The sequence below is a fragment of the Antennarius striatus genome, chromosome 7 (genome assembly GCF_040054535.1).
Source record: "Antennarius striatus isolate MH-2024 chromosome 7, ASM4005453v1, whole genome shotgun sequence".
NCBI lineage: Eukaryota > Metazoa > Chordata > Actinopteri > Lophiiformes > Antennariidae > Antennarius > Antennarius striatus.
In genome coordinates, this window is record NC_090782.1 from 18,652,501 (window position 1) to 19,060,000 (window position 407,500).

General features: G+C 39.7%; 20 protein-coding genes and 2 long non-coding RNA genes across 42 annotated transcripts in view; 14 read left to right on the forward strand and 8 right to left on the reverse strand.

Annotated features, from left to right (window-relative positions):
- The window catches only part of ncanb (neurocan b), a 130,386-nt gene extending 23,212 nt beyond the window's left edge, over positions 1–107,174 (forward strand). Inside the window, exons 2-15 of the mRNA XM_068320405.1 lie at positions 20,502–20,725; positions 20,856–21,024; positions 26,670–26,844; positions 29,575–29,702; positions 35,741–36,034; positions 36,997–37,848; positions 41,639–42,820; positions 61,642–61,758; positions 84,194–84,307; positions 95,172–95,330; positions 98,056–98,138; positions 98,574–98,718; positions 105,560–105,742; positions 107,038–107,174. Of these exons, the coding sequence (XP_068176506.1) occupies positions 20,502–20,725; positions 20,856–21,024; positions 26,670–26,844; positions 29,575–29,702; positions 35,741–36,034; positions 36,997–37,848; positions 41,639–42,820; positions 61,642–61,758; positions 84,194–84,307; positions 95,172–95,330; positions 98,056–98,138; positions 98,574–98,718; positions 105,560–105,742; positions 107,038–107,174 (3,962 nt within the window). The remainder of the gene's footprint in view (positions 1–20,501; positions 20,726–20,855; positions 21,025–26,669; positions 26,845–29,574; positions 29,703–35,740; positions 36,035–36,996; positions 37,849–41,638; positions 42,821–61,641; positions 61,759–84,193; positions 84,308–95,171; positions 95,331–98,055; positions 98,139–98,573; positions 98,719–105,559; positions 105,743–107,037) is intronic.
- A 19,040-nt stretch (positions 107,175–126,214) lies between these two features.
- hapln4 (hyaluronan and proteoglycan link protein 4) lies at positions 126,215–134,878 on the reverse strand. Its single transcript, XM_068319940.1, has 7 exons — positions 134,829–134,878; positions 133,411–133,519; positions 132,067–132,256; positions 131,494–131,666; positions 131,275–131,390; positions 129,198–129,384; positions 126,215–126,888 (listed from the first exon to the last, which is right to left on the reverse strand). The coding sequence occupies exons 1-7, from the start codon at positions 134,829–134,831 to the stop codon at positions 126,497–126,499; spliced, it is 1,170 nt and encodes a 389-aa protein (XP_068176041.1). The 5' UTR covers positions 134,832–134,878; the 3' UTR covers positions 126,215–126,496.
- A 5,581-nt stretch (positions 134,879–140,459) lies between these two features.
- On the reverse strand, positions 140,460–151,276 carry tm6sf2b (transmembrane 6 superfamily member 2b). The gene is made up of 10 exons (XM_068319992.1): positions 151,155–151,276; positions 149,253–149,356; positions 147,439–147,536; positions 147,153–147,256; positions 146,461–146,543; positions 145,925–146,049; positions 144,884–144,985; positions 143,731–143,823; positions 141,898–142,017; positions 140,460–141,373 (listed from the first exon to the last, which is right to left on the reverse strand). Exons 1-10 carry the CDS (start codon positions 151,232–151,234, stop codon positions 141,137–141,139), a joined length of 1,146 nt encoding a protein of 381 aa, XP_068176093.1. The 5' UTR covers positions 151,235–151,276; the 3' UTR covers positions 140,460–141,136.
- Positions 151,277–154,632: 3,356 nt separating this feature from the next.
- On the forward strand, positions 154,633–213,284 carry sbno2b (strawberry notch homolog 2b). 3 transcript variants are annotated; one of them, XM_068319979.1, is made up of 32 exons: positions 154,633–154,775; positions 167,411–167,637; positions 168,429–168,517; positions 174,590–174,713; positions 194,803–194,979; positions 196,220–196,306; positions 197,778–197,886; positions 198,035–198,195; positions 198,306–198,439; positions 198,624–198,714; positions 198,848–198,991; positions 199,088–199,205; positions 199,337–199,442; positions 199,632–199,785; positions 199,906–200,082; positions 200,217–200,314; positions 200,878–200,960; positions 201,221–201,403; positions 202,239–202,360; positions 202,484–202,615; positions 202,801–202,936; positions 203,700–203,812; positions 205,225–205,296; positions 205,398–205,506; positions 205,600–205,671; positions 205,786–205,929; positions 206,061–206,155; positions 208,401–208,493; positions 209,578–209,709; positions 210,305–210,381; positions 210,612–210,802; positions 211,154–213,284. In XM_068319979.1, the coding sequence occupies exons 2-32, from the start codon at positions 167,530–167,532 to the stop codon at positions 212,407–212,409; spliced, it is 4,887 nt and encodes a 1,628-aa protein (XP_068176080.1). In that variant the 5' UTR covers positions 154,633–154,775; positions 167,411–167,529; the 3' UTR covers positions 212,410–213,284. The 3 variants fall into 3 exon arrangements, with proteins under 3 accessions (XP_068176080.1, XP_068176081.1, XP_068176082.1); XM_068319980.1 differs by lacking the exon at positions 196,220–196,306; XM_068319981.1 differs by lacking the exons at positions 154,633–154,775; positions 167,411–167,637; positions 168,429–168,517; positions 174,590–174,713 and adding an exon at positions 182,642–183,105.
- A 3,737-nt stretch (positions 213,285–217,021) lies between these two features.
- tjp3 (tight junction protein 3) lies at positions 217,022–234,646 on the forward strand. Of its 5 annotated transcripts, none has more exons than XM_068319988.1 (30): positions 217,022–217,161; positions 223,578–223,634; positions 224,053–224,177; positions 224,256–224,358; positions 224,457–224,751; positions 224,838–224,941; positions 225,033–225,222; positions 225,375–225,450; positions 225,597–225,697; positions 225,821–225,911; positions 226,237–226,419; positions 226,509–226,612; positions 226,979–227,063; positions 227,735–227,811; positions 228,004–228,100; positions 228,865–228,956; positions 229,063–229,138; positions 229,605–229,678; positions 229,921–229,984; positions 230,058–230,214; positions 230,922–231,030; positions 231,115–231,334; positions 231,421–231,626; positions 231,707–231,802; positions 231,901–231,980; positions 232,089–232,299; positions 232,456–232,556; positions 232,732–233,307; positions 233,907–233,965; positions 234,052–234,646. In XM_068319988.1, the coding sequence occupies exons 2-30, from the start codon at positions 223,587–223,589 to the stop codon at positions 234,179–234,181; spliced, it is 3,930 nt and encodes a 1,309-aa protein (XP_068176089.1). In that variant the 5' UTR covers positions 217,022–217,161; positions 223,578–223,586; the 3' UTR covers positions 234,182–234,646. The 5 variants fall into 5 exon arrangements, with proteins under 5 accessions (XP_068176089.1, XP_068176088.1, XP_068176083.1 ...); XM_068319987.1 differs by having other exon boundaries at positions 217,032–217,201; XM_068319982.1 differs by lacking the exon at positions 217,022–217,161 and adding an exon at positions 219,628–220,005.
- LOC137599207 (uncharacterized) lies at positions 231,644–232,201 on the reverse strand. The gene is made up of 3 exons (XR_011036762.1): positions 232,063–232,201; positions 231,862–231,950; positions 231,644–231,781 (listed from the first exon to the last, which is right to left on the reverse strand). It is a non-coding gene; the product is annotated as an uncharacterized lncRNA (long non-coding RNA).
- Positions 234,647–235,747: 1,101 nt separating the features above from the next.
- On the forward strand, positions 235,748–247,829 carry arhgap45b (Rho GTPase activating protein 45b). 2 transcript variants are annotated; one of them, XM_068319990.1, is made up of 24 exons: positions 235,748–236,041; positions 236,935–237,184; positions 238,021–238,203; positions 239,982–240,122; positions 240,583–240,667; positions 241,660–241,732; positions 242,189–242,264; positions 242,607–242,738; positions 242,884–242,945; positions 243,069–243,179; positions 243,277–243,357; positions 243,449–243,616; positions 243,789–243,926; positions 244,012–244,205; positions 244,446–244,567; positions 244,780–244,866; positions 244,979–245,080; positions 245,197–245,360; positions 245,458–245,646; positions 245,733–245,870; positions 246,080–246,351; positions 246,442–246,682; positions 246,810–246,915; positions 246,993–247,829. In XM_068319990.1, exons 1-24 carry the CDS (start codon positions 235,763–235,765, stop codon positions 247,430–247,432), a joined length of 3,834 nt encoding a protein of 1,277 aa, XP_068176091.1. In that variant the 5' UTR covers positions 235,748–235,762; the 3' UTR covers positions 247,433–247,829. The 2 variants fall into 2 exon arrangements, with proteins under 2 accessions (XP_068176091.1, XP_068176092.1); XM_068319991.1 differs by lacking the exon at positions 235,748–236,041 and adding an exon at positions 236,075–236,500.
- A 269-nt stretch (positions 247,830–248,098) lies between these two features.
- polr2eb (RNA polymerase II, I and III subunit E, b) lies at positions 248,099–251,145 on the reverse strand. 3 transcript variants are annotated; one of them, XM_068319994.1, is made up of 8 exons: positions 250,969–251,143; positions 250,449–250,623; positions 249,683–249,798; positions 249,422–249,502; positions 249,258–249,316; positions 248,951–249,029; positions 248,534–248,606; positions 248,099–248,175 (listed from the first exon to the last, which is right to left on the reverse strand). In XM_068319994.1, exons 1-7 carry the CDS (start codon positions 251,023–251,025, stop codon positions 248,541–248,543), a joined length of 633 nt encoding a protein of 210 aa, XP_068176095.1. In that variant the 5' UTR covers positions 251,026–251,143; the 3' UTR covers positions 248,099–248,175; positions 248,534–248,540. The 3 variants fall into 3 exon arrangements, with proteins under 3 accessions (XP_068176095.1, XP_068176094.1, XP_068176096.1); XM_068319993.1 differs by having other exon boundaries at positions 248,099–248,606; XM_068319995.1 differs by lacking the exon at positions 249,422–249,502 and having other exon boundaries at positions 248,099–248,606; positions 250,969–251,145.
- A 22-nt stretch (positions 251,146–251,167) lies between these two features.
- gpx4a (glutathione peroxidase 4a) lies at positions 251,168–256,008 on the forward strand. 2 transcript variants are annotated; one of them, XM_068319997.1, is made up of 7 exons: positions 251,168–251,406; positions 253,971–254,065; positions 254,152–254,296; positions 254,602–254,753; positions 254,986–255,010; positions 255,286–255,345; positions 255,675–256,008. In XM_068319997.1, exons 1-7 carry the CDS (start codon positions 251,314–251,316, stop codon positions 255,705–255,707), a joined length of 603 nt encoding a protein of 200 aa, XP_068176098.1. In that variant the 5' UTR covers positions 251,168–251,313; the 3' UTR covers positions 255,708–256,008. The 2 variants fall into 2 exon arrangements, with proteins under 2 accessions (XP_068176098.1, XP_068176099.1); XM_068319998.1 differs by lacking the exon at positions 251,168–251,406 and adding an exon at positions 252,357–253,698.
- A 759-nt stretch (positions 256,009–256,767) lies between these two features.
- On the forward strand, positions 256,768–297,419 carry pip5k1ca (phosphatidylinositol-4-phosphate 5-kinase, type I, gamma a). 5 transcript variants are annotated; one of them, XM_068319814.1, is made up of 17 exons: positions 256,772–257,902; positions 274,899–274,930; positions 275,570–275,659; positions 275,846–275,976; positions 276,164–276,281; positions 279,526–279,678; positions 281,803–282,102; positions 282,820–283,028; positions 283,660–283,743; positions 283,899–283,947; positions 284,951–285,035; positions 285,410–285,571; positions 285,737–285,875; positions 286,082–286,114; positions 286,393–286,512; positions 289,088–289,346; positions 294,866–297,419. In XM_068319814.1, exons 1-17 carry the CDS (start codon positions 257,770–257,772, stop codon positions 294,866–294,868), a joined length of 2,100 nt encoding a protein of 699 aa, XP_068175915.1. In that variant the 5' UTR covers positions 256,772–257,769; the 3' UTR covers positions 294,869–297,419. The 5 variants fall into 5 exon arrangements, with proteins under 5 accessions (XP_068175914.1, XP_068175913.1, XP_068175915.1 ...); XM_068319815.1 differs by lacking the exon at positions 256,772–257,902 and adding exons at positions 263,594–263,756; positions 263,840–263,900 and having other exon boundaries at positions 285,410–285,875; XM_068319812.1 differs by having other exon boundaries at positions 256,770–257,902; positions 285,410–285,875.
- Positions 297,420–298,154: 735 nt separating this feature from the next.
- Positions 298,155–302,860, forward strand: LOC137598580 (ras-related protein Rab-11B-like). Its single transcript, XM_068318891.1, has 5 exons — positions 298,155–298,285; positions 299,424–299,619; positions 300,368–300,561; positions 300,696–300,776; positions 300,864–302,860. The coding sequence occupies exons 1-5, from the start codon at positions 298,246–298,248 to the stop codon at positions 301,007–301,009; spliced, it is 657 nt and encodes a 218-aa protein (XP_068174992.1). The 5' UTR covers positions 298,155–298,245; the 3' UTR covers positions 301,010–302,860.
- A 241-nt stretch (positions 302,861–303,101) lies between these two features.
- Positions 303,102–310,379, forward strand: marchf2 (membrane-associated ring finger (C3HC4) 2). Its single transcript, XM_068318890.1, has 5 exons — positions 303,102–303,639; positions 305,396–305,679; positions 306,598–306,793; positions 306,935–307,144; positions 307,329–310,379. Exons 2-5 carry the CDS (start codon positions 305,498–305,500, stop codon positions 307,452–307,454), a joined length of 714 nt encoding a protein of 237 aa, XP_068174991.1. The 5' UTR covers positions 303,102–303,639; positions 305,396–305,497; the 3' UTR covers positions 307,455–310,379.
- Positions 310,380–311,431: 1,052 nt separating this feature from the next.
- On the reverse strand, positions 311,432–315,158 carry LOC137599252 (ras-related protein Rab-11B-like). Its single transcript, XM_068320068.1, has 5 exons — positions 315,014–315,158; positions 312,815–313,010; positions 312,535–312,728; positions 312,346–312,426; positions 311,432–312,161 (listed from the first exon to the last, which is right to left on the reverse strand). The coding sequence occupies exons 1-5, from the start codon at positions 315,051–315,053 to the stop codon at positions 312,016–312,018; spliced, it is 657 nt and encodes a 218-aa protein (XP_068176169.1). The 5' UTR covers positions 315,054–315,158; the 3' UTR covers positions 311,432–312,015.
- Positions 315,159–316,886: 1,728 nt separating this feature from the next.
- Positions 316,887–323,357, forward strand: LOC137599436 (signal-transducing adaptor protein 1-like). Its single transcript, XM_068320370.1, has 13 exons — positions 316,887–317,090; positions 318,181–318,252; positions 318,356–318,475; positions 318,572–318,628; positions 318,804–318,931; positions 319,535–319,666; positions 319,890–319,959; positions 320,331–320,433; positions 320,591–320,677; positions 321,411–321,485; positions 321,591–321,641; positions 321,747–321,896; positions 321,998–323,357. The coding sequence occupies exons 1-13, from the start codon at positions 317,001–317,003 to the stop codon at positions 322,060–322,062; spliced, it is 1,200 nt and encodes a 399-aa protein (XP_068176471.1). The 5' UTR covers positions 316,887–317,000; the 3' UTR covers positions 322,063–323,357.
- Positions 323,358–323,524: 167 nt separating this feature from the next.
- Positions 323,525–331,403, reverse strand: fsd1 (fibronectin type III and SPRY domain containing 1). 2 transcript variants are annotated; one of them, XM_068320368.1, is made up of 13 exons: positions 331,227–331,403; positions 330,458–330,553; positions 329,411–329,542; positions 328,420–328,521; positions 328,209–328,231; positions 327,646–327,767; positions 326,318–326,527; positions 326,143–326,241; positions 325,877–326,024; positions 325,684–325,766; positions 325,085–325,336; positions 324,841–324,929; positions 323,525–324,757 (listed from the first exon to the last, which is right to left on the reverse strand). In XM_068320368.1, the coding sequence occupies exons 1-13, from the start codon at positions 331,239–331,241 to the stop codon at positions 324,647–324,649; spliced, it is 1,482 nt and encodes a 493-aa protein (XP_068176469.1). In that variant the 5' UTR covers positions 331,242–331,403; the 3' UTR covers positions 323,525–324,646. The 2 variants fall into 2 exon arrangements, with proteins under 2 accessions (XP_068176469.1, XP_068176470.1); XM_068320369.1 differs by lacking the exons at positions 329,411–329,542; positions 330,458–330,553; positions 331,227–331,403 and adding an exon at positions 328,600–328,651.
- Positions 331,404–333,926: 2,523 nt separating this feature from the next.
- On the forward strand, positions 333,927–339,947 carry LOC137599351 (uncharacterized). The gene is made up of 4 exons (XR_011036799.1): positions 333,927–334,015; positions 334,084–334,461; positions 336,117–336,251; positions 338,572–339,947. It is a non-coding gene; the product is annotated as an uncharacterized lncRNA (long non-coding RNA).
- Positions 339,948–340,190: 243 nt separating this feature from the next.
- si:ch211-129c21.1 (uncharacterized protein LOC563087 homolog) lies at positions 340,191–353,863 on the forward strand. The gene is made up of 14 exons (XM_068319573.1): positions 340,191–340,321; positions 345,942–346,443; positions 346,697–346,839; positions 347,469–347,531; positions 347,843–347,941; positions 348,910–349,009; positions 349,316–349,426; positions 349,600–349,751; positions 349,915–350,087; positions 350,390–350,546; positions 350,634–350,856; positions 351,239–351,354; positions 351,537–351,759; positions 351,839–353,863. Exons 2-14 carry the CDS (start codon positions 346,335–346,337, stop codon positions 352,573–352,575), a joined length of 2,406 nt encoding a protein of 801 aa, XP_068175674.1. The 5' UTR covers positions 340,191–340,321; positions 345,942–346,334; the 3' UTR covers positions 352,576–353,863.
- Positions 353,864–353,994: 131 nt separating this feature from the next.
- On the reverse strand, positions 353,995–359,538 carry scamp4 (secretory carrier membrane protein 4). 2 transcript variants are annotated; one of them, XM_068319574.1, is made up of 7 exons: positions 359,453–359,538; positions 359,081–359,107; positions 358,844–358,972; positions 358,538–358,694; positions 357,499–357,600; positions 355,603–355,720; positions 353,995–355,517 (listed from the first exon to the last, which is right to left on the reverse strand). In XM_068319574.1, the coding sequence occupies exons 2-7, from the start codon at positions 359,085–359,087 to the stop codon at positions 355,329–355,331; spliced, it is 702 nt and encodes a 233-aa protein (XP_068175675.1). In that variant the 5' UTR covers positions 359,088–359,107; positions 359,453–359,538; the 3' UTR covers positions 353,995–355,328. The 2 variants fall into 2 exon arrangements, with proteins under 2 accessions (XP_068175675.1, XP_068175676.1); XM_068319575.1 differs by having other exon boundaries at positions 359,081–359,102; positions 359,453–359,508.
- An 805-nt stretch (positions 359,539–360,343) lies between these two features.
- On the forward strand, positions 360,344–372,613 carry chaf1a (chromatin assembly factor 1, subunit A (p150)). Of its 2 annotated transcripts, XM_068318844.1 has the most exons (17): positions 360,344–360,454; positions 360,597–360,705; positions 361,978–362,025; positions 362,502–363,115; positions 363,447–363,509; positions 363,612–363,856; positions 364,278–364,359; positions 364,429–364,497; positions 364,733–364,950; positions 368,041–368,209; positions 368,444–368,524; positions 368,913–369,008; positions 369,255–369,504; positions 370,221–370,374; positions 370,740–371,061; positions 371,191–371,273; positions 371,689–372,604. In XM_068318844.1, coding segments are annotated over exons 2-17 (2,559 nt in total). In that variant the 5' UTR covers positions 360,344–360,454; positions 360,597–360,641; the 3' UTR covers positions 371,690–372,604. The 2 variants fall into 2 exon arrangements, with proteins under 2 accessions (XP_068174945.1, XP_068174944.1); XM_068318843.1 differs by lacking the exon at positions 371,191–371,273 and having other exon boundaries at positions 360,432–360,705; positions 371,689–372,613.
- A 43-nt stretch (positions 372,614–372,656) lies between these two features.
- On the reverse strand, positions 372,657–380,130 carry ubxn6 (UBX domain protein 6). Its single transcript, XM_068318849.1, has 11 exons — positions 379,974–380,130; positions 379,385–379,542; positions 378,393–378,457; positions 378,159–378,287; positions 377,680–377,777; positions 377,471–377,546; positions 377,291–377,375; positions 376,947–377,166; positions 376,235–376,365; positions 375,990–376,138; positions 372,657–375,158 (listed from the first exon to the last, which is right to left on the reverse strand). Exons 1-11 carry the CDS (start codon positions 380,054–380,056, stop codon positions 375,033–375,035), a joined length of 1,320 nt encoding a protein of 439 aa, XP_068174950.1. The 5' UTR covers positions 380,057–380,130; the 3' UTR covers positions 372,657–375,032.
- A 2,034-nt stretch (positions 380,131–382,164) lies between these two features.
- On the forward strand, positions 382,165–392,379 carry uap1 (UDP-N-acetylglucosamine pyrophosphorylase 1). 3 transcript variants are annotated; one of them, XM_068318845.1, is made up of 11 exons: positions 382,165–382,283; positions 382,933–383,236; positions 384,406–384,610; positions 385,167–385,342; positions 385,434–385,606; positions 388,211–388,404; positions 388,540–388,680; positions 390,071–390,259; positions 390,512–390,553; positions 391,522–391,588; positions 391,683–392,379. In XM_068318845.1, the coding sequence occupies exons 2-11, from the start codon at positions 382,957–382,959 to the stop codon at positions 391,773–391,775; spliced, it is 1,560 nt and encodes a 519-aa protein (XP_068174946.1). In that variant the 5' UTR covers positions 382,165–382,283; positions 382,933–382,956; the 3' UTR covers positions 391,776–392,379. The 3 variants fall into 3 exon arrangements, with proteins under 3 accessions (XP_068174946.1, XP_068174947.1, XP_068174949.1); XM_068318846.1 differs by lacking the exon at positions 390,512–390,553 and having other exon boundaries at positions 391,683–392,377; XM_068318848.1 differs by lacking the exon at positions 391,683–392,379 and having other exon boundaries at positions 391,123–391,541.
- A 1,872-nt stretch (positions 392,380–394,251) lies between these two features.
- ddr2a (discoidin domain receptor tyrosine kinase 2a) overlaps positions 394,252–407,500 on the forward strand; it is a 23,933-nt gene continuing 10,684 nt past the window's right edge. For both annotated transcript variants that reach the window (XM_068320188.1, XM_068320189.1), the window contains exons 1-2: positions 394,252–394,418; positions 404,466–404,579. In XM_068320188.1, the coding sequence (XP_068176289.1) occupies positions 404,483–404,579 (97 nt within the window). In that variant the 5' untranslated portion in view covers positions 394,252–394,418; positions 404,466–404,482. The remainder of the gene's footprint in view (positions 394,419–404,465; positions 404,580–407,500) is intronic.

Sequence of the window (407,500 nt, forward strand, 5' to 3'; positions counted from 1 at the left end):
CTCTGCTAAATACAACTAAACTATAATAGTAGCACTGTCAAACAATTACTTGTTGGCATTCATTCATTCATTTGGTGCCCTCTGTTACCTACCTGTCTTTTATTAATATAATTTGGTATCTTTATTTTTTTTCATGTCTATACTGCCAATACAACATATGTATGTGCTAAATGGTGACAAATAAGATGATAACACATATGACACCATATTGCAATCACATTTTAGTAAGAAATTAATGCTATTCCACCCTTCTGTGCCTGGAAAAGCTGCATTCCTACTATATATAGCTGCAGGTCAAGAGCCAAGCTTGAATCAACATAAATATCGTACGTATGGAACGACCCCACTGATCTATGGGTTGCACTGTGTTTATTTAGATGAGGCTATCTTTTGCAAGGCTGACGGGCTTCCTGGCCTCTGACCCTGCATGATTCAATGGTCATGCATCACTGACTTTGATCAACTGAGGAATCTTTAAGGCCTGCCTTCCTGCTTTTATCAATCCCATACATACCAGGGTCCTGCTGGTATAAAAACAGAGAGAGTAAAGCATAGTGAGTGAAAGTGGAAGTACCGAGACAGTCAGGATAGAATGAAGTGAAAGACCGTAGAGAAGCACTATAGAGAGAAAAAAAAAAAAGATTAAGAGCAAGAGAAAGGTGCATCGATGTAAAGCTCGGAAACCATTCCTATTAAAAATGACCAGCTCCCACAGCACTTGTAATAAACTGATAACAGCTTTACACCACAAATGTGTACAGTTGTATTACACTATGCTTGAGGTTTTATGTGTGATGATGGGTGGATGGGGTCATGGGTGTTCTATAAGGCCTGAGGTGATCACAGATGGGGCCATTAAGGACTGATGTCCTCATACATCTTTGTGAGTCTTATTGGTTCTGTATATGAAAAATATTGATAAGAAGCAACCATAACAAGACAGCACCCATCTATTCTGCCCCTCCCCCTGTACTTGTATCAGTCCAAAATAAACACGTATTTGCTTTAATCCAGTCTCCCGTTGCTGTCTCTGTGTAACTTTATTTCAATTTCTGTTTTTAAAGCATCATAATTAATTAATCCCACTTCATATTTTGTTTCATTTAGAAAACAAGTGCAACATTTTCAACTATTTAAAAATAAGATCATCAAAATCAGTGTCGATGCAATAAAAAATTAAAAATCACTGGAATTGCAGTGTAAGTTTTTATCATCTCGTCCCAGGTTTTATAGATTGTTAACAAGAATGTTTTTGAAAGAATTGATAAATAATTGATAGAATGGATATATTCGTACAGCAATCGCCAGACAACTTGTTATATTGAAGAGAAAAGTTCATGTCTGTGTTGTTAAGTACAACACTCAGACGCTCAGATTTTTTCCCTCAAATCCAAATCCACATAAATGTGCATGTCCACTGAGACAATCGTTAGTCATTGTGGACCCTGAAGGTATTTACCGCTCTACCTTCTTAAACTCTTGAGTACAAGCTGTCGAAACTACTTTCCCCTGTACCCTCATCTCAAACCACATTTACATTCCAGGCAAAGACAAGCAATCGGCCAAGGGGACCTTGATGTGCCCAGAACAAGTTTAACATTTGCTACCATATAAAGTGGCTTTGCAGCCCAGCAAATGAGAAGCGTCAGACATTTGAAAATTGCCTGGCCACCCTTCCTGAACGTAAAAAGCTTTCTGTCACCTCATTTCTCAGGAGAATCTCCCTGCCTTCCTTTCTTCTATCCCTCTACCGCTCCCCTTCTGTTCTCCTAGCTGTGTTTCTTTCATTCTCTGTCCCTTGCTCTTTCCCTATTTATTCACATGCACTGCATGATGACATCACCCTTTCTTTCTACAGCTAGCGAGTTGATATCTTTTACAGACAAGAATGGGTATAACTGCATTTCCAACCAAATCCCTAGCAGGGTGCCTGGGTGTCTTGGCTGCAGGCTGGTGGGAGGGTATGTTATATGAATAAGGAAGACCTGATTGGCTTTAAGCTGTAAGTAATAGGTTTCTGTATTATTTTGGGCAGCCTAGAAGCTTTTTCCACTGTGCACCATTACAATGCTCAGCAATGTCACCCTGCTCCAAAGTGTTCGGTAGAGACTGGCCAGCACTCTGAAGTATGCAGTCTGTCTCTCTTTTTCTGCACTGCTTTCTGGAGCCTGATAATTATTTCAAATTGAAGATTGAAAATAAAAAGCACCTGAATAAACACAGCTCACACACATCTGTAAAAGCACATAATGCATGGAGTGTGGGTTTGGTAATGCAGGCTGTGGAGTAAAATAACAATTTATTGTAATTGACAGCACTTTTCAGCTCCATGGCTTTTCAGCTCCACACCAGAACAAGCTAAGTCAAATCCTTGTGTTTATTCCCTCTTTTTCTTCTTTCTTTGATCCCTCCATCCCTTTTTTACCCAACTCCTGATTAACGGCACCTATTACTGTGAGCATGAGTAGCTCATCACCCATGCATAACAGAACTTACTAATAATTTGCATTTGTATAGCACCTTTCAAAATAACAATTACCGGGTGCGTTGCATAAGATGAAATCCATCAATTGCAATATAACGTTAGGAAAGCAATAATGCTGTGACAGTAAAAATCCTATCTAATTAAAGCACTTACAGCTTGTATAGAGCTGCAGACGGCATTCAAGTGTGTCTTGAGTTGAGCTGTATGCACAGATGTATGTACTAACGAGCACATATCATGTGCACACATGCATGTCAGAATTAGCACATGCCCATGTGATTCGCTCTTCATTTATACTGTAAGCACACAAGTTAATTTGCAGGCCCATTGGTATTGTAATACATCGGACATTTAATTTAAAAATATGGCAGACTTCATTGTAATGCAGACCTGTTGCAAGCTCTCACTCATGACCAATGTCTGCCTTAGCTTATCAAGCAGAAAAGAAAAAGCTGTGTTGTGTGTGTGTGTGTGTGTGTGTGTGTGTGTGTGTGTGTGTGTGTGTGTGTGTGTGTGTGTGTGTGTGTGTGTGTGTGTGTGAGAGAGAGAGAGAGAGAGAGAGAGAGAGAGAGAGAGAGAGAGAGAGAGAGAGAGAGAGAGAGAGAGAGAGAGAGAGAGAGAGAGAGAGTGAGATTGAACAAAACTGCCTATGGCTTGTATGTGTCTAAAACCATATGGTGGGCTCTGAATCTGATGGCATCTTCTTATTTTTTTGGGAGTCCTGCCATCTTCTCTTACTTTTCGATGCCAACTCCTCTCCCTTTCTAAGCATATACATGCAGCGGCAGGCCCAGCAAACCATTGGGGGAAATTTATGGCTGCTTAAGAGTTCTCCCACATCCACTCAGGCTTGGCATTTGAGTGGTGCTGAAATAAGTGTTGGCTTTTCTCTTTACCTCTTTCTCTCCTCCATTTTCTTTTCACACTCTCATCACCTTACTTCCTCACACTTTGACTGCCTCTTTCTCTCTGCACCGCACCATCTACTGTTATTTCCATCTTTCTTCCTGTCACCATCGTTGTCTTTAGCTTTCTCTTTATCTGTATTTTGGCTTGTAATTGAGCAGCTCAGTTAGTTACAGTGTCTCATCTGAATTTCACAGCATGTTCAATCCACAAACATTTTCAGTTTTTAAGACCCATGGTATCCTGCTGTCTCCCCGTATACAGGCCTTAGAAGCTGCATAACAGGGTATACTGAAACTCACAAGAAATGAAAGAAACCATTGAAGGAAGATGCATGCTTTACGGCAGGTACAAACACACAAAGCCCTCTTTTGTAGTAGATCAAAACCACTGAAGCCATTTATGTACAACACACTAGATCAGGTTTCTGCCTAAAACCTTGGTAGAACCCCCCCCCCCCCACGAAGGGTAGCCTCATTTTTCACTCAAAAGGACTTGTACACTAGCAATGATGAGGATAACCCCCCAGTGAAGTCAGTATGGCAGTATGTGTGTGTGTGTGTGTGTGTGTGTGCGCGCAGGAACAAGAGCAATATGCACTGATTGAGTTACGTTCATGCAGTCTGAATGAGTAATTAGCTCTCCTAATAATGTGACGTGGTGAGAGAGAGGAACACAATAGTTTAAGAGAAGAGCCAAACAGAAGAATAAATATAAAAAACCATCACGGACACAGGTGGTGGCGGTTGAAGAGTAGCAGCAAGACACCGCCTCAGGAAGATGGAATAAATTATTAGGATGTAATGACACATGTAATTGGAACAGATTGTTCTGAGACGACTGAGGTGGACTCATTAAACAGCTTGGACAGAAGACTAAATGTGACAGCTCAGCTCAGTTATATTGTTCAGCACATATCTGTCTGTAAGCATCTAGCTAACTTCTGTCTGTCACGTCTCCAGCCTCTATGACAGGCTGGCTAGGGACGAGTGCACTCGTCTGACAAGGGTTTCTCCAGCCGTTATAACGCACACAGCAGGAATGCTCACACTACCTTAATGACATCTTGTAGCTGCAGAAGGGAGAGATGGTCTATGTTAAAACAGTGCTCTAGGGGTGAGGTTAATTAAAATGAACTCTTGGTGATATACCACCTAACTTTTCTACACCTGTCAACCACTCCATTGTTGCAACTTAACAATCATAATACATCAGAGTTGTCCATAAAGTCTTAGTAGTTGGGATGTTAACAAGTCTTACATTTTAGGTGGAAGTAGACGTGGTGGGGAAAGTCAAAGAACCCAGAAGACACTCAGGCAACATTTCAGACTCCACACAGAAATGCCCTGACCAGGGCAGGAATCAAACTCAGAACCTAGTAGCTGTGAGAAGGTCATGGTGTTAAAATCAGGACGCCGTTCTGAATATATTAGCATGCTTTGGTTTTTGTTTGTTCTTTTCATATATGCGTTTTGCATCTGACCAAACTCCTGTGTATTGCGGCTATACAGCATGGTGTACATACTAATGTGTCTGGAGCTGAATTTAGACTATGTGGGTGTGTAATTTTAGGTCTGACTCAAGTTAGCTGATGTTTTGAAAGGACATTCACAGCATGTTGTCTGTTCCATGTCTGCTACAGCACGATAGCACACAGACACACACACACAGACACACACACACACACAGACACACACACACACACACACACACACACACACACACACACACACACACACACACACACACACACACACACACACACACACACACACACACACACACACACACACACACACACACACACATTCTGAAAACGTAGATTCTAAATAACTGTATGAGTCATACTGTAGAAATACTGCAATGATTTAACACAGGTACTGAAATAAGAAAGCCAGGGAGGTCACAGAAAAAACACAAAGATCAAGTGAGAGCCTTAGAAGAACTACTGTGCTCCTGAGATAGGAAAAATGCAGAATATGATGGGCAAATATGGTATAGTGTGAAAAAAATAATTCTGCTGGTGCAGATTGATTTGACAGCGTCTCCAGTCCCGGATATGTCTAAGTAAGATATTTAAGAGGGGAAAAAAAACAAAAGGATGAAAAAATGAGCAATCATTTTAGTGCTATAGAGATGAGTGTTTCAGTGTTTTCAGTTAGTTACCAGTGTCTTACTTCAATTGGTGCAGTTTCCAGCTGATTCACCTCACGCAGGTTTTAGAAGCTGGTGTATAGGTTCTTTTGTACTGTAAGACACAAACAAAAGAAATGATCTAAGGAAGATACTTTAAGACCAATAGGGATGCAGAAGCTACCTTGTTTGCGGTGAATGAGAACCACTATAACTGATGATGTATGACACAGTAGAACAAAGTGTGTAACAAGCCTCTGTATAATCACCCTGAGGGGTAGCATCATTTTTTCACACAGATGGACTTGTACACTTGTGACTGATGAAGCTGGCTGTCCCCGTTAAACCAGTATTATGTGTGCTGATCAAATGGTCACATTTAATCCCCTTCACAAACAAACAAACTAGAAGAATTTCAGATGCAGCATTGCAACTAAAGCTAAATATGAATATAGATTTGGGGGACACTTTTCCAAAAAGCACTGTATAACATCACAATTCAAGCCTTCCAATAACACGGTATGAAGGTCTTTTAAACATTTGAATGTGTTTCACACATCTTAGACGAAGCTACACATATTTCTGTTTGTTGAGGTATGTCCTCTGTCACCTTTGTTAAGGTTACGATTTCCAAAAAAAGATGTTATGTGGCAGTCGAGGGCCTTGAATACTCAAAAAAATATTTTTTTTGCGACATTCCTGTCTGTGCTTATAAGAAAAACAGGAAAACCCACTGCTAAATTAAAATATTTGTGGAATGCTTGAAAAATAACTGGTTTCAAGAGAACAGTTACTAAGTCACCCTGAAAGGGCCAATATATCACTTCCTATACTTCATATAATGTAGTACAAATACCATCCATTCTATGTCTATTTAAGGGATGTCCTCTAGAATAGTTGTGGCTTTGCTTTATGAAAAAGGTTCAGGTTATTCAGAGTAAAAGATTACAGCAGATACCTCCCTAAATGTTCATCAGCTTCAAGTGCAGTGTTTCACCAAAGGCAAGTTAAGTAAAATGTGAAATGGCTTATGCCAAAATTCATTCACCATGTATGTGAATAAATTATAACGTAAAGTAACCAGTGACAGTTCATTGTCATACCTTAAAAAGAACAAATTGTTAACTCAAGTTCTTTTTTACGTGTCACAAATATTCTGAATTTACACCGCACCTAGAGACCCTTAGATTAGCATCTATTCAGCCATGACACAGCAGAGGTATTTGGTATGAGGTCAGTGTTTTTGTCCTTGGCTGCACCTTTGAGACTGAGTCAGAGAGACCAGCACTGCTGTTACCGACACTGTCTATCTATGTACAGCATCTCTGCTACCAGCCTTCAAATCCCCTTCTCCCCCTCTCCTCTTCTCTCTTCGGTCCTGCTTGACCCCCTAAATCCCCAGAGATGCTATATTCATCATTTAAACTCAAGTCCCGCAGACAGGGCGGAACTTTATGGGATGCATATTTTAGTTTAGTATATAAATACACATAGAAAAAGATAGACAGGCTCCCAGTTCATCGCTGGTTTGCTGTCAGTCTAACACTGAGACAGTTACACAGATAAAACTGAAGGTTTGTGTCACACTGATGACACTTCTCACAAAAAATATTCAGCCCATGATGAACTGAAATTATCACTAATGTCAAATTATATCCCTCTGAGAAATCACTCCGGTGAAAGACTTCATAATAAAAGTGCTTCTGTGAACCTGTGTGGATGCACAAAGACTGCTCCTGTCAAATAGATTGCATCATGCTTCATGTGTTCTTCTGTATTATTTCTGCGTTATTGGATGCAAAAAGTGAACCCAGAGGTCCATCGTGTTGGATTTAGCTCCAGTGTTGTTTCTGTTTTCTGACTGCATGACTATTTTTCTCTACTGGTTATCTCTTGTTGTTCTAGAGTTAGTATTCTCAATTTATCGCTCAGCACATATCAAGACATTTAAAGCATTTTATCGTATGAATATCTCTGATATTGGTTGCTCAGTGTTAAGCACTATTTATTCCATGTTTGTGTGGATTTCAGTGTGAGGACAAACAACTCTCATGGTTTTGGAGAGCATGGTGAGAATGAGTATCGGCATCCATGAAACACTGTGGGAAATGTGCAGATCAACTACAGTTAGTGTTTTTCCCTAATCACTCCTATGAAGGGGTGAAGTTTTAAATGATCAATACACACATTATCTGAAGGCAAAATATATAGATAATACAACACTCTTTTATTATGCTTGAAAAAGATTGAACACATCAAGCTACATTTATTTGTGTAGCCATTTCAAAGTCTTTAAATACAGTTGTTTGTCTCAAAATGCTGCAGAAAACTACAATTATATTGTTTAATTAGTCCCAAACCCCCCGCACATAAAACCCAATCCCATCACCATAAAGGTGTCCTCTCTCTGAGGCATTTCTGCTTCAACTGCAGCATCTGCTGGTAATGAAGTTGACTTTTGAGATGTTGGAGGCACGAATGTTCTGATGATGACATTTCTCTTTGATTGGTCTCTTTAGTTTGATGCAGTCAAAGTCATGCGGACGCCTGAGATACTGGGTGGTATTCTTGTCATCTTTTCCCCATCCCATTTTTTCCCACCAAAATGAATATTTAGGAGAGGCACTGAACTCATGAGGAAGACTAAACATGTCTTACGTAGCTTGAAAGCCATAAAAATAAATTTTCCATTAGGTTCTAATCAGAAAACATACTAGCATATTCATCGTCCTGGATGTTTAGCTATGTGTAATTACACATAGATGCAAACTGACCTTTTGTCCTTCATACTTGTTTGATGGGGCAGTTGCTTCAGTCTTTGAAAGACACTCCAGTACAAATTTTAAATTTGTCAAAATTGTGTCTGGTGAAAGTACAGAATGCCTTCTTCCATTCTGGTTTCACAAATGTGAATGAGAAATATTGTCACTTTCTTGGTGTGTCAAGTGGGTTTTCAGAGTGTGACTGCAGCCCCATTACCTAAAAGCAGCTCAAGGCTGAGGTATTTTTTAGTTCCATTTTAACTCCTTGGAATAAGTTGAGTTTAGCATTTGGGGAAATGAAAGCTCGACTAGTATAAGGATTAACAATGCAAATAATCCTGTGCCACATACATGGGACATGTCTTCCAGCAACATGTTTTATTCTAAGTTATCTGGGCCCATAATCCCCTGAAATACTGTATCTTAACATATGCCTGTACAATTAAGTTAGTAGCATGTTCAACAGTCTGTTGAAGTTAATTACAACTGCAGTGACTTACAGTTAAGATTATTAGTAGCATTAAAGAAATTAATATTTTATGAAGTTACTTTGTTTCATAACAATTTAGCCAAATCTTCAAAGAATTAAACAAAATTAGTCATATTAAGTTATTAATTTACACTCAGTTCTATTATGAGACCTCCGCCCTTTTATGCATGGAAAGCTGGAGACAGGGAGAATTCACATTTCATGGAAAGGCCAAAACAAAGAGTGCAACTGCTGAGACCCTCATTTAGAACAGAACCAGCATCCATGACAACACGATATTGATCATATCAGACACAGCAGGAAAAGGAGGAGGTGGGTTGGGGGGTGGGTGGGTCGCAAAACAGAGAGGGTATGCAGGCTGGAGACCGCACATAAAGCACCCAGTAAGAAATTTGCCAATTGGATTAGTAGAATGGAGGGAGATGAGCTATCAGCTGATCGTGGGCTGGTCTAGAGATTAGCTGTTATTAGCTGAAGCCTGACGATGACAACCCAAATTGATTTCCGTGGACTTCATGACATAACATTCCATTTAGTTCCACACTAGGGTATTTAGCTTTGTCATCTTTGTCATCAACACTGTTTGTCTGCCTCTGACAATGGCAGTTATCAAACTATAATGACCAGTCAAAGAGCACACGTAGGATGGAGAATCTTTCTTGAATTATCTAGTTTTTAGAAGAAATATATGCTTAAGGTCAACCAAACAGTAGATTTATGTCAGACAAACATTATGAGGTATCAAACTAAAATGTAGAATCAATTGATGCCAGATGTAGAATCAATTGATGCCAGACTATCACAAAACCCTCACTGGAGAAAATGAGAAAATGTATGAAAGGAAAATGCAACTTGTGATTCAGACAAACATGTTTGTGTACTGCAGGTGGGCGTCATAATAACGATGTGAATTCAGCTTCCTTTGTGAGCTCACAGTTTCTCTCTCTTTCCTCTGCCTCTAGGAGCAGGATGCAGGGTGGACCCCCCGTGTGTGGAGTACAGCCCCTTCTGGCCTTCTTTCTGCTTCAAAGTGTGGGCTGTGGTGAGTCCTCATTAAACTCTAGACAGTCACCATTCCTTCACCCATACAGCGCTTACTGTACTTAACTGCAGATAATAATGTGCACAGTAAAAATGGAGCATATCAACAACTCCCAGTCTTCTTTTATTTGAGGCAGTTTCTGATATTTTATATTGTGTGAAGCAAATGTGCCACATTATTTGTGGTTATTAATACACACTCCATTTAATGTTTAATCCAAATAGTAAATTTGATTGCTGTTGTAATCCAAATAAGAACATTAATCTAATTGGATGAAAAGCCTCTATAGAGTTAAACTTTGTGAGTGTGGATCCACCTCCCATCACGACCAAACCTGACTGCAAAGGATGTGATAAATGATGTCCCCAGTGAAATTAAATCAGGATAAATATATCTGCTTAAAAACCAGGTTTTAGATCATGGAGAGAAGCAGGGGGGACTGGGGACTAAGAGGCAGAGTAATATGAAATAATCAAGCATGTCCTTCCAATAAAAAATGGAGGCAGAAACACCAGGAAGCATGCAATAACCCTCTCTTATGCTCTGCCAAGCACTGTTAAACCAAAATGGAACAAAAGATTAATATAATGTCTTCTAAAAATCCCAGAGGCTTGTATTTATGCAGAACAATAAGTCTCAGGTATCTGTTTGCAGATTCTGTACACTTATCAGAGGTCAAAACTACTCCAGCATTAGTAATAATATAAAGAGCAACTTTATGTGGGAAAAAAAAGTTTTTAATTCAGGCAAAAATCCAAACCACTATTTGTTCTGAGCTGTTCAAACTATTTTTCCTGTCCTTGCAGCTCAGAAGTAGTAGATGTCTTAATGCTCAATTTATTTATTTTCACAAAACTCTTGTCTTACCTGCGTTTTCTTACAATACCGTCCTTTTTCTGAATAAATAAATCGGACAATGTTTTCTTTCTGTAACTGCTAGAAGTAACCTTAACCCTGTTGTACAAATGACGTTCAATTTTAAATGCAGGGTTTTATTCACAAGGGAGAAACAGACATTGGTATTGGTTTGTTCACGTTATATAGGGACATAATTGCTTTCACCTTTGCAAGTAAAGAACTTCGTGCCTGCCATTAGAACATCTCTACCTGTGTGGCTAACGCCGCCGTACTTATCGTTAATCACACATCATTTTGTGCTGTTGTGGCATTAGACCCCCCCCCCAGCCATGCCCACATTCATTCAGCCAATTCCTTTGTAATGTTCTTTATGACAGTGTTCATGTCTTGAACAGACCTTGACAGCTTATTAATCAGTCTAGTTATTCCTCTCACTACTTCAGCTTAAAATTACCCCAACAGCACTTTAAAATAGAGATTAAAAAAGAACACGTAAAGAGCTAAAAAAAAAAAAAATCTGGGATCTCCAACACTCTTCTCCGCAGTTTGGAAGCGTGAGAACAACTTTACTATTTTGTTAAATCTCCCAAATATTTATTTCAGGTCGATGTTTGCAGAGCTCATTAAAATTTGCTTTGATTTGTCTGAAAAGCTGGAGTTTAGGATCGTAATCCTCTCATTATGTGTCAGCAAGTTGCCCAAACTGTGGAAAGAGATTTGCCATTTTGGATCTGTTTGCATATCCATTTCACTGACTTCTTGCAGAGCTCAATTTTTCTCAGAAAAGGACAGGAAAACTTGTAACAGGGTTTATGAAAAGAGTAATGAGGCTTCACTGTCATGCAACGACTTACACAGAAACAGAGTCATTTGTGTATCTGTACATCTACTGCGGTTCCAAATCTGTCTACTTGGCAGTTTTCTTTCTATTTTACAGAAGATGAGTACCCAGTATTCACTTTGCTTCTTTACCCTCTGTATACTCTCAGTGTACTCCTCTACTGGGTATCTGCCTGTGTTTCCATGTATGCAGGACAGACTGTACGCCCCCTCAGTGCTCTCAGTGGCCTTCCCAACCGTCTGCTCCTTTCTGCATTGCATTGTTTCTGCTTTCTGTTGAGGCAAAGAAAAAACCCTCGCTGGACCTGGCACTCAGACATTTCTGTGACTCAGGGCTCAGATTTGCCAGCAGAGACATGATGAAAATGGAGCCAACTCTTCTGTCTTTTTCTGTGTGAATATATTTGTGTTGAAACCCTCAGGTTACATCTGCCAGGTAGTTTTTGCAGCCAACTCACCGAAGTTTAACCCCCCCAACATGCACGCACGCACGCACGCACGCACGCACGCACGCACGCACGCACACACACACACACACACACACACACACACACACACACACACACACACACACACAGCTTCAGCTTCTCTGAGATGCTTGTGTGTGTAACAAACACACGTGCCCTTCAGAGGTCATGCAAACACACATTCCTGTTGGAGTTTATTCTTGGAGGGCATTAGCATCTTCTGCTATTTCTTTGTCTCTCCTTTCCTGCAATCTCTGTGTTATTTTCAACAGTGACTCTTGAAATAGACAGTGAGGGTTAAACTCTACATAGCATGAATTCATGCTTATGCAGCTAGCATTAGGGTTGATACGGGGTGGTCAGGGGGGTCGAGGGGTAAGCTGTTTACATGTAATGTGTTGATAATAGTGTAATGGCTATACTGTAAAAGCACTGTTGACCATGTACAGAAATAGCTTGAGATACGAGTTTCATTCTTTCCATGTCAAATTACTTGTAACTCAAACAAATTTTCCTCATTTAAAATAACTACCGGTAAAATAGTTTTAATCCATTCCAAAACTTCTAAATCATTTCAAAATATATATTTCTGATGTGCATACACTTCCTGTGCATAATTAATTATATAGTAAACATATAAACTTCCTGTCAACTCGTCCTATTAGGGGTTGCCACAGCATGTCATCCTTTTTCCATTTTTTAGATCAATGCTCATATCTGTTCAGCAGAGTTTTTTATGCTGGATGTCCTTCCTGCTGCAACCCTTGGTATTTATCCGGGCTTGTAGACATTGTCTTGTGCCCCTGTTGGGGTGTAGATGCTGGGGATTGACCCTGGGGCAGCATACATCACAGAGCTATATCCCTAGCTGCATAATTAATTATATATAAGAAACGTAAACATGAAATGTATGAAAAGAAATGCAAAAGTTACAAGCACATGCAAGACACTGTGACATTGTAATCGACAAGCACAAGGAGAGGAGAACTCTCCACAGGAAAAAAAAAACAAGCCTTTTCTTAACCAGACTCAATAAACACCACGGCTACGTCTTTCCCGTGCATGCAACAAGTGGGAAAAAATGAGATGCGGTTTCAGATGATGTATCCATCCGCTGCCTAGCAGTGGTGTCCTGAAGCACGACTCGTAACTTCTATGTCAAGCCACTCATATGTCAAGGTACTCCTGTATTTTTGTTTCTGAATGTCAAAATGTTACTTGCGTGCAAAATTTTTCATTATGCTTCTAGTGGTAGAGAATCAGCCAAGGCAGTTTATGTGTGGGTTTGGGTAGTTCCTGTAGCCAGCTTCTTTACTTACATTTTTTGTTATAGTGAAAATTGGAGATATTTCGAAAAACTTGTTTTATACAGCCTGACTTGACCTTTTGTGTTTAAAAATATTACATAAACTTCAAATAAAGTGTGTGATTTTGCAGATTAATAATCCAATTTATTTTACCTATATTTTTTGACTAATACAAAATTAGTGAGGTGAGTCATGGAATAGGCAAAACCAACCCCAGAACGACAAGAGGAAATAATGGGAATAGATTAGAGTGTGTGGAGGAATAAAGTACAAAAGCAAAGATTAGGGAGATGAAGTGATGAGTACTGCGTGAAGTCAGCAATATGTCCACACACACACACACACACACACACACACACACACACACACAGACACACACACACAAGCATGCACAAGGTTGTTAAAAAAAAAACTTCGGTCTTGGTTGAATGTCTGTGTAGTTCCCTATAGGAAAGGCACTCACACTGCAGTGAAACACAGACCAGTGATCAAACAGTAGGAAAGGATGGGAGAAGAAAGTCATTCAATTTACATTATGCAGTATTGCCCTTTGAAGAGGCCACCCCCTATGAACACAGTATGGGAATGTCTATGTGCGTGTATGTGTGTGTCAGCCTACCCTGATCAGAAACTTTTCCACCCCCTACGGTACCCATGTTGCCATCATTAGGAATTTCAGTTTGATCTGCGCAGCTTCATCTTTGTCTCCCCTCAAACAATGACATACTAATGTTGAAGCAGCCTGCAGTCTTTTCATGCTACTTCCATGTACACCTTTTTTCCCTTTTGTTTGTCTCTGTGTGTCATCCAGATCTCGTTAAAAGAATGCTCTTCTCCACATCCTGCTGCTGAACAAGAAAGACAATGAGCAGTTTTGTTGGACCAGCCTCATTCACAAACACAAAACCACACGTGGTGCCACTGTCCAGGATTTTTTTTGATGTTTTCTTCATACTGGAAGATAAAATACATTCAATTACCGTAGTTTCAATCTACTCTTATGTCTTCAGTTTTTTCATCTGGACTTTATAGTATTTTTAACAATAACTATTTCATCTTTGATACATAACTTTTCTGTTCAAGGATGAAAGGGGATTGAGCAACCTCTACGACAAAATTTACAAAATACAGAAGTAGAGGAGGATGCATGTGAATACGGTTTTTGTGCTTATTAGAAGAACTAAAATGGGAGTTTTTGAAGTATGGCTGTATTCCTTTAAGTACATAGCGGTCCCACTGGTTAGGAACATGATACTGCCTGTTGTTCACTATAAGTAAGCTTGTGTAATTAATATATTGAGCCATTCAAATTAAAACAGATTAAACAGATTCCGTTGAATCTCCTTGCGCTGCTGTTGCTATGGTACCGTGGTGCCGCTTTGACCTGAGCCTGCTGTAGTCCAGTCGCTTTTGTTGTCAACTGTCATTTTTTAACACAGTCATCAACCAACAGCAGCAAGCCTCCATCGGACAGCTCATCTACTATGATTTATGACCTCACGTTTTTCATGCACACATACACAAAGATGTAATCAGCTGACACAAAGGAAGAAGCACTGTAGTGGCAACTACAGAAGATGAACTAAATCAGTTGTGGCAGCTACTGACTGGCAGAGTGACACATTTGATGCAGTCAATTTATCGAGAAATAAGCCTTTATTGTCATCAAACAACAATACAGACATCTCAGTAAAAGTCACAGTGAGAGAAAGAAACAATAAAAAGGTGGAGAGAAAAAGGAATGATATTCACAATTATTCTTGTGTCACTGTGAAAATGTCTTTTCCCGCCCACCTTGTGTTTCTGTGTTCAGCTCTGTGCCTGGGTTTATCATTTCAGAGCAATGCAATGACGGCTGGGCAATCAGTGATGATCACATAAATGCCACTGCAAAACAGTGGGGAAAAAAGGAAAAGAAAATCAGTCGTACCTGCAAGCTGTTGGAAGTGGAGCTTCCAGGACTGTCCTCTCACACATTGCTCTTCTTGTCAGACGTAAAGACTCACAATGACGTCAAAAAAGATCAACTATTAACATTAAAGAAAGTCACACTAGGCTTATTGTCTTTTTCCACACCCTATTTCTTTTAACTGGTATTCAGCTTCTTTTTTCTTGTTGTTCTCCTGTTTATCACCCAGCAGCAGCCAGGAGAGCCTTGTTTTGGAGAAGGTGACAAAGAACAATATAAAATATAGATATAAAAACAAAAGACAATCTCTTAAGCTTTTGATAACATTTCCATCTAAATGCAGATTTGATATAACAATAGCAATGGGCACCCTCTCTAGTTTACATTCATTTCTACAGTGGGGGAGTGCACTGTTTTTTTATTATTACTATTTTCAACTCTTCTCCTCTATGTAATTTAGACTTTAGAAGAGGGCATCTGAAATTGATTTCATTTCATTGTAGCTGCAGAACTGTGGTGTCCTGCACCACCTAGTAAAAAAAACAGATAAATATTTATCAAAATAAAGTGGGAGAAAAGGTGAAACGATGAGATAGAAATGTGAGTTTGTGATCATAAAGCTTCTCAGGCTTCATTTGCTACTGGCAACATAAGTGGTATGATGCTACCCAAATGGGGCTTATCCAGGTGGAACCTGGCAAAAAACTGGCAAGTAGATTAAAGATTATTGATGCCTAACAGGCATGTGTGTGTGTGTGTGTGTGTGTGTGTGTGTGTGTGTGTGTGTGTGTGTGTGTGTGTGTGTGTGTGTGTGTGTGTGTGTGTGTGTGTGTGTGTGTGTGTGTGTGTGCATGTAGCCCTTTTAGCACACCTCCTACAAAATCACAAAAATGCATCTGTACTTTTTTTCCATCATATCCTCTTGACTTTTTCCACACCACATCAATCCAATTTCACTGTGACACGAGCCTCCAGCTTTTTCCACTACCAATTTTGTATGTATTTTCCCTCGCTTGCCTCCTTCCGCTGCACACAGTGTTTTGTGTTATGCCGTAGTCAATTGTGCGTGTTCATCTTTTCCATGGCATCAGTTTTTTCCCTTTGCTTATGTGAGAGAAAAGTACATTGCTTCTGCTATCAAGTAAAACAAACACAAAAGCAAATCAATTTCCCTCAACAATGTCTCCCATCCCAGAGCACGTTACTTTTTTTCCTCAAGGCCCCACAAACTGTTCTGAGAGATCCACTTCTGGTGCAGTGTTGGACTCACATTTTCACCCAGAGTGCTTTTGTTAATGAAAGGATATTGAATCTTACAGGATGAAAAAAATTGCATTTCCACTGCTAAAATTGATTTTGACAATATTAAAAAAACAATAATCGCACTGACTTGCAGATGATCTTAAAACAATAACTTATTCACAATCTTGCACCACTCCAGCATACTCATGAAGACATGACTTGACACTTTTAATTGAGCCGCAGCAGCAAATTTTACAAAACTGCAAATATAGCACTTTGCCTTTGTATGGCAGTATAAAATCCAGACACTTCCTTAATGGACCCCCAGGATTTCTAATACAGTGTTCAACAAAATTTAAAATGTGGTCACAAAATGTAATCCCCCTTCTGTTATGCATTTTTGCAAAACAATTCTCAAGCCATGTCACAGTCAAGTTGACCTTTTGTGTTTAAAATGTCATGCCTTCATCATTGTATTCCACCAGACATTTGTGTGGATTTTCATCATGATTTAGTGCATGGATTAGAATGTGATGAAAGATATGTTTGTGGGGTCACAGTGATCTTTAGCCTTTGCAGTAAATTGGACAGCCAACCAACATCCATTGGGCTTTCAGCACCAGCAGTGCTGATGTACATTAAAAGCAGCCAAAAGGACTGGTTTGATCAGATTAGTCATTGCTCAACACCCACATTGCTTTTCTTATTTTGTCAAATTCGCCTTCTGTCTCTTCATCCCCATCTGCCTTTAAAAGCCACCTACATATTGTTTCATGGGTTAACTCACTCAGATGAACTTTCTGCAAACTGAGGGGCCATTTCAGAGCAACAAACTCTTCTGATGCTGCTATACAGAGCAACAAAGATCAATTGGTGAAGGAGTAGATAAGTAGGGCTTGTCTAAGATGTCAGTTGAAGAAGTAGAAAAGTGGGTATTTATGTGTGCTTATATATATCTGCAGGGAGAGGAAAATGTGGTAGGAGTGCTGATGTTAAGCCATCATTGATGAGACACTCAGGCTCTTAGCTTGAGCAGCTAAAACAGCATCAATGGCTGCAGGAACAAGCAATGACAGCTATCTATAAGTCTGCTATTTGTGTGAGCTCCAAGGAACATTTACCATTCAGTATGGAGTGAAAAGTAGTCCGAAGATTTTTGCATGTGTAGGTGTGCTTATGGTGTTAAATGCAAAAATGAGATGTGATATTCCAAGACTAATACACACATCTCATACACCACATGCGCTGTTGTCAATCTTGGCAATTAAAAGTGAGATTCAAAGTTGAATTTGAATTATGAAGTGAAATTTTTTTGCTGGCATGATTGACAGAAAAATCTAGAACAGAAACTAAAACACAGTTTATCATGATATGTAGACTGAAGATAAAACAGTTAAAAGATACTCAGACAAAAAATTAATTAGGTGGATAACAACCAAAAATGATTTGCAGGGTTGGCAGGTAGTCAGTATGAAAAGAAGAGGACAAAGAGAACAGCAGTAGGATGTGGACAGAATGAGCGACCCACACTGCAGTTTGCCTGTGATTGTTGGAAAAACATTGTTCCACCTACCTGATATTTAAATACAGACAGGAGGTTGCAACCCCGTAGTATGTTTATGAGCACCTGAATAAACAGGGATGCTGCAGGATACACAAAAAAATGCTGCACAAACTAACATGGAAAAGAAATCAATGGATTCATTTTGTCCACTTTTCAACCACACTATTCCGCCCACGTAGGCATGACTTTTTGGTCTTTCATTCTTTTATATGTTTCTCTTTTTTCTGTCTATCTTCTCCTACTTCATAACATAGCCTCTGTCTTTTGTTTTTATCAGTAAGTCAAACAAGGAAGTTTCATGCCAGAATTACTGAAACTACACTGACGAGCGGCGAGTTGAAGTATGCTCACACGGGCCATACTAACATGTTGATGTTTATCAAGCAAGTTTTACTATGTTTAGTATCTTGATTTATCATTAACATATTTGTGCTTCATACAGATGTTGTATTGATATATAAATAAGGCTGTCATAATTATAGGCAAACTAATTAGATTTTGGTATTTGGTTATAAACTCAATTGTTTAGTTGAAGTGGATTCTTTACAGAATGAATTTGTGTAAATTCAATCAAATTTCATCCTGTATTGATATTTGGAAGAGCTGTCATGGTAAGTCATCAAATAATAGCTCAATTTCTCTCAGCATCATGGGATCTCCATGGTGACTCAGGAAGCTGAGAGGAGTCAGAGGAGTCAGAATGTTTCATCCTCTGTCTACAGAATGTCTACCCTAGATTTCATGAGTCTGTCAGGTAGTTTAGTTTGTTTAATTGTAGAAGAAGAGGTAGATGAACTAATATCCCATTATTGTTATCCCTAGAGCTGTGTTTCTGGTGTGGCTAAAAAGAGGGTCTGATTTAAAATATAGTTAAAGGAATTTTATGTCAACATACTGCCTGAGGTTTGGTCATTCTGTGTTAATATTATGATGTACAGTTTGAATACTATTTCTACAGAAATAGCTGCAATGGATTATTTTTGGAAAATAATGAAAACAAACCACGACACGTGATATTGTCAGTACTGCGTAGCAAGACTCAACAACAATGGCAGATTGTCTTTAAGCATTGTTTGATGCAATGCTCAACATTGTGAGCATTGCAAATTTCTCATTATTGGATATCTGTCTGTCTGTCTATATATCTGCCTATCTATCGTTGGTGTGGAGTGTTGTCCTCTCTTCAACTAAAAAGATACTTCAGCCACATGTACCTTGTTGTTCATCACAGCATTCATTATCCCTGTGCCCCTGTTCATCAGGAAAATGAGTGGAGCAGATGCAGGAGCATGCTTCAGACAGGAAAAACTGATATCTCTTCTATAATTTGCAACCTGACTCACTCAGATATTAGGATAAAATTCCACAACCGTCTGGCCTTCACACATTCCAAGCAGCTTATAAAGCAGCGATTTTGGGCGGCACACTGATTACTGTTTGAGTAAAATTTATTTTAAGGCGCGTACATGTTTGGTGTCGTTTATGTTCTTTGATTTTTTTACAGAATAAATTAAGTTAATCATTAAAAGATAATAAATAATAAGATGTGGCTTATTATTTTTCTATGACATTAACTACCCAAGCAAATTTGCACAGAAGCACAGTGATGCCTTTCCAGATCCTTTGAGCATACATGCAATGATGATGGGCTTTGGGGCAAATTAGATAACTGTCATGTTCTTGTGAACATTTTCAGCATTGAGAAGAAAGGAAATGGTGACTGATAAGGGAGCTAGAAGAGAGTGAGATAAGGGTTAAGGCTTTACAGGTAAACCTCTTTCACACACTGTGCTCACTCGAAAAATAAAAGCAGACAAATCTGAGTCCTGTGACCTGCAATAACCTGTATAACAGTTTTGTAGAAGTTTAATTTGTATTCCCCGCTGTAATGTAAATGAATAACCTTTGTCTTTGAAACCAAGGTGACACAATATTGATAATGTTAATATGTGTTATGACTGTACCACTGGAAAATTACTTTAACACAAATTGGGAGAAGAAAAGAACTTTAATAACGCAAGAAATATGCACTGGATTGTTGAAGAATTTTACCGTAAAGGTAATGTCATATTGTTTGTTTTTTCAATTTTCATCCACCTTTTCTCTCTGGAGCTGTTTTGATGAATATTTATATCTCTATGGTGATGATATTTTAAGCTGAAAGGAGATGGTTGATATTGATCCCATAATACATATCCAGGTTTGATGTATGGCTTATGAAAAAGCTTTTGATATCTTCCCTCCACAGTGTAGCCCAGCCTCCCACTGTTTAGGAAGCACAGTAATGGTCTGCTGGATCAATGGCCAATAATCATGGAGACACAATGAGCCTGTAGTCTTTCTTTGTGACTTCCGTAAAATCTGATGAAACAAAGGAAACAATGTTTTATCTTCTGTAATAAGAAATTACCTCTTTTTCAACTTAATTAGAAAATAATCTGCACCTTTGTTTCAAAGACAATATTGAAACTCTCTCTCCTCTCCTTTCCTCTGCAGGCCTAACCAGTGCTGACACTGCGGTGAATATGCGTAAGGTGACTCATCAAACAATCAGTGATGAACTCTCCAAAACCATTCTCCTCCCCTGCCTCTTCACCCTCCGCCCGAGTTCATCTCATGAACCCCCCAGGATTAAGTGGACCAAGGTTTGGGGTCAAAGGGGTTCTGATGGCATGCAGAGAGAACAGTCAGTCCTGGTAGCCAAAGACAATGTGGTTAAGGTACGAGAAAGCCTCTGAAGTAGCGTGTGAAATACGGAGTTTTACGGTTCTTGTAAAGCACAAATAGCTCAGTGTGTCTGAAGTCTGCTGCTCTCTATCCCATTTTCATCATCACATGCACTCCTTCCAGGTGAAGAAGGCCTTCCAGGGCCGGGTAGCACTTCCTGGTTACAATGCCAACCGCTTCAATGCCAGTCTTGCTCTGACAGGGCTACGTTCTAGCGACTCTGGTCTGTACCGCTGTGAAGTTGTGGTAGGCATCAGTGATGAGCAGGACACAGTTCCCTTGGAAGTAACAGGTGAATACATTTTGTTTTGATCAAGACATTTTAATTTTGAATTTTCATATTTGAATTGTTTTCTAGTCACAGTAAACAACAAAAATGTAATATATTATTATATTACAAATATAGTAGTGTATTACAAATACTGATTGTATATTATAATGATATATTCTGCAGGACGAAGTGAAGTTCATGACTTCCCAGCAATTTAGAAATTTTAATTAAAGAAGCTACACTCTGCTTTTAGGCATTTAACTGGGTTTTTATCTCGAATGATCCATAGTTTAAGTCTGCTAGCTGTGTTTAATCAGAAATGATGAATGGTTCATGGTCATACTTTTGAATCATTTGAGACAAGACAGACACTGCTCTCATGAACCTGGTTGTTTCTGTGACTCAATACCACCTCTCGGCAAATTTGATACTACCATCAAGTAATGGCTGATGATGCACACTAATTAGCAACATTTATGTCTTTCTAGGTGTTCCATGTATTCATTTACACGATCATCTCAGCCAACTTTCCATCCTTTGAGCTCAGTTCCCCATTGCTCTGAAGGTTTTCCTCCAAGAATAATAATGATCCTAATTTCCATGTCAGATGAGGTTGTTTACAGTACATGATCTATGTATGATCATGGGAAAAGATGAGGGAATTAGATGATATTAAACAGTATTGACATAGAGCTGTGCTGCTTGTGTTTAAATCCTAATGAAACTAATAAGGCAGGGAACCAACAGTGTACACAGTTGTTAAATAGCATTGCTTTGAGAGTTTTGTATGGCACCCTGTGGTGTAACTAAATTCCAATACCATACACTACACTATCTGGATCCGGAGCATCTGTACCTGGAGGTACCTCGCATTAGAAGAACTATAATTACTATTATCGTAATGACTGCAGGTAATCAAACAGTGCATTAACCAATGCACACTAATCTGTTCTACTGTTAACATAACCTCAAAATGCCCAGTGGTCTTATTCGTCAACCCAAAGAGAACACATTACCATCGATCACCCTCTGTCGCTGAGAGATACAGTCACCCTCCACTCAGATTTCCTGTGTACAGTTTTTATTCGGGTGTTCATACTGTATTTACATGGGGATATTTGTATGTGAGTGGTTGTATGGACCACCATAAGTTCAGAAAAACACAGGAACACCTCATCTTTCACTGTGACTCCTGTCATTATGGTCGGGATGCCCCACATCGTCTCCCTTTTGGTCAGTTGATCACAAAACAACAAAATTTACTTCAAACAGAAACCAATTATGAAGCTAGTGAGGAGTAGCCATCTCCAGGGCTTATTGTTAATTAGCAGTCACGCTACACTGACATCTTCACACTAATCCTATGGAGTATTTAAGGAATTAATTTGCAGGTATTGATACTACTCAGCTATATCAATATAGTAATTCACACTGCTCTTCTCATAGACCCATCTTTCCTTTTTTCCTCTGCTACCTTAGTCTGACTCACTGCTTGTTTTGTGTACATTTCTTTTCTTGGCACACACTCACCGGTCAGTTGGATGTCTCACCAGCTAGAACACTGTGCCATTGATTGTTTTTGTCAGCTGACATCTGTGGTGAGATATGGCTGCACAACATTAACTGCTGTGAGGACAAAAGATATTATTTCAGCGCTGGCCTTGTTAATTGTAGTTTTCTTGAACAACTTCTGCACAAGAGCTTTGGTTGCTATGATGTTCTGCGTTGGTGAAACATTACCTATTTATCTTTTCACGTCCTGAATAGAATCTAAAAATTTCAGGCACTTTAGACACAAAATCCCTTTTTAATATTTGGTTCTCTATATATAGCTAATATGATCCTGTAAATAATGTCTCATTAGACTACCGGTTAATACTAGTCACATTTAAAGTTCAACTTATTTTAAAAATAATATTCATAAATTAAGTATTCATTATTAATCAGCATCATCTCTGATATGAGGACACCTTATCTTAAGACTCCTAAAATAAGTGTGTTATATGAATAGAGCCACAGAGATAGGCTTTCTGCTGTATTCAAAGAACAGCTATTTCTATAATGTGTGCAGAAGCTGCCAATGGTGCAGTGTTTAAAAATCAAGAATAAAAAGTAATGTCCTGTGGGAATTAGTGCTAATGTTGGCAAGCTAGTTTATATTGAGAAAAAAAAGAGAGAAAAAACTTTATTTCAGTGCTTGTAGGCTACTGTATGTATGAGTTTCACATAGTCTCATCAACAACGTACCACGTCTCTTAGCAACACTGTCCTGCAGACATATCTCAGAGCCCGTGCTTAAAAATAACAAATCCATCAAAAACAGTTCAATCTTCTTCGGCTACCGTATCATTATTTACAAATTATTAGGGTATTAAATTATTTGTATTGCATTTTAAAAGACACAGGCACCTGGACAACGGGTAACCCAGAGGTTAGAGAAGTGGACTACTAGCCCGAAGCCTAGTCCAGTGATAAGCTCTCCTCACAGCCAATATTAACACAATAATAGCGTTTCATTCAAATCTAAACTGAAATGTAACAAGAAAAAAAGTTGAAAAACCAACATTGAAATGGACGTGGCAAAATGGCTTGTTAGATATAGGAGCTTTAAGACCTCAATGGCACTTCAATGTGAATATGGTCAACTGCAGGTAAACAGGGAAGGCATTGCCTCTTGGAGAAGCATCATCTGCCATAATGACTGAAAATCAATATGACTCCAGTGTCAATGTCCCAATCAGGCTCAAACCTTATTTATTGGAGGAGAGTTCAACCTGATGTAAATAATAGTGATAGCAGTACTTGTTATAAAAAGTTCAATGGTCTTGATTGACAAAATGTGGTTGTTTTATGTAAAATGTATATATGGTGGTCATCACAGGACATACAGTAATGACAGGGAAGGGAGATGACTCACTGCTTTCCATTGACACACACTGGATAAAAATAGTAAATCAGAATACTTCCGTCTGTGTCTGTAAATGTATTCAAATGAAGTCAACATCCAGGCGTACATTACTGAAGAGAATGACAAAAACATATGTACACATTCATTCATTCATTCATTCAAAGAAAACCTTTCTATACTGAGTTAAAACAGACTCTTATAGGGATTAAGCTGGTTCCTTACACCCAATAATGCTGAAAGTGCTGGAGTATGAAGTTCATGGCTTGACTTCAGGCTGAGAAAACTGCTCCTGATGTAAAGCAGGTAGATATGTTATGAATATTAAATAGATAAGGGAAATACAGCACATTAATAAATGCCTTCAGAAAATGTAAAATTGTTAATACAGCATTTATGAGTATAGCTGAATTAAATCTAAAGAAGAGGCCTTCGTGTTATCTATTTGCAGAACTCTGAGCTAAAAGCATTGTCATCTATAATAGACGTTCATTCTGTTTGTTAGCAATAACTCTGCTTGAGAAAACCATGAGAATAATTAAAGGGGTCTACTAACAGCCCCATGCATGTAATCACATTTGTTTTAGAGGTTTATTCTGAAACCGTATGGAATGTTTCAGTAGAAAACAGAAAAAACACTGAAATTATTACGTGACTAATACCAAGAGGAACCATCAGGCTTTCTTTTCAGATGAAGATAGATAATATGGGATGGGGAGCTAGAGAGATAGAGGGGGAGAGAGAGAGAAGAGAGAGGGGGGGGAGAAGGGGGGCAGACAAAGAAAATCAGAAAATCATCAAGACTGAGTGGCTGACCTCTCCTTTTCCTCATCCACCACTGCTGATGAAGAGACTGATCGCAGTGGTCATGTCTGGGTCCACTCTGTGTCCTCTGGACTCGGAACGGTGGTAGTGGACTGCAGAAACTTGGTTCTGAGGACAAATGGATGAAGTAGAATCATGCGCCTGTCAACTGCAGTTGATTGTGTGTATTATTTAAGACGATGACACTTAACGTGTATCTTGTTGCATCGGTCTGTTGTTATATCTTGTCTTCCATAAATCATCAGGTGTTGTTTTAAATGGAGCAGTGGGAGGTTTATGACTCTTTCATCACCTTCAGGGGGCATCACTAACAAATCTCTCATCTTCCCACACCTGAGAAATATCTATGTGGTCCTGCACCTGCTAACTGCACTAGAGGAACTCCTGCAGCTGCAGGAAAGCAGAGATCTAATCCGAACATTATGACATACTAATTGCTTCTAAAACAAGGCTCCAGAGACTGACTAATAATGTCCATGTAAGAGAAATAACTACAGCTAATTTGCTGAGGAATCATACAAATATGGTTTAACTGAACATCATAATGTCATAATCACTCAAATCACTGTAACATGGATGTGTCCATACGTGCCAGCTTGGCTCAAGTGACTTTTAAACACAGATCTGTAACCACTCTTATGCCATTTTGGCTCAGGGGGGAACCAGTTCCATAAATGGTGGCATTTCTGGAAGTTGGAGGAACAGCCGGTCAAAGCCAGCAGACAAATTGGATTAACGATGGATGAAGGATTGGCTGAATCAGTTGTTCAGATAAAATAAATATTATGCATTATTTGTTTGTAATGTTGTGTAGCGCACAAAACACCACACTGCCAAGGGAACCACCTGCTCAGTGGTTGTACAATGAGGTCTCCATACAGTCATAAAACATGCGGCTGTCTTTTAAATGGTTCCTTCCTCCTCCTCTCCCTGGAGTCAGTGTGGATGTGTAGCGAAGCAGATGATAAAAATAGAGGTACTGGACATCCAATTCTCATGTGGAATAGGAGTGGATTTCCCAAACTGAGAGTAACCTATTTCTCTGCTGTGTGTGTTTTAACCAGTTGGCTAGAATCACTGTTTGAACAAGACAGAGAAGAATTGAGTTGTTTGGGAATAAAGAAATACAAAAACTAGATTGTGGTTTGTGTCTTTGTGACACACAAGCACAAATTGTCCTGCTTGCTTCAGTTGCCCATAGCCATGCTCAAATTGCCACGCCGTCCTCCATCTCTCAGGAATCTCTGTCACTCTCCTAGACAAAGCCAGCAAAGATAAAGGAGCTGTGTTAGCAGCCAGACACCCACTGGCTTTTATCTGGCAGAATGATCATCAGGGGAGCTGCACTGCTTGACTGGCAGACAGAGGTGGGAGGTGAAGGAACGTGGACACTTCTGAAGTGATTCCTTTTGCATTTAAGTGGAAAATATGCTCCTTTCACAGCTAAGGGAATTGTGTTTCACTTTATTCCTAGTTGTGACTTCCAATTGTCATAAATTGTCATTTGTGTATTCCTTTTTTACCATTCGCCAGCTCGTCTATGTAGTCCCATCAGACAATATTCAACAGGGTGACATTGAGCATGTCATGTGAAAGGAGTAAAGTAAACATCACCATTGTTTGTCATGTACTGTATCCAAGGACAACCTCTCTTTATCCTAATGAAAAGCATAGTGAGAGTCTGATGCAAATGAGACTCAGGTAAGCAGGTTGCACAACCTGAATGCTGTTGTTTCCTCTTGCACAGATGGAACATCAACACACAATGAAGATGTCTAGAGTGCTTTCTGTTTATGTAGCCGTGAGCATGTACATGTTCATGCTTTAATTGCACAGTGTTGTGCTTCATAAACATCTCTTTGACCCATTGGTTGCAGGTCATAAATTCATATGATGCATTTCTGGAGTCATATGTTGTGTCACTTTCTGGCTTCAGGTGTGGTATTTCATTACCGAGCCCCCCATGACCGCTACACCCTGTCCTTCCTTGACGCCAAGAGGGTATGTGTGGATAACTCAGCAGTCATAGCAACGCCAGGCCAGCTGCAGGCCACCTTCGCTGATGGATATGACAACTGTGATGCTGGCTGGTTGTCTGACCAGACTGTACGGTATGTTTTCAACTGTGCATTATTACAAAGTTTATACAGGTTAAAGATATTGTTGGAATAACTGTTGGGCAGCATGATGGCACAGTGGATAGTGCTGCTGCATCACAGCCGGAAGGTCCTTGATTCAGCTGCACCTGAGGCTGACTTTGCATGTTCTTCCTGTATCTGCTTGAGTTCTTTCTGAGTTCTCAAGCTTCCTCCCAACACCAAAAACATCAAATTTAGTGAATTGGTCACTCCAAATTGCCTCTAGATGTAAATGTGAATGTGGATACAGTATGAGTGGGTGTCTGTCTTTCTTGGGGGCTCTGTGATAAACTGGTGACTTGTCCAGGGTGGACCCGACATCTCGCCTATAAAGACCTTAGATAGGCTCCAATGTTAAATGTAACACGTATGTGTGTAGATGGCTGAAGATGAGATGATTACAATCATCTCACCTTCAAGAAGATGAATGAATAAAGAACTGATTCCTGCTGTTATACAAAGCAGGAGCTTTGATAATAATAATAATAATAATAATAATAATAATAATAATAATAATAATAATAATAATCTATACTTTAATTATCCCTCTTGGGGAAATTCTTTTTACACTCACACTCACACATGTATATATATGTGTTAATTACACACATGGGTTAGAGGTTACAGGCCCCTGAACACAGCACACACTAGGGGCCTGTAGGCATGCAATTAGTAAGAGAGGACATACAGTGATACAACGGAGGTGGAGTGACTGGTCGCGCACGAGGGTCACGCCCCAATGAGCATCTTGTAGGGGGGACGGCGCCTTGCTCAGGGGCGCCTCGGCAGTGGACGCTGCCGCCCCAATATTTGGGGCGGCAGTGGCTAATGCTACTAATATTGATATTAGTAGCATTAGCACATTTCCTGTATTCTTAGTAAAGTGCCTCCGTAAGAAGGATATATCACCATAGTAGTACTAGTCTGATCTACATCCATCGTCCAATATTCTAGTAACTGCACTTTTGGTCCAGATTAGATTCCATCCCGTGGCACTTTGTTGTACCTTCCATCTGTCTGTATATTCTTTTTTGCTACCATTTGACTTTTAACATTTAACAAATGAAGTCAAATGAGCCAAAATAATTAGATGATTATAATGCTACGTGGTAATTTATTTGATATAATGATAGACCAAAAAGCAACCAAATCTCAAATCCAGTGGCCAAACACCACTCCATCAAAAGCCTCTGATTGTCACATACGTTTTCGCTGTATCCTGAGCAGAGTCTCCTGATCCTGACAGTTATCATCAGTCTTAGGTTTAAAGCAGACACATTTGCTGACAGGTCTTGTTTGTTGGACTAGGTTTCTATTTTAAAATGTCTACCTGACAACTATTCAAGCCTAGCACTTTTGATCATTTGACACATGATCAAACGGTGTAACAAAAATAAATGCACTTTGCCGCTAAAATCATTCCTAAAAACAGAATAAATGCTGAATAACAAGAAGCGTGGCAATCAGAAATTCATTTAAAGGCTTTTGTCTTTTTTTTTACACAAAATGGGTAAATAATTGGATCTAATTACTTGTTGGCACTTTGGAAAGGTGATTAATTTCATCTGCCCCCTCTGAGCTGTCTGCCAGCCTATTGGTAGTGCTTCAGCTTGTGACCTTCCATAAAGTTAACATTACCTGTAAGAGCTCATCTCTCCACAGCGCTCTCCACATCTGCATTTTAATTTCAAATCACTGTTACTGCAGCAGGAAAGCAGATTGAATTGTGTTTCTGACAACTCTTTACAGCCTTACTGTGGCGGGGCATCTCCCCTTATTTTGTACACTCCTTCCGTTCTGCACTCATGTTGTTTTCACAAGGGAGCTATCTAATTGGTCCAGATCCAATAGGCTCTGACTGCACATCAGCCAGGAGAAAAGGTTCCAATTAATACTGTGGAAAAATATAGATATCAGCCTTCACTTCATCAGCTACCAAGCAGAAATGAAGAGGCTGAGACGGGAGATGTGACAAGATGTACCTCTCTTGTCATTCTGTGATGAAAACAAGTAGCTATTTAAGAAATGGGCAGCAGGTTCATGGTGAGGTGCAGGCAAGTGTGTTTGCATTTGTGTTTGTATCTTGTTCCAAGTACTTCATAAGTCCTTCTATGCCCAGCGTAATCTTTTAATCAGCGTTCTTGCCTGTGACCCGGTGCTGCTGGAATCAATGTTCTTGTGGAATAATTGCTCAGTTGGAGCTTGAATATAGATCGCTGTTTTCTCAGCCCCACAGGCATGCCAAGGCACCGAAGGAATCTCTAATTTTTTTAACCTCCACTTGACTTCATGCATACAAGCTCCAAGCACCCCCTCCCCCCGCTCCTCTCTGTACTGGATTTCTAGTATTGCCAGAATATTAAACACATCTAACTGGTTTTATGTGTATTTGTAATACATAAAATCTCACATATTGAGCAAAATATTTAAAGCAAGTAGGATATTTTAACTGAATTATATTACACTTCACATTTCATTCAGTTTCAGGCGAATACTGCATGGCTCTTTTTTTATTTTTATTCTTTTGGTACTATTTGTGAGAAATATTTGTATACTTAAAGTTGTTGTATTTGGGGCAGGAAATGTATAGTTCAGTCTTCATTTAATTTTGTATGCTCCAGAACACTGACTCATCTCCAGGGAGCCAGGTTTGTCTGTGACTGCCGATATTAATCTTCTTTTCCCCTGCCTCTCTCTCTGCAGGTATCCCATCCAATCACCTCGGCCTGGCTGCTATGGCGATCGCGAGGACTCACCTGGAGTCCGTAACTATGGCAATAGGTCCCCTGATGAGCTGTTTGATGTCTACTGCTTTGCTAAGCAGCTTCAAGGTAGGTGTCAGGATTTTCAGCCATAAATTTTGGTTTAGTCATGCACAGGTCAACTAAGCTGTGGGTGTACGGCGCAAGAACGCTGTGACCAGGTTTAATAGTCTGTTCACACATTAAAAAGAAAAGAGGGTAGTAGGAGAGAGAGGGGAGAAGAGCTCATGAAAATGAGAGGGAGCCTCCTATGGACATAAGATAAGTGGGTCAGTAGTGTTATCCTTTAACTTCACTTTTCAATTTGCATTTACACAAGAGGCAAAATCCCACGTCGGGTGGATATGTCTTGAACTTATGATTATCTTTTATCTTGCTAACCACTCCACTTTGCAGCTATTGTCCAGTCAATTAGCAGCTAAAGCAGTGAACATCAGGATGTAATAGTCTGCATATAGAGAGCTTTGAGGATGATGAATTTGAACAAAAAGAAACAAAAGCTAAGGCAGACGCTTAAGGAATCAAACAATGATCTACTCTAAAAAGAGCTTCTAAACAAAATCATGGAGTTTGCATTAAAATAATCTGCTTAAAGTTATTTCAGGCATAAAAGTTTGGAGTTGTCCATTGCAAATGAGCAACTATCCATAGCTTATATCCATGGAAAAAAATAGCTTTAAAAATGTCCAAGAATTTTTATTGGTAAATCTGCCATCATTCAATATCCAACTGCAATATCCAGTACATTGAGGAAATGAACTAACATGAACTTATTGGTTTGACAAACCATAGCTGAGGTGTTGGTTACAGCCAGTCTAAAAGCTTCTTCTTCCCCTTTCGGCCTTTCCCTTCAGGGGTCGCCACAGCGAATCAGTTGCCCCCATCTAACCCTGTCTTCTGAATCCTCTTCTCTCACACCAGCTACCTTTATGTCCTCTTTCACTGCATCCATAAACCTCTTTGGTCTTCCTCTCGGCCTCCTGCCTGGCAGTTCAAAACTCAGCATCCTTCTACCAATGTAATCACTATCTCTCCTCTGGACATGTCCAAACCATCTCAGTCTGGCCTCTCTGACTTTATCTCCAAAACCTCTAACATGGGCTGTCCTTCTGATGTACTCATTCCTGATCCTATCCTTCCTGGTCACTCCCAGAGAGAACCTCAGTATCTTCATCTCTGCTACCTCCAGCTCTGCCTCCTGTCTTTTCTTCAGTGACACTGTCTGTAGACCAAACAACATCGCTGGTTTCACCAGTTTTGTACACTTTTCCTTTCATTGAAGCCAGTGTAAAAGCAAAATACATGTAAGTTCAACAGATCTGCCAAGGTAGCCCAGATTCCCCATGAATTGTCTTTTGTGAAACTCACTTCTTATTTCAATTTGCAGCCACACTTCACTGTATTTGTGGCACACATTTCCTTTCTAAACAAATCAGTAATGGAGCTTGCCTCCATCGGGTGCCAGAAAAATATTTATCTCCGTGTCTGAAATAGTCTGAATAATTATTGCTTTTAAGATTATTTTAATGATGGCTGCTGGCTTTTGCTATTCCTTAGATATTTAGATTATGATAGAACTCTGGAAGTAAACTCGAGTTTGTTGCCACATCTTGCCACCAGATTTCACCTGTAAACACCATCAGTCTCTACTGTGCTAAACTTTCTTTAAATGTTGGGATCACTAAATGTTGACAATATTTTACAGTCACATTAAAATCCACGTCCAATCCAAAGCAAAATTTATGATGGTTGAAGGCAAAAATGTTTATATATTTCAAAAAGACCACCACAGGGGTCGTCTCATCTGGGTCAAGTACTGTCAGGCAGCAGCACCACAACTTTAATGAGCATTCTAGTCTTGGGATTTATCTTAGCTATTGTCAGGCGATGTGAACAAACATAGTCAACAAGGTTACGGTTTGGATTTACAACATAAATCAGGAGAATTATCAACTTCATTCAATCAGAAGATAATTATCTTCAATCAAAGTAAAATTAGTAGCTTATTCATAGAGCGGTATTTAAATAGAAGCTTAATTAATACATTCATACCAGTTTTTCAACATACAAGAGATACACACCCTCTACACATCGGACTTCAAGCACAACTCGGATACATGCCACATACAGAAGTACTCCGATGACACTGCGATTGTGGCATGTATCCGGGAGGGTGATGAGGGGGGGTACAGGGCATTGGTGGCTGACTTTGTGGAGTGGTGCCAACAGAACCAGCTCCAGCTCAACGTCTCCAAGACGAAGGAGATGGTGCTGGATTTCCAGTGGCCACCCCCCTCTCTACAGCCAGAGATCATCGAGGGCAGTGAGGTGGAGGTGGTAGGTAACTATAAGTACCTGGGACTGCAGCTAGACAGCAGACTGGACTGGTCACTCAACTCGGACTGTATGTACAAGAAGGGGCAGAGCAGGATGTACTCCTGAGGAGGCTGGCCTCCTTCAACATCTGTCCTAAGCTCCTTCTCATGTTTTATCAGTCTGTAGTCTCCAGTGTGCTGTCATACGCCATTGTGTGTTGGGGGGGGGGGGGCAGGAAAAGAGATATGGACCGTCTGACCAGACTCATCCGTAGAGCTGGCTCAGTGGTCGGGCTGAGCCTGGACTCTGTGGAGATGCTGCTGGAGAGCAGGACCATGTCTAAAGTCAGGGCTATCATGAATAACACCAGCGACCCCCTGCACACCACCTTCTCCCAGCAGAGAAGCACCTTCAGATTGCTGTCACACAGCGCCTCCACAGAGAGGCTGAGGTCCTCATTCGTGCCCCGTGCCATCAGGGGGTACAATGACTCTCACAGGAGGAGCGGGGGGGAGGTGGCGAGGTCTGCATGCGGTTGAATGGAGGGGAGGAGATGTCAGCCTGTGCTGCAGTGTAGTGGGGCCAAGGTGTTGTGATGTTTTGATATTAGATAGTAACGCCTTATATTTTTGAGCATTGTGAGATAGATATTAGATATTAGATGTTGTGATATTGTAGTTATGATATTGGATAGACTTTGTAATATTAGATAGATATTAGATATTGTGATATTAGATAGTGACGCCTTACATTGTAAGAAGGTGTACCTTACCCACCATGTGGGCCTCCTGGTAATTTTCACCTGCACTTTTTATTTTTAATTATGTAATTTTATTTAATTTTATACTGTTTATATTTTAATTATAATTTATATGTCCTGTTAATGCTACATGTGTCTGTTAGTGTAGTGTACGTCTTGTGGTATGTCCTTTGGTGTCAGTGTTCCTTTTTCTCCTGGTGTTTATCCAGTATTTATTCATTTTGTAATGCCTGAGCAGTGGATATGTGCAATTTCCTCCGGGATTAATAAAGTATCTATCTATCAATCAATCAATCAAGTTTTATTTATATAGCGCTTAATCATGGCAGCAGACATTTCAAAGCACTTTAACAGACAGAGAAACCCAACTGAACCCTCAAGAGCAAGCATAAGCGACAGTGGCGGGGAAAAACTCCCTCCATGAGGAAGAAACTCCGGACAGGACCCAGACTCTTTTGGGCGGCCATCCGCCTCGACCGGTTGGGTGGAAAAGAAATCAAAGGAAGACAAGAACAGCATCAGAGAGAGAGAGACAGAGAAAGAGTGACAGATAGGCCAGATAGAGACAGTATCAATATGGTTAAGGTTGCTAAAGTCAAGGCACAATTACAGCTGCGTGGATGACTGTATGGCGGCACGGAGAAAGAAAGGAATCAGGACCCCAACCAATGGATAGTTGAGGGGTGGTACTGGTGGGCTTGGAGGAGAAGGTCCACAGCACATGGAGAGATGGGGGTGATACTGGTGGGCTCGGAGGTGCAGGTCCACAGAGGAAGGTCCACGGCGGATGGGCGGATGAGGGGTGGAACAGTAAGATGACACCAAGGAAGAGAGGCAGCAGGACCCCAGTCGATGGTTAGGTGAGGGGTGATACTGGTGGATGGGAGGTGCAGGTCCACATCAGATGGTCCACAGTGGATGGGTGGATGAGGGGTGGAACAGTATGGTGGCGCGGAGGAAAAAGGAAGCCGGAACACAACCGATAATTAGGTTAGGGGTGGTACTGGTGGGATGGAAAGAGCAGGTCCATAGAAGATGGGTGGATGAGGGGTGAACCTGAGAAAAACCTGTGAGGACATAGAGCACAGAGACTCCAGGGAAGAAGTTTAGTTAGTAGGGTGTGATTGGAGACTTGGAGAGTGAGATCGGACAAGAGGAGGAGTAACAGAGATGGTTGGAGAAAAGGGGGAGGAGAGAGGAACTCAGCGAGTCTGGATGTTGAGTCTCCAGTAGTGTAGGTCTATATGAAAATAAACGTAGTAACCTAAGTTGCCATTAATTGTAAAATTTATGAAAAAGAAAAGTTTTAAGTCTAGTCTTAAATAGTGAGAGGGTGTCTGCCCCCCGAACTGAGGTAGGGAGGTGGTTCCACAATAGAGGGGCTTGATAGCAAAAGGCTCTAGCCCCCGTCCTACTTTTATAAATTCTAGGAACCACCAGTTGGCCAGTATGTTGAGAGCGTAATGCTCTAGATGGATTATAAGGAACTAAAAGTTCCTTCAGATAGGTCGGTGCCTGGCCATGACGGGCTTTGTAAGTGAGGAGGAGTATTTTAAAATCTATCCTAGCTTTCACAGGAAGCCAGTGCAGAGAAGCCAGCACAGGAGAAATATTGTCTCTGGCACTGGTCCTGGTCAGAACACGAGCGGCAGCATTCTGAATTAGTTGAAGAGACTTCAGCAACTTTTTGGGACAGCCTGAAAAAAGTGCGTTACAGTAATCTAGTCTGGAAGTGATGAAAGCGTGGATTAATTTCTCTGCATCACTCCGTTTTAAAATATGCCTGATTTTAGCAATGTTTCGGAGATGGAAAAAGGCCGTTCTAGAAACCTGCTTAATGTGTGTGTTAAACGAGAGATCCTGATCAAAGATGAAACCTAGGTTCCTAGCAGTGGTTTTGGCCTCAAACGTGATGCCATCCAAGGTTATTGCATCACTTGGCACTACATCCCTAACAGTTTTTTGGCCGAGCACAACAACCTCAGTTTTATCAGAATTGAGATGCAAAAAGTTATTCATCATCCAATCTTCAATCCCTTTGATACACGCCTGTAATTTGCACAACTGGCTGACTTCGTCAGGTTTAATCGAGAGATATAATTGGGTATCATCTGCATAACAATGGAAGTTGATGGAGTGTTTCCTTATCAGAGGAAGCATGTACAAGATAAACAGTATTGGACCAAGAACCGAGCCTTGAGGAACTCCATAACTAACTGTAGTTGACTGAGAGGAGTTGTTATTAACGTGAACAAACTGGGAACGGTCAGTTAAATAGGACTTAAACCACATCAGTGCTGATCCCTTAATACCAATTGTTTGGTCCAGTCGTGCCAGAAGAATACTATCTATCTATCTATCTATCTATCTACAAATCTACCAGAGAAGTCATTGAAATCATTTTGATTTCTATGTTTCTATACATGGTTTGTTTTACTTCACTTAGATTTATCTAATATAGGTTAATCCTTTTATTATTTTCAGGATATAATTACATTTTTAGCATTTCTTATGCTACTCACTTCTTGTATAATCCCATTCTGGCTCCCTTGGATCATCATATTCAACATGTTCATCTGCTAATCTGTTTTTAATCATATATAATCATATTTGTGCAACTCAGACCCACCTCCCTTTGAGCGCTCTCTATTTTGCTTGCCAAAGACTTGTTTTTGCATCACGGTTATATTTCTTCAACTGAAACCCCACCTTTCTTCAGCTTTTCCTTTCTTCATCTGATACATTCACAATGTGCTTACTTTTAATTTGTCTTAGATTTCCCCTTTCATCTGTTTTGGACTTTATGTAGTCTATTCTTTTAATCATTGATGTAATTATTACACAGAAAATGAAATCCGTTATTTTTCATAGCAAAAAAAAATTTTCTTTACATCAATTTCTACTTCTTTTTGCCGAGACTAAGAACTCAAGGGAGGGCAATCTTAAATCTGTAGTTTCAAAATGTTGTCAGGCTAACAAACCTGCTTCAAAACACCCAAACCTGAACACTCTGTCTCTTGTCTTCTCCAAGGTGAAGTCTTCCACTCTGCAGTACCAGAAAAGTTGAGCCTGGTCACCGCCTCCACCCACTGCCACTCCCTTGGAGGCCAGCTAGCCACCGTCGGCCAACTCTACCTCGCCTGGCAGGCCGGCCTGGACCAGTGTGATCCTGGCTGGCTTGCCGATGGTAGTGTCCGCTATCCTATCAATGTCCCACGGAAGAACTGTGGTGGAGATGAGCCTGGGGTGCGGACAGTCTACAGCAACCCCAACCGCACCGGCTTCCCTGACACCACGGCCCTGTTTGATGCCTACTGCTACAGAGGTACTGACACCTTCATTGTGGTAATTGTCATGGAAACAAGAGGAAAAGTCTTAGGATCCTTGTAATTAATTACTGCCAAATGTTTGTGTCACACATGAAGTAGTTATAAAAAGATTGCGTGACATTTGTGTCCCCTGGGTTGATTAAGGGTTTGTATTTTGTTTGTACTAAAGCCTCTAAGGAAGAAAGAGGGAGAGAGACCGAGTTTGAGAGACACAGGGAGAGAGGGGAATGCATAAAATGAAACCAATGGAGGTTTGCAGTGTTTCTGTGTCTGACCTTGTCTTTTATCATGCGGCAACTGAAAACAGAATAGTTAATTTTATCATTTGGATTGGCTTCACACTACAGTCTGTTCACTGATATTTTATAAATCATCAAAGTTCTAAACTGTATTTCTGCTTTTCTGACACTCACTGTTCGGACATATTTGACAATCAAATTTTTACTGATAAAAAAAGACGTTTTCATCTTTCACAGCTTTAATTAAACTTTCATGAAACTTTCACTGAAGCGAAATATCTGCATAAACCAATAATTTTAAATTATTAAAAACTGCACAAGAGCAGAGCAGCAGCATTTGTCAAAACAATCAGCAGATCGATGGACCTCTTCATTGTTCCAGAACTTGTACACACATTTACATTAATGTTTAAAACAAATGATGCCGTTCAGATAGCTAAAATATGACCAAATGGTAATGTTAATGTTTTCGATAATAGCATACATTTACGTAGTTCATCTAAATAATACAACTAATACAACCTCATAAATATAGTATGAACATAAATAAGTTCATGTTTGGAGTGGCCACTTATTTGTCAGTGGATTTTAATCTTATTTGATTAGCAGCAGGTTGTACAAAATAAGAGTGTTGTGTTTTGCTGCTGCAGATTAAGCAGGTCAAGTAAAAAGATGTTGCTTTTTTTTTTTTTTTTTAATGTGAATGTTGTGTGTTGCAGCCCACCAGCCAGTGGGGATTCAGGCCACAGAGGTTCAGGCTTTGCACCAGAACCTCAACCAGGCAGCTCAGGCCATGTCTTCAGCTGTGGAAGACCAGAGTGGTGGGCCTTTTTCCAAGACTTCCACCTGGACTGACATGGATGGCATGGACGATGTTGGAATCCATGCTGTTGTTGGAATAAACTCCTCTTCTGATATCTCTGAAAACCATATGGCCATCCATTCAAGACCAGAGAAGGATTGGGATGGGAAACAAGAGGGATCTATAACTAGCCAATCTATTCAGAAAGAGTCGGATAGCTTAAAGAATAGTAACATCTCAGACTCGACTGGCCAAGGCAACTCAGAGAGTCATGTAGGCACTACTCATAAAAAAGAAAACGGTCATTTTGGGTTATCTGACACTTCAGCACAATTCTCCACAGGCTCATCCACTCCCCAGCCTCAGACTAGTAGTGGTGTGTTGGCGGAGTTTGTTAACACTCTGATGAAGCCATTTAGGTACTGGGCTGGAAGTGAGAAGGTGGAGGGGACACAACAGGGAGTGTCTGTGAATGAAGAAAAAGGAGAGAACCATGCACATGGAGGATCACCTAGTAGAAACCCAAGTTTACCAAAACCCAGCGGAAGCAAAGGCAGCATGGACAATGCTATCATAGAGCACATGGGCAGTGGTGTTTCCTTCAGAGCTACTACCAATGGATTACTGAGTCCAAAGGAAGGTCTGTCTGAGCAGGAAAAAGAGGTGATGCCACTGATTCCATTAGTGCCTGCAGGCCAAAACACAGGGCAAAGTGATGCCATGACACAGCAAGGAGAACAAGCCTCTGGGCCATCATTAACTGTTAAAGGTATGAATACGTTCTGTGTGTTTGTTGGTCTTCAAGGGTTACCTTTAACTTTTAAATCCTTTAACTGAGTGTGAAATTGAAGTAAGAATGAAAAAGAGTGAAAGCTGTTGTGTTTGAAATAGAGGTATGGTGAATTTTAATGTCACTGGAAAACAAAATCTGTTTTTGTAATGCTTTTTGTCACTGTTCAGCTCTCTCTTTCTTTTCCCTGTGGTATACTATAATATATTCATCCTCTGGGCGATTTGAAGTATTGCTGAAGATTTAATTAAACAGTAATTGCAAAAAAACAAAAGGGCATGCCACGTACAGAAATGCAAAATGCTGCAGTGAAGACTTTGTTGTTATCCTCATGCTTTTGACTGTGCGGTGTTTACAGAGCAGGCTGAAAGTGTACAAGCTTAGCTTGAATTTAAATTGACTTTGATGACATAAAAGGTTTGCATATATTTCGTCTGTTTACGACAAAACAGACCCGAGTCACAAATTGAAACTTATTTTTTGCAGCCAAAGAAACAATAAACAGAAAAAATGGTTGGTATTAGCTCGGTGGAATAAGTTAAACTGATGAAAAGAAGACAAAATAAAACACCAGACATGGGGAGGAGTTTAAGGCTGAACTCAGACACAAAGAGAGAAAGAAGTGCTCTGAGGAGTATCAGAAGGCTTGATAGAAGCAGGGCCGCATTGTGTGTGTGTGTGTGTGTGTGTGTGTGTGTGTGTGTGTGTGTGTGTGTGCGCGCGCGCGTGCGTGCGTGTGTGTGTGCGCACATGCTGTAAGCCCTGAGGCCCAGCAGTCAGACAGCTAACATTCACAGTGGAATAATGCTGTTCAGCACAACCAAGGAGACAAAAGGTCACCGTCTTTAGCTCAGGTCTTTTTAAAAAACACCCTGGCAACAAATCCAAATTCACCTCTGTAGGTTTTAAAAACAGGACTGCAGGCAGGTTAAAGATTAGAGCTCATGACTGGGGTATTGCTGAATCATTAACCACTAACTGAATTGTTAAATCAAACCACGTGCAGTAAAACGTACTTTCCAGCACAGAAGAATGGTCATAGGCGAGGAGGTGAGAAAGTGAACAAAAGCACACCACAGCTGGAAGAGGTATTCTCTGCATCAGTTTATGGGGAATGCAGAAAAAGACTTGAGTTTCATCCACATCCAATCAGAGGATTGATTCAATGAGCGAGACTGGCTTTTCTCACCCAGTAATTGCGAACATTATGAATATAAGTACTCACTGAACGTGCTACCTGACATCTGATGCCAGCTCCGAGGTATTAATGAATATCCAAGCTTCATTCGACATGCATTATTCACCACCATATCCAATTAACATTGAGGCTGGGCGTCACTGCCAATCACTCTCACCTATATCCATGTCTCTGCCAATTAGGGCCCGACTTTCTGAAGGCTGGCATTAATGATCACTACAGCAAGGATATGCAGCAGAAGAACAGGGATGAGTGCTGCGAGAGAGGGGGAACAAAGGGGAAGATGATGAAAGAGGGGTTGGAAATAGTTGTTTCTTTCTTTAATGTTGCTGTGATGGAAAGCTTCCCAGCTGGTGTCTCTTCTTAAACTAACCTCAGTGAGCTGAATTAGCACTGTTATTGTACACCCCAGGCTATTCCTTGGATGTCAATGCTTCTTAATAACTGATGTTGCCTCTGTGAATTGAGGTGGATACAAAGCTTGGGGCTGCAGGCAGTATAGTCGTAAGAAAAATTTGAATTCAAGTCTTAGTTTGATTTGAATTTTTGACAAAGGGTCTATGAATTTATAGTGATACCTTCAATTGCCTCTCGTCTGAGGAGAATATTTAGAATATTTTAAGGAATTAAATATTGTTTTCTGTGCTCCTAGTGGAGTTTTCTGCCTCCAGTAAAAGCATACAGAATTTGAATAAGCTCTAAATGACTGTCAAGGAGATGCGTGTTTGCTTTACCCCACAGACTCAATCTATGTGATTTAAGACAGCGAGGTCTGTGCGCTGACACTCAGTGCAGACGCTCCTGACATGATTCACATTGCCATGCTATAACTTCCCCTCAGTCTCTATTATTAGATGCTGTATTTCCAGATGGGCTGAGGTGACAGTAGTACCGACTCTTTCTCTTTTTGTGACTGTCATTGTCAGGCTCAACTCACACAATTTAATATCATGTCTGGCCAACCCCAAGAGATTCTTTCAGCCCGTTTACTCCGGTAAAGTGAAGTCAGCACAGCAGAACCACTTGCGATAGAAGTGCACAATTACCATCCAAACAGGGTTTATTGTAAACATTTGCAGCAACTCAGTGGGATTTGGCTTCTCCACTCAGAGATTTACAGTATCTGAACTAAACTTTAAACTCTAAACAGCACCTTTAAGTCATCCAAACCTTATATCTAATTGTCTCTTTAAATCTATTACAAGGCTCATTACATAGACGATCAAACCAAATTAATGTGTTTAATTATTCTTACTTTAAATGTATCAGCTATTTAGATTATTAATGGGACTATTACAGTGGTCTGCATGGCTCTTGGAAATCAACCTCAGGCTTTTAAACCCTGCCCAGGCAAAAGGCAACGGCGAACCTCCTGAATAATTTACAGACATTTTAATGTTTTATGCATGGGTATATTTGTGTATGTTCTCCCTCTTGCATAAATTTGTTGTGCTGGGTTATGTTACACACCTCCTGGTGTATTACTTTATTTCTCAGACATGACGGCTGAATTAGGGATAGTCAAACCCGTTGCTAGCAATAGTGATGGCAATGGCATTTTGACACGCACACCATGAGTGAGTCACATATGTCAAGAGAATAAATAATTGATGGTGTAGACTGTGTCTGGTTTTGAGCCCTAAAGCTGACTAAACATAGTGGAGCTTTTCATTTGAATAAACAGGTCGAGATGGAGCTTGTTGTGGAGAAAGTCATTTCATTATCGTGTTGGAAGTGAACCTGTCTTTTTCCACATGTCTTCTCTCAGCACAGTGCCCTGCAGGAAGAGTTGTGGGGTACAGGAATACAGAGAGAATAAAAAAAGTATAGATATGTGAAGTTGCTCAAAATATATATTTTGATACTTTTGGGCTGTTTCTGTCTCTGTGTGCATTCATGTTCAATGGTCTTTACAAGGGGCAAGGGAAAACCCCAGTTTTTGTCCATGAACTCCAGTGAATTTATATTTCTGATCAGGTCCACAGGTGGGCACAGAAGAATAACATCCTATTTAAAGGAAACTAGAAGTGCCACCTCAAGGGTCAACAGTTATTTTTGAGTAAATTAAATACAAATCTAAATTCAATTATCAACCTACACTAAAAAACTGCTATCCTGATCATAAGTGGCTGACCACATCCAGGGTTCAGACTATGTTAAAGTGAAGAATGAAAAATAAAAGTTTTAATGGGTTCTTAATTTTTACATGCCCATTTATGTGTCATGGATGGAAATGATGGAAAAATCAATGATAAGAAGAGGAGAATAAAACAAGAAATTGGATATATCTGTCTTTACACTAACCCTGTCCTGTGAGCACAGCAGAATGGATTGTGCAGTCCACACATGAAACAAGACACACTGACCTGTGCTCACACTATGCTTGTCCTACTCTACACATGATTCATCATAATTTTGAAATTGCACTGCAAGAGATATGCAGGGTTCATGTAAGCTAGACTTAATTTTACTTGCTAATTACACATCCATAAAATTAATTCACACCCACCCTCCCTTCCCACATAATGAGCTTGTATTAATTAGTCTTTTCTGTCTTTTTATCCCCTTTAGAATTCACTGTATCGGGTTCCAATGAGAGATCACCACCCAGTGAACATGTCAATGAAACCATACCTCCCCCAGGAGGAAGCCCAGCTCTTCCTCCCACTCCAAGCAGTCACTTTCAATGGGCCATTATGTCCAAACGTGGCTCCAAAAAGAGTCGCCCTGTAAATGTGGAGTCAGCCAGTAAACATCCCACCTGGGCACCAATGGAAGCCAAGGCAGCCCCCCTAAAGGTGATGACCCTGCCGTCATCCTTTCAGCAGGACAACCTGGAAAACTATTCGGGCCACGGAAGGGACCAGGAAGGCGAAGGTGCTAATACTCCATCAGACACTAGAACTGCAATAGGAGAAGAAAAGGACATAGACGGGAGTGGAGAAGGGACAATGTTTGCTGCTTTGTTTGGACAGAAAGCCAGACACATGGACAGAAGTGGTGAGAAACTTAAGTCTTCACTTAGCCAAAGCCAGAGTGGGCTTGTGACCGTAGCAGAACATACAACTCTGTCCCAGTGGCAGCTAGTGGAACAACCCACCAGCCCACCCCAGGGCTCTGCAGCAGAGGCCAAGGGAGAGATCCTCTACATCCAACGGCCTGCTGGCAACCTTTTTTCTACCAGCTCACAAAGAGGAGAGGGTGTCTCCAAGTCAGATTTCACTCCTGTTTTACAGAGGCACAGCAAAGACACAAACAGAGAAGAGGTGGTGAAGACCACACCTGAAGTCATGATGGAGGTGTTGACAGCCTCAGAGGTGACCACTTTGGGACTCAATACCAGACGTGGACAGATCACATATCCCACCACCACAGGAAAGTACTCAGACACAAGTGCTACTGGGGAGCCATCTATTTCCATTTCCTGGGTTCAGGAAGAGAGGGGAGAGCCGACAGGCAGACCTCACCTACAGGGCCACCTATTCACTACCCCAGCACCCAGCGACCGGACTGAAACGACAACGGGAGACATTCAGTTGACTACCTTCATGTCAGTCTCCAACATTGGTGCCACGGAAGTGGAGTCCAGGTCTGCAGTGTCAGAGTCCTTTGTGGTTGGAAGTCAGTGGACACCTTTCAAAGGCACGAGATCCAAGACAGCAGACAAAACCTCTGTGACGACAGATAACAAAGACACAAACAACCCGTTCAGTATTCTCGTACCCAAGTGGGCCTTTGGTCTCATCCCATCAGGTATGTCAACTCCCTGCTGTTCCTGATGAATGAACATCAATGTCATAATTCACTGCATAATTATAAGTGATTATCGCATCAGTAGAAATTAATTTGATTATGTATGAGTTACAGAAATATGAATATAATCATTCCTGAGGTAACAATACAGTAGAAGCTGTTTGTGCTGTCCTTTTGAAAACAACATCCAAGCAGATTTCTTTTGCCTTTCTGTGTTTGACTCTTTTTACACGGCATCTACGCTTACTGCTACTCCGGCATACATCATGCATCACACAGGGCTTGTTCTTCCTCTTTGCTTTCCTATCCACTTCTTTTCCTCTCACGTTGGTGTAGAGAGACAGCTCCAGACTGCGAGGCAGTGCGCTGAGGTGAGGCCAACTAGGTCTTGGTAAAGTAATTAGCGGGTCAGAGTGAAGGCAGTTTTGTGAACTGGAGAAAGACAGAGAACCTAACCCCCAGAAAATCAATGTGGACACAAACTACAAGAATAGACTTGTAATTGACTGCAGCCTCTCATGTTCTCCATGTTTACTCAACTTTTTGTCTTGTATTTGACTCAACCTGCCTTCTCTCTCACTCACCATTCTACAAACTTGTTATTCACCATCATAGTAGTATCCAGGCTGTCTCAACACTACCATTCATTTCTTTTGAAAGTTAATTGAGTTGCTACTGTGGCAAATATCAACTAAAAACAAAGCAGTCGGAGACTGCAACATCCCGCGACACCCCTGAATTCAAAATTTTACCCTGACCTACTTTCATAGATCAACGCACTAGCTTTGATCTACAGTCTTACTCACATTGCCCTTCTTCCTCATCTTTCTATCTTATTGGGGTCTTGAGTGTACAAAAGTTGACAATTGCCCTTAACCTACTTTTCTCAAGGTCAAGGTCATCATCTCATTTTCATCCCTTTTGCTGCCTGAGTAATGTGCTTTTTGTTTCATCTTTCTATCTGCAACGGTTGCAAAGATATTTGGTGGACTAACTAACGGATGAACGGACGAACAGACAAACACTGACAATTACAAACAGCACCACTTTGAAGTGGGATGTGAAAAAAGAGTAAATTAACATAATAAACAATATGGTCTCACCTTTCATCTGATACTCATCTAAATCTTTTGTATTCTGTAACCATCACCTCTATTTGGAGATGTTTAAAAATCACTGTAGTATTTTTAAGGCAGGCCAATGCCACAAATTTATGCTCAGCTCATTTAATTTGGGATTTTCTTGGTTTTGAATATACTGTACATTTCTGAACCACCACTTGTACCTGATCTGTGACGTGCATTTTTTAAAGTCTTCATTATTCAGTCCAGAGCTGGTTGGGATTCCATAAATGCATTTTGGTGAAGCCTTCTATGAGACTAATAATGAAGCTAATAGCCTCATCAAATTACATATACCTTTGGGAAGCACTTTGGAATATGTGTAACAGTTGGCAATTTGTCTTACACTGTTAAATTACTTCTGAATATTGTGTATTTTGGGATGGTTGAGCTAGCAGTTCTTGTAATGAGCTTGCTATTCAACATTTGACGTAAAGATCTTCACGGGCAAAGATTCACCACATAATTGTCTCCAATGGTTGGTCATTTATAAGAACTTTTTACTGCGGGGCGCCATTGCTTGAGTGGTATGTCTCTCCCAGGGGAACCATTATTTGCCCAATTTGCTTGGAACTTTACAGGAGGTTCTGAAGTGGTGACTTGCCTTCTTCCCTAACAGAAGAATATTCTGATAAAACATTGGTTTAAATTAAAAGCACTGCAACAAGCTAATGACAGTGGAGAGGCTCAACACAAAATCACCTTTTTTCTTGTATGCATTTATGTATGTATAAAATCAGTTTCATGATCATACCCGATTTAATTCTTGTAGCATCTAGTATGATCATGAAACTGATTTGATTTTTTTATATTTATTAAAAAATTAGCATGCTAATTAACAAATTAATTAACATTTTAGACACAGTATTTATTTTACTATCACACTCATACCTCAAGGACATTCTTCAGATTAAATGGTAATGTAGATACAAAAAATTCACAGAGCAGTAGAGGAGTACTGGAGTGCTCTTTTGTCTTTGTCAATTTGTCTAACATGGTGACATTTGAAGGGAATGAGTGGTCCTGCTCTTTGTAAGTGATTAGAAGGTTTAGACCACTCCCCCTGACTGACCTTTTGTAGCTGTTATAGTACAGAGAAAATTATAGCAATGGTTGTCTGCCCATTAAAGCAGGGACCTACAGAGACAGAGGATGTAAAGGGCATAAGTCTAGTGGGAGAGGAAAAGAGGGAGTGGAAGAGAGAGTTGATTGTATTGTCTATGATACAGTAGTTAGAATTACATAACCTATTTAATCAATGATCATAGACCGCAGTAACAGTCCCACGAGCCTCCAAAGAGCAATTTTCCTCTTTATCTTTCCCTTTATAAATGCTCAAGAAAGATACTTTACTTTCTTTATATTTCTTTGCATCAATCCTCACGCATTGTTTGTCATTGGAACAGTCTGCACTCATCTGTGTCCTATTTGGTCATATATCATAGTGATAAAGAAGCTGCAACAGTATACAATGCCACATTCAGCTTTCCGATTCCCCATCACTCTCGCTTCAGTTAAACCCACACAGACGGTTAGACGTACACATACGCAAGAAAGAAAATATATGAGAGGAAGCTTTTGTACAGCAGGAGATTAGTGTCCACGGCCATGAGTAAAAGTGAACTAGTGTTTGTGGAGCTGACATATCAAACCTACAAGCAGTTCTACTCAGATGTCAGACATACAGTATCTTTGGCAGCAGAAGTGTGACTCGGGCAGCTCTTTGTGTCTGGAATAGTTTCTAGAGCTCATGCAGTACAATTTCAGGCCTTTCCCACTAAAATGTAAGTATTTTGTTGCAAATCCTATGAGAATATCATCATGTGAACTTTGTAAAAGCATTGAAGGGATTACCCATGAAGGTAGAGTAGGGATTACTCAGTCATCCAGAGTCCATTCTCACTAGATTGATCAAGAATGTAATCTAATACACCATTGTGAAATAATTAATAAAGAAATAACGTATAATTATTTAACATAAAAATATTTAAAGTATATAAAGTATTATGTAACTCTTGAAAAAAGAAAGGAAAGTTGCCTTTCAGTTGGTTTGATTTAGCTGTGACCTAAAAAAGTATAATATTGTAAATTACTGCCACGCAGGAGGCCTAGAGGAAGAACAAAGAAGAGGTTTATGCATGTAGTGAAAGAGGACATGAAGGTAGTTGGTGTGAGAGAAGAGGATGCAGAAGACAGGGTTAGATGGAGGCAACTGATTCGCTGTGGAGACCCCTGAAGGGAAAAGCCTAAAGGAAAAGAAGTTGCACTATGTACTAGATAGATAGATAGATAGATAGATAGATAGATAGATAGATAGATAGATAGATAGATAGATAGATAGATAGATAGATAGATAGAGAGATAGATAGATAGATAGATAGATAGATAGATAGATACTTTATTAATCCCGGAGGAATCTTATGCTAATAATATTTCAAAATCACACACACAGATGCACACACACATGTTCACGTGCATGCACACATGTTTGCGCGCATGCACACACACACACACACAAACACACACACACACACACACACACAAACAGACACACATTTTTCCTAATCCCCCTATGCAAGAAAATAAACACATTTCATATATTTTATTTTATTTTCAATTACCCATACTATCATTTCACAATTGTATAATCTTAAAGACCTCATCAACTCGCAAGTCGCAAAATTGATTTGTAGTTGAAAGAATTCCAACAAGCATGGAAAATCGCAGAAGCTTTTCAGAGCACTGGCATATGGCTGTTTGGCGTGACAAAACAAATCGGATGGATACAGCAATGTCAGTTGTCTGTACAGCCTTTAAATTACCAATGCCAGTCTAACACCCTGGAAAAAGGTTGCAGGATGCCTCTGAATTATAACCCTTCTAACTAAAGCCTTGTCCAAGTCTCAAGATGGATCAGACCTCTGGCAGCATGAATTACACTGTAGGCAGTCCTCAAACAAATTAGTGTTACATTTGAAGGAGAAGAACCAGCATGTGTGTGTGTGTGTGTGTGTGTGTGTGTGTGTGTGTGTGTGTGTGTGTGTGTGTGTGTGTGTGTGTGTGTGTGTGCGTGCGTGTGCGTGTGAAGCAGGTAAATTGACACAGGGATAAGCTGGGTGGCAAATTAACAGTATGGGTGTATGGATGCGTACTCTCACTTTGATGGCTGGCTATTGGAGTCTTTGGATCTTTTGTCTCGAGCAGTAAGAGGGCACATTCTCAATGCACCATATAGAAGTATATTGATTTCCCCACCGCTCCCCCTCTGTGTTTCCCATATTTTCTCTATTCATTCCCTCTTCTCAATCTTTCCCTTACTATCTTTTTCTGTCTCTCTTGCTCACCGTCTCCCTGACTTTTATTACTCCTCCGGTCATTCTTACGACTCTCTACGGCATAATGTTTTGATAGCCTCTTGAACTCCAATGTGGTACGACAGAAGGCAGTCAATTGCTGTATCTGTCCCCTGCATGAATATCAGCCTCAGCAGAGCTCTCATCGCAGCTTTTTTAAAAAGAGTCACCTCCCTTATATTCATCCATTGCCTAACCTGCCATCCTTCTAAGTCCTATTCCTCTCCAGGGTTTTCTACTGTAATTCTTTTCATGGTATAGTTCTACCAATTTTCCATATGAAACACTCCTACTCAATATCCTTTGCTATCGGCTTTCTGCACATTAAATGAATGGGATTTGTTAAAGAACGCCCCGGGGGACTCTAGGCTCCATCATGATGTGGGACGAAACATCGCTGCTCACCACCCCGCGCTGACTGAGCATAGGCTCCCTATATCTGGTTAACTGGGAGAATAATGAAACAACTGAGGAGAGTATCTCAAGTTCTCTGGGGTGAGAAACCATAATGTGGCTTTTGTGTATATCGATGACTTTTGACAATGATGATTCACAGCCGTTTTGAATGTACTGAATATTAAATATATAAAATGAAACTCTCTGTAAGCACCAGTTCTTGGAAAACAGCATCCTTATCAGGATGTTAGAGAGACAGGATCCACAACATTTCTTAACTAAACATTAGCCTAAATAGCTACCCACACAGGTTCAGGTTATACCAACACCAGAACTCACAGGCTTGCTATCAGATCTGTTATTAAAGTGATCTGTTGGCCTATAGAGTATGTATCATGAGTGATTTATTTTGAGAAAAGATCCAGATATTAAAGAAGTATATTGAAGATGGAGAAAGCACAAAGACTATCAATAGGATGTAATATAAAAGTGTAAATGTGCACCAATAGGATGTGCATCTTATAACTCTGATATGTGAAATTTGTGTATAATGTTGTCTGGAGCTGCTTTTTTTTTACTGGCCTCAGCACAGTGCTTTACTGGTGAAAGGTCATTAAACATTTCACCAAAATTTCATGCAAAATGTGATGTGTTTTCATACGCTAAAGTAAAACACATAGCAAATATATAATTTAGTGGAAGTTAGTGGGAATTTAGTGGGAGTTTAGTGGGAGTTAATGTAATTTATAATTTTTTTAGTAATTAAAAAAAAAATTAGTGAGTGATATTGTGTATAGAAGTCAAAGCTTTGAGCAAAATATCAGTTATCAGGCTGTTTTCTTGCATTTGTGGGAGTGAGAAGTTGTGATTTATACATCTAAAAGTCAATGAAACAGCTATGTTTGTAAAACTAATGCACCATCAAAATTTGGTTTTAATATTCTGCAGTGAGCCTGAAAAAAAGCATCAAAAAACCTGTCCTAAATAGGCATTTTTATAGCATCATAAAAATGCTTTATATGTTGCTGCCACAACAAAACCTGCTGATTATTCAGCCTCTAGGAGCCGCATCACATGCTGCTGTATTTTATTTTCTAGATTGTATGACCCAGAGCTCCCATTATGGCAGATGAATGACTGAATCTCTTGACTGTTACTGGTTGCAGATCTGTAGCAGTACGAAAAAACAAGTTTTGTTGTTGTGTTTATGAATATTTTCTCATCTCATAGTTCTCTAAAGAACTATTGGTTCTTTAGAGAAGAACCAATAGTTCTGTTGGTTGGCAGAGCAGAGGGCTATGTGAACTTAAGCAACACAAAAACAGCTAAGCTTCAGTTTTCTGTTTCCCTGGGCGCAACATATGCTTTTTAATCATGTATTTGTTTTGTTAGTACAGTGCCTTATGCTCACACACTCATAAAGCATTGTTGTGAAAGAATTTGTGGCCTTTTTCAACATCCATGCTTTTCCATAACCAACCAATTCCAGATTTTAATTGGAGATTCATCAACACAGTTTTCATAAGAGGAAAATATAGTGAACATTAACTCCCTCTGGCTTCTGGAGATGCAGTCAAACAACCTGATTCAATGAGGAGTAAAACTGCAAAGTAAAACATTCAGATACAGAGCAGATGAAACCATCAAATGTTTGTCGATGCACTCAGGCATCATCACCTCCTCTCATTTTACTGTAGTCATTGTCATTTAGCATGTCTGTAAACCAGATAAGAGAAGACCTCTGCTGAGCCGCATGTCAACCCATTTAAAAAACAGACAGGTGCTCAATGAGAAAGGTTGTTTTTTCAGTTGTTCTCGGATGAATTCCTATCTGAGATTTTATTGACAGTTACAGCCACGGGGCCCCTGAGGGTGTGTTGAGTTTCATAAAGCAACAAACAACATCGCCTCTGTGTGCCACCAATTGGTTAAAGATAGGAGGGATGGATGGAGACATAGCGCATGGCAGGAATCTGTCAGATGGAATATAATCCTGTGCTTGGAGTCGTTTTGTGATTGGGCAGAGCAGTATGAGTCAGGTTATGTTAACTGTTACAATGGAGCATTCAGGTGCTATCAGATCAGACTTCAGGAATCTATTTCCTTTTATTAAAAGAATATTTCACCTCCCTATCTGTATCCAACAGGTCTGTCCTCTTAGAGGACGAAGAATGGAAACAAACTTGAAGCCCAAAGCCATGTTATTCATCAAAACAATTCCTCTCTGCTCCAACATATTACTTTTATTACCTCTAAACAAGTAGGTTCGGTATATAAAACTATATTATGAAGTGGAACTGGGCTGCAGACACAGTGGAAATGGAAGGTCTATTATGTCTGTTGCAGCAAGATTTGAATAGCAGCAGCTTGTGAATTTTCACTCTCCATTTGCAGTCATATGCACACATTACCGTCAGCAACTCAGCCAGCCCCACAGGCAGGCTTACGCCTTGAAAATGGAGCCACCTACCATCAAGGTTAACAGTGAAATGCACGATTTCAAATTGAGGTATTTTCTTGTTACAGAGTAGCAGCAGTGAGGATGAGTGCACCCAGCTGGGGATTATTTTGAGCTGCCAGATTGCCTGACAGACTTCACTCCTCACTCCGCAGGCACAGCAGAGCAGTAGCAGGAGTGTTTGTCTCCCAGCGTCAGTCAAAACGCATCACGCATCAGCCAGCCCACAGTGGGTGGAAGGGTTGAGGGGTCCCTTCATGTAGGGCTTGTCAAACACACCCACACATCTGTTTCAGTGGGAAAGGACTTTTAGATGTGTAATTAAAAAAAAAATCTCCCAGGACGTATTTCTTAATCACACGTTGAATCTGGAGGTGAAAATTTGCCTTTAAAAAGGCAAAGGGTATGTTTGCAAATTACAAATGGTGGCTCAGAGCAATTTTAAGAAGCAAGTTTCTTTTTAGAGTTTTTGCTAGCTGGGCCACTTTCAGGTCATGTAAAGTAGTTTGTGTTGAGTTTTAAACAAATCTCCAGGTGAACACTCCTGCCCACAGCACCTCCTAATGGTGCTGCCCTGCTGTCAGGTTAGGAATCACAGTCGAATACAAACATGCAGACAAGGGAGGGGAGATCCAAAAAATTGTCTGTGTTTGTGTATTTATGACCTTTCATTTTTGATTTATTGCTCCTTCGCAACAACGTATATCATGGGCTTCACAGTTACTACATGAGGTTAGGACAAGTCCCCGCTAATTCAGTCTGTTATAAACTTCCTTCCGGCGCGTCTTTCAGGCGTCTCCACAGCGTGTCATCTTTTTTTTTTAATTTTAGATCAACGCTCATATTTGTTTTGCAGTTGTTTTCTTGAAAATTCCAGACACTTGTGCCTCTGTGGGGCTGCCAGTGATTGAGCCCTAGGCGGCATGAATGCAAAGCAGGCACTCTACCACTGAGCTACATCCCCAGCTCACTCCCATTCAGTTTGTAACATGTTGAAAATACACTGTCTATTCAAATTGTGCTTTTTTCATAGCGCTACAGTCAGGCCATCATTGTGAAATCTGTTCTGCATATTTATTGAGAAAATGTCTGAATCCATTAAATTCCAAAACACATTTTTATTGTTATCTGTTACCAGACGGGTTCTTGCATTTCGTGCACATAGAAAAATGAGCACTCTAAAGAGGCGCAAGAGGAAGAGATGCACTGAGAAAAGATAAAGATGGAACAAATGAAGTAAGCACAGGAACAAAAAGGGATGAAGAGGAATATCTACAGCTGTAAGCTTTCATTTTTTAAGCATTGGACTCTAAGAACGCACTCAGTTTCCAGATTCATTCCATGAATGAATTCTGCGTGGTTGTTTTACATGACCGCGCCGCACTGGCATCGCGCCGGGAGTGTCCCCCGCCTCACGCCCTAAGACAGCTGGGATAGGCTCCAGCTCCCTGTGACCCGCTGCGGCGGATAAAGTGGGAGAAAATGAATGGATGGATGGATGGAATTAATGAACAGAAATTGCGAGTGCATGATGCTAACACGAATACTGTATGTCCGAGTTTAAATAAACCATGAGGATATTATTTTATCATGTTTTCAAAGTTTCCTGTACCCATGACATACTCACAACAAAGCAACAAATGAGGTACTGTGTGGAAAATCAGCATGTTCAGCATACTTTTTTTATTTTTTTCTGCAGTATATGAGCGTCAGGTTTGGGAGAGGTGGAAGATAAATTGGAGGTTTTGCTGATTAAGCATCCTCAGCCGCTGTCCTCCCTTTTGAAGCGGCTGTGCCAATCACAGTGGGACATGATGAAAAACAACTCGACAAAAGGAGAGAAGAGTACAATTTCAGCTCCTTGTAAAAGGGAAATTGTGCTGTTTTCCTTGAGTTGTTGACTCTGCAAATATAGACAACCACAACTGACATGACAAAGGTGGATGCAATGCCTTTGTATCTTATATTTTTATTAGCAGAGAGGTATGGGCAGCTTATTTTCCGTAGTAATGCTTTCTTTCATTTTAAAACACAATTATCACACTAACTTTTCTCTGCGGGTGCTACTTGATTCAACATTCTCCTTAATCAGATTTAACTAGAATAATTCCCGTCTGTTATTAACTCAGTACCGTGAATAAATTGTGTGAAATTTTGGCAGGATGGTCATATATTATTTAACGTTGTTGCTTCCCAGTGTGAGCGTTAAGGTTATTAACCATTGGAGCATGTCTATGAAGAGTTTGTATGTTCTCCTTGATTCTCCATTACCTAGTGTGAACTTGTGACAGGATAAGCAGTTACAGAAAATAAATGAATTTTCAAAATTATCAAAGAACTTTTTTTTTTTTTCCCCTCAGTGTGTGCCATGAGCTTTTTAATGAATGTAATATTTCTTTTTAGCCAGCTAACTCAAGGAGGAATTACATTTTATGCATAAATCAGCTCAGCATTACAAGTTGGACTCTAGACAGGAGTTTCTGTAACCTTTGATGCAAAGTTCTGTAATTGGATGTGGGCTGATGCTTGTGTTGTTGTTTTGCATCTGTGTAGCTCTGGTTGTGTGTGACTTTATCACAGGAAGGACAATTAATTCTCATGCAGTTCAAGGGGAACCTGCACAATCACTTCTATCCTGTTGGCATCAGACTGCTACGGGTACTTTAAGAGTAGTTGAGTTTGACTTTATTTAACCTGCAGTCTATCTTTAGATGGCCTATTAATGTAGATCTTAATCTGCCAAGTGTTGGAGAGGACCACATTGGTCAGGTTTATTACATACGGGTACACATTTGTGTCACCTGTTTATTGGGGTTTTTTTATTTTTTAAATTTTGAGACACCTGTCCACTTTTTTGTATACAGTGCGCCCTCGTGCAGTCGCGCATCAAAGCTAGCGACTTCACCTCATCGCGAATGTTGGGTAGGCAGTCACATGATACCATACGAGCAATCTATTGGCTGCCGGTGTACGGAAAGTGTGCTCAGACAGAAAAGTGCTTTAAACAGTCGATAAGAGTGTGGGAAAAGGTAATACAGATAAGAAGGTGGTTTAATATCAGTATGAGGAGGGTCGTAAATGTTTAACTTACCTCAAATAATAAGATAGTTTGTCGCAGAATTCATTAATTGCGTGTGGTTCCTGGAACGCATTAACCGCAAAGAACGAGGGCGCACTGTACTTGAAATAGCAAGTCTTCATCTGTGATGTATGCATATCCCTCATTGATCTATAAGGCATATTATCCAACATATCATCCAATCATTTGTGTTCACTGAAATAAAACTTGATTGTAGAAAAACATGTTCATTTGAATAACAATGCGCTTTGCAAAATCATTCATGCTACGTCACAGACAGCAGATGTTCCACCCACTTAGTTTTAAAAAAATTGTGCAAAGACACATTGAAGAGAGGACGGGAGGGAATTGAAGGTGGATACAATGTGTTTGTGATGATAAGCCAGGATGGATTATTTTCCCACCACTTTGACAGTCCAGATAATGTAATTTATTTAGGACGAATTGAGATGGCACAAGCGCTGCTCTTGTAGCGATGCACTCTCAATTTCATCATCAGTCTTGCCATGCAGGCCTGCAGAAAGGGATCATATTGAATTGCTGGCGTGTTACTCCTCCCTGGTTCTCTCCAGGCTGATTCAGTGTGACACTCAGTTCATGAGGTGCTCGCTAAGAGCACATCAGCTGCTTTTTGCTGTCTCATGCTTATGGCTCTGTAGCTAATTGCAAGTGTCATGCTTTTTGCGAGTGTGTGTGTGTGTGTGTGTGTGTGTGTGTGTGTGTGTGTGTGTGTGTGTGTGTGTGTGTGTGTGTGTGTGTGTGTGTGTGTGTGTGTGTGTGTGTGTGTATGTTAGACTATCGGGGGTTTGTTTTTTTTTGGCTTGTGAAAACAGGAGGAAACCATTTTATGCAGCCACACAGTGGCAATTAATGTATTTGAGTAATGGGTTACAAAAAAAATATTTGCTATTGTAGCCCTTTTCTTGATTTTTGTGGTTGATTTCACTCTTTTCATTCTCACACTGTCCATGCAGACACAGGGGGCCACATGTGGCTGGATAGACAGGAAGAGCTGCTCTGTTCCCTGCAGAGCTCATCAATTGTAGTTTGTCAGTAGCTGCACTGCTGAAGGTGGATGTAGTAATCACCCATTATACCTGTCCCCTAACAACCTTCCCCCAAACAATACTTTAAAGGATCTCAACATTTTGTCCAGTTAAGTTGCATGAAAGTCTTCTGTCAGGACAACTGTAAAATGTTGGTTAGTTACAAATCAATTGTGTAATGCATAATTAATAATTATATATATAGGTATACATGTTGTATTTTTATTGTGCGAACTTTTGAATTTATAACTGTCATGTTCACAAACAGATGTCTGAACTGACTTTATTGAGACAACCATGAATTAAATATCTTTTTTTACTTTGTGGGTTTTTTTGCAAGTTGCATTGTATTCAGTATTTATTCATTTCATTGTGTGACTTTTAATTGGTTCAAGGGACTGCAGTTATGTCACAACCTTTAGGCAGCATTATATAATACCAGATTGAGAATGTACTTGCTCTTGATTGGTGATCTTTTTCAGTGTCATAATAACTATCCTTCCCAACATTTCTGAGTGTCATTTTGTAATTTCTCACCAAGTAGTGATCATCTGAGCTCAAATTGTTAATTCAAGCAGTCAAATTGTGAACAGTAATTCCAGTCACTTATTGGGTAAACATGTTGAGAAAAATGTTGAGACAAAAATGCAAAAAAATGGATTTGCTGGTATGCTTTGGGTCATTGTCACGTTGCAGGGTCCAGTTCTGCTTTAGCTTTAATTTTGTTTTACAAATGGTTTCACATGTTTCTCAAGCACCCTATGATACACAGTATAATTCACAGTGGATTCTATAACAGTAAAGCCTGGTACTGCTGCAGCAAAGCGTCCTCAAATGATGACTTTGCCACCTCCATACGTCACAGTTGAAATAAGGTTCTCTTCTCAGAATGCTGTATTTGGTTTACGATCAACTCGTCTTCTTTTTATACTCATCTGTCCAAAGAACATCATTCCAGAAGCCATGGTCTTTGTCTATGTCGTCTCTGGCAAACCTCAGTCTGGCATTCATGTTTTTCTTAGAGAGCAAACATTTCCTCCCATGAAAGTCAAACTTGTGTCATCCCTTTCTGGAGTCCTGCACTTTCGCATCGACAGTAGCAGGATCCTGCTTCTTTTAGCATCTTGTGGCCTGCTCAAACAGCCAGACCTGGTCATAGTGGCAGTTGTTTTGAATGTCCTCCACTTGTAAACAATTTTCCAGATGGTGGAATGGCTGATGTCAAATTATTTTGGGATTTTTTAAAATCCCGTACCAGATTTATGGGCATCAGTCAGCTATTTTGGATCCTACTGTGGTGTTTACTTCTACTTCAACTGTCAGGCGAACACACCAAACTAAATGACTGAGGTTTAAATGGGGCGAGGGTCCTTCAAAATGCTAGCATAACAATGTTTTGATAATGTGAATTTTAACCATTTTAAGTAGGAAGATATGTGGCGGCGGTCAAACTTTTCCCTCCATCAAAATATGCATTTTTGTTTATATTTTTTCTTTGTTATTGTTTAGTTGTAATTAAATCACTTTCTTCTCCAGAATATTGGACATTGCTGCGCTGACATTTCTTACTAAAGGGCTGATTATGTAATTGGGTGTCCTAACTTTTTCACATGACTATCTTTTGGTGTGTATATCCAGCTTTTCATTGCTGCAATCACTCCTCACCTGCAGTGACTCTGCAGACTTCCCTGTATGGGAACACAACCTCGCATGGGTCGTACTCTGACCTGCATATCTCAAAATAGAATCCTTCCTTTGTAGACCCAAAGTCTACACAAGATTTTGAGATATCTTGTATGCAAACAAAGAGACACACGAGCACAAGTGACGGTATACCCTTGGTCTAGGAAAGAGGTGAATCATCAGAGTCTTAGTTTATTCTGGCTCCAGATGTGATGCTGGTCCTGCTGTCATTCAGTGCTGGCAGAGCGACTTACTCTGAATGTATTACATCTGCTTTTTCTTGCTCCATCATCACTTAACACATAAAACACATGTTCGCCGTAACAACCCTGAAAGTGACAATATGAATATTTCACACCAAACTCATTGAGCCATTACCAAGATGACTGCATTTAAGCTCAAACTATGCAGCTGAGCACAGCTGTCCATACGGCATCCATCCAACTGTTCTATATTGTACTACAGTATTAAATTTTAACGCGGCAACTCTTGCCAGGCCCAGGTGATAGCTTATCATGCTCATAGATGTGGAACAGTTGAACAGACCAAAGCACGGTCTCTGTCTCAGCAGGCTATTACAAGGTTGAGTGACTTCAAGCACAGCAATGTGGTGGGTGATAAGCAGGTGTACATACTGTCAATGTAGCTGTGTGTGCATGTGCATACTGTACGTATGCGCGTGTGTGTGTGTGTGTGTGTGTGTGTGTGTGTGTGTGTGTGTGTGTGTGTGTGTGTGTGTGTGTGTGTGTGTGTGTTACATGTTTATCCCTACAGGCATTTTTTTTTAAATAACAAGCTTTTCTTCAATCTTCCATAATATTTAATGTGCTAATCACTCAGCTTCACACTTCATAGGATACACAGAATTTTTTTTATCGCAATTCTTTCATGTCCATTCTAAATCTAGGGCGTATGTATGAGGCGGCATTAGAGACTAGTTTCCCAGATGCAGCACAGCATTAAGATAATTTCTCTCGTGAGAGGCTTAGGAAAACTTAAAATGACCCCATGGAGCAGTAAAATGCCACCAGTAGAAGCATATTTTCAGAACCTTTGCCCAAGACTCAGGAGGTGTGCAGCGTCTGCTCAGTGAGGAAGTGCAAAGCTCAGATCTGAAATTGTTTGGCTTCCCTTTCTTTTTTCTCTACTCTGTCTTTCTCACAGAAAAAAAAAGGAACCAAAGTCGGACTGGAAGAGGCGACCTATTTAAAGACTAGTGTGTAATTAATCATGCTAGCAGCAAGCATTAAGAGAGGAGGAAATGTCTGATATCTCCCTTTGTGACTTTCTGTCCCTCCCTGACTGACTTTTCATAATTTGAGTCCTCTCCTTCCCTTGTTGCTGTGAACCAGGGTGTATCTCCCCCTCTCTCCTTCCCTTTCCTTTCTCTGTCATGCCTTATTTAATCACACACCTTAATTTTTTCGTTTTGAGCTTGCAACTCATAATCAGCCTGTGTGCAAAGTGTCAATCCAAAGAAACTAAGGTTTTAAAATCAAAACAGTCACATCATGTTTTGAGATGTCTATTACATGCTTGATTCCAATGCATGTTAATCCACTCAGGCAGAACATTGTTCTGAGATGTTGCTGAAGTCACATCATCCATAACTGCTGCCCCATTCTCTGAACTGTGCATATGCTGTTACTACTAAAGCTGGAGGATACTGCTTGTGGGCAGATGGTGAAGAACGCAGTCTCATTTGTGTTTAATAAGTCGTTACTAATTGTCGTCAAATTGTATCAATGCTGTATTTTGCTCCAGTTCAGCTTTCAGTCAGCATTACCTCAGACAGCACACTGCTACTTATCAGAGCTGGTGGATGGTAGCTGATTGGAGGTATGCTCACGCTTAAATGAAGTGTTACTGAATGCGTAACTGGAAATATTTTAATTACTGGGAGATTTGCTTTTACTTCTTTTGAAATAACATAATTGTGTTTCCTGTTGTGTCTCTCAAAGCACCGTTGCCTCAAATTGAACCACGTTGTTACCACAAGGACTTGTTTAGTGCATGTTAAACATTATTTCAAGAACATAGATCAAGTAATCAGTGTTAACTTGAATACTTCCATTTTGGACAGATTTGCACCCTTAGTCATTATATTAAAAACAACAAACAGCAACAAATTCTTGATTGATAGAATTTGAGGTACTCTGAAAAAAAACAAAACAATCCTTCTTCCTGCATATAATTGTGTTTTAAATGAGAGAATTAGAGCACATTGAGGGAGAGCAGGACCAGGAGGTGATGAGCACAAACCATTAGCACACATGCACATCTGACCCTCTTTAAATTATAAATAGACAAATCAATCAGGGGCGGTCGGTGGTTTTTGTGGTTGGCTGTCACAGATTTCTATATGTATGTAAATCACCGCTGACGAAGAGACAGTTAAGCCAGTTTTGCTGTAACTTTTGAAACTTTTCTTTGTGGTTTACAATGACCAAAATACAGTAAACTGAGGTTTTTAAGGCTCTCAATGCATACATGTGCATCTGAATGATTAACCACAGTTGTCACACACTGGCTTTGCTCAACTTTTTCCAGAGATTCCATCCACTTAAATCCCAAGGAGCTTATGGATTCTTTTTAAGATATGTCACACTCACTTTTTTGCGACAGTAAAGAAAACCCCATGCAGCATTAATGCTGATAGAAACATGAGCCGACCAGTAGAACAGTCTTGAGGCATTTATCTTTAAGCTACCGAGGCATTTCTCGCTAACGTTTCTTGATGATGTGGTCCTCAGCTGTCATTACCCACAGCGTGCATCAGTGGCTTTTGTACTGCAGGAGATTTGTGTCCACAGATGTGAGTAAAAGTGAACTAGTGTTTGTGGTACTGAGATACCAAAATTGCATGCAGTCGCACTCAGATATCAGACTTATCTTTGTCAGCAGAAGTGTAACTCGGGGAGCTTGTGACTCAAATAGTTTCTAGATCAGACGCAGTACAATTTGAGGAATTTCCAACAAACATTTGAGCGTTTTTGTGCAACTTTTAGGAGATGTCTTACGTAATTTTTGTCCAAGCATTGTCGACATGACACATGAAGTTAGAAGCAAATATCTTTTTGTGTTCCAAACCTGAAATTCTGTAGAATCCTTTAGAGATGGGAAATTTCTCCCACTTACAAAACAAACCCTCTAAATTAATAGTATGTATAAATCCATCCATCCATCGCCTAGTAGACAACACGATCGCAGTTGTTTTGTCTACAAATGCTTATTGGCAATGCAGGTCACGGGTATTACAATAAAATCTCAAAAAAAATTTATTCACACAGAGCTGGAAGAGATGTCTGGGCAGAGGGAAGTAAGGGCATGCCTGAAACTGTTGCCTTCTTGACCCGGGCCCCAGAGAGGTGGTCGAAGATAGATGAATGGATTCTGTTCTTTGGAAGAATAGTTGCTTTGTAGTTGCCTTGATTTCGTTATTGCCTAAAAAAGTATGACATTCCGTTATGTTATGCTCCAAATATTTCAAAATCACACACACACACACACACACACACACACACACACACACACACACACACACACACACACACACACACACACACACACACACACACACACACACACACACACACACACACTATTTCAAACTCCAGAAAATGCCACCTTGATCTTTCACAAAGACACTGAATTTCACAGTGGATTAGAGAAACCAACTGCAGAGGATTCAAGGCCCTGTGAGCATTTTTTAAAGTGATACACAGGCTGACTTTAAAGACTTGTTTTGAGAATGTGTATCATTTTGAACATGTCAATCACAGTGAGTGTACTCCGTGTGTAACTTAAAACAACTATTCATATTAGATATTTTACCTTAGGAGTTGCAGAGGAAGCTGCGAGAGGTTCCTGCTGATAATTCCCTGCCAACATCAGACTCAAAAGGCAGACTACAACACATTCATACTGCAGATTAATGCACACTTCACCTTAATCTCAGATTGCATTGTTTTTCAGATTGCATTGTTTCCCTTCCATTGCATTTAAAATGTGATCTAGATCACACCCCAGTATAAATTGAGACACATGTTCAAACAATAATAATAATAAGATATACATAATATTCAACAACAAGTACAAAACAACAAGAAGCAATACGACAGACCTACGACTACTCGCGCACACACTCACACCTATTTGGAATAATCAATGCACCTGAAGTGCATGTTTTTGGAGGTGGGAGGAAGTTGTCGAACTGGAAAGAGCCCACGCAGACACGGGGAGCATGCACAAACTCCACACAGAAATGACTCAAACTCCGAACCCTCTAGCTGTGAGGCGACAGCATTAACTGTTGACTCATGGATGGATGGATGGACGGACAGACGGACAGAAGGACGGACAGATGCACAAACAGATTGATTTCCATTGCATCTCTTCTCCAACACTCACATTGACCCTGTGTGGGTTTTTGTGCATTAAACTGCTCAACACATTGGAGATTTTGCAGTCTCCATCAGTACATCATTAACCTTTAAGCGATGTAGGATTTCTAAGCACGTCGAGAATTTTTTTCCCCCTCCCTGCTGTTGATTTAAGAAATGAGCATGTCTCTAATGGTTTTTCTCATTCAGGGAATGACTTTTATGTATTTTAAAAGGCAGCCTTTCCATCATCTCTCCTGACCAGTGCATCGGCAGCAGCCTCTCTGCAAAAGTGAGAGTCTATCTCCTTGTTTCAGGAAATTAAACACACATTCACATTACAATAAGTCACCAGCTTGCGCTGAGTCTGTGTCAAACAAAAGCTGAGAGATGCACCCAGATACCCACATATCTATTAACACATGCACAACAGCACAAAAGCATTTAATAACTTTCAGATGAACTGTACTTTGTGTTCTGCACAGCAGCTCTCTGCTCATACATCATTAAGTGAATCTGTATTATTATGGACAAGATGCAGTGTATTAGATGTCCTGACAGATTGTGTCAGGGGCTACAACCCTATCAGGACTGGATAATAAAAAGACAGTTAATGTAGCTAGTTCCCCACAGTCCTTCTTTGCGCTCTGAATAAAAACGCCTGCACTACGATTTAACTGTCCTTGTCAAATTCTCCTCCTACTTCAACCCCATCCTAAAATATAAGACCAATAATTATGTCTTAATCTCTTCCATCTTCACAATTCATTCGGCAAAATATTTCCCCTGAAGAGGCATGGAGTTACAGCCCAGCAACATAAAATGTGTTTATTACCTCCTCTGCAACGCTGTAATGTGCCATAAAAATAGGTACCCACGCTGGGACGCATGACTGGGTGATGATCGGCTAATTTATGAGGAACTTGGCTCATCAGTCGGACCTGTGATGAGCTATATGAAAACAGCAGGAGGGGTTGACTCAGCACATTGTCCTTTGCCTGGCAAGCATCAGTCATGATAAACAGGTGCAACAACAGCCAATCCATCACCTTGTAGAAAGTCATAGCTATAGAGACAAGTCAGTGGAGTACTGTCTTCCCACTCTACTCTCTACGTCTGTCTCTGTCAGAGCACAGCTAGAGGATGGGCTCAGTTAGGATAATGAGAAGGGAATAACACTGGCTTCCTGTCCTTCGTAGTCTTTCAACATTCAAAGCACTCTTATTGTTCTTTCTCTGCAATATAAAACAAAAAAATCCCAATTAAACTCTGCTCTTCTCTCCCAATCTGTCCGTCTTCACAGTGGAAAATAACCCATGCCAGACCAACCCCTGTCTCCATGGAGGGCACTGCCTGCAGGAGGGTGATGGCTATAGCTGCTACTGTCCTCAGGGTTTCTCTGGTGAGAGCTGTGAGATCGGTGAGTCACTGTTAGGTCAGAGGTGAACAGGAAAACCTCTGTGAACAGCAGCTGCATGCAAGCAGCTCTGTGTGTGTGGCGGAAGGGAAAGTTGTTGGGATAGCATTGACCACATGCAATCGCTTTGTGATCAAATCAGGAAGAAAATGTCAGGGAGTTTTCCCATATGCCCCCCCCCACCCCCCCCGGTGGAAAGACTCTCAATCTAATCTCAGACCAATCTCAAAGTCAAGAGGAGCTTCCCTGTCAGATTCACTCGCCTTGGACCCAGTGGCATGAAGTTTAATAGGGAGAATCCACATGTGGCAAGTCAGTCAGTTGTGAGGAACTCTGAATGTGTTATTTGTTCGGCTGTATGTGTATGCTTTGCTATGTAAGTGTGTGTTTTCGTCTTCTGCTCCAGAATGCAGCTCTTCATTCAACTGAGATGCGTGATGGGAGAATGTGGCTGTCAGAAAATGGGCATGAGCTTTTGTGTGTGTGTATGTGCGTGTGTGTGTGTGTGTGTGTGTGTGTGTGTGTGTGTGTGTGTGTGTGTGTGTGTGTGTAGGTGCATTGACAGAGGAGGCATGAGCTTAGTGAGGGATGGAGGAGTTGATTAAAGCAGTAGCTTCACATGCTACTGCAGATGAGGGATGGCAAGAGAATGAAGGAAGAGAAGAAGAAAAATCAAAAATAAAGAAGAAGATGCCATTTTGGCAGAAGAGAGCAAATTTATTTTTTTTCATATATTTTATAAGACTTGAAGAAATTCAGCACAATAAACCCCAGAGGGTTCCAATGAGCTTTAATTCATCATACTCAGTATATGTGCTAGTTGGTTGTTCAGCCCGGCTCATTGATTCTGGGTCCCGGCCAAAAAACCTCAAGTTAAACGATAAACTAAATTATTTGATTATGTACAGAAGCTGCCCTCGTGTTTACATGAGTGGAATAACTTTAAGGCTTTAAGTAAACAGTTATTGAACAAAATCTCACGCAGATATGTTTTTTTTTCTGAACCTCTCGTAAATTATAAAGTACCACTGAGAATGTTATGAGTTGTGTTTGTACGATTTCTTCAGTGTGTGTGTGTGTGTGTTTGTGTCTTTCATATTCAAACATATGGAGAAAAACAGTGTGAGTTGAAGGATTAAAGCTCATTATTCATGAACAGAGGTCAAAGAGCAGTGGTCAGAGGTCATGAGAGGATCAAGTTATCAATAATCTTTAATGTTTATCCCAACAATACGTATTATGCAGCATGGGGGTGTGCCTGTGCATTAACATGATTGGGGATCAATCAACAACCTGGTGGTGGATCAATAAGTAGTGACAAACATTATTTAACTGCATGAATTACATACATTATGCAGGTTGTAATGATTTTCTTCCGTCGGTCTGGTTTGGGGATGTTATAAAACAAGACCAAGCTTTGTTGTTTTAGAACAATCATAATTAATGATAACATTCATTTCAACAGTTTGAGAGAAGTGTGTTCATAAAATATTTGTTATTTACTGATTACTTCTGCTCTTGTGTGCTTTCCTTCGGCTTTCTTCTCTCAAGGGTGTTTTAATTGCCATTCCCAGTTTTACTGAAGTGTTATGATGTTGATTACGCTGCCAAACAGCTGCATATCTGACGTTGTTTAAGATTAATTACAGCCAAAAGCAAAAAAAAAAAGGTTAATTGTCTATAACAAATACTTGACCACAGTTGTAGTAAATTAACACGAAGCTGTTCTGGAGGAATTAGCCTGTAAGCAAATTATACTTTAATTTCTGTGTTACATTTGCAATCTCATGTCCTGCGGACTGTCATTCATGGATGATCGTCTTATCGAAGGTTCTCTCTTTCAAGTTTACAAGCATGCACCACATTCCCATTATAACATGGCAGGCATATAAACCGGTATCCCCTGCAGTGCTTCTGCTCTCCATGTGGGATGAGTATTTCGCCAAAATGAGGCACCACAGCTGCAGCAGCTTACAAGTTGTCTCCTGGACTTGGCTTATAGCAGAAATTATTTGGGAAAAAAGCATTTTGGGGAGTTGCATTATTGATGGCCTGTGTTTCCACTGTGGGCATGTACTTAATATTTATAAGGTTAGGAGAAAGGGAGAAGAAGTTGTGGACATCTAAATATCCTCAAAATCCCTCTCTTTATTCATGTCCTGATTTATTGTACATTGATTTGGGTTTGGTTGTAAATGGACACACATGTGCAACACTCTTAAAAACCTGAGCTATAGTAATTGAGATATAGTATCCCATTGATCATCGGGACTGCTTGGTTAAATCTGGATCCTGCAGCAGAATAAATGATTAATGATGCACAAAACAGCCTGTCAGTTTGACAGCCATGTGTTGAGACACAATAATGAATAAAATTTTTCTTTCCCACAGCTGGAAGGATTATTTGCTGGCACTCACGAGAATAATATATAGCAAATAGTGAAAATTTAACAAAAAAACATTATGAGTGATTTTTTACTGGTTGGACACAGATAAATAAATCAGCTCATTCTCACCGTCCAACTTGCTGCTCCATAAAAAAAGGCATGCAAATCTGGAACATTGAAAGAATCAAGGGTCAATATTTCTGAGTTCTATTTAAGGTCAGTACAGAGTGCGATTGACAGACAGGGAAGTTTTCACACAAGCAGAAGTTCCATCTTCCTCAAGAACTGAAATCAGTGAATAAGAGAGTAATTAAATTAACGGAAGACCCTTGTAGCAAAATGTACAGTCAAAATCAATAGGTTGTTTTTACATCTTTGGTTTTTCTGCAAAATAATTCAAATCAAACAAGCCACTTATTTTGATATCTGTCAAAATAATTCTAACAATTTGGAGCCAGAATAGTGGATGTAGTTGACATTTTGGAAACTTTGCTTGTTGAAACGAAATGCGTATAGTTCACTTAAACCTCTTCTTAAGTCGTTCCAGAACGTAGATCGAAAAACAATGTAAGTCGAATTAACTAGTCTCCTCGTTAAAGATAACCATTCTCAGTTCTGTACTGTACTTTATTTATCAATGCATTTTCAATAATACTTGATTAATGCAAATTTATTTTAATTGCACAAACAATTGAAGTTCTGTTTTTAATATAGTACAGTAATAATATCAGCATTTGGTATTGCGCATTGTGGGACACAGGGGCAGCTACAGGGTAATAATATATTATCTTTTTATTCTTATTGTACAGTAACATGATATTATCTGCTTCTAATGGTTTACTAGTGATTTTATGATTCAAATATTTGTGGAGGATAGTAAAGTGGAGTAAAATAACATAAACTTGTTTATTTTCCCATTATTTTTGTTAAAATATGACATATGTTGTAATAACTGGAAGGGTGATATGAAGCAAGAACACAACAATAGTATGTTTTGAACCCATTTAAGGTCCGTTTACATTCTGGTTATGAAGCTTTCAGGCTTTTCAGAAAATTGTCATCATCCTACTCTGATGTTTTTCAGTTACCCACAGTCATAAACTGAGATAAATTTCCAGTTCTTATCAACATCAATGAGAAGTTTATCAAAAGCAAAAACAACATTTTGACTCCAGCAAACCTAATCTGCTGGTGAATACCTGCGTTGACTTCCTTAACTTTAAAGTTTACTTTTGTTTATATTTAAGTAATAGCTGATAACAGATTCTTCTTCATGTGACAGTCACAAGGAAACCAGTCCTTTGAGCTAGAAGACCCAATGAAGCCCTGATATTACTGTTTTCGCATGGAATATTCTTCATGACCACTCATTCCTTTTTTAAAAATTTTGTTTATCAGTACATTTTACTATATTTATATATTCAACAATCCACAAACACATTAGGCTAACCCTAATGGGTATTTGAGGTTAAGATACAGCCTTTTTATACATTCAAATTATGTGCATCTTAAAAATGTGCATCTTAAAAATGACATCTCATTTTGACAGCAATAGCTATTTCTGTTCCATTCTATTATTTATTCTGAAAGAAAGGTGTTAACCTGTCTTTGTCTATCACTGGTCAAAACACCTTGATTCGAACTGCAGCTGGAGTTTGTGAAATTGTTTCTGATTGCTGCTGTTTGTTCAGAGAGACCTGTGTCAGTCCATCAGGCAGGTTGTCAGTCAGCATAAGGAGAACAAGAAGTAGGACAGGAAATGATGGTCATAAAACAGTCAAATGCCTTTGAATCAAGTTGCAAATAGACGCAGGGACATGAATGCACTGTTTTCTTCATGACGTTTAGCTGCCTAAGTAAGCGTGAAGAGAATTTATTTGCCCTTGTCCTGGTTTGCACAATTAATGTTTTTAGTCCCTTCATACAGACCACTACTTCACAACTGTAAATACTCCCTGCACTCTTTAATTACAGTTAATGGCACATACTTGTAGACGTGAAAGCACCACTGCCACTTACTGTAGCGGATGTGCAATTACAGTTTATTCTGGTACATTAATGAAAAAGCAAACGGTAGTTTTGCCATGCATGTCACACACGCTCCCATTGGAGTGTGCTCCAAACTATTTGAGAATCACTGACATAGACCATCAGAATTAACAATTAAAAAATAGAATACATCACGCTAAAGCAAAAGACACACTTAATTGTACACATAGACACCCAGGAAAAAAGTATGCAGTCCAAAAGTGCAGTGTATTAGATTTGTCATTTTCCTCATTTTAGCACTGAGCACCAACAATGTCCTGCACTTTGAAGTATTCTTTTATCATAAAACTATTAATTAGTACACGGATTTCAAAAGCTGGACATGTTTTAAGATGAAGTCAGTAAATTATCCACTTAAATGTTAGATAATACCCAATTATTCCTGCAGTGTTTGTCATTCCACTTTGTCTTCTTTATAATCAATAGTCAGCATTTGAGCTTTGACTTACCTCCTCCAGCAAATCAGTGAGACCGGCCAGTCAGAGGGCATGTGGCTAGAGACTGACACACCACATGCTGGGAAGGCGCAACACCTACACTATCCTCCTATCATCTCACAAACTACAGTAACATTGAGTCACGCTCACAGGTGATTTCATGAACTCCTTGGTCAATTTCAACAAAATAAATTGAAAATCACCATCTTCTAGCTGTGCACAGAGCAATGTCCTCGAGATGGCTTTCTGCTTGACAGGAGGCACACCTGATGCTTTTCCTAAATTATTTTGCCCACACTCTGGCCTCATTTCCAGTCATGGTGATTAGATCTGGGGTTTTTCTCCATCTTTTTCCTCCTGTCCTGCATCATTCCTCTTTTGCTTTTTATCACATTACTTTTCCTTTCCTAACATTCACTTCTCCAACCTCATCCCTTCTGTTCCCATTCTTTCTCTTTTATTAATCCTCCATTTAATGTCTTTACATATTTCCTCATGCTTCCCTTTTGTCATGCTGTTTCCAAAATTTTGTTTTGTCTCCAATTTCATCCATCTTTCTGTTGTCTTCTTTTCCCTTTCATTCGCTTGCATGTAAGGTATATAGCATTATGCTGGAATTGTTCCGCAATGCAGAGATTAGGATGAAAACAAGACTAAAGTCCGGCAGCATTTCTCCCAAATAACACATTTCATTTCCTGCAATGCTTCCTGACTCCCTTGTAACCCCTAACCTCCCTCTACCTTCACTCTCTGGCTCCGTGAAGACTCCCACTCTGTATTTCCCTGCCAAAGAACAATGCAATTATTCATACAGAAATGTCTCTCTACTCATGCATAAAGTGATCACTTAAATATGCTCAACGGCATATCTGAACACACTCAAAAGAGTGTGCACAAAATAAAGCAATTTCGTTGACAGTTTTTGTAGTATAGAGTTGGTCTTCTCTGACACGTATCTGGCCTCATAGCTACACCAACGCATATCTGTTTGGGACAGTCTTATGTAAAACGAATACATTCCTAAGACTGCATTAAGAGCTAATGCATAAGTCATGTATCCAGCAGTGAAGAGAAACACTGCTGGTGGGCTTCTGTATTAACTAATTCATCCTCTGAGACCTGTACCTCTCACATAAGCTCATATGACTGACTCTAAAAGATTCATGAAGTTAAGGCTATTAATGTCACTGGCCCCTAGCCCACCTTCCTAGTCTGTTCACGAATCTGAACAAAAGAGGTCAAAGAGGAGGGGGGGGGGTAGAAATGGTGAGGACAGGCTGTGGGTGATGATAATTTGTGCTGAACTGTAAAAATACTAACAAGTGAGATATTTGTCAGCAGATGAGAATTTGTGGGGATTTTAAGTGAATTGAGGCACAAAGCAAACTTGGCATGCTTGAACGCTAAACATATTTTTCGTAATAACTCTGATTTATATCTAACTAAGTAACACATTTGTAGTGCTACGATGGAAGGAAGCTGCAGATAGATAGAGTCCCAGTGAGTTGGCAGTGTATGTAGGGGAATACAGATGGAGAGGGTCATTGAAGCCATGCTGCTCCCCTCAGGACATCCCATTCATTCCTTCATTAATGATAGGATGGATTTATGTGTTTGGCTCCAAATCTTCCAAGTATTACAGGCTGGTTCAGTAAGCTGTAGAGTTTTACTGCCATTTCTTGTTCCTCCGATCGAATGTCCAATACTGCCCAAAGGTTGAAGGACTGCAAAATGATCATTTGTGTAATTAATGAGTAATTTTATTGATCACATAAGGAACCACACAGACAAAAAAAACATTGACAATGCCCAGTAGTCTTAAAATATGTTTTGACTGACAAATAAAAATTTAAAAAACATTGCATCCATGAGTTTGTGTACTTTAGTTCAAATCTGAATAAAAATCTAGATGTACGAGATATAAATGTTTGGTTGTTGTAAAGTTGGTTAAGGCACGAGTTTGATTTTGGCTGAGGATTGATTAAGGGAGGCTATCATTGGTTCAAGGGATGGGCTCAACTAAGAGTTATAAAAATAACCGGATCAATGTTTCTTGTTCATTCTAATGTCCTACTGCTGAAACAGAGTATCTGAGTCCAAATCATTAGAACATGTTACCAACACAAATAGTTTAATGAATAGTTCCGTAATTTGGGAAACATATTAGATTGTTTCTCTAAAACATCTATCATGTTTTAAAAGGACTTTTTAAAACATGTTTTGTCTAATTTGTTTAATCCATTCAGTAAATTAAAGTATATAATGTATAAAATGGATGAAAGTGTAAAATATTACTTTTTTTATTGGGATGATTCTTGGCTTGATGAAGTTTGAGCCTGGAGCCTCTTCTAGAATTTAGGCTTTAAATTGTATGTTATCAGTCTTTACAGAGAGATAAACTAATCCGCTGTAATCTGTCTTTTCATGTTAACTTTACAGCAATGAAAGATGTTGATCTTTTCCTCTATTTCACAGGAAAAACATTATTAAGCATTGGTTCCAAAATGTTAAAGTATATTTCTACATGCAAGGCTCTGTTCCCACAAAAAGTGCCATTCAGCTTGTGGAACTCTGAAGGATTAAGATATTCTTAAAACTGAAATTATGCCCAAGGATGTTGCTCCAATTCTTCACGTTACTGAAACAACATACCTAAGAGGAAGCATGTGACAGATTTTTTTTCCTCATAGGCTTCCAGTAATAACCTCCGGTCAGCACCAGAAATGATGCATACTCCCCATACGACTGCTCAGACAATAAAAGTGAATGTGTGCCAGAAAACAGAAGATCAAATGATTCTGCATGGTAGACATTGATTTTTTTTTCTTCATAGAGACAGTTCTTTAAAGAGGAATGACCACATTAAAAACATTATTGCATGATCCACATACCATTTTTTGGTATAAAATTCTAGTTTTTCATTCTAGTTTTTCACTGTCATGCTGAAGCAGCATGACAGTGATATAACAACCTATGACTCCACACAGTGACTCAGATAAACCATGCGTGAGGCTGAATGTGACAGTAAATCTGTCCTTTGTGTGATTGATGTCGTGCAGTTTGTCACAGTTTGTTTGCAGATGAGCAGCTTTTAAAGCGCTATAATTGGCTGGCTCAGCCTGTATTGACATGCCTCATTAATTCATCCACATTGAATTCCTCAATCTGCATTGTGATTGGTTGTAGCACCAGAAGTGCCTCATTGAATTTAACAAACACACAATAAGCAACAGTCATGAACCCACAATAATTGTGCAGCAAATGTGGAATAGCAGTGATAGAGCTTGGAAAAAATGCAAATATAAGCACCTGCAGGAGTGCAGCAGTACGCTCATGAACTCACACTCCACTAGAAATTGCTGCAGTGCATTATTTCTCGGTTTTCAATCAGCATGGACACTCCTCTCCAAAATCCTTAGGACAATGAGAAACAAAGGACACACTGGCTGTGCAGACTGGAATGAGAATGAGTTGCAGGACTCTGCATCTAGTGTCTCTTTGGTATCAACAAACCTACAGATTAATGAGCTGCCGGCCATGCTGCCAGGAATCACCTTCCTCGCTTATCTCGTTTTCTCTCCCGTACACACACCACAACAAATTTGTGTTCCTGAGTTGCCTCATCCTTACTGTCTTAATTATTTTTGTAATAAATTCGTCAGCATGAGCATCTCCTATGGTGAATGAATATGCGTGTGTGCCTGATGTGTGCGGTTTATATCAGCAGGTGTCATTGCATGTGTGTGTGTGTGTACGTGGCCTTGTGTGTGGTGCTGGATGGATAGAGGCAATACTTCTGTCCACACAGCGTGACAGCTGTGGAGGAAGTGAAGTATACAAAGGCTGGCCACGCAGAAAGCGGGACAAACTGATTCCTCATGAAGACGTGGAAGTGTGTTTTACACAAGTCTCTAGAAACACGCAACAACACATATATAGACACACTAACACCTGCATACTAGGACACAAACTCATATCAACAAGTATAAATATGAACCACATTGTGCTGGATGTATAAGAATGCAGTCAAAAGAAAGTAAAGAATGACCTGCACTCATGCAGCAGTAGACACCAGTGGGTTCAGCTCAAAAGATCTGAACAAGCTGCAACATCTATTTCCAAAAAAAATTAGGATTCTCTATAAAACCACTAATTCACTAATCCTTAATAACAAGAACCATAATTTTAATGCTTTATTTTGCATTGTTCTATTTGAGTTGTTGATTGAATGCTAAATTAACTTGCATGGTTCTGCAATGCGTGAATCCTACACATAACGTTGGAACAACCAGTCTGCTACTGCTACTACAGTACTAAGCCATTGCCTACAGAAAGAGGGTAATTCTGCCAATTGTCAAATAAGAGACAATTGGCAGTATTAGATGCATGGGGAAAAGGGAAAATATGTGGTTATCATTTGCCAATGAAATTCAAGGGACTACGGGTGATGACAGTGACATAATACATGCAGAGAACTGAGTATTAAAGTATAAATTTACACCAGCACTAAGAGCAAAACGCCATGCCAACACTGCTAAGATGTGCGTAACATGGATATAAACATAGAAATATTGAAATAAATATATTGAAATATAATATATTCACAGTATCAAGGTTCGTGTAATGAACTAAACCAACAATTCAAAGGGTTTTTCATTTCCATGCCAGCAGACCAGAAATACAGAAGAAAAAATAAATAGCAGGAGAGGAGAACAAGACATAAGCGAAAAGGTGTGAATAAAGAAGAACAGACCGAGGGAAAGTGACAGAGGATAAAATCCTTGACCAGGCCCGATGATAACCGACACAATCAACACCAATTAGATGAGAAAATAGAACAATCCAAGGCCGTTTATGTGGCTCATGAGTCATTTCTTTTCAGACCTAGACTGAAAGATTCAACTTCAGAGCTCCCTTCTGTCACCACTTGTGATTAATTGATTCTGACAGCGCTAAGGAAAAAATAGATAATTTCATTCTACTATTTCCTCTTTAAGTATGTCAGAAATAGCGACAGGAGGCAGAGAATAGCCTGTCATTCAACCCTCTGGGGAGCTGCTCTACTTTAAGAGCAGAGACATTGTTGTTGTTGTTTTTAAGTGTGTACGCTCACACAGGTGTGGATCAACCAGGAAGGCAACGAGGAAGGAAATGACAGATGGGATGATGAAAAGATTGATGGAAAAGTACAAAGAAAGGCAGACGGAAGAAATGACAGAGGCTGGAAATGATAAAACGAAAATAGAATAAAGGGGTGAAAGTGAAAAAGAGTGATAACAGGGTATCCATTTGAAGAGTTACATATGTAGCTCCTTAAAGTCGAGGTGAAGTGTGTTAATGATCACACCATGGGTGTCTCAGACAGATAAAGTTGTCAAGGAACAGACTTATTCTCACACAGCCATGAGGGTATGCCACCTCTGCCGACAACATGAACCCGGAAGGGACACCTGTAAACCCTCCTGATTCAAAGGGAATTAGCCTGGTAAGACCTATAGGGCAAGGGAGGATAAACTTGCCATTTAGAGATCTCCAGAGGGAGAGAGATAAAATGGAAGGTGACAAGACTGGGAAATGACTAATGAAAAAATAGTATGGAAAACGTCGAGGGGAAGAAATTAATGCAAGGGAAGAGAAATGAGGGGAAGGAAATCTCGGAGAAAATGGGTGTAAAGGGGGGAAAAGGCACATCTACAAATGTGCATGATTCTCTGCCCTCTGTCTATCCTGTTATTTTAAAGCCATCCACTATTCCAGTCTCCTCTCGCCTTCTGTCAGAGATAGAGAGTGACGCTGTACAGTACTGGTGGCACTGTGGCAGCTTGCTTTCACTTCGACTGTTTCTGGCTTCCTTTTCCTGGCCTCTAGCCCCCTTCCCACACAATATATAAACAGACACTCAAGAAGGTGCCAGCGAATACACACACATTCACGCAAACACACGCATAGCATCAGCGAGCAGAGTCAGGCTGTCAGAACTGAGGGCTAGCAGAGCGATATGAGATGTTGTGACACCTTACCTCATTACATTTTCCCAGGCTGTTATGAATGTTGCAGCGGTGCTGTCAACCAAAGCAAAGACCTGTCTGAAACATACTGTGGGCACAGGCATCCACACTCGCTGATGCGTACACAGTCGCACATCCACATTTCAACACACGAATTAAGATGAATATAAGCTGCTTTTACATATCGTGTCCCGTTGTGATTTATGGAAATGTCTACAAGGTAGGTTTCAGGCTCACTTTTTGTGACCAACAAAGTCTGGTGCGGTGAGAGCACCACGCAGACAACAACTCATTGGATGTAATTGTATCTGGCAATAGTGGTGAGGTATCATTCCCTTGTTCGTCCCGATATCTTAGCAAACTGAAAGGATGAAGATATTTCTGTATTTTCACCAAAAGGCCCAGGATGAAGGGCTCTTCTCCAGACTTTCGATGCTCTGAAAGGTTGCCCTCTCTGGGGAGCAGCGCAGAGCCTTGGGCTGTACCAAAGCTGCTGTTTAGTCTGTCTGTTCCCTCCTCTACCAGCTGACCCTCATCCCTTTGTAATCCACCCACACCCAAATGTACTTGAGGGCCCAGGACTTTAAGTAGAAGTCCAACAAAAGCAAACAAAGACACATACAATTCATAAATTCCATTCAAACACACAAAGACTTGTAGATATGTGCAGTATATATTATTATAGCACTCTGAAACACTTCAAAATGTAATCATGATGTAATTGAGGATAATTGTTTTTTCTCATGCTTGACAGCAGCAGCTGACATAAAAAGAAAATGACTTCCCTGAAGTAGCTGTTGTGGAGTTGTTAATTATGTCACACCAGCTTCACCAGCAGACTTTACCAACTGAATTGTTTCATTCTTCAAAGACATCTCATTCTTAAAAGTTGAGACTAATGGTGTGTTTTGGATCTGAGAATCAACATTTGATATTATGATCCCACGAGGTCCATTAAGAGGCTGTTCTGGTTCGTGGGTTACAGTCAGAAGCTCCAGAGCTCCAGAACAGACTCCTACTGGATCTTGAGGTGAGATACTGTGTCAGCTGATGTATTTTCTGTGTGTATTATAATAACCTAAAACATGTGCATATTATTGTACAATCCGGTATTGTTGCCATTGTACACAAACACACAAAATCAAAAAGATGGATATAACAACAGTGGGGATTTCAGCAAGAGTAAAGCAATGAAATAAAGAAATGTGACAAAATTTTGTGAACGTGAAGTTTTGAAGTCTAAATAAAATGGTTATATGTCTGTCTCTATAAAACCAACAGAAGTTGTGTGAATGAATGTAAAGTGAGGCTTCATCCTGTCCACCTCTGGGTTCTCTACTCTCTGTCTCCACGTGTAGTCCTGAACCACGCCCTGCACCAGACACAGATCTAGAGCAGAGAATCCTGGTCATCACATTAGAGACTTTAGAGAGTCTCAGTTTTGCGCTGTTGTTAGCTGTTGCCTGAAGGCTGATGCCAAAAAACATCAGAAAACAGCAAAATACGAAAAAATGAAAAATGCGAAGAAAACAGAGGCAAAGGCCAAGGTCTCAGTGATGAAATATTTCACAAACCTCTATGGATTATCATGATGTATTATCAAGAGGAATTACTTGTGAGTTTACGTTGTTTTTTAGGATTTTTTAAGATTTATTTTATTTTTGCACGTGTTGAATTCAAGCAGTGGAAAAGTTTTTTGTGACATCTTCATGTAAACTGAATGTGTGCTCTGGAAAGAATCCACAATTGGATTTTTTTTTGCTATTATCTGAACAAAAAGCTAATAGCTTGGCACAGGGTTTCTATAGTCGTGACTGGCTTTACTTAATGTGAACAAATTGTTCCTTGTAATGCACAGAATTGTCACAGAAAATGACATGGTGACTCTTCTAAGGCCAAAAAACACCGAGTAGTCACAGTAGTGAGAGCCAAAAGAGAAAAATGGGAGGCACAGCACTTGTTTTCCATTAACAAGTACCCACCAATATTCACACACATATTAAAACTTGCATAAATCCATTTTATGCTTGCAGCTGTAGATATCCATCCTGCAAACACACACAATGTACTGTGTCAACACACAAACAGGAAAGCAAACATTCAAGGTCTGTGCTTCCATCCTGCAAGTTTACCCCACCACCCTTGCACAGACACATGCATCCACACCAACACATCATAATTAATTTTATGCATACATTCATTATTACAGCTATACACACAGCACACACCAGCATTAAAATTATTGACATAACACAACATGGTCCATTGAGAGGGCTTGTTGTTTGGATGAGCGGTGTCTCGATAGAAAGGTATCCGTCTTTGTAGAAGGGCATGGAAATGTCAGACCCCTTCAGCCTACTAAAGGAAGTCAATCAACTGGGGTCTCGAACAATGAAAGATGACAAACACAAAGAGCCTTTCAGCGAAATCCTTTATGTGACATTTACATTTCAAAAGAATCATTTTCCAGGATGTCATGTCAATTTATTTTTACATAATTTCAGCTTTGGTTGGGAGGCAATTAGGAGAATATAAAAAGGGTTACCATATCTGTCACTGCTGTTGGTTGATAAAGGGCCAGACTGGCACCCTGTGTGTTGGTAGTGTGGTTCTGCATGGGTGTGTGTCACAGGCAAGGTGATTGGTGAGTACATTAATATTGTCCTTCCTGCCCTTCATACAGGCTTTTCAATTGTGGAGTCTCTGGGTTTCATTTACCAGTTCAAAGGTTCTCTGTGTAATTGATCAGTCTTCTGTTTGATCTATACAGCTAGCATTTATTCTGCTCCAGCTATACTAGGATGTGCTGGCTGGTTTTCATATGCTCAGGGAGTGCAGACAAATTATGTACAATGGGGAATGAGATTTCTTTGCTCACCTTTACTTCTATATCCATATACAGTAATCCTTCGTTACTCGCGGTAAATGCTTTCCAGGAACCACCATCAAAAACGAAATTCCACAATAATGCGACAATTTATCATATTATTTACAGTAATTTAAATGTTTATGAACCCTCCCCATACTGATATTAAACCACCTTCTATCTGTATTACCTTTCCCCACACTCTTACAGAATGTTTGAAGCACTTTTGTGTCTCACAGAAGTGCGCTGCGTTCCGAGACTCACGGAACGTAGTGCACTTCCGTATGTCGTCAGCCAATAGAATGCGCATTCGGTATCACGTGACTGCCTACTGAAAATCCACGATAAGGTGAAGCCGCACATGCTGATGCCCGAATGTACAAGGGATTACTGTATGTGTACAAAAGGTATACGTATAGGAAATCAACGTAGCTGTGGTATATTTGCAAACTTGTGTAACACTATAAATGCACACATAATAGTGTCCTTAGTTCTTGTCAACAATTTGTTTTCTTCATATGTTGAGGCACAATATGCAGCTGTTGTCATCGTTGCCCTTCTTTTCCATTGTCTGACTTATTACGATTTTACCACATAATTATGCCCCAGACATTTTGCAATATCCTCTTAAATGTTAAATATATCTCTTTTTTTTAAAAAAGGCTTCAGACGTAACAAAGATTTTCACTCCTCCCAGCACTCTTGCAAACTGGTTTGACAAGAAAATGGCTGTAATCATGACCCTTTTTGATCGATGTTTATAGTAGTTTTGGCATTGAAACAGGGGCTGTTGGCATCTTAATTCCCTCTCCACTACACCCCAGCTCCATGCTGAATACCTCAACAATTGCTTGAAATCACATTTAGAATGAACTTCATGCAGGAGAGGAAATTGTAGCTATTTTTGTGTCAACACTAACAAATGCAGATTGTGAAAAATATCTAAAATGCTACTTGCTTTGACATTCTCTTTTAATCAGAGCTGTTGTTGAATATTAATTAGTGTTTAGAGAGTAGGACATCTCAAAAACAATTCCCTTTAAGATGACCAAACAAAATCACAGAATATGAGAACATTCCAGATTTCTCTCTGCTCCTAAACACCGATGTGGTCATCATCTACTAACCTCTGAACCTAACCTAACCTCTGAAATTCATTCATCAATGAGTTTACCCTAAATTGTATAACACTGGAAAATATTAAACAAATGATTGGAAATAATGCAATAAAAGAAAAATTTTAAAATTTAAATATGAAAGACAATCCCAGATAGATAATTCTCACAAAAACTTACCATATCAAAAAAATTTAATATCCTAACGATATGATGCCCCCGCGACCCGACTACGGATAAGCGGTGGAAGATGGATGGATGGATGGTGCTCTTATCAATAACCACCCGTGTTGAAATACCTGTTGATGTGGTAGATATGATATGCAGGAGTTTATTCTTTCTACAAATTAATCACTGTTCAAGCACAAGTGTTCACAGCATTTAAAAAAAAAAAATTTATATACTGTTATGATCCCCAAAGGGGAATTAAGAATGCACACTCTAGTATGTTAGTCAATCACACACATGCATATATATATATTACTGTTTACAGGCCCCTGTAATACACACAACAACACACAAGGGGCCTCTAAGTATGCAATGGGAGATAGAGCGGCGGGCAGCTCCTTCTTGGTGCACCCCAAATGAGCAGCTTGTGAGGGGGATGGCGCCTTGCTCAAGGATGCCTCGGTAGTGCTCCGGAGGTGAGCTGACACCTCCCACTGTCAGCTCACACTCCGAGTGTTTTTGGGCTGGAGCGGTAATGGAACCACCAATCTTGGAACATTAGACGACCCGCTCTACCGCCGGCTCTACCACTGAGCCACTGCCACCACTCAAGCGTATGTCCAAGCATATCTCCTAGAGTAGGACTTTATTCATCCCTTCAGGAGGTTCCATCAGGGAAATTAATTTCTCCGTCACATTACACACAGCACATTACGTACACAGAAAGAAACGACAACAACAAATAGAAAGAGTAATAAATAATAACCCACCAGAGAGAATAATTAATAATAAATAACCCACTAAATAAAGGAATATACAAATACAGAGACCTAAATGGGCTTAGGAATAAAGGGCATGAATAAATAAACCTGGATAGGCATGGACTGAATATTATATTAGTGTGTGTATTGTTTACATTGTTTGGTGCATTGTTTCCGTCATCCCTCCTCTCTCGTGTGAACTCCCTCTTTCTTCACCTCCCCCAGAGAGGAGTTGAGCAGTTTAATCACTCGGGGGATGAAGGAGTTCTTCAGTCTGTTGGTCCTGCATGTTGGGAGGCGCAGCCTCTGGCTGCTCAGGCTTCTCAGGCTCCTCTGGTTGTTGGTAATGGTGTGCAGAGTGTGGCTGACATTGCCCATGATGTCCAGCAGTTATCACCGTTGCCAGAGGGTCCAGCTTCATCCCGAGTACTGAACTGGCCCGCCTGATCAGCTTCTCCAGCCTGGAGAGATCCGCCTTGGTCATGCTCCCTCCCCAACACACCACAGCGTAAGACAAGACGCTGGCGACCACAGACTGATAGAACATCCAAAGGAGCTTCCTACAGATGTTGAATGCCCTCAGCCTCCTTAGAAAGTACATCCTGCTCTGTGCTTTTTTGTGCAGCTGCCTCGTGTTGCTGGTACAGTCCACTTTGTTGTCTAGCCACAGTCCAAGATATTTATAGGTCTGCACAATCTCCATCTCCTCTGTTCCTATCAGAACTGGTCTAGGTTGGGGTCTGCCCCTCTTGAAGTCAATGACCAGCTCTTTAGTTTTGAGGTGTTGAGCTGCAGACTGTTGCTGTGACACCAGGCATCTATACTCCTCCTCCTCATTGTACCTGATACATCCCATGATGGCTGTGTCATCTGCGAACTTCTGGATGTGACACAGTTCTGTGTTGTAGCAGAAGTCCGCCGTTTACATGGTGAAGAGGATTGGGGACAAGACAGTCCCCTGTGGAGCACCGATGCAGCTGACCACAGTATCAGACGTGGCGTCCTTTAGCCTGACAAACTGTGGTCTGTTGGTGAGGTAGTCATGGATCCAAGCAACCAAGCCGGGGTCCACTCGCATTTTCGTGAGTTTGATAAATATCTGATAAATGCTAGTTTTTTTCATGACTCGTTATGATGCCCTTAAAATCTGCTCTATCTGGACTGATTTCTTCAACAGCATCTCACAAGGTACAAACACTCCTTTGGAACTAAAACTTTATTGATCTCCCTTGGAGTGCTTGAAATATCTTGCCGATTCACAACAGCCAAGGAACAATTCCTCTCTTACCATCATTGAAGCAAAAAGTTGCTGCTCACAACATAGAAAAAAACGTCAGTTCCTTTGTAACTTGCACTTGGATGACATTGTGGGACTTTGTACATTTTGAGTAACAAAGTCTCACAATTTAATTTTATTCAGCAACCTCTCATGTCATAGCTTATACATTATAAATATGCCAAAATATATAATCCTGTCCTTTTTTGCAGCTATCAGTATTTTTTTTACAGATTCCTGACTGAGTGCTTTTTGAGAGATAAGGAAGGTTGAACCACAGGACAAGAGACTGAATTTATTGTTCCTTTCTCTTATTTTGTTTGTTCACTTTATTCTCATTTTGTGAATGTTGATCGTAATTCTGCAATCAGTCACATAACTTTTAAATGAAAATGCATTGATATAGCAACGTATTTCCGTTTTTCTACAGATCCAGAAAATAATTCCTTCCAAATATGTCTCCAAATGCTGAGCTCATCCTCTGTTGGCCCACAAAACAAAGGCGTTATTAATGAAAAAAGTCTGTCATTTTTTGGTAACTTTTGGATTATAATAAATTCTGCTGGTCAGTTGTTTGGTTGGTCAGTTTGTTGGTATATTAGCAGGATTTCACAACAACCACTCAATATACTGTATTCTGGTGAAACTTGATGTCTTGGGTTAAAATCTTCCCTTGGAATGAATTTTTAAACCTTTTGCTGACATTATTTGACATTGTCTTTTATTTCTAAGGAAGCCATGCATGGATCTAATAAAACTCGAGAGGTTGTTATCAGGGACTGTCAATAATATGGTGCGGCTTCACATAAATATCCACCAAATTTTTGTGGCAAAAAAGTCCAGTGACCCAACGATATGGTTTCAGGCATACGAGTCTGATTTTGGAAAAGGTTGAGATGACCACCCACTGAGGGCTTTTCACATTATTATATTGTATTATTATATTTTAATATTGGATATTATCTTGCAGACTTTTTTTCAATACTAGCTCCTCCTAAAAAATATAGGATGACATCACAAAGGGAGTCATCAGTAACTATGCAATACTTTTTACGACAGTCACTTGGCCAGTAAAATACATACCATCCATTAATGCATGTCAGTTCTTGGCTGAAATATCGATTCTGCCCTCCAAATCTTCATTACCTTCTGAGTGGACCCTCTCTTTCGGCAGGACTCCTCCCTCTCCAAACCCACAAGGATTCACAGCCATGAAATTGCTGATTGCAGTTTATATATAAAACAGAGAAAGAGCTGTTTATTTTTTATTGGGCCTGAGTATTCACAAACACTATGACTTGGGGTAGAATTGAAAATATAAATCTTACTGTGGTAATGCTGAAGGGGAAAAAAACACCCAGAGGTGACAAAGTCATAGAGATGAGGGAAGGATGGTGTTTTAGGGAGGCCAGACAGGTGATGGAGCTGATCTTCCGGACAAAGCTCTGGTTGAGTAAACAGGTAATAGGAATTTAGTCTGATCTATTGTACTGACAAATAATCCCAAAAGGGAAATGGAGAAAGGCTGACTCAGATCCTTCTCCCAAACGATTTCTGTTTGCTTTCTGTCTCTTTCTTTCTCTCTGTCTCTATTTCTTTCTCTGCCCCTTTTCCATTATTCATATCCTGTTTCGACACATGCCTACAGTAAGCCTCCAGATATTCTGTCAAAGAGCACCACCCTCAGTTTTGCTGTCTGCGCTCTCTCCATCCACCCCCATATTTCTCTAAATCTATCCCCCCATCCCCTGTCCTCAAAGTCATCCACTGACCTCACATGCACACAGAGACTGTAGACAAAGAAGAAGAGTTGGTTACATGTTTTTCCTGCAATTAAACATCCACATATAAACGATGTTTTTCTCTCAATGCTGAGCCAAATTTCATATTTAATTTCAAATCAGTATCTCCTCTGCCATTTTTTTTAACAGTATAAACTTTTAAATCCTTTTCTGCTTCTCCTGACAGACTCAAATTAATAATCCTGGCTCAAAAGAAAACCTGGTAGTGTTACTGGTGTGTTTGCTGCACCAACAAATTACCACGGTGGCTGGCACTTATTTATCCCCCAATCCATTTCTCTTCCAGCCGATAAGTGGAGCAAGCGCTCTATTCGACTCTCTAGAGACCCCCATAGTGCCCAGGCCTGATTTGTTGTACTGGGGATTGAGCCAAATAGTGTGACACACACACATACGAATACAGTCATGCAAAGGCACGCACACCACCTGCTTTGTCTGATTGAGCCAAATGGACAAAGTGGACATTGAATGGAAAAACCTACATTCCCTCAATGTCCACCCATCTGAGTGGCAACAAGGGAGACAGACACTGAATTAATTCATTGCAATGTCTTTGCCTTAGTCTCTTGTTTGCATCCTTTTTGGTGTAGACTTAAATCTAGATCCACATCTTGATTGGCCGAGCTGCATCGTGACTTCAGTTAGGTCTTTTGTTTTATTAGCTGCGAGGCGTAATACATAGTCCTTATACTGTGGTACCTGCATTACCACCTGGCATCCAAGTATTGGCCTGTTTTATTGACCCTTTTGTACTCACATCTTGTGTTCAAACCTGTCAGTGTATGCCTGTAGTGTCTACAGGTTGGTTTCTATGACGGTAAAAGTCTTACCTACCGGCTGTTGCCCCTTTAATACCCGATGTTTAAAACTGTACATTATTGACCCCAGTGGTTTGAAGATTACTTTTCTCCTTACCTCAGTGCTGCAGTGTTTAATGAAGCCAGATGCTTGCCCAGAAGCTGCTCCTCGAATTTGAACAGCTGTACTGGCAAACTGGCTCATCAGTGAAGAGATGGGGCTGAGTGTGTGAGTGTGTTTGTGTGTGTGGGTGTGTGGGGGGGGGGGTGGCTCAGTGTCTATCATATTTCAATTACATGTAGCTCCTCAGAGGTTCATTCATGGCTCTGTTTTGATGTAGTTGAGAATCATGGTTGTTTTTTATTCATAGTGTTCTGTTTTATCCAGCTGCTGCTACATTATAAATACTCTGAGTAAATACTTTGGAAAAACTAAAATCTGAAAGGTTATTTTCTTTAGTTTAGAATGAAAAGCATCACATAAAATACTCAATATGTCACTCAGTAATCTTCCATATACAAAACAGTGCTGGTCTGAGGACATAAAAGCTTAATGGTGGACCATAAAGTGATGCAGTAACAGATAGTTGTTGCAGAAAGTCAGAATATGGTAGTTTAACACAAACTGTCAAGTAGTTGTCAACTAAAAAGGGGAAAAACAGGTAAAATTAAATAGTTTCAAGAAATTCTAGGATATAGCAGGAAATATTGTTCAATGAGAATTCATCCAGGGGGTTCAAGACACTTATTTTAAATCCACAGCTAAATAGATTGGAGTAGATTGGAGTTTATTTAATCACTTTATTTTGGCCCTCAAAAGAGAAACTACAAACACAATTAAGTAACTATTAACTACATCCCGCTTCAAAGCGGTGATGTATTGATGTATTATCAGCATTTGTGTTTTCATCTGTTCATGTGTCCACCAAATATCTACGCAACCGTTGCAGGTAGATGAAACAAAAAGCAGATTACTCGGGTGGCAAAGAGGATGAAAATGAGATGACCTTGAGAAAACTAGGTCAAGGTCAAATTTCAACTTTTGTACAGTCAGGAACCAGATAAGATAGAAAGACGAGGGAGAAGGCCAGTGTGAATAAGACTAGTGCTTTGATCTAGCTATGCACTAGCTTTGATCTATGGTCAAAGCTAGTGCACAGCTTTGACCTACCCTGAAAGGTCAAAGCTATGCACTTATCAGGTACTACTTTCAGGGAACCCTGACCTACCCTTTGCGGGATGTTGCAGTCCGACTGCCTTGTTAGCACTCAGAATGTTCTTACACTCTTCATCCTGTTCTCTTGAAAATTAACTACCTTTCCTGGAAAGTATTAATCAATTCATTCCTCAAATTGATTTGACATTTTAAGAAATGTGACACTGAAATTGCTCCAGCGCAATTGGACACAGCTATAAAGCAAATGTCAGTAAAGCTCCCATCAAGATGGATATAAAAGAACTGTTATTTATGCTCTAAATGAATGCCTTGCTTTTGATTCATTTGAGCATCCGTTCATAATAAAATTGCTGGAATATTTGGCTTTTGTTCATAACTGATTAAATATAATTAACATATTATGACTTGAACATTCCAGTGTTGCTCTCTCAGGGAGAGGTTTGAGGCTAAACGAGGAATTCAGGAGAGTTGCTCTTACCAACCTTTATTGTATATCTTAGCTGTAGAACTATTAGTTAAATCTTTAAAAAAGGCTGAAATATGAGATTGTAATTGTTTTAGGGAATAACCTAACTCTATATCTGCTGGCAGATGACACCTGCTCCTAGAGACGTCAAAACGGTAATCACCACCGCCCTCCAATAGATTTATATATCCATATATATATCTTTGGTGTGATTCTAAAGATTGTAAAACTAGAGATAATAAAGTGAGTGAGATTAGGTCTTAGCAGACAAAAGAGATCAGTCCATCTTCAGTGGCAGTTTGATTACTAAAAAAACAAAGATGTGATGGGAGAGATGGATTAAAGGCCATGTAATCCAACCATGAAATTTGAAGTCATGAAACTTCCCATACTCCCATTATTTTACCTCCAACAATACTTTTCTTTCACTCTACTCTTGTCTGTGTTTTTGAGCATCTCTCTATCCACTCCTTTCTGGACTTTCTCCTGCTTCCCCCATAGTATTTCATCACCCCCTCTTCCTCCCATGACCTCTTGCCAAGCCCTTAGGGAAACCCTCAGTTGTAGGATATGTGATGCAGTTTTAATGATTTTGCCCCCAGGCCCAGATAAGGCAGGGAAAATAGTTACTGTATATTTAACAGAGCAAACTCTCACCCATGCAACATCTCAGTCTGCATGTCAGTGTCTCTGATGTGCATAAACATTCAGACTATGTACTATAGACTGTAGCAATAAATATGTCATAAATAATATATATCCCACATAGTATAGCAGACATGCAGTTTTTTGTTTTACAGCTGGTGAATCTGTGTGAGCAATATCATTGTTGGAGATTCGGTGTAACTCTGGCTCTCTTGTTGTAGCGGCTCAGGTTTGACACCTGAACTGTGACACATCACGCAAATACATAGTGTCATGCGCTCCATCGCATCCAGAACTGCTCAGTGATGAAGCTCAATCCATTCACTTTAATTATAACTTTCTTTAAAGTGCCCCTAACCTCTCCAAAAGTTTTGATCTCTCCAAGTTTTGCTCGGTAACTTGTAGCAGCAAGTTTAAGCTATAAATTTGGAAAGTGTGTCTGTATCTTATATGAATCCCCCTCTCATTTTCTCTCCCCCTACAGATATTGATGACTGCCAGTCTAATCCATGCCAGAATGGAGGAACCTGTATTGATGAGGTCAACTCATTCGTCTGTCTTTGTCTACCCAGCTATGGAGGAGCTACATGTGAGAAAGGTAAGAATGTCAGTAAACTTTACTTTTACCTATAGAAGTAGATTGATGGAAAAAATTATTGAGATTAATATGAGGATATGGTTATGTCAGATAAAGAAGGGATATAAGAAAGCCAAACAAGGTGATGTGATAGTGGAGGGAGAAAAACAGAGGGGAAGGGAGACGGTTGCAAGACGGGTGGAAAGGAGAATAATGTGAAATAGTGGAGCAGCTTGAGGAAACACAGGCTGAGAGAAAACAAGGTTCAGGAATATGGAGTTAATGAGGATGTGCAAATGGAGACAGTGTAAGAAAAAAGATGAGGCTGAATGTAGACAAAGAGATGGAGGAGGAGGGAGAGGGAAGCCATTTGGAATAATGTATCAGGTTTATACAGAACACCTGCATCCAGCTGGTTTTGTGACTCATTATGGGAATTCCCCTGTGAGGAGGCGGCCATGGAGGCTGTTCACAAACTGCACCTTGTATGAAAACATGGCTGACATGTCATTGCAGACTACAATGAGGAAAACCAGCAGCTGCTACACATTACAGTTAATAGAACAGAATTTGGGAGGGGTTGGAAATTTTGATGGGATAAAGCCCATGGGTCTCATTTGTAAATCTGCAGGAAATTTGTACAAAAAACCCATACCACAAAAACTTGGGACATGTGTAAAATGTCAATGAGAAGAGGATATAATGATATTCAATTTACTGTTAACCTGAATGCAATTAAATAAAGTTCAAAATTAAGATATTACTTTTAATCAAATAAAAACCAAAAAATCAGTGCATTAGAAGTTGTAAATTTAAATGAGTGCTACAGTGCAACATCAGATTTATTTGTCAGTGATGGATTTTATCAGCTGTGTTAATTCATCTTGCAAGGGTTTAAATATTGTTGCCCTTTCTTAACATTAAGTCCCACACTGCAGGTTCGAATCTTGGCAGGCCATTGAAGTGTAAGAACGAGACATTACCAGCCAGCGGTATTCCAATTTTTCCTCTCTTCCATGTAAACACATATATATATTCACACACATTAAGCATCTCCAGAGTGTTGGTCTCATCTGACATGGACTGGAGTCGCACAACTGATTCCTCTCCTGCTGTGTTGCTGCCTGAACGGCTGATTGGGAGCAGCAGGTCTGATGTTGTAAACCTAAAGTCTGTTTTCTGTCACTTTTATCTGTCATTGCTCTGCTTGACAAGAGACATAGAATTCAAACTGTGAAAAGTACCGTTCACAACAGGAACCGCTCACCATTACAGTTTGATACCAGTTTGATATGCAGAGGGAGGTCTGAGTGGAAACAGTGGAAATTAACCCTTTACTTTGCTCCTTCTAATTTCAGTTGGTCTTTCTCTCTTTAATGTGTAGTGTGTGTGTGTGTGTGTGTGTGTGTGTGTGTGTGTGTGTGTGTGTGTGTGTGTGTGTGTGTGTGTGTGTGTGTGTGTGTGTGTGTGTGTGTGTGTGTGTGTGTGTGTGCACGCGCAGTCGAGTGTATAAGTTCAGAGCAAAGCGCCACTCTTACTGTCAGTATTCCTTCGACTGCTGGCTCCAGCTGGCCTGTTACCATGGTGATCCCATCTGAGACTCAGTTGTAGTGAGTTGATGAGGCTGGAGGTCCTACAATGAAGGTACTGAGAGGATGGTGGAAATTATTCGGGTCTATTTAGCAATTGACTAAACTTTTGCCAGACTTACTACATTTAAATTGTGAGCTCTAAATTATATTTTGGATAGTAAATACAGTTCTGTAGTTTTCATCCATGGAAAACAATTGAATAATTCTCATGGGCTTCTCTTAGCAGTTTAAGATCAGTCATAAATGTATACTCCTTGTAAAGAAAATGTAGTTGTGTTTGAGGTAACAAAACCATCAGTCGCCTCACATCCCACCATTTTATTTCATTTTTGGCTCACTGCCTAATCAGCAGAGACAGACACCAAATCTCTCTGAGCCTCACTGAAGTGATTAGAAACGGAGGAAGCATTAGCCGACTTCCTCTCATCAGCTTCTTTCCCCCAGTCAGTATTTTTATCCATCGCTCACTCTTTCTAGGGAGGAAAAACAACATAATATGTAACTGCGGATTTGTTATTTTGCTTTTCCCCTACTGTAGACATCTCTGTTTCATGTTGCCTTCCTTCTTCCCTCTCCCTGCCTTCCTGCTGTCACTCCTTGCACATCTTGCATCTTCTCTTGCCTCTCATCTCTGGACCACCGCAGGAGGTTTTGTCACACTCTGTGAACATCTCTCTGCAAGTATGACTGGATGTTTGTGAGCCACTTTAACGTTTCTTAGAGCTGCGACAATATTTCAGATACCACAGCTACTGATGCACACATATGAGGTCGATCATTGACATTGTAGATTCCCTAGATGCTAACCTCGACATCACAACAGCAGGCTCAGACCTTCACTTTGAAACCTTCACTTTTAACCCTCCAATATCTCTTGAAGAGAGGATCTGCCAATCTGTCCTAATTTTACCAAAATTGCTCACTTCTCAAAGTTGAAAACTCAAATAAAAAGTCAAATATATTTTCTTTAAAAAAGTACTGAAGCTCAAACTTTTAGATTGCTCTAATTCATTTTTAGCATTTTTAACCTGAGTCAGCCTACCCTTATGTCACTCTTATATTCAGGAATACCTTAGAAATCCATCACTTGGACTCCAAATTGTAAAATTGCAGTGAGGTACAGTAACTCATCTTAATTAAACAGTAATCAAATACACAGGAATTTAAGATGTTTCCTTACCGAGCATATGATATACAAATGATAAGCAGAAATGTTATAAAGGATTGTTTGGCTATTTCATCACTGTTGTCGATTTACTGTTTCGTTATCTGTGAGGATAACAAAACAGTAAAGTCCATCCATCATTTCACCCATCTCTTTTTTCATTCCCTTATGTAAAGTAATCCACCCCCTCCAGGCTTTAAAGCAGCTCCTGGGAAATATTACTAGTAACTCCTGCCTGTGCAGCTCTTGATAATGCTAGTAAGTTCAGCCTGAAAGTATTTGAGGAGTTTGCAAAGTTCAAAATTGCACTGGGGCCATATACTGTATACCTCCACTATCCATTGAAGGCAATGGAAATCGAATGTAAGAGAATTTGTCCTAGGCAGGACCTCTTCACTTTCACACTAGCCCTACCCCTTAAATTCACATTCCCAAACATGTATGAAATACCCATGCATTCACTGAAACATTCCAGTAAGTTGACAGGGAAACAAAAACTAGAACCTCAAGCAAAGTAGAGCACAACTTCCTCTCCAAAGAGGACTCCGGGTGAATCTGGGGCAGGCAGATATGGAGACTTTTGAGTAGGTTAATGCCAAAAGAAACACCATTGCTGCAGATTGAAAGCAGGCAGCAGATGATATAGTGTGACTCTACATACTGAGACTAATGAGAGCAGAGAGCAGGCTGAGACGACGAACAGCGGTGCTTCAGAAAGCACCACATGAAGCCCCTCTGTTGCTTCACACTTACGCCACTTTCTCACTAAATCTGACACTTCTTCTCATTTCTCCTGTCCCTAAATATTCTCATGTTTACAGTTTTAAAGCAAATCATTTGAATTTAGGGTCATTAAGTGTAAATGAGTGCCTAAATGATCTCTTAAAAACATTATTGTCATTTTGAGTATATCCTTTGGTTTTAACAGACCTGTTGAAGCAGCTAATTCCAAGAGTTGGCATCTCATGTTTTTATTATAATCTCAAAATTTCTAAAACCCTAAGTCAGAGCAGTAGTTTACTGGACTGGTATTTTCTAAACTTAAAATAAAAGCTTGCAGTCTGTTTAAAAAGCCATTTTTTCAGACCTTTGTAGGTGACTCATATCCTCTGTTTAAGGTAAGTCTAAAAGCTACAACTGAACTTTCAAAAGTTGAGCAGCAATGTGGGCAACATCGAGGAAGATTGAGCAGAATAAAAACACAATAAATCTTGTTCTGGTGTTTTAATTTCAGTGTAGTATATTGTGGCGCTAAAAATTTACTAGTGTAATGCTAAATCAGCGACACATTCTCACCAGGATGTCATAATGTGCAGACAGTGCAGACGGCTGAGAAGTGGAATTACGCCGTCCCAACATGATTCTCTGAGATGACATCCTTTATATGGCACCTTTGCATGAGTTACGCTGACAGCTCCCTGGTGATCTAGGTTCATTCCAGGTTCACTATCATAGATGTCAGGTGGTTCACCCTCCTCATGCCATTGCCTCTGGGGCAAAAGTGTCTCTTCCTGACATCCTATTGGTCAATTATAGATATAACACTGAGCCCCTGGTCTGAACTTGTGATCAGATTTTCTGTTCAATATGAACCATTGGATCGTTGTTTTCAGTCTCAGGTTTTTGTGTCTGCGATTTTCTTTGAGTTGACAGCGAGGCTGAGGAAGACATCCGAGTTAGCTCACTTCGCTTCAGTCCTTTCCTGCTCAGCCTCTGCAGTCTAAACTGGCAACTCAGCAGAAAGTTTGACTCAAAATTAATTTTCTTGCATCCTCAGGGTCTTTGGAGGCAATTAATGCTAATGAAGATTCATGCGTTCAAATAATGTGTCTAGAGGGACACGTGCCAAGACAGAGAGAGGGGAGAGAGAGTGAGGAACCCACATATTCTTTATTTGCCTCACCCATGGTTGTCTCCTGGCCAGAGACGCGGGGAAAACACACATAAAATATCCCTGAAGGTTTACCGAATCCTGGCAGAGGCTATCCAAATGGAATCACAACAAGGCATGCCTCCCACTCCATATGCTATTGTGTTAGACATTTGCCAGTTCCCTCTCTTTTACCAGGAAGGCTGAAGAGATGAGAGGAAAGAAAGGAGAATGGAAGGAAGCATCAGAGCGATGCTTTGATGAAAAGAGCGAAGAGATGTAGATAGTGAGGAGACTGTTCCTCTCGATCAACGCTTCCAATGGAGTTAAATTGTTCTTTGAACTGTTCAAAAAAGCCTTTTGAGCTTGTTGTAATTTTCTCATGTAAACTATTTTGCAAGTCAGGTTTGTAGTTTTGTACTTACTTTTGTGTTCATTTACTGTCATCTCACTGTTATTATACCCCACTGTGTTTTCAATCAACTCTTTAGGAAGTCAGAAATGTGACCTGTTTTTTCAACAATGTGAAGCCCGTTCCAGTGTTAGTTCTTGTGCCTGTGGTTCTACTTTCCACTGGCTCAAACACAGAAATAATGCGTGCATCTTGCACAACAAATTATGAACATAGAAGAAACATAGAAAAAGAAATATCCGAACAACCTCCACCAGATTATGTTTAGAGGGATTATGCAAAACTAACTAATTTCCATGCAACTTTTCAGAGGGTGGGTCATGGGTCAGAATTTATTAACCCTAGAACACTATTACTAGAACACTATTACTAAAACACATCAGACATGGTGACTCGGTATGTCTGCATTGTCATTTTGTTCATCTTTTGTTTGTCTTATTTTTCCACTGTTGTTCAGATTCAAAATCACATTTAGCAACAATTAATTCCTGAGAACCCAAAAATTAAAAGCAATCACTAATTCTAAAGTAATCCACATAAAGAGTCATTTTAACGATTACCACTAGAATCATGGTTTATGATGGTGCCACGCCACATCCTGCTTGTATTTTCAGCCTGGTGACTGACTGCTTGACATCCTGTCCTTGGCTCTGCCCACAGACAGCCCGAGCCTCCCACACCTCCCACACCTCCCACCCTCCTGATAGACCACCACCAGACATCCTCTGAAAGCACAAAGGAAACTAATATCACTTCTATATGTTTTACAATAGCTGCTCACTAGCAGTCCATTACCTGCCCACGCATTTATGAAACAATTCCAGCTAAGATGCAAAAAAAATGGAAACACCTTGACATGTGTTGTGGGTGTTTTCACTTTACACTGATCATACATTGTCCATTTGAAAGAAAGTTGCTCAACAGGTTGTATTTAACCAATAAGGGCCTGGGCTACATCAGTACCAATCAGCAAATACATGGGCTCCATATGCTGACTGGACTTTCAGGCATTTTGCACTGTGTAGTTTTTACTCTGACATCCATTACTCTTTATTGTGACAATCACACTCTTGGGATATTCCATTTATCAACACTGCATTCATATCAATCATCAATAATTCCACAGCCCTTCACAAACTCTCTGCCCAATCTCACCTTTGTCACTGGCCATCAGCGTTCTCCCTCATCTCTTGTCTTCCTTAACTTACTTTCGCTCTCTCCACTGCTGTCATCTGGCCTCTCACAAATGGCACATTGAGCTGTCATCCTTCAGACAGCCATGCAGAGGGGAGGTAAAATGGCAGCACGCAGACATGCATGCAAACACACATCGCTTCATCATTCATGGGATCTGGAAAAGCCAAGCAGCAGAAATATCATTTAGTGATGTGTATAAACGACCCAATCAGTCAGTGTATGGCCTTTTATTTCCTAACTGCCGCTCACTAAAGTCTAAGGGAATATTAATCGTTCAAACATACCCCCTACCACTCTCTGCCTGACAGAGAGAAAATGGGAAAAAGGAGACGACTTGAATAATGTCTAAATATTTGAAGAGGCTGATGTGATGTCGGGCTTTGAGTCTCACTGTGAGCGAGTGGGAGAGGAAATCAGCAGAGACTATGTTGAAGATCTGAGGGGGAGAAAAACATGCCTGTTTACTTTTTATCTCTGCTTTTCATTCACTCTCTACATCTCCCTCCCTCTACATCCATTTCTGTGGATCTTTACCTCCCTTATTCTTTTCACAATTTCTTTGTCCTCCCACTCTGTACCTTACCATGTTTGATGCATTTAGTTTTCACTTCACTTAGTCTTCAGTGTTTTTTTCCTCCCTCCTTGGACACTAAACTGCTTCATATATTTTTAAAATCCCCAAACTTGAGTCTGCAGTTTGTAGTCCCAGTTTTAAAGGTCTTTAAGTCAAATGTGGCCAGCAGCACTACTCCTATATACACAGACTCTGGGAATACTGCCAGCCTGGACCCCTCAGCAGTTTGCGTGTGATTCAATTAAAGTGTGCATTTTTAATTTATAGGTGTGTGCATGTGTGTCCAACTCTGACACCTATCCTGACTCTCATGTCCCTGTTTGTGTAGATAACAACTCTTTGTCCACCTTATGAGCCAAACTGGACCTGCTCCAAATACTAATACAATCTAACAGCTACCATGTGTGCAAACAATTTGAGCAGGTAACATCCAGACGTGATGACAGAGTAAAAGAATAAGTCGGCAGGCCACGGGGGAGAACGCATCAGCAGTAGAGACTAATTTTGGTCATATATGAACAAAAATATCAGCAGTTATAATGTGCTAACAGTAACCAGCTGCTATCTGTTTAAAAAACACACTGCTGCGGCTAGATAGAGAAGGCAGAGTGTAAAATCCTGATTCTAATGTAAGTAGTCTCCTGTGAAACTTTTAAATAGCCAGCGTTACTCAAACTATTTCAGTATTATACAATCTATATTTTTCAGCGCTAGTTTTTAGAAAAGGTAGTCTTCCTGTAAATTATTACAACATGCATTGAAACAAAAATAGGGAAGTGACTGGTAAACATTCCTTTGTAGTTTGAACCGTAAGAAAAAAATATGCATAAGGAAGCAAGCAACTGGCAGGTCAGAAAAACTGTCATGGATATTTGATTCCAATGAAGTCAGTTGTTGTCCTAGAATATTCATATTTCTATAATCATTTATATTTATGTTATTAATTTAAAAATGTCATTTTGAGAAAGAGCTTGTTAAATTGAGATAATCAGATTGGTTTAGTTTTCAAAAGATTACATGTGTTCTGTCCTTAGGTGTGTATATTATGAAATGAAACACGCAGTATGCATTCTGGGGTCTCTTTAGCAAGGCAATGATAACACATAAACTTCATAATGCTGTGGGAAACGTTACTGCAGAAGAACATCAGATGTGATCCAGTCATAAATGTTTTACTTTTTAAACTTTTATTCATGTCCATCAGTAAAATATCCTTGAAACTTTCCACAGGAATTTGTGACAAGATACTGACTGAAGTGCAACATTACCTTGACTAAAGTATGTTTTCTCTGGGTTTCACTGTTGATAATGCACATACGTAGTACAACAGTTCTTTTCAATTCTGGACCTTCAAGCCAGTTATTCTCAGTAAGAGCTTCTCTTAGTGTTGGCTGAGCTCACATGCAAAAAGATTTTCAATTCAAGCAATGATACCACCAAATTATAGTTGGGATTTCTGACACACTGGCACACCTCGTATTCAGGAGCATGAATAGATCCACTTTGCAGCATCAAAGTGTTCTGCGGTAAAGAGTGCAGTCTGAATGTCTAAGTTTATTGTCAAGGAAACATGGCCGACCAATGATCCACTGAGCCACCCAGAGGAGGCTATAAATGTTAACATGGCTAACTGCTTTGTGTCATTGATGTGTTCAAACTCACCAGGTGTCACGACTCAAACACAACTGGTAGAGGAAACCTAAATACAGGGTCACAATGTTTGGCAAGATACAATTGCTGGAGAGTCAGGGTGAACACTAAACAATCTGGCAGAGGACAGGGATGAGCTGGATATAGGAAGGGTTGAGGCATATTAGGGAAGTGGCTGCAGGTGAGCGAGGAGAAGGCAGGTGAAGGAAATGAACTGATTGGAAGTGGATCGGGTCATGATAACAGCAAAAGTAAATGGAATACTTAATTGTCCGGAGACATGACACCAGGAGACATTTATACTTACAGGAAGTTTGCAGAGCTCAAGTTCGCATAACAATGAGGCTCCACTCCAAAGTCCATACTGAATGCTTGGAGGTTAAGTAGCACTAAACTTGTGTACTGAATGAACTAAACTAAACATGCATCTGTTTAAAGTAGCCTTTAAGCATTTTAGATTAAGTTTGTGCTTGTGGCCGATCTCAGTGCTAAACTTCAGAAGTACTTAGTGACCTCTGTTTAGTCAGACAATGACAGGTGTGTTTTTTTTAAACATTTTATCTTTATGTGACTGACATGGGTTTATGTTTGTGTGAAGTAATCATTTCAAATGGGATGTATGAATGTTGAATGAATGAAAAATACTTTAATAATCCCAAGGGGAAATTATTCACCTCTCCTAAATACACATGCAGTCATACCACATATGTTACATAAGAATACATAATAATATAGTTATCACAGTTAGACAACACAGCATTCACCACCTAACTGCACAAATAGAGTGCAGGACTTGCACAATTTGTCCCAGATCCCATTGGATTGCAAGCTCGATGCCCACACGGTGGACAGGCACGTCCATTATAACGAAAGATAGTACAAAACACGTCATCATCAACCACCCGACACCCTGGTACCACCCCAATACTAAATAATAAATAATATGTAAAAGTTTATTTCGATACAAACTATCAAACTAAGTGTAAATAAAATATATCACAATTCCAAAAGAAGAAAACAAGAAGCCAGTTGTCAGGATCTACCTCTAACCGTCATTCCTCATTTCCTTCTGTCTGCAACCAAGTTGCATGTTTAAATGTTGAACACGTTCATTCGTGTGACCGCTTTGATCTGACAGAGGTGTGTGCCTACTGTCTGAAACGTGACAGTGAAATTACCTTCTGAACATGCTATATTACGTGTCCTTGTGATTGTGTATCATCAGCAAAATTCCTCACCATCAATAAGTGTGTTTAACACTTTTGCACTTACCAGAGGTGTTGGTGCACAGCTTCTGAGCTAACTAATGCACTCTGCTATGATGACCCAGTCCATTTGAGAAATGGTGTCACGGCACTTTACAGCACTGCATCTCAACCACATAGGGACTGGAGGAGAGTTTAATAGTATGAAATGTACTCTCAAAGCAGTTTCAAGGTTTTCGGGCCCTGATTTCATATTTCAGTATAGAATGACTTTCATAATGGTCTTCTCTGTTCCTTTTCTTTTCATAGCCTTAACTACTTGTCTCTGCATACTATGCAAAGCCCCATACGGCCCAATTTGCACCACCCAATTTGCTGGTGTCGCTTCAGATTTGTTTGGGGAATAGCTGAGGCCTTTTTCCTGATCCCTGCATGGGTAGGGGGGCACAAGAGGGGTGAGGGTGAGAATGAGGGGAAACTAGGAGCGGCTTAGCTGACAAATTGAGCCAAAACTGCATCAGTAGAGCATAGATCTCCACATGTTCACATAGACACAGATCTATGCGCAAAAATACACATCATATTTAAAATGTAAGGCTTACAGTCACACAGCTAACCCCCAGTCAAATGAGGGGCGATATCTGAAAGAGATGAAAGGGGAAAAAGGGAGGAAGGAATGAGGGATATGAGGATGGAGAGTCGGTGTGCTGACAGGACTGTGACAGGCCTTAATTACCAAGCCGGAGCTATGTACTAGAAGCAGTTTCTTAGGACTGTTGGCATTTGAATAGATTAAAACGGCATTCATTGAACTAAGCTCTCTCACCATCGGCTTGCCTCTGCCATGGATTACAAGTCCTAATCAAAGAGCAGATGATGCAGAGATGGAAGGATGGAGTCTAATAAAGGGCACTTAAATCAAGAGGGGACCAAATAAAGGGGGGACAGAAAGGGATAGGTGTAGGGGGCAATATGTAGATCTTGTGGGCTGCAAGATAGGAAGAATTTGCTGTGGCAGGATAGAAAAACTACAAAGGAGTAATTATTATAACCCTTCTTTGTCCTCTTACTTCTTCCCTGTGCAATTTCCATCCTTTAGCTGTGAGTGTTTAGTGGTGAAAAGAACAGATTTCTCTTCCCAAATGGATTTTCCATTGACTAATCACCATCTCTTTCAATTACCTCCCTGTACTTTTCCCCAATCCTCCATGCTCCTTCAGACACTGAAGGCTGTGAGCACACTTGGAGGAAGTTCCACGGACACTGCTACCGATACTTCAGCAGGCGACACACCTGGGAGGATGCTGAGAAGGACTGCAGGGAGCATAACAGCCACCTGGCCAGCATCCACAGCCTGCCTGAGCAGAACTTCCTCAGAGGTGGGTGCATGTTGAACCACAGCAGGGGGGACAAAGGTTGATGATTGATGATCAATGAACTTGAACTACACTTGAAAATAGTAAGAAACCCCAGACAGTTAAGTCTAGCTTTACATAATACAGCAAATTATTATTCTTTATGAGAATATGACATGTTCCACAGTTCTGTTCCACATTATGGGTCAAACTGAGATTAATCTAGCAACTGCTCTGTTGTTCTCTCATCCCCAGCTTTTCCTCAGTAGCAACTAGTGGCTCATATAGTATTTAAAGGTAACATCCTCCATAGCAAATTGACAAAGGCATAACTCACAGAGCCAAAGGCAAAAATAATAACACCATAATTTATAGCGTCATTAGGTTGTCCAGGAAGATCCACATTCTGTGGGCAGCACTGTCACCTCATGGCAAGAAGATTTTAGATTCTCCAGCTTCCCTCCACCTCCAAAAACATGTAATTATGATGAATTGATCAGGTCTAATTTGTCGATACGTTTGAGTGTGTGCATGAGAGTTGTCTGTCTTTCATGCACCCCCATGATGCTCCGGCGATGTGTCCAGAGTGTACCCCGCCTCTCACCCATAATCACCTGGGATAGGCTCCAGCAACCCAACGAAGCAGAAAAAGTGGCTTTAGAAGAGAAGATTATGGTCATCTTGTCTACAAGACAATTAATGGATGGACCCACGTTCTTTGTCTTTGTCAAGGGTAGAGTAACCTTTCAAATAAGAACACCAGGACCAAAACACCAGAAGTTCTTTCTCCGATATTCTCTAATCAAAAGTCCCCACTCAATCTAAATATTTAATAATTATATGGCCTTTCGTCGAACTGGGTTTCACTCCCCTGTCCTACACAATGCTTCTACAGTGTTCATTCGCATCTGCTCTTGTGCTTTATTATTGCCATCATAGCAATGACAGTTCTTGCCTTATGTGTATCCCATAACTCTGTGATAAATGTCTAGTTCTGCTCCAAACAGCCTTTGAAGAGGTTTATTTTGCTCCCTGCTGAAAAAGAATTCTCAGCATCGGAGCCTGTTCAGCCTAATAAATGTGGATCCCCCATTTGTTGCAATGAAATTGTGCTATAAGCTCTGACATAAGTGTCTGTGACAAAGCATTTAATATACTATCACGGTCTTTCAAAGATATGATTTACTCCATAACAGGTGAAACAAAAACTCCAGTGGGTGTGAGAGGATAACTCCATTTGAGTCCAGTGCAGGAAATGTATCAGTATGCTAAAACCTATTAAAACCAGCATTTAAACATAAGTCACACTTACATTAATTTACATTATGGGTGATTTGTGAGCTAAATATGTGACATTTATAATTTTTCTGTTTTTACAAATACAGACTATATGTCCTTTTAAATTCAGTGGTTTCCACCTATATTTTATTTTACGCTTTGTCTATAAAATTATGAGCATATGTCAAGTTTGACATAAGTTATTCTCGGGTCAGGCAATATTGCCACTCAAATATCCAAACAGTCTTCTCAACATATTAAGTGCTCATGAAACAATATCCTCAATCTTAGCCTCTCGACTTTTGGTTGTGTTCCTTAATCTCATATGTAATAATAAGGCAAGACCATCAGCAGCATCCCTGTGTAAAACTGGATCCACCTTTTGTCATTGACAGATACTAGATCGGTGCCATCCATCTAGCACTAATCTTTATGCAATATGCACGAGGTTAGAAAAAAGTCTATTTAATGTCCTTGACAATGGTCACCTCTTCTACAATAAGGAGATCTAAGCCATTAGGAAGATTGATCGGTGTCATAATGATGTTAATCAGTTACAGCATGATTGAAATTGCACTACATAGTATACGTGCATGCACATTTGCACAAGGCTGCATATAAATTATTCCAAAAAGTTGATAGGGAAATTTTCTTTCACATCAATAAAAAAAATGGATTCTCCATTTTTTTTACCTGGTTCTATACAGCTCCTCAATGGAGTCAGTCTTCATGTGCAGGCGTGTAGTATTGATAAGGCATGGTTGAACTAATGAAAAATATATGTACCATCTGCTTTTTAGGGAGAATATTTGGGGTTTGATACACACTAGGTTGTAAAAGTCAAGATTGTCTAATTTGAGGAGCCATTGTATTACATTATTGTTAGTTTGATTTTCTTCATTTTATTTGTAAATAAAAGAGATTAAACTTCTATTTTCCTTTTTTTTTTTTTTTTTTTATATACCTATCTGATACCCGAAGAGAAATTAAGAGTACATTCTAGTTAATACTTCAAATTCATGCATACATGTTAGTTTGTACAGGCCCCTGTAGCACACGCACATACACAAGGGGGCCTGCATGCAGGGGAAGGTACAGTGGCGGGCAGCCCCTTTGTGGAGTGCCCATTTGAGCGACTTGTAAAGGGGGGTGGCACTGTGCTCAAGGGTGCTTCGGCAGTGCTCCGGAGATGAGCTGGCGCCTCCCACTGTCAGCTCACACTTCGGGTGGTTTTTTGCGCGTGAACGGGAATCGAACCGCCGATCTTAGAAACATTGGACGCGGCAGTGGCTCTACCACTGAGCCACTGCCGCCCCTTTGTTTTGATATTTTGTCCAGAGGAGCTAAACTGTATACAATCTAGACCACATTTTGACACCACATTTTGACTATAGTTGATATTTTAATTACAGTAAGTAGGCAATTTTGTCATGAAGGGCTTATTCTATTATAATGTATTTCCTGTTTATAGGTTTAAGCCATGACAATACCTGGATTGGTTTAAACGATCGAACAGTAGAGGATGACTTTCAGTGGACTGACAAGATGGACCTGGTGAGTCTGATTTGGTAGCCCGCTGTCTACCCAACAGGAACTATCCATGTGGAGGGACTCAGTATTTCTCCTGGAAATATGCTCAGAATAGTTTTTTGAAAAACATATTAATCATTAGCTTTTATTGTGATCCATATTAATATATTTTCTTTGTTCATAGAGTTTTTTTAAAAACTTTTTTCATTTAGACTTATCTTTGGATGGTGTTCAGCATATAGTCAGAAGCACACACTTCAAATTTATCGTTATTAAGAGAGGAATTCTCATTTTATACCTATGAAAGGAACACAGAGGAACAAAACATACAGCAAAAAAACAAAGTCAGTAATTTATTATTATTGGAGTTTAAAGAGGGAGTGTCCTAAATTTTTTTTATATATTTATGTATTTATTTATTTATTTGTTAAATGTGCCTGTTTTTGTATTTGTGCGCAGCAATATGAGAACTGGCGTCAAAACCAGCCAGACAACTTCTTTGCTGGAGGAGAGGACTGCGTGGTTATGATTGCTCATGAGAACGGCAAATGGAATGACGTGCCCTGCAACTACAATCTGCCCTACGTCTGCAAGAAAGGAACAGGTGAGAGACAAGAGAAGAGGAGAGGGTGGCACAAGAACTACTCAACTTTAACATCTCATTAAGGTGACTGGTGGAGGGGTATAGAAGCATTTCGTTGCAGATGAGAAGAAAGAAAAGCTGTTAGGAGGAAGCAGCTTTGAGTTTGAAGAGTGAGACATAGAGGAAACAGACAGGAGATGGTGAGAGTAAGAGGAAAGGCAAGGGAGAATAAACCTCACTGAGCTATTAGTTCTTTAGTCTGAAATGGTAAAGCGACAAAATTTTCTTCAATCTGTATTTTATGTAAAGTAGCTCTCAAGTGTTGCAGCCTATTCCTGCTAAATCACAGAGACTAACTGCATGTACCTTCGGGGGGATTCTGAACATTACGTTGTGCTTTACATACATTATAAATGTCTGTGTGCCGTGAAGAGATTAGAACTGAACCTCCTCATTCAGTCACGTACGTACGTACATTCACACTCATTACTGCTCACCAGCACTCCTTCTTCTGTCTGTCGTCTTTAAAAAGTTCTCCCGTTCTTCATGTCACAGCTGTTTTTCGTCTGCCAAATGTTGTGCTATAGTAAGGTGAAGTATGTCCTCAGGCAGAAAGTACTTTGTGCATAGTGTCCAGGAAACTTAAGCTGAGCATATTGAAGTGAGCATGGGAGCACTTGCTTTCTACACCACTAGCTCCTCTCCATGTCCCCTGTCGCAGCCACCCTTTCTTAAGGCTGAAGTTAGGCCACCACGCTCTCCTCTGAGAACCCATTAGAGCTCAGTTTTACCAAATATTTGCATACAGGTCAGACTCAGCCAGTGGCAAGAAGAGACACATATTAATATCTCGGTGGAGGCTGGCTTAAATGAATCTGGCCCTTATTTAAAATTACATTTTGGATGTGAGATTAAAGTAAAAGTCAAGCTTCTCAGCTCCTACTCAAAAACTTAAGAATAAAAGTAGATTATGTGAAATAAAAAAGAGTTAAGCACACTTTAAAACCTTTGTTCAAAATATTATTAGTTAGAGTGAATTCATGATGTGTTCTGAATGTGTGTATTTCCCAATATGTCAGATTTAGGCTGCTGATTAAATTGAATTAGGTTTGAGTGCGCTTACTGTCTCATATTTAGATGACATTTGTCAGGGGCTCAGTAAATTTAGAATTTAAATTTCCATTCTAATATTTATTTGGCATTTCATCCCATCAGTATCTGTCAGAGTGCTACCAAATTCTCCTTGTCAGTCTGTTCCTTATTATTAAATCAGATTAAATCATAAATATGTTATACTGATGTTTGTTTGATGAAGCATAAAAAATATTTTTTAATTTTTGTTGAATTATTCAACAAAATTTATTATTATTATGATTTTTTTTTTCTCGATTTAAATGTTGTTATTCGATGAGGTTTATGAGTCAGATAAGCTAAATCCTTTCTCTGTCAATCTAAAGTATTTTGGAGGCCTTTAAGACGTTATTACAGACAGTAGAGAGAAAGAAGGTAATGGTTGTTCTGTTACCAGGGTGCTCCTGTTGGAGGGGCTTAATTTATGATCACTTTTAAAAATAAATAAATAAAATCCCTTTTCAGCCAGCCTCATCGGCGATTATTCCAAGAGCCTGAACATTAAAGCTGTATAATCTTTAATGACTGTCGTAAGTCAATCATTTGTTTATTTCACTTTAAATTATTTGTTGTGTTTACTTGTAAAGCCTCAGGGAATCCAACACAAGCAACTCACTTCTGGAATGAAAGGAAGTTATTTCCCACATCAGCCAGGTGTTGCACCACCTCTGATGTTGCAAATCCACAGCATACAGCCCACCTCTAACCTTAATCAGTCAGTTACAATCATCTGCATCTTCTGCTCTTCCCCCTTCCCTCATGTTGGCCTCTTTTCACTCTCAGTCATGCCTTGTCTTATCAGTGAAGTTTGTCAGCTCCATACTGAGTATTTGCCACCTGATTTCCTAATGCTTGCAGCTCATGTTATCTGTTTAATAGTGCATTTGAATCAATCACAAAGTAGTAGCACCATCTGTTGTGCAGATGTTTTTTTTTTCCAAATAAGTGAAAACAGGTGATTCTGAACTCAAGGAAAGAGATTCATATTCAACAAACTAATTTGTTGTTTCACTATCAGCAGTGATGGAATATATGTTAAACATTTTTTTATATTTCCCAAGAGTCACAGACAGCATTCCCATATCAGTACAGAGAGCTAAATAACTGATAAGCCCCAAGTAGCTGTGTTTTTACCTCCGGGTTTGTCATATAATTAAAACACAAGTCAAGAGATCAAGTAATCTTGAATCTTTCGTTGCATCTATCCAACTGAAAAACCAGTGAGTCCATGATATGCAAATGACAACATTTTGTTTTGCGCAGCATCACTTTTGTCACTTTATATTGATGCAACTCTTGATCACAGGTACTTATCTTTCATTGGCAGTATCTAATTGCTGGATCAATATCACATGAGGAGGCTCAAAGTAAAAAACATTTGATGGAAACCAGTTGCCTGGAAGTTTTGTATTTAAATTTTAATCATACAACTACAGAATTATCTAGTCTTCTGCCTGTAAGCTCTTCCATGAGAGGATGAGGGCGAAATTACATTTAAGAGGACATGGAAGTATTTTCACATCATTAAATTATTTTTTATTGTTAGGTTATTCATGTTCAGGAAATCTGATATTGCAGTACATCCTCAACAATACAGGACTTTTGAATATGATAAACTTTTATAGGTGAGTTGTCCATGAGGAAGTGATGTAATCATTGCTAAATCCACACTTTGGAGAGCAGAACTTCTATTGCCTAAATTTATTTTTAAAAATAACTCTTATGCTTGTTTGCTGTGAGAATATGAATTAAAAATACAAGGTTTTGGTTTGGACGAGACTTGGCAGGTTCACCGGAAGGTGAAGAAGCCACATGGGAAGAATAGTATGAATGCTGAAAAAGTATACAGCCTTCATGTCCTTAATTGAAGCAGAGCTCATGGTCCTTTAAACCAACTCCACACAAGCAGCCACATTCCTCCTCGTGGGACCCCATCTTATCATAGACATCACTGCTGCATGTAGTTACAGACAGCAGTGAGGTGCATTTCAGGGAAAGAGCAGAAGTTCAAGACCCAGGAGACGTGAGGAGATGCTCTCTCGCTCTTCTACTCAGCATATGAAATTATTAAACATTTAACAGGACTCAACAGACATTCCAACCGTAAACAAGTTTAAATCAGCTTGTAAACAGTACTGACTCATCCTAGGGAGGCATGAGTTACACATTACTATAGAGTCGTTGGTATTTTGTCCCAGAAACCAAAGAGACTCCCAAATCTTTTTCTGTTATTTTAATAAAACGCTTGATTGAGCAGTTTTGCTGAATCTACTGTTGTGCCGCTGCAATCTTTTCCTTATTTCTCAATGATTAGCACCGCTCTAATGTGGTTGCACTCCTGCAGCGGGCGTCTGCACGGAGCTCAGGGTGAGTTTACATCCCTTTGATTAAAATTATTACATGAAAACAAATCACATGAGCATACGCAGTCACATTCATGTGATGTTGTCAAACTGTGATCTATCAGGACTCTAGTGTGGGAAGCTAATCACTCTCTTTGGCAACTCCTTTAATATATTCCTATGTGTTTGTGTTCATTAGATATTTTGTATTGACACAAATGCAGTTATGGAGAGTGGAGGTTTGAAGTTTCCTAAAATCGCCTCTGGAGAAACGACTTTTTCTTATTTGTTCAAATTAAAACCTGAGGCTGCAATAATGTTATCTGAGCTTTTCCTGCTATTCTTTGCCATTTAAATCATTAGCTATGAAAAACAGGGCCCGTTAGTTTGCTGTCTGATTTAGTCTGATTCAAATATCATCTGAAGAAATCTTTATTGTGTATTATCTATATTTTGGGGATTTGCAACTTCTTGTTGTACAAACCATTTATTTTCTCTTATTTGGTTTGGGCTGTCAGAAAACATTCACACAAACATAACACTGCGTTTCTTGTTTAATAAAAACAACCTAATTTGTCCACATCCACTGTTCACGCATGAGGCTCACTCCCTGTAGTGTTTCTCTGAGAATACACACACACTTCCATGTTTCTCTGATTCATTCTAACAGGATTGTCAGTAGGTATACAGATGCTTTGGGGCAATGAAAGAAATCTGAAAGGAATCAGCATCTAACTGTCTGCAGCTCTTCCCATGTAACTCACTTGCTTTGACTACCTCCTACCACACAACCCAATAACACTGAGTAGGGAATACCATGACAAACATGCTGCTTTCAAGTGCACACCTAACAGTCATGAAAGTAACTAACACTTATCTTCAACTGTCGGCTAAATCATCTGATTTGACTCATTAAGACTATGTTCTATTTATTATGGAGTAAAACGTAGATATCTAATGTGGATCTCTACTGCATTTTTTCTGCAGAAGATGACTGTTCTTGTCTGTCCTCGTCCTCATCTTCTGTCTTTTCCTTCATCTTTTCCATTTTCACCCTTCACCTTTCACCCAGACTTCTGTATTCTTCATGAACCCATGTATGGATATTTTTAAGTCCGTATACATATTATTGGCTGCTTAAAGACAGCAGTTATTGTCTTAATGCATCTCAATGTTTTTACCTTATGAAGCTAATATAGCAACATGTTAGCACATATTTTCCTATAAACCCACTCAGTACAGTGGATGGATGGATGGATGGATCTAAAGATGCTAAAATGATCCATAGTGCTATGTAGAACACAGTCTTTTTCATTACAGATAGTCATTTAATTCCCATTATCTAGATTATCACAATGCAGTTTTTGAGTCGAGTAGTGGGAGATACCACATTCTTTCTTTGTGCCAATTTCATCCTTTACACAAACTTTTTAATGTACATTTGAAACTGTGTTGGACTCATCAGCCTTGAGAATTGCAGAAGTGCCACCAGTAAATGAATGTTTATTATTGCAGCTTCAGAATACTTTTATGGGCTCTTTCTTGTGGTTCCTCCCTTAGCAGCAGCAGTTTGAGGCTTTATTTTAAGTAAGACCTTCTCACTTAAAGTGTCGCCCATAGAATCACAGTTCAATATGCTTTTTCCAAGTCTAGAGGCATTTCCTTTTATCCCTACTTCAGTTCTTCCTGACTTTTCTTGCTCCAACTGTGAGAAACCATTCAACAGTGAACATAGGTGAGGGCTAATTGAAAGCTTCCTTTTAGACCTCCATTTGTGTTCAGTCAGAGATCACCTCAAGTGAATAGGGAGGTGGTTATCGCCTCTTCCTTCCACAACACATAAAACTGTAACTGTGGTATTAAACCTTTCATCTGAGTTAATGACATTGCTTTCCCTTATTAAGAATTTAAGAGGTATTAAGACAAGGACAAGAGAATTAAGAGAGATTGTAAACATTTTGAAGGCTGATTAAGTCCTTTCATGGCTGCCTTTAGCTTTAAAGTGTGTAATTCACATTCAAGAGCAGGAACAATAGTTTCTGGTGTTAGAAAACTGTGATGAGGACGCATCTTTGAAGTTTCTCTCGCCTAGAACAAGTTTCCACAATCCTTAATCCCTCACAGTGATGCCTTGTCTTTGACAGGTTGTACTGTTGGGCCACGCTTGTTGCTGCAGAGTTCTTTTTAAATTGGTTTTAATTAATTTAAAGTACAGAATTAATTTAAAGTACTGAATTAGTTTGAAGTTAAGACATCATCAATTAAGTGTAATCAATTCTATCACAAACACCAATACAAGCATGTATATATGTTACAACTGAAAGCTAAATTTAAAAATAATGCACAGCATGATAGAACAAATAAGGTTCCTTCTCAATTTAAAAAAAAAACAAAATTTGAGAAGTATTTTTCAATTGAGATTTATGCATGAAAAGAAGAATGCAGCTCACATCAATGATTATGTTTTTAATATACATAACGTGACTCCTTCTGTTCCTTGTTGCCTCAGTATTGTTAAACATTTATAGTTGAGGTAGGTGACAATTCAGTGTTACAGTTAAAAACATTCATGCGATGCACCTTCTTTCACCTCTATTAAATAACAGCAGCTATGTTGTACACTTTCAGCATGTCATGTCAGGAAGTTTAACTTGAAATTGCATTTCAATCGTTTCCATGATGTGATGCACAACATGATCTGGGGCAGGGACGGGTGAAGCTTCAGTTGCAGGATGAACACATATTCGCCTTCTCCCTCCGCCACAGAGGTTGGTCCCTTGGTCAGGAGAGCAAAAACAAATCAATGCAGTTGTTTGGGTTCCTCCCTGAGGCGCGTCCATCCATCAATCCCTGAGCAAAATGCTAGCCATGCTTGTGTAAACATTTTTCCTGTTTCTGTGTTGGATAAAATCAACTGGACTTGTGAGAAAAGCTGAAAGACATTTTGCCTCTTATCTATCCTGAATGGCTGGTGGGGAGTTTGGTATGTAGCCCAGTGGTGGTCTAGGTCGAGGTTGTTAAGTCTCCAACCAGTTAACCCAGTTGTTAAACCCAGTTAAATATGTATAGGTTTCTCTGTGCAACTGAGGATTCTCACTATAACCTAACCTAACCTGTCTGGCTGAGAATCTAATTGAATCTAATTTTGGTGGTTCTTCAACTCTTTATATTAAATTACTATTATTATTGAATTACCTACCTTGCTAGTTGTTTACTCACAGACTTGGACAGATAATTGTTAATGTTTTAGACCAACACACTGATGTAGGGAATCCAGGTATAACTCTTCATCCCACCTGTTCTTCCTTCATAGAATCTGTGAAAATAACAGAAGTGAATGATCAGATTAATGTTCTGTCTTGTCCTGTGTTCTCTACTTGATTCGTCAGTGCTATGCGGAGCCCCGCCGGCTGTGGAAAATGCATTTCTGATTGGTCGGAAGCGTTCCCACTATGACATCCACTCTATAGTGCGCTACCAGTGTACAGATGGCTTCCTGCAGCGCCATGTGCCCACTGCAAAGTGTCGTGCCAACGGAAAATGGGACCGACCCAAAATCATCTGCATAAAATGTGAGTTTTGCACAACAGGACTCTTCATGGAGCCAGATGGCAGACGATAAGACCCAAAGCAGTGTTTTCATTTTTTAGTTTATTTTCACATCTACATTAACCTATTTTTAGCTTTCGTGTCCGTAAAATGAACCTCAACATTAGCCGCCCTTGGGAGCTCCTGTCATCATGCACACTCAAGCTAACAATCCCCACTCTCATTACTAATAATTGAAAGTAAAAACATTACTTTGGTTGCAGACTAAGTCAAAATCCCCAGGGTTTACTTAAAAAAGCTGGGATCTCCTTTGAAGATCCTTTCTTTTTTGGTGAGCAGTTAAATTCAAAGAATGTTTATTGAAAACATAAAATGTTCAACCAAAGCAAAATTTGACTTTTATACCCCATAAGATACGAAAGGTTTATAAGAACTAAATACTTTCATTTGCAGCAGATGTTCTCATATCTGAGAAGGAAATTACAAACTGTAGTCTTACAGTCAGTAATTTATGTCTGAAGCTACGTTTAAATTTAGAGCAACTTGTCTCCTGAAAAAATGAGTAAAAGTTTCTTGTTATGTAATTTTCACACACCTATCATATTGTATCATATCATATCGTACCTCTTTTGAGCCCCAGAATAAACTTAATTTATTTTATTCTTTTAAAAGACTCATTCCACCTATGACAGAACAGATGGAATAGATGTCATAACTTTTCAGCATAATTTCTGGTTTCTTCAGAGGAGTTATAAATGGTTGGTATATATAAATATTCAATGAACTGCTCCTTGATTTCATTGCTCACTGTGACAGTGATGATGAAAAGCTGCAAATGTATTCACTGTTGAAAGTGATAAGAATTACTTTTCCTATAACTCGTACCTTTGGGCGGATTTGTTTTCATGGCCTAGAGTTAGACTGTCATTATCATTCAAAGCGGACAACATGTCTTTGTCGGCAAAACTAGAAAGGGACGGAGCAGCCTAATTTGGCATTGCACCCCAGGAACAAGCTTACTGTACACTGTGGCTGCGAGTGGGCGGCTCTTGCTAAGGGCACCTAGTTGACTCTATCAGAGATAAAATAGATTCCATCACTGGGATGGAAACTGTCAAAACTTCTACAGAGAAAGGGGAGGTTGTGACCTTTTTACAGATCTTTTTTCCCTGAATCCCTCTGATGCTTGTCAGTGATTCATCACCAGCTTATATCAGTTGTAGTCATTATTCCATGTCTGGCTTGGCTCTTAAATAAATGATTTGGCCTCTTCTTTCATTTCGCTGTCACTGTCATTGCCCTCTGTTTCCTCCGTCAGCCCGGAGAGCCCACCGTTCACGGCGTCACCACCATAAGGGCAGGAGGGAGCGCAGGAAGCACAAGAAACATGGCCACAGAGAGGGAGGACACCACGGAGGAATGCAAGGCCAGGGCCACAACCACATCCACTTCTGAACCAAAAACACATCTCCTTTTTGTTTCTCTTCTGCTGCCGACTGCAGTCTACCCATCTTATGTTCTCCCTTCTTCTCACTCCACTCATACACACCTTACAGATGAAAACTCTCTGTCCGAGCCTCCTTCTGCACTCCCCTGCCCCACCTATACCTGCATCCCTGGCTGTCCAGGTCAGTGAGTGTCATAGTCAATTCTGAGGTCTGCCAAAGCACCGTTAGGCCTCACTAAGACTATAACAAAATGTATTTGTACTCTTTTTACTTTCCACCGTCTGCTTTCCCTTATTACCTTCACTTGTCTTTCACCTACCCACTAACTCTGACCAGTCACTACCCTCCAACCCAGCGATGACCTGAAACATGGGTCTCTGATGACATGCTTTTGAAAAAAGAAAAGTCCTACGGAATCCACACTGAACATCACTGAACTTCAAAAAGACATGGTTTTATTGAAAAAAAAATTAAAATCGGGATGACATCAAATGATGGAAATATCAAAATCAGTGAGTCAAGAAAATGTATTTTGTTGACTTGAACGTTTTGTTTGTTGAACGTTCTTTTTTTTTTCAAATATTTAATGTTTATTTATTGATTCTGCAGCCTTGGTTTGCTCTTTGTAAAAAATTGTGCTTGACTTAAAGTGACTTATTCTGGTTTACTTTGAACTAGAAGCAACTGTAACTGAGTTATTTGATTGTTAATATTATATGTTCTTGTCAGTGTAAGACGGTTATTTTACATCAGATAATAAGGTCCCAGAAGGAACTGGAAATCATACCGTATTTCATACCACATTTTATTTCATCACACATTCATGACTTTTCAATGGGGTCAAAAAATCTCAAACTGGTCTTGTTGTGCTGACATCCATCACTATCCTCAAGACTTAACCTGAACCTCTGATGTCAGTTTGTCTTAGCTCAGCAGTCTCAGTCAGAATGTGTGCTGTGACTCAGTGAAGGCAAAGTTCCCTCCACTCCTCTTTCTCCTTTATTTTTCAGTTTGACTTTTGATACAAATCTGTCAACTTAGCTTTTATACAGATACTGTATCCCATTACTCCCTTTGCTGCCATCACAGAGGCAGGACAGCACATACCCCAATGATGCTCTCATTGTATTTATACAGATCTGAAGAATAAAGGCTGACCAACCTCGCCTAACAGACAGTTTAAAGAGGGCCACAGTGTGACAGAACAGGTTCCCTCTTTATTCAGAAGCCCACTCATTTGTCTCTCGGTACGCTGCAAAAATATTGTCATGAATAAGCTGAGTACCTGGGGTTATGCAGAGAATTAAAACTGCTTGTTTTAGTTTGCGCTGATAAATAACCTTTGTCTTTTGTTTATGATTTCATGATATTCTTAAAACGACTATGAGGCGATCTCTCCAGTGACAGAAGAAAGTTTTTCACCTCATTATATTGGTGTTTGTGGCCTCTTTATACCTATACATTGTAAAGGTTTTAGGGGTATGTGTACAATAGTACTCATCCAGGTGAAATGAGTCAACAGTTGAGTACTGTGTTTAACTTGAGGAGCCTTTTGCTGTGCTGCCTTGGTTTTAAGAAGCGTTTTTAAAAAGCCGTAGGCCGGAAAATCGAGTCGTAGTTTTGTCGTTTTACAGACTGAGGAGGTAAGGTGGTCATCCACTCATGTGATGGTTGGTAGTTTGATCCCCATCACCCTCAGTCCTTAGGTGTAGGTATGAATGTTTATTGCTGGCACCCCTGCTTCAGTAGCTTGCTTTGTGTTGGAACACACTTTCAATGGTCCGTCAGAGATGAGGTGTTCTATATAAGTAGAGACCATCAACCACATTAGTAGCAGTATCACAGTAACATTTTTAGCATTAAATACAGTATACATGTTGTAGATTCATATATCGTTTACAAATAAATGTGTGGCCAGTATTGTGTTGCAAGAATACAGTAATTAGTTATTAATTTTTTTTATTACTATAAGAAAGAAATAAACAGTTCTGAGCAGAAGAAGCTCTTGCCAGTTAATTGGGATAAATCTACAGTGATAGGTTGGACAAAAAGATGAAATGGCTTGTAAGGCATGAAGTTTTGAAGGGTACAGGGCTCTGATTTCACCGCGCCCTACCACACCAGGATCTGTTGGAGAACAAAAGACTGATGTTCATGATCCTGAATCAAAGATATATGTGCAGAACGAGGATAACAGGATGTTGAGATCTCCCACGTCTCTCTGTGTGTGTGTGTGTGTGTGTGTGTGTGTGTGTGTGTGTGTGTGTGTGTGTGTGTGTGTGTGTGTGTGTGTGTGTGTGTGTGTGTGTGTGTGTGTGTGTGTGTGTGTGTGTGAGTGATTGAAGATGTTGACATTGGGTGAAGTCCCAGAGGCTGATGATAGAGAGGGTCAGCAGAGATTAAGGCTTCATTTCTGGGGCAGACAGTCTCACTACACTCACTCCTGTGCTCACTCCAGCATTACAGGGGGATAGAGATGGATAGAAGAAGCACTTTGCTCCCTTTTCCTTCGCTTTTACTGCAGGGTTAAATTGATGTTTTGAAAGCTAGCACTTGATGTTCAGAGTGTCTGGGATTATGTCTCAAATACTGGCTCCAGCGCGTTTATCCTTCATGTTTCTCCATCTTCTTCTGTTTTTCCGTCAACCACCTCTCTTTTTAGTTCCCCCCATTGATCATCCTCACTGGACATTATTTTACAATCTCTTGTAGGTTATTTGTGGATATAATTTGATCACCCTTATTTCAGTGTTTTCGGCAGTTTCTTAAGATTAAAGCAGGATCAGGTTACATGCAGTGAGAAAATCTATCCTGTACACATGAATTCACCGTCTTTGTTTGTCTCCTCTCACCTTGGCAATGGCAACGTGAGGAAAATAGTGAATCTATACTGCTTTATCAGTTTAATTAATCTTCTGAATGCCAAATTAGTAGGTTGCATTATCTACAGACCACGTACTGTAGCTGTGATGACAAGGGAAGGGTGAGGTTGACGGACAGACATTGGAAGGTTTAGGCTGACGGGCGGGAGGCCCAGAGAACTGTCACAGCCATCAAACCCTTGTCGTTTCTTAGATGTCAGGCTACAATGGGCCTCTTTTTTCTCTCTTTTTCTCTCCATGAAAAAGGATTTAGTACCAGCTGATGACGAAAATGGCAGACAGAAGCCACGCTCTCAGTAATTCAAACTGGAGTTCATGCCTGCAGACAAAATCATTACAGTTGTATAAGATCTGACAGGAGGAGAGAACTTTCTGAAATTAAGAGACCAAACCAAGGTCCAACTGTTCCTTTTGATTTAATTAAACCTCTAATCCAAATTCTAATTATTAACCTGACCTAGTAGGGTTAGCTAATATTGTTAAAGGAAATTATGAAGTGATGGATCCAAACTTGCATCCTTCCTCTAAAGTTCAGTGGTTTCATATTTGGTACCTTCACCGAATTTCGTGAAAATAAATCAAGTAGTTTAGTTGAGTTGATGAAGGTGATGGGAAAAAAAAGTAGATAAAAAAGAAATGTGCTGTCTTTATCCAAATTTAATATTTATTATGTAATATTATATTTATATTATAAAAGTTTGTTTCCTTCACAAATGCTGCAACTTTCAATCTATTTTTATTTGATCTATCTCATATCTTATGTATAATTGATAAAAACATCCTAGCTTGCAATGTTAAAACAAGCAGAAACAAATCTGGAACATTCCCCTTTAACCAGCCCAACCCTTCTATCAAGTTTCATCAAGACCTGTCTGGTAGCTAATGTGTAATAGATTGAAATGATGAAAAAAGTCCTTTCACTCAAGGTTAACGGCGTGACGAGACAGGTGGACAGAATCTAATTTATTAAAACAACTAGTAAGTTAATGGGTCAGTGTTTGTAGAGGTTATAATAAATCATGTCTTGAAATGGTGCTTAAATTGTTTTTTATTTTCCTTCATGATTATCAGCCAAGGATAAAAATACAGATTCATGATCATTTCCATCCAGATTGAGCTGGATTGAATGGATGATGATATTTGAGCAGACATATTTTAACAGGAAGTGATGGTGACGGTCACCCCCTGGGCTCTGTGTGTGTGTGTGTGTGTGTGTGTGTGTGTGTGTGTGTGTGTGTGTGTGTGTGTGTGTGTGTGTGTGTGTGTGTGTGTGTGTGTGTGTGTGTGTGTGTGTGTGTGTGTGTGTGTGTGTGTGTGTGTGTGTGTGTGTGTGTGTGTGTGTTGCCTCTCTTAGGTTCATTGTTTTCTTTTGGCACCACCTTTAGTACTGGCATGTTTTTGCTTTGTGCCAAGTTTCCTCAGTCTCAGCAACTCTGCAAGAATCCCATTAACAACACACATTCTTCAGCACATTTTTCCCTGTCAAATTTCAAAGGCATTGTCACTCACTCCCAGGGGTGTTTGTCTGTATTCCCCTCCTATTCCAATGACTCCAACTATGTTGGCATGAACCTTGCTTAACCAAAGTCTTCTATTTCCGAGTCTCATCAGTGTTAATGAAGCAAACAGAGGTTGCTGCCAGCTGCCTGTTGGCTCGGAAGCAACAACAAGAGCAGCGGGCAAACCGTTGGACATATTCGCAGCCAGCACTCCGATCCCAAAGGTGACAGAGTCGTTTCTCTCATTCAACGCTGAAGCCTCCTGAGACTGGCAGCTTGCGGCTATGGCTGTAAACTATAACAGCACAGCTCATTCTGACCCATTCACTCTTGATTTGGCTATATCTGGTAGAATTCAACCTCTCTACATAGCAAGCTAATTAGGCTAACAGCAGATAAATGAGTTGGTTTTTTGAAACTCAGACCCATCTAAGAGTGCATGCAAATCACACAACTCTTCAATCAATTTTTGCTCATACCAGATTGTGTCTGCTCACTTTCCTCATTTCATTTCATGCATCCAGTTCCAAGGTTAATATCATCCATGCTTACACTGATGCATTCTTGCACAATTAATGTGTGTGACAACCAACAAAAAAAGTCCTATTTTTTAGACTATTCATTTTATTCAATTACCATGCAGCAGGCGCTGGCTTACATCCAAAACGCTCAATGCATGTGCAAAAAGACACATGAATTCTAATTTGACTGTTTTCAGTAATGACATAAATTAGATACATTAGATATGTACCTGATGGGCCACCTATGGATAAAAAACATATCTGAAAATATTGGACTTCTGTGTTCATACAGAACTGAAAATGATTCTAAATTGTTTGTCTCAATAGGGCAATTTTATTTTACTGATGTTCAGATTAAAGAAAGACTAAATCTTCATGTCCTAGGAAAAGAGTTCCCCAGACATAGAGGTAAATACGCTGCACTGCTCTTACGCTATGAATTAATCGATAAAGGTGTATGGCCAGCGTCCAACCAATATGAACCTATGTTGCTGCTAAAAATAATATATGGATAGTCAGGATCTTTCAAATTTAACCTTAGACAGATTATACAGAAACGAATGTCCCTTGAATACTAATTAAGGTTATTGCTGTTGACAGTAATTTTGTTCTACGTGCTAAGGAATGCATCTCATGGACAAACAGGCATGATGATGATGATGAGGAGGATAATTTTTCAGTGACAACGCTTGTTGATGACCTTCTAGTTTTGTATTTGTGTAGAGTTTGATTTTGGGGGCCTGCCAGCACTCAGCGTGAGACAAAAAGTGAAAATCTTTGTTTTCTAGTTGCTATACCATGTCTGTAAGATCAAAGCATTTTGAGCACAGCCCTCATGAGCAATGGCAAGGTGATAAGAGCGGTCAAGACTGTTGTCCTCAGTCGCTCTCAGACAGACTATTGATTTCATGATTAGGCTGTCTGTCTTAGGTTCCTAATAAGTCTGTCGATTACATTGACAGCACAACAGTGTCCATTGAATGCTGGATGTTTTCCAAGTGACAATAAAATGGACTCAAGTGGTTGCTCACTGCAAGCGCTGATCTCTTTTATGTAAAATACTATACACTCAAATAATACAAAATAAACAATTTGCATCATTATTTTATTTCCTTATTTTTTCTCATCTCATCAGAGTTTTAAGTCTCAAAGTTTTTTCCTGCTGTGGATTGCTTTATCACTTTGCCTCTCAAAACTGTCTAATAAACAGGTGCAGCCTAGTGGTGTCTGTTTGGTATCGCATACACATCTGATACTAAACTCAGTGTTTATCATTGTCAGGAATATGGCTGTGTTCTGTTGGGATGGAAGAACACATTTTCCAATGAGAAACTGACAAATGGAAGAAACAAACTTAGATCAGAGCAATCGACAAACCTCTTCTGTGATGTAAATATACTGTGATGTTTTTCTTTTCCTTTTCTAATCCATTTAAATTGTGGATGTGTTTGTTGCTTAGCCTCTCTGGACCATATTCATACTGCCTCAGTGGATTTAAAATCCATTTACCCTCTTTCAGTTCCTCACTTCTACTCACACACTCAGCTGATTACTAGTGCATTAGGAAAACAGAGCTCTAGTCAACATACGCTCAATAAAAGAGCCAGAAATGAGTCATGGATTATCGTACAAAAAATATCATCGCTTTTATTTGTTCCCTGCATAACACATTAGCAATGCCTTCATGAAGTGAGCAAATCTGCAGCTGTGTGAATCTGGTCCACGGATATTTATCCACATTTACAGTGCTACATTCTTATGAATTTGAGTCCCGTCATTGTATTACATTCTTTTCAAGACAAATGATCATTAAAGGAAACCCTGTTTTGATCCAAACACTGGCTTTGTGGGAGTGTTGTTTTTGTTTGTTTAGTTCCTTTGGTTTTATAAAGCCTTTGATTAAAGTCTTCTTTGAATTTTACATATCACTTATTTTGTGAATGTGTGTAGGAAAAAAAACATTTGAAGAATTTGTATTAATTGCTGAATGCAAGGGACCTTTTTATACTCAAAATCGGAAAAAAAACTAAATTATAATACTGAAAATACATGTTTAATGATAAATAATAGCATTCATCAGCATTTAGCGGTGCAATGAGACGCTTTCCAAAATTTACTATATACAGTAACTACTTCCTTACTCAGAAAGAACTGATGAAATCCTCATGGCTGCAAAGTAAATATGAAGCTCTAGCTAATGTATTATTAATTTAGTTTAAAATAACAGAAGAAAATAGATAACCTCTCTCTTTCCAAAGACATTACAGTAAAGATGAGGAAGAAGGGGATTGAAGTTCATCAATCTGCGAAGGGTTAGAAAGCTATTTCTAAGACGCCGGGACGTCACATTGAGATGCTAAATCTACAAACAAAGAAGGTGGTGAACCTTTCTAGAAGTGACTGCTCTTCCAAAATTACATAAGAGCATGGCAAATACTTTTTGAGAATGTCATAAAACATAAAGGACACAGTAGATCACTGAAAACCACTGAGCCAAACACAGATCTCCAGTGCTTGCGGTTGAAGTTGTTGATGCTAAAAGTAACACAACTAGATACTAAATTCAGGGATGTTAATTTATTTTTTGACACTGGTATTTTAGGCATTGGTTAATCTTTTTGCATTAAGTTAAGTTATAAGTTAACATGAAGACGCTGTAATTTGTGTTTTTTCAAGTTACTATCTAAAATAGTAACTTACTATCCTAAGATATTAAGGATGCCTCTTGTTTAATCCTGGATTGTGACTCTAACAGTCGCTAATACCCACCCTGTTTCTTTGCATTACTTATAGAGTCTCATTGTGCTTCAAGCCTCCATACATTTGAGGGTTTTAATGTTATGACATCAGTGACATCTGTCTCCTGAGATTGCCTTACTATTCAAGTAGGGTATATTGTGAACAACCGGACAAACATGTTAAGGTTTGAATCTTATTTTTAAAAATGAGCTGTCTTCTCAACAACTTTCTTACCCTCCGAAGATAGTTGGCTGTGGCTGACCTCATGGCCTCCTATTAACGAAGGTTCCCATTAGCCTATCGTATAATATCAAAAGATTTTTGTCCATTTGGGATTTATTCCAGCAGTATGGATATTGCCACTGGTCAACCTTGAAAAGGATTCAAACCACCAACCAATTATTCCAAGAGCAGAAAATTCCTGACAGGGAGACAGACGGGCAGGCAGACAGACAGGCAGATAGATGTACGAAGAATAAAGCACAATGTTCTGGTCTATGAATCCTCATTAGTCCTCACTTGCACATGTCTATTTTCAGATTGTTTCAATCTGCAGTCAAGATTTGTAATTGTGACAATAATATTCAAAGTGAATTCTGAAACTTCTCTTTCCTCTCTTTGAATGTGTCCTTCCCTTCTATCATCATACTCTTCTGTTTGTTAGAGATACAGTTTTGCTCTAAGCTGCTGATTCTTTGGTTTTATCTCTGACCTTGCAGAGGAAATGCATTTTCAAATCTCTTTGGATTAAGTACAAAATATTTTCTACTGCCAGGATTTCAACAAAACAACCCAATTTTGATTTTTCTTTTTTGTTAAATATATTCCAGTGTGCTGCATGTAGTTAAAGCAACAGAGAAGGTTAACAAGGTCAAACCCCTCAGCAGCACAAGTGAGAAACAGGTAGAAGGAAGGAGAAAACAGTAAAGGAGATAAAGGAGATAGATCAAATATATGGAGAGGGGATTGGGGGGGGGGGGGGGGCAAAAGGGAAAAGAGGGAGATTCAGCATTTTGGCAGCAAGCAGTTTGTGAATACTCCTGCTGTTGTATTGTTTAAACTCAGAGACCTTCAATTCACCTGAACTTCCTCTTACTAGCTGAATATGAGAGTCTTTTCTTATCGGTAGTCTTCATTGACACAAAGCACCTCCTGTAAAAATAGGGAACAGAGATGGCATACCAGCCTCACCACTCGAACACGGGGTGAGGCTGGTACCTGACACCGGTGTGCTGATGGATGAGGTACTGCTGGCGGTGGGATCAGTCGTGGGTCATGAGAACCTGGTTAATGCTTCCCGTATGAACAAGGCCACAGTAGCATTTGTGAAGGAGGCAACGTTTGTCGACACACTCGTGAAGAGGGGTGTGATGATACAGGACACCTTCGTACAGATGTCTCCTCTGGTGGTGCCGTCCACCAGGATCACCATATCTGGTGTCCCACCGTTCATCCCCAATGAGCTGCTGGAGAAAGAGCATCGGAGGTTCGGTAAGTTTGCCAGCGGTTTTAGGATGGTCGGGCTGGGCTGTAAGGACCCGCTGAAGCATATGTTATCGCTGAGAAGACAGGCGTTCATGTTCCTGGAGTCTGCCTCACAGACTCACAGACTCTGGATGTATCATTCCGCGTCAAACATGGAGACGGTTATTACGCCAGCTGCGGGCTGATGAAGTGTTTTGAATGTAGAGATGTCGGTCATAAGAGACTCCTCTGTCCGCACAGAAGGAACAAGCTTAATGGGGTGGAGGCGCCCGACGCGGCTGGCGGGGTTCCCGCCATGGCGGGCGGGGCTGATGCTTCACCGGCCATTGTCGGCGGAGCTCCCGCCATGGCGGCCAGAGCTGTTGCCGGTGCGTCACCGGAAGCTACTGGCGGTGTTGTCACTGTTGGCTGTGGACCATTGACTGAGGACCTGGACAAACAGGGCTCCGCAAGTCATTGGTGGAGGACGTAAGTTTAGGGGACAAGTAGTGTCCTCTGACTGTGGAACTCATGTCTCTGAAGCAGTAGAGCCGTCTACCAGTGAGCAAGTGATGAAGGACATCACAGCAGATGAAGGTGTCCTCCTCACCAGTCAGGACATAAGTGAAAATGAGGAGTCTGATTCAGATACAGGTGATATTGGATATACAGTACAGTGATCTGTACTCCCTGAAGGACATAAATGAATTTCTAGATGACACTTTTGGTAAGTCAGTTAAAGATTATTTTCAGGACACTGATAAGTTCATCAAATCTGTGGTGACACTGCAGAAGCTGGTTCGTTTTGATGCTCTAAATGAGAAGAAACAGTACAGACTAAAGCATGTTACAGCGCTGAATAAAGCTGTAGCTGCCAATTGTAAGAAACACGCTAAAAAAGTGAAAGCTTTGTAGGTATGGCCATGCATCACATGAAGTTTTCTCTGTTCTTCTATGTACTGCTGTCCTTTCCTGTTCTCTCCTTTTTCTGCTCTTCTATGGCTGGGCTGAGAGTGGGCCCTTTAAACATTAACGGGGGAAGAGACAGACAGAAGAGAGCCTCATTAAAGAGGTTCTTCAGCAAAAGAAGTAAGACATCATGTTCCTCCAGGAAACCCACTCTGATCCCAAAAACGAAACTGACTGGGCCTTATGGGCAGATGGTCAGTGTATTCAAATGTGTATACAAATGCCACTTCACAAGGACAGGAGTTTGGAAATGGAAACAGGGTTTGCGATACTTTTTGGGCAATCTCAGGATAATTTGCCTTGATTTTAATCCAGTACACTGGACCGGTGGTGGGCGCTTAATTTAGGGGTAACCTGTCACGTGACCAGGACCGGTCAAGCGTGACAGACATCACTTTTCAAAATAAAACATCTTTCCGACTCCAAAATAAATAAAACGGAAGTAATGTAAATCATTTTTTAATTCTGTGCGGCCCGATTGGAGGTAATGAAGAGACTGATAGGTTCCCGTCTGAGGGTAGAACATGCCTACTACCAGACAGTCGGTAATCTTGTGACTCCAGAACCCTGGGGCCAATGAATGGGGCTCTGTGTTCTGTAGGGGGTGCAGGACAGCTACTAATATTGCTGTAACTTGTTTTGTTAACAAGGTTTATTGGTTGTTTTATTATTTAGTTTTCTGAGTTTCTTGAATATCTGAGTCTTTTTGTGTGGGAGTAAAGTATTCATAATTGTCTAATAAATTAATTTTAAAAGTCTCTCTCTCTCTTTCTCTCTCTCTGCTTCTCTCCTTACCTCTGTCTCTCATTCCACTCATATCCTTTGATATGTGACTTATTTCATTATTATTCCAAAATCACTGGAAGAAGCCACACTGCCGGATTCTGTTTTTCAACGACAATCAACCACACTGAATATAGTATCTCTTACATCCTCCTTCTCTTTTCCTGGCTGGCTGGATGATGATTTTTCTCATCTTGTTGAGTTCCAAGGACAGTGCTCATTAAAGCTTCTAAACGAGTTTCTCTTAAATTCACAGACAAAATGACTTTCACATTTCCTCTGTTGCCAAGCAGTGGTGAAAGATTTGTGGCCACTACTTGAATTGCTTTGTCCCCAAGGACTGGCACGCACTTGTCCACTCTAAGCAGAGTGTCCATGAAGCTTTCATAAGCATATCCAAACATATTTCTTTCAAAACTAATAACCAGTAAAAAAAACTTCAAAAAATACATTTGTGGTATATTCAGATTTGTCATGATTTCTTTAATATAACTTGGTATTCAGACAACCAGATAAATGAAAAGACAGCTCATCATAATCATGTTCTTTGGTCGATATTGGGCTCATCTGGCAGGCATGGCGAATCGATGGGGATCTCTGGTATTATCCTGCATTATCTCCTAATGACACTGCCAAAGTTCAAGAAGATTATGAAAAACAACAAGGGGTTTCGCCTCATCTCAGAGCTGACAGCCTCCTTCTCAACATCGAGCTGCTCTGACATCTTTCCTCACACATTAGCAGCCTGCAGGTAACAGTTTTGTATGCATTTGTGGTGACAGAAAAAAAACGAGCACACTACTTTCTGCTGTCATCACAAATGCGCAAAAAAGTGCTACTCCTAAACAGAAAAAAAGATTAATATACATATTACCCAGTTATCTTTCTCATCTTTAATACAGTCCAAGAGAGAATCAACTGCAGGCTGGTCCCAAGCCCGGATAAATGCAGACGGTCGTGGCAGGAAGGTATCCGACGTAAAACATCGCCAAACAAATATGAGCTTTCATCTGAAGAATTCCATATTGGATCAGATGCGGCCCAGGTTAACGTCAACCATGTGTGCTGTTAACCTACGAGGCATCAATGGAAATTCAGCTACTGTGGGTCAAAAGCAAAGGAGAGCAGATTCTGAGACAGAAAGAAAATAGGAAAGGAAAGCCTTGAGATCTGAAAATGACTTTGAATGTGAGGACGATGACAGGAAAAGCTAGGGAGTTGGTAGAAATGATGATCAGGAGCAAGACAGATTTACTGTGTGTGAAGGAGAGCAGGTGGAAAGGCATTAAGTCTAGAAGCTTAGGAGCAGGATTCAAATTAATTTACTATGGTGTTGATGGCAAGACAAATAGGGTGGGGGTCATTTTTAAAGAAGATTTAGGTAAGAGTGTCTTTGAGGTGAAAAGAGTGTCAAATCGAGTGATAAGGATGAAACTTGAAACTGAGTGTGTTATGTATAATATGATGAATGGTTATGCCCCACAGGTAGGATGGGAACTGGAAATGAAGGTGATGAAGAGGTGATGGGTAAGTTTGGCATCCAGGAAAGGAACTTGGAAGTGCAGATGCTGGTAGAATTTGAAAAAGAATGGACACGGCTACAGTGAACAGGGTGATGGTTTTGACACGTCCAGAAGAAAGATTGTGAGTATATTGGTAAAAGGGTATTGTGGATGGAGCTGTTTGGTCAGATGGCGAGAGGAAGCTCAACTAGAAGGTGGGTGAATGTAGTGCAGAAGATATAAGGGCAGTTGGTGTTTGAGGAGGATGCAGAAGACATGCAGACATGGAAAAGGATGACACGCTGTTTCCAAACAGGACAAGCTGAAAGGAAAAGAAGCAAAAGAAGAGAGAAAGAGAGGGACGGATGGAGGGACGGAGGGAATCACACATGATGAGCAAAGCCAAAAACAACATAAGCGTGAGCCAAGTCATTCATACATCATCGCTCTGGCATGCTGCTCTGCCAGTCCTGTAGAACCAGTGCCGTGTTATCTGGATATCTGGCTTTGTCAAGCTGATTTTAAGTCATCCCTCAATGGTGGTGTTAAGCCGCTCACCCTTTATCAGTGGCTTAAGGTCTTATATGTAATACGTAGTGGAACAAATGTTTTGCTTGTATTTAAAAACTAGCTAACTAACCTCGTCTGTCAGCCTGTCCATTACCATAGCAAACAAGAAGGGGCTCAGAGCTGACCCCTGATACAGTCCCACCTCCACCTTGAACTCCTTTGTCACACCTACAGCACACCACACCACTGTCTTACAGTCCTCATACATGTCCTGCACCGCTCTAACATACTTCTCTGCCTCTCCAGACTTCCTCATACAATACCACAGTTCCTCTCTGCGCACCCTGTCATAAGGTTTCTCCAGATCTATAAAAACACAATGCTGCTCCCTCTGGCCTTCTCTGTACTTCTCTATCAACATTCTCAAAGCAAGTATTGCATCTGTAGTACTCTATTTGGCATGAAACCATACTGCTGGTCACAAATGCTCACTTCTGCCCTTAGTTTAGCTTTAACTACTCTTTCCCATAACTTCATTGTATGGCTCATCAGCGTTATTCCTCTGTAGTTGTCACAACTCTGCACATCTCCCTTGTTCTTAAAAATGGGTACCAGCACACTTCTACTCCATTCCTCAGGCATCTTCTCACTATCTAAGATCCTATTGAACAACCCAGTCAGAAACTCTACTGCCACCTCTCCTAGACACTTCCATACCTCTACAGGTATATCATCAGGACCGACTGCCTTTCCACTCTTCATCCTATTCAACGCCCTCCTCACTTCATCCTGAGTAATCTTTGCTACTTCCTGGTCCACAACAGCCACCTCTTCTAGTCTTTGTTCGCTCTCATTTTCCTCATTCATCAACTCTTCATCTTCCCACCACACTACTGGCACCTGTCAGTACACTTCCATCCCTACCCTTAAGCACCCTAACCTGCTGCACGTCCTTCCCATCTCTGTCTCTGTCTTGCCAATCTGTATAGATCAGTCTCTCCCTCCTTACACTCCAACCTAGCATAAAAGTCATCATAAGCCCCTTGTTTGGCCTTTGCTACCTCTACCTTCACCTTACGCTGCATCTCCCTGTACTCCTGTCTACTCTCCTCAGTCCTCTCAGTGTCCCACTTCCTCTTAGCTAACCTCTTTCTCTGTATACATTCCTGTACCTCCTCATTCCACCACCAAGTCTCCTTATCTACTTTCCTTCCAGATGACACACCAAGTCTCCTTGATCACATTAGCTGTAGTTGTCCAGTCATCTGGAAGCACCTCATGACCACCCAGAGCCTGTCTTAACTCCTTCCTAAAAGTCATGCAACACTCTTCCTTTTACAGCTTCCACAACTTTGTTCTCTGCTCTGTATTTGCCCTTTTCATCTTCCTCACCACCAGAGTCATCCTACACACCACCATCCTATGCTGTTTGGCTACACTCTCGCCTACCACTACTTTGCGGTCACTGATCTCCTTCAGATCACACCATCTACACAAGATGTAGTCTACCTGTGTGCTCCTACCTACGAGCTCATAGGTCACCCTATGTTCTCGCCTCTTCTGGAAGAAAGTGTTCACTATAGCCATTTCCATTCTTTTTGCAAAGTCAACTACCATCTGTCCTTCTGCGTTCCTCTCCTGGATACCAAATATGCCCATCATCTCCTCATCACCCCTGTTTCCTGCACCAACATGTCCAATGAAGTCTGCACCAATGACAATCAGAGTATTTTTGCATTGCCAAGCAGTCTGAATTTGAGACGATTTCCGCTTTGCCCATTTTTCCCTTTAATCTCTCTGTCTTCCCTTTATTCTCACTAACATGTTTCTCCCAGCTATCTCTCTTCCCCACATTGTAGTCTCCCTTGTCTTTTTACATTCACATACACACACCTTCGGATTCTCATTGCCACACAAATGATTTAAACTGTTTCAGTACCCCCCCACCCCTGGCATTCCTTTTAAACTAAATCTGGGAATGTTGTAAAACACTGTGACTTACTCCTGATGTGTGAGTGTGACTGCTCCTTACCAGAGAGGAGAGGAGGAATTTCGCCTAAACTAAAGCACACTGTTCTTAAGAAACAATTATAGATCAAACAGGACAGACTCATATTAATTAACAGTAGTACATGCCATTAGATGGCTAACACTTTGAATTAACTCACTATTGTTTAATACGTTCTGCACTCGGAAGACAGCTTCTCATATCTTGGGTCAGTTACCCAACTCTGCAAACCTACTGCTTTCAATGCATAACATGTCTCAGCAAAAGTATGGTCCAACTACACTTCACACACTACAGACACTGAGGACATCACTTAGGAAGATGGTATAATTTCAGAAGCCATTTCCCATGGGTTAGTGCTGTATGTATACTGCTATATCTATTTTTAATTTTAATCATAACAATGGCTGGGTCTGAATTTAAATCCTGTGGGAATAATCACTAAGTGTTGTGTACAAATGATTCATATGCACAGAAGTTTCCAGAGAAGAATAAAGGACAGGATTTCAGTCACTATTGTAATGAAGACATTATTTATTAATGAATTAAATACATTCTGATGAAGAATATTATATAGTGTGATGATCATATATACAATATGTGGAAAAAATATTTATGTATAGATATTATAAGATTTCCCAATTTGACAGGCAAAAACCAAAGTGGACTTGAAGTTATAATGAAGCACACCCTGAACATGATTTATAATTTGTTTCATAAAACAAACGTAGCAGTTGCTGTGCACACTAACCATGTTTGATATGGTATAATGTCTATTAAACTAGACAGAGATACATCACTATTGAAAGAAAACCAAAAAAAGATGTTGCCATTGCATTTCCAGAGTTCAGTCAGTGATACAATTCAATCATAATTCTTCTCCAAAGATTTAAAGAAAATTTCACAAATGTATAAACAGATCTCTACACCCTTATTGTAGAAGTTTGTGTAATATGAACACAGCAGAAGCTGTTGCTACTTGAGTGTGCCAACTATAGTGCCTCCCAGAGGAGCTGAGGGTATACTCTTTCTGGCCAGAATAAAGGTGTCCCTGAGGATGATGCACATATTTTAGAAATTTAGAAATTAATTATAATAGTAAATTACAATTATCAGTGAAAACAAAAGTGATTTAGCAAACAGAATTTGAATGTAATTCTCAGGGGCTCTGGTAACTTTATACCTTTACGTATCTCAGTAAAGGTATATAGCATACAACAGTAAAATTGAGAAGAGCCATCATTAAACGCTTAGTGCCACCGGTCAATCTTCTGTTGGGAGCTCTCAAAATATTTTCTGTGAAGAAAATAGGTGAATGAAAGGAGAATGAGAGAGGTTGTAATTGATCTGTGCCGGGGTAAGAGGTCTAATTGTTCAATTCCATATGTCACTTTTCTGTGAAATAACACCTCCTTTCTGCACTCAACGCCTGACGTTTCTTGACCTTGACCTCACAAGCTGATAAGATTAGCAGATTAGTGAAGACCTGGCAATTCCATCTCTGTATTTATAGTGTAGAGGCACTCTGTTGTTATAGGTCATCTAATTTCACTTAATGCCCAGGAGAATAGGCAAGTTGAGGGACAAATGAAATAAAGACAGGCCTGTCATCTTCTCACCAATCAGTTCTAAAGGTTCAATCACTCATCTTCACACCATCCTTCCACTGCACCTTGCTGACCTTCCTTTCTCTGTCATTACAGGGAATGTTTCTCTTGTCATTGAATGAAAGGGATGTGAAGAAGTTTTAATCACAGCAGCTACTACTTTGTTATTTCTCAAGAGGATTTGCTATTGCCTGGCCTGTTGAGCTCTCCATCTGTGGAATGTATGGCTTCTTTAGTCTGACCTGTAACAACTGAAAGAGGTATTCTTCTTAAAAGAATCATTGTTCAAACATATGCATCAATAAACCATGCAAGGGTTACAAGTGCGGTCCGGAGCACATAAATGAATTGAAATGCTTCAGGCTTGGAATACACAATGCATTTTCCTCCATGAATTATAAATATCACAATACCAAAAGCAGGTTATTTAGTTGATGTGACTTCTGTACAACAGAGCAGCTAATTGTGTGGGCGAGCATTCAATGTATAATCAAAAACATCAACTAGGTTCATGGAGGTCATTTTAGAGCTTTACTTCTTATTGAAAAAGATAACAAATCTGACAATATGCGGAAATAATCAAGGACACCCCCCCCCCCCCCCAAGAACTCAAAGTCATCTTTAACAGCAGGTCCTCTCATTAGAAAACAACCAAACATTTGAACTTATTCCCACTCACAAATTATTTATAATAGTTACAGAAACACAAAGATATAGGCTTTGTGAGATTTGTTAGTTACATTTTAATTTAATTTAGATGGGGGGAAGGGTGTGTTTCTTCTGCATGCACAGTTTTATGAAAACTTGTGAACCTCTGGTATCATTTTTAGCTGCATCAGCAGTGTAGTTTTATCAATGAGATTTTTTTTGTTGATTTTTTTTAGACCAAGTCAATCCTGCCAATAGTATTTTACATTTTTTCACATTGGTAAGTTCTGGTGGTCAAAACAAACAGACTTAGTACAATAATTTATATTTTTTGCTATACAAATATATAATTATAAAGTACTGTTGAATTGAAAGAACCAATAAAGCTTAATTTGATTCCTTAATTGCTGACCTTACAGTATGCATCCTTAATTAACAAATAGTTTGATCTCCCTATGTTTTATAATATTCCCTGAAATTTCACATTTAAAAACATTTGGAAAATACATCAAAATTTCACTGAGAATAGTGAGAATTAATTTAAAATTTCAGCAAACCTTAAAGGATTTCTTTGATGATAACTGAAATATTAGGAAAACATTAGTCCTGGGAAAGACAGGTCTTTTTTGCCACATATAAATTCTGAACTCAGAATATTTTTTAAATGGTATTTTTTCATTTCTGTTTTTTTATGATTTCTGTTTGTATTACATTAAATTTTAAAAAAAATATAAATAGAATTATCATATTTCTATCAAAATGCCTTGTACATTTCCTATATTTTAAAATGGAAGTCAAAATACTGTTTTGTTTTCAATATGCTCCTGAAAAAATTAATTGCCAAACTAAACTAATAAACTAAACTAAGTTCATGTTTATTCAAGCTGTGTCTGTGCACTTTTTGTAAACTCTGGAGGATGACACACACCAGATGTAAATTGGTAAGGTATTATAATTGACTACTGGTACTATTGTGAATGTCTGATTTCATTCATTCATTCATTCATTCATTCATTCATTCATTTTCTACATTATACCAGCTTCTTCTGCTGTCGCAGGTTGCGGGCCTGCTGGAGCTTGTCCCAGCCAACTGGGGGCGTGAGGCAGGGTACACTGCGGGCCCGACACCAGAGCAATGCAGATGTCTGATTTAAATTGAATAAACACTCCTCATCACCATTCTGTTAAACTCATAGTGCTCTGTATGAAAACAAATAGGTGTACATTATCATATGTCTCCACTCAGTTTATTGTTTTTATTTTTGTAAACGATTCCATGCATCTCTTACATAAGGAAACAAACACATGCTCAAATCATTAGTTATCATTAATCAAGACTTTTGTTTCTGTATTCTATTCTGTAGTGGCAAACATTCTTTCAAAAAGGCCACCAAATGTAATGTTTGGACAAAGAAGGCCCAGGTAGCTTAAAAGTGCAGTAGGTGAGATAAATGGGATTTTCTGGAGTTTTTTATATCCAGTAGTATTTCCTTGCCAGCCTCAGCAAATACTCTCAGCCAGGCAGTGCATGCTTCTTTAAATGTAGGATAAAATTACATCATAGCAAAGCTGTATGTAATTACGGTGCAAAATTTAAGAGCTGGTGAAATATTTATTCAGCACTTGGCTTGTTCCACTCAGATGATGAGATTTCCAGGTCTAGGTTAATGAGAAAAATATTGTTGCCAGAGGGTTGCTAACCAAATATGACACTAGCAGACATGCAATTACACCTGGTACAATTAAAATTTGCAGGACATCTTGGATATTTTCCATGGTAACAAATTTTTTCACCCTAGCACTGGGATTCTGGCTCAAACTGGTGGTCAGATGCCACAGCAGGGGTCAAAATATAATTTAAAAAATGCCTAAAATATAATATGATGCACACAAGGTGCATAATATCACAGTTCTCTTTTAGGATGTGTGTTCACTGATAAAAAATTTCCCTAAACAGATGTGTAAACATGAGCAAGATGATTGTCTGAATGGGGATGAATGGAAAATGGCCCTAGTAAATCATAATCACAGTCACAATCTATGACTAATATCAGCCTCAGTTTTACTCAGCCTTACCTCTGTCTGGCAAATCCGCAAATTAATAGTCATTGTGTGAGAGTACATTACTTCAACTGTGATGAATGGAGACTGATTGGTGACAGCCGACAACATTAAAACTGTTCTCAGATTTTCCTTGTTAGAGCATCCTTGTGATGTTTGTAGGCATAGTGTTACTGTTCATCCTCCTTTTAAAGATATCTGTGGGATCTCTTATGGGTTCAGTACCCTCTACTGTTTCATCCTCATTCTTGCGGAAACAGTAGACCCCGTAGAGGCGGAATTTTCTATCCGGGAAACCCAGGTGTCGAACCCCTGGCTGGGCTCCTCCACAGCGATTACGGGGGTTGACTATGGGGTAACGGATGCTGCCATCCTCCAACCAGCCAGCTTCACAGCGGTCCAGAAGCTGGAACTTCCATGCAGCGTACAGCTGACCCACTTTGGCTATCACTGATCCACTCCGAATGCAAGCCTTCATCGCCTCGGCATAGTTCACCTTCTTGAAGCGTTTTAGGAAATACACTTTACCTGAAGGAGGACAGAGGGGAGAGAAGAGAAGAGAAGAGAAGAGAAGAGAAGAGAAGAGAAGAGAAGAGAAGAGAAGAGAAGAGAAGAGAAGAGAAGAGTTTTGTTTTTTTTGCAAAAACACTTGAATCACATTCAAACATTTTACATTTTTACATTAGATGAAAGCACTAAAGTGCTTCAGAAGAAGAAGATTTTTTGCAAAAAAAAACTTCAATCACATTCAGAACATTTAGAACATTTTACAATTTTTCATTGGATGAAACTTCAAAAACACTAAAAACACTAAATACCTATAAACAAAAGGAAATACAATATAAAACTTAGTGCATTATAATAGGAAGTTTGCAAAAGTGAGGTGGTCATCAACTAAAGTGCATAGGACATTTTTGTAACACCAGATGTTCCTAAAGTTATTCAGGTCTTTTGTCATTTTATAGAAACCAAATTCTAGAGAAGAGAAGAGAAGAGCAGAGAAGAGAAGAGAAGAGAAGAGAAGAGAAGAGCAGAGAAGAGAAGAGAAGAGAAGAGAAGAGAAGAGAAGAGAAGAGAAGAGAAGGAGGAGATTTTATGAAACAAAATATTTCAGAAGGTGAAGAGAGCAGTTTTATGTTCAAGAGGGCAAAAGAAAAGAAAGAGAGACACATGAATAAGAGAGTTAAGCCCCAGAGACAGGTCAAGCCCTGAGGGTGCATATTCTCGGTTTTCCTTGTATCTCAGCCTGATTGTGTCCAGAATATCAAATCATTGTAAGAGCCATCTGTGCAGCTGTTCTAACTCAAAAGGCAAAATTCTGTTGGCACCATAACTGAAATGCACCCTTAAAATGCTTAAATTTTTGCTTTCATCTCACCTCTAGAGAGACTTCTCACAGCGTACTACTTGAAAAAATTGCTATACTGATTGAATTGTTTGAACTGAACTGAATCATAAAGTAGCTTCTCCTCTGACATGTAGACATATAAGTACCCCCATAACCAAGAATAAAGAGGTTGTTGATTTCACCAAATAACAACTACCTTCATGAAAATCATGTCTGCAATCTTAACATTGCACTTGGCCCAACTATTGACTTCATGTTTGTTTGTGTGTGATTGTTGGCTATTAAAGAGGGAGGAAATTGTCTCATATTTCCCAGGGGGACCCTCAGTAAATACCTTCCAGCTGGACTGAGCAACAGTCGGTCACAACCACCACTGAAACCTCCTACCCACAACAGACTGTCCAAAATAATTAGCACACAGGGGAAAGCCATCAGGAATCGTGTAAGGTTCCTGTCATACAATTTTGTAATTGACTGCTTTTATTCAGTTTTTTTTTATTACAGTTAAAACTCAGCAAAGTACATATGATTGCCCTTATTCAGTGTTATCTTGTATGAAAAGTTTTAAAGCAGCACCTGCAATTTCAAAGTCACCTACTGGAGCAGACAGCTCCAGTAGCAGCTGCCCTTTTAGCCTTCTGCCCAAGAAAACTGATTTTATAAATTTTTCTCAACAAGAACTTTGTTTGATTTAGTCTGTTTTTCAAACTATTAGACCTCTAGTCGAACCCAGGAGTGTGACTTGTGTTTGCTCATTCATGAAGTACGTGGTTTAAGTGGTTGCAACTACATGACCACCCTGTGGTAGTGGGAGCACTCAGGGCAGTGACCCCCAAATTCCAGGAACACACACCTGCGAATACCCAACCCTGCACCTAAAACAGGATTCAGAACCCTTCAAACATGGAGCATATTGAGTGTGAGAGAGTGCACTGAGTGCTTATCTTGCAACGATGATATAAACATTTTATAAATAAAAATACTGTATAGTAAGTGATAAAAGCTTTTACCAGATCTTCTAAAATGAGTCTTGGTTTTATTCTGCTCAGACTACTTCAATGATACGAAAACTAATCCAGCCTCTGACTTTCTCAAGTTTCTTTGAGCTTGTGAACCTGGAGGCGGTTTGTGACGGACACACAAGCAGACTCTCTGTGGGAATGTGATGTAAATCATAGAGCTGGGAGATGAAAGGGGATGCTTGGCACCCAGAGGACACTATGGCTCTAGTGAGTCAAAATCAACACAGTCTTGGCCTTAGGCCGGCGAGATCACAGGCAAAGATCAGAGACTTGGACCTAAATTCTCCAGGGTACAACACTCATGATATATCCTCTTTCTGTGCAATCCTACAACAATACAGCTCCTCCGGTGCCTCATTTTATTCCAGTTGTTAGCAAAAGATGCTGACTACTTAGTTGAACATTTGTATGATCATTTCAATGAGATGTCTGTGTGTGTGCCTATCAACTTTTGCTTTTTGTCTCACCATTGAGCTTGGACGTGAAGCAGAAACTGTCATAGTGTTCATCCTCTTTCTGCCTGTAGCCATAGTTACGAATGCCAACAGGGGTGTCCTTGTGCCCACAATGGTCTCTGGGATGAGAGATGGGGTACTGCACTGAGCCATCCTCCAGCCAGCCAGCATTACACCAGTCTAGCCCTTCCAGCCAGGCCTGTGGAATGAGACCATATACTGTACTGTATATTAATAAGTCATACTGAAGCGTTAACGTAATCCTGAGAGGCAAAGTGGTTTGGTTGATATGGGAAATCCTTTTCCCTGTACTTCCGTGTTTAGGGCTACCGGGATACACGAATACTTTTGCAAACCACTGTATATACAGTACCTTGCGAAAGTATTGGCCCCCCAAGAAGTTTTTGACATTTTGCCACATGTCAGGCTTCAAACTTAAAGATAACAAACTGAAAATATTTTTTAAGAATCAACAACATGTGAGACACAATCATGAAGTGGAAACAAATGTATTCAACATTTTATTTTGTGTTTACAATTAAAAACTGAAAAGTAGGACGCGCAAAGGTATTGGCCCCCTGTTCTGTCAGCTCAGCTAAGTGCCTCCAAAAGTTCCCTAATGACTTCTGAATGATCCAATGTTGACCTGAATGACTAACAATGACAAACAGAGTGATTCTGTGTGTCATTTGGTCTCAGTTTAAATGCACCTGCTCTGTGATGGTCTCAGACATCTGTGAAAGGAAAATCGGTGAACAAACAGCACCATGAAAACCAAAACACACACCAGGCAGGTCCGGGATAAAGTTGTGGAAAAGTTCAAAGCAGGAATGGGATACAAGAAGATCTCACATTATTTAAATGTCTCCCGGGGCACTGTGAAAGCAACAACATCAAAATGTAGAGAGCATAAAACCACTGCAAACCTACCAAGATCTGGCTGTCCCTCTAAACTTTCAGCCCAAACAAGGAAGAAACTAAGCAGAGAAGCAACCAAGAGGCCTATGATCACGCTGGATGACCTACAGACATACACGGCTGAGGTGGGACAATCTGTCCATAAGACAGCTATTAGTCGTACTCTGCATAAATCTGGTCTTTATGGAAGAGCGGCAAGAAAAAAGCCATTTCTGAAAGAAAACCATAAAAAGGCCCGTCTGGAGTTTGCAAGAAGTCACATGGGAGACACAGATGACATGTGGAACAAGGTGCTCTGGTCAGATGAGACCATAGTTGAACTTTTTGGGCTGAATACAAAACATTACGTTTGGCGTAAAACTAACACTGCACGTCACCCTGAAAACACCATCCCTACTGTCACCATCATGATCTGGGTTTGATTTTCTTCATCGGGGACTGGGATGATCGTTAGAGTTGATGGGAAGATGGATGGAGCCAAATACAGGGCGATTCTGGCAGAAAATCTGTTGGAGTCTGTAAAAGACCTGATGATGGGGTGGTGGTTCACCTTCCAACAGGACAACGATCCTAAACATAAAGCCAAATCTACAATGGAATGGTTTAAAACTAACCATATAAAGGTGTTAGAATGGCCAAGCCAAAGTCCAGACCTCAATACAATAGAGCATCTGTGGAAAGATCTGGAAATTGCTGTGCAGAAACGATCTCCATCTAACCTTAAGGAATTTGACCTGTTTTGTAAGAAAGAATGGGCAAAGATTTCTGTCATAAGATGTGAAAAACTATACCGAGACATACCGAAAAGATTTGGGGCTGTGATCGCTGGAGGTTGTACAAAGTATTAACTCAAAGGGGGGCAGTACTTTTTCACTTCCTACTTTTCAGTTTTTTATTTGGAAACACAATATAAAATGTTGAATAAATTTGGTTCCACTTCACAATTGTGTCTCACATGTTGTCGATTCTTGAAAAATATTTTAAATTTGCTATCTTTAAGTTTGAAGCCTAAAGTGTGACAAAATGTCAAAAGGTTCTTGGGGGGCCAATACTTTCGCAAGGCACTGTATATCTACAAAGATCCATGGACTTTTACTTAACTCTACAACTCCTGTTGCTAAAATGTCTGAATGTGACAGACATTTTAGCAACACGAAACAGTTACACCAACCTTGTGTAGCTGAGAATGGGAGGCCAGAATGGCATCCTGTTGTTTGCATGCATCCTCTGCCTGGTGATAGTTGAGTTTGTAGCGCCCCGCCTGTGGGTAGTAGGGAAACACCACTCCTATAAAGTGTAGAAGTGAGTCTATTAAGTGGGGTTTATGTAGCAGCAAAAAGATCATTCAGATATAAAAAAGAATAACTCCTTTGTATTTTTCACTACTGACCTTCTAGATCTAGGTTGACAAATCCCATATCATCTTCCATGTCATTAGTGACTTCACACTCGTAGCGTCCATAGTCCTCCAATGTGACGTTCTGGATGACCACAGAGGCGTCACCTGGTCCCCCCTGCTCCAGAAACACTCGGCCTCTGTACGGTCCGAATACTCGCTGCTGTCTGAAGAAATTTGACGGAAAGCTCAAAGTATTTTTCTTCTCTACAAATTTTGTCATGAGCATTGTATTTTAGAAATGCTTTGACTTGAGAAATTCTTTCATCGACTACAAATTTTTCAGGATATTTCTGCAAGTTCATATTCTTGCAGTCTAAATTTTACATGCGCATACAGTGTATATATGTAAAGGCCCTGAAATACAAACACACATGCACATACGCACTGCAAGCATGCAGATATATAGTGAGAGGTAGAGACAAGACAAATAGATAGGAGGGGATCACCAACTATTTACAAGCAGACTTGACAGATAATAGTTGTAAGTGGGCTGTGGCCTTGCAAGCAAACCATAATCATATGTATTTACATAAAACTGCAGTGAAATACAATGAATGGTTTTACCTTCCAAGCGATACAAAAACATCCTCAAACTGCAGCATGTCAGTAACTTTGGTCCATTTGATCCTGATCCTGGCAGGATCGATGTTCTCTGGCTCATGGTGGAATCTGCAGGGCAGAGTGATGGAACCACCTCGATGTGTCACCACATTACCAGGAGCTGTCTGCACTATCACTGCTCCACTGTCATCCTCTGTGGGAGCAGACAGGAAAGGGAGGGACAAATTAAAGCATTGATTTCAGTGAATATGATTACCCAATCGTCTTGTTGATCTGATTCCCAATTTTAGTTCTTCCTTGAAAATAATAACACACAAGGGTGCACAAGGAGATCCGATCAGTCTACCACCGTTGTATACTCATAGTGTTTAGGTCCTGTTTTTTGTGGAATAAACACCTTTTGACTTGGAATGCTTGTCTTTGTTGTTTTTTATTGTCCCAAGAACATCTGGATTATTTAGATTATTTAACACAATTTATTGGAATACTGATGCAGCCTAGTGAAGTTATTGTGGATTATTTACACTTTATTAGTGGATTATTAATGCATAATTGCGGGATTAAAATTATTCTTATAAATTAGATATATCAGAAGAAGGACTTTTGGGAATCTTTTTTCATCAACAGCCTCAACATGATATGAAATGTCCAGTGATGTATGCCCACTCTTTGTCTGGACCTGTCATCATATTACCCACTCCAACTTTTAACCACAACTTTTTTTATAAAAATTCACCAAAACAGACCAAGACTAATAGTAACCAGAGGCCTCCTCTTCGAAATGGATAATATTATGACCTAGTTTGCATTTCTGGCAGATATTCATTTACAACTTGTGGCAGCCAAAGACAACACACATACAACAGTGCAGCGTAAACATTGAGCACATTTAAAGAGTGGCTGCAAAAGGTTTTCTGTTATGTTGTGACCAGATAAAGGTGGCAGCAATTATCCATGACAGCTAGCATTTAGTCCTGTCACTGCTTACTGCACTCTGTAAAGTTGTTCATCAGCAGCAGCCATGAAAGCATCAAGTGGTGCTCAATCAAAACTTTAAACACATTATATTCTCACTCTGCCAGCAGTGCTGCAAAGAACACAAAGTTTGTAAAATACTATTATGGCTTAGCTTTTCTCTTTAGAGATTTAAGCCCTGTCTAAGATTTATAGTGAGCTATTTTCCTGTTCACCATTGCATGATTTAACATTAAGTGAAATCATGAATAAATTACATTAAAGAAAATGTGTATCTGCGATGTTTTCCTCTGAATGCAGACGGCTGAAGGATGGAGAGCTCCGTTTTTGTTATGAGCAGTGGGAGACATAAAAGATAGAAAATATCCTCACCGAGCACATGCACCACCTTCCTCCTTCCCTTGCCTGTATCAGCAGGCAGTGACATCACTGAGAGCCCAGAAGTCAGCATGAAACACATGAAAGTGAGAGGCCACGGCTGCTATTAAAATGACAGGAAAGAATACAACAGAGAACTGTGTTTATCATAGGTGTGCGAGGAAAAGAAGGGAGCATTTAAGACCTAAACATTCTAAGGTAAAATATTAAGCAAGGACAACAAGGTTAACCTCAAGGTCAAATATGCAAATGGCAATGGCAATATAAGCATGGAAATTCACTGAGGGATTTCTCTATAAATAAGGATGAATGAATCAATCAGGGACTATAACCATTCACCAAACAATGCAACATCATATTGTCTCCTTTAGCTGAAATTCCCCCAGAGAACTCGTGCTGCATTTGTATGTGAGGTAGTTAAGCTGCTCAGGGAGTGAAATAAAAAAGTAACATATTGGTTAATTGATTACTTCAGACTTGTCTGTGTTTGGGTTGTGTCACACTTTCAAACAGAGGCCTGCTATACACACCGGATTTAGAGTAGCTGTGTAACTCACAGTGACAATATGAGAGGGAATAGTCCTCACAGAATAGTCGAAACTTAAAGCTGGTTTAGCACTTCTTTTTTTTATCTCCACCACCAGCTGCCAGTTGAAGAGAGAGGGAGTATTTTTAAAGTTGTGAGTGAAGCAGGCTTGGTTCACGAGGGGCCAGCTGTAAACAAAGATGTGTGCTCAGACAAAATCATCCCAGTTGCCAAAGAAAACTGCTGCTCATGTGTTTACTGCACATATTAGACACGACCAAAGAAGAAGAGCGAAGATAACACATTTTGTGAATAATCTCTCCTGGCAGTGACTGAAGAATAATAACCTTCCTTAAAAACAGTGTTTCTCCTTGAAGTTAATGCTGCTTATTCTGGTCCAGTACTTTTATCTTTACAAGCTCTCTTCAGATTATAGATGCGGATGCTGTGGTTGCTGATTTATGTGTGTTCTGTCTGCCTAAATCCACAACTGGTTGCAAAGGAGAGCCTGTGAGATACAATCTTTCATCTCAAACTCGGATACATAGACTTATGTTGGTATACTTTAATTCATGTTGGATGAATTAATATCTGAACAACAGCATACAGGGTGCTACGTCTGTTACACACCTAGAGGTCTGCATTGTTGGGTCACCTACACAAGGGAACATTTCCTTCACTGCACTGCAGCAGTACATCTGAACAGGCCCTAGTGAAGCAAGATGTTAGTAAGCCTCTACACCAGCCACTTTTCATGCACACTATATAAACAGACCTGTGCCATCAGTTCTCTCAAGGTTAGTCCAATGAACATCCTCACAGCCCTCATGCAGCATAGAGAACTGCAGGGCAGAGCCTCACTAATGGAGCACAGAATTGAACTTACCATGGCTATCACAACAGGATTAATGCCTGGATGAAGATGATGTGCTGCTGTGCGCCCTTTAACTCCTCAGCCCAGGTTGAATGCTGTTCTGCAGCAGCATTCGCCTCCCACCCTCTCTCCCTCCCTCCCTCCCTCTCTCTGTGCCTCCAGTCCCATGGCTGATCTCTCAGAATGCAGGGGATCTGCAGCTGTTTTTGGGTCTGATACAACACATTACATTATGCAGACTGGGTACCAAAAAAACTCAATCACAGCTATGATTTCACCATGATTTGGTGAAATCCAGCTTTGATGCTTAACTTTATGAATCCACGTTTCCAAACCTCTTGAGGATAGCAAAGAAGAGACTGACTATGTTTGGTTCTACCTATGTGTTTGAGCAGACATGGACAATGGAATGTGTCTGTCTGTGCCGTATTTATTGTAATAATTTTATTCATTCATTCATTTTCTACTACTCCATCTGCTGTGACGGTCGCGGGGAGCGGAGCCTATCCCAGCTGACTAATCAAATTTAATTTAATTAATGCATTTGGAAATCAATTTGTACAATAATCTTTGCATATTAATGCTTTCAGAACTGTAAATGGCCAAATACTTTACATGTTATTTTTTTTACTTTATGCAAACACTTAGCCCTATTCTATTCCAGGTGTGGCCCTCTGTCAAATATTAGAGCTCAATGTGACCCAGGGGCCAAAAAGTTTGCTGACCTCTAGTCAAGCAGTGTCCTTTAATTCAATCAAGCCTTCATACTCATTGTCTTATATGCATGTTTCTGGATGTTTAACAGTCAATCATTTAAATTTAATGGATTTCATTATTGGATGATAGTACACACTTGCAGATATGATTTACACTTTTATTACATCCCACAAAGCGGTGATGTAATAATTGTCAGTGTTTGTGTGTTTGTCCATCCACCAAATATCTTCACAACCATTGCAGATACAAAGATGAAACAAAAAGCCCATTACTCGGTCGGCAAAGGGGATGAAAATAAGATAACAACCTTGACCTTGAAAAACTAGGTCACGGTCGAATTTTCACTTTCTCTGAAACCTGATGAGATATACATTAATCCCAAAATGAAAATGTGTAGGTCAGGATAAAATTTACAATTCAGGGGTGTGGCGGGATGTTGCAGTCTTTGACTGCCTTGTTAATTTATTCATCTATTCTTTTATTTCTGGAGGCATAAGCCTGCTGATAAAGCGACAAAAGGATGAAAGTCAGGAATAATTAGGAATGTACCAGGTTGTTGTTGGTGTAAAACTGTCAAAATCAGTCACAGATGCTATGAGAGCCCTTCATGAGAAAAACAGTAAAATTAGCGAGAAGACACTGACATCATTGAGGCTGACAAGGGAGACAGAACACTTATCACAAGGCAGCTGTATTCTGCATTAAATGAAAAGATTAAACTGCACTGATACCTGGACTGCAGCATTCTGTGTTGCTAAGTGACCAGCAGTGCTTTACAGTGGTTTAAAGCTACTGCATCATGATGTGAAGAGTTAATCACAAAAAATGAATGTCAACTCTTCCAGGAGTATTTCAGGAATATTAAAAGCTTGAAAAAGAACAGGAAAATAAGTAGAAAACATGTTGTTCAGAATCAAGTGACGCTTTTTAAGAAGCCAATAATGTGAGCACTGGTAGCTTAACGCTGGATGCCACTTGATTTGGTTTAGTTAGTCATCTTTAATAATGCATTGTTTACTCAGACATGAACAAAAATAGCTTCTGCCCTGCATCCACAGGATTTAGCCAAGGCCTTAGCAGAATACTTGCTCCAGTTTATGGACCTGAAAACAGAGAAAGATTATCCTCCTACATACTTATTACAAGAGGAGAAATACATTACACTCTGGGCAACTTTATTCCAATATTGTTGTAGCACTGAATCTTTTCTTAGATAACATGTTATCCGGGAGGGAGGTCATTTTCTCAAATACAAGTCATAAAAATGAACAATGGGTTGGAGATCTCTATCTGCAGTGATTCAGTGGGCTGCATTTTGAAGATTTAAAAGGCCAGCTTGAAAAAAAAGCGTGGAGAAAGAAGTGCTAAAAGGAAAAGATCAACTATTCCGTTTTTGAAGTTTGTAGAAGCCTCTGGTGGAACGGTGGCGCAGTGGGTAGCGGTGTTGCTGCACAGCAAGGAGCTCCAGGTTCACAGCCCACTCTGTGCAGAGTTTGCATGTTCTCCCCGTGTCTGTGTGGGTTCTCTCCGGGTTCTGCGGCTTCCTTCCAACTCCAAGAACACGCTCTTCTGGTTAAATGGCCGGTCCCAAATTTACCGTAGTGTGTAAATGTGTGTGTGCGTGTTTGTCTGGCTATGCAATGCACTGGCGTCGTGCCCGGGGTTTCCCCCGCCTCATGCCCCAAGCCAGCTGGGATAGGCTCCAGCTCCCCGTGATCCGCAACAGCGGATAAATTGGCAACAGAAAATGGATGGCTGGATAGAAGCCTCTGTCAAAGGACATGGAACGTGGGAAGCAAATGTTTCAATTTAAGCAGTATGTTTGCTGTATTCAAATGTGTCACATACATAGCAGCCTTGTCTCATTTATATGAAACAAAATTTCCATCAGCAAATATGTATACAAGGAAAGTTTTCAATTGATTATATTTTGTATAATCACAGTGAGAACATGTTGACATGGAATATATCAATAAAAACTGGCATCAATTATTATTTGCTTTATGCAAGATTTAATGATAAAAGCAATGTTTCCCTAACCAAAGTACTTTTATTAACTAAACATAACATTAATGAGGACGTCAGCTATGGTGTGGGGCATCCGATAACATTAATGTAGGTTCTAAAATGTAATCAGACAGAGATTGCACTTGCAGCTGTAACTTACAGATTTCTTTGAGACTTGAATGAAACTGTAATATGACAATGCCAACGACCATGTAAGACCATGTTAATAAATTAAATATGTAACATGTAAATTAACACTAAAGGTCCAGGGTATTGGTAAAATTGTCCATTTTCCCCATTTTCCCCTACTAGCCCAGCCTTGCTTCTATGTTTGTTCAGCAAATGTTAAATACTTAACATATCAAATATTAAGGCCAATATAATCACCTCTCTCAATGAGAGTTGGAGGTCACACAACGGCCCAGGTTTGTTTGTCAATTCATTCATTGCAATATTAAGCAGATCTGAGTACAGACCACATTCTGGAACAGTCAATTTTTTAGATTTAGCCCTGTCTTTAACATTTTGCCAATATACAGACACATTATAGTAGTAGGTCAATCAAAATTAACAAAAAATAATTTTAAAAAAGTTTGGCATGGATAACGATCCATCTCTGTGTACAATTTTATTGATATCTGGGAGGTTGAACAATGTACTGGGTCGCAGTATGGTCAGAGAGAAGTGTAAAGTCATAGTACTGTTACCGATATGCAGTTGAGATCATGCAGATTCACATTATCCATTCCAATGGGTTTCATGTATCTGTGAACGGTACAAAAAAGGATCTGAATCACCTTATAAAATTTTCTGCATTTTAACACTGCTGACTTAAATGTCAACAGAAGCAGGAGACAAGGAGTTCTACTTCAGGATTTAGTAAGCAAAAACAAAAGTGAATTTAAAAAAAGCAGTGGGAAGTTTACTTCACAGATAGTTCAAAACAATTCCAGAAACAAAAGCAGAATCAAGTCCAGGAATCAGGTTGAAAAAGAAGAAAGAATGTGAGAATTGTGACAGGATGTTGTTGACATGACCAGGAAACTACTCTCAGGTAAAGTAAATTCTTAACCTTACAGCTCACAGAATACATATCACTCATGAAATAAAATGGATCCTGATGATGTCATGCTTTAACAGCTTACTTGAAATAATGTGAGGCTTTTTGCTCCTCTTCCATTACTGCAGCACACACATTATGTAGTATTTTTCAGAGCCACAGCTCCCTGGTGTTGAATGCCTAGCCATACAGACATCTGCAGCAGAGATCCCCTGTGACTCCCATCATGGGATTACAGAGCTGTTTGGAGTGGCCTCATTTGATTTAAAGCCTCTGTCACACACGGCCAGCATATGCAAGCAGGGCCAATGTCACACATCAGCACGAAAAAGATGCTGAGGGAGAGTGAAGTAAATGAGTTGGCCTCTCTCTGTGGTTTGCTGGCCTATTGCTTAGCAGAGTGCAAACGATAATTACCCAGCACATGAATGGACTGCTGTTATTGACAGAGAGAAGATGAGAGAAGGTTATAACATATTGTTGTCTTAAAATCTAATTTAACTATGTAAATAAACTCTTCTATCAAAATCAAGAAAGCACTTTGAATAGCTGAGGACCCAAAATTGTTTCAGTATTTTAGAAGTTTTTCATATATATTTGGTTTTTGTCAATAATAACATTTTAGTCTGATGATCAGGTTTTTATTTTATTAAGACAGACAGTGATGGTTTCAACATTTTGGATGCAGAAATGCGATTGCACCAACTTTGCTGGACCACCACACAGAAGAGGCACATAGCAGCAACATTTAGCAGAACAAGAAGATAAAGGTTGATCAGATGAGTAGACTGAATGTTGTTTTGTTATTTAACCAAGAACGAAAAGTTGTTGTTTTTATGAGGTGGGCTGGCAGCATAAAAATACCAAACATGTGCATTTCACATTCATTTCTCACTGTTATGGTTATAACACTGTACATCATATATCTTTAGTGAAAAGGGTAATTGTGACGGAACTATTCCAAAATGAAAAAAGTGTGGGGTTTTGTTTTTTCCAAATCAAGTACAGCCAACAGGCGGGAGATCAGGCAATCGGGGGAAGTTACCTTTGTGTGTACAAGGGGTGCACAAAGCCTTCCTCCACCCCGGTGCAGGTTTTGGGTAAATACCCCTCGGGTGGGATTTAAATTTTTTAAAACTCTATTACTGTATTCTAGCTAATTGAGATGTGAATTTGAAATAACATTTCCGGTGTTAGAATGCAGTATCTTAATAATGTGTCCACCGTCACACTAATGCGAAATTATTAAAGGGGCACTTCTGAATGTAATTACTAAGAGAAGCATTATTTTGAGTAGCAGACAAAAAATATTAAACAAAGTAATTATGCATTGAATTGTTTTGTCAATAGTTGAATATTTTAATTGTTTATGCAAATTTTTGTGAACAGTGTGTTATGACTTAAAATCAGTCAATTACATGGTACCAAAGAGACAGAAATGATGATAATAATTATTATTAGAATAATTATAGTGCTCCTCATGTGTTGAGAAGTACCCAAATTAACTAATTAATGCAGTGGAGCATCGCAGCGTGACTGAAAGATTTAAAACTTCATATTAGAAAAGGTGGATCTGGACCTGCAGCGTCTACAGCAATGAGCTTTTAAGCGGCAACACCAGAAACCAAGTAATTAGGTTATTCCTAACAGGCAAGTTTGGAATGAGTACTATATTAGCATGCTTAAAATACAGGACACAAAATTAATAAAGCAAGACCTTCGTTGGTTGATCTTGTACTTTTTGCTTGTGCAGATTCAACATCAAATTAATTTATCAAAAGGAAATAAAGAACAGTGACTGTTCTCTATTTCCTTTTGTCAGGTTATCTGACTGACTGCCTCTCCTAAAAGCTCTCAGTGGATCCCAAAAACAAAAGATTCTTTATAAATAACATTCATATTTTCATTCAATTTTATTGAGAGGTTGGCTTTGTTTCTAGTTTCATCTAGTTTCATCTCATTTCTACATATTTCCTCACAATTAATCTCGTGGTCAGTCCATTTTTGGGGGTTTAATAAAATAAAAATAACGCAATTAAATACTCAATGGCAAAAGCTGATTTTCTGTGGAGAACCACTAGGAAGACAAACTGTTGCAAGAAACAACTCTGTAGAATCATTAAATAAATTTTTTGATCATGTCATATTATATATGAACTAATCATTGATTCACATTTGTAGGCCATGATTGACGGTTAACAATGACATGCTGATGTTAGCATGTATTCTTTTCATTCTTTACTTCATTATGCACTAAAGTGGTGGACCAGCGGACAAACCTTGTGACTGACAACAGAACAATGACACTAGCATGACCAAAACTTCAGTGACCAACCAATTATTTTGCTTATGCGTCATATACTATAATTGATCAAAACATTGGAAGCAAACATTTAAACAAAAATAAATCCAGATAAGGGAAATAAAACGATCTTGTATTTTGGCATTTTGATGGAATATGCAATAAAACAGCTCTTCATGAATCATCAAACAAACAATTAACTTCAAATGTCAGAGATTTTTAAGAATTTCCAGGCTACTTGTCTTTGTACTTGGTATCTTTCTCTTCACTGTTTGGTAAACCTGTCTGCCCAGGAAAGGGAGCTATCTTCAGGAAGAAATAAGGGTCATTTTGAACGCGCAAGGCCAACAGCAGAGGAGTAGCTGCATAAAGCAAGTTAGCTGCCAGCACAGACCAGAAAACATCATCTGGGATATGAAACTGTGTTGCAGTCCGAGGGTGGAGGGAACCTCCAATGTGGGCCCACTGGCACTGTTGGAAAACAGAAAACAAGCAAGACATTAGATTATATTGTCGTAGTCCAACACAGATATTACCAGATTTTTTTTTCTAACTTCCATTCTAATAGCAGGTCATTTGAAAGTGCTACCTTTCCCCTTTAAAGGAATATCAAGGAGGGAGGAACTTATCTAGCTCTATCCTCATTACACTCATTAGTCTACTGTTAAAACAAACAGAGGATTATGCTGAAAGGAAAAGCATTGCAAGGGAGACACATATACAAACTTTCCTGGCTGTTCAAAAGAATGGGGAGGGAAGAATGTGCAGTTTCTTATGAATGATGAAAGAAGCCTTTAATCAAGTATTTCCTCATGGTTATAATCTTTCTTTCAAATTATTATGGAAGAAATACAGAAGAGAGCCAGCAACATGTTTACTAAAATACCCATTAAAGGGTACACATTTCAGGTTGATTGCTCACCACAAGGAGTTTGAATGTATGCATGTGTCAGACATTATTAAATGACATATTCAGTCTCACTTGTTGGTCTTACCTGAATCATGGCCCCAGCAAAGAACAGAGTCCAGTCTGACATCCATGTGCAGCCCGGCTTGAGGAGTCCATAGACAAATGCACCCAAGAGGGGAAGTCCATAAAAGAATAGGTGCAACATCTACAAATAAAGTGAGGACTTATGAGCATTCAATATGATGAACATATTAATTTACAACCTTCCTCCACATTTCCAGCAGTCCTGATAGGTGTTTGTGGTTCCATTGTTATACACAGAAGCTGAGTTTTTTGTCTATATCAGAGGTGAATGAGGATTATGGATCCAAAACACTGCACATAAAGGCTTGCCCCTCAATCACTGTCATTTTAAGTTGTTGTCGGCCCTCGACCAGTGATGTAGTAGCAGATTGATACAGCACTTCTCCATTGTCCTACAATGCAGTCCTCTTCCTCACACTGAATACTGAATAGCTTTGAATGCATAATAAACACTTCAAAATAATTTGTTGCATTTAAGTTGCACGACAAAAAATGGAAAAGTGAATGTACTATTTGACACGCCCAATGCAGCTACTGAGGTTATTTCATTTATTTTTGCTGTCATATTCCATGGTTTTTCTATCATATTCCATGGTTTCTATTTTATTTCATTATTCATCTCTCTGCTCTGGGGTTTTATCCTAAACTGAACCTGCTCTGTAAGTGTTTCTCACAAAAGTTCTCCAGTTATTACACAATAGTCAGTCACTTGAGAGTTTTTAGGAGTCAGGCGCTCCATAATCCATTTGATCAAATTCCCTCATTAAATCTCATGTTAAATGGAATGTTACTCTAAAATTGATCCATGCAGTAGAGTTAAAAGGTTTGGCATCAAATTACTGAAATGTGAAGAAGAAAAATGAACTTTCTGCAAAATGAAAATTCCCAAACAAAATCTCAGTATCTCTAAACTGGTAAGTGTAGTGTACATCACACCTTAAGCACAAAAGTGTCACACAGGGACCATAATAGAAGCTTATTTGACATGTATCTTATATTAGCAGCCTGAAACCCAGCTTGCCATTTTATAAAACCCTCACATTATACTACTGAACAAATTATTTTCATTTTCAGTCTGAAGTCAGGAATAATCCAGTCAGCCAAGGGTCTGAAAGACAATCATGTACGACCTTTAGTCGTCTGTTGGAATGTCTGTTTAGTGCTTCCACAGTAATTCCATGTACATATTTCACCAACATCAATGAATGACCCGGTCACTCACCGTGGAACCAAAGTAACACACACACACACACACACTTCTGAATGCCACTAACCAAGACATTCTTCCACAGGCTGCACACACACCCTCCTCCCACTCACTGAGGTGTTGATGGGGGGCTTTGGGTGAGGGATTATCTCATCAAGTTCTCAGTATAACGTTTGTCTGTCCAATCAATGGCTTGGAATTGTGTGTGTTACTACACCCCGACGAGGTCTTTGGATAACCTATTGACAGAGCTGTGTACACTGAGCAAAACATAAGACAAGCCAAAATTGTGTCATCAGCAGCATAAAAGGAGCAAACACCACCGGGCATAGAAATAATCTGTTATCCAACTGACACATCTTCGTCTCTCCTGAGAGACTCAAAGATGCACTGGTTTCACAAACCTCACTCTTTGTTGCTGTAATGATGAAAAAGTCTCCGGAATTAGCTGCGAGCTAAAAGAGCGGAGGTGATAAGGGCAAGCTTGCAGCACACCCAGAGTGATATCCATGAAAGCAGTCCATTATGTGGCTGGTCATTGAAAACAGTCTGCAGAGCATTCATGTGCCACAGCTGCTACCAACACACAGGCTAAGTGAGGAGGCGGAAAGAGGAAAAAGCACTCACCATAACTCTGGGGTAGCCCACGGGATCCTTCAGGTAGGGTTCATAGTGCCTCAGGTAGTCAGAACAGGCTTCTACAGGGGAGTCCAGAGCCACCTACAGAGGGTGGACAATATAACAGCTCATCGTATAATGAGGCTCCTTTAAATGTGCCACTGAAAATGAATGGATTTTATTATTCCCTTACACTGACTGGATACAACACAGTACAGCATGAGATCAATATCGCTCTCAAGTCTGTTTAGTGAATGTGAAGCTTCAGTCTGCAGCTAGTTACTTTAGCTTAGCACAAATAATGGAAACTGTAAGCGGTGGCAGTGGCTCAGTGGTTAAGCGGGCGGTAGAGCGGGTCGTCCTATGATTTCAAGATCGGCGGTTCGATTCCTGCTCCCACCCAAAAAAATACCTGGAGGTGAGCTGACAGTGGGAGGTGTCAGCTCACCTCTGGAGCACTGCCGAGGCACCCTTGAGCAAGGTGCGGTCCCCTTCACAAATTGCTCATTTAAGGCGCACCAAGAAGGAGCTGCCTGCCACTCTACCTCCCCTGCATGCCTACAGGCCCCCCTGTGTGTGTGTGTGTGTGTTTGTGATACAGGGGCCTGTACTCACTAATATATGTGTATGCATGCGTTTGAATCAGTAGCTAGAGTGTGCGTTCTTAATTTCCCTTCGAGAAATCAAGGGGATCAAAACAGTATATAAAATTTAAAAAAAAAAAAGACATTGAGCAGACAAAATCCACTGAACACCACCTAAGGAACACAAATGAAATGAAAAGGTCCTTCTTAATGTTTATTTGAGGTTGAGCTGCGCTAATCTAACCAGTAATTGTAATTTTATTTATAATACAAGCATGTACAGTATTCTCATCAACTGAGAATTCTGAACTTTTCCTTTTCCTTTTAATAATGCTGTCATATTTTTTGACATGTAAATTATGTTAAAACACACAAAATTCTATCCTCATCCTTTATGGAGCTAAACATAAATGCATAGCATTCTCATGGTTCTCATTTAGTTTAATTATAGCTTGTAATGGTTAAATAATACACTCTGCTTAAATTCTGAACATTCAGTCAATGAATAAATTACATGAGGACGAAATTAGTCATTGCTTAGAGATCCCATGAAGCCTTGCCCTTAATCTGACACTCACCAAGCCTCTGAGGATGGTGAAGGCCATGGCAACTAACAAGAGCAGCACCAAGATCAGATCCAAGGGACGCCAGATTAACTTCATGCTCTGGGCTTGCTGGGCCTGTGGGAATATGTCAGCACGATGTTATGTACTTTATAGAGCTGGTCAAGGCTGTGGTTTAATCATACTCATTTTCACTTCAATGAGATTCAATTTGACTCTGTGCAGTGGAATTAATTAATGCATGAATAAGGCTTCTCTGTAATGCATTTCATTCATTATGGATGTATTTTGTACATTTGTAAGAAATACTTGTGAAAAACAATAACTGTAATTATAACAAACTCTCAACTAGATATGTAAGAACTATATATTCATCTATTCCCTTAAAAACAAAACTGACTTTAATTTGTTCACATTTTTATCCAGCCTGTGAATGTAAATAATTTATTTACCCTTCTTTAATCTCTGGTTTGGTCTCCACCCACTCCCAGACAAAATATTAGACTCTTCAACTGTATCTGACTGCGTGACTGAGTTCACACAAAGCAATTCTTCTCAGTTGTTCTCTGGTAGCCCTCCAGAAAGAAGACAACATTTGCATCCCCACTCTCTGCCACACACACTCTTTGGTGTGTGTCTGCACATGCGCACCTTATCATACACCATAGCAGAGGAGTAAATACTCCTTGCACAAGTTCTATTAATTACAATTAATTGTACATTACATGTAGATGCGAAAGCACCACTGCCTTCTACTGTAGCGGATGTGCAATTACAGGTTATTCTGGTACATCAATGAAAAAGATTGGAGTAGTTTCTCTGTGCGTTTTCCCCAGGGTCAGCCCACCCCCCGCACCCGCCCCCCACCTCATCGTTGGACGGCGCGCCCCACCATTTGAGAATCACTGCTCAATCATAAAAGTTTTAGTACCACTTGCTGCAGAAAATGGCAGCAAACAAAAAATAGTATGTAGAGGTACATAAACTAAACGTTTAAATACATTCAGCAACCTTTTTCAAATTAATTTCTTAGAAAATATTACTGTGCTGTCATACATTGTATCCCCCGATGAGTGGTCTATCCTTGGGCCTGGTAAATAATGTGACAGCTCCCCATACAGGCATCAGCAGGAAGACAAAGTTGAGCCAGAAGGCTGGTTGGATCTCTGATCCATATTTACCTGCCAAATAGAAAAGACATACTTTTATCAGTTGGTAGTCACCTGCAGAAAGATCCATTTCAATGCAGATTGATCATCATGCTACTAAATAAACTACCACAGGGAGCCTAAAGTAAAGGCTTGCATTAGTGCGCCTACGTTAACACAACCATCAGAACAACATACTGTATTTCTGTATGTTTGAATCTTGAGACATTTATGTAGGTAATTTGAAATACTGAGAAAAGATTCTTCAGGTCTGCTTTCTGTTTTGTTCTGTGGGTTGTGAGGGCATGCGAGGCATGGAGATAATTTCTATTTTGTTGGCAGGCTGAACTGTGACACTGATGGCACATGACACTGCAGGTGTTCACTTTAATAAAGCTTTGCCATCACAGGATGAGCAGACAGGAAACAGAGGATGAGGCTCACCTGCCACTATCCCAGTGATAAACACTGACATGTTGGCGCACAAAGAGCCAGCCCAGAACAAGCCTAGGCTACGGTAGGCTTTCCTGGGAAAGACACAAAAAAAAAACCAGAGAGATTATATTATCATAAAAACAATAGAGGGTAAAACAAGCGTGATAAAACAAGTTTTGTTTAGTCTCATGGCTCTATAATGATATAATTGACGTATCCATCACACGAATAGTTGTGCAATATAAAGCCCAGCACGGTTCTTCCCAGCGCTAAAAACCTGATATAGTTTAGAAGACTATTTAATTTCCATGATAATGCCTGCCCCCAAGGCAGTACTCGCTCTGAACTCTTGAACTCACTGGCAGCGCATTATGACAAAAACGCCCTTTATAACGAATCTGTAAATATTTGTTTATTCTGCCTATTGTGTTGATTGAAACACCCGATTTCCCACCAGCTGCATTTTCCACTTCTTTTGAATCAAATATGTTAATAAGAAGGTCTGAGGATTATTTTGAAGTGTGGACATTTTTGATCTCAGCTTAGATATCATTTGACTTTATCTTTCACAAACTTCTAAGAAGTTATTTGCTTTGTTGAATTGTTTAATCCAGATCTCTCTACGGTCAATTTTAGATCTGTTTTTTTGATGGAGAGAAACACAAATGAGTTTGAAGTGAAGCTACTTTACCATCACCCACCTGTCTGTTATCCTGCTGATCATCACCAGATACATGATAAAGTGTGCTATTCCATCCCAATAACACATCATGATGGCATAGGAGGTTCCCAGATAAGGTTCTCCCTACAACACAGATGTGAAGTGGATGGTATGATGACTGATAGGTTCCAGGGGCATATTGTGTACTTCATCAGTTTCTCCACTCTTGTCTATGTTATGTTTAAATCAAATCCAGGCACATTTATTCTTATAGTTACAAGTTAATTATCAGAATTTTAGAAACAAGAATAATTAAATGAACCTACTGTCTTTCTGTAGAATTCCATAAAGCCAGAGATAATGCCATCGTACTCCAAGGCACTAACCAGGTCAATGACACAGGTAAAAGAAAATTCTGCAAAGACTACAAAAGAAGCCTGTATGTAAAAATAGAAGAAATGGCAGCAAAATGACACAGAACCTCAATCTACATGTGTAACTAATTCCCAGGTTTTTTCCAAATCTTAAAATCTGCTGTTTTGAGTTCAGTATAAATTGACTAATTGCATAATCCTGGGAGAAAATGTAATACCTGAAGACCAGTAGTGTCCATTTCTGAAAATTCAAAATTTAAAGCAGTACAATCTTACCCTCTGACCCAGGGATAGGTTTGGTGCCAAATTACCTAAAACTTGGTAGAGATGTCATCAGATAACAACCAGAAATGTCTAGCAGCTCAGATCATAACAAGTAGTTGTGGGTGTGTGTTCCAACATGAAATTTAACATGACACTTATGAAGTGTCATGTTATGAAGTGTGATCCGTTTCTACGTCGGATGAAATGGTAGAAAATGAATGAATGAACTTATGAAATAGCAACAACACTTATGGTGCCTCTGTTATCTATTATAATCTGCTAAAATGTAATATTACAGTTGATAGTGTGCTTATTAGACCATAAATGCAGGAGAAAGCATTGCCTTGACCGATGAGTCAATGGCAGACTCAGCATGTGGGCTGACAATATGACGCAATGGATCTTTTCTCCATGGCTACGACTGCAGATACCCATTGAGCAGAGTTAAGAGACATTCACTATCCATATGCTATTCTGGTAGCTGTAGATAAATAGTCTATAGTATATAAATAAAAACAAAGGGTCATCCAGACACAAATGTTTGACCCGTGTGCATGAGTGAAATACAATTGGATTCAGTTCACAGGGAACTACTGTAAAAGTCATTACAGTGATTTACGACCTGGATTCTGCTGAATGTCATTATTACTGTGTGTTATGACAGGGGCATCTCTCTTTAGATACCATGGCTTAAAATCGGTGTATCACTCTCGTATCTGTCCTTGACACACTGTTTGAACACATATTCAATGTGCATGTACACAGACACACTTTCTGTCTCTCACGTGCACCATCCAGGTCTGTAATCCTAAAGACAATACAGTTTATCTCTGACATCTGAAAGGTGAGATAACAGTGAGATTATGGCTCTTGGCCATTGAGAAGAGGCTGTCATAAAGCTTAGCTTTTGGCATCTGCTTCAGGGATGTGTTTTCAGAAGCCCTTGGCTAAAATTGGAGATATGACTCTTACCTAGACATAACATAAGGTAAGAAAAATGACACAAATCCCTGCAGAAAAGTTTAATTAAAGGTGTGAGAAGGCTCACAAGCTGCTATTGTCACATCATCAAAGTGGATTCAAAAGTTTTAGTGGCCTTATGGTGAGGCAGAAGTGAAGAACAGTTTTATATGCAAATACGGTAATGCGATTTTGCTCCAAGGTCAGTGTTGGACCCTGGTCTCAAAAGAATAGCTATAAGGTTAAATGAGTGCCATGACGGTCCATCGCTTACAGGAGGTTAGTCATGTCTTAGAAAAGTCTGCCTAAGCTTTGCTCTGAGCCTGATCAGTCTAAGCAGCTTTCAACATATGAGGTGAAATCACATTCAGCTCAGTTCAAGTCCTCACTCTGTGTTGCAAGTAAAAATTCTGAAACCCTTGTCTAGGGGTTGGAATCAGCTCTAGCATATTGCAATGTAATGATTAGCGTCGTTACACGGTGGTTGTATTTGTCAATACAATGCATATAAGCTGAGAAATGGACATATTTGTGTTAATTACCAAAGAACAAGGGATCTTTGGGCGGGTTGCCACGAGTGATGAGGAAGTAAAACAGAAACACAATCACCAGAACAGCAACACCGATCTCCAGGACCACAAACGGCCTATGAAAGAAGAAAAAATTAACTGTCTTATAATAGAATAAAAACTGTTGGGTTTTTTTAAGTCTCACTGCTGACACCGTACTTTTAGACATCTCCTCTGATTTTCTGCTTCATTCTCTTTACTAATTAGTCTCTCCCAAGGAAGTTGTTTCCGCAGTGCTAAATTAGAAAATGATGATGAATGGGCAGCCAGAGACAATTATATTCACTCCACAGTTAATACCGAGAGAAATAGTGCAGAAGTGTGAAGGAAAATCTATGTGATGAATGCACTGCGCCCAGAGAGAGCAAAAGGTACTACTTGAGGTGGCTGAAGACTCCTGGTGAGATGGCAGCGTTACACAAAATTTACTCTCCTGAGTTCAAATTGTCAAATGTTACCTTTTAAAAAGCTGTGAATGACAAATAGTCTCATATTTATGAACTTATGAATATATTGCTGAAATTAAAGTATCACTTGGTCTTGACATGAAAATACACATTCTGATAAAACTCATGCAATAAAAGCATCTTTTAAATTCAAAATTATGCCTCTGTTTCACTTTATTATTTGTAATATATAGTTTGCTTTTTCGCAGACAGTATTTTGACACCTCATAATTACCTTGCTAAGGGCAAACAGAATGATAAAATGGTGTGGTCATAAACATCCAGTGGCTAAAAAGCACAAATTCACCAGGGTGTAATCAATCATAGAGGTATGGGAAGCAGAAAGCTAAGCCCATGTTAGTTCAGCAGTGCCCTCCATGTTTTCTGGTCAAAGGTACCTCTGCTTTGCACTGGAAAAGATTAATGTGCAGGAGGTATCTCCCAGTAAACAGCATTACATTCCTGGAGAACTCACAATGTGTGCTCACATAAGGAAAACAAATGCTGTAAGAGCAAAGGGATGCTCCCTTGCTACGTCTCCAATTCAACAGTGCAGGAAGATTTATGCACACAATAGTGTTTGTTTAGGAGTGGGAGAGCAGGAGGCATATTGCTAGTCGAGAGAGAATTTATCAAACTCTTCTGCGTAGCCTGAACTGATCGTCAGCGTTGACACAATTGAAAAAGAGGCAGCAGAGCTACTCATACAGGAGGAGTATAAATGTCTGTCAGAAATGACAAATAAATTGTATTAAAAAGAATGAAGGGACATGCATTTTACTCTTAGTGTTGCAGTTTGGAATTATCAACTGCGGAAAATACTATAAAGGTGGTTCATCAGCGGGTAAAACATATCAGCCTTGAATAAGAAACTAATCCCTTGTGGCTAAAAAGCATAATTGCCTCCAACATCATAATAAATTATCTCTGAATTCTGTTGACATTTCCTTCGTTTTGCTTTCCATTAATTGTCTTGACCTTTCCATAAATGTCAGGTTTAATCATGTAAATGGTTAACTTAACTAAAAATTGACAGACCAGGAAGATTATGGAACAACTGTAGTTGGAATCAACATGGTCAAGGATTTATGAAGCATTGATTTAATTTAAGCAGATACATACTGTATAGCTTGAGTTTTAAGCTTAGAGTATACTCTAGTGGTGGTAATGGAAACTGTCTTAAACTCAACTTTTCACACGCACAATTATATTCTTGTAATTACATTAAGATTTAATAGTATTGATTGTGATATAGATAATAATTGGGATCAAAATTGATTGTATAAATTCTGATTTATTGATATTTTTGCATAAAAGTTGATGTTACAATTCTAACAAATTATTTACAGCTTTTGCCCCAAATCATAGAAGGATGGGCCTATGCAATTAAAACTGAAACTGAGCAATAAGAAATTAGTGAATTACTCACTCTTGAAATGCAGGAACATTATTCATGGCATAAAGAACGCCAAGGACAGAAAATGAAAATAAAAACACAAAGGTCTCCATTGCTTTAAAAACAGTTTGGCCTCCCTCCTCGCAGGATCTACGGAACTCTGAAAATATAATACACACCTAATGTCAGTTTGAAGTCAATAAAAGCTGCCCCAGCAATGAAAACACTAATGTTGGAGCAGACAGGTAGTCGAGTTATGCGAAGATATCAATACATTTTTCAGATCTGAAATAAAGTAAATAAATGTTTTTAGTACAATTAGATGATATAAATGCCATGAAATAAAATCCTGAATGAGATTTGCAATGTTGAATGGAATGAAAAGAAACAGAGCAGGCTCTTACCGTCTGGCTACGCTTTGGGTGGATTAATCAAATTACTGCTGGCCCGAGGCTTTCATGGCCTTTACAGGGAATATAATGAAGTTTAGACAAAGAAGCTTTTGGGGGAAAAGTTATGCAATTTTGGTTTTGTCAGAGATTTGCATAAGTCGTATTAGAGAGCATAGGCCTACATTCTTCTTTATATAGCAACATAATTTAAAGTTATTTATTGATCCCTTTTGAGCACTTGATCTTGAAATTTACTAAATGTTTGCAGTGTGAGTCTTTTGTATGCTCAATTGTACACCAACAATGTTGTGTGAAATGTATGGTTATGAATGTAGTACATTATCTGTTTAACTGTTTGAGTTAAGAACCAAAACTAAATTGGAAATGTTTTAGTTTCATCTTCCACTTATGTTTCCATTTCTATGGAAAGTGATGGCCTAAGCCTTGGCTAAATCTGAATGTCCATCTATTAAAAAGTTCTAGAGTTATCGAAAAAAACAAACAGGCATAGTTGGTTTGACAGTCCATCTGTTTCAGTTCGTAACAAACATCATTTCACTTTGTACTTTTACCTTTATTTTTGACATACGCTTACCAGTTTTTTTCCCCTGATTGAGAAAACAAGGACTTCAGGAACTACCTCACCTGAGTCCTAGTGAGTGAAACCATGACAGATGAGTTGTAGGAATACAGGCACTGCATAAAACTGGATGTGAAATAGTTGAACAGGATACTAACAGGAAAAAGCAAATAATTCCATGTTGCTTTCCCATGTCATTATAAAGAACTGTCAGTACAGGACTCTCATTCCACCGGCAGCTTAGATTCAGAAGGTGAAAGGCTCCATTCTCTTCCTCTGTCAGTTTGATCCAATGCCTTTGAAGTCTAAATACTGCAGTATCCTTAAACCCCAAATTTCTCAGTGTGTCTGTTCCCTTATTGAGTGAGTTTTCATGTGGGAAGTTTTACAGTGTGTGCTTTTGGGTAAATATTGGCATGTGTTATAAAATGCTTTAACTTGTCAATTTCCATTGTGCTCTCTGGGTTCCCTCAGTAATTAAATTACTTAATTACCCTGTTCAAACAGGCATGAGTTTAAGATCCAGTTGAAATCAAGTGTTTGCCACATAATTCCAGTGGGGTGCGCCAAATTCAAACTAAAAGTGCAGACACCTTTCCAATGGAATGGGGGAAAAAAGGAATCAGAATGGCAGGTACAGCATCCAGATCATAGATTTTCTTAGCATTGATCACTAGTTCCTGTAGATATTTTGTTGTTTTGTTTTTGTTGTGCAGCACAGCTACTGATAACTTATGCTGTCTTCACAGATGATCTAATATGCATTATGAAGTTATAACTAACTCCTAATGTCTGGTGAAAAACAATGCGACCATATCACACAGGGAAAATAAAGCACAGCACTGCCAGCATCTTTCATAAGCAGCATCTTCAATTAGACCAGGCACACACACGCACACGCTTGCAGGCAGGGACACACACACACACACACACACACACACACACACACACACACACACACACACACACACATTGTCCCTTTGCTTCCCACCACCCTCCTTTATTCGGAAAGAGGGGACTGATATACCAGGAAGACAGCAGCAGTGCAAGTTTGCTGGAAACCACTGGAGCTCTTCCAGCTCTGCCGCTCAATAACATGAAATGGACAGATGGATCCCAAAGTGGGACAGCGACCTGCAGGAATAGGATGAACACATACTTTATTTAGCCTCTCAAATGAAATATGCTTTTATGCAATTGCTGTCTGTCTGGTAATAGCCCAAGCAATTTCATTTAAATACTTTATATGAAACTTGGAAGTAACTTTTAGTTTTGGAGAATGTATATACAGTGTACAAATAGTAATTTCAATATCCATTGGTATTAATTCCTGTAAATACCATTTTGTTTGTGTGATGAATTTTCTCCTCAGTTATCTGTAATTTCACACAGTGGACACTTTTCACTATAAACTGTCAAAGCTGCAACAGTGGAGTTCACAGCATTGCGGAGGAAATCCAGGCCTGACTACTTAAAGCAAGATACAAAACTTTAAAAATGAAATACAATTAGTGACAGATATTTAGTGATTAACAATGAAGACTTTCATTCATGAGAAAATATTTATCAATTACTGTATACCATAAATTGGTTGATCGGTTTGCCAATTTTCACTGGGGAAACTGTGCGTGTGTGAGCGTGTGTGAGCGTGTGTGAGCGTGTGTGAGCGTGTGTGAGCGTGTGTGAGCGTGTGTGAGCGTGTGTGAGCGTGTGTGTGCGTGTATGTTTGTGTGTGTCTCTGTGTGTGTTTTATTGTTTGTAATAATTTTATTACTTATCTGGCCTTCATGTTCTTTTAACGTAATGATCTAATTTAATTTGTCTGGCATTGTCGGTCAAAATAGTCACCAGAATAACTCTTGCGGTACGTCCACAATGACAGTACATAATCTGCTTTATATCAAGTTTATGAAGAAATGTAGCGCTGAGGTTGGGGCTGAACTGGACAACCTAGAGGTGGTTGTTGAGGGCTGTACAGGAAGAAATGGGGAGCTTAACAAGAACTTTTTCCATCCCTTCTGTTCTGATATGATCAAGATGGGGAAAGGTTTCTCCCTCAGAGTCATCAATCCTCATCACACTATTGAGATCCACAACTAGCCCATAATCACATTAAAAATTGCGCTTTACCACAAACCTACGACACTTAATTTTTATTCATGTATTACAATGTCTTCATGACACATGAAATAAAAAAATTTTTGAAAGTTAAATTTAATCAACTTTATTCATCTCCTGTAGGGGAAATTATTTTTCCACTCTAGTGTTAGTTACATCAGAAGGTCAGGTCATTTATATGTCCGACCCATTTTTTTAATTACATGTAATGAAACTGCATTTGTTTATTACACTTGAATGTGCTGGTATAAATAAACTGAGGCTTAAATCTGACTATCTGAACCACATCCCCCATCATTTCGTCTAACCTGTACCGGTGGTTTCTATCTGTGATCAACTATTTCAGGCCTACATGTTTTCTGCTTGCGGCACTGCGCGTGACGACAACGGCGGAAATATTTTTTCGCTATTCAAAATGGCACCGTCTCTATCAGGAAGTGGAGAAAACAACTAAGAAGAATAAGTTGGATAAAATTCCTTATCGCGGCTACTTTGGCCCGAGTTGTCGTTCAAAGGCGGCCAATTTACTCGGGGTTTGGATTGAGAATAGCAAACACATCAACGGTGAGTGAAATTCGAGGATATTAGGAAAAGGCGAGCGACACATCGGCAGTTCTCTAGATGTTCAGGGTAGCCTCTCCTAGGCGCGCACGTTTTTGACGACGGGCTACGCCGATTCTTGAGCGGCTGCCTTGAGTTAAACGCCATACAGTAGTAGGATATGTTATTGGTTACGTTGTAATTAATGAATTGAGGTAAAAAAGTTGTTGAGTTAGTAAGACGTTAGTTAATGACCGATGTGTAGTGTTAGTGGTGTATGAGTATTATTACGATACTATCAAGAAAGGCCAGCAGCTAACAAAGCCAGCTGACTATTTACTTAGTAATAAGCTATTAATTTGATCTTGGCTACTAAGCAAGTGAAGTAGCTCATCAAAATTTGTCTAGTTAATATTACGTTTATGACAGTGGACTACGTCATTTATGTTGTTAACACAATAATCGACATTTTCTTAACAGAGACAGAAAAATGTTTTCAGGCAATGTACAAAACGAGCATACCCAAAGTGAGAAAACGAGTACGAGCTGCGTACGCTAACCTAGATAGCACAATTAGCTATATAAATTGAGCGTATTTCTAGCAATTTATCGTGGGATATTGCGATATTTTTCCCTCAAGCAATAATGGCGGATGTATTAAAAAGGAAAATGATGAAATATTCGATGGACAGTGGGTGTTTCTTCGTTGACGCTTCTTAAAATACATCGTATGTCGTTGAGTTATGCTAACAGTAGTTGCAATAACACTACGCAGAGCTCGGCTGCCTCCCTTTGTGCTGTGTGCTGACCTTTGTGCCTCTTTACGTCTCTTCGGTGAAAGCCAAACCAATCCCAACTATTAAAGCATTTATAAGCGAAAGTCAATTAAATACACGCATCCCATTTTAAAGTATAAACAAGCAAACATCGTCAGACGGTCACTGACGCTGAAATAGAAGTCGCTGTTTGTTGGAAACGAATGTAGTTTTCACAGAGCATTTTTAATGATAAACTGGCCTTATTCTGCTAGGCAGTAGGGGCGAAGTAAAGCATTATATTACGTGCATGTTTAAGACGATGGAGCTGTGTGGGTATCGCTCAAAGAAACACACACACACACACACACACTCACACACACACACACACACACACACACACACACACACACACACACACACACACACACACACACACACACACACACACACACACACAAAGCTGTACTACTATGATGACTAGCCACTACCATACAGGAAGAATTCTGTGTAAAAAAAATATCACTTGTACTATTTATTCAATACCAGTGTCCTGTAAAGTTAAAGGTAAGAACACGAAAGCAAAAAGACTGGGATGTTCGGGTTTAACTCAAGAGTGACAAAACAGACCCCCCTTGTTCTTTTTCTTCCTCAAAATTTTCCCTGTCACGTTTTCCCTTGTGTTTAATGCCTCCGGCCAAGGCTAGTCAGGCCTTGCACAAGCCTCGACTCATTGGTTTGCTGTGGGTACTGTTTTGTCTTATTTCCTTGCTATTGATGGATGCTCTTTTGTAAATGTGCAGCGAGTGCTATGCACAGTTCCTATATTATATTTTAGTGTTCTGATTGGACATCTGATGGTCATACCCCACATCTTTTGATAGAAAAACGATGAGAGTGATACATAAACGTGACTGGTCTGTTTCACAAAGTTGGATTAATAACTCACAAAACTTTGTAGAGTTGAAAATATCTTCAATATAGTTTATAAAACTTGGACCCAGTTTGTGTTATTCATTGAAGTTATTATCAGCGGGAAATAGCATATACATGGTTTTTGATACACTCCCTGGTGGAGTGAACCCAAACAGCTGTGATCCATCCCTCAAATGTGGCTCATGCTGTCTGCTCTCTGTGACTTGGCCTCCATTCACTCCTTCTTCGTCTCTGCTTGCCCTTCTTTCTCGCCTCCGATTGGTGCCAGTGATAAATCTCATTTATGGCCCATAGACTGATTAGAGTGAGAGTAAAATATGTGGAGTGGAGGAGGGGAATCCAGGCTAGGTAATAGGTTTGATTCAGTTCCTGATTTCCTGGAATGTGGCCTTCATTAGATAATGGTTCATGTATTAAACATAACATGGATGTTTGGTAAGAAGAGAGTGAAAGAACAAATGACAGTTGTTGGTAATATGTGGCCATATTGTTGACATCCGCACTGTGGCAAGAAACAAATGTGTCTTTTATGATAGGCTGTTTGAGTATCTCATGGCCAGCTAGTACCCATATCTGAAGGCTGCATGAATATCAAGCTATAGGGATACCAAGCTACATAAAAACTCTGGAAGAGATGACCCAAAGGCAGTAAAAAATGTTGTACTCCTGTAATTCCTCTGTAATTATTAGTTAAAAATTGCTTCAACATCCTTCTTAAAAATAATTATTGTACTAGTTTTGATGTATACCCCGTGTATCCTTTTGTCATATTGAATTTACAACCATCCTCTTAAAAAGCAAAGAAAAATAAGTTGTTTGAAAGCTGCCATATAACCTGCAACTTGGAGGGTCACAATGAACCAGTAACAAATTTGTTTTGATTCCAAACGAAGTGTTGATACGCTCCTGGACAAACAGTGCTGCTATTATTATTTATATTACGGTTGTTCATTCCAGCATAGGTTTTACTTTCAAGTGGTTGGTGCTAAATTGAGTCGGTGGGGTACAAGAAGGGTTGTCTGCTCTGGGTGATGAAATCATGCATTTTAAATGCAAAGCGACAATGTGCACTCCCCTCCAGTCATCATGGCAGACAGAGCAAGTAGTTAGTGTGGGGGCTGTTGATAAAATTTTACAAATAAGTCCAAATACAGTATATGCAAATAGATTTTTGCACATAAGGAGAGCACCGCTTGCAAATGCAGTGTTCCATAAATCTGAAGATGCGCAGCATTAGACTGCTTTAGTGAAGCATCTGGTGCACTTGCTGACATCATCAAACTCAGTTCACTATAACACTCACACACAAAATAAATGTGTTGTCTGTAAGTCACTAACATCATTTTTGTAAGTCACCAACATCATTTTGGACATGACTAACCACGCTAACTTTAATTGCCAGACATGCTGCTCAGGGCCTGCAGTCCACATCCAAGTAAAAGAATTGATTATCACCGACGGGCCCATAAACATTGTAAATGTGAGTAATGTGTGAATCAACATAGTAGGATCCAGATTTAAAAAAATCACTGTGGCTCCTAAGTAACTACAGAGAATTTTTTTTCTTTCATCTTCTTACATGGTGCCCTGTTGAGTGCCTGTAGTCCATTATCTCGAGTGGTTTATTTTCTGATGTTAATAAAAGAAGTTGTTATGTGCAGGTATATATACAGTATATAGGTATTAATGTGGAACTATAGTCAGACATGTTTCCAGCCTTCTGCTGGAAGCAACTGAAGAATTGGTGGTCAGAGATTGTTCCTCCCCCCACGGGCCTCAGAGCATATTTGATAACCCAAGGTAATCTTGTGTCATGCTTTTTAAACAGAAACATCTAATTTGTGCTGTCCCATTTTGACCGTTTAGCAATGCACCTGATAAAACATGGAGGGTCAACTCTGATCAGGGCACATTCATAGCAGTGAGTCAATTCAATACAAAAAACTTTATTTGTTCCCAAGGGGCATTTAAAGCAGGATTGGTGCAAAAAAAGAAATGCAGAGTGCAAAGACCAAAAACCAGACTTAATACACATTAAACCAACACTAACAATAAAATACACAATAAACAGATATGTACAATATAAAAAGGTATGTGCAGTGGTGTAATAAATAAAGATATCAAGACCCTTCATATTGTGAGAGCATTATGTGACTGGATTCCTTTTCCCTCTCCATCTTGAATGTAGAAGGCTCCTATGTATGAGGATTGAAGGATAATCAGATGTAGTTACTTACTAGCAGATTTCTTCATAGTAAAATGAAATTCAAAGTCAGACTGTAGATATTAAGTACCATGTGGCAGTAATATTTGCGTTTTTCTGTTAAGATTACACAAAATGGTTATTTGACTTACATGAGAGGTGACTTTAAGGCTAGTGGTTTATTGAATTGTGTTTGGTTGTGAAGAAATTTAAAGTAATATTTGCTGTTACTATTTTATAAAAGACTGATGGTAAATAGAACTCCAGCATACTTATTTTAAATGTATCCATGAGGGACAGACAACATTTGCCACAAGCCAGGCGAGAGTCATTTTAACATGGAGACAATTTTTGATTTGTTTCCCTCTGGCTTATTTGAATTTTGTACCTTTGGTAGCTAGCTTTATTCACTTATGTTAACTCCTGTATTTGTTCGATTACTCTTACATGACATTGGTTGATTGAATTTATGAGGGTTTTTTTTTTATTCTATCCTCATGTGTTTTTATTGTATCCTCATGGTCATACTACTTTCACACCTTTTGAAGTGACCCAATTGCAATTATTTCCTAAATCTGATCTTTAAGCCTTGAGTTCTCACATCTGCTTTGTATTTGACCTGGATCTGGCATCAGTGTGAACAAATTGTACATGAGCCCAAGGCTGTTGCCTCTGACCATTGATGCTTCTGTCATTGATATGAATCCAGCATCCAAATTAATAAAGTAGCAGTGCAGACATCAATGTCCTGACTTGTTTGCTGTCTCAATGGTAGATCTGAGGGCAAAAAACACCAGTCAAACATATTTGTTTTTCAGTTCCTGTTTCTGCTAGTAATTGAAGAATACTGATGAAACACTTGTGTGAGCATCCTTAGTTGGACTAAAACCAAATATTTATTCTGATGGAACCTTTTCTCGGCGATCATGTGAAGAGGAATATAAGTTTTCCAAATCAGATTCATATGATATTTGTTTTTTGGGGGATGAGCTGTGACAGACACAAGGGGTAAATATAGCTCTGTGCTTTGCATATTCACACAGTACACTTCTGGTTTGATGGTATAAATTCCACTCTGGAAAAACTTGAATTTCAGAAGAAAAATCAGGCGAGACTTCAACGATTTGAACTGAGCAAACAAAGCCTGTTTTTCCTTTTATTCTAAGAATTATTCGACAGTCATTGTAACTTTATAAAAGTGGAAATTGTAAGCCTTTCTATCAGAAGATATCACATTGGCGTAATCATGTTATCTGTCTAGACCTGAGAGTCATGCTTTCTTTGAGAGTTGTCAGCCAAATATGAAAAACTGGGAAACAGTTTCTGAACCGATCCTGCATGTTTGCCGACACTGAACATCTATCATGTGTCCAAAATTCAAATGGAAACTCTGCACATTGTTCACAAATAAAAAAGTTGCTTGTAACACATTTCCACCTGTCCAGTTGTGTGACAGTTGTACGGCGTTTTCAGTTGTCTGTTAGACCAAACTTGGTCGCGTATTGGGACAGTTTGTCAAAAATGAGATGACATCAGCTGTGAGGGACTCGGGGATTCTGTGTTCAGTTTGATGTTCTGTTTTGCTAGTTGTCTTTTTTTTGTTACTGTACTACCTCAATTTTTTTTGCCAATTTGACTAAATTTAATTTTGCCTGAAGTAATTTTTTTTGGTTAATTTGCGCTTGGATAGAGTGATATCTTGAATAGCTAAAGTGTTTAACCAGATGCTTTATTTTAACTTTCCATCTTATTTACATTCTGCATTTTTCAAGAATGCCTCTCTGACTGGTTTTCTTCCTGGTTTACAAACTTACACTGCTTTAATTGTTTGGGTTTGATATCAGCTTCATTATTCTCAAAGAACTGGACTTAAGGTATTGTAACAAAGTGCTCAGACAGAGAATCCAGACTCTTGTACGTATGGAGCATAGTCAGATAAGGTGTGTTTATTCTCAAACGTGAAGAGTGATTTGAGCAGTGGCAGGAAAGGGTTTAGAGTAACGAATATTAAGATATCACAACAAGAATCTCACTCAGCCCTGTATTTTTCAGGGCAGGACTGAAGTATAAACATTTTCTGATGGTAGAATCGTTCAATTACAATCCAAGTTATTTAGATTTAGTGGCACAGGTTTGCTCCAGGTATTTTTTTAGATTATCCTTCAGTAAATGCTCAGTAATTCCTCTTGCCTGGTGTTGATAAATAGGTTTGGATATTTTGAACTCAGTTCATTTTTGGAAGATCACAACAGCCATGAATCCTCTTCCAGTGCATGTTTGGAAACTGTTATCTGGCACACTCAGCTAGCATTCCACATTCTGTTTCCTGTGCTATGTTGTTTGTGAAATGTGCATCTGATAGCTTTTGCCTGGTGTTATGGCTGACTCCATATAACCACAACTGAGAGGGGTGAGCAGTGGGTGGGGATTCATAGTCAGGGAGTCAGATGGCTCCAATCAGTGGCAAAACCCATCTGAGGGTCAGGGTGGTTGAGAGGCACAAACCATTGCTACCTGTCTGCTCTGACAGACAAGCAGTGGGAAGAATAGTCTTAAGAATAACAGACAGTATTCTTAAGAGTAATGCGGCCATGGAGATCTGAACTAGCCAGCATGGGAACCAGATGGGAATCATGATGGAAATTGGGAAACAGCAGGCAATCACTAAAATGAAGAAAGATGCCCGGTCATAGAAATGGAGAGGTTGACGTAACTAAGAAAACGTGGAGTTGCTGACAGTGGGTTTTAATCAGATGGACAAGATTGTTCAGGTTTTGAGAAGAAAGGCCAATATGAGTGGTCTGTAGCTCAAACATGTGAAGCATCTGATGCAGAAATAAATAAAAAAAACTTAGTGCAGTGTGCTTTTGATTTATTCCCCATGCACACCACACCTTGAAGAATACAGGGACATGCCTGTTGGCCTCTTTGCTCAAGAAAATTGTTTAAGTGAAGGTGGAGGTTATGTCTTACAAAACATTTAACTTTTGAGAAGAAAAGCTCCTTTCCTGATCCACAGATGGCTTTATTTCCCTCCTAAAGTAATTCCTTACTTGCGCTTAAGGCTGCTGTCTTTAGCTAATTAGCTCAGTTGTCCATAGAGCTAACAAGTCTGCACAGAGTGGGAAGGGGAATATCATGCTACTAGCACAGGAGCTTTTGAACACTTACAATGGCAGGTTTGGCACGGGTAGAGTCTGCTATTAAAAGCACCAGCATCAATAACTAATTCTGAAAAATGCTATGCCTGACTTTCTCTACAAAACATATTCAGGTCAAATCAGCTTGTATATGTTCATTTAACATGTTGAAGCAGAGAAAGTAGCATGATGCACACAGCAAGCATGCATCACAATCCTTGTTTTCTAAAGAAATTACATGACAGTAAATCAGGACTAAAATACTAAGTGAATCATGCTTGATTTAGTCCATTTTTATTCAATTTTCAGTTAAATCTGTGTCTTCAAGCCACTACAGACCATTGTTTATAACTGTTTTCTTCTTATCTGCACAACTCTGTCTTTATCTTTGTTTGTCAAACTCTTCCCTTTTTGCTAGCTGGCTGAGAGCACACAGCCTGTCGTTCTTTATTTACCACAGTAAAGCCATCATCTGAGCCACAAGAGCTTGGCTAAGTCCCTCTTTATGTATAAATCATTTTAATGTCATTCAGCTGTTTGTGGGCACAGAGATGTTCATCATCGTGGCAAAATGGTGCTGAATAGCTACTTGGAGTGGATTAATGAGGATCTTATTTGAATTAAATGCTGTCCCTTTGTAGGTAGCCAAACCTTCACAACCTGCCATTCAGTCAGATCAAATCATTCAAATGACAGTCTTCTTTTGTCTGGTCCCAGTCCAGAGAACCTCTGATAAATATTTGAACAGACAAAATACAACAACAGCAAACTGTTAAAATCCAATTTGTTTCCATTTCCTGGTTTTGATAAGACAGCAGATTTGGTTACACATTCATTTGGTGCATGTTCTCTATCCAGTGTCCCATATGGTCACTGGGCCATTCATAACTCCTGAGAGCAATACCTGTAATACTGAATGGAAAATCTGTTTGTAGTGAGGGGAACAGGAACTGCTTGGTAGTTAATGTGTACAATCTCAAACACATCTATGAGACTATACCTCATGCATGCATACATGTGTGTTTGCACATTGAAGCATTGTATCAACAAAGGTGTCAATTAATAATGCAGGTTGTTTGAAATAATGGACGACCAATTTTTTGTCTGTGCAGTAACTTGTTCCTTTTATAAATATTTCATCACAGCAGCTAATGAATCCATCCAGTCTAACAAGGTATAACAAGCTACTTGCTTACTGGTGATGCTGATGGACTCAGATTAATGAGTGGTGAATGATGATGCTAAAGCAGGAGAGTAGTAGTTGTGAGCAGAGGGCTGGTCTCCTGATAATTTTCTGTATTATACACTCCCTTTTAATGTGCATACCTTAGCTTTTACTCTTTTTCTTTGAACAAATTAATTCTTCCTGGCATCTCCAGTCATGAACTTCTCACAAGCTGGATTTATGCAGGCATCATATGGCCAGTGGCTAAAATGTCACCTGGATTTGATTTTCAGAATGTGGGTAATGAAGATGAAGCGGAAACGAGTGTCCAAAGATTTCATCTTTGCCTTAAGAAGGATTTGGTTTGAAGCTCAAAGAAAAAGAATGACACAAATGTGACTACAAGCAGAGGAATGCATGTGAGAGATAACGTTTAAATTTTCTGTTCTGCCATAATAACATAATTTTTAAGAGAGAAGATATTATATACAGTACTTGATCCCAAACTGGGAAATTTACATGTTGGAGCAGCATTCAGATACAATGAACAAACAGAAACAGGGACAATATACTGTACATTGAAGAAAATTAAGACATAAGGGGAAAGGGAATAATAATAATATTAAAAATATTAACAATTATAATAATAATAATACCATAAAATGTCAAGTATACAGTTATACCTTTATGACTTGCCCTGCTCATTTTTTGAAGAAATGGGCAGGACAAAACACTTCATTTCCACTGATTAAGGTGACAAAAGGAGGAGAAAAATTACAAGAGAGGAGAAAGGAAAAAATGTGAATTTAATTCCTATGCCACAAAAACAGACATCTTACCCTACATAGGTCTCAAGGAAACACAGAAACAGAAAAAGACAAAAATGGAGGCCAGGTTCCTATGGTGCTTAATATAATGTATGGCAGCACATGGGAGTGTGATTTTTGTCAGAGTGATGTCGCACACGCAAGGCTAGGCAGTTGTTCTCCTCGTGAGCGTTAATCATGACTTAGCAGCTTAAGGAAGTCACACTTCCCTGGATGATCCCCATGTGCTCTGACTGCTGCTGGTTTTTCATGAAAGGCCACCAGCATTCAACCACACAGTCCTGCTTCCCACACACCATCTCAACTCCTACCTGACGGACATTACAGCAAATGTTGGTTGACTGTAACAAAAATAGCATAGTAAATACTTTTATTGTGTTTTTGGAAGCAATTGAGACATTAGCTTTCGTCAGGCTGACACAGACAGAGTGACTCACAATGTCAAGACAAACCGGTTGGAATAGAAGGCATCCATGGCGCTGGAAATTTTTAAAAAATTTGTCTTGATGTCAATGTTTGCGAATGATCTGTACAGATTATTCAGTTTTTATTCGTTGAAGTGTTCACTATGGGTTTGTTTCACATTTGAAAGATTTTACTGCCATAAAATGGCCTTATCTCCTTTAGAGCAAGCCTTTGCACCAGGCCACCCACCGAGTGAGACGGAAGGAGACACACATGTGAGGGGGGGTGTACAAAAACCAGTAGTAACCATCTGAAGTAATTAACAGATTTAAAAGATTACACCGCAAAAGAGCCCCTCCTTATCTGTGCTGCTTTGTAACAAAGGATTTTTGTGTTCTTTTGAAATGGCCGTATCTTCCTAAGATGTCCTTAGTTTGTTTCAGTGGTGGTACAAATGCTATAAATTCAAGGACTAACAATGATAACAGATTTCTAACCATTACGGTTATAAAGCAACTTATGTACATGTTTCTGTTTGAATTTGTTGTTTTGTTTGTGCCAATATGGGGGATTTTCTGTAGTTGTTTTGTTTTCCTTTTTGCACAACCCTCTCCTCCTCTGATGGCTTTTCTTTATCACCCCGTCTTCTCACTATAATGGTAGAAGAGGATTTTTTCTGGTAATGACAGGCTTTACAGGAAAGAGATATCTGGGACCACTGTTACAATAACCAGTATTGATTATTCTCAGAGACTCCTTGGAGGGGTGAGGATTAGGGAAAGGGGGACAGCAAAAGATGGGCATTTTTTGTTACTAGGAGACAGCAAATTGCATGATTTGTGAAGAAATGATTCCTGTAAAATGCAACATTTGACAAGAAAGTCCCTGTTTTCCAAGAAAGGACACGGATCATCGATATTAATGGAGTTAGAGGATGAAAAGTGACTGAATGACATGAGCATTCCATCAGAGGCAAACTGGGAGAACTTGGATTAGCTTCAGTTGTCACACGTAATGGTCACATAAACATTAAGAGAAGGAAATACACTCTGCTAATGTATAAGTGGGTAGTTAAAAAATACTTCAAAATTAAAACCTCTTAAAGATTAGGACATTATCACATTGTTTTTATGTATGCATTACACAGCAGTAGCAGTTTTTGGTATGGGGGGTTGAACTGGAAACATGTGCATGACATACTGTGGTCAGAATCATCACAGACTTCAGTCTTTAGTTGTAGATTCCAGCTCCTTGGCATCAAGCCATTGAATTCCATGGATTTACAGAATTGCGTGAAGTGAAGTTACAAATATTATTCAACATGATTAAAGACATGTTTTGGAAAATGTTCATCCCTTTATCCGTTTTTGTGACATATGTCATCCTCTGTAAATGATGACACAGCACCTTTTTTATTAATTTCTTAAACATCTTAGATAGATAGATAGATAGATAGATAGATAGATACTTTAATAATCCCGGAGGAAATTGCGTATCTTTGTGAATGCGTTAAATTTGGACAGATGTAATTGTGAAGTGGACGGTGAAGACATTTGATCCAGATTTTAAACATTGTAATACTGCATGTACAATAGGTGGATTCACACTAAATGCAAATGGAATGTAGTTGGTCTGTGTCAGCTATAGCCTCCATGTTCAGCTGAAAGATGTGTAAACTGATGCCTGAGAACATGTTAAGCACCCTGAGGGCGTTGAGCTCTTTTCTGCAACTCCACAGGGATCTCACAGAGCTCTCTGCAGACAGATTGTCCCAAACTGCCTGTCCTGTCCCAGGCTTCATCGGAAAATAGCTCATATCTTTTTTCTTTAAGCCTCCTGTATGCAAGTTTGCGGTTGGTTGTTTGGTGGTTCCACACATTTGTTTGTAACTTATCCTGCATTAAAATGTGCTGGCACCATACGATTAAAATGGCCTTACCTTACAGGTTTTGAATATACTAACCTATTAAGATAAATTGCCCCATCTTTTTCCAATGTGAAGACTTTTACCCTGTTGCAGATTAAAAAAAGAAACTGGAGGAAGGAATGTGGTAAGGTAACGCATTGATTAGTAAGAGGAGGAAGTGTAACTGACACAACACAGACCTGCTTCATGGAGTGGGGAAATATTGGAAAGATTTACTAGTTTTGTGATGTTTTTGTTCACATTTCCACACGCTATTCAGTTAATATTTTTTCTTTCTATTTTACTCATCTTGTATTTGGAATTAGTCTTTTGTTATTTGAGTTCCCATCCACAATGAGTACTTAATCTTTACAGTTCAGAGAAAACTACTTCTATAAAAAATAAGCAGAGGCAAGACACAACATCACAGTGGAAAAAATCTACTTTTTTGGATATTTCATTATATTATCCATCCATCCATCTATCCATCTTCCTCCGCTTATCCGGGGTCGGGTCGCGGGGGCAGCAGCTTAAGCAGGGAAGCCCAGACTTCCCTCTCCCTAGCCACTTCGTCCAGCTCCTCCGGGAGAATCCCAAGGCGTTCCCAGGCCAGCCGGGAGACATAATCTCTCCAGCATGTCCTGGGTCGTCCCCGGGGCCTCCACCCGGGGTCTCTACGTGGTAGGACGTGAACACCTCACCAGGGAGGCGTCCAGGAGGCATCCTAACCAGATGCCCAAGCCACCTCATGTGGCTCCTCTCGATGCGGAGGAACAGCGGCTGGACTGAGTCCCTCCGGGATGAGGGAGGATATTTTATATATTTTATAGATATTTTATTTAAAGCTTTAATAAAAAAAGATAAAATATATTTGCATATGTGAAGAATAAAAGATTAATATAGCAATCCCTTATATGCTGTGCTTTCATTACTCGGTTGGAATAAAGGTGTCCTCAATAGAAGATGATGTCACACTCACAAAGATTTTAATCTGAGCTTCTCCAGTCTTTGTTTTGGTAGCTGATCTCAGTGTGGGTTTTAGTGCATATGAGTCCCTCTCTGTCGTACCCCTGTCTGTTTTCAACATGGAAGCTTATTAAAGCTCATGAAATACTATATATATTAAAAATAATATTTTAGTGTAGTTCTTCTTCACTGATTTTGATGTCCAAGGCTTATCTCCACTTTCTTTTCTTCTGTCTTTATAGACATTCACATTTTGATGTTGTATTGATCATCATGTTTTCTGGCAAAAAATAATGATAATCTTTGCTTCTCTCTTCCATCTCTCTATATCCATCCTTATCTGCTGTCTTCCTTAGGTCATGGAGAGCTTTTGTCCTTGTTAAAAGCACTATCTGGGACACAGCAGGCACACGGGTGGAGGTCAGAGGGTGCATTGCCGAAGTCAGCTGGTGGTCATGTGTGAATCTGTGGTCTGATGCCAATCCTCCCCTCAGCGCTGGCCATGGACGGGAAGAACTACCTGCATCCAGAAGGCCCTCAGCTGGACAGCAGCTTGTTCTCAGTGGCCTCTTCAAACATGGAGGTTTCTGAATTTTTTAAGACTATATACCCATGTTCAGTTCACTTTCTTGTGACGTTGCCCTTCGGTAAATACTTCATAGACAAATATGTAGAATTTCTGTAACTTGATCATCTGAGAAACATTGGAGAAAACGTTTGTGGTCTACTGCAACTGACTAAGGGTTAAACAATTACCATGCACTGACACCGAATAGCGTTATCTCTTCAATCTTGAGAGATTATATAACTTTCACAATAGTTCACAATAGTTTCTGCTAAAGTGCACTGGTGCCAAGATGGTGTTAATGTTCTGTTTCAATGAATTTTAAATGAGAAAAGTGTGATACAGGAAATCCTTGTTAAACTGCCCAAAGCATCAAGGATAAGACACAAACCACTTATGTTGTTAAAGATAGATAACCTCATCCATTCAAGATTGACATCTCTCCCATTTTTAAAAAAACATTTTTAAATCCCGCTTCAAAGCAGTAATGTAATTGTCAGTGTTTGTGCGGTCGTCTGTCGTTCATCTGTTCGTTTGTTAGTCCACCAAATAGCTTCGCAACCGTTGCAAATAAAAAGATGAAACAAAAGGCAGATTACTTTAGCAGCAGAGGGGATGAAAATGAGATGATGACCTTGACATTGAGAAAACTAGGTCAAGGTCGAATTTCAACTTTTGTACACTCGGGAACCGGATAAGATATATAGACAAGGTAGAAGTCCTGAGGAATGTCTTTTGGGTATAAGATGTTCAATTCAACATTTCAATGCAGCAATGTTGAATAATACGTTTTAATTTCTTTTTTTCAGAGTTCATTATATGCCTCCCCTGGCTCGTGGGGATCTTACTCTCAACAGGCTGGATACAGCATACACTGCCCTATGCAATCTGGAAATCAGTAAGTTCATTTTTGTTTCATATGGAACTAAGAATGACATGAGCACATGAAAAGTGAAGACAGTGAGGTTTTGCTTGACGGCTGAGAATGTTTCTTAAGGTGAGCCATGTTCTGTGATAACAAAAGGCTCTAGGTTTCTGATTGAAGGCTTTAAGCCATTTATTACAACCCGTAGGAGTTTCACACATAATGTCCCATCTGCCCATAACCCATCCTATTCTGTAGTCGTTATGCCTGTACTATTTGAGTTTAGTGTATCATCTGAATGTTATTCTAATGGTGTATGCATATTTAATTACTTCATTGTTGCCTGGCCATATCCACATGGCTGTATTCCTCAAGTTTAGAGGATAATAAAATGAAGATAATTAAAAGAAATATGGTCTTTTGACACTCAGTGTTGATGTTTGCTCTTGTATGTAATGTAACAGCAATAAGACAAGTAAGCAAATAAATGAAATTATTACATTAATATTTATGTTCAATTTTGTTCATCTAACGGTCAGTACTGTAAGCGGGGCAACTGTAGGACTGACTTTGTTTTTTTGTTTTTTTTAAGCAGTTCAGGTTTTGCTGATTTCAGCATCTCTTTCTCGCCTGGTTCCTCGTGTTCTCTAGCTCTACCTGTACCTCTTTAATGACATTATTATACAGTAATTTTATAATTGATGACCTGGTTTTCATGAGCAGCGCATTCAGTCAATCATTTCATATCCTTCCGCTCATGTTTGTTTTGTGAAAAATATAGTCTTTTATCTATTGAAGGAAACAGGAACCTTTCTTCAGGGTGCTATTGAGTAAGGGTTTTAGATTAATTTCTTTCTGCCCTCCCGTTTAAGGCGTTTTGTGTCATTCCCCTGTCGTCAGACTATAGGAAACATGTTGACTCAGCAACATCTCTTTCAGTGTCCAGTATGTTTTCAGTATGTAGGAAAACACAAAAATATTTACTGTAACTATTTTTCTAAACTTTTCTCTTTTCTCACATGGCTTCTGTGAAGCAGTACTTGTCTGTTTCCCATTTTTAAAAAAATATGTTTATATTAAGAATTTCAATTAAATTTCATTTACTGGATTGTTTACATGCATGTCATTTCCCGTGAAACCTGTTAAATAGAGTTACTCAGGGTGCGATTATGAGTATGGAAGCAAAAAAGAACTACAAGTTATGGTATTACTGGTATTGGCAGTTCTATGTGAATGAATTGGTTTTATGTATGGGGGTGTTGGCATTAGGGATGAGCTGTGGAATTCTCTCTTTTTTGTGAAATTCTCATTATAAACATAATAAGGCACAGTAAGGCAATTGTGAGGTTCATTCTTGTCTTGAAATCCACAGCATGATAAATATAATTGTCTTAAATTAATCCTAACGGTGCTATACCAGCCAAAAGGAGAACCCTGCAAATTTCACATGGATGTATGGGTGAGAGATCATTGAGAACCGTCTAGTTGCTAGTTTCATCTGAAGTCTGCATGGGGGGGTGGGTGGAAGAAACTTGTGAAACCAGTGATGTGAGGTTTTACAGCTGTTGTGACCTCTGTCAATTTTCCAACTTTGAGTAGCCGTTTACACAACGACGTTTCACCGGAAACATGAAAACCTTTGTTGCATTTTGGCCATCAATTTGAGAACTGCATTTCAAGGGTTGTTGTGGTCTCCAAAGAACTTAAGAATATTAATCAATGACTCAAAAAGGGAGACCCCAACATAGAAGGAGGACACCACAAAAATAAAAGTTAACCGTTTTATTAACATTTTCCCACAAGAACACAAGTTTGTAAATAATAAACAGCCCTTAAGGCAACTTAATTAGGGTACTTTACCAAATCAGAAGGGAGCTGGGGATGCCGGCAATCTCAAAAGAATGGAGGGGGAGAGCAGGCCACCCCCAATAGGGACATCGAAGCTGGCCCCTCTCCCTACCTAGCAAAACCAAATTAAAAACTAAAGACTAAACCAAAACCGGATCCTGGTCATCCCCAGGCCAAAGGAAGAAGAACTTAACTTAAAGAATCATGTCTGTGGGAGCTGTTGCTTGGTCTGTGTCTGTTGAGTGAATGCGCTGGCTGGCTTTTGTAGTAGACTGGTAATTGGGGGGGCAGTGATTAGGATCTGCTGCAGGTGTGTCAGCCTAATAAAAGAAGAGACGATGTTTAGTACAGTTAAGGAGGAGAAGTAGGGAGTGTGATGTCATGGCCATCTGCAACATGGGCCTCAAAGAAGAAACTTTTCAATATTCCAGACTGTTGAGACAACACAACTCAGCCACCAGAGGATGCTTCAACCCAGCAAACCCTGCCAACCTTCTAACCCTACCATCCATGGTGTTTTTTGTGAACACTTTGCTTATACATGGTTAAAATATGGCAAGTTTGACAAACGTTACCTATTTAATTATTGTTGACATTTGTGCTCACTCCTCCCCGGAAACACGTTAATTGAATATCAAAAGCAACCACTTTGAAATACAGTGGATTTCTCGATAGGTTCGTCGTTACGTTTCTCTAACTTAATTATTGCTTATCAGCAATATGTGTTTTTTAGCCCAACTTTGAGTTTTTCATCTGTTTTTACAAAATATTTTTAACCTAGGGGGGGTGCAGAAATTGCTGGGTCATGGTAACTTTGAAGTATGTTTATAATTGAATGTGCTGCTATGTACAGTATATCTCAAGACTTGATCTGACTGGCTTACAGTCCTGTCATAGTCAGATTTTTTTTGAAACGCTAAACTGTTCAGAACATGTAAGTTTGTACCTAAGGATATTTTAAAAACCTGGCAGAAATGCCAGCTGTTTTGAGAAATACTTGTTTGTTTTGTTTTTTGTGCTTCAGACTCATTAGAGTTTCAAGGTTCTCCAATGACGACCTGACGAATCCCTAATGAAAAATTTTTTTCATGTTGATTTTACATTTCTGACTAGCGTTTTCAGCCATGTTTGCAACTCTGTGTGAATAGAGATAGTTTCAGAAACCGTGTGAGCACAGAAAATTTAAGAGACAACATCACCATTTTCAGTAAAAAAGAGCATCAGGTAAACACAGCCTAAATAGGTCAAAAGATCAACTCTTTGGCTTGGGGCCGGGAGTGGTTCGAGATCAATGCACCACTCCTTGTCTGTGCATTCCTTTAATTGACATCATCAGACCAGACATATTCTGCAAAGCTGTGTTCTCAATCATTCAACCTGTTTTTCATCAAATGATAATCAGATCAATCTGATATGAAAGATGAGCAAAGACTTTTGGCTTGAATGTTAATAATAACCTGATGTTTTCAAGAAGACTAGAATTTCAACACCTTAGTAACCATTTAGGATAAGAGTAAAAGGTCCAACTGAATAAAAATGTCTAAATATGATAAAAACTAAAAAGGATTTTTGTCATGGGACTGCTGTTAATGTTATTATTAATTAAAGATAACACACAAAAACCCCAATATGAATCATGATTGTAATGTTGTGACGTAAGAGTGTGGTTAGTGTTTTTCAGATTAAGTCAGTGTAAAACAAATACCGCAGAAAACGGCTGGTTGTACTCGACACTTCTACGAATGTAGTTTTGTAATCAAAATCACGATTTATCTATGGTTTTTATCACAAGAATGGTGATAAACACAGAGCGAGACTCGAACTGAGAACCGCCTTCTTTCACAGTAGTGAAAGAAAAGCAAAAGCAACCTTATTGCATCGGTTAATGAATGACTGACATGCTTCTTTCACTTCAACATGATCTACTCATATGAGTGGCGTTAAAACCTCACTATGTCTCTGAATGCATAAAGGTAGGGGAAGTAGCATGATGGCATGATGCCTGTACTACGTATTGTAATGTAATTGTAATTGTAATGTTCACTGAATGAATCAGTGCTGGGATTATGAAACCGACTATGAGCCCTTATTATTTCTCCTTTTAGATGTGGAAAGTAGAATAAATCAAATTTTTGGCTGTAATTTGAAAAGTTCCAAAACATCAATAGAAAACTCAATACCAAAGCCGTAATATCATTTTTGAAAAGCACTTCAGGTGTCATCGGCAAATAAAGATTCTCAGTTATAAATAACTAATAAACAGCCATCCAGCTAATTGGCAGGTGACAACCAGGTATTAGTAAATTGTATGTTATTATATTCGTGGACAATGTAATGTGTTTTTATTCTGAAGAAGAGAATTAAACATTATCAGGCAAATGATGATCTGTACAAAGCTGCAGGCTGTATACAACATTCAGCCGATCAGCTGTCACATCACTGTTCGTTGAAGGGATGTGGCTTGGGGGAATTTCCAACTTGAGTGATTTTTATTAGTTATCATCACTAATGATCATTCTGAGAACTGAATAATCCACTGCTACTGATTTTGCTATGCTCAAATTTCATTTCACCGCTCATTATGACTATAAACATATTCAAATTTTTTCATTTTAAAATTAAGCTGAATATACGTCATCATTTTTTTTTTGTCAGTAACCACCTGAATGAGAATTATTGACTAATGTGACCCATGGCATTAAATGGAACACTGAATGCCAAGTAAAGAGATCATCTTTTTTCGCAAGTGAATTGCTGTAATAGGGATAGATGTGAGACAGAATCTGCACCTCTCTTGTGGAGCAGGAGAGTAGGCAATGTGTTCATGTAGGCGGCGTGATGAAGAGCGAGCCACAAGGAGCCGCCAGTGATTCATTCATGGTAAATAATTGTATGGATTTCAAAGGCAATAAATGTTCATTATCATTGAGGTTTACAGGCTGCTACGGGGCCAAAGGTATTTTTTTTTCCCAAACAGTATCAACTGTGTTGATGAATGGAGCCGAGCAGGAAGAAAAAGGCGAGTCATCACTTTTGGAATAGAAGTGTTGTACGTTAGAGATAGCAGCTTCTCAAGTCAGGCCCAGAGTGAAGTCTGAGTCTGTTGTTAGGTACTGTTTTGGTGCTCTCAGGTTGCATGTAGATCACCTTGTAATTTCACATACCTAATTTTCACTTAAGAAAACTTTTTTTTTTAAAGTTTTCAACATGACTTGAAACATGATGATTTTAATCATGATTTTAAATAATAACATCCATCCACATCATAATTTGTGTGGGCAATATTGGGCAATATTTTTGTAATTTGAAAACATCCTAAAATTACTTGACCAATGAAAATGAACATGTATGGACACGTCATGAAGTTCTACCCCTTTCTGCAATTGGATCCAAATCCAAAAACCAATGTGGGAGATAAAAAATGGATTTGTAGTACAATTTGAATCACAGTCTGGATCCTCAGGTGTAGATTGATGCCCTCCTTATAGTGATACAAACTTGAAGTGTCACATTGTATACATATACTAATGTCCCCATTTCTTCTTTCAGAGAGAAGAAATATTGGTAGAAATTGCTGAAACACTGATTCTGTTTTCACATTGTCTACTATGTTCTAGATTTAACTGCAGTTACATTTGTTTAGCTCGTTTATCTCATTCATGGTTCCCAAATTCCATCTATCCAATGATCAAATGATGTTTTCTATCAAGAACAAAAGTGATCAAACCCTCCTCCTTAATTTAATCTTGTTCGCCTTTCTGGACTAAAGAAAACAATCACAGGAGTCATGTTGTCATAGATCAGCTTCTTTCTTAAGGCTGCTCTCTCACCCTCATGGTGTGATTTGAATTTAAATCAATCAGTCATGATTGCTGGCCCATGGTTGAGAACACCAAGCCACGTCGTGTGAATAACTCTGCCTTGGGTCAATCCCTATGAACCTGACACCATGATTGGAAGAATGGAAAATGGGATGTTAATGTTTTAATGTTTAGTGAAGATTAAAGTATTCACTTAACATTACCCTCTGCTGTGGATCTTAATCTTGATGTAATGTAACATAAGATGCTTTCAAGCAACCTTTTCATTTTTCTATGGGTTTCCCTATTGTACTTTAAGAGAAGGTTGTGGTTGCACTTAGAAACACAACAGTGTAAATTTCCCTGGCTGCAAGCGGTGAAAACAAAATGAAAAGTAACAATTTTACTTGGATAGGTAGTGGGTAAACTGGACTAACTAAACCTCTTCTCCCTCCAGGCAATACCACTTGAACAGTAGCAACACCACCGCCAATACAGATCTGCACATGGATATGTACTCGGGCTTCCCAGACGTGGACTTTTCCAGCCTCAACCTCCCACGGAATGGAGATTTCCCCCAGGTTTGTTTGTCATCCATGTTGTATCTGAACTGACAACATACCAGACAATCCTAGAATGCAATTTACATCATCCCAAAATAAATACTGGCCTACAAATTTGTGAAGAGATGGTTTAACCACCTCATGGTTTAATTGGTGGTTTAATTGATGGTTTAATTCACACTTTTAGCATTATGTTCTGAAAGGCTATCTCTGTTCCTTTGTTATACTTTTCTTGTTGTGGCTTGTGGTGACTCCAGAAAATTTCCTTGGTGGTCACTGCCCATTTGTGATTGTTTAATTAATCTATTAACACCCAGATGGTTTTAAGGAAAATGCAAAGTCCCTACTCAGAACTTCCACTCCCAGAATTATGGGGCACCTTACTTCCCATCTGTCTGTCTCGTACTTGCTTATCAGTGGGGAGGCCATACCTCCTACCCACTTCTTTTATCCTGTCTTTTTTGTGTACTCAGCTTTCCTAAACTGACCACAGGGCAGCCTGATTAAAGGCCTTTGTTGTCTAGACTCCTACAATAGTACCCACCCCATTCCTGTCACGTAGCATGTCATTAATAAGACTCTGTAATTTAATGCTTTTCAACAGCCTATTCATAGTACACCTTCAAAAATCACTCCAATTGAAAATAATTTTTCTAAAAAATATCAGTCAAGCTTTGATTGAGTACACAAGTTTTGAGTGCCTTTGTGATAATCCCCATCTTGAAGGAGATGCAACTATTGGTCCAATCACAAGGAAGGCAATGGTGCAAACTTCTGGTCATTCATATATTTACATACCACCCCAGATGACTGTTCTATCGTTTGCATTTCTGTGAATATTGTGTCTATCCACCCAGATCCATATTGTTAAAATCATAGGAGTGGATAGTAATGACACAGACCAAAGAGTTTCTAAATTGTCACCCATTTTAAATATGCTTGAAAGGGGCAATCATTGGTTACCAAGCAGACTTGTTGTAACCTATGATTAGCCTGGGTGATGGTAGGAAGGGTATCTGCTGTTCTGGTCTCAGTTCAACATAAAGCCAATGAAGTAAATAATAACAGATAATAAGATATATAAAATAACAAGATATAGTATAAGATGTGACACCAATCGCATTGAAAAAAAACTTACTTTGATAGTCAATTTTTAAGGCTTTTATTGGATGGTACTATTTCATCATTTCATTTTGAACTAGTGTTCACCTGTTTTTTGATTTCTTGCCCAATGTTAAGGAGTACATACTAATGTAACTAAAATTAAAGAGGTTCTGTGGGTTATACAAAATCCAAGGCATTAAATTAATTTCAAAATGCCATCTACCTCAGAGACAAATATCTCATAACCACAGTAATTAAAACTGAAACTACTGCTAGCTGCACAGTTAGTCATCTCTAAGACATAACTCATCGACCCATTTCAATTGAAAGACAAACTTAAAGGCCTCCTACTATCTTAGAATGACACGCTTAGACCAAACTAGTATGATTTCTATAAAAATCACATAGGCTCAGGTTTGAGACAATGAAACGAAGTCAGTGAGAAGCAAAAAATAAGCCTCTGAGAAGCAATAAGCAAGAAAAAAAAAACAATTACATAATTTCATTCAGGAGTCTAGATTATTGTTCATATCCAATGCTGAATCTACTAGACAGCATTACAGTAATACTTTCTGCATTTCATTCACCAGACAGCATATTAATAATAATTTTTGCATTTCATTAACTTGAATGCAGAAGGGAATGTCATTCTTTCTACTAGAAAGGTAGACCTCTAGTAGAAACCTTCAAATGAGTTAATTGACTAATATGATTTACTTCAGTGTGCAGAAGCTCAGCAAACACAGTCTGACAGCCGAGGGCTCCAGGCTGTTTTACCAACATCATTATTATGTCGCTGGCAAAATAACACATGGAAGTTTTGGATGTGAGTTATATCAACATTTACAGTCATTTAAAGTCAGAGAATATTTACATATACAGTATAATGTAATATTGTATTCGTGATTTGTGACATTTGGATTTCCATTTTGAAGGTATACAGTGTTTTTATGTACCACTACCTCCCTTCACATGTCCTGTAGTTGACAACAGTTTAAAAGGAGACACAAACAGACATAAAAGTGCAAACAAGAGTTTCCTTTCATGCTTGTTTACAAGTCTGTGAATGATTTTGATGAATTTAAGTAAAATGAAGTAGCTGTATTTTTAAGCTGTGGGGATTTCAGGTACAAAGTCGGTAGTATGTGATGTGTCATGCTCGTCACCTGTGCTTTAGTTATTGCATGGATCTAATGATTCATGTGGGGTTTCCCTACTTTTTGTGTGCCTGTTTCAGCCTGTCTGGATACAGATTTCTTCCTTAGAAATAATAATGCAGGTTGACAGCTATGAATTATGTGGTTCTCTGTCTACGTATTCAGAAATGTATAGCTGCACGAGTTGTCATTTCTACGTGGTTTAATTTTGGACTCTTATTGTGTGTGAGAGATTTTGCTTGTTGTGCTTTTACAGCTGGCTGTTCTGGTTTTTGACAGCCACCATATGAGGCATGCAGAGGAAATGTAAGCCACTGGGTCATCATGACTAATCCGCCAGCGCAACCCTTCCGTTTTCATCTTTTATATTTGTCCATGCCTTGATCACCATGGCAACTCAACCAGGCCCATTTTTCCCCTTTATCTGTACACATTCAGATCAGCTCAGCTTTCTTTGCGCTGTTGAACAGGGACAACACTGAAGACTGCCTGAAACTGTTGACGTAGCTTTCAGTTTGTCAGGTGACTGCCATGTTTTTCTCGGATATGTCCCCGTTTTTGCTCCAACTGTAGGGCCATTGAGGAAATCTCTTCTGGTTTGCACCACTTCCCACACGGTTTGTTTATGCAGTTCAGCAGACTCTGTTGGAGCTCACTCCTATTAATGTAAGGAATCACACTGTGGACTGGATGTTTATCTCTAGATTTTTGCTATGAAGGAAAACTGAAATATTTCTTCTTGTAAGAACTCCAGTTACTCCTGTTTGAAACTTTGAGACTTTTACTTAGTTTATCAGTTAATCATTATACTGTGTGTCTGTTCTTAGGAACTGAAATGAAAATCATGGCAACTAAATTATTATGTGGATGCTGCTTTTTTAGTTACAGTACATTTACTTGATTTAGATAGACATTAATTCATATGAACATACTTAAGTTATAGAATTTTCCAGCTCTTAGTATTTTATTAATTTTATTTTGTAGGTAGCTGTATGTAAAAATCAAATGTAAGTGGGAAACGGCTCTATTTTATAGAACATATTTCATTATATTTATAATGTTAAAACCAAATTTACATAGTTCTTCACAGGAGCTTATCCAGAAAGAGCAGTTGCACTTTAGATTATTGTTGAGGTTATTTAGAAACTAAAGGCAAGATAATCAGTGGACAAACTTTGAAAAACAAACAGAATTAAGTGAGAAAAAAATGAATGAAAGAGCTGGACAAATGTAAAAAATTTTATGAAGAGGATCAGTGAAGACAAAGTTATTGGATGAGCAAATAATAGAAGATATTGATTGACTTCAGTGGCTAACCTACAATAGGGAAGAGTACTTTAATAACACACTTACTGTATACTCGTGCAGTACATACACACTCACAAAGACACGTGTACTCATGGTGTACTGTCTTCATTTTATATGCGTTCTCTGTGTGGTTCGTCTCACTATCACACATGTACTGCTGCACTTCTAGGAAGATTTAACTTGCTTCAAGACTGCTTTGGCAGCTTATTTCACTTTTGTTTTTGGTCTATTCTGAATGGCTGTAGAGCAGCTGTCAGCTGAGGGGCAGACTTTTACAAATATATTTTCATCATATTATTACAGCTTGATCATTGTGTCATCTAGTTAATTATGATGATAACACTCTACCACACACTCACAAGGTGTATCGACAATGAACCAGGTAATTTCTGGCAAGCACAGTCAATACAATGCAGTCAATTTTCTGTCAAATGACAGAGAAAAATTTAGCTTGTTCACCCAAAAAGAAAAATACCAACTCACGTGACCTTTGGCTAATTCAAGTCACATGCTGCTCAGTGCTGATTGGCTGAAATGGCTGCATGTATCTCCAAAAGCAGCCGCCTTCTAGACACAGTTCCTGGAACAGCCAGCACTATTCAACATGATCACATGCTATGTGTCCAAAACCAATGCTGCATGGCCGTAAGATACATCCAGGACAGATACAGGTCAGTTGATGTAACAGACACGAATCAGACATGATGAAACAACACCAGCAAAAATAAAAACAAAATCCTTGTACTTTCATTTCTGAGAATCCCTGGGATCGAAAAAGCATATTTGTTGAATATTGCCACAATGACAAGATATTGCAGTTCAGCTAAAAATAAGCAGTGTGGAATGAATGCAGATATAGAGAACAGCAATAAACAATAGTAAGTTTCTAGCTCTGTCAGTGAACAGATGATATAATTGAGTCCCTGAGGGGCCTTGTGCTTGTTTTATTTTTTATTTTATATATGTATTTATTTTATATATGTTTTTATTTTATTTTATTTTTTTAAATAAAGAAAGTAAACTTTATTAATTATTTTATTTTTATTACCTTATTTATTTTTACTTTATTTGGGTTTTTTGTCTGAAGAAGGAAAATATTGATGATACTACAAAAGTCAATATGGATGATATTCAGTTTTTTTTTTTTGCAGTCATCTGCGAAAAAGTGGGTTTCTCCAATCCCAAGCCATTTGAATGAAGCCAACAGTGTTAATAACTGTAAAAAGTGAATTCAGAAAACAAGAGAGGAAAACATTGACATAAGGTGAAACATAATGTAAGGTGAAGAACTGTGGGACTCCATGAAGAAACTTGTTTTAGAAAACATTTCTACTGACAGGAGAGATGGGTTCAACCCTAAAGAGATATCACTGTCAGCTTGACTAGCATTAAAGCTGAAATCCTGTCTGGGTTTGTGTATTTAAGAGGTCTGTGGAATCAAAAGTCAATTATCACATCAGTCAAAAAAAAAAAAAAAAGATTTGTATCAGTCACTTTGACCCATGTAGTGCACAAATTTCAGAAAAGAGGACATAGGGCATTAGTTAGATCATTACTGATTACAAAATCATAAGAGGTACGTGGATAATGTAATCAATGCGATAGCGTACTTGTCACTAAAACTTAAATACTCTCCAAGCCTCTGTCGTTTCAATGTAATATTTCTTACACATCCTCATTGATAAAAAATAATAGTAGAGAGTATATGATGACTGTTATACAGTATTTCCTGAGGAGTCTATGAACATTAGATGTGAGTCAGAAAGTAAAACCTTTTTTTTATAATGCAGTTGTAAAGAGCCTCCCACACTCTGGTGTCTCTGCAAGGCAATCGGATTTTACAATCACGTACCTAGATCAAGCAGCCCTGAAAAAACTCTGTATCCATCTTAATCTTCAGGCTATTTTACCCTACTTTATTTGTTCCTCATAAGTGAGAATCAGCTCCTCTCTTGCTGTTTCCCTTGAAAGAGACATCCTTTTTTTCCCCTGTCCTTCTTCATATAGCTGTCAGATTAGCCCTTTACTTTTTATCTATCGGTTTTTATTGCAGTTTTGCTGTATTTTTTAATTTTCAAGGGAACTCTCCCATACCTACAGTACCTACAGTAGCATCTGCTACTATTCCAGTTAAAGTCATCATATTTTTATTTTTTGCTTTTCTGTTGACAAATCTTGTGGATTGAAATACTCTGTACTGTTTTTCGGTACTGTTTTTCTCATTACCCGTACTGTTGAGGGTCCAAGCCACCATTACCAAAAGGTGGAGTTAAAACGCTGCAGACCAGTGATGTCTGAAGGAGTCAGAAACACCAGTTGCCTTGGTTTATCTCTGTGATTTTGGATTTCCTAAACTTTTGCACCTTCTTTCAACTGTCTTTTCTCTTGTTACGTACCACATTTTTTTTAGTAAGCCTGTCTAGTTATAAACAAAAGGTTGATTAAAAGAAAATACACAACTTGTGTGGACTTTTGGTGTTTGAGTCAGATGAAGCGAGTAGCAGAAAAGGTATGGATATGACAGAAGCTAAGGAAAAGGTCTGAAGTAAGTTTGCAGTTTGTTCTAAATGAAAAAAATATAAGGCATGCTGTGACGTTACCACTCAGGGCACTTGGTTTATAAAGGTTTATTTGAACAGCTCCATTAGGAACACTTGACAAATCAAATTAGCTTTGGATCATTTGCTCAATTCCATTGTTTTAAATAAAAGGATTTTTTTAAAACAAGTTGATCTTTCGTAAAGCTGAAAATTAAAACTTCTTGCTGTTTCCAATACATTCACAGTAGTGCATGGGAATAACATGGCATGTCCAGTTTAGTGTTTTTAATGTACAAACACTTTAAAGACATATGTTGTTCAAAAAATACGGTCACACTTACAAAGATAACCTCAGGCAACAGCAAAAATAATTGAACCATGACAAAGCATTTACTGCAGCTTGGGGTGTATACAGACTCTATTTTTAATGTAGTTCTAATAATAGCACTGGAGAAATTTCCAACAGTAATGTGAAGTGAACCAAGGGCTCTGTGAGAACTGGAATTGTAATTAGAATTGTTCATAATCATGTTCAGAATATAAATAACTAATTCTGCACATGTGGTCACAATCAGTCATCTTAATATTATCACTGGAAAATTTCTAAATAACTGGGGTGTGTATGAAATAAATTAGGGATTATTCATGTTGATGTTCCTGTTGATAGCTGTGATACCATATGTTGTGTCTGTTTGGGGCGTGTGATGATGATTAAAAGAAGTTCATTAATTATTAATCCTCTGACGACACTCTGAGTCACACCCACAAAGACACACACACATGCGCGCACACACACACTATGGGAACGCTCCTCAGTTCTACGCTGATGACACTATAGTCAGGCGCCACTCTGTCTCTTAGACTCCCCTTCAATCCAGCAGTGATGGACGTTGCATTACCTTACCATGCTGCCCTGATATCATGTATTCCTGTAAGCTGGGTGAGCAAATAGACCTCTCTGCTCCACGCCTGAAGGTGATAAACCACATAAATTCTGTGTCTATACACTATTTCTTACCCTTTGCTTCTAAGATTGGCTCTCCGTCAGTTATGTTTTTCTCAGGAAAAATTTGTGTTCTGTCACCATCTTTAATCATCTTTCTTTTTTTTTAAATAGCTTTTTTTGTTCAGATTCCCGGATTTTTGTTTTTTAAAGCAATCACGCCCCTGCTTCCCGTAACAGGACTCATCATTCAGGATAAGATATTTGTGTGCAGTTGTGCACAGGCAGAAGCATTGTCCGACGCCTGAAAGTCTCAGTGAATAGGCAAAGTTGAAGCTTGCACCCGACCTGTTAAAACATTCCTGACTTCAGTCAGAGGTCAGTGTGAAAACTGCAAATGGGGCTGTCAAGTCTATTTCAATGTTGGTGAACAACACAAGAGAGTAGTTACATTAAGGACCTGTTTTGACAGGCCAGCTGACAAGTCTCAATAGAGGTGGCATGTTGCCCTGATAAGATAATTAGACACGTTGCCTACTTCCTTGTTACTATTCTTTCTACCTCTAAGAAATAGATCATTATATCTACTAAAACAGCAGCCTTTGAATAGACAAAGAGCAGCACATGAAGTAAGCCAGCTCGCCATGCAGGGAGTCAGTCTCCAAATATAATAATCATTAAGTAGTGGCCCAGGCCCATTAAATATAGCAGTAAGCAACGGGGTGTGAGGAGCAGCCAGGTCCGGAGCGCAATACTGTTTACACTACAAATGCGGTTGAGTTACACCATGTACAGTAAAATGGGCCTGACTGCCAGTAACTCTAGTCACTTACCAACAAAAGCATCATTTCCTGAAAGCTCCTCCCCCCCGCCCTCTTCTCCCCACCTCTCCCCTCCCCTCCCTTGTCTGCTCTCTCACTCCAGCCACCTTTTTGAGCTTGGAGGAAGCAGTTCACAATCACTATGAGTAAGACTTCTACACAAATATGTCTAATTCGGCCAAAGCAGGAAGCCCGTTTTAGACGTGGATGTGTCTCAGTTGGTGGAAGCAGCAGAGTTTGTGTGAGCTCATTGCCCTGAGCATACCTGGAGGAGGCAGATGTGTGTGTTGAACCAGAGAGGAATTCTGAAAGGGATAGTGAGGATCGGCTGCTGGTTCAAAGGGCATCAGCTGTAAGGTGAATACCACCACTCTCAACGACACATGGGAGAAGCTGTCACATTCGGGGACTCAAGGTGAAGCAGGAGTGTGTGTGTATGTGTGTGTTGTACCTTCCCACACTGCAGCGGTTGGACCCATGTCTCTCATGCAGATCTGGACTAAATTGTATTCACAGCTGGGACAACCACTTCCCAAGGTACAGCTACAGTTTTCTGTTTTGTAAGTGTATATATTATAATAGAAAAATATAAAGTGTAAAATCTTATGTATGCTCAAAAAAATCATTTTAGATACTCTATTATATATCAAACTGTTTTTATGAGGATACTGACAGCTGTTTATCTTTACTGCCTTAGTCAGTGAACTTCTGCTGAAGAGTAATGAGCACTTTGTTCCACACTTATGAATGTGTTTGTAATTTTAACTTCCTTGAGTGAATTTTGAAAGTACTTCCCTATGATTACAAAGGCCTATCTATTTGTCTTCTGCCTATTAAAATCTGCTTACAAATTTGTGGCAGATGACAAACCTTTGTGGTGTCCATTTTTACAATAATGCTTAAATTCTTTTATTATGAAATAGATGACAACACCGGTTTTTCCTGTAAAACAACTTAAGAAATTCTTGAATACAGATGCCTAAAGGTTATTATCTTTTGGAGAAAACAATTATCTCTTTTTTCATTTTATGTCATAAAACTAACATATCGACTTGTGCTTCTTGTAAAAGGAAAAATACCAAGGAAGTTAACCCAGGTTTAGGGCTTGGCCTTTCTGGTGAAAACTGCCTGTTAGACAGAAAGTCAGGGTGTGAATTTTCTTTGTCCATCACCTGGTGTTTTTTCAGGCTGTCATTGTCAGCCAGGAACTATGACCAATAATTGCTTGTCTGTCCCCTTGCTGTCTCCCAGTAATTGCTATAACCTGATCCCTTTTCAGCTAAATGACACTTTGTATGTATTCTGTTTGTCTGGTCAATATACTCCTTGTTATACTGCAGTGTAAACTGAACTGCATTGTTCTTTTTTTTAAAAACATTTTTATTTCCCCCATCATTAGGCACCACAGCAGTAGTTTAATGACTTCATTGGTTCAATATTTGCTGAGCACATTTCCACTGAATTTCTAGTGAAACTGACTGACTAATATCAGAATTTCTTAACTCACAGTAATTTGAGAAATGGCAGTAACTGTTTTTCCAGTAGTTTATGTTAAAGGAAACCATTTTCATCAACATAGGAATAATAGCTGAGACCTCATATGATCCTGTATCCTGGGCTGGTTTGCAAGATTATCAATGTAATTGTACTGTATGTTGTAGGTCCTAATTGCACAAAATCTGTTTTGTGCAGTATTCAATTCACAAATTGTCATGTTTGTTGTTTTAAAAGTACTTTTAAAAAAATGATAGCTGAAAAATGTTTTGCTTGTTGAAATAGTTCTTTCTTTTCAGTTACATTTAGAGATTCCCTTACTTGTCATCTGTGTGATTGAGGACAAATCCACAGTAAAGTTGACAGACCTGAGGCAAATATGAGTGTCACCAGTAGCAGTTGTTTTTTTTTTCCCGGTGTAAATTTCCTGACCATTGTTTTAAAAGATATGTGAAAAAATCTGTATACCCTCTTGGTGGGCGCATGCCATCCAGTTCCCGGCATATCACCAGCAAGCATGACCTAGGCATTCAGCTTACGAGAAGTAATTAAGCAGTGGTGGTGTGGATGCATAACGGCATGGTGGCTACATTGGTGATTAGTAGCCTGCATGACATCTTAACCAATATGTAAGTACAGCTGCAGGAATTATGCTGAGTTTAGCAGCATTTTGCTGTGATTCAGTTGCGTGGAGGTACAGGGATGAAAAGAAAATCAGAGTGATAATCCTGCTAGTTATTTGTGGTTGTAAAAGCTCCTAATGCTATTTCTGTACAATGCATAATATAGAACTGCCAATATAGGGATAGCATCGTACCGATGTGGTGGATCATCTGGTAATACTGTTAACATGTGATTTCAGCCAATAATCATTATCTGCAATCTCATCAAAAGAAGAAATTCTCCCATCAACAGTATTTGTTAGTCTTTTCACATCATTTTTTTTATTTCAAAACAAGTATTTGATACGTCTATTTTTTTTTAATTAATTTAGATTGTGTCACCTATAAGAACAATTGAGTCACATATTTAAAAAATAAAACACAATAAACATGTCATGATAACTTGGTGCCTAAACATTAATTTGCTTCTTTTTTTTTGTGTTTTAAGACTGCCTGTAAGTGAAATAACTCTTTGTGTTCATCTCATTGAGCTGAAACCTAAATTTAATTTAAGCAATCTTGTGCCACTAGATCACCTGAAATCGGCCACCTCAAAAAAATTCTGTAGTTGATCCAACTTGTCTTTAAGGGTGCTTTCACACTAGACTCCTTTGGTCCAGATGTTTGGACTTTTAAATCGGCACCGAATTTTCATGTCTTTGAAGTCCCTCAGACCAGAGTCGAGATCAAATAACTCTACTTTTGTTTAACAAAAAGAGGTGATCTTGTTCTGGATCAAACTGAACAATGAATCAGATGCTTACAGTTTGAAAGCATTGTTTTGATGGGTTGGACCTTCCAACCAAGTATGGGCAACTGTAACCATCACCAGTAAGCAAAAGGAGAGAAATAACCTGAAGAAGAAAGAAATACAATGAGCAAGACATGACATACAAGTGAAAACACAAATATTTATTTTATCTTCGCAAGAATGTAATTGTTGAAGAGAGAGAACATATGGGAGAGTAATGCTACCTGAAGGGGGTATTTCAGAAAATGTGCCACTTTTACATATGAGAAAGACAAAATCCTGTTTTTGATGAACTGGATAATATTCATCAAGTACAGTGAGTCACAATCCATCAATAAATTATCTTTAATTTGATTTGATCTCATTTGCTTTGATTGACGAAATTCTAATTAGAAAACAAAGTTAAGCGGATCAAAATAATATTTGCTTGTATGTTAATGTAATTCCCTGTTTATGCTTTATCTGGTGACTTGTTTAGTGGATATATTTCTCTGTGTACATCTATAACAATTATTATTTTTTATATTTTCTTGTTTCTTTATGTTTTTATATAAATGCTTAGAAATGTAACTTGAAATAAAAAAGTGATGTACTGTATGTTTTTGTAAATGGACTGCATTCATTCCTGTCCTTGATGACTTTGTTAATTTAAAAAATAGCAATTAATCACAAAACAGAGTCATTGCATTGTACATAAAGGGTTAAAGTCTTGTTAACACAAAAAATAATATGGCTAAAACCACAATGTCTAATTTATTTGAATGTAATTTGATGTCTGAAAATCATCTGTAGACTCTTGTTGGCATCTCATCACTATGAGACTCAAATGTTGTTTGGTACTGTTAACATTAACAGGGCAATTTGCTGACGAGTAGTGACTTTTCCTTTGCGCCGACAACGTTTGTGACAACATGATATTTTGTCTACTGCCAAGTTGGTTGATTTCCTGGTTTACTGTCAGTCAGAACTTTGCCCCCCTCTTTCACTTGAAAAAGCAATTGAATGAACTTTTTCTGGAGAGGTCTCACTTTATAGCACTTGCTATACACTGTTTACTGTACATCACTTAACAAGTAAAAGTCCAGCTAATGTTAATCAGCACAAATACTGGAAATGAAAGACAGAAAATAAGTGACTTCTGTGAAGCATAAATGTTTTTTACCCCTCTGCTGGGTGTCACACTGCCCTGATGAGAATAGTTTTCAGGTCACTTAGTACCGTACTGGACTGAATTGTTATTGACCCTATTTTGTTTTCTTCTTGGTAGTGTGAGACTAACTCTTTAGGCACTGGTCATAGCATGTACTAAGTTTTTTTGGTTTTGTAACTGTAGATGGCTCACCCGATAGGATAAAAACCTGAAATATCCATCAGTCAACATGCATCATCATGTGCATCATTGAAACTTAACATGTTATAATAGTCACAGAGCATGTGTGCTCATGATTGTGGAAGAGTCCATTTCTCTCCCCACTTAGCAGTCATACTTGTTTAGGAACCAAATCAGTAACCTATGGGCAGCGATGCAATCCTCCTTGGTCACAGGTGGTAGTGCAGACTGACTGCAGAAGGTGTGTGTGTGTGTGTGTGTGTATGTGTGTGTGTGTGTGTGTGTGTGTGTGTGTGTGTGTGTGTGTGCGCGTGTGTGTGACTAGCATAGATATGTTCTAAATATGTAAATCCTCTTGTTACTGGTCTCCCATGTACAATAATTTTGTACAAGATACAGATGTCTAATTTTTTTTGCCACCTTTTCACTTTACTTAGGCAACACTCTAAATCTCCAATTTGGTCAGACAACAGGGTGAATGTAATGTCGTTGTGTGAAGTCAGGACATTTCAAAGTGTTGAGCAATGAACACAATTCCCTTGTTTGGTTTAGTATTAGATAACATTAATAGTTATTGTGTGGGTCATGGTCCATGAAATTGCTGCTAGTGTTTGCCCCTGTTGCAAAGCGGTCTGTGATACGTTAAATTTTGAAAGACTAAGCTGTCATCCTGCCTCAGCATTCCCCTCACAGCGCAGCACCCGAGACTCACGCTTGTGTGTGTGCGTGTGTGTGTGTGTGTGTGTGTGTGTGTGTGTGTGTGTGTGTGTGTGTGTGTTTTGTTTCTTGTGTTTTTAGTATTTCAAAAGGACCTCGTCTATCAGTTCAAGATGTGGGTTTCAAATATTGAGACATACATGCATGAATACCAACACGTCTCCATGGCAGCTTTCATCCTCATATACATAATAATGACATCTCTCAGTATTCCTTCAAGTTTTCTCAACTTCTGCTACATTTCATGTCAAGAATATGAATTTGAGTTGTTTTCTTGCAGTACTATAGAGCCTTGTCACCTTTTTTAGTTCTCTAGCGGTCAGCTCAGTATGAGCTTCAGGCTGTCCTACATACTCCACTAGGAGAACACTTCTATAAAGCAGCTCTGTTATTTGCTGGGATCTGAGACACCTGACATTGCATCCTTTTATTTTCCAGAACATATGAAAACACTGGAAAATTCCAGGAGGCTTGGGAGTAGCGAGCTGTCCCTGGCTGTTTCTACTCAGACTTGGCACTGCATGAAAGCTTTGCTGTCAGGATTGTCGGTCGAGGATAGGCAAGAATTAGAGCTCTGTGGCCTAGAGATTGCACGATCAGTTTTGTTTGACCCAAAAACTGGAAAATAAATAATCTAATTTCAATCTTGTCTTTGTCTTAAATTTCGTATATCTTTTTATTTCCAAATTTATCAGAACAATTATCTTAGGAGGGGGTCAACCAGGTCTTTACAAATTAAAAAAAAAATGAAGTGCTTGATTAGAAACTGTTCTCTGAGACTCTTTAACATCAGTTCTAGCTTGATGACATTTCTAAGTGGAGCATTTCAAACAAATCCAGCATGGGATTGACTCCATCTGTGTCCCCCTCCCAACCCACTCATACAGAAGTTTGCTGATGGTGCAAACATGGAGAATGACTAATGTGTTAACTTGGAAAATTTGAGCTTGGGGGTGAGCGATAATGTTAAATAAACATTTAAGTCAGCAATGATCAAAGTCGCTTTCTAGCTGAAAAGAGGTAAATGGAGACAGACGACAGCGATGGTTGTGTGAGCTCCAGAGTGACTGGAGGGATGCGGTGTCCTGTGGATGTACACAGCAGAGAATTTGAGACAGAAAGAGTTGTTGTTAAACTGATTTATGGCAGTTATGTTTAAAAAAACAATTCTAATCCTGTGGGGAGGTGCCACATCGCTCTGTTTTTTTATGCATTATGTTTACACATTATCCTGTCGCTGGCATGCGTTGGTGTAGTTTCTTCACATCCCTTCTTCTTTTCCTTTAGGCTTTTCCCTTCAGTGGTCGCCACAGCGAATCAGTTGCCTCCATCTAACCCTGTCTTCTGCATCCTCTTCTCTCACACCAACTACCTTCATGTCCTCTTTCACTACATCCATAAACCTCCTCTTTGGTCTTCCTCTAGGTCTCCTGCCTGGCAGTTCAAAACTCAAAATCCCTGAACAATTTGAAACAGACACATACCCACAGCGTACTTAGGTAGTGGCATGAGAATGGTGTCTGTGAAGCAATGGCATCATCAGATCCTGACACAGGTTGCACGGAAAAGTGGAAAAAATGGAATTTTTATACTAAAACATGGTTAGTTTGAAATGAAATGCACAAGGAGCACTACTGGGATTCTAAAGACTAATATGAGAACATATGGTAACTGAACAGTCCTTTAGGTTGTCTGTGAAGTTTGCATAACAAAATGTAAAACTTTCCATGTGTGCTCATAAAATTGCAATGCTTTATTGACATCTTGGCTCCTGTGTCACATCTCTGTGGCAGAAGAAGCGTTATGCGTGTCTGTTTGTGGAAGTCTTTGAGTCATTTTAATCACTTCAATACTGAATTTAACTGCTTTGGGTTTTCCCAATAACAAATCAGTCAGAGGTCTAGTTCGCCAAAGATTCCGTCTGCTTCAGGTCTGTAAGACAGTCAGAGAAAAATACAGAGCTGTACTATAAAACATCATGCACACACACACACACGCACGTATGCACACACACATACACACACACACACACGCACACACACACACACACACACACACACACACACACACACACACACACACACACACACACACACAGGCCATCAATCTGGCCCTGTTGTCTTCATGTCTTCATAGACAAGGTCAAAAGCTGATCCCAAGTGAGAGAGCCTGAGGCAGGGCCTGTTTTAGTCGGCTAATTGTGAGTGTTTTGGGGGATGGGGGTTAATAACCAACTGACCAACCAGCCACAGATTAGTGTGTGGCTTTCCTCTGCTTAGATCATTGATCAGTTGATCTTATGGTACACTTAATTTGGCGGTACCTGAAGAACACTTTGTATGTATTTTTAGCCCTCAGATTCCTGATTGAGATTATGACTGACACCTACCCCCCAACCTGACAACCAGCTTTGCTTTTATTGCTGCAGCAAAGGTTTATATGCTTAGGCATGATTTACAGCCATTCAGAATAGTGAAGAGAGGTTTGAGGATATATCCTCATTTAACTACATGACAGCAATGTTTTCCAAAAAAAGTTTTGATAGCAGTGAAAATTAAGTGTTCCAGAGAACCCGATCCTGCTGTACAAGCTGTGGAGAAACAAATCTAGGATGAAAAGACAATGAGAGGTTGAAATGGAAGAGATGGGTGGTGGAGTTTAAAAGCGGGAGACGTTAAGGTAGAGTTGACAAAATTGTATGGGTGAGACTGTGGGGTCATTTGAGGCATGTGTTTGTGTATATATGCAGGTGGTTGTGTGGGGTAGGTGAAAGGCCAGGGTGACTTGCTTCCTGTCTTTAGAAAAGCAGCCAATTTGGCAATGTGTAGGAGGGGAAAGCCCTGTCCTGGTCTGCCTTTCTGGAGCCTCAGTCTGGTCTTTCTCTAAGACAGGTTACTGAGTTTAACATGATATTGCCTGGAAATACACACAGGAGTTTTTACCTGCAGCTTTGTTTACTTTTTAGTCTTACTTAAACCAAATGCAGAAAAAGCAGCTTCTTTGTGAGGCTGGTTCAGAATAACCAAGTTTAATTTACCCATGAACTCCACCAAGAAGGATTGGGAGTGACTTCACTTGGAATTCTACTGTGGAGCCATTCTTGCACTAATAACAATGTGTTGCTATACCATCCGCTATCTATATTTCCAAAATACCACAGTGAGTTCTGTTGAGAAATAGCATGTTATTTGGCTGCACCAATTTGGACAGAAAAATCAAAAAATAAAGATTAGTTTAAAACTCTATTTAACCAGGAAGTCCCATTGATATTAAAAATCTAACATAATCCAGTTTATCTGGAACTGTGTTCTACTCAGCTATTCTTTTAAGGATATGTGCTTAAGGAAGATTCCCATCTGAGAAAACTTTCTGCCTGTCGTTGATGGGGTTCATGGTTAGAGAATTTTTTCCCTTAAATAGTAAAGAACAACATTAACAGGCAAATGTACAGAGGCCATGTCAGTAGTATTATTTATGAAGATAGTGTTGTTGGACTTCCTTGTTTGGCCACGCCTGTATCGAATGTCTGTGTCGTAACGTGAATCATGGTATCAGGATGGAATCTTCTTCACTTCTCTGAAGGCAGCTGTAGTGACATCAGAGGTGCACAGAAATACCTTTTGGTAATTATTATTATTTATTTTACCCTGAATACATTGTGATCACAGACTCACTGGGCTATTCTTTGAAGAGTGGGGCATTGTGTTACTTTCTGATTAATTATCATACTGTAACTAAAACTCCATCAGATGATCATGATGCCCTGCTGCTTTTGGTCAGGTCATGTCTAGAAGTGTATTTTTCCTTTTTTTTTATTTTTAAAGCATTTAAAACGCTACCACAACCATGATCAGCTCTGCAGGCACTTTGTGAACTGAAGTTTTGCTGACAATTTTAACTGCTGTGTGCCTCCATTAATCACGTTCAGGCATAAAACGGTCATTATCCATACACTCAAACACAATTTACTGCTTGTGTGTGTGTGTGTGTGTCTGTGTGTGTGTGTGTGTGTGTGTGTGTGTGTGTGTGTGTGTGTGTGTGTGTGTGTGTGTGTGTGTATGTGTGTGTGTGTGTGTGTGTGTGTGTGTGTGTGTGTGTGTGTGTGTGTGTGTGTGTGTGAGAGGGTGTGTGTGTGTGTGTGTGTTAAGCTTTATACAAGGCATCTCACTGTATGTCTAGTACATGGTTATTTTGTACACGCACACACACACACACACACACACACACACACACACACACACACACACACACACACACACACAATATAGACATTAACATACTGTATACTGGCTTATGCATTTATGGCAAAAAAGAAACTGACATGGAAGACGAACATGTGTGTCTGCATATGTAATATATAATATACATTATTATGCAGTATAATATGTATATATGCAGACACATGATTTTCCTTTTCCTTACTCCTGGAAATTAGAATAGACACCAAGCACATTTCATCTGATGCTAATTTTCCCCACAGAAGCACACATTTAGATGTCTTTTAATCTCTGAGCAGTGAAAAGGAGAGCGAGACAGAGAGGCGGGATTAGTAATTATATGGTTGTGTGGCTGTGTGCTGTGGAAGGAGGCAGATTAGCATCAGAGCAGTTGGAATTCAAGCCTTATCTCTGTTTGGCAGGAGCCCAGTCTTTGGAACAGTAGATGAACTAGTCCAGGGTACGGTCCTGTAGAGGGACAAACACTGCCGCCTCTGTTACGCTCTGCTGAGTAACTCGATTAGCATGGAGCTGAGGTCAGCCATGTCTCAGCACCGACCAACCTGCTAAAGTGGTGTGTGATAGCTGTGATCGGGGACTGATAATCATCCGTATCTAGTTAAATGTGCTCTTCTGCATGAATTTGTCAGCCCTTAAAAACGCAGACAATACATATGCATATTTATAGAACAAGTTGTTTTGAGGCTAGTTTCTTCACAAACTTGAAATCATTCATTGTAATTGAGCACATTTAATAGGCAAGGTTTTCACGACAGATGTTTTCAAACTGAAAGTGGTCATGGTAGCACTGTACTGTAACTATACAGTAGTTTTTTTTTTAAAAACAAATCTAAAGATGTAACTTTTTTCTGTTCTTTTGATTAAGTGTCTGCCATTTATGCTTATTTCTGCAATGTGCCTTTGGTGACTTGCTATCCTTTTTGTGAGCTTTATTTTGTGAGACAGCAATCAGGTGGGTTACGGAGAAAATCAGGTGTGAGGAAAAACAAAGCGGATGGAGTGAGGAAATGTGGCAGAAAGATGTGTTAGCCTATGGTTATCATTATAAATTATTTATCTTGACCTGGCAGCTTAACATACGCTCAACCAAAGCTTCACATACAGTCTGTAGAATACTAATATGTTCGGATAATTCATGCATCCCACAGTATTCATATGAGCACCAGCTTGTCTTGATCATCTATTAACATTCTAACCACTGGTGTGAAGAACAGATCATTCTCATATTCATCCTCACTACTGCATACCCACTATGACACTGCCCCAGTCCTAGTCTGTATATCATCTTAGACTGACAGCTGCATACTTGTGGAACTCTGGGACACAACTATAGAATTGTTAGATTTCACTAAGCTTGGCTGTGAGGCAAAAGAAGATTGAGAACTGGTCCTTATCAGGTCCTGAGATCCTGAGGAGGAGTTTTGTTTTTTGTGTTGATTGAGTTCTGTTCACACTGATACAACTTAATAAGAGTAATATCAATGAAAGATAGAGTTAAAATATTAAATAATAATAATAACCCATTAACTGAGCTAAATAAAGTTTTTATTCATATGGTTTGAAATGTCTAAGCCCTGGAACAAATTATGTTGATGACCTCTCTACTGCTGAGACTACTTGCATGCCTGATCTTGTTTGACAGAAGTATATGCACACGTGTGTACACACACACACACACACACACACATGCGTGCACACACATACCGAAAGAGAAAATGTAAGTAATGTAGAGAGGGAGCGATAAAGGGAGAGCCACGAACTTAGAGTTCCCAGATAAGCTGACTAGTTTAACCTTGAAAACCTTGGAAAGAGTGCTTTTACACTCTTTCCAATTCACAAACACTCCCGGGTTTTGGTCATTGAATTGTTTTTGTGATGTCAGATGACGAAAATATGTTCATGTTTATGTATCTCACTGCTGCCTTCCTCCCTCAGTGGGCCCCATTCCCACTTGATGTCGTCATGTTAGCACCAAGAGCTCTATGTCTTGTGTTCTCATGCCTGAAACATTTTTACTGATAGTCACGTCAGAATCAACGCAGATTCTAATCAATAATTGATTATAGCATATTTTTGATAGCGAGACATCATTCAAACAAATAATTTTTCAGATTTGAATAAAGTCTAACATTTGTTATAAAATTAATCGTCAGTAAGAATATTGTTCTTCAATCTTACTTGTCAACTCTTGTCTTTCTTGCAGTATGTTTATTTTTTAGACATGCCATAAGAAACCTTTTAAACATTTCAAAGGGAATGTTACAAAGATCTGTGCACTACATGCATGGATATTTGCTTTGCATGAATGTGTACCATTCAATCCTGCTTCATGGTCCTCTGGAGAATTTAATTTGAAGTTGGTGATGTGGGAACTTCCACTCCTGGAATAGCATAAATATACAAACATATAATCACACTGAGGACTACACACAATGAAGAGTGGAGATCCTAACCCACACTTTAAAAAAGACCACTCCTCCGTTCAACTTGTCATCATTAAATATGTTCTCTCATCTTCATCTCCACTCAGTCCCTATCTCACTGCAGCCGTTTTTGTTCATGTGAGATCCTTAAAATATTTTTTTACAGGAAGTTACAGAAGCAGTTAAGGGCATGGCGTGCTAATGACTAGCGTAGGATATGAGTAGAGGGGCAACTAGAGATTAGCCATGGCTGACACAAGTGACACGCACAATCACAAACACCCTTATTATGCTGACCATTCATTATTTTTTTTGTGCTAGCTTTCACACATTTGTGTGTGATGACATTTTGTTAAGGCTTCTTCTTCCCAAAAAAAGGTGCAGTATTGGCTACAATCTATAATGTGCTATCTTTATTATCTTTTTGCTAATTCTTAGGTATGGACTTATTGTTTTTGTGCTGAACTGTGTGCTCCTTTTGATACTTAGGATTTGTAGTACTGCTGGCTGTTTGAGAATATGCAGTTTCAAAATATTGAACTGTTTAAATTGACAGTTGTGAGTGTGTGTTTGGGCTGTTTCAGAGGCTGTACATACAATGTCTTTTTTTATTTTTCAGGATCTGTCCTGCATCGATGACCTCTCCACAAACTCCCTGTTCTCCTCTCCGACGGACTCGCTGTCGGAGTATGCTGATGCCCAGTCCTTCATCAGTACAGACAACCTGGACACAGTGCCCACCTTGTGGGATGTCAACACTAGTACCACCACCACACCAGCACAGAGCCAGCTAGAGGTACATAGCAAGTCCTCACACAGAGATTCCACGACCAAAAACTCTTCTGCCAACATCGACTGGCTCCAAGGAGGATAATATCATCCATAAGTCAGACATAATTTGAATGAGTTTCATGCTTTTTAATGCTATGAAGTTAGTCATTGAAGGTTTCCTTTATCCTCAATAATATGCTCGACAAATAATGGTTTACCGCCACTCACCACAAAACTATTTTAATTATTGTCTCCACAACATTTGTACATTTGAATAAATAACAAGCTTTGTGCTCCATCCCGACCACAATATTTTAAACCCTTGACCAGTGGTTTCAAAGAATTGAATTCTTACCACACCAGTCTGTTGAAGTCTACCATTCTCCCAAGCCTTCGCCCTCGCAGATTGTGTAACAACCTAAGAGCACAAACATTACCACAGAGACCAGACCATTTGAAAAAATGAGCCTTTGCAATATTGTTAGGAATTCTGTACAATACTGGAACACTTTGTGAACTCCAACTCTTTGAATAGATTGTATGTTACAAATATTTTTGTATTTTGGTAGTTGTTTTTCTGTTTTTCATCTCAAAGTTTCAAGGTTCAAATACAGTGATGGGCTGCTGCAAGATATTTTGAAATTGCAGCTGCAGTATTCTATGAGTCGGGATCACATGATTCCATGTGACTTACGACTCCCAATGTTGCACATGGATGGAGAATTTTTAATTAGGGTTCCTTCCCAAAAACAATTTTTTTGCTTGATATTTATCTTACTAGTAATTTTTATTTGGATACACTACAGAGATGTGACTAATAATCAAACATAATTTCTGATATGCTGTCCCCACTAAGAACCTTCCCCTATACCTGCTCGCTGTGCTGTGGAGGCCTCTTTGAATCAATCTCGTCCAGTACCTTTGTGATATGAATCTGAGTGCATTTATTTCCCCTGCCTTCTGAAAGCCTTTTATAGTTTCCTTTTCATTCCGCCTTCATTTCATGCATTATGTTTCCCAGACAGACACAACTTTAACTGCCTTTTGTTGTTATTGATGTCTTTTCACTGCCATACAAAAAACCACATTTTGTGGAGTGCTCTCTCATCACACATCAATCTCCAGTGCCCACCTACACACTCCTCGTGTATATACAGATAATACACACGTGCAGCCGTTACTCATTTTTTTTGTTCCTCTTTTGTTGTGCATTATCACCAATTTTATTTGTGTTTCTATTTCTTCATTTTATATTTTTTTGACAGCTGAATGGCACCGGCAGGTTTCAGGGCTTGGCCAGCTTGGATGATATAACTGCTATTATCAGCACACCACCTTTAGGAGGATTCCAGGTAGCCAAACAAGCCTCTCCTATCTGATGTCTAAAATGAAACCACGTTTTATTTCTAAATGAGCTTTTTTATTAGCATTTCTAACCTTTTTACACATACAGTATGTTCATTATGCTACAGTTTTAAGCAGTGCTAATGGACCCGTCTAACATGATATCACATATTTGGGGCATGTGCAGCTACCACTATCTTTGAGGAAACTAACAGTTGGGTGTAAATACAGCACTTGAGTGATTTCAAATCCAAGTTTTTACAAAGGAATTACCTGGACAGTGATTAACTCATATACTGTGGGTTTGTTTTTACCGGTCGAATCAAATAGGAGCAGAACGTCTAATCACATCTCACCTTCAGTGATCACTGAACCAAGAGGAAAATGAGGTGATTTGTTGATTGCTAAGCATCATCCAAACTCACTTAATTCTATTCATAAGGTTTGGTACATTACATAATTTTCGTGTCTAATAAATTTAAATGCAAATTTGTGAGGAAAATCAAAAGTTTTCAGTGCTAGTTATTAATTGTCATAAACATGAGGCACATGGTTTTTTCTGGGCACAGCAGACAGCCTTCACCCAGACGATACAAACTGTCTGTTGGCTGTCAAATTCTTAATAGCCTCACCATTTGTAAGCAATTTGTTTGATTAATAGAAATTTTTTTAAAAAGTAATTAAAAAACACTTAATGATGTGGCAATATGTAGCTTTGGCTCATGAGCTTATGTCTGCAAGCCACTCTATTTCTCCACACACTTACGGATCAATATTATCAACCAACCTTATGTTGTCACAATGTCGACCTCACATAGCTGACGTCAGTGATGTTTGCCCAGAAGTGGAGAATTACTTAAAATTACAAGTTGGTTAAACTGTTCTATTTACATGTGTCTTTACAACACAAGATATGTGATATCAGTCTTAGACTTAAGGGCCACATTTTGACAGTTAATTTATAAAGGCGTTGCCTGGCAGCGCCTTTATATGAGTGAAATTATAGTGCTTGTACTCTCTCTAAAAGTCAGTGTTACTGCTGCTGATAAGAGTATTACGTGTTGTATGTATTTTCCATTCATCGTGAGCACATAGCATTGTTTTCTTTAAACATGAACAAATCATAGCCAGGCTAACGTGAACCTCAAAATGGGAACCTTTGTGCATTTCCAGATTCTCAGATAGCATCAATCTAATTTTGCCTGAAAAGCTCTCCTCATCAACATTTTTCCAAAGCATCTCTCATTCTTCAGCTGATTTTATGATCCATTCCATTTCATATGTTCCTGTTGCCCTAGTGAACCTTCCTTGATTAGATGTTCCCTGATAACACTTTACTAATTACTCACCTTCCTCTGACTTACAGCTCCTGTCTCTTTCTTAACACACTTTCAGTTAAACTGAAACTAGAAGCATTATTTTCACATGAGGATAGTATTAATATGAATTCTAATACTGAAGTCTCTGTTTTATTCCCAGGGTCAGAGAACTCAGCCGCCACCAGAGGAGGAAGATGCTGATGCTGAGGAAGAGGAGACAGAGGAACTGGGTCATGTAGACACATATGCAGAGTACAGACCTTCCAAATGTAGGTCACCAGACAGAATGTCAACATGTAGTTAATATATTTTCACTCTCATCCCTTATTCCTCTTCTTAATAAGACATTATAGTAGTTTATTGTTAACATGTCAAAGCTGTCGCTTTTTTAAACTTCACATTTTCGTCTCTCCTCAGCCACCATAGGAATCTCTCATCCTGACATAGTGGTGGAGACCAACACACTATCAAGTGTCCCTCCTCCTGATATCACATACACTCTGTCCATCCCAGAGGCAATTATTAACTGTGGCCTGCTGTCCGCTCTGCAGCTAGAGGCCATCATCTACGCCTGCCAGGTACAAACACAAACATTACAGCACATTAAACACTTGTTCAATTGGGATCAATTACCGTGTTTGGTTATGCATGCATCTCCATCACTATGTTTTATTTTGTGTGTGCTCAGCAACACGAGGTCATCCTTCAGAATAACCAGAGGGCAGGCTTCCTGATCGGAGATGGGGCAGGAGTCGGTAAGGGACGCACTGTGGCAGGAATCATCCTGGAGAACTACCTTAAGGGAAGGAAGAAAGCACTATGGTAAGAGAGGTTTACAACTATGGTAAGAGAGGTTTATAACTCTGGTGTTCCATGTTAACAGATCATGAAGCTACAAGTAAAGCTAAAACACTGTTCCACTATGCTTTATGTACTGATTTATATGGGTATGTTGAGCATGTAGAAGCTTGTTTGTTAAAAAAGTTTTGGTCTTTTCTACCCTCAGGTTCAGCATATCCAATGACCTGAAATTTGATGCAGAGAGAGATCTCAAAGATATAGATGCATCCAATATTCCTGTGCATGCCTTAAACAAGGTGAGTCAAGTTCATTTCATTCATTGAGGTGAGAAGAAAATTAAATGATCTCTGTTTGGGGACAGCATTGTTCTGTAGATGTACGTATACATCTCAACACATACTCTTTTTGTATGAATGTTTGGTTTCATAGATTAAGTATGGAGACACAGCTACCTCAGAAGGAGTCCTGTTTGCAACTTACTCTGCACTGATTGGAGAGAGCCAAGCAGGAGGGCAGCACAGAACCAGGATTAAACAGATCCTCGACTGGTGCAAGCCAGACTTTGATGGAGTTGTATCCTTTAATCCCAAAAAACTTTGCATCTAAAAGTCATCTCTAAAACTGTCATTTGCCTTTTGAGATGTTTTCCCTTGACCGTTCTAATCACAGATTATTTTTGATGAATGCCACAAAGCCAAGAATGCCACATCTACAAAGATGGGCAAGGCAGTACTTGACCTGCAAAACAAGCTGCCACGGGCCAGAGTTGTGTATGCCAGTGCCACAGGTAGGCTGACACAGAAAATCACACAAACACACACACACACACACACACACACACACACACACACACACACGCAACTAACTCAAAATTAAGCAATAAATTTAAAATACATATTTTTGAAACCTCTGCCCCAGGTGCCTCTGAGCCAAAGAACATGATCTACATGAGCCGCCTGGGAATCTGGGGTGAGGGCACGCCCTTCAGAGCATTTGATGACTTCCTGCACGCCATCGAGAAGAGGTTTGTGTGGGGGACGTCTTCCAGAATTTCACTCCAAGCATTGTGTTTGCAGAGAGCCTTTCAATCATGTGGACACATTTCCTGAAATTGCTGGGCTTACTGGAAAATACCTTACCATCAGTTTGTGGTAATGTCTGGTTTACCCATGAGGAACTTATGCTGAGTGATTTTTATGGCATTTGTGTACAGAGGTGTTGGCGCCATGGAAATTGTTGCCATGGACATGAAAGTGAGTGGGATGTACATCGCCAGGCAGCTGAGCTTCTCAGGGGTGTCTTTCCGCATAGAAGAGATCGGACTGGACAGCGACTTCAAACTTGTCTATAACAAAGCTGCCAGACTGGTGAGAGTCATGCCTCTCACAGATGTTACGTTTTTTGCCTACATTTTTATTGATCATTTGTGAGAAATAGTTTTAAAAAAAAACACTAGTTTAAAATGACATGGTGGAATATGTGTCCAGTGGGCAGAGGCTTTGCAGGTGTTCATGCGTGCAGCTGATGAACTAGGGCTGGTCAGCAGGAAGTCACTCTGGGGCCAGTTCTGGTCCTCTCACCAGCGCTTCTTCAAATACCTCTGCATAGCTGCCAAGGTCCGCTGCCTGGTTGAGCTGGCCCTAAAAGAGTTGGAGGCCGGAAAGGTCAGAAAAACATAGTGTTGTATGGTATCTTTTCAAAATTGTTTTTATTAATGGCCTGTCATGTTGCACAATCTAGTCCCTTAAGCGGTATTATTGTTCTTTTGTTAATGTGTGTCTGTTTTGCTCCATTACAGTGCATTGTGATTGGGCTGCAGTCTACTGGAGAGTCCCGCACCAGAGAAGTCCTGGATGAGAACGACGGGCATCTAGATAGATTTGTTTCTGCCGCAGAGTAAGTGAAAAACAGCATGATCCTTGTTTGATTACCTGAAAAGCTGTACAGTGTGCCCTCGTTACTCGCGGTTAATGCGTTCCAGGAACTACATGCGAATAAAGAATTCTGCGATAGAGCGACAAACTATTTATCTTGTTATTTACAGTAATCTAAACGTTTTTGAACACTCCCCATACTGATATTAAACCACCTTCTATCTGTATTAACTTCTCCCACACTCTTATCGACTGTTTAAAGCACATTCGTGTCTCACGGAAGTCCAAGACTCACGGAATGTAGCGCACTTCCGGATGCTGTCAGCCAATAGAATGTGCGTACTGTATCATGTGACTGCCTACCAAAAATCCAAGATGAGGTGAAGTCACGAGTGTTAACGCGCAAATGCGCGAGGGTGCACTGTATTAGATCACAAACATGATTCTCCATCTGTCAGCACCTCACACCTATAACAAGGCTAAATCAGGACTATGCAGTGTCTAACTACCAGAAGTTCCTCATGTTGTCACGGTCCCTTTGTTACCAGAATATTTTTTATTCCTTGTTTTTCTTCTTTCTTTTAGGGGAGTATTCCAGTCTCTTGTAACCAAACACTTCCCGTCAGAGAAACAAAGAAGGGAGAAAGCACCAGGAAATAAGAGAAAACGTAAGTGACTAGGAAGACAGCATTCCTGAATGGTTTGGGAAAAGTTGTAATATTTTCTTTACTCTTACGCAATGTAGCCCAAGCTCAGCGGACATGTCAAGTATTTGCAATTAAATCTAATTTAATGGTCAAGATTTTTTTCCCTTGGTATCACCCTCTCTCTTCCAGCCTGCAGAACTCATTAAATATTTGCCAAAAATTATGTAAAGGTTTCTTTTTTACTTGTATTCCTAAATTATAACATTGTGGCTTCCTATCAGGAAAGCCAAGATTTCGGCAGCCTAAGATTCCCAAACATACCGTGGACATTGGCGGAGTCATCAACATTAGCGATGACAGCAGCAGTGACTCTGATGGCATGGACACAGACTCCAACTCATCACCAGACTCCCTTCTAGACAACGATGATGTCATCTTTGTTAACCACACCAGCTGCCAGACAGGTAAGGACATGTGTCTTTTCTCTGCTATGTTTGCAGAAGCATGGATACACGAGTAGCTCATATATTCTAAACTCAACAAACCCAAAGTCAGTTTCAAAACAGTGTTTTTGTGCTAAGCCTTAGTTTTTCACTTGTTTAGAAAGTAATTAATATTTTTTGGGATCTGTTTTGGTTTTAACAGTACCTTGAATTTTTACATGTTGGGTACAAATGGACAAGTTGGTAGCTTTTATAAAATTTTGCAAGCTTTGATTTGTTTTCTTTGCAGTCATCACATTTCACGATGTGTTCAGTACACATCCTGAAAATAAATACTGTAGAGGAGACAAACTTAGGTGGTAGAGACATTTATAATCAAGTGATATCAGTTCATGATATTATCACACCATTAGCATTTGAATATTTGCTAATAACCAATGTATGTTTTGTATAACAAGTATTACATGTCTTTCATTGTTCCCACATCACACCGCCACCCCTCTAAAACACCTATTTGCGATGAAAATACAAAAACATCACTGTGCCTCTTTTGATTCAGAAAATATACATTTTAAGAATATTTTTTTAAATATCCAGCAATTTAAGGAACTGCAATTCCAAGTGTTTTGGGAGGAAAAGATAAAAATTAGATCATAGTATTCCGTTCCTACCTCACAATGAGGTTCATGCTTGTTTTTTTATACAAAAATGTTAGAAAAACTAGTTTGTTGATATTTTCCAACACATGGAGGCCTATCCATAGATATGCTTTTTAGATATTTATCATTATAGCGAGTAGTAGATATGATTTTCCTGAAAAGGTTATGTAGTTGACATCTGTGTTCCTTATTTACAGCTAGGATAGAGGAAATGAAACACGGCCTGCTTAACAAAATATCCATACTGGGAAAAGAACTACCTCTCAATACCTTGGATGAGCTCATCGATAAGTTTGGAGGACCAGATAAAGTCTCAGAGGTATGAGCCTTAGATTTTCTTCACTTGGCAACATTTAAATCAGTGTTTTAAAAAAATGTAATTTTAAAGCAGAGTTTCTCTCTGAAAACATATTAAGATGATGATTCCTTTTTTATTTTGCAGATGACCGGTCGAAAGGGTCGTGTGGTGCGGCGCCCTGATGGGAGCGTCCGTTATGAGTCAAGGGCTGAGCAGGGTCTCACCATCGATCATATTAACATCAAGGAGAAAGATCGCTTCATGAGTGGAGAGAAGGTCAGATACACCAGGCGAACACAAACATGAACAGCAGTCCAAAAGTTCATGGATAGTGCATTTGTCCATAATACATGTTACAGTATTTCCTGTATATTAAATGTTGTGAGCGTATAAAAGCAGCTACATTCTAAAGATATTTAAAGTGGGAAGAACTTTGCTCACAATGACTTTTTACTTTCCAGTTGGTGGCCATCATCTCAGAGGCAGCGAGCTCTGGTATTTCCCTGCAGGCAGACAAGCGAGTGAAAAACCAGAGACGGAGGGTCCACATGACGCTTGAGCTGCCTTGGAGTGCAGACAGAGCCATTCAGCAGTTTGGTGAGTCAGGACACGCAGCACCACAGTGAGCCTTTCAATCTTAAAAGGAAGTAAATGAAGCTTCCTCTTTCCCTTTAAAAGCAACTGTGTTTCACGGAAGTGATGGGGTTACTGTGAAGATGAGATAATGATCTTTCAGGCTAAAGTTGCTTTGGGTGTTACGGTGAAATCAGTATTGTTTTCCCCAATCATGATTTTGTGTTGAATGTCAGTACAGATTGAGACATAAGGTTTGTCCTGCCACTCTAAACGAGGTATCAGGTTGAAAGATAGATAATCAACAAGTCATATTTATGAGCCTGAGATCAAATGAGTATGACTCAATCTCTGCCCTTCCTATTTCCTGGGGTATTCCCCTGCATATGTTTTATTTACATATTCAGAATTATCCTTCAGTCATTACTTAATTTTGTCTGCTGCAACTGACGCACGCGCGCACACAAACACACACACGCAATGCAGATGACACATTTATTACTTGCAGTAAATAGAATCTTAAGTCGTTTTTCCATTAGCGGCTGTCCTGTTTGATGCGAAAGTCAAAGCTTAATCCTTGTTTGGTTGATTAATGTTTGCTCAGACAAACGAACATTGCACGAATACACCATGATGGTTGTTTTGAGTTGTTAATGAACTCTATTTGTGCAGGTTATCTTCTCTCTGAGCGTGGAAATGTGTGGCATCAACTTTACTACGACTGTTTAATCCCAACACCTTCAGGTTTGTAAATTCTGTCTCATCGCGTATTCTTTGTTCTTTCCAGGTCGCACCCATCGATCCAATCAGGTGACAGCCCCAGAGTACATCTTCCTTATTTCAGAGTTGGCTGGAGAGCGGCGCTTTGCTTCCATTGTTGCTAAAAGACTAGAGAGCCTGGTGAGTGTTGTGGTTTTATGGGTGTGTTTGTGTGTGTGTGTATGTGTGTGTGTGTGTGTGTGTGTGTCTGTCTGTGTCTGTGTGTGCGTGCGTGCGTGTTTTTGTGTATGTTAGTTTTTACTGCTCTTTTATATATTGTTTCATTGAGAATCAAAATAATCGTTCCGTCATAAACAGATCTATATCAGTGTTTACTTTCAAGTTTCATGGATTATTGTGTATTGCTTTTGCTGTACCGTTGGAGTCCTGACACTGCCTTCACCCTCTGTCCTTCCAGTTTTCTGGGATATTCCAGACTTTAAAAGCTCTCTAATGAGTCTCTTTATTGAAGTAATATCAACTTGCCACCACAAACCCCAAGGGATTCTGGGTCTTTCCCTTCTCCGGCTCAGTAACGGAAAACTGAACAAGCAGAAAAAAACGTGACTTGTCTGAATAATTTTAAAGTTTAGCTTTCTTTTCCATCATTATTAAGTTATTTCAGTGCTAGCTGGACATTTATTTCCACAATGACAAAGCATGACAGTTTTTTCTGGAACAGGACAACAATGTCTTGTGTTTGCCAGCCAGCACAGTCAGTCCATTTCACTGCCTGATAACCTTCTCAACTGGCTGACTCCAGATCAGCAGTAAAGTCATTGTTGGTTAAGTCGTGCTTTTGTTTTCGGAATCGGTGTGGGTAGATTCAGCAGCTGTTCTGATGCCTTGGCTTGTTTTAAGTTTTCCTTCACCGCAGTCACAGTTCATTGGAAACCTAAGAGCCTATAGAAAGACATCAAGAAAAACAGCATCCGCCTTAGAAAACAGCTACAAGAAAAGTTTGGATTAAATAACAATTCAAGGTCCCTTCTATCTGTCAGTACAAGTTATTTTGAGGGTCATAGTGATTCCGTTTAGCTCCATATCTCAATTTTGCACAGCTGTTGGATCTCATGAGTAGCCACTGCCACAGGCTATTTTCCATTTATTGGCACTGTAGTTCCAGACTAGTTACTGTTTACAGGCCCCCATAGATATCTGATGAGTTTATAGATTAAACATGCCGATGTATGACTTCTGTCTCATATCTCAGTCCTGCTATATACTTTATCAGTCATAATTAAAAGAGCAGACATCAGGAATGACCTCCATACTGGTATGCATTGTTAGGCTGTCGTAATAATTTTTATATACCTATATAAATATCCCAGTTTTTCTTTGGGATCAATAAAATATCTTGATTGATTTGATGTAGTTATTTAATTCTCAATCCCCTCCTGGTACCAAGGCTGAGCAGCAAAGTCTGGTTAGACAGTAATGTTGTGTAGTGATTTATCCCATATCAGTGTGTCTGTGTTCTCGCAATGATGTTCTGAAGGCTTTGAGGCTAACACTTAAGCTAATAATAGTACTGTTGTTAACCCACTGTGCAGGGTGCATTGACCCATGGAGACAGAAGGGCCACAGAATCCAGAGACCTGAGCAAGTACAATTTTGAAAATAAGGTAGGCAATAAACAAAATCTCTAACATCTTCTGTCAAAATCTCTCTTTCTCTCTTTTTCTCTCTTTGTCACTCTTTAAGTGAAATTTCACTTTTCTTGCAGTATGGAACGAAGGCTCTTGATAAAATCACCAAAGCGATCCTTGGCCACATAGAGAACAAGGTCCCCCCTCCAAAGGGCTACCCTGAGGGGGATGCCATGTTCTTCAGAGGTATGTTTGCACTTTGTGTGTCAACAGAGCATCTTCACCAACAGAGTTGACAGTGATTGATCAGTGAACCAACTGAACGCTTCTTTATTTCAGACATGAAGCTTGGAATGATGGATGTTGGCATCTTTTGTAAGGAGCCTCGCTTTGGGATCAATACAGAGAAAGGTACAATATCTAAAAGACATAGGCATATTTCATACCAGTAGATTGCTACCATGAACACACGATTGAATATTCAATCAGCTGCATTCAGTGTTCTGTGTTGTATCTTTATCGTAGACTGCAGCATCACTAAGTTCTTAAATCGTATCCTGGGACTGGAGGTGCACAAGCAAAACTTTCTCTTCCAGTATTTCACCGACAACTTTGACTACCTAATTGAGAAAGATAAGAAGGAGGGCAAATATGACATGGGAATACTAGGTAAGGGTTATATGCTACATGTGTCTGTCATCATTGATTTCCTTTTTAAAACCCAGGAATTGATATAAAAACATGGTGCCTTATGTCCTGACATAATTTCTTACTTTAAACACTTCTGTGTTTTCTGACAGACCTTGCTCCAGGTAACGACGAGATCTATGAAGAGAAGCAGGAAACTTTCTTGACCGTAGGAAACCCACAGGATGGACAGGTTGTTCTCTATAAGGTAGGCACCACATCACTTCAGATGTTCAGATCATTACTTTGAGTAAAAGCCTGTTATTGTATCATGAATGCTTTAGCCTACAAGATCCAGCACTAGCTCCAACGGGTCGCTCATTTGGACTGTATGTTGGTTCTAGCAACCAACAGATCAACTGATGAGCACAGGCACATTTACGGGACTTCATGTTCTTGAAGATTTAAACATCATCTTCAGATGAAGCCTTTTTAATGAACACAGGTTTATGAAAGTTGTGTTCTTGTACATGCTGAGAAAGCTGGAGCTTTACCGACCAGATGTGATTCTATGAATATACCGTATTTTCCGGACTATAAGGCGCACCCAAAAGCCTAAAATGTTCTCATAAACCCGTAGTGTGCCTTATAATCCGGTGTATTTTATATATGGATTAATATTCATATTAATATTGGTTAAAAACATGATCGCTGAAAAAAAGCCGGCAGTCTGGCCGCCAGTCATGCCGCACTCCGTCACCGGAGGAGCCCCCTCACAAGGCACCCGGGCCTACACCCCCTAGCAACGGTAGTCAAGGGGCGTCACCGAAGTCCTGGCTCTGACTGAGCTGCGCTCAGACGGTAGAGCAGAGTGTAGGAGCACCGGTGATTACGTAGCAAATCATAAGGAACTTTCAACAATTCTATTAATAAAGTTTGACTGACTGACTGATCTCAGTATTTCCTAACTGTTTGGCGTCGGAAATAACCCACTTTAAACTTGATTGGTCTAAAAAATACCATTGTGCTGTCATCTGGAATCTAGTGACGGTCCATTCTATTAGTCTGTGGGTACTCACGAAGAAACTGGCATAAAGGTGAATGAAAGACCCTCAAAGCTGAACTTCCAGCCTTTTCTGAAATTTCAAGAGCAGTCACTGCTAGACAAAGGTGTCTGATGTGCTGCCATTGATTTACAAATGTAGTTGATATCTCTGGGCGGGCGGCGGAGGGGCGCATTCAGGCTTGTGTATTCTGTCTGCAGTGACGTGCTGTGAGATTCACGGCGGTGAGACACCGACGTTAAAGTCAGTTCTAAAAAGTAAAACAGCGTCAGATTTGCCAGTAAATTAGCAGCCTGACATTAAAAGCTAGTTTAACAATTGTTTAGGACACACAGCAGCAAATAGCTGCACCTCACCTCCGACTGGACTACCGATCGATCGAAAAAATATTTAATTAATAAACGAAGACGAACGTCGGAGCTTAAATATCTGCTTCGAACTTCAGATCAGGAAATAATCCACTCTGTTCACACTGACTGCACTCGTAATGAATTTAACCAGTTTTTAATGTCAAGTTTTTTAATATGCGTGTTGACTTCTTTCTAAGATGGCAAAGTGATCAAGTGATCAGGTTTCCTTGATGAGGCTCAGAATGGCTTATTGACATAACAACAGTGGCCATTCAAAGGTAGTCAGGAAGTCATGAATGCAATCATGACTGCATGAGCAGCACGGCTCTATCTAATGGACTGATTGCGCAACTACAGCCACTGCAGTTTATCAAATAAATTATATAATTATAATATATATATATAATATAATAATTATTTTTTATTGTGTGCGCCTTATATTCTGGTGCGCCTTATATACAAAATAATTTATAGAACAAACAAATTTTTAAGGGTGCGCCTTATAGTCCAGTGCGCCTTATAGTGCGGAAAATACTGTACATGACGTCTAAAATAAGTCCTCTGCCTGCTATTTTGAGTTCATACCAGTGTGGCTTGCTGGAAGCAGTCATCACAGATTAAGTCGCAAATACTGACTGTGAATTCATTATAAATACATTATTATGGTTTTATGCTTTGCAGAGGTTATGTGCACAAACTGACAAAATTTAAATTATTTTTACTTAGCCTCTGAGCGGTAATGTGTTTCTCCTTTGCTATTAAGGCTCTGATTGATGTCACCAAAGACAGTGATCATACAGGGCTAGCCCAGGAGCACATTTAGATTCCATAGGTGGGAGAATTACTGGTATCTCCTGTTTGTACCTATCAGCTGCAGGCTAACGCACATTTGAATTTCAGAAGTTACAGCCAAGCAGATGCTGAATATAGATAACAAGTATGGATGGTGTGCAGCAAGATGATGGGTTTTATTCACTTTTACTGTATTTCCTTCCAAAAGGTGTTCGTCTTTAAATGTATATTGCATTATGGTAAAAGTGTCTGTCTGTCTCAGGACTTTTAACAGCACAGACTTCTCTGCTCCTTCTTATCCCTGCAGATCAGTGTGGATAGAGGCATGCCTTGGGACGAGGCGTACAACAGGTCACTGAAGCTCAGCAGTCCTGAGGAGGGATTCTACCTGTCCCAGAAAGTAAGCAAACCTAAACCTAGGTGTTCTCTAAGGCCACTACATTCATTCATTCATTCATTCATTGTCGACCGCTTCATCTGCTGTGGCGGGGAGCTGGAGCCTATTCCGGGTGACTGAGGGCATTAGGCAGGGGAAACTGCGGAGTGCACCGCGGAGACACACAGAGACACAAACACGCACACATACGCTCACTCTTACGTGCAATTTGGAACGGCCGCACAGAGCGGGACTCGAACTCGGAACCGCCTTGTTGTGCGGCAACAGCACTACCCACTGCGCCAACGTGCCGCCAGGTCACTACATGTATAATATTTATTCAATATAGACCTCACTGCATATGAGGTGGACACAACACATGTCCACGGACTCTAGCTTGCTTTTTTGGTTTGTTGGATGGTTGCTTCATCACGAAAAACTTGCCAACCTTCTAACCCTGCCACCATTGTGTGTTTTGGGAAGGTTTTGTTTATAAATGGTTAATGTACAACAACTTTATTAAACATTTAATATCAAGCTGGAATTTTTCTAACGTGGTTCAGCAGCACTTCAAAAAATGAGGTTATAATTAAGTCAAATTATTGTAAGAGTGTACCATACATATTATGATGTTAGAAATAATACAGGGAATTAGTCCACTGTTTGTAATTGCATTTCTTATTTGTAATTAATCAATCAGTCCATCTGTGCTGCTGTTGTGTTGCTATGGTAATGTTATAATAGCCACCAGCATCCTGGGTGCTTGTAGCGTGCAGTGTAAACTAATCCCACAAGAGGAGGCTTCACAGAATCCTTGTATGTTCGAAATTAAAAGTGCTGCTATTTTTAATCAGGTAAGACGTCAGCCCTGAGATATTTTTAGTTTTCTTCAGGGATTCTGAATGTGTACGTTTTAGATAATAGTATTAATTTAGTGTTATGACTGGCTTACAGTACTGTCATAATCACATTTTTGTTTTTAAATCATAAACTGTACGTGTAATTTGTACATAATTTTTATAAAACCTGGTTGAAATTCCAGCTTTTTTGAGAAGCACTTGTTTTTAGATATTTCAATTAATTCACTCTTTTTGTGGCTCCACTGCAGCTCCGAGGTAACCACCCATGTGTGTTACTTGCTGAACAAGGAAGAGGTAAGAATTTCAATGTCTACAAGCCAAACATTGGCAAGCAGGCCCACCCTGAGAATTTGGACAACTTGCAGCAACGTTACCGGAAGGTGAGCTCCTTAACCGCTGGTAAATCACAGCTAATAGTACAACTGTTATGATCGTGCCACACATTTTTCATTTCATCTCAATATTTTCGTGAAAATTCATCTTGTCTCAGTTATATTATGTAAACATCTTCAAAATTTGAGAGAGTGGGGGATAATTATGGAGAACGATTAAAGAAAAAGAGCAGGAAATCTTTCAAGAGTGTCACTGGATCTATTACCTCACTGAGGCTTTGTAGGCTCTGGTGCCCCCTTGTGGTCACAATTGAGTACTGAACCAGTTTAATTTAAAGGCAGGCAGGAATCTTTTAAAAACCCCATCATCGAAAATGTTATAACTGTGAACTTTAAATATTAAAACTATAGGTACATTAAGTTTCTCTAAGGTTTCTCTTCCCTGCACAAGGAAAGTTAATGATTCAGAACACTGAATGTCATTTTTGCACAATTTTGCAATATAAATGAGTGAAAACTTGGGTATTCCTTTTAGAGGGAAGATAGCACTTTTTATTATAAATGGGGCATGTTTTAAATTGTGTGAGGGGGGTCTGTATGATGAACTCTTACTTATTATTGTGTCATTCACTTCCTTTGTTAGGTTACTCCGGAGGAAGCCAGGGACAGCTGGGAGAATCAGTTCACCTTCTCCTTCAAGAAGTGTAGTCATGCCAACTGGTACGAATCCACAGTGTCCCTCAGGACTAGTTAATGTTACTTGTTGCTGCTGATGTCCCTGGAACTCATTGTTAGAATTCTGTTAGGTTATAAGATCATTTCCAGGGGTCACCTGAGAACTGCTTGTAAAGAAGTAAAAAATGAATCAAATAAAAAGTGGCTTAGGTTGATTGATTTTTTTTGTTGTTGTTTTTGTAAGCTTTAAATGTCTGACTTTTTCCTCTTCCTAGGAACGGCAAGTGTAAGAAGATAGAGGAAGGTCAGGAGTGTCTGCAAGGCATGCGTCTCCGTCAGTACCACATGTTGTGTGGTGCCCTGTTGCGTGTGTGGAAGCGTGTGTCCGACGTGGTTTCTGACATCACCAGCTCCAGCATCCTGCAGATCGTCCGCCTTAAAACTAAGCAGCATAACAAGCAAGTTGGTCAGTACCACACTGCAGACACTCATACCCTCATCCAACCAACACACACACACAGAGAGAGAGAGAGAAAGAAAGAGAGAGGGGGAGAGAGAGAAGGAGAGAGAGAGAGAGAGAGAGAGAGAGAGAGAGAGAGAGAGAGATATGACTGATTCTGTTAAAAAGTATTCTGGGCCAGAGTTTTGAAATATGAACGATGTCACAAATTTGCTCTGATGATATGTGTGTGTTCCTTTTTGTTGGACTGAAGAACATTGCAAATGATTTCTACAACGTGGTCCTGACACCACCCTTTAAACATCTGCTTTTGGGTGTTTTAAAAACTGATGCAACTCTCCTCTTAATTTCTCTCAGGTATCAAGATCCCAGAGAACTGTGTGGCACGTGTGCGTGAGGAGCTGTTACAAATGGATGAGGAGGTGAAAAGGAGAAGGAAAGAGAGGGAGCAGCAGGCGCTGGAGCAGCGATTGGCCGAGGAGCGCATGCGTAAAATGGAGCAGGAGAACAAACACCTCTTGGCAAATCTATTCAGCCAGAAACCAATGCTTAACCAGTCCCTCGCCCAGTCGCTAGTCCACAATCAGATCCTCAAACAGAAACTGACACAAAACACTCTTCAAAGGACCCAAACTGGGAGCATCTCTCAGCTGCAGAGAATGCAAACCCAAACCCAGTCCACCTTACAGCAGCCCTCCCAACGCTTAGCGATGTTGTCCTTACAGAGGAATCACAGCCAAACCCAGCAAAGGACCCACAACAGCTGGCCGAATAACTCCACCAACACCTCCACCACCAACCGAGGCTCTCTGCCCAACATAGTCAGCCTCACCTCTAACTTATCACAGTTTTATCCCCAGTCCTTTTTAACATCATTTCCACAGATCAAGAACCAGCCTGTTCCAATCCATCAGACCCCACAGTCTCCCAACATGTCCTCCAAGAATCCTCTGGATGAGATCTTGGACCTGACTGTGAGTTCTCCATCCCCCTCCCCGGACACCACCGATGGCAGACTGAACCTGGACGGTCTGATGAGACACTCTTCATCTTTCGGAGATGACTTTAACCTGGAGTCTCTGCTCTCTCAGAACACTTCGAATGCCCAGCACGCTGCACAAGTACAGCGACCTCTTTTGCTTCAGCAACAGCAGCAGCATTTGCAGGCATCACAGCAGCCAAACCACAACCTGCTGACCAATAACCACCAAGACTTGTTAGATTTTCTTGACCTGTCCTTGTCTCCCCCAATGCCCACGCAGAAAGCTAGCCCCACATCCTCTACCTCTTCCTGCTCCTCCTCCACATCCTCCACCTCTTCAGCGTCAAACAGCTTGGTCTCACACGTCCCTGCCGGCCTCATGCCTGCATCCACTCTCATCCCACCATCATCTTCCTCTTCTTTCTTCTCCAGTTCCTCCTCGCCCTCCTCTCTGTTTTCAAACTCTTCCTCTCAGTTCTCTTCCCACTATCTCCTCCCCCAGTCGGACTCTCTTTCCTTACCCAATGGCCACTGCAACACCGCAACCCTTGACGTTCGTGAGGCTCTGAACAGTATGCTGCAAGCTGGACCGGACCGCAAGTCTGTCATTAAGTACCGTCATCCGGAATAAGAGCTCAAACAGCAGCAGCTCTCCTGGACTTTGATTTTATTTCGGTGTTTTGGGGGTTTTTTTGGCCTTTAAAAGCAGATTGTTTCTTATTGGCTGCTGTCTTTTATCACACCCCTCAGACCTCCCTCCCCCACTCAGACCTCCCTCTCCCCTCAGGGCCTTTAGTCATGTCACTGCCTGTCCTGCGCTTGGTCACCCTTCACTATTTCCACCTGTTGTGCTCAGCCCCTTGGGGTCGTTGAGGTGACAGCGAGCCTGTTCAGAATCCAATTTCAGCACCAAAAAGTGAAAGGCAGCTGTAAAATTTTTAAAAAGTGAAAGAATAAAACAATAGCCTGTATTTTATTGAACGCATGAGCTGTCAACACAAAAGCTCTTTCATTGAGATGTGGAAAATATTTATGAAACCTCCCATTGCTAATTTTGACGAAGTATGACTGGTGAAGTGGCCGAAAATTCTAAATGGCTTTCGACCGTTCAAACCACATGTAGACATTGCTTTCCTGTTACATTTGCTTCTTGGCTATTAATGCAAGGCTTGGTTTGAGTGAAACAAAGGTTGGTGTTGATCTGGCAGACAAAAAGAAAACCAGTTGAAATCTTTCAGCTCTGAAATGCCTCAGTTTTCATTTCTGTCCTTCTACATGGACCATCTCGTTTCACTCCTTGCTTGTGTGAGGATAAAGGGAGAGGAAGAAGACCAGTCTGCTGTTGCAAACAGTGCCTTTGGATAAATCTATAAATGCAGTCTTTAAAAATCCATGTAGCCTAATGTATAGATTTGTATTCTTGTGCATTGTTTTTGATTTTAATTTAAATATGCATTATTTCTATTTAACTTTTAGCCCCTCAGTCAATCAGCTGTCTGTGTTACACTATGCTGGTGGTGGCATTCTGGAAGAAGCCTCCATTAAGCCTGTATGTGCTCATATGGTTGTCTGTAGCTGCTCTGAAGACAGGAGCAGCAGACATTTCTGTTTTTCTCTGTGTCCTCCTGTTCCTAGTGATGGAACAACATACTACAGGGTTAATATGACGTGAATAATTGAGCAGCATGGATGAAAAGTGTCTTTTGAAATGATGTGTCAGCCCCCTTAAAAAAAAACGGTTATAACATTTAGTGACATGACTCCTGGTTTGATTCAATTTCAATTTTCTCAGGAAAGTCTCAAGTGTGTTGTATCTGTGTGTATCTGTGTGTGTGTGTGTGTGTGTGTGTGTGTGTGTGTGTGTGTGTGTGTGTGTGTGTGTGTGTGTGTGTGTGTGTGTGTGTGTGTGTGTGTGTGTGTGTGTGTGTGTGTGTGTGTGTGTGTGTGTGTGTGTGTGTGTGTGTATTTTTGACCAACACGTATAGAAATGTGTCCCTTAATAATTATGGATGACAAAATATTTCAAATTGTTCTGAAAACCTTGTTTTTCACTAAAGCTTTTTTGGATAATAAAACTTAAGGTAAATTTCTCACGAAATGTTTCCATTTCAAGCAACAAGGCTGTAAAAACATTTGGTGTGTGTGTCACAGTACATGTTGACAAACCTGTGAGATGTGGCCATTTTTGTGTGAAAAGGATGCACTGTAGTTGGCTCATGAAAAACATGCCAGGATAAGTTCCAGTGGAAAGCAATAAAACCATATTCTACATTTGTTATGAAACATAAATGCCTAAGTACTGTTTACGCTCAACAAAGCTTTGTCCTTACTTTTGCATGGAATCAAACTTATTTCTCTTGTGCTTCATAGTATTTTAGTTAAACAGATTCTGAAATGCATCCACCTTTGTATAGTAAGTTTTCATGGGATGAACGCAATGCGTTCTTGATGTTTTAGTCATCGTTATTATAAAAGTTATTGTTATTTATATTTAAGGGATATTTAGATTTTAGATATGGTATTCTGCTTATTAGAGTAGTTAAGGAAAGTTTTGGTCAGGGAAGTTTCTAGTTTTCAAGATTACTATAAGACAAATTCTATTATAACCTGCCACCAAATAAGATTGCACTGTTCTGTACTGCTGTACAGTGTCTGGATTCATTTCTGCTCATTTCAGTTGTGCTTTCTCAAATAGATTTGTTTCTCCAACTTGTAGACCTTTGTCAGGGCTTTAGTCTGCAGAGTGATACCAAAGTGTTCCACAGACATCCCTAAAGTTACTGGCTCTAAGATATCAGAACTTTTATCAATCTCAGGAAGAAACCTACAGGAGGTGTATCGATGTGACGTTAGCAGAAATATATATCATTTACCCCTTATAACAGTGGTGAAACTAACCAATATGTGTGCTGTTTATTTCTTAAATGTGCTGTGACTCTTGCTGTATTTATGTTTTAGACTTAATGTGATGGTTTTGTCGTTCGTCCTTGTGAACATCTCAGTGATTTTAAATGTTTATGCCTTCTTAGGGCAAAGATCAAAGGCTGTTTCTCTTTAAGGAACATATTTTTTTCTATTGGCAGTCATTTTCATTTTTGTAAAACATTTGTCAAAACATGTCAAATATGAGAGGTTTTTGAGTTGATAAGCACCAATTTACTTAACCCTTTATAGGACCCTCATTGAAATATGTTGAAATTCAACCTCAGAGTGGTTTTGGAGAAAATCACAAAACTTTTATTTCCATTGTAACATTTTTCAAAATGTTTCAATGTCATGTAGAAAATCAAATCACCAGAAATAGCCACCTGTCTGATAAAGGAATTAAAAGTGCAACCGATCTATCCAATTGATCTGTTGTTATGACGACTGATACAAGTCAAGACTAACAGTGATCTAAATTCTTGTAATTGACAGCATCTTACTAAAGCATGTTTCTTTCGTACCCTTGTTATTTTTTTATATTACAGAGCAGGCACATTCCGAGGTGTCAATCTGCAAAAGATTTGCCTTTTAGATATTGTGTTTAATAGTCACATAAATAAAGCTTTATGCATTTGAGGGACACGGACTGCATTTTTAGGAAGAAAAAGCTTTGTCTCCGAGAACTCTTACTAATTTAGTTAGGCCTTTCATCATTTTACTATCATTTTGCACTAAGAATGGCATAATCGAGTTACTGTTCTCTTGCTGACTGATTGAGCGGTGCAAGCTTGTCGTGTTTCTGATCTTCGATGAATAGCTCTATGTATACTGTAACCATCTTTCTCGTTTCTCCATCATCTGCATATTATGCATTATCAATGTTATCACTCTCACATAATTTATTGCTAACAAAAAAATTAAACAAAAAACATGCTACTGATTGTATGTATTTTTAAACAAAGCCTATTTTTTCTGTAAAAAACAAAAAGAAAATGTGTTCAGCACTTTTATTCTGGGTTGTGCTTTTGTTTTCTATATATTTATAATTTAGATCCAAATGTATATATTGTAAAATTTGTGCCTTTCGACTAATTCTTTGAAAAGGTTTTCTACTCATTTAAGGAAGGACTATATGAAATTGCAATCTTAACTTTGTAAGCAAATAAAACTTGAAGATTGCTGAATCTGAGTGTTTTTTCATCTGCAAAAAAAGTTGTTTTTTTAAATGTTGGAAAATTATCTTAGATTTATGTGGAATGAGATGAGCAGACATTAATTGAAATAATGTAATGTTACGTAATGCAACACCACCACACAAACCAGTGGGTCCATGATTAAATTTATTCCTGAAATAAGTACACTTGAGTAATATTTTTCCATAGTTAAGTTTTCACAATCTCCTACTTCAAACTTTCGCACCACTATATTTCAAAGAGACATTAGGGAATTGAGAGTTAATTTGACTGCTTTCTTTTAAAATGGCAATAACAAACAAAACAATTGATATTCATAAAATTTAATGCATTGTATAGATAGTGCCACTCCATTGGTTATGTTCACATACTTTATTAAATTATGATCAAGTAACATTCTGAAATATTAAATAGTGTGTTTACTTTTGGTTATACAGACAAATTGTGATACAAATTATGATGCTAATGTTTGTCTGCTTTGAAGTTAATTTTTTTCTACATGTAGTAAGGACAACTGCAACACTCCAATGCCTAAAAAAACCTCACTGTGAAAAGTCTTTTTCTTAGCATATCATGATCAATAAATAGTTTTGATGGGCGTGGCTGTACTAGGTTTTGGAGTTTACAATTTGAAATCTACAAAACAATTTTTAAAAAATAGATTATGTAGTACAGTATGTCTTTAAAAACCACTGATTCTTTAAGTTTCTGTGACTTTTTGGACAGTAAATTGTAAAATCCTCTTTTTTTTTTTGTAGAAAACTTCTCCATCTCTGTCAAACCTCTATCATTCCTTTCATTATACTGTATTAAGATTACCTGTAATGTTTTACAGTGACACATTTTTCAAAAGGAAACTTTCATGACATCATTTGTACTGTTTTGTGAATCCCTATGTTTAATAAAACAAAATAACCTGTGCCAAATAAACTAAATAATAAGTAATAAATAATCACGTGTGTTTTCAATTAATTTACCAAACGCGAAACAAATCCATTAACGCGATCAAAAAAAGGGGAGCGGTTGATGTGAAGGACCAACTTCCGGTTGTTAAATACGTGATGACGTTGTGAAACTTACCTGTGCGTTGAGCCCTCAGCGTCACGCCTCCACACCTGACTTCGGGAGGGACAAACATCCACTGAACGTGACGAACAAGAACAGTTTTGCCATTTCACGAGAACTTGTGTGGATTTTTTTAAATTTAGACGCAACGACAGAGTGTAAAGACAAAAGTTTCCATCCGCGGAGGAACAAGCGTACAGGTGCGTTCGCCTCCCTGCTGCTTCCTGGTCGCTTCTTCAGGTAAAAGCATGTTTGTCTCTACTTTACAACAGGCTGTCTGGGGAAAGGAGAAGCTGTAGAGAACCACTTTAACAACACGAACCTTTTACCGGAAGAACTTAAAAGAAAACTTTAAATTTTGTGTAAAATTGACATAAAATAATGTAGTTTCCAGGTGCGTGGCTCGTCAGCTGGTCTTTTCGGCAGTGTTTTGACTTATTCCTTAGTCCTTGTCTTAAAATCCTGCTGTGGCTCTTATTGATATGTTTATTAGTAATTAATTGTGGCTTACAGAACGTACAGGTTATTTATGGTTTAACTTGTGACACTTTCTATTTTCTCACCTTTCTGGTTCTGCCACACATGCAAGTTTCTACCTGCCTGACAGTTTCACATAGTTTTCTCTCAGCGGTCCAAATCTCTGATGACGTCACTGATGTAGAATATCAGTTTCTCTTTTCAATGCTCTCAGTGTTGTGTTATTTTAGATTGACTGTAAATATAATACGAGCAAAAGCTGATCAATAAGTACTACTTAATATTATATATTTAACAGCTATTTTCTAACAGTCTGCAGTTTAATTACTGAGAATGTGAAACCACCAGGTGGTTGATCAAAGCTTGTCCTTGTTTTACATTACTTAATTCGCTAATGACATCAGGTACAGTCAGCTCACTTGCTTTCTTTATTTGATCTGTCGTAAAGGTCCTCAGCGTTCCATATTGAGAGGCTCCTTTGCATTGGTTTTGATTTGTAAATGAATGAATGAAATGTCTTGTTTTCCAAGTGCTGTGATGACATCCGCATTGGAATTGTGGTGCATTGGGTCCTTGCAGTACTTCAACAGTATCGACAGTGCATGTCATGAGTAATTCTGCTGTGTGGAACCCACAAAGCTCCTCTCTGTGTAATTACAGCCTTTCTCTGAGCTCCATAAACCTCTGATTTGTCTTGGAAATCTGCACAATTTACACAAGGAAGTGTTGCAATTCCTCATTAATCAGAAGCACAACTTGTCAATTCAAAGGCTTTATGTCAATGTCAGTGGTAAATCTTTATTGGTGTACTTTGCTTGCATCATGTTCTGACAAATTTAGAGGAAGTGTTACATTAAATGCAGGTCAATGAAGCTGTGAGTTCTTAGCTGGGTGGAACAAAAGGGAATGGCCGACAGGCGGCTCTGCTGCTGAACAGGCTTTGTTCCTTGTGACATAAAGGAGTGCTTGTTTACCGACTGGAGGGGGCACACCTTGGCACAGTGTTTGTTTTAGTTACAGTAGTGGTTGCTGGCTGTTACAGTTTTTTTCTGACCTGTTAATAATTCATCACTAGCATTCTGGCTGACCGTAGGCTCCCTGTTCCGTCTGACTGAACCAAAGTTGGTATCAAGTACTGCTTTGTTTTTTCTTCAAATCAACAGAAATCCAGACGTTATTCTATGCCGGGCATCACCTGGTTAAGGATTTGATAAGATGTTTGCCTGATCTACCTCTCAGGTGTGAGCGATTATGGCTCAAGTGCGGTTGATGTAGATGATTGATTTCATGATTCTCTATAACCAAGATACAATACAAGCATGAAAAAGCTTGAGAAGTGAAAGCCCTACTAACATAAGTGGTGGTACAGAAAGTTAACAATGCAACACATTCTATGGCTGCAGTTGAATATCTGGTACGTCTGACATTTTATAGCTTCTGTTTTTATGCTTTGACATTAAAATAGGAATACAGTGGTCATTCTGTAATAATATTTTGCCTGGAGCATAGCTCTCAATTCAGTCATGCTAGATTCACCAAACTTTTCACATAAATTAGAGAGTAGAGTAGAGTAGGACTTTATTCATCCCTTCAGGAGGTTCCATCAGGGAAATTAATTGTCAAAATTAAGCATTGTCAGTAACTGCCTTTTTGATATTTGGATATTTTATCAAAATCGATAAAATAGTAGATTCCAAAGGTCTTCAGGTTTGTTATGTTCTCCATAGCGTGTATCTAAAATAGCATTCAATACTCCAGGTTCAGTCAAGGATGAGCAGAATTATGTTGGTGAATTTGATATAAAGTGTTAGGTTTGGATATTTCACCGTTGTTTTAAACAATAAGTGGCTGTGATCCGATGCTTTTGACAATCTGGGTGCTTAAGATACTAACCATGAAAGAGATGTAGTCAAATCTCTGAGTTTCCCAATGACATTTCCTGCACCTCAAACAACTGAGGTCCTGTGAAGGAACCCAGAAAAACTTTACTCAGGACAAGCAGATGTAGTTCAGCAAACACCACTTCAATTATTAACAGCCCAGTGCTCTCATTCCCTGGAGGTAACCATAGTACCCAGCAGACTGAAACCCAGCCAGCAGCCTGGGAGCCACTGCTTTAGCTTTGTGTCAAAGACTTGAGGTCATCCGGACGCACAAACATCTGACAGTAGGAGCCCCGTTTCACTTTATGGACCGATGAGGTGAAGGGAATAACACTGATCATTACTCTGGAGTGATGGACTCATGACTGATCTGTGCGGAGCAGAGGAGTGTCCGTGTGATGCTTCTCATGTGTTTTTCTGCATTTGGAACAAACTGAAGTGCGATCAGGCTGAGGCCTCTTTCTGCGGTTCGTTGTATTTTTGGAGTCGTGCGTCGGTGAACGTTTGAACATTTACAGGCTGACACCAACCCAATTGGATTCTACTCTGTCTGAACGCCAACTGGCTTGTTGTACTTTCTTTCTTCTTTTTTTTATCATCATGAATCTGACTCAGCGACTTAAACTTCTGAAGCACTTTGGCTCTTTGCCCCCAGAGCCCCCACCTCCACTGCTGGTGGTGCCTGTAAGTGGATGATAGTATCAACCTCTCATTCATGGCCAATGATTCTTATGATGTTATTCTACATGTTAGTGCATCATTTGTTTTGTACTATTTTCATCTTTCATTTTAAACATTTGAAACACACACAGACACAGAGAGAGAGATGGAGTGGGTTTTTTTAATAATGCAAATGACTGTAAAAACAATTATCTAAACGGTTTTGGCCTTCAACAGGCACCAAATCATGCATACTGTATGCAAGGGTTACTATAAAAATAATTTTACAACTGCATTTATTTCATAGCAGTAGATTGACTCACATACAACGTCAGTGAGAACCGTGCTGATGGTCTCCCATTTTACATCAAAGTCAAACAAGTTTGGTGGGACAGATTAGGAAGTCAAATTGGCCGTACATGGCCCGCGGGTCGTAGTTTGCAAATGCCTGGTGTGGCTTCATCAAATATTTCCTTATCGATTAAAAATTTGATCTGACTTTAATTCTTCATGTAAAAACATTATAAAACTCAGCCAAAACATTACACATTTGTTTAGCCGTTAATAATTTTTAGAAAAAAATCTGATAGTTAAGTGTTTATATTTTAATGTAAATGTAACAGAGATAATGTTAAACATTATTCAGACTTGAATGTTCAAATACAGTATACAGTATACTCAACCCAATCTTGCTTAGAAGATGAGTGGAAGAGTTCATTTTAAATGGTCTGTAAATTGATTTGGATGATTTTTCCTTAAAGTATGGCGTGATAAATTATGCTGTCTGTTTTGCGTACGGCATGCAAAATAGTATTACTGCAGGATTCAGTGGAATCTGACTTGATGGTTGGAGTAAGCAGTGACAGGATAACATGTTGTGTATGTAGAGACATTTTTACTGACTTGAAGGCAGTTCTCTGGTTAATACCATAATCCATGTTTGTAACATCTGGACTTTGTCCGTCCATTGATTCAGGACGCATCCCTCTGTAATTACGATCCTGCTGTATTTAAGATTCTTGTGTCCTCTGAAGTCTACATATGAGGACTTGTTAAAGTGCTGAAACTCCACCTTAAATCCACATTTATTGGAGGCACTAGAGAATCACTGAAGTGGGCAAACACTGTGGGGGAGGAGTGCTCCAGGTGAGGTCTGTGCTAGATGGGTTTTTTGTTTTTTTTCCCTGCTGAGAGAAACACAACACTTACTCACATTGGGAATAATTTCAACAAGAAGGGGATCAGATTTCTTCCATCCATTCATAGCTGATCTGAGGAGGAAAGAACTGGAGAGCGGTGACTGTCGCCCTCGTGAATGTTTTGCTTTTGGTTGATGTGGAATCTAAAGAGCCTGCTGTTCACTGAGCACCGAAGGCAGCAGGTGTTTTGTTCAGCTCAGAGATCCCAGTAGGAAATGGAAGTAAGGTTCAAAGACCAAGTGGTAAGTGGAGAAGGAGGAGCACAGAACATTAATGGACTTCCAGTAAAACTGCTGGCTGAAAGTAGCTAAAACAAGCCATTAAGAATGTACAGTCATGAATTATTACTGACGTGATTGAATCCCTGGCTGAACGTCGTTTATGATCGAAGGGTGACAGCCGGAAAGCTGCAGTGTCAGGAAGGACTGCAGTAGTTTGTTACCACATTATTTTCCACTTAAATTTGTTTCTTATATATATATATATTTACAAATTTAGGTTTATAAATTATGTGTCAAGTTAATGTGTGACACAAATATTGAATGCTGTGTTTTAAAATATCTACCTACTAGGAGGATGATTCCATATTTTTTCTAACGCCAATGGCTGATGACTACTGAGAGTTTGTCACATGCTTTATGGATTATGTGTTTAATATTGACAACCAGCTTTAAAGGTTATCCGTTCAGAAGTCCGTTAAGTGTTGCAATAGATTTTGATAAAGTTGCCCTTTCGTGAAATTGTTTTACAGTCATGTTTGCTCTTTGTTCGTTTCATTCCGTCATATCCTCCCTCAGGTTTATCACCGTTATTACTTGTGTCTCATTACGTTATAATGAAGTGAAAATAAGTGGTACCAACTTTAAAGTTTCGACGTCAGCATGGAGTGAAATTATATCTTAAGATACAGATGGGAAATTCACTCCCAGCTTTTATTTGAACAATCAAATCAGTTGCTGTAGCTCTGTTTTTGTTGGCCTTCAAGTTAATGAATAACTGGGTCAAACAGACAGACTACTGTTCACAGGTCATGGGCTGAACCCTTGCACCCCTCCACAGGGGAGTTTGAGAGTTTTATGGTCGTTTGAGAAGTTTCTTCTAACATCTTTGCAGCATTTTTAAATTTGTATCGTATTTCTAGATAATAAGGTGTGACAGAACATCTCCTGGGTGTTGTATGAGTTCCATGAGTGTTTTCGCTGACACTTCCTGTGACTCGTGGCGTCGCCTACATATATTTGACTACATCGGTGCATCCTGGGCTAACTAACTAGAGCAGCTGGCTTTACCCGTTCTTATTGTTAGTCGGAATGAAAATCGTGCCCAACCCTCCTTATCTATTTTTTAGTGACGAATACAGAAGACTGTTCTTCTAATTCTGATTCTGATTGTTATTATTATTATTATTATTAATAATGTTATTATTATTGTTATTATTATTATTATTATTATTATTATTGTTATTATTATTATGTTGGTGCAGCAAATAAATTAATGAATTAAAGCGTTTCATCAGATTATGTGACAGGATTGACAGAAATGTGATGAAGATGATGGAGGGAAGAGGGCACTTTATTTGAGCAGTTGCGACTTGACCCCCACACTGCCACCTGAGGTTCATTGACGTCTAGTTTTCTGATTATTGATTTTCTTTCAATTGACCACATTAAACAGTCTTCATAGAAACAACCTCCTGTATTAAAAAATGTTGTCTTGGAATGTGACTGTAAATCTTTCAGGGGTTTGACTGACTGTTTAGGAATGCAGGAATGTGTAGCTCTCATCGCTGTCAGAGGTAATGCATTGCTTTGTAAGGCAGATGCTTTGACTATTCCATTGATCAGTCAAAAGAAAATGAATTCACAGCTTTTTTGAGGACCCAAAATTATTTTCTAAAAATATCAACCATTTAGGGGAAAAAAAACATCAAACTTATATTTTTTACAAATTGTCCCAGTTTTTTTAAGCCAAACAATAAATCGATCAAATGAAAAGAAAATCCCGTTGTTCAGTATCAGCAATAGAAAAAGAACGACTGAAGCTTAACTTGCATCAAACAATGTTTTTGTGTGGTTATGCTCACTGAACAAGACTTGTTTTACTCATTGTCAACAGCACAAGCACCATACTGTACGTACACACACACACACACACACACACACACACACACACACACACACACACACACGGCAGGTAGCCCCTCCTCCATACCGGTCAGGCAGGATTGAGGCAGGTGAGAGCATGCTGAGATCAGGTTAGGGTTGTCCACACTCGTCTTCCTGCTCCGTTCAGGTTGTGCTCACTAAAATGACATGCATTATTTATTTTACACGTCTGAGTTAAGTCTTCTTTTCCTTAATTGATTCTGATTACTGTTGTGTTTTTGTGTCTTTGCAGAGGCCAGGCATGGAGGAGCTAACAATATGGGAGCAACATACAATAACACTAAACAAAGTAAGCTACTGTTTATTTTAAAGTAATGGAATGGGGTGTGTAAAACTGTCCTGCTTGGGTTGTGATCAGTGGAAGTGAAAATTGAGCTTCAGGATACGGCACAGAGGAAGTTTCTGCATTGTTTCCACTGTCTCTATTGAAGGGTTAGTAAGGGCTGAGGTGGACATTGTGTCAGACCTCTAAGTTTCACGGTACAGACTCCTGCAGGAATGTGTAGCGACACGCCCTGTCAGCTCGTCGCGATTCCGCCTCAAACTGAAGGTCTGCCGGAATGCATTCTGTCTCCCTCTATCGCTCTACTGGATCTCCAACACATCCTTACTCTCGCTTTGCATTCTTTTCTCTTCATTCATGTCGTTCATGTACTTGCTGTCATTTCCCGTTTGTCTAAATTTATCTCATCCTATCACAATGACAGGATTCCAAACTGGGGTTTGGTTTTGCCTTGTCTGGAGGCAAGGACAAGCCTAACCCAGACAATGGGGACACCACTGTAGTGGTGTCAGACGTGCTGCCAAATGGACCGGCCATGGGGCGCCTGTTGTAAGTCAAACACTTGATCTCAAAGGTTTGCAAAGCCATCAACAGATACATACAAATGTGTGTTATTGTTTTCTGCAGCACCAAAGACCAAATTGTTATGGTCAATGGAGTGTCTATGGAGAATGTCCACTCTAACTACACCATTCAGATCCTCAAGACATGTGGCAAGACTGCAAATATAGTGAGTAGTAAAGGAAGCACCTGAATGACTTCCTGTCTGTCAGGAGTAACTGTTGGTCATGTCTAAATTCCCGGCCTGCTGCAACTCTCTGCTTACAGACAGTGAAACGCCCTCGCAAGATCCAGATCCCAGCAACCAACCGGCCATCACGGGCTGCGTCCCATTCCAACCTACTGGAGCAGGACCCCCCCAGACGAACACGTCGCTACTCTGACGGCAGCGATGCGCGAGAAAGCAACCGGTATCATTACCGAGCCCGCAGTAGCTCGCCTGATCGCAATGGGCATGGAAACACGCTACCTTTGATGTCCACGGGGTACAAGAGGCTTCCATATCGCGAAGTTCCAGAGAAACCCTTGAAAACTACATTGGTTAAAAAGAGGATTACGGATGGTAAGACTTAAGGGAGAAAAAAATTCCATCTTATTTGTCGATTACTGATTTTCGACTTGATTCAAGGGGTTTTCTTCTTTCTGCAGAGTATGGATTGAAGCTGGGGAGTCAGATCTTCATTAAGCACATGACAGAAACAGGCCTGGCTGCAAAGGAAGGAACTCTACAGGAGGGGGATCTTATTCTCAAGGTCAACATTAAGATCTGATGAGTGATCTAAATCCATAGCATCAAAAATACACAATGATTTTCTATGTCAAACGATTTTTCTGATTTGACAGATCAATGGCATGACGACAGAGAATCTATCTCTGCTGGAGACCAAGCACCTGGTGGAGAAGAGCAGGGGCAAACTGACCATGACGGTCCTCAGGGACGACCGCAAATTTCTGATCAGCATCCCAGAGGTAGAAGACAGCGCCCCCAACAGTGAGGAGGATCACCGTCGCAACAGCAGCTCTGAACTGGAGGGTGAGCGATAGAGATGGACGGGTATGAGGCGCTCGATGGAAGTCTTAAAAGCACCTCTGAAATTTCTAGGGAGGCAGATGTAAACATGTAGATTCTGGAAGTATTTGTCTGTTCGCTCGCCCTTATTTATATTGGGGTTTTTTCCTACTCAGACATCTCAGACATTGACGAAGACTTCGCCACTCACAGAACATCCCGTCAACCCCTGAGAGAGAAACGAACACGCAGGTAAACATGACAGCAACTTCACCACCAGATTGAATAAATACAGCCTGATGAACTGATTGATATTAAATTATTTTATAAATAGCTGCTCTTGTTCTAGTTGAAAATTAAAGGCACTGAAGGTTGTTGTTTTTTTTTGTTAAACTCAGAACAAGAGCTGATCCTCCTCCTCCTGCCAAGTCTCGGGATTCTTCCCCAGTGCGATCCACCTTGACTCGGCCTCCTCCAAGAACCTATGCCCCTCGCCGAGGTCAGTCTCGCTGACGATTGCTTCTACTGGAGCTGCACATTGATCATTCACTCATTCTGTGTTGTTGACTATGATTCTAATGCTTCTCATTGACTTAAATAATGTGTATTATTGCTCCTTCAGCTCCGCCCGAATCAGAGTCGGACCGCAGTGCGTCTCCTCCTCCTTTTAGGGCACACAGCCCAGACGTGAGGGATCACTCCAGCAAGTACAAGTTAGTTCCTCATTGTCTTTAAGATGTTCATGAGCTGCTTCAGTGACTTTTCAGCACAAACCTCTATCCACACGTCTCCTGATGCAGAGCTCAGCTTCAATCATGAGAAAGTATGCAATGTTTGTGTGACGGTACACAGCTGTTGATCGAGCTGTGATCTAGTTCTGATTTGTGTGATTTTTCCACGGCCCCTAAATCAATGAAGATGATCTGTTTTTATATTTACAGGACATAAAATACGGGAAGAGATGCAAGATTATCCAGATTAATTAATAAATTCAATGATGGCCAAATAAGGCATTAAATAAGCTTTGCCTTTCCCCAGATCTCTGTCTGGCGTGTCCACCATCTCAAACGCCCAGTCCTCTCCCGCATTCCCCAATTTTTCCACCTCTCGCCCCGACTCATCCTCCTCAAGGCCTCGTAAGCCAGTGTCCGATTCGGACTCCGACCGCAGCGCTTCCCCTCTACCACGACGAGGGAGCCCCCGCCCAAACAGCAGATACAAGTAAGGACAAGGGTCAATCAAACACCTCGAGAAATCAAATCCATTTATTACAACAGACTCATCCTAACTGCCACACGTCTGCCCCACAGAGTTCTTCCTGATTTACCCCATGGAGGGCTGAGAAACTCCCCCATCACAGTTCGAAATGAGCCACCAAGGAGGGTCAACTCTCCTGTTCGAATCCCACCTCATGGTCAGCACACACACACAGACACACACAGACACACACAGAGACACACACACACACACACACAAACAAACTCGCGTATGTACATTAAATCAGTCCAACTTTGTGATGTTGCTTGTGTTGGACTTGACCTGAGAGTATTTGATTAATCTTTTGAATTTGGTCTTGTCTGGTGTCAAAAGTCAAATCACAGCCAGGAATGATTCTCCGTGCAGCAATTTTTAAGTGTCTCTTGACATAGCTTCATTGGAAAGTTAAAATTCTATGCCTATTTTTGTATAACGTGATTAGTCTTACTAAATGGAATGCTTCAGCACAGTGAACACCATTCATTCTTCCATTCTTTACAACTGTGTGACTCCTTACTTTCAGGCTCGGACTCTGAATCGGATGGCAGCGCGTCGCCTCCTCAGAGGCGGAGCACCGCCCACAGCCAGGACTCCTTCAGCAGATACAGGTACAGATGAAGGTCTGCCCAACCCCAACCTCCAACACTCCCCTTCCCCTCCCCAACTCCCAACAAGATGTCATGGACTGGGCCAGTGAACAGACTGCATACACCTCCCTCATTTATAACAATAGTTAAATGCGTGTTTTCATTTACTTTCACCTTGCTGTTTTATTTTTATTTGTTTTGTTTACTATATAAATCTTTAAGTCAGACTTGACTTTGGTTGATTTGTGTTTTTTGACTGTGTACTGAGTGTATTTTGTTTGTTCTGACTTGTCAACCAATGAAATAAAAGTGACTTTCACTGAGCATATCCCTCTCCTGTATGTGGCTGTGCACTGATCACTTCTGCCAACAGCAATCAAACATCAACAGAACAGTTCAACAGCTATGATTGGTTCTTGCAAATATACATGTTCTATTTAGCATGTTGAAAATGGCAAACATGAATCCACAAGGGTGAACAATAATTCTCCTGAATAATTAATTTGGATCAGTTACTAAGTGGTTAAACACCAGAGAGAGAGCCGGCCCCAGACATTCAAAGGTGAATATTCAACATTTCAGTCTCACCCTCTCATCAATAACAATGATAGCCACGGGCCCCCCCTCTCTAAACGTTACTGAGATCTGTTGTCTTCCTCCTCTTATTCCCACCTCCCTGTCTTTTCTTGCAGAGTCCTGCCAGATGTTGCCGTGGAAACGCCACGATGGAGCGCTGCCAACATCACTTCCAGTAATCCACCACAGAAAGGTGTGTGTGTGTGTGTGTGTGTCTCAGCTGCTTGTGAGTCATAATTTGTCTATTGTTTGAATGTTGTTGGCTTTATTTGTAGCTTTAGCAGACCAGCAGATTGTAGTAAATTTAAGATATGCATGGTTTATCTATAGCTTTCTGCCAAGATGACTTTTCTTCACCTTAGATTTTATGTATTGATCTCTGCAGGCCATTCAGACTCTGATTCAGAGGCCAGTTACGCCTCAGTTCCTCGCAGGAACTCTAAGGACAGCACAAATTCCAACAAGGCTAAAAACCGATACAGGTGAGAGAAGAATAAGACGTTCATACAGAGGTGGAGTCGCTCATGTCAATTTACTAATATTCAGTTGAATTCTAATTGTTCAAAAACACTTTCATATTTAAAAGTTTAAAAACTTTTGAGGTCCTGAAGGAAGAACCAGAAACCTGAATCTAAGCGTATTTTTCCTAAAGTTAAACACAACCGAAACTTCTGACAACAAAGTAGCAGTTTGATGGTAACCTGATGCAAAATATTAGAATGTGTTCACATGATAAACTTTGACTCAAATATTTGTTGATAGTCAACTAAAAATTCTAAAATGATTTATCTGAAACATCTTGAAGAGTCGGTAGTAAACGCAGTAGGATGTGGGCTAACATTACAGGAACTCCATCGCTTAGTGTGTTCCCATCAGCCCTCTGTCACGTGAATGGGCCTTTGTTATACATAAGCAGCATATTTTAGTCTAAATGGTGTTGAAACCTCATTCCTTTTGAAGGCAAGAAGATTATTATTAAAAACATTATAGCAATATTAGCCTCGGTTTGCCACAGTTGAAATGAGGTGCAAGTGCACTTTTAGTTGACTGCCTCTGTGTGGAGATGTGCTAAATGGTACTGACAGTAAAATACTCCATGCAATCAGAACAAGATTGCATCACATAATGTTTCAACATTTTTATCACAACGACACATCTCACACTTCTACATTACTTCCGATGGAAAAATACTTAATTATGTTGTAGTTCAACATGTGTTTATATGTCTTACTCACGTCTTTCCCAGAGTTCTGAGTCCTGAGCTTAAATCCACATCAACCCATGCAAGGCAGGAGCCTCCTCATCACATCCCATCACCGAAAAGACCCCCTCCTGATGGTCAGTTCTCCTGCGCCGCACACTTCTCCTCTGTATCGTCATCCCAAGTTTTAGTTTTGAAGGACCAGTGTAAGTCCTGACCATCACCTCCCTTTACCTCCTTCAGATTCTTCCTCCGAATCAGACCAGCTGTCCCACCTCAGGAGGTCTGGGAGCTCCGAGCGGGACGACGCCCCCCGCCGGTACGACTGACCAAATCGAATTATATAGAGAAAAATACCCCAATGTCAAATCTTTATCCTGGAGTAATAGAACGGGAACAAGGCAATGCCTCAGTGACTTTGGGCCTATATCCAGTTCCACTGACAAACATGATGTCACAGTTAATATGCTTACCTCAGGGTGACGTATATCAATGCAGAATTGTTTGCATTTGACTTTACATAATTTATATATTCAACTCCCTGCTTGAGGATAAATTAGTTTTAAAAAAAGAGTTCAGTAAATTATTTTCCCACCTTAAGAATAAGCCTGTAATACAATTCCTATAGTATTAACTGGTATTCGCTTTATCTTATTAACTTTATTTAAATTTTAAAAAAGCAAGTTCTTCAACAGATATGTAAGTTTTATTTCCATGTTTAAACAGTTGCGTATGAACCGATAAACATGTTAAACACACTGATGTCTCTGTCGTATCCACCTTAGTGTCCCTCATGCCCCTAATGGAAGCGGTACCCTCATGTCGGGGATTTCAGTGAAGAGCAACCCACCCATCTACTGTAAGGCAGAGTTTTGTCTTTTTGTCATTGTTTGAATAATGAATTTCAATTTGTGATTTTTGAATTTGTTCCAAGTTAAATTAAAAAAAGGAAACTATTTCCGACTCTACCTCCCGACACTTCAACAGATGTTCCCCCTAAGCGCTTTGAGCCCTGGATGAATTGTTTTCTGCTTTTGTGATTTATTTGTTTTTTTTAACATTTTATTTATTCACATTATTTTATTTCTTTGTCTCTTCTAGCTAAGCCTGTGGAAGAGCCCATCTACTCCCTACCTCCAGACTCCTACCCCTCACCTAATCCAGGGTGAGTAAAGCGGGTCGATGGGCATTTAATTAATGTCTGCAGGAATGAACACGTTGCGAACTCTCCTTCTCAGGTACAGTTCAGATGTTCGCACGGTGTCGTTTTTGAAGGAGGGCAGTGTTGGTCTGAGGCTCGTGGGAGGAAACGATGTTGGCATATTTGTGGGTGGGGTTCAGCCACAAAGCCCTGCTTATGACGAGGGGATGAAAGAGGGAGACCAGATTATTCGGGTGAGACAGTCGTGCTTTATTTTACACTGTTTATTTTCAAGCTCATTGTACCGTTTCAGTAGTCTGGCCAAATATATAACGGGTTATCATGAGTCAGCACAAATTATTCAAATAATTGTCATGATGGACTCTGTCTGTCTGTCCACATCTCCTGATAACGCCTGGGTGGACTTCAGTGAAACTTCACACATACCTGAGGGATTTTTAAGGCGTGCCGCTCATCACTGTTTTGTTCAGTCTTTTCATTTTTACAACTTAATGCAAGATGAGGACTTTTTGACTTTTCTTAATCATGTACAGTAATCTACTTTGATGACCATGAAACCTGGTGGAAGAATGGACACAGTCCCAGGAAATGAACCTGTGAATTTCAAGTTGGTCATGATAGTCTGTGATATTTTTTTTTCAATAAGAACCCTGAAGATTTGACTCAGAAAGTTACAGACAGAGTTGCTTGAAATAAACTATGAGAGATAGGAATTAAAGGTGGGATTCCTATCCACCCAAATAAAAAATATTGTTCTGGAACAGCAGCTCTCTACGTCAAAGTTGATGGATGAATCTGAGTTCCAGATGTGTGTTTTCATGACAACAGAAACTATTTACAGGTGTTGCAAATGCATGGTAGTGTTTCTTTTGGGGAAGAGGGACCCTTTGGAGAAATTGCCCCGCACATAACATGAAATGTCTCACTCCCTCCTCCTCAGGTGAATAAAGTGGATTTCAGTCATTTCACACGGGAGGAAGCGGCTAACTTCCTCCTGAACATTAAGAATGGAGAGAAGGTCGAAATCAGCACTCAGCACAAGATGGATAGTAGGTTTATCACTAAATCACCCACAGTGTGAATACCGTTTGAACGTTTGTCATTAAGTGATTTTAGCTTTTCCCTTTCCTCAGTTTATAAGAAGATCATGAAGTCCAACCTAGCGGACAATTTTTATATCCGCACCCATTTTGATCACGAGGCTGACACCCCCATCGGTCTGAGCTTCACCAGAGGAGAGGTGTTCAGGGTGGTGGACACCATGTACCGTGGGAAGCTGGGGAACTGGCTGGCGGTCCGCATGGGGAATGACCTTCACGAGATGGATAAAGGCACCATCCCCAACCTGGCCAGGTCAGAAGAGATAGAATCAAGATGTAGATTACTAGTCTAGCTGAGAACTGTTATTCAGCATGTGTTTCTACCTTTCCATCCTGCAGGGCTGAATCTTTGGCCAGTCTGGAGCAATCCCAGTGGGTGTCGATAGAGAAGCAGGGGTCAGGACCAAGGGCAGAGTTCTGGAAACTTCGGGGGCTCAGAGGGAACAAAAAGAGTGAAAAGCCCAACCGTCGGACTCGTGACGATTTGCTGCATCTCACCATTCAGGGGAAATTCCCTGCCTATGAGAGAGTCCTGCTCAGAGAAGGTTGGTTTGCTGCTTTTTATCTCCTCACTAATGAAGGAGTTACTGGAGCTCCAGTAAGCCCCAACTGTTTGTGTCTCCAGCTAATTTCCAACGGCCCATCGTCATTATGGGTCCTCTTAATGATATTGCCATGGAGAAGCTGGTCAGAGACATGCCTGAAAAATATGAAATAGCAGGTTAGTTTCTTCCTTTTCACGCTTTACCTGATGTTGAACATCAGAAACCTCTCTCTTACTTTTTTAATCACTCCTGATCTGACGTTGATATTTTGCAGAAATGGTTCCTCGCAGCAAAGGAGGAGACAGCAGCTCGACAGTCATTAAGCTGGACACAGTGAGGAAAATTGCAGAGAATGTGAGACAGAGAACATTTAATATTCCATCATTTTAACATCATGAAGATCACGCTGGTCGCCTTGCTGTTTTCAGGTGCATGCCTTATTTTTGCTGATTTTTTTTCCAGGGGAAGCACCCTCTTCTGGACATCACTCCTACTGCGGTGGAAAGGCTGAACTACATCCAGTACCACCCGATGGTCCTGTTCCTGGACCCGCACAGCCGCAAGGACGTGAAGGCCATGAGGCAGAGGTACAGCCCTCACTCCAACAAGAGTTCTAGACGCCTCTACTCACAGGCTCTCAAACTGAGGAAACACTGCAGCCACCTTTTCTCAGGTAATGACACGAGGACACATATTTAAAAATGTTATAATGTCAAGATATCTTCATTTTATCTTTGTGTATTTACTCCTGAAGATGTACTAGTACCAATTTCAATTATGTTCCTCTCACTTATTACCACCCCCACCCCCACCCCCACCCCACCCCCAGCACGTATTGACCTGCAGCCTGGAACCAGTGCTTGGTATGAGAGTCTAAAGAGCAAGATCCTCCACCAGCAGAATAAACCCGTCTGGGTGTCTGAGATCACGGTGCGACACGCAGCTCCTTCTGATCCACCAACTATTATACGTTTAACAAAACCTTGAACTTGTTTAAAATGAACTGTGCAAGGCTTGTTTTGGCATAGCTGCCATCTAGATTTTACTCTGTGAATATGCCCTCTGTCCAGTTATACAGTAATGTATTTTTGTTGTTGTTGTCCAGTTGGAGAGTGGTGGGGAACAGGACTTAGATGCTCTGGACCAAACCCAGTCAGACTACCTCAGTGCTGCCAGTGACCTGGAGGACACTGATGGGGAGGCCTTCACTGACGAGGCCTACACCGACAACGAGGACCTGGAGGAGTCCTCGTATCATCAGAACACAGCCAATCCTCCCAGAAGCTCCAGGCTGGCTGGAGCGGCTTTAGCGCGCTCATCTGAGCCTGCCTCCGGACACGGCAGCTCCTCTATGGACCCTGAACCTCACACCAACATGCACTCGCCAAAAGAAGTCCCGCCATTGATGCATGTACCCAAGCCCAGGGCACCCCGCCATGACAGTTACAGCCCAACTAACAGCGCTGCTGAGGAGGAAGACCCCTCTCATCGCAGTTTTACAGACTCAGATTTTAGTGCCCTTGATACACTTGCATCCACTGCCGCATCCGATGGACCCCCGGACTTTATAGCCCCTGACCCCTCCAGCCGGTATGCCGGGAGCGAACTCTCGTATGCTGACGGGCAGTCTGAGCGAGCAGAAGATGCCGGCCTGTCCGCTGTTGAGGAGAGAGTACAACTGGTAAATAAAACAATGCTCTTTTTTCTTGAATGTTGTATTTTATTTATTAAAAGTCATCTATCTGAGTGGTCAGTGAATTCACACAATTACATATTTCTATTTCATTGAAAAATTCGATCTTCATTGTACAATTACTGTATTGAAAATTTGTACAAAAATTCCTAACGATCTGGTTTTACCTCTTCGAATATTTCATATTGAAATTTAAGCTAGAATAGTTAAGTGGACAATAAATCAAACTGCTATTTGAGAATATAGATGGGTTAAATGGTGATCGAAATAGTCGTTGGTAGAACCGCTCTTCTATTTAACTTTTAATGTGTCTTTACTGTGCATTTTAAATCCTGCGGGAAAAAAAGTTGTTGAACAAACTTGACTGAAGTTATTTTTTTTAGACACAAACCTAAAATACTCTTGTCCCTTGATATCCTAGTCTTTATTTTAAAAGTCTGAAAACGGGTTTCAGTGTTGTGAACCACATGTAATTTTAGTAAATCAGTAAAATACATTAAGGCGTTCAGACCAACAGAGAGAACGTGGAAAATTGATTTGCAAACTGAAAATTGATTTGTTTTAAATCCATGCTGTCATCTCTTTAGGCTCATTCTGAAGAGTCACTGGCAGAGGCTGGGGCAAAGAAGAACCCTCAGTTCATTGTGTAAGAGCTCTTTGCTTTCTTTGGTTTTCAGTGGAATGGCTGAGGCTATGTGCTGATTTTAACCCCTCTGCTCTGCACTCTGACAGGCTGGCGCATCATCATCAAGCTGTCCAGTACAGGCGAACACAGATCCGAGGCAGCAACAGCTCCGACGACGAGGAGGATGAGGAGGAGGAGACCGATGACATCGAATGGGGCCCGGCAACAGAGCTGTAGATTTGTGAACAGATTTAACGAACAGAAACTACCATTCTAATGAGGAGACAATTTCACTCCCCCAAAAATTCTAATTTCTTGGATATTTTTTGAACATGTATTTTTAATGGGGAAGCAAAAATTTTGTCTGAATGTTTTAGTCCGCCCTCATTAAGGGCCTCATTCAAGTGTGATGCTGGATGTTTTCATAACCTTTCAGCAGGTTAGTGACATTTTAAAGTGTAAAGAGAAAAATTTCAACATGAATGTTTGGATCACAATGTTTGATTTCTTTTCATTTTCATTATGTAAATGACCTCAGGTCAAACATCAGTTTACCCTTTGGTACTACTAATGCTGTATGTTACCTTTGAACACAGTCTAGTTTTATTAGAAATCATACCAAATTAATCTCTAGTCAACAAATATGAGAACGTTCTAAACCTTGTGGGTGCCTCTTTTTCTACATTAAACTGTTTTCCTGTTTTCAAGAGTTTGTTCAGTCGTGTAAAGTCTCACATGTGATCACTGATATCACACTTGATATTAGCTATTGATGTAAAAAATAATTTGTTATCCGCCATAAGGGCAGTAGCGTAACATTTCTAATGATCAAGTCAGCCGATGGTTCCACTTGTTTAGTCAGTCAGGTCGCTGCCCTCGATTTAAAGGTTTGTTTCCATCCCATTAGACGTTAACAGGTGGTCAGAGTGAGAAGAGATGAGATAAACATTGAAACTGAAATTAATTTATTATTTTTAGTCAGTCCACTGATGCGATGACAGCGGGCTGTAACCATTTGGTGTTAAAGATTTGAAATGTCAGTATAAACTGATGTGATTTGAAAGCCTCCCATTGAGATCATTCTTTTATAATTACAATTTGGTGTCTAAATATAAACAGTCAAGCTCTGACGGTATTTTACTGATTGTTGGTGGTCAGAAATGAATAAATTCAGACCGATCTCTGGTTAGTTGAACTTTCTGACTCTTTTGTAGACTCTTACCAACAGAAACAGAAACAGATAGATGAACTCATCACTACTAGGTGTAAATGCAGTAGTTACTTTTACTCTATAAAATTATACATGATGCCGTTTAAGGGATCTCTAAATCAATGAATTCATTCATTTCCATGTTTAAATCCAACCAGTAACCCATTCTCAGAGTTCATATTTCAGGGTAAATATGCGAGTGTCTTAAGTGCCGACGGGGGGCAAAAGGTCACCACGAAAGGCACGGGGGTCACATGTTCGTTGCAAACGCAGGTGTGCGTGGATGAAGTGATTACTGTGGATTTCCGTCAGGTCGCAGTTTGTTTCTGTCCGGAAGGACGCGTTTGATTCCCGAGTGTCGTTTAGATTCATGTGAAAGTTTAAAGTCATTTATTGAGTGTCATCTTGAAGGAAATATTCGTTTCCAAATCTTTTTCTTTTTCTTTTCCTTTTTTTTTTTTTTTTTTTTTAAATAAATCGTGTTTGACCCGTGTGTCCCTCCCCCCCCCCCACTTGAAACAAGCGAACGGACGCGCAGAGCGGATGCCGGTGGCGCACAGGCAGTTTGCGGTGAGCTCTTAGTTCTGTCAGTGAGTCTGCGCGGCTCGATGTGCGACAGCGGCAGGAGGAAGACAGACGCGCAGTTACCGTGGCTGAAGGTTCTCCCGGATGGAACGGAGCACCCGCTGAGCGCCAGTGGCAGAGCGCACAAGTGGCGAGTCGGGGGGTGGGTGGGGGGTTTGTGCGTCAAACTCAAAGAAGTCGGCATGGACGGTAAAGGCACGCTGAAGATGTTCGCCAGGAAGAAACGGGAACTGATCAAGACGCCGTCCATCTCGAAGAAGAGTCGAGCAGGAAGCCCGGGGGCGCAGAGCTGCGTGCAGTCTGTGAGTAGAGCATCACTTCTGGTTTGAGTTTGCGTCTGTCTGCTCTGTGTGTCTGGTGTCAGATGACCTTCATCCGGAGGGGACGGGGCTCCGGACAAGGGGGCGATTGTGCGTCGATACGTGTGCGTAATTCTAGATGTGTTTCTGTAGGTTTTGTGTGAAAGGCACGTGTCCGGGGGGGTGAGAAGGTGACTTGATGTTCAGAGGTGTGTCTGACTCCTCTGGTTCCTGCTTGTGCCGTCGTTTACTTTTCTTGCAAAACATTTTTTAGGTTGTTGTGTGTGTGTGAAACGTTGACTTGTGTGAAGCTAGAATGAGGACAAAGCTTTAGGGGGAAGGATCATGCTGAAACGTGGTGTCAAATGTAGCTTCAACCCTTATTCTACGAGCGAGCGGTTTAAGAAAGCCAAGGAAAGACTGGACATACTGCCCAACAAGAACAACATATGGATCAAGCAGGTATGCGTGGATGAGTGTGACCCAAAACATTAAAGACAAACATGACAGATTGTTTCATGAGGGGACATAAGATGCATTATGTAGGTGTTAAAAAAAAAGTGTGTGCCCTGTTTTATGTGTGCTTTGTTGACAATGGAGAACCATTTCCATCGGTGTAAATATCACCTTTTGTTACACCAAAACTATAATTGACATTTGTCTTTCTACACCCGAGTGTGCTCGCCACACCCGTCAGCAGCTTGGAAGTCAGGAAGCGTTGCACAACGCAACAGAGGATCTTGTGAAAGTCTTCGTGTGTGTTTACCAACAACAGTGCAGCAGGGTTTAAGGCCGCAAAGGCGAAGAGGAGTCCACGTCAAGCCGTTGAGGTCGACTTGCAAAGTGTAAATGTAGTGTTGTCGTCACCTTGACCTTTTCCTGTCCTCCCATCTCAGCTGTCCATCCTCCAGGAGCAGCCACGGAAAGACGCGGCGGACGTCTCCCTCTCCTCTTCGCCTGCATCGTCGTCTTCCACGTCGACCCTGACCCCAACCTCTGCTGGTTTTCACGACCCTTCGTCATCTTGCCCGGGCACCCCCAGCTCCCACCAGAGCAAGCTGGCTGCGATGCAAGGGGTGGGCTGCCCGTCTCCTGTGGCCACCCTGAAAAGGCCGACCGCACTGAGCCGACATGCGAGTGCCGCAGGTGTGTTTCTAGCGTCCGCCATCATTCATGATTGTGTAGAGTTGATACGATACGCTCGTATATACAATATTTTCCCTACTAAAAGGCGCACCTAAAATCCTTTGATTTTCTCAAAAACTGACAGTGTGTCTTATGATCTAGTGCGCTTATATATGAAAAAACATTTAAAATAAGTCATTCATAGAAGGTGCACCTTATAGTCCAGTGCGCCTTATAGTGCGGAAAATCCTGTAATCTTATTCTCACCTGCTGAGAAGCTCACCTGAGCTGAAGGAGCAAAATCTGGAGAAAAATTATTAGAGTGTGAAGAATTATTATGGTGGCATTCCCAGTGTCTTACACAATAAAACATTATTAAATTATTAAAAATTTGAAATACTGTACATGCGTCTGTGCAAGCCTCTTTTTGCTTAGCAGCTGCCAGCGGAGGCTACATAAAGTTAAAGAAAAATCTGCAAACATCTGATGTTTCAAATGCAGTTAAAGGTTTTACAGGCCTGAACTTTAGAGATGTGGATTTTGTTCTATTTGGACAGAATGAAGTTGGGTGTTTCCCTGTGCTTAGCTAAGGATGATATCCAACTTATCGTGTAACTTTGGGCCAAAAGTTGAACATGTCTCTCAAAATATCGAGCTTTATTCCAAAACTTTGACACTGAACAATGTTTGCAGTTTGACTAATCTGTGTCCTGGATTCAAGCAGGGACCATTCTATGAAATCACAAATTGACAGAGACACATAACTGGGATTTTATCCACCATTTTTGCCCAATCTCTGGCATATTTTTGCTGAAACACAATTTTTGGTAAATTATGAATTTGTTCTGTCTCCTCAGGATTCCCCCTCCAGTCATGGGTGTTCACTAGGGGTCAAGGAAAAGGGGCTGTGACCCCAACACCTCCATCTGAGGGTCCAGAAAGCACAGCCATTGAGGTTGAGGACATCCCAGCCCTGCTGAGGGATGTGGCACGCTTCGCTGAGGCTGTAGAGAAACTGAAGGATGTGGTGCTGGCAGAAGGTAAAAACCCACCCAGAAAAACTCCTCCCACTGAAACATGAACCTGACGTATTCTCCTGTCAATTCTGAAGCGTTGCTTCACCAGAAACATCTTTTGTTCTGTTTTGTAGGTGGATTTATGTTTGAAAACTCCCCCTCTGTGCTACAAGTGCATAATTTCAGACAGGAATGCTTGTTTCGACTCTTAGCGTGTGGTCAGTTATGATGATCATCCCCCAGCTGGTGTGTCAGTCGCTCATTGTGTCACTGCTGGGCGTTGTGTGTACTTTTAACATTCATTTTGCAGCCAGAGCAAACTGTTCATTCTCTCCTCTTCCTTTCTGTGTGTTACACACCCGTCTTTTTTGGCCTACATGAAAAAAGTGTGTTTTTTTTTAAATGTTTCGTTTGTACTCTTCTCACACAAGTGCATTGTGGATGGGGATGATGAGGAAAAGGGGGGTGGAGTTAACCTGCTCAAGATAGTTAACACGTGGCTGTGAGTGTCCTATCTCCAGTGAAGGGCTGCGCTTTTTTCTGCGTCAACAGGGTCGACCGGCAGGAAGCCAGCGTCTCGGTTACTCCAATGTCAAACACACACACATACAAACACACTCCCGCACAATGTGGCAGCACTTAAAAGGGCAGAGCACCTGTACTTCTTAGAGTAAATGCCACCACAGTTGATTCAATCTGCTAAACAAACATGACTATCAGGTGTAGCTTGTAATCAATAATATGTTTTTTTCGTTCACATAACCACCATGTTCTCCTCGGGGAGGGGGGGGGGGGGGCTTCCTAAACAGGAAGACATGATGGATAGCCTCTGACAGAACAGCTTCGTCCACACTTCCGCCTCTGATATGCCGGCTGCACGACTGACGTGACGCCTCCTCTTCTTAATCAGCGGCGCCATCAGTCAGAGCGTTGGCATCCTCCTCCCTTCTGCAGCGCTTATTGGCTGATGGGGTTGAGCTTCGTTTCCTTTTAGAAGTGGACAGTGCATTTATCGTTATGAACCACGGAAAGCAAAATCTCACAAAACAATGCCAGAAACCATATCCCCTGCAGCTCAGTGTTCAGCTGCCGCTGCTCTGACGCACATTTTCAGACAGGCCTTAGGAGAACGGATCATGAGCTGCCCTCTGGCCTCCTTCCTGAACCTGCTGTGTTGTGAACAAAAATTGTACAGAGGTGAAAGCATGACAGTCGTTTTGTGAGTGTGTATTATTAGGAAATGGAGTTAGCGGCTGCAAATGTGTCACCAGTGACCTCGAAGCAGACGTGCTGATACTGTTAACCCCGACTCGACCAGACGGACACTCGTGTCCGGTTATCACCGTCCGTCCTGTCTGCACTCAGTCTCCCATCTGCTCATATATATAAGCTCTAAGAGTATGTCCATACTCTTATGTCTATATTGGAGAAGCCATGTAGCTGCATAGCTTGGTCTGAAGAAGCACAACAATTAACTATGTCTTAACAAAATAACAAAATCCACTTTGTAATGGATTATTTATCTGAAAAGAAGCTAAATTCAAAACCAGGTATAAATATGTAGTTTATTTGATTTCAGTATTTTCCGCACTATAAGGCGCGCCTTTAATGAATGGCCTATTTTTTAAAAACTTTTCATATATAAGCGCTCTGGATTATCAGGCGCACTGTCGGTTTTTGAGAAAATCAGACGCTTCTAGGTTTGCCTTCTAGTGCGGAAAATACTGTAATATGTTAAGTTGTGGTCTTATTGGTTGCTCTGGTTACTACCCTCTGCTATTCCAAAAATATCTTCTCTACAGGTAAGGAAAGTCAGCGACCCGTTGCTCACGAGTGTCTGGGAGAAGTTCTCCGAGTGCTCCGTCAGGTCATCAACACCTACCCTCTGCTGAACACCGTGGAGATCCTGACTGCTGCTGGCAAGCTCATATCCAAAGTCAAAGGTCAGTTGATTGTGTAGAAAAACGCAACAGAAACGCTGATGTCAGGATTCTATAATTTTAGGTTATACTTGATTCAGTTTCAAATTATTATACCAACATTTATAACTTTGCTGCGATATTGGTAGAAAAGAAAGAAACTTGGTACCTCTTTCATTACATGTAAAAAATAAATATGAGGCAAACAAAATAGTTTTGTGTTGTTTTTTCATTTTGCTGGTGCAGCAAATAAATCATTGAAAACATGAGTCACAGTTGTAGTCATGTGAATTCTGCTGCCTGAGGTTTGAAATCCGATTGTTGATCAGGTTTTGTTTTTTAACTTTCATTACCACCAAATGCACAGTATAACTGAGGTATCAGTACTTTTCTCATATTGATCACACAGGTTGCTGTACTTTGTGTAAAGTCAGCGTAATCCAAACTACAAATGAGACGTGAACATTCAGTTGTGATTTTTCAGGTTTCCACTATGAGGTTTGTAACGAAGCTGATAAAATGGACTTTGAGAAGGCGATTGAAACCATCGCCGTCGCGTTTAGTGGCAAGTGAGTATCTGATGCTGCCTCACGATGTGTCTCTAGCCTTTTTCTTCCTCTGGTGACCTTATGGGGATTAAAGTTGTTACTTCTGTCTGACGGAAGAATTGGGTAGTGATTGTGTGTTAATGCCTTCAATGTATCCTGTTGTTGGGAACTAGAGAGAGAAGTGCAACGATGGTGACACATTTGCATGAGGCAGAGCTGAAAACAGGAAGTGGGTTTCATGTCGTATGACACGAAGCAAAACTTGAAAATGCTGTTGACTACCTGCCCATAACCCAAAAGGAGTGTGACTGGTTGGAGAGGGACTGTAGAGGAACTGAGACCAAACTGATCAGTGAATATTAGCAACTGTGAAATCATTCAATCCATTTTAATAGAATTTTATTTATTCATATTAAGATTTTTAAATATTTTTTTTATCCTTAAAATGAATAAAAATAAATCCAAAGGTTGTGAAGGTATTTTTTTAATTGTCTTGAGTTATTGAAGTATATTGCATCAGTTTTTTTATCACATGTTAGTCTGAGCCACTTCAGGGTTTAGACATCTGTCCCAGAGCTTTGGAGGAAGTGAGTTGGCAGTTGAGATCTGCCAGACAAGCCTTCTTCCTCATTCTCTTTGTAGCCTCTCTCTGTTCGACTCCTTTTCTGTCATGAGTAAAAAACAACAAGATATGAGGCTACTTTTTCATTTTTTTGGCATGTGTTCACCTAAATCAGTATAAAAAAGAATGAGGGATATGTATGTGCTATGACAAACAATTTGAAGGCCGGAGGTTTAGAAATCCGGCTACTTTTTCGGTTCCTGTCGTACATGTTGCCATTTCTTACAAAAACTTCTTCCTCTCTTTTTTATTTCATTTTAAAGTCAATGCCTCTCTCAGACACTGTTCATACACTTGGATTATTAGTACCACGTTCTGCATATGAAGCATTATATATATTTTTTGCTTTTGTCATTTTTGCATATGTCAAGAATGTGTTGTTTCTCCTCAGTGTGTCTGAACTGCTGATGGGAGAGGTGGACAGTAGCACACTGCTCTCCCTGCTACCCACTGAGAAAAGCAAAGTGAGTAAACACTTATGGAAAAGTTGCCCATTTCATAAAAATATCGGGGCTATCAAACACAGACAGCAACAGTGAAAGATGTAGGATCATCCATGAATTATCCCACGCCTGAAGTGTTTCTGTGTCCTACGTTTGTGCTGTGGACATCCCCGTAGATGAGCCGGGGGTCGAGATGCTACGGGTGTCGCTGCTCTGTGGCTCTTCATGCCCTATTTGACTGTGTACAGTTCAATGATAAAAAATTATAAATATGAGCAACAGCTTCATCTTTTTCTCCGTTTAAACACGACACATGCAGCGTTTATCACCTGAAGATGCTTGACTGCAGACATCTCAGGTTTTCATAGTATATTATCACCCCAAATAAGGTTCCCCTCCCATCTTTACAATGGACGAAGGAACTAATTTCTCAGTTGACAACAAACCTTCATCTGTCTTTGTCGTCTGCTCTGGTAGTCCATGGAGAACCTGTACACGGCGACAGGTCAGGGAGGAGACGGAGGAGCGTTCAGGAGCGACCTGCAGGACGTGGGTAGGCATCCACCTCACCGTCGACTGCGCTGTCATTCACGTGGATGATACTTACGCTCCTGCATTTTCTATTCCTCCATTCACACTTATTACTCTGTCTTACTCTTTCATCTATTCACATCCACAGACTGACTGACACCTGATCAGTGCACCAACTTGCTACCAGCTGCAGACACAAAACCGATATTGAAAATTCCAGCATTAAAACATAGATTTCTCCATTGAAAGATAAAGGATGATCGGAGTTATCCCTTTAGTCTTCCTCAGCTACGAACATTTTCCATTTAAGAAACAGTGTTGGCTGTGATTTCAACAGTGTCTGTGTTTGCGTGTTGATACACAGGCAGAATTGAGGAAGTGGACGTGATCCTGCAGCGCAGCGAGGGAGGGGTGGAGTCTGCTCTGCTCTATGCCAAAACCATTTCCAGGTACATGAAGGACCTGATGAACTACGTGGAGAAGAGAACTTCACTGGGTACGTGGGGCTTAATCCTTTAGTGGATTAACGTAACGCAATGACTCCACAGTTGGCCTTTTTATGGATAAACAATAAATCATGAATACGTGAACGAGTGTTTTACAGTTGTCCTCTTAATTACTCTTCTCTTTTGTTGTACCAGAGACTGAATTTGCCAAAGGTCTCCAGAGATTATACCAGTCCTGCAAACACAGCATAACACATGTAAACCTCCATTTCTTTCACTTGTTATATTTCTCTCTGGTGGTGCCGAATGTTAAAACAGCTTTTCAACCCAATGTTTGTTGGATATCAAACCTCTTTTTATGATTCTTTTTTTCATTCCAGCCCCACATGCCCCTCTTCTCCATCTACTCCCTGGCTCTGGAGCAAGACCAGGAACAGAGTGTGGGGCTGCAGCAGGCCAACATCACTCTACACAACCAGACCTTCATCCAGGTAAACTTGACTGAAATGTACAGCGTGATGCAAAAACGCTTGAATCAGTCACGCCGCCATTAAAGTTGTCATGATTCGTGTTTGTGCGTCTGTGCAGCCTCTGCTGCAGCGTCGACAAGAGCATGAAAAGAGACGGAAGGAGATCAAGGAACACTGGATTCGAGCCAAGAGAAAACTGGTGTGTTCCCTCACTTCATCATGTGACACAAGTAGTAGTTGACGGTTTAATTTAGCTGCTACTAACAACAAATCATTTATCTTTGTTTAAGATGGAGTGTGAGGCGAACCTGCGAAAAGCAAAACAAGCCTTTATAGGTCGCTGCGAGGAATACGATAAGGCCAAAATGGCAGCCTGCCGAGCCGAGGAAGAAGGAGGAGGATCTACAGCGAAGCATGTGGAGAAAAAGAAGCGGTTGGAGGAAGAGGCTCGCTGCAAGGTTCTTGTTATTTTGTGTTTTTTAATCAGTCTTTTCATTGCTTTTCAGTAACATGTGGTTCATTCGGAACTGAATATACATTCCTCCACATGTCATGATAACATTGCCTACTCATACAGAAGACACAGAATACAATTTGTGAATTGAAAATTAAATTTTGTTTTTTGCACAGGCAGACGAGGCGGAGGCCACTTACCGGACATGTATCGCTGACGCCATCACTCAGCAGCTGGAGCTGGAGCACACAAAGGTCTCGGTGCTGAGGCAGCTGCAGGACATCATCAAACAGAGCGACCAGACCCTCCGCTCAGTGAGAGCATGCACAAACACACACACCAATATGCCTAAGTGTTGGCATGCATGTACTCCTCCCCTGATATTCTACCCCCTACCAGGCGACCATCTCCTACTACCAGCTCATGCACATGCAGACAGTCGCCTTGCCGGTCCACTACCAGACTCTGTGTGAGAGCAGCAAGCTGTATGACCCAGGACAGCAGTATGCCGCTCATGTCCGAGACCTGCAGCTGCCGGAGCAGCCGACGGTTTACTACACTTATGAGAACTACTGTCCCTCCAGTTCATCACAGTAAGAGCTGAAATATTGAAGACAAAGAACACTGAGAAATAATTCAAAGCATCAAGTGCAGGCAATTAGCTTACTAAGACTACTGTAAATGAAATTTAAGAAGGCTGCACTTCTTCAAATCTGCACTTCAAAAAAATATGATATTGAACTCTCAACAAGACAGCTCATATTCATTTTCCAAAATGTTGAACTATTTAGATAAATTTTCCACAAGAAAAAAACTCTTTCCACTTGTTGCAGCTATGGCCACAGACCAAGGAATGACAGTTTCAACACAGAGCAATCGAGCCACGCTGACAGTCCATCCATCAGAGTGGACACAGTGTGTGGGGATAACAGAGACGCTGAGATCCAACGAAAGAGTGAGTGATGCTGAATGTTGCTCTACTTGTCATCGAGTCAAAAAAGAATTTTCTTCAATCCTGTAGCTCCTGTGTTCATTTTATTTCGTATTTATGCCATTCACATTTACAGTGGACATGTTTTAACAGGTTTTCTTAGTGTTAAAGTTATTTAAATGGATATATGGAACAATTTAACCACATAAGCACATTATGCTTTATATCATTCTTAGGGCTGGGCCACAAGTCATGGGGTTCGACAGTGAGTGATGATAGTGTTGGAGGAGAGGGAACCCTAGAGTCTCCTACTGCCAGCTCGAGTGAGTCAAAACTCTTGCAGCATTTGAAAATTAGAATAATTTTATTGTTTTTCCCTCTTCAACGTGAAGGCCTGTAGCATGTCTGAGAGAATATATTTGTGTATAATCTCAGGCGACATCAGTAAAATTGCTCGGACGTCGTCCACTGGAACAATGTCATCCAATGAGGATGCAGACGAAAAAGACGGAAATGTAACCTCCTTTGAAACGCAAAGTAAGTTTATCGTCTGGTGACATGTCTGTATAGTAACATGGACAAAATGCCAATACTGAAGGGGAAAATGCATACATTTGCTATTGTATTTCCTAAATGTCAGTCTTTGTCTTCAGATATCAACGGCATGGATCCTGATGTCGCCGTCTCCGCCCGACCGTTCCGTAATATCGGCCTGTCCAAAGCAGCCCAGACCCACCGGATGAGAAAGCTACGGACTCCAGCTAAATGCCGCGAGTGTGACAGCTATGTGTACTTTCAGGGCGCCGAGTGTGAAGAGGTGAGACCTTCATGCTTGCCACCATCCAGCATGTAGGACAGAAACTCCTACTGTGAGTGTTTGCAGATGAAGTCAGTACCTTATTCTTTGTCCTCAGTGTTTCCTGGCCTGTCACAAGCGCTGTCTGGAGACGCTGGCCATCCAGTGCGGTCACAAGAAGCTGCAGGGACGTCTGCAGCTGTTTGGCAGGGAGTTTTCTCAGGTTGCAAGCTGTGCTAGTGATGGCATCCCCTTCATCGTCACCAAGTGTATCTCAGAGATAGAGAGACGGGCGCTCAAGATGAAGGTAAGACGGGGAATTTTACTGTGTTACAGTCAATTCATGATATCTGAAACACCCGGGAGTGTTAATGATCAACCTCCTCCTTGCAGGGCATCTATAGAGTGAATGGGGTTAAGACTCGGGTGGAGAAGCTGTGTCAGGCTTTCGAGAATGGCAAAGAGCTGGTGGAGCTGTCCCAATGTTCTCCACATGATATCAGCAATGTCCTCAAGCTTTACCTCAGACAGGTACTGGTGATAGCCAGGCTCTTGTTTGATGTGCGAGCATAAAACCTGTTCATACTCAAGTCTATCATGTTACCAGAGAATCATGCCAACTGTGTTGCTCTGAATTAGTTCATCTGTAAACTCATATTAAACAGTTCTTTCCTCCTCTTCTGTTCTCATTTTTGAGACCAGCTTTTACCTGAACTTGGTCTTTTCCTTACTTCCGCCAGCTGCCAGAGCCAATTATTCCATTCCGCTTGTACAACAGTTTGATGGGTTTGGCCAAAGAGAGTTTGCAGAGTGAAACAGAGTCACCTGAGGGAGAGGAGGCTCAGCCAATCAGTGTTAACGCAGTGATGGGTAGGGGGCAAGAACTGGTGGATCTGGGTCCTGACACAGACTCAGAGGTGCTGACCCTGGTGGACAAGCTGAAAGGCCTTCTGAATGACCTGCCTAAGGCTAACATTGCTACGCTGCGCTACATCATTCGCCATCTGCGGAGGTCAGTTTTGAAAAAGTCGGTTCAGACATTGTCATTGTCATCAGTGCTTACATCACTGATGCTTTATCCCTCCGCTGTTCCTCTTCCCAGGATTGCCGAACTAGAAGAAGATAACAAGATGAGTCCCAGTAACTTGGGTATTGTGTTTGGTCCCTCATTGATGCGTCCCCGTCCTACAGGGGCCACAATATCTCTATCCTCTCTGGTTGACTACCCCCACCAGGCACGCATTGTGGAGGCCCTCATAGTATTCTATTCATCCATCTTCCAGTCCAAAGTTCAGTCTCAGACCCGCAAAACCTGTCGCACTGCTTCCACCTCCACTCAGCAGGTAAGACCGCCTCATTTGGAGCTACAATCATGATTTATTGACAACTTTTTCCTCCTGAATTTCATGTTTTATGTGTTGAGATGCACGTTTTCTTTGAAACATTTCCTTCATCTCCTCCTGGGCTCAGAGCAACACTGAAGATGACAAGGAGACCAACTCTGCTGTTGGAGATGAAGATGGAGGCAATGAGGAGCAAAAAAAGTTGGAATCTGATAAGATGGAGGAGGGATGCGGTAAGATAATGCTTTGTCACATGAATTGAATACACATTTGTAATTTCTAATATATGACACTTTTCCACTCCGCTCAGAGAGTTCATTAGGATCACTTGCATCCAGTGAACAGCTCCCAGACACTGACTCAGAGCTGGATGAGAGTGGCCAGAGGACCACAAACTCCAAGTTGGGGAAGGAGGAGAGTGAAGCGAGTATGGACGATGATCAGCTAACCAACAAGGACAATGTGGACCAGTCTGCAGCTCACACCGACACAGAACAAGAGGCCGATCAGGACTATGAGAACCCGGAGGGAGCAACGCCCCCAGCAGTGCCAGACAGCAAGCCTCCAGATGACGAGACGGGGGCAGAGCAGGACCTGAGCAGCTCTCTGGCTGAGCTCAACGTGAACCAATCCAACAATAACTACCCCTGTTCCCCCAAACTGAGACTGTCAGGGCTTCCACTGGTATGCCTGTGTGGAAAGAATTTACCCCTGACCAGAAACAGGGACAGTGAGCCAGAATTTGTCTGATATTATCAGTCATGTATACGATGTCACTTAAGAGTTCAGTAGCAGGGATCTGTGCTCAATAAAATCCAGGGTTGTGTTTCATGAAGTTTTTGATTAGTGCCGTTTTCATGTGTCCTTTGCACGCTTCCTGTTGATGGATTTACTCCTGTCAAGGTTTTGACCCAAATTATACCTCTTTCTGCCAGTTTATATTTTTTAAATGATTTACTTGTTGCTCTTAAAAGCTTATGGTAAGTCACATAGTAATGTGAGCAAAATTTCCAAGCAAGTTAATGTGCCGGTGGTTTTCTTTCAGCAATAAATTTAAAAGATAAAAAGTTTAGCAGTTTCTTATAAATGTTGCTTGTATTCACTTGTTTTAGATGTGTGTTCCATTTTAATAAACATTTTAAAATGATTAAGGTCTTGACTCATCTAATGCTGTTTCATAGATCAAACTGGTAAGTTGAAATGTACAGTAACAATGTTTTCTTCCTATAGCATATCCAGATAATTGTGACAGAACTAATGGAACAGTTTAATACGTACTTTAATAACTACAGCAGATCTAAAAGCTTCAGTCCACAGAAGCAACAGCTTTTCAAAAGTAAAATAAAATAAACAATTACAATGTGATAAATGTAAAACTTTGAAAATATACATGAATAAAAAGGATCAAAGTCAAAACATTTTTTGGAAATGTTTATTAAATTGGTAATTACAGGAAAAACTTGACAAAATGGAGAAAAAATGGAGAAAAAGCCCTGGAAAATAAAACACACAAAAGATGATTTATTCAACACACGTAGATTACTGTAGACTTGTTGCCACAAGTTATAAGTCACAGCTTCCACTGAAACAGATCTTATCAACCCAAGTAGCTAATATAAAACCTGCAGTATCTTTAAATTTCAACTTTCACATTGCAGTTTACATCCATGATTCTTACTGAAGAGTCAGAACTTGGAGCAGCGATAAGCTCTTGAAGCTCAATGTCGGCAACAACACTGGGGTTTAAATCTGGTTTATATGAGATGTTGCTATAGAATAGTCTGATTTTTATGTGTCTGACAGGCAAGACCCTTTTCCTGAAAAGGACAAATATATGGAAAGCACACTGACCTGTCTGTCAGGTCACCAGTCTGTATGTGATGTACCTCCCAGCTGTTTCACTGGGTCTGATGATCTTCACTACCTGGGGGGGTTAAAGAAAAGTGGACATTTTGAAATGAATTCTCATCCCACACTTTGGACAGTCCTGCCTCACTGTCACACATTTACATTAAGTACAAACACTTTGATCACAAGCAGCATGTTTTAGCATTTGTACATGGGTAATGGGTCATTCAAAAGGAAACAATGACCCCCATCTGTTAAGAGAGATTGTAACTGAATGTTATCGTCTGATACAAAATCACCTGAGTTGAAATATATGTAAAAAAGACCAAATACACAGCACCATACAGGCATGCAAAATTAATTAAAATTAATTAATGTTATGCAATGTTCGTAATTTGATTAGTTTTCTTGAAGCGTTACCTGTCCTCTCTTCAAACCAAAATAGCGAGCCACAGGGTCTCCAGCCTGGATCCTCGGCAACTGATTTTCCTTTAATTTACTGTGTTAAAAATTTCAAGGTACTATAACTTAAATGTGTGTTCACACCATTGAGTTTCATGAAAATATTTAATAAAATAAGATGCTGGTCTTAAGCTAAACCAACTATTTTGTTTTACAACAAAGTACTCCAGTTTAAAGATGACCAGGTGCAATTTCAACAGACAAATCACATTTAAAAACATCTGAGAGTCAATGACTCCAATTAGAGCAGAGTGTGAAAGGATACTATCTTGCCAGAAGTTCAGTCACTTCCTCTTTCGTCATGACAATGTGCTCTGGAACAAGCTACAAGAAAAACGCATTAAAACATACATTTGTTATATAGCTAATAATGAAATATATACTGGTACATAGGAATTTAAATCCAATGGATATTAATTTAGTGTGTACCTCATGCTCTGTAATGTTAATTAGCAGCTCCTGTTGTAGAAAATGTTCCAGTATGTATTTGGGTGCCATATCAACTAGAGACTGTCAGGAGACATTTCCATGAATGTGTGTGATAAGACAGAATGATTTAAAAAAATGTTAAAAACAGTAATACATTCAGAACATATCTACAAAAGATATTCACTAGACTTAGTTTCTTAATGAAATTCTCTTTTGGTTTGATAAATATTGAAAATATTGTCATAAAATGGACTTATTCACCTGTTTGGCTGATGGTGTCATGCCCATCTGAACAACAATGATGGCTCGTGTGATGTTCTCCTCCTGCATCCTCTGACAGTACATCTTAATCGTCTTGATTCCCACCTTGGGCTCCTCTGCAATGTAGAAATATGTCATTTTACATTATTACTGTATATTAGTTTGCCTGTGGACCTGAGGAAAACAGAGAATGCGGACATTTTTAAAAGCAAACTCAAGACCCACCTTTTTAACTTGGCTTTTAACTAAAAATTTAATTTTTTATTATTATTACTTTTAACCTTTTAGCCTGGCTCTTAATTGAATCGCATTTAATTAATCACAGATATATTTATTTTACTTTGTTAGACTGTTTTATAATGGAATTTTATTGGTTATTTTGACCTCTTTAGTCTGGCCTCTAACCTTATTTTGTTTTATTGCTTTTAACTATTGAATTTTAATGTATTATCATCAGTCATCTTTTATCTCCATAACGATTAACTTCTCTCTGGTGTTTCCTGATTTCAAAGTGGCGAGTGTAGGATGTAGGATAGCGTTTCCTCTATGTTGTGACCTTCTCAGTGTTTTTAAATGTGTGTGTCTGTGTGTGTGTGTGTGTGTGTGTGTGTGTGTGTGTGTGTGTGTGTGTGTGTGTGTGTGTGTGTGTGTGTGTGTGTGTGTGTAACATTTTTCACAGAAGTGTCTTTAGTTCAGTGACCATTTGTGAAATGTGTGTTTGAAGATTAAATCTAGCTACCAATTCTGAAATAAGTGAAGAATCTACCTGGAAAGAAAACAAACATCTGGTCTGTGGGATCATCATTATGCGCCACCAACACGGTGAGGCGTGTGCGACGGGGGCGACCCTCACTGGGCTTGTCCCCAAACTGACTCTTGAACTGATCCAGTGTCTGGTCCAACTCATCCTGAGTCACCAGGTAGCCTCTGTCGTGGCATAGCTGAGGGTGGGAAGGTTAGTTATTTAGTGTCCGGGACAAAACATTATGGTTACAAGAATCTAGAGCTGGCGCGGACACATTTTAATTAGACATTCTTAACTGGCTGCCAGCACATCTTTGTGGTTTACATCCCCAAACCTGGGAAATATGAAAGTGCCTTGTCCAGGAAAACAAATACTGTCGCCAGTGATATTTACACATAGTAAGATGTTAATATACTACACTCACAACAGTCTTAAAGTAATCGATGACAGAACTCAATGAGTCTCTACATGAGTGGAACCGCTGTTTTAGTAAAGCTACATGCTAAGCTAGCGACATATATAACTTTCCACTCTAATGTACCTGCATGATGGTTTTGCGAATCTTCCACAGTCTGTATGTCTCCTCTTCATCATCCATACCTGCTAGACTGTGAACTACCTCTAGATTAAGTCTTGATTTAAACCGTTGCCACTTCGAAACACATCCGTGAGATATCGCGACACGCGCTCAACTACTGACGCAGAGTGATGACGTAGGGATTGAATGGCGTCATCCAGGCGTTGATGTACGTACGTAGTGCCTTCTGCGAAGCTTGGAGCAGGACTTCAAAAGCTTTATCTGCACATCACTACTCCTGTCGTTCATAACAAAATACACGACGGATCCAACAATGTATAGACAGGAAATCTGATTTCTCGAGGAAGAATGAAGCTGTTTTCTGTCATTTTGATATTTGGAGCGTTGGCGGCCGGTGGACTGCTGCTGACGTTGGCTCTTTACTTTACTTTGTTCCAAAAGGTAGCATATTTCTTTACAATCCCTGACGTGTGTGGTGTTTGGCCCAGGTGTTACCATAGTGATGGCAATAATAATAATTGTAACAAATCTTCATTCATAAAATAAGTGCTATCGTAGAGCTTCCTCAGATAACTTAACCTATTCTTTATTCATTGTCATGTACCACCGCTGAATCCGCCGTAGCGGGTCACGGGGAGCTGGAGCCTATCCTATCCGGGGGACACTCCGGGCATGACGCCAGTGCACCGCGGAGCCACATACAAACACGCGGCACACACACGCACTCCTACGGACAATTTGGGACCGGCCAATCAACCTGAAGCGCATGGTTTTGGAGGTGGGAGGAAGCCGGAGAACCCGGAGAGAACCCACACAGACACGGGGAGAGCATGCGAACTCCGCACAGAGCGGGACTCGAACCCGAACCCGCCGTGTTGTGAGGCGACAGCGCTAACCACTGCGCCACCGTATTCTATTCCGTGTTAAATGTTTTGCTTCCCTCGGGTGTTTATAACACATCGGAAACGGGGCGTCTAATGTAGTTTTATACTTTTCTACCGACTAAACCGTTATTACAGTGTTACGAAAACACTTTATATGCGGTACAATGAAGTAAACAAGAAATGCTCCTATGCGCCCTTCAAACAGGAAATGACGTCACCCTGGTTGAGACGAGGACAAGTATATCCGGTTTTTCTCAGTAAACTGGGTGTTGCCTCTGAATACGGGGAGATTATGTTATCTGTCTGACACTGTTGGCATTCTAAAGGTTGTTGTGATGCAAACTCAGATTACAAGGATGCACATAGCATACAGCTGCAGTGTAATTATGAAAGGAAATTTTATTTATTTAGTTTAGGATATTTTATTTATTTTGGATTCAAACATTTAAAAAAAAACAATCAAAAAGCAATACATCTGAAAACAATACAATTGCAAATATTATTAAATTATAGACAGATTGTAAATACATAAAAGCATTAAAAGGTACATCAAAGTCAAATGAAGAGAATACTGCTGTAAACAAATTCATGCCTGAAAAGAAATGAGCTGCCAATCTGGTCAATTATGTTTTTTTATTTGTTTACTTTATTGATCCACCAGAGGGGTAATTCCTCTTTGCATTTTTGAAGAGCAGTGGGCGAACAAGTTTGGGTTGAATGTCTTGTTCAAGGATATGTCAGCCACCAACCACAGACCTTCTTACAATTGGAAAATGCTCAAAACACCGCCATACTCCTTTACTGGTTGAGTAGCATAGAAAATTAAAATCTACTTTAGCTTACTTGGTTCTGATGTGACTTAATACTGTACTACACAATCTGGATGCCCTGTAACATAAAAGTAAATCAGACATGTTATTTGCCCAAAGGCGGCCATAAGTAGGAATTTGCTGTCGACACAGAAGAAGCCACAGGACTGATCTGAGGATCAGTGTTATGTGTCCAACTAGTTTTGCTGGAGTGACATTTCATTTCGTTGTCATTTTCATTTTGGCTGCTTAATTTTACATTTTGAATGACCGTGAAAGTAATGTTTTATCAATCAATCAACCTCTATCTGAATAGCGCTTAATCACATCTTTTATGTAATATGGTAATTAGAATTTCTAGATATTAGGAGTCGGCATCACTCCCAATAAGCTTAATACTCTTGATCTGTGTGTTTTTCCCAATGGCTAATCTCGTGTGTTTGTTTGCTGGTTCTACTGGGATTAATGTAACATTAAAACTGGCCAGAAACACCAACTCTTTTGTTTTCCCGTTGTATGATTTGTGGTCAGCCTTTACTTTTTTGTCATGATGAGATTTAGGGGGTCATGTGTGCTGCAAATCAGACTGACCATGTTAAGCTCATTGTATAACAAGTTCTTTTATTTGTTTAGGCTGTTGCTGTTGTTCAGGCTGTTGCTCTTTGCCCCAGCTTCGTGGAGTTCAATCCCCCCAGTCCTAAAACTTTTATAAGGAGTCTATATTGTTTACGAGTTTGATGTTCATGTTTTGAACTGTGGACTGCAGTATAAAGGCATCTCTGATGTGGATTTATTAACAAACAACAGAGAGGGATCTATTACAGAAAAGGACTCTGTCATTTTTTGTTAATTATTACCTTCTCCTTATACACTGTGATAGAGAATCAAGTGCTTTCTTAGTTAGTGTGCCAGGGGGTGTAGTTGAAGTCTTTCAGCCAGTTCACAGATTGAATCAGTCTGCCTTCAACGGACCGCACTGAAGGGCAGTCATGCGCTTCATAGGGACTACCCTCCTTTTCTCTGTCCTGCTGCAGGCTGTGGTGAGAAACAGACGAGAAACACTTTTAGATGCATTCATGTATTTTGCATTGTTATAGTGGCAGATGTTGGTTGGACTGAACTTAGCATTGTTACGCTATGTGCACTCTATTTTTAAATAATTTTATGTTTAACATTAATATTGTCATATTTATATACAGTAATAGCGATTATACTACATCAGGGCTCTAAACGGGAGCATATATCAAAGAGTATTTTGGAGCTGCCGTCAGTTTTCTCAAGCTTGTTTTTAAACCCCGCTTTTCTTCCTCAGTCTGCTGTGGTAGAGGATTGGCAGACAGCTACGTCCATCTATGACTTCTCAGCAACAGATATTGATGGCAATTTGGTCTTGCTAGAAAAATACAGGTAAACCAATCTGTAATATAGCCATTCAGAATCTCATGATAAATCTGCTTACTACAACGTTATAGAAGTGTCTTAAATATTTTCAGGGGGAATGTTGTCATCATCACCAACGTTGCCTCTAAATGAGGTAAAACCCCAGTAAACTACTCTCAGTTTGCGGAAATGCACACCACTTACTTTGAGAGAGGTTTACGAATCCTTGCCTTCCCCTCCAACCAATTTGGAAACCAGGTAAGTACTTAAAATTTACTTTTTATTAACATGTTCTGTCTGAACAGGCCTAGAAAATTTCATTATTTTAATTCAGAACAATGAGAAACAAGATCAAAATATAAATTAATGAAGATGAGGACTTATTTTTTATGAAGGTCTACTCAAAAACTTTTCACTACAATATTCCTGCAGTGGAAAAATAAAAGCATCATTCCAAGTATAGTTTCATCAGCATCAGATTTGTAATTTTTTTTTTAACCTGTTCTAGGCTTGACTAGTTCTGAACACCTGTGTTATGTCTCTCATCTTGTCTTACTCTGAAGGAGCCTGGCACTGAAGCTCAAATCAAGGAGTTTGCACAGTCCTACAATGCTCACTTTGACATGTTCAGTAAAATCAATGTGAATGGGGAAGATGCTCATCCTTTATGGAAGTGGTTGAAAGAGCAGCCCAACGGGGGAGGCTTCCTAGTAAAGTAAGTGGTGAAAAAATGAATATTTGAACCAAAATATGGGATGACATTGATATTTCGATGACATACAGACTTGTCTGGGCGTGTTATAGCTTGCATGTTGATTCTACAAGGACAGGATGCTTTTTGGTCGAATTTGAACTATAGTACCTCCACGGATTCAATTATTATTCATTGCAGTGTTTCCCCAGTGATTATTCTTCTAACATATTCTTTCCTATTCTCATTCCTGCAGTCGCATCAAGTGGAATTTCACCAAGGTAATTTTTTTTATCAGTTATATGGGATGTATTGAAAATAATGCATGAGAGTTGAGTCTTCTATTTCTGTGTTGTTTTAAGTAAGTACTCAGCGGGCGCCCTTTGATTTAACAGTCTTTTTTTCCATGCATTTTTTGTTTATAGTATAACCTGCAGAATAATTCTTAAAAGTCTCAAAATGCTTTTCAAAAAAAAAAACCTCAAAACAGAAGTTGACTCTTTGTTCATGAGTATAATGTTCTTTGTATTTAAATATTTTTCCTCTTTTTCTGTAGTTTTTGATCAACAGAGAAGGTCAGGTGGTGAAGAGATATGGACCCCTGGATGACCCAAGTGTATGATCAAACATCTTGTTTTACCATAACCACCAGATTCTATAGGCCCTACTTTTAGTACAATGATGTGAAATTGGCCTGACATAACAATGTGTGCAGCTGAACATTCAGCTGTTGTTTTGTAGATATGTTCAAGAAAATTCAGATGAGTAAAATAAATTAAATGTGAACCTGAGAAAGGACATCCATTTGCATTTAACATAGAATTTAACTTTCACAATGGAAATGGCTGCAGCTCATAATTCACAAAACAGCAGAGTTTTTGATCTATACTACCTGGGTATGGTTATGTCAACTAATGTCAAATCTTTCCCTTGCTTTCTTCTCAGGTGGTGGAGAAGGATCTTCCTCTATATTTGTAAACGACCACTGGATTATTGATGACTCACTTGCTCGTGCTTTGTCCACTTTGTCACCCATTAATCTTTCTCTGGAACTCCAGACCTTAGTGGATTTTGTTTGGTTCCACCCAAGACCAGTGACGGCCTGTTCATAAACCCGCATGGCGGACAGAGCAGACCTGATGAAATTGGTGTGCAAACCTTCTGGGTGAACCAAGCATGCATTCATTTAGTTATTTGGTGAGAAGGAGAAGGATTTCGAAGATGTGACTCTGTGTTGATAAGTCTGTTGCATAATAAAACAGACTTTGCTTTAATCATATTCATGAGTAACGTGTTTATTGTATGTCAGTTTTTATATCTCTACTGGTGTAACTAGTAGAGCAGATACGTGAGTGGAAATTTTGTTCTGGGCTGCAGTTACATAATGATCATTTATTCTGTATAATGGAGATTGGTCAGTAAGCCGTTTGACACGTGTTTCCAATAACCATGAATGAATGAACGGCAGTGTTCAAAATGAAACTGGGATTTTCTCATTTTTATTTTAAGGTTTAATAGAACTGAAGATATGACACCTGTGCATATCATTATGAAAATTTATTTTGTCCCTTTATAAGTAATGAAGGCCAATTAAGGCCTCAGGCCTGATTTAATATGACTTGTCTATTTTGTGTAAAAATGTGTATTGGTCCATCTTATGGTTTACAAATTGAGCATGCAGTTCCTTTTCTCAACTTATGGAGGCAACATTGTGTAACAGATGTCTGTACCATAAACCTTCAAGGAAGAAGATTGTTTGCTGGGTCAATCAGCCCACGGTATGAAGCCAGTTGTTGTTTAGGAAGGGTCTTTAGTTCAAAGAGCACTCTGCAGGTGTTCTCAACCAACAACTATCACATTTGGCAGATTGGAGAGAGCTGATGTCAACAATTCAGGTGTCTCAGTATATTCAAAGTGGAACAGTTCTTCATAGAAACCTGTTGCGCATTCAGAAGAAGGATCAAGCTCCTCAGTTCATTTTTCCTCTCCAGTCCAAAGAAAAAGTGAGGGATCATTCTTCAGGGTGATATTACTAAACCTGCTGTGTTCCAAGGAGCCCCTTTCGGGCACACCCATCAGCTTGCATGTTTTTTTGGTCCTTGAATTTTTCCACACATCAGTCAACTCATTGGTTTCTTTAAAATCTTGCAGTTTTGTGGATTATGCAGCATGAGGATCCTGGTGATAAAATCCTCTCACAGTAGTGAGTTTCCCAGAAAAATAAAACATCTAAGTTTTTAAAATTTGTAACACTAAAAACAATTGAGACAACTATTTGCACACATCAAGGCCTTTGGGACAAAGCTGCAACTTTTCCTGTAACGGAGCCCTGCACCACGCATTTCTCCACGCTACAGTAAGTCTTTGTAGCAATACAGGTATGCAAACAACAGTATGCAAGAGATCACGTCCGTCCCTGGGGAACAACCACTCTCTGGAGAACCTGGAGAGAACCGACGCAGACACAAGGAGAACATAAACTCCACACAAAGGAATTGAAACCTGCAAGATAAGTTATATTCATTGAACAACCATGCCACCTACCCCACATTTTAATTATAAATTCATTCATCTTTGGTACTCTGAGCTAAATCTGAGAACTTCAGAGGAAATATGATTTTTATTTTTACATAATTAGCTATATATTAATTAATTCTCAATACTCTCGTTTATGCTTATGGATTTTGTAGCAAACAAAAATGACGGAACCATGCTTCATCGGTCCAGGTCAAGCAGGACACTCGCAATACCGCTAATCTCCTGAGGGGGGCGCTGCACCACCCAAAAGAAATCCTGGCAGCAACAGCTCAGTAGCGGCAGCAAGTGCGGAGCGGTTGACCTGTGTGGAGCGGAGAGCGCTGCCGTCGTGAGCAGATACCGCACAGATGAAGGGACCGTCGGCGATCACCGTCACGTATTCCTCCGCTTGAATCCAGTTACAAATCAGACGACACCTTCCTGCTTCCTACCACCGGTCTCGCACTGTCCCTGAGGGTCTTTCATTCGGAGGGCTTGTCCGTTTTTTCCTCCGGGAGGCTGAATGGAAGCAGCAGCTGAGGGAGCGGTCGGGCTGTCGGAGGCCAGGGACGGTAGCCCACTATCCCTGGCCGCAGCATCCGATGATGGGGACACAGTCGTTGGAGTAAGCTACGGGATAGACGCTGCAGACATGGGTACCTTATCATTTTTATTACAAACCTGCTGTATGTAATGTTTGTTTAATTATGTCGACATTAAATTATTTATATGTAGTATTACTACTGTGGCCAGAAAGTCCCGACTCATCTTTGCTAGCAAGGCATTGGTAAGCTAGCTAGTAGCTAACTGAAACAGGTAAAGTTACCAGACTACCGGTATAGGAAATAGATGTTTGAAATGGTAAGTGATAGTATGTGTGGAGTAAACATCTCTGACAGATTGATTTGCAGTTAAAAATAGTGTGTGCAGTGTGTATCCCCCACAAACAGCGTTTCTCCTCTGCATTTTTACAGCTTCAGACAGTTAGTTGTCACCAGTGTCGTTTCTGAAGAAACCATTAAATCTGTGTGGGGTTAACCATCTTGGTGCATGCTAGAACCACAAAATACCAAATTAAGTATTTTTAACACTAAGACGTACAAAGATCGTTTTCTCACAAGCATTTGAACATGTCATTGCGAGAATAGTGATAATAAAGATGCGTCTGTTTCAGTTGTGTGTGCCTTTAGGTGAAGTCAATGTGGAACACCACCATGAGAGTGGAGCATCTACGTGGAATTCAGCCATCGTTAATTATGGCCAATGTCCAGATAGAACCTTTTTAAAAATGTTGAGTTCATTTCAGTTTAAAAAAAGTCGAGGTGTGGCCAGATCATGATGTTCTACCACTGTGGACAAATTGATCCAGATTGGATAATAATCCTGATCATAATCTGGATGTAGAAGACATTGACATTTAAATGGAGGGCAGTAAGTAAACTAGTAAGTGAGAGGGGAAGAGACATGACACTGCTACAAATATGTAGATCCGGATTCTCCACTATTGAAAGTTTTTGATAATCCAGAAATTTCTGGTAAACACATGATTCCGAGCAGTAAGGTAACAGTAGAGCAACGTCGTCATGGTGATATTGCCATGTTGGCTGTTTCCTTGGTGCAGTGATAAAATAGTTGATTTTATCTTCTGATGTAAAATGAAATGCTGGTGTTGTGCATATTATGAAGGAACGTGCCCACTACTTCTTTCAGAGGTTCAAACACTGATGGAAATAACTTTTGAAACCTCAGGATCTTTTGATATAACCTTGAAATTAATTTCCAGTTCAAGTTTTAGTGATAATGGTCTTATTGAAGGTATTTGCCTTATTAGTGTGTAATGTATATATGGGAATTCCTGGGCTTGCGCTAGCCATTCGCCACTTCGCCATGGGCGAAGTAAATTCCAGATTGGCTACAAGGTTTTTAGACTGTGGCGTTCTTATTTTTACGGGAAAAAGGATAAAACTTAATACTTTTTCTCTCGCTAGCGCCGCTATTTCCGCATGCCGACGGAAATAGCCGAAGTGACCCGAACGCTCCCGATCAATGCACACGGGTCATGACCTCCTCTCATCCAATGAAAAACAAAGATTTTTTTACAAGCTAAATCCAGGAATTGGTTTACAACAAGGCGAGGACGATCGATTGAAAGAAAATAAGAATCCAGTGTTTTATAGTAGATTATGCGTTAAAATTCTAAACAACAAATGGTGAATGCTGAGGGGGGGTAGGAGTGGTGACAGACCGATCAGAAGGTAAATGAAAGATATTATCAATACTTTTTTGTAGTCTTAGACTTTTGATCCCTATGACCGGCAGGAATAACCAGAGATGCATGTAAATGTGTCTTCACCTCGCTTGCTATTTTTCATGCCTTTTTAAATTGAAATGAAAAATCATATTGAATTAAAAAACAAAAAACTAAAGTATGGCATACCAATGGTGTTGTCCAAGTCAAAGTTAAAATGTCTTCTAGTCAAAGTAAAAGTTACAACATTGAGAAATATTTTGTATGACTATCTTCACATAGTGAATGGAAGTGTTCAATTGTTGAATCACACATTTATACCTGCATAAAGTAGGACAGAAATAAAGATAGTTCAACTTGAACTGTTGACTTTAGTGTATTTTTGCAGGTAAACTGAACGGAAGATTTTGCCCTCAGAATGCACCAGAATGCAGGAAAACCACCCCATTTTCTAAAAAAATTTCCTTTCCCGGTGGGGCCCCCTGGACCTCCCCCATGACGAGCATTGTTTTACACCCCCCAACAATAGAAAACTTGCATTCACAATGTGAAGATACAGTCATAAAAATATTACTCAATGTTTACTAGTAAGTTTTACTTGCCATTACAGCAAGCCGCTGTCTTGGACATAGAATGGAGCTTTTTGTGGCTTACTCGATTCTTTTACACTGAGCCACAGTGGCTTAGTCTTACTACCTCCTAGTGCAAGCCTAGAATTCTAACCACAACTGGGTACAATGATTATGAATGTGAAAAAGTTGTTTTAGTATGTTAGATCATTGTGTTTTCTGAAAATTAATCACCAGAATATATGGATAAAATAACGTCAAACATTTGTAACAACTAAAATACTGATCTGGTTCAAAAAGAGTCAGAAAATACTCTATATCATAACTATACTGTAGTATTTTGCTCACACAGTGATTAACATTGATACTGGGCTATCGTACCAAAAAAAAGGGTAATTTAACTCAGCCTAGTGAAGATCGTGAAGCCCACTGCAGGACATTGTTTTGTCTGTACGTACACTTATGGGTGCCAGTAGCTAAATGTTTGGCAACAATCGTGCTGCAATCACTGCTAAAATTTCACTAAAAGTCAGTTTGTGGGGGTGATTGTCCATGTTGAGGAAAGTCCCGACTTGACAAGATTTCAGCAGCTCCACACGGAATAGGCTCAAAAATGAAACGGCTGTCTTGTGAGGGTCACACATCAAGCTCAGCTCAAGTACAGAGTGAAAATGGATGTGTGATGGCTTCGGCTGCATATTCTATTTGTACCATGCTTTGTACCATTGTTCTTTACCAAGAAAACATAAGCTCAGTCACTGCACCTTTGCACGCTGTTGAAAACTACAAACCTTATGACGCAGATTTCATGGGACATGCACAGTATGAAATAGGTGTGTTGTTGGGTTTGTGTTGCTATCCTATAACATATATATGTATTCAGGTTCACACGCAACATTCAACTACTGGCAGCAGAAGACAACTCTTCATTTTATGATGTCTTTTTTTAGTGAAACAACATCAGTTTAGCTGCAAACTCTTTACTTTCTACGGGAGTTGTGAGCACATGAGTAGGCCAAGGACCATGCTCTCCAGGAAGTCCAACAAGATCAGGTATGGTTTGCCTAGTCAAGTCAGTGGATGTCTTATCAGAACAAACTTTTAGAAGCTTATGTTAAAACAGCGGTCAGCTATCTCAGCTTTCCCAAATGCCTTAACTTGATTCAAAGCTTTAAGCAAAATATCATTGGTCATATCAGAGCTAACATCACTCAATATTATTGCATTTTCACAAGCTTGCTGCTTCCTTTTACACCAAGACTCATTCTCTGTAGCATCCATGTCCTTAGCTCAAAACAAGAACGTAAATGCAATTACCTTATCAGTGCACTCAATATTATGAAATATTAGCAATACAGCTCAATATAAACTCAAATGTGTAAGACACTTATCAAATTTCACACAATGCGATCCCGGACGAGCCCCCAAAAATGTAACCCTTTCACCATCTGCTCGTAAAATATTAAACCCTTTATTTAACTATAAAGACTTAAATCTATTCAAACTCAAATTCAGAATTGTATGGTGAAAGAGCCATCTCTGTTTAAAGTAACAGTCTAGATTCTCACTTTCTAAAATAAATATCGAGAGGCACCGGGAATACTTTTGGAGTTTAACCCTTAATGATAATATAAACTACGCTAAACACCATAAACAAGAAGCAAAAACACACAAAGACTTGATATTAGTTTCGAAAATATATTAACAATATTTACATACCAACACCAGCCCTATAATGTGAAAAAATCAAATAGAATATAAATACCAACACAAATACACGGGGTTTTATATTAATTAGTCTTAGTTTTGAGTGCGCTCTTTAGTTCAAGTTACTTTAGCAAGCTTGCATTTGTTTTTTCGTTGGCGCGCTTTATAGTTTGAGCTCATATATGGTACCTCCGTGTGGGAAATCACTCAGTGTCCTGCCGCAAAGAAATCGTCTTCTGGTTTCTCCTCAAAACCAGCACAGCATCCATGAACCTGGAGAAGTAGTGGCCTCCCTCAGCACGTACGACCACGACGTCCACTAAAGACCTCAGCTTTGACATCCGTCCTCCGTCCGTGCAGTTCAAGAGTCCGTGTCTCCCTCGATGGCAGCGGCTAAGCTAACCCAGCTAAGGCGTTTCGGCAGACTACAGGCACGCTCTGTCAGCAACTCAGTTTCTGCGTTAAAAGCGTGTTGTCTGGCGAACCGTTCAAGTCCAACAAAGCAAAAGTTAATCCACGTGGTAGTCACCAACACTCGCTGTCATCACACTAACTGTAATCACACTCGTTCGCTCCACTCACTTGCTGTCATCACACTCGCTCGTACACCTGTGCATCATTGCCGGCTTTATGCCCTCCTACCTTCCTCTCACACGCAGGTGAACTGGAAGTTAATTGGACAGATCAATACCGTTTTACACAACTTTTAACAGTTTTCAAGTATTTAACCAGCAATGAAATATATTGTTTAAAGCGCATATTTAAACTATAAATGAATATATTTTAACCTCTTATTTATCTTAATTTAATGTAACCATGGCAACTGCATAGTAATCAGGCATTCTAAATGACAGGAAAAACAATAATATTTATCAGGTTATTGCATAAGTTTTTACAACTGCCTGACAAGATATTGTCGAGATATTCTTTTTGCAAGACATCTTACCACTTGACACATGACCATTGTTGATCTTATTGTTTTGTTTTACTAAGATAGGTGCTGGTGCCCCCCCCCCCTCTACAAAGCTTTAGTAAGCTAAGTTAGTTATTCTCTAAGCTTTGCAGCAGGGAAGGGTAGGTGTGAATCTCTCCATGCTTTGGATGCAGCATCTGTCAGTGGCAGGTCTTAAAGGCATTGGCAGTGATCAGTAGGAGTGAATTGGAGATGACAGCTGAAAAGGTGGTTCTGAAATCTCATTGGCTTCTTGGGGTGGTGAATGATATAACATGTCACCGTGAGGTCTTGCATATGTGTAATTGCATGCTGGGCTGTTCAGCTTCACTTTTACAACATTGTGTGGGTGTCACAGCTGGCTGTTAACTAGCTGTTAGCTCTCTTCTCTTCTCTTCTCTTCTCTTCTCTTCTCTTCTCTTCTCTTCTCTTCTCTTCTCTTCTCTTCTCTTCTCTTCTCTTCTCTTCTGCTGGTTCGCATGTTTTTATTGCATTTTGACTCACTGGTAGATTATTTGATGTCATAATCTTCTACGTAACTGATGACGCAGTTTTGTTACGTCTTTCACGCTGCTGATTTTCTCTTTAAGAGGGCAAATGTGCCACTGTGGCTATTTTGACCAGATACCAAAGCCTGGCAGGAGCGTTGTGTTTTGTGCAGTCTGTCCTTGTGCTGGGCCTGGGTTTTTCATTCTAAACAATAGCTACAGGGAAGATGAATGAGGGAGGGTGAACACAGGAAAATGAGACATAAACGTGGAAATTCTAGGCTGTGTCTTCTCCTTGGCTATACATGCCACATGGATGAGAATCTGTTACGGATTTACACTAACATGAAGGTAGTGGTATGCAGTCCCCATTAAGGCAGCGACCTGCTGTTTTGAATGAAGAGAGCTACTGTTCTCACTGTGCAGGCTGTTAGTATTGCATAAGCGGCACCTGCAAAGCATGAGCTTAGTTCAACAAGAGCATGAGCTGTTAAACTTCTCCGACCGGCCCATGCTGGACAAGATTGGATCATATTAGTTATAAAGGTTTGTTAGTTTTCCAAATCCCTCCACAATTCAAAAACAAGAATGCTAGGTAAAATGGAAAATTGGATTTGCTTGTTTGTCAGTTTGTGTCAGCCATGTGATCGACGCCCTTGAAACCCTTTGAATATTGCAGTCAAACTTAAGGTGAGTAAGCTCAAAGGAATCTTATATTTTCAAGTTAATTAATAGAATAGTAGACAGCACTTTTTAAATCAATAATAAATTATGTGATATTACGTCATTTTATAAATTGTAAGGGACAGAAATGCTCTTGTTTCATCATATGAGTTGAGAAAAAAGATTTTTTTCTTACTTTTCTACTTGACTTTTGGTTTGACAAAATAAGACTTTGCTTTTTAATTGAATGCTCCAGAATATGAAAAATGGGTTAAAGCCACTCAGGACTTTGCTGTTTCTTGAAATGAATCAAATTTTCAGACATGGCTGTGTGCTTTCCTGTTACATGTCAATTCTGAGCATATTTTAAAACGAACCAAAGAGAGTCACAGTGTAAATTATCAAGCTTTATGTCCATAAATGTGAACCTCCCCATGCCTTCCTGGTTTTGTGGTAACAAAAATCAGATTGTATTTCACCCACAAAACAATCAGTATGTGATTGTTCTTCTTCTACCACAGGGAAAAAATACTTTCCACCAACAGCTTAGAGTTTCCCCCATGTTTTGATGTCCTGAAGGCAGACTGTAAACATAGATTCATGTTCAAGCTAGATTAATGGCTGCAGGCTTTACTTGCTGCTTTGTATTTTACAGTATCAAGGCTTCTGCCTGTCTGTTGGCTTCTCTCTGAGTACTCACTGGGGTTGATAGTAGCTGTGGAAAGGAATTTCTGGTATCACAGAGATGGAATTAACTGTTGGTTGAATGATTAACAAATATACTTAGCTGAAAAACCAAGAGTTTGATTGTCGGCATCATTTAGATTGCAGCATGAAGAGGTGGTCTTGTGTGATATTCATTGTGATATTCTCTCAAAAACTAAATGGTGTCTGGGTTGAAAGAAGTTGCCCTTTAAGTATGTCTAAGGGGTGTCTTGATATAAATGCAAGTTCCACAAATAGCTTTATATTGATTCCTGAGAGATATTTTAGTTACACCTCTGCACTAAGCCCCAAGTATTAAATGAAATGTGCTGCTTTCTTCATGGGTATGGATAGGAGTAGCAGTTAAATGCTCAGTCATTGTTCCATCGTGTTTTACTGTAGTTGGAAAAGATTAACCTCCACTGATTCGCCAAAGGCACAAGATACTGCTTTCTGCTATAGTGGTATCACGCATTGGTTGCCTGTAGAGAGAGGAAATAATAGTAATGCAAATAAACAATTTGTATTACTATTTCCTCTCTATAAAAAGGTCCTTTGGAGGATCAGCAAGGACCTCGAAGTGTGTTTTTGATCTGGAAGTGCAGTAATGAAAAACATACAAAATCACACAAGAGTTTGAGCACATTGCCAGGAGGACTGAGCTGTTTATAGTTTTTCCCAGAGACCTGAGAGATGCTGCTCTCCACAAGAGCAGCAAGGACACACACTCATATGTCACTATAGCAGTGTTCATTCATTCATTTTTTAGCTTGTTTCCATGAAATGTTAACATGAATGCACGATGATCAATAGTACAACTTATGATGTAGATATTAAGTCAACATATCTACATGTTGACTCAGTCTGACAGCCTGACATCACATTCTCACAAACTCAAATAGATGTCTGCAGAGCGGACAAACTTTCTTTTACCTGGCTTCTGACAGTGTAGTCAACTGTGTCTCTGTGGCGTGTATAAGACTAGCTATTATCACCGCTTTCTTCATATTCTCTCAGGCCTCCACTGAGAGGGTGAAGTCCTCTTTAATAAAAGCTTCTTTTTATGCATCTCCTCACTTCGAATTTCCATTTTGACATCCACTGTGCTTTCAGACCACTGCTCAGAAGAAAAAGGTGACACTTCCATATCCAGTTGTTCCATCCACAGTGTGAAATAAAGCTGTAACTGTCATGGGTGCTCTTCAACATAGGGGATATTTAGACTGCAGTCATCAGTTACTGTCAGTAGTTGCAGAGACAGTCATTGAACTACGCAAGAGAAGCATTTGGATAGTGAAGTAGAGAAGTGGCAGGTGTGGAATTTTAATATTTGACAGATTTTGCCAATGTTTCATGCGCATAGGAGTGTGGAAAACTGTTGGAGAGTCTTCCCAAGTCCCAAAGTCTTCTGGGAGTGTTAAGAAGCAGATTATTAAAAAAAACAACAACAAAGCAGACAGATGGTGTCTTGACTTCTACCTGTCCTTGTGCTAGTGCCATTTTATCCTGATTATCCAGACAGTGGAGATTTTGGGATTTGGAATAGTTTAGTAATAGTGATTTTTGTTAAGATGGCTTTGCTTTTCCAGATCTAAGATGCCAAGAGAGTCAGTTCTGTTACTTAAATACAGCTGCTGTTCATTATGTTGTTTATACACTATTGATGGCTAACGTATAATTTAATTTAATGTTTTTTATCGTCAGAGAACTTTACAGTCCATTTAATAATAATAATAATCCACACTTTATTGATCCCTCATGGGGAAATTCTCTTTACACTCTCAATCTCACACAAATTTCGACTTTTGTACACTCAGGAACCGGATAAGATAGAAAGACGAGGGAGAAGGCCAGTGTGAGTAAGACCGTAGATCAAAGTTAGTGCTTTGATCTATGAAAAGGACTACCTTTGATCTTTGATCTATGCAAGTAGGTTAGGGATAAATTTTGAATTCAGGGGTGTCGCGGGATGTTACAGTCTGTGACTGCCTTGGTTCTTGTTGCTGTTTGTATGGATGCCTGTTTTATGTATAAACTACAGTATTGTCTTCATGTGAATAAAAGTTCAATTCTATTATAGTTGTTTTTGTAGTCATCTTCTGTTGAGGCTTGGTCTGGGGGCAACCTTAGGTCCAAGAACCCAAACTTGACTTTAGGAATTAAATGAAGAAAATCTCAAAACTGTACAAAGAAACTTTAGTAAACGGTCAGCTTTTTAACTTGTATTTTTAACATTCTGTGGATGAATGTTTTGATTGACCAATCAGTAAGATAATTTATGTAAAGGAGTTATACTATTTGAGAGCTCCAAAAATTAGCTCAGTTTCTTGATCAACCAGACATTTATCAGAGATTTAAAATGACAAAATCCAATTGTTTTTCTTTTGCTAAAGTGCTTTGTCTAGTCTCAGAGGAAATAAACTAATATCTTTTGTATTTGAAAGCTGTTGGCTAAATAGTTGAAGCACTTATGTATGCAGACTGGTGTGCATTGTTCATCGTCCAGCTCATATCTAAATGCCCCAAAGGGATGTTTCTGGAGCCAACAGACGGTAGAAAGCTGTTTTATTAAACTTGCTTGTTTTCCTGATGCCGTTGATCATAATGGATGTTTTGGCATATAGAATGGCCACGGCTTTATCCTCGCTGTATTACACAGAGTACACGACATGCACTGACAGCAGACGATGTTGCAGCTCTCTCTCCTCGGAGTGCTGTTTGCACAGTAAATCAGAGGAAGCTGAGGGGAAATGGATCTGAAGGATGAAGGTCATGGTTGTGTGCCGTCACCTTCAAGCTAGTTGATGTGTTGACATATTTAGAGTAAATTCATCTGCACCTCCTGCTACAGCCTGTGAGATGCTGGCATTGCCAAGCTCCCTGTGTGTAGTGTGCTTATGTTTCTCTGCTTGTGTCTGCTACTGTGTGTCTTTTCATGCTGAGATAGTTTGGTCAAGCCACAAGAATGCTTTTGAGCCGTAATTGAGAGGGATGATGAAAGCCTCTTTCAAAATCTTAGAAGCAGGAAGTTAAAGACTCCTTAATTTAATGCTGCCATCCCATTCAGTACAAGGAATGGTCACCTGAATGGAGTTACTGATATGTAGGGCTTAAAATCATACATGGATGTCATAATGTTGCATTAGTATTGTAGACTATCCGGCTAATATGTTTGTGTATGATAACATCAAGTCCTTGTTGCACTGAAGCTTTTTTACTGCTTGGGTTGGGCTGGATTATTCCGAAACAAAGCAGAACACTGGGACATGTAAACACATTAACCATGTTTTCAATGGTTTTGTTATTGTTACCCAAGTGGTTGTTGTTGAGCAGTCTCTTAATGATGACAGCATTTGGTTTTTGTGAAGTCAAAAACATTTTAGCCTCAGATGTGCTTATCAGTAGATTTTGTGTTTGTTTCAAATAGAGCCAGATAGAAAATTCACCCACCTTCCAAACTTTATGCTAAACTAAGCTAATCCTCTCTTGGCTCTTGACTAGTTTTGTTTTGGTTAGAGACTTCAGTTTTGTATTTATATTCCTATCTAATTCTTGCAAAGATAGTGATCCAGTGCATACCCTATAATTTGGTGAAGTATTCCCTTTACCCTGTAAAAGCATGGACCATTAAATAATTGCTAAATATCAAATTTTTTGAAACAATTGGGTTTTTCCAAAAAGAAATGAAATATAAATTTCCACATATGAGTATTTTTTGTGTGTAAAAAATGCAAATGCATGTGTCTTAGTGTATACAGGACAATATATCAAGTGTATGATATTAAGGTATCAAATGCTTGTTTCAAATATTATAGACTTGGAATTACATTTCAGCAATTTAAAGGTTAAATTGTGAAATTAATTATTTTTGTCCAGCAATTACAGAAGTAGGTATCTGAAAACAATCAGTCATAGATAATAAACAGCAATTTTAAGATGGTAGATTATTAATGTACATCCCAATTAACTATCATAAAGATTGGTTCTTTAATCTTAGCATCTAAATTCACTCTTATTTACTACTTTAATCTTTCCATTCTCGACTGTTGCCACAGACAGAAAATGAGGGCCGGCTGATTGTCTAATTCGCTCATGGAAAGATACACAAGGGCTCAAAGGTGGAATAACCTGGTGACACTGATTTAAGATCAGTTTGCTTTACCGCTGTCCAAACAGCCGTCATCACTTGTTGCATGTCTCTCCTCTGTGAAACAAACCGGGTGGAAGCGAGCCATAATTTAATAGTCTTTCTCACTGTTCTCACTGTTCTCACAGTACGTCTGAGCTAATGACATATCTTTGACAAAGGGAAGAAATAGTTCTCTAATGCTCACCTCATCCTCGAGCTGTTTCTGAGAAAATGTTGCAGCTAACAGCAAAATACTAACTCAAGGTTTGACTGTGTATACCACTCTGTTGAGTTTACTGTTTTATAGATCTTCTGTCTCTTCAGAATTAGTCAGATTTATGGATATCTGCCTCCTATAGGCTTTTGCAATGGCATGAAAAATGTATGCCAATCGATAGCTGGATTTACCCGAGACCAAGATAACAAGTATCTCAAAGACTGCCTTACATACTGTAGCTCTTCCTCTGGGAGTCACAAAATTGATCCCAGACTTCCCTGTGAGTCCTACCTGCCCTATTCGATGTGAACAATTATGTGATATGCATTCATATTGGTATTTGTTTCACGTGAAACAGGCCTTCTTTCCTGTTTTGAATGTTTATCTTGATTTGAGTTCAAACATGCTGGTTGTATGTACTGTACATGTACTGCCCTGGTCAATGCCATTATGTGGTGGGACATTTTGGAAGCAGCACCTTTCTATTGATTCACATGTTCCTCAGTCCAAATATGCTGGTTGACCACAGTTGATGCTGCATAAGATCGAGACAAAGTGTGTACACATGTATGTAAAGGGAATACAAACACAAGGTCAGAGCAGATTTAAAGAAATATCTGAAATATTCTGTGAATGTGAAAAATCCTCCTGCAGCTTACGTAGACAGGGGACGGTGACAAATTCATTGAACCTCTGTTGAACAAGAAACTATCAGAAGCTTGTTTTCTTCCTACACCTTCCTCCAGGTAATTTGTTTTACAGAACATACTTTATGTTAAAAGTGCTCAAAAAGGATTACTATTACTTAAAGGCTGAAGAAACTTTTCACAAAAGGTAACACAACGTCGTTTATTGGAGTTGGTATTAATATTAAGATGTGATCTGTCGGTGCCAGCCAAGACAGAAACAGTTAGTTTTCAGCATGAAGTACGAGCATGGGAGCATCCAGGGGATAAATATATAATTGCTAGCATACCAGGTTGGGTCAGATTTCTTAATTCTCTTAATTCTTAATTCTAGCCTTTGAAACATTTTTGACAGTTTAATATCTACATTAAATCACAGGTTAGTGTGAACACTGACAGATTTAAAGAATTGATGCAGATCTTTAAGGAAGACATTAAGAATCTTCTTGTATTCTATGTTGTAAATGCTTAATGGGCTGCATTTGCCCTTAACTGCTGAGCCAGTGGCTTGTGTGTGTCTAATTATATATCCTGAATTAAATTCAGGGTTTCTGTGTGAAAATAACATAAATAAGCTTGTCTTGCTTCAGCTCGCATGGCTGTTGCTAGCAGATAAAGGATCACTCTCTTAAGGGTTATAAGAACAGCCCATTAAAGCAAACAAACACACATAGCAGCCTTACTTGGCAACAGTGCAAGCTGGAAGCTATTTATTTGGATGAGCCTATTTGTTCTTCCAGAATCTCAAGAACTGTACAGGCTGCTGTTGCAGTGTGACAGTGGACTAAGACGTATGTCACCCTACATCACATTATTGTGAAGCCACTTGACATTGGCAAGGATGAAATAAATCAGGTACAAGCAAACCTTGGTTTTCGAACGCTTTAGACCTCGAACAAATCAGAATTCAACCAAAAAATTCTGAATTTTTTTGTCTTAGAAGTCGTACAAAATTTGGAAGTCAAAACAAAAAACAAATGCCTTTTTGGGGCAACCGTGGCTCAGTGGTATCGTGGGTCGTCCAATTATTCAAGATTGGTGGTTCGATTCCCTCTCCCGCTGAGTCATTTGTCATTGTGTCCTTGGGCAAGACACTTTACCCTCCTTGCCTCCAGCAGGGCGTGTGAAAGTGTGTGATTGTTCCGCTGGAGGTCGGACGGGCCGAAGGCGCAGATTGGCAGCCACGCCTCCGTCAGTCTGCCCCAGGCAGCTGTGGCTACACACATAGCTTACCACCACCAAGTATGAATGAGGAGTGAATGAATAATGGATCCAATGTAAAGCGTCTTTGAATGTCCAGAAAAGTGCTATATAAATCTAATCCATCATTATTATTCATTCATTCATCTTCCAACCCACTTAATCCGCTAACGCAGGTCGCGGGGGAGCCAGTGCCTATCCTGGCAGTCTCAGGGCGTGAGGCGGGGGACACTCCGGGTACGACGGCAGTGTACCGCGGAGCCACATAGAAACAAACAATCATTCACACACACACTCACTCCTATGGTCAATTCGGGACCGGCCAACCAACCTGAAGCGCATGCTTTTGGAGGTGGGAGGAAGCCGGAGAACCCGGAGAGAACCCACGCAGACACGGGGAGAGCATGTGAACTCCGCACAGAGCGGGACTCGAACCCGGGTCCGCCGTGTTGTGAGGCGGCAGCGCTAAACACTGCGCCACCGTGCCGCCCATCATCATCATCATCATCATCATCATCATCATCATCATCATCATCATCATCATCATCATCATCATCATCATCATCATCATCATCATCATCATCATCATCATCATCATCATCATCATCATCATCATCATCATCATCATTATTATTATTATTTCTCGCCACCAAGTGCGAGAAAAGGTGAGAAAAGTCGAGAGAAAACATGACAGTAATGTGCTATTTACTTTAGTTGACTGTATTCAATAATTTTTCACTTAATTTGCGTTCCATTGCCTATGGTGTTAGTTACGGTACCGTAAACATCTGTCCAAAAGACAACGGTAACTCGTACCTTAGGCTAACCTGATTATGTCGATGTTTTTGTTTTCTTTCTTTCTTTCTCGTGTTTGCTTCTTTCTTTTACATTTCTTTGATATGTATTACTATACAATTTGGTATATAAATGACACTATGAAATAACATGTTGAAAAAAGGAATTTTTCTAGTGTCTTGGAACGGATTAAGACCATTTACATTATCTGTAATGGGACAGCCTTCCAGAACGAATTGTGGTCGGAAACCGAGGTTTGCCTTTATCTGTTTGAGATAAGAAGAAAATCTGAAAGCATGTTATCATGTTGTGCTCCTACGTTTTTTTTCTTTATTACAAGAAAATTTACCAAGGCACTCACAGACTGTAACATTCTGCGACACACCTGAATTCAAAATTTTACCCTGACCTACTTGCATAGTCAAAGATCAAAGGTAGTGCTCTGATCTACCTTCATAGATCAAAGCACTAGCACTACTCACACTGGCCTTCTCCCTTGTCTTGCTACCTTATCCGGTTCCTGAGTGTACAAAAGTTTAAATTTAACCTTGACCTAGTTTCCTCAAGGTCAAGGTCATCATCTCACTTTCACCCCCTTTGCCACCCGAGTAATGTGCTTTTTTTTTTTCATCATTTCATTTTTTTCATATATAAATGCTAAAATTGCTAATGTAGTGAGCACAAGCTCATATCAAGCTTTGTAACATCTCTTCTCCTTTTTATGATGGTTTTTGCTTTTTACGTTGTACTGAACGACAGAGATAACAGATAATATTACAACACAATATAAAAATTAACAAAACTGAAACCAGGATTTTAGATTGGACATTCATATTTCAGATTGCCTTGGAGTGCTTTATGTTCTAGAAAAATACTATCCTGCTGTTTAACGAACTAGTGATTATGATGTTGCTATAAATAAATTACATGATAAACATCATGGTTCTGTAGCATCTAATAATATTGCATGGAGCATGGAGCTGATGTCCTTTCTGTGGTGTTTCGCTCAGAGTGGGAGCAACTAAGCACATGATCGGATACACATAGCCTGAGTCGGGCTCACTTCAATGCACACAGACTGTGCGCCTTTAAACGTGTGGCTGTAGCGAGCAATCACACACACACACATACCTACACAGGCATACACACTCTGAGGGCAGTCTGAACCGGTGCAGGCATGCAGGAGATAGATCTGCAGTGAACTTAACATCATACAGAAACACAAATATCTGTTCAAATGTACTATATAGGTGATTGCCATTTGAGAATGACACAGTGGACGTGAACAATCTGTGCAACTCGCATGCATTCGCACATTACGTACTAAAAGTACAAATAAACAGCAGCACATGCAGAAGAGCCTCCTCTTAAATTATCTGCATTGCAAACATTCCTTCACCAGAAAAATTTCTTCCATGTATGTTCCAGCTTGCAGGGAACTCTGCCGGAATTGCATTGGCACACCTTGGATTTCTCATCCTGGTGTGAATTTGTGCTTATGTGCGGCAGAAGGAGGGAAGGATAGACAGAAAGAGAGCAGGAGGAGGGGTGGCAAAAAAGCTATTCTCTGGCTCAGTCACATGGACGTCCACGAGAGGCAGGCAGACAGGCGCACTAGAAAAGCCTAGCTATCAATTCAGCTGCACACAGAGTCAGACTAGGAAGATTCAATCCCACTCATGTGACACATGGTTATGTAGTGTCTTAATGTCATGCTGTCTCTGCTGCTGGAGGCCGACTCATTTAAAACCAGTCAGATGTTGGAGCCAGAAAATCCTTCCGTCTTCCTCAATGTACTTTATATGTAATAGTTCAGTAGCCGATTTGGCCAAATGTGCTATGGGCTCACTTAAAGAGTTTAGAGCATCTTGTTATAAGACACAAACCATGATATTATTTCACATCATGTGCAGCAGAAGATGTTAAATGTAACAGTAATATTTGCTCTTTGTCGTTTAGCTCCAGATAGTTTGCTTTATTTATTGAATTTAGTCAATATTGTTTGAAATATCTATCTATCTATCTATCTATCTATCTATCTATCTATCTATCTATCTATCTATCTATCTATCTATCTATCTATCTATCTATCTATCTATCTATCTATCTATCTATTATTGGTTCATCTGTGTTTTTATTGCTCCGACAAGACACCGTGTCTATAGCGTAGCACCAACAGGCACATTCCACTAGACATTTAGACATAGCAGGAAAATACGGTTATACAAGTTTTACAAACTTATAAAATGGGTGAATTAAATAATTGTAACAATAATGTTTGCATAAAGTTTATCTACAAAATTCTTCCAATTTCCTGAAAAAAATAAATCTGTTCAACCTGTCTCAGTGTGTCATGTATCTAGAAGTAAAAGAAAAAAACAGAAATATGGATGTATAAAAAATTGCTTTGAATCATGCTGATACATTGCAGTCAGACTGTGTAGCTGTTGTGTAAACCGTAGCATATCTGCAGCCTCTCTAAATTTGAGTGTGATGCGGGTTATGATGATTTTGATGTGGGGTTGAATCAGCCGCACACATCTCAAGCCCTACCTCATTCCTTCTCTCCGTATCTTTCCACTCTCATTTATTTTTGAGTCCTGCTTTTCCAGTCTTCAGATGTCATCATTATTATGCTGGATGTTACGCACCTATTATTATGCATATATTTCAGGCCTTCCTGGTGAAAACAGTCGTCTGATTTCCTAAGTATACTGCCTACAGCCTGTTATTAGACAAAGAGTCATAACGGCATAGTAAGACTGCTGCCATGTAATATGGGCTATGACGTTTCTACATTTGTTTCTTAGTGAAGGACATTTCAGGCCAGACACGAGACGTTTTCAAAGTCCAAAAAGATAACTGCAAGGCTAATAATGTCCATCCTGCTATGCTTTAATAACTCTTTAAGAAAAGTCTGGAATCCACCATTTCCATAGGATTAATCCTTTTGGATCCACAAATGTTATGATAGAAGTTCATAGCAAGTAGTCAGTCACTGGATTTGACGCATTTCAGTCTGGATTAGAGTGATGGATGGCTGCTAGCATGGCTCAGAATGAGGTTATACAATTGGAGCATAGGACTTTAAAAAGGACTTGTCCATGTAGCTGACATTGTTGATTTTGTGCAGTTCCTTTTGCCCCTACACTGTTTGATACTGTTATTGCATGATGTTCGACTGCTTTGTCGGCCTTTTTGGTTTCATCGCTGTCACAAAGAAAACTAATGATTCTGAGCAATGAAGAGTTTCAGTGGGGCTAACAAAGTCACCCCCCCCCTTTCTCTTTCAGATGCTGCTGCCAAGAAAGCCTTCATCACAGAGGTGAGTGACCATATGGTCAATTTCAAGCTCTTTTACACTTCTGTTCATTTTTGATTCTCCATATCAATAGCTACCTTTCCTTTGCTTTCATCCTAACACATAATTGGCTCCTAACAATGAAACCATTACGGAATGCTCCTCACATGAAGACTACAAAGGATGAAAACATACAAAAATTGGTCAAATCTCACTTTTCTGTCACTGTTTTCTATCTGTGGAAACTCAACATTACGTTGATCCTCCTAATTAGCAAAGTCCATTCACCTTGTAACCACAACACGATGTGATGAAGATTCAAAAGTACTGATTAATTTGTTTAATTTCAGGCTACTGATGACATTTAATTACTCTTAAATGCCAGTTTAATGGTAGGTGTTGGATCAAAAGTACCATTTAAACACATTATGAGTCAGATCACATGATAAGCTGTGCTGTCAGACCTCATGTCACAGCATGTGTGTCTGTAGGCACAGCTTGTGTCAAATTGAGTTATCAGTTCATGATGTTATTGCTTGAAATCTGCTCTCATTTGCCACTGCTCAGTCTTTAACATTTAGATAATCAATAGTAATGAACAGACACAAACCCTTCTGCTCTCACATGCTATTCTAAAGTATGTTCTCCTTTAACTCTGGCCAGATGCCATCCTCATCCTCAGGCCAGCCTGGTCAGGGAAAGAAGATTGGCCACAGAGGAGTGGACGCATCAGGGGAAACTACTTATAAGAAGGTGCTGTCGACTTTGTCGACCGTTTTGTACTCCTGGTTCTTAGCATGTCAAGATCTGAGACTTCATTGCATGCATACTGTTTATTTATTGCAAACATTAATGATTTTATATAACGTTCATTAACATAGAGGAGTAAAAAATGGACAAATATTTGTCTGACTGCATGTCTCTCTACCTCTCTTACAGACCACATCCTCAGCCTTGAAAGGTGCCATCCAGCTGGGCATCGGTTACACTGTGGGCAATTTGAGCTCCAAACCTGAGAGAGATGTGTTGATGCAGGATTTCTATGTGGTGGAGAGCATATTTTTCCCCAGGTCTCTACTCCAACCAAACACATATAAAAAAAACTACTCTGTGCATGTGTAGTATATTACCAGTAAATATTTGTTGCAGGGGTGGATCTTCAAATTAAAGAATAATGCTTAACCTTTTTGTTTGAGAACATTACTTGTAATTCAGTTTTCTCATTGTATGTCCTGTCATCTTGTTTCTGTGTCTTAGTGAAGGCAGTAATCTCACCCCAGCACACCATTTTCCAGACTTCCGCTTTAAGACATACGCTCCTGTGGCCTTCCGCTACTTCAGAGAACTGTTTGGCATCAGGCCAGATGACTACCTGGTAAGATTTGAGTCACTCATGACTGCATCTCCTTGTGGCACAAAGTGATTGAGAGGTGCAGCAAACAAAAGGAAGCAAAAGTCAAAGAGCCAGTTGAAAGGGTTTCATAGGCTGAGAAATGTGAATGAAAAGCAGAACTGAGATGTGAAGGATGAGGAATGGAAGCCTTGCAATTGGCAGATGGGATGAGAGGCTGGATGAAGAGAGAGAAGGTCTGTAGCTTGTCGTTCCTCATCAGGGCAGAGGACCCGGAGGCATGATTCAGTATTCTGTCCTGGGTAATCTAACACAATATACATACACTGCTCTGTCTTTGTTGCTGCAAATTCTATCTGCATGTATCTTTAACACATGAGCACTGACTACATTAAAACACTACAATTTGCCTTGTTTCTGATTTTTCTTTCTTTGGTCACCCGTCACCATCTGTCTCTGCAGGTAATCTGAGCTCAAAAATACACAAGGACTCATAAAGCTTTTTGTATGAATCAGTCATGGCCACTCAATAAGTAAGAAGTAAAGTGGTGGGGAAGGGAGTTAGCGAAATAATTTAAATATCATTGGTGTGGATTTTAATGTATTTTAAGACATTTTGAGGGAAAAACTAAGTAGTTATAGCTTTACAAACATGTTAGTGGGCAGTAGCATGAATTATCTGTAATGCATGAGAATCAGGTTAAAGATTATAGAGGATGATCAACATTAGAATTACGAAGAAAAAAAAAGTTAGAAATAATTAGGAAGTATTTGAAAATGAATAGTCACACTACTTAAACCAGTGTATTTATGTTTGTCTGTCATTCCAGGGAGCGAGCATGGGGTTATATGATATGTATATTCAAATAGTAAAGTGTCCCAGGAGCTTGAACCGTGAACACTCAGGCACCAGTTCAGTGACTTATTAAGGAGTCTGTTTCTGACTACATTTGGCTGCCACACAGGACCAAATTGCTTACAGATTTTAACGCAGATCATATTCATCCATTACATTTCTCAAGTTGGCTTAATCGCCTTTAAGGTTGTATCCTCCACCAAAAGACTCCTCTGGTAAATTGCTTTCTTGATATGAGGATAATGGCCATTTATGTGACACTGCATCATGTAAAAAAAGAAATGTGAAATGTTGTCAGCCTCCGTTTGCAAGGGATGTTTGAAAGGTGAGCCATTAGCAGGAGGTGGGCCGCTTCACCTTTCTTTACTATGATACTTTGAAGAGTTGATGAACGTGGAAAAAGAGAGAGAACGAAGACTCGAAGAGGTGACTGTTGTGGACCAGGAAGTAGCAAAGATTAGTCAGGATGAAGTGAGTAGGGCATTGAAGAGGATGAAGAGTGGAAGGGTTCCTCACTGGGTTGTTCAACAGGATCTTAGATAGTGAGAAGATGCTTGAGGAATGGAGGAGAAGTGTGCTTGTGCCCATTTTTAAGAACAAGGGAGATGTGCAGAGTTGTGACAACTACAGAGGAATAAAGCTGATGAGCCATACAGTGGGAAAGTTATGGGAAAGAGTAGTGGAAGCTAGACTAAGGGCAGAGGTGAGCATTTGTGAGCAGCAATATGGTTTCATGCCAAGAAAGAGTACTACAGATGCAGTATTTGCTTTGAGGATGTTGATAGAGAAGTATAGAGAAGGCCAGAGGGAGCTGCATTGTGTTTTTGTAGATCTGGAGAAAGCTTGTGACAGGGTGCCCAGAGAGGAATTGTGGTATTGTATGAGGAAATCTGGAGTGGCAGAGAAGTATTTTAGAGTGGTGCAGGACATGTATGAGGACTGTAAGACAGTGGTGAGGTGTGCTGTAGGTGTGACAGACGAGTTCAAGGTGGAGGTGGGACTGCATCAGGGATCAGATCTGAGCCCCTTCTTGTTCGCTATGGTGATGGACAGGCTGACAGACGAGGTTAGACAGGAATCTCCATGGACTATGATGTTTGCAGATGACATTGTGATCTGTAGTGAGAGCAGAGAACAGGTGACGAAGTAGCTACAGAGGGGGAGGTTTGTCCTGGAAAGGAGAGGAATGACGTTAGCCACAGACATGAAGAGGACATGAAGGTAGTTGGTGTGAGAGAAGAGGATGCGAAAGACAGGGTTAGATGGAGGCAACTGATTCACTTTGGCGACCCCTGAGGGAAAAGCCGAAATGAAAAGAAGATTCAGCATGGAGAAGTACATAATTGGCTCATTATCTGTGCTCCTCCTGACATCCATAACATCAATTTGTATGAATAACTTTCAAAGCATAATTATTTAACATCTAATATTCTAACCTGCAGGTACCATACAGTATGTCTCACTCCTTGTTTTCACTCATCTACCTCCATTTCTGTCATTTAAGTCTGTCTGCTTGTCTGTACATGATGAGTATGAGTCAGTTGTGTACAAACGTCTCAACATGCAGTGTTTGTCAGTACTGCTTGAGGCTCAAATGGTCTGATATTTTGAATGTCAAGGGATAGAGTTAGAGTTGCCTGCTGTTTTTAACAGTCTTGTGCCTGTCTGCCACATTAGATGCTTAAGACAGTCAACAGTTAAATCCAGATTTAACTGTAGTTCCAGTTTTTGTATTTTGTCAAGAAAGTTACCTCCATTCTGTATCACTAGGTCTATATACAGTGACTACAGTATCTGAATTACTGTACTGAGTGCCGTATATGCAGTCTGTGTTGTTACTGTACACTATACAATATGCATGGGTGCTTTCTGAATGAAAAACACCGTGGTGGGTGATTGTCAGTGTTTTACGCTTTCTGATTTATACTCTGGTTCAAATTTGTGTTGACAAAACCACATCAATCATATTATTCCTCTTCACAAATCTTTTACAGGTTTATTTTATCATATTGTTATTGTTGTAGATCTTTATTGATTAATTATTTTTACGAGTTACTCTTTTTATGTACATTTAGAGTCCAATGACAAAAAATGACAGTGTTAATTTCCCTGGAATAAATATATGTATAATCTAAACTGTTTCTTTGACCATGTTTATCAATGATAATTAAATTTGGGATAAACTGCTGTTCATACGAGTTTGTTGTAGAGATTTACAATAAGCATACAGTATATTATAGTAATTATTAGATATAGTTTAATAATCCCAAACTGGGAAATTCTAAATTCTAATTATGCTAAATTAATAATCTTCTAGATTAATCCAGACAGTTGGATTAGAAATTTCAATAATTTTTACTATCGTTTGTTCATATTTTTTGCCCATTTGTGTGTTTTTCTTTTTCACCACAGTATTCCCTGTGTAATGAGCCTCTGATCGAGCTGTCTAATCCAGGAGCGAGCGGCTCTGTCTTCTACCTTACAAGGGACGACGAGTTCATCATAAAGACTGTGATGCACAAGGAGGCTGAATTCCTCCAGAAATTGCTGCCTGGATACTACATGGCAAGTGTTTGAGAGAAAACTCCACATCAAAATGTACTTTATTTTAATAATAATAATTTGGTAAAAACTAAACTTGAAATCAATTAAGTTCATTTTTTACATTAGCTGTGCTACCCTACACATCCTTAGTTTCTTTAAGGTTCATAAGGTTTCTCCTTTGTGACATGTATCACACAGGAGTACAGTACAGTGACTGAATACTTGTCATGCTTACAAATGTCAAATATAACAGTATTCCACCCAGTAGTGAAGGTGCAGATGCTGGTCTCTGCCCACATATCTTGGTCTAAAGGTGCCGCTGACAACATGCTTCACTCAGACCCTGGAATCCGCTTCATCTCTGCAAAGAGAGTTACATGTTTTTCTTGTTAAAGCAGACATAACATCTGTATGTTCTGCCTCTTGAGTCCCTAAGCTGTGCGATTTCATTGGAGACTGCCCGGTGTATTTCACCAGTACTCCCCCTCTGAGCCTCCCCTCTGTCAGCAGGCTCCTTGTGAACAAGCACAACCAGCAACAGCTCCATGTATGTCCATGCTACCATTTCAGTCTCTTTAAGGTTCACTGCCTACAGCTTTGTGTTTATTTATGTGTCGGCAGCCAAAGCCCAAGATCGCTGCAGGAATTTGTTTAATCATTTAGGGACATTAAAGACTCAGCACGTTTTACTATGACCTTGGTTGCGCGCTGGAGCATTTTTGTACATATAATTGGTCTAAAAAGGCAGTGTGGTGGAGAGATTCAGGCTCATAAAGGACAGAGCAGGTGGACTGAGGACAAAAAAAGCTCAGAATTATTTACCCATTTATAGGAAAATAAGTAACAATCAGCAAGGCACTGAAGCAAATTGCTGCATCATTTTCATTTTTATCAACCTTAATGGGGGACATAGTGGTAGTCATGGGGGAAGCAGATCGTGACTTCCACAGCTGACTGGATGATGGGAGTGGGCTAGATGAGGAGTCTGCCTCTGGGCAGCATACAAATCACAATGATGTAACAGACTCAACTGCTGCCACTTCTCTCCGTCTGTGTATTTTCACTCTAGTAATGCCTAGCCTTTCCATCCTGTCTCACATGTTAATGTCTTATCACTGTCACTGCCGCTATGGCACTCAATTTATTGCTTTTATGCCATGCTCTGCCCCGTGTTTCATCCACACTTTTCCTTCTGTCTGTCTTTCTTTCTTAGATGTGCTTTCCACCCCCACCCCCACCTCACATGTCCGTGTTGTTGGTCCATTACCACTCTGTTCGCCTAACATTGACAGAAGGGTCGTATGTGGCTGAGGGCAGAGGACACTCTTTCGCTCTCTGTGTTGTCTGTTTCTTGTTTTGCTGCACTCTCAGCCAGTTTCATCATTTACAGAATGCCTCACAAGTGCCTTTTAGCCACACTAACATGTTTAGCTCTCATATCTCCTCTGTTTTCTTTCTCCTCTTGAAGTAATTTAAACTCCTTAATACTGCTTGTTTTCACAATATGGGCTCATCTCCCTTTCCTCTCGTTTCTGTTACAGGACTGAGTTAGCCATTCTCTCAAGGTGAAGTCAGATTATTTACCAAAGAGTAAATAATCTGACTCTTTACTCTTTACTCAGAGTAACCTTAGTTGTTAGATGATTGGAAGTAGAGTGTTATTTAACTAAGATTAAGGGCACAAGCATCTAAATAGGTTATAACTATTTTTTAAATAAAATGTACTGTATATAAAGGGATAATTGTATTTAAGTGTAGTGCCTACTTAAGTAAGATTTCCCTTTGCTTTAGTTAATTCTGGTGCAAGTTAGTGTTATCTTTTTTAAATTAAAAGCATAATCAAATCAAATTTTATTTATATAGCACCACATCATAACAGAAGTTATTTCATGGTGCTTTACATGTAGAGCTGGTCTAAACCAGTCTCTCAAGCGTATTTACAGAAACCCAAAGGAAATCTCCAGGGCATGCCAAGAAATGTCATCAAAAAATTTTTTATTAAATCTTAAACATTTTAATAATTGTTTTCATAATGTCCTGCAACTTTTTTGCTGAACCATAAATGAGTGATTTGTAATATAAATACTGTAAATCTATTGTTTTGCTTGTATCTGAAATTGGTTACTTGTATTCCCTCCTCTCCAGAACTTGAATCAGAACCCACGCACTCTGCTGCCAAAGTTTTTTGGCCTCTACTGTGTCCAGTCAGGCGGGAAGAACATCCGTGTGGTTGTGATGAACAACGTCCTTCCCCGTGTAGTTCGCATGCACCTCAAATATGACCTGAAGGGCTCCACCTACAAGAGAAGAGCATCCAAGAAAGAAAGAGAGAAGGCCAAGCCTACGTTCAAAGACCTGGACTTCATGCAAGACCTGCAGGACGGACTGATGTTGGACCAGGACACCTACAATGCACTGGTCAAAACTCTACAGAGAGACTGCCTGGTGAGATGGATGGAGGGACCGGATACATGTCAGCTGCTATGCAAAGGCTCCACTTAGACTGTATATTACATTTAGATAAACAGGCGGTTGAGATGGCAAGAAAGGAAAGACACCCTGGGGTGCAATGATAACGCCCTCATCAAAAGTCCTCAGAGAAATAGAGAAGTAGTAATAGTGAGAAGGAAGGATTAAAGGGATGATGTGTAGAAGGATAAAATGATGCCGTCTCTACTGGGGAAAAGATGGTAGGAAGTCCACAAAAGGAGATGGCCAAGTTCTGTAAAATCCATGATGCTTACAGTCCCCTGATTAATAAGAGTCAGGGAGGGGAGGAGTGAGGAAAGCAGTGAAAGAAAAGGCTATTTATGAGAGTGTCTGGTGTTCCCAGGATCCCTCACTATAAATCAGAGCTTTGCTATGAGCCAGAGGTTTAACAAGGTGTCTGGTCGGGTAGCAGGCCTGCCCTTTTCTTGTAAATCATCTTCTGTTTACTTTCATTATGCATGCTCTGTAGAGGGATTGTATATACGCATACTAGCTGTCCTATACATTGTTTATTAATGTATGCATGCTTGTTTGTCACTGTGTATAAGCATCGAGATTCCCAGTTTTATAGTGTTTTATTCCTCTGCTCACACTGGAGAAAATCTGTCACCCAGAGTTATTCCTCACATGCCCGTCAATCACTTCACTCCTACGCGTCCTCCTGTTGCTCAGGTGCTGGAAAGCTTTAAGATCATGGACTACAGCCTGCTGCTCGGGGTTCACAACATGGACCAGGCAGAGAGGGAGAAGCAGATGGAGGGCTCCCAGGGCGACAGTGATGAGAAAAGGCCTGTAGCCCAGCAGAAGGCCCTGTACTCCACAGCCATGGAGTCCATCCAGGGAGGAGCTGCCTGCGGAGGGTCCATCGATACTGATGAAACGTGGGTTCAGCCAAAAAGTCAACAGCCTGTTTTATTTTGTTTTTTTTAAAGCTAAGAAGACCCACCAAAATAGGTTGTACCACTTTAAAGTGACCTAAGGGCAAACTTTTACCCATTAAACAGTCACAAGTGTCATGTCAGATGATCTGAGCTGCTGTGTGCCTCAGTTCAGATTCAGATTGTGATTTTGGAGAAGTTTTTTTAGTTTTAGTGAAATTTAAAATATTACAGATATTACAATTATTACAAATAACTTACAAATTAAAACATCTTAATTCTGTGTACACATTTAATTGAAGAATAATATTAATTCCCAGCCATATCCATTTGTCTCTCTAACATTACATTTCAGGTAAGAACATCTTAATGTCTAGCTTAAATGAAAATCGATTTTTGTTCAGTCTTGAAGATTCAACAGTTGTGTATCACTACTTTCATATTTTTTCTGAGCTGCTGGATTTAAAACTTTTTATTCTGTATAGTACTTCCTGATAGCAGCCTTTCACTTTTTGCTTCACTGCACAGTCTGATCTAGGAGTTTCCTGCAGGAAATGGTGATGATAATAATATAATAACCTCCAAATACACCTTGTGGTGTGTTTTTCAGCATCATTTTTATTATTGTTTTTAGGATGGGTGGTATCCCCGCTGTGAATGGAAAAGGAGAGAGACTACTCCTCTACATCGGAATCATTGACATCCTTCAGTCCTACAGGTGATCACTACTCTGTGTCCAAACTATTATCCCAATCCAGTCACTAGCGGACTTATTTAAGGTCCTGGTGTTGTTTGTACTCATTTGTACACAACTCTAATAAATGAGACATGTTTAATATCATTGTGTTAAATTGTTTTTGTATGTTTCTGAAGGCTTATCAAGAAATTGGAGCACACATGGAAGGCTTTGGTTCATGATGGGGTGAGAATTTTTTTTTTTTTTACACAAAAGCACACTGCAGCTCAAGACAATACACAGCAACTAATTTTAAATAGGGAATATTATAGTATCACATAAGTTATAGATATAATGTAAGAACATGGTTTTACTCGTATAAGGTTTGTAAAGAGAATTTACAACATAAATAAGAGACTTACAAAACTTTTATTGCCTTCAGGTTTGACAACCTTCTCTTTGTATTTTTGTTAGCTTTTCTTCACAGTGACCTGTTCTTTTGGCTTTCTTTCAACCAGTGTGGCTAAAGACTGTATATATCACTGTATAATATCCTCTGTACCCAGAGGAGCTGCATTCATCTCATTTAATGAAGATGTTACAAAGACTCGTTCAGCAAAGTTTATCTATTAGAGTGTATTAGTTTACCGGTGTTGTATCGCAAAATGACTAAAATGTTCTTCATTGAGATTCTACTGTATTTCTTTTTTTGTTTTTTTATTTTATATGCACTGCTTATGCACTAAAGATCTCTATCAGTTCTTAAAATCAGACCACAGTCCCACTATGAAGCTTTCATTCACAATCCTCTAACAGCCTCCTGTGCAACACTGTTCCTGATGATAGTGTATGCTGTACTCTTTACACACAGTCGTTTGAATGCCTTCTAACATGTTACTCATAGTGAAATCCAGTGATGAGACTCCTAAAAGCTAATAATAGCCTAACTAATTTGCCGGCCCTTATTCAGCCTCTTCCTCCGTCGATCTGTCTACACCAAACACTGAGTGTCATCTGTCAGCCTTCTGGCAGAGTGATGCGAGTCTGCTGCTACATCAATAATGAAGAGATGTGTTTGTAGAGTTGTCTTTTTTTATGTGTATTTTCTGTCTGGTGGTTTGACACAGAAGAAAGTAATTGAATTGGGGCAATAACGGCACTAATGGACAATCTAATCTACAGTGAGAGATGGATTGATCAATTTATTCATGCACTGTTTGTTTTCTTAATCTCTCAATCTCTCCCCCAGGACACTGTATCCGTCCACCGGCCGGGCTTCTACGCTGAAAGGTTCTTCAGGTTCATGAGCAACACGGTTTTCAAGAAGAGCTCTTGTGAGTTCAGCTTACTAAAGGACACTGCCTTACATAGTCAGACGTTACTGCGCTAGAACGGCCACATGCACAAATTTCCAACGCCGGACCTTTGTCTTTTTTTACTGCTAAGCCGTGACAGGAAAATCAGATACAGTAGCTAACGGCCTTATTAGGTGCTGCTTCATGTCATGCAAAAGTTAAACATCAGTTTGATCCTTGTGCAGTTTTCTTTATCATCCATCATCAGGAGGAAGAATGTTTTGTAATGCACAAAGACAAATAATTTTAAAACTTTTAATTTCACTTTGGTGTAATCTTTTATTTTGACAGCAATACATGACATTTCACTAATCCATGTCCTTTTTAATATGTTAATGTTCATTATCCTTCAGCTCTGAAGTCATCTCCATCCAAAAAGGGTCGTGTGTCATTGACGGTATCCAAGTGCGCTGGTCCTTGTGCAGCCTGGTCAGCCAGTCAGCTGCCCTCGGAGAAAGATGAAAATATCTACGACCTGAGAGGAGCTCGCAGTTTCCCAACGCTGGAGGATGAGGGTAAAGAGCATCCATGTGCAGCACAGCAAACCCAGATGACAGGAACAGAACAGGGGAAATTCAGATTATCAAGCAGGGTTTCCACTCTAAATATAGGCACAATCCACATGCTGTGGAAAAGTTTCACATTCTCCTTTTGTATGTGTGTGTGCATGTGTCCTCCAGGGAGAACAGATCTTCCATGTACCCCTCCATCTTTTGAGGAGGCCACCACAGCATCTATTGCCACCACTCTCTCTTCCACCACCTCTCTGTCTATCCCTGAGCGGTCCCCCTCTGACACTGCCGAGCATCCCCGCTACAGGTGCCAAAACACACACACACACAGACACACACACCATCTGTTGCAATCTGAGCCCTGTAGCTATCAAATAACATTTACATCAAACTCCTCCAGTGTATTGTGTGTTGGTTGAGCCAACTAAAAACCTGAAAATTTTTAGTGTTTCACTCGCAGCCACATCAGCTCTTGTACACAGCTTGTACTGACACTGTGTCCTCTGTCTGCAGGAGGCACACCCAGTCCCTCAGCCATGATGTGAGGTGAGTCTGGAACATGAATGCTACTTTCACTTCATAAACCTTTTTCCGCAGGTTTTACCAATTTGTTTTTATAACATTTAGAGTGTTTTCACAAAACTCAGAGCTTTCTGGGTGTGGTGGGTTGGTAGAAGAGAAAATGTGAGGTAATCCCATAGGTTGGCGCATTAATGAGTAGACTCATTCTTCCTCCTGTTGCTAAGATGTGGCAGTGTTTGTTTGGCACATGTGATTCGTTTCCTGTCTGTGTGTTATTTTATGCATGTTATTTTTGTGTGCAGGACCCAGGAGGAGCTGCGTGTGTGTGAGGAGGATCAGCAAACCATCAGAGTGGAGGTGGAGCTGAAGAGACACGACAGTGAGCCCACCATCTCTGTTCCACAGACTTCACTTGATTCCAGGTACACTATAGTAATAGTGTCGTGTGTGTGTTTCTCTTCAGTCTTTCTGAGTAAGTTAATTAAACTTGGAAACAACTTGGAGTCTGATGTTCCATCATGTCTGACATGCTACTTTGCCTGTATGGATGTGAAATTGGCGGTAAATGTCATGACTGGTGGTTGATCTTAAAAATTCTTGAGATAAATTCAAGTTGAAACCTGCAGAGACCCTGAAATGTTGCCAAAATAGCTTCTACACTCTGTGACCCAACGACAGGATAGATAAGCTGGAGAGCTTGAACAGTACTGCATGACCCCAATCATCAATATGAGTCAGCGCTACAAATAACACACTCATTGTCTCACCTGGGCTCAGTCAGCTGTAGCACATCCTAGAGGCCTTATACACACACACACACACACACACACACACACACACACACACACACACACACACACACAGTTTCTAGCATGATGCACAGATGAACACTGACAGCAGTTCGACCCATTCCTTGTACGACTGGTTTCCCTTGTTATTAACAGCTAAGTGCTTCAGGAGCAGATTTCTACTCCTCAGTTATTAGGTTAAGAGAGAATGCACACATACTGTATATGTAAAGTTGTTTTGTGTGTGTGCATGACTGAGTGAGTGTTTTTGTATGTGGTGACATTGTGAGGCAGAGGACAAGGGGTAACCAACTAGTAGAAGTAGGTCAGTCAGGCAGGAAGGCTGCAAGCCGGAGGGGGGGCTCCCATAATGTTGGAACAACCTGACACTTTTCTACCTATCCTGTTATTTCACTATGGTTCACTGGTATGGCATTTTAGCTTTATTTCATAAGAAAACATAAGCTTGGGAGACATATTTCAAAAATGAAGTGGAGCACTTGACAGGAGTTCATCTTTCCACTCAGGTTTGTATGACTGTGTGATTGATTACATAGGCAAACTTAACAATTAATTGGGTCTGATGCTGGGAAGGCAGTGGCTAGACATTTGGCCTGAGGGTGTGTGAGGAAGCGGCAGGGAGGGATAGAGGTGAGAGCAACTGAGACAGCATCAGGTGACTGAATGAACCATCTGACCCCACCCATGCCTCAAGACTGCTACACACACATTCAGGTGGAGGAATGGCTGGAGAGGGAAGAGAGGACAGTTAGAATAAAAACACGCAGACCAGTTAGATTAGATTAGATTAGATTCAATTAGATTAGATTAGATTAGATTACATTAGATCAGATTAGATTCAAAGTAGTCATTTCACAGCACAAGAACAGTACAACAAAAATAGGTTTGTGCAAATAAACAACAAAGTGCACACTGATTTAAAAAAAACATGTAAGCATATATGCACTTTGAATATGTTGACAGTGTGGTTTGGTAAAGCTAATGTACAGAAATTTCACATGGCTAAAGAGTATATGCCAGGCTGTCTGGAATAAATATCTATATTAAGGAGGCTACAAACGATATTACACTGCAAGTAAGGCTAGTATTCAGGAGAAATTCAAGGCTTAAGGTTATATGCTGATCTGAATAGAATAACAATATAAATACTGCATACAGAAGTCTAAATATGACAACACAGTTAGACTGGGAGGCAGATATAGTATTACACTAATACTGTACATTATGTTAACAGTTTTGTAAAAAAACAAAACAGCAACATCTACATTAATGAAATAGGTAAATGGAGAGACTTTCCGTATCACAACCTCGATTTCTCCCTCCTCATATCTTAATCCAAATCCAAAGTTCCTTTGGAGAAGCCAACTCCTCATTTGCTTTTTGGTTGGGATTTTTATCAGATGGAGCAAAGCTCAAACAAAGGAGCTGAGGAAGCAATGTGGATGTGCTTAAATCCTCCTGAATAGTATATGAGCTGGACAGGAACAATAAAGGATCGTGGCAGCATCCTGCCAGCTGGCAAATCTTAAAGCTTAAACAGATAACACCCACACACACGGCTGCTGGATTTTAGCTGGACCCCGTTTGTCTAATACCTTGTGACAGGAAAGTGGCTTATGGCGAGTGACTCAATCGATATCCCCTGATGTGTGTGTCTGTGTGAGGGCAGAGGTTTTCTAAACCAGGTAATAGTCTCTGCAGCCTCCTATTCTCTGCACACACCCTCTTACCAAAATAATAATTTAGCATTAAATGCCATAAATGACACAATCACACATGTAGTCTTCCTTAAAATCAACCTTTTTTATCTTATGCTATCAAAATAATGTCAGTGAACAATAAGTCGTATTAAAAATTATTATCGTTTACTCCAACAATATTGAAGTTGTGACAAATGGACCATAAGAAAGCCTTGATCAGCTTTTTATTTTTGGCTAGCCCTGATATCCAGTTATCTGTACCTTGATGTCATCTTTGTTTATGTGCCACAAGTTCTTACAAGATTTCCCAAAGTTTATATACAGGATCAACAACTTAGAGCTAGTTCTTGTGGGTCAAGGACAAGGGAAGATGACTGAAGATGATCAAACATGATTATGATTATTGCCAAAGCATTATCTGGGACATCAGAAAAAACTGTACACAAACTCCCTTACAAACCTATTCCCATCCTCTCATCTTCCCTTAGTGAGGTTCAGGAAGCAGCTGGTGTCGTGGCTCCTGATGCTGCTGCAGCGGCACCTTCCAGCTCTTCATCAACGCCTGAAGTAGCCTCTTCATCTGCCACAGCTGCTCCCTCTTCCCCCGGGGAAGCCAAGGAGGGCCCATCTAGTCCAAGAGTAGTGGTGGTGGAGGCAGACAGGGCCAGCCAGATGTCTGGCTCAGGGTGCGTCAGCCAGGCTTCAGTAGACGATGATGATGATGTACCGATCACAGATATCTGCTTTGTAAGTAAAGCACACACACACACATTTACATTTGCAGATCTGTTTCAAATAGTTTTATTTGATATTTAGTTGATCTCCTGTCTTCATGCTAAATAAGCTAGCAGCCTGCTGGCAGAGACGGGAATGGTTTTGGTTTTGTCATCGAACCAGAAAGGAAACCAACTGAGCGCATTTCCCATAGTGTCAAACTATTTTTTTAACACAGTGTATTGCCGTGTGCACACTAGTTTGGAGTTGTTGCACATTTGATAGCAGCATGTCAACAAAACTTTGTGGTTCCTGTAAAATATGATCATCTATAAAAAGCTCATCTCTCTGTGAATAACAAATGAAGCTTTTGCAGTTTGAATGTTAGGTCTGCCGTACGGTCCTACTAAAAACAGCCAGGTCTCATCAGATAAGGTTATGTTGGCAGGTCTGTTTGCTCTCAAAAGCAAGACAATAAATGAATGTATGAGTGTCAGGTGGACGACAGCAGTGGTGTCAGTGATCAGACTTGCAGATAAACATTCCTGTCTCGTTCCCAATGCAATCAGGAATCAAACACCTTCTTATTGGCCAGAAGAAATGCAACTGGCCAATAGGTGATCGACAAGTCCGACCTATTATATAACTGCCTTCTTATCTGACGGCATTGGCTGATGCCCAGTTCATGCTTCAAAAGGAGGAGATGCACACCTTTGACACAAAAGCAGTCTGGGAATTTAAGTTGTAAGTCCACTGTTGACATGCTGCTGAAGACCTAAAAGACTGTATAGAAGTGGAGTCTTCAGAATTTATACTTCTATATGAATTATAGCGGCACGGTGGCGCATATATAGTGGGCGGCACAGTGGTCAAAGCTGTCGCCTCACAACAGGCGTGTCCGGGTTCGAGTCCTGCTCTGTGCGGATTTGCATGTTCTCCCCGTGTCTGCGTGGGTTCTCTCCGTGTTCTCCAGCTTCCTCCCACCTCCAAAAGCATGCGCTTCAGGTTCATTGGTTGGTCCCAAATTGCCTGTAGGAGTGAGTAAGAGTGTGTGTGTGTGTGTGTGTGTGTGTGTGTGTGTGTGTGTGTGTGTGTGTGTGTGTGTGTGTGTGTGTGTGTGTGTGTGTGTGTGTGTGTGTGTGTGTGTGTGGTTGTATGTCTTTGTGTGTGGCTCCGCGGTGCACTGGCGTCGTGCCCGGAGTGTCCCCCGCCTCACGCCCTACGCCAGCTGGGATAGGCTCCAGCTCCCCGTGACCCGCTACAGCGGATGCAGCGGCAGAAAATGAATCAATGAAAAAAAATGAATGAATGATAGCACATTTAAGTCGCTTTCAGTATACACATACTGTATACGTTTAGGTGCTGTGGTGTCTCCATCTACATAAATGCCTCTTCAATCAGATACAATTCAGATTTCCACATAACAGCTCGAAATACGTTTTCTGGTGAATGTTTCAAGTGTCAGTTCATGCCATTCACTGACAGAGAAAAGGAAGTACTATGGTGCTTAGTGGAGCTCATACCCCTATGAGAGGGTATGCACATCTAAACGTGTCTGCTTAGCTGTCCTGGCCTAAACATCATGTTACAGTACTTTGAGTAATTTGGGGAAATGTTTTTAACAAATTTTTTTCTAATCCAGTATTTACATAACTGATACTTCTAATTGAATCCTGAGCAAGACCAGTACTTCAAACCCTGAAGACTGGACTCTGTTAGAAAGAACATCTAAGTTTTTGTTCACATCTCCAAAAATATGCAGCTTAGGTGAATTTGTGGCAAAAAATTTTCCATAGGTGTGAGTGTAAGCGTGCATGGTTTCTTTTTACTTGTCTTTTGTGTGGCCCTGTGATGGGCTGGTGTCACAGCCGGTGTGTACCCTCAATAGTACAGTGGACGTCCTATGATCAAAAGATGGGCGGTTCGATTTCCGTTCCTCCCCAACCATCTTCGGATTGTGGGCTAGCAGTGGGAGGTGTCAGCTCAACACCCGGTCACTGCCGAGGCACCCATGAGAAAGGTGTCGTCCCCCTACAAGCTGCTTAATTGAGCGCACCACGAGGTCGCTACCCGTCACTCTGCCTCCCCTGTACTACCTACTGTACTAATTTGCATGCTTACAGGCCCCTAGTGTGTTGTGTGTTTGTTTCAGGGGTCTGAACAAGACTTTGTAAGCATGTCTAACACATACAGTATACTGTATGTACATATGTATAGCATGTACTATATAGTCCAGTTGAGAAAATAAAGTGGATGGATGGTTATTCCTGTTTGTTACTGCGCGCAATTACAAAGAGACGAGGGTCTGCTACCTGGAGATTCACAGGAGAGAATCAAAATAGATCAGATTGTAGTCCTTTTAGCACTCATTGATTTGTTATGATAGTGCTGTGTGTGCGTGCGTGCCCTTCTCCACTGCTGTCTCCACATCAGATGATTCGTATCTGCTTTCAACGTCGTTTCTCCACCTCCACCTTGTTTTGTTTAATGGTCACCTTCCTCTCTTCTATCCAGCCTTGAATCCTTTCCTCAGTTGTTTTTCTGTCCTGCGGTTGTCCTCTGCAGTCATAATGGAAGTGGCGAGATTGTGTGTTTTGTGGAAGGGGGGGCTGAAAAAAGACTTGTGAATCTGTCACTACTGACTCAGTGTGTCTGCTGGGTTTCACACAGAACAGTCTTTTTCATTTTCACCTCAGCATGCTTCTTTTTTTTCGTCATGATTTTCAGTATATATCTATCTATCGTCTGTCTCCTCCACCATCATCTTTTGATATCTCCTTGTGTTGATCTCGGCTGTGCATTCCTGCTGTTGTTGTCAGTTTCCTGGTGGGAGGACCTGAGTGGTCTCTCCTCTCCGGCAGAGGAAGACAAGGCAGACCAGTTGTCCAGTAAGTGAGAAGAGACTTAGACGACTACCAGTCTTGGTTGTGGTTCCTGTCTTGGAATTAGACTAGATGAGTCCCGCTGTTGGTTTACTAAATGTTTGACTTCAGTGTTCAGAAAAAACAAGGCTTGTTGCAGCTTTATTTATTTTTTTGTCAGTGCTTTTGAGATATTGTTGAAACTAGAAAACAAAATCTAATCCCCCCACATCAAATAAAATGAAGTGAGAGAGGACAGAAAACTTCTCACAGGATGGATTACTCTTGCCTTCATCGTATGTGAACCTCCGTTTGTTTACTCACTCACCGACAGCCTGCCTCATCCCCGGTTGTACCTGTCTGAATGACATGTTTGCTTCAATATTTTGAGCTTTGTGTGCTTGAGTGAGTGTACGTGTCTGTTTAACATCAACCCACTCCACCTCCATCTCCATGGGCAATATACCGTGCTGCGGCTGTTTCCCTGTCTTAAAGAGCTGGCACCTTCAGAAACAGAAGAACCCACTGGGGCTTTTACACACATTAGGCAAAGAGCGCTTTTGCTTGTTGGAAAGGAAAAGTAAAAACATCCTTTTTTGTGTGTATTGCTTTAATCAAGGATGCTTTCTCTGTCTGACTGTCCTGGCATCCTGGCTTTCTTCTCATTCCCACTTCTTCAATCCCATGCCTCATCCTGCCCTTTGCTCTGATGCAGCGACTCATACCTCAGTGTCTAATCTTCAATTTGTATCCCAGGAGCTAGACTGGGCAAAAAGTATTAACACATCCATAAAACTCATTATAATATTGACACGCTAATAGCACTCTTCCATACTGATTGAACCCGTTATTTTCCAAAACTATCATATCTGTGTTCAAAGATTAACACATCTTTTTTTAACACTTAAGTTATTTATACAATCCCTTTATTTGTCAAATTCACACTTTGCTAGGTCTCTCAGCAGCATTTCCTTCTATATGCATCCCTAATTTTCATTTCCTGTCTTGTCTTTTCTTCTGCTGTGACCTCCTGTGTCGTTCTCCTGCCTGCCCCTGCTGCTTGTCTCTTTGGCCTTTCCTCTGTCCCCCTCTGCTGTGGTGGGTGTGTAAAAACAGCCTCCAGAGGACAAGACCTGGGTGTACTCCCCACTACACTATGGCTCAGAGTCTAAGGCCCTGCCAGAAGGCGATTGGGAAGGAGAGACAGTAAGTGAGAAGCAATTAAATATTAAAAACAGGAAAATCTCCCAGACAGGAGTGAAATCAGTTGTGTTTGGTGGTGAGTGTTTGTTCTTTGTGACACAGATGGAAAGGATTGGTTTTTCTTTGTAAAACAAGCTTCTCAGGTTCTAAAGTCCATCTTTGCTTTGCATCCAGAAACCCATCCCAGCATTAATGCATCCATTCTTCCTTGAAAAGTGGGTGAAAGTGGTCACTTGTAGCTTGCATGACCATGTAGTCCACGACTAGAACGTCTGTGTCCCTCCAATAAGCTGCTGCTCACAGGTTATGAATCAAATCAATGCATCAGTCTGTGTTAAGGTGCCTGATTCACCGACCTCCTGTGCTGCTAACAGCTAACTAAACATCTGTACATTAAACTCACAAGACAGTATCAGTTCACATCACAGATTTATCTCAGTAGTGTGTGTGTGTGTGAGTGTGAGTGTGTGTGTGTGTGTGTGTGTGTGTGTGTGTGTGTGTGTGTGTGTGTGTGTGTGTGTGTGTGTGTGTGTGTGTGTGTGTGTGTGTGTGTGTGTGTGTGTGTCTTATGCAGGAATATGTTATTTTAAGCATTTAAACGTTTTGAATTGACTTTGAAAGTTTACATGTCACAAGAGAAGGAGAATTGACTGATGATCAGAGTTATATATAAAATGACATCACTGGACTTTGAATATTTATCTGGTTTGTCATTTCAAGTTCTCTGCACATTTTACAGCAAGGATGTTCCAAAGCAGGTTGTATGCTGATTTGGGGTTTTGTTTTGTTTTGGGGTTGTTTTTTTCCCCTGTTTTTAAGTTGAGTAAAGGTTTTTATTTTAGTGGATTTGCGCGACGCAAGCTGTGGAAGTTTGCTGGAATGTATTTTAACTCAATACATGTTAAAGGTCATGTGATACCTAACTGAAGACAAGTGTCTGTTCCCTGATTTTCTAGTTAAAAGTCATTTTAGACTCCCTGACATTTAGAAACACTTCCCCCTCTGTGACCAGTTATAAATGACATCTGATCACAGCACACGACAGCTTGAGAAGAGACACCAGAGTAAACCTTAATACACCAGAGGACAGGATTTGACTACACTTTTGCAGGTGATCCTGATTCAAGACAAGATTTCATAGTAGCTCAGGAAATCTGACAACGATGATGATGAAGGTAGACTCACAGCGGTCATTCTGGTTGTGTCAAATATTTACTCCCCCTTCCAACACTTTGGTGTCTAACACTGAATACATGTACGTTTTTTTAACGTTTCTGTTGATCTTCATGAAATGTCTCACCTTTTCTATTCTGTTTTCTTCTGTCTGTATTTTATAGAAGCACCTCTATTAACTCTCTTTTTTAATTTTAGCACCAGCAAGTAATATATTACAGAAACAAATGTCTGAACCTAATAGATGACGTGACAATGTGGATTACTTTTATACTCTTCACACATTCACTCCGTCTGCCTCTCTGTCTCCAACAGTAAGACCTGTTCTCTGACGAAGAGAAAGGACATCTCAGTGGAGAAGACTCGTCAGTCTGAAGTCCAGGCCTTAGTGGTAGCAGCAGGATCTCTGACTGAACCAGAATTATCAACACGCATACAAAAACTGACCACGGGGGCTGGCTTCGATGCCAGTGAGAGGCTAAATAACCTCTGCAGTGATGACGTCAGTGATAAAACCACGTCCGCCTTTCCCCCCTGACAAATGATATCAGCTTAATAATGATGTGTCTGTGCGACATACAGTCCAGTGTGTGTGTGTGTGTGTGTGTGTGTGTGTGTGTGTATACAGCTGTAGTGTTTTATTTTTTGATAGAAAGCTTGCCACCTATGTTTTCATGTTTTATTGTCCTGCAACATTAATCATAATAAATGTAACATGGCAGAATTATTTTTCGTAAACAAATCATGATTATTTGCATGTGGGGTAAATACAAATTGTGGAGTATATTCCAGTTCACACAAGCACAGCCCTCCAGCATGCTCTCCAGGCTTCTCACTCACTCTTGCACAGCAGCACACTCAGTTATGGCCGATCAGGGTAAGGCTTCCATCCCTCCCTGATACCGGCTGTATCGCTGTTGTTTCCTCCAATGACAACCTTAAACAGGTGATGTCCAATTGGGAGCCCCAGGTAGCCATACTGTATTTAGATTTCAGTGTGCTCAGCGAGGGGCCAAGATTTTATTTGTGGAAAGCTCTGCCTGTGGTCATAGAACTGGAGTTACAGTGATAACTATTATCTGGCCAATTGAAACAGAACATCTGTATTCTGTCATTGTCACATTTAATACACGCTGTGAATTTTAGAGGCAAGGGAATTAAAATGCATCAATTCCTTTAGTGAGTACTTAAAGCAATCAGCAGCTGTTTTATTCATGATATATTTATTTATTTATAGCAGCTGTATTTCAGTTTTTTTATTTCCATGGTTTTCATCAGCTGCTTTGTTATTATGTACCTTTTCTTTTGTTTGTAATGTCTTGTAATTCACTATACTACTTCCTTTTCACATTGATATTTTTCACTCTGAATCTTTGAAGTTTTTTTTTTTTTTTTGGCATCCAAAGAATTAGAATTTTTGGTTTATTTCATTTTTGATTACATCACTACAACTTTTACATTCTATGTTTATTTTGTAAATTCAGTGTTACTACATTTTGTCAGTACATACGTAATACTTGTTGATTTGCATTTTAAAAACTTGAAAGGCATTAATTTCAACACAAAGGCAGCAGACATTGTCATTTTAGTAACAGTCAAATCATTACAATGTCTTCCAGTGTTACCCTGTTTTGGACACATGCATAAAAATCATTTGTAAAAATGAAATTTTACATCTTCATTTATCTAACTTGAATGAAAGTCTGCATATCAGTGTTTCTATTGTAGATCAGCTCTCCTCCTCACTGTAAGAACTCAACTGACTGGACATTTCAGATGTTTTAGATGTAGAACATTGGTTGTAGTATTTGAGGTCAATATCGTACCTGTTGTCTATACTTTGTGAACGAACACCGTATGTTGCAGTTTAGCCTCACTGAGACACATCATCTTGTAAATGGAATGAATGCAGTGTGAATGATCAGTAGGAGCTGGAGATGAATTAGCCAAACAAACCTAACATGTCCTCGTCTTTTAAACTCACACTGGTTAGCCGTTTGATTATCAAGCGTGTGTGATGAAGTCGACCAGTCATTGTAGTGTTTACTGTATTCGCTGTGGCTGACATCATAGGAATCCTAACTTACACTCAAGATCAATGTCTCATGCCAGCTGGATGCTGTGTTTTTGTGTGTGAGGGAGGACACATCAACGTCAGACTTTGTATAATAGAAATCTGTTCATTCTCATGATGTGCAGTGGCCAGTTGTAATCAGTTTGCTGTTCATCACATGGAGACCATAGCAGCAATATTTTGTACAGTCAAGCTTGTTTTTTATTGCCTTATTGAGAAATTTTTACCTGTAGGCCTTTTGTTTATTTTTTCCACTCATCCTGTTGTGTTTATTTTTCCTTCTCATTGTCATGTTCCTGAGAATGTGTACATAAATTTATAAATACATATATAAAGATATACAAATATATTTTCCATTTGAATCGGAGAATATTTTTATTTGGTTTTATTTTTGCTGCTAGGAAAGAAATGATTGCAACCCCATATTCTTTAGTGTTTATTGAAATGCAGATGCTGTATATATATAGATATATGGTCATAAATCACAACTGTTTCTTTGTAAGATATTCCAAATTTACCGATTGGTGGGTTTTACTGTACATGCAAATCAAGAGGGATTCTCCCAACTGTTCAGCTGTGTTGTGTACGTGTTTTCAAATCGCTGTGTGCTCTCATCCTATAGGGAGATTCCTTTACAGAGACAAAGCATGATTTCAAAATGAATATGCATATCAGAAATGTGTATTTATGTATATCTCTGTATATTCATCTATTTATACATGAGGATAAATAGATGGCTGTATGTTTGTGTGTGTGTGTTTGGACTCAATCTGAATGAACACAAAATAAAGCAGTTCTATGAATTGTCAATGAGATACTGTTCTAATGTTTTGAGTGATTCCTTGTTGAAGCTATACAACATCTACTCTGCAATGGAAGGGAGTTAGTTGGATTCATTTTGGATTTTGGAAACAGTTCTTGATAATTTAACATCAGAGATGGATCAGTGTTAACTGCTCTCACTCCTTACTGATTAATTCTGTGTCACATGTATGAGTCATAGTCACATGACTGACCTAAAATATATTAAAAGTTGTGTTCTTTAGTAAAAATAGCACATCCAAAGGTATGATGCATCTTCATTTGTGCTCCATTTAAGTGCCACATATGTTCTTCATATGTATATTTATATGACAGTAATCTCATATGCTTTTTTTACATTAACATGGGTCATGAACAGTCAGGGGTGTAAAACATTACTCCTCTGGTGTGTATACACGAACAGCAGTTGAGTATTTCATAACATGATAAGTGGTAGAAATGTTTCATGTTCAAATCTACCTGGATCCCCCAGTCCCACCAGAAAACAGTGAGTAATGCTCAGAAAAGTATTATTGCAGTCTGGAAGTCACGGGGCGTAGAACTACGGAGAACAAAGGGTGTTACGCCTTTCGTGTATCCTAATACGGCTGATGATTGGTCAGCTATTCTAAAGAAAGCATGTGATTGGTTGTCTTACTTGTCAATCAATACTGAACTGCTTCCAATTGGTCAACAACAAGGTTCCTAGACTCATGTGCTTGTTCTCTTCCTTGAAGGCGGAGTCTAATAGCTGCCGGTGGGAAGGGCCGTAGTTGTTTTTGAGAAAGTACTTAAAAAGTATAAAAACTACTCAATTACAATGGGGACCAGAGATGATGAATACGACTACTTGTTCAAAGGTATTTTGTAAAAATATGTGTTGATTGAAAGTGCGTTTGTCGGCTTTGTAAAAGTTCGATCACTGCTAGACGAACTAAGGAAGTCAACTAAGCCATCAAAAATGCTAACGTTAGCTCTGCTAGCAGCAAAGTGGTAACATGTTAGTTGACTGTCAAGCAAACCATCTCGTCACTATTAGAACTTAATCCAACTCTGTGTAAAGATACCAGACCGTAATATTTGTTTTAAACGTAGACGTCAAACAAGTGAAGTAATTGGCGTCTACATATATAACATTAAAGGTTGTGTCTTGGACTAAAGGCAGGTAAATAAGTGGCTAAATAAGTAGACAAGCCTGCTAACATGACAGCTACTTGGCCTCGTTATATACTGTCATTCGATGCTACCTTATCTTACCGATATGTAAAACTACACGCTGTACATAATGGCTGCTAGCAGACGCTTAACATTAAAATGGGTTGTTTCACTAGTTATTAAAAGCTTAGGCTTCTTAGTCTAACATAATTGATGACATCGTCAGAATGCTCAAGAGTGCTGCTTGACATAGTGACTTTATATTAGCTGCTCCTGGTCTCTCACTTTTTCTCCTAATGGTTGATGCACTTTTAAACATTAAAAATACGTGAATGTGCCCTACTTAATTATCTTGTCACTTGCAATCAAGAATTTAAAGCACCGATTTATACTTATCAATCAATATATCAAAGTGAATTACAGTACTAGAAATAGAGAAAATAAATTGACATGGAGGGGAAATTCAATTAAACCTATAATCATTCATTTTACTGCCGTCAACAGGGCTCTGAAAATGGGAAGTGAACTGCATAAGTACCCTACCAGTGTTTCCTGAGGACTGAATGTTCTTTCTATACAAATGAATAAAATTCTCTGCTGTGCTAGTTTAACTTTTTCTGTAATAAATATTATAAACTATCAGTTGTTATTGGATAAGTAATAGTTTTAGATTTATCATGAGATGGATTGCTATGCATGAGGTTGAATTAATGCACTCACAGATTTTTTTAGAATGGAATTGGCATAAGAGGAACAGATGCTAAGAATGACATTTAACGCTTAGTCAGGCCATCACAACAGGGCTGCAAATTGAAGTATTTTCTGTATACGTTTTTGTTCTAGTTGTACTAATCGGAGACTCTGGAGTAGGGAAGAGTAATCTGCTGTCCCGGTTCACAAGAAATGAGTTCAACCTGGAAAGCAAGAGCACCATTGGGGTGGAGTTCGCCACCCGCAGCATCCAGGTGGACGGCAAGACGATAAAAGCTCAAATTTGGGACACAGCCGGACAAGAACGTTACAGAGCCATCACCTCAGCGTGAGATTTATAAAATAATTTGTCTCAGTCAGTGTTTCTGTTTATGATAATAAACTTCATGGATAAGGATCTCGTGCACCCAGCATCCTAATTCGAGTGTTGCTTTAAATATATTTTATTTTCTCATTTTGACATGTAATACATTTAATTCAATTTCATAACATTTTGTAATGTCACATTTCTGTATTTCAGAATTCTATACTATAAATACAATATCATATACAGTAATCCCTCATGTATTTGCGCATCAACACGTGCGACTTCACCTCATCACATATTTTTAGTAGGTAGTCTCCTGATACCTTATGCGGATTCTATTGGCTGATGGCATCCAGAAGTGCGCTACGTTCCGTGAGTCTTGGAATGCAGCCCACTAAGTGCTTTAAACAGTCAATAAGAGTGTGGGGAAAGGTAATACAGGTCAAACTTGGGTTAATAACAGTATGGGGACGGTTCAAAAACATTTAAATTACCATAAATAATAAGATAAATTGTAACGGAATTCGTTATTCACTTGTGGTTCCTGGCGCACTGTGCTTCATACATAACATACATAAAAATACAGATTGGCTGAATTTCCTCACAAAAACAAAAACTTTCTGTCCAAAGTTATTTTCATCGTAAGAGTTTTCATGATAAATATCACTAAATTGGACTTTTTCTATCCTAAAATCATTCGCTAGAGAAGTACATAGTAATTCTGAACTTTTAAGTCATCAATTTTTCGTCTCTATTCTGGTATCACCAGGTATTACCGGGGTGCGGTTGGGGCTCTCCTGGTTTATGACATCGCTAAACACCTGACGTACGAGAACGTGGAGCGCTGGTTGAAGGAGCTGAGGGACCACGCTGACAACAACATTGTCATCATGCTGGTGGGAAACAAGAGCGACCTCCGCCACCTCAGAGCAGTGCCCACTGATGAGGCTCGAGCCTTTGCAGGTAAATATTGACATGTTGCCATTGTTCAAACTGGGATAAAGAAACTGTTTTGTATTAAGTGGATTTATTTATGTCTGTCAGAATAGATTTATTTGCTTTAAGTTGTCAAAGAAACTTAATGTTCTTATCCTCAGAAAAGAACACCATCTCATTTATTGAAACCTCTGCCTTGGACTCCACTAATGTAGAAGACGCCTTTAAGAACATTCTCACAGGTAGAAAAACAGCATATTTAATATGACATGTAGCTTACTGTGAACATAAAATCATACTCCATTAATGCTCCCTGTTCTGTCTCATAGAAATCTACCGTATTGTATCTCAGAAGCAAATATCGGACAGATCCGGACACGATGAGTCTCCAGGCAACAACGTAGTGGACATCAGCCTTCCTCCAACCACAGACGGGCAGAGAGGCAGCAAACTCCCCTGCTGCCAAAACCTGTGACATTCATGTTTTCTTTTCCTGTTTGACTTTCTTTCTGTCTTTCCTCTGTTCACCGCTGGTTTAATTCACCTGTCATGCTGCTGTCATCATGATACTCTCATGGCTTCAGACATCTCTGAAACCAAGATTCTTCGTTTGACATTCCTTTATGCTGTTTTGGGTTGTTTTTCTTGGTTTGATGCTGTTTTCTGATTTCAAAAGAACCTCTGACTAACAAACTATAACTGGAGAAATAAGGACTTGTTCACTATAATGTTGATCCTAAAGCTGTAGTTAAACAGTTTCTTTTAGATAACTAACCATTATGATTCCATTGACCCACTGCTGTTGAAAGAATGGTGAGGGATCAGTATTACATTATCAGCGCTTCTAGGAGTTTCTACTTATTTTTTTCTCAATTTATAATTATACGGACTTTGTACCAGTGGAATCCCAATTTCATATCTGGTTGATCTGATTCTGTCTGTCTTTGGGAGAGATAAGAAGAAAATACCTCTGGAATATTAATGTTTCCTGTCTGGAGTTTCCATTTGCCTCTTTAATTTTTATTTTACCCTTTGAGCCCATGTCCACTGTGGCATGAAATTAGCATGAGCCAGGACCAAACTGGCTGTGACTGTCTGGCTCAGTATATGTGAAACAAGAGACTTTGTTTTGTTTTTTTGTCATGTCTCTGTGTGTGTATGTTAATCTTGGTGCACAAAAATACCAAAGGAAATGGTTGCAATCATGATCACATTATCACTTTTCTCATTTAAGCAAGGCCAAGGCTGCTAAGATTGCATTTACCGTAATTGTTTTATTTGCAAAACCAATCAGGGCTTTTTGCAAAATAACAAAAAAATGTCCTGCATAGCAGAAGAAATGTAATGAATTCTGCTGTTATTTGTGAAATCATATCAGCCTCATGTTCCTTGGGTTGACTCGGGTCAGACTGTTCCCACCGACTCTGCACATATGTCCAAATATTTCACTAGAACAAGTCATCATTGTTTAAAAAAGGCATATAATATCTTTATTGAGTAAAATGTTTTGTTTGAAAGGCAGGATTTTAAAAAATTGCTGTTTAAACATGACATAAATGTCTTCCTGTAATGTATACCATCAGTTTGTTCGTCATTTAAAAGTGATATCTGTCAAAGGGAAATACATGAAAATGTGTCATCTCCAATTATTGTCATAGTCATTTAAAGTTCAAGCGGATCTGAACATCAGAAATCCAAACTTTAAATGTTTGGCTGACTCATCTGGTAGAGTTGATAGTGTGTGATCAATTAAATACACTCTTGTTCTTCTCCATTCAGCTTGTCCCGTTAGGGGTTTTCTCAGCATGTCATCCTTTTCTGTCATTTGCATCCTCTCTAACACCACCTGCCCTCATGTCTTACCTCACTACATCCACCCACCTTCTCTTTGGTGTTCCTGTTGTCGGGTAGCTCCATCCTCAACACCCTTTTACCAATATACTCCTGATATTAAATACACTGGCCTTTATAAGAATTCATATTTTCCAAAAAATATGGCATGGTAGAAAATGTAAATGTGTTTTGCTGCTTTCACATTTTTGCAGAAAATACTGAAGCATAAAATAAACTTAAGCACATGACCATAGATCAGACATTTATTTTTAGATTCGTCACTCTGGACCCTAAATGTGTCTGGCACTGATGTTTGGAAAGTTACGTATCACTGTATTTTCCATTTACATTCAGGGCCCTGCTGGGTTTTTTTAATCTGCACATACAATAAGGTGCAGTTACACTATAAGATCAAAGATTGTACATTTATTGATCTCCAGTTGGGGAAATTCATTTTGACACAGCAGTGAAAGGAATGGATTAACAGCGTACAGTTAATTTATGAGAACTGAAACAGAATAAAAATACTTAGGTCTGAAAATTATAAATTCATAAACGTGCATGCATGTGTTTATTGTACAGTCTTTAGAGCATCGTGGCCCTTAACATATTTTAGAATTTTTTTCATTGTGATTAGATTTAAGCACCATTTAATCTAGACATGTCTTTTTATGGGAAACTTTTTCAGATGCTTTCAGATAATGCTTTATTAAAGTAATTAGGCAGTTTTCTTCCAACACAACCAGAATCAACCGTAATAAATTAATATACATCTCTGCCAGTTCTGAGGCTGTAAAAAACAAAATCTGTGGACATTTCCACGACGGCTGTTCTAAGTACATTTGTCTTTGAAAGGTTATATTCTGCAGCGCTACCTCTCGATTCTGAGCGCATTGAGGGATCTTATTGTCCCCGTTTTATTCTCATGGCAGTGGTGGGCTGGGGATATCCCTAGCCTTCCCTCTCTTTATTCTGGATGTTATTCTCAGTCACTTCTTAGATCGTCGTTTCCACTCGTCGGGACTCAGGGCTCGGACAGATGATGGGGCTTTGGGGGGAATCGAAGCTCCGGGGGAGAAGCGGAAGTGTGGCCTCCTGTGATTAATCTGACGGCTCGCGGCAGCACAGCTGATTAGCATATCGGGAGGTAGCTAGTGCGTCTGCACTCTGACTGGCTGCTGGTTTCACTCCAAGACGCAGCAACAAAATGACTCGAAGAGGAAAGTTATTCATGGCCGCTGGTGTTAAACACCAGAGAGGAGAAGAGACGGGGTGAGTGGATGTTTTTAGCGTTACGTGAGGCGGACGGTGAGCAGCTAGCTGAACGGAGCTGCTTGACAGCTGGTGGCTAGCCTTGCCTAGCATGTAGCACAGCTGGGATAACAACAACGGAGTGTTCACAGGAGAAACAATCACGTCGATTTAACAACAAAATACTGACTTTTGACAAAAGTAAACTTTTAAATACGTCCCTTCAGTATACTTTGATAAAGCCACGGCCTGTCGCCATGCTGTAAATGATTATTATCGGTTATTGGTGTTGTGGTATCAGTCACAGCTGGATGCTGCGTTTACGGCCTCTGTCGGGAAAACGACCTGAGAAAAGTTGTTAGTTATGACACATCCAGGGTCTGCTAACCCTAAAGGGTTTTTTTTAAAAAGAGGTTACATGCACTTTTATGTTATAAAATAAAGCGTTTTTACATTTTCGTTCCATTTCCATTTATAACTTTTTAATTTGTTAGTTAATTACTTGTGTCATGACGCTGACTGCAGGTTGCCTGGTACCATTGATGGATGAATATTTTGCTTGACCTTTATCTGTGTCAGGTAATCCGATTAAATTTAATTAGTTAAAGAATATTCAGAAAACCTCATCTAATAGAAAGTTTATTTGTAAAACTAGCTTAAATTCTCATTGGTTAGCCCAGAAATGACAAAAATGGAAAACATTTAAAGTTACTAAATAGCAGAAGACACCACTTCACCACTTAGTTGTAGTGATTTTGAAATCGTCCTGAAAAATGTCATTTTTTAGTTATGATCTAGAAACAATGTCAGGATTAACACGGATCTGTGCCTTTTCATTGTACATAGATAAGAATATCAGCTTGGCCATGATTTGAATGGATTCAGAGGACATTTAATTAATAGTTGTAACAGTCTTAAGAGCCTTCTCTTAATTATGGGTTCAGCAGTCCACCATATTATATTTAGGATTTGTTGCACGGTGAATGTAACATATATAAATTCACATATGTGCATGCTTCAACTGTTAACAAAGGGGGTTTATATCAGTAACTATTTCCAAATATGATGTAACAAAATCCAATAAATAAAAAACAAGAAGGTGAACAGTTATTCATTCCATTACCGCTTTCTTTGCTTTTGTGGGTCACAGGGTATTACAAGTGTAGAGGTTCGTGCTTTGCGTTGTGTTTCTTCTTTAATTTTCTTCAAAAGTTGAGTCCACTCTTGTGTTATCAATCACCAGCCGTTTGTTCTGGCAACACAAACCATGTACGAATGGCGATCACAATCTTCATCAAATTGCCTCTCTCAGCCGCGGTCATTACCGACTCGCAGAATTAACATAAAATGAATTGACTGAGGAGTCATCATCAATAAACAAACAAAAATTAAAGTTTTCCCCACTAAACTAAATATGGTGGTGGATGGCTACATACCTGGCAACACACAAACCACGTGTGAATGGCGAGCAAAATCTTCATCAAATTGCCTATTGGGGGAAAGGACAACTTATATTTAAACTGTCGCAGTGATGCACAGCTTTAGACAAGACCTTTCGTCCACGGTTATTTACAGTGACTTCATACCATGCTAAGAAACTTGAGTTGTAATATTGCATTAACAGTACATTTGTTAATTGCGTTTTATTAATGAAGTCAAAATGTAAAGTGAATAAAGTTGCAAATGGAAAGCAGATGAATAAAAGGCATAGTAGAACTCTGTCCTGCACTTCGATTGCATAATGAGTCTCAATCAGGTTTTTTCTGTGTATTTGTAGAAATTAACTCTTCCCCTGGTGGTTTGGATTTTCTGCTTCCAAGTCTTCTTCGTCTCTGACATTTTACGACCTCACCCCCATACCTGCGTGGCCCCTGTAACCATGACAACAGGGAGTTGTTGTCACCTGCCTGGCTCTTTGTGTGACTGTGCTAGCAGCACTGTCCTGTGGAAGGGCGTGGAGGAAGCAGGTGGTGATGGGTGTCAGGCCCTCTATGTCACCCAGGTCACATCCATGGATGGGAGGTTGCTGTCCTCTGTGCTCAAACCCATGAGTACTCAGAGGTAAGAGGTTACTCGTCTTCTCATGGGTGTGAATGTCCTAGATCCCCTGAACAGGAACCAGCTAAAGGGAATGGATATAAGATGCACAAGCATAAGATTGGTGTCTATGGACAGATAAAACAACCAGCTTATATTTATAGCCTCACTTATTTTATTTTTTTTCTGAATTAACTCAGTGAGTCCAGGAAAGAAATTCCTATTTTCACTCAATAAAAATATACGTGCTGGAGAACACACACAGTGAACACATTGGATTTTAATTCTCTGTCTATCACTATACACACAAATGGGCTTGGAAATTCTGCGGATATCCAGTGGACAGCACTCTGTCTGAACATAACAGCTTCTTGTTGTCTTTTGTCTCTTGATCATTCAACTATTGGAAGAGAGGGGGAGTGAAATTGGTCATGCTTGGTTTTGTTCATTCATTCATTTTCATTCATCTTCCGAACCGCTTTATCTGCCATAGCAGGTCACTGGAGCTGGAGCCTCTCCCAGCTGGCTTAGGACGTAAGGCGGGGTAAACTGCGGGCGTGACGCCAGTGCGCCGCAGAGCCACACAGAGACAGACAACCATGTCGGGTTTAGCATTAAATGAAAACAGATTAATTGATGCCATCTATGGCATGTTTGATCTACTCTCAGATTTTCAGGATGAAAACACAGATGCTCCCTGTTTCTCCAAATTTTCTTAACTTTGCATGGATTGAAATGACTTGAAAACAAAGCATTAGTCCTAAAAACTGAACTTTGCTTGCAAGCAGTTCCGTGCTTTTGGGGTTGGGGTGAAAGGGGGAGGCACACCATTATTTAATGGTCTTTATTGGTTGTTAATTAATGAAATAAAAACACCCTTATTTGTTTCATTAATTTTAAATGAAATGTTGATGCAGTGCTGAGTTCTACGTTTTCTCTCAGTGATGGCCCCATCTGCAGAATTTGCCACGAAGGAAGCAACACTGAGAGTCTTCTGTCTCCATGTGAATGCACCGGAACCCTGGGAACAGTGCACAAGAGCTGCTTGGAGAAGTGGTTGTCATCTTCCAACACCAGCTACTGTGAGCTCTGCCACACAGAGTTCAGTATCGAGCGCAGACCAAAGCCTCTAACAAAGGTCAACGCCCTTTGCCTTGTCTGTATCATCATTTCATCATTTCCTACGTTTCTTTTTTCCTTCCATTTTTTCCGCAACGTGTTATTCAACTACTTCCTATTCTGCCTCTTCCCTATTTTTCTCTTTCTATTTTTTCCACAGTGGCTTCGGCACCCTGGACCCCGTAATGAGAAGAAAACGCTATTCTGTGACATGGTGTGTTTCCTGTTTATCACGCCCCTAGCAGCTATTTCAGGCTGGCTGTGCCTGAGGGGGGCTCAAGACCACCTTCAGCTGGGGAGCTGGCTACAGGCAATGGGACTCATAGCCCTCACCATCGCCCTCTTCACCATCTATGTCCTCTGGACATTGGTAAAAATCAATTCCTTTTGCTTAATGCTTCTTGAAATACACATGTTGAAGTCAATAATTTACCCCATGAGTATAATTTTAAGGGGTCGTTAATAGACTTACATTGATTTACTTACACTAATAACCAGATAAATATTGATATACGGATGACTGGCTCTGTCCTCTTACCTCATTATTTGAACAGGTATCTTTTCGCTACCACTGCCAACTCTACTCTGAATGGAGAAGAACAAATCAGAAAGTCCATCTGCTCATTCCTGAAGCCAAGGAGTCTCACTCTTCCCAGCCTCCTTGCTGTCCACCTAACTGACGAAATCTGCCGATGAGAGTATAGTATTATAGACCAAATGGAGATGGTCGACGACAGTGGTGTTGTTTAGGTACCCTAATAACTGATTGTACACACCACCTAGCCTTTCCAAAAGCACTTGTGGGGACTTCTGTTTCTATTTTTATCTTTGCCGTATCAGTACTTGATTGGCATCACTGTTTTTTTGTGGGTCATAAACAAATGCTATTTTTCCTCATGCCGTGTATTAACCATGCTAATGCGTAGACACTGAAGAATGGAACAGCACATGGAATGTCGAGACACATTTGCATCAGAAAAGATTCAACGTGATATATGTGATATTAACTTTGGTAGAAATGACCAAAGTAACTGTTTTTAGTAGACTGTGAAATGTTGAATTGTTCTACTTAGCAGCATCGATGGTCAACGGATGACTGGTGTAGCAGCTCCATTCAGCATTGGGTCGCAGTGACCAAAGGGTACAAACTACCTTCATGTCATGTCTGGACCCTTCCCCATGTCGGCCTTGTATTCTCTGCACAATGGTGCCCATTGAGGAGCTCTTTTGAGCAATTATTGTATGATTGCTTAAATATTTTTGGCTTTTTTTGTTTGTTTGCTTTTTCCATTTTATACCAGTATTCTGCCCAAAGTGAAACTTTTCACTTTAGCCTAAGCCCAATTGTTTTATATCCAAATATTTTCCTGCACCTCATCTAAAAATGGATGGCAGCCTTGCATTAGCAAAATCAGAGATTGTGCAATAAAACACTGTGGACATAGTTCTTCACATTATAGGAAGAGGCCTCAATTAATATGCACAGTTATGCATTTGAGCACGGTTTATAACTTTTAGGTGGATTTTTGTGTTTCTCTTTGTCGTCAGAGTGCTTTTGTGTTTTAAAAGCTGAACTATTTGATTCTTTCTAAAGCAATAGGGCTTTGCAGTGTCCTCATAGAGGATTTTCAGCAATTAGCAAGTACACATTGTGTAGGTTGATAGATGACATTACCAGAATGGCTTTTAGAACAACATTTCCACATGTATTGTTGGGTGGCTGATGTAGAAGTAGCTATAATTGGCTGTAGGTTACTTTTTAGTTACAATGCATATACATCTGTATGTGTGTTGTTGCCCTATTCACTCCATGCATCAGGGCTACAGATATTTTCTTGTGAGCAATTATTACTTGCCTCATAGTCAAACAATGACTTCTGTGATCTGCTGGAAAACTACAGCCAACAACACTGGCATCGTTGGCTTTCATTCTTGTCTTTTCTGAATTTATCTTGGTTTGGCATTCAGTATTAACAAAGCAAGGAGTTGTTTATGTGCATTTTATTCATAATTTTGACGTGCTGTCGTCCTTTATGGTCTGAAAGCGTGCCCTTATTACATGGTGATACACTCACCCGACTCATTTAGGAGTGGATGTATTTGTTGTTGTGGAGAAAAGAGAAGTAAATTCACTTCCCTCTCTTCTATATAGTGTAGTGTTGTTTATAATCAAGTCAGTTATATTCATTGTAATCAACCAGTCACAGAAGTCTGCCTGGTTTATTGCTTCATTCCACTTAATTTAGATCACAAGGAGACTGTTTAATTGCCAGCTGGACTCACTTCAGCCTCTTCACAAGCAGATAAGCCTTAAGATGATAACTCTAACTACATGTGTAATACACAACTTCAGTGTTAAAATCAGTGTAATGATTTTTGTACATTATTTTATATTACTTCAGGAGGTCAGTCTAAGATACAAAACAATTTGATAAAGGTACCAAATTTATTATTATTATAGTCACAAACACCTGTTGCACACCAGAGGCTATTTCTCTAAGCTCAGCTTCCCCTAAAATGTCAGAATTAAATGGTCAAATATGTGCCGTTGTGTCAACATTTCATTGACTACAAATGTGTCAGAACATTTTCACCTCAAAGACAAGTTTGTTCAGAATCAGCTCCTTCAAACTAGAGTGTGCCTTCTTAATTTCCCTTCGGGGATTATAACAGTGTATTAAATTAAATTAAATTCTCACAAGTTGATTTGATTTTTTTAACTTCTCAGACATTCCCGTAGCATCCCTGGATTTGCCTGTAGAAGCTGAGCATCCATTCACTTCAATGGGATTGCATGGAACAGTTTTTTCATTAATTTGAAAGACGTCAGTCGTTGAATAAATGCCACGATTTGTCCCTCCCCCGGACGTTCTCCGTTTCTGTGTGTGTTCTCTCCAGGTTCTCCGGCTTCTTCCCACCTCCAAAAACATGCAGCTTACGTTATTTCACCAAATAGTCCATAGGGTTGAGTGTGAGCGTATTTGTTTTTCATGTAATGAGCTGGCATCAGAACTGGGGTGTACCCCGTCTTTTGCATCATTGCATTGCACTTGCATCATCTACAAGAAAATGGATGGACACCGTCACTTAAGCATTGGTAGCTCAGACCCATTGCAGATTTGTTAGTTCTTTCAATTGTCTGTACTGTAGGCTGGGTTGGTGTGAACAAGATGACCAGCAAAGGTGCACATGATGACTGATGAAGGTAATATTGTGGATCTGATTTTTTGCAAAAAGTAGCTGGTCTCTCTCTCGCTCTCCTGGTATGACAAAGTTAGCTGACTAACAGGAAGTGCTGTGACAAAGCAAACAGGGGGAAAAAGTGTTAAAAGAAATGAATGGATTCATTTATTTTCACAATTTAATAAACAAAGAATTCCACATTTCATTTATTGTCTACTTTTTCTTTTAGTAGCTAACAAGGTCATAACTAGATAGCACTAATACACGTATATACTGTATGTGTATATATACTAGCGGTAACCCGTGTAAATTCCACAATAAAACAATAATATCAGACTTCATACCAAACATATGACAACAAATGTATTGGTATTATAAACTAAGCGCACCCATCAGAGTTCTCCCACCAGCAGGCAGCGCATCCCGGGCTGACCCAGAACTGGCGTCGGCGACTTTGGCGAGGAATGTGAATAAATGAATGAATGAATGAATGAATAAAGTTTGTAAATATATAAACTTAACAACTCATAAAGAAAGAAACAGATGAACAAATATTCAAGTGTCAAGCGTGTTAATCAACGCGTCTTCGACGTGGAGTACGTCAGCAAATAGCCGGTTTTAGCTCCGCCCATTCTGTGTGTACATGTAGACTCGGCTCACACACCCTGACGTCACAGCGGTTTTCGTCACAGGGACACGCCCCCCGGATGGAACGTCCACACGACAACGCGGACCCGGTGTTTTCAAGGAACTTCACTTTGGCCAGCGTTTTTTAAAAGTTGCGTTTTTGTCCCGCATATCTGCGTTGTCGTGTGGAAGGAAGGCGTGCAAAAAAAATTTTTTTTTTTTCAAAAAGATCGGGCACGGCGCGGACATGGCCTGGGTCTCCAACCTGAATATTACTGAAAATCTGTGGTTTGATTTAAAGCGGGCTGTTCATGCTCAGAAACCATCAAACATGACTGGAGACGTTTTGTAAAGAATGGCGAAAAAAACCTGACCAGAATCCAGACCCTCATTGGAAGTTACAGAAAGTATTCAGAGGCTGTTACTTCCTTAAAACGAGGCCCTACTGAACATTGATGTTTTGTGTCGGGGCACACAAATATATGCTCTGACCTTTTGTTTAAATAATCATTGCACACTTGATGTAAATCCTATGAACTTAATTTGACTAATCAAATATCAGTGTTCGTCTGTTATATATTTAACTCAAATTGCTGATTCAGAACCAGTGATTGATAAAAGAAAATAAGGAAAATTTTCAGAGGTGCACACTTTTTTATATTACAGTATATCTACCACTCCTCTCCAACCAGACCTGCCATACCTGAGATGATGTACTGAGGGCCTCGCACATACATTATCAAATCTCGTCCTCCTTACAAAAGAATTGGACACCCCTGATACAGAGTGTAATAAAATAGAAGTAATTTCCAAGCACTAAATGAATCTTAAAACAATTTCTAGAAAGGGTTTTTCAAGAATTTTATTGAAAATGTATAGGTATTAAATTCAGAGTGAAGCAATGACAACTCAAGCCAAATATTCTTCAATAAATACACAATGATTTTTTTTGGCATTATAACTTCTCTAATTTAAGAACAAATAACCATGTTGTCAGACATATAATACTGGTAACCAGGTCGGAAAAATTGCCTGTATGTTATTTACACAGCACCATCTAGTGGTAATCATTGAATTCTATTTCCTAACCTCTTTCTAAAAGGCCAGTTTCAGTTCCGTTCAGCTTCACAGGCTTCATTATGACAGCAGTGACTGACTGCGTTAATCCTGTGTTGCAGGACCATTCACAATGACTCCACAACACCTATAAGTGACATACAGGATTTTTGAACTGTCTTACTTTCACTGCAGACAAGAAGAGCCTGAGTGAGTTCACAGGTCCTGTGTAAAAATGAATGGAAGGCAAACAGAACAATTAAGAATAAAGTGAATAGGTGAGTTGGCCATAGGCAGAGCAACAGGAACAAAACATTGTGCATGAGTGATTTCAATGGTGTAGAAGAGGTGGAGGCTTTAGGTGGAGGCGGCGTGTCACAGGCTCTGGCAGCACGGGAGTTTGTTGCCCTTCTGCCCATCAGTGGTCGGAGGAACACTTATGTCCACTACATTGTTGCCTGGAGACTCGTCATGTGCAGATCTGTCTGCTATCTGCTTCTGCGATACGATGCGGTAAATTTCTGCAGAGAAATTCGACAAAAAAAACACAAATGATGCTTTTGACTTGCCTTTACAAGTGCTTGTCATTTATGTAGCTGTGGCATGGGTCTAAAAATTATATTAAATGAAAATATGTGACTGGCACATTAAAATCGTGGGATCAGCCATATCCTAACAACATACGCTTTTTCTTGATTGTCCTACCTGTTAAAATGTTCTTAAATGCTTCTTCTACATTTGTGGAGTCCAGCGCTGAAGTCTCAATGAATGACAGAGTGTTCTTTTCTATTGTGGCAGGAGTAGAAAATTTCATTTTAAAACAAAAATATACTATGATGTATGATGATATGATAGACTAAAATGCCAGCCTTACTACCACTGCATTGAATGTACCTGCAAAGGCTCGAGCCTCATCAGTGGGCACTGCCCTGAGGTGGCGGAGGTCGCTCTTGTTTCCCACCAGCATGATGACAATGTTGTTGTCAGCGTGGTCCCTCAGCTCCTTCAACCAGCGCTCCACGTTCTCATACGTCAGGTGTTTAGCGATGTCATAAACTAGGAGAGCCCCAACCGCACCCCGGTAATACCTGGTGACACAAGATGAATACAGGTTTGTCAACTGCAATCTTTGCATAACAACACACCAGTTTACGCATAAAGGAAAAAATCTCACGCTGAGGTGATGGCTCTGTAACGCTCTTGTCCAGCTGTGTCCCAAATTTGAGCTTTTATCATCTTGCCGTCCACCTGGATGCTGCGGGTGGCGAATTCCACCCCAATGGTGCTCTTGCTCTCCAGGTTGAACTCATTTCTTGTGAACCGGGACAGCAGATTACTCTTCCCTACTCCAGAGTCTCCGATTAGTACAACTGGAACAAAAATTAAAACAAAAATTGACCGACCATTCACATTGCACTTTACAGGTACACAAAAATCTACGGAACAATTAAAGGAGGTAGTACATTAATACTATTATGCAGTTATGGTTTTCCTGCCAACGAGTCATCAGCATGATTTTGTCCTTTTTTTATCCACCTCTCCACAATCTTCTGAGCAGAGAATGGACGCACAATGTATTTATGTAGAGACGTAAAAGTTACGAATTACGGTACTACAGTATTATATTTCATTTATGTTGTTACAAAGGCTTATGTTGTGTTGTTTTTTTGTCCTGTAATTGCTTCTGGTAACTATTACGTCATAGTACTTTCATATTTAGAGTAGTAATGATATTTATATGAATTTAAATGTCAATTATTGATGGAAATTTATTAAATAACAATTTACAAACAACCTCTTGGAACCAATTGTGTTTGTAGGTTGAGGACTACCTAATCAAAACTGCCCAGCAGTGGAGCGATGGAGGGAAAACCTCCCAAGCCTCGCTCTGTGGGAAATCTGACTCAGCATTTTCTCGAGGCCTCTGTTCCTGTGTCTCTTGTTGCAAGTTATCAGTTTGCTCAGGCTGCCACATCATCCTGGGGTCTGTTAAGTCAGTTCCTTGATGAGGAAACAAAAACATGTGTTCCTGCTTCCAGTTCAGTAAAATGTCTATAATAAAAACCCCTGCATCTAAAACTCCAGTCATTAATTCACAAATGATGGTATGTGTAACCGTATGTCACATTTCATTTTCAGAACTTGACTCCAAAACTGTAAAATCTTCTCATTAAATTTTCAAGACACCACATTTAAAAACTGAAAAGGCACATTCCGTTATTAGTCTTTGTATTTCTTTCAAATTCCATGGTGACAAATTGAACTTAGGTTCATTCTGTGTCTTGTCGCATTTCTTCAGCAAACTTTACAAACAGATCTCCCATGTACTGGAATTACTTATTATTTTGGAACGTTTTAGCATTTTATCCATTTATTTTTTGATTACCGGTAAACATTTTTTTCAGGGAGGCAACTGGCAAGAGCTCCAATGAAGAGGGATAACTTTACTAACTATCTTCCCAATCTATTCTTGACTGGAATCCTCAGTACTTCATACTTCATACTATACGTCTATAAATCCTGCTTGTGTGATTTTGCCGCATGAAAAGTGTCTAACTCTATAGTAACTAATACATTATCTTTTCAAAGCCTTGACCGGTGTAAGATCATTATAACACAAAGACTCTGCTTCAATCGAGATAGCAAGATCAGCAGCATGTTATCTGTGACTCCCAAGGTGAGTCATGACGCCAGTGACTCAGACGTCGTCACATCTGAGATTGCTTGACATGGAAATATGCCCTGAGCCAATTAACACTGAGAGGTAAAAAAAACCCCAAAACCAATTCATACTAAAACAAGGGGTTCATGTTTGGATTCTAGTGTAGAGTGAACTCAACTCAAGCGACAGGTTTAGTGCCACAAAGGAACCTCTTCGTGCCCTTTCTATTAGATTTTATCTAAGTTCACGAGTGTTTTAAAGAAAATTGGCTGTAACAAACTGATCCTGATTAGGTAGTTGTATTTTAGTGTGTCTTTACATCTTAAAATATCTCTTCGATGATTTTTTTTTTTTAAAAAGAAGTTGATTTTCTCAGTGCTCGTAATTGCTAATAGCCACCAGGGCTAACACACCATCCACGCCCTACTTTCACTAAAACCCTTCTAACGTCAGTGAAATAAGTGGTTTGAAATGACCTTCACACACACAGAAAACATCCAACACTAAAGCAAACGCAAAGTTTATTAGAATAACCAGTCCGGACGAAGCTGGAGGAACAGATTAACTAGCTCCCGCTAGCTGCCAGCAGCACCTGACGTAGACCTGACGACCGCTAAAAGCTAGCAGACATGCTAACTTACACTTAGCCGGTGTGTTAGCCTGGTTATAAACCAAACAAGCTTCCCTCCGAATGCTTCCTACCTCACCTACCTTTAAATAGGAAGTCGTATTCGTCGTCTCTGTTCCCCATCGTTCTGTTGTAGGTGTTGGCGATGAAACCAGGTTCTTTCCCGGTTCTGACTAGGGGAGTGTGCCAAAATGACACAACACAATGCGCATAGCGCACACACAGCTGAGCCGCAGTGAACGCCGCTGCGTCACGTGACCCAGCAGGACGCAGTTTCAGGCAGGTGAAAGTTAGGGCCTAGTCATTTATATTCCACATCATTTACAGGATATGTGTGGGGGGTTTTTTTGGGGTTTTTTTTTAAATAAATTCAATTTATACAGTTAATAAACCGAGACAAGGTCAACTAATCGTCGCTATTTATACATATGCATGACACAGAGTATTCACTTAAGTGATCGCAGACTAATGAATGGCTGCCAGAATGGAAACTAAATCCCGGACTGTTCTTTTCTCACCGATTATCTTTGTTGTAAAGGTGTAACCAACTAACAAAACAAACAACAATAACAGTTTCTGAACAAATAATTAACCACCCTTTTATTTGTAGTCTCCAGATTGAGTGTTCACACTGGATGGCTATGTCAAAGTAGAGTAGGTTCCAAGTAAACCTACATGTATTATAACGCTAATAATGATTATAATACTGTATGTCATTCGTACACAAAATCAACATAAAAACTGACTTAATTTGTGTAATATCTCTTTCTGGTCAACAGTTAATTGTTTTCACTAATTTAATTCACTAGTTGATTATTTTATCTTATAACTAAACAAACTAAACTAATACAATGTTATAGAACTTGTTGAGAAAATTAAAAATATTAAATTGAGTTAGAATTACTATGGCCTTTTTCATCACAGATCTACAAACACATTTAAATGCAACACAATTCGCCAGTTTCAACTATGATCATGAAGTTGGAACAGTTCCTGTGTATACATTGAAAAGAAACTGACCGTTATAACCGAACACAGCATGACATAGTTCCGACTTAAGGAACAGTGATTCCAGCAGAGGGAGCCACCATATCTGCCCTTTGAAACGCATTGAATAGACTGTACTGTACTTTAAGGATATTAAATGGCCTCCAACGCAACTCTGAGGACAGATCATTTCTGTTGACTCTGATCCCCAGGTTAAGATATACCTTAATGTTGTTAAAGTAGTAAAAGATGAACGTCCGACATTGTGAATACGTTAGGTACAGTCAGTATTGGGTATCAGGTAGTATCAGGTAAAATGAATATGAAATATTAAAAGTAAAATAAAACATTATTCTTAATCATACAGTACAATTTTAATGTAGGATTAGAAATCTTTATTGTACTGTATAATAGAGTAGATAATAATAAAATACAATAATCTGTATTTTAATCCAGAGCCCCGTTTTAATGATTGAAGTAACTGGATTTACAACAAATAGCCATCCTCATGCATCCATATAATGTTTTAAGATGTTCACCAAATTTCAAACAGTTGATTACTGCCCACTCTGGCAATGTTATTGAAAAATAACTTTCTGCATAAAGACCCATCCTATCACTGGGTTTCATGTGTAGTCCTGTTAACTCACCAAAAATCATGGACATGGACATGACCTTTTTTTGGTGGAGTAAATCACGTGAATACATATTCTTAAAAGTGTGGTGTTTCCGGCTGAGTCTCGTTATGTCGACTCATAAACCTGTTATGCCAGTTCCTTGTTCATGTTCAACCTGCTAGCATAATGTATTTTCCAAAGCCCACTTTTTTTTTCTGGTTTAGGTGAGGAGGACCACAGGCAGGGGATTTCCGTCTTGGGATGGGCTGTTAAGAGTCTCACCTGTGGATATGTTAAAAACATCCACCCCCTCCACACACTGACTTATCAACGGTGTGGACCCCGCCTTCTCACACACTGACTGTGGTTACAGTATTTTGAAGTTACTCAGGACACACTTCAGAGATACTACAGGTAAAGCTACTATCAGTGCAAACTCTGTTTGATTGAAACATCTACGCACCTCATGATGGCAAGTAGAGCAACGCGACAGAAGAACCAGCTGCCACCCTGTTACTTTGAAGGATTTCTGGAGAAGAGGTCATTCAAAGATAAAGTAGGTCTGACTTTATTGTTCTACCAAGACCCTAACACACAGGTGTTGTGTGAAAATGACTTACGGTGTGTTATCTGTGGTGCATTCTTTACTTATTTATTTACTTCAAACTTTGTGTGTGTGTGTGTGTGTGTGTGTGTGTTGCAACTATTTTACATCTTTAATTATTGCTTAGTATATATATATACTGTATATAAAGCCTGAAGTCCTTACATCTTGATCATTTGCTTCCTCTACCACTGTTAATAATTGATTTAAAATAAATAGAGGGAAAAGGGTGTGACTTTTTATTTTCTGAAGGAGGGTATTCCAGGAAAAGTTTGACAACCGCAGGGTTAAATCTGCGTGTTATTATATCACCTCTTTGAAGTGGACTTTGACTACAGGTTTTCAGCAGCACTTGCACCCTTAACTGGTTTGTCTGCTTCTCTGCTTGCTGTGAGATAAAGGTTGCTGAGAGGTAGTAGATTACAGAAAAATAAGGACCCAAACTGTCAAAGCAGGCTTTGCAAATAATAAATCTTCTTGGATCAGGGGCAGCTGCTGCCCATCCCTTGTTGACAAGAGCTCCCATTAAATAGAACATGCTCACTCGTATGGACACTTTTCCCATGGAACACTTTGTATATATTATTTTAATCTTATGAGGGACTTTCAGATACTTTTTTTGTGGATATGTATTTACTGTATATGTTGTAATATATCCATAGTTATTTTGAATTTGGCTTGTAAAACCAGGACAACAATGAGCACAATCTAATGGATAAAGTACAACTTTCCAACTTGAATAATTCCAGCGATATACTCTATACCTGAGACCTTACAGGTCCTACCAGACTGAATCATATGACTATCACTCAAAAGTTTCTGTTTGCGGTCACAAATGTGTGACTCATCAACTCCAATCCAGAAGTGTCAGTTTATCATCATGATTTAAAAGCCCTACTTACTTCCTTGTTGTGTAATGGGCTTTTATACTCTTTTCCTTGACATTAGCTCTTGGCTTTACATCTGTGTTTCCTCTTAATTTTCTCTGTATTTTATTTTTTTAATCAGCATGTCTCTACGTGATTTTTCTTAATATGTGCAGACATCTCGAAAACTTTGGACCTGCCTGTGTGGAAACACATTGTTCTTCTTCAATGACAAGAAAGATGCTGATGTAAGATGCTTGGGTTGGTAAAAGGGACAGGGTTGAATGTTTTTAATTAAAATGGTTCTTTAGAATGCCAAAGGCTTAATTTTGTGTCTGTGTGTTTCTTCAGTATGTAGAGAAACTGGATCTCACTGAGTTTATCTCTATAACGGATGACAACAGCCCAGATCGTTCTTTAGACGCAGCCAGAATAAACCTGCAGATGAAGGATGAAAATATCAAATTCACCGTGAGGAAAAATATAGAAATTCTAAAACCAACATCAATTTGTTTTTTTTCAAAGTAACACCTCTTTTGACAGTTCTTTTCTTCTCTGTCTTTCTAGGCTCCTAGTGCAGAGGCTCGTGAGTTGTGGAAAGGCTTCATCCACTCTGTGACTGAGGTCAGTGGTGTAATACATTTAGTTCAGTTTGTAGAACCTTGTTTTTGTCTTACAGCATTTTTCAGGTTTTCCGCTATGAGACTATTTTGTAGACTTATTCAGTGGTTGGATGTGGATAACTACATCTCTGATATATACAGATAATTCGAAATGTGAACTATGTGTCTGGCTGCAGCTTTCGGTGCCTTCCTCCCTCAACCTGCTACCAGGCCAGGTCCACATGCTGAAGGAGGCGGTAGAAAATGAAAAAGAAAGAATGAGAAGCTCCAGTCCCTACATCAGCCCCCTGGCAGACATGCCAGCGTGAGTATTATCAAAGCGGACACTGTGCTACTAAAAACATAACCAAAATTAATATATGAGAAATACATTTTGGAGCAAATCAAAAACATCTGGATTCAGAGTATTTTTCCCACATGTTGCTGGTTTTCCTGGTCCCATACTGAAAATATGTGAAAATATCGCGTGAGATTTCACTACAGATAACAAAAATTTGCACCTGAGTTTCTTCATATTTATAGTTGCGTTATTCTACCAGTCTGCCAATACTGGAGAATGTTTAACATTCTGCATTATTTATCATAGATGTTTATTCCAGGATTGGTGTCCTCATTTTTTAAAATAAAAAAAGAATGCAGTTCTTTTAGTGGAACTACAGAAAGCACCTAAAATCCTAATGATAAAAAAGAATAAAGATTATTATATTCAGACTGATGTAGCCTATAAAATTTGTATTATAGTAATATGTTTCAGAACACAAATGGTGAGGACCAGAGCATTTGAAGTGCTCGGCTCAGTGCAGTCATTGCTGTCTGTAATTTAAAAATTAGACGTTTGTCCATTTATTTCCACCTCACACCTCACTCTGCTCTACATACAAGCTCCACGTACTTTTGCTTCCGGCAGATGTTACCACAATGTGTCCCGTCTGGAGGCAGAGCTGCTGCTTGAGAGAGAGGCCAAGAGAGGGAACATGCTGCTGAGGCCTGGGAAAGGTGGAAACTACTTCTCTATCACCACCAGAGAGGACCTGAATGGGTACACATTCACAATTACAGCATAAACATTCTGAACGATAAACGATTCTATAGACACAGAATTAATGTGTGCAAAAATATGCACGGCACTGCTCTGAAAGAGAACATGACTGGAAAATCTGCTATCTTATTGCACTGATGTGTCTGTCCTGTTATATTGTTGTCTTGAAGGAATTATTATGTGTTTATTTGTTCTTCATTGCCTCTCTTTCTTTGTCTATCAGCTCTGTATTCAGGCACTACCGTGTGAACCGCAAACATGATGGTGGATTTGTCATTTTAGTTGACAATCCTGTGAGTATCAAAAATCAGTTCTTCTTCTCCTCTTCATATGATTTGAATTCATGCTCATTTGGAAAAGTAGATGAAATTAATTTAAGAGTTACTGGAAGATATGACATGCTGGAAAAATACAGAATTAGTACCGGTCCTCTAAAGTCTTTATCATCTGCCTGAAAAAAGTGAAACCGCCATGATTAACTTATTCCAAATAATATTGAACACAAAGATGAGCATTTTATTACCCTGTAAAACACATGACTCACTTTCCTTGGGACAGTTAGGATACTTCATGATTAATGACTTTTAACACAACCCGTTTTATAGCATGCGCGCATTGTCTTGTTCTATAAATGTTAAATAGAATTTGAATGTTTGCTGTGCAGATCCATTGTATCACACTACATCATGTGATCAACATTTTAGTGGAAAAAACCGAAGGAGCCTTGATTCCACTGAACCTGGAGGAGCACTACGACCGACATATCTGTACGGAGAAAAAACACAAACTTTCTTGAAACTTTCTTGTCTTACTTCCTCTCTTTGTCTGCTCATCTTTTTTCACTTATTAAAGTAAAGCTACCTTTCTAGCTATATAATGTTTTTAAAAACTAAAGGATTATTGAAATTTGTTTTTTTTTTACAGCTTTTATTCGTGCTGACAATGAAAATGGAGAGAAGAGCGTACAGAAGGCCGTCACAGGCCTCCCACCAGTAGCGCCCCCCAAACCAGGTAACATATCCGTTAATACAATAAGTCACAGCAGTGATCACACACACATTAAGTCACTAAACCACCTACTTTGTTTTCCAGAACTGATTACTGTGACCCCTATAATATATGCAAGTATTTAGAAATTCCACTTATGCGAACGCATAGTTAAAGCTGGCACTTTTGACTTAACTTCTGGTTGTTAAACATAAGTCAACTATATCAACAACTTCCGAAGGAAATCATCATCAATCAGTCAAAAGTCTACAGCACTCACAACATTTTTAGTTTCACAACGTTGAGAGAATACTGCTGCCTCCACTCGTGGATTTATTTTGTGATTACGTTGTTAGAACAACAAATACATTTTTTTTTGTTTTATAAAAAAGTGTTAAAAGAGAAATTGTCTCAAAGATTGCTGCTGAAATTGTCATTCTCTCGTCCTCTAATTATCTTGTATAATGTTTGCTAATATTTCAAAATTTATATTTTAGACAAATTGAGGATGATAATTGCTCTTAAACCTTTCAAATCATCCTGCAGCCATTGTGAATGTCTGACCTAAATTACTTCATGAGTCATTGAAGTATTCAGTCAACGCTCCAGACATGTTATTGTACAAATGTGTTTGCTCTATTCATGTTCAGCACTTGAGCTTTAAGTGAAATCTTACAAGAGTACTGTGATAAAAGTTGTTTACTCTGCTTCTTATGGTATAACACCTCTAAGATTTTTTTTTATTTTTTTTTTACAGTGGTTCCCATAATACCAATAATGGAGTCAACGTCAGTGTCATTTGAAGAAGAGCCAACATATATGAATGAAAGCTGTGAGTTCAAATCCATCATTCATTCCATCTACCCCATTCAAAAACCAACAGGTGTGACTTCATTTTTTCTACTGTTGTTGCTGACTTAATTCTGTGTTCAAATAGTGGAGGAGGAAGAAACAAAGACAGAAGATTTCTTAGTCGTCCCACTTCCAAGTAAGTCTATCAAACTTATCTGTCAAACTGAGAGACTCATAATGACAGAGTCTTCCTCCTACCTAAGACATGACTGGATAATTTGGTGTTTCTGATCTGTCACAGAACCAAATAAAAACAATAGAAGGAAAGCAATGATGCCGCCAACTCCTACTCCTCGTAAATTGATCGCCTCTACAACAACTTCCTCCTCTGGCTCCTCCACAAGCAGCCCGGATTTGAGGACAAGAACATGCTCAGAAAATCTAGGACAGAGTAAGGCCACATTACCTCACTGTGGTCTCCTGCTCTTTAATACAGATATGTTATCAGTGTTCTTTATCATGACATTTACTTTACTGTCTCTTCTGCTGCAGTTCCTCGAGCGACACTATCTGAGCTGAAACTTAAGTTTGAACAAAAAGCCAGGAATAATGAGTGACCTCTCCTGCTGGGAGCCTCTCACGGCTTCAGTGACTCATGGCGTTTCAGAGAGTTTCCTGCGAGGTGAAGTGGAACCCGGTAGCTGTTTGCACACAAATGGCTCCTCATCAGCTTCTTGAAGAATGAACACTTCATTAATCCAGTAAAAGAATTGACTATATGAAGGAGTTTACCTGTCACCTTATGTTCACTGTGCTTAAGTACATTTTGCACATTTTTCCTGATTAGAATGTACGTATCATATTTTCTGTATCAGTGTTTTAGGTTAATTTCTGATGTAAAGAATTGTTGAATTGTATTTTGTACAGTGGCACCTCTACTTACGAAATTAATTGGTTCCGGAAGAAATTACGTAAGTAGAAAATTACGTAAGTAGAGACGTATTTTCCATGCAAATGCCCTAATCCGTTCCAAGCCCACAAAAATTCCGACATAGATGTTTTATAAAGCATAAAAATGCATCAAAACATGTGACAAATACATTAGATTATCACACAACAAATGAGAGTTGTGCATAACGTAAAAAACAAAGAATAAGGAATAATAGTGATGGTCATTTACCTTTTAACAGCTGTCCCCATTGTTTTTTGCCCTCTTTGGTTCATGCGCTCCTATCTCACGATGCTGAACAACAGAGTGAATTCCAGTCCTCCTTCTGAACTTCTCCAACCACCCACACGATGCCTTAAACTCCTTAAACTCCCTTTGATTTTAATAACGTGGTGATTGTAGATGCATTACAGCCATATTCTTTGGTGAGATCAACCAAACAAATCCCCTTCTCATGCTCTTCTATTATCTCTTGCTTTGTTTGAACGGACAAAAAAAAAACTCTTTTCTTCGTCTTTTCTTTTCCTCTTTTCTCCGTCACTTTCTTGGGGTCCAGAGGGAATACGTACTCAAAAAGTTATTATATTTGCGCAAAACTATAAGACTACCTCACGGGTCGAGTGCCGAATGCCGAGACACTCCATAAGCACCGTTCTAGCTCCACACAGAGGTGGAGTGGCATCCCTCTTAGCCAATGGGATGCCAGGAAGATACGTAATAGCCAATGGCAGAGCAGCTATGGGAATGTTGCGTTCAGGAAACTGTGGGAGATTCGAGTATCATTTGATACTGTGTTTTTATTCGAGTATCAGCCGTTACTGTGTTTTTACATTACGTAAGTCGAAATTTCTTTCGTAAGTAGAGGTGATATTCTTCTGGTGAGAAATTTCGTAAGTAGAATATATATACTGTATATATATATATGTTGCAGTTATTCTGCCTTAGAGGCATGTGTCGTCTTTAAACAGTGCATTGTACTGTGGTTACTGTATGTAAATATATGCAGTTTTTCTATGAAGTACACTTGTGTTCCTTTGACACTAAATCAGACACATGTGGACGGGAAGTCTGCCATTTGAACAATGTGGCAGAAAGAAATAACATGTCCGATATACAAGTAACAGAAGTACAAGAACAGAGTCCGCTCACATCTTTATTACCTCATTGTCTCCACACTGTAGTGGAAAAATTAAAGTATTTACAATAAATTGTATGTCGTGAAATAGTTTACATAATTCTTAGCATGATGCTTCTTTAAAGCAGTGCAAGCTACAGCTATTCAATGGATTTATATAGGAGCAAGAGCAGCATTCTACTCAGATGATGTGCACAAGTAACATGTTCAGAGTTCACCAATTTGTTGCTCACCCCAAACCTGGCAAACGCTTTGTTAGCTGAGGCTACTCTCTAAATGTATTTGAACTACAGACGTAACACAAAGTGGTGTTCTCAGGATTAGACATACATGAAGGTACATACAAACCTTAGAATGCAGTAAGGCTGTGAACACTTACACAGGCATACCGTGGCAAGAAATAGACCCAACATCCCTAATATGGGTTGTTCATTTCTTGTTTCTCCTGATGAAGTGGAGTATAATAAACTGACTGTAAAGACGAAGAGCATTCTGTTCAGTGCTGTGTCGAGGAATGTTATTGGGCTACATAGGTTGCGTGGCGACAGAGGCAGATTCAACAGGTGGTAATTACCATTTAAATACATAACCGAGTTATATGACATTGAAACAATACACTATTTTAAGTTGCAGTAAGGGGATCATGCCAGTGAGATGCTAACGTTGGATCACCCCTACTTGGCCGGTTTGGACGTTAGAAAATAAGGAGGAAGGCACAGGGAGAGAACAGATGGGACAGGCCTTGACCTTTCACCTGCAGCTGGCTACAATGACAGTAAGACAGACAGTCGTGATGATGGAAAGGAGAGGAAGGTCAGCGGCCAGCGCTAAATCGTTGCTCTAGCAGCAGTGGGACAGTTAAATGGATGTGTATAGAGACTAGCTAGTAAGACTACAGCGAAAGTTTCCCCAGGCGATCACAAAAGCCAGACTCATACATCTGAAGAATTCACACCGCTGTTGGAATGCGTCACTCATTCCTGACCACCACCATTGTTTTCATGCAGCAGACACTGCATGTAGAACAGGATGAACTATCGTCTCCCTTGTGATGTAACTCTGAATGATATGGCTTGACACACAGCCTGGAGACATGTGGCTTTCCCAGTGGCTGGGTCTACGAGAGGCTGGCGCTGGAGCTGCTGGTGCCGCTGTTTTTCCTCTGGCCGCTTTGCACCACGCTGGGAACCTGCAGGCCCGTCACTACTGAAAAACTGCCGTTCCACACCTGAAGAAGTTGCAACACCAACAAGCGTTATGAAAACCGAGCAACTGAATGGAAAGGAATGACTCTGAAAAAAAATTCCTCACCATGAAAGCCGGTATAACTGGCTGCTGGAACTTGGTTTTGAAAGTGTGCATCAGCTGTTTTGTTTTGCTGTTGTAGAAAGACAGAACACCTGACAGAAAAATACACACGCACACACACACACACACACACACACACACAAACACACACACACAAATTCTTTATGTAAGTGTTTCTTTGGAAGGGAGAACTTATCTATGTTAGAAAGACTGACAGCATTTCTGTGGCGCTTTGCATTTTCCATACCTTCGTCATAGTTGACGTAGACTCCTATACTGTTTGGGATGGGGCATTCCAGTGTGCGGGCCTTGTTGTTGTGCTTGGCTGTGAGGCTCTGCTGCAGCCAGTTGTTGAGGTGGATGCACCAGGAAGCGCTGCTTTTACCCAACTGGTCAAAACGTCCTAGGTTCCGCAGGGCGACTCCCACAGCGAAAGCTTTGCTCTCTTTGTCAAAGCGAACTTCCCAGTACTGTTGGCCCGCGTCGATCATGGTGTCAGCTGTGATGAGACAAAAGTTCAGGTAGTAAATATTTAGAATGAAGGGTCAACACATGTTGCTTTGTGTTGTTTCACAGCTGACAAACACCAAGTTGTCCTTGTTCTTTCAGGAGTGTGACTGTGTTGGAAGAAAAGCAGTCTAAACGCATAGTTAACCTAGCTAGCTAGCCACGAGTGAAGCTAGGAGCTATTCAGCAATACAGAAAAATCCATTTTTAAAATTTGTATTTATTTTTTTTGCTCAATTGTAAAATGTATAAACATATAAACACAATCCTGTTAGTTCAGGTCGGTGTGTTTAAACTCCTGGGCATGTTGAATTGCTGTTGTTATGCTTGTGTTCTTACCCAGAACTGTGTAGGACTCTGCTGTAAACCTGTCCCGACCAGGACGTGCTGTCGGTGCTCTCTTTGGTGACATAAGAGCTGACCTGAATGGAGATGATGGAATTATTCCTGAATCCATGACCACAACGCTCTGAGTTTCTTTAAAGAATATTGTATATAATACAAGTAAGAGTTTAATGACGCCGTAAGTCACCTGGCTGGAGAGTGCATCGGGGAGTTAGTTCGATTCTTTTCTTTGCGTATGTCCTGTATTTTTCCTCCGCTGCTGTCCCACTCCACAGTCAAGTCCTCCACCTTCAGGTTCTGGTGAGACGAACTTGAATCTAGTTTGAAACTGAAGGCTGCAAATGAAAATGTGGTGTTCTTTTTTTATTTACTTCTTATTGAATTCAATTCAGTGTTCATACCACAGATTTTTCGTGTATTGTGAGTCACAGGGACATAATGCAGCATACCCACCGGGGGTCTCTAGTGTCACTGGCTCAGAGAACTCTCCAGCCACAGCCTTGTTGCATGCTTTCACTCTGAATGTAATGTACCGTGTGTCAAAGCGCAGCCCTACAAATAGAAGCATCCTTACTGAGTCTCCATAGAAGTTCAGACACTGAATATCTCTCCACAGTCATCTTCCCACCTGAGAGCATGTGCTCCGTCTCTCGTATTCCCTCCACCACCATCCAGGGGTAGTCCTCTCTGATGCGAGGTGGGCCCTCATGGTTTGTACGTCGATACTCTAATATGTAGTGGTCTATCTTGCTGTCAGGCTCTGGTAGGGTCCATAACACACTCACGGTGTTGTCACACACCTGACACTCTGAGACCTGGATCTCTGGAGTGGCAGGAACTGCAGAGGAGTGGGAAACGGTTACGAGGAAATTCAGAAAATCAGTCTCAACGCTTGCAATAAAAATAATGCCGAAAAAATAAATAATGTGTAAAATACTCATCATCAAAGAAAGAGTGATTTAAATTATCTAAAAAGCTTTTTACACTTAGTGGATTGTCATATTCCACTGACTTGATTTCGACCTCTTAAGAGGCAGAATTACCCCAAAAAACTGTGACGGGGACCACACTTAGCATTAACAGCGCCAGAAAATAGTTGAATATTTACACATCCATCTGATTCAAATCAACAATATCATTTATATGCAGCTGTGTTTGTGTCATCTGTAGCAATACATTCATTGTGCTCTGTTTTGGAGATTGCAGAATTCAGATGTAAATAATTAACTCTTCTTTAGCTGCTGTAAATGTTGATCTACGAAATATCACCAGCTAACTTAGTTTTAGAGCAGAACAATGTTTAGAACTTTCTTTTTTTTCCCCTTTCTATAAACAGCCGCTGGTCCCTCTAGTAAAAATGTGTAATGTGTTATAAAACCACACAACAAGTACAGGTTAAGAAACCCCTACAGCTGCAGATGCTTTGGATAATTCCCTAAAAGCCATGATTTGACACATTAATATATTACACAATGACAGGTGGAGTCGAGTGAAGCCAGTCAAACAGAAGCTCGTTTGAGACAGTATTTTGCTGTGGTTAAATACTCAACAGATAGAAGGTCAGACATCGAATATTACAAAATCTAAAGTTAATGCCTGCATATTGTTGCTACTCGTGTAGAAATAAGACAATACTTGACTGTAAACCTTCACTAAACTCTAGCTGCAAATGTCATTTACAGCTCCTTTAGCAAAGTACTAAGTCATCCATCCATCCATTTTCCTGAAGACGACTATAATAATCTCATCTTCAGCTGTGAGTCCAGGAACAGATATAAGAAGACTTTGGTTATTCTACTCAGGACAAAAGATGGACGTAACCTCAACTGTTACGTAACTGCTGTGTAACTCTAAGCTCTGTGCAGTGCAGTGCTGACTGGTGTAAATGTGATACGGTCGCTGGCAGTAGCTCTTTTCTCTCCATCTGTGTTTCTCTGCATTAGAAGTGAAGCAGACCTGGGAGGAATTTGAGGCCCTGCAACATCTCCCTCTCCTGGCTGAAGTCCACCATCAAGTGACTCATGTTGTCACTGGCTTTAGCCTTCAGGGAGAGGCGAAAGGCCGGAGCCATTGTCACACTGCAGACAAAGAGGGACACACACAAAAACACAAAAACACACGGAGTGGAAACAAGCATGGGCCATTATTAAACTGGGTCAGAGGGGTAAAAAAAAAAAGCAAAATGGGTGATTCTAGCAGTGCTCACTAAGACAAGGTGCTAACTAGACTTCTGTTCACTACTACTGAACTCATCACCCTGACTGACACTTAAATATTGAGCTATAGAAGGAGCAGCAGACTTCCAGGGAGGGGCTGATACAGGCTGGTACAGACTCTAAAGGACAGAGGGAAACACAAGACAAAAGGCTCACGAGTGGAACCTTCCACAGTGCTTATTGTCTACAAGTCAGCTAGGGTGGCTGGACAGTTTGAACACATGCATGCTACATTATGAAATGGCTCATTGGTTGCAGGAAGCTAATACAAAAAGGGAAGCAATTGATAGCTGAGTACTATACCTATCCTTAATGTCTTTGGCCGCCTGGATGGGAGAAGCAGAGAGGGAAGGAAACAGATACGGAGCGAAGAGAAAACTGAGTTGTAGCCCATCACAAAAAAAAACTCACTGGTGCTTGTGTTAAAATAACTGGCAGTATAACATGAGGAAGATTAAATCAAACATATGGCCACTAGAGGGAACAGTGCAGCAGCGTGAGGCCAGTCGATTACCTGAGTGAACCCGTCGGTTTCGGAGGAACACAGCGTATGATTGGCCAGCTCCAGCAGCTCCTCTGAACTCTCCAGGGCTTTGGAACAGGCACTCAGCTGATTCTGAAAAACAGTGACTCACAGTCAAACAGCGTCACCTCAGCCAACGTCTGCATCTTCATCCTAAGCATAATGGCCTACAGTGTTCTTCATAGGAGGAGCAGATGCATCATTTGAGAGTCACGGCTTGGTCCTGAGGCTGCAGAGGTTTTCGTGCAAAAACCAAAACAGAAACAGATGTTTAAGAAGCACTCAAAAGGACAACTTTGTGCCTGTGAATTGAACTACTTCATAATTTTTGGGTTTTAAAACAAAGATAATGATTTAAAAATTGCATAAAACTACTCAGTTTAGTTATACAAACCAACCTAAACAATTTTATCATCAAAAATCTCTATAGATGAACTAAAATGAGCCTTTTGTTTAACAATTTGTTTAATTTACTTTTACGTGTAGCATCATTTGATTAAAATATCCAGTTTCCAGTCAATCTGAAAGTCTATATGCTATCTTTCCTTAGTTATACTTTTGTCTTGCATCAGTCGGTTTATATAGGAACATTTTCTAAAACAAATCTTATTTCTCAATAACAATTTTTCATTCAAGTCAGATTTGGTTATCTTGACCGTTAACAATCTTAATAACAAAGAACTGATTTAAGTTCTAATTCAGCTGCATGCATCATCATCATCATCATCATCTTCTTCATCGTACTTGTGAGACAATTCAAGACAAGTTACAGCTTGTTCGTTTTTAGTCCAGCACTAAATGATCACGTGGACGCTGCACAGAAAAGAGACAGATAATATCAGACTGTAATATTTCACATTTGCTAAAAAGCAACAACCACAGATTGACTTTCTCTCTTAATATTGGAACTGAAAAGGAAACATCTAGAATTAAATATTTATTATTAATACATAATTTTAAAGAAATGAGCAGCTGCATCTACCTGCAACTCGTATGTGCGGCTGGCTCTCTCCTGCTTGATGCGAGTCAACATGTTTTGCTTCATCTCATCCAGAACAGAGTGGAGGGAGGTGAACTCAGAATTCAGGTCCTCCTGGACTCTGTTGGAGTTTGCCTGGCATTACAAAAAAACAACAACTGTGAACTGAAACTGACTACTGTGTACTGACAGAATAAAAGCAATTATATTATGTGCAGAGCCCAAATTACATTTAAATATTCCCCGTATAAACCTGGAGGCAAAATTATTCAACGCCCATTGTGTCTTAGGACTACTGGTAAAATATTTCAGGGGCGGCGGTGGCTCAGTGGTAGAGCGCGCAGTAGAGCGGTTCGTCCAATGTTCAGATATTGGCAGTTTGATTCCCGCTCCTGCCCAAAAAACACCCGGAGGTGAGCTGGCAGTGGGAGGTGTCAGCTCACCTCCGGAGCACTGTCGAGGCGCCCTTGAGCAAGGCGCCATTCTCCTTACAAGTTGCTAATTTGGGGCGCACCATGAAGGAGCTACCCGCCACTACCTCCCTCTGCATGCGTACAGGCCCCCTGTGTGTGTTTGTTCAGGGCCTGTACACACTAACATATGCATGTGATTGCATTTGATTTGACTGCTTGATTTGTGTGCTCTGAATTTCCCTTCAGGGATTACTAACGTATATTAAATCTTAAATATAGAATTTATTAGCTGTTATGACCTGCAACAAACATGATGCACAACCAGACACCAACTTCTGAAAATGTTCCTGCAGAATCTTTGCCCATTCCTCAAGGATGAACGCATCCAGTTCTGTAATATTCCAGAGTTTACGTGGTTCTTCAAATCCCCAGCAGAGATTGTTATGGGTTAAATATATGTCAGACTTTGGGACTCTATTGTAAGATAAATTCTATTCAGATTGTTTATCAGGTATGAAAAATCACTTACAAAATCTGTTGCACTGAGTAATTTTCACTGTTTAGCTAATAAATGTGATTTATTTATTTATTTTGGACAGTGTACAGTATGATGGGAGTTAAACAACTGCCTCTGTACCTCCAAGTTGTCAAGGCTCTGCTTGAGGGTGCAGACGAAATTTGAAATCTCCTCATTCTTCACAGCCAGTGTGTGGGTGATCTTCCGTAGAGAGTCCTAAAGAAACAGTCAAAATAAAATTTTAAAAAAAAATGTGTATTTGACAGTTTGTCACGTCTTAAAACACCAAACTCTATTGACTACTCTCCTTCATAAGGTATCTCTTTCCACTTACTGGAGGGGTTCGGGGAGGACACATTTGTGTCAGGCAGGATCACAGGACACCTACACCCTGCCTACAGACGGAGGACACTTCACGGGCGGAAGGATGCGCATTCATAATTAAATAACGCAGCTTCACAGCCGTTGAACAGCCGAACATCAAAGAGCTGGACACACGCTGGTCTGATTAATACACTAATGACATCTTTGATATGCCAACTCTTTTCTACTCTATTGTCTCTCAAGTGGGATATCCGACGGTAATGAAGGGCTGCCGACTGTTTATTGATGCTATAAGAGCTGCGCCAAGCCCCCCCCCGCCCCCCCCCCCTCCGGACCATGACCGTACATCTCTAAAGAAACCCTGCTAGCATGCATCTGGTAGCCCTCACCTCCACCCAGACAATCTGATTCAAACAAAACCTCCACGTCTCTGAGAACCTTGAGAAATAAGATTTCGTTTCGTGTCCGCAAACTCCTCAGTTCCGCAGCTCGTCCCTCTCCTTCCTTTGTACACTACGCCCTGAAACGGCTTCCCTCATCAGGGACACCTGTTCCTCCGGCTCACCTTCTGGTCCCCCATCTCGCCGCTCCGCCACAAGCGTTGCTCCAGCCGCAAACACCGCCGCTAAATCTCCTCTGTCCTGCGTTTTTTCGGTTTATTAGCACAGTGGAGTTGGTACTGATGCTGCCGGAGTGCGACGCATCTTCGGGCGGCCACCAACCACCAACGCCTTCGGCCCAAGGTGCCTCACGCGCATGCGCCAGAGGAGAATTATGGGTACTGATGTTTCTGTTGTGCGAGTTGTGAGTAAGGCTACATTCAAGGACCGTAGGAGATACTAAAATTCCAAACGTGTTTACCAATCAGCATTTTTTCCAAAAAATAATATTAGATAAATTAAATCGAGACTGCAAAATAATGGAGGAAACTTAAAAAGGCAGTGTGTAAGAGAATTAAACTACAAAGAATTAAATAAAACGAGTGGTGTTGTACTCGTATGTACCAATTGTGTCTTGAAACTAGCATTAAATGACCACATACACTGACTGTATGTCTACACAAGGACTTATTCGCATTATTGATTGAAAAACATTATGTAGAAATTTAGCATTGATCCCTAATGCGTCACATTTGTTTGTGGTGTGAAATTATGTAAGAACTGATAAATGTGAAAAATATTGTTGATTTCTTTTCTTTTCTTTTTTGTATTAAGCCTATCAAATTGTGTTGGATAAAAGTTGTATAAGGAAAATAACATCCTTAAATATTTTATTTGTTCATATATAATAAAACTATGCTTTGGATACACAACCTGCCTTTTATTTCATCAAATTGTAAAAGATTTCAATATAATTTTTAATATACAGTGAAAATAAGTGGGGCCACTCACGTTTATGTAACTGCCTCCTGAGCAAACAACACATATCTCATTTCTGTGCACTACATAGCAGACAGGACCTACTTTCAGTATCTGTGAAAACGGCTATAAGGTTGAGGTTTCTGATGATATGCACCCCCAATATAGGATGTTTCATTTCGAGGCCTTGTTCCCTTCACTAAACATACAACACACAAATGCTTATTATAATGTTGCATCCTGTGTCTTGAAATGAAAATAGGTTTGTAACAGAAGTCTGAAAATCAGTAGTATATAGTTGTTAGATCTCAGGCTCTAAAGTGACACAGAATTGTTTTATGATGATTTCGTAAGAATTTCAATATTCTTGTACAAAACTCTCCTTAAAGAACAACATTGTTTTCTCAACCTTCATCTTTTTTATTGTCTCTCCTACAGATCCCTCTGGGTAAAGGAGAGTGGACCAGAAACTTAACTTAACCTATTACACTCACTTTTGTTTTCTCACAGGAAGCCAAGTACTTGTGTTCTTCTGAGATGTTGTGGTATAAGGTGAAACGTGTTTTAGCACCCTTGCACCAAAAACCACAAACGTTGCATAAACCCTTTGTATCGTCATCATCCGCATTATCATTATTTTGACAGTCAACAAGAAAGCACATGCATATATATTTTTGTCTCATCGAGGGATTTGCTGTCTGTCACCAATTTACAGAAGTGTCTCTCAGGAGGATACATATTTTCAGTAATGAGGCATGTTCTCCTAAGCAAACAAAACAAAGTGACATGCTTGTGTTGAGAGTTTTTTTCTAAAATCCAATACATCGTTTCCATCTTCAGTTGATATGTAGATAGATAGATAGATAGATAGATAGATAGATAGATAGATAGATAGATAGATAGATAGATAGATAGATAGATAGATAGATAGATTGATTGATTGATTGATTGATTGATTGATTGATTGATTGATTGATTGATTGATACTTTCCTGGAGGAAATTGCACATATCCACTGCTCAGCCAAACACCAGGAAAAAACAAAAACAAAACAGGACATACCACAAGACATACACTACACTAACAGACACATGTAGCATTAACAGGACATATACTAAACTGTAACTACAATGTAAACAGTATAAAATTAAAATATAAACAGTATAAAATTAAAATATAAACACTATAAAATTAAGTTAAATCCATTTAACCGCGTGCTGACGTCGCCACTTCCCCCCCGCTCCTCCTGAGAGACTCATTGTACCCCCTGATGGCTCGGGGGACGAAGGAGGACCTCAGCCTCTCTGTGGAGGCGCTGTGTGACAGCAGTCTGCTGCATGAAGGTGCTTCTCTGCTGGGAGAAAGTGGTGTGCAGGGGGTGGCTGGTGTTGTTTATGATGGCCCTGAATTTAGACATGGTCCTGTTCTCCAGCAGCGTCTCCACAGAGTCCAGGCTCAGCCCGACCACTGAGCCGCTCTACGGAGGAGTCTGTTAAGACGGTTAAGAGGCCAGCCTCCTCAGGAAGTACATCCTGCTCTGCCCCTTCTTGTACACACGGTCCGACTTGAGTGACCAGTCCAGTCTACTGTCTAGCTGCAGTCCCAGCTACTTATAGTTTCCTACCACCTCCACCTCACTGCCCTCGATGATCACTGGTTGTGGAGAAGGGGGTGCCCGCCGGAAATCCAGCACCATCTCCTTCGTCTTAGAGACGTTGAGCTGGAGCTGGTTCTGTTGGCACCACTCCAGAAAGTCAGCCACCAATGCCCTGTACTCCCCCTCATCACCCTCCCTGATACATGCCACAATCGAAAATGTGTGCAACTTTGTAAGTCAGTACTGTGAAAATAATGGTAAAAAAGCTCTTCCTCCCACCCACACATGTAGATCTAGTTCTTATACACGTAGACAGGCAGACGCAGAAGTCTCAGAGGGACACCTCCACACAAAACAATGAGGATGTGGCTGAAACAATCAACTCTGGTTTTCATCACAGGTGAGTCTTTTTCTGCAGAAACAGACAAGAAAAAAAAAAAAAATCATTGTTATTTCATATCGTTGCAGTTGCAGCCATGGTGACATTGGGTCAAGACCCTGTGACTTTGGATGACGGAGAAAAAAAAACTGTGAGACTTGCTATTGGTTCCCCTCTGAGCTTGAAATGCAAGTTAAAAACGGATGGACTTGAGAGGTTTTGGATAGCCTTTTATTTTAATCCCTCTGGATCTTCCTTCAACAACACACACAGCCTACCTAAACGTATGTATAGCAAGTCTTCAAATACCTCCACCATGGGTCAGGATGATGGGCAAGAAACTGAAACTTTGCTCCATCTCACGTCAAATGCTGTAGACAAGTTCAGTGGATGGTACTTTTGCAGAGTTACAGCAAATATACCCAGATTTTGTATCATGAACAGCTCTGGAACAGAAGTAATAATTTGTGAGTATTACATGTAATTACTTATGCAAGCAGCACCGCACTATATGTCACCCCATTTCACATTCATAGGCAGAAGATAAACATTTAATGGATGGCTTATAACACACTAGAATTGTAGTTGTTTAAATTCTTTTGTAATGTACATTATTAACAATTAAAACCTCAGCGACTTTTTGTAATAGCATTACAATCCCCTCTCATTGCATTGTTGATCATTAGCTGCTCATGCACAAGTTCCCTGGATGCAGTCAGAAAGAGCTCTATTACATATTAATAAAAGCAACAACTACATTACAGTGGCTTACAAATCATCTATTACATGTTTGTATGTTGTTTATAGCTGCTAAAAGAGATTTGTAAAGTGTTGTGAAACATAGCATTAGAAAATGGTTCGGGCTACTTTTGTACTCGAATACATGAATGCTTGTTAAAGCATTTTGTTTTTTTCATGACAGCAAAGGCTGTGGAACAAACAACTCAACTGTCACTACCAATTGTTCAGAGGAAAAAAGTTGTGTTTTTGTGTGTTATTGTAACAGTAATGCAGTGGTGTTTCTTACTGAGGTGATGCAAGCTCCAAATTTAGCTGTCCAATCTATTTTACAGTGTTCAGGTCTCATTATATGAGCTGTCAATGATTACCCATTTTTGCCATTGTGCAGATGATCACATATTAACCGCCATTCTATGACATTGAAGCATTGAATTATTCAACCCACACGTAGTTAGGTTTACTAACAAAATATACTCTCTACCAGCTAGTTGTAATAACAAAATCAAACAAAAACAAATTAATTAAAATCGAAGCTCAATCAAACAATTACAAATCTTTTTTCTCCAAAGATAATTAAAAGGCTACTTTTACCAATACAAAAGGATTCAGCCCATTAATGACAAGGGTTAGGGTTAGAGTCAGGGTTTTAAAAGACTATTTCACTTCTATTGCCTTCTGCAGATGTCATACTTAGCTATACACCTTGAGATTTTTGCAAAGTGCTCCTGAGGAATATTAGCTCATTCTTTAAAGGGAAAAACCTTCATTTCGGTAGTATTTCTTGGTTTTTCTGTATGATTGAGGTCAGGTGACTGTGACAGCTTCTCCTATCTATCTATCTATCTATCTATCTATCTATCTATCTATCTATCTATCTATCTATCTATCTATCTATCTATCTATCTATCTATCTATCTATCTATCTATCTATCTATCTATCTATCTATCTATCTATCTATCTATCTATCTATCTATCTATCTATCTATCTATCTATCCATCCATCCATCCATCCATCCATCCATCCATCCATCCATCCATCCATCCATCCATCCATCCATCCATCCATCCATCCATCCATCCATCCATCCATCCATCCATCCATCCATCCATCCATCTATCTATCTATCTATCTATCTATCTATCTATCTATCTATCTATCTATCTATCTATCTATCTATCTATCTATCTATCTATCTATCCATCTACCTATCTATCTATAGGTAGATCTATATATACAGTATATATACTGTACTGTATATATAGACTTGATTGATGTGAAACGAAGAAAATGACTTGTTTAACAGACGGGCTATTGTGTATGTAGCGACTTTAAATTAATGCAATATGATCACAGTTCAAGACAACAATATTCTGTTACAGCAACTGGATCTCCTGCAGAGCATTTCCAGCTAATCAAATGGTGGCAGTGGGTCGCAGTGGGGGTGTCAGCTTTCGTCTTGATCATTCTACTCATCACTTCGTGTTTGCTGAGAAGAAGATGCATCAGAATAAGAGGTACTGATCTTACTTTTCATTTGGAAGGTTTAGATAATCAGACTTTACAGACGTATGTGAACAATATCTATAGAATGTAAATAAGCCATGAATTGCCTGTAGGCAGGATGAGCAGCACAACTTAGATTAAAGCTGCTTTGATAAAAAGAGGCCAAAAAATAAAAGAGCAAACACTCAGAAAAAGAACCCTCAGAGTAAATACTGCTTAATTTAAGTTTTGCTATTCTGATTTAAGGGCTAGATTGTTAGTGTTTGTGTGAGTTAGGGTCTGTATGTCTGATTTACACAACAATAGAAAGAGTATGTACTGTGTACCTGACAGCAGACAGTCGTCTGACAACCTCACGGCCTGCGGATGCAACTGAGCGAGCAAGTGGTTTATGTGGTTGAGCAGCACAGCGTGAGACGCTGTATTGTCAAAGCAGGACGTATGAAGCCACTGGGCTTCTCCTGCATTACTGATATAAGAAGGTAGAACAAGCGTAATTTTCAGCACAGAGCACCTTTAAAGAGAATGACCTCAAGAGCAGCGGAACTAAGTGAACTGTGGTTACAGGCTTCAGAGAAAAACATTTAGCAGAAATAACGTCAGCAAATCTGAAAAATAAAATTAACGAACTAAGTAACTAACTAAATAACTAACTAAATAACTAACTATATAAATAAGTTAATTAATTAATTGAAAATAAATAAATTTTAAATAAATAAATAAATACACCCGTGATCCATCACCATACTTTTACTGCTCTGTCAGTCTTGCACATAATTTCAGTTGAGATTTCACTAAGTGGAACATTTAAAAACTACTTTAAAAACATATTATTAAAAATCTTATCATTATTTGCTATTATGTCTTCCCATCAGCTACAGCTGATGGGAAGAGAGGTCATCTATTTATTAGTGGGTCAGTGGCTCGATTTTCAGGCCCTGCAATCCACATGTTCCAACAGTGTTTGAATGGTTATCGCTAAGCAGGTGGTGCTTCACCTTCACCTTCACCTTACAGGAAGGGAGAACGGTGGCTTCTGTAAAGCACTTTGTGTGATCAATCAGAGAGAAACGCTGGTACAAAACACAATTCATTCAGTAGTATTAGTGTTACAGTCACATTCTTTAATTATCATCAAAAACGAGATGCACGTTTGAATACTAACTGTGACCAGCTGTTATTGCATTTTGAAATGAAATAAGATGAAATTAAATGAGATGAAATTAAATGAAATCGACTTTATTGATCCCTGTAGTGAAATTATTTGTCCATGTTGCCAGTTAATTACAGAAAATTTGCAGGACATATTTGAAGATGTGCTGCAGACATTGAATTTATGTTTGTGAAAACAGTGACACAAAATGTACCAAATCAACAAAGAATCTTCATTGTTTTATTCGTATAATTTATTTAAACAGTGTCAAGATTTGGATCTCTTTTTTAAGCAGGACCAGCATGCAGTTAAAATACAAACAAATGCACAGAGAATTTACAGACAGATGTATGCATTCTGTAATTTTTATGCTTTTAAAGTTTGAGTTCAGCCATACTATAGGTTTGTTTTTAATTTTGATTAAGCAAATTACAAATTGTCATCATTCATTCTACTACTTGGTTGGAAAATTATCAGAAGTTTTGATTTTACTTTACCAGACAAATTATTTTCTCTCTTCCTTCAATGTGTTTACCAATGGGGTACAACTATGTGACTCATTCATACTGTTGAGAAATATTGTTTTAACCCCTCAGTTAATTCACATATTATCATAAAGTTGATGAAATGATGACAGTTTGAATTCTCCAGTTTTTCAGTATTTAGGTACTGATGTAAAGGTACTTATCTCCAACATACCTGAAAGGTGAGAAATGCAGAAATAAAAATGAATGGCCATTAGAATTGAGAAGTCTATTCAATCATATCCCAAAACTCATGTAGATTAAAAGTGACAGCTTTATTTTTATCAGTATAAGCTTTGAGCGTGGTTATCCTTCCAGCGCATTAAATGTCTTGTCCAGCTTTCAACACTTTCAACAACTCTCCAAAATGACCCAAACTTTCACAACAATATGCCAGTAAAAAGAATGTTTGAAGGGTTATTGCGTTTTTTATCATATCATTATCTTCTAAAGAAATGTTCAGTAATTGAAGAACATTTCGAAAATACTTCTGAGGGAGAGCTGGCCATGGCAGCATCATAAAAAGTTTTAAGTCCCTCTGGTTTCGTACTGATCATCTTGGTGAGATGATGGGTCTACATGACTGAAAAAGGATTATTTTTATACTGGATTTTGAGCAACTGAATTTCACCATGTTTTTGCTGTTGAATCTAGCAGAAGATCCTGTCTACATAAACACTCACAATGTCAACAAGCAGCCCTCACCTAGACCAAGGCCGGACAACCTGAAGGTGGGATCCTCCACTCCAACCCTCCGTAACCTGGGTCACAGCAGGGGGAGTGAAGAAGGCAAACAGAGACAGTGCCTCGCTGCACCCTCTGCAAGGAAGCTGTAATAATTTAGGGCAGCATTAGGAAGTAGTTACTTGTGGTCAGAACTTTCAGAGATGTCCGTCGCGATATGATCAAGGTGACGTTGGGTAACGAGGTGTGAAGAGTGATTTCAATGTGAAGTGAAAAATTTGAATGACTAATACACTGTAGATATAAAATATATGCAGACATTTTAAATTAAGATATTTTCTCATCTAATTGCATACGGTAGTTTTTTTGTTTTATAGGCTAGATAAGATCTTACAATCATTGTAGCCTATGACACTGCAATTTTCCTGATTTCCCACACCTCGTGTCACTGAAAACAAGGTTTGTGTCAAGAAAGGAGGAAAAGAAAGAAGATACTTTGAGGAATCTGAAAATGTGCCGTATGTTGGATTATTTTTTTCAGTTTGATGACACGAACAAAATCCCTGGATAGAATTGCAGCTAAATTTATCCTACAGAGTTAATACTGATGTTATATGTAGACAATACTGATGTCATTTGGCAATACTTATTCTAAAGTGGGCCCTAAATAAAATTAATCTTCCTACCAATAAAGTAGTTTATTTAAAATGTGTCAGTTCAATGCAGCTTGTAAGAAAGTTAAATAAATGCTGTGGAGTAAAATGGAAAATTTAAGCCTCCAAAATGTAATGAACGTAAAAAAAAAACATCAACAGGATACAGTACTGTATTGTAATACTTTACTTCAGTGTGTTTCATTACATCACTGCACTGGATTTTACTGTAAATTTGAAATGTGTCTGTTGTTTTGTTCACTGTAATATTGTCTGTTGAGTAGCTTCAGTCAGCCACTAGATGGGAGGATGTGTCTTCAACTAAAACTGAATATCTTCTCTTTCATTAACGGGTGATATTTGTAGATGTTTCCAACAATAGAGTTTCCAGGTTGATATTAAATAATCACAAATTGCTGTTTATGAAGACTTATGATAAGTCAGTATTTTTATTGTGTATTTTGTATTTGGGTGCTGTAGCTCACTCCATTGCGAGCACGGGACAGTGCAGACCATGGGAATGAAGCGTTGACTGTCGAGGGGCACCAAACCCTGGCCTATCTGCTCCCAGGGCGCCACCATGTGGCTGCCCCTCACTTCATTAAAGCACCAGTCCCTCCATTGCATTTACTTGTATATTTATCTTCAGGTTAATACACAGTATACTGTATGTGGAAAAAAAGAAGAGCTAAATAAATGACTGTTATTCTGTCATGATTCTTTATTTGCTGTAAGCCTTCAAATTGTTATCTCCTGGATGTCGATGGGCTACTTGATACTGAAAAACAGTAGTCAGAATATCAAGATTTGTATGTATTTTTAAATGGCTTAAAATCGTCATAATAAAAGGAGCGGCCAAATCCAACAGGAGTCGAATAGGTGGTCGCGCATCTGATTGGTTGTGAGTGAGTGCAAAGGTACGATCAAAAGTCACATGACCAAGCGCTGCCTACCGCTGCGAGCAGCCAGATAATCTCCGTCTGCATGGGGATAGATGGGATAAACGTTACAGGTGGAGCCCACAGTCGAATCCACGGAAAACAAGTGGAGTCTCATCTCAACTCCCGGTGAGTGTGAGCCCCGAGCCGTCGTCCCGATTTACCGCCCTGTTTGCGCACACTTTTGTCCCTCAGGATTATTATTTTTTCCACGGTGATCGAGCTGCTTGTGGGAATCGGATCGGGCAACCAGCTGGGTTTTCAAGCGCACTGGCAGCGCGCTTTAACTTTGCGGTCTCATTTAAAATTATAGGATATCCTAATCTAATAATAGCTGCAGAAATCTGGACGAAGCCCCAGTTGGACATTCGTTTAGGAACACTTACCCCCTCGGACACACCGAGGTGAAGCTTCAACTTGTGGACCGCTGCTGCGGATCCAACGCAACGCAAAACAAAACCAGAGATGGGTGGTTCGATTCCCTTAAGGGAGAACAGACTGTGTTGACAAAGCTCACCTTCGCTTACTTTTTCTATTAACACCAGTCAGCAGCTAATAAATCTGCTCTCCTGTAAATGTAAACTGCAAAAAATTCTTCCTAAATTAACAAAAGAGACTTTAAAGCGTGTTTTCAGAACGATCAACAACCACTTTTTCTGCATAAAAAAAACCAAACAAATAAGAGCGTCACTGTTTTGCTCTGACAGCATATGTGACCGGAACCACGCCTGCGTGCGCAATTGAGCTCAATGGTTTACTAGTACTTTACTATGATCATTAAAGTTAAGGATGGTTTTAGCACACGAGTATCTGGCTGATAGACAACAGGATATACAAAGTGCTGTCAGCGCACTAACGCAGGGAACAGCCCAGTTTTCGATGGCATCCAGCCATGTGTGCGGTCTCCTCTTCCTCCGAGGTCGGAGATTTGCCTTTATGGTTTTCTGGACGCGCACCGGTATATGAACAAAAAGTGTATGCAAAAACCAAAGAAAGTGAATTCCCAGTGAAAGGCTGAAGTGCCGACATGCGTGTCATGTTTCTGTCCGTTACGGATATGTATCTGCTCCTGTATTTGATAGTAAACTGAACTAAATCACTGAAAGTCTGATAAACTTCTGAGGGGCAAGGGTGGGAAAAGCCATCAGCTGTCATGTGTTTGGTTTGGCGTCTTTAAAGAGAAGACTTTCAATGATGACACTGCTTCAAATCCTGGTTGAATTCGTTTTTAAGTGACTTAATAAATATAAGTCTGAAGAACCACAGTTAAAAAAAAAAAAAGAGCCATTTCAGTTGTTGTGTTTATGACAGATATTCATTTTAAATGTTTGACGTGGTCTGAAAAGCAGGAGTCTGGTGCTTTAGTGCAGAGAGAACAATGTGAGAAACGTTTCCATCTTCATAATCCTCTTTTTTTATCCACAATATTTAAATTTTGGTTTGTCATATATCTTTTTCTTTTACTTCCATGGTTGTCTTGCAGTCTTAATACTGACTGAATTACACTGAAGTGATTTGTTAATAATTTTGTAAGTGATTATGGCCACTTAAGCAAAATTGGCAACATACACTTCTCCAATATGATGATGAGATACTTTCCTAAAACAAAACAAAAGATCTGTCAACCTCGCTCTAGCTCAATCCATTTATTGTTTACTTCTGTGGTTTTGATTTTAAATCTAAATTAAAACTTTCAGCACTTTCAGGTGTTTCCTGCTGCCACGGAACTTGTGACACAACCCAATCAGACACGTTCATATTTTCCTTTTGTGACAATGTTCCTGCTGAGACTTGCCTGTGTGCCTTCATTTACGTTCAACCAGACATGTCTCATCAATGACAAGCAATTTGTCAGCAGAGACAATGATCCTATCAGATGGGTTGTTTCGGTTTATTTTATAGTTCACTTGTCGTCTTCATTGATATTAAATGCTTATAGATAACCATCTGCTTAATGATACATGTGACACAGCTTCTTGTGTAAATATTGTTTGCAGCTAATTACAACTCTTCTGTGGTTGTTTTAACCATCTGAGCTTGCAAAAATATAACCTGCTGCTGAACTGGGTTGTGTTTTCCAGTGAGCGTTGCACAACAGATTCTGTGATACAAGGAGTGTCAAAGGTGAACATCCTCCCACAACCGGTTTCCTGTGCAGGCCTCGCCGACAGGACTCTGTATCACGGCTAACTCACAATCCGACCTGCCAGTGGGCCGCTCAGCTGAAATCTACTGTTAGACGGGCAGGAAAACAGGCATCGCTGGCAACAAGCCAGTCGACCAGTAATTCAGGGACTCAGTCAGCATCAAACCTGTTGATCAGTTAGTCACCCAGTCAGGTAAATCAGTTACAGCCCGAGGAGACCTCGCCCATAGAGCTTGTTCTTACCCAAAGGAAGACGTAGACTTGAGTCTACGCTGGCTCACTCCAGCTGTTTGACTGCTCACACTGCTTTTTTGGATTCAGATTTGTTATGACTCACACTGATGACAACAGCTTGCGTGTCTGCGCACGTTTGACACACTGCTGTTTGAGATTATACCTCACTCACAGCACGTAGTGGTTGAATCTGTGGTAGGGTATACTGTCGATATCATGGAGGCTCCTGAACAGGCTATAAATATCCTCATGCTTCAAGTGGTTGGAGTGTCTGGAGATACTTGCTGCGGGGCTTCCTCAGCCTCTTGTACTGGTTCATGCGTAGCCTTTGAACCCACAGTTGTTCACACTCTGTGTCTTGATGAGTGAAAACCCAGCAGCAATTTTTTTTTTTTGCTTGCTGTAAATCGATCATATGTGAGAAAGAATATCATGTTTACATTTAGACCTGTGGAGAAGAAAAGACAACATTTTAGTCACACTCTTGTTGTCTGCTCTGGTTAAGTAGATGTTCATCTTCAACATTGTGCTTGTTGTATTTACAGCGTCTCAACCGACAGTTGTATGAGTCACTGTTCTATTTTTCATAAATATTCCACTTCTTTTATGTGTGATAAGAAAGCTGTATAAGTTTTATTGGAGGTTTTTCAACCACTGTGTGTTCAACGGTTGGATCTTGCTCTCTGTATGTAAGTAAGATAAGATAAAATATACATGTATTCGTCTCAGAGTGGGGAAATTTCCTGATAAATAATTCCAACAATGACATTATGAACAAAAGACATATTAATATAGTATATTCTTTTAGTTAAAGAAGAAGGAATCTTAATTTGATAATGGTTTTATATTATTTTGGTTTGCATGAATGAGATGGAAAATTTTCAGTTTGCCACACTTGGAGAGGTGTTGTTACTATAAATACAAACGTTTAATAAATCATCAAGTCTGTAGTTTTTTTTATGTTAGTGCATCATTATACTCCAGGAAATAATCAGATTAGAGGTCAGACAGTCCATGTGAGAGTCCCTCGTGAGTAATTGGCCTATAAATAACATGCAGCAAAGGTGCATCTAGGCATAAATGTAATGGATCATTGTTCATATACAAGACTTAAAAATGGACCAATCACTGATTTCAGTGAACAAAGCACACTATTATTGATCACTGTTTGCTATTTAAAACAGTATATTCTTTTCTGCAGCTAAAGCTCAGATAAAGCTACTGCAATCATCACAGTTAGCAACTGACTGTTGAAGACTGGGGGACATTTAGTCACTTTTTCTCTACGGTTGGTGAAGACTAGCGCACAGAGAGTAAATATTTGACTTTCTCCTGTCAGCTGACGAAGCCCATGACTTCCTTTTAATGGTAAAGTTTTCATATGTCTAATAGTTGTGTCCTTCAGTGGCTGTAATGATCTTTGTTATACATTCACAGGGTAAGGTCATTTTATGTCAATGTTTTCAGCTTGTTCCATTGCCCCAAAGTGGCCGATGAAAAAATCAGTGAATGTAATTTACAGTGAATAACCCTTTAAACTGTATGAAAGAAATTGGAAACATTAACATTCTCATTATTTAGGCTTCATAATTGTTTTTCAGTTAAAAAGGGAAGTGATTAAAATTTTCAAATGTAAATTAAAATCTTAGATTAAATTTAAAAAAAAAATCTCCTATGTGCAAGTAGTAACATGTAAAATCATCCCCCTTCACTCCCCATCCATGTGTGACATGGGAAGAGAAAAAATGGACAAGTGCAGCGTGCTCCTGTGTTGTTATAACCATACCTGCCTGTCTGCACCATTTGGATCCATCTGTCAAATGCTGTGAGAAACAACCTGCAGTCGCTCCGTTCATCTGTTCCGCCGAGCACTCAGTCCCTGCCCCCTCATGCAGAGCCTAAGGGGAAAAACTATGCAAGACATCACCGCTGTGACAACAAGAAGTGCTATACATGTAGCAGCTCGCCCCTCTGTGTCAAGCAACAACAAGGGGGCGCATGGCAGTTTGTTACAAAATGCACATTCAAAACTGAAGGTGTTCAGAAGCAGGGGGAAGCGACTGCCTCTGTGTCTCTCTAGGAAATGTGGATTCTGTCATTTTGGTTTCTGTGAACAGTCAAGGAATTTTTTCTGTGTATTTCTAAGGATGCATCTCTGTGAACTCTGCTGCTTTTTTTTACTGTCTGCAAGCTAAAACCTAAATAAAACTTGCAAAGCAACAGTGTGGTGCAACTGTTTTTTTATGCACCCCAAAAAGATCCAAGTGTGTGTTTTTTTACCTCCTGAGCCTGACTCTTAAGCATTCTTTGTGTGTTATTCTGAGTGCCTTGATGAATTTTAAATGAGGCTGCGCTGCTCAGTTAGTTAGTGAAAATATAAAGAAACTCTTCAAAGAATTGCTAAGTTTGAGCTCAGCATGAATCCTAGAGCATGGATGGAGTGTTAAAGCAGTGGCTTGTTGTGACTGCATGCATGCCCAGCCCTGAACTGATCCCCCTCTGCTGGGTGAACCCCGCTGAGCCTAGAGGAAGCAGGTTCTTATCAGGGAGGAGGGCAGGAAGAGTGGGCTGAGGAGGAAGAGCGCATGGGGGTGTTGGTGGCAGCGGGGCTCGGAAGCCAGTTTCCTCTAAAGTTTACGATAATGACTTGTATTAGGTGTGACTGTAAGTGCTACGAGAATGATTTGAGGTGAATGAAGTCATCTGTGTTATACTTTGTCTATGACAAATATGTCAAAATGAAAGACGGCTTGCTTTTTATTGTTTTAACTTTAAGCTTCAGGCAGTGAACAGAATAAATTCCACTTATTTTATGCAATTAAATTGTGTATTTAAAATCTTATGTGATTCTACAGGAGGTTCCTTTAGCATCACTTTGCTCTTGGGGCTGGAAGAATCCTCTGTTATAAAACTGAAATGAAGTTGAGAGTTTGAAAGCCGTAAAGAAAAGAAGAGTCTTACTGAAAAATTGTTTATTTGCTGTTATGTTTTTCTGACTCTATACTAGAAATTTTTTGAGCAATCTGGATTTAATCTGTATCTGGTGCCTCCTCCACATTTGCAGAACAAATGCTGCTTTAAGAGGCAGAATTTTCTAATGGTTGTGGTTCGCTAGTGGATCTAAAGTCAATCTCATTTTCTGTCAATGTCAAGTTTGTAAAGACTTTATTTTTGATTGCTTCACTTACCCAAACATCACTTAGAGTGCAAACCTTCACCAGTCGTTGCCATATGCACAACTATCCTATTGGTATCAAGAAAATGTATGCAGTAGTTTTTACCCCCTAATAATGAATGTTCAAGGGTATAGCTATTGTGTGTGGGTGTGTCCTCATCATGTCAGTATTTTAATGCTTGTGTTTCCCAAAGGTGGACTCCATGAAGATGATCTCCTCCAGACTTCCTCAGCAGTAACTGGGCAGCATGGCGTCTGCTCCTCCTGCCTTAGAAGACACCAGTGACTCGTTGGCACTGCACTGGAGGTTAACTCCGACATAGACTCCCACCACACAACCCAGGCACACTGAGCTGCTTCCTACAGGCCCTGGTTAAACATTCACATTAACTATTTTTAGAGAGTTTGAAAAAAAAAAAAATGACTTGTGGTGGAGTGGCACATTTTCAGAACAGTGACATCACGGTGTAATAACAGCAACATCTGGACAGAGACCTTGGACAATGTTCTTTCACTGATCAGGTGCTTTGGTGGCAGAGCTGAACTGTACAGCTCTTCCACAAATTGGCACACCCGGACTTTGAGCCATGTCTCTTCTTTTCCTGTTGAGCTTCATTTGTGGTTTGATGCTTCATGTTTCTGTCAGTGAAGTCAACACTCACTGTTGCGTTCCACGGCAGACTGTCCCCTACCAGAGTAAGTTATGCTGATGTTATTGCCTATTCTTATTTTCCTCCAACAAATCTCTTCCCTGAATGGGCTATATGATATGACATTTTAATATTGTATTTGAATAATTAAAATATCCTATTTAAGGGTACTTTGTACTCACCAGGTCTGGATGTCACTTAAAAATACTTATTCTTTTTGTCTTGGGAGCATTTTTTTAGCTGTGCAATGTTAAACACATTGAAAATCAGTAAAGTAATGCAGATGTTTTCCCATTAAGATGACCTAAAGTCATTCCGAGAAGAGGGGATCTTCAACTACTCCACTATGCTCATGAGCGATGAGCTGGGAGTCCTGCTGCTGGGCGCCAGAGAGGCCATTTATGCTCTGGACATGACAAACATCTCTGTTAGGAAGTCTATGGTAAGAACCTGGAGATGGGAACAAATGAAAATGTTTGAAGGTATTTCACTTAATAATAAGCCATACCTGTCGAGCCTGCATTATTTAAGTGTTCCCAAACGTTTTAAGATTAGGCAAGTGTCCATCTTTGGCATCACTCAGAAAGAATTTTTAGAAGAGTAAAAGTTCCACTCAAAGCAAAAAACATTCCACTAGCTCTAGTCTCACCTCCACCTCACCTACAGTGTCTTTTTAGTCTTTTTAATCTTTCTCTGCAATCTTTCACTCATTGGCAAGAGAGCGTGTTTTGGCTGAAGATTTGCCAACAGAATCTTTTCCAGTTTGATGGAACGACTTTCATATCAACACCCAAATCAGTCCTGTCTGCTCAGCCAGTGCAAGTTAGCAAGAGGAATTTGATAGTGTGTTCTTGCTGCTCTCCATTTAGTGGTCTGTTGATTCAGATTTATAGGCACACAGCTGACTGTCGTAACTGGCGAGGAACTTGTGTCCCAGAGTGCACTGGCTGGTCTTAAGACAAACACTGAAATGTGTGAGAGTAAAAGGGCCACAGTTCGACTGTCATACTGTGGGGTTGCAACATCGTTCGTGTTTACTTTGACGCAACATTTTTTTTTTTGTTGATGCAGGTGTACTGGAGAGTTACTGAGGAGAAGCAGAGAGAGTGTACGTACAAAGGGAAGCTTGCTGAGGTTTGTGTAATATTTTTATACACTAACTTTTACTTTAAGGGCAAGAACTCAGCCTTGAAAGATTGGGCTTTTCACTTGTAAATCATTTAGATGAGAGTCTTTATGCTGAATGCTTTACTCCCTGCTTTGAACTGAATGTCCAAATAAAGGCTTGAGAAGTAAATGCATGTACACATCCTTGACCCTTAGGTCACTCAGCTCAGGACAGGCAATGCAGTCTGTATATGTACTGTATGTGGTATGTTTGTGTTTTTGCCGCTGAACCAACAAAGTTTTGACCTTGACATTCTCTCCGTTGGATCTGGTTGCAGATGGAATGTCGAAACTACATTCGAACCCTACACAGAGTGAATGACACTACAATATATGTGTGTGGCACAAATGCATTCAGCCCCACCTGTGATTACATGGTAAGTTTACTGCACAGTCTGTTTTTTAAATTTCTTTTTTGTAGACAGGAGATCTGATTCTGTCATTGGTGAACATTCTTCTTTGTTTATTATATGAACAATTTTTTCTGGAATGGCTTTGCATCTTTAAAGCAAGAAATTTAATTTTTGTTGTCAGTATATCTGTGAAAAGATCAATTCCAACAATGTGACAGTTCATCTTACAGTCCTTTATTCTTGACCTCAATGACATGCAACCTGATGCCCTTTTTTCCTGCCACTGTTTGTAAATGTTATTCTTTTTGGTGCACAGTGAAGATTAAGGCTTATAGGTTATTGCTCCAAATGCTAGTGGTGTCACTGTACTCTATCCATTAGTCACCGGTACTTTATAATAATAAATTTAAGCAGCCAACCTGTCTTTAGCCTATTTTTGCTGCTGATTTATGCATGTAACACTACTGAGTACTTCCAGATTTGCAGCAGGGAGTGGTGTGTGTGATGGATTGACTCTAAATCAAGTTTGTTTTAAAGTATCAGTGTTCATCACAACATTAAACCACATGATCCAAAGCAACAGTGTTGCTAGCGGATAATAATTTGGATAATATTCCATTGCTCTAAGAAGATTTGTTTTATAATTTAATGAATAATATCTCTGAACCCAATTCAAACTATGTGGAATTTTTCATTTCAGCACCTTTTACCTGTTTGTACAAGTGACTAACATAGAATAAACATGCCATGATCTATTCTGGTATATTTCTCTTAAATTATTCTAGAAACATGTATCTATTATTTGTATATTTGAAAACAAGTGGTCAATTATTTTAATATATGCAAAATTAATGTAATGGGCCAATAAAAACAAACCACTGGTAAAGGCCAATAATTCCAGTTTCTCACCTCAATATTATGTCTAAATAAAATGGCTCAATTTCTCCTTTTCCCACTGTCTGTCTTTACTCTTTCTGCCTTTATTTCCACAGACATTTGCTAATGGACAGCTGAGACTGGAAGGGAAGCAGGAGGAGGGAAAGGGGAAGTGTCCTTTTGATCCCTTCCAGAGATACTCCTCCCTCATGGTTGGTGAGTGTTTCTTAGGTTGGCCGCAAAGTGTAAAGAAAAAAATGTTGCCAAACATTCAAATGGCACCAGCAGAAAAGAAAAAAAAAGTAACAGTGCAAATTTCACTAAACTCGAACCAATTGCAATCACAAGTAGCACCAAGTAGCTGCATCAGTGCTGCCTGCTCAGCCAACAAATGCTCTAATCCATCAGGAAGAGCCACTTGGTTCAGTTGATTAGGAGAAATGTTGATGAGATCCTGTTCCAGGTTAATGCAATTAATGGATTTCCAGGAATTCGTTCTCATCTCTTGTTCCTGTCCAACAGGAAATGACCTGTATTCTGCTACATCCATCAATTTCTTGGGCTCCGAGCCTGTGGTTCTGCGTAGCTCAGAATTGGCTGTCCGCACTGAGTTTAAGAGCTCCTGGCTAAGTGGTGAGTTCCTAGTCTACTAAAGCTGTCTGTTTTTTTAAAATTTGGTTTGCATAATTTAGATGACACTTAACAGTAACAGAGTTGATGATACAATAGGATGATATCCTTCAAATGGAAAATCTAAGTTTTTAGTTTTTTCAACATTTTCTGCTCCTAAATTCTTGTAATTTCAGAGCCAAACTTTGTCTACATGGACTTTGTGGGTGAGAGTCTTGATAGTCCTGATGGAGATGATGATAAGGTGTACTTATTCTTCAGTGAGAACGCCATGGAGTATGACTTCTATAGCAAAGTTGCAGTTTCTCGAGTGGCCCGTGTCTGTAAGGTACATTACATCCAGAATAAAAAAAATTGTTTGCAATATTTGAGACTTTAAAGAATGCAAAATGTATTTATTTATTTTAAGAAGATGCAATCGGGCACTACCTTACGTACAGTAGACCGCCTGCAGGTGTGCACACGACAGAGAGCTCTGTCTCTGTTTATAGGGGGATATGGGCGGTCAGCGGACACTGCAGAGGAAATGGACGTCGTTCCTGAAAGCTCGTCTGGATTGTTCCTTCCCTGAACCCAGCCTGCCCCCCATTGTCCAGGATGTCTTCCTGCTGAGACACGATGACTGGAGGAAGAGCGTCTTCTATGCTGTCTTCACACCCCAATCGTACATATTTACATTCAACTTCTGTGGTTTTATTGTGTAGGGTGGGTGTTGATGTATGGCAACTTAGGAAGAAAGCCAAATGCTTGTTATGGAAGAATGAAGAGACTGTCTATATAAACACAGCACCTAGTCTAAATAAAAAATTAAAAAAATTATTTTATTGTATTCATTAGGATCTTTTTATTATAAAGTACTAAGCAATTTGTCCTTGAACAAATCAGTGGTAATTGAAGATTTAAAAAGTATTTGTCAATCCTTTAAAGAAACACTTTACTTGATGAAATGTCTTTTATGTTTTGCAGGACTTTTTCCCAGGTATCTGCAGTATGTGCTTATAGTGTGTCTGCCATTCAAGACATTTTCAATGACGGCAAGTTTAAGACACCTGTTGCTGTTGAGACCTCTCATGTTAAATGGGTGATGTACACTGGAGAGGTGCCGGTACCCAGACCAGGAGCGGTGAGTCTAAGTACTTTGTTGCAGCCAGGGGATGTTGGGTATTGATGTGTTCAAGGTAAATATGGTAAATCTTTTTTTGTATTTCAGTGCATCAATAACTTGGCGCGTAAAATGGGGATGAATCGTTCTCTGGATCTCCCTGATAAAACCCTTCAGTTCATCAGAGATCGCCCCCTTATGGACGAGGCTGTTCGGTCTCTGACAGGAGGACCGCTGCTGGTCAAGAGGGGAGCTCTGCTAACACGGATTGTAGTGGACAGTGTGCTGGCGCTGGATGGGCAGAAATATGCTGTCATGTTTATTGGAACTGGTAATGATATAATAAAATTTCAAGATTTAAATTCAACAGAACTGTACTTAAAAACTTTAAAAAGATTTGATTTTTAGTTTTGTTCTGTCCAGTTAATTCCAAACCACTGAAAAAGTAAAGTCCTATTTATCTGTAATGTTTACTGTTCACTTCAAGGCAAACATTTAAAGTTAGAAAAATGTTTTGATAATCTCAAATAATCTATTTCATCAGAATTTAGTGATTTATTCCAATACCAGTGGGAAAATGTAGTACAGTGAAATCCTACTGAAAAAAATTGTGAAAATGAAAAAAATTGACAGCCATGACAATATTTATTGGAACAGTAATTTCAGAAGAACACATTTAATATGGGTAATTCCTGTTTTTGTCTTCTGATCAGAAAATGGTTATATTCAGAAGGCTGTCAACTACGCTGAAGAGATGTTCATCATCGAGGAGATTCAGCTGTATGAAAACCCTGTGCCTATTAGCACCCTACGCCTCTCAACCAGCAAGGTAACTCCCAACAGGTTCAATGTAGAGACAATGAGGTTTTATTGTAGTGCACTAAGGTTCAATCTGAATTTGTAACCCAATGCTGATGTTATCACTAATTTGCCACAAAGAGGTAACAGAAGCTTGTAGTTTTAATAAGACTGAATCCCATTTGATGCGTTTATCTGTGTGCACACCTATAGGGTCAGCTCTATGCAGGTTCGGACTTAGGTGCTATCCAGATACCTGTCAGCAACTGCAGCCGCTATGACACTTGTGTTGACTGCATCTTGGCCAGGGATCCTTACTGTGCCTGGGAGTTCACTGCTGAGCAGTGCTCCTCAGTATACAGCTCCTCTTCCTCCTCCTCACATCGTGCCATACAGAGTCTGAAAGAGGGAGACATTACTCAGTGTCCTCATCCAGGTCAGGTGTTTTTAGCATTGCAGCAGCCGTATTCATTATTTTGCAGTAGTACCAACTTGATTTGTGTGGTTTTTTTTAGATCCAGTAGCAGCTGTAGACTTTCCCTTGGTTCCAGAGAACAACATCCAACTTCCTTGTAAGATCCGCTCCAACTTGGCGAGGGTCATGTGGCTATTCTTCGATCGTTCGCTTCACTCCGACAGCAAATACTACATCTACAGTGGGGGCCTCATCATCATGAGTGCCTCTGAATCAGACGCTGGCCTGTACACCTGTACCTCCATAGAGGAGATCAATGGCAGGACATACAACCAGACGGTGGCAGTTTACCACTTACGACTGTACTCTGGCCCAGGAGGGAAGGACAGTCCTGGCCCCAAGAAGACAAATTCATCAGATTCTTTTCATAAAAATAATACATCTATGGGCAATGAAGACCCCCTTTCCCCTGAGACCCAAAGTGATTCTGGCAGGGTGACTCACTTAGAGGTGGCCGTGGCCCTGTTATCGCTGTTTTGCCTCTCCCTGGTGGGGGTTGTATTTTGGATCTGGAGTCAAGGACATTTGAGATGCTTCAAGTTTATGAAGCGCTCCAGTGAAAGTGAGGGGAAAAGGCCATCAGCAGAATACATGCACATCCACAACAGAACTTCAGAGACAAAGCCCATGAGGCCTGACCCTGGTAGTCCTTCCATTGCCAATAATAATCACACGGCTGTTGACTTCAAAAGGAACGGTCAACCACACTTTACACCAATGGCTAGGATTTCAAGTCTGGATGGCCTGGGATATATAAATGATGAGTCAGAGATTTGACTCTGCTGAGGTAGACTTTAGTGCACTAATTATTTTCCCACTGATGCACTACTGTAGAAAAGGTTCCACATTGTTCTTTGGTGTTTTTCTTTGCCATTTTCTGACACTATCAATTCTTGACACTGACTGGGCAGCTGATGTTCACTGACGAGACATTTAAACAATTTTCTGAAGTCATTTTTGTACATCTATATTTTATATAATGAAAAATTGTGAATATTCTGGTGTAATATATTGTGCACAGCCAAGATATTTTTTCAACTATTTATTGTCATAATGAAGACTTTGTTTCAGCAATTACAATACTTGTGATCCTAATCTCGTATGGTCAACTGCAAGGTTTTGATCTAAAATTTCAGAACACATTTCATTGTTTTTGTTACCACCGTTTCTTTCAGGCAACAGTCTGTCACCTCACTGTCACCAAGTGATCTGTTGAAGACGGGCACTGCCTGTAATGACGATTAGACAAAAATAGATTCACACCAGTAAATGCATCATTGACATGTAGATGTGATACTGTCCTGTCAAAGAAGTTTTTGCATCAGACGTGGTGCACACTAGAAATGTTTTTTTCAAGCAAAAATACATTCTTTTTCCATATTTTTGAGATATCACTAGCAATTACCATTTCTTACAAAAATCTAGTGTTGCTGTAAGTTGCACTGCCACGCTTGTCTTGATGCCTTCCAGCAGCTACTCCTGTTGATTGTACATCGCTTACCTCTGACCAGTTGCTTTTGTCTGAGGACGAAATTATAGAAGATTCCCCTGAAGCTGCCTTCATCTCAAACAAGCAGGTTTCTGTAGGTATGAAAGGGCTGAAGAGGGACTCTGCTCAATTATACATGAGTGCTTTGGAAGAAATTTATGAACTGAATTCAATTTACATAATGGTTTAATAAAATGACAATAACGCTCAAATGTAGTTTGTCTTTTGCTTCTTGCCGGAGGTATAGTTGCACTGAGGAATAAGGGAAACCATTTGCCAACTATTCCATCAATTCCAGGAGCCAGTGGCTGTGTGCCGAGTTGTTTCAAGTTTTAGAAAGTACTTTCCCAGCTGCCCTCTCTCGTACCCATCGGCTCTCCTTTTCCTCGATAGATGTTCAGAAGTTTCGATTCTTATTTTAAATTCTAAGCATCTTGGTATGTTTTTCTGTGGGGCTCACAGGGTTTTCATCCCTCCCTTTCAAACATTTCTGAATAAGTCAGTTCAACAACAGTATCTCTGCCAGAGTGAAAGATTTTACTCTGAAGTACTTGGATAAGAAACATGGGTGGTGGTCAGCGGGCCAGAGCTGGGGCTGAAGACAAGCAGTGTCATGTGAGTTTTTCAGATGATCAGTTTGTTACAGAACGTTTTTATGGATGTCTCTCAACTGATATGACGCTTTACATTTAGCTAAGAGACTGACATGTTGGGAAAAGGAATATTTATTGAAATGTTGCAATATTTCAAGGTTTCTTTAATATATCCATTTTATTCTCACTTATCAAATAAGAGAAAAATCAATGAAGTTTGGCAGCTGGCCATGAAGGAAAACAAAAATATTCAAACCACCGGGTGGGCATGTTATCACTTCAAGTTTTAAAGAAGTAACCAATCTGTCATTTAATAAGATGTTTTATCATGTTGCAATGACGTTATATTATTGCATAACTGGAATAACCGATTGCATTTATACATAACACTTACATGCAAGATTTCACTTTGCTGTTGACTCATTTGAAGAGACTTTTTCAATCGTTCAGTTAGACTGTGGTTGTAACAGTTCATTTGAAATAAGATACTTTTGTTCAGTCTCTTTCCTGTGATGGGCTGCATGCAAAACCACAGAAATCACTAACACAAAAATTCATACTGTCTTGGAAAGTGACTGGAATATTGACAGCAGCTGATAAGGGGTGCAGACCACTAAAAAGCAAACAGTGCAACTTTGAAACTGCAGAACAATACTGGTACATAACATCTACATTGGGTGTGACTTTTTCAGAACCGAAATAAAGGCAGGAGCCAAGTGTTTTGGCAAATAGCTCTCCAGGAGAAGAGGATCATGCATTAACATCTGTTTGAAATGTTTCCATGTGTAGCTGCACTGAAGCTCAAGTCCAGTTGTTTAGAGCAGTGATTGGTAAGTGTTAAGACATTTTTACAAATACAAAACCTGCTTGCATTATTAAGGCGGATTTCAAGAATTCACAGCCAATGCAAACATGATAAGCATTAAAAAAAAAAAAAACTTTTGCCAGAACATGTGCAATACATATATAAAAAACCTAACAAACTGCAGTTTGCAGCTTTTATCCTGCTGTAACAAAAAAAAAACATTTTAAGCATGCTACATTTTTGAGCATGCAGAATCTGGTAACATATACAACACCATTCTAAAAGGTCCATAAGGCACACATAACATACTGCTGTCATAAATGGTTTGTCGCTCCTTTTGTGTCTCATATTACATAAATGCAACACTGTACATATTCCTTTGCAAATTTCTTTTGAGCATTACAGTGTAGTTCTTTCTCATTCTTTAGAGAAAACTATATGTAAACAATGGATGAAACGGAATGCTATGTTTTAAAGATAACCTGCCACTACAAGGGTAGGGTTTAAAATCCTGCCCTGTCTTTCAAGAACAAAATCAGATGTTTGTCAGGTAAAATAGAGATGATGTAATGTTTTGAACTGTTTTCTGTGCACCACAGAGACAGCCAGCTATCTGTCTCCACCTAGTGGCAATTCTCAGCCATCACCACTGACTGTTGTCAGGATAGCTTGGCACTGAAGCAGGATACTGTGGCAAGGTTGGGCCTTGGACCGACTGGGTTGCAGCATTAAACCCTGCTTCCCTCACTGGTGCATTCTTCCAAACACCGGTGCTCCACTCCTCCTGGGCACGTTGCATACTTCCTCCACCACCCCGGTACAGTCTGTGCACCTACCACAAGAAAAGCATGAAAGGAGCTCAGAATGTGATTTTTAAGCAGCATCGTGTGTGTTTTCAGTGTTATGTGATCACTCACCTTGATTAGAACCAGTGCCATTAAAACTGTGTCCACAGTGAAGAGCAGAGTTGTGATAAGCATCACTATAGCAGAGCCCACATTCTGACTGAAAAACAGCACTGTCGCAATCCAGCCGCTTCAAGGCGTCGGCCAGCGTGAGGTGGAGAAGGATGGGTTAGTGGATCATAGAGTACGCAAGTCAGCAAAGTGTATTTAATACAATAAAAAAGCTGTTAAGCTGCCAACAACATTAATAACAAATGCAATGACAGGCGGTGTATTTATAAAAAGTATAAAACTGACTTTACACAACAGCGGGTTATGTGTGAACAATGTTATTGCTGCAGACGGTCGGTTACATGTACTGAAAATAGATCTCACACATTTTTTGAAAAATTGTTCATACACAGTAAGAAAGACTGTCTATTTAAAAAAAGAGAATTACCCTATAAAAAGATGACTGCAGCATTCTTATTACAAAACTTAATTCTTACGATGTACACAAGAGTGTACAGGAGAAAGCTGCTTGACAAAAAAGGACATAACAACAACCCAAACCAACTAAGTCAACAAGGCAGTCAGAGAATGCAACATCCCACAACACCCCTGAATTCAAAATTTTACCCTGACCTACTTTCATAGGTCAGGGTAAATTGAAGCATAGGCACTAGTTTTGATCTATGGTCTTATTCACGCTGACCTTCTCCCTCGTCTTTCTATCTCATCCGGTTCCTTAGTGTACAAAAGTTGAAATTTGACTTTTGACCTAGTTACACCCTGGATACCCTCACAGAAGGTGTTCAATTTATCATCACGGAGAGGAAACACATAAAGATAACATCAAAAAGCTAAGATTCGTGGTTTGGTTAAAAGATGGTTTGGTGGAAACTTATTGAACACTTTTTGAGTCAAAACATGACAAACTGATGGATAATGGAGATGATTTGTTCTTATATTTCGCTCTAAATTCTTTTATGGCAGTGTTAAAAAATTTCAAATTTACACTTCAAAAACAAATTTTAAGATTAACTGTGTGACAGACGTTGTGTAGATGGTTTGCTAACAATCCTCAGAAGTAAAAACTTTAGCGCACAGAGCTAAGCCAGGGACAAAAATACATTAACGGTCTCGCAACATGCTTAAACTCTGCCTGAGACCTCAATGTTGCATAGATGAACATGAATGATATCATCAGAATCTGCATAAACATTTTTCAGCTAACCATCTGAACAAATTACCTCTACTTTAGAGAGTCACTGGATGCAGATCCATGCTTCACATTTAGTAGGGCTAGTATTTTCCATGATTTCACCTACTGCATCCCATCCACTAATTGATCATTTTTAAGACCCCCACTGATTTGCAGATGTAAAATCTGCATCAATGAGCCTATAAGACACATGGGGATCCCTCTCCTACAATCAAATATCAGTGAACTTCCTGCAAAACTGTAGAAGCAGAGCATCCACAAGTAAAGGACTTCATACGTCTCCCTCAGTCAGACAGTGGCCACTGTTCAATGATATCAGATGCAGGGACATAAATTTTTTCAAGGAAATGGGAGATGACACACTGATCGGTGGGTTTAACAAACATTAATAACTGGATGACTAAATACATCCCCAAACATCTTGGGCCACCCTGATTCTGCACCGTTTAATCAGACATGCTCTAAATGCACTTACAACATAGACTTAAAACAATGCACTTCTGATCGTTTAATGTTACCAAGAGCCCGTACCACGCTCACAAACTCTCAGTTATCGGGAAATAGAAATAAAATGGTGAAAAGCTGTACAGTATATGATAATGTTAAAATTTTCATTTTGTGAGATTGCATAATAATTTTTTTAACATGATCATTTCACACAGCAGAAAACATTCAGCCTTCAAAGTGAGTAACTTATAACTCACCATGCACCCCAGCCAGAGATACCTATCATCTGGATGAAGGACAAGACACACTGGAGGAAGAAGACGAAGAAGAAAGCCATGTAGTTGAAGGAACTATCAGCCCTGTAAACATCAAGACAAAAAGAGTACAGAAAGGATGAGAAAACAAATGCACCAAAGGTTGCTCTAGTTTTGCTGCAGTATTTTTTCCTCCCACTACTCCACACATTGGGGGTGTTTTTAACATTGTTTAATAATCATATTCTGTGAATGTAAAAAAAATACATTTTTTAACCAGTCGGGTTACATGGCTTAAACTCTTTACTGTCACATCACATATTTTCAGGTATTTCCCAGCATTATTTTGATATCAACTCTTGGTGATGTGACTAAATAAAATGATGGACCCACTTGGCTTTGAGCAACGGAAGGATGGATGAAAACCTTTGTGAGATGTGAGTTTAGTTTTTGCTAAGACCAACACCTAAATTGGTCGCATGTAAAATCCACCACCTAAAAAAAATCCTATACAATTTAATTGTATTTCATTTTTAAGTGTGTGACACTTCCCGACCGTCGAACAAACCCTCCTCTGGAATCCTTCCCTCAGAGTCTGTTGCAGTTCATATGTGTTACTTCTGAGTCACAACCTGTCTGTTTAAATGAACTTTACTGACATATCATCAGTGTATTCCTTCATTTGTTTACTCTTACAAACATGGAAAGAACTGTCTGATTCTTACAAGCTCTCTACAAGCACCGCATAGTTTATCATGTCCTTAATGACTGTCTCATGACACCGGTTATTTTGCAGTTCTCAGACTTAGATAAAGACATTGATCAGACTCACTTTTTTTATTTATATAAGGCAGGTTCTGTTGACATTTTTAAATCACATCTTAAAAGCCCTTTCAGATTTACCTCATTTAAAATTCTTTTATTTCACTTGAACTGATTTTTATTGATGAAATGTTACCTCTTTCATTTTAACATTCAAGAATATTAAAGTCTTACAGGGTTGTAGTGTGTTTTTAAATGAGAGTTCTGCAATTAGTCTTACCTGAAGGCTTTATAGAGGGGTCTAAACCAGCAGGTGTAACTGCACGGGCTGAAGAGGAGAAGCCAGAGTAGAGAGAAGCCAAAGTTGGTGGCGCTTCCACCCCCAGCCCACCAAGCAATACACGAGATCACATTCATGAACAACGTGCCTGAATACACTATAGAGAAGTGAAGACAGCAAAAAGGAAACAAGAGGAAAGGCAGTGAATGTTATTTAAACTGAGCAATAGAAGAAATATCATATTCTATGTCTGAAAAGTGCATAGTTAGAAGAAAAACAAGAAAAAAACAAGGAAAAAAAACTCACTCATCCATAGTGTGTAAACTCTGCGCACCAGCTGCTGGTGGGGTGCAGGAATCTCCTCTTCAATGTTCTGGTAGAAGCATGGCTTTATTCTCAAGAATTTAGGCAGTGGAGGAAAGTTATTACTGCGATCTGAAACAGGAAGGAAATTATCATAAGACCATAGAATATTATACATTTGAGTACTTTCAAACCTGATTGAACAAATGACTAGACAGACAGATAGTTAATGTGACAAACCTGTCATTTTGAAATTCCAATTCTGTCCTGGATAAGAGGAATACACACAAATGGAATAAAGATTATTGCAACATTGATCAGCATTTACAAACTAATGTTAACTCGTTAACGTTAGTCAGAATGCTATGGTAATACTAAAACATTTTTAGTTTAACTGTGCAAATATGGCGCTATATTTGTTTTATGTGAGAGTACGAAGCAGATAGCGGCTAATGAGTGTATCCCAGATCAGGAGTGCAACAGAAGCAGCCGAGGGTATGTCTTTTTATCCATAGCTGCCACTTAATTTGACTAACATTAAATGGCGAGCAGATGACCATAACTGAAAATCTCATTAGAGCAAACATATCTGGTTTTAAAAACATGTCTTACCGGGTTAATATTTAATCTAACCACGTTTCCGTCGAAAAGTATATGAGTCCAGGAAACTCGGGATTCGCGTTGTTGATCTAGTGCGGTTGCGCAGGATGAAGGTACGTGTAGTTCTTCTCTGTTTATGTTCTACGAGCTCAGTGGCCTGATGAACTACAAGTCCCAGGACTCAAATGACCATTAAACGGGAAACGCGTGACTCCAACGCTAACATCCCTGCGTATGTGTATCCCACCCATGCAATTTCAAAGGGAGGCATTTACATTACATGCCATTGTAAATTCAAAGAGAAGTGAACTGCTGACGTAAATCGACACTTTACAGCAGTGTGACTGTTACCAACAAAACTGTGTGTAGTAATAAATAAGTTATAAAAAAGGATGCAAAGCAATTATTAAGGTGGTCCTTCAATCTGCAAATATTTCTACAATAGCTAAACTGTTATCGAAATTTAATTTAACTAATTAGTTGTGTCACTTTCTTTGTACATTGTGATTGTATTAATGACTGACAATACAAAAACGGGCGTCGTCTGATTACATTTATTGATTTCTATCAATTTACCACTACACAACATGGCAACCGAAACTTCTTGTAGTAAAACTTCCCGACCAATCACAAAGCCCAAAACATCAGAAGAGGACGTATCCTATGAAGGCTTACTACAATATTTTGGTTCATAGCACAGGCTGTCCCGGTGGGTGGACACATTTTTACTTTAAATGTAGGATGGGATTTAGACAATGATATTAAAATAATTTATTCTTCGTTTTTATTTGACTATTCATTTTGACTATTCAAACCCTTTTAACGAGTGAAGGGGAATAAAATCGCTCCACTACGCGGAGCACCGCATAGACGTGCAACGCCGTAACTGAACGCAAACATCTCTACCAATGATCAGAAACTTTGGTCTTGACCAATGAGCGACGGCATTTGACGCACGTAACATACTCCCGCCAATTCCGACTGACGAGCGCGAGGCAGGCAGCTGGGAACGAAGTGAGTATGCGGGAGATGCGGAAAGAGAATACGCTATGCTTTATGTGAAATACTTAAGAAGTGTATAGCATATCATTACTAGCGTGACATTTGTTTCGTTATCGTGGTCATTCCCGGGTACTGACTTGTTCCGTGACGTCAGCTGGAGAGTATCGCAAGCGAAAGGTGTTTCGGGTTAGTGATTGGGATGTTGGCGGCGGAAACCCAATCGATGGACGGACATTTGGCAGCGTCGACTCCACGCAGACGAGGTAATGCACATTTTATGTCTAGAAATGAACAGATGTTTATCAGGTTACAAAAATTTCTATATACAGAGTGTTGTTTCGTACTAACAAATGGACATCCACAAAATGACGTGAAGATAAATACTTGCGTTCCCCCAACGAAAAAGTCAATCTAGTTAACCGTATTTATCTCAATTGCATCAGTTGACAATAGGAGATTACAGTGCTACCATTATTAAGACATAATTTAACTGGTGTAAATATGTAAATGTGATGTTAAACCTTCGAAAAGTGGGTTTTCTGTTCACTGCTATTCAGCTACTGCTAATACTATCTACTTGACAGTGATTCAACTTCAGTGGGAAATGACAATCACGTAACAACTAATTTGCTTCAAATTATAACATCAATTCTCTGTTCATTTAAGAGACTAATATATTACCATTAAATAGTGTTTAGCGTGTAACCATGCTACTAAATTTGGCCCACACGGCCTCTGCGCTTAACTTTTGCTTTGCTCCGGCCAAAGGTGCTTAGCAAATGTGCTAGTTTTCTGAGTTAGCAGACAGGCTAGCCCTATTAGCAGCTGTACGTTGGATAAAGTTAGCATCTCTAAAGCTGATTTCATCAGTGAAACTCAGGAGCTTGACCGACATTTTCGCTTTTTCACGTTAACACAATTGGAAAGGCTTGAACAACTTGAATATAACAGTTCTCCACAACCAATGTCCCAACTTTATCAGCATTGTGGTCGGGCATACATATTTCGCCTGTCAGCCGGAGTTTCTTGTACAGACGGTCGGCCTGCTGTCCCGACTGACACACCGGTTGGCGGGAGAGCCAGCTTAACAACATCGTTACAATGAGCTGTTTAGATGGCCGGTCTTGCTGACGTATTTAACCTTATATACAACACATCAAACTATATTAACAGCATGTGATTTTACTCTTATTTTGACGTTCATACACGGAAAATCTCACACTACATTAGCCGTACTTGGATGTTGGAGTTTTAAGGCGAAGCGTGTCCTCCAGGCAGACTACAAGAAAAACACGCTCTGAATGGGCTAATAAAATCTCGACAAATGTTGATTCAAATAACCCTGACACAAATGAGTTATATACCGAATCTGTCTTCATTTGCCACTAAATACAAAAGAATAGTTGTGAGTTATACATGTCAGGTAGTTATTGTTTGATCATTAGTACCAGTTTGCTGCTGCTGTCATCAGGCAATATTTTGACTTGTTTTTGGTGTCAATTGTTCTGACCTGCTTGTGTGCTTATTGTTTTCAGGTATGGATTGTAAGTCAAGTAACAATGCCAGCAAGAAACTTATCCAAGGTAAACATACATATGTGCGCTACAGATTTATTACTCTACAAAAAACAAAACGTCATTAGACATGATTTACCAGCCACGGTAAAATAGAATTTGTTTGATTTTATAAATGATGATGTATATTTTTTATTTGTTTTGTAGCAAATTGCATAAATTATGGAACTGATTAAGGAATGGAACTGATAAGCTAAATTTTCATATCATTTGAATTTAGTCATTGTGGTTTCCTTTCCTCAATAATGGGACACTGATATTTAAAAACCCTTAAATCTGTATCAACATTTACATGAAGTTATATAAAATGACAGCATCAGTGCAACATCATTTATTAATGGACACATCAAGCATGTAAATATTCACTCATTTAAAGCCTTTTAGAATTTTTGAGGTTGCACTATGGTGAACAATGTCAGGGTAATTAATGTGCACAACACAACATGAATATTAAACATTTATTTTGTCTCTGTGTGCATCTGCAGCTCGTCTACCATTCAAGCGCTTAAACCCTGAACCAAAAGAGAACCAGCCACCTAAACGCCCCTGTGCACATGCCTGCCCTGAAGCTGGAGTCTCAGACAGGGAAAATGAAAGTGAGTCCTCTGCACTCCCTGTGTGCAATGGCCCACCCTTGGTTAATGGTCGTGGCCCCCTCGATGGCTTTGTAAGCCGTAGGCACCCTGCATCAAAAAATGAGAACATAATAGATCTGACCACCAGCAACTCTTGCTCTCCTGTAAAATGCTTTGCGTCACCAGTTCCTGCATCTCCCTGCCTCCCAACAAAAGTCAAGAACCAAGTCAAAGACAAAATTGCCTCTCCTGGAAAATCCAGTGAAGTTCATCACACTAAAGAAACACACAGGTTAGAGGGCACAGAGTTTAACAAGGATGGAGTTGAAATGTTGGAGGAAAACGATGGGAATCAGGCAGCGTCTTTTTCAGAGCTTGACCAAACACAGGATTCTGAAAGCGGTCCAGAGGAGCAAAGTGACTTAAACATTTCCAGTTTAGGGAACAGATCTGTGCTGTCACAGTCATCAGTTGGCTCCTCATCTGAAAGTTCACCGGAGAAGACTGATGACCCAACACCAACAGTATGTACACCTCCCATTGCTTTATTATATTTAAAGCCAAACAGTGATTGGGTGAGTTGGTAATATACATGAACCAAATCAGTTGTTTATTAGTTACAACATGGCAAAAGCGGGAGATGAAAGCATTTTTCCAGATCATGTCTTAGAGCCAATGTAAAAAGAAATCACTTCAATCAAAAGTGCATGTTAAAATATAACACTATTAGTAGTATTAATGTTGTCTTGATGTACTGTATACAATGCAAAGAAAACAATATCTGCTGCATGGCACTGCATGAATATTTGAGCTGTAATTATCGGTCTTCAAGGTATTTTTTTGTTTTCTTCATAGGAACCAAAGAACAGCCCCAAGATACCAGCAGATCAGAAAAAGATCAAGAGACTCTCATTGAAGGTGATACTTTCAATGGATTCACTGGGAGTAATTTAAAGCTTGTTTCATATTCTGACGTTAGTTTATGGACATGACAGATTGATTGAAATTTTTAAATTGCAGAGTTTACAAGAGCAAGAGGAGAGGCTTCGACTGCGACAGGAGAAAGAACGCCAGAAAGAAGAGATTAAAGCAGCAAAGGAGAAAAAGAAAGAGGAGGCTCGCAAGCTAAAGGAGGAGCGAGAAAAGGAAAAACAGAAAAAAAAGGAAAAAGATGAGCGAGAAAGACGGGAGAAAAAAGAGAAGGATGAGAAAGAGAAGGCAGAAAGGTTGAAAGCAAAAGAAGAACAGCGGAAATCAAAACTAGAGTGAGTAGCGACTGTACAATTTACTCTAGAGTCAAAAGACTTTTTTTGTTTTTGGTTTCAGTAGTGTAAGTTGCTTAAAAATATGACACAGCATAGTGTTGTGAGAAAGTTTTGGACCCCTCCTGATTTTTCCCACATTTGTGCATATCTCATACTTAACAACTGAGATTCTGGAGTGTCAGTCTTAGAAATAGCTGTTCAGTCTTCTCAGACTGGTGTACATCAGTCCCTTTCCTCATTTTAGGAATTTCCTTTTGTTATGGAATTGTTTGCTTCATGCTTCTGAGAATGATCCAGAGCTGTCTGAATATCAAATAATTTAATAAGAGATAAACACAGAAAAATAAGAAATCCAGAGAGGGCCCAGTGCTCATTCATAGCATTATATTTACATGTAACAATGCTTTACTCTAATCTTTAGAGCAAAACTTGAAGAAAAACGGAAGAAAGAAGAGGAGAAGCGACTAAAAGAAGAAGAGAAACGATTGAAAGAAGAGAAGGATGTGAGTTATTTTTCATTGGTTAAGTTTTTTAAATTTGTGAAAGTCTTACTATTGTTTATCTGTTTTCAGCGCCTTAAAGCTGAAAAAGCAGAAATTACACGGTTTCTACAGAAAGCCAAGATTCAACAGGTTCCAAAGGTTGGTATAAATCACACTTGGATGTTGGTTTAATTTAAGTTGCTGTGGTTCTGATGGGTTTATTTCTCTATGAACGCATGTGTTCAGTGCTCATTGAAAGTCTGTTGTTACTTTAAAGTTAGCAAATGCGTTGAAATCTTGAATGCCTGATCAACACTGTAAAGGATTATACCATATGTTGAGACATGTATATCACCACAAAGTATGACAACAACACAGTGCATCTCTTTTTCAGACACTTGCAGCTGCATGTGGAAAGTTTGCTCCGTTTGAGATAAAGGAAAATGTGTTTCTGGCACCACTGTGTCGAGTTCAGTGTGAGGACTCTGCTCTAGACGAGCTGGACCGGTGTTTGGTGAACCAAACTGATAATCAAAATGGACTGAAAGACTGGATCATGCAAAAACCTCGTCGGTCAGGACCTACCAAGCCCAGGACTACTGAGTCACCTAGGTGAGAGTTGGTAAAAGTGACGCTTTAATTTGTGTATTGTTGCTTCATGTTGTCAGGAGGGCAGATTTAGACAAAGTGTTTATTCTACAGAGATTCAACAATTCTCCACAACCAAGCACTTTGTCAAAAGCAGATTTTTGTCATCACCGTCACTGATTTTAAGCAGATTCTACCTCAAGGTGTGTAGCCATCTGATTTGACTATTAAGGAGACCGATTGAAGAACATGGGCACAGACACGTACAGGCACAGAAACAGTTCTAACAATTGAATCAATATCCTCATTTTGGTAGTATAACCAGTCATAGTCCAGGGAAATATGTTAGGTGAAACGGCATTCAAATGTAGCTCCAAGGTTACTCAGGAGCTATATATATTGTTATTGTTTCTGGGATATTTTGGTCAGAGTACAATGCATTTCAGAGTAGCCTTTTATTGTGGACCGCATGAGGTACACCTGCGCAATAGTCATGCTGTCCAGTTAACATTTAATCAAGAGGTGGGATGAATTATTTCAGCAAAGAAGTGCTCACTAACATAGATATGAGAGAAATGGTCTTTTGTGTACATTGCGCATCAACGTTCACGACTTCACCTCATCGCAGATTTTTGGTAGGTAGTCATGTGATACCGTATGCGCAATCTATTGGCTGACGACATCCGGAAGTGTGCTACGTTCCATGAGTCTCGGACTTCCGTGAGACACAAAAGTGCTTTAAACAGTCTCAAGAGTGTGGGAAAAGGTAATACAGATAGAAGGCGGTTTAATATCAGTATGGGGAGTGTCGTAAATGTTTAAATTACCATAAATAATAAGATAAATAGTTTGTCTCTGTATCATGGAATTCGTTAATCGCGTGTGGTTCCTGGAACACATTAACCGTAAGGAACGGGGGCGCACTCTACAAATAAAAAGATTGTTGAGTGAATTAATGTTTGTTTGAAATTTTAGCAGTCAAAACTCTTCCTGAAGAAAAATATTACCCGAGTCAACAGTGTGTTTTTAAATTTCATAAAACTTGGAAGGTAAAGCTCACAGTAAAACTTTGATTTCATGAAGTTTTTGAAATGTAGAGTTGATGTTATGGACTCTGCTGGAGGAATGTGATAATTAAATTTTTATGTGAATTGTTTGTTGTTTCCCACTTAAATTGTATCCTTCCTCTTGTGGTGCTTTGGATTTGAGTCTGCATCAATGGAAGTACAGGGACGCTGTGGTCTGCCTTGGTTGAAGGCATTTTTGGCTTCCTCAAGGAGTTCTCTTATGTCACAAATATTCAAAGGAATTGCATGTAAAAATACACTTTGCATAATCAATTTCTGATGCGACATGTACAGTATATGAATCTGATTTATTTTCAGAAGCTTGCATGGTAAATTCAAAATAATTGCCTTTTCATCTTTTTTATGTGGAAGCGGAAAATGTTATAGGTAGGCTTCATAATGGAGTGCAGCTTGAAAATCTTTAAAAGAGCTGAGTAGTGTGCACACATCCCAAAATGGCACAGGTACAAGACAAAAACTAGAGCAAAGTGTAGAAAATAGTTTTGCACCATATTAAGCTCTCAGAAATAATACTTGCAGTACTCATCTCTCTTGCAACTAAAGGAGCATTTTGATCTGGTGGCTCATGCTAATCAAGGCAAAAAAGAGGGATTTTCTATTGGGTTGCTGTCTCTCCACCAGTTTTTTTCACGACTAGAGGAGGCTGATACAGCTTGAGTCAGGTTTTCATTGTTCAATTAGTTTATTTGATCTGATCCCTCTGAGGGGGTTAAATTAAGCCCTTCTTTGGCAGGGTGTGCTGCTGTGTATTTTTGCCATGTGTCAATAGACAAACTACGTAAGCGCGATCTCAAGAGTTTAAAAAACATTAATCAAATCAATATTAACACTTTGCCTTTAGTGTCCATGCCTTTCCATTGAGGGCATTTTCTTCTCTGATAGTGCTTGGTGTGTTTCCCACTAATTGGGAGGAGGCCTAGAGGCAGACCCAGGACTCACCAGAGAGATTATATCTCTTGGCTTGGGAAAACCTTGGGATCTCCGCAGGGGAGTTGGTGGAAGTGTTTGGGGAGAGGACTGTCTGGGCCTCAGGCTGACCCCGAAGTTTTATTATGTGCAAAGAAAGAATACAGTCATATCAGTTGACACTCTTTGTATTGTTTCCACTTTGTTGTGTACATTTCCCTCAGGTAGCTGACCCAGCATTTAATATGCACAGTGGACATGTAAGCAATTGTTAGCTGGGTGAAGGCAGACCAGGATGCAGCCATCATCCCAGGCATCAGTGAAGAGCATTTCTTGAGCCTTAAGAAAGGATGATGAGAAACATCTGACAACCTTTGTAGGCCAACAGAATGATATTGGATATTTTAAAGGCACCTTCTTTACAGCTGGTTTGATTGCATGGGAAACCTATAGTTCACTTAATTTGTTGATTATGTCAAAGAGACAAATGCCCAGCATCTCAAACAAGTCTGTCTCTGGTGCTTGAACTGCTCAAGGAACATAACCAGACTTCTGATAGATTTATATAACCCTGGTCTCCTGTTCCCACATTTTGACACCTTTCCACATTTGCACAGCAGCTTTCCCTCGTGTATACAGGAATTGAAAAGAACTGCAAAAAAAGTGTCACCAGGCTGAGTTTCAGGTGCTGTTTAAGATGAATTGAGCATAGAGATGAAATATACAGTGTCTGTGTATTCAATCTTTTAGGAACATTAAATGTTTAAGAGTTGTTTCCAAATGTTTCCCATTTGGAAAGCACTTAGTCTCGCATACTGAACATGCCCATGTCTTTAACATCTGTTTGAATATCCCATTCATAATAAAAGCAATTAAGATAGGAGGTATCACATGTTACTGAGTGGTGTCTTTTCATTTTTGAAAAGCTGCTACCTTTCAAGCATGTTACAACATATGGTGACTCTAATGTCTATGGATACTTGTTTTGGTAAAAGTGTGTATTGTACCCGATCCTAGTGTAATGCATCATGGGTTCTATTTCTTATATATGAATTTGGTTTTATTCTAGTTTTAAGGTTAATCATTCTATCGCTCAATGTTTTAATTTTTTTTTCTTCAGTGACTGTATGGTTGCAGAAAAACCTTTGCCAAGTGATGCGCCAGATTGTAAACGTCATGGACCCATGAAACTGCTACAGTTCCATGAAAATTACCGTCCAGCATACTGGGGCACCTGGAGCAAAAAGAGTTTGCAGATCTCACCTCGTTGCCCCCTCAGACTAGACAAAGTAAGAGTTTGTAAATTCTATCAAATCAGCTACATCACCTCATATATAACAAAGTCTTGCAAGACTAAGAATTTTGTTTTTAATGACAGATTGACTTGATTATATGTAGCATATGCCTCAAATTTAAGATGTCTGGATATCTTAAAAGTTTCATTCAAAGATGGTCATTTTTTCATTTTTTTGGAGAATCCTATTTTTATGTCTGTGAGCCTAATATTTATTGTGTGACCACAGGGTTTGTTGGACTATGAGGTAGACAGTGATGAAGAATGGGAAGAAGAGGAACCAGGAGAGTCCCTTTCACACAGTGAAGGGGTGAGTTTCATTGAATGGTGAAGAAGTATGAACATCCCCCATTCGTGTAACATTTTCAGTGTTAAGATTTTAAGTGTTATGGGAAAGTAGCCTTCAATCTCATTGAGCTTAGTTGTCAAGCAATAACACATTTTTATAAACTTTTTGTAGGAACACAAGACACTGACGTATTGAATAGGAAAAAGGCATCACACAGATTACATACATACATACATACATATGCATACATATACAGAAAAATGTCTTGTGAAGAGTTTAGATTGACTTCCACCTCCGACAATTCTCTGAATGCACAAGAGCAATTGTAAATTATAGAGCTTAAAAATGGTCGAGCAATTATATTGACTTTTTTTTTTTTTTTAAATGTTTTTTACATTTTCTTTTTCAGGAGGATGAGGAAGAAGGAGGTGAAGATGATGATGATGATGGCTTCTTTGTTCCTCATGGCTACCTTTCTGATGATGAAGGAGCTCTAGAGGAAGAGGTAGGGTATATGGGTTTCTCTTTATTCATTCATAATTTAGGGGGTGTTGGGCTTTTCTATGAGGCTGGAACGAAATAAAAAAAAAATTTTTAATTGGGAAAATTTGTTTGAAAAAAAATTGTTTGAGATACGTGTCGTGAGACTTAAGAGCTAAGTCATGGAATGAATTAAAGTTGCATCTTAAGGTACTTCTGTACTAAGTTTCATCATGTTTGTATCACTACTAATGTGCTTGCAACATCGTAGGAGGGTGGCGACCTAGAGAAGCTTAAACTACGGCAGAAACTGAAAGCAAGGGAATGGGATGAGCTCATGTCCACCAAGAAGAAGATGAAGGTACTGGAGCCAGTGGTGAGGGGCTGCATCTGGGAGGGAGAAGGACCTGCTTTGCAACTCTTCCAGCAATATGCCATGTCTCTGATTGAGCCCCTGCCTAAGGCGGACACCAGCCCCAGCCAAGAGGAGCTGTCACGGAGGGGTCAGAGAGAAGAGAAATGTAAGTGTGTGCAGCATGATTCCTTTGCATACATTAGCTATTTTTACAGAGATTGCAGAGATGTGTTGTATTGCCACAAAAATTACCATGGCAGTATTTCATCAGCAAAAAGTGTGCCCCACCCCTCAAAAGCATTAGCATGCAGTCTGAACTTTTATTGAAGTATGACACGACAGTTAGAAATCCCTGTGGTAGCATGGTTATATTCATCATATATCTTCCAATTATGATTGTTGATCTCTCTGATAAGCTCTTGAATCTTTGCTTATCCTAGGCAGATATTATTTAATGCACATAGCTTGTAGTAAAAATGCTTACTCTTGTCTTGTCCTGCTGCATGGGCAAAGATTTGTTGGTTCTATGTTTTATTGCTTGACTCTTTTCTTTAAGGTGGCATTGGGCTTTGAAGGGATCACAGCTGCTTGTTTTTTATAACTTGCTTATACTAGGTTTTCATTATTCACTTCTTCAATTCCTACAACCAACTTTGTTGCCATTACATAATGATTGTAAGCATACAAAACTAAATTGGACTGCTTTTCTCTTGGTAAACTTAATTTAATTAAAACGAAGTTAACTATTACTCCACCTACAGACATTTCAAAACCTTCCTTTAGAGGAATCCAACTGTAAATGTGCTTCTCACAAAATGAGTCTTATTGCACGCAGCTAATGTGTTCTACATAAATAATCTCTAATGTCTGTTTTTCTCACAGTACTCAGTCAGCTGGTGCCTCTGCTGCACGGCAATGTCAACAGCAGCAAAGTGATCATCACAGAGTTTCAAGAGTTCTGTCGTCAGCAGACCTCTTCATCCTCATCACTTCCTGTCGTGTCCAGCCCTAATAACTTAGAAAACATTCCCACCAGGTAAAACAACAATATTTGGTGCAATGATTTCTGTATGAATGGGATAAATATCATAATTTATTGTCATAATAACATTTCACCTTGAATCATCTAGTAACTGTACTTTTAAACATGTATCGTGTCAATTTGTTGCCATTCTCTTTGTATTCAAAGTTCTGTATATAGTAAAGTATTCTGGTACATCTGTTAGCTAGCAAAACAATTTGCAAAATTTAAAAAAAAAATCTGCAATCTTGGCTTTTTTTATATCGGTTTTATCTTTTTATGTTTAGACATTGAAATATTTAGCGCACATCATATGAAAAACAAATTTATTTTATGTCAAAAAAAGTGACATATTTCCCTCCTCTATATTTTTTCATCAGAATACAAGTGAAGCGCCTCATTAAGGACAATGCTGTTTATGAGAAACGTTCAGCCTACAGACGCTGCTGCTGGTATGTGAACGCAGAGATCTTGTCCCGTTTGGGCCAGGAAGCTCTCCCTGTGCCCTGCCATTGGACCTACCTCACATCAGGGGCTCGAGAAGAGGCCCGAGAGGATGCCCAGGCAGCGACAGGCTCTCAGGGAAACTCTCCTGCTACACCCCAGACCTCCTCCACTGCATCCAGCTCCTCCAGCAAAAGGAAGAGCACAGGCAGCATGTCAATCACCAAGTTCATGAAGAAATGCACTGACACTGACAAGGTAGAAATTTACTAGGCTGCGGAGATTACAGTCCTATGTGTACTCACATTAGCTGACTTTTTTTTTGGCAATGATTACCACGATAACAAAATTTCTTGGTTCTGATCATCTTGAATTTCTAATTATCAGGCCGACACAATGGAGGGTGATGGTTTTCAAGCTGACACTGAGGAGGATGATGAGGAAGATTGTATTATCATCCCCTCAGATTGGTGAGTTACGTTAGACAAACAAAATAATTGCTGTGCTACACTTTTTAAATTTTACTTGACAATTTACCATTACACAGCCAGCAAATGATCAGGCCTTTTAGTTTACGGTCGATGTCACTCATATACAGTCAAGTGTGCAGCCGAATAGTCTGGCTTCATGTTGACGCTGGGACCAAGGGAGAAAGGAAGCTCTGTCCAAAGTTAAAACTTAAAGTTAGGCATATACAAAAGTATAATATAGTACATTATCAAACTTAGTGTTTCTCTGGCACTAGCTAAGATAAGGACTTATTATGGACATATTGACACAAATGCAGTGTTTTACTTCAGATTTTTAACATAAATGGATACTATAAGTGGATATTTTCCTCCCTGTAATCTGAATTAAAACCCATTTTTAAATTTTATTGTACAGATCCGCCCAGAGAGAAGTCCAGCAAACGAGTCTGTCCGAAGTGACCCCCCCACTGAAACCGCTCTTCACCCTGCGACTGGCCCTGCTCCTACCGTTGCTACAGCTTGATGACAGGAGGGGCTGTCTCCTAACCAAGATGCCACATTTCCCTCCTTGGTCTAAGTCAGAATCTGATGCTCCAAACGTACAAACGACTGATAGCAGGTGGCTTCTCAGCGTTGAACTCCCACTCACCTAATTCTTTAAGGAGTCAGGAGCCCACTTCCCTGTAATATGTAGTTGTACATAAAATCAGAGTATCTGAAAAGACTATTGATGGCAGGTATGTCTAGTGTTCATTAATGTTTTGTAATTTTTCCGATGACGTGTGACATGAGCCTGTGCTGAGGAGGATGTTCTGTCTAGAGTTGCTTTGACGTGATCATATGGAGTTGGACAGGAAGGAGCAGACAGGAAGCAGCTTCATTAGAATCACACATTTATGGTTGTTGACATAATGAACCTGATATTTTTATTTCCTCTAGTTTAACTGTATATACTTAGTTTCTGTACATTTCACATTGATTTGCAAAGGGTGCATTTATTCTGCAATTTCTAATCCTGTCAATTTAAGTCATTGCCTGTTCGATGTCATTGTTTTATAAATATGTATGTTTCTGTATTTTTTTCAAGAATACTTGAACGTGATGCATTCATTAAACATGAATAAAAATACTGCACTTTTATATTCCATTCATTCCTCTTATTAATCTGTGAACCTCTGATGGTGTGACGACACCATCACCATTCAGCCATCAGCTTTAATTTCTGTGAAGCCTGCTGATGTGTTTGACAACACAATTGGTTCCAACAGAGTCCACACAGAACATGAAGTCTGCAAAACGAATGTTTTTTGCAGAAAGTCCTTCTGATGCCTTGGAGGACACATCCAACACTTGATTTGTAAAAACACTTCTGGGCATTCAGCAAAGGTTATGCAATGCAAGCCTTTATTACGGGCAGGGTCAAAGCTACAGAACACAACTGAGGACATCTGAACATAACAGGTAACTGCTTTCGGTGAGGTTACAGTATTGACATTTACCCCATGTGAACACCTCTAGACTGTTAAGACTGAACTCCATAGAAGAGTAGAATTGTTGGCTTGGGCTGTGCAAATGTTAAACCCAATATCAAGTTATAACCAATAGGCTGTGCAACTATTAAAACCCTTTAAAGCCTGAAAAATGAAATAGTTTCAGAAAAGAAAAAAAATCAAACTTCTGGAAAATAAGTTTTCAATGGAACCTATTGACAAAATGTTGAAAAAGTTAACAAATTTGATTATACGAGTTCACTAATTTTTGCTGAATTGTTTTTTTCCCACACATTGAGATGCATGTGTGATTGTATACATAAGGTTTGTTCAGGAGGAAAAATTATTAAACTTATGTAGAAGTCTCAAAAGTCTGAAAGGTAAGGTCTACCAAATATACACTTGGCTTTAAAGGGTTAAAAGCTGAAGGAAGTGACAATTTTCTGTTGAAAAACAAAAAAAATGACATGAACCATTTGTCACATAGTGCAGCTCAGGATGTATGACACGACTAATCAGAGGTAGGTCATGATCTTAGCCAACCACAAGCAGGAGAATTTACCTGGTTGAGATTTATGTGCAGGTAAACAAATGTTCTGACCGTCTGACAAAATCATTCTGGGGTAAATCTGAAACAGACATTTAACAACTGAAGAAATCAGTTGGTAGGTTCTACAAACTTGGGTGTAATATGTTTTCTTGAAAATGTACAACAATTTACAAGACTTAATTAAAACCAGACAACTTGAGTCCATGCCTGCCTGCACAGCAAGTTGGTTACGTGACTGCAGTGAGCCTTTACATTTAAATCACTGAGCAGTGTGAACAAAGCAGTATTTTTATATCAGTTTATACTGTATTACTAATACAGAGCTTATAAAATCTCAAAAGTGCTTCATTATAAATATAGCAGAGAACTTTGATACTACAATCACATCTTCAGCACATGGCAAATAATACATTGGAGGAATTGTCAGCAAATAATTTTTTGAAATGAAAAAAAAAAAACATGCTTCGAGTCATTATTTAGGCTTACACTCATACACGAGGAAGAAAGTGTTCATTATCCAAACAACCGGGAACCAAGTCTGTTGTACAACACCAAAGAGACCACAGAGCAGAGGAAACAGGCTCAGACTGGAATCACATCAAACCAGACTAAGTGGTCATTAACACACACAACACTGTTTAAACTGTGTTACTGACAAACAAAACCAGCAAGTCTTCAGTAGAGCTGGTGCATAGACAGTCAGTAGCTTTTAAAGACAAGGTTCATGCTTTCAGAAGAGGGTTGTGTGACATACTTGTCCATGTGTTGTGTGGGTTAGTGTGTCCCCAGCTACTGTCTTAGCCACTTAAATACAAAATCATTCATGATACTCTTAGCTTAGCGTTTACTTTACCATGAGACTGCTCCTTCCATAGGGAAGCTGAAGTCACCACAGATACACCTATGAAGTCTTCAGTGTCACAAAACACTTTGTTCGATAACCTTACAGGGGAGTTGGTAGTCAACTGCTGCCTCAGTCTGTTGGCATTTCTGTGTTAAAAGTTTTACTTTCGATTGAAGGCAGAACAACGGCTGTAGATGAGACTATTGCGATCATCTTGTCTACAAGAAAATAGATGGATGGATGGACAATGAAAGAATAACCCAACAAATGGAGGATGCAGCACAGGTGTTCTGTCCAGTAAAGTGACGATTTGTCTGGTAGAGTTGGAATGAGCATCTGATGGTACGGTGAGGTGATGAATCCAGGTGCTAATTCACACAACATTGGCAAGACAACAACACCTGAGCTCGCTTACATCCTATTCTATGCTGACGTACAGTGATTGATGATGGAGATGTGTTTACTGTCAGCCTAGCGGACTTACACAGCTTCAACAGAGGGAACACATTTAAAATCGATCTGTCATCATGTAGTGTGAAGAACGCCAAACTGGTTTCCTGTTCCATCGAACACACAGGACTGTTACCACAGTGTTACTAAGTAGGCAACAGAAAACAACTGGCTATCGCTTTCTCCTTTTATGTGTACATTTTCCTCCGCATAATGTGCTGCTTAGACAGTCTGTAGTATGACAGCCTCCTCACAGGGAGAGAGAGAGAGAGGAATGCTCAGTGAAAGCAGACGTGTAGTCTCCCCTAGTTTATCACTGCTCGTGATTTAAGTTACAATTAGTTATCTGTAGTCACTTGTAAAGGGAAACTTTGTTCCATTAGTGCCGGGGGGAGGCACTGCACACCAGGTAGAGTTTGGGGTGCTCAGCTCAGGCTCTGGATGGATTCAAGCAGCTCTGGTTTAAGGAGAGAGGGGCTCTTTCCACCTGCTGCTGCAATGTCTGCCTGCACAGCAGCGTCCCAGGCAAATGTGAGCAGAGCTGCAGGGACCTAGAGAAAAAAGATACGATAACATTTCATATTGATGCAAAAAAAAAACTCCAATACTGGATTGTAGTAAAGTTGACACTTCTGTTTGTATGGGACTCTAATAACATTATTGTAATTACTTATCTGTGTACAGAATAAAGTCAACTGGACTTGAAAGCTTAAAGATGTTTCAGTTCTCATCCAAGAGGTTTCAGGTCTGAATGGATGGTGGGGTGTTCTCCTACGACCCCGATGACTGAGAGTCGTCCCAGAAATTTAATCACTGATTTTATAATGCATAGAATCTCTTATTAACCAGTAGTAGGAGTTGACATATTACTTCTTTTTTTTCAAATTATTCCACTGCAAAATACAGGAGCATAGTGAAGTGAAGATTTTACAGGGGAAAAAACAGATCAGTTTTGGGGCACTTGCCTCAAAGTCCAGTGAGGCCTGTGGCTACTAGTCAATGAATACTATGAACGGGTAGTCAAATTATGATGTAAGAACCATTCGTACCATTTTGTTTTCTTTTTGCACATAAAAAATAAATTATCTCAAATTATACATGAATTTAAAACAAACATTTTTTCAAATATTGCTCACTTAGGCACATAGTACAAGTTTGTTGTGGGTTATTTTCAGCAGTGGATGGATATACAGTGCATTTGGTGTAACTTAACAACACTGTGTGTTTGTACTGATGACAGAACACAGTGTAATAATGTGGATTCTGTGTGTAGGAGAATCATTTCACTGCTCCAGTTGGAAACCATTTAAATCAATCTGTGAAAAAGTCTTCTGAAAACTTTCTGCCAGCCAGTTTCATGGGATGACAGCAGTTCAACTCACCAGGTTACATTCTGCGAGAGCAACTTCATCAGACTCTTGAATTTTCTGACTTCCAGGAGCAATGAGCTCAAAGGGCTGCCAGCCATCCACCAGTGACTCCCGAACAAACTCAAACAGCACAGGCAGACGGTCCCACGCATAAAAGGTCCCTGGAATCACATATTATTTGTCTTTCACTTCTGACAGAGCTTCCAACAACATTCATTTGATTTGTCAAGAATTAAACTTTAAAAAGAAGCCCTGACCTTGCAGCAGGTGGCCATCAGGCAGTCTGATCCTGAGCAGAGTGTAGTTGTATTTCCTTCTCGCTCTCTGCTCCTCTTTCTCCCTCATGGCCTTCGTGCGCAGCATGGCATTCTTCTCCACCAAATCACTCCTGAGAAACACAGGACGAAAGTGAAGACTCTCAAAATAATCATGGTCACAGTCCAGGACAACACGGCATACTTTGGCATTTCCACGACGAGAAGAGTGAGCACATATAACAGGACGGAGTGACAGAAGTCATTTGAGGAACACTGAACTAGATCTTTTGCAGTCTTCTCCTAAATGTAAATGAACGCTTTGCCAACAATTTCTACTCAAAATTCATTCATTTTCCTCCGCTTTATCTGCTGCAGCAGGTCACGGGGAGCTGGAGCCTATCCCAGCTGGCATAGGGCGTGAGGCGGGAGACACTCCGGGCACGATGCCATTGCTCTGCGGAGCCTTTACTCAAAATGGATATCAGTAAAACACAGGCTGGAGTCAACCAATCGGATGTACATAAAATTTTAAACATTTGTAAAAATTTAACTAACCGCAGTGTGTCAAAAGTATTTTTGCATACTGTGGTACTTGAATGCACTGATGCGTGTTCTTAATTTTTTGTTTGATGTCATGGTGGAATTGGTTCTTCTGTTAATGGGTAAGTAAACATTATTTATATAAGAGCAGGTGTTATAAAAGAGACTGCACCTCTGCTGTTGCTCCCTCTTCAGCTCTTCTGCTGTCAGGTTGTAAAATTCTGGTGGCAGCTCAAACCGTTGGGCATTGGGTGAGGGTCTAAACACTTGAGCCTGTCTGTCCAGCTGAGCCCTGACAGCCTCTCCTCTCTGAAGACGATCCCTCCGCTCCTTCATTAATTCCAAGTCGTCCGGACTCTGGACAGGTAACACTAGAAACTCCTCTTCCTCCTCTGATCCCCAGCAAAAACACAAATCAAAAAATGCAAAGACAGGTTGATTTTCTAACTAACATTAGAAAATGTTCAGCCCAACAAGTTGTTAACAAAGAACATTTTATCAACATGGTGTGTTTACCTTGACTTTCTACTGGAAGCATAACGCTTGTGAAGCCAAGGGACTGCAGGAACTCTCGACTTCCCTCCACGCAACAAACTTTCTCCTGAAATAGATTCATGGAAGGAAGAATGTTAAACACATATGAAAGCGTCTCCCTTATGTTTATACTCTGAGATGCCATAAAATATGTCATATCACCTGGAAAACCCTGTTGCTGAGTTTAATCTTCCTGTACTTTTCCTCAGAGGGATTCTTACATATGTTTTCAACATACCTAAAATAAAAAATAATGAAGAAACATGAAATATCATTAATGTCAAATTGCAGAGACCAGGTCACAAACTAGACTCACACATATTTGCAGGATAACCTTACATGTGTTAGCGTAAGCAACAACCACGTCTTACTTGCTGATGATGTCAACAGCAGCCTTGACTTTCTCTTTGTCTTTGTTAAATGTGTGGATCATCATTACAGAGGCCTCGACTGCATCTTCCTCAAACCGCTGACAGTAATAACAGAGAACACTTGTTGATCAGCCATATAATTACAATCCATCAAGATAACATTAAAGTATTATGTTACTTATAATTACAGACACTCAGCTAAAACAACAAGTGGTAGTGGGGTGGGGGTCGTAGCTCAGTCCACTGGGTCTTGGGTTGGGGACCATCTGGTGGCCGGTTCACTCATGTGGACCAAAACAGTTTGGAGATGGGAGGTACCAGTTCACCTTCTAAGCACTGCGGAGGTGCCTTTGCTCATTTGGTGCATCCCAAGTGAGAGATGCTCATTATTACCTCCTATTATTTTAACGATTACTTTAACGATTATTATTATTATCATTATTATTATTATTATTATTATTTATTGGCTTCAGACTTACCATTAAAATGGCCTCTTTAATGTGCACCTCCCGTCTGCTCTTAGTTAAAGTTGCTCCAGTTAGCGGACAGGTGAAATACACGCCTGACACTGAAAGGTTGGTGAGATCCTTCACTAGCATTTGGGTTTCCTGTGAACAGTTATCATTAATGCAAATTGACAGCCCAAAAAATAATCAATCATGTTGTGTCAAATATAATCTCACTAGTATTTGATGTAAGATAATAATGTTTACCTCTGTTGTATGTACCTTTTCCTTTTCAGCCTGTGCAGCTGCCTCGGCCTGCAGCTCTCTTTTAACTACATGCAAACACAGAAGATCATTTGTCTTTTCTAACAACAAAGTCAACAGATCACAACAGATGTGCTTATTTAACCAATCTTATATGTAATTTAAAAACAACAACAATAAACTGTGCTCATGTTCTGCCGATTAACCGATTAGGTGAATTTCACCTTTTAGTTTCTTCTGGTATGACTAATATTACTCTACAGTCAGTACGGCCACAGACTACGAACAAATTCAAAGGCAACCTGCTCATTAAATACAACAGCCATGCAGACCTGTGTGTGATAAACACCTCCAATAAGCACAACCAGTAACATAAGCAGTGTGTCAGCTCTATCAGTTGTTATTACAGGCCAATCAAGGAGACAGGCTAATTTTATGGCTGCATTGTAAACGATATTTCTTACTTTGTCTCTTCAATATTCACAGCAGTTATGTGCAAATAGATGTAAGCCTTTCAAAAAATAATTCTCTGATAAAAGTGAGTGATGATGCTTATTTATTTTCCTTGTTAGAGGGGCTCATAAAACAGGGCAGGATGTAACCGTGAAGTATCATCACGGCGCATCATTGGTGTGTCACCAATGATGGATCATGTCCTCTACTTCATCCTCCCCTGTATTCCTATTATGTAGAATTTATGTACATACTGAATGTGTGTGAATGTTGCTATTTGCTTTTTTTTTTTTTTAAACAAAAATGTTTAAAGAAACAGTTTGAAGACCAAACTACAACTATGGTGGTTAAGTGGTTATCACATTCCATTTCTATCATCATTCCTTTAGTCCTAATACACAACTGCATGATTGGTTCAAAGATTATAGTTGGGGGGTTTTTTTTTAAAAAAAAGGTCCTCAGAGAGGCAGAACTGATGGCTCAACCCAGGATGTGAATTAAAGCTCTAAAATCAGAGATTAGATAGTGGTTGCCCGTCTCACCCTGGTTCCTGATGGCGTCCTGAGAGGTGTGGACCTTCGGCCTCTGGTGCTGCTCTATCCTGGCCAAAGCTGCAGCTCCGGCCATCTGGGCTCCTTCACTGGGAGCATGGCGATTATTCTTGCCACTTGAGCTGCTCTGCACCTTCTCGGGCTTGGTGCTGCAGTTAAACAGGGATAGAAAATCAAACTAAAAATCCATGGCTTTAGTTGCCTTGTTTTGACTTTCAAACCGAGGCTTACGAAACTGCTGACTAGTCGTTTTCACATCACATTGCAACGTTTTGTTTACCAAAGGATAATAGTAAGTTTGTTTTATTTTAGTCACAGGCTAAAGACACTGGCTCAGAGGTAAACTGTTTAACGAGCAGAGCAGTGACTGTTCCGCTGACGTGAGGATTAGCAATAGTTTCACCTAAACGCTACCTAAGAACGGTCAAGTCACAAATTGGTTTAATTGAAGTTATCCTCAGGACATGCTAACAGTTACATTATTTTTAATCACCAGCATATAGCTAGCGTTATCTAGGGGCGTGTGTGGTTAGCATTGAAACGGTGTCGTTAGTTTATGAGAAAAGTTTATTCTATTTGCCTGGTGTCTTCGGTTAATTTCTTCCCAGGTCCCGCTGATTTAAATTTAATGTCCTTCTTGATGTCATCGAAAAACTTCTTCATTTCCCTTCGGCTGCTCCACCACAAAGATGATTTCGCACACAGTCCGACGTTAGCACCCCGCTAACCTTAAACCAGGAGGAGGACCACAACAAATTCAGCAGCAGATTTCTTCTTCGGCTGCGTTTATTGTCTTCTTCGTGTGTTTATTTAAGGTTGTTAAACAACTCTAACACACATTACCGCCGCCCTCTGTCTCGGCCCCGTTCTGCCTGTGTTGGGGTTCAAGTATTTCCTTTGAACGTTTATTCATCAACGTTTGATATTTTATAAATGCGCCGTTTACTTTAGAATTGTCTGTCTTGTGTTTTGCTGTTTTTGAAAAAATCCTTTATGAACTTAAAGTTGTTTTTTTTTAAGGCTGTTTGGAGACAGGATGATGCTGTTTTCCAGATACTCAGAGCAGTTCATGGACTGTAAGTCAGAATATCCATTTTTTAAATGTTAAAGAAAAGTAATGTTACAGGGATTTCAATAATTATGATCAGTAAAATTATATTACAATATAATATCTTATAACTTTTTGTTACACTTATTTTGAATATGAAAAATGCCAACTCAGTAATGCATTAGCCAGCTGGTTTTTTCCACCAGGGATCTGGGTTTAATAGGTTGGAAACAACCAGTTCCTAATCAGTCAGGGGTTTCACAGTGTTGATGTGTGGAGAGGTCATGGACACCCACTCAAAGGCTTCACAAAGACCTCAAGTCATTATTTGGACCAGTCGGAGAAACACTTCAGTAAAACCATCCCTATACTTTGTTTTCACATCAGCATCTCAGTCTAGTTTTGTGCCAAGTCTTAATATAAAATGTTTGGTCATGCTCAACTAATTTTTAGAGAAATAGCAACGATGACTATCCAACCGATATAAAATGACCACTCCATTGTTAAGCAAACCCTCCCCTGTTAATAAAAAGCATAAATACTGAAGAGGAAATGAGATTTGGAAAAAATTCATAGTTGGGTCAATATGACCAAAATCCTGCTGGAGGAAGATGGGGAGTTAAAATATATGAGAGAGGTTGAATGAGTCAACGCAACAGCACAACCTTCTTCCACAGGCTTCTCCCTGGAAGCTCTGAATGAAAAATAGACTTCCACCCCACAAGATGACACCTCCAGGTTCTGGTTCTTCAGGAGGATTGATGTAATTAAAGCCATGGGGCTGACACTACTGACTAGTAAGGTGTTGTACTGTATACTCCAGCTTTGTCACCTGTTATGGTGCTGATATTTTCTGTGTGTGTTTTGTGTTATATATCTGTGTTTTTGTTACTAGTTAAATAGACAGATAACAATTAAAATGTAGTAATTTCCTAATCCTTTTTGACATTCAGTTCAAGAGAAAATATTACAAAACAATAAATCTAACATGGGACCTCATCAACTCCATTAAAGTTTAGAAATATTTACTTATTCTGAAATGTGTAATCACAAACACCTCAAAAGAATTTAGATAAGGGTGACAAAAGACTGAAAAAATAGTGAAATGCTCAATAATATTTTCTTTGACCGTTCCATAGGTTAATAGTTTCTTTACATCTACAGTCAGCGACATTGTCAAAAGATTCAGAGAATCTGGAGAAAACATTTTGAAAACTGTTGTCAACAAACACAGTTCATCACTGCATCACCAAGTCAAGTCAAGTCAAACTTTATTCAACAAGTTTTATCAAAATATTTTTTAAAATAAATTTGTACGATAACACAGCAGCATATGCAAGTTAGTTACTATGACACACAGAAACCGTAAACACACCACATCCAGAAACACTGCCCATGTCTGACCCAGCTTTACTGCTGAGCCACTGCCGCCCCTAATTCAAATTCAAATTCAAATCTCATACCCAGTGTGAATGGACTCAGTGTGGAAAAGCACCAAACCAAAGGTACCAAATTAAGAAGGACCGTATATTTATACTAAAATCTGAAAAGTGTGAACTGAAATATCTCGTCTTTGTATTGTATTTAGTTGAATTTAGGAAAACACAATGTCAAATTACAGTACGTGCATGTATTGCTTTTTAAAAAAAAATTTGTTCTTAAATATACGAGGTGCCGTGAACGCAGCATGAATCAAACGCTCTTCTTGGCGCTGCCCTTCCTGCCACGTCAACATGACGTAACGGGAGGTGTTGTCCGGGTGGGAGGTATCCTAACGAGAGAGAGATATCTTTCAGCGACAGGCATTAATGTTTCTACACTCAAGAAGAACCCTTCTTTGAGGTAAGTGTTCATAATGTCACTAATACCGTAGTTCGTATTTGTACCGTATTCACTGTTACCTCCACAGTTAGCCGGTTAGCAGCTAGCATCTGCCCGGCTCTGGTGCCGCTGTCATTAGTTGCTGCTGCTGCTGCAAACAGCGCCTGGATGAATTGAGTGATAACTTAGCCTGCATAGCACAACTTAGCCGACACTGGTGGTGAACCACCCGGTCATAAAGTCTCTTATTACCTAGAGTGAGGAAATAATGCGAGTTAAGTGACACATACGTACTATGTTTTGTTAAGAATAGCATCAACTTTAGAGGCACGTAGATGACTTATTGGACTCATTGGAAATCATAGTTGCAAGGAAATGAATGCTAATTATAATAAATCTGAGGCAGGAAGTGATTATTCTGTAGCAACATCAATCAAGGAATTATGTTTTACACTTAAAAATGTAAATATACTGTATATATGTATGGACAAACAGTATTTCCCCATATGTCATCAAGTTATTGCTATGTAACGTAGCTTAATTAATATTTCTGTACTGTATATTATGCTCCAGATTTCCAGAAAAACGAGTGAGGACATGATCTTGCTATTCTCAGTGGTGCTACTTGTAATCACTCAGCCCATATTTAATCTGTGTTTCATTCTGGCAGAGGCGAACAAAGAAGCAGCTGATCATGGACCCTAACTTCAGTGGACTTACCCAGAGGCTAGCAAAAGCCAACCAGTCTCACCTCCTGCAGTTCTGGAATGAGCTGAGTCCCACGGAGAGAGCCGACTTGGCCCTCGACCTGCAGGGGATGGACTTTCAGGAGATTAATGGGTTCTTCAAGAATGCCATGGAAATGTCCAACAATAAACAGGAGAAGATGGACACCCGCATGGAGCCAGTACCAATGGAGGTACTGGGGAGTGTGACCAGAAACAGATCGAGTCTGAAAGCCTGGGAGCTGACAGGTGAGCTGCTTACAGCTATTGGTTGGTAATATTTGCAGCTTTGTTGGTGATCTGTATGCTGTAAGGACACAGTTATTATTGCCAATATTTGAATATGTCAGGCTGTGTTAAGGGTGTGATTACATAGTCATCCAGCAGAAATATGTAAGCAATTACTATCTGTTACGCAGTATTACGCCTAGCAATAAAGCTTTCATGTACATGATTGCAGGACTCACAGGTTAGACAGACTGTGAAGGAGTTCCAAATCGGATTCACAAGTGCTTGTCATGTTTAACTACATATTTTAATGTTGTATGGCATCGTGTTACTTTATACATTTCATATGCACACAAAAGCAGCCTTGTTTTAAACCTTGTTTAAAAGCTTATGAAGACAACCACACTGAGTTGCTTCAGAAACCCAGTCTTTGTTTGCTGTGTGGTTGTCTAAACCATTCGTGATTTTGACATATGAGTGAGTCAGTCTATGCTATTCATTATATTTTTGCGCAATCCTCCACACAGCGGGGGTCTGACCATTTCGTGGATCTTTTGAATTTTTTTCCTGGGGGAGGATGAGAGAGGAGGCAGGCAGCAGAGAACATCTGCTCCTGATTTGGGCCTGACGTAAATGGCATTTCTGTTTGACCCTCATTCATGAGGTCACTCCGCTCTACTGGGACCAGATCTGGTTGTGTGTGTTTGTGTGTGTTTGTGTGCATGTGTATTTGGGAGCTGAGTCAAATTCTAACAGGCCCACCCTGTCTGCTAGTATAAAACTTGTATTGTAAAGAGAAGTGTTGATTATTAAGTCACGTAGCAGCAGAAGTTTGTGTAACATAAACTGGGCACATTGTAGATGACTTAACCACTGAACCATAATAAAGGCTATCAGAGATGTTGGAGGTTATTAACTTTGTTTTAGGGTAAACTTATTATGACTTATCGTCAAAGTAGTCATAAATTTTGAGAGTGGCTTAATAAATTATTGATAATATTATCAGCTTTGTTGTTAAGAATCCAAGATGTATTTCCCAAGGGAATGCACTATGGCCAGATGTATGATTAGATATTGTGCTAATGTATCGAATATCACCATATGAATGTGTAGAACTTAATGCATGTCTTAAAGAAAAGTTTTATATAATACATTCCTACTACTAATCAATGACTTCCGTGTTCCTTCAGGCCTGCAGTGTATCTCTCAGAATAAAGTTGCGGTCCTTCTGCTGGCTGGGGGACAGGGAACCAGACTGGGGGTCTCTTATCCCAAAGGAATGTACGATGTGGGGCTACCGTCCCACAAGACCCTCTTTCAGATCCAGGCTGAGCGCATACTGAAGCTGCAACAGCTGACTGAGCAAAGACACAATATCAAGTGCTGCATTCCCTGGTAAGACAGAGCGTCGTGTAAGACCGAGACATCATCGTTTCTTTATTTGACAAAAACGAAACAAATCTATTCTATGAAATACTTTCTTTATATTCATATGTCAGCACTCTGTCCCAGTTGAGCATGTGTGATGATTGATAGGATAAAATCACTGTCACTGGGTGTTGACAAGAAAGTTTAGTTCCTGGAGAAGGATTGCTTTATTTACCTGTGGAGCCTGTCGTGTGACTATTTGAAAATGTGGACAATAAGGATGCCAATAAGGAAGTGGAGTGTTTAGAGACTATATAACCCTATAATAAGGTTGAACAGATGTAACATTAGTTTATGCCAGTCTGTTTTTCAGGGAAGTCATAGCATTTTTGTGTTTTGTCATATATTTAATCTTTGTATGTCTCTGATTTGGTATTTTAACTTTGTTCCAAGTCCTTTTTTGTAGTCACTAAAAAAAGTTTCTCCATGAAGAAAAGAGAACAGAATCTTCCTTCGCTCTCACTTTTTTCATTATTACTTTCTTCATGAACCAGCCTGTAAATTCCTCCTATGTTTCCTTCAGGTACATCATGACCAGCGGCAGAACAATGGAAGCCACTGAGAAATTCTTCGCTCGCCATAATTTTTTTGGCTTGGACAAAAACAACATCGTATTCTTTCAGCAGGGAATGCTGCCGGCCATGGATTATGATGGCAAGATCATAATGGAGAGCAAAGGAAAGCTCTCCATGGCCCCTGGTGAGTCCACACAGCCTGTTTGGTTTAGACTTCATTGATGGTGTTGTTTTTGTGTCACAGAGAGTAAGTGTTGTCTGTGTTTGCGTTTTAGATGGGAATGGTGGTCTTTACAGAGCGCTGGGAAACCAGGGCATCTTGGAAGACATGGAGCGGAGGGGTATTGAATTCATCCACGTGTACTGTGTAGACAACATCCTGGTCAAAGTAGCAGACCCTGCCTTTATTGGTTTCTGTGTACAGAACGAAGCAGACTGTGGAGCTAAGGTTGGTCACACCTGCTGTCAAAGTCATAGCTTATTTCTTCTTTCTAAATACTTCAAACATGAATTATAAGATTAATTACAAGTGTTTTCATTGATAAAAATGTTTTATAATCAGCCAAGACCTGAATAATAATTTGGGCTGCCAGGTTGCATTTTTTGAAAATTTTTCCTGATATTTGAGCAATAAATAGTGTTTGTCTAATGACTGATGCTATATTAAAACAAAGGAAACCTTGACAATTACAGGTAAACCTCGGCTTACCTTGTTAATTGGTTCCCGGAGACGCACCGTAAGTCGAAAAATAAAATAAGTGGAAATAACGTGTCTCCAGGCTAAACCGAAAATAACCATTACCAGTTCTGTAATGTACTTAATTTATGAATATATTTTCAATAACATCAGGTTAATACAAATCAATTTTAAACTTACAAATACATTTTATATTTTAACTTGGTACAGAAAAAATGTTGCCGCATCTTCTGTGTAGCCGATAACGGGAATTACCAATGGCTAATAATATGATATACTGTAGTATGTTTAAATTCTCCTTTATTGTATAGTAACATGATATTATGTGCTTTTAAGACAGATGTAAAAATAGTCCCACAGTGAGGAAATTTGCATGACTGCGGCAGGGGTGGGGGGGTCATACATACAAACATAAATAAATACATTTTAACATATGAAATATACATTTTAACATATGGTATACATATTAACATATAGTATACATAAAACTGAGGTAAACCTGTATTGGTGCAGCAATGGCATCTCATATTTCTATCGTGAAGTTGTAGTTACAGCAATCTCTGTCTTTCATGTACTTTTATCCATCAATCTTCTGAACCGCGGGTCACGGGGAGTTGCAGGCTCTCCCAGCGGGCTTAGGGCGTGAGGAACTCCGGGTGCGACGCCAGTGCACCGCGGAGCCACACAGACAACCATGCACGCACACACTCAGCCTACGGTCCATTAGGAACGGCCAATTAACCTGAAGCCCATGTTTTTGGAGGTGGGAGGAAGCCGGAGAACCCGGATAGAACCCACGCAAACACGGGGAGAGCATGCAAACTCCGCACGGAGCGGGACTGTAATCCGGAACCGCCTTGTTGTGTGGCGACAGCGCTACCCACTGCGCCACCGTGCCGCCCCTTGCACCTTTTTTCACACCAGGAAATGCCGTGATTACAACCTATTTGAATGGAGTTTGAAAAACACTGCATCTTTCACATTTGACCACTGGGTGGCGACAGAGGCTCTTTAGTGAAATCACCATTTTTGGAACAATTGTTTGGCTTTCTATGAAATTTTAGGGCTGAGCCCAAAATCTTCCTTTCCATGGTCTCAAATATCAGGTTTGTGAAGTGGAGATAGCTGTTTTCCCTTAACAATGTTTTTGTACAGAGAGTACTTAAATTTGGGAAGAAAAAGAGTATTTCATTGTACAAAGGCTGAACTGGAACCATGTGACAAAAAAAACATGTTCTCAATAAAATATTTTATTATTCAATCCACAAGCCTCTATTTCAGGCCAAATATAACAGTACACCCAACAGACTGCTCATAAAATTAAAATGCAAAATGTACCTCACAGAAGTATTAGATTCAGACAATTTCAGACAAACACACCAGCACACACATTTACTGTTGCATTGACGGTCCTCGCCAGTAATGCAAAAGGCTATTAAAACCCAACCCTTAACAGAATAAGTGACTAAAATCCAAATTTTATTTCATGTTATGAGATGAAACAATGATCAACATGTAAAATAACATGTAATAGCGCTAGACAAAAGTGTAACGAGATGTTGATTAAAAAATGACAACACTTACCGCAAAGTTTCAGCAGATAGTTTTGATGCTGAAGTCTCTTACTGCCATGGGAAGGGGAAAATTAATATTGCAAATAATTGTGCTGTGGGCTGCATTGATTTGGTCTCCTGCTGTAAGAGTGTAGTATCTTCCTAGGAGTCATAAATAAGAATCATCAGAGATCATCTCATTAATCTGAATTAGAGATCCAATGTTATTCTGAAGCTTTTTTTTTACTACCTTAACAACCCAACTGGTTGCTTTTATGGGTTAAACCCTCTCATCGTAAATTACTAAGCTCTGCTACATTTCATGTGGCTTCCCCATCATCACCAACACCCCCACCCCTCACCCCACCCTGCTCATGAACCCACTCTGTCATTAGTAACCACAGATGGGGAGAGGGTTGTGTTTGATTCAGTGCAGACTTGAACTCTTTGGCTTTATAAAGAGTGATAAACTCAAGAAAAGAAAGGTTTTGTGTTTATAGAAAACACTGCTTAACTTCTACCTGTGTTTGACCCTTATTGAAATGCAATCCCACTTAAATGGGGATACTACTCACGTACCCCATTACGTGCTGGAAGCAACTCTGATTCTGTTACAGTCGATGTGATTAAAGGAGCAAATGTATTTGTAAAACTTTGATGTATATGTTTAATATAACAAATGCACAATATAGTTGAATGTAGAGTCCAGTTAAAGCTGAGATGATGTGCATTTTGTGCTTTAATGGTGCATTTATTTTAGGTTTTTTTAGACAGCAATTTACAAAAACTGTCATGTTTCTAGGTGGTGGAGAAAACTAATCCAACAGAGGCTGTGGGTGTGGTATGCAAGGTGGATGGGCACTATCAGGTGGTTGAGTACAGCGAGATCACCCTGGAAACTGCTCAGAAGCGCAGCCCGGACGGCCGGCTGATGTTCAACGCAGGAAATGTGGCCAATCACTTCTTCAGCTTCTCCTTCCTCAAGGATATAGTGCAGTAAGACTAGTGCACACTGGAATTATTTCACTTTTCATGCACTTGTGCATTTCTCTGTCAAAAGGTGTTTATTGGATGTTCTGTAAATTTGGTCTTCTGTGAACCAGGATCTCTTGTTTTCTGTGTCTACATCAGGACTTATGAGCCAAAGCTACAGCACCATGTGGCCCAGAAGAAAATCCCACACGTGGATGCCAAGGGTCAGCTAATCCAACCAGACAAACCAAATGGGATTAAAATGGAAAAGTTTGTTTTTGACATCTTCCAGTTTGCCAAGTGAGTTACATTTCTTTTGTTTTTCCAAAGAGGGCACAGTGTATGTGTGTGTGTGTGTGTGTGTGACGGCATCAGCACACAGCTTTTCATCTCAAACTGAAAGGCCTTGAATGTAATGAATATCTTCAGCTTCTTTTAAGAAGTGGTCGGACTACATATGTTCCTCTGGCAGCCCATCAGACCCTGGGCTTGACTGGCTCTTGATCTGTCCCTTCACTCATCAAACAGTTTCTTTTTCCAGTCCCGAGCCCTTCCCCACCAGCCCCTTTCCTCCTCAGAGGTTTGGTCAAGCAGGCTGAGCCTAGCCAAGCTGTCTGTCACTTTATGATCTGCGCATTCATGATATCAGCTTTGAGTCATGTTTCTTAACAGAAGTTTATGTCTAATGATTGATCAGGAGAAAACCACCGTTAATGCCATGCTTCCTGTAAGCTGTATCATCTGTATTTTACAGCGGGATATACATTTTTTGTTGTTTGGGGATGCACCATGGTTGTGCCCAGACTGACAGCTCTAATTCAAGGGCATCTCGAGCATTTGTGTAACCCCAGGGGCCACAGTTTACACAAAGAGATCAAATTACATGTGTGACATCATCGCATATTTCCATATTCAGTAAAATCTATAAACATTTCATGTCGCGTTCCAATTGGCTGTATAGATTATAGATTATATATAGATTATATATATACAGTATATGTTTTATGAAGATGAAGAGCAGCTTGAACAGGGTAACTGACAGTTATCTGACGTGGGGGTGTCTTTGCTTTTTTTTACAAACTTGAATAAATCCTACTTTATTACTTAATTTAAAGAAACATTCAGTACATTATATTTCTTTCAAAATAAACGATTGTGCCCTTTGTATGACGGGAAATGAATGGCTTCACAAATGATTATTATTTAGGGAGGATATTTATCAATTATCAAGTTTTATTGTCATTATAATGCATTTCTTTAAACTCATTTAACTGAGGTGGTTTTAGCAACCATAAGGCATTCAGGAAGATTTTGTACACTATTCATACAAATCCACAACTGAAAGCGTTCCAAGTATCACTGCTGTCTCATGTGAGGAAGCTGAGCAGCTCTGCTGGTACATAGAGGATTAAATACCTCACCTAAAGTCATGTCAGTGTTGACCCTTCTGATAAGGTCAGTCCTACTGTGTGAAACATTAGGAGGCGAGAAAGCACACCTGTTCTCAGCTTGTTCACTTACAAAGGAAATTATTTTGGTTTATAGATCCCTACTTGCTGTGATTAGGTGCAATTTATCCTTCCACTTTTTTTGTCAACTTTAGAGTACGAAACTGGAAAGTAAGACTGAATGATCACCAACTCCAGTGTTTTTGAATTTATCTTAACTTTCTGCTGTGTGTGTCTATCAGGACCTTTGTCGTATACGAGGTGCTGCGGGAGGACGAGTTCTCCCCACTGAAGAATGCAGACAGTCAGGAGGGAAAGGACACGCCCACCACAGCCAGACACGCCCTTATGTCCCTCCACCACCTGTGGGTGCTGAATGCTGGGGGCCACTTCATCGACGAAAACGGCAGACGTATACCCGCCATCCCCAGGTGACCACAACTCGCTCCCTGTGAAGCAGCATCATGCATGTCATGTGACAGATGCAGAATAGATCTGGTTTGGCATGACACAGACTCCTCCTGGTCATTCCCATCTTCCCAATGCACCCCACAGCCCGTGTACAGATTACAAAGCGCTTTTGTTATTTGTATCATGCCCATCGTTCTTTTAGCCTCGAACCCTCACGTCGCATTCTCTCATGCTTTGGTCTCGCTCCTGTGTGTCCCGAACAATGTTTCCAGAGACGGAGCAGCAGGCAGTGTCACAGATGATGGCAACAGAAAGTAATTATTATCTCCCCCCCCCCTGCAGTACTGAATGCATGGCGATGGTGGCTTTCTTTTCCTCTCTCTCAGATGTGTTAACAACATATCATATTAGCTCTGATCCCAGATTTCCCGTTTCCTTCATTGCAACTGGAAATGACAACATGTGGCAGAGTTGGCAGCCAGTTTCCTGTCACTTTACAGTCGACTGTGATGAAGGAAACGGCAAAGGCGTTCAGTTCAGACAACCGAACGCAAGGTCCTCTTATAGTGTCTGGTATGATGATGTACGGTCAGCATGACTTGCTGACAGATCATTTTCTTCTCAAAGGGTTGCTACTAATACACACGATGTATTGCATGTTGGGTAATGGGCACCGGTCACACAATCTGACAGTCCGTGACAGCTCTAACCGATGACGAGCCTGTTGATCTGTGTATAAATTAGTTTCCTCCGGCCCCGCCGTTCATTGCTTGCTAGTTTTGCCAAACACTCCTGCTTGTTTTTAAGTGAGCATGTGCTTCGTTAATATTCATAGCACCCATGAATGTTATTCTGTCTCTTTACGCCTGTTCTTTTTCCTCAGTAAATCAACTTCTCCTTCAACTTCACCGCCCAGCTGTGTCGGCAGCTGTTCAGAAAGCACCTGAAGTTCCTGACGTGTGATTACTGTCTGAGTCTAGAAACAAACGTGCTGAGTGACGGTAATGTGCTGGGAAGTTCCTCCAGCACTATATTACCTGTCATTCATGCGTTTTCTTCTAGAGGAAGTCGGATCAGAGGACTAATCACTGGTCATGTTTGAGAATGATGAAACTCCTCTCTACCTTTTTGATCTCTAATCACAAGCCGCAGTAGGAGACCAGCTGCATCACGGACATGCAGCTCCTTTTCTAAACTACAGTCTGTCAGTAAATCAGCCACTCATTTTCTCTCGTTTCTTTTTCTTCTGGTCTTCCCTGACGTCATTCCTTTCCCAACACAGCCTGAAGGATGGGACGGACATGCCAATCCAATGTGAGATTTCCCCGTTGGTGTCCTATGGGGGAGAGGTAAGGAGGCAACCCTTGTACATGAAGTGGAAGCTCCATTTTTTTTCTTCTCATCTTCTGCTGCCCATCTGACATAAACCATTATTACTTCAAGGGTCTTGAAGAGTTGGTGAAGGATCGAGAGTTTCATCCAACCCTGATGATTGATGAAAATGGAGTCCACCAGCTGGTGAAGAATGGGATCTAGAAATGAAGATGGAGAGAGAGAGGAGCAGCCCAAAGACCAACAACCTCCCTTTGTCTCTCAACTGTGGGGAGAAACTGTGATGTCATCTCTGTGCAATAATAACAAATGTTGTGTCCATGTGCTCACTACAGGAGAAACGAATGTACAAGATGAGGGGGACATTTTTCCTCCCTTGTATGTTTACATGATGCCAGTTAATTTTGGTTTAGAAGAGCACTTGAACACAGCGTGAGCTGGAAGACGAGATGCCCCAAACAATGACTTGTTGAACCGGTCTTCAGGGGCATCTATTTATTTTGCTTATGAGTCTTGTTTTTACATGTACAGATGGATGCTTTATAGGTTGGAATTACCACCTGCCCATTTTACCTGATGATTTTTATAAAACAGTGGACTGTAACAAAATGATCAGGAAGTGTTATTTACGATCATGTTATGAAGGTACATGGTATGGGGGGGATATTTATAATAGCTGCTTCTTTCCTGCTTTCAATCACTGATTATTAGGTTTTATTCATCTTCAAGCAGTGTTATGATTCCCATTGTGTTTATTAAAAAAAATTCCTTTTTTGCAAGTTGTTTGACAATCAACGAGCAATACGTGTGAGTTTCACTTGTCTGTGTCTGTTTTTTGCAGGTTGTGTTTTTTACATTACAGCTCCTGTGTCCTGCATCAGAGTTTCCAGCACATGATTGATGTTTAACATGGGCCAGAGAATGAAACTCTGCTGCAGCTATTCAGGAAATATTCTTTGTGGCTCCTTTCTCCGTAACGGTCTCTCTTGCTACAAACTGTGTTATAGTGCCGAAAAACAATCCTATGGTATGTTAGTCAGTGGACGGCTCTGATTTTAATGTGACCTTCTTATGAAATCTTGATTTCATAATTTTTTTTTAACTGCCAGAAGGCAGCAGTGTTTTGAGCTCAGTGCTAAATATTGGAATGCTGATACCAGTGGCCCAAAATATTTTGACTTTTATGTCATTATTAGATTGATTTTTATTGAATCATTTCGCGTTCAATTTAACTTTAAATGGAATCAGTCTTAATTCCAGTTTGATAATATCTATAAATCTGTATTGTGTTATGCTATTATGTCATTTTCATGAAAGTATTGTGGGTATTATAACATTATTGTATAAAGTAAGAAGCAAAAATCTTCTAATTACCACTATCCTGTAATGATAGAGGAACCTCCAGAAACTTGTTCATCCGATCACAACAAAATGAATTTGATTATTCCACAAGGCAGAGTTTATGTCTCCAAGTAAATTCAGCAGCAGATGCAAAATTTTTGTGTAGGTAATTATCACAATAAACAAAGGCCAGCATTTGCAGGTTTTTCAGTGGATTTGGTAAAATCCAATTTTGTGTAATTATGGCAGCAGATTATAACTTAATTTATCACAGTTTAGCCTGAAAGTAAGAAAAAGTAATTCTTGCCAATTCTTCAGAATATTCAGTGAAAACCACAAAGCTAGAGGACAATCAACGAAAGTAAGTGGACTTCATCTTCAGAGGAGCATGTTGTTGATGCCTACAAAACAGACGAAATAGATGCTGTAATAATTTTTTTTGTCTGAATTAAATTAGTGAATGGACTGATCAACTGAAACAAAAACAACAAAAATACCGCCCAATGTCTGGAGAAGAAGTGGACAAAAAGAAATGGAACAAAATAGAATCATGGGCTCAAGACCTTGATTCCATCTACTCCACCAAGTTGAGTTATGAATTTTAAGATGGAAAAAAAATAAAAAGTGTCTGAAACACTTTGAGTAGCTTCACTGCAGGAAAACGTGGCTTCATAGTCAGAAGACACTACAGCTAAGAGAAGCCTGCAGTTCCAGAAACTTTCACGTTTCTGAAAGACCATTGATTTTCTTTTAGTCTGGTTGTACAGATCAGATCCCATCAGCAGCAAAGCAAGTATTATGGGTTGTGATAAGCTGTTGGTATACTGTAAACCACTCCTGCATATACTGTATTTCCAGAATTGTCAAGGATTTATATTTAATGTGATTTGTTGACTCAAAGATAAGAAATTTTTATGAAAAAAAGTGTAACTTGGTTAAAAAAAACTGTAAAGCAGTAAGAACAAACACTTAAAGTAATATAAGCTATGAAATGACTTCAGAAGACAACAGCTCACAATGTTAGGCAGCGTTATGGCTGCTTCAGCCTCTAGCTGTCAAAAGAAAGGCTCTTTTCAGGGGGAAGAAAGCTTTATGATTGAGCTTTGGATTCAAACCTAATTGAAACCTCATGTGCAGCATGTGGAATTCTGGGACTTTGGCATGCTCCCAAGAATCCACAGAATGTGAAGGGTTTTTTCCATCTCTCTCTCTCTCTCTCTCTCTCTCTCTCTCTCTCTCTCTCTCTCTCTCTCTCTCTCTCTCTCTCTCTCTCTCTCTCTCTCTCTCTCTCTCTCTCTCTCTCTTTTCCTTTCCCCCTCTTCTTTCCCTGTGTGCTGGGGTGTCTTACACCAGGCCAATGAGCTGTAGAGAAGCAACTAACGGTTGGAGAGAAACAGAGAAAGAGAGAGAAGGCTCAGGTCATAGCAGCCAGACGTTTTGACTCTCCCTGGAATACCCTAAAACCATCTCTGAACAAATGGTCTGAACGGATAAGTCCTCTCAGAAGTAAGTCATCCTTCCCTTTCATACTGATTTGTAAATGTTACCTCTCTACAGCCACGATTTGTGATTCTTCAACCCTCTTCTCTTGAAGTCCGTGATTCCACCTTAAAGTTTGCTTGAAATGTTTCTTAGTGGGATCTCTAGCCGCATGAACTCCATGTACTGTTTGTGTTAAGCAGCTGCCATCAGATCCCTGTGTTGAATAAAGTCAGCCGGACTTGTAGGAAAAGTTTGAAGACATTTTGCTTCTCTTCCAAGAGGCCTCTCCAGTTCTCTGTTCAGTTCTACAGAAAAGAAGAATCCTCACAATTTTTTTCCTCCAACTCCAGCTGACTTTATTCTACACTGAGATCTACCATGACCTGGATGAGTGAGAATCTCCACAGACATCCAGCTACCATTAAAATGTGAGTCTGAAGGAGCAGACAGAGACAAGTCATGCAGTTCTGTAATTATCTCCCTCTCTTTGCTGCACGTCCAACTGTTTCAGACTGAGAGCCCAGTTTTACTCTCCTGCCGCTGGATCTGATTTATTTTAGTATTTTAAGACAACATTTTAAACATCAGTTTAACTTTCTTAATGCGATAAAATAATTAAGAGAAGCTTAAATCATAAACGTTTTAACACAACAGAGACATGTCGGATATTTAATGTTTTAAACTGTCTGGATGTGTTTAGTGCATCAAACAAATGCCTCTCAACTGTATTTTTACAAGCACTAAAAGTAGCTGATGTGAAAATCATGTGACTTTTTAGAGACATTTTTGCTTACTTTCTTGTGGTGGCTTAGCTTGAAGTATACTTCTTCCTTTATTCTCCTTGATGGTTGTGTAGGCTTTGTCAGTTTACTGTGGCCAGCTGATGAAATGTTGAATACCAGGTATAACGTTCCTTCTAGTCACAGAGGTGTTTGGTAGGCGGTATGTAGGTGTCCTCCTGTGGTATGTGGGTTATAGATGTCCACACAGAGGCCTCTTAGGTAACTTTACTTGACACTCATCTGAAGAGTTGAGAATACCAATGAGCACACTCAGGAGAGACGGCGCTGATGAATGGGACAATTGTTTTAGAGTTTAAGGTGATCCTAAGGTCATGTTTGATGTGCTTTTATCGATACGCTACATCTACCTGAATAATACCTGAACCTTTTCTTTTCTCCCGTTTTCAAAAAAAAAATTTTTTTAATTGCGTTTGGAATTTCATGATAATTGCCTCTGATAATATGTTTTTTTGGAAACAAATACCTTGTGTATTTGCAGAATTACCAAAAAAGTTATGAACAGATTTCAATGACATTGTTGGAGAAGGGGGTGTGATCTAAGCCTCATACCTTTTCAGATTCTAAGGAATGACCTTTTTGATTTTGGCCTAAAACATCTGTTTTTGGGGGGCTCTTTATTACTTATTATTTATTTTTGTTTCTAGATCTATTCGTAATGCCTCCAATGATTGGAAAAAAAATACACATCAATGTTTTATGTGGATAAGCTAAGATCAGGGTGCAATTTGTCAAAACAAAAAAAAACCAGAGGAGAGGGATGGGGAAACTAAAAGTAAAATAACAAAAACTCTGGTACACCTTATGTCTAGGCGCACTTTGATCGCCACTGTTAGATGACTTATAACAGTATTAGAGAATGGGTTTTTCCTTTAAGGCATGTTTTTGTGTGCTTTCCTGGATGGATGGATTCTTAGGAAACCATTTTTATCTGTCAAAAGCAGGAAAGAAGGACTTATTGCTTATGACAGGGGAAATATGAAATGCCTGTGGTGGATGTGCGAGGGGAGTGGATAATGTGCTCATATTTAGTGCTTTTTATTTGTTAAGACAGTTGGAGATTCGATCCAACACTATTACTCCATTATCTGTCTGTAACTTGATATCTGGTGTATACACATATTTATTTAGGCTGAAGCACACACTCACAGAGAGATAGAATGAGAGTACAGAGGAACCACAGAAGAGTGTTTCATCTCTGCATCTATCTGAGATGTCATTTCAATTAGCAACCCTTCCCTTCAGCGTTTGGAGACTCACTGACATCCTCACATATGGACCCTAATCACGCACCACAGCAAACGCTATAATTCCAACCCCACATTCAAAAACACTGGAGACACCCGGTGCTTACGAATCTCAGCTGTAACTCGACACAGATGTTTGTTTGGAAGTGTTGTCAAATCGATGCTTCTGGGGAGAGCGAACCAGCTGTGCACTCGCTAGCTGAGGGCCATGCTGTAATTTGGTATAAATATCATCCCCTAAATACTACAGTGTTGACTTTGTATCCCATAGGTGCTTGAACTTTGACCCTGCCTGAAGCATCATCACCCAGTGTTGGAGTAGGATTAGATTACTCTTTGCCTGCAGCAGACAAAGTTACTTCTGAGTTTGAATAGCTTATTTGTCTTTGTTTAAGGGACTATCTTCAAAAGTGTAGTGACAAAAAATGGCATCTTGTGTGATACTTTCCATTATTCAATAAATAATGATGTTCAGTTTAGCTTAACATTTTCATTCAGACTACAGAAACGGCTGCTCAGGTCAGGAAACCAAGTAATTGCAGAGGACCTGACGGATAGATGAGTGTTCAGTGCCAAACTCGTCCTCTGTGTTTCCACACGTGGCATCATTTTCTCTCTCATTCTGTCTTGTTTACAAGCAGAAGTCTCATTTTGTTTGTTTTCTGAAACATATTATCCGTCTGTCCACCACGACGTCTCTCCGTTTCCCCCGTCTTTGCTAATTACAGGCTGTTCGGACAGATTTGAGGTCACATTTTAACATCAAAAGAACCTCAGGACATGCTGCAGGCTGCCGCCAGCCTGGGCAATGAATGACTTGTCAGTTCTGACGTTCCGCTATATTAGAAGCATGTGATGGTAATAAAATACATTACTATTCTACATATTCAACCAGGGGTTTCCGTCCTATTTGGGTAAAAAAAAGTACTTTCCCAAAAACTTCTCGGATGCTTTTATTATAGTAAATGTTCAAATGATTCATTATCCAACAAAAAACTTGAATATAAGTAGCCTCATTAGTCATCTTGCAAACCATCAAATAATATAATCATTTTGATGGGGCTCTACCTTTATTTTGAAAGGTGAATTAGCATTACCTGCACAGACTCATTCTTCCTGTAAGATAAGATATTTTCCTCATTGAAGGTAAAGCTTCCCATAAATTGAAATGTGTTGAAAGGGCATTGCTGTGAAAAAACAGTCGGCCTCCTCCTGTTTTCTTCGCTTTTTGTGAAGGACAAAAAATTGGATACTTAACTCAACAGCGTCAAGAGGTTTTTAGAAGCTAAATCCACAAAACTATCAAACTGTGTTCATAACTGGTTCCAGCTGCACTCAGACACGCCCAGGCCTGATGACTACCAGCCCTGTGAAATCAAATCATCTCTTAAATAGACCGTTTTCAGAAGCGGGAGGTGGACCAGTGGGTCTCCCCAGTACAACACATTGATTCAATCAAAAGACGAGGAGGAAGATGAGTAAAGCACATCAGTCTGGGTAGGGTTACAAAGCCACAGTGAGACACATTACATTCAAATGATGCATCAATTTTCATCTTTTGTTCAAATCTTTTCTAAATAAAAATTTGGTACTTTGCCATAACTTGTGTTCTTTGGTGATTCACAATTTAACACAATTATCAGGTAAAATGTTTGTTAAAAATGTTGGTATAAAACCATCTATCCATCCATCCTTCTTCTTATCACTGTTTTATCTGCTGTCGTGGGTCACGGGGAGCTGGAGCCTATCCCAGCTGGCTTAGGGCGTGAGGCGGGGGAAACTCCAGGCGCGACCATTTATCCACAAAATCCAATCAAAGAATACAGCTTCATTCAAGTCCATTCAAAATCTTGATGACTCCAGTAATCCAAAGGATCTGTGAAAGAATTAATGGAAGAGCAGCGAGGCAAAAATCACCGCAAAAATCACCAAAAATAACCCTGAAGAAAATTAACACTCATCTGAAAAGCTTTCATGGAGAATTATCTATAAACCGATGAGTTTAAAGTAGGGTCCTGTACATCAAAATCAGCTTTCTGTGAAAAGAACATTAAACACACAGTTAAATGTAATGTTGTGTGGATACTTCACTGCTTAAGGGCCAGGTGGAGGGCTTTTTTACATGTGGTAATTGGGTGCTAAGAGTGCTGGTATTTGTTAAGCCATTTTAAGCTTTGTTTAAGAATACAGGTGGAGTTTTTCTGTTGAAAATGAAGCCAGCACTTCTGGTTTTAGTTGAACAAATAGTCTTGCTTTAAAAAAAAAAGAAGAAGAAAAAAGATCTTGGCTTGAACTGGTGTTTTCCCAACCTGACAGTGTAGCTTTAAAGTTCAGGGCTGGATTTTCAATCAAAATGGATTTCCATTCAAAAATATTTTTTTAGGCTGTAATCTTTACATAAGAAACTCAACCTTTGTCTCAGTTTGATATTCACACGGAACATCTATGAGCTTTTGTTGTGGTATTTATTTGATTCTGTATGTAAACTAAATACAATGCCGACAGCCTGGGCTACTGCCCCCCCCCCCCCATGGATGCTAAACATTAGCTCGTAGCATTTACGAGTTCCTGCACACCGGCACGTGTGCTCCTGCAGAGAGAAGTGGAAGTGTAAATCACCTCCCTCAAAATCTGAACCACTGAGGCCTTACAATTAATCCATGCTTAGTAAAGACCCACAATATCAGCTCCTGCACTGATGGATGTGAAAGACAACACGCCAATGGATTTCAAGCAGTTCAGCTCAGCCAGAGGAGCATTACACCAACTTGACCTTTCAGTGTTTGGGTTCATATGCTGCCGAACTATTGCTTACCAAGCAATGTCTTGTTTTTATCCAGTTCATCATGAAGTAACATTCAAAAACTGCTCATATGATATCTTAATTTGGTGTTTAGACTGGAACAATTCTCCCCACAATAGAGTATTGTTTTCTGTGCAGCACGCTCTTCCAGTCAAGGAAATTTAATTACTTTGTGTGTGTGTGTGTGTGTGTGTGTGTGTGTGCGTGCGTGCGTGCGTGTGTGTGTGTGTGTGTGATTCTCAGATTTTATTGCATGTGTGTTTACATGGCTCCACCTGGGTCTGATTGGGAATGTGAATCGGATCTCATGCATTCCCATAAAAATAAAATATCCATGATGACATGATACAGTTTTCGGGGGGGGGGGATATAATAGAAAACACATGTGGATGGTTACGGTGCACAGTGTACACACACACGCACGCACACACACACACACACACACACACACACACACACACACACACACACACACACACACACACACACACACGCACGCACGCACGCACGCACGCACGCACGCACGCACACACACACACAGAGAGAGAGAGAGAGAGAGAGAGAGAGAGAGAGAGAGAGAGAGAGAGAGAGAGAGAGAGAGAGAGAGAGAGAGAGAGAGAGAGAGAGAGAGAGAGAGAGAGAGAGAGAGAGAGGATTCTACTCTGCATTTGAAACATCTCTGAGGAGAAGCTGGCAGTCAAGTTAGGATCTAGTTTCTTGCTCAAGGATACTTTGGCATGTAGACTCTCATAATGTCGTTTAATTTTATTACAGATTGATGGTTGGTGATGCACCATTTCAGACATTTATCAGGTCAAATCTTTGGTTTATTACCATGTATCCACAAAATCAATTATATTTCTTCAACTGTAGTTTCTGTTTAGTGCTCACTAGTTAATATCACCAAACTAATGTGTTTGGCTCCTAAACAAATGCATCATAGCATTTAACTGTAGTCATCTTTAAAAAGATGAAGTCAGTGAAAAACAATTAATGCATCATGACTGTAAAGTACACTGCTTTCATTTATTTATCCTCCATTCATTTATATTCGTCAGGAATATGAGTAATGGGTAAATTGAAATAGAATCCACCATTTAATACCTTATGTTTAACATAAAATGCGAACTTTCAATAGAAGCTACTTTATTAACGTGAATGAATTCTTTTTACATTTCATATTTTAAATGACATGCAGTCAGAGTTCAACAGAAATCATGACTCATGTTCGATTAAAGGAACTGAGATTCAGACCTCTCTGCTGCCTCCATTCTTTCTCTCTGGAGTTTTACATCTCAGGACAGCTTTTGGCAGCTGGATGCTGAATGGCTGAGTTGTTGTTGACTCTCTTAACCTCAGCTGGTTGCTCTCTCTTCTCATGTAAAGCCTCGAGTGTTGACGCTGCTGTGTGATAGGGTCAGGGAACAGAGCCAGGTAAACCTGTGTGTTGACTTTACGGGCTTTCCCAGGGTGCAGGACCTGGTGGTTCACCAGGATTACTCTGTGTGCTGCGCTTGACCCTCCCATGATAATCTCATTATTTATAGACACAACACAAACAGAAAACTAAATTAAACAACTGTCCTGTTTGCGATGGGAGAATTGTGTTGGAGGACATGACAAAGAAGCACTGAGGGAGAGAATTCAAGCAGCAAGAAATCTTACTTTTCCCCAGAGTTTTACAAATCTGGAATTACCAACACATTTGAAAGGGAGGAACAGAACACTTATAAAAAGTGTTGCATCAGTGTGGGCTTCCCGGTTGAGCTGTGTGGGCTGGTGAGTTTCTGAGTGGAGTATCTGATCTACAACACTTCCTGAACTAGCCAAGAGGGAGCTCATATTTATGGGGCACAGGCATTTTTTTCCCCCCTCAGGAGTTAACATTCAAGACAATAGTTGTTTTATTCAGGAATGTTCTTGTCCAAAGTGATACAATAAACTCTGCTAGCTGCCACTAACATCTTGTGTTTATAATAAGCTGTCTGGATTCAAACAAAGTGCTTGTCAAAGTTTGTTCTGTCTGTAATCCTTCATGCCTGTCCAGTCTGACTGGTGCTGCAGTCACACTATCCCTGAAGAAACGTGGACCTGGGAGAGATTGATTCTCTGTGTGAGGTCATTAACTACCAGTGGTCCATAGATACAATCACATTCTGTTTCATTTACCACACAAGGTTTATTTCTTTGAATAAATGTAGGTTTTTGATTGTTAATGCAACTAATTTCAAATTAATTTCATTTTGTTTCACCTCTAATTTATTGATCTGTATTTTCACACCACATGCTCCCACATGCATTATATTTCAGTTTTTACTACCAGATACACAAAATGTGAACTACGCCAGACTGTCTCTGACTCTAATTATCCAAATGTGTTGCTTTAAACAAAGGAGGGAGGACTGATGGTCTTTTGTGGGACCACCACAATCCTGTTTCTGAATTGACATCGTTCATATTGTTTTTGATACTCAACATTTCCATCATGTGACTGCTGGTTACGCTACACGGTTTGCTCTGAGATCGAAACAGAAAACACAAGCTCTAATGGTCAATAGTTAGAAAGTTTAGAAGTCATTACGTTTTCTCTCCTGTGGGAGTGTCTATAATGTTTTGCATGTCTATAAATGACTGGATCTGAACTCACAAGCCTTGAAGATGCCCCCATGGCGCTTGAAAGTCTTTAAACACACCTCACAGAGCATTGTTTTAATTACTGTAATTTATTCATTGAGTTCAAAAAAACTAGTGTTGTTGTAAGTCACAGCTGTTTAAATCAAATTCTTAAGAGAAATATATTTTCAAATATAAAGTTGCAAACACTTATTATGTATATCTGCTTAATATGTATAAATTGCAAATTCTTTACCAGGTCAGCTACGTAAGCAGCACTGAGCTTGTTCTATGCAAATACCATCTTAAATTAAGTTCCATTTTCTTTGACCCTTTTCCTCCCCGGCAAGTCACAGCTGAATCCTGCCACTCTAGTATTGAAAATCAAATTTATTTGAGTTTATCTTAGTGATTATCTCTTTTTCAATTATTCAACACCACTTTGTATTAATTCTTGTGACTAACTTTTTGTTTTTGCTTTTTTCTAAATTTTCCATATAATAGATATTTCATCCTGAGCTCCAACAGATCTGCGTATCACAATATAAAATTGCTAAACATCTGAAAATTATCTTTCTCATCCTTAGATCCTTACAAAATAGAGAAAACTGGTTATCAATATATGCTTTACTACTGATGTTTCAATTTTGTATCTGGATTCGACAGATTGTTCATAGCATGATTTTTGTAAAATAGTGAACAGTATGGAAAATGGGTGAAAACTAGCAAACACACTAGCGTGCTTCTTGAGTCTCCAAGTGTAGGTCAGTCTAAAGGTCAGTCCTCCTCCCTGATACAACACAGGCAGCCTTTACATGATAAACACACTTTTAACTTGTAAATACGCTAAAGCCATCAGATGTTTGTGTTTCATTAGCTATGGGAGGCCAAGTAATTTAAGATTAGCGACCCAATGGGAACTGGCTGTAAACTGAAGCTACAGGATGTGGATATGAGAAAAGAAATAAGCATGTGTGAAGGCACAAAGAAAGAGGCAAGTCATAACTCAGTTATTTTTTCAAAATTTAGTGGGTGGACCATCAATGCTGGACCTAAATTAGCCTGAGTTTGTGCAGGACTGCAGTTGCTTTAAAAGTGAAGCAGATCTCACAAATATGCATGAGCTCGAAATCAACAGTTTTGCATTTGTTTCCCACAGACGGCGGGCAGCACATGTAAATCTGCACCTACCATATGTCAAAGGCTAAGGTTTACTGGACTGTGAATACTCAGCATAATGCCTGTGGACGGGGTAAGGTGGTGGTGGTGGGGGGTCCCTGTAGGATGCACAACAAACAAGAAGCATAATGATGACATTTAGTAAGAGGGTAATGCAATCCCTGACAGCATGGGACAGTGTGAGAAAGGCTTGCACTCTATTACACCTGTATTGTGGTATAAACCAGACCAGAGTGCTGCAGCTCTGAGCAGCACACTGCTGATCCCTCTGTTATTCTGACAGGGAAACGTCTTGAAAACATTGTTTTTGGCATCAATGAAAACCAGCAGGCATCTGATACTCATACACTGATGGCTCTGTGAAAATTCCCACAGTGCTCTTGCAGTTTTGTTTTGTGTCATTTGTAATAGGATTTAGATAACCCAGCTTTTATGATGGCTTTTTTTATTTACATTGGAGCTGTCGCACAACTCCAGCTGCCTGCTCCACAAGAAGAATATAAAAAATCATTGAAAGAAACTGTGGAGAACCAACTTTATTTAGAGAATTTTCTCTCCACTAACATTCAAGTGTGTCATTTCCTGCACAATTTAGTTAAGACCTGATTAACGTGCTGCGAACAATAAAACTAACCTCAGTTATATAACAGAGACTTTGAGCCACAGTAAAAAAGGGAAAAAGCTGCTAAAAGCAGTCAACTTGGTCATAACCAGACAACTAAACTGTTAAAGTGAAGCAAAGTTAGAGGAAGCTTTTGCTAAAGTGGGTTAAAGCTATTCAGGCGCTTAACCAGCCCACAGTGTAAACCATTAGTTTTATATGGCGTTTCCTTGTTTGCATGCTTTTTTGAGTCCACCTTTGGGGACATCATGAATGAAATGCGGACAGACACTAACTAGCTCCTCTGCTGCTGGGCTTATTCATCGGTTGGAGGAAGCTGGTCGGCGCTGAAGTCGTCCAGCTGAAGTCATGTCTGTGACTCAGTCTCCCGTCTCTCTCCATCATCTGTCCTGTCGCTTTCATTCATTTGTCATTTGTTCCTACAATTAGTGCATTATGTCAAATTATAAAATAAAAAGCTTCATTTTAATTGCATGCAATTGCAACTACTGAGCCCCTTCTGTCTTGTATAGCTGATATTGAAATATCACCATGGTTAGAATTTAACAAGGCTTCTCTCATAGAACGATAAAGCACTAAATAAATGGAAATTCCATTCGGGTAGCAATTAGTCTGTTTTACTGAGTGCATTAAACTTAAATATTCCCTTTTATATCCAAACAAATGTTTGGTTCCCATGAACACTGAGGAGTAAATACGGGAAAAAATGCATTAAGTCAACATAAAGATGTATTTGTCACCTTTTCAACTTTGTGGTCAAGTAATAGCAGTAATTATATCAACCCCTGTGTTGTCTTTGCCTTTCAGTTAAGAAGTGTGTCTCTATGCATGTGTTTGGGATGAAGCACCTGTGGGACTTCCTCTTCCTCCTGCTTATCCTCCTCTACCTGTTTGGAGTCATCACATCACAAGTCAACCCAGGTAAGTCTGAAGAAGCAAACCGCATTTCTATTCATCTTCCACTTAAGAGAGCTCATATTCAGGAGTTTCGTATCCTGTAAAATTATTTTTGTGAGTTTTGGGTAAGTTTTTGTAATTGAGATTTTGGATAAGTGCTGTTTTGTGGGAGCCATGCGGTCCTCTCTCTTTGGTTTAGCGTCTTTGATCCCAGCATGTAGAACTTTCTCCAGCTCTCCCTCCACTATACGGGGGTTTTTTGTGATGTCAATGCAAAAATAAACAGCTTTTTTTTTTTTTTTTACAAGGAACTGGACTAGCATCATTTGGTGGGCAGCAACACTGTCAAATAGGAACCAGAACCAAAAGTATAATATTGGTTTATGTAGGCGATGTAAAAAATATTTATTATGTTTATTTGATATTTCTTTCTTTGTCAAATAGATAATGACTGTGTACTGAGATCTAAATGGTGACGGTTCTGCCACAGAGGTCACACTGAAGTCATTAAGCAGGGATTAATAAGAAAAAAAAACTGGAAAATAAAACACCCCATCATTTCCACACATTTCTCCAGTCCTCTTACACTTATGAAAGTCTTTAATATAATATTCTATGTCCTTATGCAATTGTAAATCTAATTTCTTTTGGGATTGTGAGCTCTTGGGTGGATATTTGGGTGTCCCTGTCTCTCATTGGTCATAATTGCCAAAGGAAAATCACAACAATACATTATTCAAACAAAGATTTTAATTCTTGCTTGCCTGACATTAACAGTTCTTCCATGTGTACGTACACACTGGAAAACTATCTCTCCATGTTCATCATTTATTTGTTCTTTGTTTGCTCCAAGGGTAACAGGATACAAGGAGGCAGAGTTTCATCAAAAGCTTAAAAGCAGTGAGGAAATAAAGTGAGAAGCTGTGCGAGTTAGAGATCATAAAATGAAGTGAAGTAGTGTTGGTATTCTGTAGTTTCTTCCAAGCTTATATCTCAATGAAAGCTAAATTTCTGACCATTTTAATGACACACGAATGCATCATAGGCAGATGGAAACACTCAGGTTTTCAGTACCAAACTTTTTGACAGTGAATATTTAATGAGGCATTTCATTTCAGCCTCGCATAAGAAAGGGTTTGAATGTTTGAGTGTTGTGGGAGAAACTCCCTTTGCCTTTCTGTCTTCTTACTGTGTTTTTTACAGTGTGTGCATGTGTGTGTGCGTGTGTGTGTGTGTGTGTGTGTGTGTGTGTGTGTGTGTGTGTGTGTGTGTGTGTGTGTGTGTGTGTGTGTGTGTGTGTGTGTGTGTGTGTGTGTGTGTGTGCGTGTGTGTGTGTGTGCGTGCCTGCTCACATGCATATGCCTACATGCACACGCATACTGTGGATCCAGCTAGCCCACTGGAGTCTGTGGCTAGTGCATACCAGACATTCTGACAGCAGGAAAGTCCATTGAAAAAGGCTCTGCCTTTCTTTCTACTACTTGCGTGCACATGTGTGTGTGTGTGTGTGTGTGTGCGTGCGTGCGTGTGTGTGTGTGTGTGTGTGTGTGTGTATGCGTGCGTGTGTGCGTGTGTATGTGTGTGTTTCCCCATTTTTGACCACTCATAAGTCATGGAAAGGACTGTCGGTGCATCTGATCAAGGTCAAAGTTTAGTAAGTTCAACCTTAAAGTTTTGCAACAATAATCTGATCTACGGGGGATTTTTTTTTTTAGAATCAAAAGACTCTCGCCTGTGGTGTCAGGCTGACGTAAAGGAACAGGTTAAATTAACTCATAGTTCTCTCTGATGCTGTAGATCTGCTACAATGAAAAGGGTCACTTTTCCACAGTCTAGAAATATTCATGGCTGAATTTAGTGGAGTTGAGATGTTTAGTGATGCCAACTTTCCCCTGTTTAAAATTCTCAAGCAGTGGAGTTACACCATCCCTGTCTTTTCCATTTTAGGTGTGGAAATGTGCAAAGGGCCTTGAAAGAACAAATATCAAGCAAGCTATTGTTTAGTGTCTGGATCTTTGCAGTAAAATTAAAGTGAAGAAACAAATGAGTGTGTTAGACCTTTATCTGTGCACCCCAACTCTAATCCAAAAACCCACAACTTCAGCAAAAATAACAGTAAAGCATTCTTACGCAATATGTATTTTGCTGTTATTGTTTTATTTAGTCCAATATAATGTTGAGCAAAAAATACCTCATGTTAACACTGCTGCCTTGGTATTTGATGAGTTGATTCAGATTACTGATGTTATAACATGTAATATATATTACATGTTCTATCACAAGACGTTTTAACGCAAAGCCTTTGTGAAAAGAAATGTGTGTTTGTTGTTTCTCTTTGTGATCACATTCCATTACATGCAACTGAATACACTTGTGGTCCACAGAACAAGATGTAAACAGACTAGAGTTGTGTTACCACCTTATCAAGTTGTGGTGAGTGTGTTTACAAACAGTGTGTGTCTTTCTAGCAGACGTAAAGGAAGTCGCTAGAATCGAGGATTGCGGAACAAGAATTGTTGTGAATTGATTTTTTTGTTTTGTTTGCTTTAACAGTCATTTTGATGATGCAAAAATATTACAGTAATGGGGGTTTTGAGAACAAATGAGATCAGTGGGAGAACCAAAACAGTGAAGTTGTGGGCAGAGCTATGATGCAAAAATAAACTAATGATAAAACAGAGCAATTGAAAGCTGCTTCACTGGCTACACATGAAGAATAAAAACCTTTTCATATCACAAGTTTATTATAATATGTATTTAGATATGTCCTCATACCACTTGGAACTTCTATCCCTTCAAGTAAACAAACTGTTCTAACTTTATTAAGATGTAATAAAGCAGGCAGGAAATTTAAAAGCAACACAGCCAAACTGCAGTCTTATAGGTATGGTGTTGCAGTTGTGTGTGTGTGTGTGTGTGTGTGTGTGTGTGTGTGTGTGTGTGTG

Bases quoted from the DNA above. Each gene is read 5' to 3' on its own strand.
- hapln4 (XM_068319940.1), bottom strand. The intron at 129,385-131,274 runs GTTGGTGTAACT...CTCATTCCACAG, and splicing joins CCCATTCTCAGCTACACAAG to GCCTGGCTGGAAGGGCTAGA. The intron at 126,889-129,197 runs GTGAGACAAAAA...GTCCTCCTTCAG, and splicing joins CTTCACGTCCAAGCTCAATG to GTAAAGTGTATTTCCTAAAA.
- tm6sf2b (XM_068319992.1), bottom strand. From the start codon at position 151,234: ATGGAGACCTTTGTGTTTTTATTTTCATTTTCTGTCCTTGGCGTTCTT. The intron at 144,986-145,924 runs GTATGACAGCAC...ATATTCCCACAG, and splicing joins CACTCATCGGGGGATACAAT to GCCCAGCAAGCCCAGAGCAT. The intron at 143,824-144,883 runs GTGAGTGTCAGA...CACCCTCTGTAG, and splicing joins TCACCATCCTCAGAGGCTTG to GTGGCTCTGGACTCCCCTGT.
- sbno2b (XM_068319979.1), top strand. From the start codon at position 167,530: ATGCCAATCCTCCCCTCAGCGCTGGCCATGGACGGGAAGAACTACCTG. The intron at 168,518-174,589 runs GTAAGTTCATTT...TTCTCCCTCCAG, and splicing joins CCTATGCAATCTGGAAATCA to GCAATACCACTTGAACAGTA. The intron at 200,961-201,220 runs GTAAGTGACTAG...GCTTCCTATCAG, and splicing joins ACCAGGAAATAAGAGAAAAC to GAAAGCCAAGATTTCGGCAG.
- tjp3 (XM_068319982.1), top strand. From the start codon at position 219,922: ATGAATCTGACTCAGCGACTTAAACTTCTGAAGCACTTTGGCTCTTTG. The intron at 225,698-225,820 runs GTCAGTCTCGCT...TTGCTCCTTCAG, and splicing joins AACCTATGCCCCTCGCCGAG to CTCCGCCCGAATCAGAGTCG. The intron at 227,064-227,734 runs GTACAGATGAAG...CTTTTCTTGCAG, and splicing joins GACTCCTTCAGCAGATACAG to AGTCCTGCCAGATGTTGCCG.
- arhgap45b (XM_068319990.1), top strand. From the start codon at position 235,763: ATGTGCGACAGCGGCAGGAGGAAGACAGACGCGCAGTTACCGTGGCTG. The intron at 242,265-242,606 runs GTAGGCATCCAC...GTTGATACACAG, and splicing joins GAGCGACCTGCAGGACGTGG to GCAGAATTGAGGAAGTGGAC. The intron at 245,647-245,732 runs GTAAGACGGGGA...TCCTCCTTGCAG, and splicing joins GACGGGCGCTCAAGATGAAG to GGCATCTATAGAGTGAATGG.
- polr2eb (XM_068319994.1), bottom strand. From the start codon at position 251,025: ATGGATGATGAAGAGGAGACATACAGACTGTGGAAGATTCGCAAAACC. The intron at 249,503-249,682 runs GTGAATAAGTCC...GTCTCCTGACAG, and splicing joins TGACACCATCAGCCAAACAG to TCTCTAGTTGATATGGCACC. The intron at 248,607-248,950 runs GTAACGCTTCAA...TAACCCCCCCAG, and splicing joins TTGGTTTGAAGAGAGGACAG to GTAGTGAAGATCATCAGACC.
- pip5k1ca (XM_068319812.1), top strand. From the start codon at position 257,770: ATGGAAGCAGCAGCTGAGGGAGCGGTCGGGCTGTCGGAGGCCAGGGAC. The intron at 275,977-276,163 runs GTCTCTACTCCA...TCTGTGTCTTAG, and splicing joins GAGAGCATATTTTTCCCCAG to TGAAGGCAGTAATCTCACCC. The intron at 286,115-286,392 runs GTGAGTCTGGAA...TTTTGTGTGCAG, and splicing joins TCCCTCAGCCATGATGTGAG to GACCCAGGAGGAGCTGCGTG.
- LOC137598580 (XM_068318891.1), top strand. From the start codon at position 298,246: ATGGGGACCAGAGATGATGAATACGACTACTTGTTCAAAG. The intron at 300,562-300,695 runs GTAAATATTGAC...TCTTATCCTCAG, and splicing joins TGAGGCTCGAGCCTTTGCAG to AAAAGAACACCATCTCATTT. The intron at 300,777-300,863 runs GTAGAAAAACAG...TCTGTCTCATAG, and splicing joins CTTTAAGAACATTCTCACAG to AAATCTACCGTATTGTATCT.
- marchf2 (XM_068318890.1), top strand. From the start codon at position 305,498: ATGACAACAGGGAGTTGTTGTCACCTGCCTGGCTCTTTGTGTGACTGT. The intron at 305,680-306,597 runs GTAAGAGGTTAC...GTTTTCTCTCAG, and splicing joins AAACCCATGAGTACTCAGAG to TGATGGCCCCATCTGCAGAA. The intron at 306,794-306,934 runs GTCAACGCCCTT...TTTTTTCCACAG, and splicing joins GACCAAAGCCTCTAACAAAG to TGGCTTCGGCACCCTGGACC.
- LOC137599252 (XM_068320068.1), bottom strand. From the start codon at position 315,053: ATGGGGAACAGAGACGACGAATACGACTTCCTATTTAAAG. The intron at 313,011-315,013 runs GTAGGTGAGGTA...TTTTTGTTCCAG, and splicing joins ATACGACTTCCTATTTAAAG to TTGTACTAATCGGAGACTCT. The intron at 312,729-312,814 runs GTGAGATTTTTT...TTGTGTCACCAG, and splicing joins TACAGAGCCATCACCTCAGC to GTATTACCGGGGTGCGGTTG.
- LOC137599436 (XM_068320370.1), top strand. From the start codon at position 317,001: ATGATGGCAAGTAGAGCAACGCGACAGAAGAACCAGCTGCCACCCTGT. The intron at 318,476-318,571 runs GTGAGGAAAAAT...CTGTCTTTCTAG, and splicing joins ATGAAAATATCAAATTCACC to GCTCCTAGTGCAGAGGCTCG. The intron at 320,434-320,590 runs GTACGGAGAAAA...TTTTTTTTACAG, and splicing joins GCACTACGACCGACATATCT to CTTTTATTCGTGCTGACAAT.
- fsd1 (XM_068320368.1), bottom strand. The intron at 328,522-329,410 runs GTAGATGCAGCT...ACTGTTTTTCAG, and splicing joins GCCGCACATACGAGTTGCAG to AATCAGCTGAGTGCCTGTTC. The intron at 328,232-328,419 runs GTAATCGACTGG...TCTCCCATCCAG, and splicing joins AAACCGACGGGTTCACTCAG to GCGGCCAAAGACATTAAGGA.
- si:ch211-129c21.1 (XM_068319573.1), top strand. From the start codon at position 346,335: ATGTCTCTTCTTTTCCTGTTGAGCTTCATTTGTGGTTTGATGCTTCAT. The intron at 350,088-350,389 runs GTACATATTTAC...TATGTTTTGCAG, and splicing joins GCTGTCTTCACACCCCAATC to GACTTTTTCCCAGGTATCTG. The intron at 350,857-351,238 runs GTAATGATATAA...TCTTCTGATCAG, and splicing joins TGTCATGTTTATTGGAACTG to AAAATGGTTATATTCAGAAG.
- scamp4 (XM_068319574.1), bottom strand. The intron at 358,695-358,843 runs GTGAGTTTTTTT...ACTTCTCTATAG, and splicing joins AGTTTACACACTATGGATGA to TGTATTCAGGCACGTTGTTC. The intron at 357,601-358,537 runs GTAAGACTAATT...TGATGTTTACAG, and splicing joins CCCCTCTATAAAGCCTTCAG to GGCTGATAGTTCCTTCAACT.
- chaf1a (XM_068318843.1), top strand. From the start codon at position 360,642: ATGTTGGCGGCGGAAACCCAATCGATGGACGGACATTTGGCAGCGTCG. The intron at 362,026-362,501 runs GTAAACATACAT...GTGCATCTGCAG, and splicing joins CAGCAAGAAACTTATCCAAG to CTCGTCTACCATTCAAGCGC. The intron at 369,505-370,220 runs GTAAGTGTGTGC...TTTTTCTCACAG, and splicing joins GGGTCAGAGAGAAGAGAAAT to TACTCAGTCAGCTGGTGCCT.
- ubxn6 (XM_068318849.1), bottom strand. From the start codon at position 380,056: ATGAAGAAGTTTTTCGATGACATCAAGAAGGACATTAAATTTAAATCA. The intron at 379,543-379,973 runs GCAAATAGAATA...GTTTAACTGCAG, and splicing joins AAATTAACCGAAGACACCAG to CACCAAGCCCGAGAAGGTGC. The intron at 377,778-378,158 runs GTAAGTCTGAAG...TATTACTGTCAG, and splicing joins TTAAAGAGGCCATTTTAATG to CGGTTTGAGGAAGATGCAGT.
- uap1 (XM_068318845.1), top strand. From the start codon at position 382,957: ATGGACCCTAACTTCAGTGGACTTACCCAGAGGCTAGCAAAAGCCAAC. The intron at 383,237-384,405 runs GTGAGCTGCTTA...GTGTTCCTTCAG, and splicing joins GAAAGCCTGGGAGCTGACAG to GCCTGCAGTGTATCTCTCAG. The intron at 385,343-385,433 runs GTGAGTCCACAC...TTTGCGTTTTAG, and splicing joins AAAGCTCTCCATGGCCCCTG to ATGGGAATGGTGGTCTTTAC.